Source organism: Leuciscus leuciscus, assembly GCF_965113295.1.
Source record: "Leuciscus leuciscus genome assembly, chromosome: 13".
Classification (NCBI taxonomy): domain Eukaryota; kingdom Metazoa; phylum Chordata; class Actinopteri; order Cypriniformes; family Leuciscidae; genus Leuciscus; species Leuciscus leuciscus.
The window spans coordinates 20,819,298-21,377,518 of record NC_138737.1 but is presented as its reverse complement, the minus strand read 5'-3'; the positions used below and the strand labels follow the sequence as shown (position 1 = coordinate 21,377,518).

General features: G+C 38.6%; 9 protein-coding genes and 6 long non-coding RNA genes across 28 annotated transcripts; 7 read left to right on the top strand and 8 right to left on the bottom strand.

The window, feature by feature from the left end:
• The first annotated feature begins 30,172 nt into the window (after nt 1–30,172).
• kcnip3a (Kv channel interacting protein 3a, calsenilin) lies at nt 30,173–103,905 on the top strand. 2 transcript variants are annotated; one of them, XM_082187520.1, is made up of 9 exons: nt 30,173–30,311; nt 58,219–58,406; nt 94,990–95,110; nt 99,378–99,447; nt 99,558–99,628; nt 100,989–101,096; nt 101,207–101,311; nt 101,409–101,471; nt 102,422–103,905. In XM_082187520.1, the coding sequence occupies exons 1-9, from the start codon at nt 30,306–30,308 to the stop codon at nt 102,467–102,469; spliced, it is 780 nt and encodes a 259-aa protein (XP_082043646.1). In that variant the 5' UTR covers nt 30,173–30,305; the 3' UTR covers nt 102,470–103,905. The 2 variants fall into 2 exon arrangements, with proteins under 2 accessions (XP_082043646.1, XP_082043647.1); XM_082187521.1 differs by lacking the exons at nt 30,173–30,311; nt 58,219–58,406 and adding an exon at nt 79,128–80,442 and having other exon boundaries at nt 94,986–95,110.
• LOC309512121 lies at nt 70,247–71,907 on the bottom strand. The gene is made up of 4 exons (XR_014210907.1): nt 71,142–71,907; nt 70,748–70,846; nt 70,610–70,668; nt 70,247–70,540 (listed from the first exon to the last, which is right to left on the bottom strand). It is a non-coding gene; the product is annotated as an uncharacterized lncRNA (long non-coding RNA).
• A 3,257-nt stretch (nt 103,906–107,162) lies between the features above and the next one.
• slc23a2 (solute carrier family 23 member 2) lies at nt 107,163–156,721 on the top strand. Of its 2 annotated transcripts, XM_082187495.1 has the most exons (16): nt 107,163–107,442; nt 126,059–126,118; nt 131,515–131,747; nt 134,609–134,704; nt 135,487–135,603; nt 136,288–136,445; nt 142,235–142,323; nt 144,919–144,986; nt 147,412–147,593; nt 147,693–147,813; nt 149,164–149,320; nt 150,412–150,559; nt 150,645–150,750; nt 152,042–152,309; nt 152,403–152,498; nt 153,237–156,721. In XM_082187495.1, the coding sequence occupies exons 2-16, from the start codon at nt 126,106–126,108 to the stop codon at nt 153,488–153,490; spliced, it is 2,106 nt and encodes a 701-aa protein (XP_082043621.1). In that variant the 5' UTR covers nt 107,163–107,442; nt 126,059–126,105; the 3' UTR covers nt 153,491–156,721. The 2 variants fall into 2 exon arrangements, with proteins under 2 accessions (XP_082043621.1, XP_082043622.1); XM_082187496.1 differs by lacking the exon at nt 126,059–126,118 and having other exon boundaries at nt 107,164–107,442.
• A 2,600-nt stretch (nt 156,722–159,321) lies between these two features.
• rassf2a (Ras association domain family member 2a) lies at nt 159,322–177,828 on the top strand. 4 transcript variants are annotated; one of them, XM_082187514.1, is made up of 10 exons: nt 159,322–159,576; nt 167,167–167,250; nt 168,255–168,330; nt 168,686–168,837; nt 170,886–171,001; nt 171,084–171,226; nt 171,331–171,484; nt 174,645–174,766; nt 174,891–174,988; nt 176,759–177,828. In XM_082187514.1, the coding sequence occupies exons 2-10, from the start codon at nt 167,198–167,200 to the stop codon at nt 176,826–176,828; spliced, it is 984 nt and encodes a 327-aa protein (XP_082043640.1). In that variant the 5' UTR covers nt 159,322–159,576; nt 167,167–167,197; the 3' UTR covers nt 176,829–177,828. The 4 variants fall into 4 exon arrangements, with proteins under 4 accessions (XP_082043640.1, XP_082043643.1, XP_082043641.1 ...); XM_082187517.1 differs by lacking the exon at nt 159,322–159,576 and adding an exon at nt 159,630–159,651; XM_082187515.1 differs by lacking the exon at nt 159,322–159,576 and adding an exon at nt 164,005–164,662.
• A 2,322-nt stretch (nt 177,829–180,150) lies between these two features.
• Nucleotides 180,151–183,467, top strand: prnpa (prion protein a (Kanno blood group)). The gene is made up of 2 exons (XM_082188128.1): nt 180,151–181,095; nt 182,235–183,467. The coding sequence occupies exons 1-2, from the start codon at nt 180,975–180,977 to the stop codon at nt 182,771–182,773; spliced, it is 660 nt and encodes a 219-aa protein (XP_082044254.1). The 5' UTR covers nt 180,151–180,974; the 3' UTR covers nt 182,774–183,467.
• A 2,418-nt stretch (nt 183,468–185,885) lies between these two features.
• ccdc92 (coiled-coil domain containing 92) lies at nt 185,886–204,056 on the bottom strand. Of its 4 annotated transcripts, none has more exons than XM_082188257.1 (4): nt 203,553–204,056; nt 194,191–194,400; nt 192,608–192,649; nt 185,886–187,894 (listed from the first exon to the last, which is right to left on the bottom strand). In XM_082188257.1, exons 2-4 carry the CDS (start codon nt 194,324–194,326, stop codon nt 187,011–187,013), a joined length of 1,062 nt encoding a protein of 353 aa, XP_082044383.1. In that variant the 5' UTR covers nt 194,327–194,400; nt 203,553–204,056; the 3' UTR covers nt 185,886–187,010. The 4 variants fall into 4 exon arrangements, with proteins under 4 accessions (XP_082044383.1, XP_082044384.1, XP_082044385.1 ...); XM_082188258.1 differs by lacking the exon at nt 203,553–204,056 and adding an exon at nt 201,442–203,542; XM_082188259.1 differs by lacking the exon at nt 203,553–204,056 and adding an exon at nt 201,459–203,542.
• Nucleotides 204,057–210,441: 6,385 nt separating this feature from the next.
• LOC309513284 lies at nt 210,442–210,943 on the top strand. The gene is made up of 2 exons (XR_014211399.1): nt 210,442–210,596; nt 210,673–210,943. It is a non-coding gene; the product is annotated as an uncharacterized lncRNA (long non-coding RNA).
• Nucleotides 210,944–291,658: 80,715 nt separating this feature from the next.
• rflna (refilin A) lies at nt 291,659–303,650 on the top strand. The gene is made up of 4 exons (XM_082188123.1): nt 291,659–291,919; nt 292,755–293,082; nt 300,592–300,701; nt 301,013–303,650. The coding sequence occupies exons 2-4, from the start codon at nt 292,867–292,869 to the stop codon at nt 301,353–301,355; spliced, it is 669 nt and encodes a 222-aa protein (XP_082044249.1). The 5' UTR covers nt 291,659–291,919; nt 292,755–292,866; the 3' UTR covers nt 301,356–303,650.
• Nucleotides 303,264–305,480, bottom strand: LOC309512504. The gene is made up of 2 exons (XR_014211062.1): nt 305,309–305,480; nt 303,264–305,273 (listed from the first exon to the last, which is right to left on the bottom strand). It is a non-coding gene; the product is annotated as an uncharacterized lncRNA (long non-coding RNA).
• A 2,424-nt stretch (nt 305,481–307,904) lies between these two features.
• On the bottom strand, nt 307,905–436,209 carry ncor2 (nuclear receptor corepressor 2). Of its 3 annotated transcripts, XM_082188066.1 has the most exons (47): nt 435,748–436,209; nt 390,345–390,535; nt 389,408–389,538; nt 372,194–372,371; nt 359,503–359,691; nt 356,841–356,954; nt 352,584–352,640; nt 351,608–351,660; nt 349,665–349,731; nt 349,217–349,389; nt 349,009–349,099; nt 348,651–348,665; nt 348,085–348,263; nt 347,174–347,228; nt 346,935–347,033; nt 342,868–343,007; nt 340,113–340,270; nt 339,347–339,409; nt 334,026–334,168; nt 333,792–333,930; nt 331,600–332,026; nt 331,060–331,165; nt 329,404–329,644; nt 327,981–328,028; nt 327,486–327,647; nt 327,043–327,155; nt 326,785–326,887; nt 326,606–326,704; nt 326,381–326,484; nt 325,043–325,190; nt 324,832–324,954; nt 324,644–324,718; nt 324,337–324,551; nt 323,722–324,082; nt 323,430–323,639; nt 320,896–321,141; nt 320,506–320,601; nt 320,165–320,401; nt 319,568–319,754; nt 319,080–319,474; nt 316,793–316,911; nt 314,964–315,301; nt 313,476–313,612; nt 313,311–313,364; nt 312,954–313,172; nt 311,833–312,000; nt 307,905–310,741 (listed from the first exon to the last, which is right to left on the bottom strand). In XM_082188066.1, the coding sequence occupies exons 2-47, from the start codon at nt 390,438–390,440 to the stop codon at nt 310,545–310,547; spliced, it is 7,068 nt and encodes a 2,355-aa protein (XP_082044192.1). In that variant the 5' UTR covers nt 390,441–390,535; nt 435,748–436,209; the 3' UTR covers nt 307,905–310,544. The 3 variants fall into 3 exon arrangements, with proteins under 3 accessions (XP_082044192.1, XP_082044193.1, XP_082044194.1); XM_082188067.1 differs by lacking the exon at nt 348,651–348,665; XM_082188068.1 differs by lacking the exons at nt 327,981–328,028; nt 348,651–348,665.
• Nucleotides 363,168–368,463, bottom strand: LOC309512472. Its single transcript, XR_014211044.1, has 2 exons — nt 367,375–368,463; nt 363,168–367,326 (listed from the first exon to the last, which is right to left on the bottom strand). It is a non-coding gene; the product is annotated as an uncharacterized lncRNA (long non-coding RNA).
• Nucleotides 436,210–436,404: 195 nt separating the features above from the next.
• On the bottom strand, nt 436,405–478,007 carry LOC309512473. The gene is made up of 3 exons (XR_014211045.1): nt 477,651–478,007; nt 455,232–455,277; nt 436,405–439,680 (listed from the first exon to the last, which is right to left on the bottom strand). It is a non-coding gene; the product is annotated as an uncharacterized lncRNA (long non-coding RNA).
• Nucleotides 443,008–448,576, top strand: LOC309512474. The gene is made up of 3 exons (XR_014211046.1): nt 443,008–444,228; nt 446,842–446,946; nt 447,723–448,576. It is a non-coding gene; the product is annotated as an uncharacterized lncRNA (long non-coding RNA).
• Nucleotides 478,008–489,672: 11,665 nt separating the features above from the next.
• Nucleotides 489,673–528,206, bottom strand: ep400 (E1A binding protein p400). 2 transcript variants are annotated; one of them, XM_082188064.1, is made up of 54 exons: nt 528,009–528,206; nt 522,031–523,382; nt 520,902–521,009; nt 520,605–520,689; nt 517,872–518,263; nt 517,221–517,526; nt 516,911–517,096; nt 516,575–516,715; nt 515,979–516,057; nt 515,835–515,893; nt 515,672–515,729; nt 514,065–514,154; nt 512,306–512,419; nt 511,974–512,161; nt 511,661–511,838; nt 511,397–511,533; nt 511,024–511,193; nt 510,249–510,423; nt 509,998–510,134; nt 509,715–509,901; nt 509,468–509,637; nt 508,840–509,030; nt 507,855–508,055; nt 505,914–506,078; nt 505,639–505,782; nt 504,523–504,605; nt 504,144–504,442; nt 503,857–504,059; nt 503,148–503,317; nt 502,676–502,872; nt 502,481–502,592; nt 501,926–502,231; nt 501,394–501,468; nt 501,159–501,293; nt 501,032–501,073; nt 500,611–500,761; nt 500,282–500,517; nt 499,996–500,169; nt 499,857–499,907; nt 499,378–499,514; nt 499,177–499,233; nt 498,896–498,974; nt 498,417–498,611; nt 497,465–497,510; nt 497,252–497,364; nt 496,922–497,114; nt 496,613–496,755; nt 494,620–494,814; nt 494,360–494,537; nt 493,204–493,254; nt 492,109–492,248; nt 491,864–492,001; nt 491,666–491,719; nt 489,673–491,340 (listed from the first exon to the last, which is right to left on the bottom strand). In XM_082188064.1, the coding sequence occupies exons 2-54, from the start codon at nt 523,348–523,350 to the stop codon at nt 491,008–491,010; spliced, it is 9,267 nt and encodes a 3,088-aa protein (XP_082044190.1). In that variant the 5' UTR covers nt 523,351–523,382; nt 528,009–528,206; the 3' UTR covers nt 489,673–491,007. The 2 variants fall into 2 exon arrangements, with proteins under 2 accessions (XP_082044190.1, XP_082044191.1); XM_082188065.1 differs by lacking the exon at nt 493,204–493,254.
• Nucleotides 528,207–528,504: 298 nt separating this feature from the next.
• Nucleotides 528,505–552,399, bottom strand: ulk1a (unc-51 like autophagy activating kinase 1a). Of its 3 annotated transcripts, XM_082188071.1 has the most exons (28): nt 551,948–552,399; nt 551,765–551,857; nt 551,469–551,510; nt 547,704–547,736; nt 547,402–547,438; nt 545,317–545,490; nt 544,883–544,956; nt 543,707–543,808; nt 542,041–542,099; nt 541,412–541,494; nt 541,254–541,304; nt 541,079–541,164; nt 540,054–540,186; nt 539,904–539,949; nt 538,702–538,785; nt 538,325–538,432; nt 538,088–538,197; nt 537,158–537,226; nt 536,953–537,065; nt 535,660–535,835; nt 535,388–535,500; nt 534,732–534,857; nt 534,451–534,617; nt 533,348–533,520; nt 533,126–533,244; nt 531,711–531,868; nt 531,469–531,604; nt 528,505–529,906 (listed from the first exon to the last, which is right to left on the bottom strand). In XM_082188071.1, the coding sequence occupies exons 1-28, from the start codon at nt 552,035–552,037 to the stop codon at nt 529,860–529,862; spliced, it is 2,802 nt and encodes a 933-aa protein (XP_082044197.1). In that variant the 5' UTR covers nt 552,038–552,399; the 3' UTR covers nt 528,505–529,859. The 3 variants fall into 3 exon arrangements, with proteins under 3 accessions (XP_082044197.1, XP_082044198.1, XP_082044199.1); XM_082188072.1 differs by lacking the exon at nt 551,948–552,399 and having other exon boundaries at nt 545,674–547,438; nt 551,765–551,799; XM_082188073.1 differs by lacking the exons at nt 551,765–551,857; nt 551,948–552,399 and adding an exon at nt 545,674–545,832.
• Nucleotides 552,400–558,221: the final 5,822 nt, after the last annotated feature.

The window sequence follows — 558,221 nt, the reverse complement described above, 5'->3', positions numbered from 1 at the left end:
AAGGCTTTATTGTGCAATTATGTAACCACATTCAAAAGTTTTTTAAACAAAATAAAAATGCATAAATTAAAATGAATACCTGTGAGTCTTTGTGCACTGTTTTAATTAGCCTAATCCAGCAAGTATATTATCAATAATAACAGTAGGCTAATAATGAATTATGTATTCAGAGACTAGTACACCACATAATTTACAGCGCAAAAGACATGCCAATATTTGGCCATTCTTAGCTGTAAACTAATTAAATCAGCACAAAGCATTGATTCACTAAACAGCACGGTATAAATGATTTCCTAAATAAATATTTTGAATCTGTTCCTCCTAAAAGTACAGTAAAAAAACACAAAAGCTACGAGTTATTAAGCGGGTTTGCAGAAGCCCCGCCCAACAATGACACTCTGCAAGCAGCATTGGAATGTCATTTGGAATGTGACGTCACAGTATATGCATGTATAAAAAGGCTCACTTTGCTCAATCTCCATCACTTGCTGTTGCTTTTGTGATTTTTCACTTTGCAATTCTTAACTTATTCACAATTCTTACAGCCTAGTAAACCAATTTAAAATGGTAGGCCTACTTAGTTTACTGGGGCTAACTGCTTTACTTCAGAGAGAAAGGAAAGTCATGAAGACCAATCAAGGACAAGATGGAAATGTGGGCCAGAAAGATGTACCACCCAATTGACATCAATCTGTGGACGACCATCGTGGAGACGGGACCCTGAATTTCTCTCGGCTGCTGAGGAACCCATCACAACATCGGTGGCTGCTGTGATTTGCATGTCAGTTAATATACAGTACATGTCTGAGTCATCAGTGTCTATTTTTATTAAGAAATATCCCCAAGTGCATGTGCCATAAATTACTTATAAGCCTGGGGATGGTTTTTGGGTGGAAGTGGGATGACGGTCACAACATTATGTATTCTATTACATATTTTAAGCAATCTAATCCACCACTGGATCAATTAAAGCGAACATAGCCTCTCTGATTTCAAATGAACTCACAGTTTTATATGTCCTTTGAGCTAATTGTGTGTATTGTTGATTAAATCAGTCTTGCTCGCTTGTTCTCTCTCTTCCTCACACATTCACACACTCTGCCATAATTAATGCTCCCATTCTCCAGGGGTCTCTCACTGCTTGAGGTGGGCTAAAAATAGTTTGGGTCATTCAAGTCTAGACTTAACTCCCACCCTCATGAGTGCACACGAGCTACGCATTTCCTTAAAAGTGTGAAACCACTCCTGCCATGTTACAATTCTTAAATGTATTGCACATTTTTAAAATCACAATCTCAAAAAAGTGTCTCTCCCTTTTAGCTCACACTGTAACAATGCTTCCCTGATACTGATACTTAGCAACAGTCTCCAAGACAACAAATTTCAGCCCTCTCCTCCTCGTCTTGTTTTACTTTGCCTCTCTTTTTCTTCATTATTATAAGATTTTGTTTAGCTATAAGGGTTTATCAAACCCTCAACCATCTCATTGTGTCAGGAAGAAAAAAGTTTAAGGTGGTTTACAGTGTTGGTTTGCAAACTGATAAAGTCATATCCAATGAATGAGATCTATTTTCTTTGGATTATGTCTGCCGAGAGAAAGCAAATCAGCCATCAAGTGTGAGGAATGCAAATCGTGGCTGTGAAAAGTCTGCTATTTTTAAATGCATCTAAAATTAGATGTGCAGCTCTTCCTAAAAACAAATTATATCAATGCAGCACCTGTGTTTCATACATTGAATTGAGCGGTAGTTTGACTGAATTATGTTAGTTATATCATCATAATAGTGACAAACATCACTGCATTTACCATATCACAGCAACAAGAGAGCTGTTCTTCTGATTCTCATTTAATTTTAATTCACAACACAATATTGTACTGAATAATCAAGGACACAACCTTCTTAACACTAACTGTAACACAGGCTAGATGAACAATATAATCTTTCGCCATTGTGATTATTGTCCCCAGCTGGACATGGGCATACTAAAGCTCCTATAATAATGACAGAGAGAGAGAGAGAGAGAGAGAGAGAGAGAGAGAGACATCAGCCACAACAATGTTCATTACAATCTCCTCGTCAATAAAGCTTGCATCTGCTATTGACCAATGGAACGCAACTAGCAAATGAAGAGAACAAATTTATGATCATATTGCACTTCCAAAACACTTTCTTATACTGTCGTGTTTTTCACAACAACAACAAAAATCTAAACATACTTAAAACAAGATCAATTTACTAAGATCTATTAAGATTTTTTGTGAATACACCACAGTTCAAAATTCAGCAAAGATGCATTAAAGGGGCTCTATGTAGAATTCAGAAACCCTTGTTCTTAGCGACACCGGTGGCCGTTAAGTGAACTGCAGCCAACAACTTATTGCTCGTGCTCGCACTCTGTACACGTAACATAAAAGAGAGTGAACATGCTTAAGGTACAGATATATTCACGCTGTAGTTCTTTTTGTTTTTCTCTTTTTTGCTTAGAAGTAAAAAGAAGTTGGAAATACCTTTGCAAAAATATACTGTTTCTGAACATCCAGACGCCGATTATCAGAGTCGCTCAGTTCGTCCATGCCATTGTGGCACCCTGACTGGACGCTGGAATATTACATCAATCTTGCACTGCAGTTGAGCAGCTCTGCATTTACTGTGGGAGTCGCGGAGGAGGAACGCGGCACTCCAGCAGTAGCCCTCACTCTAGAGCCTCGTCCCATCATGGCCACCATTCCAGAGCCTCATCCCATTATGGCCGCCATGCTAAAGTCTTCAGTCAACATGGACGCCACACCAGAGTCTCCAGCCATCACGGAAACCACGCGAAAATCTTCAGCCGTCACGGACGCCACTACAGTATTTACAGCCTTGATTATAATTTACGGTGTGATTATAAAGTATGTTTAAGACTATAGACTATATAGATCTGGCTATGCAAGACTATAGTTTGAATTAATCTCTTTTCTTTGCATGACACATTTACATTACAGTACAGAATAGCTCTTTCGGCATTATGCTGAACATTGTATAAGCATACTGAATACATTAATTTAATGTATCAGAATGGAAGAGAGGCTCTCGGCAAGAGCGCGTTTAAACGTCACATCCCCTTGATTTTCCTAGCAATATTTTAGTCTTTCACATAAAAATCTGTCTACATGCTTTCACTGACAACCTAGTTAGTTGGGGAAGGTCTCATTTTTAAGTTCGTTTTAAGTTCACACATTATCAATAAAATAAAATGATCAAAGGTGACAGTAAAGACAGTTATAATGTTACAAAATATTTCTATGTCAAACTAATTCTGTTCTTTTGAACTTTCTATTTCTGAAAAAAAGTTTTAAGTTTTAAAAATATTAAACAGCACAATGTTTTTAACATTGATAATAATAAGAAATGTTCCTTGAGCAGAAAACAATACAATTTCTGAAGAATCATGTGACACTGAAAGGGTTAGTTCACCCAAAACTGAAAATGTTGTCAGTAATTACTCACCCTCATGTTGTTCCAACCCAGTAAGACTTTCGTTCAACTTCAGAACACGTAGTGTAACAGCGCAGCGCTTCTGTGTTGTACGTCACCACGTAGGCTCACGCATCACACACGACCAGCATCGGCCAATAGTGAGCCTACGTGGTGACGTACAACACAGAAGCGCTGCGCTGTTACACTACGTGAATTCACTCAGGCGCACAAAATGTATTCTCGTCGCTTGATAAATTTATGGGTGAACCACTGTAGTCACTTGGACTATTTTAACGATGCCTTTACTAACTTTTCTGGGCCGGCAAGTTTCGATCCCATAGAAGCCTATGGAGAAGTGAGACAGCTCTCAGATTTCATCAAAAATATCTTAATTTGTGTTTTGAAGATGAACAAAAGTCTTACAGGGTTGGAACAGCATGAGGGTGAGTAATTACTGACTTTGGGTTAACTAACCCTTGAAGCCTGGAGTAATAATGCTGTAAATTCAGCTTTGAGTGGTAGTGCATTTTGCAGGGCCGGCCCTGACCAATTTGCTGCCCTAGGCAAGATTTTACCTGGCGCCCCATGCATCACAGCCCATTTCACCCCGTCATTGTGTTCATGATTTAGCATATATATATATATATATATATATATATATATATATATATATATATATATAGGCCTATATACACACATTACAGCCTAAACACAAATACCAAGAGCATTACATAGCATTCAAGTCAAGTCCCCATTATCTTTTATAGCACGATTTACAATAAAGATTTAATGTGAACTTTGCTATTTTGAATAAACCTGTAAATAAATATCATTACTATGCCATAAAATGTACAGGCCAAAAGTTTGGAAACATTACTATTTTTAATGTTTTTGAAAGAAATTTCTTCTGCTCATCAAGCCTGCATTTATTTGATCAAAAATACAGAAAAAAAAATTATATTGTGATATATTATTACAATTTAAAATAATTGGTTTTCAATTTATTATACTTTAAATTATCATTTATTTCTGTGATGCAAAGCTGAATTTTCAGCATCATTACTCCAGTCTTCAGTGTCACATGTGACATCCGGTCTATCACATGATCCTTTAGAAATCATTCTAATATGATGATTCATTATCAAAGTTGGAAACAGTTCTGCTGCTTAATATTTTTTCATAACCTGTGATACTTTTTTAGGATACTTTGATAAATAAATAGAATTTTTTTTTTTTTTTTTTATGTTTTAAAAATAGAAATCTTTTGTAACAACAATATACACTACTGGTCAGTAATTTGGGGTCAGTTTTTTTTGTTTTTTTTTTTTGGGTTGAAATAAATCAATACTTTTATTCAGCAAGGATGTGTTAAATTGATAAAAAGTGATCGTAAAGATGATTTATATAATTAGAAAATATTTTTTATTTTATTTTAAATAAATGCAGTTCTTTTTAACATTTTATTCATCAAATATATTAGGCAGCAGAACTGTTTCCAACACTCATAATAAATCAGAATATTAAAATGATTTCTAAAGGATCATGTGATAGACTGGATGTCACATGTGACACTGAAGACTGGAGTAATGATGCTGAAAATTCAGCTTTGCATCACAGAAATAAATGATAATTTAAAGTATAATAAATTGAAAACCAATTATTTTAAATTGTAATAATATATCACAATATTTATTATTTTTTCTGTATTTTTGATCAAATAAATGCAGGCTTGATGAGCAGAAGAAACTTTTTTCAAAAACATTAAAAATAGTAATGTTTCCAAACTTTTGGCCTGTACTGTATCCCCACAACTGCACAACTGTAGAGTAAAACATTAATAAAAAAAAGTGATAATAAAAAATGCGTCTTAAAACTGACATGATTGTTACAAAACCACACAGTCTGGGGACTCTGGAGAACTCAGAACAACTGCTAACATTAAGTTTAAGGTAAAAATAACTGCCATGAAATTATAGTATCTTACTCCTATGCCATAAATTGTTCATTCACTACATCACTTTACCTCTGTCTTTATCCCCGTTTATCATCTTCTCTTCTTTTTGGCACTGTATCTATCGCAGACTATGCTCATTTATAATGTGTCATGTAAATTCGGCCTTCCGTCACAATCAGGAAACTTTCACCGCGTCTAGAACTGGCGCGAGCTGCCAGGCCCGTTTCTACGAGCTGTGTGTTAACAAAAGCAGTGCTGTCTACATTGGATGCGGAGTCGCGCACGCTACACAACAAATTACCAACAACTGATCGCGCGCGCGCTCTGTTTCTGACGCACTTCAAGCACTCGATGGGCGGGGGACGATTGGTGAGCCGGACTTTTTTTTTTTTTTTTTTTTGTATTTCGAATTAATGGTTTTAAAATAGTATTATATATAAAAAAAAAAAAAAAAAAAAAAAAATTTCACTCGTTCACTCATTCTGGCGCCCCTATGGATGAGTGGCGCCCCTAGCATTTGCCTATACCGCCTATGCCGCGGGCCGGCCCTGGGCAAATGCTAGGGGCGCCACTCATCCATAGGGGCGCCAGAATGAGTGAACGAGTGAAATTTTTTTTTTTTTTTTTTTTTTTTTATATATAATACTATTTTAAAACCATTAATTCGAAATACAAAAAAAAAAAAAAAAAAAAGTCCGGCTCACCAATCGTCCCCCGCCCATCGAGTGCTTGAAGTGCGTCAGAAACAGAGCGCGCGCGCGATCAGTTGTTGGTAATTTGTTGTGTAGCGTGCGCGACTCCGCATCCAATGTAGACAGCACTGCTTTTGTTAACACACAGCTCGTAGAAACGGGCCTGGCAGCTCGCGCCAGTTCTAGACGCGGTGAAAGTTTCCTGATTGTGACGGAAGGCCGAATTTACATGACACATTATAAATGAGCATAGTCTGCGATAGATACAGTGCCAAAAAGAAGAGAAGATGATAAACGGGGATAAAGACAGAGGTAAAGTGATGTAGTGAATGAACAATTTATGGCATAGGAGTAAGATACTATAATTTCATGGCAGTTATTTTTACCTTAAACTTAATGTTAGCAGTTGTTCTGAGTTCTCCAGAGTCCCCAGACTGTGTGGTTTTGTAACAATCATGTCAGTTTTAAGACGCATTTTTTATTATCACTTTTTTTTATTAATGTTTTACTCTACAGTTGTGCAGTTGTGGGGATACAGTACAGGCCAAAAGTTTGGAAACATTACTATTTTTAATGTTTTTGAAAAAAGTTTCTTCTGCTCATCAAGCCTGCATTTATTTGATCAAAAATACAGAAAAAATAATAAATATTGTGATATATTATTACAATTTAAAATAATTGGTTTTCAATTTATTATACTTTAAATTATCATTTATTTCTGTGATGCAAAGCTGAATTTTCAGCATCATTACTCCAGTCTTCAGTGTCACATGTGACATCCAGTCTATCACATGATCCTTTAGAAATCATTTTAATATTCTGATTTATTATGAGTGTTGGAAACAGTTCTGCTGCCTAATATATTTGATGAATAAAATGTTAAAAAGAACTGCATTTATTTAAAATAAAATAAAAAATATTTTCTAATTATATAAATCATCTTTACGATCACTTTTTATCAATTTAACACATCCTTGCTGAATAAAAGTATTGATTTATTTCAACCCAAAAAAAAAAAACAAAAAAAACTGACCCCAAATTACTGACCAGTAGTGTATATTGTTGTTACAAAAGATTTCTATTTTTAAAACATAAAAAAAAAAAAAAAAAATTCTATTTATTTATCAAAGTATCCTAAAAAAGTATCACAGGTTATGAAAAAATATTAAGCAGCAGAACTGTTTCCAACTTTGATAATGAATCATCATATTAGAATGATTTCTAAAGGATCATGTGATAGACCGGATGTCACATGTGACACTGAAGACTGGAGTAATGATGCTGAAAATTCAGCTTTGCATCACAGAAATAAATGATAATTTAAAGTATAATAAATTGAAAACCAATTATTTTAAATTGTAATAATATATCACAATATAATTTTTTTTTCTGTATTTTTGATCAAATAAATGCAGGCTTGATGAGCAGAAGAAATTTCTTTCAAAAACATTAAAAATAGTAATGTTTCCAAACTTTTGGCCTGTACATTTTATGGCATAGTAATGATATTTATTTACAGGTTTATTCAAAATAGCAAAGTTCACATTAAATCTTTATTGTAAATCGTGCTATAAAAGATAATGGGGACTTGACTTGAATGCTATGTAATGCTCTTGGTATTTGTGTTTAGGCTGTAATGTGTGTATATAGGCCTATATATATATATATATATATATATATATATATATATATATATATATATGCTAAATCATGAACACAATGACGGGGTGAAATGGGCTGTGATGCATGGGGCGCCAGGTAAAATCTTGCCTAGGGCAGCAAATTGGTCAGGGCCGGCCCTGATGGCATAGGAGTAAGATACTATAATTTCATGGCAGTTATTTTTACCTTAAACTTAATGTTAGCAGTTGTTCTGAGTTCTCCAGAGTCCCCAGACTGTGTGGTTTTGTAACAATCATGTCAGTTTTAAGACGCATTTTTTATTATCACTTTTTTTTATTAATGTTTTACTCTACAGTTGTGCAGTTGTGGGGATACAGTACAGGCCAAAAGTTTGGAAACATTACTATTTTTAATGTTTTTGAAAAAAGTTTCTTCTGCTCATCAAGCCTGCATTTATTTGATCAAAAATACAGAAAAAATAATAAATATTGTGATATATTATTACAATTTAAAATAATTGGTTTTCAATTTATTATACTTTAAATTATCATTTATTTCTGTGATGCAAAGCTGAATTTTCAGCATCATTACTCCAGTCTTCAGTGTCACATGTGACATCCAGTCTATCACATGATCCTTTAGAAATCATTTTAATATTCTGATTTATTATGAGTGTTGGAAACAGTTCTGCTGCCTAATATATTTGATGAATAAAATGTTAAAAAGAACTGCATTTATTTAAAATAAAATAAAAAATATTTTCTAATTATATAAATCATCTTTACGATCACTTTTTATCAATTTAACACATCCTTGCTGAATAAAAGTATTGATTTATTTCAACCCAAAAAAAAAAAACAAAAAAAACTGACCCCAAATTACTGACCAGTAGTGTATATTGTTGTTACAAAAGATTTCTATTTTTAAAACATAAAAAAAAAAAAAAAAAATTCTATTTATTTATCAAAGTATCCTAAAAAAGTATCACAGGTTATGAAAAAATATTAAGCAGCAGAACTGTTTCCAACTTTGATAATGAATCATCATATTAGAATGATTTCTAAAGGATCATGTGATAGACCGGATGTCACATGTGACACTGAAGACTGGAGTAATGATGCTGAAAATTCAGCTTTGCATCACAGAAATAAATGATAATTTAAAGTATAATAAATTGAAAACCAATTATTTTAAATTGTAATAATATATCACAATATAATTTTTTTTTCTGTATTTTTGATCAAATAAATGCAGGCTTGATGAGCAGAAGAAATTTCTTTCAAAAACATTAAAAATAGTAATGTTTCCAAACTTTTGGCCTGTACATTTTATGGCATAGTAATGATATTTATTTACAGGTTTATTCAAAATAGCAAAGTTCACATTAAATCTTTATTGTAAATCGTGCTATAAAAGATAATGGGGACTTGACTTGAATGCTATGTAATGCTCTTGGTATTTGTGTTTAGGCTGTAATGTGTGTATATAGGCCTATATATATATATATATATATATATATATATATATATATATATATATATGCTAAATCATGAACACAATGACGGGGTGAAATGGGCTGTGATGCATGGGGCGCCAGGTAAAATCTTGCCTAGGGCAGCAAATTGGTCAGGGCCGGCCCTGCATTTGCCTATACCGCCTATGCCGCGGGCCGGCCCTGGCATTTTGAACGCATTTTTAAATATGTTTTTTTGAAACAGGATATTCTCAGAAATTATGGTTTCAACTTGTTACCATGAGAATTGTGCTCCTAGCGCATAAGATAGTGAGGCTGTCCTGAGAAAGTTTAATTGGCAATGTTCATTCAGACAGTAGAAAGAGAGCATGAGAGAGTGAGGGAGAAAACTAATGCTCATTCAGTCTGTCCAGCGGACTCATTAAACGCAGCGTAAAGGGCAGTGAGATGTCATGGTGTAGGACAGACAAAGCTGCAGACTAGCACTCTGTTAACACCGTACAGTACCTCATAGCTAAATGGATCATTGTCAATAAGCATCATGAATCCTGTCAATAAGATGTTGCATGTGTTGGTGCAAGAATGACATTGGCTGAACATTTTCAGAGCTTTATGATGATTGTATAACAAGAAAGGGGAAAAGATTATAGTATATTCTAAGATGATTTTTTAAAATAATTAAATTGAAATGTTTACTGACTGACTGAGTAATGAACTGTCCACTGAAGGCAGTTTTGTTGAGAACCCAATTGCAGTTTATTAACAAAAACGTGATCAAACAGAAAACAAAAACGTGGCGTGGCGTGGCGTGGAACACAAAACAAGAACATAGACATGACATGACATGGAGCTCGCCAACAGCGGTACACGAAACACTACTTGACAAGGACACATGGATGACTAGACAAGGGACACCTTTGAACAATGAAACATTGAACCAATGACAACATGACACATTAGACAAGGGAACACATGGAAGGATCACATGACAATAACAGGGAATCACATGACATCAAGAAACATGACCAAAACAAGACGTAACAGACTGACTGACTGAATGAATATTCGGGTAATTGAAAATGGTGGAAAAAATTACTGTATAAATGTCACGTTCCGTTTGCAATAAAGGTGAGAAGGATCTTTTCGCAGCAGTGTGGATCTTTATTTAACAAAACTCAAAACACTAAGAACACTATGAAACAAAACAACTGATATAATGACCATGAACGGAACGAAACCCAGGGCTTAAATACATAGACAAACCAATCAAACAATGAGAAACCAGAGAAACGAACAAAAACACAGAACACAGAATTAAACACGTGCTAACCTACCCAAACAGACATGAAACACAGAGGATCCCTTACATTACATTACGGACCCGGGAGTCCATGGTGCAGGCAGAGTGACGACTGACCAAGGTGTAGCCGTAGGGACGACGGTCCCAGGTGGAGCTGATGGAGGGAGGAGCCAAGGCGGAGATGTCTGCTCGACAGTCCCAGTTGGAGTTACGGGCCTGGAGGTTCGAGGTGGAGCTCGGGAATCGTGATCCCATGGCTGAGCTGGTGAGCTAACATTTCGAGGCTGATCCACAATGTGATGGACAGGTTGCGTGGAAGGAGACACAGGGCTGATGTGAGACAGAGAGAGGGTTGAAGGACTGGGAGGTGCAGTTAGGGGTTTACAAAATGGCCTCCCTGGCCGTTACTGGACACATAAACACTCTAAATCTGGCCTCCTTGGCAGATACAGCACAATTTTTTCATTTTTGGGCCATTTAGTTTGGCCCCTTTTGATTGAATAGCCAAATGCAATCCGCCAAGAAACTAAAAGAAGAAGATACAGGACAAGCAGGATTTTCTGGAACAATTCACTAGATTTACTCAGAAAAGACAGAGGAGGTACCTCTTCATTGTACCTTTTCAGTTTAATTAACCATTTAGAACTATTAACAAATGGAAATATACTATAATATCTATTGAGAGGAAATTTAAATGTTGGAAATGGATCTGCAGTTTCTGTCAAAGAAATGTATTAATTGAACAGTCTATGCAGTTGGTTTAGAACTATAAAACCATCAGTCTATACTTAGAAGTCTAACCCAGGACTAGACAAGAACAGTTTGTAAGGACAAACCTTGATGTTTTCTGACAAAGTCCTGAAACAGTTTTTCCCCCTTTAAAGAGTTTTTAAAGCCTTGAAGGTAAATATTAGGAGTTGGATAAGACAGATGGACATAGCTTGAGAAATTACAGTCAGAAATCATCAATAGAAGTCGATAGGATGTTTGATCTTCCACTACAAAAACTGTAAGTCTGATCTGCTAGAAAAGATCAAATAACCCGAGTGAGAACAGAATGAAGCTCTGTGCTGAGTTTGGTGGATTTAGCTTAAAAGTTAAAAGGAGTTTGTCAAGCCGATGTAAAAAATCTACACTAATCCCATGCATTTATTTCACTGGTTTCTGAAGGCAGATTTTTTAGCTAGGGCATACATTTTTTGCTCAAAGTGCTACTGCACAATTATTGGGCCATGGCTCTAACAGGAAGTAATGCTTGTCTGTTTTTACTCACTAATATAAATGGCTTATTATCAAAAGAAACTACACTAATGGCAAGAATAGTCTCTCTTTAACCTGAGGTTAATTAGCTGACTCAAGGTAACAATGGTGACAGAGTTTTCTTCGGTTCACAGGTCAGCAGTATCTGACATTCTGCATGAATTTTATCGCTTGAATTCTCATTAAGGTACCAACACCTCTGCTACCACTGTAATTTCCTTTATCTATAACAACACTATATAATCCATCAAGACTCACCAAAATCACATTATGTAGCTGTAATCTCCTTTTTGCTCAGTCTTCTTAATGAGCACGATGTAAAGCTTTTATGGTTTTCTTTTACACTGTAAACCATAATAAGTTTAATATAAGGTATAACAGAGGTAAAATCCCATCTTGAGGAAAATGTAATTTATATGTTAATGGAAATTTACAGTATATAATAATTGGAATATATATATTTATTAAATATTGAAGTATTTAATATTTAACGCACAGGTCTTGAACCTGGTGAGATGCAGGAGGAGCCCGGCCAGGAGGCAACCCACAGAGCCCAGTCCCTCCACGTACCAGAGCCTCCCAATCCCAGCAGAGTAGTTCCGCAGCAGCGGATTAAGTGGCCCCCAGCCAGCAAACAGAGAGAGTGTCTGCAGTTTGACGAAGATGTGTACAACATCATCATACAAGCCACAGCCAAAGGTGATGCTGACAGCCAACTCCATATGATGACTACCATCATCGTCAACTATGGATCAGAAAGATTCAGCAGGAAAGAGAAAGGAAAAACCAAGCCTGCCTCCTACAACATGAACCGCAGGGCTAACAAGATACATCACCTGCGTCAGGAGCTTCGCACCTTCAAGAAACAGCATAAGAAAGCTACGGATGAGGAGAAGCGACCATTAGCAGAGCTATAAAACATCCTGTGAAAGAAGCTGATGATCCTACGCAGAGCAGAGTGGCATGGGAGATAGGGGAGGGAGAGAGCCAGGAAGCGAGCGGCCTTCATCACAAATCCCTTTGGCTTCACAAAACAACTGCTCGGGGATAAGCGCAGTGGTCGGCTTGAGTGCTCAACAGAGGAAGTGAATTGCTTCCTTACAGGACACAGGGAGCGATTCCCTGAGAGAGCAAGAGCTGGAGCCCAACAGAGCTCTCATCAGCCCCGCCCCCCAACAACAGAGTTCAACATGAGGGAGCCAAGTCTGAAGGAGGTTGAGGAGATCATCAAGGCAGCCCGCTCAGGATCTACCCCAGGCCCCAGTGGCTTGCCTCATTTGGTCTATAAGCGCTGTCCAGAGCTTCTCCGGCACCTGTGGAATATCTTGAAGGTGATTTGGCGAAGAGGAAGAGTTGCGGACCAGTGGAGGTGTGCTGAGGGAGTGTGGATCCCCAAAGAGGAGAACTCGAAAAACATCAACCAGTTTCGATCCATCTCACTATTGAGTGTTGAAGGATAGGTGTTTTTCAGCATCATCTCATGAAGACTCCTGGACTCCCGGAGCTCCCGGCTGCTTGGAACACACTGGTGTAGTTACACAACTCATCAGAGAGGCCCATGAGAACAGAGGTGATCTAGTTGACTAGTGGTTGGACCTGGCCAACGCCTATGGGTCCATACCATACAAGCTGGTCGAGCTCACCCTACACCTCCATCATGTTCCCAGTAAGATTAAGGACCTAATCCTGGATTACTACAATTATTTTAGGATGCAGGTCACTTCTGGGTCAGAAACATCAGACTGGCATCGCATTAGGAAAGGAATAATAACAGGCTATACCATCTCTGTTATTCTTTTCGCTCTTGCCATGAATATGATGGTCAAGTCAGCTGAGGTGGAATGCAGAGGGCCCTAATAATAACAAGCTATACCATCTCTGTTATTCTTTTCGCTCTTGCCATGAATATGATGGTCAAGTCAGCTGAGGTGGAATGCAGAGGGCCCTAACCAAGTCAGGCGTACGACAGCCCCCTATAAGAGCTTATATGGATGACCTTACTATTACAACGACATCTGTCCCAGGGAGCAGGCGGATCCTACAAGGACTTGAGGGACTCATCACCTGGGCAAGGGTGAGTTTTAAGCCATCCAAATCAAGGTCCATGGTGCTGAAGAAGGGAAAAGTGGTTGACAAGTTCTGTTTTTCCATCTCAGGAACTGTCATCCCAACCATCATGGAGCAACCTGTCAAGAGTTTGGGGAAGCTCTTTGACTACAGCCTGAAAGACTCTGCCGCCAGTCAGAAGTCCAATAAAGAACTTGGAGCTTGGCTCACTAAGGTTGACAAGTCCGGTCTACCTGGTAGATTTAAAGCCTGGATCTACCAGCATTCCATCTTGCCCCGAGTCCTGTGGCTCGTACTGGTCTATGCAGTCCTAATGACAACTGTTGAGTCCCTAGAAAGGAAGATCAGTGGCTTTCTTCGGAAGTGGCTGGGTCTTCCACGCAGTCTCACCAGTGCTGCACTGTATGGGACGAGTAACATCCTGCAGCTGCCCTTCAGTGGCCTCACTGAAGAATTCATGATGGTATACACCAGAGAAGCCCTACAATACAGGGACTCCAGGAACTGCAAGGTGTCACAAGCCAGCATTGAGGTGAGGACATGAAGGAAATGGAAGGCTGGGAAAGCAGTGGAGGAGGCAGAGTCATGCCAGAGACAAAAGGCACTGGTGCGCACCGTGGCAACAGGCAGAGCGGACTTGGGCTGCTTCCCAAAGACTCTGGTTAGCCAGGCCCGCGGCAAGGAAAGGCACCATCTACTCCAGGAAGAGGTCCGAGCAGGCGTGGAGGAAGAGCAAGTGAGAAGGGCGGTGGGACTCCGGCAGCAGGGAGCATGGACTAGGTGGGAGAGTACACTGCAGCGCAGGATCACCTGGGCAAACATCTTGCAGGCAGATGTCCATCGGGTCCGTTTCCTGGTACAAGCTGTCTACGATGCCCTGCCAAGCTCAGCGAACCTCCATGTCTGGGGGATGAGCGAGACACCTTCCTGCCTTCTTTGCTCTGGAAGAGGCTCTTTAGAACATCTCCTGAGCAGCTGCCCAAAGGCGCTGGCTGATGGTCGCTATCTTTGGCGCCATGACCAGGTGCTTAAGGCAATTGCTGAGAGCTTAGCCTCAGCCATCAGCACCAGCAAACACCATCATGCTCCAAAGAAGGCAGTCCCCTTCATTAAAGCTGGAGAGAAACCCTGGGCGTGCCCACAATTAACAACAGGCTTCCTCCATAAAGCCTCGGACTGGCAAGCTGCAGGTCGACCTGGGAAAACAGCTGAGGTTCCCTCAGAACATTGTAACAACAAGGCTCCACCCAGACATGATAGTTACCTCAGAGGTTTCAAAACATCTGATCATGCTGGAACTCACGGTGCCCTGGGAAGAACGTATTGAGGAAGCCAATGAAAGGAAACGTGCTAAGTACCAGGAGCTGGAAAACCTTCTGTGAGCCTATAGAGGTCAGCTGCATGGGGCTTTGCAGGACGTTCACTTTTCAAAGTCCTCAGTCGTTTGGGCATTACAGGGGTAGCCAAGAAAAGGGCCATTCAATCCACGAGCGATTTTGATCCACGAGCGGTTTGATCAACCCCGGCTGGGTTGCCTGGGTGAGGGTGTATGATGTTGCGAGACCCGAAACACCCAATGATCCCAGGATACATCACTGAGGATGCGTCCCAAGGCATCCATGAGATGTTTCTGCATAGAAGTAGGAAACATTTTTTCATTTACGTTTGTGTAAAATTATTTTTATTTTTTTTACGTGTAATTATAAAGACATTTTATACACAAGGGCTAACAAGACAAACAAAACACACCTGGGAACAATCAGGGAACTAATCAACATGAAGAACTACAAAGATGACAGACAGAACAGGAAACAGGAAGTATAACAAAACTACAGGGACAATCAAGGAGAACATAATTGACCATACATAAGACTGGAGTAATGGCTGATGAAAATTCTGCTTTTCCATTACAGGAATAAATTATTTTCAGTTATAAATACTGCCTTTGTGAACATAACATCAGTCTGTCCATCACACAATACTATTGTATGACTTCAGAAAACTTGAAATATCATTTTCCATAACAATTTGACTTTGCACATGCTGATCTCATAGAACAGGAGAATTTTGCAGTTTAGGTACAAACAGCTAGAAAAGTTATGTGGTTGTTGCTGCTTACTATTTAAGGGAAAAACTGTCAGGATTGGTCAGATTCGACCTGAATATATTCTCTACATATCAAACCACAGTATACACTACTGCTGTATGTAACCCAGGTCACTAAAGAGATTCTGTTGATGTAAGGAGAGAGAAAAAAAAAAAGACTAACACTTGTGAATATATATAAAACAGTTATTTTATTAATGTCTGTGGGGAAAGAAAAAAAATAGAAAGTTTAAGATTCTAAGAGAAAATAAGAAAATGCATAAACTAAAATCATAAAACTCATTTAGAAAATGTATCCAATTTAGCAAGACAAAGATTGGTTCAATTCAACGAGTGGGAGTTAGCCCCGCCTTAATAGGTGGACTCAGGGCAAGGGTGATGCAACACTTTTTGCGAGACACTGAAGCGGCTAGTTCAAGTTACAGAAGCTGCTGGTGCGATCCTAAAGAAAGAAACGAGAATTAGAACAAACAAACCAAGATTTAAATCAGAGAAACTTTTAGATTAAAGTGCGGATTGAGATTCATCAGTCAAACGTTACGAGTGAACGTGATATTGACTGCTACGAAGAGAATACATTTTCCAAAGTTGGAAGTTTTGCCCTTCATAGCCGATGAATTGAGTTCTTTTGGTGAGTGTTGTAATTAAATAATTCTTTTTGTGTGTAAAATACTTGATAAATTGTATTGAATTACTAAATTCTGATGTAATATGCTGTTGTATGTAAAAGAGTTGACCCTTTCGTTTATAATGGGAAGAGTATTGCATGTATGTGTTGAATAATTAATGTTTCAGAGTTAAAAGCCACCTCGAGTGGTTAATAGAGGTTATTTTAACGAATTTCGTCGTGTATTTGAGCTATGAGTTAATGCGCGGTCATGACGCACATGTAATACGGGCAGATGAGGCCTAAGTGCGTCATCGGAAAAATAGCTCTTTGCACATACAAACTATATGTGCTAAAGTAAGACGGAATTGCAGTAAAAGGAAAAAAAAGTTGAATGTTGTTTATATGCAGGCTAACTGCTCTAATGATGTATATTTTTTGAAAGGAATGTCTAATTGTATTTTTGGCCTTGTCTTTGCAAGGTTGGGTCTTTTTCTTTCTTTCCTTTTCCCCTTTTTTCTTGTTTTTTCCTTCTTTTCTACTTTTTGTCTTTTCTGAGTCGGATGCTGCACATTTCCTGGACACCGGACGATTTTGGAGAATTGTATGTGAATTGTCCCTGCTTGCTTCACATCGGGAAAAAAAACGTTGCGAGCGGGAACTGGCGAGCCATTTGCCCATATAAGGAAGGACCGAGTTTATGAATCAAGAAACGAACGGAGTGGTATGATTGTGCACACATCTGAATTGAACTGTGTTGATCCGAGATACATTGCGGAAGAAGGATCTCGTGAGAGCGGCATTCGAACTGGAACTGAGAATTAGTGTGTATATAAATTATATAAAAAGAGGAATCTGAATTGTATTGAATTTGAGACTGCTAATTAAGCAGTACATTTTGACCTGTATTTTATTTTCTCTACTGTTATTTTTTTCTTCAAATTCCATTGTATTTCATTTCAATTCATTTTGATTTTATATTTTATTTTTATTTATTTTTCTTGGAGAACGAGAGTAAAAAGGGTATTCTTATAGGGTTATCATTTGGAAGGATTGCATTTGAATTTAAAACGTTTACTTAACCTTAAATAAGCCAATTAGAAACAAATTGAATAAATAGGTAAACAAATAAATTATATACATATATTAATAGAATAAGGGTCAATTAAATTTATTAGCTTGAAACTAAATAGGTAAAAAAAAAAAAAAGAGAGAAACAATAATAATTATAAACTAAATAGGAAATATAAATTAGGGTTATATTAAGGTTACATTTATTTGTTCCACGGCAAATCTTTGCTGTTCTCCTGGTCATTATAAATATATTTTTCTTTTTTCTTTCCCTCCTGTGTGATGTGATGTTTTAAATTTCACTGCTTTATCATTTAATTCCTTAATACATCATTCCAAATTTTCTAACGCAACGAGTGCTTGTCATAAATTCTTTCTCCCCTTGCTGTTAACGCAGTCTCTTGAGCGATTCTGGTCTTCTGGTCACTGGTCCAAATTTTGAAGCGGTGCACTTCACGCTCATTTGCATATTTCGCTATTTGTAAGTGAGGGTTGCATTGTCGCCGCGACGCAGGTTACAGAAAGTTTGCGAGCCAGCCAGGAGACTGTTGCTTAGCAACAAGGATAGTAGTAGGAAACAAGCTAATAAGTAACCAAATTTTTCTCAGAAGCGTTGATCTTGCGTTGTGACAATGGAAATCATTGAGAGAGAGAGTGTGGACGTAGCAAATGCGCTTCTTGTCAAAGGTCTCATTGACCGAAACAGATGATGAGCTGAGTACTTTCTTGCAAAGGTATGGCTCAGTTAAACGTAATTTGATAATTGACGATCAAACGTCTGAGTTCCATCAGCATGCCATTGTAGAATATGCTCACAGCTCTGCAATGCTGGACTTAGCGCCAATGTTACCCATAACTTTGGGAAGTCTTTCGAATCCAAGTGTCATGTTTCAAGTACGAGCTTTGGCTACCGTCTGTAACCAGACGGCCAGTGAGAAACCTCTTTCAAATGTGTTTCAGGAGGAGTTGAATGAACTCCAGGAAGTTCACTCTACCAACTGTACTCCAGAGAGAGCGCGAAATGTGAGCTGTGATGATTCCAGTAAAGCAGAAACAGTAGGAATGCGAGGTTTAGAATTCAAAGACCCAATCAAGAGACAGACGGGCCCTATGGCCTTTCCAGAAACCACCGTTGATGGTGTTACAGTGACTACTCGTTCTGGTTTCCCCATGGATGTTGTAGACCCACCAGGTATTCAGAAGATGGTTGTAGAGCACATAGTGAGGTCAGCTGATGCTGCGATGTTACAGCAAACTTCAGTCCGTCTTAGGAATTTCTCAGGGAGGTGCCCGCGTCCTCCAAATGAACCTGACTTTGACACTTGGCGAGTAAGTGTAGAACTCTTGCTAAGTGATCCGGCTATTTCCGATTTGCAAAGAGTACGTAGGATTCTAGATAGCTTGTTGTCTCCTGCCGCAGACGTAGTGAAGCATGTGCGACCTCCAGCTTTGCCTGCGGTGTACCTTGAGTTGCTAGAATCAGTGTATGGTTCCGTAGAGGATGGTGACGAACTGTTGGCCAAGTTTATGGGCACTTTACAGAACCAAGGTGAAAAGTCATCAGATTTCTTGCACCGGTTGCAAGTTCTTCTGATTTCAACGATTAAGAGGGGAGGTATCGTGGAGAAAGATCATGATCGTTGCCTCTTGAAACAGTTTATGAGAGGATGTTGGAACAATGGTCTCATTGACAGCCTTCAGTTAGGAAAGAGCGAGTCTCACCCACCCACTTTTGCTGAATTGGTTGTGTTAATTCGAACAGAAGAGAGTAAACGTAATTCCAAAGAAGAGAGAATGAAAAAGCACCTTGGATTGCCAAAAACTCCTGTTGGTTACCCGAAACCTCGAGCTGCCACCCAGCAAGTGTCAGTGTATTCTCATGAAACACCAAATGCTAGTAGTTCTGAAACAGATTCTCTGAGAAAGCAACTTGCAGAAGCTCAGGCTCAACTTGCTACTTTAGGTAGAAATTCAGATCAGAAACGCCAGAGCGGATGTTCAGAGAAAACAGAATTTGATGCTTTGAGAAAAGTAGTAGAAGAGTTGCGCGCTCAGATAGCTGCTATAATAATAATAATAATAATAAATTTTATTTATAATGCGCCTTTCACATACTCAAAGCGCTACAGCATACATAACAAAATAATCAAACAAACATTGCAGTAAAAAATCAGTATCATAAATACACAATTTATAAATTAAAAGCTTGACTAAAAAGATGTGTCTTAAGAAGTCTCTTAAAACAATCCACAGAATCAGCGTCCCTGATAGACGCAGGTAATGTATTCCATAACTTTGGCGCATTACAGGAAAAGGCCCTTCCCCCCATAGTTTTTAATTTACAACGAGGCTGACACAGAGAGAGAGAGCCAGCAGAGCGGAGAGAGCGAGCAGGAATGGACGGAGTAACCAAATCACAGATGTAATCTGGAGCCAGCCCATGTACTGCTTTATAAGTTAAAATCAGAACTTTAAAATCAATACGTGACTGAACTGGAAGCCAATGCAGTTGCTGGAGCACAGGTGTAATGTGATGGCGAGATGATGTGTGAGTCAAAACACGTGCGGCAGAGTTCTGTATATATTGCAACCTCTTAATAGAGTTTGCTGGTAAACCCGCAAAGAGAGAGTTACAATAATCAAGCCTTGACGTGATGAAGGCATGGATAAGCCTCTCTGCATCAGGCCTAGAGAGAAACGGTCTAATGCGCGCAATGTTTCTCAGATGGAAAAAAGCAACCTTCGTTATGTTTTTAAAATGAGAATTAAAAGTTAGCTGGGCATCAAAAATAACGCCCAAGTTACGAACCTGACCAGAAGGGGACAATTTGGTGTTGTCTACTGAAATACTAAAATCCTTACTTTTACTGACATTCAAAGGAGTGCCAATTAACAAGACTTCAGTTTTGGAGCAATTTAGTTTCAGAAAGTTGAGTTTCATCCATCTATGCAAGAACCAGCTATGCAAGTTTCCATGACTCAAGAAGCAAAACGTGAAGATTCAGATAGCTTAGAAGTCGCTAACCTACGACGACAGGTAGCTGAACTGCAAGCTCAGAATGTTGCTCAGAGAAATTTTAGAGATCACTCCCGTGTGACTGCTGGTCCTCGAGTTTTTTCGCCTCAGAATTTGATAGAAACAGATACTGGTCGAGATGTTAGAAGGGCCCAACCAATGGCCAATCGGCCTCGTCCCGGATATTGTTTCCGATGCGGAGAGAACGGTCATTTGGCTGTTGCCTGTGATAATCCAGCAAACCCCCTGAGAGTTGAAGAAAAGCGTCATAAGCTGAGAGAGCAGCAGGCCCAGTGGGACACTCTGCACGGGAATTCTTCCTTGTCTTTAAACTAAGGGGCGTTTCTGTAGCGGGGCATACAGAGACGAGGTGTAACTTTAACCGCCCTATGTGTTATAGACAAGCGGCCGTCGCGAGTAATCAGAATAGATCACCCTTAAAGAACCTGCCAGAGGGGTTAGTAGGAGTAAAGTGCACAGCGCATATTGTCATTGGGGGTAAAGAAATTAGTTGTCTCCTAGACACAGGATCTCAGGTTACTACCATTCCCCAGTCGTTTTACGAGTCACACCTGTCTGATCATCCGTTGAAGTCATTGGGAAACCTACTAGAGGTAGAAGGAGCCAATGGACAAGCAGTTCCATATCTAGGGTACATAGAGTTGGTCTTGAAGTTTCCGAAAGAGTTCGTGGGTGCAGAAGTTGAAATCCCTACCTTAGCTTTGGTAGTTCCGGACCTCAATAGTCTGTCGCAAGTTCTAGTAGGTACCAACTCCTTGGATGTGCTTTATGGTCACTGTATCAACGAGAAACAGAATAATCCTTGTTCGAATCTTCATGGGTATCAGGCAGTGCTTAAAGTCCTTGAAGCGAGAAGGAGGCAAGCTAGCAGTGAACCATTAGGGCATGTGAAATTGATGGGGAGGATCCCTGAGGTTGTGCCTGCCGGAAATACAGTAGTCTTGAATGGCAATGTTCAGCTTCGGGGACCTTGCTTGGAGAAATTGATAGCTCTTGAACCGCCTTCAACCCCAGCGTTCAGCGGTCTTTCGGTGGCGAGTTGTGTACACACTTTGCCATCCAGACGATCCTCTCAGCTGTCAGTTCTGCTTAAGAATGACACTCGGACTGATATAACAATTCCTCCTAAAGCTATACTTGTGGAGATTTACGCTGTAGAGGAAGTGATAGAGAGCACCAAGAGTTCTTGCGGAGTAGAGTCATCAGCACCTACCTCTGCCAACCTTACCTTTGACTTTGGAGATTCTCCTTTGCCTTCACATTGGAAAGAGCGAATTTCGAACCGGCTAAATTCCATGCCTGAAGTTTTCTCTTTGCATGATCTTGACTTTGGTTGTACTAGTCAAGTGAAGCACCAGATTAGATTGGCAGATGAGACACCCTTTAAGCATAGGGCGCGTCCAATTCACCCTCAAGACATCGATGCCGTTCGAAAGCATCTTCAGGAATTGATTTCTGCCGGAGTCATTCGCGAGTCCGAGTCTTCCTTTTCTTCACCCATAGTGGTGGTCCGGAAGAAAGATGGTTCGGTTCGGCTCTGCATCGACTTTCGGAAGTTGAACTCTCAAACGATTAAGGATGCTTACGCGCTACCAAATCTAGAGGAGGTCTTTTCTGTGCTTACTGGTTCCAAATGGTTCTCGGTACTTGATCTGAAGTCTGGATTCTACCAGATCGAAATGGATGAAGCTGATAAGTGCAAGACTGCTTTCGTATGTCCCCTAGGCTTCTGGGAATTCAATAGGATGCCTCAGGGAATCACAAATGCGCCAAGTACATTCCAGAGGTTAATGGAGCGGTGTATGGGTGATCTTCACAGGAAGCAGGTCTTAGTTTTCATTGATGACTTGATTGTCTTTTCAAAGACTTTAGAAGAACATGAGTCGCGGTTAGTCCAGGTCCTAAACCGGCTTAAGGAGTACGGGTTGAAGCTAGCGCCTGAAAAATGCAGTTTCTTTCAGACATCAGTCAAGTATTTGGGGCATGTTGTTTCAAAGGACGGAGTAAAGACTGACCCGGCTAAGATTGAAGCTCTAAAAACTTGGCCGAGGCCCACAAATTTAAAAGAGTTGAGAGCTTTCTTAGGCTTTGCGGGGTACTATAGGAGGTTCGTGCGTGACTACTCGAAAATGGTCAAGCCTCTCTCGGGACTCACTGTAGGGTACCCTCCACTGCGCAGGGGCCGCAGTGGGAAGCGAGAGGGGAGCGAGTATTTTAACACGAAAGAGCAGTTTGGTGATCGATGGACTGATGCATGTCAGAATGCGTTTGATGATGTTATTTCGAAGTTGACCTCTGCTCCTGTCCTGGGCTTTGCTGACCCCAGACTTCCGTATACGCTCCACACTGATGCTAGTACTACGGGGCTGGGAGCGGCATTGTACCAGGAGCAGGAAGGGCAGATGCGAGTGGTAGCGTTCGCCAGTAGGGGATTGACAAAAAGTGAGGCGAAATATCCGGCACATAAGTTGGAATTTCTTGCATTGAAGTGGGCTGTCACAGCTAAGTTTAGTGATTATTTGTATGGTACAGACTTCACTGTTGTAACAGACAGTAATCCCTTGACGTACGTTTTAACATCTGCGAAACTTGATGCTACCAGCTACCGTTGGCTGTCTAGTTTGTCAACCTACACTTTCAAGCTCCAATATAGGGCTGGGAGTCAGAATCAGGATGCGGACGGTCTTTCCCGGCGTCCACATGGTGAGCCTTTTGATGATTTGGTCTCTCAGAAAGAACGGGAAAGAATTGAGAAGTTTGCACTTCATCACCTCGCGGAGCCTGGAAACGAATCTGATTTTCTCATGGCAGATGTTGTGAAAGCCATTTGTGAGAGACATGAGGTGATTAGTTTACCTGAAAGTCTCAGTTTGACACACCCTTCTATTACATTGGTCGAGTCCCTCACTCATTGTGTTGATGCCTTGCCGAATGAGTTGCAGCACGAGGCTGAGCATGGTCTACCTGATCTCCCTAATCTCTCTAAGGCAGCATTGGCAGAATGGCAAGAGAAAGATCCAGAGCTCAAGGTGATAGTTGAGTGGATGAGAAATGGAACTAAGCCAGGTACCCTGAGGGGTCAGCCATCTGATTTAGCATTGTGGTTGAGAGAATGGAGTCGATTTGAGTTGAAGAACGGAGTGTTGTATAGAAAGAAGCAAGAGAACGGAGTCTCTCACTATCAGTTAGTGTTGCCAGTTGGACTAAGAGACATGGTGTTGCGTAGTCTTCACGATGATATGGGGCACTTAGGTATTGAGAGGACTTTAGACTTGGTGAGGTCCAGATTCTTTTGGCCAAGAATGTCCCAAGCCGTGGAGAAGATCAAGACGTGTGAACGTTGCGTGCGTAGAAAAAGACCTCCAGACAGAGCCGCTCCCCTGGTTAACATTCAAACCGGTAGACCCTTGGAGTTGGTCTGTATGGACTTCTTGTCATTAGAGCCAGACCGCAGTAATACCAGTAACATATTGGTTATAACAGACCATTTCACGAAATACGCCGTGGCGATACCGACCCAGAACCAAACAGCTCGTACGGTCGCGAAATGTCTGTGGGAAAATTTCTTGGTTCACTATGGCTTTCCTGAGAAGCTACATAGTGACCAAGGGCCCGATTTTGAATCCCACACCATCAAGGAGTTGTGTCATATTGCGGGTATTCATAAGATTCGTACCACGCCATACCACCCCAGAGGTAACCCGGTAGAACGTTTCAACCGGACACTTCTCCAAATGCTGGGAACATTATATAATGAGAAAAAGTCCAGGTGGAAAGAGTTTGTGAAGCCCTTAGTGCACGCATACAATTGTACGCGCAACGATACAACCGGGTATGCTCCTTATGAGCTCATGTTTGGGCGGCTGCCTCGCTTGCCAGTTGATTTAGCTTTCGGGTTGCCAACAGAAGCTCCGGCCAAGTCTCATTCCCAATACGTGAAGGATTTGAAAGATCGGTTGCGAGAGAGCTACGAGATAGCTAAGAAGAACTCTGTTAAATTAGCAGAGCGTAACAAAGGAAGGTTTGATAAACGCGTGGTTGTTTCTACCTTGGAGGAGGGTGACAGAGTCCTTGTGCGCAATGTTAGATTGCGAGGGAAGCATAAGCTCGCTGACAGGTGGGAGCAAGGTGTCCAAGTAGTAGTCAAGAGAGCGGGAGACTTACCAGTGTACACTGTCCGACCAGTTGGGCAGAGTGGTCCTTTCAGGACGTTACATCGAGACTTGTTGTTGCCCTGTGGGTTTTTGCAGTCGGATCGAGATGAGCAGCAGTCTAAACAAAGAGTTCGCAGGCCCAGAACTAGAGCCTGTGCTAATAAGGATGATTCACAAGAGTCAGAGTGTGAGTACGAGTCTGAGACCGATCAGTTCTTTAGTCCTGTACTTGGGGACATGTTGGACTTTGAAACTCGGGTTCTGGTGAGCCCTGAGCAATTACCCTGCTCAAACCCTCAGAAAGTCCCAATTGACTTACCTGCTGTTGAACCTGCAAGAGAGAGTATACCTACCTGTGGGTTATTAGAGGAGAATTCAGAGGAACCTGTAAGGGAAAGCTTACCTGAGTCTGGAGAAGTAGAAACGCCTTATGTTGAGCAGGAATCTGGTCATAGTGATCCAGGGGTTTCGGTAAGGGAAGAGCCAGGATTGGATCTCTGTCCTAAGTCTGTAGGTGAATTTCCTTCTCAGGAGGTTGAAACAGACGTTGATAGTGAGGTTGAGAACATAACTATGAATGCTGGAGTTGATGAAAGTGAACGAGAGAATGACCCGGAGTCCGAGGAAGGAGTTATTCCCAGGCGTTCGCAAAGAGAGCGAAGACCTGCAAAAAGGTTTGAGTATCCCCAGTTAGGGAATCCACTTACCGTAGTGATTCAATCTCTGTTGCAAGGTCTAAGTATGGCATTCAGTACTTCTTTGGAGGAGGTGAATGCTTCTACTATTGACGATGTGCCTGTAGTTGTGGCTCAACCCAAAAAATATGCAGATGCAGCGAGGACGTGCATGTATTCAGGAGGGGAGGGTGTAACCCAGGTCACTAAAGAGATTCTGTTGATGTAAGGAGAGAGAAAAAAAAAAAGACTAACACTTGTGAATATATATAAAACAGTTATTTTATTAATGTCTGTGGGGAAAGAAAAAAAATAGAAAGTTTAAGATTCTAAGAGAAAATAAGAAAATGCATAAACTAAAATCATAAAACTCATTTAGAAAATGTATCCAATTTAGCAAGACAAAGATTGGTTCAATTCAACGAGTGGGAGTTAGCCCCGCCTTAATAGGTGGACTCAGGGCAAGGGTGATGCAACACTTTTTGCGAGACACTGAAGCGGCTAGTTCAAGTTACAGAAGCTGCTGGTGCGATCCTAAAGAAAGAAACGAGAATTAGAACAAACAAACCAAGATTTAAATCAGAGAAACTTTTAGATTAAAGTGCGGATTGAGATTCATCAGTCAAACGTTACGAGTGAACGTGATATTGACTGCTACGAAGAGAATACATTTTCCAAAGTTGGAAGTTTTGCCCTTCATAGCCGATGAATTGAGTTCTTTTGGTGAGTGTTGTAATTAAATAATTCTTTTTGTGTGTAAAATACTTGATAAATTGTATTGAATTACTAAATTCTGATGTAATATGCTGTTGTATGTAAAAGAGTTGACCCTTTCGTTTATAATGGGAAGAGTATTGCATGTATGTGTTGAATAATTAATGTTTCAGAGTTAAAAGCCACCTCGAGTGGTTAATAGAGGTTATTTTAACGAATTTCGTCGTGTATTTGAGCTATGAGTTAATGCGCGGTCATGACGCACATGTAATACGGGCAGATGAGGCCTAAGTGCGTCATCGGAAAAATAGCTCTTTGCACATACAAACTATATGTGCTAAAGTAAGACGGAATTGCAGTAAAAGGAAAAAAAAGTTGAATGTTGTTTATATGCAGGCTAACTGCTCTAATGATGTATATTTTTTGAAAGGAATGTCTAATTGTATTTTTGGCCTTGTCTTTGCAAGGTTGGGTCTTTTTCTTTCTTTCCTTTTCCCCTTTTTTCTTGTTTTTTCCTTCTTTTCTACTTTTTGTCTTTTCTGAGTCGGATGCTGCACATTTCCTGGACACCGGACGATTTTGGAGAATTGTATGTGAATTGTCCCTGCTTGCTTCACATCGGGAAAAAAAACGTTGCGAGCGGGAACTGGCGAGCCATTTGCCCATATAAGGAAGGACCGAGTTTATGAATCAAGAAACGAACGGAGTGGTATGATTGTGCACACATCTGAATTGAACTGTGTTGATCCGAGATACATTGCGGAAGAAGGATCTCGTGAGAGCGGCATTCGAACTGGAACTGAGAATTAGTGTGTATATAAATTATATAAAAAGAGGAATCTGAATTGTATTGAATTTGAGACTGCTAATTAAGCAGTACATTTTGACCTGTATTTTATTTTCTCTACTGTTATTTTTTTCTTCAAATTCCATTGTATTTCATTTCAATTCATTTTGATTTTATATTTTATTTTTATTTATTTTTCTTGGAGAACGAGAGTAAAAAGGGTATTCTTATAGGGTTATCATTTGGAAGGATTGCATTTGAATTTAAAACGTTTACTTAACCTTAAATAAGCCAATTAGAAACAAATTGAATAAATAGGTAAACAAATAAATTATATACATATATTAATAGAATAAGGGTCAATTAAATTTATTAGCTTGAAACTAAATAGGTAAAAAAAAAAAAAAGAGAGAAACAATAATAATTATAAACTAAATAGGAAATATAAATTAGGGTTATATTAAGGTTACATTTATTTGTTCCACGGCAAATCTTTGCTGTTCTCCTGGTCATTATAAATATATTTTTCTTTTTTCTTTCCCTCCTGTGTGATGTGATGTTTTAAATTTCACTGCTTTATCATTTAATTCCTTAATACATCATTCCAAATTTTCTAACGCAACGAGTGCTTGTCATAAATTCTTTCTCCCCTTGCTGTTAACGCAGTCTCTTGAGCGATTCTGGTCTTCTGGTCACTGGTCCAAATTTTGAAGCGGTGCACTTCACGCTCATTTGCATATTTCGCTATTTGTAAGTGAGGGTTGCATTGTCGCCGCGACGCAGGTTACATGTACAATACGTAGTTAGAACTAATCATGAAAATGTAAGTAAATATAACCACTAGTGCAGCACATTATTGGGTTCACAGTGATTAACTCATCTCCAGGCGTTAACTGCATATCAAGCTCAACAGTAACAGGAATTTACATATAAATGTGCCAGTTTAGTGCCGAAAAGGCTTCACACTTTAGGGCATTATGTACTTCCTTGATATTTTCACATTTTTATATTGTTTTTACCTTGAAGTGCACAGTTTGCATGAAAAGTCCCCTTGAAGCTATAGTGCCTTGAGTATCTCAGAATTGTGTTCAGCAACATTTTTGTTTGCAGGCCAAATCTTTTAATATAATCTACTAAAACCTGCACTGGTTCTTCCTTACACTCTTCCGTTTGCCTTATTTGTCAGTTTATTTTGATGTGTGTTTGTTTGTGTGTGATTGTGTGTGATGAGACAGAGAGAGAAAGTGATTAATTGGTCCAGAAGCCCCAAAGTATCTGCTTATTTGCCAAATTATAATAACAATGTTCTGGTTATAGAAGTCTATTTACATGTTTCCGGTTGTCCTATACTTAGAAATATGCTGAAGGTGTTATACAGCTCCCATCTTATGTAACATCAAAATATGACACTGGCGTGTTAGACTATACAGAGATTTCTGGGTTGTGACATTTCCGTCACATGAAATGATTGCTGATGATTGGATGGATAATAACCCATATAACATTAAACATATTTCTCTAGCCAAAATTGAATTCATGAACAAAATTAAATTAAATGTGTATATAATTCTATCTAAAATACTGTATATATCTGCTATTCCATTATACTGCCTTTTCACCTGCAAACAAGAACTGACTGCAATGTTCTTCTTGTTCCTTGGCAGAGAGTGCAAGTGATGTCACAGGGGCTGACAGTGCATCTGATGTCCTACAGGACAGAGAGTGCATGTAACATCACAGAGTGTGTGTGAGACAGACTGCAGATCCACAGTCATGTCTAAGCATCCAGACATGCTATTAGTGGAGGCAGTGCAAATTGATTAACTGACTCATTACTGCACAGAGGAATCTCCTCAAGACTTTAAATTACATTTTGAGAAATGCCTCTGGTCTTGCCACTTGTAGTTTTTGGTCAATATACTGTAGTGACAAAGGAAACACTGAATAGCACCGTATACATATTGCTGGAGTCTTGATGGCCAAAAATGAGCAGTATATAACTAACCCCATCCCGCAATGCACTCTTCCATTTCTAGAGTTATGAATGAACACACTGCAAAATGGACTTGATCTTCCATTTCCAGTGTGATAAATAAACTTTTGTTATTACTAAATACTATACTAAAACAACTAAAAAGTATTGTTATTCTTAGACGATTTATGTGACTACTGAACATTTGGACAAAAGATAAAAAATGTGAACAGCTGTTATTATTTCCAAGATGTTAACTGGAGGCCGCTTGCTGAATTAAACATGCAACAAAATCATGTGACAAGCATACTGAACTAAAGATATGTGAACACTAGACTGCTGTTTGAAGTTTATTGAAGATTATGACATACTGTTTTCTTTGTTATAGAGTACACTGTGCAGTATTCAGTGAGTAGGACGCCCTATTTAAAATCAACATGACAAGGAAGTTGCCATCACTTTTTCTTCCCTATTGTGAGGTATAGCCTATCCCTGTGAAACTTTCTAACTAGAAAAATGATAGGGCGGGACTTGACTTTGAACATCAGGAATTGATTGGACTATTGTATCTTTGTGGTTTGCTATTGCTGTGATCTTATGTGATGGACAGGTTGTCCCGCCCTCACGCCAGTAAACACGTCATCAGAGAAAAACAGATGTCGCTGCAAGAGGGAGAGCAAGTTGTTTTGATTTAAGAATCAAGATTACGAAGGCACATGAATAAAATAAAAATAAAAATAAAAACGATTTGCATGGATAACTCGATTTAAATACTGCAATGTTCCATAAAAAACAAGAGTTGTCAATTTTGATTTCATGGTGCATGCATGGCTTTAACCAAGCAACTGCACAAGATAAAAAATAGTCTCAGTTCCTTCTGAGAATCGAAACCATGACATTGGCGTTGCTAATACCATGCTGATTAATCTACAGGAAAACTAATGGAGTTTTTCCCATAATGCAGAAAGTGAGAAAATCAGCTCTTTTAACTTTAGAGGTCGTTTTATTGCCACTTTACGGTCTCGACATAGCAGCTTCTCTATTATCCTAATCTGCCAGCGGAGGTTTATGTGAAGTTTTTAATCTGCCAAGATAATAAATGACTTAAAATGGATAAAGCCACAGACACACATTTGATCCAATATGTCTGGGCGCCCACTCTCTTTGACACACACACACACACACACACACACACACACACAGGAGAGGAGAGAAGAGGAGAGGAGAGAGGCTGGCTTGGGCATTCCCTCACATTCCACTTGACAGATCTGCACGAAAGCTGCTGCTCCTGTAGTGAGTGCAAGACAGACATTTCTCCTCAGCGCTTGAGGAGGATTCATCACAAGAACACAATGCAGGTGAGGAATTGATCATATCACTTTTATTCTTAACAGATGCCTTTAAAAATTTGAAAAATAAACGCTGTGGCATCAAGGAGCCACAAGTAAGAATAACAAAACATACGATACAATGGAATAAATATAATAAATGTGAAAAATGATATTCCAAATATGCTTGCATGGATAATTGTGGCTTCTACACGACCATCGCTGTGTAAGAGACTGAGTTGATGATAGTTACATAATTTCACTCGAACTGTAGATCGTGCGTCCTTAGAGCGCGAGAGGTCGCGGTGTCAATCATCCGGTCCTCGTTGTTGTGACTTAATGTGCCATATATGATGCGTATTATTACATATAATAAATATATCATTACCAGGTCGGGCAGTGACAATGACGGATTCTCCACCGCACTTAGAGACCTTTACAGAATAGATGTTTCTCGCGCGCGCTTCAAACCCGCCGAGTGCAATTTAGACTTATGTAATAGCCTACTCATGGGTGAAAAACCTCTTCAGATGAAATGACATGCTCTTTTAGTGAAGTGTAAAAACAAGGGGAGTAAGAAGGGATGAAAAGTTGTGCAGAAACAACCGCACGACTGGGTCGAGTGAGGTCGCGTAAATTTAGAGAGCATTGCGCGCGAGCCTCTTGAGATAAGAGGCTTATTCTCAGTTTATTTATTTTCCCCTTTTTCTTGTTTTCATCTTCTCTTGGTTTGGGGAATCTGAGCACACCTAATGCTTTGAACGTTTTACGAGACTAAAATCAAATTTGTTCATCTTTCAACTACTGGGGTGATTGCAGATTTAGCTTGGGGGCAATATCTACTATGATGAACGGGTGGCTTCATGCTGTTGACTCATGTTTATGAGTCAGATGGTGAGTTTTGAACCTTGTGGTGTATGATGGCTTCAAGCTGTGAGAATCCTTCTCTCTCACTGCATGAAATGTTTGGCATTTAAATGGTTCATGTATTAGTTTATGTCAGCTTTGAAATAATTACATGGATTGAATCCTGTCCTCACTTTGACAGATGAGTGGTTGTACTCTGGGGGGCAGTCCGGTGCACTTCCACAGAGCTTTGATCTAACCGTGTTTGATCTGAATGTAAAATCTTGCTCATTGTTCTCTGCATGATGATAATAAGTGTTATGCTTTCCTGATGTTTTGAAACATCTGTATTGTTTCTGAAGGGTGCATAAATGCCAAAATGTTCATATTAAACCAAGTGTGAGTCATTAAGTATGGCCATTTTCTAAATAATAGCATTACTCCTTTATTATGTGTTTCTGCCTTGTCTGGTTTCGTCAATACTTCACTGAATGGATTTGCGATCAAAATTCAAAAATAAAAATTCTTTCATCATCTACTCATCCTCATGACTTCTTTGAAACACCAAATTAGATGCTTTGAAGAATATCCATGCTGCAGTTTTACAGAATCAAATAACGGCCAAAAAGGGAAAGGAATACAAAAAACAAAACCAGAGTGACCAGAAGTGAGTGCTTGGGAGTTTGTAAAAAAAAAAAAAAAAAAAGGTTTGACATCAGCGATTTCCAAATATATTGGTTCACCACCCCAATTATGAATATTTCATTTTATGTGAAGAGTTAAACCATATCCAGCTATTGGTTAAATATATATATGTTCTCATAGCAATATCGATAATCAAACCTCTTTAGTTTGTGTCCATTACATTTAAACAAAGTGGATGTCAGGGCTGTGGTGCCCTCAGTTATATGGAAACCAAACACCATTCTTCAGCTATTCGCACCAAATCAATTGGTATAGATTAGGTTCTTTCATTAAGGGTAATTCAATGTCCCCTCACACACACAACAGCACAGTGGGTCCAGGTGAGTGAAAGCTGAATAATAAATAATTTGGAGTGGTGTGTAATCCACACTACTGCTTAAGTGAAAGGGAAAGGAAATGCCTGGAAAAGGGGGACAGAATAACACAGTGCAGTGAACCAGAGCTGGTGCTACCGACACCGGCAGGGCTCATTTATCCTCTGATGAGCGTGATTGAAAGTGTTCAGTGCGAGGTCAGTGCTTTTCCTTCTGTTTACAAGCAAGAGCATGTGGTCATGAGGTAGCAGCAGCAAAAAAGATTGCAATCTGCTATTTGAGAGTCACGAAGTAGGAGAGCAATATTGTAGTCCTTTGATTAAACTGAAAGAGAACTTTCTTTTGGCCTGCTTCACCCGTAACTGAGTTGGCTGGCTGCAGTGTACTGTTTGGCATCGCTTCTCTGAGTTTTAATCAGGCTGTGGTTCTGAATTTTAAGTCAGTGTAAGCCTAGAACCTGGAACAGCGATACACACCGTCCTGAATTAAACAAGAAACATAAATTGGAAGAATGTAGACGGAATACTAAAAGTAGTATCAGCTTGTGCAGTGTAGTCCGGAGGGCCTCATGAATTAATGCTGATTTATTCAATTTGAAATACTGTAGAGTAACTCAGTAAAGATGCAACACACCGTTAATTGACAGTAATGATGACAATGTGCTTATTGCACAGCCAGAGCATGCATATGGCAAATATATGCAGTATATGCTCAAGTTAATATTTCAACTACATTATCAAATACTCCTTCCCTATCCAGATGGTCTGACAGAGATCTGTGAGTGAAGCTTTATGAGCCATGTGTCACTAATGATGAAAAATTGCTACTGTACTTGGATCAAACAAATCAAATGTCTCATATTTTCAAGTTACATCAAAATCTCCATAGTCTGTAATCTTTTAATGTGGGAGCACAGACCTGCCGGCTGTTAGCAGCAGAGGAGAAATGGTGCTCGTTCTCCATTGATTTTAACCTGTCCCCGTAGACCCATTATCAACAGACCTGCGCGTACAGCTAGCCAGAGACTGCAAGCCAAAAGCATTATTAAAACAGGGTTTTTTGTACTGTTATTCAATAAAAAGCATTCCTCAGAGATGCACTGTTTGCTTTGCATCAAACATGCATAGAGTTCAAATTGATGTGCACATTTTGTATTCAAATGTGTGCTTTGACTTATTTGTGATCAAATATGACTGACGATCAGGATGCACTAATATTAAAATTCTGCCTTGTATATTAATACCTTAAGCCAATAAGCAAAATAAGTGAATGTTAGTTGATGGCATCTATCTATCTATCTATCTATCTATCTATCTATCTATCAATCTATCTATCTATCTATCTATCTATCTATCTATCTATCTATCTATCTATCTATCTATCTATCTATCTATCTATCTATCATCTATCTATCTATCTATCAATCAATTTCACACACACACACACACACACACACACACACACACACACACACACACACACCACTTCTGTGGGACCCGACTTAAAAAAATATTCCAATGCAAAATAGAAATAATTAGAACTAAAATATATAAAAACAAATAAATTGATATTCATCTATTGAACAAAATCAATAAGAACAACTAAAATAAAATAAAAACGATTTACACGTGCAAGCGTAGTCGGAGCGTGTTTAAGGCTGGGAAAGACTCAAGCCCAAAGTAAACTCAAAGTATACTCCATTTGATAGATTCGATAGATGTGAAGGCAGGAGGTCGACACATGCGCTCTAGAAAGTCTCATCTTTGTCTAGTGTTTGTGCTAATTTTCTCCAGAAGTTATGACCGATAAAAATGTTTTTGTTTTCTGCATTCTTCCGTGTCTTTAGTTTGCCACTGTGAAACAACGGCCCGGGGCAGTGTTGCCACCTTGAGGAACTGTTGATTAGTGGAAAATAAATTCAATGCGCATGTGTGACCTGCGCGTACAAAATTCGGGTGACGCACGTACAGTACGCTCATACTATTCAAAGTATCCTTTGGGCTTTAGCCATCCCCTGCCTTCTGCTGCTTCTAATTTTAGAGAGAAAAGCTAGCCATAACTGCTGGTTTAGGATCAGTTTTCTCTGCAATATATTAGCATATTGGCGAAACAGATTTGGCAAGCGATCCAGTGCGTACTGTATCTGTGTTTGCGCTCTGGAGAGCGTCAAATGTTTCTAATTACAAAATATTTTTTGCAGCATTGAGTAATGTAGACATTCCCAAACATATCTGTTGATTTCCTTTAACGCAAAGGCCAATTAGAGGTGTTTAACCACGGTCTGTCTGAATTCCTGATTCTATAAATAGACTAATGTTTAGGTAAGTATAAGTTTTTAGATATTAATAATCTGAGAAATAAAATTGCAACATTAAAACAAATAGTGTTAAAACCAACAATTAGTGTTATTACAGGATCATTTTAAGTGAGTGTTAAGCAAAGGTAATCTAAATGTAAAATATAAAACCGACACAATTAATGAAAACAGTCCAATATCAACCGATAACCCATTGCTACTGTACAAACGCCTCCCGATTTTTGTACGCACAGGTCACACATGCGCATTGAATTTGTTTTGCATTATTTCGTTATAATTCATTATTGTCGATCTCTAAAAGACATAAATAAGAAGCTGAAACATGTTGGAGGATTACATGCATGCACGAATGGATGAAATTGCTCAGAGCCATTTGTGCATACAAACAAGGTACACTGCCCAGAACAATTGCTTTCACTGCCCCCCACTGTTCCCTGAAGCGACACACAGTCAGTCACACACTCACACACACACACTGTATTAAATAGATGTGCTCCCCTAGCAGACCTGCCAGCCTACCCAGACATGCATATGGAGCCGCCATCCACCCACTCACAGTTGAACCAGCTCCATAAAGCACAGAGAAGCATGCGCTCTCTCCTTTCCCTCACAGAGACACACAGCCACAAATAGCATCTCCGGCACCTTAACGCACCAGGGCTACACAACGCCCCGCCTGCTGACTATCAAGGGTTACTGTAGACACACCAGTCCATTATTACAAGAGCGGAGGAACGTCAAGATGGATCCTCTCCGAAAAGGTCATTACTCCCATTGTGTGGAATCATGGACGAGGCATTTCTCCAGAGGCGGGGGCACGCCGAGGCATCCGAATGTTTGAATTTCCTGAAAGAGGAGAGGAAGCTTTGAAATCAATCCTCTTTTCTAGCCTTTGTCCCTTTATCCCCATCTGTGTGCCTCTGAATCTTCACCTTGTGATCAGCAGAGCCTGTTTTCTCTGGTTTCTGTCCAACTTTTCAATCAGTCTCTCATTTAGGCTTGTGAAACAATGCCAGATATCTCTCAGTCCAATCTATCTGTGATCGGTTAAGATCAGTAAAGTCCAGCACAAGGATTTAGAGGCTTTCCATGTCGATTAATTTGGTCTAATCCTGAAGGACAGTGGCAGGGTGAAATAGACTTGCGCTGTATAACAGAGCGAATGTTTCGTAAGGGGATTTTACAGGTTGCAAAAGCCATGATGAAAATGCTCAGCAACTGTCTTTTTTTCCCCCTAATTGGTTTAGGGAATTCTGGGAAACTGATTGTAGTGCATTTCTCTTGAAGATCTCGCTATTTCATTTTTATTCTCAGAAAGGAGTTTTTTGCTTTATTTTGATATGTATGTTACTGTTTGGGCAGTCCTGAGCCGGGATGATTGACAGGGCAGCGTGCTTGTGGTAGATCATAGGCATTATACAAGAGACGGGATGTAACAAGTCAACACACAATCTGCTTTTGATATTTCAAGAAACACTGTGTCACTCTCATTTCGTAACAAGGGAAAGGAGACAGGGAGGTTGTTGTTTTTTCGTAACAAGGGAAAGGAGAAGGTTTTTAGGAAAGGCAATACAAAGGGAAACTACTGGAGTGGGATGAAGAGGGGAAGATGGAGAGATATGGTATCTGACATCAGGCGTGGGAGGACGTATGGGAAGGGAGAGATTGACAGCAAAAGATATTGAGCGGGAAAGGCAGATGGAGTTGGAGCAGGTATCAGGAGGAATAAAGGAGAGAGAAATAGATAGGGGAAGATTATGCGTTACTTTCAGCTGTATTTTTGTATGTGAGTGTTTGTCTCTGCGGAAAGAAGATGAGCGTAGTGTATCATTTACAGTACGGAGACTGACGGAGGGATGGAGGAGCAGCAGGTGTGTGAGCTGATTGCGGGGCCTTTCTTTCGTCTCTCCGTCTCAGGGGAGAATGTGCACAGGGTGGTGTCAGCTAAAAATAAACTCCTCCATGTCTTTGGGACTCGTTCTGGAACTCAAAGGCCTCTCACTGAAAGCTGCAACAAGTCAGGACCAGATGCCAGTCAGAGCTAGTAGTGATAGACTGATTTAGCAGCAAGGCCTGTTTTTAGCTAATTTAAGGGAAAAAAATTGGCTGATACTCATGCCAGCTTTCTGATAGCATATGAAGTCAGCATTAGTTTAACAGCATTTGGGACTTTTTCAATGAATCTTTCTGCAGGTTACTTTGTTAAGCCAATATGTGGAGACAGTAATGAGTGAGTCATTAAAGGGATTCATTCAAGCAAAAAAAAAAAAAAAAAAAAAGCTAAATCATTCAGGAATTAAAGTGTTTTAAAAGTGGGTCATTAAATAATTAACCCAAGCGATTCGTTCAAAAACACAGAATCATTCGGAACGAAATGTCACTGGTTTCTTGAAAACGCGCTGTTAAAGTTTGGAGCTAATCCGTTGATGAAACAAAGATAACTGGCAATGTTATGTCTAAAATATAAGCTACTCAACTATATTATTACCGTATTAACAATATTAACTTATTGTTTTTATAAATTATTGACAGTTATATCTCACTGGCAGTTGTGCTGTTGGTCTGAATGTTTGCGCAGCTTGCTTGTGTGATGTTGCGTAGTTACAGGAATTGTCCAGTCAAAAACGATTGGTTTACTAATAACCTAGCAAACTAGTCCATATGTCATTTTATCACTTGATCACCATGTATCCTTTAAAGTCACCATGAAATCAAAATTGACCACTTTTATTTTTAATGGAATATTACAGTATTGATTATAAATGATTTATCCATGCACATCATTATTTTTAAACATTCATGTCCCCTCTTAATCTTTAATCAAAATAACTTCCCCACCCTCTTGCAGTGACATTTTTTCTCTTCTCTGATAGCATGCTCACCCCACTGTAAATCCAAATAAGTTGGCAAAACTCAAAACATTTTTAAGTTAAGAAATACAAAGTTTAGGCAGAACTAGCAGATTTGTATGTTTTATTTGAGTAAGCTAACTCATACATATCATGTAATCTCAGCTTAAATATTTTTAGTAGTGGAAACATAACTAGCTATAACTATAGTCTCGCTGACGGCAGAAGGTCTGGACTCCAACACTGCTTTCATTGGCCAAGGACCGCCCTAGAAGACGTCTGAGTGACATGTAAATCAACAAATCACAGTTTGTTTTGTTCAGCATCATGTTTAGGGGCGTGAACATATAACGCCTGTGTCCTAACAGACCGGTGTAAAACTCTTTGACATATTTTAAAAAGTATATGATGAGAACTTCACATAATTCACATACTTTTGAAAATACAGCATTTAGTTCTTCTTCCATGAGGGGGTTTGATCGTTCAAGAACGTGACACACATCTCCCGGAAATCCTGTACAATTCAACCAATCAGATGATGACTTCGAAACTCCTGAAGTGTTTCCTATTTTGTGTGCCTTATGCATCAGACGTTCAGCCAACGGTCTGTGGGCGTGCCGTCTGAGGCAATAACTAGCTAATTCAGTCAATGCTAATATGCTCTAATTGGTAACACAATGCTTTAATTTGGCACAGCTTTTGATTTTGCATTGCAATTGCTAAATGACTAAGACAATATAGAACATTTAGCATTTACCTGTTTTCAAATTAAGCTCATGCTCCACTTGTCACCATGATGGAAACCCCCCAAAAACCCAACATAACAAAAAATTCTGATTACTTATAATGTGTCAGTTTCGTGAACTCAAAATCAAAATAAAGTTCTAAATACTCATAAAAGTTAATTTGTTTGAACTATTTTGTTTAATCTAAGTTTTTTTTCTAAGTTAATTATTTTGAGCGTTAGGCTTTACAGTGCGGCGTGAGGGCGGGACAACCTGTCACTCACATGAGATCACAGCAATAGCAAAACCACAATGATCCAACAATCCAATCAATTCCCGGTGGATAAAAGTCCCGCTCTCCATTTTTTATTGTTTGAGAAGCTGTTTCAATCTGATATACTTCACAATTGAGAGAAAAGTATATCGCAACTTCTGTTTTCATGCCGACTTTAAAAAAGGTTAGCTCTTATGGTGCAGTATGAGGAATAGTGTGTTGTTGTATGGTTGCGCGTGTTTGTGTGGGGGGTGGTGAATATCTCATGCATTATCTGAAGAAGCACTTACTGTATATCACAGGTCACTTGACTTGTACTGAATAATTGATTCATCTAGCAACATTCCTTCCTCACTTTTTCTCTCTCTCTCCTCCTCAGTAGTTAATAGGTAAAAGTCATAGCATCTCTTTGAAGACTGAAGCCTTTAGGCTTGTCTTGAGTCAAGGGGCTGTGGTGTGTTAAGACAGAACATAAAAGCCAACCTCTTCTTACGAGCTACATTGACTGATAATGCCTGGCAGAGTAGAGCTATCTCTTTATCTCCCTCACAACTGTATTATTTACCCTCCTCTGCCCATCTTTATTTTATTTGTATTTTTTGCTGTACAAATATAAACAAACTGACAAGTGGTTACATAAGGGCTTGTCTTTCCTCTCAAGGACATGGTTCGCCATGCATGATTACATTTGATGCCACATCTTACAGTAATGTCTTCTGAAGGTCTCCTTTTTTTAAAATGTTTTACAGTGTACAGTATATGAATTGCTTTTAACACACACACACACACACACACACACACACACACACACACACACACACACACACACACACACACACACACACACACACACACACACACACACACACAAACAGACTATTCACTTTTTTCAGGTTTGTTTCAGGAGTGAAAACTGCATTTAAATATGGGAGTGACTCGCCTAAATTTGTGTTTTGTGTGTATGGAACTTGACTCACTCCTGAAATGAAAAGACAATGATGACTGACACTGTGGCACTGATATACTGTATACTGTAAAGCAACGTTCTGGCATCTCGCGCATTTACTATTTTTTACCAAAGTAGTATTACAGCGACCAAAGACCACCAAAACCACCATTGACAGAAGCGTTGTGTTTTGTTTATGACTGGAAGCTACAGAGCGTCCTCTTAAAAATTCGCCATGTCCATTTATTATAAGCATGTTTGGGATTGTTGTTTGGGCTTGGCTCATAATGCAATCTAGTTTATGGAGTTAAAAAAGTGGGGAGGTGCAGGTCGCGATATTGGTCTTATTTCCAATATAAAGCTTTTGGATTTATTTTTATTAAGGACTTGTTCTTGTTTGCTGTTTTTTTCTAGGGGTGGTTGATTATGATTTCAATTTTCTAACTTTAGTTAGTGTGTAATGTTGCTGTTTGAGCATAAACAAAATCTGCAAAGTTACAATGCTCAAAGTTCAAAGCAAAGGGAGATTTGCTTTTAAAGAAATCGCTTTTTAAGGACTACAACAAACGGCTGGTAGGGACTACCGGACATTCCTCCCGGGTTAGTGACATCACCAACCCTAAAATGTACATAAACCCCGCCCCCGGAACACGATTTATAGATTATCAAGACAGAATATGCTATAGAATATATAGAATGCTATAGAATGAATTAGAATAATGCTAATCAATGACTAGAAGATAACCACATATGAGCTACATAAATTCATCAACTAACCATTCAGAAATGTCCTGTTGCATTCTACATGTTGTCACTTCTTCTTGAGTCTCTCCATCATTTTCTGAATCTGGTTTGAACATAAAAGGCTAAAAGTTTTAGAAATTTTCAGTGCATTTTCAGTGCATGTCTGTGTGAGTGCAAGCTGTTAAAGCTCCGCCCTCTGTGCCTCGAGCAGCAGGTCATTTGCATTTAAAGGAACAGACACAAAACGCCTCGGTTACGACTGTAATCTCGGTTCCCTGAAGAGGGAACGAGCGTTGCGTCGAAAACTGACGCTTTGCGTGATGACGTCTTGAAGCACATGTAAAATCAGTCCAATGGTGTGGCGGAACGTCAGAGGCGGGTGACGTCACGTACCAGGAAGCTATAAAAGCCGGCCCGAAACAGAAAACGAAAGCTTCGTAAAGTCTGAAGTCGCGCTGACAGGCATGAAGGAGATATGGCAAGGCGACGCAACGCTCGTTCCCTCTTCAGGGAACCGAGGTTACAGTCGTAACCGAGGCGTTCCCTTTCAAGGGAACTCCCGTTGCGTCGAAAACTGACGCTATGGGAACGTCTATACCAACGCCTCCATAGCTACAAATGTCTGTCCTGTGTGTAATCATGTGAGCAGCACTAAGAAGACAAAACATGAGACCCTGGAGTAGAGTCTAAATCCAGAGAGTAGAACCTGACGAAGGTGTGCGGTGAGGACCAGCCTGCCGCATCACAGACGTCCTGTAACGATACTCCTGATATAAGGGCCTTAGAGGCCGCCATACTCCTAGTAGAGAGCGACCGGACAGCCAAAGGAGAAGGCTGTCCAGCCGCCTCATAAGCCAGTGAGATAGTCTCAACCACCCACTTGCTCATCCTTTGCTTAGACACTGGACCTCCCTTGTTAGGGGAGCAAAAGTCACTTTTACGCCACAGGGCAGCTCTGTGGACATACGCGTCTAACGCCCGAACAGGGCAAAGCAAATTATTCGCCTCCTGGCCCGATTTCGAAAGGGAGGAGGACCTCCAAGTGCCACGAAGGAAACGAGATACCAAGGGGTCTTTCCCCACAGACATTCCACCCAAAGGACTGTGGTAAGCACCTATGGCCGCCACATAGACCTTTAAAGTGGACGGGGTCAGACCTGCAGTGAACCGTTCCTGCAGGAACTCCAGCACTGTACCAATTGGGCAGTGAACTGGGTCCAACCGACGGTCACTACACCAAGAAGTGAATACTCTCCACTTCAGGGCATAAAGTTTCCTCGTGGAGGGAGCTCTGGACTGTAGAATGGTCTCAACAACCTCGGTTGAGAGACCTGACTCTATGAGCTGGGCCCCCTCAGAGGCCAAGCCCACAGGTTCCACAGTTCTGGCCGAGGGTGAAATATCGAGCCCTCTGCCTGGGACAGAAGGTCCCTCCTGATGGGTAACTCCAGAGGATGCCCGTCGAGGAGGGACACAAGATCGGGAAACCATACTCTGCCCGGCCAGCGCGGGGCTAAGAAGTAGATGGACCCGGTCCCTGCGAACTCGCCTCGGCCACGTCTGTACCATAGCATCCAGTCCCAGAGGAGCTGGATGCGTGAAGGAGAACCAAAGTGGACAGTGAGACGTCTCTCGAGACGCAAACAGATCCACTTATAATTTCCATATCAGCTCCACCACCTCGGGGGTGGAGCCACCATTCCCCGGGCCTCGGCCCCTGTCTCGACAGAGTGTCTGCTCCTATATTCTGGACCCCGGGGATGTAGGCTGCCTTGAGTGACAGTAACTTCCCCTGGGACCACAAGAGGATATGGCATGCCAGCGCAAACCCCCTTGATATAGGCGACTACCGACGTGTTGTCCGTATGTACTACACATGGTGTCCCCTGAGACCTGTGATAAAGCTCCTCAGAGCCCGGAAGACAGCTAACATCTCTAGGCTATAGAATGCCAGGAACGATGATGGTCTTCCCACAGACCTTGAGATGAGCGACCCTCAGGATCGCTCCCCAACCCGTGAGGGAAGCATCCGTCGTTAGCAGTTTGCGACGACAAGGAGCTCCCAGCACTGGGCCCTGGGACAGGAACCAAGGTTTCTTCCACATAACCAAGGCACGTAGGCATCACCGCGTGACCTTGATTGTGCGAAATGGGTTGCCCCTCGGGGAAAAACCCTCTGGTCCTGAGCCACCACTGCAGGGGCCTCATGTGCAGCAGTCCAAAAGGTATCCCGTTGGAAGCTGCTGCCATGAGACCCAACAGTCTCTGGAACTGTTTGACAGTGAGTAGCTGGCCTAGCTTTACACTTCTCACAGCTGCCAGGATGGAATCGAAGCGTGGCGATGACAGGCGCGCCTGCATCGACACTGAATCCCAAACCACGCCTAAAAAAGTGGTCCTCTAAAATGGAGAAAGCACACTCTTCTTGGCGTTCAGCCGTAACCCCAACTCTTTCATATGGGCGAGAACAACATCTCGATGTTGAACCGCCATCTAATGCGACTGAGCTAAAATCAACCAATCGTCGATGTAGTTCGTGATGCGAATACCCCGGAGGCGCAGAGGCGCCAGAGCTGCATCCACGCATTTGGTGAAAGTGCGGGGTGATAAAGCCAGGCCGAATGGAAGAACTCGATATTGGTATGCTTTGCCCCCGAAAGCAAACCTCAGGACCTTCCAACGACACGGACGGATGGAAATATGCGTCCTTGAGGTCTATCGTGACAAACCAGTCCTCGGACCTGATCTGTGGCACGATTTGTCTCAAGGTTAACATTTTGAACTTGAGCTGCATGTACTCGTACAGAACTCGAAGATCTAAAATGGGACGCAATCCCCCGTCCTTTTTTGGAACTATGAAGTACCGGTTGTAAAACCCGGTTTCCCTGTTGGAGGGGGGTACATATTCTATGGCCCCTTTCTCTAACAGAGTGTTTACTTCCTGTTCCATAACCAGAACCTGCTCGGGGCCCACCACTGTGGGCAGGACCCCCATAAACCGCGGTGGGCGTTAATAGAATTGTATCTAATACCCTTTTTCCACGGTCTGCAGGACCCAACGAGAAACATTTGACAGTAGCTTCCACGCTGTCAAAGATTCTACTAGAGGTACCAGTCTCTCTTTCTGGATTTTGTTGCTGTTGAGTAGTCGGTTCGTCGCCCTGTAACGGCGCACCGGCAGGGAACGACCAAACAGACTGCTCCAGCACCCTCCTCAGAGGGGGCGGGCATCCCGAGGCCACTACGTTTCCGGGTGGACCTTGAGATATGTGCTCGCCGGAGACCGCTGCGCCCTGTAACACCGGAGGCGGCAGGGTTGGCAGAACGGTCCCCTGAGGGCACCGAAGAGAGACGGCACCGTATTTTTCTCCTGCTGTTGAGTAGTCGGTTCGTCGCCCTGTAACGGCGCACCGGCAGGGAACGACCAAACAGACTGCTCTAGCACCCTCCTCAGAGGGGGCGGGCATCCCGAGGCCACTACGTTTCCGGGTGGACCTTGAGATATGTGCTCGCCGGAGACCGCTGCGCCCTGTAACACCAGAGGTGGCAGGGTTGGCAGAACGGTCCCCTGAGGGCACCGAAGAGAGACGGGCACCGTGAAAAGAGGTGTTAACCGCTCTGCTTCGGGGGGACTACCCTCATTTGTCCTGAGCCCTCAGACATCAGGACTTTTTCCCCAGCAGCCTTCTTGGCGGTAATAACGGTCCGCAGATCCGTTTTACCCCTCGAAGACTGCTGGATTTGAGAGCGCCCTCCGTGTCCCCGAGATTTTTGTGGGGGAGCACGAGAGGACACACTCTGTTTTTGAGTGGCACGATGTTCAGCGCTCTTTTTAGAGGAGTGAGGCTGCTCCCGCTCAGCAGGCTCAATGAAAGAACGGCGGGGGAGAAGTTTTTGTAATGCAGCTGCCTGTTTAGCAGCTTCCTGAGATTTAGCTACCGCACTGTTTACTGCATCACCAAATAAACCAACAGTGGAAACCGGAGCATCTAAGAGAACGTGCTTTTCTTTCTCTTTTATATCGCTCAAATTGAGCCACAGATGCCTCTCAGTGGCCACCAGGGCTGCCATAGACCGCCCGATTGATTTAGCGGTCTCCTTGGTGGCCCTGAGAGACAGATCTGTGGCTCTGCGTAGTTCAGCCACTGTGTCAGGACCAATTCCCCCGCCCTCCTCTAAATCCCCCAATAATTCTGCCTGATAGGCTTGCATAATAGACATCGTATGCAGACACGCTGCAGCTTGACCAGCGGCTGCATACGATTTATGAACCAGAGATGATGTGAATTTTACTGGCTTAGAGGGAAGTGAAGGAGCTTTCAGGGAAGATGCCGTTGCTGGAGAGAGATAGCTCGCAAGCGTCTCCTCCACCTTCGGCATCTCCCCATAACCATATTCTTTATATTTGTGAATGGAAGAATAGTGGGATGTTTGTGGTGCATACACTCTGTATGAAACCGGTTTTCCCCACGATTTCGACACCTCGGTGTGGAGATCGGGGAAAAACGGAAGGCTTCTTCGCTGAGGCTGTGTACGAGATGGCAGGAAGCGTTCGTCGAGCTTACTTTTCGAACGAACGTCCTGCCTATCCTCTGGCCACTCAATAGATAATCTGTGAACTGCTCTCGTGACAACATCGAGCAATTCCTCAAAAGCGTGAGACTGAGGTGGCGAATCCTCAGACTCAGCTTCAATACTAACAACGTCCAACTCCTCAGAGCTGGACAATTGCAGTATTGGTGCCTCCATCGGGGGGGAAGAAACCGCAGCGCGTGCTTCCACACCCTGATGAGAGGCACTGGATCTATCAGAAGGATGTTGAGATTAGGCAGAGCCCGTCTCAACATCCACTGATAGATCCATTTGCGAACCCCAGGTCTGTGATTGCCGCCGTGCCTCGGGAACGCGATCGTGAACCGAGCCAAGCGGGATCGGAGCGAACGCAATGGAAGCGCGTCGCAATGCACACAGTCACCACCCTCGAGTGCTGACTGGGCATGCTCCTCACCCAAACAAACAACACAAAGAGTGTGAGTATCACCTCCCGTTAAATAACGCGGGCAGGGATGGACACACACTCTAAACTGCTGCTTGCTCACCATACTGAATATATATATATATATATATATATATATAATATAGACAGACAACACCAAATAACAAGGACAGATTCAACACAGAGCGCAACTGAAGACTCAGAAAGCTTTCGTTTTCTGTTTCGGGCCGGCTTTTATAGCTTCCTGGTACGTGACGTCACCCGCCTCTGACGTTCCGCCACACCATTGGACTGATTTTACATGTGCTTCAAGACGTCATCACGCAAAGCGTTCCCATAGCGTCAGTTTTCGACGCAACGGGAGTTCCCTTGAAAGGGAACAGTGCGTTTTTGCTCACCCTCAAAAATTGACCATTTTTATATAAAAATATCTGTGGGGTATTTTGAGCTTATACTTCACATACACACTCTGGGGACATCAGAGATTTATTTTACATCTTGTGAAAAGGGCATTACACCACCCCTTTAAAGGGATAGTTCACTTTGAAATTAATTTTTGGTATGTTTTAGCTTACCTCAAGGGCATCCAAGATGTAGGTGTCTTTTTTTCCGCAGTAGTTTCAATTTTTATATTTTTAGGTCAAACCGTTCTTGTCTGTCAGTCATATAATGCAGGTCTATGGTCATTATCTCAAAACACAAGCACAGAGTCCAAATTAAAACAATTCCCCGTCGTCCAAATTAAACAATTCCCCATCGTAAGTACACATTGATGGCCTAAGACACGAAACGAGCGGTTTGTGTGAGAAAACGAACAGTATTTTTATCGTTTTTACCTCTTATACGCAGCCATGTCGAAGTGATCTGATCTGACGTGTACGCAGACTGGTGCATAGATATATACACTAGATGTCGCCTTAAAGACATTCGTTCCAATGAACTGCCGTAGACAAGGCGACATCTAGTGTGTATATATGGTATATCTAGTCTGTGGCCGATATTGAAATTAGAGATACTCCACTTTCGGACCACAAACCACTGCTCTTTTCAACATTCCTTCCTTTACCACCCACAACTGTACCACCCCATGCTCGTTGGTCTCGCTCTTTAACCCCACATTCTCATGTTGTGTTCTCTGAAATGTATTCTGAGGCCGAAAATCCTCTCATTTTAGACTCCACTACTTCTTATCCGGATGTCGATGAGCAGCTACAAGCTTTTAATAACAAATGTTCCAACATCTTAGACTCCATTGCACCTCGAAAGCTTATCCACCCTCGAAACAAGCCCCAGCCATGGATAACTAGCGATATTTGTCTATTGCGTCAACAATGTCGTCGGCTTGAGCGAAAATGGAAGAAAGACAGGCTTCAAATTTCCTTTGAGATGCTGACTGTTTCACTAAATAATTTCCAAAAAACAGCCAAGGCAGCTAAGCATAAATTCTTATCTGACATCATTGAAAAAAATTTGCACTGTTCCAAAACGCTCTTTTCTACTATCGACTCTGTCTTAAATCCTTCTGTTAAGTCTTTTCCTACGATCTCTCCCACTGAGTGCGAAAACTTCCTTCATTTCTTTTCTGATAAAATTAACATTACTCGAGCACAAGTTTTTACCTCAAGAGAGCTTGTACCTGATCCTACTTTCTCCAGCTCGCAATGGAGCCACTTTGAATTGATCTCCCTTCAGACATGCAGGGAAATCACTTTAAAACTGAAATCCACCTTCTCTCCTCAAGATTTTCTACCTTCTCGTTTTATAAAACAGGTATTTGACACTGTTGGTTCAGATGTTCTGTATATTATTAACAACAGTCTTTCAACTGGGGCTCTCCCTGCTTGTTTTAAACACGCCACTGTGACTCCCGTCCTCAAGAAACCGTCACTCGACTCCGCTGTATATGCGAATTACAGACCCATCTCTAACCTGTCCTTCTTATCAAAAATTCTAGAAAAAACGGTCTTTATACAGCTGCAACACTATCTGCACATTAATTCTATTTCGGATATTTTTCAATCTGGTTTTAAATCCCTTCACAGCACTGAGTCCGCTCTTTTAAAAGTTCTTAATGACATTTTAACAACGACAGACGCTGGCGATACCATGGCTTTAGTGCTACTAGACTTGAGTTCAGCTTTTGACTTTGTAGATCACAAGATTCTCCTATCTCGGCTAGAACATTCGATCGGTATCTCAGGTATGGTACTCAAATGGTTCCAGTCTTTCCTATCTAACAGAAGTTTTTCTGTTAGATTAGGCACTCATCTATCTTCTCCGACTCACCTCAGTTGTGGGGTACCACAGGGATCGATTCTGGCACCCATAGTATTTTCTTTGTACATGCTTCCTTTGGGATCAATTATGAGTAGATTTGGTGTGTCGTACCATTGTTATGCGGACGATACCCAACTCTACATACCTATAAAACATAATGATAACACTACATATAAGAGACTACAAGATTGTCTTCACGAACTTAAGCTATGGCTCACTAATAACTTCATGCTGCTTAATGACGATAAAACCCAAATCATCCAATTTGGTCCAAATGAGCTCTCTGACAGACACTGTACTGATCTTGGTACCCTCACGCCACACCTCACTTCTGAAGTTAAAAACTTAGGTTTCTATCTTGACAGTAGTCTTAAACTGACCAAGCAAATTAATGCCACAGTTAGAGCCAGCATTTATCAATTACGACGGTTAGCCAAAGTCAAGCCTTTTTTAAACAGGAATAGCTTCGAAACAATTATTCACGCTTTTATTTCAACACGACTTGACTACTGCAACTCACTATATGTTGGGTTACCTCTCACTTCCATCTCTCGTCTTCAGATGGTCCAAAACGCGGCTGCCCGTCTGCTCACTGGCAGCTGAAAACGAGATCACATCACCCCAATCCTACGTTCTCTGCATTGGTTACCAGTCCGATACAGAATTGATTTTAAAATGTTATTGTTTGTCTACAAATCTCTTAACAACCAGGCCCCCAAATACCTCTCCGATTTAATTATCATTCATAATCCATCCAGATCACTCAGATCAAGAGATCATCATCTCTTGGCTGTTCCACGATCTCGCTTAAAACGAAGAGGTGATCGGGCTTTTGCAGTAGTCGGCCCTAAGCTGTGGAACGCCCTACCACTGCATGTTAAATCAGCCTCCACATTAGCTGAATTCAAATCTTTGCTGAAAACACATTTTTTCTCTAATGCGTTTAATGTACCATAACTTGTATGTTTTTGTCTTGTTTTGTTTGTTTTTCTTACTGTACAGCACTTTGGCAACCAAGGTTGATTTTAAACGTGCTCTATAAATAAAATTGATTTGATTTGATTTGATATATCTATGCACCAGTCTGCGCACACGTCAGATCAGAACATTTGGACGCGGCTGTGTTCAAGAGGTAAAAACTATATAAATACTGTTTACTGTATAAATACCGCTCGCTTCGTGTCTTAGGCCATCAATGTGTACTTACGATGGGGAATTGTTTAATTTGGACAACGGGGAATTGTTTTAATTTGGACTCTGTGCTTGTGTTTTGAGATAATGACCATAGACCTGCATTATATGACTGACAGACAAGAACGGTTTGACCTAAAAATATCAAAATTGAAACTACTGCGGAAAAAAAGACACCTACATCTTGGATGCCCTTGAGGTAAGCTAAAACATACCAAAAATTTATTTCAAAGTGAACTATCCCTTTAACAACTAGTTGATCAGTTTGGTTCTGTAACACACTGCATAGAACTTTGTTAATGCTGTTGTAAATACCTGAATTTTTCTAAATGCTGCTGTCACTCCTGTAAATTTCTGAACTGTGTGTGTACAGAACAGGATTAAGCACTAAAGGATGAATTGACAACTGAATTTAGCTGCAGTGTGCCAGTGACCTCAGTCATTTATGGAGCTTCATGAAAGTGGGTGGACGTTTCCATGGTAACGGTGGCTGCGTCCGAAATCGCATACTCTCTTGAGTAGGTACTTATTTTGAATAAGTAATAACTTTACAATCACTAAAAAAGTATATTATATAGTATGACTGTGTTTAGTATGAATGTAATCCGGACGTACTACATCTGCCATGTTGTCATTATAACGTGACCTACCAACCACAGTTACGTCGCTTCACTGCCATTCATAAATCCTCTGGGATTGTAAAGTGTCCATCATATGCACTTCAGAATCCCGGCGGAAGTAATAGGTCATCCGGGTAAATTTTGCTTCCTCTTTTCTGAGTACTGTGAATTCAGACGTACTTATTTTGTCACATACAGTTTTCCGCCTACTATATTAGGGAAGCATGCGATTTTGGATGCAGACAACAAGAAGTCTGATTGATGGAGGTCTTTTTAGAATTATGGGTAATATACTGTAGTTTTACCACCTGGAAGTTGAATGTTAAATCTGAGCTAAATATATATATATATATATATATATATATATATATATATATATATATATATATATATATATATATATAGTTTACACTATAGGTTATCAAACTATCTTTGCAGAAAATGAATGTGTGAATTGCTTCCTTAAAGCAAATTTTTCCTTCTATACAGCAATGTTGGGCCAAGGAACACTGATTATAATGATATTATATTTGAATATATCATAAGAGAAAGGAAAAGGAAACCTCTCACATGCTCTTAGTGTTACTGTGGTTATGCTCATGGAAGCAGACTCAAGGGCAGAGAGCATTATACATGTTTGATGGTGTTTTAATGGAGAACGCAGTCTTATCTAGCATTCTGGTCCTCCTCCCCAGAACACGTGTGGCTCCACTCTTATTAATTATGCAGCTTTCACGGCATTTAATCTATCTGTGATCAATACTAAGCACTGGTTACAACACGAGGTTAAACAGCAGTGTCTTGGGTTTTTGTTTAGAGTAGCATACTACCATGCTAATATTGTTAATATTCTGTATGCTTAGAATACCAAATGTGCTGTAAACCACAGTCTCTGACAATGTCATGTGCTCGACTTCACCTTTCATTTTCAATTAGAAGTGGATTAGAAGTATTAACCAGTTTTATTGCACAATACATTGTTTCACATATTATTGTTAACAATAGTAGGCTGTACTGTATACTGCACAGTATTCAGTATCCTATTCTAAACATAACATGCAGTAGTCTCTATGTGTTTGGTGGATTGCATCCATTTACATTATGCATTTGTCAGAAGATTTAATATTTTTAAATTAACTTATATTCCTTTGGAATCAAACCCATGACCTTGGTGTTTCTAGAGACATGCTTTACTCTTTGAGCTACATCAGAAACAGTGTTTTTAAATGTGTCTTTGTGTGTGTGAGCGGATTTAGTTTGTTCAGTTCATGTTTTATAATTGTGACTCTGTACCTGATCTAACACATGGATCTTCCCTTCCTTCTGAAAATAAATAATTTCCCTCAGGCTTTAATTATACAGCTCTGTCTGCTTCTCTGGCATTAAATGCTAAACAAGGACATGTTTTGTATATTCGTAAAATTACTGAATGGAAGAGTGGCTGGAATTAGTGTGTATTTGTTGAGTGAAAGTATAAAGGATAAATACATTTTTATGTTTTCTGAAGAAATTGAGATGACGTGTTGTCGGTGGTTTCCAGCACAGTGCTTTTAGTGTAGTTTTGTTTATGAATGAATCAGAGCTTTTGAGTGAACCTTTAAGTGAACAACCTGTTCACTAAGTGAACGACATGTTCAATGTGTGAGCAAATAGCATTCGAGTGCAGGCTGTGAAAGAGCATTTCATTAGTGAATGAATATGGCATCATAACTAACCGAGTCACTGTTCTGAGTCTGAACAAAACCCATCTTGCTCATGAACTGACTGTTGATCATGAACCAGTTGAATTTTTCCATGCCATGTCCTGCAGTTGAACAAAACGGAAGAAAAAATAGATATGCATATTATTAAAAATAAAGGGTCTTAAAGTTTTTGCTGTGAAGTCATAGAAGAACCACTTTGGGTTCCCAAAAAAACATTTCGGTGAACAGTTCTTGCCTTTTGCCCTGCCATTGACAAGATTTCACGTCATCTATGACACAACGCTTCCTTGCCATTGTCGAGTCTTTCCAGCAATCCATTTTTTCAGTCTTATGTGGTAGGGGGCGCTGTTACAGAACTTCTAAAATAGTACAGCTTCGCAAAATTCAAAAACAAGCGAAGAAACAAATCTCTGAAAAACCACAAGGGGTGGATAGTAGCTATTTATGCACAAGTAAGCTAACGTGAAAACCAAACATTCAACAGTATATAAATCAAAATTGCCTAATGTTACCGAATTAAATGTCAAACCCACAAAGAGGTTAACGACTGTGCAAACGTTGTGGGTGTTGATGGACTTTTTTTTGTCAAAACATTTTAATAAAGGATAAAAAGACTTGTTTAGGTTGTTACCCAACAACGTATTTTAACAAACTATTTAATTAAATAATGCAGTCTCTCTACCTTATAACGCACAAAAGAGTTCCTTGTTGCCACCTATTACTGCAATTATGTAACCTTGAGAAAGACAAACATATTAAAACACATTAAATGGCTGTTACTTTTTATAGCGAAAAAAGGACGAATGTTCTCAAATAGATAATAGAAGAGTAAAGTACATTGTGAACTTCACACCTTTCCTTTCTGTTTGCTTTTGTTTGCATTAAATTAATTTTATTTATTTAATTAAAATTAAAACTTGATTTATGTTATCCCTCAGTGAATCCATTGCTCTTTCTTTCTCATTTCTCTCTCCTTTTCTTTCCCTGCTCTCTATTTGTCTCTGTCTCTTTCTTTCTCTCCCTCCCCAATGAAATGCACAGAAATAGCTATGCAGATTTTCCCCCTTCCAAAATGATTTCATATCATCTCTATATCTTCCAATAACCCTCCATTCTTGCCTTCATTTCCCCTCTTATCTGTTTTCTTCACTCCTCCGCTCTGTCTTCCCTTTCTTTTATTGTATTTCTGTGCTCATTAATGCTAATTGGCGTCAGTGTATCTAAGAACAAAATCCAGTGGTGTTTTTTTTTCTTTATTTTACTCTATATCTGTTATCTCTCTCTCTCTCTCTCTCTCTCTCTCTCTCTCTCTCTCTCTCTCTCTCTCTCCTTTTCTATTTATATCTCAGCGTGGTGGGAGTGTTTGGTTAGAACGTTTACACTACTCTATTTGCCTCCTCTCTTTCTCTGTATTTCTCATCCTTCGTTCCTGTCCCTTATAAAAAACAAACTTGGATTGCTCTTTCATTTTGTCCTCTCGTTTACACGAGTGTATTCTGCAATGCTGATCAATAATCTGTGTGGAATTAAAGCGTACGTGTGTGTGTGGGCATCCCATATGCATGTCTATGCTTGACAGAAGGGGAGGGGGAGGGGGGGGGGGGGAGTCAGACAGTGCTGGGTCAATTAGAGGGATTGAGAGAGATTATCATTGGCAAGTAGTTCTGTGATTATTCCATGACTGAGGCGTCATGGGAAGGTTTGGGGAAAAAATAACTGAGTGGGTGGAGCTACAATAAGCTCTGAATGGCCCACACATTTTTCATGGGTTTGCCTCTTGACGATTTGTCTCATATCAAATACAAATTAGCTTTTTTGGCATGACTGTTTGGTTGCAATCCAAGGGTAAATAAAGAACTGGTTGTCTGAATATGTACAAAATTCTCTTTACTCAACAAACACTATACAATATATATATATATATATATATATAAATAATATATATATATATATATATATATATATATATATATAGGCTAATGTTTTATATATTTGAGGAGCAGAAATGAGTGTCTCGTCAATTCATAGCCAATACGGTCCTAAATCGCCTGTGTGATGCACTTCATCTTTTGTAACATTAGATTTTGGCCAAAAAAGATAGAGAGAGACATTGAGTCCCCACATAGCTACAGCAAACTTTATATTTACATGTAAGTTGATGAAAACGTAATGCAATGCACTTGCTGCCTAAGATGAGGCCGTTCTAATGACAAACAAAACACACATACTATCCCACATTTGCTGGTCAAAAACCTTGTAACTCCATTTGAGCTTGATTTTGGTAAAATGTTAATATAATGACACATGCAAGTGTCAAGTCAATTTTCAACAATATTATTGATCCGACTACTGATGCTGTTGTATGAGAACTGAGCAATGATCTTTTCTTGACGAAGACTTGGCGAAGACTTGGCGAAGACTTGGCGAAGACTTGGCGAAGACTTGGCGAAGACTTGGCGAAGACTTGGCGAAGACTTGGCGAAGACTTGGCGAAGACTTGGCGAAGAACACACAAGGGTAAACATACGACGTACTTATGACAACGAACCAGCACAGAATTGCAAACACAGGGTGAATAAAAAGGGAGAGCAAACAAAGCAGGTAACGAGGGAGGACAAGTGGGGCAAATTAATCAATAATCAGGTAACAAGGTGGGCGGGGTTAGACAATCGACAGGAGAGCACATGGCACAAGGAAACACATGACAAGCCATGTGATCACACCAAACATGACAAAAAACACAAGCACATGGCCAGTAAAACAAATCACAAGCATGTGCTCACACAAAACGAGACATGAACACGCAGCCAATGAGAACACTCATAAGCCATGTAACAAGTCATACAGACAAGAGAGCGCATGGCTCAAGGACACTCGAAGCCGCGCGCCCATACAAAGACATGACAAAACAGAAGTGTCAGAGCTGTCACAGAACCAAGAAATACACTAGACAGTAGTGACAGAACCCTGACACTACAGTCTACTCATACTCTAATGAGAGTTAATTGACATGTAGTTGCAAAGTTACTTATAGTTTGTAAAATGTCTAAAGTGGACTATCGAAATAAAGTGGAACCAAATAAATATTTATTGTGTACCAAATCAGCAAATTTCAAATCAGCAAAAGGATCGTGTGACACTGAAGACTGGACTGCTGAAAATTCAGCTTTGTCACAACATGGATAAATTACATTTTAAAATGTATAATAGTAATATTTGATTTTATTAATAATAATATTTCACAATATTACTGTTTTACTATATTTTCGATCCAAAAAATGCAGCCTTAGTAAACATAAAAATGTTAAAAAAAAATTAAAGACCCAAAACTTTTGAACAGTAGACCAAACACTCTAAACTCGAAAGAAATTTGTGACTGTGTTATTTACCCAGCACTGGGTAGGCATGTAAGGGGGTTCATCATTTTATTGACAGTAAAAATTACCCATCAACTGAGTTACAGGTAAACTACCAGCAAACTAACTGGGTAAAAATATTTAAAATAACCCAACAGGCTGAACCCAGCAACCCAGAGTGTGATAAAAAGACTAAAAGAAATTGAGATTGAAGTATTTTTGGTCATTTCAACCAGCTCTAGTACACAAAAAAATGGCAAACAGAAGACAGGGTAAAAAGAAAGAACAAAGTGAAAAATTAAGTAAACTAAGATCAGTAAAAACGCTGACATGCTGTCTCACCAGATGGGAAATGTCTGAATCATAAAATGTGTTAATTCAGCAGAACAAATATGATGCAAATGTGTCTCTTTATCCTAATTCAAAGTCGTTCTAATACCTAATTTGCCATTTTTATCACACACCCAGTCATTAATCCCAACCATACTTTTAATTCAGTCTCCTTAGACTTTATGCGGCAAGAGCAGCAGCTCTTCCATTTTTAATTCAGCCGATTACACTCACTGTCAGGATTCAGCCCCCCCTCTTATGTGTCATATTCTTTGACAGTCCCTCCCTCACCTGGCATTTAGCTCCGTTTCTAGCGATTGTGTTTCGACCCGGCTCATGCTGCTCAGCATTTACAGCTTGGCCTAAACCAACCTCTCCCTGAGAGCCTAATCAATGTCTGTGTTTATCTCTATAAAAGCCCTCTCAGGATGATGACGGGCTCCTTTGTGAGTTTATGAAGAGTGAGGCGGCTCTCCAAACCTCTACCTGCCATGCTTTTGTGTGTGCTCGTAAAAGAGGCTCGCTCGCTCTCTGCCGATCTTTTATTGATGGGGTTTTTATAGAGTTAGAGTCTGAATAAATGAGTGCTGAAAGTCGAATGAGCGGAGCTGTGCTGTGCAGGAACGAGGTATGGTACAGTGCGTGGCAGGGGGATTCCTTTAGTAAACAAGACACCTCCTGGTCTTTAAAGTTTGGTGATGACAGACAAGGCAGGGGTTTAAATGACCTGGAAAGATCCAGAAATGCTTCCGCCACCAAATTACTATTATTGGCAGTTTGATTATCTAGTCTATTCCATATGTGTTTGCTCCAGTCCAGGTTTTGTTGGTTACCATACAGGTGATCCTGCGGTGGGCTGATATAACTCATGGGAGCAGTGAAATGCCACATTGTCCCATTAAGTTGCTGAAATGCTGGTATTTTTCAACTTTCTCCATATTTCTTAACTTGGCAAAGGTCATTCTGAAACCAAGCGCTGTGTTCAGTATTATATGGCACACATTGCTGTTTAATTCAGGTCACCCTTCTGTTGCACTACCATTCAAAATGTTGTATCTTATGCTCACCAAGGCTGCATTTATTTGATGAAAAATACATTCAAATGTAAAAAGACATTTATAAGAACTGTCTTCTATTTTACTATATTTTAAAGTGTAATTTACTCCTGTGATGTCAGTGGCGTCAATTCACCAAAAGCCAAGGTATGGTAGACTCTGATGACATCATCCAATTTTACTCCCTCGATGTGACAGTCACACTTCCAACTTTTTACAGCACTTCAAACTCAAACGTCTAAATATTAACTAATTTAAATGTTACCTTGTTAAATGTAAATGTATGTAGGGAAAAAAAAATTCTTCAAATTACGAATGAATTTAGACTGCAAGTAAAGAGCGCTTCCATCCCTGAAGCTGTCAGTCAGTTCGCCACAAACTCATTGAGTGAGAAAACTCTCGTATTAATCAATGAATCTGTCATAACTGCACAATGAATCTTTTATATACATAATGTCTCCGCTTTGTTAGAGGCTTTCGCACTGGAGGAACCTTTTCATAGTTTCTAGAACTATTGGAGGAAGTACCCATTTTTTGGAAATAGGAACGATTTTAGTTCTAGGAACTCCTTTTGGAGGAACTAATTTAGCTCGTACTTCAGAGCAGGGTCTAAACCAGCACTATAGGAATTACCAGTGACATTAGTGTACGCTTTTGATTGGCCAAACGCACGCAAAACATTTTCTTCTCAGCTAGCGACATTGGACATCAACCACAGGGCATATGCTAATACCATTTCATATACTGTCTACTTTCTATGTATAACAATTCCATTTAATAACGTGTTAGACAGGACTGTTAGACAGATCATAAACTAATGAACACGGAAAATGCTAGTACTTTTCCTAAAATGATGATCCATTCTCTCAAAACAATAAAGCCAAAACATATTCAGTAAGCTGAGTAGCCAAACATGACATAATATGCAGCGATAGGCTTCATTTCTTTCTCTCAGCTTTACACAAACCATCAATAAGAGTGAGCAGCGCCAAAAGTGCATTATGTGTGCAAACACAAAGCAATGAGTCGTGATTGATAACAAAATAAGACATCTTCACACAGCACCCACAGCATGAGAGAAAACAGCATTAGTTCTTTCAAAACAAGACGTAGAGCAGTTCTTCAACAGTGGAAAAGAGTGATTCATTTTTGATTGTCCAATCCTAGATAAACAGGCAACAACAGTGTGAAGATAATGGTCAGCTTGACAGTTGAATTTGTGGATCTTATCATTGTGTAGAAACTAGTATGCTGACTATGCTCACAAGTATGTATGGGGGATTGGAGACTGTCACAAGATATTTCCTCTGTCAGTGGGAAATGTAATCATGGCCTCCACCAAGGCCATGTGACCCAATAATATGCTTTATGAAATCATTGTTCAAAGCAATGCTGATATGGCTTCAGAAACAACTGGTTTTCATCACTTGTCGAGATGTTTGAAATGAGTCTTGGCTTGAGTTGGTATCAGTGAAGAAATAGAGGCTGTGCAAGAAGGAAACATAAACTGAATTATAGTGTAACCATATTTCCTTCTCCATAGTTACTGCACTTATTGTTACTAGGCCTACTATATAAAAAATTAAACTAAAATGGGATCACCTGTAAACTGTCTAACTATATGATGATTGTGGCTGATACCAAGTTACCACAGTTTTATTGTAAATAATAAGTAAGATATTTTTGGCAGAAGTTTGCTATGATGCAGTTTTGTCATTTTACAGAGCTCAAATGATCATTTAATATTTTATTATAGTTCAAAATGTTACAGACTTAAAACAGATATTTAAAAAAAAAGAATTTTGCCTCTATATCTCGATTTGAATGTTAACTCTAGTTCTTATTAATGACAGGATTCTAGGAAGGCATGATATAATCTCTAATGACAGATAATCTTGTGACATCATTTCTGATTATGTCATAGTCCGCCTGTGCGCTGTGATGATGTCAGTGTGGCGGATGGCAGGTCACAGAGTTTTGCATGACCTTTTTCATATTTTATGGTTCATGCCCTGTATATTTGCAGCAGACTAAGTTTAGATTCAGAGGCTGATATGAAACATGTTTGCCATATGCACATGTCCCATGATAATTTGTCATTTCGCTTTTATTAATTTTTTTACCAAATAAGCAACCTGAGGATAATAAAAGCTCATTTTAGATTCATAGACTGACGTAAACCTCATTTATTCACATCTCCATTGCAACAACATGACAACCTCCTGAAGAAAAATATGTAGGCTTATTGTGTTTTAGGCTTCCCCTTCACCCTTAAAATCTTCCCTTATGCTTTGGCTGCTTTGCAAGCACTAGTGTTTTCTTTAACAAATGAAAATCTAGTTTTGTTTATTTGTTTTGTTGGCAGATGTAACCAAAAAAAAAACAGGGAACCCAAAAGCGAATAAATCAATTCATGTTTGAGTGATGTCATCTTAAAAATCTGTCCTCTGAACGCAGCAATACCATCTGTTTACATATGCAATATTCACACCCCTGAGGACTATTATGTCTTCTCTGAAGTACTTTCAACACTTAGTCAAAGACCACGTTGTTATATAAGCAAGACACATTCTACCATTTGCTGTTCTTGTGCTGAGTAGAATTTAATTTAACACAAACACACATTTTGCAAGATTGGATCCGCTGAGTGAGAAGAAATAGGCTCTTTGTCATTGTCTTTCTCTCCCAGGAGGATGGCAAGTTGGGGGATGGCAGTCTGCTGGGTGATGCCAATGGGCTGGAGCCTGGCACAGGCCGACAGAAGGAGAGTGGCAAATGGCAGAGGCCTCGCTTCACACGGAAAGCCCTCATGAGGTGTTGCCTGGTCAAATGGATCATCGCCAGCACCGGACCCAAAGAGCAAGGTGAGACAGAGAAGTGGCGGAAAAGGCACTGGAGGAAATGAGGTTTTAGGAAGGCCTGCTGATGGAGTGTTTCTGCATATTTGATGGTGTGACACGTCACATGCTGGACACGCTGGACACATGCGTAAAAAGAACATAAATTGAATTGCATAGAGGAAATGCAAGAGAAATGCAGAGAAATTGATGGCATATTTTAAGCTTCTGCACAATACATTTTGAGCACATCCTTATAATCACAATTTTAAACTTTTGAACTGCTCTTTTCAATGCAGTTGCAATGAATGATGATTGAAGCATTCAGTCTTTAAGAACACTAAGTGTCTGATAAAATCAAAAAGTGTCGGTGCAATGTTAGATGACATACTTTAGAACTGGCTACGCAAAATTCTTTTCAGGTTTTTCCTGTAACGTGCTCCGATTGGTTCGCTATTACATCCTTGATACGTAGTTCCTAGCTTGCATGGGACATACAACAATTTCTAATTAAATAACGTCATTTTTTAAATCATTACCAGCCATCTTGGTAAACAGTGGGCGCAAGCCTTTTGATCACGTTGCTTCACCTGCAAAGAACCAGAAACGTCATGCATATAGACCTGAATGGAAAGAGAAATGTCCATGCCTAAGATACGAGACTGTCAATTGAGAAACAATAGATATCTTTGATTAGCAAACTAACATTTAGCTGAAATTCACTCAAAATCGTCCTTTCCAGTGAGATATTAACTCGAGAACTGCTGTGAACTCAAGAACCATATCAATCTGATTCATGAATAAATCATTCAGGTCCGTGTTTCCCAAAAGCATATCAAGCCAAGGTGGGGCTTCATTTCAGTACAAACTTCATTTCAGTCTGTTCCTCAAGCTTCAAAATACTTGGAATATGAGTCATACGAACCCCTTTAATTATACTTTTATGGTGCATTTTTATCGTTACCAGCAGAGAATGCACGCAAATACATGCAATCTTTATATATGACATCCTCCACCTGCTAATCACTTCATCTCCATTAGTAAATGAGTCCCGAGGCAGCTTGTAACCACAGATGTTGAGCCTTGACCTCAAGAGGGTGACATTGATCAAACAGACCTCAGCAGAAGTGTCTCTGTTGAACATGGCACAGGGAATGGATTCAGGTTGATTCGGTTTTGATCGATCTGTGTTGCCACTCTCTTCACGTAAGCTAGCCCTCTGTGGGCCATAAATGAGATTGTATAAAAATAGAGGTTAAAGTCAACCTTCTAAAAAGTACTGCTTGTTCAAACTTTGGTGGTTTTATAAGCTCTGTCAGCTCTGAATGCAGAGCAGTTGTCTAGCTTCTATACAGTAACACTACAAGTTCAGGTTTGGATATCTTACATTTCTTGATGGTTCCAATAATCTGGAGCTGATTTTCATGATTGACAGTATACAGTTTTTGTATTTTTGTGTGTTTAGTATGTTTGTATTGTATAGGGGTTATAGTTCTGTTTTTTAATCTGTTTAATGTGAATGTGTTGTTCACTACAGTGACTATTCTAACCTCTATGTCATTTTCACGAGTTCACGAGTACATATAATCGAATAGAGTAAAGAGTATGCATACTGTCTGGGCTCACAATTTTTGGCCGAATCCAGAGTACTCCCCCAATATCCCTGGCTGGGATAGGAAGTTGGGGTGGTTGAGGGATGCTGGAAAACTGTCGAGGGACAGAGGTGAGTCGGCTATATGTATATTGGCCTCCTCTTGTTGATTGGGTAGATTATCTAAACGGGCTCCACCCGAATTTTAATAAAACATAATTTAATATTTTTTGGGGGACATAAAGTCAAACATGTCCTGATATCATAATAAAGACAAACAGGTAATTTAAATGGTTTACCTAGTGAATAATAAATATACTAAAAAGTATTTGAAATGCATTTATTTTATTCTAAGTATACTACAAATACATTTACATATTTATGTACTTAATATAATACCCTGCTATTGTACTTTTGGTACTAAATTGGTATACTTAAAGTCTGCTAAATTGGAACAACTAATTTTGGACTTAATGCACTTTAGTTATCCGGAAATAGTGCTGAAGTTCAACTAAAGTTCTACTTAAGTATATTTGATTGTGCTAAAGTGGAACTATTGCAAGTATACTTTAGGTACACTTAAAATATATTGCATTTAAAGACTGATATGATACAGTTGTCATACTATTCTTACTAATAGTGATATTAAAACACAAATGCACATTGTGCAATAAAGAAATACTCCAAATGAAGTTTAATTATAATATGATTATAAAGTCTCAAGTGATATGTCGGTAAATATGTTAATGGATTTGTAGTATACTTAGAATGAAATAAATGTATTTTAAATACATTTTGGTAAAGGTATTTTTCACTAGTGTTGGCATGTTCTTAGAAATAATATGTATTAATAAATATTTAAATGTATATTTTTTTCTGCAAAAACAAAGTTTTGTATTAGATAATATCAGATAATTTGAATACATATGACTTATTCATGATATTAAAAAAAACGTACATTGAAAAAACAAGATTTTTTTTATTTTTTTTTTAATTAGTAAGATTTCACGTGTATTTAAGGTGTAAGGAAAAGATGTTATTCATTTTTACTTGAGTCATTAAATGTGCACTTTAAAATGATGTAAAATCAAGGGTGTCTTTTATTTTTCCACACTAAAGGTGGCATGCCTAGTGCCAGACGTTGCATTTCATCATGTTCTTCACTGTGCTCGGCTGGTGCCGTCTAGTGGTTATGGGGAGAAACAAATTTGTGTAATGCATTAGCTCATCTGAAACAAAGACTTTAATCATGTTGTTTATGAAGAACATGCTTTTATGAATGCTTGTGAATATTTAATGAAGTGTTAATATGTGATATATAAGAAGTAAGTGTTTGACATTATGCTATAATGATTTATTCGTTTTTTAGCTCTCAAGATTGCTGAAAGAGCTGAGAGAATCACTCAAGTGATTAAGGGTGTTGAAAGAGACACTTAAACAGTTTGTGGCACCATTAAAAAAAAATTGGCTCTCTATTGGCAGAATCAGGAAATCAGAGATTGGCTTGCAAATGGGGAAATCAGAGAGGGCTATAGGAAGAGTGAAATAAGAGACGAAGGATGAGAAGTGTCTCAGAATAAAACTAGTGGCCTTTGTTGACATTGTGGTAACTACTGTGGTATCTACAGTAGCCCTAAAAACTATTTGGACGCTTAAACCACACTTAAAAATGTATCAATACATCAGATCATGAAATAGCAACATATTAAGAGAACGTAATAAAGTATCAAGTGAAAGTATTAAATTGGTCCTTGATTATGATATATATTTTTTTTTTTACTTAAGTTAGAGTGTAATGTTGCTGTTTGAGCATAAACAACATCTGCAAAGTTACGATGCTCTAGGTTCAATGCAAAGGGAGATATTTTATTTGACAGAAATCGCTTTTTAAAGACTTCAACAAACGGCTGGTAGGAACTACAACAAGATTCTTCCCGGGTTGGTGACATCACAAACCGTAAAATGTACATTGTAAATTACAATTTACAAGGGATGAGGCCATGTTGGTCTGCTTTAGATTAGAAGAAGAGTTGTTTTCGCTGTTTTTTACACCCTGGAAAAGGTTTGTCCTAAAGCTGACGTACTTAGAGAGGTTAAAATGTATTTTTAACACTATTCCTGAGCATTATAACCTCAGCGTTTGTCTGTGCGCTGCTCATTTGTACGGAGAACAGCCTCTAGAAGACAGCACAATGCAGGATATACGCACAAAAGCTTCTCCTGAAAGACGGAGCCATTCCCATTTTGTCGGGGCAATCTGTTGTTTATGGATCACAACTTGCAAGTACGTCTTATAAGTTGTGCTTTCTATTAACAGTTCCAATTATAAGCTTTATGTAGTTGCTTTGATTGTTATGATTAAGCTTTAGCTCAACTAGCCTGCTAACTAACATTAAAGTATTGATGTAGTGTTTACTGTAGCTTTTGTAAGCTCTTGCTTTTGTATGACTGTTCACCGCTCCTTAGGAAAATTATCCATGATTTTGTGATCAATTACTCTTTGTATTACCATAGTTTTCCGACAAATATGATGAAATGGTGGATAACAACATATCTATAAGAAAATTACAAAAAACATACCACTCTGAAACGTCCTGTGAAATCCGTGCTTCAAATCCGTTCGGCACAATCCTCTTGTTTGTTAAGATTGTCAGGGTCTGAATTGGGCTTGAAATGGTTTGAAATTGATGCCATTGTTAATATTTACATCTGAGTAGAGCTCACGGTTAAGAAGGGGCGTGACATTTCCCGAACATGTGCTGAAGCACGGCACACTCAGCCAGCTAACCAATCAAAACACATTTCATATTTCGGAAAGAGGGGCTTCATCGAAAAAGACACGTTAAACCAGACTGGGGAGTGAGGAGCTGTAATAATGTAAATTATGTGAAAAAAATGATACGTTTTTTGAACAATCAAGCATGAAAACATATTCAGGGACAACCCTAAAACAAGACTTCGTAAAAGGGCATAATAGGACACCTTTAAAGTAAGATTAATGTCTGTGTATATATATAAAAGTATTTGGTATGTGGAAAATTCCAAAATGCCAACATTCTGTGGATCAAATTCATTTTTAATGTGAACTCTGCTAGGACACCTGTTTGAACGTCAGGAAAATTGACTTAAAAGTAATTGACATTTTTTTTAGTTTTGAGAAGTTGTAGCATTATTTGTTTAAATTCCACTTTGTTAGATTATTTGATGTCTTCTGACTGTACAGCATACTATACTGTACATGCTTCCTGCGAAACTTGAGCATTCTGCTTGTCATCTCTCTCTCTCTCTCTCTCTCTCTCTCTCTCTCTCTCTCTCTCTCTCTCTCTCTCTCTCTCTCTCTCTCTCTCTCTCTGATCAGTGACACTTCCTGTTCATAGCTTTAATTCCTACAGTCCAGGATATGTTCAGATATATACAGAATAACTCTGTCAGGACACTGAAGACCTCACTAGCTGTTTGGTTTGGATTACTGTCCACGTCTGGATTGGGAGGTGTAACGTTATCCAGATAGCAAATCAGCAGTGTGTTCTACATAGGGTCACATTGAGACTTTTCTGCACTTCGCAGCAAAACCCTCCAGTACTGGATCTCAGGAAGTTAGTATGGATTTGTTGATTCATTAAGAAAGAAATGGATAAAGACTAATTTGACAATCACAGCAGCCCAAAGGAAACTCCTCTTCTAAATTTGATCTTGACTGAGAAAAACCTGTGATCTGGGAACTCTCTTTTAAGTCAGGAAGAAGTTTGATGTCATATTGTTTTTGAGGTGAAGTTTTTAGAGATTAGTCTGTCTTCTGGTGATGGTTTAATGGACTTTTTCCGTTGTGTGAGTTACAGTAGTTTAACAGTGACTGTTCGATCAGCTGTTGAGGCATTCGAGAAACGTTACTGAAGGACAAGAGACATGGATGCGGTGAACGACTTTAAGAATGACTGTCAGAAGGAGTTGACCAGCATGCTGAGCTGCTTTTTCGGCTTGATCACCGGCTCTTTTACCAAAGGTACTTCCTTTGCTGTGATCTGTCTTTTTACATTCTTTAAAAATGATTTGACTCCTCACTCTTTTATACTGAACTTTGAAGTTTCTGCACAAGTGAAGTTGTATGTTGTTTGGTTTCTATCAATTGTTTCTCCATAACAGATCAGAGACCATGTTTAATCTTGTTTTTTTTCTTTTTTCGAGTGAAAATGTCTAAACATCCTTGAGATACATTTACTTGAGAAAAATAATTCGGTTTTTACCCTCTTGCCAAAAAATTATTATTATTTTTTTTTTTTTTTACAGTTTTTCTCGATTGTTTACACACATTTTCTGGTACTTGAGACACAATGACCACAACATGTAACTCATTCACCAACCCCCTGAACCAATTCTGCTAAACTACAAGCACAATTCCTGCTTTACACTCAAATTGTACTTCTAAAACACACTTTTTTCAAAACACTACACACAATTCTCTGCTTTTGGCACAATTTTCATGCAGAAAATCTCTTGTTTTCACAAGGAACACACTGCCATTCAAATATGCACACTGACTCATCACATGGGCAAACACCCGTCACACAGTTTTACAATTAGCAATCAGAGCTTTAGCATAAAAGGGCAATAGGTCAGCTCTTCAATGGTGCAATGGATGCCAACATTGGATTTATTTATTTTTTTACTGTAACTGTATACAGTAAATTCTTCTGTTGTTTTGTATGTAGACCACTGTATGTACAACTTTGTGTTGGTTGGGATGTACACTGTGTACATTGTTTTTGTGGGAAAAATAAAATATATTTGTTACCATGTATTTGTGTGTTCTGAGTATAAAAACAATATTCTCAAATATTTTACAACACACTTATGTATGTACTGTCTTTAGTAAGTGTAACACTGAACAAAAAAAGGCCTAAGTCATTAATGATGAATGGAGAAGAAGTGTTTTCCATTCATCATAGTGTTTTACATTGAGCACATCAGTGTTCAACTGGTTCTTATAAATGTCTATTCATATGATGGTTTGTGTGTGTCATTTGAAAACAAAATGCCATTTTGAGAAGAAATAACACTGTTTTGAATGTAAAGTGTCATTTTGCAGGAGAATTGAGGGGTTTTGCCCATTGTGTGTGTTTTTTTGAATTTGTGTGTAGAGTTCTGAGAATATGAGGCATGCTTTCAGAAAATGTGTGTAAACAATCGAGAAAAACTGTAAGTCGAAAACATACTGATCAGGACTTTTCATTTATGGTGGGTGTAGTTGCATGAGATAAAATGAACACATTATTTCTGGACAGGCAGGTCTATAATCACTTTATTGGATGTTTTTATCTGGTAATGGTGTAACTGTGCTGGTCCATTCTTCTACTGGACTCTGATTCAGTGTAAAACAGTCTCAGTCTGCCAGTTGCTGTTGTGTGTGTGTGTGTGTGTGTGTGTGTGTGTGTGTGTGTGTGTGTGTGTGTGTGTGTGTGTGTGTGTGTGTGTGTGTGTGTGTGTGTGTGTGTGTGTGTGTGTGTGTGTGTGTGTGTGTGTGTGTGTGTGTGTGTGTGTGTGTGTGTGTGTGTGTGTGTTTGTGTAATACAAGCCCTTTAACTTTCACTAAGAACCAAAACATTGTTCTGTCTCACTGCTGGTCAAAGGACAGATGCTCTAGTCTTCCAGGTGAATAATTGAATTAGTCCTGTTCAATTTGTCCTGTCTTTTCCTTTGACACTAGACTTACTCACCCTCATGTTGTTCCAAACCAGTTCCTTTCTTTCTTCTGAGGAATACAAAAAGATACATTTTGGCAGAGTGTTCTCGCTACTATTTTCCAATGAAAACCAGCTCAGAGAAAACACATTATGTTAAAAAATCCCTCTATTTCATTTCCATTTCTCACATTCGTATAGAGACGTGAACTCCGGGGTCAGGAGGGAATGAATCATTTCCAAGCCAAGACAGAAACTGGTAATTTCTTCTCTGATTTTGTGTTGAAAATCTGCAAAGACTGTGGAATGGATTTAGGATGGTAAAATGTGTTAAAATGGAGATGAATGATATTGGGCCTTATTATTATAAATCTTCAGAAAATGTTAGCCGCATTTCACAAATCTTCCACATTGGTGTCCTAAAGCTCTGTATAGATCAGGCCCAGCTAACAAACAAAAATATGTCCTAAGAATGTTTTGCCAGCATTGCCATTAAGTCATGAAAACATTTATTATGAATGTTCTCTGCACATTCAAAACATCCAGTTTTTTAAAAGCAATTTTTTCTTGGTTATGCAAACGTTCTGGATAAAGCTGTAACATTAAAAAGTGTTAGATGAACGTCCAACTAAAAAAGTTTCAGAAAGAAAAGTTCCATAATTGATGTGTAAATAATGTTTTGTGCTCAGTTTTAATAACATTATAAAGATCAGATAACTTTGAAGGAACGTTCTATTAACGTAACTGGAAGAACATTGAGAGAACCTTGCCCGAACGTTAGCCAAAGTTCTGAGAACGTTCCATTAAAATCCCATGACTATTTGACTGAAAATGTAATTAATCAAAAGTGAAAAATAGCTTTTAAAGGATTTTCTGTTTGCATAAAAAGGGTCTGGTTTTTACAAGATGGAATGGACAATCTTAGAAAGAATCTGTTTGATAATATTTACATTTTTAACAAATATCTGTTTGATATAAGCTATATTCTCTTGACTGCTTGCAAGTCAACTTTTAAAAAAAGACTGCGACAGGAAAATGAATTGCGGCATCAGCAGGGGCAGTGCAGGTTTAGTAACGGAATATGATCATAAGTCTTGCTAATTAAGCATTTATATGTGCCTTAAATAGTCAGATCGACTCAATCTGTTGTCTCATGTTTCTGTGGCCTTCAGCCAGGTCAGCCAATGAGGACACAAAAGACAGGAAAGAGACTTGTGACTGTCGTAAATGTATCACAAACCAGCATCCACTAGCGCCTCACAGTGGACAGTGCAATCCATTACACTATTCACGCTATTTCTGTCAAGAGTTTACTGTCCAGTAAGATTACTGTAATTTAAAGAAGCTACTATTACACTGCAAGAATGCATTAAATTGATCAAAAGTGACAGTAAAGACATTTATAATGTTATAAAATTCAAATAAATGCTGTTATTTTTAACTATCTATTCATCAAAGAATCCTAAAAACTGTTTCTTGGTTTCCACTAAAATATTAAGGCCTAATCCTGGCTTAATCTAAACCCTGTCTATGAAACCAGGCCAAAATCAATCTTATTTAATCCTCCATATGACGGTTTATGTGCTCGGATTTTTTTTATTGGTTAAACAATTGTTCAAAACAAGACATGGTTTGTAGTACTGATTATTGACGTCCATTCATCCGTCTTTCATGCCGCTGGCTTATACCATATGGGACACGGGAGAATATGTCAAATAAATATGGTGAAAAAAGTGTTAATAGAACATTAAGGGAACATTCAGGGAACGTTATGGGAAGGTTAGGGGAACGTTCTGCAAACCTCAAATAAAACATTTTATTTCCATAATGAAAACTTTCCTAGCACGTTTTGAATGTTCCCAGAATGTTAGTTAGTTTTGGGTTCCCAGAACATTCCTGGAACCAAAAATTGTTAGCTGGGAAGTAATTATTTTTATCATTGATTATAAGAAAAGTTTCTTTAGAACCAAATCAGCATATTAGAGCGATTTCTGAAGGATCATGTGACACAAAAGACTGACATTTAAAAAAAAGGTTTAAAACATTTATTAGAGGTTTAAAAAAACCTTTTAAAACATGAATCAAACCTGACTGACCCCATACTTTTGAATTTTAGTGTATATTATTAAAAGACTGAAAAATATTCCAGCTCTAGTGCACAAAAAAATTGAAATAAATGACAAGTAAATAAAAATAACAAAGCTAACAAGGAGTTAACAAAATATAAATACAAATATATTTTTATTTTGAATTGTAATAAGATTTCAGAAAATGACTGTTTTATTGTATTTTTGATCAAATACATTTTCTTGTAAATTTGATCAAAGACTTCTTTCAAAAGCATAGCACTGAATTTTATCAATAATAAATATAAATTTAACAAAGTTTGTTTCCAGAAGAAAATAGCATCACAGTCCAGCTTAAGTAAGTTCAGTGATGTTTAATTTTTGTTGTAAAAAAGTTATTAATTTAGTTAATGTATAGCTAGCTGCTCTGGAGAAAACCGTGATGTCATCGTCCAGCTCAGATCAGTTCTCATGGTGTCAGTGCAGGCAGATCAATATTACTGTTGAATATTAAATTAAATGTCCCCAACTAAACAAGCCAATGTCAACAAAGGTGAAAAAGGCGACAGTGGGAAGGAACCAAAACTCCATCAGGTGACAGAATGAAGAAAAAAAAAACTTGGGAGAAACCAGGCTCAGTCGGGCGACCAGTTCTCCTCTGTCCAATGAACGAACAGTGTATGATTATGATTCAGACAGATTGGATTGGAACATTCAGAATATTATCCACTGTATGGATAATATACAGTATATGGTATGGGCTACCACTGCAGTGCAGATCACTGTTGAAGACCGCCTATGTGTATTTTTAAAGACGCTTTGGTCTGTGCTCAACGCAGGGGTCTTGAAGCACATCTGTTTTATTCATATTCTCATATTAATATTTTCACCTCTGTGGGGTGGTCACGGTGTGAGAGGGAAAAAAATTCAAACATAGGCCACAGGAGAGAAAGAGTGTGTGTTATGTTTTAAGTGAAAGGTCATTGTAGCACTAAGTCTTTGAAGTGTCTGACCCATAGTCACCAAACAGACTGCTCAATGTGCTTTTGCACCAGACACACACACACACACACACACACACACACACTCACACACACAGGTTGTCATCTGGTTTCTTGGAGAACAGCTGTTGGTTCATGCTCATTGTGGTTCCTGTTTTTAGCATATCTAGTGTGGTTTCTGTATCAGTCTATAATGGGGAGCGTGATGGCTACGCTCTCTTTAGAAGCGCGTCGGCGTTTCTCTCGACCCAGCTTCCTGGCTGACTGTCGCCACAGTACGGCTCGCTATCATCGCTCAGGTAACGCTTATCAAAACAACACTCTGTCTTTGAGCCGTCTGTGTTTTGTCACTTTTAATCGTTTGATACCCAAAGCCTGTTCAGTTTGGCATGTTAAAGACCCATTAGTGTTACTTTCATTTTAAAGTTATTAGAAAACATTAAAAGTTGTTTTTTTTTTCGTTTTTTTTTTCTGGTGGTTATTGTATTCATTACATAGAATAAATATGGATAAAATGCAGATACAAGCAGCGTCCTGCAGCATATCATGCTTGCTCACTGTAAAAAATTATAATTTTGCTTTAACTTAAAAAAGTAAGTTACCTGGTTGCCTTAATTTTGAGTTCATTGAAATAAAAAAAATGAGTTAATCCAATGAAGGAGATTGGCTTAATGAACAAAAACTCAAAATATTATGTTATCTGAACCACATTAATTATATAAGTTGATTTGACACAAGAAAATAAGTTGCGATAACAATTATTATTATAAATATGCATGTAGTTGTTTGAACTAGTATTACTAGAGACAATTATTAATTGAGAAAAAAATTTTTGTCACATGCACCACTGGGTTATTTAGTTAGTTGTCACCATTTTTAAATCAAAGATCTTAACTTAAATGTTTGTAATTCATGAATGCTTTGGAATACAGACCTTTTTTTAATAAGACACTCATCAGATTATTGCTGATTGTTGGGGATATTTAGTTATTAAAAAGCATAACTGAAAAAAAGGGCCAAAAACTCACCGCTCCTTAAAAACTGTCCATGTGAGGTGTGTAGACCAAAAAAGGGAAATTATTTTTTAAAAGCCTTTAAAGCTTTTAAAATTGAATGGCAGACGTTTCGGTCACATGTGAACTTTCTTAGTGCCAATTTAGAAAAAGCATATCAATTTTAATCCTGCAAGAAAAAGCAAAGTTAGTTATAATTAATTAAAAATGTCCCTCACACATGCAAAAATATGATTTTAAAAAATGTAAATGAAATAGTAACCACCTTATATATAGCACCTAAATACTTTCTTGATGTGGAAAAAGAAAAAGAAAAATCCGGGATTTATTTGTGTCGGTCATAACTATAGGCTGTTAATTTAACACTTTAATTTAGTTCAATTACTGTATAAATATAAAACAATGTATTAAAAATGGTCTGCATGCATATTTAGCTATAAAACTGGTCGTTTTGAGCCACAGTCAATTGTAAAATGACTATAAACACACACACAGGACAGCACATTATACATTGGACTCTTAAATGTCAGAAGAAAAGTTTATTCTGATAATTCTTTATGATACATTTGGCTATTAGTTGAACATTGATGTCTTTTATCTATGTTTGCTGTTGCTTCAGTTTTATGAAAGCAATAAGCCATTTGGGTCTGTGCATTGCCATTACTCAAAATTCTCATAAATGTCTGTAAATGGAGTTTCGTTTTGATCAAGACACTCATAGATTGACTGTCTCTCAGAGGAGGAGAGGATGAGGCTCTGGTAGACCGAGCTCATCCTGACACTGTTATTTTCTTGGGGTACGGCTGACGATGAGTGGCGCCAATCCTAAACACAAGAGAACCGATCAATCCCACAGACTCTAGTTTATATGAGTTTGAAGATAAAGACTCTTGCCTTTGTGTTTTCTGTGCTGCAGTCTGGATTAGAAGTGCCACCCACCTCCCGTGTGACTTCTGCTGTTCGAAAGAATAGTTACTATTTTCTGCGTTAAGATTTACGTTAATCATTGTAATTATTATAATAATATTTTACCTGTTTGCCTGCATTTCTTGTAGAATCCATGAAAGCAATGAAACAATAACACAATCACCACCACAGCACAGATGCAATATAGCACATAATTGATCCACTCTGAAAATAATAATTCATAAAACTGATTATCATTGCAGCCATGATTTTAACCTCATGGCCTTGTTATACAATCAATATACTGTATTTTAATCGTTAAAAAGTTAAACAAAGAAGCATTATGATGTAGATGAATAAGTAGGCCTGTTCTCAGACTTTACTGTATTTGTTCTAGTGCATCAGCATCTTCACCAGTTAAGTGTTATTTGTAAAGACTGTGGCTCTTAAAATACTGCAGAGCGACTATAAAGTATTTTGAGCTGAGAATGACAGGTGGAACGTATGAGTATGTACGTACGTATCCATAATAAAGCATCACTGTGTGCAGATGGAGTTTGATTCTTGAGTTTGAGGTAAAATGCTGGTGCTTCTGTTGTCCAAAACACTTGAGGAAAAGCAGCAGATATGCAAAAAAATTAAGATAAAAAAAATTAAATGCACAGTTTTTCAAGTGATAATCAAGCAAATATCACGTTTTGAGAACAATAAATAATTCAGCCAAAAATACAAATTATGTCGTCACTTACTCACCCGGTTGTTCCAAACCTGTATGACCTTTTTATTTTTGTTTTGTTCTCTTGAACAAATAAGATATTTTGAAAAACAATGTTGTTGTTTTTTCCCCTTGTTGTTGAAAATCAATATCATTTGGAAAATTAAAATATTGAATTTTGTGTTTCGCAGATGAAAGAAAGGCAGGTTTGAAACAAAATAAAGGTGAGTAAATAGTATTTTTAGATGTTCGTTTCTTGAAACGTAAGAAATCCTCTGGATATTTTGCAGATTGCAATCTATGAAATTATACGGAAGCAAGTATATCAGCATATTAGAACCAACCACAAGAACAAGTATACATGCAGCATTTCATACTTAGGGACTAGAGCTTCATTAGAAGATATTTAGAAGAAGAAAAAAACAATTATTGAACAAAAATAATGTCTACTCACTTGCGATTGTAAATTTAGGTAATGCTGACAATGCTTCTTACGAGCTTCAAAGGGGCTTTTTGCCCTTGGGCAAAAACAGACTCCTCCTTAAACATACAGAGCACTCCTTCTCACTGAATACAGACGGACAGACAGACAGGGAGACAGACAGATAGATAAGGTTTGCACAGTGATGTGTATTGTCCAGCAGAGGGCCCTGTACATACACAGTCATCTGAAGTGAGGTTCTTCTCAAATGGAAGGCTGAGGCTGAGGCTGCGCCCTTCTAGTCCAGTCCTCCTCAGAATTAAACACTATGAGACGGTTTAGTATGTGTGCATGGCCCCATGGTCACGGCACAAAAATGCTATCAAAACTTAATTTTGGAAAAATACCTTGTATTAAAAATCTTTATATTAACTGGCTTTGTTAATGCAATACAGTGAATGACAACCATCTGCTGTCTCCCAGTGGCTAACATTATTCAATGAAAAAATCTATTTTTCTTTTGCAAGTTTTTGCACACATATTTTTAAGTAAATTCCACATATGGAATTAAGTCAAATATAATTAGCTAAGTTGAGTAAAATTAACAAAGAAAATAAGTAACTAATTTGGCCAATTAAAGTTTGTAGAGTAATTTGTTCTTAGTTGAAGTTTACTTTGCAATTCTCAGTTTCAATCACAATTACCTCAAACAATATATCTAAATTAAACCATGCTTTTAAAGTGCATGCTTTACTTAAAAAAAAAAAAAAAAAGTTATTAATACAGTAGATACTGTATAGACATTATATCCAGACGTAATGTGGTACCAGTAACATTCGTTGGATCATTTTTGAGTATGAATGTGTCATTTTTAGAGAACTCCAGATGTCACAAAACAGCAAGTAACTAAACCCAACAAACGCAATGATAAAATCGTGTCAATACAGCTGGAAAACGGTAACAAATGCAACCTTATGAATTACTCATGCCCCAGTGCAGGAACACCAGTATCAGAAAGTTGAGTAGGTTTTACTTTATTAAACTTAATTTTATAACAATGATCTTTACGCTTTTTTTAAGCTTAAATTGATTACTAATATAGAATTTACTTTGTTGTTTAAATTCTTACCTGAACTAACTTTTTCATGTGTACAGATTTTTATTTTTATTTATTTTTATGTAATATTTACTTTACTACAGAATCATTTTTATCAGTGTTGGCAGTTTTTTTTTTTTTTTTTTTTTTTTTTGTGTGTGTGTGTGATTAATTTACATCCAAACAAAACATTCATCTCAGATCTCACCTTGTCTTGCGTTCATAATGAACTCAGACAAGCTCAGTGCCGACTAATTTTCCATCACTTCTTTTCTGAGAATTGGTATGTGTGCAAAGGATTGTGGGTGATTGAAGGATGCGAAGGATACACTTGATGCATCCTTCAAAATTAGTTGAATGAAGGTCTAGCTTCCGAGAATCCTACAAATTGAGACGGCCAGATATGCAGCCTTAATGGATGACCTAAATGGAAAGAAAATCAAGAATGGAAAAGCAGCCATAGAGAACCCATAGACTAACACCACAATAATTAACTTAAAAATCAAAAAAGGAGATTAAAATAATTTTTCTGATGTATGATGAAATGGATGAACCTGTGGTAGTTTCAGTCACTGACAAAAGGAAACGTCGTCGACCTTATAATTCTGGCTAAAGAAAATCCTTACAGTGTTAATGACAGGATTTCACAAGTAGCGTGTAAACACAACAGTGTTTCATGTGCTTCTGTAACTCTGACAGAAACAGACATAACCTAGAACAGCTCTATTCCACCCACAACAAAGTTAAACTGTTTACTATATCTTGTCCAAAGAAGTAGGATTAGTTTTTTTTGTAGCAAAAGACCATCACATTTGTTAAATCCCAATAAACTGACTAAAGTGACATTTATGAAAATAAGGCATTTCAATAGCTGACTAATAACCTTTTTATTGCCATTAAAGTGAAAGTACTGAACCTAAACATAGGAGTCTTGTAAAAATGTCACTGGAAATGGATGAATCTTTGGCTTATCAGTAGTGATTAGTAATTTCCTCCAACCAATGGGAGTCCATCCCCTATTCCTGAACTTTGTTTGTTGTTGTCATTGAGATGACTGGGGAAAAGTGTCCCGATCAACCTGAATTCACCCTATTTCGTCAGTGCATTCCAGGGTGTTTTTATCATTAAAAAGTCGATCCATCACACCTCATTAAAAGAGAGGGAGAGACAGAGAGAGCACTTCTGTCGAGTCTGAGGACTCAAAGAGCAGGGCTGGGTTTGGCTTCAGAGTGCTTATGTATTAGATAGAGGACCGGCTGCCTTATATCAGGTTTCATTTCTGTACGTGCAGAGTTACTGAACATGTAGAGGGGAAGTACAGTGTTTGTATACATTGACGGATCGCTTTGCCAGACTAGTCCTCCGTAGTAATAGCCTTATGCTGGTTTGTTTGCTGTGAATGAATACTACAGCATTGATGGATAAATCCAGATTTTGCCATTTGTAATCGGAGTGCATTGGATTAATACTCGAAAGCACGCCTTCTTTTAATGCATGAAATTAAAAGAGATGGATAGATTTGCTCAAATTTGATTTTAAAAGAAAATATATGCTCTTTTCCAAGTATCTGTGCCAAGATTTCAGATTGTACCATTGTTTTCCTGATTTCCATGATTAGGTTAAATTATGAGTTATGTTAGACCATAGTGTGTTGTCAGCAAAACCCTTCTGCTTTAGCTCCTGTTAAGAAGTGTTCATCTTCTAATGGCATTATTGGAACATGCCCCGTCCTCCTAAAAGCTCAACATTAATTCCTAAACAACAAGCACTGACGCCAGCTATTAATACAGGTGCTTATTCAGAGCATGCATTATGATAGTGAAAATTAAGGCATTAGAGACATAGTGGGAAAAAAAGATGTGTGTTTATTTGTTTTTGGTACAATTTTTAGATTGGATGATTTTTATCTGATTTTATCTATTATTCTGAAATTCAAGATCAAAATGGGTCAAATAAGAGTCTTATAGGATTTTACTGAATATTTTAGATTAAAATCCTAATGTGATTTCTACCTTAATCTGGAACTAATTCAAAGTTTAAAATGTTTAAATAAAATTGCCAGTCTACTGTACACAAAGCTGATTTCATTACATCTATTTCTAGTCATTCAGGTCTCAGCCTATTGGCCCTGACTGAGACCTGGATCAAACCAAGGACACTGCCACACCTGCTGCCCTCTCCACTAACTTCACTTTCTCACACACCCCTCGCCTGGCCGGAAGGGGTGGAGGTACTGGTCTTCTCATCTCAAACGATTGGAAATTTTATCCTTTACCACCTCTGTGTGACAACAGCTCATTTGAATTGCATTCATTTACCATCACTAGCCTATTCAAATCCATTTTGTAGTTGTCTATCGTCCACCAGGTCAACTTGGCAGTTTCTTGGAGGAGCTTGATGTGCTACTCTCATCCTTCCCTGAGGATGGTACTCCTCTTGTAGTTCTTGGAGACTTCAACATCCACATAGAAAAACCTCAGGCTGCTGATTTCCACACTCTGCTAGCCTCTTTCAACCTCAAACGAGTATCTACTATGGCTACTGACAAATCAGGTAACCAATTAGACCTTATTTACATGCGCCACTGCTCCTCTGACCATACACTGGTCACTCCGCTGCACACCTCAGATGACTTCCTCCTCACTCTCAACCTCAACCTGCCTCAGAACACAACACAAACTCCTCCACAGGTCACCTTTCGGCGAAACCTCTCACCCTCTCGCCTATCCTCTTTGGTCTCATCCGCACTTCCTCCACCTGATCAGCTCTCAACACTAGATACTAACAGTGCAACTGATTCTCTGTTCTCCACTTTAACATCCTGCTTGGACAACTTCTGCCCCCTTTCCTCCAGGCCAGCCTGCACCACCACCTCTGCCCCCTGGTTATCTGATGTTCTCCTCGAACATCGTTCTAAACTAAGGGGTGCAGAGAGGAAGTGGCGCAAATCGAAAGATCCTACTGACCTTGGTCTTTGTCAATCCCTCCTCTCTTCCTTCTCTGCTAATATCTCTACCGTTAAAATTACTTACTATCACAACAAATTTAACAATTATTCTGACTCTCGCATGCTTTTCAAAACCTTCTCCTCTCTTCTCAACCCTCCTCCTTCTCCTCCTTCATCAACCCTAACAGGAGACGATTTCGCCACATTCTTCATAAAAAAAAAAAAGATCCATCAGCGGCCAATTTACCAGACCACAAACTGACACACACATCTTACCAGCTAATAAACACATTCTACCCTCCTTCTCTCTGCTTTCAGAGGCAGAAATCTCCAAACTCCTCCTTCCAAATCACCCTACTTCCTGTCCACTTGATCCTATTCCCACTAATCTACTACAAACCATTTCTTCCTCAGTTGTACCCGCACACACGCACATCATAAACACCTCTCTTCACACTGGTACTTTTCCCACAGCATTTAAGCAGGCTCGGGTAACCCCAATGCTTAATAAACCCACTCTAAATCCAGCTCATCTGGAAAATTACAGACCGGTATACCTTCTTCCATTCATTGAGAAAACGCTTGAACGAGTTGTTTTCAACCAGATATCTTCCTTTCTTACACAGAACAACCTCCTGGACAACAACCAGTCTGGTTTCAAAAGCGGACACTCAACTGAGACTGCCCTGCTCTCGGTAATTGAAGCTCTGAAACTGGCAAGAGCAGCTACCAAATCCTCAGATCTCATCCTGCTGGATCTGTCTGCTGCCTTTGACACAGTTAACCACCAGATCCTCCTGTTAGATGAAGGGTATCTTGGGAACCGCACTACAGTGGTTTAAGTCTTACCTCTCAGGTAGGACCTTCAGGCTGTCGTGGTGGGGTGAGGTGTCCAAGACCCTACATCTAGCTACGGGGGTGCCTCAGGGCTCAGTGCTTGGACCACTTCTCTTCTCCATCTACATGACATCACTAGGCTCTGTGATTCAGAAACATGGCTTCCTATCACTGCTACGCTGATGACACACAACTCTACCTCTCATTCCAGCCTGATGGTCCGACAGTTGCTGCTCGCATCTCAGCCTGCCTGACAGACAGTTCTGGCTGGATGAAGGACCACTAAACCTTGTGAAGACAGAGTTGCTTGTGGTCCCGGCCAACCCAACACTACACCACAACTTCTCCATTCAGCTAGGTTCGTCATCCATAATACCATCAAGGTCAGCCAGGAACCTTGGAGTTGTGATTGATGATCAATTGAACTTACAGACCACATTCCTAGAACTGCCCGGTCCTGCAGATTTGCCTTATACAACATTTGGAGAATCAGGCCCTTCCTATCAGAGCATGCTACACAACTCCTTGTCCAAGCACTTGTTCTATCCAGACTGGACTATTGTAATGCTCTCCTAGCAGGTCTACCAGCTTGCACTGTCAAACCTCTGCAACTGATCCAAAATGCTGGAGCTAGAGTGGTCTTTAAAGAGCCGAAGAGAGCACATGTCACAAATTGCACTGGTTGCCATTTGCCGCACGCATCAAATCTTCAGACTTACTTGCTATCCAGAAACTTGCGCTCTGCAAGTGAACGGCGTCTTGTGGTGCCATCTCAAAGAGGCACAAAATCTCTTTCTCTGACCTTTTTCTGGTTTGTTCCATGCTGGTGGAATGACCTACCCAACTCAACCAGTCTGTGGCCATTTTCAAGAAAACGGCTGAAGACGCATATTTTTCGGCAACACTTGATCCATTAATACTAACACTTTATCTTCAATTCTATATCTATTATCTTTATAAAAAAAAAAAATTATAAAAAAAATAATATATATATATATATATATATATATATATTAAAAAAAGTACACGTACTGCATTAGATTAAACTGAGAAGGGTCATAGAGCTTGCATATTGTTGTCATATTGTTAGTTTAACTGCTTCTATTGTTCTCATTTGTAAGTCGCTTCGGATAAAAGCGTCTGCTAAATGAAATGAATAAATGTAAATGTAAAAATGGAACAAGTAAGAGTCCGTTGGGATTCTGATAAATAAAGTATCATTTCTGTTTCTAATCATTCATTCATTCATTCACTATGTTATTCATTCATTCACTAATTCATTCACTAATTCAGGTTTTTGTTTCCAAATTATGATAGAAATGTAATGTTTTTTGTTTTTTTTATGTGGGTAACCTCTTATCAAAATCTTAATGTCATTTCTATCATAATTTGGAACTAATCCAAAAATAAAAATGGATCAAATAATAATCCACTAGGATTCTACTGGATGCAATAAATTCATGTTTATTTGTTGTTGGTTGGTTGGTCTCAGATGATTGTTTCCAAATCATGATTCATTGGCATTCCTTTAGGATTTTTATGGATTTTGTATCTGGAGGGTGTATTTCGGTTTGAGGCGTAAAATTCATTATAATTTGAAGATGAGAGTTCAGACATTTAGATGTTCCCCAGAGATTACCATTACATTTTAAATATCTAAATTGTAGCACCCCGTTTTTATTTTTTGTCTGGTCCTGTTGTCATGTCTGTCATTTATAATCTTTGTATGGCTCTGTTAACTAGAAAAACAGCTATTTAAAAAAAAAAAGAAAAAAAAAGGAGGGGGTGGTGTGAGAGATGGGCTGATGCTGGCAGTAGAAACAATGTTTGATCTCACATTGTGTTTGGTTGACTTAAAGCTACCATTAAGACTTTATTGATTCCTTTATCTAACTGAGCCATTATAGCTCTCTCCTCTTCTCTCCCGCTATGCAATAAACAGGAAAACCTGTGAGCTAATGTTGTCTCCTCTGGTTGTCCCATTCCATGCAGAGGCCTTGCCCTGCTTCACTCGAGAGGAAGGAGAGAGAGAGGGAAAGTGCTCCAGATGGAACAGATATGTGGGTGGATGGAGGCTGGGAAATCGGCAGGGGAGGGCGTCCCTGGAATCTGATCCCCCTAGTATCTCTCCCTCTCTTCAGCTTTCTGCCCTGTTTGGAAATGTGACTTTTCCCCAAGTCCCCAGACAGAAGGCAAGGAAGGAAAAGAGAGAGAGAGGGAGTTGTGAGAGAGGGAGTTGTGGTCAGGGAAAAGGACCAGTAGTCACAGGGGTTTGACTTTGCAGTCAGGGTTAGTAAGGCTAGGAAAGTGAGCGATGGATAAAAGAAGGGATGAAGTGGTCATAGATGAGCAGAGAGAAAGAGACACAGAAGGAGGGGTGGGATGGACAGAGAGGTGAAGATAAACTGCCCATTGCAGATTATTACGGGACAAGAGAGGGCAAGAGAAGCAACGGAAGGAGGGAGGGAGGGAGGGAGGAAGAACCTGAACTGTACAGTGCAAGTTGAAAGAAGAGACAAAAGCACTTGATGCTGACTCTGAGGAAACAGATGATGGAAAAGATGAGGGCGCTTGACTGACGGCAGAACCCCCGAGAAGGAGGAGAGACGAGAAACCGCATTCTTCGGGACCACTCCCAAGACGTATCACGAACTTAATGGGCCATTTGAAAGGTTTGATGGGGTCAAGAATTATGAACTAAACTGGATTTGCACCTAGATAAAGACAGATCCACCCAATCTGCAAAGTATTGGGGTAATTTTACCGCTGCCACAGGAAATAACTTATAGCTTTTCTCTTCTTTTTAATTTTTTTTTAATTTTTGCTGATTTGCACCAACCTGGTGTAACACGCAGGAGACCGCCGAATGCTTTGGACCAGGATTCAAAATGCCACCTCTGTTCTTGTCGCAGTGACCGAGGCAGTGCCAGATGTTGATCCTGCATATAACTAAACGGAGTATTTCTTTAATTAATTCTGCATGGACTATTATTAATGTTTGATGCAGTAGGGTGGCCATTAGTCTCATATTTCCATGTCAGCATCTACAAAATCTGGATTTAAGAGCCACTTAGGACTTGAAATGAAATATGATCGTTTTAACAGCTAAATTAGTCCATTGCTTCCAAGTCGCAATTCCACGTTGCACTCGTCTGGATCTGTGGAATGAATCTCCGTTCTCCTGTGCCTCTTGCTTTACACCGAAACCTACACCTTTGGATCAACAATCTTGAATATCACAGCGTCGCCACAGCACTTCGTCACAACAGAGTTTAAAATGCTCTTGTCGGTTGTTGACACTTACAAATAACATTTGCGGCCAAGGATGGCTTTTACACATCTGGACTGTGTACGAAAACTGCAATCCCGCTCTTTATTTATGCGATGGGGCTTTCAAGAAAAAATGACCTAACATGGAAACACTGACTTCTCCTCTCACCTCCAAAATAAGTGTAACTAGACCCGACTCTTTTTCCCATGAACACTGCTAGCTTGATGTTCTGCCAAAAATATCCCCTGGTTTTTCTTTTAAATATTCTTCAGAGGAACTACTGAAATGAATCTTTCCTTTTGAGACGTCCTGCATCTGGCGCCATGCTATAACGGCCAGTTGGCTTTGTCCCGTGTTAGTACAGAGATTAATACTTTCACTTCCAGTGGTTCTAGAAGCTCTTGTGCCAAGAATCGTAATTCATTGCAGCCATGGGTATTCAGGGAATGGAGCTGTTTGCCATCGGAGTGGTCATCATTCTGTTTGTGGCTGTTCTCAAACAGTTCGGCATTCTGGAGCCCATGTCACTGGAAGGTAAGGAGCATTCTAGAACTGAGGTCCTCCCCTTTATTGTCATGGTGATATGCTTGACCAATGAGGCCCTTGGGGCCGGGGTTGCGTCAGGTGCACCCCGATGATAGATAGCGTTAACAAATCTGATGTTTGTGTTAAAGTGAAGGAAAGGTATTGCACTCTCACAGAATTCAATAATATATTGTTCCTGTTGAGTTTTTCCTGCTTGTGAGTTTTGAAGGTCATTGGGTCTTATTTGGATGGTAGGCGATCAATTGAAGTTTAAAGCATTTTATCACAATTTTCGCTCTACTGTAGGCAAATATGAGCACAACACATACCTGTTACATCATGTGTTAAAGTGGGACTGCAGCACCGGGTGGGAACAAAACTGTCCTAAATGGGTTAAAATCTGACAACCTCCCCTTTGGGATGTTCTCAAATGCACAAATAATTCCTAAATGCTAATAAAAGGTAAATTCATAATATATATATATATTTTTAAATAATCATAATTGACTTGTATTATTTGCTTATTAATTAGATTATTGTATTTATAAAAACAACTTAAGGCCACATGTCCTCACTTAAGTATTATGTTGTTTTAGTAGTTGACTTTAAAAGTGAAAATGCTACACATCTAAAAAATATTTTTAACAGTATTTTGTCTATTTTTTCAAAAATAAACATGCTTGCTGTTTTTATGGCCTTATTTGTGCTTAAAATGTTGCACTTGACCATTTAAAACGCATTTAAAATATATTATTTTAAATAATGATGGCCAAATGGTGATTAAAATGGTGGAAAAACTGTGAGATGGTGCCCAGTTAAATAAGAAAAAATATATATATAAGAAATACAGATTTCCCTTTATACATTTGTTAAAATTTTAACAAAAATCTTGAAAATGTATTCATGGACTTGCTGTATGTGCTATAAACAAATAGCTGATTATACATGTTTGGGTGTGTCTGTTATTAATGACACATGTTTTAGGACACTTTTACGGTTTAGGTTTATGATGTGCTAGTATGTTTTTCTTATTTACAACATACTCAAAGACAAGGAACTTATTGAGACTGTTATATTGGTGTAATAAATACTATACACACTCTCTCTCTCTCTCTCTCTCTCTCTCTCTCTCTCTCTCTCTCTCTCTCTCTCTCTCCCACACACACACACACAAACACACACACACTCTCTTTTTCCTCTCTCTCTCTCTCTCTCTCTCTCTTTGAATCAAAACCCAGTCTAACATTACCCTTCATTCATTATGTATGCTTTATCGAACAGGCTTTCTTTACGGTTACCTAAAAATGGGTCCGTTGGTCTCTGGTCCTGAAGGGCACTGTCCATTTCCCTCTCACCCCTCGCTTCATCACAAGATCATACCCAATCATACATTTCTAAAAGTACAAATCAGAGTCAGCGCCTTCATATAGATGCACTTGCTCTGGAGTCACAAAGTTTGAGATTGGAGTTATTTTTATTTTCTCCAGTTTTCCAAATTTTTTCTGTCGTCTGGTGGACGTGCTTTGTGTCATGTCGCATTTTTGTTGTCTTGCATTACTTCAAACCATAAAGACATAAAGAGTAATGAAAAGATTGGCCTAGTACGATGTGCAATATTTAGCATCTGTGTGTCATATTTTAACATTCATATTATTGGCTAGTTAATCTGTTGGTACAGTTGTTTATTTTTGATCGATATCCCTAAATGTTCTTGACATTTGTGTCTCTTCTGTTTGACTTTCAGGAAAATAAGTAATTGGTCACTGTTATTGGCAAGCATCAATCTAAACTTATTTACAATTTTAATTATTAAAGGTACCCTCAGTAATTTCTTTTCTTTAAAAAGAATTACAAATGAAATCAACGGCATTATTGAAATGTGCATTGAATTGCACTTTTGATTAAAATCATGAACATTCATATGAGAACAATTCAGTCTTAGTGTCCTGATAAAAATAAAACTAGATTCATTTCATAATTTTGCAATAATTATTTTGATCACTGTCTGTGGCTTAAAGGATTAGTTCACTTCAGTAGTTTCAATACAAATTGTAGTTTCAATGCAGCTTCAAAGGGCTCTACACGATCCCAGCCGAGGAATAAGGGTCTAGTCCAGCGAAACAATTGGTCATTTTATAAAAAAAATAAAACATTTATTTACTTTTTAACGACAGATGCTCTTCTTGCACTAGCTGTGACGCGCCACACATTACATAATCGTGTTGAAAGGTCACACGTGACGTAGGCGGAATTACTGACCTAGTATTTACAAAGCGAATGTGCAAAGATTAAGTCAAACGGCATTTACAAAAAGAATACATAAATAAAAGGTAAAACAATGATGTCGGACGATTTTGAAGTTGGAGGAGAAAATGAGATGGAGTTTTTCGCCCTACCCTACCTTTTTCCATCTACGTCAGGTTACCGCCTGACCTTTCCAACGTGATTACGTAACGCGTGAAGTCGTGGACGTGCAAGACGACCATTTGTGGTTAAAAATGTCATGATTCCTGTCTTGTGTTCATCCTTGTCTTGTGTGAACCTTTTGTTATTTCCTGTCTTTGCCATGTTTTGTAGTTCTTTGTAGTTTTTCATGTTGATTAGTCTTCCCCAGGTGTGTCTTGTTAACTTGTTAAAGGCACACTATGCAAGATTTGAACCTTAATATAACAGCTTCGAAATCATTTCGATGGTAAATGAACTCGTAGTAGGGCGAATCATCCCGATAGCAAAGCAGGGGGGGATGCCGATGGCAAAACCAGCAATGCAAGTTTGAGAGGTGGCGTCCCGACAAATCTCGCGAGAATCATGACTTGCTTTACGGCACGACATCACATACATCAACAACATATGAAGCAGCCTCAATGGAAGACACTAGCACGCATTTCATTTTTTACGAAGTTGTTCATGTGCTTGCAACATTGTAACAACGTAGAATTGTAAGACGCAACAGGGCTGTAGCAACGTTGTTGCATGACATTCAGCAACTGAGAGACGACGTTCTGACAATTAATTTTTTTATGCTGGAAACAGATATCCCCCATTTAGCATGTTATGTTTTGCGGTTCATTTTTAATTAGTCAGATGATAATAGATAATTATATACATTTGAAATATTGTTTATCCTTATTATTATGTATGGGTCTAACAGTAAATTAATTATAATCAACACCTGCAAGTGTACACTTTGAAAAGTAAAAATGACATAGAAGGTTAGCTAATTCAACTTTATTAAAACATGATTTTTTACATGATAGGCTAGCATAAATAGCAGACAAATCAAAGGAAAAAATAAACAAGTTTGCGAGCGGTTACAAACAATTTATTCTCTCTGTGCGTTTTCATAAAGTTAAAATATTTGTCATACCTGACCAGAATATGTTCAACTCTTTTCCTAACGTTAAGAATTAAAAGGCACACTATGCAGTTTCTGTTTTTCTCAAACAGCGACCCCTAGAGTCGCTGTGGAGTAGGCTACTTGTGGAGTAACGTTACTGTCGTATATACCACTCACGCAGAGCCGTCTCTGCACTCTTCCGACCGCGCTTTCTTTGTTTTCTTCGTCAACTCTGCCATGATTCACGTCTGAAATGCGTGCTAGTGTCTTCCATAGAGGATGCTTCATTTGTTGTTGATGTATGTGACGTCGTGCCGTAAAGCAAGTCGTGATTCTCGCGAGATTTGTCGGGGCGCCACCTCTCAAACTTTCATTGTTTTCGAAGCTGTTATATTAAGGTACAAATCTTGCATAGTGTGCCTTTAAAGGATGAATACTAAAAGAAGTAAAGCTAGCACACACTAGTAGCTACTGTAATTTACACAAGATCGCAAACTCCATGAATTATCAACTAATGTTATTCTGTCCCTTCAGTTAGACTGAACAAATAAATGTCACATTAGACAAGGAAGTTGTAGGTTGTGTTTGAATAATTACGTATCTTATTTAGCTGAGGTAAATTAAATGCAATTCTCTTGTATCCTTGCTTGATGAAGAATGAGACAACACAATGAGCCCAACGGTCGACTGAAATTTTAAAGGCAGATTTTCGTGCTTCAGGGCAGTGACGAGTACATATGTCGTCCAGTGGTTGTCCAGACACCCTCGGCACAACCTTAAGCAATGGCCCTGAATGGTGGTTCAATGTCAACATCGTGACAACGCTGTAACAACCTTCACCACACAACGTAGTTATACTGTATAAACCTTTTGGTCATGTTGTTAAAACGTTGTTAGAAGGTTGGATACATTGTGCCAACGTTCTGTGTTTGCTGGGTTCTTTGTCAGGTCTTGTCCTACATGTACTTTGGTGTGTCTCATTCTGTTCTCGGTTCCCTGGTCTCTGTTATGGTTTTGTTTATGTCTATTTTCTTATTAAACTTTGCATTTGGATCCAGCTCTCCCTTCGTTTCTTGAGTTCACCCTGCGTTTCAAAAAACGATATACAGTATATATTTTTAAATGACCGGTCGTTTCGCTAGATATGACCCTTATTCCTCGGCTGGGATCGTGTAGAGCCATTTGAAGCTGCATTAAAACTGCCGTTTTGGACCTTCAACCTGTTGACAACCGTTGAAGTCCATTATATGGAGAAGAATCCTGGAATGTTTTCCTCAAAAATCTTCGACTAAAGAAAGAAATACATGAATATCTTGGATGATGTGGGGGATGTAAATTATCCGGAATTTTCAATTCTGAAGTGAACTAGTCCTCTAAGCTGGTTTGCTGGTCTTATCTTTTCTCCAAACCATATCAGGCTGGAATGGTTTGCCTGTTTTCAAGGAGTTTTGGCGACTGGTCAGCTGTCAGGTTGGGAAATCAGGGTAGCCCAGATAATACCAGCTGAGACCAGCAAACCAATTTCGGCTGGTTTCTGCAGTTTTTCTGCAGGGATATAGAGCATAGGCACTAGGAAGGTCATATATTCGTCCAGTGATACAACATGTCGCCTGTTTTTTATGCAAATAAACACTTCATCAGCTGGAAGGGTCTGAGTGCCTCATGTAATCTATACATAAATCTTTTGTCCATTATTGGCCCTTGAGCCGGACCACCCAACGGATCAGCAGGGGACTATTTTTAGCTCTGTGGCATCACTTACTACAGCTCTGACTATTCCTGAACACCGTGTTTCAGAAGGGTGAAGTTTATTTTGGGTTTCTGATTGGGTTTCTGGTTGTGTGAATCTAATACGCAATCAGAAACGGAGAAGTATTACTTGTGAAGGGAAGCATGCTTAATGATCAATATGTGCCGGCTCTGAGAGGAATTTGATCTATCAACATTTATTTATTTAACTTCCTTGTGTCTGTTCATAGTGTATAATGCAAATAGTACACCGCAGATTTGAAGCATCAGCCATCAGAGCGATATTTCTTTAAATGATCTCAAACTCAGACGAGGAAAATTTACCAAGTTATGAGTTGAAACCAAGGGGTTAAAGTTTGGCTGATTAAGAATGGTTAGAAAAATTTCTCTATTGATGGCAAATGAGATTTATAGTATAGGGATCACAAATTGTAGCACTCTTTGACTTCATCATAAGCAGAATACTATAGATCTAGAATCTAGAATAGGTCTGGGGTGTATGTTCCCAAAGACGAAAGGAACCATCCAGACTTTCTTCAGCGACTGGTGCAAAAGCAAACATCTACCATGGTATGGGGATGCATCATTGCAAACGGCATGGGTGATATGCATATGTGTGAAGGTATCATTGACGTGGAGGTATGTATTGAGATTGTACAGAGACATATACTGCCATCAAGATGACATCTTTCCTGGGAGGCAAAATAATGCCAGGCCTCATTCTGCATGTGCTACAACAGAGTGGTTTTATAGACACTCTAAACCATAGAGTGGATGTGCTTAACTGGCCTGCCTTAAGTCCATTTCTGTCTCCTGTTGAAAATGTATGGCCCATAATAAAACGGATAAACAGACAATGATGACCACGGACTGTTGAGCAGATGTCTTATATCAGACGAGATCGGCCAAAAATTTCACTAGCAAAACTGCTACATATAGTATCCTAAAGTCCCGAACAATTAAAAAGTGTAGGACAGGTGGTGACACAGTTGGAAACATCTCTCTATATAGTGCAGCAGATTAATGGCATATTTCAAGAGAATCGTTCAAATTGGTATAGAAGCATGAAATTTGGCACAGATACTCTCTAAGGGTCACTTTTTGGGAAAAAGGCGTTGGCCACCGAAAAATTCAACATGGCGGCCATTTTTTCAAGATGGCCGCTATTTCTGTAAAATGCTCATTATGTCAATTGTTAAAACAGTGATGTAGGCATAACATTTTGTGAAAATACTCTCTTCAGAATGTTTTTTTGGAAAACGGTGCTTGTCCCTCAAAAATTCAAGATGGCTACCAGTTTTCAAGATGGCCGCCATTTCTCTTGAATCCTTACATCTTTTTTTCAAATGGTGCTGCTATCATGAAATTTGGTACAAATATTCTTCAAGGAACATTATCATGGAAAAAGGTGTGTGCCGCTCAAATTCAAGATGGTGACCATTTTCAAGATGGCCACCATTTCTGTCAGAGCTCAATTTAATGTGTTAAGGAAGGTTTTGTTTAATATAGTGAACGTCATTACACAACCAGGGCACACTGGTGACTTAACTGCTGTGGAACTCAGCATGGGGTTCAGTGTCAGCTGATCTAGTTTTACTTACACTGTAGTTCTTGACTAGTAGTAATAGTATAGCTAAGTTTAGTGTCCCAAATGCTGTCTACCAGCCCCTCATCAATTAGCTAGTAATAGTAGTTAGATAGCCGCACCTGAATTGACAGGTTGTGCCAGCGCGGGAGAGCCGAGCCAAGGGTAAGCGGGGCAATACATGACTTGTTCATGTATGCTTACCTGGAAGGTGTACAGATCACACGGGACTTAAATGGCACTGGATGAATGATCGGGCTAGGTGTAGGTGACCCGTACCTAGTTGTATCCCATACCTGAATGTGTACTATGTCTATGATTGAGGTGGTAAAAGGATAACCCCTCGGCCTTAATCAGACAACAAACCCCCAAAATGGCAAATGAAAATCCCATGTCAGCCAAGAGGCCAACTGATTGGAAGAAATTTTATCAGCCTCTTTGTCAGACAGACACAAAGGAACCCCTCCAATCACCACCTACCCATCATGTTTCTCAACATGATGGCTATAAAATGATTGCCACCAACATTCCACTCTTACACAAGATGAACAAAATGCCAATGACCCTGGACCTGGAACGACTGGATGAAGGTGGTGGTATAGAAGCTTTGAGAAGGAACCAAGCGAAGTATCACTACAATTGTCGACTTCGGTTCAACAACACAAAGTTACTTCGTGCCCAGAAGCAACAATCCGATGCTCAGTGTAGTGAGATAGATGAAGGCCAAACAAAGCATCGCAGAACCATGATGCAGAAAAGTCTAGATGATCAGGTTTGCTTTCTTTGTGATAACATATCTCCTGAATCTGACCTACGTCAGGTAATGACACTGCAACTGAATGACAGACTACATGAATGTGCACAAACACTGAATGATGCTAAATTATTGTCTCAACTAAGTGGTGCTGATGCCATTGCACAGGAGCTGAAATACCATCATTTGCGTCTCATTCATCTTTACAACAGAGAGAAACCTCAGAAGGCTTGAGAAAGAGTCACAGAGTGAAACGATTCAACCAGCCATCTTTCCTATGGCTCTTTCTGAACTGGTCACCTATATTGTTGAAACCAGTCTCAATTCTGATGGTCCTTCCGCCTTCCGTCTCGCAGATACAGTGGGGAGAACAAGTATTTGATACACTGCTGATTTTGCAGGTTTTCCCACTTACAAAGCATGTAGAAGTCTGTAATTTTTATCAACTGTGAGTGACGGAATCTAAAACAAAAATCCAGAAAATCACATTGTATGATTTAAGTAATTAATTTGCATTTTATTGCAAGACATAAGTATTTGATACATCAGAAAAGCAGAACTTAATATTTGGTACAGAAACCTTTGTTTGCAATTACAGAGATCATTCGTTTCCTGTAGTTCTTGACCAGGTTTGCACACGCTGCAGCAGGGATTTTGGCACACTCCTCCAGACCTTCTCCAGATCCTTCAGGTTTCGGGGCTGTCGCTGGGCAATACAGACTTTCAGCTCCCTCCAAAGATTTTTTATTGGGTTCAGGTCTGGAGACTGGCTAGGCCACTCCAGGACCTTGAGATGCTTCTTACAGAGGCACTCCTTAGTTGCCTTGGCTGTGTGTTTCAGGTCGTTGTCATGCTGGAAGACCCAGCCACAACCTATCTTCAATGCTCTTACTGAGGGAAGGAGGTTGTTGGCCAAGATCTCGCGATACATGGCCCCATCCATCCTCCCCTCAATACGGTGCAGTCGTCCTGTCCCCTTTGCAGAAAAGTATCCCCAAAGAATGATGTTTCCACCTCCATGCTTCACGGTTGGGATGGTGTTCTTGGGGTTGTACTCATCCTCCTTCTTCCTCCAAACACGGCAAGTGGAGTTTAGACCAAAAAGCTCTATTTTTGTCTCATCAGACCACATGACCTTCTCCCATTCCTCCTCTGGATCATCCAGATGGTCATTGGCAAACTTCAGATGGGCCTGGACATGCACTGGCTTGAGCAGGGGGACCTTGTGTGCGCTGTAGGATTTTAATCCATGATGGCGTAGTGTGTTACTAATGGTTTTCTTAGAGACTGTGGTCCCAGCTCTCTTCAGGTCATTGACCTGCCGTGTAGTTCTGGGCTGATCCCTCACCTTCCTCATGATCATTGATGCCCCACGAGGTGAGATCTTGCATGGTGCCCCAGACCGAGGGAGATTGACCGTCATCTTGAACTTCTTCCATTTTCTAATAATTGTGCCAACAGTTGTTGCCTTCTCACCAAGCTGCTTGCCTATTGTCCTGTAGCCCATTACACAGCTCTCTGGTCTTGGCCATTGTGGAGAGGTTGGAGTCTGTTTGATTGAGTGTGTGGACAGGTGTCTTTTATACAGGTAACAAGTTCAAACAGGTGCAGTTAATACAGGTAATGAGTGGAGAACAGGAGGGCTTCTTAAAGAAAAACTAACAGGTCTGTGAGAGCCGGAATTCTTACTGGTTGGTAGGTGATCAAATACTTATGTCATGCAATAAAATGCAAATTAATTATTTAAAAATCATACAATGTGATTTTCTGGATTTAGATTCCGTCTCTCACAGTTTCAGTGTACCTATGATAAAAATTACAGACCTCTACATGCTTTGTAAGTAGGAAAACCTTCAAAATCAGCAGTGTATCAAATACTTGTTCTCCCCACTGTATGTGCAACCTGTACCAGCAGCGTATCCTTTTTCTAACAGTGGCACTTCCTCTCTGTGGACTACACCTTGCCGTGGTGGAGAGGCTTGTGTACTCCAATGAACCTGAGACCTATGCCGGTGGGGATTTTATATCCCTGGCAAGTTTAACTAAGCTGGACAGGTCAAAGGAGAGGAGGCAGACAAAGCAGACATTATGACTATTTGACAGAAATGGTGGCCATCTTGAAAATGGTGTCCATCCTGAATTTTTGAGTGGCACATACCTTTTTCCAAAAGAGTGTTCCTTGAAGAGTATTTCTGCCTAATTTTATGCTTGCATCACCATTTGAACACTTGAAATAATTAATATTCGACAGGAACGGTGGCCATCTTTAAAAATGGCGGCCATCTTGAATTTTTGAGGGACAAGCATCTTTTTCTATTAACATGTCCTTTAGAGAGTATTTGTATAAAATGTTATGCTTGGATCACTGTTTGAATAATTGATATAATAAGCATTGAATAGCAATGGCGGCCATTTTGAAAAATGGCCGCCATATTGAATTTTTGAGTGGCCAACGCCTTTTTCCAAAATAGTGGCCCTTAGAGAGTATCTGTGCCAAATTTCATGCTTCTATACCAAAGTGAACGATTTTTTTACTAATCTGCTGCACTAATATGGCTCTGGGTAGACTAACAGCAGATGGAGAGTATGCTCTGCAATCTACTGCTTTTCCTGCAGTTCCTGGATGTCTATGTTGAATTTACTGTTGAATTTGAACCACTGAATTTGTGGAAGCGAATTTGCAAAGCGAAATAAAATGGACCGAAAAATGCCTGTTGAATATTATAGGTTGTATTTTTAAACAGTTTGAATATTTTGGAAGTGAAATATGAAAGGTGAATATGGATTATGGAATTTTTAATAATGAAAATGTGTTTGAAATGTTTTTAATTGAAATATTCACAGCTTAAATATTCAACCATGTTGAATTTCAGCCCATAAAAATGCAAGCCCTAAAAATACAATGCATTAAACTGCAAGCATGGTTAATGTAATGCCTATTTTTTCCAAGTAGTGCAATTCAACAGGCTTTTTATTTCAAAAACATTTGACATTATTTTTCTTCCATAAAGGGCTCAGTTCAAGACCCATCTGGACCATATTTGCACTCTAAAGGCCCGTTCAAGGACGATAACTGTAAAGATAATGATAAAGATATAGTTCTAAAAATCATTCTCAATATTAAAGAATAGCAGAGTTCACACCACAGCTATAACGATAACGGCACAGAGTAACGATTTCATTGGAATCACTTTCAGAATGATTTCATCCAGCTGATGAACAATGAAAACACTGACAGTCAATCAGAATCAATCCTGCTATAACAAGTTCAAGCACTTAAAGCAGAAGACAAGCTTGCGCTTAGAATAAACAGAACGATATCATCAGCTGGTGTAGACACTAATATTGTTATCTTTATAGTTATCGTTCTCTGTGTTAATGGGCCTTAATGGTAAACATTCATTGACCTTTGACCTCTTAAATACATTTACACTGTTCATGAGCTTACAAAACTGAAAACTTTAGAAGCTGTATTTTTCCATTCCCTATGAAAATTGACATTTTCTGCACTGCTGTCATAAATTAGTTGTGCAATACAAAATCTTAAAGATCACACTTGGCAAGTGAGCAGTGAATAAGGCTGCGAGTAGGAGGATAAATGAAGAACAGTCTCTGTAGATCTACGTCATATCACAAAGGCTGAAATACAGAGAGAACAATTAATCGTGGGAAACTGGTTCACAAGGCAAGGGAAGCAGGATTTAGGGCACCTTATGAGTGTGTATCTATTCCAACAACTTCAAATATTAAAGAGCCACATTTTCAACTTCCTTTACTGTATGTTACTGTGTGAGCATGAAAAAGGTCTGCAAAGTTACAAAGGGAGTTATTCTCTATATCAGTAAGCACTACTTCTGATTCTGAACTCCCTGAAATGCCTCGACTGTAGCCTTGAGTTTTCTTCCAGGAACGTCGGTTTCAAAATATTCCTCATTTAAATAATTCCAGCCCAACGAATATGCAAAATAAAGGGAACGTGGCCTGGTTGAGTTGTGGTAGTGTCTTGTGGTAATGGTTAGGGGCGTGGCATTTCCAAAACCAAAGACCAAATCACAACACTGATCCAGCCCACCAATCAGAGCACACTGCGCTTTTTGAAAGGAGGGGCTTCATAGTAACAGGAACTAAACAGGGCTACGTTTCCCATACAACCACGTAACTCACTGCCTAACCAACATAGTACGACTTGCTTACTTAGTGTCCAAGAGTATGGTCTATTTAAGTCCATATGTCATTTTAACAAGGAATATGCTTCTAACCACAGCTTAAGAGCTGTAGTTCCAACTATGTAAGTTTGTGATGCTGTTTGCTTTCATTGGAACTCATAGTTCATTGGAACTATGGATTTAGGAAACACCAAATCGTTGATATATTGTTAATGACAGAATATTGGTAATATTGGTAATGAAAGAACTTGCAATCATAGTTGGCTAATGATTTTTTGGGAAATGCATCCCAGAGCATTTCAGACAGACTGGGATCAGAGGTGCTGCAACAGTACAAAATATGTGAAAAATAATGTGTTTTTTGAACATTCATGCATGAAAGCAGGGTATACTATTCATGTACACCCTAGTCTCGCATAGCCAGACCTTCAGACTGACGGCAGAAGGTCTGGACTCTATCGCAGCATTTCTTGGCCGAGGACCGCCCAAGAGGACGTTTGACTGACATGTAACACAACCAATCACAGTTTGTTTTGTACCGCGTCATATTTAGGGGCGTGACAATGTCCCTACAATAACAGACCGGCGTGCATCTAATAAATTATTCATTCAAGAACCTTGTGCAAGTTTACTGCATCAATGGAGCCGCGAACTTCACATACTTTTGAAAATACAGCGTTTAGTTGATCGTGGTAAGCGCTCATTGTCTCAGTTGTAAAAACAACGGCTGTCTTCTTCCACGAGGGGTTTTGGCGTCATGACATTTGTTTCCCGGCGGACCGAAAATAAACGCGACACTCGCGCCCCCCGGAAATCCGATAAAATTCAACCAATCAGATGACGACTTCGACATTCCTGAAGTGTTTCCAGTTAAGTGTACCATATGCATCAGACGTTTAGCCAACGTTCCGTGGGCGTGACGTCTGAGGCTGAGACTATGTACACCCCAAATCAAAATCAAGACTTTGTAAAAGGGCATAATATTAAATTCCATTCCACAATAAAACCCTATCAAAAGCATAAAATATTTTTACTTCCTTGTCAGGGAACATTCATTTGAAAGATTTATGTAGTCTATTCATTCATTTTAAGCATATTTTTTATCATCATGTCAAAGTTCAAGATTCATGTTAGGGTTGTGTCTAAATCTAATTGGGACAAACTTGTCTCCTGAGTGGGAGTTTTCTCAATTCCCTCTGAAAATTGTGTCAGAGTGAACTTTTAAATAGACGTGAGAAGAGTAGAGGCAAAGAAATAATGAGAGATGAGAGTTACCAGCATATATCTGGACTTCAGAGTCATTTTGGACACAAGGCTAAGACAAAATGACACCATAAGTGTCATCTTTTTGTTTCTTCCATGTTTTATTGACTTTTTGGAAAAGCGGACCAGATATTTATAGACACGGGACTTCTGCCCATCTTTGTACCTCAAATATGTTATCAGCTTTACAGGATTTTTATGATTCATTCATGAAGCTTGTGGAATTAACAGTCTAAAACAGGACTAACCTGGAAGAACAAGCGTTGGAAGACGTGCTGTGACAGAGTGTTGAGGGACAGAGTGTCAGGATGAGTGTGAGGTGGGAGACAGAGGGGTTACAGACCGTGGGCATCGTCTGCCTGGTCTTAATGTTTCTCAAACTCATGCATCTGCTCGGACTCATAGACATAACTGAGACAGGTAAGAGAGAGAGAGTCGCTAGCAAACGTCATTTCAGGGGTTGGTTGAAAATGGAGCCTTTTGATATTGTTTATATGTCATATATTTACATGAACTTGGACGAATATTCTGGGTTAAATTTGATTAAATTTGGCATTTTATCAAAATATCTAAACTTCCTTAAAACAGAATTACTTTGAGAGGCAAAATTGCATATAATATTCAGAGAATTTGTTTTGAATTTAGTGGATTTTTCTTACCCCATAACACATTTTTTTTCTTATAATAAGCATAAATCTTACAATTCTTTGTTAGATTGAAGCTTAAAAAGCTAATATTTTGGTGTAATTTAATTCATTTTAATATCTTTTGTTCCCTAAAGCTTCATTATTTGCAGTGATATTTTAGTATTAGTATTATTTAGTATGTAGTACTATTTATATACTTTATAGTATATATTAATATTTTGAATGAGTTTACTAATTTTCACTGTAAAAAAAGTTGCTGCCTTACATTAAGTACAATCAACTTGGATATTTAAATCATTTGAACTTAAATTACATTAAACTGGCTTAAAAATGTTGTTAAATCTTGTATAACAAAAAAAAGTTGAAAATTGCTTAACTTATTTTGATGATTGTTGTCATAACTTATTGATCATAGATTTTTAGTTTTAGTTAACAATATAACACTGATTATTTGAAGACCTTCATCTTTTTTGTGTGATTTTTGTTCTAATTTTTGTGGCTTTTCTGTTTCTCTCTCTTTCTCTCCCTTTCTGTCCTTCTCTTACCACCCTATCTCACTTTTTGTCTGTTTTTGTTAAGACGGTGAGTGTAAGCATCGGCCTATTATTTGAGTTATCTACCTTCTTTTCTTTAGCTCTTTCTTCATTATGTGATTGATGACTATATGCTAACTCATATCCAGACACTAGCAGAGCTGAGAAGAAACAAATAGTTAAACCCACCAATTATAAATCCACCCATTATAATTGCTTTAGTGCCATAGTATGTAAACACTTAAAATAAAATAATTCACATTGACATCTGCAGTCAATCACATTGCTACCCTGTCTATCAAACCTCCATCTCTATCCTCTTCCTGCCTGTCTTTGACTTTTATGCTAACTCTTTTGCTTTCACCTCTTCTCTCTCTCCTTGCAACCACTTTTAAATGCTCTCTCACCCCATCCCACCCTGCATCCCATACACTCACCCCCTTCCCGACCCCTTCCCTCTTTTTCTCTCTGCTTCCCCCTTCTTCCTCTCTCTTTTTTTTCCTCTTTCTCTCCCATAGACAGCAGTGACAGTGACCTAGAGCTGTCCACGGTGAGACATCAGCCTGAGGGTCTGGAGCAGCTGCAGGCTCAGACCAAATTCACCAAGAAGGAGCTGCAGTCCCTTTATAGGGGCTTCAAAAATGTAAGTGTCTGTGAAGGAGAGGTGGAAAATAAGGGTTAATGTTGAGGTAGGTCAGTGTTTACTGTGTTTGGTCAGCGGTCAAACTATCAAGACTGTTGCAAGTAGTGATGGGACGGTTGATACCTGGGCTCCGACACAGTTTTCAAAGAACTATTGTATCACAAACTGTACCGATGCTTGAATCGAAATTACAATACCATGTGAATAATGACGTTTGAAGCTTCGAACTTCATGCGGTATCGGAAGGTCTGAACAGCTGATTTGAAAAAAATTGGTGTTGACAAAACAAGTCTGAACACCAGATGTGGCAAATGTGCCAACAATTGTGATTGTGTTAGAAGCTTCGAGTAAAGAATCGAGGCAAAGCAAATACTTTACATTGTGTATAGACTTTTTTTTTATTCTTTTTTTTTAACAACTGTTTATTGGGTTTTCTTTTTTAAAGTCAAGAAACACAAAAATACAAAGAAAAAAGCAACTATACAAATCTAGAACCCACCCCATCCCACCCCTGGTAGACTTCAAAAAAATAAAATAAAAATACAAACATAGAATGTAGACCCAAAAAAATATAATAAAATTAATTAATTAATTAATTACATAGATGTTAAAAAAGTTGACACAATATCAAAAGCAGCATGCCATAAATTGAGAGAAGTTGAGAGTATTCCAGCGGTTAACTAACTTTTTTTCTTTGTTTTTTTTTACTGTGAGAGCGGCTAACAGTAAAATATCTTTGTTGAATGGATAAGGTAAGGTCCCTTAAATCGTTTTTAAAAAAATGGTGTGGGGTCAAACAAATATCAGTGTCCAACAGATATGATAAGTCCTGTGAGAGCTGGGTTCAAAAAGGTGAGAGAGAGGGACAGTCCCAAAGGAAGTGCAAGTACGTACCTAGAGATCCTTGAGAACAAAGATTACACTTGGGAGAGGAGGATAGATTCATATAGAAATGTTTCATAGGAGTCAAGTAAATGTAGTAATTTCCAGTGTATCATTTGATGATTGGGGTTCTTTGAAGACCGCTTAAACATCCTCCATACCTGATCCGAAAATAAAACATGCACATCTTCATTAAGATCCTTGGCCCAAACAGTTGTTATAGATAAGGGTTTGTATGAATGCTCAAGAAGATACCGATAAATAACCGAAACAGAAGAGGGAGATCTCTCAGAAGGAAGGATTAATTTGTGCAGTGGGTGAATAGGTAAATGGGAGTCCCAAGGCACCCAAATGCCCGAAGGTCCGATCTTATTCGCAAATACATATAAAAAGATGTACCTTGTAAATTATATTGAGCTTTAATGTTCTGAAATGATTTTAGACCCCCACATTGTATAGACATTTGTATATAGAAACACAGAAACAAACTATCTGTGCAATGAGAAATTAGTAACACTTCCACGGATATTCCCACGGGGTCAAATTTGGCCGCTGTTAATTGCTGCTACCCAAAATGAACAAACAAACCAAAAAATTTTCAAATTTAACTTCAAAAGCCCAGAGTGCCACTTCTGGCCCCTGCATAGAGACACCTAGTGGATGAATATTGAACTCACAAGTGCCAGAGTGGTAGCAACAAGATGGCTGACCACATGCTGTTTTGTTGAGCTGGAAACCTACCCAAACAAAATCTTCTCAGCAAACCAGCGGTTGGTAAAATTGTGTATTTTTTGTTAATCTATTTATTAGTATTAGTTTGCAGAATGCCTAGAAGTACGTTTTATATTCTTTTTGGATAAATTAGCGACTCTGAGCTAGTTAAAAAAACGATGGGCCAAAAATTACCCTCTGGGTGTATGGGTTAAAAAAAATGTCGGGTCAAAAATGACCCTTTGGTTCTTTGAGTGACTTTGATGGAGAATGGTGACAGTCCTGTATTTGGCTAAAGCCTTGAAATAATTTCATTTGTATAATATATTTTAATAAGTTACCTCAGTAGTACAGGGACAGAGATTAATGAATTAGTATATCTTTTCAGGGAGTATGGCCGCTCCCTTTTCAGGACAGGGAAAGCAACAGAGAAAGATCACTGTAAGACAAGTATTGGAGCAACTTGAAGCTGATGATAGTGACTTTGGCACTGAATTGGACAGCGATAGCGATTCTGATGAATTGTTTCAACCGCATGAAAGTGATGGTGGTGAATCTTCTGCCCAAGACAGTGACTCGTCCAATGACTCGTCCAGTGATGAAGATGTGCCGTTTGCCGAGACTGCTAGCCCACAGATGGAGCCAAATCGTGCCGCAAAAACTTACAGTTGACGAAAGAAAGGCTTTGAGTTGCCTGACGTGAACTTTCAAGGTGAACAGGTTGAGTCGTACCAGGATGGCATGATACGCCTAAAGCCCAATGGGTCAAATTTGGCCCTAATCCTAAATTAGGGAATAAAGGGTTAAAATTTAATAAGTGGATATTTTGGTGTTCAGTGAACTTATAGCAGTAATTTAATGCTGTTCATAATTTTCCAAAGAAGAAAAGGGTTCTTGGGTTCTCCAGGGTTAAGACTAGTCCCAGACTAGAATGCATGTTTGAGCTGTTTTAACTGAAAGCAACTTACACTGACAAATAAAATATGTCGCTACCATTGTTTTGCCTCAAGATGCACACCAGTAATGTTTTTTTTTTTGTTTTTTTTTGTAAGGCATGTTTATAAAAACTACAGATGCCTTGAACTAGGCCTAATCCTGGCTTAATCTAAACTCTGTCTGTGAAATCAAGAAATAAAAGTATTAATGGATTTGTTATTATTATTGTAGTTTTTTATAACAATAATAATAATTATTATCATTATTATTATTTGATATTTAAGTTATTTTACAGAACAACAGTAAAATGATAATACTAAAATGTATAGTTGTTATTTGCTTTCAAACGTTAAACCATTGAGCTTTTATTTTGGCAGAAAACCGCTGGGAGACCTTAATACTTCTCTTTGTTGACATTATGAATTTGGGAAGATTGTTGGTGCATGTTGGGTTCCCAAAAGCAAATTATAAGTGACTCAAACACACAACACTTGCAGAGAAGTACTAGCATTTACTGTGAATTGAAACTGAAAATAAACACAATGCTGTGCTTTGGCTTTACCGGGCAACTGGCGAGTAACATATTTCAATGGCAAATTTTACTCGAATTTGGCACTTTGAACCCTGGCAAACTGTCCCGCAGATGACGCTGCAAGCTCGTAAAGCGCCGTCAAAATAATCCATGCATGAAATAAATGTATTAGACTGCAAAATGTTACGTTTTCTATTTAGTTATAGGACATTTTGCAATTTCAATCATAAAACAGTAACCATTACAGAAGTAACATTAAAAAAAAAACATTCTATGAATGAAACGTTTCAGATTTTTTTTTTCCATGAATAATGTTGTTTTGTTTTTTTTGCTAACGTTTTGAGAACATTATTAAAGATATCAGATAACTCTGAACGAATGTTCTATTAATGTTACTGGAAGAATGTTTGCTACCACTTTGAGAGAACCTTGCCAGAACATTAGCCAACGTTTTGAGAACACCCCCTGTTAGCTGGGAATAAAATCGATGTTATGGAAAAAGTGATGTGTTTAACACTATATATTAACAAAGCACTAAGTTTAAAGAAAAAGGATTTCATTTTTGTATGACAAACTCCGAACAGAACTGCAAAAAATCCAGATTTTTCACATTTAACCACTCAACTCGCGACCACAATGCTAGGGTGTTTGTGTTGGATCGTTGTTAGTGTGTCATGCGGTCGCGAGGGGATCGCTAGGTGGTTTCTTTCTTGCAAATTCTGGGGTTTTGCCAGGGCAAGTATTTTGTAGGGTACTGTGGGTGGTTGTTGGTTTGTTGCTAGGTTGTTTCCCAAGTATTCTGGATGGTTGCTTGCTAGGTGGTTTCTCACTGACCCATCAAGTCAAAAGAATCTACACCAAAATATTATGGACTTGAGTTCAGCAGGTTATAACTCAACCAGGTTGTTTAAAAAGTATTAGCACACCTGTCCTCAACAAGCAGCATGATTTAGTTATCATTCATGTCTGCAGCACAAATAGTATAATTAATTTTTAAAAATGACAGTTCATCTTTAAAGAAAAGCTTTGGGATTGAAAATGTTGTTCTTTCTGTTTGCATAAGCAGATGTGTACAATATAGGGCAGAAAATTAGCACAATGCTCTTATTTAAAGCCTTCATGAGCTGCCGATGTGGCACAGTGAGAATTAGTCCATTATCTGTTTAATTAGATGTTTAATTAGATGTGCCTCTCTTTCCATTTAAGGAGTGCCCAAGTGGTTTGGTTGATGAGGAAACTTTCAAGACCATCTACTCTCAGTTCTTTCCCCAAGGGGGTAAATACAAATGTTTTTCACTAAATCAGTATTTTGGTTTGGCATGAATTCAGATTGGAGACTAATTTGAAGTTTTATATCTTACTGATCTTTTTTCATTATTCCCTCAGATGCCACCACATACGCCCATTTCCTGTTTAATGCATTTGATCTTGACAGAAATGGCTCCATTCGTTTTGAGGTGAGAATTTATTCACTCCTAAGCCCCTTTCACACAGAGATTCCGGAAAATACAATGCTAATGTGTCTCGGGAGTTGTCCCAGGATCGTTTGATTTTGGTTAATTCACACTGCCAGTGATTTTCTGGAATCTGTTTATGCGTTCACACACATCCCGTAAAGACACATGACATCAGGATGTGATGTGTAATGTCTCCGAAGCGTCTTAAAGGCCTGCTGAATTGCCTTGAATGTCACAGCATTATTCAATTTGTTGACGTAATTACCACTGAAACAGGAAAACAGGGCGGGACATATCGAACAACTCCTCCCCTTTTTTTAAAATGGCCAATAGCGTTAGTTTATATCACTGCTCGGCCGGAGCCGTTAAACTCGGTAAAGCCACAGTTTCCTCTTAATCTCTAACCATTTATCCTAATCTCCAAATCACTTTTAAAGTATAGCATTCTGAGCAGAATTCAAATGGGTCCGATACGTTTTCTGGTCTGCGCCGACTTGATCATATGATCCGCTCTGTGCTATCGTGTCTCTGGACTGGAGCAGACTGGGTGTGCTGCGGCGTTTCGCGTGACACTAACGTGAAACCAGACTTCATTCGCCACAATGGAAAGCCTATTTACCCTGTCTGAATCGTTCCATAGTGTACTATGTGCCACTTATCATGTAGAAAATAGTAAATGTGCAAACAAGTGACCGATTTCAGCCGCAGCTTCAGCATCTATTTATAATGTAGTGGGTGGGACTCTTTAGATTCTAGAGAGATTTTGATTGGACAGAAAGTCTGATGAGAAGCTGAAGTGCAGAGTGATGTCATCAAAATCATTGATCCATATTGGCGGAAGTGAGACTGTAAGTTTTGAATGCTTACATTTTGTAAATGTGAATTTGGTCATTGTTTTGGAAGCACTCTAGCTTATAGATAACAGTAAGGCTAACATATTCATACTAAAAGCCAAAAAACATAAATTCTGATTTCATGGGGACTTTAAGTTTGTTTATGATCTGCGATTTCTCTCTCTAAACCACACTAGTGCATTTTTTTTCTGATTCGATCATATAATAGCGTATCGCATACCGTTATACTAGGCTGGCAAACAATCTCAGCTTCAGCGTCATCACTACGACATTACGGCATTGGTCCTGCCTTTTGTTCACGCACGGCGCATTCCGGGACTAATCCCAGCAATGTTACTAGGTCCCCATCCTGGGATTAATCCCGGGACGTGTTCACGTTCACACAGAAGGCACTCCAGCAATTCTATGGCAATTTTCTGGGATCAACGCTCTGTGTGAAAGGGGCTATAGTGTTTCTTTATTACCCTTTATTACCTTTTCCCTGACTCGGCTGCTCTCATTGGCAGGACTTTGTGATTGGTCTGTCCGTGTTGCTGAGAGGATCTGTCACCGAAAAGCTCAACTGGGCTTTCAACCTTTACGACATCAACAAGGATGGTTACATCACTAAAGAGGTGCTCACCAAACCTTTATGCTGTAATGCTCCAGAGGTTCTATCACTGATACTTTTGTCAAGCGGACTCAAAGAGTAATAAGTGGCATGTGTGTGTTTGTGTGCATGTAGGAGATGCTGTTAATCATGAAGTCAATCTACGACATGATGGGCAGGTACACATACCCCAGTGTGCGAGATGAAGCTCCATCTGAACATGTGGAAAAGTTCTTCCAGGTACCAATAACAAGCACATTTATGCATATGAAGACACTCAACACACACAATCTTACTAGAGCATTAAGATCGTCTACACTTTATAACTTTCTTATAGAAAATGGACAGAAATCGAGATGGTGTGGTCACCATTGAGGAGTTTATTGAGACCTGTCAGAAAGTAAGTTGATATTTGTATTTACCCACAAATTTTGGCTTGAAATGTGTGTAACCATTCTTACATAATTAAAAAATTACATTCTTTAAATTATCACATTCAATTTGAGGTGAAAATTTAGTAAATAGTTCATAAAACCAGTGTCATGTTAATGATCGCTTTCAGTTCAATGGAAAATTCATGTGAATTGCTCGTTAAATGCTTCTTATGTAAATTATTGCATTCAGATTTTTCGTACAGTACATTGTTCATATAACTATTTCTTTTTGAATGCTCACATTTAATTCAGTGCAAAAATGTGTTAACGGTTTAATACGTAAATTATTGCTTCCAATTCAATGTGAAAATGTCTGTAAAATGTTTCTAAAATCTTTTATATAGGCCTATATATCACATTCATTTCAATTTTAAAATAATATTTGTAAATAGTTTGTGAATCCATTTTATGAAAATTATCACATTCCATTCAATGTCAAAATAAATAAATATTAATAAATATTCTTATGTGAATCACATTCAGTTCAGTGCCAAAACATACGTAAATATTCCTAAATCCCTTCAGATGTCAATGTTTGCATTATTTAGTGCAAAATTATATAACCATTTGTATGTAAATGATCACATTCAATTCAAATGTATGTAAATAGTGTCCAGCCACCACCAGCATTTTTGAACATTTTCACAAAACCTATATGGCCTCCAGAATATTTTGTTGATATGAATATCTAAACATGCAATAAAAGAAAAAACAGACCCTCTGCTTTTAAACAAACAAACAAAAACATGTTATTCTAGCTTCATGCATTCTTTTTTTTATCAGCACTTGAATGTAAGTACGCCCCCTACTGTCTAACAGTGAAAGCCGGAAAATTACGTCAATGGCAGGGAAAAGGTTAGGGTTGACGCCAGCCAACCATTACAAACGGTCATAACTGTTTCTTTCTGCTTTCCAGGACGAAAACATCATGAACTCCATGCAGCTCTTTGAAAATGTGATATAGGACGGGTGTGGAGCAATCTAAAGCTAATACAGCCCTCAATGTCCCAAACCAGTTCTCTCCACATGTCTATATACCAAACTAGCACAGCAGTCACTCTCTGTCTTGTCCTGTAGCACTACTCCCATGCCTGCTGCACTCCATAGAATCGTATATAGACCAACACATAGCCTACGGTATGGCTTCACAGTTTGTACTTCACAGCAGGACTACTTTTAATAAGAAAAGCCTGGACGGCTGGGATCCTTCCTGTTGCTAAATACTGACAACCATGTGGTGGAACTTTCTGATCTGAATAAAGAAGCAAAGCCACATTTTGCATCACTGGTTAATGGATTCCAATGGAGTCTCCAACACTCCGGACTGCTTTCTTCTGCCTTATGAATGAGGGACATTACAAGACTCAATCTCAACCTTCCAAGACACCATAGTTTGAAGGAGAGTAAAGCAACTATGGATTTCAAAGGACCCAAAGGAGCGTCTAGCACCAATGACGATTTGAAGCACATGAGACTACACGTAATACTCACCAAAAGAGCAAAATAAATGTGATGAAGAACGACCTGAAGCATGCCTGTCCAGATATGTGAGATATTTGTGATTTTCTTGCATGGAGACTGATAAAAGTTGTACATTTTCTTCCTTGTAAGCCAGTAGGTCCCACAGAAAACTGTAAGCAAACTAAAGCAACTGTATGCGTGGAGTTAGATAGTGTGCCAGTGTTTATAAGTTCTGCTCAAACCTGTATTGCACATATCAGTGGGGCCAGGATCATATGTTTGGTCACATTTGATTCTTGCACAGAAATTAGGTATATATAAATTATATTTACAGTAGGCAATTTAGAAGTATTGAAGTATGTGTTTTATTTTCAGGAATGTATTTATTTGTCAGGCAGTGTTTAATGGAATGCAGGGTTTGGGCATGAACGGACATGTCCAGGTTATTAAAAATGTGGTTTACAAATGTTATTATGCTTATTTAAAAAAATAATAATAATTTGGATTTTGATATGAAACAGACTGATATAAATATACTGTATGAGAGTCTTATTTATCTTTATTTTTTTCTTTTGCCTACATATTGTTTTGTAAAGGTTATATAGCCTATTATTATTATTTTTTGAAGTACAGAACACGATGGACAACTTTGAGCATCTCCTGCTTATTAGACAGTTGTATTATCAGGAATATGGGGCAGTTATTGTAACTTTACGCAACAATCCCCTTTTATAACTATTCCACACCTATAGAAGAACAAATACTACAACTAACGTGAAGTTAAAAGTTCGGAGTAAATTAAAAGTCTGTTTTCAGTTCACTCTCAGCAAGACTTAAATTGTAAAAGCTATTACTGTTTTATTTTTTGTTTATTTGGTTGGAACAGATGCAGATTCATGTAGATCTAATGAATAAAAGATGCACTACTCTTGATCAAAACCAGTGTGTTTCTGTTAATGTTACGGATGCTGATAGACTCACTCTAAAGAAAGACAGGAAGTTGTGTCATTTAGCCAATGACAGTGAGTTATTCTTAGTGCTTCTCATAAACAGGCCATTCTTAACCCTTGTGCGTCAATTAAAAAAAAGTTACACATAGGTTCATAGAGGACAAAAATCTCAAAAAACTGTCATAAAAATGTTAAGCTTGGTCTCAGAGAGAGAGAGAGAGAAATGGTAATATTAGAACTAACTTCAACTTTAACAATAAACCATATATTCCTGATTTATGACTATCCATTTTTTTTACAGCTAACACTACAAGTTGACAACTTTTTCAAGATCATTTAGCATTCACAAATCATGTCCACAATTCTGTTGGTGTGTTCACACAGCCTACAATGCCTAAAGGGTTGAACCTTCAAGGTGTGTGTGATCAAAAATGTGTCAGTTATAAAACCATTAAATCCCATATATTATAACAATAGAAAATTCACCCAAGCAAAACAGAAATGGGAAATCAGATTACACCTCTCCATGTGTGTGATTTGCCTTCCAAAACACGAGAATGTGTTTATATAGAATATCATTTCCTTAAAGAAACGTTTATCCCAATTCTCAGTGTTTATGCAAATCTGTGTGTGTTTTGGTTCATGCTGGAGACACGTCTCCATTTTGTTTGCTTTGGGTGTCTAACTAGGGAATATAATCTCTCTTCTCTAACCTCTTTTCACTTTACACTCTCATGTATCTTTTCAATTGGCTGTTCATCTTAACATTTCCCATAATATATGTTCAATCTTGTTTCTATCTTATGACATCGCCTATGTGATTCCTTGAACTGTAAATTAGTTAACAAATCTGAGTGAGGCCTTTAGACCCACTGACCTACATCTATCAATTAAACCCATAGGTAAGCTACTGATTCAGGCCGTTGAACTCTTAAATAACCAGGAAGACGACGAAGTCAACACTGTCTAGCTCTTGTTGGTGTATTATGACAACACTACTTCCGATTCTTTCCGTGTCAGTTCAGGTCTGCCTCTCACCTGCTGCTATTTCCAGGAGTGACATCACTTCCTGTATTTATGAGCAGAAATACATTTATTGATTCATGCCATTTACAGCCAGCCGGGTGAGATTTATAAAAAAAAATGTGGTTTCTCTTTATTTTAAGTTTGAGTCTGTGTTATAGTGTAGTTATACTGTACATTTAAGTAATAACAATTAACTACATGTACTTACTATAGGGTTAGGATCATTAGGGTTTGGTTTAGGGTTAGTCGCATGTAATTTATAGTTATTACTGCAGTAACTTCATGTAACGTGTAACAAGGACACTGTAAAATAAAGTGTCACCAAAAAAGTATTTGAGCGAGAATGTCATCGTTGAAATTTTAAGGTAAAACTTTAGACAATGTAGAAATACAATGGAATTCATATAAAATAAGCAGTAAAATGCAGACATAATTGTTTAAACCGAAATAACTAAATTAACTCTTTAACAATTTACTTATTGACTGTAAATGTATTTATACAAATTACAGGCATGAGGTTTTAAGATAAGCTACAGTAGCCTGTAAGCTATGATTGCATGTCACATGACCTATAAATGATGTAGGCCTACATGGTTAGCCTACTCTTTCTTCTACAAAGCCGTTCCAGTTATGGTCAAAATTCAGTGTCACTCTGGTCAATCTGAGAAAAGATCATTCAAGAGAAAGTGACGATGCTTTTGCTCCCCTTCTCTTGTGCTTAAAGCAAATTGGAATATAATAAAGCCCCTTTTTGTATCCATGGGAATTAACTTTTTTTTAACTGTACTGAAAGAAAAAAAGTAGTAGCCTTAGTCGATTACCAAAGCGGTGTATGATAGGAGGCTATGTATTTGATGTGCTTTTTATTTTCAGGCTTACATTTTGGGATGTAATGAACAATACACTTGCAATTATTTATTTTTATTAGGGAAATACCATTTGGAAACCAAGGGGATTCATTGCAAACCAAATTTCTTTCATTTTATATAACACTGCCTATTCACACCATCAGGGGGCAGTACAAAGTTAGTCATGTTGAATTTTGTTAGACCTTACTCAAGTGTATTGGGACCGCTCATATTTGAGGAAGTAGCCTACTCTATTTTATTTTATTTTAAGTGCATCACAGACACGCCATTGTAAGAAAATTATTAGGCTTCAAAACCCTTATTACATTTAGACAATAGCTATACCAAGTTGTTTTCCATTTAGAGTAACTTTGCTCTGTACCATGATAAAGTAAACATATATAATAAAAGCACATAAAACAAGTTTTGTATTTGTTCAGTGGTGCTATTGTATGTGTTCATATTAGATGGTCAGTGAGCTTAGTCACTGCTGTGCTGCTCTCTTAAACCCTTCATTAAAAGCTTAGCAAAAACACAATGAATGAATTACACAACAAACTCTTCATCTGCTTCTTCAATGGCCCTCTGTTGAGCAAAAATAACAGTCCCTCAGTGACCTCCCTTTGTGTCTGCGTTGCATGTTCTTTTAGTGGGTTGTTCACTAATTATATAATTTCTTTTATAATGAAAATGTTTTATAATGATGACAATGGAAAACAGGTCACGTGTTGTTATTTTCAAAAGTGCACTCAAATAGCACAAAGTTTTAAAACTAAGAGATGCTTTCCTACTAATTTTATAATGTGAAATGCGGCTCATATCATTGGTGCCTTGTCGTTATGTAGTGTTGACCGAATGTAGGTCAATTAAGTAATGACGCAGTGCAGTCTGAAGACCGATAGAGGGCGTCAAGGAACACCACGTATGGCCTTGAGTGAACCTATGTGCTTCTTTTATTAACATATCGTTATTTATATTTAATAACGTTAGAGCTATGTGTATGTCAATTATATATATATATGTTTACATATATTTTCCGTCTCTTTCTGTTTTTTATCTATTTGTGTAATTGCATATTGTATGTTGTAAATATGTCAGTTCGATAGCCTACTTCTAAGGGAAAAAAGAGAATGAAAGCGCCATCTTTACTGTTAAAAGCACACTTTGAGGAAATGTTGGTCCTGTGAGGCATATACTAGGGGGCGTGTGAAGGAGGATGCATTCAGCGGACTTATGGAATCACAGGGGCGGAAACTACACCGTTGTAAAAGAGGTGACTGGAGTGATGCGTCATCGCTTTTGAACAATTCTATTGGTCGAGAGTCACCAGAAGGCGGGGCTTGTGAGCGTCGCGACGTCAGGGTTTGTTTTGAGCATGCGTTGAAAAAATGCCACAGTGCTCCTGTGTGTGTACGTCCGTGTGTTGCTATATAACAGAGGGGGAAAAATCCGTTCCACTCGCCTCCTGCTCATCACATGTAAGCCCGTGTAGTCAGAAGACTCATTCCTGTCGAAGATGTTTGCTCAGAGAAAGTCGCTGTTTCTGTATTGACCCTCAGTAGTGTTGAAGTAGGACACTCAGTGCAGCGCGACTCTGAACACAAGGGGAAATTACAAAAGAGGAGGACGACGGTTTTTTTCTTCCCTGAAAGGTGAGCAATAACGGCTGAATGTATTTTGTGACGCAAGTGGTGTACTTGTAAATGTAAATGTAAATATATATTTTCTTCATGTCTATCATAACGGAAAATGTCCTAGTCGCATCCCATCAACACCTTATATTCCAGTCCCAGCGATGCGATACAGCTATGCAGAATCTGACTTCTAACCGGCTTGACTGCATATACAATAAAGACGACGCTGTTGTTATATGAGCACTTACATTTTTTCTTGTTCTCTGGTTTATGTGTGTGTATATAGGCTAAGACTTGATTTTGAGGTATGGATAACGTTCAGCACTATCGATCTGTCTGTTGAGCTGAGCCATATGGATGTTGAGTCATTGGCTCTTTTTAAAGGACCACGTGCTTTCAGCCGGTCTGGTTTGAGATGTATTTTTTCATCTTATAATAACTACAAGTGACAGCGAGCGGGTTAGGCTAATCTCTCTGTTTTCTAGCCTGCGCACACATACATGGTTGATCATTTAATTAAGATTTAATAATGCTAGACGACATTAAAACGCCACGTTTAATTAATCCAAACACAACAAATATATATAATTTCTCCCTTCAAAAGCAGTGAGAAATGTACTTTTCTGTCAAGTATCCAGTTCCAGTATGGTGACATGATAGTTTGAATATTAAACGTTCTTGTCTTAGTTGATTGAATAAAGGGATACTCGAACTGATTATCTTTGAGAAGTATGTCAAGGTTAGTAATAGTTTGATAGATGGTGACATAAAGATTGTGAAGAAGAGCAGGGTCATAAGGTTAATGCCTGACATCATCATTTGTGATACAACCTGGACATAGTTTGTGCCTCATTGAATATGGATTTGGTAATTGTTGAACTGAAAGTTTCTAGGCTGACTTTAACCTCTCCCAGTTGTGCCCTTGACCAATATAATTTACTAGTCTATTGTCCCTGTAAGACACTGGTGCAACACAAATCGCCGAATGGCAAATAAGTAATAAAAAAAGTCAGTGGTGTTTGTATAGGCCTAAATGTTTTACGATCTTAGAAAATCTGGAAATATTAGGAAATTGTGATGGCTTCTAACATTATTAATGTCTTTCTTTACTGTGACTTATAATACATTTAATGCATCTTTGCTGACTAAAAGTATGAATTATTACCCCAAACTTTTGAGTGGTAGTGCATTTGTTTATAATATTTGGCACTAAAAAATTAAATCAGCAAGATGTTAATCTTTGTAGAGTAAAACTTTCCTCAAGCCATAAGACATGAGGGTCTTATTGGAAACATTTGTACACTAAGAAAAATCATAGAGTAATGTAAAAGCTTGCTCTCTGACATGCATGTTTAAATCTTCCTCAGAAATCTCTATGAAATTAATTTTACCCAGCAATCATGAATGACTGGAAATGCCATATATATATTTTTCATCATTCAGTGTGGGAACGCAGAAGTATGAATGGCAAATCATGCCCTCATGAATCTTCCAGTTATGCGTAGAGGATGGAGGTCATCTATAGCCAACCTATGCTCTCCGTCTTTCTGTGGTTCATTGTAAAATATGGATTTTATGTTATTTTATATTTTCTTTTGAGTCATTCACAATGCTTTGGGTGTTTTTGTCAATGATTCCTAAATTATCCATCCATCCATGAGATAGAGTGTAAAGTCAGTGACATCTCCTCCATATGGAATCTATTTTCCACCATGGAATACATTTTTTATTATTTTTTTAAAGGTAATTGCGACTTTTTATCTCACCATTTTTTTTTTTTTTTTTTCTCACATTGGCAGGTTTATAGCTCACAGTTCAGAGAAAAAAGTCAGAATTGCTAGTTATAAACTTTCATTTGAGTGGGGGAAAAAAGCCAGAATTGTGAGTTTATATATCGTGATTCTCATAATTTTTTTTCTTCTCGGAATTTTGAGATATAAACTCGCAATTGTGAGGAAAAAAAGTCTGAACTGTGAGATATACACTCGCAATTGCAAGAAAAAAGTAGTGAGAAAGTCACAATTACCTTTTTTTTTTATTATTATTGCGAGTTTATACCTCACAATTGTGACTTTTATTTTCTTCTCAGAATTGTAAGAAATAAATTTAATTCTGAGGAAAAAAATTTCCTTCAAAAAGCTCTCTACAGTATAGCGGATAAATAAAATAATGTTTAAGCTGTATGCCATTTTTTGACTGTACTAAAGCATAAAAATACCATGTTTGCAGATATTTAGGACACATGCCAAGTTCACGTACTCGTTTATCTGAAGAACAATGCTACAGTAAAACTACAAAGTAATAGGCAAAAAGATACTTTAGTACAGTAACCTAATACTTTACGCCGCTGCATATTTCTGAGAGCATAATTTATTCTATACTCTTTTTAAACCGATAACCTTTAAAAGTATGTCAACAGAAAGACATCCAGGGCTTCATAAACAGTTTAGATAAACCAATGTAGCTCAGAAGAACTCGGCTGTGTTTTACAGCACAAGCTGTCGAGCAGCAGAAGACTGTTTTGAGTGAAATGCTTTGCTTAAACAAATCTGTTGTGCTTGGTTTTGACTTGCCTTAAAATTGTACAGAGAAGTTAAAGGCGATGGGTGATTTCCATTCTATAGATGGAAGACTATAGTTGTATAGTCTTACTTTTTCTTTTTTTTATCTTAGAATTAGAATCAGCATTTGTCAGCAGAAGTCATTGCTCACTTGTCAATCAGAAGTGGATTGTTTTAATAAATTGCCAATTAACTGTATTGATTTAACAGACAGCTTAACTAAGGAAAGGGAGAAGAAGCATGTAATTAAACAGTGAAGCTGAGAGGGCATGTTAACACACCAGCGGGCTGACGGTCACAAAACGTTATGTAACGTACCACTGGAAAACAAGATGGTATTTAGGTCTTTCTTCCTCTTTTTGATTGTTCTTTCTTTTTCTCAGTCATCTGATCACTCACAAAATGAGATTTAGTCTCTTGAAGCGAAAAATATGCCATCACTCACACACTCTCGATCACGCTATTTCAGTGTTTTTCACATGACTTCTGATTCTCTCTTCTCTTTTTCTGTCTCTTTCCGTTTTTTATGATGAAACATTTATGATCACACTTTAGTTTAGGGTCCAATTTACTATTAACTAACTATTAGCTGAAGTTTGCCTCATTAAACTCCTAATAACTGCTTATTGATAGTTAGTAAGGTGGTTGTTAAGTTTAGGTAGGATTAAGAGATGTAGAATATGGTCTTTTTGTTGAGGCAATGCCATGGTTTAAGGGATAGTTTACCCAAAAATGAAAATTCTGTTATGTCGTTCCAAATCTGTATGACACTTTCTTCTGTGGATAAAAGATATTTAAGTTATATAACCACTGACTTCCATTGTGTGATCAAACGGAGACATTGTTTAAAATATCTTCTTTTATGTTCCTCAGAAGAAAGCAAGTCATGATGACATGATGAAATGATGACTGAATTTTCATTTTTGGTTAATTATTCCTTTAAAGAATGGAATTCTATAGTTGTATTTTGTAAAAACCTATGAATAACACTTACTGGCCTCTGACTGAGATTCTTTCAATAAACCATATAGGACTAATTGAGATCCTGTGGTTTGCCGTTATGTAAATTGTGAGGGTTTCACACCTTGCATAAGAGCAAGGTCTCAGGTTTCTTATGAAAGAAGGATCCCGTGACATTTACTCATTAATTTATTGGCATCAATCTTTATTAGCTCTGAGATAATAATTATAATTTAAGCTATAATAAGCTATGATTTTTGAGAGCCTGATTACAAAAACAAGTCTCACCATTGAAATCCGTGTCTCAAGCACACAATTATAATGATGTTCTCATTATAATTTTATCTAGCCTAGCCTATATTACAGACTTAAGCTGCACATTGTACTGTTTTTTTTTTTTTTTTTTTTTTTTTTTGTGGTTTCAAGCAATTGAGCTGACTTAAATGAGTTAAATAAAGGCAAAGAGTTTTGAGAGAATGAGACGCATGTGAGATCCGTGTCTCTGTCGGCAGCGGCTGGTTTTAAAGTGTCAGCAGCCAATAAAGCTTTCTGTCAGTAAAGTTAATCAAAAAACAAACGTAACAGAGAAAAACACTCGCTGCTCTTGACTAAAGAACTTTTGTAACTTTAATAAGGATTAATATAATTGAAAATGTATGCAGTGCAAACTGTTTGATAACTTTATTCAATTTCTGTATATTTCCTACCTGTTAGACAAATATTTAAAATATACTGTCTTTATGTTGTTTCTACATTCAGTTGGAGATTAACTGTGAAATTGTTACATTATAAAATATATTAAAAAAGAAAGTTGCGATTGATTGTGATTAATCAGGAAAAAATGTGTGATTAATCTAGTTAATTTTTGCAATAAAAATAAATAAAAAAGAAACATGAATAAGTCTTCTTCATGTTTATTTTTATTGAGTATTATGTATTTATTTCCAGCACCGGCCAAAATCCCCCCAAAAAACCCAAAAATTTCACCCAAAGCAGAAAATCAGGGTCACATGATGTTCTTGACTGCATGGTTTTTAAAACCATGACGTCCTTGACAGTGACCTTTTTTCACAAAATGTGCAGACAGTGTTTTTTGTTAGTGTCTCTGTGTCAGATTGATCTATAACCTGTTAGATTCAGTCTATTTGAGTTGAGAATGAGATCATTATAGTTTGGTAAAGAGTTCATTTTTACCTGAACAGTATTCCTGTTCTTTTTTTAAATTTAGATTATTATTATTATTTTTGGATCTCCTCACATAGTTAAACACATTAGCTCAGACTTAAAAGCACTGCATTTAGACGTTCACCATAATTCACCTTTTCTTACTGAACAGCATCTCCTGAGATCTTGTAGTTGATAAACGGCTCTATAAATCTCCCTCGCTGTGCTGCAGTAAATGTTGTTGTCATGCTATCTGGCGCAGACCAGATTCAATCCCACCCTGTTCTACTGACAGAAGCCCTTCAGATACCCCTGTTAATTGAAATGCCCCCTCCCTTTCTCTGGGGGTCCTTTTGTGTTTAATTGATGTGCATCCAAGATACCCTATTGATATATTAATTTCATTAATGTGTCATTCTTTGATATTCACTGCACTGAAAGTCAAGTTCGCCCCTGCAGAGGTGCGCTGATGTTTAAATCTCCGCTCAGTGGGGCAGGGCAGCGGTCCAGTGATGTCAGGCTCCCCTGCAGTGCTCCGGTATTGTCACTAAACTCGCTTCACCACTGAGAGGGCTAATTAAACTGCATATTTGTGCGAGTTAACTGGTATGGAGGAATGTGTTTTCATGGGTGTGGAAAGGTCAGCCTCTTTGGGAGAAACCAGTGAAAATCAGAATGACGACTCGGGTAGTCAGTAGTCAACATTTGAAGTGGATCAAAACCTTTCATCAAAGTTATACATGAATTACAATACCCGTTCTTGTCTTAGGACAACTTTGATGAACATTTTTGATCCACTTCAAATGTTGACTTCTATATTTAATGTCAATTTTCTCTGTAAATCATCTGTGAATTTACATTTGGCCTTCTTTTTTTTTTTGCCGCTGTTCACAAGCAAGCGCAGTTTGACCGATGTTTGCGTTACGTACATGGCCGACCGACCGACCGACGGTGGCGTGCGAGAAGGCGGGACCTAAAGCAAAGCAAAAGCCGAATCCCGGACATTTTGGGCGATCTAGAATTTATTTTAATTTTATTTTTAGGTCCAAAAAGAGGGCATATCAGGGAAAAAGAGGACATATGGTCACCCTATTAGTATTTCAACTTAAGCATATTTATTTCAGTTAATTGCCCAGGCAACATTTCAAATTTTCTTAAACTAAAACTTATTATAATAAGATGATAATGATGATATTTATCAATTATGTTATTTTTATTTAAAGATAGGGATTTTTATTGATTTATTTTAGGTAACAGTAACAACACTGAAAATAGTAAATGTGAGTATTGATGACACATTGTTTCCAAAAGTAAATTGTTTTTTTTACATTTTATTGAATAATAATTTTTAACTTAAGAACAATATACATAAATACACTAAAGCTAAAACTTATTAAACTTTAAATGATTAAACCTATTAAAGTTCAAAGTATTTAAATGTTATATGGGTAATATTTAATAATATTAAGTAAAAGTACTATTATAATTTGTTTAATACAAAGTATTTTTGTGTGCAATATTAGAATATTACAGGAATATTTTCAGTTGAAGTCAGATTTATTTCTCTAGCATTTCTCGCATTAAATATTAAAAATGGTTAATAATATCAAGCAAAAAATAGTGCCAGACAGTCAGCGAATGAAGGACAACAGTAGTGATGGAAAAAAACCTTAGAAAGAGGCAATCAGTTTACTTACTATTTATAGGCTATGTATAGCATGTCTTATTTCTTACTGTTAATTGATTTATTTTTTTCGTCTGTGGACCCCCTAGCACCCTCTTGTGGACAGCTGGGGGGCTCTTAGACCCTATTTTTAAAACCATTGACTCCTGGAAGGCGGGTCAGGATATTGTGCATGATCTTGCCAAGGCTTTAAGTGGAAGTTTGTGAGTGTATAAATACTGAGTTTAGGGTTGTATATGCGTGTGGAATCTGATGAGTTTTATTTGTCACGAGTGACAAGTTCCTCTAAAGCTATTGACAGAGAACTAGTGAGTTCAATTATGTCTCTTTGGACTGATTATCTCGGTCTAGTTTCAGTTCCATGAACTTTGGATGGGTGACATTCTGTCATGAAAAAAAAAAAAAAGAAGAAAAAAAAGTCACACTTAAAATGGAGGAATTCCATGGTTTTAATAACAGAATATAAACCAAATTGGCCCCCATGGGGACCCGGGGATGGAATAGATCCCTACCACCCCCTTGCTGTTCATAAAAGGCCACAAATGAGGCAACTTGTTGGTCGTGAGTTGCGATTCGTGTCTGTGGAGGAAGAAGTCCTGGCGTTTGAGGAATGTGATTAGCTGCGGCTTTTCCAGGTCCAACACAATGCTTTGGTTCCAACTTCATATAGATGGGCGGTTGGAAGGGCCCGATCCAACCAAGCAGCCAGTCATGACGTGCCCGTATGTTTCTCTTCCCTGAAGGCGGTGGCAAAAGGTCAATCAAGCAATTTAAACATTAGTTCTTCTTTTAAGAGTATATCATCCTTGTATCCCTGATGCATATCTGCTGGAGCTCCACGGCACTGCATCCCCTGGTTGGGCGGCAAACAAACCTCAAAAAGGTGAATATTGGAACAGAATACGGATGATGTCATAATTGCTGGATGTGTACTGATTAAAAAAATGAAAATTGGCAGAGGTTTATCCTCTCAGAATCTTTTTCAACTGACATGGTACTTACAAAGTAATACCTATTTGCAATTCAAAAGGGAATCTCAGGGATGGTTAAGGATGTAAAAAAAGTTTAGATATATTTTGATAGAATGTCCAAAAGTCCATGCTGACAATTTGTTGAGAGCAAATACACTGGCTGGTGTTCCAGTGAAAGCCGCCACCACCCACCCATATCTGAACAGCAGTAGAGGAATAATTTGAACAAGAGAACTTCAGGATATGGATGGATCTGAAATAACCACAGAATTAACACAAGAAGGTGTCACAAGTGTGAAGACTGAGGATTTAAAGACTGGCACATGTATCCTGACTTTCAACAAAGCCCAACCACCAGAATCGATTCGTTTAGGACATTTAGTCACTGTCAGCATATTCAATCTAATCTCTGAGATGCTTCAACTGTCTGAGGTTTGGTCATAGTTCTGCTGGATGCAATAACAAATCTATTTGTCATAACTGTGTAGAGGAAGGACATGAGGGAAACTGTTCAAAATGACCAAAATGCAGGAATTGCACAGGTGACCATCCATCACAGGTGACCAGAAATTCAAAAAGTGAAATGCGCAAAAAGTGAAAGAGTAAACTATGCAGAAGCTCGAAAACAGGTTGAAAAGCTTCCTATTTTTCAGTTTGAGAAACCCTTTGTTGCGGTGGTTTTACCAACCAAGCAAGTGACTGAGTGCCAGACAGATCTGACCTGTTAACAAGAGAAACCCTCAAATGAATCAGCAAAACCTCAACTTCAACAAAAAAGAAAACGTAAAGCACCCAAACGTATAGTCAAACACAAACCGAGTGTATTATTCAGTGGAACTGTTGTGATGTTAAGGCAAATTTAGCAGAACTTCAACTAGGGCAGTGCCGGTAACCTTGACAACCGCACCACCATGGTGGCTGAGTATCACCGGCGGTGGTTCGCCCAAAAAATGTTTTGTATGTGAATGCTGTTTTACATTAATATGCGTCACCATCTGGTTACATGAACGCGTCACCACCGCATCAGCACCAGAACATGGAGATTTTATTTAAGAGAATAATCGCACAATCTATTAGATATTCTATAATTAAATCAACTAATTGAATATTCAAAAATCGTGACTCATCCCTGCATGGAATCTCTTGTTTCTTTTCCCATATCGTCACTCGCGTCTCACCCATTTCCGAAGGGTATTATAAACGTTTCTTCCTTTGTTCGCTTTTAATTAGGCCTATTATTTTCGTATTCTTTACTGTGGTAAAGTAGAAAAAACGCTGTAGGACAGATAGCCTACATTTTTACTTGTACGTCAAATGGTTTTTAACACAGTTTGTGCTTGTTATTAGACATGGTAAGGCGCGTCAAGTTTATTTGTAAAGCGCGTTTCACACGTGCGGGTGATTATAGTTTGGCTTTCTCTGGCAGCGCAATATCAAACATAGCCTAAATGCCTTGCCCTTGTGGAAGATAAAATACGCTCTTCATACCTTTTACAACAAGTAGAAAACATGAAGATATCAGAAAAGAGATCGGTCTCTTTCCTGATCGTGTCCCTATCCCTCTCAAAGCGCAGAGCGGTAAGCTTTTATTTATTTATTTTAATTCAACTTTATTATTTTATTTAAGTTACCACTATTTACTGATATTTATTTCAATGCTTTGCAGGCTTTAGTGTGTTGTTTCTTTGTTTGTTTTTATTTCAAAACCACCCCCCCAACCACCGCACCACCACCGGTAGTTGGTCCATTAAATACCTACTTGCACCCGGGATGTGGAACAAATTCTGCAGTTGATATAACAATATGTGAGCCTGAACTTTTTCTTGATTTCTCGTGGCAAAACGGGATGATTTATGTGGAATCCTCATTACCTCCATTTAAATCAGACTTTCAACATACAAACCCTAAATGGAAACTTGAAAAAGCTGACTGCTATCTTTTTCAGACCCTGTTTCACAGAAATATTTATGGAAATGGGAAATTAAATAGAACCAAAGACATCATCAAAGCCAAGTTGTTGGACGTATCCAAGGTTCAATTGTAAAAAGGCTATTAAAGATTGGAAAAAAGCAGGGAGGATCTTCAACAAGCATCCAACAAATGAAATTTAAATTTAAAATATGTCAAGCACAAGCACGTAGAGTCATAAATTATACAAAGAGACAGAGCTGGAGAAGATTTATAAAAAATAAAAATAAAAATGTATATCTAATATAAAAGATGAAAAACAGAGGGGAAGGTCCTCAAGTATGGCATATTAAACATCAGGACACCCTTTTAACCACAAGCCAATAAATAATGTTCTAGCAATGCCATTCAAAAATAAACTATTCACTAGAAAATTGTCGACCTGAATTTAACAGTACGAATTTAAACTATACTTTTCTTTCAAATAACTCTGAACCATATAATTAACCTTTTACTCTGGAGGAGCTCTCCTGTGCTCTCAAATGATCTCCTGTTGGACCTGACAGAATCTATTATTAGTTTTTGACACAGTTTCACACAGTGTTATTTATTCTTCTGGGAATCTTTAATACCATATGGATAACAGGAGACATACCACCATCTTGGAAGGAAGCAGTTGTTATTCCCATTCCCAAACTGGGTAAGGACCAGGGATTCGTGTGAATGATGATCGTTTTGACAACATTGTCATCTGAACGTGAAAAACGCAAAGGAAAAACTTTTCTATTTTTAGTACATAGTTGTATGTTGTATGTCTCTGATGACAGGACAAGATGGTAGCGGCACCTGTCCTGAGTGGTTTGGAAGGCTCCACTCATGTTCTGGAATTTTATAAATCTTTTAAGATCTCTGTCTTAAACCTTTTCTGCCTAATTCTTAAGGTAATTCTCTGGCCTTTAAACAATTTGCAGCATGGTATCATGAAACGGAGCTGTAAAAGCAAAGGCAAATATGAACAAAGCAATGCCGGCATGTACCTCATCACCTGTGGTGTCTTAGTATCGATGCCTGTTTTACTCACACGCAATCCACCAAAGACTCTGGCTGCAAAAGCTCATCGCTTTATCATTGATCCACTGGGCATTTTATCAGAAAAAACACAACTACATCTTTTTGGATTTGGTTATGCCGTAGTCTTTACACGGATTCTGAATGATGGCCGAGCTCTGGTCTTCAAGCTAGCGTTCAAAATTACAATCAGGTGGCGTACGAATAGCTTGTCTTCCGCCAAAATACTGCTACTACTGCTGCTACTATCGGGAGATGTTAATTTGAATCCTGGGCCACTTTTCAGAGCCTAACCCAACAGCGCATGAAATCATTCAGATGCAGTCAGCGTCACCTGCAGTGACACTCCAGCCGGTTACAATCTATGACATCCTCGTTACTCGCCCTGACTCCGATACTGGATGGCGTTTCTTCCAGTGGAGCCAGAGTGTGCGCTGCCCCTTGGTGTTGGCTGGTGGTCGGAGGGTGTTCTTGTCGTCGTGGTTCCCAGGGGGATGCATGGTCGAGTGGATGGGCCAGTCCGGCCATTGCTATTGGAGACACTGAGCCGAGTGGCTGGGAAATCCACAGGTGCTCTGGGAGAGCAGGATGGACTCGAGCAGCGGTTAAGGTTACAAACTCCGGGCTCAGAGTGTCTAGCAGGAGTAGCAACAGCGGCAGTAGTGTTTGATCAGTCTGGGACCACTGGCATGGACACTGGGGTGAGTTCAGTGCCTCATATTGATCCATGTAGCATACCAGCTATAAACTGTTGGATTCTGAACAGAATTTACTTATTGATTCTAATTTGGATTTTTTGTGCATATCTGAGACTTGGTTGAATTGAATAATTTGAATCATTGAATTTCCTACAATGAACTGAAGAAACCGTTGTGAATGTATGATGTTTGGGGACTTTAATATTAACTGGATGGTTAAAAGTGGTAAATCAAAATTAAAATCAACTATGGAGAAATTTCAATTCAAACAGCTGATTGACAGACCACCTCGAATCCCTGGAAAGGGATTCAGCTCTTATAGATCTGATTTTTACTAACAGGCCAGAGAGAGTAACAAAAACATATAATCTCATTACTGGACTTTCAGATCATAACATGACACTGATTGTGAGAATGTTAACAAAAAAAACGTCTACTTCACCATAATAAAACAGAAAAACCAATTTTAACAACAGGAAGTCCCAACATATGAATAGACTAACCAATTCAAGTAGACAAAAACACTTAAAAATGAATGGTCTTAAAGTTTGTAATAATCTGATTCATAGTAATTGCAAATGCATAGCTATTGCAAATGTTTTTAATAGTTTTTTTTAATCAAGTCGGGTACAAGAATTAGCAAGTAATTTTAAATATATCGAGTCATCTCCTGAAGATCTTGATAATGCTCACATAGGCTCCTTCTGTATTAAAAAGGTATCTTGTAATAAAGTTAAAAATGTGATTATAAACATGAGTAACTCCATGCCTAAGGACATTCACAACATTCATGCTGCATTAATTAAGAGATTATGAAAGCTGTCTGTTGGAGCCAATTACTGTTGTCTCAAAAGTTCTGGAAAAAAGATTGTTGCAGAGCAATTAGCGGAACATTTCGAGTCTAATCAGTTGCTTTATCCACAGCAGTTTGGATTTAGAGACAAATATTCCACAGAAACAGCTAACTGTTATTTGCTTGACAAAAGTGTTTCTGGACCTAAAAAAGGCCTTTGACACTGTTAATCACAGTATCTTGTTACATAAATTAAATCAATTTAAAATGTCATCAGAAGCTTTGCAGTGGTTTAGGTCTTATTTGGGCGGGAGACAGCAATGTGTCAGGGTCAATGGGGTGAAGTCATCTCTGCATGCCAACAACATGGAAGTACCGATATTTTTCACATCTATCATATTGTATCACATCATGGTCACAAGCCTCTCCAACTAAATTAAAACCTATTTTCTCATTTTTACAAACAGGCAATACAAATTATGGACCGTAAACCTATGAGATGGCATCATTGTGATTTTATTTTTTATTATTTTTTAAGAAAGCATAAGCTTCTTGCCTTTGATAGTTTTATAGATTTTAATTATCTCAAACTGGTTTTTAAATGTCTAAATAATCATGTTTCACCACTGTTTTCTAAATTAATCAGTAGGCGTCAAAGTTCTCATAGGGCGAACACACCAGCCACTGTCAGAGGTGACTGTCTTGTCCCAAAGTACAAGACCTCTTTTGGTCAGTCTGCTTTCTCTGCAAGGGGCCAAAACTCTGGAATGCTTTTCCTACTAATTTAAAACTAGAGGCCAATGGCAATGCTTTTGACAGAGGACTTAAACAATTGCTAAAAACAAAACATCAGTGCTCGCAGTCACATGAATAATCTACTACTGAGATATTTTCAGTTTATGATGCTTTTGCATCTGTAATCATATGGTATATTTTCTTTATCCTTTTTTGTTATTATTAATTTTGCTATCAGTATTGTTATTGTATTTTCTTTTCTTTCTAAAAGCCTACCGTGGACAGGTGTTGAAAATTAGCATGTGTGCTAAAACACCCAAGCAAATGCATATGGTCCATCCAATGTAATTGTAATGTCCATGTCAAATAAAATAAAATAAAAACCACTGTGATTCAAATATCTATCGGCCAATAGCTCTGACCAGTTGTGTCTGCAAAACTATGGAAAGAATGGTAAATGGGTGTATGGTGTGGACACAGGAGTCAGAGCACAAGATCAGTGATTATCAGTGTGGTTTTAGACGAGGCACCTTAGATCATCTCATCAGACTGGAATCATTTGTTTGGGACAGCTTAAAAAGAACATGCTGTAGCTGTATTCTTTTGATCTACAGAAGGCCTATGATAGAACCTGGAGATATGGTATTCTCAAAGATCTACATGAAATCGGTTTGAGAGGCAACCTATCTATTTTTATCTCCAACTTCCTTTCTAATAAAAATTTCTGTGTTCAAATAGGAACCACTCTATCACATGAACTAGGGGTTCCACAGGGAAGTATTGCTGCGCTCAGACTTGCACTTTTCATTATCAGTCACAACTTAGAGTATTCTTCACTCAAATTCAGTCCCTACAACAGAAGTAGCCTTCTCAATAAGTTTGTTGACTCTGTTTCTATCTCCTGAGTGGGCACCCTCTCCCCAGCACGCCACAGCAAAGAACAGAGAACTGGCCACCGTTGTCTGGTAGACGCTGCACAATAGGGCACGGCAGATGTTGAATGACCTCAGCCTCCTTAAGAAATAAAGTCTGCTTTGACCCTTCTCGTACACCATCTCTATGTGGCTCTTCCAGTCCAGCTTGTTATCGAGCTGCACACCAATGTATTTGTGGCTGGATACCATCTCCACCTCGATGCCCCGGATGGTGATCGCAATTGATTTTGTTCTCAGTCCCTCTTAAAATCCATTACCATCTCTTTGGTTGAGGTGGATGTGGTTGTGGACGTGGTCACTCCAACTGTTCCTTGTGGCGCCCCCGTATTACTCAGGATAGTGTTGGAGACACTATTCTATAGACACACACACTGTAGTCTGCAGGATAGATAGTTCATACACAACAGGGCCAATGATGAATCCAACTGTATTCTCCTCATCTTCTTGCACAGCAGTCGAGGCTGGATCATATTGAAGGTGCTTGAGAAGTCAAAGAATGTGGACCTCACAGATGCATCAGGAGTGTCCAGGTGTACATGGGTCCTCTGTAACATGCAAATGTCGGCATCATTTACAACCCTGTTGGGCTGATATGCAAACTGTAGAGGATCCATGTGAGTTGACATACTAGCCTTGATGTAAGAGAGGACTTATCTTTCAAACGTCTTTCTAATTTGTGAGGTGAAGACATTTAAGAGACAGGTCCTATCTTACATCAAGGCTAGTATGGCATTTGAATTCCAGACCAAGGCTCTATCTTCACAGCTGAGCCTCGAGCATTACTCTTGGTTCTAGAAAATATTGAGAAGGGTCAAGAATGGAACTTTTTAATTGCATATCCGAATCCGTAAAAAGACTGACCTCCCAATAAACTTTAATATTATATTTTGCTGGGTTCCAAGTCACATTGGCCTGACTGGTAATGAGAGGGCGGACACGGCTTCCAGGGATGCGCTTGACCTAGAAATATCTGACTATCAAATAGCACCTTTGGATTTCAGACCATTAATTAACTTATACATCACTAACAAGTGGCAAAAGAAATGGGATGAAAATAAAAATAATAAACTGTATGAAATAAACCTCAGTATAAAAAGAAGTTGTATGTCTTACATAACTTAAAATCAAGACGTGGCCAAGTCATCTTCACTAGTTGCCGACCGGGTCACTCAAGACTTACACAATGCTTGTAAATATAGTCAGTTATGCCTTAACTGAATGTTTAACAGTATACTGGATATATCAGAAACATGTTACATGGAATATTTCAGAATGTTTCACCCGAATGTATTTTAGATTTTCTATCTTATGTCAAGTTGAAATGTTTTATATAATAGATAACCAAATACAGTGGTACAACTTTAGCTAAATGCCTTTTTAGGATACATTTGTTTAGCTTTGGGACTGGCTTTGACACATCTTAATTAATTCCCATGAGACAAAGTGAAACTTTCAATGGTCACATTATGCTGTATGCAATGAACTGTCATATTCTGACAATCTCTATCAATGTCCTCCACATCCGAACGTCTGACTAACATACGATTCGTCATTAAGGCTGCAGCAGAAATGAGCTCAGCGTGGGTTTTGTCTTTAAATGTGCTGCTGAAGAGGCTGGTTGTCTAGGTTTAACTGTTAAACATCAGTAAGCTGTAATTATGAGGTAATAAGATCGTTAAGGCTGACCAAATTTAAATGTGCTTCAAACGTTAGTCACCAGTGTGGCAACAGACATTGTTGTGGGATTATTACAAAACATTAGATGTCTGGTCTTTTATATTTTCATTCAACAATAAAAGTCTGTTGAAACTAGTGCCGACTTTAAAGCACCAAGGTCTTCCTTTATTCTCTTCCTCTGGTGTCTTAAAGCTGTTATGAGTTTATTGGATTAGTCTTGCTCCAGGAATAATTGTTTCCCAGTGAGATGGTTTTGTCCAGGTTAAAGGTTTTGAAGTCCAACATTGATGTTATATTATAAATACCTCACCTCAGTTGGCCAAATATTTTTATGGCTCCAAATTTTTTCCACCTCAGGCTCTCTCCAGATTTGTGTGGATGCTTCGACCTTGTTTGTGATTGTTAGATTTGTGGTTTATCTACCAGCCATATAATAAAATGGATCTGGTTCTGTTTGAAATCAGGACTTAAGGCCCATTCACACCAAGAACAATAACTATAATGGGAGCAACAGGGCCTAAAATGAACCCTAGCCAAGTGCCAAATGTGAGTAAAAATCTGTGTTAATCTCCAGTTGGGCGGTTACATTTTTGGACAGTTGACGGGGCAGTGTTGTATCACTACGAAAGTTTAAGCATGGACAATTTAAATATAACTAGAACTTAATTCGTTATTCGCTTTTTTGTGCGCAAACATCCGAAGCATGCGCCCATAAATCCACGACTCAGACAGCACACAAATACAGAATTGAACTCTTTCGCCTCTTCTTGTGCTTGAACAGTCATATTTAAACAGTATTATGCCAAGACAAGTACACGTATCCTTGTAAACATAGTCAGTTATGTCTTACTGAACTGAACTGAATGTTTAACAGTATATTGGATCCAGTATAAAGTGGCAGCAGTAATATTTCTGCAGCTGTCTGTGTTTTTAATTTTAATCAAACAACAAAAGACAAAGAAAAATCCCTCATTGCTCTTGACCGAATAACTTTTGCAACTTCAATAAGGAATAATCAGTTTCATGGTTAGTAAAAAAATATATACATTTATGGCCGGTAAATTTTCTTAAGTCACCGGCTATTGACAGGTCTGGCAAAAAGTTAGTTTTAGTCCATTGGTAGCAATAGAAGATTGTTTTAAAAACTTAATGTAAAAGAAGTCCACACCACAACTTCAATGATACTGGCACAGAGGAACAATGTAATTTAAATCATACACAAAAAAAATAAAAATTCAGCTGATGAACAATAAAAATATTGACTGCCAATCAAAATCCAACCTGCTTTAAAGAGCTTGAACATTTAAAGCGACAGACGACATAACTGCAGAAAGCTTATTTAAAAAAGAGCATTATTGTGAGTTAGTGTGTACTCTTATATAGTTATTGTTATAGTTACCAATAGTTATCGGTCTTGATGTGAATGAGCCTTAAATCTGCTCAAACCGTGTGTGACTGCAGTATCTGTGGATGAATCCGTCCTGCTGTGTTTTGGACCGTCCACTGATGATCACATTTCTAGGACATACCTGATGGGTCATGACTAACAGCAGTAATGCTGAATGTTGATATAAACTGACAGCTCACTCTGTTTGTCTACGTGCCTTTAAGGCAGACACACACATACGTACTTGTACACACGAGCCCTTTCACACATTAACTCTGATAAATTACCGTAAAATTGCCAGATTTTCCAGGTAAATACACAAATGTGCTGTTCAGCGTCTTTTTACCGGTAAGATTCAAAAATCAGTACCAAAATACAAACTCTGTGATGCCATTCATCGAAAATTACATTTAAAAACTGAAGCTCAAATATATATATATATATATATATATATATATATATTTTTTTGCATATGCAGTTGAATTCATAGCCTTTCAATGAATAGCGGGTGGTCGACACATGCGCTCTATAAAGATTAATCTTTGTCCAGTGTCTGCGCTATTTATCTCTCGAAGTTATGACCGATAAAAATTTATTTTGTATTCTTTTAAACTAAAGTTGCGGCTATAATTCCCTCTCACAAGCTCTTGTCGATGTGGTCGTATGTTGTTGTTGCGGTCTCTGATATTTTGTTGTTGTTCCATCTCTTTAGTTTAATTTTCTATTGTGAAACAACGACCTGGGCCAGTGTTGCCACATTGAGGAACAACTGATTAGTGCAAAACAAATTCATTGCACATATTGCACACTGCGCATACTTTGTACTTTGTATCGGGCGGCAAGCGTGCATACATGCATACTATTCGGGTGGCGAAATTTGCATCACGCGCACTGTACGTGGACCCTTGTGTACCCGTTAAAACCAAATTATACTTTGGGGTTGAGCCGTTTTCTTTATCTGCCTATATGAGCACTTTAGTTCCACTATCTGTCATAATAGTTACCATAGTACTGCAATAATAACTGCAGATCCACAGTGCTGATGAATAGAAAAGGGTCTCTCGAACTCAAGACGCGACGCAATGGTCAGACATCCATCTAGGCCAGTTTTAGCAGTGGAGCTTGCAGTAAACGGCCAGAGAGAGTTTTATGATTGGCCCAAAACAAACATCTTACATCAGCGCGTTCTGAACTCGTACATGCTCATTCCGGGAATCTGATCCTTTGTTAATTTATTGGTAATGTAACACTCATTTTATTGTCCGGATCTATTAATTTAATCAAATTAATCTATCAAAAACTTTTGCCTGCCAAATCACTTTGTGCCACCAACATTCAGAAAAGATCCTATTTAGGTTTATCGTTTAATTAGTGATTTTCTGTTTCAGTAGGGTACTCACAAGCTTCCACTTTACAGCTACTGAATGCTGTTTTGCAGAGAGCACACTTTTTACCCAGCAGTCCAGTCAGCAAAGAGTAAATTCACGCAAGGAGGAACAGAACAAAGGGTGCCATTTGGTATAGGATCTTAAAGAGTGGTCACGTTTACTGTTACTCAGCAAATTTTTGTGTCATTTCAGTAGGAAACTGGGAATGTCTCGTGAAGGCGCAAAAATTCCCCAAGCACATTTTGCAGTGGGTTCACAAGGGTCACCGCATTGACCGACAAAAAGCTGCTTGGTTTGAAAGTTAAAGGAAATGAAAGTTGCGTTACTGTGAACACTTTGTTTGTTTGTTTGTACAAATTAAGGGAAGTGTCCAAATTATTGTCTGTGGCAATCAACTGCATGCCAAAGATTTTGTTGGAACTTGGTAGTTTAACACATTTGTTTAAGCTTTGTGAAGTATAAGGCACAGATTTGCTTATATGCTAGCAAATTCAGAATATCCGTGTTTATTAAACCACTTGGATTGAATGATGATTTGAAATTGAATGATAGAAAAATGGCTTGTGATTTGCATTTTGGCTGCTGATTAACACCTGTCTCCTCTATCTTTCTTTTTGTCAACCCTCGTTCCTTTTCCATGTCCCTACCTCTTTTTTCTTCTACCTTCCTCTTTTCCATCTTCCCTCTATCCTTCCCTTCTCCCAGTTTAACTCCTACACAGATGCTTCCGGCCGACCAGATTGGTGGGAGTGATGTGTGAACTAGGTACTTATTTCTTTACTGTCCCCAGTTGCACTTGGATTTGCACTCGGACACCTGCTTTCCAAATAAAAATCAATGGACTGTGACAGATATCTAGTATCAACTTTCTTAGTATCAGTTCGCTTAGTATACTGTAAATAAGACTTTGTTTTAAGAAGACAGCAACTCTTAAATGCAATATCTAAAAATCACATTTGAGCATATTGTAAAGGAAAAATTGTTCTGAGGGTATCTTTTTCATATATTGGACATCATCCATGCCATTGTTTTGATTTACATTGCGAGAATCACATTAAGTGTAATTTTGGTTTTAATGAAGGCAACCTGACAACCCAGCATTAATTTTGCCAAGCCTTTAAAACATGTCTGACTGGTTAAAACATTCATTTGACAGTTAGTCAAATGAATGAGGAAATTATCTACAAAAAAAAAGTATGTGCACAATTTATCGTTAAAAGATTGTGATCTCGATTCAAACCCCCACTCGATAATTTTACAACGATTTTTTATTAGTACTATAAAAAGTTCTATATAAGTACTATCACAGCGAACATTCAAATCTGCGTTCTCCCTGCCACAGACCCACAGAGAGCAGTTGTCATGTATCGTTATGAAACCGCTTCTCAGACAGGCTCTTCAAGCACATATCGTTTATGTTAGAATCATTCACATTATCACAGAAGTACTTGGATAAAAGTTTATAGATTGATATAAGCACTGATGTCTACGGTAGAGATCAAAATATCACCATTTGAAAGTAACTTGATTGACTTGACTGTTAAAAAAAGTATTTGTCATTTGAATCATTCATTCAAGAGATTCGTTCAAAAACACTGATTCATCCAGTAATGGAAAAAGATATCATATGCTGAGTCCCAATTCGCATACTATCCGTCCTAAATAGTATGCGAAACTAGAATTAGTACGTCCCAAATCGTAGTATGTTGAAATGAGTATTCCAAAGATACCCGGATAGTCTACTATTTCCGGTTAGAATTCGAAGTGCAGATCAATGCACACTCTAACGGCTAATATTGCCCACAACCCATTGCGTGTGGGAGGGAGGAGCTTTGCGGTGATGTTGGACATAAGTATAAGATTAAGTATAAAATACGTTAAACAATAGTTACACTATAAACTTTAAATATTTTAACTAAGAAAATAAGTAGCTTTCGTTACACACATTTGCACATGAACGTCAGAACCAGCCGCCTCACAAACAACTAGGGCTGGACCCGAATATTCGAATATTCGTTCGGTGGGTTTGTATTCGATTTGAAAATTTGACATTCAAATATTCGTTTTTTTTTGGGGGGGGGGCACACCTGGGATCCCCCGCGAAACGGTTCTCATTCGCGCTTGAATAAGGCCGGCGACACACTGGCTGCGTGGCGTGTCCGTTTTTATTTCGGCTCCCATGTTAACAGGTTGGAGTTTGCACACTGCCTGCGTGAGACACGCGTCTCAGGCGTGGCTCGAGCCACGCGGAAAACGCGTGCATGCTAGAAATAGAACCGACCCCAGTGTTCCAGCAACGGGAGTATTCTCTCGATAGAGCGCAGAACAGTGGAGTTTGTATGGACCTGAGCCTGTGTTTTGAGTTAAGCTGCGTTGCTTTGACATTGTGGAAAATAGAATAATAGAAACAAAATGTATTAACCTTTTTACCCGTTATTATCAATCTAAATTAATCTCGTTTTTAATTTAAATTAATTTCGTTTTTTCTTTATTTAAATTTCGTTTTTCTTTATTTAAATCTACTGTGTCAGTAATTTGTTAGTCAGAAAAATATTAGACTACCTTAAAAGTATTGCTTAATTTAACAGACCTGTGTGCGTGCTATATCACTAGTGCAGTGTCCGTTATCGGAGCGTGAGGCGCGCCGCTTCCCGCTCGCGCTGTTCTGTAGTTTATTAAAAGTTTATTAATTCTGAATGTGTCGGGTCTCGCATGTCCATCTATATTGCACCAAATGAGACACTGCACTCCCAGTGAAGTCGATTGGATAAACGGTTCTCGAAATAATCAAAATGCAAACGGACATACTGACACATAGAGATTCCTGCCTTTATTAGAGAGAAGAATATGTTCAGCACCCTCTCTCCGGAGCTTCGAATATTCGAAGTTCATTACTACCGAAGCTTCGAAGCTCAAAAAATGGTATTCGGACCAGCCCTACAAACAACCTGCGTTTGGTTGATCTACGACGACGCCCTGCTTCACTCCTCAATTTGGTAAACACATTGCAAATGTATTGTGGAAAAAAAGATGGGAATAGTAAATACAATTATATTGGATATATAAGAATGAATGAAATGTTATATGTTTTGTTAACAGTCGCGGTGTGCGTAACTAGGCAACCACGTTCTCGTTTACGTTGCATGACGTCATCGAAGTATGTCCCAGAACGTGCATACTCTTTTGCTACACTCTCAAAAGTATGTACTTTTTCATCACAAAAAAAGTACATACTTTTAGGTCGTAGTATAAGTAGGCGAATTGGGACTCAGCCATAGTCATTCAAGAGTCATTGAATCATTCACTCAAACCTTTTTTTTATTTCTTTTTTTTTTTATAATTCAAATAAATTAGACATTATTAATTGGTTTGCAGCAGTTAACATTTTGTAACATATTATTTTGTTTAATTGTTAAAAAGAATTGTGGAAAAATCGTGATTCTCAATTTGTCCATAATCATGCAGCTCTATATGTATGTATATATATGTGTGTGTGTGTGTGTGTGTGTGTGTGTGTGTGTGTTATATGTATATGTATATATATTTATATATATGTGTATATATATATGTATGTATATGTATAATAGTTGATATATTAATTATATAGTATAATAAAATGTAGTAAATATATATTTCATAATCACAATAATATATTAAGTACATATTAGGGCTGTCCCCGACTATGGATTTTCATAGTCGAATCAGAATCGTCATGTCTTGCCTATAGTCGACTAATAGTCGAATCATGTGTATGGGGGTGGGGCTGGGGGCGGGGCTTTAACGTTTCAAAGCCGCGATGTACAGAAAATCACACAAAGATATAGAAGAAAATGTATAAAAACATTTTTGATCAATAAAACTAAGAAATAACATAAATAACTCCAGAAAGGCCACACTGCAGATTTGCATTTCACATGCAAATCAAATTAAATCGGCTAAATTACCTGTGCGAGCAGGCCAGCCTACAGCACAACATCGATGCACCGAAAAAATAAACAATTAATTTACTAAATTATTAGAACAGAATATACCTTTCTAATAAATAAAAATACAAAACGAAATAAATCAGAATCAAGTCACAGGATGAGGAGCAAATGTGTGCAAAATGCCTAAAGTGCAGGGGAACATATATTCAAAACACAAGCCACAAATAGTTAGATTAGATAACCCTGACAGATTAATAAATAAAATAAAAATAAAGAAATGATTAAAATAACGATAGTAGCCAGAATTTTCAACTTTGTCTTTTTAACTGCAGAAACAACAATAAATGCTAAACTGGAGTGGCAGTCTTTTTAGCTAAAAATGTTCACAGCATCCAAAAATAAAATTAGAACCGGCTGAAAAGTTTTGAAATCATTTGTACCTGATCGAGAGAACAAATCCTGAACGTCTTTCACTCGGTCTGTCCGTTGGAGTCTTTTCAAATTGTGCGCGCGGATAAAATACATTCTAACGTGAAACCCAGTCTATGCGTGAAACATGTTAACGGTGGCCGGCAGAAGTGCGATCATGGTTTTCCTGATGCTAAATCCAGCCTTGGAGAATATCCTTTCTAATCGTGTACATCCACACTTTAGATTTTCTTATCCCAGACATTGTTAAAGATTTAAATCCTTGCCGCGAAGACGCTCCTCTGTCGGTCACGGATTGAAAGTGAAACTTAAATCTGTCACGGGGTGTTTGGATTTATTCACGCACGTTAAAAAATATTTATTAAAAGCTTCTTTCTTTGCACATTTTTATATAGGCCTACAGCATTATCATAATAGGCTGAATATTAACGTATTTACATAAAAGCTAGTTCTATGTGAAATCAGACATTGAGCACCCTCATATAGCCAAAGTGGCATGATCCTCGTTTCATAACACCTCTGCGAAGATTCGACCGTGAGATCGGTAGTCGAATCAGGCTCCTCCTATCGAAGCATCGAATCTTCGACTATTCGGGGTCACCCCTAGTACATATATAATATTTATTATATGTTTCATGTTTAATATTATATATTATATGTTTAATATACAGTAAGAGGAGCTGGGGCCAATCCAGCAAAAATTGGAAACCAAGTGATTGACAAAATATGTATAATTATTATTAATAATAATCTCTATTAAGTTTAAAATAAATATAAATCTATATCTAATACATATTTATAAAATGTATATTAGTAATAAAATATTAAGTACATAACACATAATTTACTAAGTATAATGTTTGTATTTTATTTTTATATTTCATGTTTAATGTTCAGTTATGTGAAGCTGGATTTTAGACCAGTGAGATGTCATATAGTGGTTGTGGCTACACAAGAAAGAATAGAAGCCAAGCGGTTGACAAAATATCTTGTCGTTTGTCATGACCGTTCCTAGTTTGGATACGTGTAAGAATCTGGTACTGCGCGTGTAGCGCTGAGGGCGGTTTTGTGAACCCAGATGGCTTCTAGATACCAAGCAGATGTGATCGTCCTGGAGTTCAAGGCTGATGAGGGATCATGGGCTGTGGGGGAAGGGTACAGCCGTTGGTGGTGAGCTGACATGTCTAATCACTGTCATTAATAGGAAAGGGTGCCGACCCAAGGCCACAAGAAAAGTAAACAGAACTTGACTGTTAACAAAATCAACAACATCCGCTGATAAAGCGTTCTGGCCTTTTTCAAGTCACACGCTTTCTTTCATTCGCTTCTCTTTTCCATCCTATCTTCGTCATCCCACTTCCCAATCTTCTATAGTCTTTTCTTCTTTTCTATCATTCTTTACCTCAACAATTTTTCCAAATCGTCTTTTCCTTGTGTTTGTTAAGTGTAGATGTTTGATCACACATTATTGTTGAATAAATGGTTGTTTGAGTCCAAAACCACAGTAATGTAAGTGTGGGTATACGAGTATCTTAATTTGAGTAAATAAACAATTATTCACTTGATATGTTCTCAGATTTCATTGCTTAAGTTATTTGTCCAGTTCATTCTGCCTTTGACTTTGCGGAGTGTTCCATTTTTATTTGACAAACACAAGATTTAAAAGGGATGATTTTCAGTGAATTAGATTGGTTTATGACTATATGGATTGTTTTATTTTGTTGAATGCTTGCAGGAAGTCATTAGATGAATGCAGCAATTTCATAATTCATTCATTAATAGCATTGCTCTGTTGTTTCACCTCAGATGATCTGGCTGGCCAATCAGTGGAGCATGAGTGTGTGCTGACAGGCAGAGCAGCAGTGTTTCTACCCGAGCGTGAGAGGGAGTGGAGGAGAGGAACAGAGCCAGAGGAAGAGGAGCAAAGGGGAGGAATGGGTGTTGGTAAAAACACTACCTCCAAATCCATGGAGTCCAACGCAGAGCCTGGCAAATATGAAGAGGAGAACAAACACAGTGCACACTTCTATCCCATCCCTGTGAGTTTGTGTGTGTGTGGAATTGCTAATCATAGGTCTAAAAAACAATAGCTTCAAGCCTATCATTACAGTGACAGGACAGGGTGTGTGTCAACCGCTTGTGTGTCACGTGTACTTTTTAAGCAGGTCAGTGTGGTATGCAAGTTCCTACTTTAAGGAAGTGCCGTTTAAAATCTGGCTTTCAAGATTTTTTTTCTATTTCAAGTGTCAATAAACTTCCAGGAATGACAAACAACAGATTTACCATTGTGGCATGCATAACATTTCTTTTGAAGATGCAAAATAGACACAAGTCATAAATGTAGTGGTGTTATAAATACACTAACCATTCAAATGCTTGGGTTCAGTAAGATTTTTAGGGGCAGTTAATACTTTTATTTTTTAGATTTTGTTTAAAATAAATGCTGTTCTTTTGAATTATCTATTCATCAAAGAATCCTGAAAAAAGCAACTTAATGTTTAACTAACATGAACTAACCATGAGCAATACACTTGTTACTGTATTTGTTAATCTTTGTTAAAGTTAATTAATAATAAAAAATATTATTGTTTGTTCGTGTTAGTTCACAGTGCATTAACTAATGTTAACAAATACAACTTTTGATTTTAATAATGTATTTTTAAATACTGAAATTAACATTAACAAATATTAATAAATGCTGTAGAAGTGCAGTTCATTCTTAGTTCATGGTAATGTAGTTAACTAATGTTAATAAAACCTTATTTTAAAGTGTTATCGATTTAATTACACAGTTGTTGTTTGTAACAATTTGTACCCTCAACATGTGGGTCTAAACCTCATGTGTGTGTTATCTTATCACTGCAGGAAATGTTCATTAACAAGCAAAAAAAACCTGAACAACTTGAAATAACCAGCTGCTGCTTTTTGATAGTGTTTTTGCTGTTAAACATGCATATTTAAAGGGTTAGTTCACCCAAAAATTAAATTTATGTCATTAATTACTCACCCTCATGTCATTCCAAACCCGCACAAAAAGTATTCTTGTCGATTCATAACATCACGGTCCTAGAAAGTGGTAAATTCTTAATTTGTGTTCTGAAGATGAACGAATATCTTATGGGTTTGGAACTACATAAGGGTGAGTTATTAATGACAGAAATTTCATTTTTGCGTGAACCATTTAATAAACCTGTCAAGAAGCCAATGTTTACTTTCTTGTGTGTGCACTTCTATAAGAGGTTATCTATTTGAGAGTTGTTTTTATCTCGTCTTTCTACAGATGTGTCCCTTTATCAGTCGGTACACTATGGGCTGTGCTCTGTAACTTTATCTGTTCACTCATTACGAAGACATTCATGTCAAGACTCAAGTTTCCCTTAGTCATGCCCACCACATCCTTAAAGACAATTACATAGCAAACACGCTCTTATAACATGTATGCGGATTATATCATTCTTTTGTTTTTGTTTTGTTCTTTTGTTATATCGTTCTCAATTGTTGATTAATTATTAGGGACTCTAGGGAGGGGTTCTTTTCCAATACTCTAGTCTTTTTTTCTGAGATATTTCTGTATGTAATTATTGTTTGAAAGACAAAAGGTTGTTTGTGCAATCATGAATCATCTGTCTAGTATGATGTCATGAAGAACCACCAAAAAACCTTGTACAGCTAAACCATCATTGTTGTTTTGGTGAACTCTTCCCTACATGAGTGTGATCACTTATCTGCATAAACCTTTCTCTGAAATGTGTGTGTGAAATTGCCCTTGTGGACTTAAAGGGTTAGTTAACCCAAAAATTACTCACCCTCATGTTGTTCCAAACCCCGTAAGGCTTTCGTTCATCTTCGGAACACAAATTAAGATATTTTTGATGAAATCTGAGGGCTGGCTCACTCCTCATAGGCTGCTAGGTAATTGATATCTGCCAGCCCAGAAAAGTTAGTAAAGACATCGTTAAAATAGTCCAAGTGACTACAGTGGCTCAACCTGAATTTTTTTCAAGCGACGAGAATACTTTTTGTGCGAAAAAAATAAATAAAAAAAATAACGACTTTATTCAACTATTCATTTTCTTCTCTGTGGGCCTCTGAGTGAATTCACGTAGTGTAACAGCGTATCGCTCCTGGGTTGTACATCAGAACGTAGGCTCACTATTGGCCGACGCTGGTCATGTGTCTGATGCGTGTGATGCTGGCCAATAGTGAGCCTACGTTCTGACATACAACCCAGAAGTGCTGCACTGTTACACTACGTGAACTCACTCAGAGGCCCACAGAGAAGAAAATGAATAGTTGAATAAAGTCGTTATTTTTTTTATATTTTTTTGCATAAAAAGTATTCTCGTCGCTTGATAAACTTCAGGTTGAGCCACTGTAGTCACTTGGACTATTTTAACGATGTCTTTACTAACTTTTCTGGGCTGGCAGATATCAATTACCTTGCAGCCTATGAAGGAGTGAGCCAGCTGTCAGATTTCATAAAAAATATCTTAATTTGTGTTCCGAAGATGAACGAAAGTCTTACGGGGTTGGAACAACATGAGGGTGAGTAATTCCGGACAGAATTTTTATTTTTGGGTGAACTAACCCTTTCAGTGGGCTGATAAGTCTCGTCAGTGTCGGGGTGTAATGTCATGAGGTCGTAAGGTAAAACGAATATGCTTGACACTGAAACCCTGGTATTTGAATTTGGCTAAGAGAACCAAAGCAAAGCTTCTGGAATCGTAACCCTTCGTGTTCCAAGCTAAACTACATATTGTCTGATTTCTTACAGATACGTCCACATCCATTTTTATCTTTTGTGATAACAATAGAAAAGTTTGCTAGTAGCGTCAACCATTGTCCTTGTTTTGTTGCTTGGTAAATATGTGATCTTTGCAAATATCTCTGTATTTGACAGGTGGTTAACGGTGCCGTGCAAACCCCTGGAGATCAAGACGCAGAGGACACACAGCTCATGGCCATTTATGCAAAAGACAGCCAGACTGAGGACAAGGTGAGTTTGTTTTGGTGATGCTATTGGTGTAGAAATGACACACTTCACCTTTAAATCAAGGGGCTACTCGTACCAGTCTTGCTTATCCACTCTGTATTAAGCCCTTTTCGGTAATAGCTCAGTCATTATGACTCGGCACTTTTCCCCCACAGAGGGATCAGGGATTTGGGAGGTCACTACATTGCAGTGGAATTTCCTCAGTGTTTGCCTTCAGTACAGCAATGCTGCTGCAACACATTGGGTTTCTGACCTTTTCTCTGGTTCTGTGTTGCCAGTAATATCTGTCAAAAATGAGAATTATTTGACTGGTAATCCAGATTGTCTTTAAAACAAAGATAACTGTAGCAAGGGACAGCTGAAGGATAATCTTACTGCTTTAAAAAAAAAAAAAAATCAAAGACAGACAATAATATTATGGCTGTACTGTATCTTTGCTTTGTGGTTTAATTAGTTAAATTGTTAACTAGTTTTCAGTAATAGTATAGTACATATTTTTCCATTACAGCTTATTTTAACATGTAACAGAATAACTCCAATAGTAATGTCTTCTTTCAATTTGGAAGATTAGAACTGAGTTTATTAAGCAGTTTGTTCATTTCAGGATAATTTCATAAAGTGTTACTGATCTCCCTCTGATGCCATTTGAATTGCCAGCAGTTTTGGTGTGTGTGTGTGCGCTCTGATGCCGTTTATAGTGTACAGCTCTCACACAGCTTCTCTGTAATAGGGATGGGTTACCATAAGCTAACTCCCATGTGTCTTGTGTTTCCTCTCCCCATCAGTGCTCCATGTCAGAGACTGTGGACAGTGCAGACAGCACAGATGCCAGGAGAATGGACATGATATACACCATAGAGGACACACCACCTTGGTACCTGTGTGTGTTCCTGGGTTTACAGGTACAAACGCATACACAGCCACAGTTATGAGCCCCAGACATTTAAGATGTTCATTTACCAGCTATGACTCAACTATAGCAGTGAACTATAGCAGTGACTGTAAAGTTTAGACTTTAAAGAAGTGGCCCTCAAATTTACAGCAGTAAAACTAGACTTTACAGCAGTGACATGCAACTTTGAAGCAGTGACCCTTGACTTTACAGCAGTGAAACTAAACTTTGAAGCAGTGACCCTCGACTTCACAGCAGTGACCCTCGACTTCACAGGAGTGACCCTCGACTTTGAAGATGTGAACCTTAACTTTCAGCAGTGAAACTTAGACTTTGAAGCAGTGACTCTTGAATTTACAGCAGTGAAACTAGACTTTTTAGCAGTGACCCTTAACTTTACAGCAGTGACTTTACAGCAGTGACCCACAACTTCACAGCAGTGACCCTAGACATTACAGCAGTGACCCACAACTTCACAGCAATGATCCATGACTTTTGAAGAAGTGACTCGACTTTCATCAGTGAAACCTAGACTTTAGAGCAGTGACACGCAACTTTAAAGCAGTGACCCTTGACTTTACAGCAGTGACCCTACATTTACTGCAGTTACCCTAGGATTGTTTAAGGTTTGATGTTCTCCATTACAGAGATAAAGAGCTAGATATTCTTTTCTTTCCACATCATTTCTCCTCAGCACTACCTAACCTGCTTCAGTGGAACTATCGCCGTGCCCTTCCTGCTGGCTGAAGCCATGTGTGTGGGTCATGACCAATGGGCAACCAGTCAGCTGATTGGCACCATTTTCTTTTGCGTGGGCATCACCACCCTGCTGCAGACTACCTTTGGCTGCCGGTAAGTGTGAGTTTGTTAAAGCAAGGTTTAGCTATTAGAACATGTCCCAGACATGTTGAGCAATGGGGTCACAATGGGGAACAAAGGTTAAAATCTGGCCTGTGTGGTGAATGCCATGCACTGCTCCACTGTCAGTGGAGTTTACCCAACTCAACTAACAAGCACACCAGTTAACATGTAACTTTATATAAATATATTATATATGTATATGTGATTTGAAGGTTTCAGTAAATTGTGTTCATGTTTGCAGTACAAACAGTATTTTGTTTCATATGTGGGTGGTTTTATTGATTATTTTCAGGATGTTAGATTCAGGCTTAGTTTACAGCACACTTTAGCTCAGCAAGAACTGCATCTGCTTCACTCTATCTTTGTTTAATATGGTAGAGAAGATGATAACATCTACTGTAGAATAGGCTAGCTACGGTAGTAGGTGTTACTGGTGTTACACGGTGTTCGCCTATACACTGATTTCATAACCTACCCACCCACTCTGTCATTTAGCTTTTTATAGAAATAAAAGCCATTTAGTCAGATTTCACTCATCACATGACAAGCGTAAAGAAAGATGATTTTGAGGTTTTGGTGCACAACAGATCCTGAGCATCATTGACTAATATATTTTCTTGTAAAATGTGCCGTCAGTAATGCCACTCCTTGTACAGTAAGTGCTCCTGTTATGAATCTGCCATGAGCCTTAGCAAATCACAACAACAAAAGAATGACTCCATCGCCACAAAACAGGGAGCAAAGTGGTCTTCAATTGTGACAATCTTTAGTGAATCTTGCTTACGCAAGAAAAAAAGTGATCAAGCCTCATTAGAGAGGAAAAAGGCAAAAATTGTAACAGTTAAAGAAATATCAAAAAATGAATTCCATTTGGGTTACATCACAGGAAATAGCCAGTATTCAAAAAGGACATAATTGTGCCTGAGCCTCTCAAACTGACAGAGGACCAAAATCAGCACCACTTTTCCAGGGTACAATAAGTAACAAGACTCTTTCTAGACAAGACATGCACTGAATGTATAGGAGGTGGCCAGCACCAGGAAAACAAAAAGGGGAAACACAACCATACAAATCCTCACAACAGTAACAACACAAACCCTGGAATGAGCACAATACATTTAACTACATTCAGAGCCATGGATGGAATTATTTTTTGCATTAACTAAAATCTATCAACCAAAAGTCACATTGATCAGGACATCACATTTTCCTATGTCCCCTCTAATACATCAAAGTTGGTACATTCTCACTTCCTTTAGAATTCCATTTAAAAACAGATCAACTTCCTGTTTGAATCTGTCACTAGGCTGGTCCATTCCCACAACAAACCTGGTACTAAACATTTTAAAGTCATCTTAATTACAAAAATGAACTTCAACAATTTTAGCTATGTTTTTAAAAATCACATTTTAGGCAAAGAGGGATTTTAACTGTTTTTAATGTTTTAACCTTAAGCCAAATAGCTAAGCCTGTGCACTGACTCCGTACAATGACAAACCAAACCAATATAGTAATGTCCTTTTATTTATTGATCTATGCAAAGATTAATGTATAAGAATTGTGTGGCTTAAATCCTGGCCATCACAGCTCCTGACTGCGAAAGTGATAAGCGAGCGCACGTTCCCTAACCCTAACCCATTTCAATACCTATTGATAGCGGCTCCCTGATGCCCACAATAACGGTGTTGTCACAAGTTTATTTACCAGTGTGATCCCTGCTGTAGAGCAATCTGACCACAGTCAAGACCAGTGGAGAACCTCAGCTTTGACACTGGCCTGTCATCAGGACTGTCATCGTAAAACTGCCCGTTTATAATGTAAGCACATTATTAGCATGTTGCGCAGTACAGGATGTCTTGTTCTTGTGGGTTGGGTAGGCAAGTCAGAACAATGGCACACACGTCATGACCTAAATAAGGCGAAAGTCTTAAATGGTATAATTCGTTTTTTTCTGTGTGTGTCTGGGCATGTATCATGACATGTTATCTCATGAAATAATCAAACTCTTAAATACAGTAGAGCTGGCTCATGTGGCTATAAAATCTAGATGTTCTTTAGTCTTTTGACAGTTCAATATGCATTTCCATAATAAATGCAAAGAAAAAAAAAACAGTAGTCTCTTTTTATTCCTCTTTTTACTACATTGTTGTTTCAAACAATGCTTTGTACTTTGTCAGTTTTTCCCCCCTGTTGTTCCTCCACCTTACATTCTGTTATTTTGATCTCTGTCTTTATTTCCCTTTTTTCCCCTCCTGCTGAAAGTGAAGTGACCCAGTAACCTAGATTTGGAAATATTTCACTCAGTTCTGTGAAGAGGAAGGGCGTTCCTGTTGCATAAAGTTTTATTTCACTGGCTTTGATTTAGCACAAATCCAGCCTAAGACACAAACTCTTACAAGGTGCGTAGAGCGTGCGTGCGTGCACTCTTAAATACATTCTCTTCTCCAATTACATTTTACGGTTACATTTTTTTGAAGAGCTGCTTTTGTTGGAACAAAATCTAACTCTGTTGTGTAGCAAGAGGTCAGTTCAATTTTAGCTGTGGTCATCTGTGGATCTTTCAGGGTCTTTAATCACTCGGTAATGAAGGCCTTCAGCTCTTTATAGTGCTACAATTTAGGCAGCCAACTGGTGCTGTTTAGTGTGGCTTGAGAATGAGGAAGGGACACAATGTGAGAGATTTAAATCTATGTCCCAAGCTGGACTTTTCTTTTCCTTCTCTTACGTTTCCTAAGCCTATAGGCCTATGGTTTGCTTGTAAATATGTTTCTAAATGTACGTATGTATTATGTTCATGTTTTAGCAAATACATGCCCAATATTAAAATTGTGTCATTTTAATTAGAAATTCACAGTCATATCCAATATCGCCTGATACTGATAGATAACTTGCACACAAAAAATCTCCAATATTGACCAATAACTGTTGTAGCATTAATTATAAAGACATTTATAATGTCACATCACACACACACAAAAAAAATTCAAAAAAAAGTATCCTAAAAAAAAAAGTCCTCCACAAAAATATTAAGCCGAACATCTGTTTTCTAAATGAATGATAAGAATAAATGTTTCTTGATCATCAAATCAGCATGTTACAATGATTTCTGAAGGATCATGTGACACTAAAGACTGTAATGATGCTGAAAATTCAGCTTTGCATTGAAAAAATATTAAACAAGTTTTTGTTTTCTTATAGAATTTAGCTTTTAACATTTGAGTAATATTTTATAATAATATTCAATATTTCACAATACTGCTGTTTTTACTGTATACATGCAGCCTTGGTGAGCATAAGAGATTTATAACAAAGCATAATAACCCCAAACTTTTTAACGGTTATTGTAAATATTAAACAGAAAACATGATTCAATAAATGTGCTGACAAAATTCAGTTTCTTAGTTACTTTGTATATTCATATAATTTGCAAACCAGTAGACGCTGGGTAGATCAATGTGGAATGTCCAGCACCTCCATTGCCCTTATGTGGCCTCACCTCTGATTTGAATAAGGATTGTTAAAACAAACGAGTACATGCTGGTCCCTTATAAAATAAGCAGTGATTTGGATATGTTTTAGCCCGTACCAAAATATAAAGCATAAATCACAGCAATTCAGGAAACTGTTATTTCCTCCGTAAGTTACCACTGTTGATGTTTTGCTTCTGTAATTCACTTTAATGCAATTGATGGCGCAATACAGTTTTATGTGACATAAAACCCCAACAGGGAAGCATTAATTGACAGTGTATGAGTATAAGGAATCTGGAACAGACACAGTCTATATTTCAGGATGGGGAGGGTGAGTATCTGTAGAGGTCTGATCCTTTAGGCTGTTCATGTCATAAAGACATTTAGACGTGGCCTGTTCTGTCTTGCACTCAATGTTCTTTTGTGGCCACTTTGCCCGATGTGTAAGCGGGCCGTCTGATGTCTTTCTTGCGCATTTGATCCCTCTGTTCTGACGTCACTTGCTCGTGGCACATGCTGTCTCCAGGGAAACCTGAGCAAGTGACCAAAAAAAGGGAAATGAGAGGAAGATAAGAGTGGAAAGGACTGGGCAAGTGTTGCCGTCAGACCTGTGTGCTGAGTCACTGTATGCGAGCGGTCTTTATGTTCTGCCTTTATATTAACTAGTATTATTTCCATATAGCGTGTTTTGTGCCTGAGTTATGGGTTATTATCATTAAATATAACTAAAACCATTTTTAAAAAACATTCAGACAAAAATAAACATTAACTTAAATAAAATAATACAAAAAAGAACCTTAAACTTATTTTATTTTAGCTAGTTGCCAAGGTAAAATTTCACAATTTAGTTTAGTACTAAAATCACAAACAAATAAGTAAATAAAAACTATATGCAAAAACAAAACAAAATACTAAAGCTTTAACTAAAATCAATATAAAACAGAAAATATGAAATCTAATTTAAAATCTTAACAAAAACTATTATAGTAGTATATATTAATGATACTAAAATAACACTGCACTACTGATACCTGATACATGTTACATCCGATTAAACACTTTAATCATAAAGAATAGATTTTTTACCTTAAACATTGTTTATTTGGACACACATAATGCAAACTTTTTAAAATATATATAATAGTATATATATATATATAATAAAAATAGCTTTTTGTAAAACATGTTTTTTCTTTAAGTTGCCATGTTTATTATCATGGTTGCACAACATTTTACTTTAGTGTTCGTATGTAAAGATAAGGGGGGAAAGAATGAGAGCGAGAGTTTGGCCTTGTTTTGTAGACTTCGAAGCCACATCAGTGACAGTATGAGAAGTGTGTGTGGAGACATCTAGTGGTTTGAGCAAAGCCACTAAATGTCTCACTCATGAGCATTACAATGAATATGTATCAATTCACAAACTAATTTCTCTGCTGGCTTTAGTTATTACGCTAGTTTTCTCAATGTTTCTACATTTTTTTTTTAAAGTCATTTTGCTGTATTTTGCATATTTGTATTCAGAGGATTTGCCAGTGTCATGTTAGTGGCATAAATCTTTGAAAATATTTGTTGGAGTTGCTTCATAGCAAGTTAACTAGATATCCACAAGCAGATCTGTATATAAACTATATGGACAAAAGTATTGGGACATGTTGTTTTTTGTTTTTGTTTTTTTTGTCAGGCCCATTGCCACAGGTGTATAAAATCAAGCACCTAGCCACGCACTGTAAAAAAAATTATATGATCAATAAGTTATGACAACATATGTTTTTACATTGCTTCAACTCATTAAAATAAGTTAAGCAATTTTCTACTTTTTTTTGTATAAGTTATACAAGATTCAAAATGTTTCAGTCAGTTTAATGTAATTTAAGTTTAAATGACTTCCAAGTTGATTGTCCTTAATCAAAATTTAAGGCAGCAACTTTTTTATAGTGTCCTTTTACAAACATTTGTGGGGAAAAATGGGTCGTTCTGAAGAGCTCAGTGAATCCAAGCGTGGTACAGTGATAGGGTGCCACCTTTGCAGTAAGTCAGTTCGTGAAATTTCATCCCATGTTACATGGTCAACTGTAAATAGTATTGTTGGAAAGTGTTTATGAACAGCTGAAGAGTTCCAAACTGTTTTGTTCTGGTGGATTATCATTGATTCAGGGGAGTGACCTCATGATGGGGTTAAAAGCTTTTCTTGTCAGCCACACATAATAGATGCTTACAAGGCATAAGAGTGTTGTTGTTGTTGTTGTTGTTTTTAAGGGTATGTGTTCTTGTGATTTGATTATTGTGTTTTTGTGTGTGTTTTGCCTCCAGGCTTCCATTGTTCCAAGCTAGTGCTTTTGCATTTCTCGCCCCATCAAGAGCCATCCTTTCACTGGAAAAGTGGAAATGTAACTCAACAGGTACATGTCACACACACACACATGGGTTCCCGCTTGCATTAAAAAGTCTTGCCCCATGTCTTAAATATTGCCCCTTTATGAAAAAGTTGATTTCAGAATATTAAATGATGCCTGATGAAGGTCGTGAGACTGAAACATTTTGATACTCATTTGCAAGTACTGATAGTATGCGGGAGGTCTTTGTTTTTTTGGACCTACTTATTTGGTCTTTTTTTCCCACGCACCTATCACCTGCAGGTGTGCGATGGTGTTTGCTAATAGAATATTAAAGGAGAATTATCTTCAGAAGTCAGCTGTCCAGGACAGTTCTAAACCAGCTCAAAAACACACTCAGTAAAAAATATAGGTTACACTTTATTTTAAGGTGTCATTGTTGCAGTGTAATTATAGATTTCAGTACTGAGCAATATTAATACTACCGGTACATGTACTTACTATAGGGTTAGGGTAGGATTAGGGTTTGGTTGAGGGTTAGTTGCATGTAATTATGCATAATAATGTAACATATCGTCGCGGCCCGATGAAACTCACGTATGTCCAAAACGGTTACTTTTCAGGAAGTGAAAAAAACACCGTAATTTCAAAAGCAGTTGAACGTAGCATTGTCATACTTTGTACGGCATCTTTAAATGTAACCATATTCTTGCCAGTGTAATGATATAATCCACATTTGACCAAAATCGAGTTTAAATGGACATACGTGCATATTTTACAGTAACGGTGGTCGATACGCGTTCTTCCGATCATTAATTAGAATGGCCAAGTCGCGTTTTATATTGACAGATGAATAGGCTACGCTCAGTTTATTAAATAGCCTACGTCTCAGTTTATTAAATGTCTCTTGCAAACTATGAAGGGACAATGAATCAACACTCATTGCTGGGCCGGCGCGTCCATATAGGCGAACTAGGCAATTGCCTAGAGCGGCACTTTTGTAAGGGCAGCAAAATGTGTGCCAACCGGGAATGAACAATTCACAAAATAGGCTAGGCTATATGATCATATAATCATACATAATTAGAGAGCCTTTTTCTTTTCGTTTTGAATTATTTCGTTTAAAGACTTTTCAAGCTTTGTGTATTTGATGTATTTCTCATGTCTGTGTGAGGCATACACTGAGTTTCGTTAAGTTAGGATGAGATGCGCTCCAGTTAACGTGCAATGCAAGTGACCGCGCGGGCGCCTCCATGATTATATTGTCTGCTATATATTTGCTTCTTATAAATCCACTCCAGGCAATTGGTTGATGAAAAATTGATTAAAATTAAGATACAATTTATACAAAACGAAATTCACTTTAAAGAAAGGTTTTCTACAAAACCAAACTTAATGAAGTGGTCAAAATCATGTTTGACCCGTCTCAAATTGTCCATCCTATTACTCGTGCTGTTCACTTTTCATACTTTTAACAGTATAGTAGACCTACAGACTCTATTTGTACAAATTGCTGCACATTCATTTAATTCTGCATTTTGCACACACAAGTGTTGTTTGAAGATTGGCTTCAAATCAAGTTCACGGATAATTGTGCGTGCATTTATTAATCATTATGATACTAAAATCATAACAAAGTAGGCTATGCTATGTACAAAAAAATACACGGACCCAACATGTAGGCTATTAGCCTTTTTACCCATTATCAATCTAAATTAATCTCGTTTTTAATTTAACTTAATTCAGTTTTTCTTTATTTAAATTTAGTTTTTCTTTATTTAAATTTCGGGTTTTTCTTTATTTAATTTTCGTTTTTTCTTTATTTAAATGTCATTTTTCTTTATTTAAATTTCATTTTTCTTTTTTTAAATTTCGTTTTTTTCTTTATTTAAATTTCGTTTTTCTTTATTTAAAATTCGTTATTCTTTATTTAATTCTACCCTTTACTGTGTCAGTAATTTATTAGTCAGAAAAATATTAGACTACCTTCAAAGTATTGCTTAAGTTAACAGACCCGTGCGTGAACATCTCCACAATAAACAGTGACAATTACTTCGTCTAGACCATTTACCGGTAAATAACAGTTGTGAATATATTGCGAATATATAATAAACTTGAACAGTTGTCAAAAACAAACGTTTGCTGATACTTTACCTCACAGAGTTATTCGGCTATCCAATGCTGAGCTTCCAGAGACGCTTAGACCGGCGAGATGCCTCCACAGGGCGGGAGATACGCGGCGTGATTGACAGCTTTGACACCAAATGGATATACGTGAAAATCAGATGACATGATTTCACAACTTTTCATTGGTCATTTAGATATGTAAAGCATACTGTATACGGAAATGAACCTGTACATTCTATCCGTCGAAAAATCTCAAAATCGGCAAAATGGACATACGCGGTTTTCATCGGACAGCGACGATATGTAACAAGGATACTGTAAAATAAAGTGTTACCAAAAGATATTATTATTATTATTATTATTGACAAAATCCCCCAAAATATCAAGAAATCATTTTTGTCAACCCCAAGCGTTAAGTATTCTTTTTTTCTTTTTCTTTTTTTTTCAGGACTTAAAAGGTCTTAAATTTGCAGCAACCCTGCACACACTCATATACCTTCTCAGTCAGTAATCGAATGTCATGTTTCTCTACAGGTTTTGCTGTATTAAATGCCACAGAGCTGCCACACACAGAAGACATCTGGTACCCCAGGATACGAGAGGTGTGTTAAAACAAAGAGACCGAAAGAGATGAGAACAGAAGTATTTAATGAGGAACGTAAAACCGATAGAGGAACTGGTGTGAAACTAATGAAATAAAGTGGAAAGTGGAAAGTTAAGGTCTATAGTGGGTTTTAACAGGATTGCGGAACCCTTGGTGCTATCATGAATATAGGCATCATGAGGCATTTATACAGCACATTTCCTATGTATGGCTGTACACCCAAAGCGCTTTACAATCATATCAGGGGATCTCTCCTCGACCACCACCAGTGCGCAGTATCCTCTTGGATGATGCGACGGCAGCCACAGAAACAACGGCCCCAGTGCGCTCAACACACACCAGCTATAGGTGGAGAGGAGAGAGAGTGATAGAGCCAATTTAGTTGATGGGGATTATTAGGAGGCCATGATTGATGAGGGCCAATGGAGGGAATGTGGCCAGGACACCGGGGTTAAGGCCTATTTATACTTCTGCGTCGAACTGCCGCCGTAGCTACGTCGTAGGCTGTGTGTAGCGCGCGTACCCTTCGGCGTACCCTGACGTGCACCTCTCCAAAAATGTAACAACGCGTCAATTCTACGCGGACGCAAGCGCTGTGATTGGTCTGCCAGAACCCCTCCCTCGGGGTTTCACATGCTCCCTAGGTGCGCGTCAATGCGGACAACAACGCAGAAGTATAAATTAAAACCAACACGTTGCCTACGGCGTATAGGCTCCGGCGTAGGTCCGACGCAGAAGTATAATGAGGCCTTTACACCCCTACTCTTTAAGAGTGTCAAGTGTCATGGGATTTTTAATGAGCACAGAGAGTCAGGACCTCGATTTAACGTCTCATCCGAAGGCCTGTGCTTGTTACAGTATAGTGTCCCATCGCTATACTGAGGTGTTAGGACCCACACAGTCCACGGGGTGAGCGCCCCCTGCTGGCCTCACTAACACCTCTTCCGGCAGCAACCTAGTTTTCCCAGGAGGTCTCCCATCCAGGTACTGACCAGGCTCAGCCCTGCTTAGCTTCAGTGGGCAACCAGTCTTGGGCTACAGGGTGAACCAATAGCATGGCCGAACCCAGAGTTTCCCAGCAGAACATTACCCAGAGCATCACACGACACAGCTTGTTGTCGTCCACTTGATGTAAAATAAATCAGGACTCACCGGACAAGGAAAACTTCTTCCACTGCTCTAAGATCCAGTTTCGACGCTCTGGTGCCCATTGAAGGCACTTTTGGCGGCGGACAGAGCTCATCATAGTGTGATGCTCTGTGTGTTGTAACACATTCCTCCCATAACCATCATTATCGTTGGCTCAGACCAGATGGGAAAGCCTTCATTGCCCTTGCATCGATGAGCCTTGTGCGCCCAACACCCTGTTGCTGGTTTGCCCCTTCTCGGACCACTGTTAGTAAATTCTCACCACTGCTGACTGGAAGCAACCCACAAGCTTTTGCCCTTTCAGAGATACTCTGACCCAGTCGCCTTGCCATAACAATCTGGCCCTGGTCAAAGTCACTTTATTCCTGCAACTACTTTTATTTATTTTTTAAATGTTATTGAATGAAGTCTCTTATGCTCACCAACTGCATTGATTTGATCTATTCAATGAGAGCAGTAATATTGTGAAAGAAAATTATTTAAAATAACACTACTATTTTCCCATGACCCTACAGAGGATGGGATGGGATGGGATGGGATGGGATAGGATAGGATAGGATAGGATAGGATAGGATAGGATAGGATAGGATAGGATAGGATAGGATAGGATGGGATAGGATGGGATGGGATGGGATGGGATGGGATGGGATGGATGGATGGATATTATCAATGTTGAAAACAGTTGTGCTGCTTAATATCTTTGTGAGAATCTTTTTAATTAATATTCAGAAGAACAGCATTTATTTGAAATAGAAATTTCTGTAAATGAAGATATACTGTCACTAGTATATACAATTATATAATAATGTGCATATAACTTAAATATAGCAATAAAATGTAATTAACGCACAAATAAAATAAAAGGAATAACCGTAGACCCAGACCTTCTTTTGAAGTAATGCAGTGATACGAGTTCAAATACTCGTAGAGGCCACTATAAATATTGCTTCTAAGGTATGAATGCCACGTACATTTTTGCTTGTTTTTTTTTGTTTCTTTGTCTGTCTTTTAAGAGACTTGTGTAAACAGATTGAATATTGATTTTGGTCTAAACCGTGGCAGACATGAAGATTAAGTGAAGATTAAGCAACTTGAGGTGAATTCGATTAAATGGAGCATTACGCTGTCTGGAGGACTGTGTCAATGTCACTTTTCTACCTTAATGGCTTTTAACCTTTACCACTTTTATTGTAGATTCCTCTATTTTTCTTCTTTGTTTGGTTCTTTTAGATTGTTTGTATGATTAGATTTACTTTCTCTCTCCCTCTCTGTAGATCCAGGGTGCTATAATAGTCTCGTCTCTAATCGAGGTGGTCATAGGGGCCTTAGGTTTGCCGGGTGTCCTGTTGAAGTACATCGGGCCGCTCACCATCACTCCTACTGTCACTCTCATCGGACTCTCTGGCTTCCAGGCTGCTGGAGAGAGGGCAGGCAAACACTGGGGCATTGCCATGCTGTGAGTACGGCTTGCACACAAACACGTTTGGCTGTGTATGTAACCAATCTCTGGCTCTGTGGACTCGCGTGTAAACTGTCTCTCCGCTCTTTTAAACAGAACCATATTCCTGGTGCTGCTGTTCTCTCAGTACGCTCGTAACATCCAGTTGCCGCTCCCCATCTACAAATCTAAAAAAGGCTGGACGTCTTACCGTTTGCAGCTGTTCAAGATGTTCCCAGTGAGTTTCTCCACATTAATCCAAGATAAGAAAGCTCTTAAAGATGTAGAGAATATATACATGGTACCTGCCATTGGAAACATATTATTATTTTTTTGTTTAGAAACATTTAAAATGGTTTTCCATTTTAATATATTTTAAAATGTAATTTATTCCTGTGATGCAAAGCTTAATTTTCAGCATCATTATTCCAGTTTTCAGTGTCACATGATCCTTCAGAAATCATTCTAGAAACATTTCTTCTTATCAATTTTGAAAACAGTTTTGCTGCTTAATATTTTTGTTAAAATGGTGATACTTTTTTCAGGATATCTGAAAAAGCTTATCTGTATTATAATGATTTCTGAAGGATCATGTGACACCAAAGACCGGAGTAATGATGCTGAAAATTCAGCTTTGCGTCACAGGAATAAGGAACAACTTCTTTCAAAAACGTAAACAAAAGTTATGTTTTCAAACTTCTAACAGGTGTATATGTATATATGTGTGTACATGTATGTATGTATGTATGTATGTATATATATACACATATATTCATACATATTTATACCCTGTGTGTGTGTGTGTGTGTGTGTGTGTGTGTGTGTGTGTGTGTGTGTGTGTGTGTGTGTGTGTGTGTGTGTGTGTGTGTATTATATATATATAATAAATATACATTTTAAAGGAATTTTTTTCAGTGCCATACATTTTTTTTGTTTTTTTGGCAAAGTTGTATTAGAAAATATGAGAATAATTACAAACATTAAAACACCAGAACCTCATAGCAGCTGAAATTAGATTATGATATTTCCTGTTTTTTTTTTATGTTCAAGCGATCATCTCTGATTAATTTCACTTTGCAAATATTGCTCTTTTTGTAATCTATTGGCAGGTAAATTTGTGAGACATATTTTGTTCCAGATGTCAAGAATCAGTTTATTGCATCTTTTATTTCCAAAGTGATCCACATTACCATGAATGGAATTATCATGATCATTAGCAGTCTGGTGTCTCCAGCTCCCAGTAGCATGAATTGGCACTTTCAGACCCTTGGCAGCGCTCGTAATCCGCCGTCAGCTCTGATGACAGCCGTAATTGCCATGCTGTTTCAGAGATGAGGTCTTTTTGGCCTGGGTTTTTAAATGGAAGCACAGCAGACAATGACATGGCAATGAAACGGAGCGTGGGAGGCAGATAGAGGCAAGCCAAAATAGACACAGATTGATCCTTGATGATGATGATTCGTTCAGTGTTATCTGCTGTTGTGAAGGCTAGTGAAGGAGGTTGGATAACATGTCTGGCTTTGTGTTCAAAAGTCTGGGTTACTTTTTTAAAGTTGTTGGGTTTTTCTCTCTTTCTTTCTCTCTGTAGATCATCATGGCTATCCTTGTGTCATGGTTTCTGTGTTTCATCTTCACGGTGACTGACGTGTTTCCTCCTGAGAAGGGCAAATATGGGTTCTACGCCCGAACAGATGCTCGACAGGGCATCCTGGCAGCCGCTCCCTGGTTTAAGATACCCTACCCCTGTAAGTTTGTGTGTGTGCATACACACATGCACACATACACACATACATATACATGCATACATACATACATATACATGCATGCATACATACATACATACATACATACATACATACATACATACATACATACATACATACATACATACATACATACATGCATGCATGCATACATACATACATACATACATACATATACATGCATACATGCATGCATACATGCATACATACGTATACATGCATACATACATACATATACATGCATACATACATACATACATACATATACATGCATACATACATACATGCATACATACATACATGCATACATACATACATGCATACATATACATGCATGCATACATACATACATACATACATACACACATACATACATACATATACATGCATACATGCATACATACATACATGCATACATATACATGCATGCATACATACATACATACATACATACATACATATACATGCATGCATACATACATACACACATACATACATATACATGCATACATACATACATGCATACATACATACATGCATACATACATACATGCATACATATACATGCATGCATACATACATACATACATACATACATACATACATACATACATACATACATACATACACACATACATACATATACATGCATACATACATACATACATACATACATGCATACATATACATGCATTTCCTTCAATACTGAAAATTGTCAATAAAAATTACTAGTGTAAATAAAGATGGTGTTTTATACAATATTTGTGTTTTCTAATTACTTTTGTGCTCATTAAAGTATCATAACGTAGCAACATGCTAACACCAAATTCTATTAAAATCGTTGTTGAGCCTGTGTGGCATGTAGAATTATTCACTACATAGGTTGCTCCATGACATTTAAGCTGCTGCCTATGTAGGCAGCTCACTTTTGGAGAAGAGCTTCTGTGTGTTACAGCAGTCCAATGTATGAGCATATTTGTGAATATAATATATTAAATAATCCTTCTATAGGTATTTCTGTATACTAACATGCTTAGATTGCCCATAATGCTTTGTGTGGTTGTGTGTTCTAGTCCAGTGGGGGTTGCCTACAGTGTCAGCAGCAGGGGTGATTGGGATGCTGAGTGCTGTGGTTGCCAGTATCATAGAGTCCATTGGAGACTATTACGCCTGTGCCCGTCTCTCCTGTGCCCCTCCTCCACCTATACATGCCATTAACAGGTACAACACAAAGACACAACAGCATGTTTTATTGTCCTAATCTAATTCGTTCCACATTCCCATAATGGAATCTCTTTTTCCACAGAGGGATCTTTATGGAGGGCATTTCCTGTGTCCTCGATGGCGTCTTTGGGACAGGAAATGGCTCCACGTCTTCTAGCCCAAACATCGGAGTGCTGGGCATCACAAAAGTAGGAACTTTTCCTATTCACCCTCTCTTCTTTTGTGACATGACGTGAAGGCCAAGAATTGTAACCCATACTTAGAATTTGTCCTCTGCATTAACCCCATTCAAGTTAGTGCAGAAACATTAGGAGGAGTGAGTACGTCTGAACGTACTCACTCCGTCTGCCCCCCATTTTGTGCATTTACTTACAACGAAGGAAAACAAAATGGCACTAATCTCGTAAACCAGTTTCACCATTAACAGTGCTTGGCGTGGTAAAAGCACATTCCGTGAACAGCCCATGTGCCACACAGCACATAGCAGCATGTGACTGCAGTGCATTAGCACCCTAAAGACCGTAAATGCTGAAGAGAGCAGCTCTTGAGTTGCCAGTTAACTATTAAAGAAATACCGGCTATGTACTCCCACAGGGCCGTTCCCATGGGAACTATTTATTTATCACACATTCTACTACTTCTAATGAGGCCTCTACCTTGATTTTACAGTTGCACAATTATAATTTGTGATGACGCATTAACTGCAGCAGTTTAGGAATTAACTAAATATCAGCTTGTTCATGGACACTACCATTCATAAGTTTGGGGTTATTCATTTTTTTCTTCTAAATAATTTTTCTTTAAGGATGCAATAAATTGACAAAAAAGACAATAAAAACACGTATAATGTTACAAAAGATTTAGAAATAAAGGCTGTTCTTTTGAAATGTTATATTCATCAAAGAATCCTGAAAATAATTCATCCGGTTTTCCACAAAAATATTAAGCAGCACAACTGTATCAACATCAGCAATAATAATAAATGTTTCTTGAGCAGCAAATCAGAATATTTTAATGATGTCACAAAGTGATGAAGTAATGATGTTGAAGATTCAGCTTTGCCATCACAGAAATAAATGACACTTTAAAAATTTTACTTGTAGTAATATTTCACATAATATTACTGTTTTACTGTATCTTTGGATCAAACAATTACTTCCTTGGTGAGCATCAGAGACTCACCTGAACATTAAAAATCATATCCACCCCAAACTTTTGTATATTTCAGTTGACAGTTTATCATTTAACAGGTTCTCAGTTGTTACTGTATATAAATAACAGTGTTTTAGTTGTCATTTGTGTGATTGTCATATAATTTAATAGATCAGTGACATCAAACTGCACAGAAAAGAATCTTTGAGACCTGATTCTATTGAGAACTTTTAACCATTGCTTTGACATCCTGATGCATAACATGTAGCACATTAAATGAAAATAAATGAGTGTGTTTCTTCTCTCTGTGTGTGTTTTATTGTGTAGGTGGGCAGCAGGCGGGTTATTCAGTATGGTGCAGCACTGATGCTACTGCTAGGTATGGTGGGTAAATTCAGTGCTCTATTCGCATCATTGCCGGACCCAGTTCTGGGAGCGCTGTTCTGCACGCTGTTCGGCATGATCACCGCCGTTGGCCTTTCCAACCTGCAGTTTGTGGATCTCAACTCGTCCCGCAACCTTTTTGTGCTTGGCTTTTCCATCTTCTTCGGCCTGGTGCTGCCCAGCTACCTCAAAGAAAACCCCCTCGTCACTGGTAGATGCCCGAACACGAACACGTACATACTTTTATGGCAAATGATTACATGAGGAACAATGTAAGCATTCTTATTCTTTTGTTCTGTCATAGGTATAGTACAGATAGATCAGGTGCTGAACGTTCTGCTTACAACTGCCATGTTTGTTGGAGGTTCTGTGGCGTTTGTGCTGGATAATACTATTCCTGGTAGGTGCCAATCTCATAATACACTCATAAAAAACTGTTGTCTGAAGCTCTATTTGTTCGTATTTTTATGTTGGTCATTTTTTCTTTTTTTGTACCTTTTAACATATCCTAATCATGTCCACGATTTTTTGTGTTTTCTCATAGCTAATGAAACAAAAGTCACTAAGTGTCATCCCATTCCGATGAAGCAAAAAAATTTTTTAGAGGAAAACTTCACCGTTTTTTGAAATAGGGCTTATTCACCTTCTTTCCTACATTTAGATAGGTGGGCAAATGCATTTTTGTCTCAGTGCATGCATTGTTTTAGTTTGACAGGGTCGGTGCTAGCTTAGCTTAGCACAATGAATCGAATCCTTTGTTGCCAGCTAGCATGTCCTGAGTAAAAGTGGGGGGAAAAAAGAAAAAAAACCCACCTAATTACTTGTACACAAGAAGTAATTAGGTGTTTTTTTTTATTTGCATCACTTTTACATGCTAGCTGGCAACAAAGGATTCAATTCATTGTGCTAAGCTAAGCTAGCGCCGACCCTGTCAAACTAAAACAATGCATGCACTGAGACAAAAATGCATTTGCCCACCTATCTAAATGTAGGAAAGAAGGTGAATAAGCCCTATTTCAACAAACGGTGGAGTGTTCCTTTAAAATGTAAAAAGAGGCCCAGAGAGTTAATTAAACATTCTAAACTTTTTTTTCTTGTTGGTCATGCTTTAGTTCATTGTGTTTCTATATTATTCCAGGCACCCCGGAGGAAAGGGGCATCCGTAAGATGAATCGTAGAAGCAGCACATCTAAACGGGAAAGAATGGAGTCTTACGACCTTCCTTTTGGTATGGACTTCCTGCGGCGCCATCGCATTTTCAAGTACATCCCAATCAGCCCCACTTTCACTGGCTACCAATGGAGCATCTTCACCCGCAGCTGCCACGAACGCCACGACAGGAGAGAGGACGAAATGCCAACAAAGCCTGAACTGGGAGAAAGTGGGGTATAGTGTTTAGCACCGGTAGGTTTTTAGATGGTCGCCACAAAGCTTCATTCCTCCCAGTTAGTGAAATCTACAGTCCAGTCCCTTAATGAACAGCCAGCTATAAACTCTTCTCATCCCACAATCCTTTAAAAACTTTACCCTTTTTGATTCACTCATCGAGTTTGTCATCAACACTAAAGTTGGTTTCTATATGTTAATACGGCTGCTGAAAACTCTGACAGCGCAGCATCTTGGGAGCTCATCTGAAGGTGTCTCCATGACAACAGCGAGTGGATGCAATGTAGGGTGTCCTTGTTCATCTCTTTCTGTGTGGGAGGATATGACAACAGAGACTTGATAGATGGAAAATCTACCAAATTTCCAATATCAGTGTTCCTTTTTTGGCTGACCTGCCCCGCTCTGTCTGCACAAAGCATCAATGTGTAGATAATTGGATGTGTTTGAAATTAAATGACGTACTAATGAGTGCCTGCGTGCACGCAGTGGCCGCTGTCACACACCTTCACATTCACAACACACACAAACATGCCCATACTCGCTTTATGCATGGCACAGTTCTGGATCCCGTTAAAGCGAGTGGAGCTAGTAGTGATGCAAGGTTATTGTGCTTTATGTTTAAATTGCACTGCTTGAATTAACGCACAAAATGTAGTTTGCTTGTTCCTAATTTAACTTCCAGTGTCCGAGTCTTGCTTCCAAATGTGCAAGTCCCAATGCCTTAAATGTAAGGAAAACGATTCAGTCATACACATTTATGTTTTAGCATTGTCATTAGTTAGCTGCTATTTTGAAAAATAGATCATGTTGAAGGGGGCGTTTCTTATCACCAGTAATAAATACTGTTCTTTGCCACCTCGAAATTGTAATGATTGCAAGTTTCAGAGGTGTACACTAGGCAGATAGCTATGCAGTAGGTAAAATGACACGGAAGACGAATGTATAGTCAGTGCGTGGTTTTTAAAAGAAGGAAGGAAAAAACTTGATGGTTGCACTCAGGCAGTCCCATTTAAATATGGCATTTTTATTTTTGTCGGAATCTATTGAGCCCTCTTTTGGGCGCCACATTTTTGGTCTGTCATTTGTTTGATTACAGATGGCACTTCCTCACTACTGTTCGAGTGAATGTGGTTTCAAATGTAGATCCCACAAGCACTGCAGATGTGGTTTGTTTTTGGGGCGATGATGGGATAGATGGGATAGACTGTATAGATATAGGCCAATTCACACTGCACCGACAGACGGCGACCTGTGGCAAGACACTTCGGCGGGTTTTGACGGATCCGTGCGTTACCCCATTGAACGTCTTCAATCACCTTTTTCGAGTCACGAAATGTTTGAGAAGCGACGCACCGTAATCTGCTGATTGTCCGCGTTGATCAGCGTTTGTCGAATTGGCCTTTATACTCCATTATCACAATATTCATTAGTATTTAGTTGTCCTAGTATAACGTTTTTCAAATTTTTTGTTTACAGACATTTTATGATCTTTACAGTAACACATACAATACAAAAAGTCTTTAAATGTACAATATTAGTTATTGTTACACAATTGAAACCAATTGTTGAGCATCTGTGACTTCACTCTGTCATTGGAGACTCTCATTTTCAGATGGACTGTTGACATCAGCGGTCATGAAAGAGCCTTACTTGATTTAAAAGTGTGCAGTTGTGCTTTCACCTCTGTGATAACCTCACTTAGAGCTCAATCTGATGGTCGTATCTGTATCAGAGGCTTGCCATCTCATACTGTATCCACTTTAGATGCAGAGTTTCTTTTGTTGGTGTGTAATTTATTTATTTATTTATATGTCCTACGTCTACAATCTTTGTGCAAATCGTTTGCTGACTGTAAGATTGAAAGCTGGGAACGGGAGATGTAACTCTCCACTCTAAATGTTTGATTGACAGTTGTTGCAACTGGTCAGCTTGATGCAGAAAGAAATTGACGTTTTATATTTCCACAGTCACGATATTTACAAGATAACTGGTGCTTCCTCAGTCGGTCATTCCAACAAACATGTTTCTGAGTTATCACAGAAAAGAACCAATCACAGAGTGTTTTAACTTGTTTGAGGATACTCTTGTTTAGCTAACACTTGGAACGGAGTGCTACAGTAATCGAGTAGAATAATAATTACAATCCAAATCCCTCAATGTCAAAACATACAACATACTGTATGTCATAAGGAATCCATAACTATAGCACTTTTAGTTCCTAAAAGATTTTATTATAAAACAGTCAGCACTCTGAAGTTTTGTTTAATGATTGTCTGAGAATCCAAAGTAAATGCAACTGAGAAAGTGTGCCGTTTGCCTCTAAATCCCCTTCCATTCACACCCATAGTGCTTGCAGTGGTGTCAGTCCTCATCTCCTAACACTTTTATCCTTCAATAGTTTATTGTAATGTTATTGAAAACAGAATATGACCACTTGTGAAGACCTTTTTCATCATGTGCTGTTGATTTATCTGTCAATCATAAAGGTTTCAATGGCAGTGACATATACATACTTGTTTGTCCAGTAATGAGGATGATTAGTTAAATATACAGTATATATATATCTCGTTGGCCAATATTCACATTATACTGAAACAAGATTGATGCTATGGTTTTGATATGAGAATATTTTGGTAACACAAGCAGTTGTGATGAATCCCAGTATCCGCTGAGATTTAAAGGTTGTAATGGGTCTTAATAACATTGTGGCATGTGATTCAAAGAGAAACAAACCCTTCAGTTATTTTGAAGGGGATATATCTGAAGAATATACTTGGTCTATCTCAATAGTAATATCTTTGTAATGTTTTATTCTTGTTTTTTTTATACATCAGTTTGTTTTTTACAGACATAAAGAAGATGTTTGGAAAAAAATGCATATAATCTTAAACCATCATGCTGCAAAGCGCACCACTTTGAGTAAAACTAATCTTTTTTTGTTGTTGTTGCTGTTGTTGTTTTCTTTTTTTGAAATCTTTAGTTTGATTTGAATATTTTTGTTAACTAGACCTGTTTTCATATTGTATTTTTCTAACATTACTTCCTGTTCATGTTAATAGTTTTAGAAAGAGGTGCAATGCTTTGAGACTATTATAAATGAAAGAATATCTATATTAAGTGCAGATTGTGCTATATTCTTGGACCAGCCGTTGGAGCTCCTGTTAGTAGAAACAGCAGAAATTGTTTTGTTCCATCTTCCTAAAGATATTTAATAAGATGTTTCTGAGCAAATCATAATGTCTTTTGTCTTTTTTTATGTGTATTTGTTTGTGTGTATCATGGAATTATTATATTGTTGTTAAAGGTGCAGTAAGCTATTTCTGAGAAATGCTGTTGAAAGTGGATTGGACGGAGCACCAAAACTCGCTTGTAGCCAATCAGCAGTAAGGGGCGTGTCCACTCATTAGGGGGAGGTGCCTGTGTTGCATAGCGGGTTTGTGAATTTGGGGGCGAAACTATCAAGATAGGGGTGTGATCATTTTGGTGATTTCAAAAATCAACAGTGTTTCTCAGAAACTGCTTACTGCACCTTTAATAATAATAATAATAGATTTTAAAATAATTATTTTAATGATTATTACTAGTTGAGTGTATCGGGGTGGAAAAACAAAAAATGCATTTCAAATGAAAGACTGAGTTACTATCCTTTTAGGTGACAAAAAAAAAATGCATTTCTCTTCTGTCTGATCTTGAAAACTCATTAAGTATATCAGGTTACACATGTCTGTGCTTCACTTCTGCTTCTCCCATCATCAGCCCAGTGTGTGTGTTGACCGTAAAAGTCTTGAGTTAACATGATTAGTCACACACAACTTAACCCTTGTGCGCTGTTCTAGGTCTTTTTGACATCAAATGACGTTTGCTAAAATAAAAAAATAAGACTTCTCTTTGTCCAAATGGCATGGAACTTTGTACAGTTGTCAACACTTTCTAGATCTACACATATAAAATAAAAAAATTGGAATGACATCTGTATGTAATTTTGTAACAATTTTTTTTAAACAAATGTAATTTTACTCAGTTTATTAATGTTTTTACTCCACATTTGTGCAGTTTATATATATTATATACATTTAAAAATATTTTTTATACAAAACAGCTTTTTATGTAAAATTCACTTAAAGACCCAAATTTCTAACTTGCATTCGTGGATAATTTGACATGGTTTAGTGTAATATTTTTGCCCATCTTTTGGAAAATGCAGTTTTAAAAGTAAAAAAATGATCACTTTAACCAGTAGATGGCTGCAGAGTGCCACTATTTATTACTTGACTAACCGAAAGACATCTTTTCACAAGTTTTTTTCCATTTGGATCCATATCTACATATTATGAGATCACAATTATACCAATAAAATGTACTTATTTTTTGTAAAAAAAAAAAAAACTTTTTCATTAATGTTACAATTATGATTAGAATCAAATTAATTGTTTCCATTTGTCTGAACCTATTTTTTACAGTCTATGGTCTGAACCAGCGTAGAAAATGGACAAAATTCAACCTCAAAATCAGAAACAACGCAGAACACACATAGACAGTGGCACACTTTAAATTTGTAGAATTTCATGGAAAAACAGATGTTTGGAAAGAATGATAAACTCTTAAGATTCCAACTTTTCTCTTTGTAACATATTGGACAGGTTTGATTCTAATCATAATGTAATGTTTGACAAAAAATCCTTTTTATTGTTATAACTGTGTTCTCATAATATGTAGATATTGATGCAAATAAAAACTTGTGAAAAGATGTCTTTTCAGTCAAATAGCAAGTAGTGGAGCTCTGCATCTACTGGTTGAAGTGATCATTTTTTACTTTTAAAACTGCATTTTCTAAAAGATGGGGGAAAAAATATTACACTAAAATTATCCATGTTAACCCCATGAATGAAAGTTAGAAATGTGGGTCTTTTATAAAGTGAATTTGACATAAAGCTTCTTTCTTTCTTTTTTTTTACCAAAAACTGCACAGCTGTGGAGTAAAAACATTAATAAATTGAGTAAAATTACTTCTTTTTTTTAAACTATTATTTTGTTTCAAAAGTAGGCTATGTTATGAATATAGGAATCACCATTTATCATATGATATAATATATTACAGGCCTACAAGAAGTGTCTAAGGGTGAATATGTCTGGACAAAACCTTAAACACAGAGAAAACAATAAAAGCACAATATTTAGAAATGAACTAAATAATTTGCTTCGTACTATTAGTTTTAAATCTTTTTTTTAATCCTGAGCTCCCAAAACACTTTGGAGCTTTTGAGGCTTTATTAACCCTTTAACTGTGTTCTGAACAGATGGGGAGATCATAAGGGTAGCAGATGACAAGAGATTAAAACGATACCAGTCATTCCCAGCTCAGATTTGCTCATTTTCTGACCTGATGACCCATGATGATCTAATCCTCACTGTCAGCGTCATTAACCCATTTGTTACCAAATTTTCCACTGCTGAATGAGAAAATGTGTTTTACTCCTTGAATAAACCAGTGAAACAAACTGCAGGCATAATATATATATATTATTATCATTTATTATCAGTGTTGAAAATAGTTTTTGCTGCATTGTGGACACGTGATAATTTTTTCAGGATTCTTTGACTAATAAAAAGTTGGTTATAGTTCACAAGTCTAAAAAATTGCCTCTTTTGGGGGTTATTTATGCCTTTTGCGCATTTAGTCACACGTTACCACGGGTAAAATGAAGCTTATGTTCCTCCTTTTCCTCTTTAGTGGGCTATTGTTTTGGGGATTCCCCTCAGAACGCATATGTTCTCCAGCGCTAAAGGAGCAGCGCGCGAACAAAGGGGCGTCGGAGCGCGCGCTGATTGGCTGATGCGCTATCTGAGGTCTAGAACAGCAGATGGGGGTATTCCTCCTCCTCCTCCTCTTCCTCAGACGGACGCCCCCCTCAAACTGCGATTGTTCGCACAGAAGCTCGGTCGGAGTTGGACTAAGTAAAGCCCTGTATCGGTTCATATTGTCTCGGATGGTAGATTCGTTGAGATTGAGTGTTGTCTGGAGACAGATAAGATTTACACCCCTGAGCGACGGGCATCGTGACATCTGGGCAGCAGAGATCTACAAGAGAGTGGTGGGTGCTTGTGTTCACTGTTTTCGTAGATGTTTGTTACTCACGACGTACTCAGACTTGGACGCTTGTGTACCAGTGAGTGACTGTGTTATCTGCTACTGCCATGTTTGCAACTTTGTATCATAATGTGTTATATGATCAGTTGTGTATTGAAATGCATTGAGAATGTCTTACTGAAAATGTAATCTAGTATTCAGGCTTCAGATTACAATAGCATCTGTAGACTCTTGTCAAGAGAATAATATACTACAGTTTTTAACATTTAGAGTTGTTTATCTCCTGGAGAGCAATGAAAGTAACTATGACTCGCCTGGCATTATATCTGGCCAGATTACATAACCAGTCTGGTTTATCTTGAATAGTTCACCCAAAAAAAAAAATGTTTTGTTAAACCCGTATGACTTACTTTCTTCCATGGAGTACAAATAGAGAAGTTTGTGCTTCTTCTTTTTATGTACAATGAAAGTACTTTTTAAAAAAAAATATTTTTATTTTTATTCAGCAAGGACAAATTAAATTGACCAAAAGTGACAGTAAAGACATGTACAGTGTGACTAAATACTGTTTCCAATAAATGCCGTTTTTTTCCTGGGAAAAAAATGTCCGTTTCAACAAAAATATTAAGTAGCACAACTGTTTTCAATTGAAAAATGATGAGAAATGTTTCTTGAGCAGCAAATCAACATATTAAAATGATTTCCGAAGACTAGAGTAATGGCTGCTGAAAATACAGACTTGTCATCACAAGAGTAAATTACATTTTAAAATATATTCAAATAGAGAACATAACTTCTGATTTTGCCTCAGGTAATCACAGCTGATTTGACTGTGATTACTTATGATTCCGTCTGAAATTGGCCAGTTATTTCAATTGTCACCAATGAAAATAGTTCTAAAAGAAGCCAAAGCATCAAGCTTTGTGAGTCACCAGAGTCACAGACAAGTGGAAGTATTCCTCTTTTTCATAATGATACTCCTGCGATTTAGATTATGGGAGGCACTTCCGGTTTGGAGAAGTTTCACTCAAAAAGACTGAAAGAAATCATTCCAAATCATAAGGTTGCGTCACAAATAATCGTTATCCGTCAGTTTGACTGAATGAGCTGTAATATTTCCTTCATTTTCTATTTGCAGACGTCAGAAGAATAATGTAACGCTTGGTATTTTAATGCACATATAACAAGAATTTTTCCTCCCCAAATCCTCTCTTCCAGGTTTTTCACACGGATGCTTTCTCCTTTTCACCTCTAATCTACTTACTGAAATTTTCTAAAGCCGGTAAATACAATATTTATTGTCAGTCAAAATCATAGAAATCACTTTGAAATGTTATCACTCAATGTTCCAGTTAATGAACATTTTTGATTAAGGCAACATATGTTACATAATACAGACATTTATTACTACAGTGATGTTTAACATGTTCGTAATATTGCAAGCTTGTTCATGGTCTGTTGTAGTAATTAGTTTTACTACATTTCGCTGATTGTTTTCCGCTTAACGGAAAGTTACTCCCATAATTCGCGCCAAGGGGCGTCATGGGGCGTAGGAAAAAGGCGGGTACAAATAAAAGAAACGTCCCACTGCTGTTGAACTTCCGTAAATATCAGCGGTCCTGGAACGCTGCTCGACCAATCAGATTTGAGGACCGGGAATAATTATTGTATAAAACTTCAAGAGTACTTTTAGGTCATACTGGACAAATCACTAAATTCTTTCAAGTCTTCTTGAAAAGCCATGAAAACTTTGTGTTTGGACATTCTAAAAACATCTTTTGTGTTCCACTGACAAAGAAATGTATAGCCTACTGGTTTGAAACTACATAGCCTATATGTTACTTATGAGAGCATAATTTTCTTTTTTGGGGTGAACTATCCCTTTAACAGTGATCCTCACCCCTTCTGGCAGTGACTGAGACACATTTGAGTTTCAGTTACTTTCCAGTACAAAATCAAGGAGAAAAAATGAGAATCCTTCTATTTTTCTAAACTAAACAACTGTCATCTAAAAACCATTTGTTGTGATAAATGTGGATTGTTTTTTCAGTGTTCCAAATGAGTTACTCACTAGCTTTAGTGTCTCAGATGCAAGGCAGTTTTTCCATGCAAAGTATAGCTGTGTTTTGTCTTCTGTGTCATATTTCATAACACTTGAGTGTTTCAGAAACCATCAGTAAACATGCCGACAACTGTGGCAGTGCAAGCTGCCGAACATATAAATGAAGGGAAGGAAGAAGAAAGGAAGAAGGAGCAGACGTGTTACTTTAAGCATTGTTGGACGAAGCTCGTTGTTGCTTTGCAAGTGTTTTCCAGGTTGCCGTAGCAATTTAAACAATAGCCGCCGAGCTATAGATGCTGGTTGGGGGAGGTGTGTGTGTGTGTGGTGTGTGTGTGTGTGTGGATCTAGGCCAGGAAACATCAAGCAGAGATCTTGGCCTGGATCTTAAAGGAAGAGGTTAGTGAGCGGTTGCTTTGGAATTGGACAACAAGGTGGAATAACTTTCAAACCAGTGGGAAGGAAAAAGAGGGATGGGGTGTCCGTGGTTGGATTAAAGCCATTGCAAACAATAGCATGAACAGGCATAAAATAATCCGGGTCGAATTTATTATATAAATAGCCTAGTAACTTAAGCAAAAACAATCCATTTGGATGCTGAAGCGGAACGAATCACAACTTCCATCCAGTCTGTCCCACTTCCACAATCTTCCCAGCACTTCCACACATGTGCCCGCCCAGTCAACTCAAGTGCCAACCCACCAGACAGAGTCTGCGTTTGGAAAAAACATGTAATTATTCATAATTAGGTACTTTTTGTAGATGCTGAGTTGATCTTTACGAGAACTGGCAGATTGGATGGTCACATGAGTCCAAAAGACTGTAAAAATAGTTCTCATGCTCTTTTTCATTCATTTTTCATAATTCCCCTGACACATTTAATGCTCAAGTGCACAGTTGCGTAAGCGTGGAAAAGTACATGTCTCTCGAAGAGTGGTGCTCGAGTAGTTCCAGTGAAAAGCGTGAAAAAGGCTTATTGCATTGCAGAGACTAAAGCAGGGTCATCTTTGCATTTTCTTTATGTAAATTAGTTTTTTTGTATAATGGGGTGTATTTTCTAACCAACATTTGATCTTGGATAAAAAAAAGGATTAAAAGTAGTTAACTGGAAAAGAAAAAGGTAACAGTTCAGATAAGATTGTGAAATGTTTTTATTCTCTCTTGGCTTTCCCTTTTCCTTGTTCTGCATGTTTTGGATTGACGTCTTGGCCAGTATTTGTACTGTACACTACCGTTGAAACATTAGGATTGGTAAGATTTTTTTTTTATGTTTTGTTCACCAAGGCTGAGTTTATTTGATAAAAAATAAATATTTGTTAAATATATTTTAAACATAATTTATTTCTTTGTATATTCCTGTGATGCAAAGCTGAATTTTCAGCATCATTACTCCAGTCTTCGGTGTCACATGATCCTTCATAAATCATTATAATATACTGATTTGCTCAAGAATCATTTCTTATTATTATCTATGTTAAAAACAGTTGTGCTGCTTAATATTTTTTGTTTGTGGAAACAGTTGTACACTTTTTTTCAGGATTCTTTGATAAATAGAAAGAACAGCATTTATTGGAAATAGTAATCTTTTGTAACATTATAAATGTCTTAACTGTCACTTTCGATCCATTTAATTGCAGAATAAAAGTATTAATTTCTTTAGAAGAACAAAATCTCACTGACCCCAAACTTATAAACAGTAGGCTATATATTCTGATATAACATACAGTATAAAAAATGTATATTCATTTTGAGATTTACTAAAGTTACATGGTAACACTTTACAATAAGGTTCATTAGTTAACATTAGTTAATGTATTAACTAACATGAACTAACAATGAGAAATACATTTGTTACAGTGTTTATTAATCTTTGTTAATGATAGTTAATACATACCCAGCTGTTCATTGTTTGTGTAAGTTCATAGTGCATTAACTAATGTTAACAAATTACAACCTTTGATTTTAATAATGTAGCCTATTAGTAAATGTTGACATTAACATTAACAAAGATTAATTGAAAGCATTATTCATCCTTAGTTCATGTTAACTAAGGTAATGTTAACTAATGAACCTTATTGTAAAGTGTTACCGTTTACAGTAACATTTAACATTGTAATTAAATGATTAGTGTTTTAAAGTGTTAGATGGCGGGGAAATGAGCTTGTACAATATCGGTCGAGAGGGCACTGATATATCATGCATCCCTAAATACAGACCCCTTCTAATCAGCACCTGTCATCTGATACCCGTTATCTGTTGGCAATGACTTTTGGACGTGTTTCAGAAACTAATAGCTCTTATACTGATCATCTGTAGTTCTGACAGGACTTTATTTGGGATATGAAATATTCATGTCAGAATAAACTGCTCAGTTGGTATTGAATATTTCATCATCTCCTGATTGAGCGCAGCGAGTGGTGTGTATGAAAGACGTGGGAGGGGCCACACACACACACACACACACACACACACACACTAACAGCCACACATACTTAACGCTGGGTCAAGAGATGGTAGTGTTGATAAGAAAACATGCCTGTACAAAAGAGAAATCCGTTTGCATAATCTTGTGAAAGAATAATCGAGCGGGAGTTTTGTCAGGGATTGAATGAGGCCTTTAACGGTTCCATTTAAGGTCTCACTAGGTCAACTGTGCCTTGTTTGTGTGTATTTGTGTGTGTACTGGACCCTTGAGTTACATGCTCATGTCTGTGTACACTAAGTAGTTCTCCTAAAGTGATTCTAAGTGCTCATAAAGTTGATGGGGTTCATATATCTTTTGTTGGTTTATGATTGATGGTGGTGTGCGTAAAGACATTGGTGAACTTGAGAGAAACAGACACAAGGAGATAAAGGGAGGAGGAGGCAGCAAGCGAAACCACAATTGAGGAAGTCTGAAACCTCGTGTCAGTTTCCGCTGTGCAAATCTGAGAGGAAGAGTTTAGGAGAGTCACATGGGTCCAGCACTCCCTTAGCATTTAAAGACCACCAGGCGATCCGCTGCGAAAGAGCCGTTTACATCAGAGATAAGGTAATGTGCGCACAGTTTAGTCTTCTTATGTCTAGATTAACACATGCCATGAAATAGTGAGACAGATAATGGAAAGTATTCTTCAGACTGTTGATAAATGTCAGGATTTAAATGCAAAAAGGTTGATTTCAAGTAACTTATGCTATTTTATCATGTAGTACAGAGGACACATGACTGCTTTCTGCAGTGTTTTTCCTGTATTTAAAGGTGAAAATTCTGTCATTATTTACTCACCCTCAATTCGTTCCAATCCAAACCTGTATATGACTGTGTTTGTAATGGAATATAAAACAAGATATTTTAAAGAACATTTGTAATCAAACATTTTTGGATCCTATTGACTTCCATTGTATTTCCTGTCCGTATTATGGAAGTCAATTGGAAATGAAATGGTTTGATTATCAACCTTCTTCAAAATATCTTCTTTTATCTTCCACAGAACAATGAAAGTAATTCAGGCTTTAAATGACATTCGAGTGAGTAAATAATTACAGAATTTTCATTTTTTCCCTTAACACTGATTCGCTCCTACAAAGTTGTGAAACCACGTACTATGCAGATAGTCACTGCAATTTCCTCACTTTTAGTTCCTTTAACGTTAGATTCAGTGTGAAAACGTATCGTTTTATTAAAGTTAGATATGGTTTGACAGTATTCGTTTCAGCTTTGTTGGAATGACAGTTGTGTACTGAATGAGACACAATAAAACGGCAACAGCTAGGATTGGTTCAGAGCTGTAGTCACTCAGAGATGTTGAGTAGTTGTATCAGCAGGGTAACAGTACCCCTGTTGTCCCGCACCTGTCCCCGTCTCCGGAAGAGTCAGTAAAGCCTCTCCAGCTGGTGAGGAAGGAAGCCTTGAGTAGAGCAGTTTGTATTGTGCCAGGGGAACCTCCAAACATGAGTTTATGTGTCAGCCATTGAGCCTTATAGAAAAGGTAAAAGTAGTTTATATAACTAACTGTACTCTTTCGTCTTTCAAATGGACACGTTCTATAGATGAATTAAACAAATATTTTCTTTTGATTATTGCTCTCTTGGCTATTTTGCTTGTAGGCTTTTTATATCTTGTTTCATTTTAGTCTCTGGTTTCATGTGTAATGAACCGCAAGGGACAATACTGTATTATCCTATAGCACTGATTGGATTTCAATCAATGGCATTCCTAAAAATTTTTATATATTGATCATCATTGTGACTGAGCATCTTTTACCAGTTTAAATGTTAAAGTCTGATCAAATTGGGGGGCGGGACACTCTTAATCGAGAGATCATTTGATTGGACAACAATCTGTGTAGTGCAGCATGAGTCATCAGTATTTTTTGTGTTTTCCCAGAAGAAACACAACAAAAAGAAATGCCAGATTTCAGATGAGTATATAAAGTTTAAAATAATTATAGTTTAAAATAATTGTTTTCTATTTGAATATATTTTTAAATGTAATTTATTCCTGTGATGTTAAAGCTGAATTTTCAGCATTATACATCAGACTCGGTCTTCAGAGTCACATGATACTTCAGAAATCATTCTAATATGATGATTTGCTGCTCAAGAAACATTTCTGATTATTATCAATGTTGAAAACAGTACTGCTTAATATTTATCTGTTTTTTTTGTTCAGCATTTATTATATATTTTTTGTAACATTATAAATGTTGATCAATTGAATGTGTCCTTGATGAATAGAAGTATTAATTTCTTAAAAAATAAAAATCTTACTGACCCCAAACTTTGACGAAAGTAGTTGTTCAACTGTTGTTGTTTTTTTTCTTAACGTTGAAATATGTGTATGAACATAATATGAGGCATAACTGAACAAATTTCACATATGACAAACAGAAATGGAATAATGAGTCCCTGGACAGCTGATTTAAGTTAATAATACATCTCATCTTTATGGACTGTGACAGATTTTCTAGCTCTTGCTGTGAGATGTTACTCCACTCTTCCACCAAGTTACTATTCTCAAACATGTCTGGGGGACATATGGTTACACGTGGTTTGGCACCGCAAGGCCGATCAGCAGTCCTTCCTGTCTCCCTGTAGCACTGTCTTAGCGTTTACATTGAGTTATAGCCTACTATAGGTGACCTCAAAGCTAACACACATGGACTAAAGAACACAAAACTTTAGCTTTGAATTCATGGGGTCTTTAAATGTGTTGATGAACTGTTTCAATCCCCTTATTCATTCCAGTATGTGCTTCATGTCTATTCTGGTCACATCCTCATGAATAGTTTACTTTCAGCTGTGACTTGCAGATGTCGGCTTCACGTGGGTTTGTGTGATATAGAACAGAGCATAGTCTCTTGTCTAGAGATATCAAAAATACATGAGCTAGTGTGGAGTGTGAGATATGCATACATTATTTGTTTTGTTTTAAGGGTTTGTTCTCTTACCCTCTTTTTTTCTCTGACCTAGATAACGAAGAGTTAATTCTTTGATGTTAAAACAAGGAACAGAAACATTCTCTTTCTCCGTTCTCCTCCCTCTCGGTCTCTCTAGAGTTCTTCCATGCAGTCGTGGCTGGGATAAAATGGATGACAGGAATGACGGCGTACGGGTTGGAGAGAACAAATTCATCAGCAAGTGAGTATAAATCTTAACAAACTCTTGATAACATCTGAACTAATGGCTGTTACGGTTCTGCAATAATGTATTCACTATGTAAGGGATTATGTACAGTAAGTCTAAATATTATAAATAAACCCTACATAATACATGGACATGAACATTAATTTGAATTAATTCATTAATCCTACTAGATTAAAGTTAAAAATAGTTAATCACATTGTAGAAAAGAATGTGTGTAGTAACCAGATTAGATACTGCAACTACATATATTAATGTATATAAATATATTACATTTATGTTACATTTGAGTTATTGTTGTTACTATTATTGTTATTATTATTTACAATCCATGTAACTTGAAAGTACAGGAAATGTACATATATATATATATATATATATATATATATATATATACACAATAATCACACACACACACACACACACATATATATATATATATATATATATATATATATACTGTATATACACACACACACACAAATCAATTAATCGCGATTAAGTTTTTGTTTACATAATATATATGTGTGTGTGTGTATATATTATTATATATTCTATATTTATATGTTTGTTTGTGTATATACTGTATATATACTATATTTATATATGCACCCACACACACAGACATATATATATATAAATATAATAATATATACACACAAAAACTTTTATGTTAGATGCGATTTTACAGTACTAATATATATATGCGAAAGAAAAAATCACTTTACACATTGACAAATAAATACACATCGATATATGTTTCAATAAAATAGTGAATTAATAAATAACTACAACTTTTAAATGGCATTTCTTAATAAAATATTTGCTGGTTTCATTTCTTTATTCAGTTGCCAATTCAGTCAAAAAAATGTATTTATTGGAAAGGTTATCACATGGTTGCACCCAATGAACTTTTAAGACACACCCCCTCTGACACAATATATAAGTTTAACATTTTAAAGATTAAATGAATTATTAAGCAAGACTTTGTTCTTTCTCAGGACCAGCATTCTCTCGTATTTAAAGACCTACAATCTCTACTATGAAGGGAAGAACCTGCAGCTACGACACAGAGAGGTAAGAAAGAGTTTTACACTCATTGTGTGGCAGGTGGGGAAGCGTTTGACCCCTTCTGTGCTTTCTCAATTATTCACTATTGTCAGGGGAGTAATAAGCGTCTGTGTCTGGAGGGGATGTGCGCCCATGTGTGGGGGTGACTGAGGCTTCTTTTGTGTCTGTAAATGCAGCTTGCCCAGATGCCAAACTACTGACATGCTGTATTTATCATTTATAAGCCTCATTTATTCTAAAAGTCAAAAGGTGGCTTGTGGGTCACTTAAACCTAATACCTTTTTGTATCGTCACTCCTGTTCATCAGGATAACAAACTCAAGTACGAGCGTATATGTATGTTGTATGTATTCTGCCGGCAGGAAGAGGAGGAGCTGATCATAGAAGGACTTCTCAATATCTCATGGGGTTTGCGTCGACCAATCAGGCTTCAGATGCAGGATGACCACGAGCGAATCAAACCACCTCCCTCATCTACCTCCTGGCACTCAGGGTGTAACCTAGACAACCAGAGGTTAGATATTTTTACATTAGCTTACTGACTTCCTATACATGCTTAATTTAGAAACTAGTATACATCAGTGAAGAGAGAAAGAATAGTACGCTGCTAAAAATCAGTAATTCTTCTTACCAAGAAGGTTCATCTTTCTTCTCAAGTAAATCTATCTCGTTTTGGGATGTCACATGATCCTTCACAAATCATTCTAATATGATTTGCTGCTCAAGATTGATAAATACTCAGATTTATTTTTGCACTGCTGAATTTTTCCATCATTAAACATCACTTTAGTAAATAAAATGGTGATTAATCAGTTCTTATGTTGTAACTTATCAACCATAGCATATAAACATCTTCATCATCATTGAAACTAAGCCCAGTTCTTTAAACTCAAGTAACCTTGACACACCACAGCAGCTCATACACTGAAAGCCTGCTTTGTTTGTTGCCATAGCAACTCTATCCTTGTGATGACCGTGCTTTTGGCATTCGATCAGCTCAAATGTGTTGGACTTGTGTGATATAAATAACGCACACGTTTCTAATGTTTTATGGTTTTTATCTATTTTTGCCTCAACTCCAAATGAGGGGTTCAAAAGAACTATTTATATATCTGACAGCTCCAACTCAAATATTGTTTCCAGCACCTACTGAGGTGGATAACAGAATGAAAGACTTTAGGCATCAGTTTGTGCCAGAAACGTCTTGATAAATAGCAATCTTACTATCACGTCATACAATTGTGTCTTTAACGGTTGCTCTCTGTCGCATCCTGTCACAGTAAACTGGCCTCTCAATCATGTTGTCCCAGTTAAAATCCTCCACATTTCATTTAATTTCATTTCCTATCGAATCGGAGAGAAATGCAGTGCGTTGATCTGCAGTCGCGGGTCTTTCATGCGGAGAACTCTCCTCTTATTAATGCATAATGATGCATTTAAAAGTTAATGCTCAAACTGATCTTTATAAAAGTCCACATTGTTATTGCAGATGAAATATAATACGTATAATATTAAATAAATATGTTTGATCAGGTTAAACTTTGATTATTAGTCACTAAAATCATCTAAACCTCTCACTGTCGGTCGCGCACATCCACCATGTCTTGTCGTTTTTTAACACCTTTTACTCGTGTTTGTAGTTCCTCCTCCAAAGCGCAATGGGTTGTGGGTAATATTAGCCTTTAGAGTGTGTATGGATCCACACTTCGAAAATCTACTGGAAATAGTAGACCATCCATTTTGACATACTTGATTGGACACACTTATTCTAACCTCACATATAGGATGGATAGTATGGACATTAGGACGCAGGGATAGTTTTCAGTTTGTTTCCTTGGTTGTTCATTGATTATGTCTTACACCTGTCATTCATTTAGCTGATTGGTTTGTTTGTTCTATTTAAGCCCTGTGTTTCCTTCAGTTCTTTGTCAGTTCATGTTGTGTTTAGTTTGGTTGTTCTATTCCCGTTTCTAAGTACTTTGTATATAAAAACTTAATTAGATCTGTGTTTAGTGACAAATATAAGAGACTTCTTTCAAAAACATAAAAAAAAATCATACTTACCACAAACTTTTGAACGGTGATGTGGTTCAATTATGGTGGAAAATTGAAGAAAATGGCTGCATCTGAAATCACATACTTCCCTACATAGTAGATGAAAAACAGTACGTGACAAAAGAAGTATGTCTGAATTAACAGGACTCATAAAAGAGTAGGCCAAAAGTACCCGGATGACCTACTTCTACTGGTGAGATTCTGAAGTGTGGACACTTTACTATCCCATGAGGCCACAGGAGAGGATTTGTGAATGGAGGTAAAGTGACGTAATGACAACATGGCAAATGTAGTACGTCAAGATAACATTCATACTATATAGTGTATTTTATTTTAGTGGTTGTGAAGTAATTACTTATTCAAAATAAGAACCTATTCAAGGTCAAGATCAAGAGAGTATGCGATTTCAGATGTTTTTGCCAAAACATATTAAGAACGTTGTGTTGTGCTGTGAATTGTGACTATTATGTAGTGGAATAATTGTTCTGTTCCTCTTTACTTGTCCAGTCAGGAGGGTCAGACACAGACTCCTCAATCTCCTCCTCAGGTGGAAGTGACTCCCCCAGAGGACCAATCAAGCAACGGCACGACACAACACCACGAAGAAGAAGAAGAAGAAGAGGGTAAAACTTGCTTTTTAAAACAATTGCTTTGAATAAACCTGTGACTGGCTTTCCCGCCTCATCTTGTGTTTTCTCTTGGCAGAGGGGTGTGACATCTCCGCTCAGCTTCTTAGAACCAAAAGCGATGCCGGTGTACTGAGACGGGGCAGGAGACGGTCTCCTAGTGACCAGCGGCGAATCAGAAGGCACAGATTTTCCATCAACGGTCACTTCTACAACCACAAGGTAACTTGAGATAAAACGTGTGTGTGTGTGTGTGTGTGATCGTTTGAGTATAAGTTGATCAGTCATGCGATCTCTTGTTCTTCTTTCTGTTCTCTCTCGTTCAGACGGCCGTGTTCACACCTGCATATGGTTCCGTTACTAACGTACGGATCAACAGCTGCATGACCACACCACAGGTGCTGCGGGTGTTACTGAACAAGTTCAAGATTGAGAACAGCCCAGATGATTTCGCCCTCTACCTCGTTCATACCAGCGGAGGTCAGCTGCTGTCTTCTTTTATTTTACACTTGACTACAACACTGAATCGCCATCTAGTGGACAGAGAACAACACAACTTAAACTATACAGTATATATTCTATAGTGGAGGCTTTAATCACTATTATAATCGCTGACGCTTAGGCTACGTTCAGGCTGCAGGCAAAAGTGTCCCAAATCTGTTTTTTTTTTTTTGTGTGTCCTCACATTTTTGGGAAAATAGAAAAAAGAAGTTCTAAAACTAAAATTTGAACACTTGAGTGTTTTTTGCTCATATACGATTCGGATCTGTTTTTGTTTTTGTTTTTTTCAGCACAAACCACATGGAATCTGATCTTTTTGATTCTGATTTGGGCCACTTCCAAATATGGTCCTAAATCAGATACAGGTCTGATGTTTTGCAATGCTACCTCAGTCTGAACAGTGATATCGAAATTCATGAGACTTTTAATTCACTCTAGATCAGGGTTTCTCAAACTCGGTCCTGGAGGGCCATTGTCCTGCACAGTTTAGCTCCAACCCTGATCAAACACACCTGAGCTAATCAATGTCTTCAGGATCACTAGAAACTCACAGCTAGGTGTGTTTGATCAGGGTTGGAGCTAAACTGTGCAGGACAGTGGCCCTCCAGGACCGAGTTTGAGAAACCCTGCTCTAGATCAACATCCGTCTCAATTCTGCTGATGGGAAACACTCCAAAGATTTACATACAGGTAGTTCTTTGCTCACTCTGTGAATGTGGAACATCTGCCGTCTTGTCAGTGAAGTTAGTCAGTGTTGGGACAGTGAGCTGTTATCCTCATTTAAGTATTCCGGTGACAGCTCTATACAAGTAAAACTTGGAAAAAATGTACAAGAAAAACGTTGCTCTTTCTCCTCAGTCTCGTCGGCATCCTCATTATCGCCTGCACATAAATTGGCTTCTGCCGCACATCACCTTATAAATGAACATGCAAATGTGTTTGCTTCCATATAATTCCTTGCTGGCGCTAGGGGTGTGAATCATCACTGGTCTCACAATTCAATTCGATTACGATTATCATGTCAATAATTCGATTCGATATCATGATTCATCACGATGCGTTGCAATATATTACTGCACATGGCTACATTTTCGTCAATGAATACAATCAGTCAGATATATGAACTCCCTTTTTGTTTTATCTGCTTCAAGAAAGTTCACTTCCTGAATGTAGTTAAACAAATAGGAGCATTTAGAACTAATAAACACTAGCATTAAACTGTCAAGTAGTGTACTTAAGTTACACACGCCCACACACACTCGCACGCACACATACACACAGGTCTCGCACGCAGGCACGCACACACTCACACGCTGTAAACGAGTGATTCTACATTTTGCATTTCAAAAAGTTAAACAAAAAAACTGTTCACTAACAGAAATTTTTTCCAGTATCTTATTGAAAACATATTCAATAAAAAAAATGCAGTGCTTGCCAAACATAAGTTACTTCCTTTTTTTACTTTTAAGAAAAAAGTAATCTCTTTATAGTATTGTTTGTCAACTCTGTTACAGACAATTAGGCAATGTGTAGAAATAACATTGGTAACAGAGTTTGACGGTAACAGAATTGACCATTTTGAACTTATTAGCCAAAAACTCCACTTGCTAGCATAAATGCTAATAGTACATTGCTCTAATGAAATCATGATTGAAAGATTTTTAAACAACACACTGTGTGATCAGTGATAAATTCTGTTTTCCTTTGGATATTGCGGTAACAATTTTGACGTTTCACAAAATAACTTTTTAGATTAAAATATTTTCTCAGAGAGAGCACACATATCTTTCAGTGCTTCAGATCAGTGAGGGAAAGTGACATCATTTCCTGTATCTTACATAGTTGGGAGAAATAATTCCAGCCATTTAAAGGCAAAGTATGGTACGGTAACCAAAGATTTATGAACACAAATTTTTATAAGATAAAAGTTATTTCTAAACAATTTAATGTTGACTATTCAGGGCTTTTATAAATAAAATAAATGAAATATTACCAAAAGAACAGTAAAATAAAATATTTTGATAACATAATCATACATGATAGAAAAAAAAAAAAACACTGACTAATTCGGACAACAAGAAATCATGAATTTTCAGCTATATAAGACACTTTTTTACAGAAAATATTATATTGGACTTCCACGTCCACATCGCGATTCATCGTAGAAACGATTAATTTCAACACACCTACTGCGTGTCGACATTGTTATTGTTCTTTTGCGCATGCGGGTCAGTTAGAGATCGTGACCTGTTTCAGACTAGAATCTGATTTTGGACACATTTAAAAAAAATAATAATAATATGAACAGCCAAACAACAAAAAATGGATCTGAGCAATAAATCAGAATTGAGCGCTAAGGGTTGCAGTGTGAACATAGCCTTAGATTTGTGGATCTGATTGAATATTAAACTTTGTGCTACAGACATGAATGATACCTCATATCTTCTGGCGGAATTTTTTGGTAAATTTGCCTGGCTGATGTTAAAGTGGGCAGAGAATAATACAGGCTAACATTGAAGGAGGGACCAAAGACAAATCTAGAACCCAGAGTGTCAGGGCTCTTATGGGCCAGTAACCAAAACACCTAAGCAACCACATAGCAACACTCTGGCAACCTCCCACAACACCATGATGAAGAGTTTTGGCAAGAACAAGCACCAATTCCATTTTCTTCAGATAACATTAGGGTACAACTGGGCTAAAAGCACACTAGAGTAAAAGGGTAAACATTTGCGTTTCACTCTGTACGTAGAAACTTGAAAACTGATCCTCGACATGATCACAAGCAGCAACGCAAAGCTGATCTAATGTCGACAAGTGTTGATTTATGTAGCAAATAAATCGATAACATTACAGAATATATTTAGAAAAAAAAGGTCTTGTTAATGATTTTCAGTTTTGTTTAAGGTAATTAAATCAACAGTTTTTTAATAAATGAAGAATATGTTCATGTTGGTGCTAAAGGCACAACATAATTGACATAATAATAAATATCTTTTTCTTTCTCTGCAATCATATTCATGGGTGTATTCAAAAGAACATTTTCCTTAAGGTGTGCCTATAGCCCCATTGTACCCCATATATTCTTCAGCAAATGTATAAATCTATTGTTCATGTACATATGTGTTCTATGTTTCAGAGCGTGTTCAGTTGAAGCGTACAGACTACCCTTTAGTAGTGAGAATACTTCAGGGACCGTGCGAACACGTCTGCAAGATCTTTCTCATGGAGCAGGATCTGGGAGAGGAGATTCCCTATGAAGTGAGTGTGTGTGTGTGTGTGTGTGTGTGTGAGAGAGAGAGAAGGAGGGTTTATAATGAGGTTACTGATACTGAAATACAAATAAATTCACATACCTGACTGCAGTTGCTCTCCACTGCTCTAGGTGGCGCAGTACATCAAATTTGAGATGCCTGTCCTGCAGAGCTTTATTACCAAACTGAAGGAAGAGGAGGACAGGGAGGTGCAGAAGCTGAGAAGCAGGTATGATTCACCTTACATAAGTAGCACATGCGCGAGGCGTCTGCTGTCAGCTACGATGACACAATACTGTACGTCGGAAATCGCAGGCATATTTTTTATTTAAAGTTTGTGACAGAATCGTGTCGTATTTGCTCATGGTGGCTCAGGTCTGCTGCCAGGTTGAAGCGGAATGCCATGTGACTGCTGCCCTTAGAGCCACAGAAAATGATGTCACGAGTCATGACAATGCTAATTGGCTGATTGCACCACAGCATGACACACAGTCACAAGCCCTTCACTAGTGACTATCCTGAGCTGTGACGTCAAAGGCTGCACACAAGGACAAATATCAGTTTCTTGCTTTCAAGAGCCATCTACTGTAATATAATGAATTAATTTCTTGTGATCGCATGATATTTACTATTATTTTAATTTGCAGTGGACTTGTATGTAACTTTCTTAAAATCATCACAAAAAGAGTATTGTATTATTGTTTAATATAGCCTAATACACTACCGTTCGAAAGTTTGGAGGCCAGTATGATTTTTATTTATGTATTTATTAATTATTTCTTGAAAGTAATTAATACAGTCACTGTAAAGACATTCTATTTCAATTTCTATTTCAAATACTTTTCTTTTGAACTTTCTATTTATCAATGAATTCTGGAAAAAAATGTATCATGGTTTCCACAAAAATGTGAAGCAGCACAACAGTTTTAAACATTGATAATAATAATAAGGAATGTTTCGTGAGTAGCCAATCAGCATATTATAATGATTTCTGAAGGATCATGTGACTCTAAAGACTGGAGTAATGATGCTGAACATTCTGCTTTGTCGTCACAGGAATAAATTACATTTGACTATATATTAAAAAAAAATTTTTAAGGAAGCTTGTGTCCACCATGAAAAAAGAAAAAAAAAAAGTTTATCACAACTTTTTATTATTGTTGTTCCTGCAGTTGTGAGTTTACATATCACAATTCAGATTCCCCCCCCCCCCCCTCCCGCAAAATTGTGAGATATAAATTCCAAATCGTGAGAAATAAAGTCAGAATGTCGAGATATAAATTCAAAATTGCAAAAAAAAAAAAAAAAGAATTGTGAGTTACAGTATATCACGCATTTCTTTTTTTTCTCAGAATTGTGAGATAGAAACTTGCAATTGTGAGTTATAAAGTCCAAATTGTGAGATAAAAAGTTGGTTACGTTTTTTATTTTTTTTATTCTGTGGCGGAAACAAACATCCATTGTTTTACTGTATTTTTGATCAAATACATGCAGCCTTGGTGAGCATATGAGACTTCTGTCATACATACCAAATTTCTGAATGTGGCGTATATTGTTTTTTTATTAGATTATTGTGGTAACACTTTACAATAAGGTTTCATTAGTTAACATTAGTTAACTACCTTAGTTTACATGAACTAACAATGAACAATACTTCTACAGCATGTATTAATCTAGTTAATATTAATTTCAACTCTTACTATACATTATTAAAATCAAAAGTTGTATTCGTTAACATTAACGTTAATGCACTGTGAACTAACATGAACAAACAATAAACAGCTGGATTTTTTATTAACTAACATTAACAAATACTGTAACAAATGTATTGCTCATTGTCAGTTCATGTTAGTTAATACATTATCTAATGTTGTAACAATTGAGAGCTTATTGTAAAGTGTTACCATTTTTGTAAAACATAATTTTGTTTTCTTTGTGATTTAATAACCCGTGCATCAGAGGGTTAAATAACTTTCTCTCTCTCTCTGTTTGTGAATAGATACAAGTATCTGCGGTGTATCATTGAGAAACAGCTCCAGTGTTTACCAGAGGCTTCCACCTGTATGTGACTCTCTCAGAGCTTACGGACTTCCAGACACAATGTCATCAGCCCCTTCCTCCCTCAATGATTGTTAATCCAAACCACTAAATATGCATTGATATTTGCTGACCAGTGAAGAAGGATGGTACATCTTGTAATATAAAAATTCGTTGTATATTTTTTCCTTTGCATTACTTGGTGCTGTAGTGAATCCAGGTACAATAATATAGAAGCACATTCCACTAAACCAGGGAATTTATATTACAATGACAAGCACAAAGTAACAAAGAGAAATGCTTTGAACTTTAGTATTATTTGTTTGGTTAAACCCATTATAAAGGGTCATGACTGACTGATCACTTTGCATGGATGTATTGAGAATACATGCGGCCTGAGCCAACTTGTCTGAAGTGTGAACTGATCACAGAACTCCGACTGACCAGCGTCTCTATTAGAAGGTGATTCAAATCGTTCTGGACCAGGATGGTAAGAGGTGTATCCCATACTGAAGTAAAAGACTGTGAATTTAAAGGATGACTGAGAACAGAGTGAAGAAGCACAAGGGAATGTAGCGTCTGAACATCTGAATGATGTTTGAGTGAGTGAGTTAGTATGACTAGTATGCATGTTTGGGTTCCTGAGGTGAATGTGATTTCACCAAGTACAACATGTTCCTGGATCAACACCACTGTTATTCACCTATCATTTCCCGCTGATAAGTTTATGACTGTTTTCAGGCTGGAATGTTGTTCCGGGCTCAACGAAATATGTTGATCCAGGAACACGTCTTACTTGGCACAATCATGGTGACTTGGGTTCCTGAGGAGGACAGCCTGGCTGTAGTTGCTAAGAAAAGAGGTTCATATTGTTCTCTCATTCACACCTGTTGTATGACTTCCCTAAGGGTTGTCATACTTCTGACCTTTCATCTGGCATGTGTTTGTCTGTATTATGAGACTGATTGTAAAACTAAGAATATGGTGATAATTATATTTGAATAAAATGTTATCATCAGAAAATGAAAAACCTCCACAACCAAATGCGTCTGTTATTGGAATAAATTTGTTCGTGTGTATTAGCAGGTTTGTTCACATCACTAATATCCGTCAATCAGAATGAATCCAATCCGATTTCCGGTTCTGAAAGTTTACGCTATAAAACATTTTATTAAATTTTTTTAAGTTTCAAATGAGGGTTTTTTTCACAGTGATGCCAGAGAAGAACCATTGTTGGTTCCCCAAAGAACCTTTTAGTGAAAAAATCTTTTTTTTTTTTTTTGGGAAGAACATTTTTGCACTAAAAAGGTTCAGGAATGTTAAATGTTCTTCATGGAACCATAGATGCCAGTAAATAACCTTTATTTTTAAGAGTGCACAGTATGAACCCTAAACACTGCAGTTCGATTCACATATTTGTTTACATGTGCCAACATGTATTCCAAACGAAATCTAAGTGCAAATGTAGTGCCGAGTCGCTAATTGTCATTTTTGATATCAAAAAAGAAAGCTGACATTTATGTCAGAAGACCTTGATCAGCAAATATTTAGTATATATCCTGTTCGTAATATTCATATCATAATATTATGCATAAACATATGCTACGCATCGACAGCGCATGTTGGCAAGGACTTTAGTTTACATTCTTGATTTTTTTATCTGTTGATCAGATTATTCAGGTTTACACCAACCCTTCCAATACAATTGCTACATCCAGTGTGCCCTACACCTAATATGCACTACAAATCTGGTAAGATACAAATGTAATGTGTAGGGATGTCCCGATACCACTTTTTGCAGAACGAGTCCGATACCGATACTGTAATTTTTGGTACTCGCCGATACCGATACCGTAACCGATACCTGAATTTTCACTGCATTTGTAATTTTTAAATGTATTAGTAGATAAACCAAAAGATTATAAATCATATTAGTTGGCTTAATTTGTTCATCAAATATATATATTTCTTTCAGTTATTTTCATGCTTAATTAAGCCTGCTAAAATGCATTGTATGAGCTTCTGTAAGCCTACTGTCACTGTTCATTCTATTGCTCTATCATATTTTATCTTTCATTTAATAGCACAGCACATATTTAGAGCTGCTTCAGCAGGGCTCAGTGCTGAGGACTGGGTCAGCGGTTCAAATGTTTGTCAAAACCAGTGAAATATCAATTATTTAATCCAATTTTGATACTACAACAAAAACTAGCAGCCTAATTAATGTGAATTTAAAACAAGTAAGCAGTCAGTAACAAAATAAAAACAAACAATCGAATTACAAATAGGACAAATATATACAATATAGAACAAAGAAAGGCTACAAATGAAATAAACAGTGTTTTTAGAGTTTTTCGGGTATCTAACAGTACAGAAATTTGAATAAAGTAATCAAATGTGAAAAAAGCATATTCATTACTGTATGAATTATATATAGATGGATATTTTCTAAAGTTGAAAAGGGTAGCCTATTTAGTCAAGAGCAGTGAGTATTTATTTCTCCTTTGTTTGATTAGCATTAAAACACAGAAGCAGATTTATCAAACTGCTGCCCCTTTAAGACCGAACGCACAGACCGCACTTGAACATGCTACGTTAATTTGAGATATAACCGACTTTGTTTACTATAGGATACTCACCAAGACGGGCGTTATTACATTGTGTGTGAATTCATCCGTACAAGCGCAAGACGTGAAAGACAATTTAATTCAGTATTCGCGCTGAGACGCTGGTTTGTGGGGCGCGCGCTTCGGATGTTTGCGTTCATGAAACTTCTTAACCTGCACACGTCCTGTAATAACGTAGGGAACCACTCGTTATACTTCAGTCAGGTAACAGTTCATGTTTTACTTTACTTAGGCTACATATACGATTTAGTTTTCATCCAAATAACATGTGCTGAGTGAACGATCAGCAATCAAGAGCATTCAACAGAAGTGCGCTCGCTCTCTCGCTCTCTCTCTGTCTCTCTCTCTCGTCAGTTAACGTTAATAATAAGCTAAAGCTACATGCCTCGTTTAATTTCGTTGCCATTGACATCCGACTGAACAAACTTTCCACTGATGTCTCGTCTGTTTAAACTAAGGCATGTGCTCGACCAGCTCGCGCGTCTATGCCTCAGTTCACCTCGACAAAGCACTCGCGGCGGCCAGTTTCGTTTCGCAAAATGGACCGTGGTATCGGTGCGTGGTATCGGCGAATTTTTATGAGTACGAGTACGAGTATTTGAGGACAGTATCGGCCCGATCCCCGATGCCAGTATCGGTATCGGGCCATCCCTAGTAATGTGCATTATTAGCCTCTACTATGGAAGCTTGTTTTCGTCACTGAATGAAAAATAAAAAGAGTAATCGCGACTTTTTATTTCACAACTATATCTTTTTTCGCAATTGAGAGTTATATACAAGTTTTTATTGCATAATTTTGAGGGGGGGGGGGAAAGTCGCAATTTTGTTTTTATTATGTGGTGGAAACAGGCTTCCATACATTCCATCTACATAGAGTAGGCCTAAATACATCTTGATATTATGACACTTTACGTTTCTAGCATCATATTGGTTATCTAGGTCTACACATAATTGTGAATCAGCACACTACGGATTTAGCAGTGAGAGTCCAAAAGACAGAAAGTTAAAATGCTACCCACAGTACCCAGATAGCAAATGACATCCTCTGGCCCACATACCGCATGGAATGACGGCAATGCCTCGACCTGAGTCACACTAAAACCGGCTTGATGTGTGTGGGTCAGATTCAGGCCATGACCTTTTCTGCTGCCGGAACTGAGCCACATGTAACAGTTAGCCTAGATGAGGCCTGGATATGTATGTTATCTGGGTTCTGTTTTACATTTGTGTCTTCTCAGACTTTTGGACTTCAAAATGTACTTTAAATGTTCTTAAAATGTACTTTAAGAACTCTCAGTCTTCCACATGATTTGACTGTAGGTCCTCTAATGTGTTACCTAACCATCTCTGAGCTCATGGAGAGACACAACGACCCCACACTATGACCCCTGGGCCTAAACACGTATGTCAAATCCATAGACTTTCTTAATCCTGTTGATGGATTAGAGCAGTGTTCTGATCCTATGCCGGTGAGACGGACCGACGTAGGTTCACTCGCTCAGCCAATCAGAGAATGAGCAGCAGTCAGTTAATGCCACTGTGTACGTGTAAATGTGTGAGTTCTGTCTCGTACTCTCATCCATTCAAGCACAGCAGACTAGAGAGGAGGACGACACTTGGACAGCCATCCTGAACCTTCCAAAAATACATTTCCTCCAGACACGTATTCAACGTAAGTCAGTGTATTCTCCTTTAGAGGAACTAAACTATTCTATTTTATAAGAATATCTACTATATGCACAATTATTTTTATTGTTATTTCTGAAGGAAAGTACAATACCCATACTTGAAAATTTGGTTTTCTAGTGCAGAATGCTGTATTCTTGTTTATTTCTGTTCATATTTTAAATCAAATGCTTGTATATCATGTCAATGAAGATAATTGAATGAAAACATTAGCTTTTGATGGAAATTCCAGTGGTTTACATTAGGGTCCTTGTGACCTTATACATTTTTAAAATCATTCAATTGTTAAAGTCCAAAATCGAACGATTTTGAAAATGAACAAAGTCTTGTTGTACGTGTGTGATTTGTGCAGGGAACGAGAATATTCTTCTTATGAGATAACCAAACACTGAACGAAAACAGATTGGCTTTCTAAAGCTGCCGGACTGGCGGCCCAGTTTCTGTAAAGATCATGTGCTGCTCATTTCATTGTCTGACTCTAGATCATAACATTCATAGAGATATTTTATAGTGCATCATGGTGGAAGATCATAAGGTTCTCAAGTTCTAGTCAAGAACGTATCTAGTCAATATATATATACACACACAATACTGATTAATGACATTATTTTTCCTTAATCATTAATAATTATAATAATTGATATATTCATTATTATATCCTTGAAAATAATTTTAAAAGACTTGCCAATAGGGTACTAAAATTACTAATATTCATATTAAAAAAGTTATATCTGAAAACAGTTTGTACCACTTAAAACACTCGTCTTGTTTTAAGGATTTTTTTTATTTATTTTTTTACTGAAATACAAGACAAAATACAGTTTTTTGCCGTTAAGAGCCTCTACACATTTTAGTAAATGAGACTAATTTCTCTTCGTGGCATTGTTGGCTTTGTCTGCATCCGTCTCATGACACTGTCTGTGTCCTCTGTGTCCACTAATCACTGAGGGACAAATCTCATTGTGACCGACGAGTCAAAAGACTTATTGGTTTTCCGGATTATGTTGAACTCTTTCAAAGAGTGTGTGCATGCACACACGGTTCAGATGATCTCATCTAGTACATTGTATCCAGTCTACACAGTACACGTGGATGTAGTCAACCTCTGACCTTCTGTTTTCACAGCGTCTCCGGGCATGTCTTCCCATTATAAAATCTTCTCTTTGCTGAACTGCCTGTTACTCCTGACTGTGATGCTCCCGGCGGTCCAGTCGCGTCGGGGCGGGGGCTTCGGCCGTGGAGGGGGTCGAGGTGGAGGATGGGGCGGCAGCAGCTCTGGTCGTGCGGGCTGGGGTGGAGGAGGAGGCGGAGGGCATTACCGTGCCCCACCTGTCCACACCGGAGGCTCCCCGGGACACAGCACTGGGAAGGTAGCCGGAGCGGCTGCCGCTGGAGCTCTGGGGGGAATGCTGGTCGGCCACGGCTTGAGCTCAATGGCTCGACCCGGATACGGGTACGGGCACGGAGGGTATGGAGGACACGGAGGCTATGGCGCTGGGTATGGGCACGGGTATGGACACGGGCATGGTGGTGGGCATTCAGGAGATCACAACGAGACAGATGTGGATTACTACACGGGTGCTGCCAGTGCCGGACCCCTTTATAACTGCGTGACAGTATTGGGACTCGTGATGTCATTCTTACTTGGGTACTTTCTGTCATAAAGGGCACTTTTGGGAATTTCACAGGTCATTCTTGGGCACCTTCTTGCATCTGTCAATAAAAAAATAGTCTAACTAAATAAAAATGTGACATGCAGTGTTAAAACACGGACTAAATGCAATTAAACATCACTATCAAGGATTTCTGCCCGAGAAATAGACCACGTCCATTTACATTGTTTCCTGTGGTTTGGCTTGGAAGAGAGTTATGATGAGCACAAGCCTGAAGAAAGAAGTTTGTACATTATTTAAACATCAGATTGATGTTTTTTTTTTTTTTATGAAAAATGTAGATTTTTCATCATTTAGTTTCCTTGAATAATGTTATTTTGTACCATTTAAAATATATGATAAAGAGCAGGTATAGTTTATTATCTAAAGAGTTTTTCAGAGCATCATGGATATTTCCTGTATATTGTTCATTGATTGTTTAGTTCTCTGAACCTTTTCAACCTTCTCAATGTTTTAATTTGTTTGTTCCTGCCATTTACGTCAGCGAACATTCAAAATAAAACAAGGCTTATGGTAAAATCACATTAACAATAATGTGTTTCGAGTCGAGAGCAAATCTTGTTAAAGATTTACCAACCAGCTGATTGGCTTAAACCAGTAAGATCTCATTGCTTTCGCTTGTACACCTTCTTAGATCTGTTTATCAGTGTGTATGTTTATTTTTGTACTGCTAAAATAAATGAAATATAATTCCTACAATACTCAACTTTTTGTCATTTTTCATTTCGTGGGAGTGATACGCAGGAAAATCCAGCATAAACCAGCATAAAATCCATGTTGGTCCTACCAACAATCCCACTTTCCATGCTGGTATAGCTCACAATTATTTGTTATATTTAACAAATAATCCACAATACCCCTCACCCATAAGCAAACCATGAGGTAGAGTTCTGATAAGACTGGTTTACAACTCAAAGGAATGTAGAATTTCATTCTAAATTCACTTTGAAATAGACAAATGTACCCTTTTTCTATACCGTCCATTCTAATCCTAAACCCTCTATTTATAAGCACCTTGCTTGTGATAAGCACAATCATATATCCACATTTCATAGCATTTGTTTCTTTATAGTGTTTTGCCCATGTATTAATATATTCTAAACTCTTTGAATGTTTTAACCTTAATTACTTCATCAAGATCACATACTGTATATGTATATACCATGTGAGGTATCTAAAGTTTCTATTTTAATTTCTTGAATGATCGTTTATATTACAAGTCGGTACCTGTGCAAAATATTAGTATTCTAAGAATCTTTAAGTTTCTCCATCAACACCCAAACAAATTACATATGCAAAACACCATGCTCAAAGATAAAGGATCATAAAGTTTTCCTCTAAAAGCACAAGTTACCCTTGGCTCACTGACCTCCTGGAGGTGTGACATCTGGTGCGTCGATCAAAGGTGGATTCGGAGAAATTCTGACGTGAAGATGATGCTGAGCTAGAAGTCTTCTAAGAACCCCTAAGTTTGTGCCAGGCTGCGGTCTTGTTTTTCCATTCACCAAAGTCCTCTGACTCCAACTGGTTCTCTCTCATCAAGACAACATCAGCACAGATCAACTGGAGCCTCGACAAATTGCATTAGGACACTTCTATTCAAATGGGCGAGACATGCAAGTATCAAACTTAATCCTCATTATGTGATCCATTAAGTATCCCTACCCCTTTTCCCAGCATGCAAAACATACCTGGATTTTTCAGCAGGAAATATGGGTAAATGAAGCTTGATTCAAGTAAAACATACATTCAAATCCATGTTCTTCGCTCTGGCCATATCAGACTTTTTGTTTCTGATTCTCAGTCAAGAATTTTAAATGTACATCATAGAGTAATATAAACAGAAATGATTACACTTAAAGGGATAGTTCACTTTGAAATAAAATTTTGGTATGTTTTAGCTTACCTCAAGGGCAAAAACAAGTTTCAATTTTTATATTTTTAGGTCAAACCGTTCTTGTCTGTCAGTCAAATAATGCAGGTCTATGGTCACCACCTCAAAGAGCATGCACAGAGTCCAAATTAAAACAATTCCACATCGTCCAAATTAAACAATTCCCCATCGTAAGTACACATTGATGGCCTAAGACACGAAACGAGCGGTTTGTGTGAGAAAACGAACAGTATTTATATCGTTGTTACCTCTTGAACACAGCCACGTCCAAGTGATCTGAGGGCGCGGGCGGGTATAGATATATACAATAGATGTCGCCTTGGCTACTGCAGTTCATTGGAACGAAACCGTAGCCAAGGCGATATCTAGTGTATATATCTATACCAGCCCGCGCCCTCAGATCACTGTTTTAATTTGGACTCTGTGCATGCTCTTTGAGGTGGTGACCATAGACCTGCATTATTTGACTGACAGACAAGAACGGTTTGACCTAAAAATATCAAAATTGAAACTACTGCGGAAAAAAAGACACCTACATCTTGGATGCCCTTGAGGTAAGCTAAAACATACCAACATTTTATTTCAAAGTGAACTATCCCTTTAACATGTGAAACATATACAGTATGAATGGAGCGGTTACATTAGGTGTGTATTAGCGCTCAACCAGCTTCCTCTCTCTATCTGCAAACTTAAAAACCAAATCTGAAACGTGAAATAGATCAGAATAAACTTGTGCGAAATGAGAGTCATAGAATCTGAAGCACAAGCTGTTTTCTTCAAATAACAATAATGAGAACTGGGAGGAAGTGTGAGGATAACAAGGCAAACGTCAAGTTTTAAAGGGATAGTTCACCCCCCAAAAAATCTGTCATTATTTATTCATCGTCATTTCAAACCTTTATGTCTTTCTTTCTTCAATGGATAAAAAATAAATAAAAAATAAATAAAGAATGAACTGGTGTTCATGCAACTAGTGCAATTACAGTGAACGAGGTCCGGAGCTTTCAAGCCTAAAAAAAAAGAACCAAAAGTGCCATAAAAGTATTCATTCTTTAAAACTGCATATAAATAATAATGAATAGTAATAAATAAAACAAAGATCATTACACTTTAAATATACTATATATCCTTTGAATTACATAAGGCTGAGTAAAAAATAAAATAACTTTCATTTTTGGGTGAACTATTCCTTTAATGCATGATCCCAAAAACATGTCATGTGCAAAATAACCCTAACAAACAGCTTTTTCTTATACTTGATATTCACAGAAATATTTACCCTCTGTGTTTAGAATAAGCAGGAGGCATTATTTCCCAATATATGATAATGCAGCTCCAACTTTTTTCACCCTACACAACATCTTTAATAATTTTTATGCGCAGAGTATTATTAATAAAGGTAAGTGCAGCAATGAGATTATGAATAGAAGTGACCTCTTTGAGACGGTTATTTCAGTAGGAGTTTAATAAGGAGCAGCAGGATTGTTCACATTAGCCAGTAGATATGTGAGTGAGAGGGGAAGGAGAGCTGAAGGAGGGTGGAGATTCCAGTACTACTGCAGTGCTCATGAATAAATATGAGTAGATATGAATATGCATTAGAACATTAAATCAGCAGGCAATGACGACATTTGGCAATATATGAGTGTGTGTGTGTGTGTGTGTGTGTGTGTGTGTGTGTGTGTGTGTGTGTGTGTGTGTGTGTGTGTGTGTGTGTGTGTGTGTGTGTGTGTGTGTGTGTGCGTATGTGTGTGTGTGTGTGTGTGTGTTTGCACCTTGAGTAAAGCAGAGCGGGACATTGATGACAAGAAGAACAGAACGCGCAAAAAAAAGAGGCTAAAAGTCAAATGGGAAAGGAAAACAGGAAAACAATCATTTGGCATGCTCACAGTTCTCCTTCTCAACCGACGTGAGACAAAGACGTTATTCAAATGACCATGAACAAAAGTCTTTCCGTTTATACAGTGTTGCATAAAAAGCAGCAGGACATACAGAAGCTCTTGCTGCCATCCGTAGTCTCTCAATCTTTCAAATTCTCTCACATTCCCGGAAAAACAGTCTTTGCCTAAACCTCGCCAGTGTGTATTGTTCAGCGTTTCCCAAGTTTGTGCTGTGTGACTGTGTTTGTTAGTTGTCTATATCTATCCGTAGTGTATTAAGGGGTGTGTTTGTATTTGATACGTTTATTGACAAGTGATGCATTGATGATTTGAGCATCTGTATGGGTGTGTGTGTGTGTGTTTTCACAGAGCTCCGCATATACTGCATTGGTCTTAATACATCTATGTTGATATACTATGTTTTAGGATGTGTAAATGTGCGCAGTTGTCAGTCTTAAACAGTTCTGTCTGCGCCTGAGCGTTTGCGAACCACCTGCTCTCCATTGACCTGGTCCACGGCGAGGGTCTCCACCTCCGCCTGTTTCCGAGCTGCTCCTCCTCCTGATGAGGGTGAGCGGTGGATCCGATGCGCCACTCCTATATGCGCGTTAGCACGGGGATGGGGTCCGTCCCGCGCTGGACTATTCCTAGGGCTCGGAGGCACAGGGATGTGGGCGGGGCTTGAAGGCGCAGGGGGTGTGGCTGAAGAAGCGATGGGCGGGATTACAGAGGGGCGTTCCCGCAGCACCGGTTGAGGCTCTGCAGGGGCCGCTGGCTCTCTGGCTTGCAGGAATGGTGTAGGATCTGGCATGGCATCTACCGAATCTCTCAGTACCACCCTACGGCCGTCTGTGGCGCCCAACCGGTACAGCTCTGTGTATTCAGAGTGCAGCGGCTGCGAAAGGCTTTTGCGCATGCGCCTGCGGGGAGTCTCGGGTTGCCGGATGTCCTTGTCGTTTCCCGACGGCACGGGCACTGGAGCGGGAGGGGGGCTGGGTTTGAAAGAGCTGACGGGACTGACGGAGGGGCTTATACCTGCCGTCCCGCCGGCGAGAAGGCGTTTTTTGGTGGCGTGGAGCTGGGAGGTGAGGTAGGCGATGGTGCTGGCTCTCTGCTCCAGCTCTCCGGACAGCACAGCCAACTTATGGCTCTTCAACTTCAACTCATCCAGGTATTTCTTCTCTCGCTCACGGATGGTGTTCTCCAACACTGAGATCATGGCGTTCTTCTGCTCCAGATCCCGCAGGAGCTCAGTGTTCTCCTGCTCTTTAGCCTTCAGCTGAGCCTCCAGCTCCTCACAGCGCTGGTGCAGCTCTCTGCAGCGAGCCTCGCCATCATCTGATAGAGAGAGAGAGAAAGATGATACACGCAAACATTTAAAGGGATGCTTTACACATACAGTGGTGGTCAAAATTGATGGCACCCCTGATAAATATGATAAAAAATGGCTGTAAAAAATAAATCTGCATTGTTTATCCTTTTGATCTTTCATTCAAAGAATTCACAAAAATCTAACCTTTCATTGAAGTAAAAGAATTGAAAGTGGGGGGTAAATCACATTATAAAATAAATGTTTTTCTCCAAAACACGCTAGCCATAATTGTTGGCACCCTGTTATTAAATACTTTTTGCAACCTCCTTTTGCCAAGATAACAGATCTGAGTCTTCTCCTATAATGCCTGATGAGTTTGGAGAATAACTGACAAGAGATCAGAGACCATTCCTCCATACAGAATCTCTCCAGATCCTTCAGATTCACAAGTTCATGTTGGTGCTTCTTCACTTCAGTTCACTCCACTCATCAGGTTAGGGAACTGGGACGGTCATGGCAGAAGCTTTATTTTGTGCTCAGTTACCCATTTTTGTGTTGATTTTGATGTTTGTTTTGGACCATTGTCCTGATGGAAGATCCAACCACGGCCCATTATAAGATTTCTAGCAGAGGCAGTCAGGTTTTGATTTTTTATCTGTTTGTATTTGTATTTTGTATTTGATACATCCATAATACCATGTATCTGAACAAGATGTCCAGGACCTCCAGTAAATAAAAAGGCCCACAACATATAAGATCCAGCAGTATATTTAACCGTAGGCATGGGGTACTCTTCATCCCTGTTTGCACCAAACACATCTGGTGGGTTTGCTGCCAAAAAGCCCTTTTTTTGTTTCATCTGACCACAGAATCCGGTCCCTTTTGAAGATCCAGTCGTGTCTGACAACTAAATATGCTGGAGTTTATTTTTGGAGGAGCGAGGAGGATTTTTCTTGAAACCCTCCCAAACAACATGTGGGGATGTAGGAGTTGTTTGATAATTTATTTTTAGGCTTTCTGACCCCAAGACTTAACTAATCTCTGCAATTCTCCATCTGTGATCCTTGTAGAGTCTTTGGCCACTCAAACTTTCCTCCTCACCGTGCATTAAGACAATATAGACACACGTCCTTCTTCCTGGCAGATTCGTCACATCTTTAGTTGATTATAACTTCTTAATTATTGCCCTGATGGTCAAAATGGGGATTTTCAATTCTTTAGATATTTTCTTACAGCCACTTTCTATTTTGTGATGCTCAACAATCTTTTGCTGCACATCAGAACTATATTCTTTGGTTTTACTCATTGTGATGGATGATTCAGGGAATTTGGCCTTTGTGTTTCCTCATATTTAAACTCCTGTGAAACAAGAAGTCATAGCTGGACAATTTCATGTTCCTAGTCACCCTGGTGTGCTGAAAAAGGTAAATATTAATGGGAATATACTTCAGAGATATTTTTTCTCATAAAAAATTCTAGGGGTGCCAACAATTATAGCCAGCGTGTTTTGGAGAAAAACATTTATTTCATAATGTGATTTACCCCCCAATTTCAATTCTTTTACTTCAATGAAAGGTTAGATTTTTGCGAATTTTTTGAAGGAAAGATCAAAAGGATAAACAATGCAGATTTATTTTTTACAGCCATTTTTTTATCATATTTATCAGGGGTGCCATCAATTTTGACCACCACTGTATATAATATACTTTGATCCAAGGTTCATCAACTCCAGTCCTGGATGGCCAGTGTCCTGCTAAGTTTAGCGCTAACCCACACCAAACACAAGCAAACAAGCTAATCAAGGTATTTAGAATTACCTGAAAATTACAGGCAGGTGGGTTGAATTGGGATTGGTACTAATGTCTGCTGGACACTGGCTCTCCGGGACTGGGGTTGAAGAGCCCTGCTCTATTCCAAAACCCAATGAAGCTGCCTATGCATCTCCTAAAATACCTCCTTGAATTACATATATCCTTCACTGAAGGCAATCCCAGAAAGCACTGCAAAATAACCTCAGTGAAAAATAAATCCAAAACGCTGGTTTCATTCACTACTGAAAAGTATTGACAGTTTCAGTATATTTAAAAAAAGACTATTTAATCAAATTTGTGTGTGCTGTGTATAATGCTTATTAAAGTATAGCCTTGTTAGCTTAGTAAAATTATAACGTCAAACTCCATTTCAAATCAATAGCTCTAGTCTCCAGTGCTATTTGTGTGACGCATGAGTTATTAGCTATATTGAGTTTGTAAAATTGATCGCTTGTGAGGTTCAGTGATGATCATAGAAGCCAGCTGCCTATCTAGGAAGAGAAGCAGATCACTATGTTTTGGAATAAAGCTATTGTGTTAAAAACAAAGTCTGAAATAATACGTTCAAATAAAGATATTTCTGCAAACTGAAAAACAAAAAAACATTATACATTAGCCTATAGAGGGCAGCAGTGAACTGTGAATGAGATATCAATAAACCAATTACCTCTGAGAAACTAATGGCTATGAAACATCAAACCAGGAACAGGAACTCTCTCCCAGCGCTCCCATAAGATCTGATGCTAAGCTTTTGACAAACAACATTTGTTGTATTATGGGAACAGCTCATTCAGCTTAGCTAAGCACAGATATTATCGATTTCTCCATAAATTTAGCTGGATAGACACTGAAATTGCACGGATAATTCTGAAGCATCTTTTACAGCATGTTATCCATTTGGAATCGTTGGAACATTGGTTTAGTCTTATAAAAGCCATGTTAAAGACGTATTTAGCAGGCGATTAGGGTGGGTCTGAGACGGGGCACCTCAGAGAGAGGCGAGGGGGTGTGCAAGGCAGGCACAGACACAGATCCTATCTCCCATTACACTGCTAATGGATATGAAGGTTGAGGGAATAGCAGTGTCCTGCTTTACTGACCTTCAGCTTTGTAACAGTCTAAACAATTGCACTCCGGGGAGGATTTCTCTCTCTCGTGTACTCTCCTTCTCTCTTGCTTTCTCACAATTTAAATTCAGTGTGCTTTATTTGCATTACAAAAACTAAGTATTTGTAACTGCAAAATAAAATAAAAATAAAATAATCTAATAAAATAATAAAATATAATATAAAATAAAATAAAATAATAAAATAAAAATAATTATAGAATCAGGAAATTTAACAAAATATTTAGCACATGTAACTAAAAATCTAAATCAGCAAAATGTATCAAATAAATAAGAAAACTTAAGCAAATTTACCAAAAAAGGGACAGATTTATTAAACAGGGCAAATTAGTGTGAAAGCACAGTTCCCAAAAAGCGCTGATGGGAGTGGTGGAAATACTGACGACGCGCAAATTAAAGAACACAGACACAGATCATTTCCATAATGACCCAATCTACCAAAAGCAGTGCATATAAGCGTTTGGTTTAAGACATGTTTTTTTTTAGACGCGCTCTCTTTCTCTCACTTTCCCTGACCGCTTCATTACCACTTAGCAATTAATGAGCCACACAAGTTAATGAGGTCACCTTCAAATTCACACACAAACCCAGTTAGACAACCATAATATATCCACCACGAAACACACTCCAGTACAGACATCTGAGGTCAAAGCGACAGCTTCAGTATAGATTGCTAGTGTAATGAGAATGAACCTTCTGCCGTTACTTCAGTCAAGAGCTGGGTTTAAACTGTAACAGAAATGATGGCTGGATTAGGGTGATGCTTGATCTTTGAATATGCGATTCTCATTTACAAACCCTCTAGTGTCATTTGTGAACGTCTTTGCACATGAAAAACAAGTGTTATGATGTATGGCAGTGCTGTTGGTCTATTGTTAGGAACATGAGCGTAGGGATCTAGTCAGCAGGTTGCAGATGATGCATTAGCCTTTTGCATTAGTGCTGTATTAGCGCAGTCATTCATAATCTCATTTCCTGTGCTAGACTCAAAACTGGCTCACATCTGCCGCATGCGAGAACACAAACAACCATACAGACGCCAAACAAATGTCAAACAAATTCATTATACAGCAATATTACAAAGCTCTCTGGAATACTTGATTCTGATTGGTCAATTACAGTGTTTTTGCTGTTGCTTTGTTTCTTTTATAATGGACTTTTATTTCTTCTTACCATTTTGCAATCAATATCAATACTTGTATGTATTTGTTAAGTTGGTGTGTAATACACATAATAATGTACAGTCAGTCAGTCATTACAGTACAGTCGTTTTGTCATGTCTGTGGGAACTGCGTTGAGCGTTCAGATGCCTAAACGTTTCATCAGTGCATTGTGTGTTTGTGTTGCGACTAAAAGGCGAACATATATTATACAGGGTAATATATAAAGGGAGAGAAAGGGAAATGTCTGTGTATGTGTGTGCTTGCTGGGTTGGTCGCTGGTTGCCAGGTTGCAAGGCACGGCTGTGGTGGTATATGTGCGCTGTTGTGGGACACAGTTCTCTTTCTTTGCGGAAAACAAAAAAAGTCTTATTTACAACCTTCTGCAAAGAGAGCAAGACAGTGGAAGATAAATAAAGAGACTGCCAGACAAACAAGAAGCTAAATATGAGCGGCCTTTCTTCTCCTGGTTGTATGTCCATCTACCAGGCTATCTGACTTTTTTTTTTTTTTTGGGTGAATTTTTGGCACTTTAACAGCATCCTAGCAACACCTGACACACAGCCCTCTTGCATAAGCATTTTGTTCTGACCACATGTGAGTGTGAATGCAGACACACAAAGTGCGCGTGAGAAATCTTACCGCCTGGATCTGAGCTCCGCATTGTCAGCTCATATGTCAGTTCTGTGAAACAAAAGAGAGGACAGAGGGAGTGGACAGGACGACAAAAGGAGGAGTGTGAGAGAAGGGGGGGAGAGAGAGAGATCAAATGTTAGGCTGGCAGCACAGAGAATCACACTACCGTCAATGACAGCAGCTGAAGATCACATGACACAAGACATCACCTGCAACAGGAGGAGATCAAGAGAGTGAGAGCAGCAGAAGACAGAGTCAGCCAGGGATAAAAGAGCATGTGGGAGTCAAACAACATCAAACTTTCAAATCTGTAGTCTGAATTTTGAGTGAATATTGACCTGGATTTTATGTTGACTGTTTTGATTTGATTTGCTATGCTTTAATGTGCTGTTTTGCTTAGCATGTTAAAGAACAGCAGACAAAAGGACCAGGATTTCATGTTGACTTTGTTTTGATTTTATTTGCTTTGTTTTGTTGTTTAGCTTTACTTTGCTGTTTATTTTTTGGTTTTGTTTAAAAAAACGCCTTTTTTGTTTTGCATTACTTTGCTTTGTTTTTTTGTGCATTAATGAATCACACAATAGGACCAGGATTTCATGTTGACTGATTTGATTATTTTTTTTTTCTTCTTTTTTTTCTTTACTTTGTTGTTTTGCTTAGCTGTTTTATTTTGTTTTTTGTTTGTTTGTTTGTTTGTTTTATTTTGCTTTGCTGTTTTGTTTTGTGCATTAATGAACCACACACAAAAGGACCAGGATTTTAGGTTGACTTTACTTTGATTTTATTTGTTATTTTGCTTTACTTTGTTGTTTTTTGTTTGTTTGTTTGATTATGCTGTTTTGTTTTGTTGTTTTGCTTTGCTGTTTTGTTTTGTGCATTAATGAACCACACACACAAAAGGACCAGGATTTCACGTTGACTTTCTTTTCCTATTTTGCTTTAGTTTTTTTTTATGCACACAATAATAATTTTCATTATTAATATTCTTTTTTTTTGTGCATTAATGAATTACAAACAATAGGACCAAGAAATCATGTTGATTGGAGTGTGAAGCAGCATTAATGAGGATCGAGCCTCAGTGAGATTAACTGTATTCTCCCAGGCCTGAATATTAATCCCTGTGGCACTGTTTACTCTATTAGCATGGAGAGGTGAGCTGGTGGCAGGACTGCATAAGATGTACGTGCAATATGTGCCAAATACTTGCGTTTGTTTTTGATGCAGATGTTTAAATTGACACCAAAGTGACCTCACGATGTCAACATCATTAAACTAATACTAGAGTTGCTTGTCATGTAATACACAGGCTTGGAAACATTTCATGAAGGCAAGTGTGTGGGCGAGTTCAAATCCGGCTCGAGTCACATCCTAATCCCATCCTACCGTCTTCGTCCTAATTTTGTCTTTGCTCAGCAAAACTATTTTACGCAAGCAAGTAATTATAATAAGAATTTGAGCCATTAAATAAATTAGACACTTCATTTTTAATGATTATAGTGCTTTATTCACTGTAGACATTTTACAATTGAATAATGTATGTGTGTGTATGTTTGTTTGTATGTTGTAAGTGTATTGGCATGTGTTTGTACCTGTGCAGTGCTGCTGTAGGCGGCGGATCTCAGCGTGAAGCCCTTTTAATGTGTTGGCATGATCTTGTTGCAGGAACAGCAGGTTCTTCTGCGCACTGTGCAGTTGATTCTCCAAGGTCACACTCGCCGAGGCCATTATGATGATACACGGTCACACTCACATGTAGAAATAAACTCACTCACACGGGCACACACACTAGCCCAGGACACCTGTAAACACAAGAATAGAAAATACTGATCATACACAACATACCAAATATTCAGCCTTATGACAGTTATTACCCTTTTGCATAAAAAAGTCATAAGCCAATTAGACACCTAGCTCCTTCTCTCCAAAGCCCACCCTACAGTGATGAGACTATAAAAATGATATAGCCTAAATTATACTGATTCGCTGATAATTTATCATGTTATTATGGCCAAAAGCTGGATGATATTAAATCAAATATATTATATTAATTAAAATTATATTAAATTAATTATATTTAAAATATTATTTTATATTTACTTCTTTTTCTTTTTAAACTACCAAATTATTTTGTGGGGAAAAAAAGATTTCTATATAAAAAGATATATATATGTTAAAGACTTCCATTATATATGTAATCTAAATTATAAGAAATTATTACAAATAAAAAATGGAATAATATCGGTCTATTGTGAACCCCAAAGTAATAAAATGCACACAAAAAAAATTACATTCTTGCATGACAATCCAACAACTGTATAAAGTTAATATACTGCTTAATTTGAACAATATACTTCTGCTACCTCCTATTTGGTGAACACACAAAACAACTGCGGGAAGAAAAAAAAGTATCTAAAAAGAATTTCACTGTGGTCCGCAGTCACATCTTTGCAGTTTAGAGAGTCAGGGCTGTAATAGACACAGGTGTGACATTCCAGGACATCCAATTCAGATCTGTCAGGTACAGTAATAGAGACATTTTATAAGTGTCATTCATTAAAAAAATCACTTACAGCATCTTTAATTAAATCTCTTGTAACTGAGACTTCATCAACAAGATGTCTGCCACTCTTTAAGTCCCAGAGTACATAACACAACCTTTAAAATACTTCAAAATAACACCCCAGTCACTCTTCCTACAATTCACCAGCAGTGAAATATTTTTACTGTACTTCTTTAAAACAGCACACGCCACAGTGCTGGCTAAAGCTACACTCAGATGAGAGGTTTACTCAGAGACAAATGCATGTCTGATGCAATGGAGTGACGGAGACTGTCACACACAAATACATTACAGCAATCAAATTAAGTTTACTCCGGATATCACAAACCCTTCCCCGAATCACCGTTCCTCTGTCTGAGAGGACAAAGAGCTATATTTAGCTAATGACAGCATAATGGTTTGACATTACGTAATGCCTCTCAGATGAGGCAGAGAAGCGAGGGAGATAGTATTGATTTAAGGGGGTGAACGCTGGTTTCCACAGACCCCGAACTGCTCAGGGATCCTCTCCCATCCAGAAGAGAATCATACATATTTCATCATTTTATTTTTCGCCTTTGAAGTTTTCTGATCCACTTAAAGTGTATGTAGGACTGGGTGGTATTGAATATTTATGGTATATAGCTGGTGATTCAAATTAAGCCACGTTGTGCTTCTTATCTGGCCATTATTGTTATTTGATTAGTTTTGCGATCCTTTCTTGCCTCATGACTATGGAAGTGTTAAGACAAAAATGCTATAATGGAGTCATGTACACTTGAGTTGTAAAAATAGTGCTAAGGTTTGCACACTTAGTTTGACTGTCATCAGTCTCTGTATGCCATTTTTCAAATATTAAAATATTTTTTTTAAATTGGGGGGAAAAACAATTTTTTTATTCAGTAAGTCTGCAAAAGTGACAGTATAGACATTTAAATGCTGCTCTTTTGAACTTTCTATTCATTGAAAAAACCTTTAAAAAAGTAGCATGGTTTTCACAAATATATTAAACAGCACAAAATTGCTTTCAACACAGATAATAAGAAATGTTTCATTGACATTAATTCAGCCAATTAGAATGTTTTCTAAAGGATTATGTTTTAAAATTACATTTTATTTTAAATTGTAATATTTCACAATATTACTGTTTTTAGATTCGATTTTTACCAAATAAAAATACGATACAATGCTTGGTGGGCATAAGAGTAAAAAAAAATTGCATATAAATTAAATGAAAACGACTATGTTAAAAATAGACCTCCTGGTCATTTAGTGGAAAAACTATAGAAAACGTGTTGATTATTTTAAATAATTTCGCTGCTGTGACTTTGCCTTTTATGTAAATTCTCTGGTCATATCTGAAACGTAACTTTGTAATGTTGAGTTTCTCAGTTTAAATAAAATATCTACATGAAAAAAAGATTTAAAACTGAGACAGAAGTTTTGCGTTCTAAAGTTATAAGATTACTGTCATGAGTATTATAACTCGCACAACTCAGGATGAACGCAGAAAGTCTTTTTTTAATAATCCAGGAGTAAAAAAGAACAAGACAACTACCCTTTAATATAAACAACACTAGACAAGGACCAGAATGAAACACAGGGTTTAAATACAAAGAGCAAAAAAAGGGAACTAATCAAGACCAGCTGAACAGAATGATTAATTAATGGGTAACCTAGGTGACAAACTAGGAAATCAGATCAAATAATGACATAACTCAATCCAATCAAAATCACAATAAACAAAATCACATTTACAGTACACCAAACGTTTGTCTCTTATTACAAAAATCTAATCTAACTTAAATTTCTCATGATATGACCCTTTTAAAAACACTTTGGCCCAGCCTAATATAACATATTCCAGTTTGTACTTCCTAAATTAAACTTACTTGGGCTAATTTATTAATCTAACACGTTTCATTTTTTTCTTGCTTCTACCAGAAGATGTCCCATTCATGGCTCCTTATGAAAGGCTTTGATTTAGTAAAAGGGTACTCATAAAGCCCTGTGTTTAGTATGAATTATTAACAGAGATCTTACTGCCGCCATTGTATTTCGGCAGACTCTTCCCTTTGGGTGCACTTCTTTCTATCATGATAATGCAACAGAATAAAACTGACAAATCGAGAGGGGAAACACAAAGATAGGAGAAAGCGCCTCGGGGGTATGTTGAGGGTCCGCATTGATACAGTCATTCTGCTATTCTGCTCTCATGGGAAAAAAACATGACTACAAAATATGAAAAATATTACTGCGGGAACAAACTGCTGCAGTTTCCAAGTGAAATGAGCACTAATGCTCACTTTTACTCCCAAAACACAAATCAAGATTACAGTGGAAGACTATAAGTTAATAACGACTTCAAATGCAATAGTGATAAAAATGACATTTAAAAATCTAGGATTTTGGTCAGGAATGGGGTTAGGACTAAGTGCATTCACATTGAAACACTATTCAGACTTTTAGACACTTTTAGCACCACACAGTGGACATTTCATCTGGACGCTGCAGTGATTTATACTTATATAGCATATAGTCACGTTTTTCTCATGAGATCAAGTTGAAAACGAGAAAAAGGAGCAGCCGAAACTGGTAGTGTGGTTGATCAGAAGACAGGAGCTGATGCTTTAAACACAGTCTCACTCTGACAGACTAACCACAGCCCTTCACTAGACAGACAACAAAGGGAAGACTGGAATCGCTTTAAACACTGTAAGGTAAAACAAAAGCACTGTGGGTTTCTGGAGGAAAAAAAACATGCATATATTTGAAGAACGGTATGGCTAAAAAAGGGTAAGACGATGTTGGATTAGACTGCTAGTCAGTGGAACTCATGAAAAGCCTATGAGCATGAATGAGTAATGGAAGGCTGTGGGTGCGGCGCAGAGAAGACTCCAGTAGACTCACTCTGTCCCACTCTTTTATTCATTCACTTGCTGTCTTCTCTCCAGTGCACCCCGCAGGAAGCTGAATTAGAATTACAGGAATTTACTGATTTGCAATTCAAATAAACTCGACACGGTCACACAAAAGAGGAATTTCATTTGTCCAACCCAAGTTTTGTGACAAAACTAAAATAATTATGAATAATTATAAATAATAAAAATAATACATTTTAAAAGTCTTTAATAATAACATAAGCCCGCTTTTTGTTGTTTGCATCCATTTTGAAAAGTGGTGGTCCATGAAATGATAAGCTTCATTAAATATAATGAAATATATACACTACTGTTCAAAAGTTTGGGGTCGATGTATGGTTTTTAAAGTCTTTTATGCTCACCAAGGCTGTATTTATTTGATAAAAAATGCATGTGCAAATAATATTACAATTTGAAATAACTTTTTTCTATTTAAATATATTTTAAAATGTAATTTATTCCTGTGACGTCAACGCAGAATTGTCAGCATCATTACTCCAGTCTTCAGTGTCACATGATCCTTCAGAAATCACTGTAAAATTCCATATTGCTCATATATACACATCCTGATGAAGAATAATTTTTTAACATCAGTTCTTCCATGTTATACTGTAGGTGGACACCTACACAATCCACTTATAACAAACAGTTGGGTGTCATTAATAGCGCATCTGTTTTTTTCGCAGCACAGCGCATATAGACATTACACACAGTCAGAGTGACTTTGCCACGGTCAAACCTGCTGTGCTTAAAACGATTAAAAAAAGGTACAGTAATGCTCAAGACGACAGCTAAATAACAAAGGACTTTGACAGATGACCTCCATTACTTAAAGACAGAAAGAGATAGACTACGAGGCTCCGTGGAGAAGGCAAAAACTATGAATATTTTATGAATAATGAAAAGTGAAGTGGTTTGTATGCCTACTATGAGTAATACTAATAATAATGTACAACTGCAAGTGATGGTGTCACCAAGTAAATCACATGAGCACTTCCTGAAATAAGAGACCTTCCCAGCACTCGCCATGACATCATAACAACATAATATAATGAGCTCCTAAAATTTGGTTTTGCTTGAATGACAGCAGCACTCGGGTTGCATGAACTCCAAACGTTTGTGTTAAACCTGATGACCGTGTTCTCCAGACTGTTATGAGAAGATCCAAAGAGCATCTTGAGCTTCAATGAAAGCAAGAACATCTGACTAGCTGCACAAAGAGTCACATGATCAACATCTCAAATTCACTTTGATTAATGTCCTAGAAAAAGTGCCGAATCTGACATATTTCTTATTCATTTTGCATCATACCATTTGTTTGTTTTAAAATGTTCTAAATTCTAAACTTCTAAATTAACTTGTTAGATTTTTTATGTGGACAGACTTTTGTTCAACCCAGGCTCATTGGAAAAAACGTGCTCACGTATCGCCGCACTTTCAAATTGAAATGTCCAGTGAGTTTAACTAAGCGTTTGTTGGGTTTTATCTGAAACAGATGAACATAAATCTGGCAACGTTTTATTACGTCGGTTGTTGCACGTATCACGGCAGTTCGGAAGAGAAATGTCCAGTGAGTGTCGCTAAAGGGTTAAAGGTGCAGTAAGCGATCTCCGAACAACACTGTTTATATTTGAAATTGACACCCAAACAAACAAACACACCCCTCCCTTCATTGCTCCGCCCCTAAAATAATGAACACGCTGACACAGGAACCCACTAACAATTGGTGTATCAGACAATTCGAGCAAATATAGATTATATTATAGAATATTTAGGGCTGCACGATTAACCCCAATTTCCATGTAATGGCACTTAAACCGTGATTTTGAAATCGCAAATGCTGCGATTATTTTTTATGCGCATCTTGTCATTGATGTACGACTCTGTAAACGCTGCTCCATCTGAAAGCACTGTGAGTTTGAGTCACTTATAACGTGCATTTGAAAAAGCAAACATCTTTCCAAAACATAAGCATTTATGAGCCTCTTGTTCAACAAAAGACAACATTTAATAACATGCTTTTACTCCAAACTCACTTTATAATGACAGTTAAGCATCCTTCTGAATAAGGCAGTTGTGTGTTTATAAGTCATGTTTAATCAATCAAAGTGTTTCAATCTTCTGTTTATTCAGCTACAGCGATAGGGATTTCCCGCGGGGCATATTTGGCGTGTCTGCGTTAGAGCGCCCTCTGATGTCCAGATGGAACAGGATTTACTACCGATCAGCTGCACTGCACTGACAAGCTGCGCATAAAATAATCGCAGCCTTTGCCAAATCTCGTTCGGTTTCATTGCGATTAATTGTGCAGCCCTAATATGGATGAATCAACAACAGCATACCTTGGTTCTAGTAAAAAGCAATGTTACTCACGTATTAAGCAGAAACAAAGCAGCCTCTGTATTCAGGCCTTCTCGCTCTCTAACGCCCATCAAGCGATGGAAAGCTTTTCCGATATTAAGTGTATCCGCCCCCTACTGATGATTGGTGTGTTTTGGTGCTCAGTGGATCGGTCTGTGGATTGTTTTTGTTTTTCTCTCATTTTCACAGCCAGGACTATACAAGCTTAATATTTTTAAGTGAGCTACCGAGCACAAGTTTGTACAAGTGAAAAAATTTATTTGTTTACAAATATATTAGTATTACAAATATTGCACTGTATTGTAAAAGTGTTGAGGCCATAACATGGTTTTGTGCAAGGAACCACGTGAAAATAAGGCTATTTATTAGGGATGTAACAATACCCTCATGTCACGATTCAATACATATCACGATACTGAACTCACGATACAATATTATTGCGATACTCCCAAGACATATGGTAAAAGGTTAAGCAAAAAATGAACTGTTGATTAAAATGCTAAATTTGGTATTACATTGGGTGTGTAAATGAATAGGCTTGGATTTGGTGCTGTTAACCCAATGCACAGAACAATGGTGACACCAGAATAAAAATATTCATGATTTATTTTTCATGAATACAAACAGAATTATTTTAGACAAAAATGCTTGCACTCTTTCACTGACTAGATGTATTTAAAATAATGCAGGCCACGTTTTTATTGGTAATATAAGACATTTGGCATTATAAGGACCCACAGTACTGAGACTAAAACTGCACAGTAATTTTCATTTTGGGTGAACTATACACAATACATATTGTCACTATACACGATACATATTGTAGCATTTTTGTATTGCGCTACATTGTGACACGATCTATTGTTACACCCCTACTATTAATCGATAATCTGTGATCATAATTTGTGTCAAAAAATAAATGTTTTCATTAACAAAGTTCAAGAGGAGCACGTGATCCAAGCAATTAACATGTCTATCCTATCAGCATGAGAGGAAGCCTATACACACAGTCAACTCACCTTACATACTCACTTACATTCCTCGATAGTTTTTCAGCATCCCTCCACCACCCCGACTCCTCACTCTTGGCCTGTTCCTACCACAGCAAGGAATACGGGGAAGTACTTTGGGTTCGGGCCAAATACCGAGCTCTGAGCCCTTTAATCGGACAGCGTGCCAAATACGCATACCATTACTCTATTTGACTTATTTGTGAGTGCAAATAAAAGTTGTTGGTGTTTCGCTGCCAATAGTGTTAATTTCAGCAGTAAACTACAGTGAATAGTATGCATCCGTACGTTTTTTGGAGCTCTGCAAAAATGTAGGAAGAGCACTTTTTTCCAATTAGCCTACATTGTTTTTGGATTTCATTGACACCTTTCTTTAAAGCCTCCGACCATTATTCAAGTCCTTAACACAACAGGCATCCTATTTGACATTATAGTCTATAAATTCACACAATATTTCAAAAGATAACCCTAATAGAACACCCTCAGAATTTTTTTTTTTTACCAAAGCTGTCACTGGAGCGGTACCCTTTAAAAAGACACACATTTTGTACCTAAATAGTGCATATTACCTCAAAGGTACTTGGTACCAAAAGCGTACATATTAGAACCTTTTTAAAGGGTACTGTCCCAGGAACAGCTTTTATAAAAAAAATTCTGAGTGTTATAACACTATCATAACTCACTGTTGAGGCATCAAGCAAGCATCAGCATCAGAGTGCATCCCATCACCATCTGTATCCCGTATCTCACTGCTTACCGTAAACTGACCGTTCAATCACAGGCACTGGAAGCACTTTAGAAGTGATATTCCACGGCATATGTCACGACTCACTCCCTCGCCCCTCCTTTAGGGGCCATTTATGGGCTGGTAGACATTTTAGAGCGCTGATGCTGACATTTGCTCTGATCTGACTGACGTTGGTCCCTTCAGTCAGAGGGTGAGGCCTCCCCCGCCCCGCTCCACATGAGACAAAAGAATCCCCCTGACATTACTACTTAACTCTGTTGTTCTTTCTCCCCATACTGTCTCTCACTCTCTCCCTTAACAGCTCTTTTTCTTGACCTCCAAATTCTCTCTCCTCTTGCATTAATAATCAATGAGCTGCAGCGTTAGAGGAGACTCTAAAACACTGCTATATCCTAGTACCGATAGACACTTCGCACACACAAACATCCAGTGCTTTGGAGAGGACCGGCCCTTGAGTCACACCCACTAGGCCTTCATTCTCCTGCATGATGTAAGCTACATGATGACATATTATGCACTGCACAAAAAACAGCAGCAGATTAATACCAACTGAATATCAGATATTGTTATAGATCATTTAATTATTGAATAAAACACTTATAACTGAATATTGAGCAAATATAGAGAAGACAGTACAAAAATCATGCTAAATAAAATGTGGGACTTTCATGGCAGCATCTGATTGGCCAGTGCACATCAACACATGCACGTGAGAACGGCTGGGGATGAGCAGGGTCATAAACAGCACCTGCATTGCGGACAGCGCAACAATCGAGATAAACCACCATCCTAAAAAATAACACATCATAAGACATTCAAAAGGCTAGAAACACAAGACGGTGTCTGTTGCGCTTTGCTCAAAACCTGTGAACATTGGAGAAACGACAGCACGTGTTCAAAACAATACTGCATATGCATCTGCGAAGTAAAATCTATAGATTTGCAGTTACCAAGACCATTTGAATAAAACAAAGGTTGATGCATTAATACAAAAATATTATACAAATATAAAATATTCAATTGATAGTTATATCAAAGCAGTTCATTGTTATATATAATACAAGTAAGCTGACAATCATGATAATTAATTAAACACAAATATCCTAAAATGCATTCCGCTCCAGGATGTATCCTACACACAACATCCAAAACAAGCAGCCAGAATGTGTCAATGTCAATAATGTGTTCAATGACATCTATATTCCACTTTATAACACCCATCTTCCTCACCATCGTCTAGTTACTGTCACAATAATCAGCCACCGGCTCATTCGACTCGATTAATGACCTCATCCGTCCGAAAATACGCAACAAGCAGCAACCAACAACAACAACAACTGCTATCTGTGTCAACGCTAAGCTGCATACTTACACTATACGTGCCAGTACTGTTTTCAGAATAATGTAGTAGCCTACAGTAGGCATTCTTTGAAACACATCGCTTGTATCAGTCAGCGGCTCGGGCTCGAGCGCGAGCAGGTGCAGCGGAGATGCGCGTTACACCGGGAGCGAAGCGCAAAGATGCGGCCGACACCTACCAGAAAGACGGGCTGAGATTAGTATGTGGCTGATGGGTAGAGATGGGCTTGGTTCTGGTGTCTGCGGGCTGCTGAGAGGAGAGCTTCGCGGGGGGGTTTCTCCTCGCCGGGGCAGAGAGAGAGAGGGCTGTGTCTGTCATCTCCCGGAGATACAACACTAAATAAAGCGGTGCATGCCGGGATACTGAGGAAAACACACGCGCGCGCACCTCTGAGGGCCTCTTGCGCAGGTGAAACGCACACACAAGTCTCTTTATTATCGTCTTACTTTTAGTGATAAATAGTTTAATGGTTATCAATATGATATAAACTATGATATCTGGCGATGGCGAGTTAATTGTGTCAACCTAAATGTATTTGACCCGAAGCGTCATCATCACTACAGCGCGCGCCCGCTTGATACACGTCTCCGAGAAGTCTTAATTTCTGTATCATTATGTAAATTAAAGTAAAAAAAATGTCCTTTTAATTATTGAATCAACAAGTCTAAAGAAACAAAAACAAGAAAGACTCATTCATTCTGTAGCTCAAACAATCTTGGATCTACAGTAGAAACAATATGGCAAAATGTTCTGCTAAATGTAGCCTAATTATGAGCGTATATGATAGTTTGTAGTGCTATAAGTTCTTAATAAAAAATTATAAAATAAGTTGCTTAAAAAGATGTTCATAAATGTAAAAAAAAAAAAAAAAAACACTTTTCACACAGTTGCAAACAAGTGGAAAAAGATCACCTGATCCACTGTTAGATTTTTATTTTTATTTTTTTTAGAATATGTAGGCCAATAAAAACATATATTTTCATTTAATACATTACCTTTTTTTCCCACATCACTTCAATAAACACACATTTTAATCCTTATTCTCATTTGTCTTTTACACATAAAACTCATTTTAAGCATGTGTAAAGTTATCAGTAATAAACGTTTGGACGATTAGCCATTATTTTAATAATCTTTAAAAGGAATTGTATTCCGTGACGCCATAACTGCTCATAACTATTTAAGAAGCCAAGTTAAGGTAAGATATTTTTCACTACACAATATGAATCTTGTTTTGGTTAGTGTCTGATCATGAGAACATGAGGAGCATCTTCTTGCCAAAATACAATCTCCTGGATTAGTCAAATTATAAAAGCCTTCAAAAGTGCAGACTGGAACTCCACCAAGTGGAACATTCCACAACAAAACCAATCTCCTTGAGTGAAGCCTCTGCATTTTCTGAAAACACAAAACAGACGTGTCCTTCATAGGACGTCAGACCGCTCCTGCTACCCAGTTTAAATAAAGTCTTAGCTAATTTGAGGCAGTTGTACAAATTATTTTGAGAGTTCACAGCAACATCAAATCAATTCTTAGAGCTAATCTAGTGGGGAATTATTTTCACAAATGCATCATGACTACATACATTCTGAGCAGAGAATGTCCACAAGAGAGCAGTGTTTTACCATTTCATTTGGACATCTTGACTTTGACCTTGCACAAAAGTAGACGGATACACTCCCTCTCTCACTGTAAAAAATGGTATGATCAAAAAGTTATGACAACATATGTTTTGCTTTAACTCATCAAAATAAGTTAAGCAATTTTCCCAAAAAAAATTTAAGTTATACAAAATTCAACTCAATTTTTAAAGGCAGTTTAATGCAAGTTGCAACTTAAACATCCAAGTTGATTGTACTTAATTTTTTTTACAGTGTATAGATGCAACTGACAACTTAATATTTCAGTAACATTTCACATGCCTTTTGCAGACAGGCATGACAGAGTAATACCTTATATACACATTTCTTTCTTTTTCCAAAGGACAGTTTAAGGCTGGAGAGCATGCTGTGGTTTTTGCGAAAGCTTTTTCATCTAACAAACACAGATCCGGATTCATGGGCTACATCTAAGTCAAACATGATGCCAACCATCCATCTAAAACTTGAACCCCTTTGTGGGGGGAAAAAGTAGCTGAATCTGTTGTTTATTCATCGCTTAGTCTAACTTTGGAACAAATCAGGCTGTTTAGATTTTGTATTGTTAGGTTTAAATTACATTTAGTGCACTTATAATATTTAACCAACAGTGGTTAAAAAGCCTAAGCCCATATACGGTGTCACTCTGTCACTTGTTACAACAGATGACACGTCTGCACCTACCCTGCTGTGGACATGCTGATACCTTTAAAGAAACAAATCACCCATGTTCAGTTTCCACTTTACAGTTTACATTTCGAAAAACGAAGAGTGGCTATTCCCTGAGCCCAAACCCTCAAAACCGTTCACTGAACGACTGAGGCCGAGAACAGAAGTCCCTCTGTACTTCTCTCTCCACACAAACAGACCTCTCTCTTCCTGAAATTACATTTGGCATGGTGAATTCCGCAGTGGCCCAGCTACTGTGTGAAGTGATATGAACCAAACAAGAAATCAATTTTCATAACCACTCGCGAAGAAGAGAGCGAGACTTGAGGACAGTCTCAAATAAAAGGCAGCAGGTCTGCGGGAGAAATGGAATTGTTGTCATACTACCGAGATGTTATTGTTTGAATCTTTACCCAGCTTTCAGTCTATTGACCTGGATTACATTTTTCTCATGTCTTTATTTTAGGGCGTCTGGCTAAAAGCCCAGAATTCGGAAAGGAGAGAGAATTGAGTAAGAGAGAGAAAGAGGTGGTTGAGGGCACAACCGTCTCTTTTCCCATGAAAGCAAACTTCTCCATTGAAACACATACCTCATTCAAGATTTGTTTTACTTTGTGTCTTTTGAGTTATTTATGTTTCATAACAGGTAGCCATAAAAGTTCAGAAGATGGAAGGAGGACTCCCCAAATAAAACATGAAGACCACAGTAAACGTCCATCCAGAGGAAATCGGTCTAGTGTTTCAAAACACACTGAATCATTCGAGAGAAATCTTGTGCGACGTGGGTCAAGTTTAAATACCAGCATGCTTTCAGTACACACACACACACACACACACACACACACACACACACACACACACACACACACACACCGCTGTCAGGCGCTATGGTACTAGTTGAAGATGTATGCCTGTAAATGCGATTAGTCTCCTCAACTCCCTGAAGCGATTTCCAGAACTTTTGGCACAGTTTTCCAAAAAATTCCCAGTCAAACTACCATCAGCTATTCCAACCACGCAAAAAATGCACCATTCAAGCAACTCCAGCTAATCTAGTGAAAGAGACTTTGATGACTTTTTTTTCTTCCACTGTCATCTTCAAGAAAGAAAAAAGAAAAGAAACAAACAGATACTGATACTGTCACAATCCTCAGTGACCTCGCACTACAGTTCCCATAATCCCTCCTGGCTCACATCTGCACACATTCATCATAATCGCACCTGTTCGCATTCATTTCATTATCTCTGTATATTTAGTTCCTCCGTTTTCAGTCTTTGGTTTGGCTGTTTGTGTGTGTATGCTATGTTATGCCTGTCTGCCTTTTTGTTTTATTAAATCATGTTTATATTTGTATCCAGTCTTCATCGTCTTGTGACAGATACTGTTAGTATGACTCCGCTCCGATGTTTGTGCGTTCCAGACGGACTGTCTGTGCTTCAGTGGTGATGATTTTTCAATGACTCTTTTAGCAGGTTACATACCGTTGTGAAAAAAAGTACACTTTAGCATACTTTTAAAAAGAGTTCTACAATTAAATATAAAAGTATTATAACTTAAGAGTGCTTTTTTGACCCACTTAAGTAGGACTTAAGCACATACAAAGCGTACTGCCGAATGTACAGACACATATTTATGCTAAACTAAAATATAGAAATGTAATTTCTATTGAAGAGGAGTATGTCATGTATTTACATGTATATTTAACTACACATTTTTGTAATTAAGTTGTAATTTAGTACAAAATATATAAAATATATTATCTTTAAATGTAGGCTAATATAAAATAAATTATAATAAAAATGATAAAGTACTTTGCATGTGCTTTAGTATGTTGCTCAACATCAAAATAAGTGTACTTTAAAGCACAACAAAATATTATTAAAACATAATGATTTAAAATGTACTTGTGTACTTCAAAGTAAAATGTAATTTAACAGGATTACAAAGTGCACTTAACTGTCACCATGAAATCAAAATTGACAATGCTTGGTTTTATGGAATATTGCAGTATTTATTATAAATGACTTATCCATCCATGTGCTCTTGAAATCTCAAAATAACTTCCCATTTCTTTTGAAGCGCCATCTCTTCTCTTCTCTGATGACGTGTTTACTGGCGCGAGAGTGGGGCAACCTGTCAATCACATGAGATCGACCAATAGCAAACCACAACCATCCAACAATCCAATCAATTTCCGGCGGACAAAATCAAGTACCGCCCTACATTTTTTCATGTTCAAAAATATATTTCACTCGGATATAAACAGCAAGTAAAGATTTTTTAAAATAGAATATACTTTTAAAGGGATACTTCACCGTTTTTTCATATTAAACAATGTTATTCCCTTAACTAAGACGAGTTGATACATACCTCTCTCATCTCAGTGCGTGCACTTAATCGCTCTGGCGCGCGGTGACACTTTGATGCATTTAGCTTAATATCTACTCGTATAACTACTCATGTAACTGTTTTTAAATAGGGAAAACGTTGATGTGTTTGGTCACTTCTAAATTCATTGCTGTCAGATACCATTGAATATACTGGGCTAAGCTAAATGCATCAAAGTGTCACCGTGCGCCAGAGCGATTAAGTGCACGCACTGAGATGAGAGAGGTATGTATCAACTCGTCTTAGTTAAGGGAATAACATAGTTTAATATGAAAAAAACGGTGGAGTATCCCTTTAAGATTTGAAGTAGAAGTGCACACTTTTTTTTTTACAAGAGTAGATATGTAACGACAAATGACGCGCCGAGTATGAATATGCCTATTTTCTTACATAGTAGGTGAAAAACAGTATGTGAATCAAGTATGTCTGAATTCATAGACCGCATCTGTGAGAGTTGTGACACGATCCGAGGATTCTGACATGACTTGTTGCCTTCCAACCTCCATATGCTGCCTAGGGAGGCAGCATTTTTTAGCTTTCAAATGCAGCCATAGCATTCATAAAGCAGGTGAAAAGTACCCAGATTGCTTACTTCTGGCAAGATTCTGAAGTGCGCATCCAATGGACACTTTACTATTCCATGAGGCCACAGGAGGATTTGCGAATGGCACTGAAGCGACACAACTGATGATGTAGGTCACATGATAATGACATGACAAATGTAGTACAGCCTGAATACATTCATACGAGAACATACATTTTTAATGGTCATAAACTTCATTCCTCATTAAATGATGGTTAATTCTGTGGCTTGTTTTGGTAATTTTGGTAGCTGGCAATATTGTGCCTAAAATTTTAGTAAAAAAAAATATTATCATAGCATACTGAATTGAACATCACTCTTAAACACTTTTGTAATATTGCTTTATTGAACAATAAGTAACATTTAGGAGCAACATTTTAGGAGCAGTTGTGAAGGGTTTGGGATGCTTATGTTCACTATTCACAAGCAAACGAAGTTTCTCAACCAAAGTCAGCAATTTTCTTGAACAGACAGAGAGTGTCATAAATGTGTGAGAATGATTTACTGCTCACTCACCACCGGGTACATTCTAAAATGAGAAATCACACATTACGAGTGTCACCGTGAGGAAACACAGTGCTCTGTGAAACAGTGCCCCTATGCACACCGTACCTGTAAAAAACTACAAGCCCAGCAGTGTATGTGCCAGGCCAGAAATGAGGTCAGGTGTGGTTTACAGTAGATTCAGTAGAAGCAGGTTGTGAGGAGAAATGAGCATGAAATCAGCAGAATAGAGTATGTTTGAACAGGTCCTGTTTGGCTGATCTGGATTGGGTGGTGTTCAGGCTGTGGGTTCAGTGCTGGTAAAAAGCTCAGAAACTCAATCCCACAGATGCAGATCGGACGATGGCAAATAAACCAACTTTTTATTGCCCTCTTTCTGACATGCTGCCAAAACCAACCATATTCAGGTAGTAATAGTCTTACAGTTATTATATTGGAGTTGGCAGGGCCTATCTCTCCCCAAAAACGTAAAGCTAATTTAATTTTCCAAAAGTTTTTTCCCCCTTCATTTAAAAAGGGAAGTCATAATCGCTCTGAGATCGGATTGAAAGTGTCATTTATTTGATTAGTTCAAAGCTAGCAAGCCTGCCAATGTATTCACAGCCACTGAATAAAATGACAGATTTCAGCAAACCTTGGTCCACAATGGAGTTTTTGAGCCCTCATTACTGTACAGCCTAGAGTTTGAATTTGAACTCCTCGGTTTTTCAAATGCACCATAAAATAACTGACTGCTTAATATTGTCCACTTGCCAAGAGTGAAATTACTTTTAGAGTCCCAAAATGGAGCATTTGTTTTTCAAATGATGGTAATAAGCAAACACAAAATCCATGTACACCATGCAAACATACTCTAACACAAAATGTTGACTTGTCCTTGTGTAATTTATAATATATTATTTTCAATTTATAATATAATATAGTATTTTATATCTATTAGTTTATACATTTAAAATTAAAGTTTAAAATCACTGCTTTATATGATGCAGTATGCACTTGACATCCACATGCACTAACATAACTGCATCTGTGATCATTGCATTAGGCCTATATTTATGGCTTTAGTAGACACCGTCTTCCCAAAGCGACTTACATAAAAATGCACATATTGCATTCTGGTGTTAGGGGTTAACAGTTTAGGACCCAAGGACCAGATGTTTGAAAGAAGACCCGGAGTCAAAATTATAAAAAAATGAAGAAAAGTTTTACTGAAGATAGTTTGCAGTTTCATCAGCAGAAGTCAGCTTCAAGACTCACACAGGAGTTCGTAGGCCGTCCCGCTTACAGTTACAAAATCACAGCAGGTACTCTTCACCAAGGTCTAAGCTACGTCCTTGCTTCAGGTTGCAGTTTCTGATTGGCTAAGAAATAGATAAACATAGTAATTTTCCACACATACACAGATAGACTGAAGCATATCTCCATTGATTATGCAGCTGATACTCGGACCCTGAAGTTAGGCACGTCGTGACCTTCCAGGTCGCAGATTTGGGTTGCTGGGCGCCAGCATGTCCAGAACAACAACTCAGTCAATCTCCAATTATGCCAGTGGTTCCTTAACCTGTAACCAAGAAGACTAACACACACACCGACACACAGCTTTTCAAAGGTTGGATTTGGCCAGGCTCTAACTATTAACAGGAGAGTCCTCTCAAAACATCAAAATAATGCGTTCTTTCTCTCAAGGAGAGGACACTTTAGTCTAACTGGAAAGTAAGGCTTTAACAAAGAAATGGTCCGTTAAATTATTGGCTTCAATGACCCTTATATGTTTTAACACGTTGAAAACCTTTCTCAAACACAAAACAAGTCCCTATTTCATAGCCGGGCTAAATAAGCAAGCACTGTTACTGCATTCAGATATCAAATACAGACATTAAAGAATACATGAAAAGAACATTTCAGTAATCACACTGGTAACTTCTATAACAAAGTAAAATCTCCAGAGAAGTCATTCAACTCATTTGATATTTAGAAGGAAAAATATTGATTAATACCTTGATTATAATCACTCATACATCGAAGCAGCAGTGGATTCCACTCCACTCCCTTCACTGGTGCCAGACATATTCTTTAGTTTCATAATGTATAAGTACACATGTTTTAGTCATAAAACACAATCAGTGGCAAAAATTCAGGGGGGAATAAAGACACATTGCGAAGCTTAACTCAAGGGGTTAATCCTAACCATTGAGATAAACCTTTTCCCCATCAGCGCTCTCCAAAGAGACATCCGTCTATTTCATTAATACCCCTCATCATGTTCAGACCAGATGTTAAAGCAAAACGAGTTTCTCTTTCTCTCGTCTGTGGTGAGGTATGGAAAGTATTTGCTGGGTTCCTCTGAGGGCTCTGCAGCTGGAACACACAGGGAGGAAGCAAGAAAGATAGAGAGATAGCACATACACACTGGAGAGATGGAGCTCAGGAAAAATGTGTGAAAACTGGGCAGTGGTGGACCACATGTCATTGCTGTGATGAGCCATTAGATAATGTATTGGATGGCAAACATACAAAATCAAACAAAGAGCCTGTCTCAGATGATGCTGTTTTGGCTCATGATCGACAGAATGATGGTGCTGGAATGCCTGTCCCATTTGACATATTCTCTATTCTAAGCCATTTTATGTAATTTCACTTACATACACATACAGGGGGCTGATGTTCAAGTTAAAATGTTTTTGTGTATTTATGTCTCAAATATTTTTAATACTATGTAAAAAGTAAGCTAACACTTTATTTTAAGGTCAAATTCTCACTAACTAGTTGCTTATTAGCTTGCATATTACTAGTATATTGTCTGTTTAGTATTTATAAAGCACATATTAATGCCTTATTTTGAATGACCTTATTCTACATCCCTTAATCCTACCCACGTAAACTTAAATACAACAAAAACTACCTTAATAACTATTAATAAGCAGTAAATTAGCAGTTTATTGAGGCAAACGTCGTAGTTAATAGTGAATATATGTTGCGTTTAACTTAAAAAATGGCAACACTAAACAAAAAGATGATGTGCATTTCCCTACACTGAAAAATTACATAGTTTTTTGTGTAATAATAACAAAAAAATTTTTTTTTTTTTTTTACAATTTTACTGCTCTTAGAAAATGTATACACTATGGATGCCTTTACACAAAAGAAGTATACATTAAGGGGAGACACTGCAGGCAAAAACTGTGTTTTTTTCATGCATCTGTCAATTTTGAGATTTGGGGCTTTTTGGCTTTTCATAAAGTGTTTTTTCAAGTACATTTTCCAAGTATATTTTATCTAATAAGTATACTAATCAATGTACATGTATGTAGTTACAGTTGTATACTTGTAATTGTACTAATTCAGTACTATTTCAGTACTTGTGACTAAACTGGCCAACTTTTAGTTTATAAAAGTATACTTTTGAGTGTTCTAACAGTAGACACAACTAATAATAGCTATATACCTCTAGCTAATTTTTGGGTTAATGAAAGTACACTTTGAAGTATACAAGTATAACTTATATAAGCCAAGTACACATTTGTTGTATATCTCTGATACATAAAAATAGACAAAGTGTACTCTCTGATTTTTTAAAATTAAAATAAGTATACTAATTGCAGTTAAATTCTCTTTTTTGTAAGGGTGAATGTTTTTTTTTTGGAAATGATGAGGAATATCAAATTGGTTAGGGCATGTGATTGATGTATTTAACAAATCAAACTCTTGTGAAACCTTTTGATTCCTCTTTGAGTGTTACTACTGAGAACTAATGAGTGGGCTTTGACAGGTTAAAAGTAGGTTCCTTTGGCTCAGTCAGAGACTTTATAGACCATGCAGGTGAAGTGGTTCATAGCTTCAGGTGCTGACACTTTAAACACTATGGTGTAATGGGCCACACACCGCAACCATTTTTGTGCCACTTTTTGTGGCCTTTTTTAAAGGTGAATGATACTGTATATTGTGTGTGAATGCTTAGAATGAATCAGGGTGGCCCACAATTCAAAACTCACAATGAATCTTTCAGCACAAATAAAAGCAAAGATAAGAACATCTTACAGCACTGTCGGGAAACTAAAGCATGTTGAGTCCCATGAGCAGCCCACATGTGTCTGGGAGATCCTGGCCTAAGCTCAGACAGATCAACGCTGTCGCTGTTCAAGCTATCCTGTCATCATGGTGGCTTAAATATAGAACGGTTTCTCTGTGCTTGTTCTCCTTGGTTTTGTTCCAATACACAGATTTAGCAAAAGACTCAATGTTGTCTTTTCCACTGTTATAGCCTACATTTAAGCATTCCAGAAGTGTGTTTCAGGATGATGTAGAGTAATACTCCAGCATTCCTTATTTTCAAAAGTCCAATAGTTTTGCTTTAGTATGTAACATTGCCTTAATTGGTAATATCAATTTGCTTAGATTACATAGCTTAGCAAAAACTATATACATGCAATTTTTACAACCTTCACTGTCTTTTTTTAAGAATCTATTATGTCTTTTACAACATCTTGATTGTGTTGTTGGGGGCTACTAGAATATAGGTTTTCATGCTCGATTGTTCAAAAAACTCAAGACTACAATCGAGGCATTCCAGGGAGTTCAGAACTTTAACTTTTCAGTCTGTTACAAACTGCTCTGACACACACCGGTTTTAAGAGAACTAAATGCAGCATTATTAGGGTAATCCACAATCATAGTACAAAATACAGGCAAAAGGTCAAAATACAGGGCAGAAAACAGGCAAACAGGGAAATCCAGGAAAGTCAGAATCATTACACGGGAAAATCAGAAAGATCATTCAGAAATAATATAGGAATATAGGCACGGCATAACAAGCTAATGACACACAGCTGAACCTAATCACAACATAATGAGTCCAGGCAATGTGTTATGGGAATTGAAGTTCATGATGAGATATCGTGTAGGAGACGAGTGTCCTCTGTGGAGATTATGGGCACTCCAGCTGGCGGACATTTTTCATGCTCAAACAGCAACATTACATACTAAAGAGTTGAATACATTTATATATATGAAAAAACTTTAAAGAAAGTGAGAGTGGAGGAAGAGACATAAGTCAAATTTTGAGTTATAGCAAAGGGGATTTTGCAATGCCTGAAATTCTTCTGGTCATCTGCATGTTCTGCTAAACTCATGTCAGAGGAGGCGTGGGACCAACTAATCCATCTGAAAAATGGGCTTGCTTCACATCCACTGCATAATGTTCTTTATTAACCAGCTTCAGAATAAAAATAATAAAAAAGGAAATTTTATATCTCACTGAAATACTTTATTTCTTATTCTAACTTTTTTATCTCACAATTAAATGTTTTATTTTGAGGCTGAATCAAGCTTCCGCAGTTTTTACTGAATGATCCTAAGGGACATATTATCTCAGATCAGCACTTTCACAGAGGCATTTTGTACAGTACTGTGTGTTCAAGCCCCTCGCATACAGTACCTAAAGTAATAGTAAATGAAAGCACTGGAATCTGACCAAGTTCCCCCTGCGTGGCTTGCAGCTGCTCGCCCTAAACTCTCCCAGAATGATGGAGGCTGTTAAAAAAACACACTATTAAACTCCACAGTGAGAGCAGCAAAAGTGTAGAGAAGACCAAATGGCTCACCAGGGCTCCGTTACCCGGGCCTACTGAAGCAGCTCGACAGTCTTCCACTGTTTATTTGCAGCTCTCAGAGCTCTGGATATCTGATCTGAGATCAGACTGATAGGGGGTCAGGAGTTTGAACAGCTAATCAGGGTCAGAGGATCCTGTTCCTCCCTCTGTGATTTGGAGATCTGAATTCTGTGCAGATGGTGAACGCTGACACAAAAAAAGCACAGTAAAGAAGATGAGAAGATATAAAACAACAAGGAACAAAAAAAAACTAAACAATGTAAAAAGTACTAAACAATGTAATTATTATTATTACCATATAAGGGCTCCACCATTTTACTTTAATAATAGAAATATTTCTGCAATATATGCAGTCCATGATGTCACAATAAAGGCGGCACCTGAATACACGTCATCAACTCTTTTTGTCTTCAGGAGATGTTTGTTTGTATGACAAATGCTACAGGTGGAGCGCGTTTGACTCCTCGAGAGAGCCACGAGACTTCTTGAAAGAGACTGGTAAGAAGTTTTGTTGTTTTTTGATTCTCACCCGAGGGATAGTAGTCAGCGTTTGCATGAGTGCGTTCGGCACTCGAGGGAGAGGAGGGCACTCATAGCGATGCGTTCATGGCAGCAGACTCTGTTCTCGTCTGGTTCTTGATAAAGTGATAAGAATCTAGCGTTTGAACGGAGTGCGTTCAGCTCATGAGGGAGTTGAATGCATGCTTTGTGAAGCAGTCATGGTGAGAAGCTACACCTATGCTTGACTCTCTTGATGGATGAGAATTGAGCACCTACACCTCGCGATTTGGGGCCCACGGTCGCTGTAGAGGCCAAGGGGGATTGATTACGGGGATTGTAGGCGGGGCATGGGAGGAATCTGACGAGAAGTCCTTTCCCTTTTCGAGACTTGCCTTGCTAGCTGTAATACTTTCATGTAGGTTTCTAATCTTAATGATTAATGTGGAATGTCTAGTTCTGAGGAATTAGATGCAGAGAGAGTTGAGGCAGATGTTATTAATAAATCTATGACCTCTGCTGTCCACACACAGGTGAAGGTTAAAATATCTCCTGAGGCAGATAGCCATCCTTGTCACAAAGCACACGGCCAATGAAATGTTGCAATAGTTGCCACAGAGATACATTTGTGATAAGGGGAAAGATGAATTCAGTATGCTCCTCTGAGGCCTAGGTCCAGGGTCGGATTGATAGATTGTAGAGGTTCGGACCATGCATTATCACCCTTGATGTTCGGACTCTACATTATCATCACGGCCCCCTCCTGTGCACCTCGAGTTGGCCTTATATTTCTAATACGACAACGCTAATGAGTTGAAGAAGTTCGTCTAGGTGGTGTACCTTCTTGTTATCTGTCACTTACTTTGGTAAGCTGCCCTTTGAGCCGTAGGGTTGATTGTGGTTTTTTACTCCCTCCCTAACTGTCTTCTTGCGCATTAAAGTAGGGTCCCTTGCTCCCCTTTTTAAAGAGACTAACGCTGAGTTCACACTGAACGATTTTCGCTCGCCTACAGGTTTTGTGAGATCAAAGACAAATGCCGAAATCATAGGCAAATCGATGCTCGTTCACGTGAGTGACAATCACGCGGTGTGAATTATCAAAGACATGATCTGAGAGAATCGCTGACGAGTCACCGACGCCGTGAGATATTTGGCATGCTAAATATCTGGACCTGTCGGCGATTCAAAATCCCACTGTGTGAAATGTGTTCTGACTGAAAATTACATTGGCGATGACCTACAGCCAATAAGAGAGCAAGAAACAGGACAGCGGGATGTTTGGGGAGGAGTTATAGACCAGAATATCAGTATTTTAATGGATATAATTATATCAAACAGAAACAAAGCACAAACATTTGCTTGACCAGCAGCAACAGCAGCAGATTGCAAAATTATTTATTTACCCCCAACTCTCTTTGCAGAACACACAATCCTTGCTTCCCTCATCTCCCCAACCATTTCCTCCTGCATAATCTGTTTTTGTGTTTTCTCCTTTTCACTGCAAATCAGCACACATACAATTTGGATCGCAATCTTTTTGCAGACTATCATTTTTAATAAAAATTTCTGTCTCACACATTCCTTATCACTTCTCGCGTGTGTTTGGATTTGAAACGTAGTTTGCGGACCAAACAGAAGTTGGCGGTGATTCTTTATTTTGTAAAGTCATGCAATGTAAAAACCCCTGTCGCCGATCCATCGTGCAGTGTACACACACCAGCAACTGAATGCTGCCCCAGATTCAGTGTGAAAAGAACAGTGACCCGACTACTTTGAAAATCGTGCAGTGTGAACTCGGCATTAGAGACTCGTGATGTCATATGTAATACAGTGGAACATATTTACTGTATATACCATTCAAAAATGTTTGGGGTCAGTATGATTTTTTTAGAAGAAAGTCTATGCTCACCACATCTGCATTTATTTATTTATTTATTTATTTATTTTAAATACAGTAAAAACAGTAATATTGTGATTTTATTATTACAATTTTAAATGTGTTAGAATGTAATTTATTCTCACGTTGGCAAAGCTGAATTTTCAGCATCATTACTCTAGTCTTCAGTGTCACATGATCCTTCAGAAATCATTCTAATATGCTGATTTGGTGCTTAAGAAACATTTCTTATTATTATCACAGTTAAAAGTGGTTTTGCTGCTTAATATTTTTTGTGGAAACAGATACATTGTTTTTTGATTGTTTGATGAATATTAAGTTCAGAAGAACAGTTTATATTTGCAATAGAAAAATTCTGTAACATTATAAAGACCTTTACTGTCACTGAATAAAAATGTTAATTCATTTCTTTATTTAAAAAAAAAACGTTGCTGGTTCAAACTTCTGAAATGCAGTGTCAAGTCAAGTCAAGTCAAGTTTATTTGTATAGCGCTTTTCACAATACAGATTGTATCAAAGCAGCTTCACAGTATTAAATTAAAATAATACAACAAAGTTTGTTTCAAGAGGAATTTATTGATTGATAAAATTAAATTAAATATCCCCAAAATATCCCCAACTGAGCAAGCCAAAGGCAACAGTGGCAAGGAACCGAAAAACTTCATCAAGTGACCTAATGGTGTCCTAAAACTCCATCAGGTGACCTAATGGAGAAAAAAAACCTTGGGAGAACCCAGGCTCAGTCGGGGGCCAGTTCTCCTCTGGCATTTATGAGCTAGAGGCCGGATTGTAGTTTGAACTGTAGGATTATATGAATGCCTGGCTGAAGAGATGCGACTTTAATCTAGTTTTAAACTGGGAGAGCGAGTCTGAGCAACGAACAGTATCAGGAAGACTATTCCAGAGTTTTGGAGCCAAATGTGAGAATGCTCTCCCTCCTTTGGTGGTTCTGGATATCCTAGGTATGACCAAAAGCCTTGAATTTAGTGATCTTAAAGAGCGCGATGGATTATAGGGTGATAAAAGATCCGTTAAATAGACTGGAGCTAAGCCGTTTAGGGCTTTATAGGTCAGTAGCAATACCTTGTAATTAATACGGAACTTTATAGGTAACCAATGCAGTGATGATAAAATCGGTGTTATATGATCATATTTTCTTGATCTAGTAAGAACTCTAGCGGCGGCATTTTGGACTAACTGTAGCTTGTTTATTGAGGATGCAGGACAACCAGCTAGTAAAGCATTACAGTAATCCAGTCTCGAGGTCATGAATGCATGAACTAACTTTTCTGCATCAGAAACTGATAGCATATTACGTAGCTTAGCAATGTTTCTAAGGTGGAAAAATGCTGTTTTTGTAACATATGAAATATGATTTTCAAAAGACAGGTTGCAATCGAGTATAACACCCAGGTCTTTTACTGTAGAGGATAAAGTAACAGGACATCCTATGATGTTAAAGTTGTATTGTGCGAGGTTTTGTGGGCGGTTTTTTGAACCGATAAGTATTACCTCTGTCTTGTCTGGATTTAATAAAAGAAAATTACGGGTCATCCAATCTTTTATATCTTTAACACACTCTGTCAATTTGGAAAATTTTGCGTTTTCATCCGGCCGTGATGAAATATATATTTGAGTGTCATCAGCATAACAATGGAAACTAATTCCATGTTTCCTTATAATATTTCCAAGTGGCATCATATATATTGAAAATAACAGAGGGCCTAATACAGATCCCTGCGGCACTCCATAGTTTACTGGAGTTATGATCGATTTTTCTCCATTTAAATAGACAAAATGGTAGCGGTCAGATAGGTATGATTTGAACCAGCTTGAACCAGTGTGTCTATTATATATGTATGAAATGATAAATGGTTCTAAAAAGCATAAAATGGTTCTTTAGGTAGATGTTACAGTTCTTTGTGAAATTTAAATCATTCTGTTTAACAGCAAAAATGGTTATGTTGTTGTTAAAGCAAAATTCCCAATCTGGTGCCACTTAGAACCTGTTTTAGAAAGCTATTATTGTGTGTTCCACAGAATCATCATTACACTCTATTCTGTCAGTGAAAAACACTCACCTCATTGCCATTTAGAAACTAATTTCACCATACAGCCATTTCTTTATACAGCTGTCACAACTGTCATTGGCTCGGATGAAATAAAACACACATGACAAAAACTACATACTTAGATTCAGTCAGACCAACTGAGAGACATTTGAAATAACACAAAACTTATTTGGAGACTGGTAAAACTTCACATGTTATTGTTGATAATAGGTCATGTGTCAGTTGGTGTATTTGGTTTTAAAATGGCCTATGGCAGCTCTAGGTGAGCGTGTTTGAGTATGTTGGCGGCGAAAAGCATTGTACATTTAAGACCTTTTGAAAATAATTGTGTTGAAATCCTGTGAAGACTATTTTGTCAGGAAATTATTTTATATTTACGTAATATCACACAAGCAAAAGTGCTGTTGTTCTGAACCTCACAGCTGTGATTCATTCGGCCACAGGTAACACTGATCTTATACAACAGTTCAATAAACAATATATTAAAACAGTATTTTAGACATATTGTTTTTAGTATTATAGACACATTATATATCATTCCAAAGAAGTTCTAAGTGAAGTCAAAGCAGAAATGGCTACAAGTTCGTGCAAAACGCAATAGCGTTTTGTTCCTGAAAAATTTTTTTCTGAAGCAAAAGGTTGAGAGAATGATTCCAATGACTTATTTATAAAGTCATTTGTTTCATTCCTGAATGAATCAGTGTTTCAAACAAATAGGATGATGACATGAATGATTCAATCACTCGTTTATAAAGACAGTTTCTCATCCACCTACTAGCATATGGTGTAACCTGCAGTGCAGTTGGAATGTATATCAGCCTAGCTGCTAGCCCAATCCAATTGAACGACCAGAACTAATCATTGTATTAAAAAAAATGACCAAATATGATTTGGAGCAAAAAAGTAGTAGCCTGCACTGATTAGTCCTACTTTTTCCTATTAATTATTTGAAAATGTCATACATTGTTTGAAAGACATTCAGTATTTGGAAGCAGTGAGGTATATTTATAGCAGCTGGAGATCCATTCATTTCTTTTGATTCGTTGATTTGAGAATTATTGGTATATTCCATATCCAGCCAAGATGATTAGCTAATGTATTGGCTGTAAAATCTGGGAAAGCCCTTAGCAGCCAAATGTGTCCACTAACTAACAGACGGTCTCACACAGTGTTCCTCTTGATTTCTCTGTATAACAGGAACTCCAGTTGCAGCCTTCTGGAATGTCCTGTCTCTCTCCTCTATTTTTCCTTTCTTTTTGTCCTCCTGTCTGGATTTGAACCATCAGTGGGAGGAAGAAATGCATGCTGGGAGAGTCATGTGCCATATGTAAACATTAGAGGAGCTGTTTATATGTTCCACACATGGGCTATAGAGCCTTGCCTGATCCTCAAATGCTTCTGGGTCTTTTGCTGCCTCCGACTCCGGCTACTCATCTTTTAACACCAGTGTCCAAGAAAAACAGGAGTGCAGCAGCCAAGCAAAGCCAGGCAGACTGCACCTCAAGAGCTATTTTCCACATCCACTGTGTGGCCAGACCAAATTCTGTACAGAGGGATTGAGTCCCACCATCCAAAAAAATGATTTGTGGACTAAGGCAGGCAAAGAGGACTAGAGTGAGATTGACGAAAAGAACCAATCAACGTGCTGTCATTTTTCTTTCTAGATATGTCCGCTCCTCCAGCAAGGGGTCGTACTATTGGGCATGATGAAACACCTAAAAGCATCTATTTCAACAGTGGTTCTCAGTGTTAAGGTTGCAACCCAAAACAATGCAAATCACAAAATGCAAATAACCATATATTCATGCATTGAAGGTCTATGTTTAATCAAACAGTATTTTACACAAAAGTATAAAAATTATTTATTTAGCATAATTATGCATGTCATGGTTATATTAATACATTTCAGTGTTTGATTTTTAGGATATCTTTAATGGAAGACCATCTCAGTGTAATAAAATAAAGGTCACATTGTGAGATGTGAAAATCACAATGGTAATATATAAAGAAATAGTCACAATTAAGAGACTTACCACAAATATTGCAAAAATGTCAAATAAAGTCCAAACTGGGAGATATAGTGGTGAGATATAAACTATACCCACTGTGAAAATAAAGTCACACTTGTGAGAAATAACATCCCATTGTGAGAACTAATGCCCAAACTAAAGCAATTGATAATATAAAGTCACAAATTTGAGACGTAAAGCCACAATTGTTCGATGCAGAAACAGTCTTCCATAGAGGGTCGTTTATTCTTCTACATCAAAAACGTTTAGTGTTGAGTTGCCACTTGATGTCGACTGTAAATCTGGATCTTGACGCAAAACCAGATGACAACCATTGTACTGCATCCAGCCTCTAAAAGTTGAAAATCATTATTCTAATATACTGTCATTACATGTCATTTCTGTATTACAGCCTATAGCTTTAACATTTAAAGGTCAGATTCATCCAATCCAAAAGCTCACTTACAGTACAGTACATCTGCAACTCATTTTGTGAAGTGCACATTTGTTGAAAGACATCAACAACAGTTGACTCTGGTCCTTCATCAACAGTTACAGCACCAGTTAAAACTTGACTGAGATATGAAGCAACAATCATCTGACTGCCACTTTACCAAGCTAACCGCTAGCTTAAAGCCCTTCAGCAGCCACTAACTCAAACCCTCACGGCCTCTGAAACACTCCATTAACCCCAGATATTCATCTCTTACACTCCCTGATGATTGTCTGTCAGTTAAATGGATGTTGACTGAGCCAAGACCTGTTCGTCTGTTAAGCGTAGCATAGCCTTACCACACATCCCAGTGTATCCACTCTGGGTTCGACACCCACTATCCCCTTTCAAAGAGAATCAGACCAGACCACAAGCTGCCCCCCACCCAGACCCAGCTGCCTCGAAGGAGTAACCAAATACCCTGCAGGCTCTCTGGATTGATTCCTCCAGTGGGACAGTGCCTTCAGAACCGCTCCCAGGGACACAGTCTGTGGAGCAACTGCTCATGGGAGATTTTCAAATGTAATTAATAGAGATATAACCATGAAAATGCTTAAATAGTTCATGGAAATTAGTGGATTTATATAACGCAAAGAAGATGGTACTTTAGGAAGCTGCAGCCTGTGAATATCCTGTGGATGGCTTTAAATTATCTGAAATTTAATGATAATAAAACAGAAATTATTTTATTTGGACAAATTGAAAATTCAGTTTCTCTCAATTCTAATCTTGGTCCCTTGGCTGTGTACAATAAGGCACTTGTGAAGAACTTAGGGGTATTAATTGACAAAGTATTCAAATTTGATAAGCAAATAAATAATGTTGTTGAATCCTGCTTTTTTTATTTGAGACTTCTATCCAAGGTAAAGAGCTTTCTTTCTTTTAATTTATTTATTTATTTATTTGTTTATTTGACAGGGACATTGCACAACAAATGTGTTGCACAGACCAGAAATAGCTACAAGCTAATTTTCATCTGTAGTCCCTGGACAGAGGCAAAGTGACAGCAGGTTAATACAGTGGACAATGCGCATTCCCACTAATGAGTCCATTCACAATACAAAATACAGATAAAACACATACAAAAGGATCATCTCAACAACCATGCAATTGCAATACATGCAGTATTTACAACTATTTACAGTTCCCTTTTAAATTTACCTTCTTACATTTTTAACAATACCATAAATAACCAATTTTGTGCTAATGATCACAAATCTGACCGTCTTTCAACCACTTCTTCAGGTTAAGTTTAAACTGATGCAAGGTGCTAATCTCTCGCATAGTTAAAGGCAACGAGTTCCACATCCCTGCAGCTTTCACAGAGAAGCAATTCTGTCCAAAGGTAGAGGACCTAAAGTTGACATAACAGTCTCCTCTGGAGGAGGCTCGCGTTGTTCTAAGTCCTACCTCTTCAAACGATTTCACAAACATTCTCAGTGACTGTGGTGCCAAATCATGAAAAATTGTATACACTAAACTGACATTCGAAAACAAAATGAAGTTTTCAAAAGTTAACAATTTATATTTCTTCACAATATTACAGTAGTGGTATGAAACATGTTTTTTATCTAAAATTTTGAGTGCCTGTTTGTACAAGCTTTGATGACCTTGAGAAAGTTATTCACGCCTTTATCTTTTCACGACTCGATTACTGTAATACTGTACACAGGAGATAGCCAGACAGCGTTGGCGCGTTTGCAGATAGCCCAAAATGCGACCGCTAGGCTAATGACAGGTACAAGAAAGCGTGAGCACATTACACCAATTTTGTACTCACTCCAATGGTTGCCGATCCGTTTCCGTATAGAATATAAACTTTTAATGTTTGTTTTTAAATCCTTAAATGGTTTGGCACCTACATATCTTGATTCCTTAGTGAAACGTTATACATCAAATAGATCCCTGCAGTCTTCCGATCAGTCTCTTTTGACGATTCCAAGATCTAGATTAAAACTTAGGGGTGACCGCGCCTTCTCGATCGCTGCCTCGAAACTTTGGAATTTGTTACCCGTTCACATCAGATTGGCTCAGACTATTTCGAGTTTTAAATCATTGTTAAAAACTCATCTATTAACTCAGGCTTTTAATTTGGCGTTGAGTCAAAATTCTCTGTTGTTGTTTTATGTTGTTTTTGTGTTGTCTATGTATTTATTTATATTTGATTATCTCTGGAAAGCACATTGGTGCAACTGCAGTTGCAATGAATTGTGCTATATAAATACAATAAAGAAAGAAAAAAAGAAAGAATATTAATGGGCGAGAAGATTGACATGTTGAAGTAAAGGCCTGTTCACACAGAGCACAAATTTTAATCTAAAATTGATAAAGATTCCTATGGACTGCTTCACACCAAGTGTATTTAATATTGAAGTCGGCATGAAACAGAAGTTGTAATCGTTTTTTTCTTCCCTATTATCAAGTCAACTTTATTTATGTACTATAAGTGTATGAATGAAGTGTAAGACTTTAAAGAGTATTTAGTATTGCAGGGATTAGTATTTAGTAAAAAGTTGTGAGTGCAGTGCCATGGAAGGAGAAAGAGATATGAGACGCACTTTCAGATCTGTAGTGACCGCTTCACAATGTTTGCCTCAAGTGTTCAATAAAAGCAAGTGTTGTGACAACAAGAGGTTCTCGCTGGTGTCGTCCATACTATGGTAATAGCGAGAAAATAAAGCCATGCTTAAGCACTTGGTAAGAACTGTGAAGCTAACTTATAATGCCAAATAAACCAAGTGTTACATTTATAGCACTTAGATAAGACAGATTGATTCAGAGCAGGTTTACAGTGATAAACAAGAAATTGATTCAATGATGCAAACAGAATTCAATTCTGCTGTAAATCAGCTCTAAAAAGACAATAGTGTCATTATTCAGCTGAAATCAGTTCAGTGTTTATTCAGTACGGTTCAATAACTGTGTAAAGTTAATTGATTATTGAATTTAGCCTAGTTTAATTATTAGTTCAATTATATTATTAACTAATACGAGGGCACATGAATACAAAAAAAAAATGATGTTCACAGATGAATCATTTATAATAAATACTACAATATTCAATAAAAAAACAAGAATGTTCAATTTTGATTTCATGCTGACTTTAAAGCAAGTGAGTCTGTACTGTCCAATGTGTTGAATTTGCATTAAAAATGCAAACAAATCTATATTGTTACATGGATTTTTTGTTGGACCAGTGGACTTCGCTTTCATTTGATATGCAAACTTTTTTCAGAGAGTTAAAATCCTGAACTATTACCAACAGCAAAACAGAGCAGCGGTTATCAAAATATGCATGTTTAAATACTGCATACATATATTTATAATATAAAAATGTACAATATAAATTTTATTAGTTTTCAAATTTGTATTATATTTATAATACAAATATTTAAAAATATATATATATTTTAAGATAAAAGTTTATGATATAAAAATACAAACAATAACAAGTTTATAACAAAAATATTTTAGAACATTTATAAATACTGTGTAAAAGTGGAGGGACTTCATCAGCAAAGCACAGGTAGTGAAAGTGGCCTGTTACCACGGAAAATAATTTTTACCACAGACTCGTCTATGGAACTCTATGAGGTCAATCTATAGATTTTTTACTTGTAATTAACCTGGAATATTCTTTTAATAGAATTCATATTATGTCAGATTCAGAAGTAATGCATTAAATCTGTTTATCTAATCAGTAACACGATACATGGGTAAAATTAAGAATACAAGTGCATAAACTCAGCAAAATGAAACTGTTATTGAAAACCTCCTCATTTTTATACACTTCGAGTGTTCCCTCCACTGAAGACATGGACATAGCCGTCAGGAACTCATCACCTACAAACCATAAGATCTGCTAATCGTCATGAACAGTTTATTATCACTTATAAGTACACAAGCTAAAATTTCATCAGGAAGTGAGGTTCATTTCCTCTTAATTTAATGGAGGCCACAAACCTGCAGGTCTGCATGGAAACAGTTTCATAAAAAGGGGCTTGTTTTAGCTTTCCCCTTTTGACTGACAGCTCGCCACAAACCCTTGCTTCTCACATTTATCAAACTCCTGCAACAGCTCTCCGAACAACCTCCCTCAAACAAGCTCTGAGCAGCTGGGACGAAACACATGAAGTAGGATATAGCCAGTAGAAAATAAACACTGTACATTTTTCCTGCCTGTTTGTGTGACTGCACTCTTCTGTTGGAAGGAGCATTCAAACTGAACAATCAGAGCTTTGTGATAAGATTTTTTTTCTTTCAGTGGTATGGGAAATAGAGGACAAATTGTTCCTGCTTTCCAGTATGAGAGAGTTTGAAGAAAGAAAAAAATGTACTGCTGGAGGGTGTGTGGGTGCAGTCCAAAAACTTTATGCCAATCCATGATTTTCATAAATCATCTGAGAAAATAAAATAAGCAAAGCTGAACAAGATGGTGAATATTTTGCAGCCTTATGCCACAAGATAATTGGCCTCAAACTGAAGGTAGGAGGCAAATTAATGGACGGACAGATGGACAGATGGACAGACAGACAGACAGACAGACAGATGGACAGACGGACAGACAGAGAGATGGACAGACGGACAGACAGATAGATAGAGTTTCTGTGATTTATGGTACTACAGCTACTGCTTTTATAGCACATTTGAAAGATTACACTCAGCTGAAACAGTTATACTGTAGGTTACAGCTAAATAAATAGTGGAGCATGTGAAATTATGAACATTTAATATTGCATCAAAAGCTTTTTATTATGAATCCATGCAAGCAACATATTTTCTCTTTCATTCGCACTGCGGCGTGCACATTTAGGCTATCTCCCTCACTCTCTAAATATTTTCTAATGCCACTGAGGAATCCTGTAAGGTGTAATTGACCCTGTGCAGTGGTCTTCAGGGAACCTGCTACTGTTGATCCAACACGTGATACTCAAAAAAGTGAGAGTCCACAAAATAAAAAGACATTTCTCCCAAATCTCTCTCTCTCTGTCAAGGGTCCACGTTTAGTCTTATCATACAGTGTACACTGTCTGTTCTCTGACATATTTGCCGTAATTTGGTATGACAAAGAAGATAATTGTTTTGTTCCCTATCTGTCACTCACTTTGACATTGTCAATGAAATGACACTATGGAGCTTGGGACACTTGGGAGCTTTAAACACCTCTGATACTTCAGAAAAGTCCAATGAGATTTGGCGAGTGGAATTTTGCATGAATGGAGATGGCTTGCATCCAGTCATTCAGATTTGTTCTCCGGAGCCGAGCGGTTGTATTTGCGGTGCATTTATGCCTGCAAAACACAGCCACCTGGCATAATCGTCTTATTAGTCCAGCTCCAGGGCCAGTAGGTTCATGTTGTCCCTGACGGTGGAGACTTACAGTGGTGCTGGACAGGCCACCTCTGCCCTGCATGCCATGGCCATCAGTACTGGCTTCAGACCCGAGTCCCGAGATGGACATGGCACCACGGCATGCATCGTGTGGCTATCACGGCGATCAATTGCTGCACGTTCAGCCCTTGGACAGACCTTGCATTTCTATGGGCAAGGGTTCCCTTTGAACAAGTGTCCAGGCATCTTGTAGTTACAACAGATGCATCCAAGTCAGGCAGGGGCGCTATATGCAATGGGCACACAGCTTCGGGGTCCAGAACAGGACCTCAACTGAGTTGGCACATCAACTGCCTCGAGTTACTAGCAGACATGTAGGCTCTGCAGAGGTTACGGCCGTTGTTTGAAGACAAGCATGTTTTGGTCCTGACGGACAACACAGCGACAATGGCATTTATAAAACGCCAAGGCGGTTTATGCTCATGTCGCATGTCGCAACTCACCCGCTATCTCCTCCTTTGGAGTCAGCAGCGACTGAAGTCACTGCGGGCCACTCATATCCCAATTGTGAGTGGCTACGCCTTAACAAAATTGTGGTGCTTCAAAGAGAGTAGAGACTCCATCCACAGTTGGTCCAGCTGATTTGGAGTCTATGCAGGGAGGCACAGATAGACCTGTTCGCATCCCAGGAAGCCTCCCACTGCCCTCTGAGGTATTCCCTGATCGAGGCCCCTCTCGGCACGGATGCACTGGCACAAAGCTGACCCTGCGGGGCATACGCAAATATGTGCTTCCCCCAGTGATCCTGATTGCACAGACACTGTGAAAAATCAGGGAGGACAAAAAACAGGTCTTGCTGGTTGCACCATACCGGCCCACCCAGACTTGGTTCTTAGAGATTTTGCTCCTTGCATCAGCCCCTCCCTAGCGAATTGCCCTGAGGAAGGAACTTCTTTGTCAGGGGCAGGGCACAATTTGGCACCCGCGTCCAGACCTCTGGAACCTAAGTGAAGACCTAAGTGGACTATCATCGGCGGTGATGGTAACTATCACCCTCTACGAGGCGGCTGAATCCTTTGGCATAAGTTCGCGAACTGGTGTTCATCCCGAGGTGAAGACCCACAGAGATGCTCAAATCTTTGCAGGAGAGGTTGGAGAGGCGGCTATCCCCATCCACCTTAAAGGTGTTACATTATACTGCAGTGGACGGTGAGTTCCTCAGAGGTGCCAGGAGGTGAAATCCTCCAAGGCCTCACCTAATTCTCTTCTGGGACTTCTCTGTAGTCTTGCTGGGTCTGAAGAGAGCCACGTTTGAGCCACTACAGTCAGTTGAGTTAGGTACCCTTTCTTTGAAGATGGCCCTTCTGACCATGCTCACTTCCATCAAGAGGGTTGGGGATCTAACTATTATTCTCTAACAGTGAAACGTGCCTGGAGTCCGATCCAGCGTACTCTCACGTGATCCTTTCACATGCTTTATATTTTAACATATATTAAAGTATAAAACAGTTATTTTATAAAACTGGTGAGCATAAGAAACTTATTTTGATAGCGACCCCCAAACTTTTGAATGGTAGAGTAAATTCAGGTAAATTGGCCCATATTTTGGTTGTCATCTCAATGTCAAAAGGGGCACAATTCACCTGAATTAGCCACAATTCATGTCAGCTGCACCTTTTCATGTCAGTTTTTACCCTTTCATTCAGCCGTGTTTTTCTTCTTTTAGAGGGTAGAGACCAGCAGCTGTGTATGGGAAGAGACTGTTGATTGCACTGCAGCTCAGAGGTCGAGAGGTCCACTCTTTTTTCTTTACATTAGTTCTACAGCTTGGCAAAGACAGTTAAATCAGCACAGCTCTGTTTATGTGTGTGTGTGTGTGTGTGTGTGTGTGTGTGTGTGTGTGTGTGTGTGTGTGTGTGTGTGTGTGTGTGTGTGTGTGTGTGTGTGTGTGTGTGTGTGTGTGTGTGTGTGTGTGGTGGTGGGGGTGGGGTTGTTTGGACAGGTGAGAGAGACCTGCTTCTGGCCCTAGTTTTGCTGAATCAGAGGACCTCTGGTCAAATTAACGTGACCACAAACCTTTTTTATCTCCTCATGTTAGGTGTTTATAGCTGTGACATCATCTGATAGAGAGCGAATTAAAGCAGAGCAGAGCAGAGGTGAGGAATGTGTTAGTGTGTGAGTCTTTCACACGATTCACATAAAAGTTGATTGAGATGTACATTAAATCAGGTGAATTTGATACTCACATTTATTAAGTGTGTTATATGATGCTTTACAGATGTTTTAGTTATATATTGCAATGATCTTTAGGAATGCACCGATAATAAAATTTAGACCACCACAGATAAATTATGTTAATAATACTATTAAAATTCTATTTTGTCAAAATACATTTTAAAACATGAACTAAAACTAAAATCAATAATTTTTAGCAATCTTTAAAGAGTGAATTTAGTCATCATAACATATAATGTATGGTGGAAATACATTATCGCAGTATGTGGTATCTATCGCAAAAGATGACATCTAACAGTGTTAGATTTCATAAAAAAAAAAAAACATTGGATAATGACAAAAATAAAAATAGGGGAAATTAAATATTACTGTAAATATCCAATAACTGATTTGATGCCATATTTTGCATCCTAAATTACATTATTTTAAAGTGTGCAAGTATTTTGGGTCACTACAAGGGCAATACACAAAAGAAATAGTAAGAAAACTGATTCATCTGAAATTCAAACTAATTTATCAAACAGCTTAACTTTTTGAAGTACTACTAGTTCCCATCTAATGTAGGCCTACTAACAGTTTCGCTCACTCCAGCCATGCAAAACTATTCATTTAAAAACAGTACGTCTTCATACAACGGTGGTCAATACGCAACAATAATCTCTGTTTTGGAAATAAAAAGTCCTTTAATTAAAACCACTCGCTGTTAAAGTTTTAATACAGTAACTTTACTGGAGTTTGTTTTATGAGCTTCCCACGATAAAAAAAGTCCTTGAACTCAGTTTCGGAAAACTGTCAGACAGAGCGAGACAGAAAAGGAGAGCGTGGCCTAAAGTTTTATGGGAACAAGTAAAATCATCTGAGGGCAGGTTATCAGAAAAGCTGTTCATTGTAAACACTGGCCACGAGGAGTGCAAATGAGTACATTTTCAGCTGCTGAACTTTACAAGTCTACTGAAACTTGGGAACAGAGTCAATTCCAAGCAACTTGTTTACTATTATTCAAAGCTTATGGTCTGTGGGCCACCTTAGGTTGTGAGTGAGTCCAAGTGAGGAGTATGTGGGTGAAAAATAAGGGCCAATGTAATATTTTAGCATTATGACAGACATGTTTAAACAACATGAAAAAGGTTTTTAAATGAGTTTACATTCAGAATCATAACATATGACACAGATTCCCCCAAATCACTGTCAGTTACACTGCTGGTAACCTTTACCCAAATAACTGACAGAGGACAACATACATACCCTTGTAGGGGGAAAAAAGTGCTTAATTGTATTTAATGTGCACTTGTAGTGTACTTCAAATCTTAAAAGTATATTTATAAAAACAAAATACCTCAGATAATATAATATTAATGAAATAAAAAGCAACTTAAGTGTACATTAAAAGAATACACTTTCATTACTGTTTATAACACACACAATTACTTTGTAATAATGTCAAAGTTTTACTCAAAGTATGTTTTAAATCATACGTTTCATTTGTAATCATTCATTCAAATCATTTGTTTTATAATATTTTGCCGTGCTTTAGAGAAATACACTTATTTTGATGTTTTAAAGTGCCCCTAGTATGGATTTTTTTTTTAAATGACCTTAGTGTGTAACATAGCTCTAAGTGAATGAAAACATCCTGCAAAGTTTTAAATCTGAAAGTTCACCGTATATAAAGTTATTGTCTTTCAAAAGTCAATGAAACCCAGAGTCGACTCAGAGTCGAAATCTCGGAGTTCAATGCAGGATTCGCAAACCGCTTGCTCTTGATGGTGTTCAAAATACTTAGTTTTGAGTTTTATATTGTGTAGGTCTCCTGCTAACTGGCTAACTGGCGTTATCACTGTCTTACTTAAATATTTCTGCTAATCAGTTTGTGGGCCACTATTACCTAAAACTGTGTATAATAATGCAGATTGTCTGTCGTTCTCACTACTTTGAGTAAAGATTAAGCATTGATTTGTTTTACCAACGTTTATGTTACATCAGTCATTCACGCAAGAGCTCGGCTAATGTATGCACTGTTATTGATACAGTTTCCACATGTTCACCACAATAAATTAGAAAAATACTCTGTAAATAAATAAGTATAAGTAAAATAATCAGTTTGTTTGATGGACATGCACTTGTTAATGCTGATGGTGAGGAATTACAGTTGCAACATCCCATAATGTGCCTCAAACTGAGTAGTGTTTCACTTAGTTCACGGTGTAGGAAGCCTCAGGACAAGTAGAGCTGACCTTGTTGCTGACCAATGGCCATATTTGTTTTCGACACGCGTGCTGTTCGCGGTAGACCAATCACAACAGACTGAGCTGTCTGGCCAATCAGAGCAGAGTAGCTTGCGGAAAGGAGGGATTTAGAGAGATTGATTCATCTGACGAGTCGTTTGAGAAACATTGAAAATGTGGTGATGTGCAAATGTATATTATGAGAAAATGAAACAGTTTTTTTTACCTTTGATGCATGTAAACCTGTTGTAGGAGACTCCAAAACAACATTAGGGAACTTTAACATAGCATAATAGGGGCACTTTGACTAACATACTAATGTACTGTACTTATGTAACGGAGGCCAGCTAGTAAGAGATATGCATGTAAACCTCACTCCCCTAGCCTCAAGAGGGGCGCTGGCAACTGCCGCTAGAGACTACAGTCTTTAACCTGTTAAGCTGTTAACCTGTTAAGGTTAACGCCAACCTCCATTCCAGAGACACCGGACTGAATCCCACTCGGATCGAGACGGGTAAGGCCGGTTACATTTGGGGGCTCGTCCGGGATAGGAGTGGGGTTTAGGGGGGTGAGTGTAAAGAAGGTCAGCTAAGAGCTAAGCGTGTAAACCTCACTGCCCTGGACTCAAGAGGCACGCTGGCAACTGACAGGAGAAACTGCAATCTTTAGCGTCCTTGTTGTCGTGCCTGCCTCCCACTGCTCAATGTACTGACAAGCATTTATGGTAAACTAAAATATAATTTGATGTCATTTGCATTGAAACTTGTATGTTATGTATTTAAATATATTTGTAATTACACACTTGCAATGATGACAGTGTAATTTGGTTCGAATCCCACTCGGAGCGAGTCTAGTAAGGCCGATTACACTTATAATGTAGTTTGTTATTTTTTATTACATTTAAATGTAATATATTTTAAATGTACTAAATTACACTGTCATCATTGCAAGTGTGTAATTACAAATATATTTAAATACATAACATACAAGTTTCAATGCAAATTACATCAAATTATATTTTAGTTTACCATAAATGCTTGTCAGTGCATTGAGCAGTATACTTTAACCATATTTCATAGACAATTATGAAATAAGTAATTATGAAATTACATAAAAAGACAGACTTTTCACTAAAGTCCGACTTAAGTGGGTCAAAAAACACTTATGTTCAACTAATTGCATTTAACATAAATTTAAACTCTAATACATTTTCATTTAATTGTAAACATGCAATTAAGTATCTGACAACATTATATTCAGTTCGCAGTAAAGTATATTATTTTAATTATATAATCAACATATATGCAAGATAAAAGTCTTGAAAGTTTTGTTGTTTATAGTCCTCTTTGTAACACTTATTTTTTCTCAAAATAATTTTTATACAAATTATTTGTACTGTTGTAGAATCCAATATATCAAAAGTGTTTCAAAAATATATAAAATGAGTATCCCTCTCTCCCTCTCTCTAACAGTTGTTATGCCAGTTTGGCTTTACCTCTGTGTTTGTACAGGTGTTGTAGTAATGCGGTCTCTCAGTACGTGGTGAGTGTGTGTATTTGACAAAATGCAAGAGAATGAATGCACACCGACCCACTTCTTTAGCCTGGCAAGAAGGTCAGTTGGACCAACAGACACACACACAAACTCAATTACATTAGTCATAACTGCCCATGGCTGGAAGCCAGACGTCACAAACTGAACACTTCTCCTCTCTGAAGTCTTTCTGTGAGGAGAATAAGCAATGTTTGCACACACAAACCAGCCACTATATGTGCCTATCACTGAAAACTCAGACCCACACAACATTTGATCTCCGGTTTGATTTTACAGAAATCATTTCCCATTTAAGAAGTATTTTCCCAACATTGCATGGATTGGAACACAAACAGAATTTTGCATGGATTGGAACACAAACAGTGTTTTCAACTACACAGTATTGCTATTTCTGTGTAGCAAACATCAACGTAAGTTTATAGTCTGGATATACACACACTGATGTTGCGGCAGCAATCAAAATGAGTAAACGACTGTTGAAACTATGTTACGCTTTAAATAACGATTGTAAACACTGAATCATTTATTCAAGATATTTGTTCAAAATCAAAATTTCGAATTAATTTTACATAATGAATTAATTTACGTCAATAAATATTTTTAATAGACTCATTTATAACATTTTAGACATTTATAAATAGACTCATTTATAACAAGTAAATGTTATTTTGTGTAGTTGTTGTTTTGTGTTGTTGTCTAATGTTTTGGGTGTTCTTTTAAATCCAGATTATCCAGAATCATAAATATATCTGGCATCAAATATTAGCACTGTTTCTAATAATAACATGTACAATCTTACAGACTAGGATTAAGTCTTTATGTACATAAACAAGGATTTGGGACAATTATAATGCAGGATTCAAAAATGTTTTCTTATTTTAAAGATGTGGCTCTTCTCATCCAGTGTGTGAAGTTCTGCAAACCACTTTTGTTATTCCCCTTTAGCATAATGTAATATTTAATGCACTTCATGATAAAGACTGGGATTTTCTTTCTCTTTGTATTTTTATATCAATATTGTACAAAATGATCCTATTCAAATCAATGAGACAAACGAGTTAGGTCAAAAGTAATCAAAAAGTAGTCCGATTATATTACCTTAAATGTGTAATGTAATTGATTAGCAAAAAACTAAAAAATTTGTCAACCTCACTGTATATCTTTTTTATGTTCTTGTGGAAAGGAAAGTAAGTTATGACATTTTTCCCATCCTCTGGACTGGTGGATATGGGGTTGAGGAAGTGATGCTGGGCCTTTCTGTCTGAAAGGCACAGAAGCAAGAATATTTACAGTCACTGCCTGTCTGTTTCACTATTTGTACAGTATTGAGACATTTATACACCCAGCGGTTGGCATCAGAGCAGCTTTTAAGCGCTGTGTGTATGTGCTCTGCACTTTAAGGGAGTGATGTGTGAATTCAGCCAGTTCTGTACCAACCAAACAACCCTTTTCTAAGTCCTGTATGGCAAAACTTCAAAGAAAAGCCATTATTGCTTCCTTTGCCACATTATGATGGAAATATTTGTCAAACAGTGATTTTAATCTGTGTTTCAGGCACAGTTGGCAGTACAGTGAGGCAGCTTTCAGTCCAGCACATCATAGAGAGTTTTATAGCTGAGAATTGCTTTCAGAGGGTAAAATCTACTGAGCGGGACACATAAATGGCCAGAGAGAGTGGAGAGAAAGAAAGAGTGAGAGAATTTAACCCCCAGAGAACTACTGTGTATTTTGTTTTATTGATTCATTCTAAATAGGTTAAAGATACAACATAATAATAATAATAATGCGTCACATATATAGCGCTTTTCTAGGTACTCAAAGCGCTTTTACATATGGAAGGGGGAATCTCCTCAACCACCACCAATGGATGATGCGACGGCAGCCATATTGCGCCAGAATGCCCAGCACACACCAGCTTACTGGTGGAGAGGAGACAGTGATGAAGCCAATCAGTATATGGGATGATTAGGAGGCCATGATGGACAGATGCCAAGGGGTTAAACCCCTACTCTTTTTCCGAAGGACATCCTGGGATTTTTTGTGACCACAGAGAGTCAGGACCTCGGTTTAACGTCTCATCCGAAGGACACAAAACACAAACATTATCTTTTGTAACATAAAAAATTATTTACTGTCACTTTCAATCAACTTGGCCTTACTAAATAAAATGTTTAATTTTCTTTTTTTAAATTGTGCTGACCGCAAACTTTTGAACGTAGTGTGTGTGTATAATCAATATAGAAAGAGAAGAGAGTATCCTTAATAATTATTTCCTTTTCTTCCCTATTATCATTCTGACAATAAAGAGGAGCAAAAAAGTGGGCCGTTCTCTCCTTCAACAACCATTTCTGCCAAATGCACAAAATAAAACCCCACCCAAGCTGTCTCTCATATAAATTGAGAATGTGAAAGATGAAGGCACAAGATGAAAGAAATGGAGCAGATTTTCATCACGCTGTAATATAGAGAGCTTGAAGAGAATACAGACACACAGAATGGAAGAAAGACTGAATTCCCTCTGTGCATCTGTTTATCAGTTTATCAGTGAGGAGATACTGTAGACTGGACCTAGACCACGCTCACACACACACACACACACACACACACACACACACACACACACAAAATGAAAGATTAAAATTAAAACAAGATTAAAATAATACAAATTAAATATTAATTTTAAAATTAAAACTAAACAAGGGTAAAACAGTAAAATCCTTACATAAAAGGCATTTGAAAAGTAGTGAAAATAAATTTCCAAGATGGTTTCAGTATACACACACACACACACACACACACACACACACACACACACACACACACACACACACACATTCTCTTGATCAAGATACTGTGATGGATGTTTGATAATGTATGATCCTCAGAAAGACCCAGAACTGTGAACATGTTATTTTCTAGCCTAATACAAGCCGCCTCATAGAAGCAGATCCTAAGTTGCTCTACTTTTTCTTTATGCAGGATGTGGGGTATCCTGTCTGAATGCTGGAATGTTGGGCGCCTAACATCAAACCAGAGGAAGTGGGGAGGAGGGGTAGAGGGCAAGAAGAGAAGGAAGAGGTTGAATCAGTGGTAACTGATGGTAAAGAGAAAGAAAGAGCACCGGTTTTCCATCAAAACAGAATGTGAGAGGTAATTGTGCCTGCTGATGGAAACAGACATACAGACCATATGCAAACTGAGATGTGAGCTGAAATGAAAATTTACCTCAGATTGTCAAAACAGGACCATTGTTTTACAGGAAGCACTTCTGGAGCAAATTCTGCACCTGCATTTAATTTACACTGGTTATGATCTGTGTGTGTGTGTGTGTGTGTGTGTGTGTTACATTTATTTATTTATTTATTTATTTATTTATTTATTTATTTATTTATTTATTTATTTATTTATTTAACATGTATGTGTGCATTAAAAGTACCATCTCGACAACAAGCACGATGCTGAGCCAAAAGAAGATAAAGATATGTTCTGGCGACTGCCGTGTTTACTGAACCAATCAGATAAGAGTAAATCGAGAGTCAGTGAGAAACTCATTTGATTGGCTACATGATGACGGTGGACCCGCCCTCCACCCACCCTCCGCCCGCGCAAAACTCAATGAGTGAGAGAATCGTGCCAAAACTGTAAGCGCAGCTAAAAGAAAGACGCAACTGTACAAATCGGGTTATTTCGGGAACTTTTTTGCCCCATGCACACAAGAAGTCATTTAGACATTTGCAACAGTTGATTTTTTTTACTCAAAGGTTTGTTTTACTTGTGTTGTTTTCGCTTGCAAATGGCTGTTCACAGGCTTGCAGTGCTTTTGGCCGTATTTGTGCGGAAAAAAACGTGCCAAAAGTGTAAGCGCGGAAAAATGGAAGTCACATCATATTTATTTTGTGTTAGCATGAAGCTGCAGTTTCACAATACATGAATTACACTTAGGAATAACAGTAAAATGCAGCAAATATTTTTCTCTTACACTAGAACGGCGATTTACACCTTTACAAATCTTTTTTGGATTAATCTGGATTTGGTTTATACAGAGAAGACTATGCAGTGTGATTTTACCGGAACCTATTTTAACTGAACCTATTCTGTACCTGAATACAACTGTTAGACCTAACTGAATATCTTAAAGGGGTCATCGGATGCCCATTTTCCACAAGTTGGTATGATTCTTTAGGGTCTTCATGTAAAGTTTGTAACATACTTTGGTTGAAATTCCTCAATGGTTGTGTAAAACAACACCCTTTTTACCTCCTCAAAAACAGCTCTGCTCACAGCGACCCGTTTTAGTGCATGTCTCTTTAAATGATAATGGGCAACTGCTCACCCCACCCCTCTTTTCCAGTGATGCCTTGGTGGACAGTATACAAATGGCTAAGGGCGGAAATATGCAAATACGGGACAGTCCATCAGTGGTCGTGGGCGGAGAATGAGCAATATGACATCATATTGCTCAGAAAATCCAAACGGCTTGATTATTGAGAGTGTTTAGACTTTTTGAGGATAAAAAAAAAAAGGAGTGAAAGGATTTTTTTCATTGTATGGTGGTTGTGTCCACACACACTGCAAAGACACATTTAAATGCAAACACCATATAAAAGTGAGTTTTGCATCCGATGACCCCATTTAAAGCACTGTTTTTCATCTTTATTCTAGTGTACTCACTTGTAATTTGTTTATTTTTCTCTTATTTTATTACTGACTGTTTACTTGTCTTAAAAAATATTTGAACTTTATATTAGTTATAGGCTTTAAAAATTGGAATAGAGAATTGAGAAATTTAACTAGTACTGTATAAGTGTTGGTGCCATAACTGCCTTATTTGTTCAAATACAAGGTAACGGATCAAATAAATAAATAAATAGGGCCAGTGAAAATTTTGGCAGGGCAAGTAAAATCTGAGGCACTGGCCCTACTGGGCTGGTAGAAAAAAAATACTTTTTAAACCACAGCTGGCATCCATTCATAGTACTTAGTAAAAATATACTATTAAACAAATATTTAACTGTAATTTGTTTTTACATTAATTAGGAGATTCAGTGTGAAATTATGTATCATGATATAAAAATATATTGCAAATTTAATGTTAGGTGTGATTAAATGTTTTTATTAATTAGGGTTTTTTTTTATAGATCGGCAGCACTACTATATAATTTTGAAGCTGCTCTCAGTCTCTTGCCACAGTGCCTTGCCTTTTCTCAGTTGTTCAGTTGTCTGCTTTGGCTAGTCTCCTGTGTCTATTTAAACCATACTGGGCAAGGCCCATCACTCACACACATATATACGCACAGGGGTGGGCTGAGTTTCAGACATTTTCACATTTTGACTCTGAAAATATGCAGAGCTGGCAGCAGGCAGACACTGGGCCCCTGACATATGAGTCATGGCCGATTCACAAACACGCACGCACGCACACACACACACACACACACACACACATGCACATGAGGTTTGGGAGAGAGGGGACACATGCATTCTCATTAAACACACAATACATGCAGACAGTAGCTATGCTCTCTGATCAGCAAATAATTCACTCCCATTTTAAAACTACGTGTATAAAACTTAAAACTTTGTTGTGAGTAAGGATAATATGCAGTAAGCCATTCACTGATGTGAATGTGAATTTATATTTGAATGTACCAAATAAAATAAAATAAAAATAATGACTGATTCAAGCTGTTAAATGTGTTACTAATTAACTAAATATTTTTCTTATCTTTGTTACCTATCCTGTTACCTAGAACTGGCAACAGTATATGTTGGTCCCATAAATGTTGGGAATATTATGTAACATTCATAGAAATAAAACCTAAATATAACCTCAATAACATATGGCAGGTAAATATGCAGCTCCGTATAGAGAGTCAGCTCAGATTTATAGCTTATAATGTGCACTAAAGCAGGTGGACATACATTACCTGACATAACCCAAGCTTCTGAGAAACTAATGACAGACGGTCAAATGGGTAACAGGTTTATTTAAAGCGGAGTCAGTTGTTGGGAAATACTTAATAGTGAGACTGTTTGTTTAGATCAAATATGGTGTTGCTAAATTCTTGAAATACCACAATCATTTAATTTGTTTAATTGGGTAAATGTTCCTGCAGACGGCTGTTAGAGTCCAGAATATGCTTGACTGTTCATTACGCTCTAATGCAATTTAACCCCTCTAATCAGGTCTGGTGTGTGTGTGTGTGTGTGTGTGTGTGTGTGTGTGTGTGTGTGTGTGTGTGTGTGTGTGTGTGTGTGTGTGTGTGTGTGTGTGTGTGTGTGTGTGTGTGTGTGTGTGTGTGTGTGTGTAGGTCAGTAGGGGAGGCAAAGTAACTGCTGTGAGGGATACCAGCCATTACAGAGAGACAGAAGGAACACTGAGCCAACATGTGCCAAACATATGAGGGAACAGTCTCTCTCTCTCTCACACACACACACACACACACACACACACACACACACACACACACAAATCCCTTTATGAGAGAGAGAGAGAGGACAAACTTTTATATTAAGACCGGAACATACAAACAAGCGGCTCCTTAAAGGATGGAATTTATCAGTTAATGATGAAAGCAAAATGGGTCAGCTTTATTAACAGAGGCATTTCATGAATTTTCAGCACTGTTTTGTTGTTTTAAATTAGCTAAAAAACTATTATTTATTAATATTTTTATTTTTGTTATGATAACAGAATACATGAGCATAGTCATTTAATTTTTTTTGCAATCACTACGATCAATTTCTCAATACAGGTTCCTTTTTCAAAACTCTTCACAAAGTGAGCACAACAGCAGTCTATGTGAGATAACCTGTGGAACATTTATTTATAATAAATGCATTTAAAAAAGTGACGCAAGAATTTAGAAATGGGTCCTAGTGATTGTAAAAACTTTAATAAGGGTTTGAATCTGTAATTTTGTTTTATTTTGGTTAATGAATGTTTCAGTAGCTTTTCCTTCAGGTGCCATCATTTTTTATAAATGTGAAACCGGTCAACCAATTCATTCAAAAACGCTGATACACAAGTGACTCTTTTAGACTGAGTCACTGAATCATTCAATCAACCGATTTGTTCGGAAAAACTGATTCATTCAGGAATGAAACATTGTGTGTTGCTCAGAATCATTCAGTCAGGCAATTTGTTCGGAAACACTGATTCATTAAGAAATGATACACCACTGTACGTTAGTGGAGCAGAAATACACAAAGTAACAAGCAATTGCCCAAAAACTATAATTTATTAACTTAAGATTCAATTTTGGTGTTGTGTTAATGCAAAAGACTTTGATTAAACCACTTGATTCATAAAGATTTATTTTAAGAACGTTTTGAAGCGTCAGAGTTTTGGGAGAATAGACTTCTAATGGAGGGATAGAAATCTCTCAGATTTCATTCAAATCCTTTTAAGATTATTCATACTTGTACAGTATATTCTTAATCATTAAATATAAAAAGGTTGCCCTTTCATATTGTTTGTAAATTGGGTTGTCACTTACCATATATTTCATAAAAATATCTTAAGTCTGGTGCAATGAAGAAAATAGTGAAATTTTGTGAAGAAATTGCATGTCAGAGTAGTGTTAGCTGCCTGTGTGTACGTGTGTGTGTCGGCGTGTGAAAATGGGGCTCTGGAACACCCAGAGAGCTGAGAGGACTGATTACAGCTAATTACTCAGATAAAACACACCAGCTGGAGCCACAACTCTCGCTCTCTCTACTAGACTGACTGGTAGCTGCTGTTCAGTTCAGCTATCAGCACTCTCTCAGCGGTTCTCTACAGCTCCAGACAGTGTTTCCTCCAGGCCCGTGGTCTTGGCCGAGCATGATTGAAGGGTGTTGAGCCAGCCGTTAATAGGGACTCCCATAAAGCCACACACTCCAGCCAAAAGTGTCCATAACAGCTAGTCAGATTAATCTGTAGTTTTTTTGAGTGACTCTCTAAATCTATTTTCATACTAAATATGTGCCACAAATCTTTAACTGAACCCTGAGCCAAAAACAGTCATCAATGATGAAATGGACACAGGTCTCTTGCCAAAAATTAGAGTCTGGAGGCAGAACAAAGAAGAATAGAAATGTTTGAATATAGCACAGCAAGACATGTTGACAGCACAGACTAAGAACCTATTAGCACGTGTAATTTGTATTCATATTTTAATACTATATACAATAAGATTATTTATCTTATGGGCTTTTTGCCTTTATTAGGCAGGACCCCATTGAGGGGATAGAAAATAACAACAGAGTCTTACTCCAAATGTAAGCAGTGGAAAGTTGACAGGACTGTCTCAAATCCTTCTACCAGTAGAATGAAAGCGTACAACAATATAAGTCAGTCAGGCTGGACTCATATGCCACTTAAACTGCTCATTCCCCTAAAGCTTGGCAGGTAACTCATGCATGACATTCCCTGCCTCTCTCCTTCACTCACACACTCACTCTTTTCTTTCCACCCCTCTCTCCGCTGGCCAATTATGTGTGGGCTTGGAATTGAGTCCCCCTTTCATTCTCTTTCTTTCACTCGCTCCATTTTTCAAGCTTTTCTGGTGGGATGTTAGATGGATTTATGCCACCTCAGTCCTTTGCTTCCTCAGCTGTACATTTCAGTTCTATTTTTCACCTTTTATCTTTTTCTCACGAGGCTAACTTTTCCATCTCTTCTCTGTTTGGTTTGGTGTTTTTCTACCTAATCTAACCCTTACAAATTGCTTTCTCTATAGATTTGATTATATTCTTATTAATGTTTATATAATAAAAAATTTCAATATATGCAGTTCAATTAAAAAAAGCATAGAAAAAGAATAGAAAGTTTGTGATAAGGAACGGCTCATTTTGTCGTGAATGGGAATACATTGGTTGAGATATGTGTTTGTGATTTGCTAAAAAGAACCGATTTAAAAGAATATTTGCTCGGGAATCGGACTACACTGACTCTGCTGTATGTTTATCTCATGACAAGTACTCTTATAGAGTTCTGCAGGGATGACGTATTGTTGTAGGCCAAAACCCGTAAACGAGTTCGCATTTTAGCACTTCCAGTTCCATCGCCATAAAGTCAATGGGTTTTTTGAATGGGTTTTTGGTTAAATACCTGAAATAAGGTCTGTGGTTAACACAATATCAAGATATTTTGCCGTTTTATTCTAGAAATAAAATACATCAGTAATTCCCTCTTGTGATTTTTTTTTAAAAGCTTTTACTTGTCTTGAAAAAGGTGGTTGTCAACCAAGGGGCTAAATGGGATTACAGAGGAAATTAAACGTCATCAGCCGAAAAGGTAAACTCATCTACACACTAGTCTTCTTTCACAGCCTTAAGTGTTTATAATCACGATATTGCAAAATATCATAACTCAAACTTACAGGGATTTTATTTATTTTTTTAAATAGGGGCTGAAAGAGTTCAATCATGCAACGTGATGTAGTTCATTTATAGCTTACGTTTAGCTTTTTACTTCAGTCGATTGCATTTAGGCTTCAAAAGTCATACGAATTCGCCGCCAATTCGCCAAAACGTGAAATAGTTACAAATGGTCATGAGATTGTGTTGGGCATAGAGTAAATTATCAATCTTGGGATTTTAATAATCTTTACAGGGATTCAAAATGAAGATAAAATAATCATATCAGAAAATGTATATTTGTATCCAGCACTACAAGTCAGGTTGATTTAGTCAAATTAAATAATATATTTGGCTTTTAATCAGTTAATTCAGATATTACCACATCAAGTACATTTTAGGTTACCTGACAAAACATTTTCCAGTGTTCAGCTCTCTCTGGAGAAGCATGGTCTTTCTCAGGTCAAGGTCCATCAGCGTGCTGTTTATTATTCTGACCTCTGTCAATGTGCCAGCAGGCATCAGGGGGGAACCGCAAGGGGCCCAGGAGGATGCTAATGCACACACAGAAAGAAAGGGAGAGGGAGAGCTCTGAGGGTCTGGGTTCCTTGTATATTTGTGTAGTTTGATTCTGGCCTGAGGGAAGGTGCAAAAACAAACTTCACTTCCTCCCATTGTGTAAAGGGTGTCAAATGTCCTTTTAACCCCAGAAAGGCCTGAGGAGCTTAATCTTTCTGTCTTTAATCTAGTGGAAATAGTAATGGAATATACTAGTTTATCCATAAAATAAATAGCTGAGCTGTACTGGTGAGTGAGTGCTGGTTATACTGTATGTAGTGTGTGTGTGTGTGTGTGTGTGTGTGTGTGTGTGTGTGTGTGTGTGTGTGTGTGTGTGTGTGTGTGTGTGTGTGTGTGTGTGTGTGTGTGTGTGTGTGTGTGTGTGTGTGTGTGTGTGTGTGTGTGTGTGTGTGTGTGTGTGTGTGTGTGAGAAAAAGAAAGACGGAAAGAAATAAAAGAAGGATTTTACATTTCAAGGCATGTGGAGGAAAACATAAAAAATGATTGAAGGAGTCCATGTACTTTTTCTCCAGGGGAAGAAAGAAAAGGCACCATAACAATAAGCAGCCAGGGTGCCTCAGGCAGGGACTGTTCTGTTCTACACAGCTGACTGGATCGAAGGAACAGGAAGTGCAATTTAATAAGATGTGATTGGAAAGAAACTAAATACTTTCAACATGTAAACAAGCCCAAACAAAAGACAGGAGACATCTGGAAGCACCAAGGCCTGGAATGATGCATTCCACACTGGTTTACTAACATTTTTAACCTTCAAATGTTGCTGTTACCTTTTGAACTCATAAATGCAAAATACTCTGTGAAAGAACAAAGATTGCCAATAAGCAAATGGTTATACCTCACAGTGATTCATCTAGCTTTACATTGCCAGTTTAACATCTCAAATAACTCAAAACTCTTTGATGCTTGTATATCCATAATTTAAATGTAAAACTATTCTTATTGCATTATTAGGTATTCGTGGAGAGGCCTTATGATATACCTTATAATCAGTTGTTCAAATTGTTAAAAAGTTTGGGGTCAGTATTTTTATTTATTTTTTAGGGGGAAAAAAATACTTTTATTAAGGAATTATGTCTAATTCCCTTCTCAGCGAACTATGGTTACAGTCGTAACTTGAGGGAACTCGTGCTGCATCAATTACGCTTTAGGAACGATAATGCCCAAACACCATGCTTACAAGTGCCTGTCTGTGTGAATACTGTGGGCACACCTAAGACATGAGCACCTGTGAACCCAACGTAAGGACCAACCCGCCGCATCACAAACGTCTTGAAGGGAAACACTCGAAATGAAGGCCTTAGAGGCCACTATACTCCTAGTCAAATAAGCTCTGACAGCCAAAGGAGACGGCTGACTGGAAAACTCATTAGCAAGAGACTATCCACTTGCTAACTGTCTGTTTGGATGCAGGGGGCACCTTTTTAGGCAATCCAAATCAGACCAATAGCTGATCAGTTTTCCTCCAAAGGGCAGCTCTGTGGACATAAGGATCCAGCGGTGTCACTGGAGGACACACACGGTTCAGCTTTTCCTGGTCCTGATATCTGAAATGAGGAGGGCAGAAGGCTTGCAAAACAATAGGCCACGGTACATTGTTTGGCACCTTAGGGACATAGTCCGGCTTTGGGTAAGAATGCCTTGACCATCCCTGGTGCGAACTCAAGGCACGTGGGGGATACTGACAGAGATCTCCTACTCTCTTAAGAGAAGAAATGGCTAGAAGGAACACTGTTTTTATGGTCAAGAACTTTTCTGGAACCACATCAAGGGGCTTGAAGGGAGCCGCAGATAAACCTTCTAGTACAATAGCCAGGTCCCAAGCTGGAACTCTGGTATGAATTGCGGGCCTCAGCCTCAAAGTGCCACAAAGGAAATGTGTAATCAGGGTTCCTTCCCACAGATTCACCACCCAAAGGGAAGTGGTAAGCAGCTATGGCCACCACGTACACCTTTAGTGTGGAAGGGGATAGTCCTGCAGAAAAACAATCTAGAAACTCTAGCACTGAACTGACCGAGCAGGTAACTGGATCCTACTGTCTCATTCTGCACCAAGAAGAGAAGACTCTCCAATTCTTTCTTTCTTTTTTTTTTCTTTCTTTCTTTCTTTGAAGTAAGGTCTCCACTACCTTCTATGTCTATGAGTCTATGAGTTGGCCCCCATCAAAGAGGGAGAGCCAAACCGACAGGTTCCATATCTCTGGGCGGGGGTGAATGATCATGCCTCCCACTTGAGACGGAAGGTCCCTCCTGACCGGAATCTCCAGGGGAGAACTGTCGAGGAGGGACACTAGGTCCGAGAACCATATTCAGCTCTGCTAGTGCAGCGCTACTTTTAGTAGACTCCTGGGAGCAGAGCAATTGGGGAAAAAGTGTTGCATCCTGAGACACAGATCCACTTCTGCTTGGCTGTAAACCTCCCATACATGCTCCACCACCTCAGGGTTAAGTTTCCTTTCCCCAGGCCTCAGCCTCGAAGGATGTCTGCTCCTACGTTTTGGTGCCCCGGGATGTACACTGTTCTCAGTAAGAGCATCTTCCCTTGGGACCACAGTACGATCTGGTCCGCCAGTTTGCATAGTGGACACAAACGCAGACCCCCCTGGTGATTAATGTAAGAGACCACCGTTGTGTTGTCTGCAGACAAGCACATGATGGTCTCTTAGGTCTAGGAGGAAGTGCTTCAATGCCTTGAAGACAGCCATTATCTCCAGGCAATTTATGTGCCACGAAAGATGATGACTCCTCCACAGACCCTGAGCTGAGCGGCCTACCATTACCACTCCCCAGCCTGAGAGAGAAGCATCTGTCGTGATAGTGACCCGATGACAATCCTAACACAGGACCCTGGACAAGAACCAAGGCGCGGAGACATATGCGCGTGACTTTGATCACACGAAGTGGGTTCGCCCTCGGGGAAAACCCCTTGGTCTTGAGCCACCACTGCAAGGGTCTCATGTACAGCAGGCCAATAGGTCTCACGTTGGACACAGCAGCCATCAGACCCAACAGTCTCTGAAACTGTTTCACAGTAAAGATTTACAGTGAGGATAGCAGCAACACGAACAGGCGATAGGACGGCCCGCATTGTCACTGAATCCCACACCACGCCAAGAAAAGTGGTCCTCTGTACTAGAGAAAGCACACTCTTCTTGGCATTCAACCTCACCCCAACTTTTGCATGTGAGCAAGAAAGACATCTCAATGCCGAACCGCCATATGCTCTGACCGCGCTAGAATAAGCCAATCGTCTATATAGTTGAGAATGCGAATTCCTTGCAGTCTGAGTGGTGCCAGAGCTGCATCCACGCATTTCATGAACATGTGGGGTGATAGAGCTAGGTCAATTGGAAGAGCCCAATACTGGTATGCTTCGCCCCGAAAGCAAACCTCAGGAACTTCCTGTGTTGTGGAAGGATGGAGACATGGAAGTATGCATCCTTTAGATCTTTAGTGACAAACCAGTTCTCGGATCTGATTTGAGTCATGATCTGCTTCAATGTCAACATCTTGAACTTGAGCTTCTTGACTGAACGATTTAGATGATGAAGATCTAATAAAGGACGCAACCCTCCATTCTTTTTGGGAACAATGAAGTACGGGCTGTAGAACCCGGACTCTCTGTCGGGTGGAGGACCCTGTTCTATAGCTTTCCTTGCAAATAGAGATTTTACTTCTTCACCAGAGCCTGCTAGGGATGTATTAACATGAGTAGAATCCCGTTGAATCGCGGTGAATGAGAACCAAACTGGATTCTGTAACCTTTTTTTATAATCTGCAGGACCCATCAAGATACGTTTGGCAGAAGCCTCCACTCTGCCAGATAATCTACTAAGGGAACCTGGTCTCTGGTGTATTCAAAGCAGCCACTTATTCTTAAGATTTTAAGAATATCTTAATTATGCATTATTTATACAAGCTTCATCGTGATATGCTATAAGAAGCATAGAGATTGAGTGGAAATTCAAAATGATCCTGTCTTTTGTTTGGGCTTGTTTACATTTAAGAACCGTAAGCAAAAACCAGCTGTTCACGGGTCTAGCTGAACTCAGGATCGCTGAGTATGTGCATGCATATGTGTGCTGAGCTCGGAGTCCCACGGAGGAATTGGCAGGAATGCTTTTATGTCCATGCACCGCTCCTGGAACACAGTCATTTGAATGAACACGAAGCACACCGTCAATTTATTAATAGACATCTGTTTCTTATCACACAAGCCTAATTAGAGAGAAAGACTCCAACCAGCCCTCTCCATCCCATCTCGGTCTACAGCCTCAGCCTTCAATCTCTCTGCAGCTCCTGACTCAAACACTCTCTGGTCTGATTATTTGAAAGCATTCGTGTCATGATGAATGACATTTCATTCAGCAAATAGTGAACGTATGTCTTTAATGTAACAGCATTTACAGAAAACTCAATGTCTAGACTTTGAGTGTAACTGACCTGAATATTATAGCGACTCAAAAAAAATGCTTTTCCACCACAGGCCATATGGACAAACTGTCACAGTGGTGTTGTCTTAGCAAAGATTGAGCTTTTGGGTCAAGAACAAAACCTTTATTGCTGTGTTAAAGAGCAAAAAGGCTGGTTAAAACTGTTCACGTGGTGCAAAGGGAATTGTGCACTGATATATGCACACTGAGCTGCTCAGGAAAGATCTCGAATATGTGGAAGCGATTAAAAGGGAATGTTCACTTCACAAACAGAGACACACATTAGTAATGTCCACTGAAGAGGAAAACAATCACTGCCTCCTGTCTTTTGCTCAGGAGGTAGTTCCTGTTAAATGGTTCCCATTAAACATATCTTTAATGATGTCTTTCACTCAAACTTGATATCACAAAAAACTCATATACTGTATGGTTAAAGTGTACGGCAGATGTACTGACAAGCCGGTAAACTAAAATATGCTTTACTGTCATTTTTATTGAAACTTGTATGTCATGTGTTTACATATATTTGCAATTACAGATTTGTAATGAAGTAATAATTTTGTACTTTTAAAATATATGAACTATAAATGTAAAAAATCATGAACAAGTGCACTTGTTGCACTTGCACTTTAGTATAGTCAATGCATCAAAATAAGTGTACAACAAAATATTATTAAAACACATGATTTAAAATGTACTTTAAAGTATTTTTTATTTATTTGACTATCACAAAGTATACTTTTTACAAGTGATTTTTAAAGGATACTTCTACTACTTAGAAAAAAAAATTGTATATAATAAAGTAGTAAATAGTAAGATACTGTTATATTATAGTAAATAATATAATCCCTGTAGTAAATAATTTTATCCCTTAAAACTCATCTTTGATCACCAAAATGACATACTGAAACTTTTTTTTTTTATTCTTCATGCCTTAAAATAGCTTGAATGTAACTCTACACCCTTGCCTCATTTAGTATCGTGGTTCTATTAATATGCAAATTAGCAAACTGAAGAGACACGATTGCTTTATATGATGCACAGATTGAATTTAGGCTTTTATTCACATAAACATTCATTAACTCACACATAAGATGTGATAAACGGAAGCTTAAGCATGTTCGCTTGACGTGTGAGGTTCGTTCGTTCGTGTGTTAAACAGCACGTTTTAGCTTCTGCAAGAACCAAAGAGGTTTGTTCTCAAGCAGGTTAAGTTGAGATTTTTGAGAAGTGTCAAAGTGATAGTTGCATAGTTGTCAGCAGAGGGAGAGAAAGGTCTCCGATTTCATCAAAAAGGTCTCCATTTGTGTTCCGAAGATGAAAGAAAGTCTTACGGGTTTGGAACGACATCAGGGTGAATAATTAATGACAGAATTTTCCTTTTTGGGTGAACTAACCCTTTAAGAGTGTTAAGAAACAGTCATAAAAGTGCACACAAAGTATTTTAAGTCTTTTGGTTAATTATTATTATATTACCTGCAAGAACAGTTTTTTTTTTTTTTTTAAATATACTTTTCATTTAGCAGTGACATTGAATGAGAAGCACTGGCTGCATTACAAGCTAATACTTAACGTGAAAACAATCCTGACACTCATTCAACTCCACGTCCATGCTAACAATCATACATATGCAAACTCACTCTCTAACTAACCAGCTGTGTCTTTCTCTTTCTCTCAAAGCAGAAGTACTGACCTTCGCTCAACCTCAATTAGAATTCAAACAGCTGCAATTATGCAAAGCATAAATCAGTTTGAGAGCTCATTCATACCTTCTGCCCTTACATGAACTCTCTCACATATGGGCAGGTATCCAAAGCCATGTGCATACATGCTAATGTTCTTGACCCTGCTGACCCGTGAAGAGGTTTTGTCTGTCTTTTTTTTTTTCTTAGCACAAAGCACACCCACAGATGTACATGTCCACACTGGCTCTATCTCTCCACGGGCCAGCTGCTCTCTACAGCGGCTATCTCACTGTTCAGCACAGAGAGAGACACAGATACAGGTCGCACTGTAAATGCGAAATGAAAAAGCAGACAGCATCACCTTGCCAGAAACAGGCAATGAATTATGGAAATGCTAATATCTAAACATGGGCATCATGTGGCTTCAAATCATCCAATTTGCTTATCTTCTGCTCAAGAAACATCTCTTTTTTCAGTTGCGGTGCTTAATATTTTTGTGGAAACCATGATAATTATTTTCAGGATTCTTTAGGCCTATTTGGACAGCACTAGAAATTCCTATTTCACAGTCACAGACGTACTTTGCGATTTTAATCCCATCTGAATCTGCCACGTCTGTCTTTTTCTCACACAAAAAATCCAGGGCAAATGATCTACTGTTTTAGAGGTCCTCTGAGAAATCTAGTCTGTGAATGTCTGTTCTCCTCATGCATTTTTTGACTTACCTGAGCTACTATCTGAGCTGCCTGAGCTACGTGAGGCACGCAAGCACAGCAGATGACCTTCTGTAACGCCAACATCTAGAAAACACAAATTCCCACCTCAGTAATAAACACAGAGATTTTAGTCTCATCTGAATCGGTACATGAAATCACATTGAAAATGTAACTCAAACTTGGAAAAATAGCTAGTCCCGTCCGAATAGGGTTTTTGATGAATAGAAAGTTCAAAAGAATAGCATTTATTTGAAATAGAAATCTTTTGTAACATTATAAAAGTCTTTACTGTCACTTTTGATCTATTTAATTCAATAAACCATAGTATATGTAATTTATACATCCACAAAAATACCCAAAACATCTATTAGTTAAAAGTCACTTCTGAGAAAATCAGCATTTCTTTCTTTCTTTCTTTACTATTTGTGATATAGGCCTATAATGTATGTGTAGAATTGGTACACCTTTTCATGGGGAGTCAAGGTTAAGGTGAGTTATACACAGTTTCTGTATCCCACTCATACTGATAAGGTCTGGGGATTGTAAACACTCTCTCACTCGCTCCATATACCATTATGTCCTCTCTTTCCTTTAGCTCTTTCACAAACACTTGCACTCTCACAAACCTTCTGTCTTTATCTTTACCTCTCTCTGACTCCCTCTTTCTCTTTTACACACATAAATATGCCTTCCCTCATAGCCAAAATATATATTTTTTTACACTATACAAACATGACACATTATATTTATGTCATGGTTGCACAGGATTCTCCCTCATCATTGCACTCTTTCTCCCACTCTCACTCTCCGGAGTGCTGATCTGACTCATCTAAATGCGATCACTTTAATCACCCTGCTCAAGCAATATAAGGACCTGTTCACCAGTTAGTCTTTGTCTGGTCTTGGTATGTGGTATGTGGTACCTTGACTGGTTTGCTGTTGATATAATCACTTGTTGGACTATTCTGTGGATGTGCTTACCCATATTTTTGGTAACTTACTTTTGGATCCATCTTTTTCTGAGACTGTTACTTACCTGTCGCATGCTTTTGAAGGACTTTCATGCCTGTGTGATGAGCTGTCTGTTTGAGTTCTGAGAATCAGTGCTGAACTGTTTCTGAATGACATACCAGTATACCCTTACGTTATTGCTTCTGATTTCAGTACACTCCACAGAGACTTTGATGCAAGCACTACATTGCCAGACTTGGTTTATTGATGAAATACTTGAAGTGTCTTATCTGAGTATCTTTATGTTGAATAAATCCTGGCACTGTGTCCTCTTCCTATGCTATGTTACAGAAGACCAGACCAATTAAATTTGAATTCGTTGGGTCTTTCGCTTCAAGTATGGACCACGGGTTGGCTGAGATGGAATCTGGAGAAGATAGTCTGTGCTCCATCAATCAGGATGGCTGCAGTGTGGAGATATATATGATGGAATTTTTTCAGTATTGCCATTTGGTACCTGGGATGACCAATCTCTCGTGGATTTGTTCTGGATTGGATTAAACATCACCTTTAACAACTGATACCACCAGGCAATCCAACCCTCTCCCTGCAGCAATATCTAGACTGGGTGTTTTGGATTTGTGGCTCTCCCTTTACAGTTGGTGAAGCCAGTGAGATGAAGAACAACGATGCCGCTAAACAGCAATTCTCCGGTAGCCAATCCCTTTCTATGCGTCAGTTCTCATCCAGCACCAAACCAGTAACAACCATCAGAGCCATGCCACCATCTCATCAGGGTGAGTTGTCCAAGCACATGTTCTGCAGAAGGGGTCATCAGCTCGACCGGTTCCATCATTAAGGCCCCTAGTGTACGCTGATCTGCTCTGGTTCCCTGTCTTACTGACACAGGCATAGCTCCCTATATTGTCTGCGTCGCCATGGCTCCCTGTACTGCCTGCCTTCCAGTACTGTCAGTACCGCACTGGTTCTCAGTACCTTTACCTTTACCAGTTCCATCACATGGTTTCGAACCTACCTCCACTCATCCATGGATTATGTCTGTTGAGCGTCTGTAATTCGCTCCAAGGTCTCATTCTCCCACTCTGGGCAAATTCCAAACGGAAGTGAGCATCCCTATGGCCTACTCCCTTCGAAGGGCAGGGGACTTTGGAGTGAGCAGGGCACTTGCGTGCCATTTATGTAGCCGTTTGGAACGCACTTGGCAAAGGGAGCAATTAAAGACAATGTAACTTCCTCATTATTTATTTATTTATTTTTTTTTTTTTTTTTATTTTATTAGTTTATTTGACAGGGACCATGCACAGTTCAGGCCCTGTACCAGAGTTAGCTATACAGCTAATTTACATCTGTGGTCCCTGGGCAAGGAAGATAAAAGACAATATAGACAATACAGACAATTTTCACCTGGGATGTTCCCATGACAACGCAGCACAGTGTCCATTAGCTGTTCTTACGACAAATTTATTATTGCTGTTAACAACTGTTGGAAATTGCCTCTCACTCTCCAGAGTGCTGATTGGACTCACCTGAATGCGATCACATTAATCACCTTGCTCAAGCAATATAAGGACCTGTTCACTTGTTAGTCTTTGTCTGGTCTAGTATGTGGTACCTTGACTGTTTCGCTGTCAATATAGGCAATTGATGGACTATTCTGTGGATGTACTTACCCATATAGTTTTTTTCTATGTGGATCATCTTTTTCTGAGACTGTTACCTGTTGCATGCCTTCAAAGGACTTCCATGCCTGTGACGAGCTGCCTGTTTGAGTTCTGGGTACCATTGCTAAACAGTTTCTGAAGGACATTCCAGTACCTCTTTTTGTTATTGCTTCTGATTTCAACACACTCCACAGAGACTTTGATGCAAGCACTACATTGCCTGACTTGGTGATCTGAGTATATTTGAGTTTATTATGATGAAATGCATGGTGTCTTATCTGAGTATCTTTGTTGAATAAACCCCCACACTGTGTCCAGACCTACCTTGTCTCTCTTCCCATGTTACAATTTAAAAGACTTTATGCTCTTAAATCTTAAATACATCTTCCTCTTATTCTCCCCCAATGAGTTGTTTGATACTTTTAAAATTGAAGTTTGTGATTTTTAGTGTCACTGAACTGCAAAAATAATAATGGAATTGAATAAAGTATTTTAATAAAAATGAACAAATAATAAAACAGCACTATAGCCCATTTTCTCACATGTCTCCCATTCCACACAAACAATATGCAGGCATTTAGTAATTGTAAATGTTTTACTCCTATTTCTCATAACTGTAGATTGAGTGATTGAGGTTAACCAAGGGCCAAAATTAAAACTTGTTAAAGTTATGTGGAACTATGTTTGGAAAATTTAGGTAACTCTTCATTCTTTGAACTATTTGTGGCTTACTTGTATTGTATCACAGATTCTGAAAAGAGTATGTAAACATGTGAGGAGATCTTTAACTGAATTGACAGAAAATTGTTTTATGTGTTTATTATTAAAAAAGAAGATAAAATGTTAAATAGCCGTGAGTAAAAAAGCTATCAGTTTTTTATGTGTCCACATCTAGTGTTCCTCAGGCTTCAGTATTTAAGAACAGGCAGCTGGAATGTGTGTTATGGTGGCAGCTGGCAGTAAATACATGGACATGCATGTGGATCTCATGAGCTGAAATTCTACACAACACACAATCACAGTCCTGTCAGTACCTGTCAAGGCCTCAATGATAAGACTTCACTTCTCTGTGTGTTTTCAAGCATACTTTCTGAATATATGTCTAGTCGATTACCTACACCCCCTCCTTTTGCATAAACCCACCCCGGTTAAAATACGGCAGTATTGGGCGGCCATTGGTGGAATGTGATCCATGCCTTGCTATGCCACATATTCCAAGTGTGCCTTTGGCATGTTACAGTTACACACACAGCCCAAACCTGGGGCCTCATTTATAAAATGTTTGATCTTGATTCATAAATCAAGCAAGTACTGTTGTACGCTTTAAATACATGGACAGTTAGCCAGTAGCTATATTTTGGCTGGCAGGACCTGCAAATAGTTGATCTTACGATCATTTCTCCAATGTCCGTAAGTGTGATTCAGAGAACTAACGTACGAGCGAAAAACGTGCTTACACCTCTCTTCCATATGTGAAATCTATAAATCACAAATGATCCTGAAATTGTGCGCAACTGAATGATTTCAGATCTCCACCTTGTAAACGTCCCCTAATTAATGTCATTAACATCTAAAAGAGCACTTGACAATTTGACAATGACGAGTGGCAAGAATTGCTTAGATTTCCAAATACCTGCAGTAGGCTACTCAGACTTTCCGCCACAAGAAAAGGTGCGTACGTCTGCTTCGAACCTGACGTGGCACTAAGCACTTTTCTACTTCAAAGACCGTTTTTATACATATGAACGTTGACGTTGATTTTAGCGTACGCACACTCTAGGTTCAAATCTTTGGATATGCACGCTTCATAAATGAGGCCCCTGGTTGCTCCTGTCAGCACTCTCCAGTTCCCAGGTTTCCATTCCCAGAGATCCATGAGGTGGAGACAGAAGTAAAGAGAGAGAGCGAGCGAGAGAGAAAATGTGAAAGAAGAAGAAAAGGAAGAAAGGAACCGAGTTTGTATAAGGAAGTGAAAAACAAGGACAGAGCAAGTAGTAAGTAAAAAGTAGAAGAATTGTAATATAATGCACATCCAGATAACAAAATATGTTCTAAGAACATTTAGCCAATGTTGCCATCAAGTTATGAAAACGTTATTTATGAATGTTCTCTGAACGTTTAAAATGTTTTAAAAACCTTTGTTTTGAGAATGTTAACCCTCTGTTAAGAGCGCCCTCGCGTTTTGCTGGATTTTCTTCACATTGTAGCACAATAAACTTAAATTACTCATTTATGGTCATACAGAAAAAAGAAATATAAAAAAAGAATCTGTGATATTTCTACTTTTGTATGTGTCCACTTACAATCAAATCAAAACATTGTACTTTTGTAAAATAAAGAAAATAAACAGGGTGTGCGTTCTGCCTCTCCATCGCGGTAAACTTTTTTTCTTGAGCACGTCTATAACCTGAAACAAAACTCACTGAATACTTGTCACACATTTATGAGCCATATACCTTTATACACATTTAACACTAGAAGTGCCAGAATTCCATAACTACTAGAACTGCCGCGAGCGGTCATTTTGACCGCTAGATTCCAAACTCTATATCTTTAATGATACATACCCAATTGAGAGATTAATGCATTTATTGTATTAGGATATATTTTAAAAACAAAACAACACCAAACTGTACATTTAAACAAGTTTAATTATACATTTATAAATAATATCTGTAGATGTCCTGAACAAAATAACGGAGTAGCCTATGTTTTCATGTTTCCACTGTTCGATCGCGCCCGCCGACACACACACACACACCATATTACAGCATTGCAGTCTTGACATTGCAGCCTGTTCATTATAGCCATAATAAAATAGTCAACCTAACATATAAAAATTCCACTGCTCTGTTTATATAGTCAGTATAGCCTCGTACAATTCGTACCATTTTGCGCGTGTGAAGAGGATGATTTTTTCCGTCGATATTGGAACGTGAGTGAAGTACAAAGCCTATAATAAAGTAGTTTAGTTTAAAATAGTTTACCATCCAAATACATCGCAAATGTTGAAACATTTTGATTCTAATTAGAGAATTACGTGAGCCTAACGCCGCTTACTTTCACTTTCGCTTAGAAAGTATTTCATTTTGGCTTGTTTATAGTTATTTTTTCATTCTTGTTCTGTTCTGAATATCATTACATTTAAATTATTTGTTGTGGAATATGTTTTGTGTATTTTTACCACATTTTATTGTTGTGTATATTGGTATAGCCTAAAATAATACCGCGAAATTCAGTGCGGTCAATATGACCGTCTATGGCCGAAATAGGTAAATATGTTCATTTGTTTTTTTGCCTTATGTGCAATTTATATGAAAAACATTTTAAATGAAAATACAGACACTTTTAGGAAAAGTCAGGTACCGGCAGGATTTTATTTATTTTTTCAACAAAGTTATTGCAGATATAAAATTCAAAACGGTCAAAATGACCGCCATGGCACTTCTAGTGTTAAGTGTGTACTTTTAAATGATCGGATTCAAACTGAAAACAAATATTCTCTGTTTAAGTAATTTGTATAAAACCAACAGGATGTCCAGTATCTCAAACGCTTGCTAATTACTTTTAATTAGACCACGCCCACTCGCGCAAAAGAGATTCACATGCAAATCTCCACATGGAACGTGAACGCGTTATCTCAAACACAAAACACCAAAAAACTTCACAAGTCTCTGCTTTTCGTCGAGTTTGGAAGACACGTCTGAGCTTACATTGGATTTACCCCCAGAAGAAGAAGAACGCGATTTGAAGACAAGAAAGATGTAAGGTAAGAAATTCTTACTTATTAGTTTATGGTATTGTTGCATAAACTTCACATTGCAGTTGAACTGTTGCTAGATATATGGTGAATATTATACTATTTAGACCCGTGTTTACTGTTAAATACTGTTTGTGGATATCTGCTCAAACATAGATATGTATAACCATAATGTTTAATATTTTGGAGCGCGATCGCGTTTGAATGTATCATATTTCTGAGCGCGCTGTGGGTTTGAATGTATCATATTTTGGAGCGCGATCGCGTTTGAATGTATCATATTTTGGAGCGCGATCGCCTTTGAAAGGAAAAATGCACCAAACATTAGGCTTTATGTTTTTACTATTATCTCATTTCATATCATCATAACGAATGGAAACATTTGAAGTAACATAAGATAATCAATATATTTTTCTCTAGCATTGATACTGAAATCTTTTGGAAGATTTATAGGCTGCTTTAGGTTATTGTTATTATTATTTTTATGCAGTACTGCACATAGCTTGTGCCTACAAGGCACAACAAACATGGTGTTCATTATATTATATATTGTTGGAAACATTTGTGTGTGTGTATTCTGTGAATTTTAAAAAGCCATTTTAACCAGAAAAATCTAAAATTTATTCCCAAAATCGTGCAGGCCTAGTTTCTCTTGATACCAGTATGTTCACTTTTTTTCTTTTCTTTCAGGGACCAGATGCAACTGAGTCCTGCTGACTTCAACATTCACATGAGTCTCTGTACATGAACATGGTAAAGTGAAAATCAAACACCTTGGAAATGAAAGGTATGTACAATGTTTTTAGGAATGGCACAAAGGTCTCTGTCTTTGGATCATTGTTTTTGTCACGGTGTGGGTTTTGTGTCTTGTTCTTGTCTGTCATGTGTTCCCCTGTCTTTGCATGTTTAGCTTTCTCCTGTTATGTTGATTAGTCTTCCCAGGTGTTTCTTATTTACCACACCCCCTTGTTATCTTGTTTAGCTTGGTTGTCTGGGTATTTAAGCCCTGTGTGTTAGTTCAGTCATTGTGAGTTATTGATGTTGTGAGGTTGCATGTTCTTTGTTCTGTTCCGAAGTCTGAGTTTATGTCAAAGTTCTAGTTTATTTAATAAAAACACTGTTGCACTTGGATCCTGCTTCTTGCTTCCTGCTCTGCATCGTAACAGAATAACTCACCAAAAATGGATCCAGCAACTGTGAGTAACCAGGCCCTAAGGAGATTCCTTGCTACTCTTTTTCAAGATGGCCAGCCCATGGAAAGGTATGTGAAGGACTTCTGGGCTTGCTGCCATTTAGCGTCACTAGATGACATCCAGCTCATGGATCTGTTCTGGAGCGGTATGGACGAGGATATTGCTCAAATGATGCCAGAGGATTATACCGGCTGGACGCTAGAAAGGTATATTGACCTGGCCCTTTTCCTGAGTAATTCGTCATTTGCTGTGGGCATGGAGGAGAAGCTTCGTGAACCCGCAGTATCTCTTCAGCCTGTTCTTCACGTCACGCCAGCCATCAAGCTAGTCACCGGATCGGTCTATTATCGTCCAGGACTGGTATCCAGTGTGGCCGATTCCCCGCTGAGGTCAGTACGTGTTGCCATAAGGGCCATCGTGCAGGAGTCTTGTCCCGCCGAGACTATCCTGCATAAATCATGTTTCACCGAGACCTTCCTGCCTGAGTATCTTCCTGCCGAGCCTGCACTTCACGCCAGTCCAGCCGAGCCTGCACTTCACGCCAGTCCAGCCGAGCCTGCACTTCACGCCAGTTCAGCCGAGCCTGCACTTCACGCCAGTCCAGTCGAGCCTGCACTTCAGCCCAGCACAGAGCCTTCACCGCTGGTCCTGCCCAGCACAGAGCCTTCACCGCTGGTCCTGCCCAGCACAGAGCCTTCACCGCTGGTCCTGCCCAGCACAGAGCCTTCACCGCTGGTCCTGCCCAGCACAGAGCCTTCACCGCTGGTCCTGCCCAGCACCGAGCCCTCACCGCTGGATCTGCCCAGCACCGAGCCCTCATCGCTGCCCAGCACTGAGCCCTCTTCCCCGCTGGTTCCGCCCAGCTCAGAGCCCTCTTCCCCGCTGGTTCCGCCCAGCTCAGAGCCCTCTTCCCCGCTGGTTCCGCCCAGCTCAGAGCCCTCTTCCCCGCTGGTTCCGCCCAGCTCAGAGCCCTCTTCCCCGCTGGTTCCGCCCAGCTCAGAGCCCGGGACTTTACCCAAGTATTTTTTGGGGGGGGGCCAAAGGACTCCGTCCTGGCCACTCGAGGGGCCACGGTCACCCGAAGGATCATCTCCGCCATGGCCACCTGAGGGGTCGTCTCCGCCCTGGCCGCCTGAAGGTTCGTCTCCGCCCTGGCCACCTGAGGGGTCGTCTCCGCCCTGGCCGCCTGAAGGTTCGTCTCCGCCCTGGCCACCTGAGGGGTCGTCTCCGCCCTGGCCGCCTGAAGGTTCGTCTCCGCCCTGGCCACCTGAGGGGTCGTCTCCTCCCTGGCCGCCTGAAGGTTCGTCTCCTCCCTGGCCGCCTGAAGGGTCGTATCTGCCCTGGTTGCCTGCACAGCCTGCACCTCCATGGCCGTCTGCACAGTCTGCTCTGTCCTGCCCGTCTGCATGTCCTGCTCCACCCTTGTCGCCCACGCTCCACGGCCCAGGCCCGCCTTCCCTATATCCTGTTCCCGGTTCCCAGTGAGGGCCTGGCCCTCCGGCCCTCCCCCAAGACCGCCTCCGCTTCACCGCCCTCCTGAACTTTTTGTTTTTTATGGGCGTCGGGAGCCGCCCATAGGGGGGGGGCTATGTCACGGTGTGGGTTTTGTGTCTTGTTCTTGTCTGTCATGTGTTCCCCTGTCTTTGCATGTTTAGCTTTCTCCTGTTATGTTGATTAGTCTTCCCAGGTGTTTCTTATTTACCACACCCCCTTGTTATCTTGTTTAGCTTGGTTGTCTGGGTATTTAAGCCCTGTGTGTTAGTTCAGTCATTGTGAGTTATTGATGTTGTGAGGTTGCATGTTCTTTGTTCTGTTCCGAAGTCTGAGTTTATGTCAAAGTTCTAGTTTATTTAATAAAAACACTGTTGCACTTGGATCCTGCTTCTTGCTTCCTGCTCTGCATCGTAACAGTTTTCAATGTGCTCTTTTGTCATTTGTTGTGTATTTTTGGATTATGTTGTGTTGTAAATAAATCCAAACAATCTAAAAGCCATTCTTTTTTAAATCTCCTCATTCTTTGTGCAAGGTTGCTCTGAATGACAGGGCCTGATCGCTCCTAATAGGGCAGTTAGGGGAGTGTCTTTGTCTTTCTCAGGTGTTGAAGGCTTACATATTCATGAGATGATCACGCCCCTTCGCATATGGCTTTCTCACACAAAACACGTCTTAGAAATTTTAAATCAATATATTGTCTTATCTGAATGAGCAGTCAGGGTGATTTTCACATAGTTTTGGAGCAAATGTTCTAGGCTACGTGATACAATTTTCAAAAGTCTTGTGAAGAAATAATCAGTATGGGTTTCATGGCCTTATTTCAGTGACAATTTTTTTTGGTATTTTCACAAACCACGCATAAATGTCATTATCTCAAAACTACAAACTTTTACATACATGCTTCTGATATATTATTGTAGCAGAGTTTGTGCTAAATACAGTGTAATAAGACTTTAGCCATGACAATGTCACAAGTAACAGAAATAAGCACAAATGTCAGAGCATATCAGAACACCTCCAAGGCCAGAAAACAGCTCAGACCTCAGAGGGTTAAAGACAAGATAATATTGAATGAACGTTCTTTTACTGGAAGTTTGTTATTATGAAAAGTTTGTTCATAACTTTGAAAGAACGTTAGGAAAGTTCTGAGAATGTTCCCTGTTAGCAGGGTATGCTGTGAAAACTACACCTGTGGGAACCAGAGTAGACCTTAAAGCTAAAGTCTGACCTTTTTGGATGGTAAAATACTTTCTCTTATCCCAGCTTGCCATGCAGAGACAATAAAAAGTCGAGCACGAATCCCCCAAAACACTGTGTCACTGTTCTGTTGTGCAATCAAAATACCTCCCGACACAACCAGATTGGGCCTGTCCCAAATGGCACCCTAAACACTCACGGGCTTCATACGAGTCCACACTTTCACAACGTAATGCCGCTTTGACTGTTGGGTTGAAGTCTGCTACGGAGCTCAGACCAGTGCTGGCTCGGCTAAAGTGCACATCGAGAGTGCATATCAACTGCAAAGGGGGCGCTCGCGTGCACCCTTCTGAAACCTGAAATGACAAATGGAACACCCTACGGCCTCGTGGACTTCACGCACGTGGTGGCCATTGTAAGTCAGCAAAACAATAAATGCATATGAAGAATGCTATCAGAACAGGGCCACTGACTCAATTGAAAAATGTGCACACTTCAGCTTTAAATGAACACACCTGCATAAAATACTGTAAATGATCTCATAATGAGGTTGCTAGCAAAATAGAGAGAGGAAATAAAGAGGGAGAAAAAAAGAGATTCTCTCTTACAGAGTCGCCAAGTGTTCGTTCCATACAAGGTTTGCTGACCATGCAGAAGACAGAAGCAGTGAACCTGACTACACACACACACACACACAACCATACACACAGACCACACATGAAGCCTCACCACACACCTGCTTACAGCAAACTACTGCACCAAAAAGTATTAGGACACCTCAACCACTTGAATTTTTTTAAATGTTTTATATAAACTATCAAACTGACTTGAGCGCACTTTTCAAGCAAAATATTTCAATAAAATAAGTTTGTAAGTACTTTAAATGAAGCAGTGCACTTTTGAACAGTGTTGCACATCCACTAAAATACCCAAACCATCAATTAGTTAAAAGTTATTCTGAGAAAAGCTCTAGCAGCTTAGTTTGATATATATATGTTTTAACATGCAAGGACATGCACACATCAGTATGTGTTTTGTAAAAAGATCAGGTTTTAATAATGTATTGCATCTTATTTTTTTCATTGAATATAAAGTGTTTAATATAGCTAAATAATTTATCTATGCATATCATTATTTTATTTTATTTTTAAATCATGTTCCCTCTTAATCTTTAATCAAAAACATTAACTTCACCTCGCAATGACATGCCTTCTATCTTGACATGTTTACCGGCGCGAGGGCGAGACAATAATCCCTCGCCGCCAGCAACCTGTCACTCATGAGATTACAGCAATTAACAAATGACAACGATCCAATCAACTCCCAATTACACAAAATCAAGCCACGTCCTACGGTCCTACATCGAGATTTCCATGTGCCGACTATCAAGACAGCTTGATTGTCAGAGATACCTATGTCCATTGAAGTCGGACAGCGATGTCACACACACACACACACACACACACACACACACACACACACACACACACACACACACACACTGTCAAGCTTGAGCCAGCTGGCAATGTAGGCTACTCTCTTTCCACTCCAGAACATGCCATAAGTCTTCACTGTTGTCCATCCACACCAGTAGCACATTATAGCAGAACAACTCATGACCATGCAATGCAGATTCAGAATGAGTTATGAACACAGCAAGAGGTTCCCACCCACCACTGATCATGACATTTTTTGGCAACCTTTGGCTTTTCTGTTCACCGGGGACCTATTTTTGTTTTCAGAATCTATGACTGACTAACCTGCCGTGACATTTGTAACTTTTTCTTGTACTTTGCTAAAGTTCTCCCACTGAAAAAGACTAAAACTTCCTGAATGTGCTGCCAATGAATAGTTCAATGTTCTAGAAGAACGAGAGGGGTCATACTGTGAGGAGAGCATGCAACGATTATTTTTTCACTTGATTACAATCCTGGGTAGTACGGGAAATGCTCACACTTCTAAGCCAATATATAATCTTTATTGTTGTACAGTGTCTTAAATTGTGCTTTACTTTTTAATTTTACTTGAATTTTAGTTTCTTAACTTTAGTTTTGGTTGAATTTAGGAACCCATAGAGGTTGAAGACACCCCGTCGAAATGTAATTGTTTAAAGAATCTAAAACTTTTTCTTCTCTTTTGAAGGAACATGTGTACACTTTTGTAAGAACATTTTCTATATAGAACCTTAAAGGGTTCTGTCAGGCAATTCATTCATAGAACCTTTGGGGTTCCCATCATTTTATGGATTTATTTTTAAATAACTCCATTTGTTTTAATTTAGTTTTTATTCAATTTGAAGTATTAAACTGCTAGTAAACATACTTTATTATCACTAGAAAAAGTTTAAAACTGTATTATGCAGTATTATGCAATCACTTAGGACATTTTTACTTTATATAGAACCGATTTGGCATAAAAAGTTCTTTAAACTTGAGCCAAGAACCCATTGGGTTCTACGTAGAACCCCATTGAACCATTTATTTCAAGAGTTTACTTTTTGAGCGAGAGCATCTCATAAAGCCTGAGGTGCATCTGGGACACGAGTCACACGACCGAGAGTGTGAAGGTGTTGAAAAGGGCTCTTGTGCCAAATCCTTCCAGCCTTACAATGAACAAGAGCTATTAGTGAGACAGATAAGACATGAAGGGACTATTTGCTTGTCCTGCCAGCCAAAATATACTGGCTAACTGTCCACGTATTCAAAGCGTACAACAATACTTGCTTGATTTATGAATTCCCGGTATTTTCTGGTTCTCATTCCAACTTTTAACATGTTTTGTTTGATAATAGGTTCATATAATTCATATAATCTATCATTATAGTTAAAGGTGAAGTGTGCCATTTTTCAATGTAATAATACTTATGCAGAGACAATGGCAATGGTTTTCTGACAAGCCTCAGGGTTTAAGGCAGAAATTAGCATCACAATAGCTACAGCTTTCCAGGGACAAAATTTGATTTTCCAACCACAAAATAAACACCCTGTGCAGAAAAAAAACACATAAAAAGATGATATAAATAAATGGGAAAGAAGCATTCAAACAAATCTGTTAGTGAGCCTCAAATGCCACGTCCAGAGGGCAGGGAGAAGTGAAGAGCTTCAATTCAAACATTGTTCAACAGTCAGAGTGTGTGGTCAAAAAAAAAAAAGACTGAAAAATATGTGTCAAGAACGAGAGCCCTTCAAAACTCCATGAGACATTTTGGTTTGAGAACCGTATTGTTTTAGTTTGTTTCTATATTTTATATATTGTCTATGTCAATCTTAAATCTGATTTTACATGTATAGAAGACTGTTTGCTTGGAATGCTGTATTGTGTTTTCTGCTTGCATTATCTGAGACACTTTAAAGTCAACATGAATTTCCAATGCAACCCCTTTCATAATGTGACATTTCTGAGTGAAATAGAATATTAATTTTTTTTTTAAAAATGGGCCAGGACATTCATCCTTTGATTGGATTATAAAAAGTGTACAGAATGGAGTGCGTATGGTTTGCTAAAACAGCTATTTGGAAATTACAACATTATCCAATAGTCTGCACAGCTGTTTCAGAGGAAGAGCAAGTTATTTACATTATGCTGAGAGATTACAAAGACAAACAGCTTTAAAGTGTTTTTTTTCTTCTTCTTTGGAATAAAATGCCAGTTCCCAATAAAACCATTGAACGTGCATTAGGAAAGCAAATAAGGCCTAATTCATGTTGATTTAGTCATCAAATGCTTCATTAGTCATCAAATGTTTTCTATAAAAGGACTTTTATACTTTAACACCCGACATTCAGTCTGTGCACACTGTACACAGCAGTTCCTGGCTCAGTTTACAATATGGCTTTGTGCAACACAGCAACAGACAAGATCTTCAGATCTGCTGGTGCTTGAGTTTGTTTCTTTCAGTTTTTCACCACTTTTTCTCTGTATATCCCTCTCTGTCAGCGTAGCCAAACAATGTGGCAGTTATTACAGGCGTCTCTCAGTCAAGTTTGCAGCAATCAGAGCGATAAGACCCCAGCCTGCAGCTGACTGGGAGAAACTGAGTTTGGGACCCTTAATGAGACCCTGAATTCATTACCACGCCGTCTCAGTGTTTGGTTTTATCTTTCACCATTCCTCAGCTGTCTTGTAGAAAAATGTCACCACACTTGTTTCCTGTAGTGATTGAGGCACTGGGTTTTATTTAGCCTCTCTAAACCTGCGGAAACAACTTACAGTATGTAAACTTATACCAGCACCTGAGAATACCTCGCGAAAATGGGAATGCAGTCCTGTAACTCGAGCAAAAGGAATAAATTGCAGCTGGATGAAATCTAAAGTGTTTATTTTGACAGTTTGTAAACTCAAAGTGGTGAGGGTTCATATTTTGGTCTTGCATGAACCCAGCTAACAGAGAACGTTCTCAGAACTTTGGCTAACGTTCTGGCAAGGTTCTCTCAAAGTTATGAACAAACGTTCTTCCAGTAACGTTAATAGAGCGTTCGTTCGAAGTTATCTGGTCTTTATTAATGTTCTCAAAACGTATTTATACATCGTTCATGGAAAAAAAATGTAGTCACTTTATATTAAGTGTCCTTTCTTACATCAAAAATAAGTACATGTACTTATTGTGTTCATATTGTATTGCAAAAGACTTTTGCTGCTATTGAGGTGGGATACAGGTAAGGTTATGCCGGGTTCAGACTACACAATATTGACACAATTTGCTTGACGTAGGGTGTTCATGGTGATTTGAAAATGATAATGGGTGTCTGGATGCAAGAATCGTTCGTTTCAACGCGTATAGTGTGTCAAAGTAGATGACATCCGAAGCCATGTCTGCGACGCTTCACGATGTCATGACAGAAAGAATAACATGTAACATGAACAATTAGAGCACAGAAACTCCTCTGTACACAGTTTCAAACATGGGGAAACGAAAGAGATACTATGGTATTAATGCTGCTAGGTGGAATTATGCAATAGAGGACAACAATACTAATGCTTTTATGATTTTTTTTCCTCGAGTGACTGAACGATAGCAGAGGCGTCCAGCAACCTGGTGACAACAGGAATTAGCATTAATCTAGTAAATTACACTATTTTAAGGTGCTCTTGTTACAGTGTATTTATACATTTAAGTGCTGGGTAATAGAAATGAACAACATATAATTAGGGTTAGGTGCATGTAATTGTGCATAATATACTGTTATTACTGTAGAAAGTACATGTAACAAGGACACTGTATAATAAAGTGTTACCAGCTAGTGTTTGTTTGTTTACACTTTTCCGGAGGTCAGTCGCTAGTTTCACCTTCTCGATGACATTACGCACATTGTAAAAACAGCAAGCGATGACTGGTTGGGAAGCAAAGCAAAATAGTCGGACATGTTTCTTATCCATGACACGACAAGAACTTAAGAGTAAAAATAGAAAAAAAGTATATGGCTGGGCAGGCACGACGTGAACGGTCTCTGGACCGGCAGGACCGACGCGAAGTGACTCAGGCTCGGCAGGACCGACGCGAAGTGACTCAGGCTCGGCAGGACCGACGCGAAGTGACTCAGGCTCGGCAGGACCGACGCGAAGTGACTCGGGCTCGGCAGGACCGACGCAAAGTGACTCGGGCTCGGCAGGACCGAGGTGAAGTGACTCCAGCTCGGCAGGACCGACGTGAAGTGACTCAGGCTCGGCAGCGGCCATGACAGGATGAAGCTCTGGCGTGAATGCGCTGGCGAGCAGTGTTAGCACTGGAGTTGCCAACATTAGAGTGGGCATGACGTGAACTGGCTCAGGCTTAGAGGATACTGTGAGCTTGCGGGGCTTCTCATCCGCAAAGCCCACAGTAAATGACGAGCTGCTCAATAAAAGGGCACAGTCAATGTATTGAGCCAGAGTGTAGTAAGGGGTATTGCCAGGCGTGCGGTAATAAATAAGATGATCCAGTCCATGGCGAAACATGTCCTTCAAGACATTGTCACCAAAGTCCATCCCCTGACAAAGCCCACAAAACTCCTCCACGTAATCCTCAATAGGACGGCTACCTTGGCTGAGGAGGAAGATAAATTGCTGGGTCCGTGTTGGTTGAGAATTCTGTAAAGATTGAAGTCCACTGAAGGCAAGTAGTAGTGAGAACCCAAATGCAATTTATTCCAAAACGTGATCAAACATAAAACAAAGGCATGGAACTCAAAACAAGAACATAAACTTACACGACATTACAGGAAACATTCAATGCTCAACAAAGACACAGGGCAAACATGAGGGCTAAATACCCAAAAGACTAATGAATGACAAGACAAGTGACTCCTGTGTTTAACAATTAAACAATGACCCAATGACAACATGACAAAACAGACAAGGGAACACATGGCAGGATCACATGACTAGAACAGGGGATCACATGACAGACAAGAACAAGGAACAAGAAACAAAACCCACAACGTGACAGAACCTGGCATAAGGAAGGCAGAAAATTGGTATGGGTTGGTTTAAGGGTGGGTTAAGGTGTAAGGGAAGGCTCAACAGTGTAATTAAAGATGAAATTACAGAAATTAATTACAACTGTAATTATATGCAGGTATTTTTAAAATATAAGTGCAGTGTAAAAACATGTACGTACACAATAAATGCATTGTATCAAATCATTAATTTAAATGTTAGTACTGTACATAGTAGTTAAAGCATTTTAAAATGCTTAAGTAAAAACATAGTAACGTTTTTTAAAACATTAAAAAAACTGGACGTTTTGAAAAACAGGGAACAGGGAATGTTCTTAATAACTTAATGGGAACGTTAGCAAAATGTTCTTATAATATATTTTTGTTAGCTGAGGAGATACACTTCAAAGCTATTTGATCCTCAATGGAAAGTCAGAGCTGCTCAAGCTAGACCAGGCTAGGACAGGTTTGTGTGCCGGTGGGCTCTTCACAGAGGTGCCCCACGGCTTTTTTTTGACATGTCAGGAAAAGTTCATCCTAACGTTTGGACAGGTCACGTTAAACAGGCAATCGTCAGTTCACCACATCAAAGCACCATCATCTGCCTCTCTGAAAACCTTTTCTACCCTCTCACAGGCTTTCAGCGCTGCCCCAAAGGTTCATTACCCCCTTTAGCACTTCAAAGAACAGCGGTTTCAAAGCGCAACTTTTCACCAACTCGTTGCAGAAAAAAAGTCAAATAAATGCAGATAATGCTGATGGATGAATTAAGCCTGTTTTGAGTTCCTGCAGGTTAGTTCTTTTAAATCACGTACGTTTGATATTACAGAGTTTTGGTGATAGAAGAGAAGAGATGAGAAGAAAGGAGACGAGAAGAGTTGATGTATTTTGGTCATGGCTACATCATTAGTGTTATGAATAGAGCGCTATTTATGTTTGTCAAACTGAGACCTCAGCCATTATGACTACATGAATGCGTGTCTGTGTGAGAGCAACTAATAAGACTGTGGTAGCTTTGTGTGTTTATAAGTTTTCTAAAAAATCAAGCCATGCAAAAGCCCTTAATGAAGAGGTTTAGTAAAGAGAGAGAAAATAAATAAATAAACAACAAAAACAATAAATAAATCAAATAATATAAATAAAATCAAATAATATAAATCAAATCAAATATAAGCAACCTACAATAAAATAAATGTCAGAAAATAAACAAAAATAAATAAATAAACAACAATAAATAAATAAATATCAGACAATAAATAAATAATGAATGACCTACAATAAATAAATAAATAAATAAATAAAGGAAAATATGTAAAATAAATATGAATAAATAATAATAAATAAACAGCATTGTTAGCTGTGATTTGTTTTTTGTTTTTCTCATGTTTATTTTTTTGGGGGGGGGGGATTATTTTTGTTATTTTTGGTCACTGATATCATTACATTAATTGCAATAATCTGAATGTAGTTGCGTGGAAAGTGTCCATATCCTCTTCCTTGTAATGTACAAACAATTTGTTTGGTCTTAGTACTACAAAACAAATGCAAACTGTTCCATAATGATATTTGACGGTAGTCTGTCCAAATTATTTATCAGAATCCATTTCACTGATTTAAAATCAGATGAGTCAGATTTTGAGATCAGTTCACAGACCCTGATAAACAGGAAATTGTCAAAGGCCTCCATGTGCATTCTGATCAGGAGTAACCTGTCAAGTGGATTTAGAAAACTCAAAATCATGATGGCTTGTGTGAGCATGCTCAAAGTTTCAGGTAGTATGTGACAGACAAATTACAGACTTTCCAATGTCTGTGGTTAAAGACATACAAATAATGAATAATTTGTTCATAACTTGAATGAGTCACAGAGTGAGTGATTGATCTGCATTATGAGTGCATGACACATATGAGAAAGAACGTCTGGTAGAGTTAAGGTATGGCGACATAGCAAAGACGGACATTAAAGTCATTAGTCATTAATAAACCTGTTCTGTATAGGCACCTTCCCCACCCATATGACTGTATGTCTCCCTCTATAAAACCATTAACGCAGGCTGTACTGCCAACACACACACACTCACACCCAAATATGTGAACGCACACCCTCATACAAAAACACACACACTGCATACCTGTGCTGACTTGTCGTACACCTACATGTCCATTACGACAAAGTCAACAATAGTTGCCAGGATCATTTTAGCCAGTTTTCCAAAACACATTTTTCAAAATGTCAACAACAATGCTCTCTCATAACCTCTGCAAAAAAATCAGGCCTGATGGAAGCTGAAGGATACCAGGAAATCCAAGGAATACAACCAGCTACAAAAAGGGCAGAAAGTACTTTTGATAAAAACTGTATGTTTAAAATGATGGACACTCACATGAGACTGCCATAGAAAAATATTTATTTGATTATTAAAAAATTTATTTCTTTCAAATCTTGTCTTGTTACTAAACACTTTGTAAACTCTGACATTTTCCAGAGGGTGTTGCTATATAAACTTGATTTGGAAAGTAACAGGCGTGTTGATAAGTTTTGATGATTTATTTAATTAATCAAATCAGGTGCATTATAAAAAGCCCTTAAAAACAAGGACAAATATTGCTCCTTAATAACAATAAAATAAAATAAATATCTGACACTGAGCATACATCTTACTATATTTTATGCTCACCTACGCTTTCAGCAAATGTTACATCACCAAATTAATAATCATGATGACAATGACATTTTCCCCCATTCAAGCAGATGGGAACTGTACTTGTATGACTGGAAATACTGTAGCTGCTTTGGCAAGATGGCAGCCGAGTGAACTGACTTTGCCTTGTAAGAATCTTGGATGTAAACTGATGAACATTATCTTGAACAATGATGTCAAAAAGGTTGAGAACCACTGAAGTACAGTAGGCCGCTTCAAGTATAAACATGACATAATGCTTTCGTATAGGAAGACGATTAAAAGTCAACATTAAAAACAACAACAACAATCTTCTGATTACTTAAGGCAAAACACCCCAAGTGAATAGGGTACACATTTTAACTAATAGATATTACCATTCTTCCCTACTTGATTGATTTGTATTACACGTTTTGCATGTGGTTTCTTGCCATAAAGGGGGTCATATGAAGCTTTTTAATGTTTTCCTTTTCCTTTAGAGTGTAATGTATCTGTCTGTGCATGAATAATATCTGCAAAGTTACAAAACTCATAGTCGCCCACAAATGGGATTTATTCTTTCAAACAGAACATTGATCCAGACCTGCCTAAAATGCCTCCATTAAAGTCCAGATATTCACAATGTGAAATATTAGCATTATGTATGCCTAAGGCATACAAGAAGATGGCGAGGCTTCATTGAATTGTAGTGTTGTTGCCATGTCATGGAGACGCAGTGTTTCGGTGAGAAAGCAAAACACCTTTGCCCTTTGTTTGGCCTTCTGAAAATAGATAAAAGTAGGAATTATAACGCCGTTTCTGAGCTGTACAACCCAAAAGTTAACTTGTGTACAGTGCATATTACAGAGGACAGCTTCCTGAACCTGCAAGAGTACAATGTCGGCTATACGTTAAGTTGGTTTCGATCGATCTGCTTGATCATCCGCATTTTCAGAATCTGACGTTGGCTTGAACTATGGTTAAACTGGCAGCATTATTAACTGTGTTTACAATTGTTTTATAAGCCTTGGAAGCTGAAGCTGGCTGGCTATTATGGTAAGGGGCGTTGCATTTCCGACACATGCTTGAGGTGTTTGGCCAATCATAACACACCGAGTCAGCTGTCCAATCAGAGCACTCTGAGCTTTCCAGAAGGAGGGGCTTTGTAGAAACCAGAACTCAGTCAGAGCGTTTCAGACAGACTTGCAAGAGAGGTGCTGCAATAATGTACAGTATGTGAAATATAATGTTTTTTGAACATTAAAGCATGTTAACCTATTCTATACATATATAGGGTGTAATAGGGTGTTATAAAATAGCATAATATGACCACTTTAATGAACTGAGAAACAGCAAGAATACAGTGTTGACCAGATCACATAGTACAATCCCCAATTAATACGCCAAATGAGAGATTTCAATGATCGCAGGTAACAATTTCAGTGGAGCTCTTTTCGCTATATCGTAAGTTACTGAAATCCAAGCATCTGAAGAACTTGTACATATTGAAGCATGACATATGTCTCTGTCTAATGTCTGTCCCGAGTAGTACTTGGCCTCACGTCGACACCCCAACCTTAAACTAACGCTCTGCCATTCCACACACATGAGCCACAGTTCAATCTTCCCTGACAAGAGATTTTCTTAGGCGAGCGGCCCAGTCTCTACCCATCCACCAAACACATAGTGTACACTAACATACAGCCTGCATATTGTTTTTCTTTGAGGGATTGAAAAGATTAGTTTCATTTCAGATTGCTTTATTTGGACTTAGTCGGCTAAATGTCCATTTTTCCAAACTTTGACTTATTGACTGCAGAGTGAGGATTTATGAGCGCTCACAATTCTTTCTGTGCATATAGATGAACAGACGGTGGCCAGAGGAAATGTTGGCTTACTTTAAATTATGATTTGCCTTAGACAGAATGTGATTTGTTTAAAACATAATACACCGAAAAAAACAGGTTGGTCATGGTGAATGAGATCGTATTTTGGGTTAAAGCACCACTGAGCAATTAAAACAGACCATTCAGGTTTTGTATTTGATCAGGAGCGTGAAGAAAAGTTCAGATACTTGCAATGGACCGTGATATGTATTGTAATATTATGCTGTTGTAGTCTACAGTAGCCAGATCGGTATATCACCAGGGTTGTGACATGCATATATTCAAAGATATGTAACTTTGTGCTTCCCCTATAAATAAAACTAGAGATAATACACACCTCAGCCTGAGGTTATTTTGAAGATGTTCTGTAGTGTATCCAATCAGATAAAGAGCGCCTGAAAGGTTCTTGCTGATATAACACTTTAGAAGGAACAGAAAACAAACACTCAGCCTCTGGATTTCCTTTTGAAAGTGTATCTTTCTCTCATTCTGTTGTGATATTTATCAGTCATCAAGTGGTGATTTAATGTTGTGTAAATCAGGGAGACTGCTCATCCAGAAAGACCCGACCGGTAGGATCTCAATGGCTGCGGATATATCCATCAGCAAACTCTGAAATACAACACATGGATCCATTTCCTAACGATTTCATATAATAAACAGCCTCAACTGAGACTGGAAAGTATTTCGCTTGTATTTTCATTTCTGAGCCACTTTCCAGTTTTGTAGTTATTGTATTCCTACACGCTTCACCATGTCTGAGCTTGTGTGGTGGTAATTTCATCTGATCCACCTTGTGAAACACACACAAGCACACACACATATGCACATTCAGGCTGGAAACATACAGAGTGAGAAACATACGAATGTGTTTTGCTTAATACACATTTCATGGAGAAGCACAGGGGGAAAAAAACATAAACTATTGACCTGCTTTTCGTTTTCGTGCACATCCATGAAAGTTTCAATAAAACACCTCCATCATGGTTAAGAAGGCCACAAAACTCTGGAGCGCACCAGAGCCGGACCACCTCAGGAGATAAATGCTACCACTCAGAGTTTGGAGCGCTTTGGGTAAAACCAGCGGATCTCATGCCATCGTCCACAAAAATGCCTGCTCTGGATCCAGATGACAGAGTAGAGAATGCCTAAAAGAGAAAAGCAGACAGTCTCAGGCTTCAAGAGAAAACATCTCCAGCGCAGACAAAGTTGATCCTACATTAAGAGAACAGCAGAGGCCACCTTTAAGGAGGGCCTCACAAATACCCACCCAGCATGTGTGTCTTTCATAAATACTGGAATCCAGTGCAAATGTGTTGTCTTAGGCAAATGAAACTCTACTATCAAACATCAGAATGTGAATACAAGCACTGAGGTGACTGAAGGTTGAAGACATCTCTATAGCAAATCTCTATAGCAAATTGCTATTGTTTGTGCTGTAAATCATTTAAGGATTGCCATGGGTTGAAGAGGCCTAAAATCAACCTTTCCTATTAGAAAGAAGAATTCCATTTCTCGTTTTTCTGCCCTCCTAGACAGCATTGAGACCTCCTCAGTCTCCGAATTCTCCAATTTTTCTCCCCACCCATGACCACTGTGAAAAAGAAGTGCACACAACTGTATTGAATGTGCGCTTGTAGTGTCCTACATATCTTAAAAGTATATTTTTTCTAAACTGCAGATAATATAATTAATGAAATAAAAGGCCATTTAAAGGGATTCTGTTTGTCTCCTTGGTTACTGATTGAGTTACCGGTAGTTCTGTTCAGGTGTGTTTATTAGTCTCATTAGTTCCTCTGTTTGCTGTGTATTGAATCCCTGTGTTTCCTTCAGTTCACTGTCTGTCCTCATCATTACTGTGTTGGTTGTTCTGTTCATGTTGCTGATTTTCCTGAGTGTTTTGTTGAAGATTTGAGTTTGTTTAAGAAGTCAAATAAAAGTAGCTGCTGCATCAGGTTCCTGCCAGCTTTCCTTTGTGCTGTGACCAGCGACCGTGACAACTACGAAGAAAAACGCCGTAGCTTAGGCCCTATAGGTAAGAAAGCTGTTGCCACAGTGTTCCATTTTTACCAAAATAAAAACATTCTTAGGTACAAGTCATTGGATTTAATATAAATTTAAACTATAATACATTTTCAGTTAATTACAGATAACATGTGATTAAAGGACAAGTTCGGTATTTTACACTTAAAGCCCTGTTTACAGATCGCATCTGATGAAATAGAACGGTTAAGATAAAAATTTGGACACATGCTGCTGTCCCGAGAATTTTAGGTTTATTTCGCTTTTGTGGACCTATTTTGCCAAACGCGTCACACCCGTGATTCTTCCGTTGAGAGCTTGAATAATAGACACTCCAGCCCAGTTGGTGGCGATAATGCACCTTTGCCAATCGCAAGCAAACCACGGGCATTTCATTGAATACACAGAAGAAGCAGAAGAAGAAGCGGCGGAGTAATACTGTAAAGGTGCTGCGGTCTCACAGCACGTCCTATTAAGTCAATGGAGTTGGACAAAAACTACGATAAAACCTGTTGGAAAGCATCTTTTTCAGCGATTTTTGAGTGCACATATCAGTGAACACCCCCTGACCACTCGGTGAGTTTCACGTCTTTGTAAACGAAAGTTTAATGTGTTTTTAGAACGGAATCTTCCAGTGCACATAGACAACCATTGTGGGGGTGGGGGGGGTGAAGCGAAATAAACCTAAAATTCTCGGGACAGCAGCATGTGTCCACATTTTAATCTTAACCGTTCTATTTCATCAGATACGATCTGTAAACAGGGCTTTAAGTGTAAAATACAGAACTTGTCCTTTAAGTGTCCGAAAACCTTACATTCAATTTGCACTTAAGTATATTATTTACATAATAATTACTTATTTTTTTCTTTTCTGTTTTGTAAGCTAAAGTGTACTTCTTTTTCACAAGGAACTCTGAACAATGACCCAAACTCAGACTGCAAACAAAAGAGAGATCTCAATATATGCTCAAACATCTCTCATCAAAATTTGCCACAGACCAAATTATCTGAGCAACAGTATACTATCCATATTCATTTTATAGCTCTATACTCATACTCTATATGTCAACAATTATCTCATCTGGGTCTATTTTATGTCCCTTAAGGAGAAACATCTGGGACAAACCATTTAAAACATAACTGATGGCTCAATTAAGTCTCCTGAGTTATGAAAGAGCAACCTCTGAGAAATAAAAAGTTTCTGGGTAACGTTTATTTGTGGATAAATCAACGCCTGCATAACTAATGTCTCTGCTAAACAGATAATTAACAGCTAAACTATCATAATTAATGCTTGACAGTCATTGAGAAAAGCAGATGTTGCAACTCAAAAGACCTCAGATGAATCCACATGTTCTTGGGGCAAAATCGAGACAATATTTTTCTCAATCAAACACAATACAGCTCTGACATGTATAATGAAAATTATCGGCATTGTGGTTTAGAAATTGTTAGAGACGGGGTACGATACAGGGGGCTTTGTATTTTAGAAAACTATTGGTTAACGCTGAACTCCATAAGCAGGGCAAAGATAATTATAATGTTCTCTTGATAATTAATGGTTAACCAAGACTGCTGACACTGCAGAGAGTAAATCTGTCACCCAAACTATCTCAATACACACAAAAAGTGCTGTGGCTAACAGTGTGTGTAAGTTCCGATTGATGTCACGACAGCGGAAAAGTGACTTTGGATGAGAGATACAGATGTGTCATAAATATTGATGATAAGTTTAATGACGCACATGTCTGTTTGAGAACAGATGACACTTTCACATCAGTCTGGTTTCTCTTTCTCGACCTCTCTCTCTCTCACACACTCTTTTACTGGTCTGTTTTAAAGTGTTTACATGGGCATCTGTCAGATTAAGGTATCAAATTTTGGCCAAGATTAGGCTAAATTCAAAGATTGAATTTCAAAGGTAATGGAAAGCATTGGGGTAATTATCAGACCAATTCAAGGAAAATTCTAAATGATTCAGGGGAATATTTATCTTGTTTGGTAACTCATTCACTTGTGGATGAAATGTGGAGGGTTTTTTTGTATTAATTGATTTTCCAGTGAAAACAAGTCTTGTTGGGCGAGAGAGTGAACGAGAGATGGATAAGAGAGATGACTGTTAAAACCCAAGTCTCAGACCTTTATCAGCCAAAAAGAAGCAAAAGTTCATACAGTATATAATGCAATGTGCTGCCAAAACTAGCATGCTAAATTCATTAACACAAAGACTTAGAGAGGAGACGCTCACGGCTAGCTGCATTTAAACAGTCAACTTTAATTCTGTTGAACATAAAACTTGGGAAGCGGTACAAAATCTCCTCCCCTCCTCCTTTTTCTGATGGCATTTCAACTCTCTTTTCTTCTCTTTCCACCCTCCCTTTCTTTCTTTCTTTCTTTTTGTGAGGGATAATAAATAGCTATGAAAATGAATCTTGAAAATGGAGTGACTGGCAGAGAACAGAGGGTAAAAGAATAGGAAAATAAATTAAAAACTACTCTCCAACTCAAACAGGGTAGAAGTTCAAAGGCAAAGAGAGCATACATGTTGCTATATATGCTGGCAAACTTTATTGCTAGCATATGTCGTGCTGCTATTATGCCCTTCCTCGACTGGTTACCCGGAGGCCTGTATATATTTAATTGTGTAAAAAAAAAAATATTATCACAGAAGTGCAGAATGATCTGCACTGGTCCAACGGGGGAAGAGACATCAAAAATCCGTCTTCTCCATCTGTTTGAACATTCCAGTAACCGCAGACAAGTATTCTGGTGTTCAGGAAAACACATTCAGGAAATCACTTTCAGTGTCATTGCAGTTTTGCAAGAGATTAAAATGTTTGTCATTTTTGCAAAATGTTCGCAAATACTTAGATTTATTGGTGCACATTATTCCCCCCAAAAAATGTTAAATACAACCACTTTTCAAAATCCAATCAGTTCCTGACAGATAAAATCAAGACCTGTTCAGCTATACAGCAAGTGATTGTTACACCTTATTGGCAGATTTTTTATATACTCTCAGCTCAAAAAAGTGGCTATTGGCTCTTCCTCGAATCCCTCAGTGTCGGACAGTGCGGTCAACTTGTGGCAAGAACTTACCACAGCAATTCTAAACACACCAGTGTCCAGTAAAATGCACATCATCAAAAATATGAAAGAAACTTCCAGTAGAAGACCAACGACTGGTCATAAGATAACTTTTTACAGACATGTCAATGGACAATATATAAATACTGCTAACATAAAGAGAGTTAATCCATTTTTCTGGTTAGTAAATAATACAGAAATCTCAGCAAATTGGCTTTTCCAGCTCATTTCTCACACCAACTATTCTTGAAAGCTTATTGATCCCAAAGTGGTCTGTTATCCATTGGTTTGGACACACACTGTAAAAAGTGATCAGTTGATTAACTTTAAAAAATGAGGAAACCTGTTGCCTTAAAATTACGTAAATAAACTTAATGCGTAATTGAAAATATTAAGTTATGTGGAATTGTCAAGTTCACATAACTTAATTTTTTCAATTACGCATGAAGTTTATTTACGTTTTTTTTTTTTAAGTAAGTCAGCTGATCACTTTTTACAGAGCAGTCATTGACAATCAGATAAACCATTAAGTGCCCCTTTACACACAAACGAATCACCTTCACAAAAATACAAATAAATAAATAATGGTTTTGTGCATTTTTACCATTTTATCTCTCATTGTCCAAATGGACAGTGTCAATTCCAAACTGTGCATGCTGGTAATTGGGAATGCTATAGTGCATTTCATGGTGATTATTTAACAATAACCCACAATTTAGGAAACTAAACATTCAAATTTGGATGTTCCACTGAAATAGAAAAAGAATTGAGCACATCTACTGTTCTGTGTTTAACTTGTGCCTGACCTTGAATGAAATCAGTACAATATAACACAGACTCCAATAAACATTAACCTGCAGTTTTTAACTTAAACATTGTAAACAATATGCACTGCAAACAAAAAATTGTCTTTGTTAAATTTTTATTTTTTTTTGTCTTATTTTCCAGTCAAAGTATCTAACAAAGTATCTAACACAAACTTGCTTTGCTTTGAGAAGCAAAATTATGTAAAATAATAAGAATTGTTTTCAGAAAGGTTAACGCTTAAAAGAAGTGGCCATTGGGGTAAGAAAATTCAAAACTTATCGTCTTAAATCTTAACCTAAAACTTAAGTCTTATCGTATACTATTTTGCTTCTCATTAAATTTAAGCAAGTTTAGGTTTACTTACTAGAACAAAAAGAAAGTGTGTTTTTTTGTTTTTTTTTAATAAGTATTGGAGGATCTCTGTAAATTGCATTTACGATTGGCCAACTTCTGTGTTTTTTTTTTTTTGTGTGTGTGTTTTTTTTTACATCCTAATCTAGTGACCAGCTTTACATGAAAGAGAGAACAGAAAAACAGTGTGAGGCTAACTGTGCTGACTTACTGAAGCATTAAAGTCTCGTCTGACTCACCCGACACAAACAAAACACCACTGAACCTCTCCATGCTAAAATTAGGAGCGAGATCTCTCAGCAAGCACACATTGTTTATGGAGTTGTCTGAAAGTCCCCTACAGTCTGTCCCTGGTAAGCAGCACACACTTCATTTAGTTACACAGCCTTTAATTAACAACGGCCTCAGTGAAACTGCAACTCTGCACTTTTGATCAGAAACACACGCTAAGATGTGAATATATTTGAAGGAAAGGAGTCAATGTGCCCATTAAGTTATGAACACATTATCTCTGAATGTTCTCAGAAACTTCCAAATGTGTGTGAACTTTATTAAAGACCAGGTAACTTTGAACGAACTGGAAGAATGTTTGTTCAGAGAACTTGGGTAGAACGTTAGGAAAAGGTTCCCTGTTAGGGTGTGTGTCCTCAAGTGTTAATTTTCTTCTTTGTGAACGTGTGTGTTAACAGAATGGATCCTATAGCAGGTTTGTGCAAGCCTGCATCCGCCTGCAGCGTGAAGCACCATCTAACCAGTCTGTTTGTGTTTGCGTGTATGTTGCTGGTGTTAAGCAATAGCATGTCTGCACATTCACAAGGGTTTTTTTTTGTGTGTTTTTTTGTTGTTTTTCTAGATTCTCTCTGTGTCTGTCATTTCCTTGGCCTGCGGGTGAAGATTGACATAAACACTTCCCGTACCCTTCATCCAATCAGGGGGAAAGAGCGAATCATGGATTAGCCTTTCCAGTTAAAGAGCAACCTTAACCACAGCAAACAGAAAGCCAGCTCACCTCTCAGATAACATCTAGTAACTTTAACTTGTACAACTGTGAAATATCTACTCATCAGACACTGCGGATTAACAGAAAACAGAGAATCAAGAATCTAACCATATTTAAGGGTTTAAGGAATAAGGAGGTTTCTTCGAATTTGAACATTAACAACTTTTTACTCTCACTAGAAACTGTCGGTTCATTTGTAGTCGCTGCTTTACATTGCTTCTCATTTACTGTACATAAAGTTAATGTCGAGTTTTTTGCATCGGCATTGTTGCTCATGATGTCGCCTCAAATCGTCGGCCCTCACTTCAGGACCCTTAAACTGATGCTACCACATAATATTTGAGATTTGAAGAAAAACTGTTTTATGATCTGATCTGCACCTGACTAAGTAACAGATGCATGTAAGGGCTAGAAATAGCATTTTAGATTAGCATCAAACTAAATGTAATGTTCACATTAAACTATTTCTGTTGAATTTTTTTTTTTTTCAAACCCCATGAAATGTTTACAATGACTTCTGATCATGCATACAGTTTGAAAGTTTGGGGACTTTTTCTTTTTTAATTGATCAATACTTTTATTCAGCAGGAATGCATTCAAATTGTGAAAAGTGGCAGCAAAGACATTTAAAATGTTACAGAAGATTTCCATTTCTAATAAATGCTGTTCTTTTGAACTTTAAATTCATCAAATAATCCTGAAAAAAAGTATCACGGCTTCCACAAAAATATCGAGCAGCATAACTGGTTTTGACTTTGATAATAAGAAATGTTTCTTGAGCACCAAATCAGTTATCAATATCAGCATCAGATCATGTGACGCTGAAGACTGGAGTAATGATGCAGAAAATTCAAATAATAAATTACATTTTAAAATATATTCAAATAGAAAACAGTTATTTTAAATTATAATAATATTTCACAGTATTTTTACTGTATTTATTTATTTTTCAAATAAATGCAGCCTAAGAGACTTCAACAGCGTAATTAAAGTGTAAATGCACCGGATCTACAGCTTACATGTGTAGTGTAGTAATTGCTCTAGATAGACAAATTTAACCATAGTATAATTGACTCATAGTATGAAAACACCATGAGGGATTCAGTCAGGGACTGAGAGGGGTGTCCTGTCCTCCAAAATTGAAATGTTAATGGAGATGAACCCAAAGAAAGTGTTAAGTGATTGTGAACAGCCTGGTGTAACATTCATCCTCTGAGAGATGGGAGAATATGTGGGGAATGCACTGTAGTTTCATGTTAGAACATGGCAAAATTATCCAGAGAAACTCAACCAGAGGAACAACCTCTCCAGAAATGATCCTGGAGATCACTGCCACACAAAGTCCACTAAAAGGGGTATTCATGAACAGTTTACAAGCCTTATCTAAACGCAAATGCACTAAAACGTTTAAACGCCGCAAATACTACACAGCTCTTCCCATCATTTGTTTTAGAAAAAAGGAAGAACAAAGAATCCGAACATCAGGTTGCGTGTTTCAGGTTGCAAGATTACAATGCCGCAATAACATCCTGTTATTAACACACAGCACACATTGCTTTATCACCTCGTTGCAGGTTAAGAGTTGAAACGGGGAGTGAACGAGCGAGCTTCTGCTTTTTCTCTCTGCACATAAACAGTCCTGTCTCTCAAACGTTCTGTGTTTACTTCCCTCATTTCATCGTCTTCTTCCTCCTTTACTCTCACAGAGGAATGTGCTTCACCTGACCTTCACCTCGCCCCCACTCCACAAACACACACACACACACTCACTCACATACATACATGCACAGGGGAATTCCTCCCATGGATGGAGATAAAGCAGAGTCCACTGTAAACATGGGTGGCCTGCACTTGTCACTCTGTTCCTTCAGGCTATTACATTAATTTAGAGAGAAAAGACTGGCTCTAAATGAAGGAGAAACATGTCCATCAACACCGAATCCAGACACACAAGCACATTCACACAGAAGATCCACCATAGACACACTAACAACATGGACATGAACTTTTTTCCATCACATTTTTTAAAATGCATTTATAAGAATGTTTATTTTAAATGTACATCTATCTATCTATCTATCTATCTATCTAAATGTCTTTTTTTTTTTGACGATGCAAAGTGTCAATGTCAAATGTCAGATTCCAAATTGCAGTGTCTGCATGAACTACAATAGTAAATCTGTCAGAAAAAAATGCACTAAATGACTGTTCCAACAAGTTGTAAGGTTGGATGGGGGAAGATTCCCCCTCTTAAAGGACAATTCCGGTATTTAACACTTTGAGTCTATTTTGTAGTTTGTTTTGGATGAACAAGAGTGGTGGACAAAGAAATTTTGACAATGGTTCCTGTCTCGACTTTTTGACTATTTAAGAATTGCCCATGACCGCTTTAGAATGGGAGTCAATGGCCATGCACAAACATGTCCTTAAAACATCCCTTAACGTTCGTTTTCAAAACTGTTCAACTCACCGAGTGGTTAGTGGTGTTCGTTGATGATTAAAAACAAGTAGCGTAGCGAAATACAGTTTCTGTCGTGTTTTATTTGGCATTTTGTAAAATCCCATTGATTTCCGTTGGAGGACTCATTGCTCGTTGATATTACTGCGCGACCGGAGACGGAAAGGGGGCTGTTTACATTTGGTTGTAGTCTTTTAGGTCTTTTCGCTCGGTTCTCTGTCTTTCAGAAGGCTAGCGTGAGCAGAGCAACGGAAGTTTCGGAAGAGCGGAAGTTTATCCGCGGTTGTGAGGTATCTGAAAAAATAGCTCCACTATAGAAAAATAAACGGATTGAAATCATACATTGCGCCGATATATTTGTTTTTAATGATCAACGAACACCACTAACCACTCGGTGAGTTGAACAGTTTTGAAAACGAATGTTAAGGGTTGTTTTAAGGACATGTTCGTACATGGCCATAGACTCCCATTCTAAAGCGGTCATGGGCAATTCTAAAATAGTCAAAAAGTCGAGATAGGAACCATTGTCAAAATTTCTTTGTCCACCACTCTTGTTCATCCAAAACAAGCTACAAAATAGACTCAAAGTGTTAAATACCGGAATTGTCCTTTAAGAACAATGTGGATTTATTTTTAAACATTAACTTATTTAGATACAAGTGTTTAGCGTGTGCAGGATGATGTATCAGTCAATGTGTTGTTATAGAAAATAAATAGAAACATTTGCTAATTTAGTTGTTAGTTGTTATATTAAAAGAGGGGTATTTGGCCCACTACCATGGGGTATGAAGTCCCCCGGATACACTTTTACAGAATGTATAAATTACTTTTGATATCATTCTTGTTAAAAATTATATATTTTTAAAGTGTCGTTAATGTAAAATACTAAATCAAATATTGTTTAATTTTATTTTTATAATTTAGTTAATAATTGAATAACCGATGACAGACAAAACATAATACCGTGTAAAAGAGATGAATGTAAAAGGTAAAATTTGTATATGACTTATGAATATGCATATGAATATTTACTTATTTAACTGCCAATATTTGAATTGAAGATATGTCATATTAGCAACACTATGCAAATTGAATGATTTCACTCAACTAACCTATAGGTTTTAATGAAAGCAAAGATGTCTGTAATGTATATCTAATTTATGTAGGCTGGCTAAATAATGAATAATTACACCATTATTTCAATAATTATTACATTTAAAAAAATAATAACACTGGTAACAAGTAACAACATGCCACTTGGGCCCTTAACTTTTTACTTAAAAATAAAAACTATAACTTTTACTTCACAAATCCAAAAACTTTGTCCACAATTCCTCATTAACAAATAGACATTTTCATCACTATTTTAAAGAGACACAAAATTAGATCAATCAACCTCAAAACTGTTTTGACAAACTAAATCTCACAAATGTTTATTCATATGAAATTGCTAAATTAAAAATAGCGTAGCCATTCATCAAAAGTGCTGAGATGAGATTTAGTGTCAGAATTATGTATTAATCGTTTTTTAATTATTATTATTTTATTTATTTTTAAGTTTGTCTGTAGATTTTACGCGTTTGCGTGCTCCCCAGAGCCTAGATCTCTTCCATTCTATCACACATGAAAGGAATGCTTACAATGGGGATAATGCCGGAAAAAGAGCTAGGCTACTACTCTGACTGTAGGCCTACTGTAATGTCAATGTGTCATGCAAAGAAAACTGATGAATTCAAATAATCTCAAATACTTTGTTATAAAACTGAGTAACAGTGTAATATGAATAGTCTACCTCATCTGTCGACATGATGCCGGTGAATTGCAGAGCTCGTGCAGACACACTGATGTTATTTTTGGTGAGTTTGTTTTGTCATTGAGAGGAGAGCGCGCAACACATATTATTTACATTATTCATCTAACCGTCGCTCTCTGCAGTGTGGACGGCGTCAGGATGTTCGTTAACAATATATCGCTGCAAAGGTATTTCCAATCCAACTTATTTTTACATCTAAGAAAAATAAAGAAAAAGAACTTCGCCATGTGTATATGAGGGCATTGAATCACTCTCGTCCTATGGTCTCGTCTCGTTACGTGTTGCACGAGTGCGAGGCTGTGAGCACGAGCAATAGTTGATGGCTACAGTTCACTCAACTGCCACCAGTGTCGCTATTAACATGGGTTTCTGAATTCTACATGCCCCTTTAAAAATATGTCCATTTTATTGTGTTATGATCAAAGAAACCAGTACATATTGATTACTCAAGATTATATTGTTGATCCGGGAACAACATTCCAATCAACCAATCAGATTTGAAGTTTAAGTTTACAGTTTAATCGCTATTAACATGAGTTTCTGAATTCTATAGAGCCCCTTTAAAATATGTCCGTTTAATTGTGTTATGACCAAAGAAACCAGCTAATATTGATTATTGAAGATTGCATTGAAGATATTGAAGATTGTTTCATATTTTATCTAATATGTTAAGATATATTTATGATGGAGACATGAAAGTGCATTGCATAAAATGAATGACCCTTAGCATGTTAACTGTTAACATGCAAACAGTGACTTTGAATGGTTTCAACAGCACGTTTCGAACAGATAAGACTCCTCACATAACCTTTACAACGGCCCTGTCCTTATTGTTTTATGATACGTGTGTGTGAGGGAGTAAGTGAATTGATGTGAGTGAAAAAGGGTTTGAAGAGGGAAACTCAAACAAGCCAGGCTGCTCTTATCTCCCTCTCGCTACGCCTGTACACAAAATGCTTTGGTCTCTCTCTTCGCCTACACTCCCACAGTTTATTTGTTCCTTTCCCCAAACAATCCTCCCATATTTAAACGTCACTCAGGCCAATGACGCACATCCCACCTTATCAATAATACCAACCTGTTCCTTTCCCTCTCCTTTCAACGTACTAAAAAAATATTTGACTTAGTTAGCAAATCCTATTTAAGGAGAGATGGGTGCATGTGTTTTATGCTGTGACATGCTATTTTCTTATTCAATCTATTTAATTATTAAAAATGACCAGCTCAAACCTGCGTGTATGACAGCGTACTGAATACAGATCAATCGATTAGCGGATGTGAACTGGAGCAATGGAGGAGAAAGCATTAGCCTAAATGAATTTTCCAGTAATCGGTGCAAACACGATCAATCAGTTGCACACACACACACACACACACATGCTGACAATGTAGAGATGTGTGAGCAGGGCGGTCGCTAGCGGGGCAAAAGGTGGTGACTATTCTAGACGCCCCCGGCCCTAGTGGGGCCCTGTGATTTTCATCCGAGGGGGACAAACCCCCAGAACGCGATTTCAACCGAGGGGGAGGGGGTCGGAACGCAATTTCGACCAAGAGGGATAGCCTCGCAGAACCTGATCTTTGTTGATCCTGGAACAACATTCCAATCAACCAATCAGATTTGAGGGACAAGTTTACAGTTTATGTCAAGTTAAGGCTTACAACCAAGGTTTGGTGCTTCATCATCAGTGTATCATTTCCCTCTTGTTTTAGGGATACTTCGGTATAGGGTTAGGTTTAGTGATATGGTTATGACTGAAATTTCGGACAGTAATGTTGTTTGAGGATCAACAAAATATTTTGACAGGAACGTGTTTAACTCAGCAAAAGCAGGACGTACGACAAAACCCGAACGTGATTTCTACGGGGCCAACAGGAACAACCTGCAACAGAGCCCCGAATACTCCAGCTACGGCCCTGAGTGTGAGACACAACGCGTGCATGTTGTGTGAATGCCAGGAAGTAGTTATTAGAAGAGGACAACAGGTGAGCTGATTACAGATCTGTGTAGATGACTTTGTAGCATGCAATCCTCACTCTCATACACACACACACACACACACACACACACACACACACACACACACACACACACACACACACACAGCTGTGACACCTAAGGCTATGTGTCTTCACTGAGTACAAATCCCAGCTTTACTATAATGTTTGTTCTTAAAGGTGGTTGATTTTTCAATGACAAATTAAAATGTAGGAAAATAGTATTGTAATGCTAAATAAATGTAACATCAATATTGTGGATATAATAAATATAGCAAAAAGACTTGGTGTAGTATAGCAAAGACATTGTGTAATCTTTGGAATTGGGATCATAATTATATTTATAATAAATTAAATACAACAAATCATGCATCATTTTATACATTTAAAATCAGTAATTTCTCCTTCAAATGTTAAAAAAAATGTTTTATATGGTCCTGATTCAGTAAAATCCAATATGAAATCTGTATGAATTTGACATCTTAAAAAAAAATATATATATATATATATATACACTTAGGGATAATGTCGGATAAAGAGCTACTCTGTACTGTAATGTGTACAAACAAATGTGTCATGCAAAGAAAACAGATGAATTAAAATAGTCTTTATATATATATTTGTATTCATATTTTTTAATTAAGTTGTTTGTGTCAACGATGTTGAAAATGAGTAAAAACCTAAAAAAGACCTCTTCCTTTGTGAGCAGGGAATTTTACATTATCTCTTGGTTCTATGGTATAGTCCATGTACATGTTGTTTGTAATGTTATATCACAAAAAGCTTATTTTGTTTGCGCATCCAGATTTAAATAGTGTTTAAAATCCGCTTATAACCAGTGAAGGCCAATTTCTAAATTTGATGGAAGCATTTAAGTTTCATCACATCAGAGGCAGTGTAAGGTGGACATAGCTGATCTTTTAGGTGTTTGTTTTTCTCATAAAGGCTATTTCGAGCCGACAGTGTACTGACAGTGCAGTCCAGAGCTCGTCCCAGACAGGGGGAGTTTTCTCAGCTCACTGTGACTGTGTGTGGTAGGGAGAACGAAACCGAGATAGACAGAACGAGGGGAAGAGAAAGAGGGGAAAGTTGGAACAGGCCCCAATGTAAAGTTACATCAAGAGCTTAATCTGAAGCTGTCCGTGTGATGGATGGGGTTTGGAGGTTCTATATATATCTCCGGCGACCCCTTTGAGTGCGCACACATTCAGAACTGCATCTGGTTTCAATGTCTGTAGACCCTCTGCAGTGATACGGGGTCTCCACCGCTCCTCACACATCAAAACACACACACTCTCTCTCTTCAACTTGTCCCCCTTGATCTTGATCTGTTTTTCTCTTTTTCCTATTTTCCCTGCAAGTGTTATTGTAGTTAACTAAATCTAAAACTAGAATAAAAACTATATATTAAAAAACTACTATAATGACAAAAACACACAACAAAATACTAAAACTTAACTGAAATTAAAATGAAAACAGAACATATAAAAATAAAAACTCAAAATATGACAAAAAATTATAACAGTGTCTCGGTTATACTAAAATAACACTGGTATGTGCATAATAAACCCCAAATGCCTGTACAGTAGGACCCCAACGTGAAGCACAACGATGATGGTTTTTCTTTGCGATAATGACAAAAAACAACAGGGGTGATGGGGGCAAGATGAGCCACTTATTGTCAAATGTTTTTGCAAGTTTTCATCAGCTGAAATGTTGTGGTTATGTTGGTAATAAACACTTTTTAAATGACATGCATAGAAAGGTAGATTGGTCTAATTCTAATTCCGAAAAGTAATACTGATTACCCCTAACTAATTGCTAGTTTATGAGACTTCTTAAGACACAGTTAGCGACTGTTTATGCAACTGGTCCCAGGACTAGTGCTAAGACTAGTATTACAAGTTAGTCATCACTTCTTTTTTTTTTACCTAAAAGTAATACAGATTATTCATTAGCTACTGGTTATTCATTAGCTTAACAACTTATTCAAAACATTTAACTCCTGCCACATTAATTTTTGTAAATGGTGGCTCATATCTTATCCTGTGGCTCATTTTACCCCTGGTCTTATACAATGCAATAAAATATACCACCAAACAGTGCATATGTGTAGCAGGCAGAAAAAAAATAGATGAAATCTGGTGTTAATTATGATCAATCAATTATAATCAACTTTTTTTTTTATCAAAGAAGCTGTCAAAATATCATTTATGACAAAAACAGTCACTTAAAAAAACATATGTGCCATTGTAACTAAGGTTGTTTGGTTGCAGTGCACTAGAATGGGAGTGTTGTTGCCTCACAGTGTCAAAATCCTTACTATAGAGAGAGTGTGTGTGTGTGTGTGTGTGTGTGTGTGTGTGTGTGTGTGTGTGTGTGTGTGTGTGTGCGTGCGTGCGTGCGTGCGTGCGTGCGTGCGTGCGTGCGTGCGTGCGTGCGTGTGTGTGTGCGTGTGTGTGTGTGTGTGTGTGTGTGAGTGTGTTAAAAATAGTATTTTTCTGTGAGCGAGAAACCCTGGCCTAATTAAGACTTGTTTATGTAGGGAGCTATTCCAGAAAACTGAGGTTTATTTGTGTATATGATTGACTGAAGGTGAAGCTCAGGTGAGTTGTTTTTCCACTGAGAATGTAAACCAAACATGAAGTTTAGAAAGATGCAGTGTACATGCACAAGCTCCTTCAATCAAAAGCCACGCACATGCACACACACACACACACACACACACACACGCACGCACGCACGCACGCACGCACGCACGCACGCACACACCTGGACTTGGACCGTCTTCTTCACAGCTGGCTTGGCAGTGTGCATGTGTGTGAGTGTGTGTGGACACATTAGGTTTCACTGCAGTATTATCAGTGCCAACAGGTGTGAAGACTGGAGAAGGATGTGTGTGCTTGCTTTGTACACTGACACGTGTGTGTGTGTGTGTGTGTGTGTGTGTGTGTGTGTGTGTGTGTGTGTGTGTGTGTGGTTCATGTATACCCTACATTGTGGGTGAAAATGTCCCCACAAAGATGTCAATATCCGAAATCCTTCACTTTCTGAGGACTTTCTGAGGTCCCTATGAGGAAAACAGCTTATAAATCATACTAAGTGATGTTTTTTTGATGGGTTTAGGGGTAAGGTTAGGGTTAGAGGATAGAATGTACAGTTTGTACAGTATAAAAAAGCATTATGTCTGTGGAAAGTCTTCATAAAACATGAAAACCCAGTGTGTGTGTGTGTGTGTATATGCGTGCACACTCACATCTATACAGTAAACTTTTTTTCTTTCCGGCACATACACACACTACACATTGAGTGTCTGTCTGGTTTTGAGAGGAAGGGAGTAAAACCACACAATGTCTGAAAGGGTAATCACTTAAAACTATTTACAAACACACCATTTCAGACAGGGAATATGAATCACTGCAGTGAGTCAGTATAACGTATGACAAATGCATAAGTTTTGCGTGTGTGTGAAGGAAGTGAGAGAGAGAGATCCCTTCTCATACAGTGGACTCTTTGTGTACTGGAGAAAAACAAAGTCAAAGTGAGTGAGGATCCTCTGTGCAAACCAAGGGCGTAGGTTTGGCCTCAGCTTTGGTGGGGACATCCCCCTCCCCCTGGAATGAGTTTTCTATATGTAATTAAATAATGAACAAATGAATAAAATACACACGTATCATAGTATGCATTCAACACAACAAATCCATTATTATTATCTATTATTATTATTATTATTATCCATGATTACAGTATTCCATTAATACTAAAATTGTATCTACTATTCTATATCAAATTCTATTGATATATTCTATTCTTAAATATTAAATTCTTAGGCTACACTCACTCACAAATACATTACATAAATAGAATGTAGAAACGAAAAATGTCTCAGATCCACTGTTTATGTTGACTGCAAGATTCTAAGTTAAGGTCAGCTAATTAACATTCAGTGACTTGCTAACGTAGCATTCTATCATGATAGCGTGACTTCTATGAGTCTATCAGTGCTGCACAGCCTAATCAATACTCTTAACCTTAGTTGGAAGATTGCTGCTGCTAGGTTTAACTGTAACAACATGGTAACACATACTATCACCAATCAATACTATTTTCCACAGTAGAATCTGCATTTGAAAGCCTGGTCAGTCACTACTACTGCTAGTTTATTTGTGTGGCTAGTTATTTTGCCTACTTACACTCTGCTTTATGAAAAAGCTTCGTATGTCCCCTTTCTTCTTCTTGGGTGGCATAGCTGATCTATCTACAAAGTACAAAAAGTGGCAAAAAACGGAATATTAAAATGTTTTACTCTGGCCTTTGTATGTGGCAGAGAGACAGCCCTGGTAACTTACCGTCGGCGTCGTCGACGCGCGCGCACACACACACACACACACACACACACACACACACACAAATTTGAGATGACAAATTTGTCATCTCAAAATATTGATTGGGACTAGTACCTAGCGTCCCCCCCTAAACCTACGCCCATGGTGCAAACACACAGTCAGCTGGACGGTGTGTATATAGTCTGTATGCATAAAACAGCCAACACCTTCATTTTTGGACACAATCTTCTATATCCTTAATCATTCTCAGTTAAATCCTTATTATAATATCCTGGTTTTTATACTTGGATAAATGTTTCAAAATATGGGGGGAAACATATTTATGGATCCAAACATCAGCTTTTTTCAGATTGATTTTTTAATGATATTTCTTCCCTAAAGTGTCTGGACATCAGAAACAGTAAAGAGCAGAGGTACCAAATGTGTTATAATGATCTCAAATCTCAAGCACACATACACCCATCCAACTCTATGGTTGCTCTATAATAAGAAAACGTCCATTTCCGCTATTAACTTCAGATCTGTATTGATTTTTTTTTTCTTCAAAGTTTGCACAAATGTAAAGGTCTTCAACTGGTTTTCTGTTTGTATAATCTAGACTCCCTTCTGGCAAAAACTTGTTTAAATAATTCTGATTCATCAAATTGTTTGGCTGATATAACTCAATATCTCTGATCATGACCTGTATTGTCTCTCTTACCAATGTTGACATTTTGAAGACAGACCAAATTTAAGGGGTGCTATAACTAACATCCTCAAAACTTTGCAGGTTTAATTAAAAATGTTGAAATTCACCAACATTATATTACATTTGTATTCTGTTGTGCCAGATTTTTCCAATTTGCTTGTACCCCGATAAATGCCGTTTCCGGCTATGAAATTTAAATTCATGCAGGTGTGTGTGTGAATGACAGAAAGAGTTCTGGGGCTCTGGGGAGTGTATTCTAACACTCAACACTTATGTGCCATGAAGGCACCTTTGTTTGGCAAAATCCCATTCGAACAATAAATGCTTTACTGTGATTCCTGGCAATTTGCCGAGTTAAGTCAGAAAACTGCTGAACCATCAAAGCCTCAATCAGATCTCTGGATGTGTTTCATGGTTGTGTACATGTACGCACGTGTCTTTGTGCTTAAACCAGTTATGCATCTTTCTTTCCCCAGAATCAACAGACGTCTGCGAATAACTCTTCTTCAGGTTCAAACAAACAGCATGTCTGCAAATTACTGCCAAATTCTCCCCTTGCTTTCAGACAGTCTTACTGGCAGCACTGTTATCTTTTTTTTCTTTGTTTCTCTGTCAGATATGAATGTGTTTTTGAAAGTTTGGAACTGATGCCTTGCAGAAGATTGGAAGTGCCCACCCTTACTCCACCCAGGCCTAAAATACAACTACACATAGCCAGAGCTTTGAGACATGCTCCTTCACTCTCACACATATGCAAGATGGATCAGACGAGAATTTTGCATATAGCTTCTGACCATGTACATATTTTCATTAGGGTGCCCAGACAACACAGAATATTACACTATTTACTGTAAGAAAGCAGTTACATGTTGTGTGACAGCCCCATTAACTGATCTAGTCAGTTTCACATGTATTTCTTTGGTGGACATTTTTTTAATGGATTTATTGCTACGTTTATAAAAATACGGAACACTTAGATATTGCATATATTCAAAGCAATTAAAAGTTAAAGAATGTAAACTGAACGTTCATCTTAAAGTGTTTATGAACAGTCACAATTCTCAAGTTTTATAATTTGCCTATGGTATGAGTTACATAAATGCATGTTGTTGTTGTGTGAAACACTTTAGAAATTAAAATGTAATTACTTTTAGTCCTACTACATAAACATTTGAGCGAACATGCATTTTAGCACTTAATTAAGTCTAGTAGTGACTGATTTTATACAAACAGTATGTAGCATGACATGCACTGTAACTGTGCAGCAGTTATGGTCAATCACTAATTACCAATTATCAAATGGCATATGTGGTATAAAGAAATGGCAGGCATCCTCTTCTGAAGTTGCGGTTTTCCCGGGACACTCCCTGTTTCATGAGGTGTGTCCCTGCAGCTGTTATAGGCTAACTGACTTAAAAAGAAGTGTCCTCAATGTCTTTCTTGCTACCAGCTCGTGGGTTCCTAACAGAATTACATTACAGAGAAGGAAAGCTTTGTCTCTGCCAAAAACCTGGTCACCCTATTTTTCAAAAGTGTGACACACTAATCCCACACAGTTAACCCAATTAAGCACACAAAAGTTCTTCAGAAATCACAGAGGTACATTTCACTCTTTATTTTAGCAGCAGAAATCAATTTGAAATAATTCTGAAATATGTACATTGAGGTACACAAATGTTTTACACATTTAAGCGCGGTTTGCTCTAAAAAAAATTCTAAACGCTAAACTTTGTGCTAAAATGTAGGTCAGAACTGTCAGCAGTGGCGCTGTTCTGAGCGTTGCTCCCTCTACTGGCCGTCGTTGGTAATGACACAACAGGATTGGCTCCAGGCGCATAAGAGTGCGCGCGCCCTGCTCGTTCACATATTGGCGCTCCACTGCTGCCAGATTTATACTTCTGCGCTTTCAGGAGAGCAAGAGACGGATAGAAGACACCGGCACTAATGAGCTGAGGGACTATTGTGAGACTTTAGAGATTTGTGGTATTGTTTTCACACTTTTTTGCGAGGCAGTCATCGCGTGTGTTGTGGATTTTACTTTTAAGATCATGAACTAAAGTGTTATGCGCTTAACACTTCATTCACGGAATTTTTTTTAACCGGCGGGATTTCTTCAAAGGTAATAAAAACTCTTTAAGGCATATTTCCCCCTTCATATAGCCTAAATATATAATAGAGTACATTAAGAGTGACTTTTGTTGGTCTTTTAATTAATTAAATAAAAATACCTATAACTGGTCAATGTATTATCCTGTAACGCGCAGGTTTGGAAACTATGCGACAGCGTTTCGAAACCTAGTGACCTGCCTACCTAGGCGGCACTTCGGGCATCTTGTCCGCGTTTGAACGTTCTAGTCGAGAACGCGCCTATTATGCCCAAACATGCCTTGTAGGTGGGCTGAACACTAGGGTTTTAGACGTTCATTATTTATAGTAATTGTATTGTTTTGTATCGAATTTCAGCAATGTTTTGTAAAACAGGTAGACCGGGGCTAGTTGTCACAGGGATAACTTGTCACACTGGCTATATCTCAGTAAACAAGGTTTTGTGTTTGGTTTATGGTGATTTTTTATTTTGTTTTGTTTTTATTAAAGCTCAGGGCAAGTTGTCACATTATGTTGGTATAAATAGATTATACTAATATTATAAAATGCCAAAACAGCAGTTTGTTTAATAGTTAAATTTTTGTTTCATGAATTTTGTTTCATAATTGTTTTACTGTATACATTTAGCTGAAAACCCTATAATAGACTGTTTAATCACAAAATCTGCTGTGAGAACTTATCCCATATAATGTGACACACACACACACACACACACACACACACACACATATGCACTTATGCCAAGGTTTTAATGTAACCTTATACACGGAGAAAAATTCTCTGGAGTAAAAATTGTGACAACTAGCCCCATTCCCTCATTAATGTATATTGTAATACTTTTGTTTTAGGCATCTATTGGAACACCACGACTCCCTCTGTGGTTCTGATATGGGACTTTAGGTTATACCTCTCGTACCATCTTTCCTGGAGTGAATTTAAAAAAATTGCGCTCTTCCAGAAATGGTGGGGCATTTACATTTACAAGCTATGGATGAGAGTTTGAAAGGAAAGAATCGGGAGGGACTGCTCGATAGTCCGGATTCAGGACTCCCTCCAAGCCCCAGTCCGCCCTTCTACTCTCTGTCGCCAGGGATCCTTGAGTCGCGCACCGGCAGCTGTTCAACCCCGACTGAGCTGCAGGGATACTGCAGAAAGGAGAGCCGGGAAGGCAAACTGGTATGCATTCATATAATGAAGCCTCAGAGCTCAAAGGGATATTTCACCCAAAAATAAAAATTCTGTCATCATTTACTTACCCTCGAGTTGTTCCAAACCTGTATGAATTTCGTCTGCTGAACACAAAAGAAGATATTTTGAAGAATATGGGTAACCAAAAAGGGTGAGTAAATGATGACAGAATTTTAATTTTTGGGTGAACTATCCCTTTAAAGGAGACCCAACATCCTTTGTTGGCAGTGGAACGATTTCCCTATCAACCAATCAGTGCACTGATTTTAGGGGTAGGGTTAGTGTATTTGCTGTCCAGGAAAAACATGTTGATGAAGGAACATGCCCTACTTAGGTCAGTCATATTGTGCAGTATTCAGACATGTGCATTAGGACTATTGAGTGGATGCAAGTTTCAAACAGACAGGTCAGATCTAAAAGGGGGTAAAATAATGAACTGGATAAACATATAAGGGCTTTTCACACTTGTAAAAGTTAACCCTGGGTCAATCCAAACCAGGCACCAGAGGGTGGACATCCTTTTGACCCCCTCCGCACTGAGCCAAACTCCACCTGCAGTCAACCCCACCCCTCCCCGAACACAATTTCATTTCTGTCGCTGTCCCCCCTGAGAAATATTAATGCCCCCCCCCCCAAGTCGAGTGTCCTGCCGCCGGGCCAGCTCTAAACCCCGGGTAAGCAGAATCCTGGGTTATCTTGGTTCACGTTTCACACTGCTCATACTTTACCGGGGTTAACAATTAATCCTGGCTATTCATACATTTGTGCTCTGTACATATTTGTGGTGTCAGTGTCACTCATTGGTGACTATTATTTTTATACTTTTCAGTTTTCCATCAAACACTGAAACGGCTGCTTATACAGCACACTGTCGCTGCTTCCGAAATCGAATACTTCCCTACTAAATAGCATGTAAAAAACAATATGCCAAAAGAGTAGTATGTCCAAATACAGTAGGTGAAAAGTCCCCGGATGACCTACTACTAGATTCTGAAGAGCATTCGATGGACACTTTACTATCCCATTAGGCCGATAGGATTTATGACGCTGACGCTGGTAGATCACATGATAATGACAACATGGCGTATGTAGTACGTCAAGATTCCATTTACTACATACACTCATATTATACAGAAGCTGTCTTAACCCTGCTTCTAAAGTGTGAAATGTTCGATAACCCGTGGTTAAAAGTGAGGTTTAGAATGACAATAACCCAGGGTAATAATCCACCATGTTTCTGCTGCTAGAACTTTTCACTGACTACGATCAATTTCACACCACTGCAGAATATGGTTGAGTGCATTGTTCAGTATAGTTTACACACACACTTCAGTTATAATCGTGACTTCTGCACTTGATAAGTGAACTGACATTATAGTCATTCTTACCTTTATAGATTTCATGTGTGGTTCTGGAGATTTGAGCTGTGTCATTCAAGGTTTTAGATCCAGTTCCATCAGTTTTCTGCTTTGACGGATAAACTTGCACTTCAAACGCACTCATTTATTCAAATTGCGATGTTTTTACGCAAGTAGCGGCAGATATTTTGTTTCGTATTGTGACGTACAACCAAGTGAAAATGACTTGGTTCTATGCATCAGTTGTTGATTGGATGGCAGCAGATCTGATATGCAAGCTTGAGTTTGATTGTAAGAAAGCGACAGTGTTTAAGTGGACTAAATAATTGAAAAAGTCTGGCATACGTAACCAGAGAAGTCTGTAATTTTCCTGGAAGATCCAGTTATGAGATTTTAATAAAAAAATTACACGGTTAAGAAACAACAACATATGCATGGATAGGGTGGAAGAAAATAGATAGGGTGAATTTTAATTTCATGCCAACTTTAAATAGTCATATCGGTTGTGACAGGACTTTATGTTGTTATGGAAGTTGCCATTTTTTATATTTGCCAAAGTCATTGTCACTATGGATACAGATGATATTTACAAATTGTAAAGGGGTTTAACTTCAGTTACTCATTCGTGCTGCCAATATTCAAGCTGATTCTGGACAATAAAACAGGACAATACGAAAGTCACATGTGAGCAACCAGTGGTTAAATGAATTCAATCCAAAACAACATGTTAGAATATAGAAGCAAATATGCAGTTTGTCATAAACACAAACAGATGCTGTTGACAATATGGAGGCCAGGAACAAATAATGAGAAGTGATAGAGAAGAATCCTGAAATAGAAAGGGGTTCAGGTGCACATGCCTCTGGAGACACACTAATGAAGAGAGGATGACAAGGAGAGAGAGAGAGAGTTTCTGTAAACAAGTTGACCTTGTGTTTTGTGAATGTGGTAACTGTAACCGATCTCTATCTGTCCCTCCTTCCTCATAGCAACCCTTTTACACCACATACACATGTGCTAACAAACAAGCAATGCCGACACACACACACACACACATATATATATATATATCATACTGGTACAGTAATACTCGACAGCGCATGTTCACGTTACAGTATACCACCGCACAAGTGCCTCGGCACAACCCAGAGTCTTATTTCTGCCTCTGAAAGGTTAAACTAACAGTGTCCGTATTTGACACGACCATCCATTCAAATGTAAGTGCCCTTTCATACTGAACTAAGGCTACTTTACCCTAATGATACCCTATCTAAGTATAATGATACTTAGATACCCTAGTGTCTAAGTATTTCAGGGTAACCACACAACTAGAAGATTAAGAAACACAGCTCAGTTCATCACAAGTCAACTGTGTGTTGAAGCACTAACAAAACAACAACTTTTATTAAACAGATACCAGCATGAGAGGCCTGAACTGATACGCCGCACACGCCTGTTAATGCGATTGAACTGCATTTGTCTGCATAAATGCTTTGCCCGAGCACGCCGCTAAGAGCTACTATCTAAAGGCATTTTGGAAAGTATAAAATGATCACTCAGACACTCCTCTTTGAGAAACGTGCTTGCACTTGTTGGAAGACCGCTCCAATACAGCGTCTCGCTCAGTAAAATAGAAAGGAGCAGCATGACTTTTTTTTACACTTTGGAAAGCTCTCATGCCAGCGTCAACAAAACATCCCTCTGTGGAAGTTCTTTTGAATACTCCGTTTCCAAAATCCTATTACTTAAATGTATACAAATGTGGTCAAGCCTGCAGGCAACATGCATTATATGAGGACCAAATGCTCTCGCGGAGTAGAAATGAAAAGGGAGGCATACAAAGCAATCATTGTTTGCCACACTTTGCATTTTCCATTCATGGCATCCTTGCTTTGTGTCTATCCCAGCATGAATATACAGTATGCTATATGCAGTACGCATGCTTGCATCTCGTTTTGTGGCTGTGGGTCTATTTTAAGAGTTGTGTTTGTATGACGTAAAAAAAAATCTCTCTAATCTATTTTAGTGTGGCAGGCCTAACAGTGGAGTTGTTGCAGTCAGTTACATAAGAAACTGATGACCTCTGTTTGCTGAAAGTGAAGGGTGCATTTATTGATACCAATCAATATTGGATATTTAATTGTGCATGCTCATTTCCTCTATTTTTACATTTAGATTACCTTTGCCATCATCTAACACTCACTGAAAGTTAACAATTAAATAACAATACTAATCATTTAATAGCACTGTTAAATGTAATCTTTAGCAAACCTCAAAATTATCATTTTTTATACAGTACATTATAATGTTTTGATATCTGAATTCACTTGTAGCAGCTGAAATGTCAGAGTTTAGTTTAAATTGCTTTATTTTCATTTTTATTAGACAAAATAGTACATAATTTTAACATTGGCCATTTAATGGTTATGTGTTTTATTCATAGAGTTACTATCACAACTACTTATATTACCATTAATAATATGTATACACGTTAATGTAGCGCTTTCAGTCAGCACTACAAAAGTATAAATAAATCAATACACAATATACATCAGGAGCATAGCCAGGGTGAAGGTATAGACCAGTGAAACAAACAGAGCCATGACAAAGACAAACAGTACAACCGAAACACTACTAAAGACTAAAAACACATGAAACCAAAAGATCAGTCAGTGTGAAGTGGTGGCAGTGAATGTAAACATTCAATCCGTTCATGCCACTTTATGCCAGGATAGAGTTCAGAACCCTCAAACTGCAGGAGAGTGATGTTTACATATACAAGTGAAGCTTTGACTAGTTATTATGGTCCTGTTTATCCCTGCTGGTAGATGCTGTAACTGCAGCATCTGTGGGGAAAAAAGGCATATTTTTTTGCATGCTACCTGTCAATTACAATTGTTTTTTATTATATTATATTAGTTATTTTGCCAGGGTCTGTTTTTGGAGGGCTCTGTAGGCTACAGCATCAAATTGACTTTTTTTGCATTTGACGTCACAGTTTGTTACCTGATATAATGTAGAGGGTATAATACCTGGCTTTCTACATGTGTTCTAGAAGTCCTTGGATAAATTGTCAGACCACCTGACACAATCAGTCTAAATAGCGATGCCACTGTAATGACAAACTCTCTTCAGCCTTCAAGCTTTGATTGAGAAGTGATCTGATACTGTACGGTTGATCCGCCACCAGACCTTTAACTGCTCTGTCCCTGCCTAGATCTCTCTCATGTGACTGTGTGTGGGGTGGCGGCACATTGTGTAACACCACAGCGGACACCGTATCCGTCCTGGATTTAACACACGTTCTCTCTTGTACTCATATGGACACAGACGCACATGCTCAACGGCGCAATCCCTCTTTCACTGGCCTGCCTCCATGAGACATCATGATGCCAGAAACCTCTCATAAATAGCATATATGTTAGAAAAAGGATTGTTTTTATTGTTTTTGCTCATTATGTGTTCACTTTATTGGTTTAAACTGACCAGACCACCCGCTGTCAAATTTAAAAATATACTTAACAATGCAATGGATCACAATATCATAAATGTATTGCGACTGAATGAGACCAAGAACCCAGGAGCATGCTTCAGTTTTTTCCGGTATGGAATTGCGTGTCTCTGGCCACATCGCATAAAACACTTGAGAATAAAGCACAGTTTCCATCCCAAGAGAACAAAATTGTCACTTCATGGGAAATTGGCACAGAATATCTGTAATAAAAATGAAAGTTGCTGCAATCGGGCAAGCCACTGTGGCTCTTTTTCCCTTCATCATAAATGACTTGTGTCTCAGAGCGCGCAGGCGAAACGCAATAAAGGCTGTCATGTTATTGTGTGTTCGGACGCCTGGTGTTTGGGAACACAATCATGTGAGACGCTCCTGAGAGGGAATTAAAACAAGCTTTGGTTCAGGCATTTCAGATTGATCAAACCAACATTTGAGATGTTGTGCAAAGAAATTGGTCCGCTGGTTATCCAGTCATCCAATCACATCCACTGTTGAAGCAAAGTCACGCAAGTTTTTTGTTGCTCATCGAGGGATTTATTCAGTAAATGTGTTTCCATCGTAGTTTATGCACATGTCTGATAAGAAATGTATCCGCCTCAATTGAGCGCATACGTTTTTTTATGCACATTTTATCAATTTATGCGCATTTTGTCATTTCCATCCAGCGTTTTTTATGCGGTATCCCAAAATGTGCATAAAAATAGGTGGATGGAAACATATCTATTGAGAAATGCTCATTTTGTTGAACTGTGAATGTGCACTTAGACTGATTGAAGCAATATTATTAGTAAAAGAATAACGATATATGATTGTATCTTCACAGCGCTAGATTATTTTGCTTTGATACCCTCTCATGTGGACTCGAATCCTAAGTCAAACCAAGTCAAAACTAAACTTCTAAAATGAACTAAAGCAAAAAAACAAAAAAAAATGCAGATTGTTATCTATTAGAATGTGAGACTGTAAACATTTTCTTCTTGATTTTTTGGATGTGCAAGTTAAAAAATGATCCACTTGAACTCAGGAAGAGCCCACGCTTCCCATGTCACGTCAGATGATAGTTCGGTTGATGATACGCTGCTGAGGAATTCGGTTTTATGAGGTGTCAGAGACAGAGAGTGAGGAGAGCTTGTACGTGCTGCACGCAGAGGAAGGTGCTGAGCGTGCACATGGTGTGTGTGTGTGTGTGTGTGTGTGTGTGTGTGTTGATGGCTGGAGCAGGTGGAGGGACACACCACTGCGGCTCCACACACTGTCTCTGTTTGTCTGACCACCACATATATATATATATCAGTACGCAGACGAACACATGCACACGGACGGCACTACTCCAGAGCAACACAAACTAAAACAATTCAAAACATTTTCATTAACTGAAATCAAATATAATTATTAGATCAAAAAACTTGAAGTAGGCTTACTAAATCACTAAAACCTACAGAAATATATATATTAAAAAAATAGAAACTAGGCCTAATTAAAATGTCAAAAACACAACAAAATTATTTAATTTAAGAAAAACTGAAAATATTCATTAAACATTTATTTAAAATTATAACAATACTATAATAGTATATATATAAAAAATAAATAAAAATCAGGTTTATGCCCTGTTTTGTCATGTTTATGTCCTGTTCTTTGGACACTTATTTTGATATTCTGTTTTGTTTCCTTTAGTTCCTGTTTCTCTGCTCTGTTTAGTTTCAGTTTACTTGGTTAGTTTGTTTCTATAGTAACGTATTGGTTGCACCTGTGTCTGGTTTTGTTTCCTTTATTTTAATCTTATATACAGTATACAGCCCTGTGCTTTCAGATGTGTTTGTCGGTTGTTGTCTTTGGTCATAGTGTGTATGCTTTGTTTTTCTCTTACGAATCTCCTGAGTATTCTCCTTGTTCATTAAAGTCTATTTTTTATTTACTACCGGAGACATGCGCGTTGGAAAGCCACACTACAGATCCGAGACAGACCCAAACTATCCTCACCAAACTGTACTAACTGCTCAAAGAGCTGATATTCAAACAGACACCAAAACAACAAGCAAAGTAGGATAAAGAATTCTAGGATTGTTGCACAGTTGATATTTCTGAAATGTTGTTTTGCTAAAGGCTCAACAGTGTTCTGATTCAGAGGACAAACTATGGCTGCGTCCGAAATCACATACTCTTTTGAGTAGATACTTATTTTGAAAACTTATTTTTCCTACTCTTTAATGAGTACTGTGAATTCAGACATACTTCTTTAGTCACATACTGTTTTTCGCCTACTATATAGTAGGGAAGAATGCGATTTCGGTGCAGTACAGTGTTTATTTTGTGATGATAATGGATACTTAAAAATAAATACATGCAAATAAAAGAATTGATTTGAGATTAAAATGATGCAGTAATGATATGACACACATGAAACTGCTACAGATATTCAAGAAATCAGTTGCCATTGCCAACGGTCAATTATACAGTTTAGCTGTCATACATTACATGCTGAAATTCATCAATCAGATTCAAGCATTTCAATGTAAAATGCGCAAATATTTAGCCAGGATTTAACATCTATTATTATGAGTTGTAGGGGGGGTTAGCTACATGGCTTATTTCATTCTTTTTTCTTCTTCTTCTTCTTCTGTGTAGCTGCCATACTTGCTCCTGAACTCTCAAGGTCCAGATGCGAGGTCACGCATGTACCCTGTGGTCTATGGAGAGAGCATTGAGGTCAACCCCAAACCAGAAAAAGAAATCAAGTGAGTAATGTTAAATCACCATTACCTACTAATGTTTTAGAAATGTGGTGTTGTTTTGGGTGTGTGGTTCCAAACTTCAGTTTCTATTTTTTTTCTCAGCTTCAATAGAAGAACATCTGAGCAACTGTACAGTCACATGATCAACATCACACATTTTCTTACTAGTGACCTAGAAATAGTGCAAAATCTGAAATATTTCATCATTTTGCATACAATTTCTTTACTCCATAATTTTCAAGCTGGTCTCAGACTTTGAGCGATTAGTTGAGAAATGTTTGACAGCTGAACTGATGTCTGCTGATCCTCGTCAGGTTCAACTCTGCAGTGAAGTACGCTTCAGACCGACACTTTCGTGACCAGGTGTACTGCGCCCAGGTCCAGACCGCCACATCCTTCAGCGAGACGGTGGTGGCCGTCCAGAACTGCACGTGGCGCAGCTACAAATCAGAGGTTCACTTCCAGCCACGGCACAGGCCGCTACACTTCCAAAGCACGGCCATCGTGTTCCCCAAGCACGCCCGGAATACATACCGCACCACGCTCAACTACAACAGCAGCAGAAACACAGCCGGGCGACGGTGGTTTGTGTCCACAGTCAGGCTGGAGTCCACCGAGGACGCCAGTCCATGCATCATTTACACAGAAGACCTCTGAGAGACACATGAGAGGTTTGTTATCGTTCCCAAAATATATATATAAAAAAAAACTCCCTAGAGAGTGAGAGTACGTGGACTCGATTAACTAAAACCCTGATTCAAAAAGGATGGCAAGAGACTTTAAAGAAAGGAAACGAAAAGTCAGTGAGGGCCATTTTGTTGTTTTGCTTCCGGTGACATTGGTTCTTGATAGCGGGGGTGAGGCAGAGTTGTGTGTGTGTGCAGTCTTTACATGTGTCGCATGTCAGTGATGTATTTATGTACATCTTTTTTAACTGATTCATATCTAGTTGTACCCGTCAGGTGGAGGGAAAAGCATTTGGGTCAAAACGGTTTCTGTTTGCTGATTCATTGGCTCACATGGAATCTGTGCCCACAGAATTCCAACGAAAGATCGGCAGATTTACACGGAGCACAAAAGAATGTTATTTAAAAATCAAATCAGAATTTCTTTTATTTGTCAATGTGTCTGGTACTAGAATTTCGCTTGGTTACATTTCAGTGCCTCACATGGTGTTTTTGCATAGTAATTACTATAGTAATTTGATAAGGTTTTATGCTACACTCATAAAAGAAAAGGTTCTATATAGAATCTTAATGGGTTCTATCAGGCACCTCATATATAGAACCTTTTCATGAGATCATTTTATGCAAGTTTTAATTTAATACTTTTGTTTTCATTTATATTTTTTTATTTTAGTTTAGCTAAACAGCTTGTAAATTAACAAAACATTTCTCCTTATAGGCATATAATACCTTTTTGCCATAAAGTGTTCTTTAAAATTGAGTCACGAACCTCAGGGTTCTATGTAGAACCTTATTGAACCTTTTTTCCAAGAGTGTATTAATAAAACTGCAAGACTTTCATCTATTGTACCATTTTAATTATTACTTAAAATGATGCAGATATTCCCCTAAAAATGCAAAGAACATGCCGAGTCCGTGTGGGCCGACTTTATCGTCTTATTCAGTATTGCTGATTCGTACAAATTCTCAAACAGTTCACAACACATGTATATACAATTAAAACAAAATGCAAAGACTATAAGCACATTATATGTGGATGAGAGAGTCAGCACTGACTATCAGAGAACCGGCGGAGAATATAGAAACTGTATTTAAGTTGCACTTATGGAAAGTTGTTTTTTTCTTTTTCTTTTCTGTTGGCTGTAAATGTGTTGGTATGACTAAGGGAGGAGCACTTGAAAGGTTGGACCAAAGATTCTGTCAAATTCAGTTTTTTTTTCTTCCTGTACCTCAAAAAAAACGTGGAATAATTTCTTGCACAAACGTTTAAGAAGCCGGCCGACGTGCTAATAATTCAGTGGCCAAAAAAAGAGCTGCACTCAGAATGACAGGAAACTGAAGAGCGTATGTGGAACGTTGTGGACTGAGCATGTGTTATGAGAGAGTTCAGCATGTTTTGATTTGAAGGGCCAAATGTTGGATTTGTGAGACAGGTTTTCTCTGTGAATAGAGACAAAGTTCACTGACCTCCTGACATAATCATGCGGTTTCTGGCTTTCAGATTGTATGGTTAGATAACTCTGGTTTCGAGTACTTTCTGACATTGTTGGTGCCTGTTAGTCTCAGCCAAAATCTAGATTACCCAAGTGAGCTCCTGTCACCTGCGTTTCATGTGGAGCAGAGAGGAAACATTCGGCTGTGGGAGGATATGAGATAACAGTGATATGTTGAGAGGGAGGTTTTGACTGAGCAGTACAGCATTATGAAGGTGTAAGTACTTTATGTTTGGACTATCCAGTTTTAGTTCTGTACAAGCTCAAATGGATGTTGTTGGAAATGGAAATGCTTGACAGTTCGAACCAAAAGAAGTGTAATACAGTAAAATAGTAATACAGTAACCTATGAAATTACAGGAAGGACTGTCTGATAAATCACTTCCTGTGTGTTAAGATGGTTCACCCAAGATGGACTTTTGATAACTTGATAATAGAGGAATTTGAACAATGTGTTAAAAGCAGATCTGAGGGAGACGTTTTCTATTTTCATGTGTATGATTTTTTTTTTAGAATACATTTGTTTGGTGTTCAAATGCTCTCTGCTAAAGGATGGCTTTTCTTTTGATTTCCTAACACAATGATTCGTGTTTCTGGTAAATATTTTCCTGTTGTATATGTGGCATACAGCACTCGTAATTCTCTTTATATTTTTGTATAAATTCCCAAGTTAATGGTCTTCTTTTGGACAACAGATGAGAAAATAATTTAATAATAAAAAATAAAAAAAATGTATATCCAAAGTGAATAAATAAAAGACCCAAACCCTACAACGGCTGTATGTTTGTCTTCTTTTTGATGCCGCGATAAACTGCATGCAAGAATGAGCCTCTGTTTTCCATGTACATTATTACTTACACCGCAGTTTCCAACAAGGTCAAATACTTTCCAGCTTAAGATGAAAAACCCTTCCATGATTCTTCCATAAAACTGCCAGCCATGAGAGAGGCATCGAGTCTCTCCGGAGCATATCATTGTAACATTTACATTAAAGCAGCCATTAAGTACATTATTATAAGGTAAGTACATGATACAGCTACATACCTCACACTGAACACATTTACAGTAAATGCAAAAATATGATTTTTTTTTTTTTTTACATAGGCACAAAAGCTGTGGTGATATATTTTTGTTTCAAATTGTGGGAATTATTGTGTTTTAGTTATATTTAGTGTCAGTTTCTGCTCTTGTCTCATGTATGTTTTTCTACCTGCTTAAACATAAGATTATGTGGCTTACTTTATTTTCCTGATAATCCTGACATTTATTTTCATGACATAACTGATAATACTTTTTTTTGTTTGGTTTTTTTGTAGCATTTGGATACCAATTCTTTGAATTTGCTTTACATGATAGAGACTGCTCTTAAAAGTGTTTCCACTTAAATGTAAAACCCATTTTATTATTGCTTTTATGCATAAAATGTTTAATGTTTTTACTGTTCTGTGAACAGTAAGGTACATAAACACAAAACCTGGTTGTAGGCTGCTAAAACAGACACTTCCCATTAACGCCGAGAAGAACAGTCAACCAATCAAAATGTGATGTGTTTACAAGGCTTACACCTAATATATTTCCCTTCCGATGCAGTATAACATATGCATTTGTTTACTGGACCATATTATATTACTTTCTTTTCAATGAGCTTCATCATAATGCAAGAACAATGTAAACACAATTAAAGAGATATGAGGCTTTACTGCGTTTCACAGTGTGCCCGGGGATGTGACTGTCCTACACTGAGGAATGTTGACAATAATTCATTCTTTCAGCATCATAAAACTTCACTTGTCTGTTAAATGTAACCTGTGGTCATATGAAAGTGAGCAGCGCCCCCTCGTGGTCAACACTTGTCCTGTTGGATACAAAATACGTGTGATTAGCATAGACTGTAAAAAATAGGTGATTAGACTGCAAAGAAAACATGTTTATTGCCCTAAAGTTTGTATATTGAGTATACTGGTGCTTCTAGTAGGACAGAATTACACTACTTTTTGACCAATGAATTTCCACGATATTTCCCTATGGATGGAATCATAAAATAAATAAATAAATAAAAACATTACAGAATCAGACTCGAATCAGTATGCCAAGCACACATCCTTTGAATGAATTATGAATATATCTACCTTATTTTTCGAGAGGCTTCTTACTGCAGAGCCAATGGGTGGAGCTTGACTCAGCTACACTCAGAGCCATTGGCTCTGCCCTTAAACTAATTAAGTTAAGCTCCACCCATAATGGCTCTGCAATGAGCACCACTTGGATTAATTCGCTTTAGGTAAATAACTAGATTAACTGTCTATTTGCACTTGAAACCACAATTGTATTTATGATTACGATAGTAATTTAAAATATGATAAATATTCGTTAGCAACATCAAGTAGTTAAAATAACTAGAACTAGATAGTAAAGTGTCCATCGTATGCACACTTAAGAATCTCGCCGGAAGAAGCAGGGCATCCGGGTACTTTTTGCCTACTCTTTTAGGAGTCCTGTAAATGCGGATATACTTCTTTTGTCACATACTGTTTTTTTGCATACTATATAGTAGAAAAGTATGTAATTTCGGATGCAGCCCATGATCAATGTGCATTGATCATATTGTGCATGATGTGCATGCACATTGAAAAACAAGCTTTTTTTAAACACTATTTTAACATAAACCAAATGTGAGACAACTGTTGTCAGATTTCATTGGTGATTTCAAATATGAAATGTAATAGTAAGATTGGTGAACAGCTGTGGAGAATTTGATGTTTCCCCATTCAAAGATAGGAGCTGTGTTTGCATGACTGAATAGCTGCACGAGAGCCGTATAGTTAGGTTAAAGTCACCTTGAAATAGTTTTGTTTTTATTGCAATTTAATAGTTTTTAATAAAATTACATTTAAAAACAAAATATATAAAATTACTCATATCATGAAATGATTTTGGTCATATCACCCACCCCATCCCAACCTGTTCATAATTGTGAAAGGTTAGCGAATGTTAACATGATCGATAATGTGATTGTTGCCAAAAAATCTGTAAGGACATTCACACTGTGGCATGTCATTATTATATATTTTTTAATATAGGGGAGGGAATGGTCAAAAAGCAGGGTAGGAACACTTCAAGTGAGTTTATTTTTATTTTTTATAAAACAATGAATTTTAAGTTTCTTTCATGTTATTCAATTACTTTTAGTGTTTTAGTTTTTTCCCGTGGTATCGATTCAGTATCGGTATCGAAATCATAATTTTGTTATCGTGACAACAGTTAGTACTGGACTTTTTAAAAGTTAAGGTCAACTGGGTTCAAAACCAGTCTAAATATGTTCACCTTGTTCCATTTATGTACATAATAGAGTATAAACTATATAAAATCACACCTTGGTAAGATATGTCAACATTTGAACCGCTATATATATATATATAGAATGTATCATTAGATACATTATATTATTTGAGTAAGTTGAAACCCAATACTTAGATTTAAAAGCGTAATCCAGCAATTTCTTTAAAAAATAATCCTGTTGTCCCCGGGCACACAATGAATTTTGGCATAGGCTACACTGCGAAGGATCCATCCTTTCATTGCCTTCGAAACGAAGGACGTATTTTGAGGCCATGTTTGAAGGAGTCTTCGAATTGGGACAGCCTTCGTGACGCCTCGGAGACGCAATAGGCCTTGGAAGGATGCAGCCACTGAATTGGGAGGCAGCAGCCATTTAGTAGACTTTAGACTTTAGTCCAAATAAACTTCCCTCATCCTCTTTATGAAGTTGAACACGCTTCAAAATGGCGGCGGAGATTTCCCAGAGGGGAAGTGCAGTGCTTAGGAAGTTCACGAGTTTATCCAGTAAAAGTGGAGTTAAACGCAGCCTAGTAATCCTGAAGAAACTGATTATCTTCTTTAGACGTGTTTGATTAGGACTGGAGCTCAACTCTGCAGGACAGTGGCCCTCCAGGACCAATGTTGCCCATCCTGTAACTCTACAGTACCCTTGCTTCATTTAGTATTCGTGGATCAATTCAAATGCAAATTAGTCCCCGTCTCCACTCAATCACAACAGCTTGGGCAACCTGATCCACTCACATTGTAGTAAATGCTACTCAGTGGCAAGTGGAAATATTAGTTTCATTCAGCCATATATGTTTTACCAGAAACTGATTCAGACGTGGAAGAGTGAATTATACAGACTCGTAAACAAGTCGATGTATCAGAATGGAAATGCGTTTTATGTATCGTTCTCTACAACATCGGACACATAATGGTAATTTGTCTGATTACCCTTTTGCTTGACTTCGCTATCAATCAGCTAATAGAGTAGGCAAAAAGTACCCGGATGACCAACTTCTTCCGACGCTTTGGACACTTTACTATCCCCTTGGGAAATATGGGAATCCGGCCATGGGAGAGGATTTATGTAGGTCACATGATATTTACAACATGGCGGATATAGTGCATCAAGATTACATTCCAGCTACACACACTCATATTATATATAACATACTTTTTTTGTTTAACATACATTGTGGAGTAATTATTCAAAATAAGTACCTATTGTATCTACACGCAACCACTGTGTTTGGTTCATTGCAGTTTTCAGGAGAAATGGTTTGTCTTAAAGCATATTAAAAACAGCACAGATATATAAACATTAAAAACATTTTTCAACACAGGGGGTCTTTAAGAAAGTTCCATTCCTGGAAATCACAGGTATTAAAACTCCCTGTTAAAACTCAGAGGACTCTGCTGTATTCAGTTGGATAATATGCTCAGCATTAATCACTGGCTTTTAGGCTGTGTCCAAAATTCTCCCCAAGTGCACTACAAATGGCTGCCCCTTCCAAATAAATGAATAAATAAAAGGGACACTGTACTGGGTGATTTCAGACAGGCTGGGTGTGCCTGGCATGTTCAGAGCTAAGATACACTAAATGACAAATAAATAAATACCAGTACCAACAAATATAACATTCGCAATGTAAATTCCCAGTAGCATCATCCCCCCCTCCCCCACAAAAAAGACAGCAAACAAATCAATGGCAATAAGCTTTTTATTTAAACATTAAGGCAGTGTCTGTTTTTTTTTCCGGTTTAATTTTTACACTGCTATCCACAAAGCTTGCTGGTGGCCATGTTGAAATACAACAGTGTGAATATCAATCTTGCAGCAAATCACATAAATATGTACATCCTTTTAGGTCTATTTACACTCCTCGCTATAATACAGTGGGTCTTAATACAAAAAAAAAGAAAAAAAAAAAGGAATATGCACAAAATGGTTGTACAAAAACAGATGCCACCCAAATACCCACTTAACCTTTCTATTCTTAAGAGGGGCGATTACCGCTGTTTTCCCGTCTCTCTCCTCTTCATTTGTTTTAATCTCTCGGCTTCGTTTACGTTTATCGGTTACAAATGAAACGCCGCCTCATCTAAGGAAAGTGCAATACTGTCCTTAGCAGAAGGTCAAACAAACGGTCAATATAGAGGGGGAAAGGGGCTCGCTATACAAGAAAACACTGAACTTTAGAGTGACTTGTCCACTAAATACAATACTGTCTGGAGTGATATGTCAGAGAATGAGTCTCAAGATCAGAGCATTCCGAGATGTTTGTGTGGATGTTGTGGTTAAAAAAAAAAGAATAGCTACTGTTTGCAGACCCCGTTCAGGGACCTTGATGAGAGTGTATTTGGGATTGAAGTGACTGAAGATAAAGCCCCATTTCACAAAACCACACTAGGTAGTGCACTAAAACTGTCCTTGACCACCAAAGCAACAACAAAAGCCCCCAAACCGGATAAAACCCACTGCTGAACTTTAAGTTTCATCTTATAATTAGCTTCCAAAAATATCCCCAAAGTCTGGAGGTTACAACAGTTTGAACTGTTAAAGATACCTTTCATAGTAAAACCATGTGACAAATAAAAGTCAAACAATACGAATTAAAACATGTCATTATATCTAATATGCATGCAAAACAATTAGTAACCCCACAACTGAGGTGGTCTGAAAAAGAGGCGTTTTAGAGAGACTGACACAGTCAATGTCTCATTCACGATTTTAAATTGTGCCTGTGTGACAAATTGTACAACCCTGGCATAACAAGGAGCAAACAATAAAAAAAAAAAAAAACTGTTGTGCGTAGTCACTTGGTAGTTTTTAAACTTCAGAAATGTATGTCAAATACATGGCACTTAACACTAGAATTATCTTTAAAACTGTACAGAGTGAAGGACTACAGGTTATACGAGGTGTGGCGTCTGCTCACCTCTTTATTCTATTACGCAGGATATATCATCGCCTCATATGAGCCCACGGGGAAAAACAAACAATTCCGAACCCTTCGTTCAAGCACAAAGAGTGAAAGTAAAGCAGCTCTCAGTGAGTGTCGTGTCAAAGGACTGGCCAGACAGCATGGCTTTAACTCTTGAACAAATAGGTGACGTGAAAAACATCAGGTTTGTTGGGACATTCAGACCTGATAAAGCAGCTTCCTCTAAAGACGCCCCACTCGCTCAACTCTCTGCCAGTGATTGTCGCTAGAGAGTGGAACACTTGACAGGGTAGGTGAAGAAACAAATTAACAAAACACTGTATAAGAAATTAACTAAATTAAATGCTGTGAAAAAAGTTGCATTCAGGTCGGCATCTGTTGAAGGACACCAACAGGAACCGTTCGCTGACTAAGTGCTTAACTCATTACAAAACAACATGCAATCAAGGTTCATGTACATTAAAAACAACAATCCAAAAGAAACTAGAAACAAAACGTCTCCCATCAGCTATCACAGAGATGACAGAAAAGAAAATTATTGGTCAGCTAGAGTTGTTTCTGAGTGTCAAAACAAAAGTAAAAAATGAAGGTTTGATGTTATGTGTACCCTGTAAACCAATGATATGGTCGCCCATGTAAACTCTCTGAAATAGCAAGGTAAGGACAGAATGTTACAGGATAAGGTTTAGCACAGGGATCAGCTAACCTGCCTCTCTGAAGGTCTTGTTTCATCACACACACAATCGGATGGCCCAACAGCATCATGTTTGCAACACATGAACACTCCCAGAAACCATAATGAAGGGCTACAGATGCATATGAGAACTAAGAGGACGTACGAGTGTTTCTGCAGAGGATTCATCCAGCCTTTGCAGTATGCCACACACACACAAAACAAACAGTTTGCAGTTGTATTACAGTATAAGAGTATGTGTCCTGAGCAGTCTAATGAGGAATGCTCCAAAATGTGTCAACAAACAGACGAGTCCACTCTGATAAGGCCAGCAAGACTACACGAATAGAAGTGTGTGTGTGTGTATATATATATACACATAAAAACTAAAAAGTGATTTTTCCAACGAGTAGTCCTGGAGTGATGGCACACGTGTGCGCATTCACAAACACACAGACACATCAACACACACGTCTGCGGCCATTCACTAATGGCTCAAGTGCGTGCGCCAGGGGTCGATTACGGCATGTGTCTCTCTGTATGTTTGAATATGTGTGTGTAGGTATCAGAGGGCATGAGCGCAGATGGATGCATGTTCCCATAAGTGTGTGTCAGTATGGACATGAGTACGTGTGTGTTCACGAACATCCCTGTTTACAGTAACAAGTTTCTGTTCATAAAGCAGCAAACGTTCAGTCCTGTTGTACGCGGCGTGAGGTGTGTGTTCACTCGCTGTCTGACAGGGTCTCGTATTGAGAGCACAGCAGAGGTTTGGGTTCTTCCTCCCAGGTGCGGGGTTGAGTCTGGCCCTGTGTGGGCGCCGACACGCCTGGATGTGTAGGGGAAGGCGAGGGTGCCGACATGATCCCGCTGGGGAGACGCATCTGCATGGTCAGGGGATTACAAGGGAATGGAGTGGGTCCTGAGAGGAGGAAACAGAAAAAAAGAAGAAAAAACCTTCAGAAAATATAGATAAATACTACCGTTCAAAAGTTTGGGGTTGGTTCTCTTATGCTCACCAAGGCTGCATTTAAGCAAAAATACAATAAAAACAGTATTATTGTGTCCTTGCTAAATAAAAGAATAAATTTCTCTCAAAAAAAAATCTTACTGACCCCAAACTTCTGAATGGTACTGTAGCATTGTAGATCTAATTTTGCATTAAACAAATTAACCAAAATATATATTATATAATTAGAAATACTAGTCCAAATGCATTCAATTAACCCTCTACCGCATGGTGTGGCCATATGGCAACATACTCTTTATGTTAATTTCCTTGCCACTGTCTCTTTAAGAAAACATTCTCATGCTTTTTGTTGGAATGAGGAGACCTTAGTTTAGTCAATGATGTGTAAAGTCACATGACATGTAGTTTTTTTTCTGTGGCGCGCTTTTTGACAGACTGCGGTCTCTTGTCGGTAGTTGCTGAAAGCAAACTAATACATCAGTAACAAACAAGGACCAGCCCATATCACATTCATAAAAAAAATCGGAAACATCACCTCTGGTAAGTTATGATGACATTCACCACTCAAAAAAGTTTTTATGAAATTAGTTTTTGGTAAATCGATCAAATGCTTGGCAACACAGTGCAAAAGTGGAATGACATTATTGCAATAGTTTAGCTAGCTAGAAAGGTCAGCTGCAATCTGTTAAGCTGTAACAATAACAACATCAATGCTAAGGATATGTTGATTAGTCATATGTTAAGGACTGCCAAGGCATTTGTATTATGGGGAAAAAAAATCTAATTTAAATTACAGGGTTTTTTTTCTTTATTTTTTCTTTTTCACTATTGTATGTTGTTGCCATATGGCAACATATCATAAAGTACCTTCAAATAATATTTTATACAGAATTAAATATATTTTTTTTTTACAGCACTTCAAGTTAAGCCATTCTAAGAAAAGAAAAAGAGTCAAATATTTTATCATCTATCATATCATAATGCGTGTGGTAGAGGGTTAATTTAGTTGGCAAGTGTTGCTAACATTTAATTAGTGTGTGTACCTGTAGATGAGGGCCTGTCTTCCCAAACTCTGTTGGTGAGTGGGGTGTGACGGTTACAGTCTCCCTCAGAGTGGACAGAGGACACAGATGAAGGTCTCTCGCCTCCAGACAGACCAGGAGCAGGAGACTTAGTCTTGCGACCGTTAGAGCGCCCCCCTTTGGATTTACCTGAACCCAAACACAGGGCACACATCAGACATATTCAGACAAACATATATTAAACCTTTCTCTGCAATTTATGACAACGTTTCCCCGACACTGACAAGTTTTTCCGGCAATCCATGTTTTCATTGTTATATAGTAGGGGGATACTGTTACGGATCTTCTGAAATAGTAAAGCATCTCCTGATCCAAAAACAAGCGAAGCAGCAGCAGGAACAAGCGATAGAAGCATTGCTTACACACGCCTAACGCGATCAATCATAAAACATTCAACAGCTTATAAATCAAAAATGCTTAAATCGTTACTGAATGAAATGTCGACCCAGGAAGATGTATAGAACTGTTCAATCTTTGGGGGTGTTGATAGAAGTGATGTTTTGATATGTTTGTTTGGATCATCGTTCTGAATCTGATCCGGAAAATTAGATTTTCTCCGCTTTTTGTTCAAAATGTGACTTTTTTTTTATGAAACTTACCCACATTCATGGTATTTATATAAACAAAAAAGAATACATAAAGCTAGAATAAAATGTTCAAATGCCAAAGAGGCGGCTCTGTTCTTTCTTTTGATATATTGTATGTTCAGATATTTGTACAATAAAATATTCTGGGGGCCATGAAATTATTGTGAAAATTATCAAAAATGGAAATGGGAATGCAGCTTATATAAAGGAGAGATCATGCTTCTTATGTTGTAGACATGGAACAAATTCAACTGTCACTTCGTAAAACCTAGTCAAATTAGGCAGGTTCCAAAACGGACAGGTTAGGTCACACCCTTTACCGTTACCAAAAAACAACAAAACTAAAAACTATTAAATACAGGTTTGTTCCTTAACAATGTGCTGTTAATAATTTATTATCTTTCTTTGTGGGAACATTTGGTCCAAAAAAGGTGTCAAAACCTGACACATGCTGCCATGAAGGTAGGTGAATTATTAAGGGTTTATTTGGCACACCTGGCAGGGAGTAGGGGTCTTCAGAACGCCCATCCGCTGAAGCTGGCGGCACAACAGCAGCTGGTACGCCAGCATTTATCGAGTTGACAGAGTTGGACGGCGAGCGATCGTCCATCTGTTCATCATATTTGCCCATGAGGGCTTTCCTGATGATGGCCTCCAGACCTATAGTATTACCACTGGCCTCTGGTGCCGGGTGACTGCGCACACTCACGGGTCCTAAAAAGAGATGTTACAGTGGTTGTGTTAAAGGAACAGGACTGTGTGAAGTGCCAAGCTTTTCTTGAGACACAGGAAAGCAGTTTAAACGGAACTTCTATTGTATAAAAAAAGACCACAACTGGCGGAGCTGCTCACCTGCATTCGTAGAGGCAGGCATGTTGAAGATTTCTGTCCCAGGCTGGCCCTGGTCTAAAACAGAGAAAGGAAGAGACAAGTTTGAGACCTTTTAGCCAGAAACAAAACATGCACATCAATGCCAGTTATTTCAGTTTAAAAACAACAACAGTCGCATAAACTTACTGAATTCAGCCTCTGCTCCAACCACCATCTTTTTAATCATTTCCTTCTTACTCTTGACAATGGCGGAGTTGCTCTCAGTCAGTTTACTGAAGAAGGCTGGTGGTTGAGAGCTACTTGCAGGAGAACGAGATCCCATACTGAGACACAAAAGTAGAGAACAATTAATGAAAATATAGGACGAAAGAGTATGTTTATTTGATGCCCAATTCATGAATGTTTTATCGTTATATGTCCACTCATTCATTTGAATAGGAATTCCTAGGTTTGTGTGTGTGCGTTCTGCATTGGGGATGTTCTTTAGTCTCATGCCTTCATTTGTGTGTGTGTTTGTTCTGGCAAATAAATAAAAAATCCTCACATTCCATTCATTCCTATGGGGGTCAAATTGACCAGCAAAGGAAGGATGTGTTACTTTTTTTAATTTCAACCACATAAACTCCTCAAATCCAGTCACTTTTTTTTGTGCGTATTCCAAGTGCAACAAAAGTGCTTGGGTCTTGGACTACTCAAATGAATAATCGATGAACACTCTTTGATGGAGACCTTGATGTTGTCTTCCATCACGGTTTTTACTTTGTTCTTACTGTTCCTATTGTGACGATGCAGTTGCTGGATACCCCAGCATATAAAAAAAACCAAACAAAGAGTGTGGGAAAACGTTACACTATGCATTTTATAATATTTACATGTGATTTGCTATTTTATATTTCCGGTTTTAGCTGAGTGGGCGTGGCCTTGAAGAAAGTTCAAACTGTATGGGAGCGCTCATTTTAGCTATTAATGGAAATGTTTGTGCAAATGTATGCGTTGGTTTTATCTGTTCTATTTATCGATGTGTTTTAACGCTTGTTCTTAATCATTCTGAATGTTATCATTCTTAAGTTGTGATCTGTATTTCGTTGTGTTTCTCTATTCTGCTCTTTTACTGTTCTGTATTCTTGTTACTGTAACCTACTACTATTGTTTGTCATCATTTTCTACCCTATTGGTGCGTTCTTGAGCACTGGAAAGGCTCTATATAAATAAAACGTATTATTATAATTATCTTGTGTACTTATTTATTAATCATGGTGAGGAAAGAGTTAATAAAAAAAATGGTATGCTCAAATTAGTAAGCAGGAAAATGTTTGCTGTCACTAGTGGAAGTGAGGATTGGATGACGGATTATGGTTTGAGTAAATTTGAACAAGCTTATTGTAGCGCTGCTTGAACGCACTGAAACTCTGGACTCAATAGTTTAAGAAGAGAGTTGGTACTGTTTTAGTACCTAACAGTTCTAGTTTTTAAACTGTTTTTTATTGATAACTTGTTTTATTTCTGATCTTAACCATATTTATTTGCACACCTGTTTGTAATAAACACCTTTTTGGATGCCAACATCGCTCCCGTGTTTATATCTTGGTGCGATTCTCCTTGTGACCACTCGGGTCTCAATCACAGATTCTGACTTCCATCGCTATTGTGTGAATGCATTTGTATGTTATATACCCTTGCTCTGCTTGTTCATTGGGGTAGGCAGCTCCTGGCGTCTCAGGCTCTGAAACCCCGGGTGGTGAAACCGGTTCAATCCCATCAGCAGACAGACTCACTGGAGATGCCTTACTCTGAGGAGGAGACCTGTCCCTCCCTCTCTCCCTCTCCGCAGCAGTGCCTTCTGGGGTGTAGCGTGCGTTGGGATCGGTCGGTGTCTGGGCTTGGGGGGCGCTGGGTGGACGGGTGAGATCCAGCACAGGGGAGTTGTGATACCCAAACACAGGCTGCAGAGATGATTGACCTCCCATCTGGCCTTGCTGCGACTGGCGTGTGTAGTCTTTAGTGATCACCTCCTGTAAAGAGAAAACATAAATTGGTGATGATGATGCAGGAGACAAGTACACATATTTCTATTCAGAAGGACAACACTCTTGCTCATGTGATAGTTTAAAACCTTTAAACAGGGCCAGAAATGAACTTAAATATTTGCCTCCTGGAATTTATTTCCAGGGGCATTTTTAACCTTTGTAGGGGCATTTTAATAAATACCTTATTGATTGTATCTGTGCTGACTTTTATGTCAAATACTTAAATTTAACAAATTACTTCAATCTTAATACTATAGACTGGATGTTCTCCTTTGGAACTAAAGCCCCCCCAAGCCTCCCCTATCATCTGCCTTGGTTTTCAAGGCAGTCAATTTTGAAAACCCGGTCTCAGTTAAGGTGAATGGGAGAAGTAATTTAACTGAGGATATTCAGTCATCAAATGAAGGCAGAGAGCCAGAGTCAAATCAGCTTGAAAATGCTATCTCATTAAACAATCGTGTCAATCTCAGTCAGTCGTGAGAGTCTGGTGGTTGAAAGCTTCTGGCAACATTAAATCCATGAGGGAAGACAATTCTAGAGAAAGAACAAGTAGAGATTCATAAGCGCGCAGGACAACGTTTGAGCGCACACACATAATATCTGAGCGAGAGCCATGAGACCACTGTATATTTGCGAGCGCACGTCCAGTTTAGTGCGTGAGTGAAAGAAATCCGCCTGCGAGTGGAGAGATTCGTTACATGGATGCTCTCGTGTTACAATAATGCACTCTCGACATTTATCATCAAAATAACACCCACAGAAATGGCCTCAAATGAACTATAAAAACGAGAAGTCGTGTCTGAAAGCTGCAATTGTTTTTTATAATTCTTATTGGTTAAAATGAATGGAGAATGTCTCGTGTTTTTCCGTTGTTGCTCGACCATTTCCATGGGTGCTTGAGCCCCCGAGCACACATGGGATCGGCGGCTATGTCTCTGATCCAAACAAATTAACTGAAATCCTCACTAACGGTCGAATTGTTTCAGTCCTCCAACATGTTAAGCGACTGTGTTGATCAAAGGAGAGATATTTATCCCTGTCTTTTCCACATGACTGCGAAGTGTGGAAACATGCAACATTTTTATTAATCAGCCGATCACGTCAAAGATTCAATTTGCAAACGAATGCACTGATATGTCTGAAAGAGGCAAGAGGGTGGTATCTCTCCCTTGATTCATTGTGCTTAACAAATTCAACCTGTCGAATATGTCTGCAAGGTATGACAACTGCGCTAACCACAGGGGGTCATCCAGGTACCTTCACCTCTGAACGCAATTCGTAGAGGCGATGTAAAACCCGACTTGTGGAGAGCCAGCGTTTTTTATTTATTTATGTACATTCTACTTGAAAAGCAATAAAATACACAGAGTACCCAAATTATGCCCTGTCCGTTTTCTTTTTTATTTATTTTTTTATTTTTTATTTCTGACTCAAAGTGTCAGAGACAAAAATGTCTCAATCTGACAAGACACTTACGCTGATGTGCTGGGCGAGGGTGACCACTCTCTGAGAGCCTTTGACGGCAGAGGATGGCTGCTGACCTGGAGAAAGTCTGTCCTCAGACCCGTACAGCTGCTCCATTGCCTTTTTGTGAGCTGCAGAGAGGACAGGGAAGCACACAAGTGGAGAAGAAGACATGAAAGTGTAGATGAGTATAGTGTGACAGAAGCTCTGGAGCACCCTGAGGGTAAGAGCAGAGACGGGTGTGAAAGCGGTGCGGTCACATACAGGCTCTGGGATAACTCAATGACTTGCTCACATGTGTGTTCAGAGATCAAGCCAACATTATGGAGGCATCTGACTGTAGCGAAGCACTGTGCTTATTGAATGCTTAGAACAAAAATACAACGATAAAACAGAAGCAAAATGTGTGTTTAAAATGAGCTGTGAAGGTAGGAGAGGTGGATACATCTGCTTGATTACCAGGAGTAAGTCAAAGACATTTTCCCTTTTCCTGCAGCTGTCTCCACACTACACAGACTTATCTTTACAAAAGAACAAGTTATAGAACTAATGTAATAGACCTGATTGAAAATGATGCTGAGGGACAGACCGTTTAATTGTGTACCACCTAATTGAGGTCTGATTCTGGTTCTGATTTCCCTTAATGATTCTTATAGTAGTTTTGGGAAAATCTACCAAGTATAAAGGGTCCTAACTACATACTTAACAAAAATTAAATTAAATCCATATTTAAATCAACAATGAATTTAATTCTAATGGATAGGAAAATCTTAATGGATTTTAAGCACATCCAAGAACAACATCGGTTAAATGTAGGGATGTAAATCATAAAAAACAAATGCTTTTAGAATCATTACATCGAATCAGATACTTAGCGATTCTTTTAGTATTTTTCCAGAACTCCCCTTTCATAAATATGATCCTAACTATACCATTCAAAAGAGAAAGCTCTTACTGAAAACAGTTTTGCTGCTTAATATTTTTGTTGAAACCATAATTCTTGTAACATTATAAATGTCTTTACAGTCACTTTTGATCAATTTAATGCATCCTTGCTGCATAAAAGTAAATCCAGAAGAGAAAAAAAAGTCTAAAATCTTACTGACCCCAAAATTTTGAACAGTGTGTACTAAAATCAATAACATGACTCATGTGATCAGTGCTTGTGAGATTTGAGGTTTTAAACTGAAACCTTAAAAAAAATAAAAGGTCCGTAAGAGTCATTTCAGACTGCAAAATTTCTGCTGTAGATTCAGTTTAATGTATTTTAGTAACATGGTCTGCATGACAGAAGAATGCAGATGTTCAACAACCGTTAGGAACACTTTGAATTTTTTTAGCTCCAGATCCATCTTGACCCTATTTTCACTATAACTTGTGTAATTGTTTGCTTCATGCAGTTATCAAACTGTCATAGTGCCAGAGTGCCCTCCCTCCAAAACAGGAAATGAAACAGGAAGCAAACACGAAGAGCTATGAAATGTTCCTCAAATGAAAAAAAAGAAAAAAAAAAAAAGAACGGGGGAACACAAGAGGCAAACCAATAAGGAAGTTATGAAACAATGAGCAACCATATCACTGTTGAATGAATGAGCTCTTAAAGTTCACCTCAGGATCTCTCTCTGGTCTAGAAAACCTTATCTCCAGACACGTCATTCTGGACCGTTAGGGCATAGAGTGAATTATCAGTCCACTAAGTCATACGCCTGTGGCCATTTCAGAACAGAAGCTCTAATTGTTTAATGTGCTTCAATATTTTAAACTGTGGAAGTTTGGACCGAAACGTGCAGAATCTCCCCTGAAAATGATGTTTTGGCAAAAGGTCCAATGAGTTTAGGTGACACAAAACGGGGAGGAAAACCTTTGGTGGTCTTTAAGCAATGCTTCAGATGCCAAAAAAGATAAAAAGCAAAGGGTAGAAGCATATTCAAAGTAAACAATAATGAACCAAACCGAAAAAATAATGTCAATTGGGTTGATTCTGATCAATGCCAACCACCACAAGCGTGCACTAGGCCACAGACGTAAGGGGGCGTGGGATGGGGCAGGGGCACAGGAAGGGTAGAGTAAGGGTAGAGGAAGGGTAAAGGGATGGAAAGGATTTGGGTGGATTGGTAGAGAACAGGAAGGATGGGAAGGGGAGGGAAGGTGGCGTTAACGGCCCAAAGGTCCCAGAGCGTCTTACCATCACAGGTGCCGTTGGTCGCGAGCGCACCAGTCTCTGGCATCGCCGCATCACAAGAAATTTGATGCATGATTATCGCGTTTATGAAGTTGGCCGCTGTCATGGTGGTCTTACCGAGTGCTCGAAGTTCGTGTTCCTGTACGGACATCACTTTGTTTTGAGTCTTTTCCCTACTTGACGCGCTGCTGAGACCGTCCCCGCCGCGGGACGGGATGGAACTGCCGCCGGTGTTGCTTTCGGGAGCCAGCAAGGGGTGCCCTCGACTCGTGGACAGCACGTGGTGGCTGGGGCCACTGTACGAGTATGCCCCACCAGGACTAGCCAGCTTGGGGTCAGACTTGGATGAAAGGTCCTGATGTTTGGGCAGACCTCCTCGCCCATGGCTTTTGCCCCCATCTCTGCTCGAGTCTTTAGCGTTTGGGTCTGTACCGGATGGGTAACCCTCGCTGGGTAAACCAGACCTCTGGAGGTGCCCACTAAAGCCTTGGTAGCGAGCAGAACCTGGTGGCCTGAGGAAAGGTAAAGATAAGCAAATTTAAGTCAGCTTCATCATGTTTATCTCATTAGATTGACCACATGCTGTATGAGGGATAGAGACTTACCGTAGCACAGAGGGACTGTTGTGCTCAGAGTTGGTAAGGTTCTTTGAGCTGGTGTTGTGCAGGACACTGGGTCTCTGCTGCAGGCTGTCCTGGGGACGGGGGGAGAGTGGGGACGACTGGTGACCGATGAATGGATGAGAAGGGGGACGAGAACTGCTGCTGCTGCCGCACATTTGTTCAGGGGCTCCTGTTTGGACACAATGTTTAGGCGTTTAGCAATAATGGTCTGCATTATGGTCTTGTAGATCAAGACTACTGACTAAAGCACACTGAACAACTCAATACTAATTAAATTATAACTACAGCTGTATATCAGCATTTTTAACTAAAACTTATTGAAAATATTTTTCGGGTAGTTTAAATAAAGCTGAAATAAAATAATAAAAATAAAATAATAGTATGTAAATCAGCTGTAAATCAATTAATGATTTATCAAATTAATTATAAAATCTTCCAAAAAATTTCTTATTTACAATTAATCCCATATAAAAATATTTGTTGAGAAAAATCCCGAGATGTAGACAATAAAAAGACATAAAAAAAGCATTAAACATATTCCAGAAAGTGGCTTTACACATTCAAAATGAAGGCGCTCACCTGGTCTCCATATAGGGGCGTGCTCCACGTTACCATGACCGAGGGACTTGTCTCTTTCTCTGTCCCTGTCCCGATCTTTCTCACGTTCTCTCTCTCGGTCTCGCTCCCTGTCCCTCTCTCGTTCTCTCTCGCGATCCCTTTCTCTTTCGCGCTCTCTTTCTCTCTCCCTCTCTCGTTCTCGTTCTCTCTCCGAAGACGTCAAACTGCCTTGCATCTTGCTCATGTGAGAGGCCCCCACTGTTAAGAGACAAAAAAATCATGAAGTGATGTGAACAGCACTTTTACCAAAAATTTGTTTTTAAATCACCTACATGGTTTTGAGTGAGTGTACTGCTCTCTACCTGGTGAGATGGGGGAGGTGTTGTAGGCTCCGCCGGGGAAACCTGGAGAGGTTCCTGGGATGTATGCGAGACGATCCATGGGAGATGCAGATGTTCCTGCAAATACGCAGAAAACAAAATGAACGTGCCTCAGACAATCAAATGTTAATATAACATGTAATATTTAATATGACTGCCCAAATTTACATATCAGTGCCTATTTCTGTATTCAGCTAAACGAAAGCTTCCACCAGGTCACTAACATATAGGAATACTTACTCCAAAAACTGAATTCCCCATCATTTACTAACTCTCATATAATTTTCAGTGAATGAATTACTTAAATTGTGCTCGATTTCTTTAGAGGACTTGTGAAGGACAAAAGCTATGGCCACTTTGAGGACCCCTCACCTCTGGGTGTGGGCGAGTAGTTTAGGGACTGTTCTCGAGGGGTGAGGCCTCTGAGCAGGTCAGGTCTCTGGGCAGCCATGGCAGCAGCAGCGGGCCACTGGTGCATCTGCTGGGAGGTAATGTAGTCATTGAAGAGCGTTTGTCGGTTCTCCAAAGCTGCTGTTTCAGGGAAACCTCTGATCAGATAGGGTGGATAGGGGTGAGGGTAGCCAGGAGCGGGGGCCAGGTGACGGGGCAGGTAATACGCTGCAGTGGAGACAATAAACAGAAAGTCAAACAGAAACTATACATTACATAATATTAGTGTTGTCAATCGATAATTTAAAAAAAAACTACAGGGCCTGAATTTCATTTTGGAAAATGGGGGGGAAATTTTTAATTTGAGGGGGGAGTTTTGACTTTTTTTTTTATTATTATTACTTTATCTCGCCTAAATGTATGCTCACTCATTGCATTTTTACAATGGGGTAATTTTGTTCTTAAGAATTTACACAACTCAAGGAAGCTTGATTTCAATCTTTGAATTAAATTGAAAAAAGTAGCACAAATAAATACAATAGAATAAAGATCCCAATAAAGAGAAATAAAGAGAAAAGTTTTTGCTTAGGTCTAACACTAGTATTCAGAAATACTACAGAGACTGAATAAAGTAATCAAATGTAAAATAACACTGGGTAGTGTTTTAGTCCTGAGTCCTGACTAAATTAAATATATAGCTTTCATTTTAAGGAATCAGGATTAATAGCCTATGTTTTGTTGTTTTGACAACCAAATGAATGACAGACACATATGGCTGCTGTCCCTGTAAGAGCTAGTGCACGGGTCCTGTGTTCATTATACATTATACGGTCACGTGCGATTTATGCTTATTTAAGACATAACCGACTGTGTTTAGAGGATACTCACCAAGACCGAAATTGACAATGTTTTGCATGTTTTTGACTGTTAATGGAATATAATCCACGAAAAATAACTTTTGTTACCCGCGAGCTGTGTGTGAGGCGGCTTTACTCTATGTATGTGTGCAGAGAAACATCTCTCAGACAGCGCGCAAGTACCGAATAGTTTAAAATCGCGTGAATGTTTAAACTGGTAAGACTTAAAAAGACGTGCAAAATGCAAATGGTAAACTTTAGTTACTCATGATGCAATGCTGGTCCGATTATGCAAGTGACAATTCCGTCTATCGCGACTCCCGAAACGCGAGTGTATTATCGCCGCCTGCAGCGCGCTTAACGATTGCCTTGTGCAACCCATGTTGAGAGACGAGAGATATAAGACGCAGCACCGCTGAATCACTCACGCTGTTTGAGAAATTGTGTCTCGCAGACAGTTTTAAAATGACTGATTTGATTTTATAATCTGTGTGGATTAATTTACTAATACAACCTACATGCTAAAGTGAATCAATGTTTGCGGGAATTTCCCGCATTATAAATGGGAGACCTGCGGGAATGATTAAAAATATGCGCAATACCCGCAATCCCGCGCCGAAATTCGAGCCCTGAACTAATTAATCACACATTTTCTACAATTAATTGAAGAAATTACAATTAATACCTTCACATTTTATCTCCAAATGAATGTAGAAAAAACAAAGACAGTGGGCCTCAATTATCAAACTAATGCATGACGGAAATTTGGGCGTAAGGCCGTTTCGACCCAAAACTTAGCATTTATCAATATGGAGGTGAGCGGTGACTACGATCAAATCTCACGTCAGGTCTCAGCTTTAAGTTATCATGAACTTGCGTGCAGCATAGTAAATCTGGTGGAGGATTGTAATGAGAGCATTTTGTTCATTTAGATTATTTCCCAGTGCTTTAGCTTTATATGCGCAAATATAACAGCATAAACAACAGAACATTCCCACACATCACGTAGTAAAAAAATTAAGTAGTAAAAGGAATAAAACATATAGGACTACACAAAATATTTTTCACTTAAATAATTAACAGATTAACAAAATAAAATATAAAACTATGCGACAAGTAGTAGGCTATACGCTACGCTTGTTTTTGTGACAGTCTAGTCTAAAGCATTGTAGTTTTCTTTATATCTTTATAAAATCCAACTGATCGCGCAGGCGCCTCAAGTGCACACAACATATCAGATATTCTAAAATTAATCACATGCTTTAATTTAGTCAGCCCTACATAATAGATGATATATTCAAATTAATGAATAATCAATTTTCAGCAGCCATTACTCCAGACTTTAGTGTCACATGACATTTCAGAAATCATTATAATACTAATTTGGTACTCAAGAATATTTTTTTTTTTTTATTAATGTTGAAAACATTTGTGCTGCTTAATATTTTTGTGATACATTTTTCAGGATTCTTCAATAAAAAGTAAAAAAGAAAGAAAAAAAAAGAACAGCATTTGTCTTTACGGTCAAATAAATGCATGTTTGCTGAATAAAATAAAAGGTAAAATCTGTAATTTTGTTTTCAACATTACATTTTAAGATTTTACAGGCCTTTTAAAATTCCGTCATTTCTACTGCTAAATTGCAAATGCATGAAATACCTGGGTCAATCGGGATGCCCCTGGGCAGAGATGCAGGGTCAAATGTTAGAGGTATCTGGCCACGGTACATATCGGTTCCCAGCCCCTGCAGGATCCTCTCGTAGGCCAAAGACGCAGTGTGCTCACCCACCGTTAGTGGAGACTTAGTGGAGCTCATATCTCGAGGGGTGGGAGTAGACTTTCTCTCCTGCTGCTGAGCCTTACTAGAGCCTAAGACACAGAGCAACAATTTTTAAAACCTCATAAAACTCACACCAGCTACTAAATGCCATTGACTGGTAGAACCTGATACCTTCATGTGCCCGCTGTGAGCTTTCTCTGCCGGACAGTGGAGAGGCTCTGTGTGAGGGTGGAGGATAGCCAGATCTTTTATGATCTTCATAGCCCACTGGACTGTGGTGGGATCTGCTGCTTTGCTCTCCACTCATCGTCAGTGGAGAGGCACGGGACAGAGAGCTGGCGGTGCTGACCACAGCACTGGGTCGGGATTTGCTCCCCATCTCATCATAGCGAGCCCTGTCAGACCCTCTGTGCTCAGGCCTGAGCTCTAGATGAGGGGGCAGTCCGGAGTAAGGCCGAGGAGAGCTGGCGATGATGGAGCGCACGTCATGCCGCTTGGATGAGCCGACGGGCTCTTGTTTCAGAGGGGTGCCCTGTAGAAGACACATTAAGTGAGCAAATATCAGTATTTAAAGCCTTGGCTTAATTTCATCAGCTGCCAAAGGCAACGTATAAATTACCAATACCAAGATACCAAAGGCAGACTTCTCGCATCAATCCAAACCTAATATGATTTTCGTAAACATGGCAAGAAAAAGTAGTACTTTCAGAATTTTTACGGATTTAAATTAATTTGTGAGATTTTCCACAACAAGTAAAAAATGTCAAAGTCAGATTTATAAGTCACCTGGGTGATTGAGCCCTCTTTGGGCTTGCCTATTACGACCCCCTCAGGAGGGATCAGGTGGATGGAGCGTCCACCCTCTTTGACAGTGGGCACCATACTCTCATGAGAGCGTGATTTAAGAGAATCAGTGGGATGACCAGGGCCACGGGGTGATGGAGAGCCCTCTCTTTTCATCAGTTTAACGTTTTGACGCTGACAGTCATCCCGTGGGATTCCTGAGAGAGAAAGAGAGAATTAAGACAATGACCACCTCAAGCTAAAGGAGGTCAGTCGAGGCTGTGGCTTGTGTTTCTGAGATCATGCTGACCTTGGGATATGGATCCACGGATGTGGTGTAGATGAGGACTATCACGATCATGAGGCATTGCACGACTAATCAAACCTGCAGCACAGAGAAAAAGCAGATGAAGGAATGTAAACTGGAAAAATGGGAAACAGTGAAACTTCATGTCCGTGATTGATCAAAATTTAATAAAAAAAGAGTGTTATGCTTACCTTCAGAGGCAGATAGTGAGTCTCTGATGGGTGGCACACGAGACATGCCAACATCCATCATCTCGTAGGACCTTTTCAGCCCACCCATGTCCCCACGACTTTCTTCCTTAGAATTTGTACCCCCTGTGTGATCAAACGCACACAATAGTTTGAAACTAGTTCTGCCTTTATCACTTAAGTTATGAGCATTTACATGTTTGTGTACACTTACGGTCAAATGAAAGGATGTGTCCACTGATGCCCTCGTAGACTACGTGCCCTTTAGAAGGAGTGTCTTCTCTGCTTCTTTCTCTGCTGGGGCTGTCCTCAGTGATTAGACGGGTTATTGTGCCCTTATACAAAACATCTGCAGGAGTGCCCTGAAAGAGATGAAAGAAAATGCTTTGTTTAAATTCGTCATGAAACGAAAGTTGCGATCATCTCTTCTTACATATTTGAACTGTATATCCAAGTGAGACAACTTGAGAAAGTCTTTTATAAAATATGAAAACTTTTCCTTTACTTTTGACATGCAATGATGAATTGTTTACCATAAAATTATGGAAATTTACTAAGATAGCTACTGTGTTCAATTTATTTGATGTTGTCTTAAATGTATACTTATGTAATAAGCATAAATACTTTTAAATACTTTATAATTTGTACAGAAAATGAGTAAAAGACTACAATGCACATAGGAGGGTAAGACTTCCTCAAGTCTGATCTGGTTTGACCCTTGTGTTGTGACATCAGAAAATTCAAAGCAGCAAGCACTTTTTGTCTCTGGTATTTCATAACAATTGTATTTTTAGCTTACAATACTGAAAAACGGATGCTAAAATGTCCTTCAAAAAGAGGCTGGAAACTTTTCAAGTTTGTTACAGGAAATCACAGCAGGACAAATTATTTTTAAAGGTTTGACCTTTAATTGGAAGTTTGGATGATGTTTAAGCTTCATGCATACTAGTTAAAAATACCAGGTTTCATACAGCTGCATATGACTAGTACCTGTATCAGGTAGACAATGGCTCCTTATCTTCTAATATATCTGCCAATAACTCTTGCAAATGTCAGAGATAAACACAGAGCTTATCTCTACACACAGATTTGACCCCGTCTGATTAAACAGCAAACAGCCCAACAACATTCTGATTTGCGTGAGCATGTAATATGCGCCACAGTAGGTCAGTTGGCACATTGAGTGCGTGTTTGAGTGATCAGTAACATCAGGCTGCGGTGAGACGTGTAAACACATTAATAAAGGGAGAGAACAGAATTGCACGCTGTGTACCTGTTGTTATGGCAACTGATTACCAGTTATGTCATAATATGACGTGGTATGGCTGTGACGCAAACCGCCTGTTCCATTTGTTTGTTGAAGAGCCATTTATCTGAGCTGACTGCTCACTGTAATGTGTGTAAAATTTAATTCAATTGTTTGTAAATACATTTTTGATTAGTCAATGAAATGTTGCAGCTGCAAAAACTGATTTTGGAAAACTTTCAGTGCCACCTCTCTTCGACAAAAGAATGAACTGAAACGGCTTTTATAGGGAGGGAAGCTTCCTACCTGAGTGATAGAACCTCCTCTATATGATATGGGAGGTTCTTGGTGCACACGTGTGCCAGGGATGCCCTTTGTGATGCTGCCACCCTGAACAGCTGGCATGGGGCCTGTGAGAGAGAGTTAATACTGTTTTCAATCTATTCGCAGTATAAGCCCTATTTCTGCATTTTAATCTCTTTGAACCAAGACTGAAATGAGATGAGGGATAATGATTTGGCCAAAACTCACCCCGTGATGCAGCACTGTCCTGTGTGGAGAGATTCTCAGCCTGAGAGGAGGCAGAGCTACGTGGAGACAACTGCTCTTGTTTAACCACTGGAAACCCTCCTAAGGAGACAGAAGGAGACGTTGGATATGGAAAATGGATTGCTGACTTATGATTGCTCGCACTTACGACTCACACTCACCCATTTTCCTCTGGTCCATCCAGGAGAGAGCCATGGATCCTGGTGCTGGGATTTTCCCGTGGTCGGAGCCATGAGATGGGTTGTGCAATTGCACTGGAGTACCCTGCAATTCAAAACAGCATTAACACCAGCATGTACATATTAAAATACTTATAAAACACTTTGAATGCACTATACATAATATTAATGATCGGTCCCAGTAATACCACGTCAAAAGAACATTCATTGCTACTGTGAGAGATTAAGTGCTGCTCTTACCTGCGTGATAGAGCCGCCAGGTTTGGCAGAGGAGATGAGAGGAGGGGGTTCTGGGATATGTAGAGGCCGCACTGCAGCCATTCTCTCCTGTGGCTGTAGAGTGGGATTCAATGCTGAAAGAGAGTGATTAAAACATTTTTTATACAGAACTGAGCAAAAGTTTTAGGCACGTTAGTATTTCCACCCCCCCAAAAAAGAAAATGGTTTTCAGCCAGTTATTTATATCTTTTGATGTAGTGTCAGTAAGAAACATCATCTTAATAATATTAATAACTAATATTACATTTAAATTAATAACGTTTATTGTTATTTATATTCATGTATTTTAGTTAATATTATTTTATTACATTGTATTAAGACAAAATATGCATTTTATTATAGAATATTATCTGAAATAAATAAATAATATTTTTGAGACTTCAGACAGGGCAATATTGTCTTACAGGGATTGTAGTGTAGCAGCTGGTCATGGCTGAATTTGGCCATGTCTCTGGGCGAGAGCTGGTACGGTGACATCACTGGCCGGCCTAGACCAACAGCCCGAATGTCATCAGCCCCGGGAATCTTTTTACCGTCCGCAAGAGGAGAGAACGCCCGGGATTTATCTGCACACATGCACAAAAATGTACAAAGATGACTGTCAAACAGATGATTACTGGATAGCAGTCTATGTCACTCTTTTTTGGCGAAGGTGAAAATGACAAAGCTCAAATCATCATCACAACCCCTGCATCAAAAGCAGCAATCTCCAGTGTGAAAACACACAGATAGCAGTTATTCCACTCATCATAAGGCTCATCAACACTGTAAGCTGGAATCTGCGAGCGTAGCGGCATGCAAACACATCTGCGAATCATTCACACTCCCAGAAATCAACACGCTTGATTAGAGTCTGATCTAACAGTGTGTGAGTATGCGCGTGTGGTGTGTAAACCTACGTAATCCATGTAGCAGAGCCTGAAGCCATCTCTCGTTCCACTCCAGCTCTGCAGGGACAGACACACTGCAGCTCATCACATGGCCATGACCCAAGACTCTCTTTCTCTCCAAGTACTCAAAAGGAGCAGTTTTGTGACTTAGTTTAGTGCTGAGTGCCCACATTTAATACCACCACAACCATCTTTCCTTAATGAAGTGAAATTTCCCTGTTCAGGACTCCTTTTCATGGCGTGTAGTGATACTGAGATAATCCCACCCTTTCCAGAAAAAAAGGACTTTCTCTCCCTGTCCTCATCCATTTAACTTGTTTTTAAAGGGCTTCTCTTTTATTTAAAGTTTAATCACTGACTAAAAATAGACTTTCAATTATATTTTCATGTTTCGGTCGATATGAAAAATCTACACCAATGTGTCTGCACTCTTAAAGGGTGGGGAAAAAAAAAGGAGAGTAGTCAGTCTAAAAATTATCTTTTTTTTTACTTTGAAAGAGGCCACAGAGTGATACAAGAGGCTACAGCTATGGAAATCAGACTTTATTTGACAGCAGAATGCTGCAACTGATTTTTTAGACTCAAGTGTGCCAAAGAGCAGTGTAACAAATATGAAGTAGTTCCTGATGGACATTATAACTTCTCTTAGCTCATACTAATATGGTACTTATAATACTTAGCTCAGACTACCAATGTTATTATAAGGTTTAAACGTTACAAAAATATTTTGGTTTTTAATTTCAGTTTAGTTTCAATGGTTTAGTTTTAATGATTCATAAACAGTGCAAGTTCATTTAGATCTTAATGGAATTAGACTTTTTATGCAAGATTTTATTGAAACTAAACAAGATTTCTGTTTGGGTGTGGTCACATTAGCAAAATTTTGCAGGCAAAAAAGGTGATGGTCTATGTTCAATAGTGTAGCGATGTATGAAGCACAGCTCACACTTTTAAACCATGCATTGTTTTTATGGTTAACGTGGCGAATCTGGGTGACTAACTTGAACCCATTTAAGATAGCATTGATTTCTATTGAATCGGCTGGGTTTTGCTTGTGAAAACTTGCCAAATAATGTTTAATGTGCACATCATCAGCATGTTACTAAGGCAGCATTCATTTCAGATCTGCACGTGTCAGGTAACAAGGTGAACTGCTGTTGGTGGTTGTTCACTACCTGTCTGTCTACATGGTCGGGTCTTGACTGAATACACCATCTTTTTTTTCTATATTTACAACCAACGCTCTTCACAGCACTCAAAAATACAACAACCCTACCACTCACATGTGCACAGACACACACATCAGAACTTGCTTAACGGGTGTGGTTGACACAACCGAGGAAAACAATGGTGGTTGAGAAAGCTGAGGAGGGAAACGGACTGAAGGAACAGATGAAAGGATAATGTGGGATAAGGAACATGAGCAGCTTACCCTCTCTCTCTCTGTCAGAGACACCAGGGCTGCGAGTCCTGACCCGTGGGCTACTCGAGTCCCCGACCCCTGGATAATGCTGAGATTTGGTTGGCTGTGGCTGCTGCTGTTTGGCCTCTTGGGAGGATTCATGCGCCATGGTAATCTGCTGCTGGTACAACGCAAGAGCATGGGGCATAGCCTGCTGCTTCCCTAGCAACCCAGGCCGGTTATCTCGTCCTGCTACTGACACCTCTGGCATCTACACACAAAGACAAAAAGCTTATTTTATGCTTACTATAAACCATAACACAAGACATGTACATGTTTATAATCTACTTAAATGTGCCATATCATGAAAAACTAAATGAAGAGGAAGAGGAGTCATTAAAAAAACACAATTTTTACAATATCACAACTATAAGCACATTAATATGACCGCCAAGGGTGTGCAATATTGACGAGGTGAAGGGAAAACGGACAATATTTCCCACTTTAAATTGATGATAACACTTTATTTTAAGGTGACGTAGTTGCACTTTACTACACATACTTACTATAGTAATAACAGTAAAATATGCATAATTACAAGTAACTAACCCAAAACCCAACCATAACTCTATAGTAAGTACATGCAGTTAATTAATATTACTCAGTACTTAGAGTAATTACAATGCAACTACATCACCTTCACCATCAATAAAGTTTTACCAATCTGATGATGATACCAAAATTTAAATGGCTGATTAATTCAGGAACGAAGCAGGTGATTGTCTCTATGAATGAGTGATTAAATCATTAACTCACCCGATAAAAAAAAATACTCGGAGACATGTAATGATTTAGCAGTGACTTTTTTTGGAACTATTTTCGTTGGCGAAATAGAGCAAAAACGGATAATATTGCATCTAAATAGTAACTCACAACGTTAACTTGTTTATTGAACTGTTGTATAAAATCAATATCGCATTTGCAGACTTTTGATCATACAGGTGCATTTTGGGGCATTCTAACTGAATTATAATAGGCTACATCACACAGCAAAAGTGTTCAGTATCAAGATATGATTTTGTTTTTTCAAAGTGAGTGACATACTCGATAAGGTCAGCTTGCACATTGTTAAAACAGCAATTATGAAATTATTGTAAACAATACATATTGCATACCCCTAATAACCACCCATATCCACATCACTGACTTCAGTAACAGAGTGGGTGGTGCTCACATGCAAAAAACTGCTAGTCAACTATAAGAGAGTTGATTTACATGCAATATTAAATGGACAGCAACAACCAAACTCATTTGAGCCATGTAGAAGTCAGGGGAAAAAAAATACGTCCCTTTAAAAATACAGACTAATAAAGAAGAGGGAAATTACGAGGTCCTCTTAAAACAGCACATATCAGTTTCCACACCCCTCCTCTCGCCAGAGCTCAGACCGTTCAGTCTTCTGTAAACTCATCATGAGTGTCTGAATAGCCAAGAGCAGAGGTGGAAAACTAGCATCTCATGGGATTAAAAACAGCTTTAGTAACCATGGCAACATGGAGAGAAGATGCTAATCTGTGTAATCTGGCCAGATATGGTTTGTGTTAAAAACCTCATGAAGTTCAAACCACAATTGACTGAACAAGAATAACGGCAGGATGAAAAGCAGATGAATGTTGGCATACTCACAATGGGAGGTATGGCGGCCGCTCTCTGCTTGAGCGTTTTGAGGTCCAGTGGTTTCTGAACTGGAGAAGAGATCACTCCATCATGGGCGAAATTCAACAAACTCGGCCTAGGAGACGTCATTGTGTTGAGAGTGAGAAGTGTTATTGCTTAATATGGTTGTGGTTCTCTCTTATTTACTGTCTTTGTAAACAGCCCATTAATGCCACAAAACCACAAACACACACACTTAATCATCATCCCACCACACATAAACAAATATAGACTTTTCACATGCAATCGTATGGAAATGTAAAATGCAAAATACACGAAAGATAGCCAGACAGACACACACACACACACACACTTCTTGCTCTGTTATGTTTGGCAAGCTAACAGGGTAATGTTTCCCCTGACTCGGCCAACATATACAGTGTTTGCTGTCATGGAAAAAATAGAGTCCTACAGGACAAATCAACAATCCCAGCATCCTTAACCACAAAACACATCAGACCCCACCCAAGCAACCAATCAACCCTCACTGACAAACACACACATTCTCACCTGTTCTTTTCTGAGCTTTCAGTCTCCTCCACCTCATCGGCGCTGCATGTGGCGCTGGAGTCGCTGTCGTGAGCTCCGCTCTTTCCTCCGTGCTCTTTCTTCTTGACCTCTTTCTTGCCTTCCTCCACCTCCAGGGCAGGAGGCTTCTTATCCTCTCCTGCCACCTCCTTACCACCCTCCCCTGGTTCAATCTTCACTTCCTGCTTCAATCCTCCCTGCTCCCCTTCTCCCCTCTCCACTTTTGGCTTCTCATCTGGCCCTGTCTCCACAGCTGCCATGTCCTTGTCCGTGGAGGAGGAGGAGGAGGAGGAGGAAGTAGCGTTGGGTGCAGATTTGGGCCGTGCCGAGCCCTCTTCTTTGACCTTACTGTCATCGGATGAGCGTGGAGAAGGGAGGCTCTCAGTGTCTGAGCTGTTATTGGCTCCACCTGAAAAAAAAGGTGATGTGAAACGTTGTAAGGCGGCAGGACATGGACGGCAGCTGATCTGTTGAGTGCGGTTTGGTGATTGGGTGATTAATAAAGATCTGATTATGGGCTTGATCAGCCTTTTTTGGTAAAATACACTACCATTCAAATGTTTGGGCTAGGTAAGATTTTTTTTTTTTATGCTGACCCATGCTGCATTATTTGATTAAAAATACAAAAAGAGTTATATTGAGAAAAATTATTACAAATTAAAATAACTTATTTATTTTTATATTAATGAGATGACAAAGCTGAATTTTCAGAATCATTACTCCAGTCTTCAGTGTCACATGATCCTTCAGAAATCATAATAATATGCTGATTTGGAGCTCAAGAAACAGCTCTTATTATCTATGTTGAAAACAGTTGTGCTGAACATTTTTGTGGAAATCATGACACATTTTTTCAGGATTCTTTGATAAATAGAAAGTTCAAAAGAACAGCATTTATTTGAAATAGTCTTTAATGTCACTTTTGATCAACTTAATGCAACCTTGCTGAATAAGAAAATATTAATTTCTTCCAAACTATTGAACAGTAGTGTGTGATTGTGTGGAATTTGGATATTGTGTATATTGATGGTAATGACATTTCACTTTTTGGAGAAATAGCTGGATAAACATTTAACTAAAGTTAGTTAGCTGTCAATTAACTTAAGTTTTAGAGAAACTTGTTAGAAAAACTTGACTGTTCTCTTAAATGATGAGCATGATGGAAATGACAGCAGTATATAAATTGTTTACATAAATACAAAATATCGCTTTAAAAAAATAGTAATAATAATAATAATAATAATAATTATAATAAAAAGGAAGTTAAAAAGTCAAGAATAATGAAACTCTGACAAATGTAACATTTAACAATATGAAACATTTTTAAAATCATCCTTTTTGCACAAAAGCTCCTAAACGAAATAATCACTCTTATCTAAATCTAACATGTTCTTTGTCAAATCAAAAAGTAAACATAACTAGTAAATACACAGCAGAGGATTATGATAAGCCTCATTTTCCCACTGGCATAACAAACCCCAGCCGTTGAGTGTGCTCTCCCAGCTGGAAGTAATTACACAATAACCATAACATAATAAGCACTTCCCTTGCTGGCTTTCTTTCACAAGCTTTGACCTGATAAATGTGGCTTTATGAAAGCTTACGAAAGCCATTTATCGGCAAGCCACACCTGATTGCCAAACACACAGGACAAAACATTCATTTCATAGCTGCCTGGCGGACGTGTGGAAGTACAGCTCCAAAACTACATCCACAGCACGACACACACTTTGACAGCAAGACAGTGATAACTACATGTCTAGTCACTTCCCAAAATGTAGCTCCCCTGAAAAAGCAATCCATGTTTGTGCAGAGTGTCGCCTCTTTCTCAGAACTTGACAAAAGTAGGTCAGGGTTCTATCACGGGTGAGGTCATAGGTGAGTCTCGGCCACGTGTTCCTGATATTCTGAGAAAAGCACGAGCTGCTGTGGGATTTCCTGGCAACCGCAAAACCTCAGAGGTGTTTCATTGTGACTTGTTTCATAGCTATGTCTGATAAAAAATTACTAAACTGCTCATTTGTTTCTCAGATGTTACCAGAGTTTCATTACTTCCATTAAACAGTCAATGAGTAATGTGCAACAAATGACTCTGTTTGAATGGAAATGAATCATTTTAAAAGTTACTGCATGATGTGGCGGTGTGAGTCTCAAGTGTTTGTGTGTGTACGCACCCTCTCCATCCTCCTGAGCCTCTTCTTCATTGCCGCTGACTCCAGATCCCTCCATCTCCTCTTCCTCTGCAGCAGATGGAGCGCTGGCCTCCTCGTTCTGAAGAGCTTTACCTTTACGCCTGGCTTTACGCTCTCTCTCCTACAAAAAAAACACAACATGAAACCAATACTACTGACACTTATAAATAATTAATCCCACGCTCTCTAGGAAACGTGTCTGTAAAAGAAACTGACCGATTTTATTTTATGCTGTTGCAGAATCTCATCCAGTTTCTGTCTCTTCTTGTAGTTGAAGTAGAAGTTCTTGCACTGAGAGACGGTTTTGGAGCCCACCATCTTGGCAATGGCGGACCAGTTTCGACCATACTGGAGCAGACCTATGGAGTGAAAGTAAGAGAAGGAACATTCTCACTTTACTAATGCAAAAAAAGGAAGCAGAGCTATGAATGATAGGCCTATCATCATAGTTGTTTCTTTGCATGAGAAACCGTGTCACTAACTGCATGACGCAACTAAAACATTTCTCAGTTTATTGATACATAGAACAGGAAATGAGGAGGAGAAAAAAAAGGGGAATGAGACCTGGTGAGGGAGACCAGTATACATTGTATACAGTTTTCAATGGATTTTAAATATTTCAGTTTTCTTTTTTGTGAATTTTGAGTAAAACTGTGTAAAATAACTGGCAAATTTAGTAATTAAACTACAGTTCAAAAGACTGTGATCAGAAAGAAATTCATACTTTTATTATGCAAAGATGCATTAAATTGATCTAAATTGACAGTAAAGTCATTTATAATGTTCCAATCCAAATATTTAAAAAATAAGACATATTTCTTGTGCACCAAAGCAACATATAAGAATGATTTCTGAAGGATCAAGTGGCACTGAAGACTGGAGTCATGATGCTGAAAAATCAAGCTTGGCCATCACAGGAATAAATTACATTTAAAAAAATATGTTCAAATAGAAAACGTAGCCTTGGTTATCATAAGAAACTTCTTTCAAAAACATTTTTAAAACAATCTTACTGACCCCAATCTTTTGAACAGCAGTGTATGTGTAGGTCTCACTTATTTCTCCCTACCTGGTGTCCCACTAAGTCTTATTCACTCAAAATAGGGCAGCACCAAGGCTGTTACAGTTTAAATAAGATTTAGATTGCACACTGCGGAACAGACAATATCTTTCAACACTAACAAACAAAATCCTTGTGTGCCAGTTACGGAAGCCTCAAGCGTTCCCATCCGGCCAGCCTTGCGTCGTCATTAAGGAAAACCTCAATAAAAGGTCAAAGATCATTTGCTGCAGCTTGCCGTCTGAAGAAGGAAAGTGGGGCAGCAACCAGACATGAACTGTTCTCAATCATTTAACACCACGCTAACGCTCAGCAGACACCAGCCAAGTCGTAGAGTGCTGTTTAGCTTCACATTAGGAACCTATCTTGTCCAGTCTAAATAGTTGCTTTGATTTATATCGCTAGTGACCACAATAAAGCACTGCTGCCCTCCACATTAAAGCTACAATTTAGCTTGGACAGGGAGAGAGAGAAAATGAGAGGGAGAGATAAAATGAAGAGTGTAAGTGCATTGAGCTCAATAAAAAAATGCCCTTGGTAACAAACAAACAAAGCAAAGCAAGACATCACTTGAAGTCTGATTTGTTATCCTCACCATCTCTGATCCTTGTTTCGGTCTCTGTTTATTCCTCAAACTTCCAGTTGTTTGTCAGAAACACACGCACATCCTAATCTATGTAACATGGCAAACACCCACTGACAGTGCAAAGACTGTTTAAATAAAGCCTGCTTAGCAATTCTTACACACACAATCACCCAGAAGTACTTTTACATGGCAGGTCAAAAGTCAAGGAAACTCTATTATTGCCCAATCCAACAAATGGCAAAGTTGCAGTTATATCCAGTGAAAGCCCAATCAACTTCCTGAAATGCAGTTTTCATCCATCTTCAATTTCAAAACACTGGATTTTTTATTCACTACACAATCCAGACCTCCAAATATAAGAGTACTCCAATAAGACGATGCTGTCCAATCAGCTTTGGTAATTCAAGAGCATGTGCAAATGCTGCATCCAATCAAAATCCTCAGCACTGGCCCACTCTGGATCGTCCAATCAGGGAGTTGCATAAAGAAAATATGCGGTCCACTGGTCCACTCTTCTCTATCGCTCCATCTGTCTTTTCATTTCGCCCACATGATCTCCATGATCTCCATAGAAATGCACAGCAGAGGCTCTTGGAGCTCCAGCACAGCGTGAGGAAGAGCAAGAATTAAGAGAGAGAAAAAGGGAGTGGTGTTTGGGAGGGAAATGAGCTCCCCATTCCTCCTCTGATAGTTGTGCTGTCGTTTCTCTGATTCTCTCTAAATGCAGCAGCCCTTCTCTTTTTCCTCTCTCTCTCGCTTTCTCTCTCTGTCTATTTATCAAACTCACATGCTTTCTCTCGCCAGCCCTCTCTCTTTCTGTCTCAAGGCCACAGTTTTTTTCCACTCCTCTTCACTGGCTGCCGCTTGGCTGGACTTTAACAGCAAAGTGAAGCTGAGATGCAGTGACTCCACCTCCCTAATGCCCGTCCTCCCTCCCTCTCTCCCTCCCTCCCTCCACAACCTCATTTGATCTCTTCTATCATTCTGTCTCTTCTACGCTCTCTAATGCATATTATCTGCGCCAAAACGCTTCTACGCTCTCTAATGCATATTATCTGCGCCAAAACGCATCTACGCTCAAACACTGAAGCAAACAGACAATAAGACCAATAGATTGTGTCAGGAATAGAGAGAAAGGGATAGAGATGTGAGAGGTTTGATGTTGATATCATGAGAAAGCAGAGGGAAAGCAATTCCTCCTAACTGACCTGCTTTTCTTCTTCAATGTGACCTCTACACACAGTCCTTAACAACAGTGTGTGAGAGAGAGAGAGAGAGAGAGAGAGAGAAACAGGGAGGCTTGCCAAATCCTCTAATTCGTGCCAACCCACAATTCAGCCACTTCCTTTCTCTCTGTACTCCAACAACCGAATCTAACCACTCACTCAAAGCTACAGAAAGAAAGAAACTGAAAGACCGAAAAAAGACGGATAGAAAGACGGTAAGAGACAGATAAAAAGAAAGACAAACATAAGACAGAGATATAAATAAAGAGAGAAAGAGAAAGACAGACAAAGAGAGAAGACAGAAATATATATATATATATGTAAAAAGAGAGAGAGAAAGAAAGGAACAATGACAGAGACAGAATGAAAGACACAGAGAGAAAGAGACAATCAGGATGACAGTGACCGACAGACAAGAAACACAAACAGAGGGAAAGACGGACAGGAATAAAGTCAGAGAGAGACTGAATGAACAGAATGAGAGACAGAGAGAAAAACTGAAATACAGATGGATAAATAGAGAAACCCAGCATAAGACACAGGAATAAAGACAGAGAGAGAAAGAGAGAGAGACAAATAAACATAGAAAGGAAAACAGAAAAATAGAGCCAGGCTGACGGACGGACGGAAGGAAGGAAGGAAGGAAGAAGAAAGAAAGAAAAAGAAAGAAAAAGAAAGAAAGAAAGAAAGAAAGAAAGAAAGAAAGAAAGAAAGAAAGAAGTTGTCACTCCTCTTCTGAGAGCTGAATCCTGTTCTGTTCACACTGACTTATTTACAGGAGTGACAACTGGAGCAACTCATTCCTGTTTATTTAAATACAGCTACAAGTGAAAAACACAAGTAGAATGTCACGTTTGTTTACTACAGATAATATGATGTTTATATCCATACACAGTACATACATCAGTCTGCAGCTACTGCCTCTAAAGAAAGCATCTAAAAAAAGACACATGAGGCGAGCTGTGTGCAGTAGCTTTGGGTTATATACATAGGCCGCTATCCTGCTATGACGTGCCCTCACAGCCACATTCACACTTACTTCCCCTTATTTACTCAGAGACGTGCACACAAGCGAGGCCACCCTGCCTTTAAAAGGCTGTGCCAGCGCGCATTAGTCACAGAGAAGAGCTGCTCTCTCTCTGTGCAGGAATGTAGCGAGACAGCCAGGTGCCATTAACATATATTACTGTTGTCTCTCTCTTTCTCACTTTAAAAATGATCACGGATAAACACATTAGCATAGAGAGCTTAAGCTGCTTTATAAAGGACAGGTGGGGTATCTGACTGGCATTAAAAGGGTCAAGGGATGAGGGGTGGCAGGATATTGGGGACAGACTAGAAGATAAAGCGGGTACACTGACGTTAAAAAATAACAGCAACACTCTGGTGGGAAAGACTGAGGTATAGGCTTTGATGGTGTTAATGAGAGACATGTTAATGACTGTGACTATGAGACTATGTTAATGAGAGACACATCGAATCCATTTATAATAAAAATGCTAAAAAGTTGGGGGAAATGAATGAATGAATGAATAAATAAATGAGTAAGTAAATAAAAATAGGGTTCTTACACCAAAATAATTTATTTAAATATTTAAAAGAACAACTAAATACATAAAGAAATTAATTAGTAATTAAATAATTAAAAGAATAAACATGGTTCTTGCACAAAATCATTGAAATATATGAATGAAAAATGTATAATAATACATACATAATACATAAATTAAGGAATGAATGAGTAAATTAATAAAAATAATATTTATGTATTTAATTAAATAAATAGGGTTCTTGCTTTAAAAACATTTAAATGTTTATAAATGAAGGACAGTGAAAAAAAAAGTGAATATCTGTCAAATGTAAATCAGATTCAGATTCTACATTACATAAATGAATACTTGTTGGCATGAAGTCAAGGACAAGTTCGTGTGATTGTAAACAACAAATCTGATTTGGCTCAGGGGACTTTATCATTAATGAAGTGTTATTAAGTTACAGATCTTGTAAGCCAGAGCAGCGTAAGGCAGGCGGCCCGGTGGATCAGATATGTGCCGGTGCCAGAGAAACACAGAGCCGTTAACAGAGTGACGTGGAAGTAGCTCATCTGAAGTAGGTCAGCGGAGCGGCCGTTTAACACACTAACAGTCTACATTACAGTCCAAACACGAACAAGAGAAGATTAGACCTTTGCTCTTTACTCAAGCTTTCTGTCCTTTTCTCTCAAATACAATCCCTCATGAAGACGTTTCAAGGTCCAGTAACGAAGCTCTGTTTGTTAAACCATGAGTAAATGAAAGCAGCAGATCTGAACAACCAGCTGTCATGTAAAGACACAGTACCCACATTTAGACACATTATTATGTGTATCACTGAGTGGATGTGTGTGAAATGAGGCCAAGGGCACAGCGTGTGATTTAATGCTCATGTAAATGTTTGTGGAGTTGCTAGGCTGAGTGTTACATGTCTTATCAGGCAGAGTTACATCTAGTTAATTTGACACAGGGAAATCCTAACCGTCAACATCCTATGAAGACAAACAGAAAGCCCATTATGACCTTTTCTAACTTAATTGTATGTGCACAAATGGATTCATCCAGTGGGCAAGTTGTCTATTCAATAAACACATTGGTGACAAAATACACAAACACACAAACTAAGTACTGACCTTTCTTTGCCGTCTCCATCTCCTCTTCAGTCCAGCGAGAGCTTTCGTTCATCTCCAGGTTTGCTAAAATACAAAGAAGAAAAAGTCTTTATAAGGCAAGTCAGCAACCATCTTGGTAACAACCTGAGCAGCTATTTTCTGTTTTCTAATTTCTAAGCGCAGGTACCATCTAATTAAATGAGTAGAGATTTAAAAACTATAAAATTGTTTCTTATGTTTCGAGAATATATTTCAATCAACAACATTTAACAAATCTGAAAATAAAAATAAATAAATAAAATAAAGAATTCAAACTCGAGGTGAAGCGACCTATTGAAATGACTCAAGCTCTTGTGATGGACATTAGTAAAGGCCAAGGGGTGGCACAGGCCATGTTTAGACCCTCACGCTGAAGTATAGGGCACCTTTTTAATATTTTTTATTGAAAAACGATCAGCGAAAGTTCAAGAACACTCTTAGCTAAGCTAGATTAAGCCACTGATCTCTAAAAAAGTGAGGGGACAGATGTTTTCTACTCAAAAATCGAAGTATCTGTACAGTATTTCATTATTAGGATCATTATTGGTTCTGTTAATATTACTGTTAAAATGTCCTCACAATTTGGGGAAAATAGAAAAGTGAAGTTATAAAACTAAAATGGGACCATGTTGTATGATAAAAGGTTGTGCACGGTTAATTTGCAGAGAACAAAACAAAGAACTCATTTGAACACGTGACCTCAGAGACCCACTGAAAGTGTCAACGGTATGTGAGTGTGTTTGCTAACCTAGCTCACTGCTGAGAGGTGAAGTGTTCTCTTCCTGCTCGTTGGTCATAGAGCGGGTGACTCGTCCTTTCCGGTGTCCGCGGCTATTTGCGGTGCGACGGCCTTTAACGGCTACAGGAGGCTCTTTCTCCTCCCCGTCCTCACCAGAGGTGTCATCTCTGCAAGAACACACAAAAAAAATCATTATCAAAGTCACATCCTACGTTTTGCTGATGCAGTAATCACATTGCTCATTTCATAATCTGCTTACTGATTTCCCCCCGAAATTGAATAAATATATTAAATATAAAAAAAATATATACATGACAATATATACAGGGCTCAACATTAAGCCTTGTTGTGTGCTCGGTCATTCACTTGTTCAAGTAAAAAAGGAAATAATTGGTTAGTTTTTTTGTGGAATAAATTGATTTTTAAAGCAAAATTCTTCATCAGTGTTCTATCAGCTCTTACTTAAATCAGCATATTTGTTATATTTGCCCACTTAAATTGATTTCCAAGGCATTTTTTTACTTTATAATGAGCAATATTCCCTAACCTTATTAAATGTATGCGTCACCGATTCATTGAAATGGCTGATTCATTCAAGAATAAAAAAATAAAATAAAAAACTATCTTTAAGAATGCGTCAGTAAATCATTGACTCACCCGATTCGTTAAAAAACACTCAATCATTCCATAGATCTTATTCACAGCAGCGCCATCTTTGATTTTTAATGGGAATGAAAGCGAGGCTGTGAGGGACAGACATGCATCTCTTCAATGGGCTGTACTGTTATTTAATGTGTTTTTGGATTGTTCTGCTCATGAAACACTGGAAAAATATCTTTCCAAGAAATTTCAGTTGACAAAAAACTCCCGACAATATAAGCTGTGGAAAACTGTAAGTAATCTAGGAGCTTTATACAGCTTTTTATAGCGGATGCCATTGGAAACACGGCAAGTCTATCCCTCACAGCCTCACTTTCATACCTGTCATGGCGCTGCTCTGAATAAGGTCTATAACGCAGCACTGCTGTGTGTTGCTCGGACACGCACAACAGTTCTGCTGTGGCTTTGTTTGGAACTATTTTCATTTGCGAAATAAGAGAAAAAATAGTCAATAGTGTCTAAAATTTAAGTTACTTAAAACTAACCACTGGTTTATTGAAATGGCATTTGCAATCGTGCGGATATTCTGTAAAACAGCACTCTTGGTAGTGTGAAGTTGCTTATAACTATAACTATATTATGTTATACATATACACATTTTTTACTGCAGTATGTTTCTATAAGCTACTGTGAGTTTCCTTGCGTGTGCTGTTGAGCTCACTTGTTTTGATTTCTCCATGAGATCTCTTACAAACAAACAGGCTGCGTGAGCCTCAGCTGGCTTGACCATGTCCACTTTCTATCTCCATTTACATTAAATGTTTGTTTTTTTTAATAAGGCAACTTGAGTCGGAGCCGATAGCCTCATGGGCAGTGCTCTGACATATAGTGCAGCTTCACCTCCGGAGACCGATTCCCGGCTCGAGGTCCTTTTCCGATCCCATACCTCTCTCTCTGTACCCCGTGCTTTCCTTTCTAATCTCAACGCTTTCCTATCCAATAAAGCCATAATAAAAAGGACAAAAATTATGAATTTATAAATAATAAATAATTTGCAGTTATGGGTCTCAGTCCAAATTCAAAGAACCCCAATAGAAAAATTACACACATACATGCAAACATATGAACACACTATGCAAATTTTGTCTCTCTAGCAAGTTCATCCCACCTTCCGGAAGTGGTTGTGGGATGAGCAGACCCTCATTTATCTTACCTGCACATTATCCATCTTGCAGATACAGTACTAAATTTAGGAGCAGCAGCTGTGCCCGCAGGTTGAGAATCATGGGGGAAAAGTCAGAGAAAGGCACAGACTCGGCTTAATGTACTCCTTTAATGTATAGCTGGCGTCCTGCGGTGCATACTGAGGGCTGTGTATTCGGGCCAGTGCTAATGTGCTCTAATCACACCCAACAGCACTGCTGACTGCACAGGTTTAGTTTAGAAAAATACACGGTTACCTGTACTTCCCTGGTGTATTTTAATATAGGTTGTGCACCTGTGAATGAACTAGCATTCAGAAACAGCTTATAAAATTAGGCTGAAATGATACAGAACCTGCATCTGTACATAGCATTCTAGTTTCCACAGAACAATGGCTGTGTTACCTAAAGTACCAGTCGATTACATTGTAACCATTAATCAAACAACTCAACCATGAATTTTGAAAAAGACCATGACAAGAAAAAGTAAACCCACTCACTGGTCTTTATATTATTTATTACTCTAAAACGTATTAAATTTAAACAGCTCTTAATACATATATATATTTTATATACAATATATTTAATATTATTACTGACAGTTTACTTGATTAATTACTTGAAATTTAAGAAAACATTTCACTGGTTTTGACTACTGAAATTTCTGTATCAAGACCACAGTTCTAACCTAGAGTCTGTGACGCGCAAACGCCTCAAAAGAGCTCTGAATCAGAGGACTTTAGCACCAGTGTTGAGTGGCAAGTCAGCAGAATGCTTTTTCCACCTGCCGGTTATGTAACTGTGCCTTCTCTGTTTAAGCTGAATCACAGAGAAAAACAAGCTGTAAGGCCACAAGTTCAAAGGATTCGATGAGTGAAAACGCAAGGAGAAAAAAAAACAGCTGACAGACTGATGTGAGATTAGAGGAAAAGAAAACGAGGAAAAGAGAGAAAGATACTCACTTCATGCCATCCTCTTTTTCCTCTCCTTCTGCTTTTTCCTCCTCACGTTCTCCCTCCTTCTCTTTCTCTTTCTCTTTCTCTTTTTCTTCTTTCTCCTCCTGGTTGTTGCGGTTCACCTGTTGCTGTGTCTGTTGGTTATTCTGTAAGCACAGCCAAGCAAAACACAGCAAATAAATAAAAGCAGCATAAAAAACATTGCTTCCTCTCAAAAACCTAAAAACATAACTCTCCTATTTGCAGGCATAAATTAACATAACATTCTATTATATAGAAAATGTCCATTCAAGCTCAACTTTATCTAAGATGCCCAAAAAGCTGTCTATAACCAGGACGTCCTTTATAAGCACAGTGAGGAAAAAACACCCAGAGGAAGTGGTGCTCCTATCACCCAGGTCTCACTTCTATGTATCTGGGTTTTCCTTCACATAAGAATTCCATTTTGAGTTATGAGGCCCAATAAACCATCTATTTTTGTCAGGAGAATTGGCTAGTGCGAAAGGCAAAAATGGATGACAGGAGGATGAAGGGGGAGGGGACAGAGACAGAATCTGAGGGGACCGAGGACAGAGAGATCAATGAGTGATCAAGAGTGCAGGAAATTCAGTGCAAATTCAGTTTTTCCAAGTAAATATAATATATTCCATGTAGGCTAAAACAGTTTAGAGTAGTTTTAGTTGGAGTTTAGCATGTCGACATTTCAAGTTTTATACTTCCTGTTGGGGTCCTGATTCGCAACATTTTTAATAAACTCCAAGAGTGCATAAAAATGGCAAGACTCAATAAATGGTGACTATTTTGTATCTTAGACTAGCTTATGTTTTTAATATGTATGTAATCATTTCATTATTAGTATATATTTTTCTTAAATACATTTATACAATCTTTATCTTAAAGGAGCCATATGTAAGATTGTGGCCAAAACTGGTACTGCAATCACTTTCAAATTACTGTAGAGCGGTGTATCCCCTCCCCCTCCCCCCTGACTCGAGGTTGCCAGATAGGCTGCAGGATCCAGCACGAACGTTTGTAGCTGCAGCTGTGGTAACTAGAGCTGAGCTGGCAACCCAGATGCCGAAACACTACTGACTTCGTGATTGGTAGATAGTCGGAGGGTGGCGCTTCAGGCCAAAACACAAGATGACAACATCAACATCAGTTTTTTAATGACAATATCCTGGCCGGACTACTGTTGTCAGTGATATAAGTATTTGAAATGAACATGACTTCGATACACAAAAAGTAGATACATTTTTGTATTTCACATGATGAGTATTGCCACACTATATTATAGTTTCCACATTTTACTTTTAATCTGAATAGACCATTTTGAGCAATATAAGAGATAAAACTGAATGGGTTTTTTCAGTACAATTAGATGTCAAGTCAGTTGCCCACATCCCTCATTACAGTGCTGCATGCGCACACACTCAGTTATTCATGCACAGTTAAACACACATATACAGATGCACTCACCCATACTGTAACTTGCTTTCTGTTTTTCTGTCTCCCTTTTGTTCATGCTCTCTCTCACCCATCAGGCTCATCCCGCTATATCCCTCGCTTTCTGTGTTTGTGGCACTGGCTGAGAGCATTTTAATGCGAGCCCATTAAGATCAGGCAATATTTAATGACCTGAGCAGAACTGCTCCGGCAGCAGAAGACCAGTAAAACAAATGTGTTTGGTCTGTGGGCTCATTATTCTATCAGCTTTTATTGAGCCTGCTATTATTGCAGGCAACACACACACAGGGAGAGCTCTCTTTCTAACAATTTCATCTTCTGCTCTCTCTCTCTCTAAACCAAAACACAAACATTCATACATTCACGACGCAACAGTGCCGTGACTCTGTGTGCGTGATCTCTCTCACACACACGTACAGATATTAATGAGTGTGTTTTAGATCAGGAGAGAATCACGGCGGACTCCAACAGGGCAGAGAGCTGGATAATTACCTCATGTGGTTTGAGCTCACTTTGAGGTGTGCGCCTGTGATATTTTTAATAACGATTCATTTTTAATAACGCAAACTCATTAAAAAGACAAGCCAAATTCACACTGCCACTATAAACACTATAATCATGACTAGAGGTCGACCGATTCATCGGTTTTGCCGATATATCGGTACCGATAGTTGATTGGTGGAACTATCGTTACCGGTAAAAATCCATACGATAGTTTTTTCGGGTTGCGTCCATTGCTGGAGCGGCTGAGAAGAGTGTGCTGTACACAGTATCAGAGCGCTGAGAAGAGACTTCTGGCATTATACAGAACGAGAGAGGCCTCTAGAGGACAAATAAAAACTATCACTGGTGACGCGTGTTGTTTATTGTAACGGGTGAGGCTGCACGCAGCACAGAGAGCACTGACACTTCAGATGCGCATTTAAAACACAGACAGCGAAATGGTATGAATACAGAACACTACATTCCATGTTGCCATATCATTATAAAGTAATTAATTTGTTGACTAGATTCTGCATTAGCAGAGAAAGAACAGAAGTATGTTTGCCGTCGAGGCTGTGAGGACTCTAACATTAGTACCTCAAGCGGTTAAAACAATATGACAAAAAAACACGCAAACCTGACCCAAATATTTTATGTTGCAATTGTTACCATCTATTTGCATTAGTTTATATCCAGCTGGCCACTTTTATGCATTCATTAGCTGGGGAAGTTGCATATTTAAAGCTAGTAACTTTAAGCATATTTAAAGTTGCATATTTAAACATATCACAACATTGATATGTTCATGCAGCCAACAAACAAATCACATCAGAATAAATTTTTTTTTTTATCACTGCAATACATATTGTTATTTTGATTAGATAATCATCAAGTGTTCTAATATAGATGCAAATTAAGTGAGAGACTATACATGGTAATATACATTTAAGTAATTTTAATGCTTTTGCAGATATTTAAAGATGGCCATCTTTAAGCATAGCAGACTCTTTAGATTTATATGAAATGGTTTACAACACTTTACAATAAGATTAACTTACAAAAAGATTTTAGCATTAACTAAGGTTAATACATGTTGTAGTATTGTTCATTGTTAGTTTGTTAATTTCAACACTTACTAATACATTTTAAACTGAGTTTTAATTGTATCTGTTAACCTTAGTTAATGTACTATGAACTAACATGAATGAGGTACAATTGTATTGCTCAAATATTAATACATGCAGTAAAAATGTATATTGCATAATGAAAATGGTTCATGAAAGATAGCTAATACATCCTTGTTAACAAATGGGACTTGCAAAGTGTTACCTATGAAATTGACATATGTTTCTAGGTTATAGCTAAATCAACCTGTAATATTTTAATGTTTAAACAATAATAACAAATATTTTTAATTATTTTCTGTAGAATTCATTCTGCAAAACTTCTCATTTCAATATATTCATATTAATATATTTATTTAATTTAGCAGATTTGAGTCCAGCACTGTTTTACTTGGAGTGTTATGTTTGTTTTTAATACAGTATCCATTTTAAAAATATCAGTTGATTCATCGGTTTAGAGGCACTTACGGTCAAACCTAGTTATCGGTAAAATCCACTATCGGTCAACCTTAATCATGACGTAAATGCTGTAAATGAGTGGACAGAACCACAAGCAAATAAACAATGTTTACACTATTTAATATAGCATAACGCCATAGACAACATCCTTGAGGTTTTCAGTGCTTATTCTGCATTCCATTAAATACGGAAAGTCATAATTCCAGCTTTCTACTTGGCAATGGCACACCACTTGATGTGGGACTTTTAATTTGAACACATAAACCTGCAGAAGTCTACAATTGATTTTGCAAAGATGCTGGTATATGACGTCATGTAAAATAGCGGTGCTTTAAGTTAAAAAACATATTAATGTTTCAAAGTTGTAACAGTACACAATAATAAACCTCTTCACAATGTATAAAATAATGATTTTCTCTGTTGATAGTCAACCTCAAAAACAAATACTAGCATTGGTGGTTTGCTTCTTAAAACAACTTTGAATGAAACACGGCATTAAAGTGTCAAAGTGCAGGATGGGAGATGCAGTCTCAAGCTTACCTGGCTCCTGCCTCGGCGACGGTAGTTCCTGCGAACAATGTTCTTGTAGTTCTCATTCTTCTTAGTCAGATAATAGAACAGGACACACTCAGCCACCGTCTGTGAGCAGACACACACACACACCACTTCAAACCTTACTCGTTCTGCTCATACTCTCAGTTCATATTCATGCAGTGCACACAGCCTGCAGTGCAAACAATGAGATGAAGAGGATGGTATTAATAAAGACGCAGGTGTACCTTTCTCTCCAGAAAGGAGGCTATCAGGCCAAAGTTTTTTGGGTGCTGGATAAACCTGCAGTGAGGGAGAGGAAGAGCTGTGATACAGAGCAAACACAACCTTCAAATGCTATATTTAACCATTTCATTATTTGAATGACTTTCGTGACAAGCTGGATTCGTCTGGTAAGGTTCCTCATCCACTCAGTAAAAGTCATGCTTAAGAACTAGACTAGATCTCTCTCTCACTTCCTTCTGCTGCTGACCTCTGCATCATGACCCAGTGCTTTACAGAGCCCCTCTGCTGCCACATTAAAATCAAATTCGGTGCAGATTGGTAGTGATGCACTGGAGTTAAAATCTATCTGCAAAAATGTCCATATCATCAATGCCAAGTCAAACTTGAACTTTAAGTGGTGTATATGTTTGTGTATGAGGTGGTGTAGATGTAGTCACATTTACCATTGTTCAGCAAATTTTCAATAAGAATACACAAATTTTCTGGGCAACATTTGTCCAACAAGTTTGTCATGCGAATTTGCCATGTTGACTAACAGATTTATTAGTCATTCTATTCATATGAGCTACTGTTATAGTGCTTTTATAGCACTTCTTTGACAGCTCATGGCTACTAAAACTCTATTGCATGTTTACTTCAGTTGCATGATATTTTCAGTTGGCCCATAGATGACTGGAGAAGTCTGCTCAAGTAGTCGTGCTTACTTCAGCATCAGCACAGATTTCAGTTGTTCTTCTTTTTTTTTACCTAGCACTGCACCTCTAACAAACACAACCACATGCACAAAAACTGCTGAGCTCTTGAAAGCTCTTGCTGGTCCTACATGCTGATACATCTTAGTACAGATTTTACAACTCCTCATTCATTCATGCAAAATCAACATGCACATCCACACAATGAGCGCAGAACGTACTTCTCACGAAAAGTGTCCTTCTCCTGTTCACTCCACATGTTCATGACCTGTCTATCTTTGTAGACCTTCATGGGATCGTCCATCAGCCCGTTCATGTTGATGAACTTTATCCTCTGCTGTTCGGCATCAAACAACATGGGAGGAATGACGGCTAACTGACGCATCTGCTTCTCTGAGTTCTGCAGAAAGAGAAAGAAAGGCAAAGAAAAATAAATATGTAAAAAGAAACAGTAATTTCACAAGCAAAGTCAGAAACAAGCAAATATGTGGACACTGAATCTGTGTCTGAGTTTAGGAAGTAGATCAGCCACAAAACCCTCCTTGTTGTGCAAGAGACCTTGAGTTTTAAAGTCACTTTGATATTTGTGCACTTTCCAGACAGGCACACATACATTTTATTTTCAAGAGTTTGCTTATCTGTTGTGTGTAACAGCATTTCCTATAGAATCGTTTGCAGCCCCTGAGTGTATACAATACTGTTTAAGAAACATACATACACTACCGTTCAAAAGTTTGGGGTTGGTAAGATTTTTTTAATGTTTTTGAAAGAAGTCTCTTATGCTCACCAAGGCTGAGGATTCCTGAAAGTTCAAAAGAACAGCATTTATTTGAAATAGAAATCTTTTGTAACATTATAAATGTCTTTACTGTCACTTTTGATCAACTAAATGTGTATTTGGTAAATAAAACTTCTTGTTTTTTTTAATTACCATTCTAAACTTTTGAATGGTATAAGATTTGATTTATTTATTCATATTTCAGTAGATTTTTTTAACAAAACGTATCTCATCAAATTCAGACTGCAAGCTAACTGGTGTGTAAAGCTAACTATGGTAAAGTGTAATCTTCAGCTGTGGTGCTGTAGATTTGACACTGAAAAGCAGTGCAGGAAACACTATGTGTTTATCAAAGTTGCACTCCTACCTCTTGCTCTGAAATGCCATCGATGATCTCAGAAACCTCATGTTCGCTGCGGGCCCCTGAGGCCAGACCTCCACCTCGCTGAGCCACTCTACTGTAGAAAAATGCATAAAAACAGACGTTAACAAATTCCTATCAGCCTGAGTTTATGAAACCACACATGATGACCATGCAAAAGTCTCCAAAGCTCAAGATGCATATGACCACTCACTTCTGCATGCGTTCCTGCATCTCTCTCTGTTTGCGGATCTCAGGAAACTGCTTTTCATAGTACTCCCGCACTTTGCTCTCTTTGGCTCTGCGGCGTGGGTTATTCTCAATGCGCTCGACTTTCTTCTCCCAGGCCTCCATTAGCTGGTCGTAGCGCTGACAGAATTTCTGTTCCTGAGCACACCAGTCAGAATGTAAAGGATGAAAATCAAAATCTAGATAGAGGTCACTGCAGTAGAGTCATCAAGAGATGAAACATTAAAATGAAACTGATTACTGACAGCTAACAGTTCCAATGTAATTTTAACATTCAATAACTTCAATGAGATGATCACTTCAACCACCTCCATGGACAGCTATATGCTGGTTGCCTAATATTCAGGTACAGGGACCTCCAACAATGCTGTTGTGCTGTGTGTTTGTGTGTGTGTTTGAATACTTTCACTTACCCACTGCTTCCGAGCATGATTTCTTCTTTTGAAATACAGAATGAGCTTCTTCCTCATTGCCTGATTTCTGTAAAGGGGAAAGTTAAAACATTAAACTTAACAAAAATGGCCAATTCTAAACTTCTGCTGTAATGCGTCTTATCAATATTTGCATGCACACATCAAGAGAACTTCAAGCCCAAGTTTACATATCAGTGAGCTTTATATGATATAAAGGAACCCTAATCATAAACATTTTGCATACCGGCCCAAGATAAAAGAGCCCTACTCTATGTCCATAGATATGACTTGGGTCCCTCCTTCAATGGCAGAGAGTGAGCTAGATGGCTAGCAATGCAGGTCAGATTAGTAATCAGCATTAATTCTCTCACTCCATACCGATTCATTCCTGGCCGCCAACCTCACACACGACAAAGGTCACGACCATCAATCTACTCTCATCCTGCATTAATGATTGATTCCTACATGAGGGGGTGTGTGTGCGCCTGGTTTCAGATATCTCTCAGACTGTGCATTTGACATGTACTACTGGTGCACTTAGATCTCTTTAAATGGTTGGTTAAAGCATGTACGTGTGTGAGTGAGATTAATTGTGTAGCTGCAGAGGTGGCACTGTAAGCTGCTGTACGAGGCACACTGGAACCTAGAATGCAGCTCAACGTCTATGATCTACACACACATCACCTCTACACAAATATTTCTCACTGGTGCGCTGCTCAGGTCAATAAAGGACTCCTGAGTACAAAACCTTAAATTGAAAGGTTGAAATATGTATTCTCTCTCTTTCTCACGGTCTGAATTAGGGCTTTGACTCCGAACTTCGTTATTCGAATATAATTCGAATATTTTTAAAAATAATGATATTCGAACGAATATTAGGCAGCCTTTAATATTCGAACCTGTTATGGGCATTCTTTTTTGTAAATGTGTTTGCTTGTAAACGTTGTTTTCAATTCAGATTCCAAGGCTTTTTCACGCCTGGTAAAGTTGTGAATCGCGAGCTCATTAGCAAGGCTATTATTGGTCATCTGGGCTCCCTTTAGGTGACGTTAGCGTCCTGGTTAGCGCCTATTTTGCATACCAAAACAATGGCCGCGCCAACGGCTTCAACAACCACGGCTGACGAGGAGTTCGAAATCTACACTCCTGACAATTTGAAAAGCGACGTGTGGCGCTACTTTGGGTTCCCAAAGAAACGGAAAAATCACAAATAAGGACAAAGTGATGTGTAAAATATGTAGGAACCAAACTCGCATACCACGCGACGACCAGCAAAATGAGAGCCCACCTGTCAACACTACATCCTGGCAAGCTGGAAGAGGAGGAGGGGGAGGGGGAGGGATCGGGGGCGAGGCAGGCCAGAATCGACTCCATGCTATCTCCGTCAAAATATTATTAATAAATATTCAAATATATTCGAATATTAATATTAATAAACAAACAAACTTCGAATATGATTTTTGGGCAAAAGTCAAAGCCCTAGTCTGAATATTATGAGGCCAAATAAGCCAAAACATCATAGAAGGATTACAGAGAATTGGAAGTAGGGGATTTGTAAGCCACAATGAATTAGTGATAATATTTTATAATGTTTTTGCGCTTCTCTGTGCAACCAAGAGAACAGTTCAAAAACCCCAAATGGTCTTCAGCTGCATGATGCACAGGGCTCAGAAGCAAAATTACGAAGACCAAATCAATTCTGCAAGGACTAAACGAACAAACATATAAGGAACTACAATTGTAGAATATTAATTGGGCTCTATGCCTGTGTGCCTACAATGCCAGTTCTCAGTTTCAACCCTCAATAATTATAAACTGCATTAATTGAGATGGAAAATAAGCATGATTGTAATTGGTTAAGCTTCAGATTTCTATATCTCTCAGTGGACACAGTTGTTTGAGTTTTTAAGGAAAGAGAGGGAGACAGAGAGAGGCATACTCACATCTTGATGTTCTCATGGTACTGTTTGGTATCAGACGGCTGGTTGTACAAAGGCTGTAGGGGAGACAGATGAAAGCAGTAGAGTTGAGTTTCACACACACAAACACCGCGGTCACATCAAGGCAGCCCAGCTCTGGGAGAACATTTCTTTTTCTAACGTCCCATTTTTCAGCCAAGCCCAGAAACACAAAGAAGATTGTCCTCTCCAACACCACATCTAAAACCTTCTGCTATCATCACATGCACAAGTTTAAGAGGTCAAGTGAAGGATTTTGGATGTGAAGGAAAATGGATGTGGGGCAGTAAGTCTCTTCTCTGTCACAGAAGTCCGGAGCATTTAATCAAATGGGCGGCACAAGAAAGTGCTGCTCTATCATCTCGATTATCAAGACATTGGAGGTCACTTCCTGTTTGGTTTCTAATGTAATGGATGAGTGGAGTTGTGCCAAATGCTTCTACACGAGGTCAACAGCCATGTTGTTAACAAATAGGCAGCAGTGTATCCAGTCCGACAGACTCGCAGGCTGAAGGAGTTCATATTTCAATTCACACTGTGGAGGTCATGTTGCAGCAGTCGGTTTTCATACACCTCAAATGTGAAGCTCACATAAAAAAAAATTAAAAAAAAATTAAAAAAAAACATTTTTTAATGATTTGAGAAATATCAGCTCATTCATTTTATAAAAACCTGTTAAATATTAAAATATTGCGATGGTTTTGATGCATGTTGTCACAGAACATGATGACAAACTGAAGACCCTTGTCAATGTCAACTCTGACATAACTGGCTAATGTGACACATGACCCCATCTATCTTTGAAAAGTACACTGTGCAAGTACATGAGTTGAGCTGATACTGCAATAAACTATATATTGGGATCAGCTGACACCTTAAGTTATTTTTAATAGAGAAAATTGCAGGGGAAAAAGAGGGACGATATGTATAAAAAAGGAAGGAGATAAAAATGTGGACTCACCAGCTCTACTCGGGGTCCAAGTCCCTCCAGGATCCGGTGAGCCTCCTCTGCTTTTTTCTATTCAAAAAACACACAAGGCGCACATGTCAGCAGCACATCACCACAGCAACACACCTTACACTCTCTCTAGTGCACACACATAAACAAGCAAGTGTATAAGGGATGTACTATTAATAGAGGTCTCAACAGAATACACTCGCTGCCCTCTGCCATCTATCTCTCTCCCCACTCTTTATGAAAGAGGAATAGGGGGGGAGAGAGAAAGATGGCTGGGGAGGTAATCCAATTAGATGCAATAAAGAAAGAAGAATCTATTACATTATGTGCTGTCCTACTCAAATACAGAGAGAGAAAGTAAGAGAAAACAAAACAAAACATGGAGCCCTAATAGGGATATGGTGACAAAAGAAGCAGATTGTTGGCAGTTTTGTGTGGCTTGTGTGTCTCTTCCATACAAAAGCCCGTAGAAGTACATTATCTTTCTCTCGCGCAAACAAAACTGAAAACTTTTAAGAATAGTCACACACAGGTACTAATGCACACTCGAAAAATAATGGGGTGATTTTATTCCATTACTGAGATTGGAGAAATAGGGCACTTTCTACTATCCATTGATGCTTACTTAATTTACCTAGTGTATGCAATATATTCTTGTTTATGACCTCACTAAGAGCAGCTCCAAAATAAGTAAACAATCAGCCTGTCATCATTTTAAAGGGGACGCAACATGGAAAACAGGCTTTCCCTTACTTTCACAATACTAGGCACACTCCTTATAAAAACTAAACTGAGTCATTAAAATATCACTGATTATGACGTCAACCATGAGTACATACAATTATGACCACCCACATTCAGAATACAGCAACTTCAGCTGCCCTGACAAACTACTCGTTTCATGTAAGTAGGGCTGCAAACAGCAGCTGCACTGATAACTTCTATTCATTTTCTTCATATTATGAAGATTTTATGATTTAAAAAAAAAATGTAATTAAAATTATTAAATAATATTACTATTAATTATTAATAATACTACATTAAAATATAAAGTAAACCATTGGTACATATATTATTCTAAAAACTGATTAAATAAAAAATATATTTATACAAATAATAATTCAATTTATTTTCATATGTAGGTGCAAATTTAAATGACAAAATTGTATTGAAATAATTAAATTATGATATACCAATGTATATTATTGGTCAAAAGCAATGCTCAAAAAATATCTTTGTCTTCATTTGGTTGACATATGCATGCATGCGTGCTTTATGAAGTATTTGTATTTGAATGAATACTAGTTTACTGTTAGAGCAAACTTTTCATTGATTAGCTGTTTTATTGATTTGCCCAATGCAAATAGGTTAGATAATCATAGCAGCTTATTTACATAGAGGTGTATTAAAAGGTACGTACTGTAGTCAAATTAGCTCTTTTATTTCCCAGAGAGAAAGGATACAAAACCTGTTTTCCTGCTGGAATCTTGTCCAACATTATCAGTGCACTTCAAAGGAAAACAACAAACTGGTACTGTAGAACATGGCACCTTTAATAAGACAATTTCCTCTCCCACTGTGAATCGGTGTGATACTGGCACTTTAACAAAACTAGCTTCTGTATTCTATCTCATGGATTTCAGAGAGCATCGAGTGCTTCCTGGAAGAGAGCAGGAAGGAGTGAGCCCTCTTCGGCAGTATCGCAGCATGAGAGACCTTAATGGATTAAGAGATGGAGGGTGTGATTAAAAGATCACAGCAGGACGGAAGCCAGAACCACCTGACAGAGGAAACGAAAGTTCTGACCTGGATACACTTGAGGTAGAGAACCGTAAAAGGCAGATTAAATTATGATGGAGATACATGAAGCTTTCAGCAGGGTATGCAGAAATTTTGTGCCAAAAATGTGCCAGTAATCTGATCACTCAAACCTCAGGAGGTGGTTTGAGACGCAGACAAGACGCAACAACCAGAAAAAATAAATTAAAAAAATAAAAAAACACCACCACAATAACAAATAAAATGTGCTACATAGTGGACTCTCAGATGGCCCAAATACTAGATAACTGTCATCATGTTTTTTGTGCCTTTATATGCCTTTAACATACAGTATATCATATTTTAACAGATTATCACAGCCAAAACTCTATGTTACTAACAGATATGTTAGTAATGAAGTACTTGAAGTCAATTTCTCATAAAAACAAGATGCAAATAAATATTTTATATTATATATAAGCCCTACCCCCGGTTTGAGACTCTCTTCTTTAATCCTCTAGTCTCTCCCCACTAGAGGGACCACTAGCACCACAGACACATTGTATACTGTGTGACTTTCTACAACTGCATCCTAATTTACATAGAATCCATTGTATATAATATGCAAGCTTAAGAGTAGTGCACCCCAAATCACAGTGCCTCAAAGTATTTCAAAGGAGCCTAGATGGAATGCTATTTCCATTTGGATTTTCTGTAAAGGTTCTGTTGGGACTTTTTCATTAATTTACTGTAGACAAGTACAGGCAAGGAATAATGTCAAAATTTCCAGCTAGAGCCTAATGTTATAGTCGCATCAATACACAAATGTATGACAAGGTGGTACATGACAATTCTGGTGTACTGTCTTTACACAAATTAACAAGTATGTATTATGCTTTTAACAGCAATTTAGGACACAGTGTGAGAATTAAGATTAGCCAATGGTTCTGAGAGAGTCTCTAGAGCTGGAGAAGTGGTGTGATTCAGCATAATGGACTGTGTCTCTGAGTCATGTGGTGGTGGAGGGGCTGAGTTCACCACCAATTGACTGCAGCACCTCATTACACATTTCACAGCTCGTTTCTCTCATTAAGATCTGTCACAGCTGTTTGACTTACCTGTGTCTGTTCAGAGATGACTTTAGGAACATAGGAATATACACACATATATATACATAGTACTGTGCAAAAGTTTTAGGCATGTTAGTATTTTAACCCCCAACTTTTTTTTAAGCCAGTCATTTATATCTTTTGCTGTAGTTTGTCAATAGGAAATATCAGTTTACATTTCCAAACATTTATTTTGCCATTGTAATAATCCAGCAAGATTTCTGTATGCAAGGAGTCTGACAACAGCCGGTATGCTCCACACAGAGATCTGATCTCACCATCAACAAGTCTGTCTGTGATTACATGAAGAAACAGAAAATGATACAGACAAAATTCAGAACTGTGGCTAAGTCTCCACAAGACACTTGAAGAAACCAACATTCAAAACTACAGCACTGTGAAAAATTTTAGGCACTTGTGTAAACATGCTGTAAAGTGAGGAGGCTTTCAAAAATAATGTCATAAATAGATTGTATTTATCAATTAACTTAACTAAATCAGATCAATAGTTGGTGCGACCACCCTTTGTGTTTAAAACAGCTTTTGTCTGTGGTACACTTTTAGTTTTTCAGGTAGCTTTGTAGGCATGTTTCCATTTTTGGTGTGAAAATGCAAAATACTAAACTTTTGCACAGTACTTATATATATTAGGGCTGTCACTTTTGTGAAAAAATCCTGTTCGATTTTTGAGACATAAGTGTTCATTGAATCGATTGTAAAATCGATTTTCCATGTCTAAAGACGTTTCCATATAGGCAAATCCACGGACAACTAACAGGCATTAGGACGAACATAAAGAGGGCGCTTGAGACGCGCACAAGTCAGCAATATTTCTGATGATTTATTGGCGTGAAGTTTCGTGCACAGTGACAAACAGGAGTGCAACATTCTCGAAAAACAATAAGCAGAGTGGACTGCCATAACATCAATGAAAAACATTACTGCAGGCTTCAACATGGCTGTGTTTACGATTATAAATGTCTAAAAAATTGCGCCTACGTAGGTGATTGTAGCCCATAGCCTGAATCTGTATCTGTATGCATGAGACTGTCTGCATACCGGCAGAATTCACATTTTTGTAGTAAAAAGACACATTATGCAGAAGTATAATTTACTGTTATGTGTGTTTGTCAGAGCCTGCAGTTGCTCTGTGATGCGCGTTTGCTGCGGGCGCATCGTGACGAGCTGGACGCGCTCCGAGAAGGCCATTAAAATCGATTCCCTATTTTCGTTTTCGAAACTTGTGTTGGTTGGTCCGATCGATTGTGCAATCGATTTTCGAACGCAAAGTGACAACCCTAATATATATATACATATACATACACACACACACACACACGCACACACACAGTATGTAAGATGCAGTATGTGCAGTGAATGTTTTTGTTCTCACCCTGTTTTCATCATAGATGATCTGGACAAGGCTGCGGTGTTTGGCTTCACTGGGTGGAGGTGAGATGGTGCGCTCTGGCTCCTGGGGTTTCGCAGCCTCTTCCTCCAGTTGTTGCTAAAAGATAATACAGAGCATGAAAGACCTTCCTAACAACGGCGACTGCCATAAATCAATAATGACAAAGATTACAAATAAAATAACTAGAGATGCACCGATACTACATGTTTCCGCCGATAATGATAGCCGGTTTTTCAGAATGATATCTGCCGATGTAGACATCAATAGTTCGATTTTTCTTAAGGAAAATAATTCTGCAAACTATACAGGGAACCTTCTCATTTGGTACACTATAATATTATAGTTTACAAGTAACAACAGAGGTATTATAATACTGCTATTTATTTTCAGATATAATAATTACACGCCAATAAAAAGTGTTTGTATACAACACAGATGCACATAAGCAGTTTTAATAAGCACTTGTCTTCATGGGAAATGTATTCAAACATGCATATTTAGTTAACTAATCGTTTTTTTTAGCTAACTAATGAACTGTGAACATCAGATAACTTTCCTGAGGTAAATGCAACATTAAGTGACATTGTTCACAAGCTGTTAGATTTATTGACATCTTTCCATGGTTGAAACAAGTGATTACATGAGACAGGTTTCGGTAAGTTGTACTGCATCATTCAACATACCTTCATACATGAAATCCATGTACTGTATGTTTTTAAGTTATTTTATAACTTGTAATAATGTGGAAGAAAAGACTTGTGCTCTGGTTGCCGCTTAAACTGAGGCACTACAGCCATCTGTCACGTCACATTTAAGAGTGTCAAAACACAATTTATTGTTTAAATTTCATAATAAAATGGACAGAATTTGAAAGATGACACTATGTTTCGTATCAGAAGTAACAAAGCACAAAGCTCTTTCAAATTATTGGATGGGAGGCGCACTACATTAACTTGCCCTCAATTCAACACGAGACATTTTTTCTTCACACACAGTATGAGTTGCAGTCCGACATGTTTTTTCCACACCCTTTTGATTGACAGGATATAATCGGCCCTGATCGTCGGCTGTTTTTAAACAAGTGACTAATGGCCTATCCATCGGCGCATCTCTAAAAATAACTATACTGAAACTCTTATTTATACTGATGAAAGAAGACTAATGTAACTACTGAAATAAGCAGACAGACACAACAAGGATCCAATATTATGTGAGCTAATTTTAACGCTACCACCACATCAGAAGTAATGACAGAAAAGTTATCTGATTGGCTGAAGAGCACTAACGCTTTAGCTAAGAGAGTCAGCGAGACAACTTTATAGTCAAAGATTAATGATTTTAAAAAATCAGTTTACACACAGATACACACACGAACACAGAGGCCCTGCCTGCAATGAAATCCTGAAATAGGCCTCCTTGCAAACATAAGCCCAAACTCATATGGCTCAGCTCTAGTGCAGGATCAAGATGCTGTGTGTGCGCTGAGTTAAAGAAAATAAACGAGCCGCCCCGCCGAGCTCACAGACAGACAAACACACGGTAATCTGATATTCTCACTTCTCTCTTCCCTCCATCACTCCCCCGCTTTACGTTAAAGTTTACCGCACCATTTAATTGCCCCAGATGTTTTAATGCTTGAAGCAAACCTGAGGGGAGAGGAGAGAGATGGACGGGGTCCGTTACCTCACTGAAAATAGATGCCAAATCTTTCAGAAAAAAAACAGTATGGGGTTGTGGGACAGATGAGGAGAGGTTCATTTTTCTTGGTAGCGTGACTGTACTTATACAACCACTCAGGCTCAAAGCCGTTTCACTCCCTCTCCAATCCTCCATCGACCCCACAATGGACTAGCCCATGGAGCGCAGGTGGCTTCGATTTATTGAGCAGCAGTTTGGACACGGTCCAAAACCTCAAGTGAATGGGGGGGTCTGTTTTACAAGAAGACAAGGTCTGCTTATATATTTTCTGCAATGGCCCTGATAAAAAAAAAAAAAGACACTAGAAATATCAGAGAATAAGTTCTAATGCAACCTTATAAAATAGTCTTATTATACATGCATTTACTCATGTGCAAATTAAAACATATAATAGTTGAATGTACTTGATGCAATTATTCCGCTGAAATAAGTGACCTAAAATTATACTGCTGCATTAACGTTTGAAGTAGACCACTGAGTAATGGCACTGCCAAGAGAGAGAAAGAGAGCTTGAGAGGGAGAGAAAAAGGAAGGAAGGAGACCGAGAGGAAACAGAGGAAGTTTGTTTGTAGCCGTGTGGCCCTGCTGAGGCAATAACCACACAATAATCACAACTCTGCTCCCCGCACACACACTCGTCTACTACTGCTACCAGACTCAAAGCGTCCAGATTACATAACACTAACTCCACTGTGGATGAAAAGTATCTACTTGTGCTTATTACTGAGCTGTACTTAGAAATAAATCCTTGTCCTCTGCTAAATAAAAAGCTTTGCAATGCTTTCCTGGTGCTTATTTTAAAAGGCCAACTTTTCCTGAAAAAAGGATTTTAGGATCCTTTATGCAAATAAATGGGCAGAATGTGCTTGGCGGGGAGGATTCATAAAGTTGCTATCTAAATTTCTCTACATATTTACAGCTTCAAGATAACTGGGATGAAGCTTACCTGTTTTTTACGCAGTTTGCATATCTGCTGCTCCACCATGGTGATCTCCCGGTCCACACGGTCCATGTTCTGGATTAGCTCCTCTTTGGAGAGGCGGGAGGGAACCAGGTCCAGGTCAGCCTCCATGGGCACCGGGCTCACAGGAGAGATGGGCTCAATCTTTCCAATAGAACTGCTGCTGCTGTGCTCCTGCATAAAAACATCATTGTACTTATTCAGAACTTGTAGATGCTTTGTGGTGTTTGTCAGAGCTGTGGGCTTAAATGACTTTTCCTCTGATTAACACGTACAATAAGTACCACATACAATAAGCGCATTTGTGCGTTTGAAACGACTTGCGTGTCAAGGTTTCAATCACCTTATAGGTTTGGGGATTTGAACAAACCCCTAAGCATGAGCAATAGCAATAGTGATGCACGCCTTGGCAAGCACCACAAATTAATACAATTCAGCACTTCAGGTTTTTTTTTTTTTTTTTTTTTACATTTTGGGTTCTTGGAGATAGATACAATGCACTCATTCTTCTCTAAAGAATGATGGTTACAACACAAAACCGCTTAGAGACTGTTTAGCAGTAAAATCTTATAATAAACTGGTGAATGTACACACAGCAGATCAGTGGTTGAGACTATTGGAAAATCAGCTAGTTTAAAGTGTGGTAAAGAGCTTCTGGGTTCATCCTCTCACATGAAGAGAATGTTATATAAGAGGAGTGATCGGGGAGGGCGCCTGCTGTTCTCTCTCTCATCACCCCTTAAAGATCACTCAGGCAGAGCAGTCCTCAAGGCAAATGCCTGGACTGTGTGGACAGAATCACCAAACTAAAATACAATAACAAATAATAACAATAAACACCAACAACATTTTTAGTGGCATCTGACTTTACTGGCATCTGGCTCACGTGAAATATTATGAGAATATAGACAATGCAAATGCCATGTTCCATAATTAATCTCATCTTCATGAAACCCCTCAACATTAAAATATGTGGCTAAAATATCCAATTCCAGGATGTCCATGGAAAGAGAGAGACAAAGCCCAAGGACCAAGGACACCCTGAGAGCCTTGCTAATGTTCAAAACATCCCTATGGGCATTCCAAACTTCAGGCGGGATTTAACACTTGAAAGAGGATTTGACAGAGTCACTTTAGGACTCAAAGCTGTATACACACACATACACACACTCTCTCTCACTCACACATACACACAGAGTGTAGAACGAAAAGGGAAATGAGTGCATGAGAATTAAAACACCAAGCTGCTTTATATAAACAAACCTGTGCTAAGAAATGGATATGCCCTGCAGTAACCTTCACACAAACAGGTACAAGTGCCAACACACACATTCTTGTACATCTATCTTTGTGAGGACATTCATTGACACAATGCAATCTCCAGCTCCTTACACTAGCCCTACCCATCGCTACTAAGTGCCTAACACGAACCCCTACCCTAAACCTACCCTTAACCTTATTATAAGTCTTTAAAGGGGTCTCAGAAAGTGTGGACCAGCCAAAATCTCTTCACAACTTTGTGAATCAAAACTACGCCTTTCCTAGTAAAAAATAAACTTGATTTTATAAAATCAATGAATAAGCAACAGCTGAAACCAAACCAAACCAAACATGTCAATCTCTGTGTAACAATTTATTAAAGCCACAAAATAAACTTCCTTCCATAAAATAAGTATAATGAACTACGCAAAAAGCATCTGAATGTCTCCAACACATTTATAAGTACCCAAATATAAATATTTCACCCCTCACAGGCATTATCACATCCGTCAAAAACTTGTCTGGCTGTCCGTTGGACTATTAGAATTAAAAGCATTGACACAACACACTCATGGGCATCAACAACTTCAATGAATACTAAGAAAGAAATAATTATTACCTTACGATCCATCTGTTTTATAGTATAAATTTGTATAAATTTGTATAAGTATAAATTTGATCTTCACTCGATGAAATTCAATCGGAATGATCAGGGAACAGAGAGAAATACTTCCCACTGCATTCTAAACGGAATAAACGCCAACTGCAAAACTTCACCAGGTTAGTGAATTTTAATGCACAAACAAAATCAGCAATGCAAGTTTGAGAGGTGGCGCCCCGCCAAATCTCGCGAGAATCACGACTTGCTTTACGGCACGACGTCACATACATTAACAACATATGAAGCATCCTCTATGGAAGACACTAGCACGCATTTCAGACGTGAATCACGGCAGAGTCGACGAAGAAAACGAAGAAAGTGCGGTCGGAAGAGTGCAGAGACGGCTCAGAGTGAGTGGTATTTACGACAGTAACGTTACTCCACAAGTTAAATACAAGTGCTCCACAGTGACTCTAGTGGTCGCTGTTTGAGAAAAACGGAAACTGCATAGTGTGCCTTTAAAGCACAACAAGATTGTTATTTAAATTTGATGTCTGCATGTTCTACGTGTCTGAGTGAATGAGTGGCAGTTTTGTCTACTACACAAAGTTTGGAAGTTCTTAAAGAAATAAAAATATATCACTATTGTAAAGTAGTACGTACTTAAAGTAATAATAATACAGTTAATTAAAACATTTAAAAGAATATCATAGAATGTAATTTTTTTGTAAATGTTTTATTTAAACTGTAAATCTGTTTTGTGAAGCACCTTGTTAAAACATTTAAGGATTTTTTCTAATCTAATTTAATTAGGCTACATAAAAAAAAAAAAAGATTAATTAAATTGTTAACGTTTTATACATTCATCTGATTACCACCGTTTTTGTTACAAAATGTTATATATTTTCTGGATTCTGTGTTTTATGAGTTAAAAGAGACAACACAGAACTCCTAAAGAAACATTTTATAGCTTACTATTACTCATTTTTATAAATAGGTCAAGTTTTTTTTTTTTTTTTGATTAGATGGTTTGATTTATGCTTTTAGCTTTTTGATTATGCAATTAAATCATTAAAATGGAATGACAAAATTTCAATCTGAAAACCTGGAATAAAAAAAAATAAAAAAAGATTTCATACGGCCTAAGGTGAACATAAGAGATTTCCTTCAAAAACAGAAAAAAAAAATTATTATCGACTCCAAAGTTTTGAATGGTAGTGTATATTCAAATAACTCATTTTCAAAATACACAAGTCTTTTTGATATACACATTTATCTCAGACCTCAAGAAAAAAAAAAGAAAAAAAAATCTCTCAGATCACGATATGACACTTGACACTAATATCAAATGCAGTGCCATTTTGACTGTGTCAGTGATTATGAGATGACTGGACAGTGTGTTGTGGTGACATTTCAGCTCTCAGCTGCCATGACAACATCTGTGGCAAAACAACCCACCACAGTGGACATACCAGTACATGCGTTTGTGTATTCGCATTTCACTTCTGTTCCAGGACCATTTCATACAATGATTCACGTTACGGACATGAATGATACCTCAAATCACATGGCTTGAAAATTAAAAAGCATTACTAGGGCAAACAAAACTAGAAATGACTACTAGCAGTGACCAAGCAGTACAGCAACTGGCACATGAATGTGGTTTTAGTGATAAGATTTTTGTCAGGCCGACGGTTAGCGCTGGGTATCGTTCAACATTTTTCAATTTCGATACCGATACCTTGACTTCGATTCCGGTTCCTGAACGATCTTCTTTTTTTTTTTCTAAAAGAATTTTATGAAATCCATTTTAAAAAGATTACATTACATATTACATAAATAAAAAATAAAAGTTAAATTTTTTCAGTTTGTTGACTTTTTTACAGACTCAATGATTCATATAGGCCACTGGGGGAGGAATAAATGCTTCGTACTCAAGCGCACGCATAAAGTTGGTGTTGCTGCGTGCGCCTATAGAGAGAAATGCACCTTTCATTAGGATTACATAATGAGAGAGAATTGAGAACTGATTCTTTTAAAAGAAGACAAGGCAAGTAGCCTATATGCAGAGCTTCGGTTCATTTGTGACGTCCTCCAGTTCTTCTTGCAGTCGAAGACGGAGCAACTTTATGCTCTTAAGTTTATTCCATGCACTGTCAAGTGCTTCATCAGATTTGTCGTGTTGCCGATCTTATTATCTTGTCGCAAATATTGAATCGTGCGCTGTTGGCATCGAGCCTGGTGAAATGTAATCACACTTTTGATCTTTTACACATCTTTTACATCTATGGGGGTTGAGATGCTTACACACTACAGTCTCTGGACGTAACTGGCGTAAATTAGTGGCTGCATCCGAAAACGTAGGCAGCTGGCTTGTTGCCTCGCTGCCCTATCAGGCAATGACTTCGCAGGCAGCGTTTGCGCACAAAGGTTCCTCACAAAACTGATTTCAGAAAGACTTCTGAGGCAGTGTTACGGTTTAATGATCTACAGCAAAATAGAGCGAGCTTTGGTGAAAACTAAGTGAATATTTAAATGACTATAATAGTGGAAAATATTAATAATTTTTTTTACATTTACATACAAACTGATGACCAGCCACAACTTTCAGACGCCATCTTTATTTTTCTAGCTCAACGGTCACAGAATGGAAAGCACAGGATTGTGGGATATCAAAAGGCAGCAAAGGATACAGCTATGCTGCCTTCAAAAATCGATCAGATGAAGGTATCTCAGGAGACAGGAAATTAAACTAACATTGCATTCGGACATGTCTTGATGCCTTCCGACCTTGGAATGCGTCCTCCGAAGGCAGCATTTATCAATTATCGGACGCAGCCAGTGTTTTTCTTGATTCCTCGCTACACCCAATCATGCAGCATGCTTATTGGCTCACTGACGTTGACGAGATTAACCCCTTAGGTGTCGAAATTTTGTACCGAACGACAAGAGATTTTTTGATACTCAATGGTAATCGAAGCAATTCGGTTGGTGCCTAAAAAGTATCGAACTCGATACCCAGCCCTACCGACAGTACAAAAATTTAAAATCCCATAGATTTTCACTGGATTTTAGCCATATCTAAAGACTTAGACTGAGCCCTTGGCTTGGCCCAGTAAACAACTACCGATCAACCACCTAGAACAACCTAGGATCGTGTGGCACTTCAGAATCGATTGTTCATCCCAGTTAGGGCTGGGTATCAATACCTATGTCCCGATCCGATTTGATTTCGATTCGATTGTACAATTTTCACTGGCCCTGCCACAAAATAATAAATGAATAAAATGGCCTAGTTATTGTTTTCGTTGTTTTTGACTCATGTGTCCTTATATTGTAATAAATAAGGTTATGACACCAACATTTTAGATACCAGTGTAAATGAACAATTTGATTCAAATTTTCCAATTCCACAGCTAAAACTACTACCCAACTAATATAAATTTCAATGATTATTAAAGACAAGTAAACAGTCATTAATAAAAAAAGAACAAATAATCCAAACACAAGCAATAGCACAAATTAATAAATACAACAGATCAAAGATCCAAATGAAATAATCAGTGCTTTTCAGGTAGGTCTACGAGTAGTTTTCAGGTAAAAAAATTTAATAAAGTAATCAAATGTAAAATAATACTGCATATAATCTTCACTGTACAAATTAAATAAAAGGTTAATCCTTATTAAAGTTACAAAAAAGTTATCCAGTGAAAAGCAGGTAGTGATATCCTTGTTTTTTGTAGTTTGATTAACATTAAAACACAGACAGCGGCAGGAATATCAGGCTGCTGTCACTAAGACTAATGCACGGATCCAATATAATGATACACGTGTTGTCTTTCTCTACTGTTTTCTAAGTCATAACCGACTGTGTTTACTAGGATACTCGCCAAAGCGGGCATTTTGAGATAAACCGGAGTGAATGTATCCGTTCAATCACAAGGAGACGTGAAAGAATTCATTTTATTATTTGCACGCGGTCTAACTGAGACGAGCAGCTTTCTGTGTGCTTCAGATGTGCACACACAAAACTTCTCAAACAGTGCACTCAAGTTCTCTTATGTCTTCTTGCTGAAGTTGACAAGGTGTGAAAACGCACCCTACTTTCGTGACAATGCAGCACTAGCCTGTTCATGACAGTTGCTTCTACTGTCCTGAACGTCTTTCACGCTGAAAAGCGCACCTGCATCCGCCATGTTAAGCGGTGAAAGAATGATAAGGTCGGGTAAGGATAACGATAACAATATCATATTAAACGTCTGCGGAAATAAATACGGAAAAAAGATTGAGAATCGATATCGAATCGACCACATTTTAAAAATCAATTTTTTTGCCCAGCCCTAATCCCAGCACAGATCAGCATTAGTCAATCTAAAGAGACGTGAAGAACATGTAAAATCCAGTTCTGAGCTCAGACTCAATAACACGTTTATGAATCATGTGCTGTCGGGGTAACACGAGTCATCTGACACCCTGAGCTGTAACAAGCCATTAGACACAGATGTGCTGGTTCACACCTGTCAGTGCGTTGCAGGTATGCTGCAAATGGCATACACAGCCCACAATAGTGTATGTGAGAGACTCTTCCCCACCCTGAGCTTTCAGTTCCACTCGCTCAGTTTCATGAGTGTCATCGAGTATGACAGCTCTTACATAAAGAGAGGGAGAGATCTCCTCAGTCCACTTTGACTTGAGTGTCCTTTCAAAAGTCCCACTGCCTGTCTCTCACCCAAACATGCTCAAATCCTCATGTAAATATCCTCTATCGCTCAACCGTCACATCTAGGTCAGCTCCATTACTAATTAATTACTGTTGCACAATGGTTTCCACCTACACACACACACACACAGTTCTGCCTGCAAGCCCCATATTGTCATAGCTGCTAAAAATAGACAAAAGCTTTAGGGGGAAGTCATAATAACTCAGCACAACAACTCTGGATAGAGAGCGTGATCACACTGACCTTAGAGCACAACTAACACAGGCTTGCTCTAAGGGTGTAATCATTCTGCCCTTTACATCACGCCATAAGCAAGAGGTGTGATCACAGTGACCTTAATCCTGCTGCACACACACAAACTCGGATGCACAAAAAAGGGTAGGGCTGTGCGATTAATGTAATTGATTTTCGATTTAGATTTTGGCTTCCAACGATTATGAAAACAAGATAATCAAGGTAAAATTATTATTGTTCTGCTGTCACATTGCGAGTTGTTTCATTCCTCCCCTAAGCCAAACTTAACATCCAAATCAGCCGAATAAGTGAGTGTTGTAAAATGCAGTCTACTGTTGCTAAACTGCGGGACGTGCCTGATATTAAACAGTGTCATTAAAAGAGCATTAAGCCATGAAAGAGATACTGTTCCCCAGGCGGCTTTCTGTGCACAAGGTCCGAGACGGAGCGGAATGCGCATAGGCAAAGTATACTGCGGTCAAATAGCCTACACACAAAAATGTTAAAATGCCATTTTGGTAAGTATCCTTGTCGTTAACACAGTCAGTTATGTCTTAAGTGAATGTAAACAGTTGAGAAAGAAAACGTGTGTATAACAGTATAATGGATCCGTGCATTCTGTCTTAAAGTGACAGCAGTGACCAAATGACTGCTTTATGTGTCATTAATGTTTATCGAACAACAAAACAAATATAAAATCAATCACTGCTTTTGAATAAACAACTTTTGTAGCTTTAATAAGGATAATTCTATATTTAATGTACACTGATATGCTGTGTTATTTTACATTTGATTACTTTATTCACTTGTAGGCTATTACTTATCTGAATACAACTGTTAGTACATCTTCCTGAAAAACTTAAAGCACTGTTTATTTAATTAGTAATTTTTCTGTTGTATTTATTTGTACATTTTGTCTGTAATTAGTTTCTTTGTTCTTATTGTATTGCTGACTGTTTACTTGCCTTCTGTAACTGTTTTGAAGACCTTTCACTTGCTATTACATACATACATAAATACATAATATATACATACATATACATTACAATGATATATATATATATATATTAGGGATGTCAACGATTAATCGACGATCGATTAATTGTCGATAATACATTTAATCGATACAACTTATCGATCATCGATTAAGCAGGTCTTCTTGTGCGTGCGCGCTGCTCAACCGCGAAACATGTAAAGCGAGCGCGCCGGAGTTATGTTTGGGACCATTTTACACCTTCATCATGACTATAAGTTTGCGTGTGCATTCGCAGCCTTTTGTTTTGTGCAAATGTAAGTTGTAATACTGTTTATTTTCTGTAGGCCTATCTATATCTGATTTATCTCATATTGGATGCATTTGGTTAAGAATTAACTCTGTAGTAAAGCGTCAGCTTCAGCGCGCGCAGCTAAAACGGCAGTGCACGACTAATAATGACTATTGGGACTGTAATATTACATAACATTATAAAGAGAACAATATTGTAATAAAACATTGTGAATTATTTGGGTTTAGTTGCCGTGTCGCGTTGCTCCAGGAAGAGTGCGTCCACAACATGAGTAGTTCTGAATGAATGGCACCTAACTTAGTTCAAGTTCACTTGTGCATGAATTTGCGTCATTTTGTGCAGATATAATTTGTAATATTATGTTTATTTTGAATATATCTGATTAATCTCATATAGGATGCGTTTCTTTTAGATAAATAACGTGCTAGCAAAGTGCTCCAGTTTAACGGTAGCAGATTCATTCAGCGCGTGCAGTTGTTCCAGGAAGAGCGCGTCCACAACAGTCACACATTCTAAGCGCATATGAGGCAGCGTTGGTGACACGTTGTATTAGTAGTTATATTTGATTAATAAATAATTAATTTAATTATCAATCACATCGAAACATTTTACAATCCTACTAGCCCTTTATTTATATTTAAAACCATTCTAATTGATTTGGTGAGGAACATAGCGTTTTGAGCAGCATTTGCAGACCCTGTCATGCTGTTGGCCAAAGCCACTGCAGTAGACGCATATCGCAGTATTAAGGCTAACGATTAATCGATTAATTGATCGTTAATTTAAACGACGATCGATCATGGGAATTTGTGAAAATTGACATCCCTAATATATATATATATATGTATATATGTGTATGTATATATATATATATATATATATATATATATATATATATATATATATATATATATATATATATATATATATATGGCTTGGTTGAATTCTAATGTAGAATGCTGTCTGTTATTTCTTGATAACAGACGCCGCTAAGGATAACACACCATTGCCATGAAAAACGGAGCGTTGCTGTGGATGCAGGATTCTAACCGTAGAGACGGAACAGACTATTTTCTTTAGCGGAAGCAATACAATCGTTTTTAAAATCAATAAACTCAGTTTTAAATCAATATTTTGTGTCAAATTATTTATTTGGTAGGTAGCCATGTAATAAGCGGGATAATGTAGAGCGAGGCTGTTGCTATAGTGAATACAACCCCTTCAGGCTGATTCAAGACCCCTCCGCTTCGCGTCGAGGTCCTGATCAGCCTGTCGGGGTTGTATTCGCTATAACAACCGCCTCGCTCTACACTATCCCTTACATATTAAAGAAAGCTTTAACAAATATTCATCTATATTTAGTTTATATAGTAAACACTATGCAGTGTTATTTTACATTTAATTATTACATTTCTGTACCTGAATACTACTATTAGACCTTACTTTATTTGTAACTTTCTTATATTGTATTTATCTATGCTTGTAATTAGTGTATTTGTTCTTTTTTTTACTGACTGTTCACTTGTCTTTAATAATGTTTGAACTTTTTGCTGGTCCGAAAAATCATCTTATCCGTGAGGCCATCCTTAAAAATATTCTTGTTTGCCGTAACCCGACCGACCCAATTATTTATTTATTTTTCCTTTTAGTCCGACCGACTTGCCGGTTGTAAACTTGGGTTAAGACCGGCCAAATTATAATTTTTTTACTCTCCAAACAACTAATACAAATGCAATAAAATAATATTAATTATATTTTAGTAAGTATTGTGAAAATAATTGCCTAGGCCTACATACAAACGTAGGCTACGTTCTTTCTTTTAAATAAAAACCCGTGGCGTCATCTATGATTATGTTTACACCATTGGTTTACGCATGTCACACTATGGCCTGTACGTTCACTTTGTTTCATTCACTGTCACTTGGTAATGATGGCTGCGGCTGCAGTAAATAAAATGTTTGCGGTCACCGTTCAAAGTCATACGGGTTCGGGCACCATAATACATCTAAAAAATGCATTAAAACATCTCAACACCACGGCATGAAGTTCTGGAAAAACTGTGCCCAGATCTTTTCCCATCCCTTCTCCCCTCTAGTCTAACAGTTGACTGACCTGAAGGAATTTTGTGAATTCTAAAGTCATTTTAATGTATTTGTTTCCCTCTGAAAATCCACTTTCATTGAAATCTAGTGGCTTCTTTTTTTCTTGATTCTGCCAAAAAAATATTTTTTTCAAATAAATGCAGCTGGAATTAATGCAATTAATGCAATAAACATGTTTTTTGACAAAGATTTCAAATTGTTTGTGGTCTATATAACCTGCATCAGAATGAGGTTTGCAATGGTGCGTCCGAAGGCGCGTGTTGAAGACCCAGTCAGTGACGTCACGACAAGCAAATTTGTTTAAATTCATACCTACGTATAGCCTGGCTAACGTCAGACCTCGTCTCATTGAGACTTGGTCTGGGAACCACATGTTCATTTTCTCGTATTTGAGGCGTGGTTTACGAATGCCCAGAGCCGTTTATTGGGCGCTACGAATGTCTATCAAATGCGCCTGTACGTACCTCATAGCCAATCGTTTCAATTATACCAGATGACGTATGTAGAGTGACAGAAATTCGACGAGGAAGAAGACGAAATAAACTTGCGTTCTAAACTACTTAGAACACTATCTAAGGCTGCATCGAAAGGTAACTTCGCGTCTGATGCCATGTTGGATCCATAGATATAAACAAACTGCTTCGGTGTGTCGCATAGACGTCGTCATCGTCTTGCTGCTCCCTCCCCGTTCTGTGATTGGTTCCCTTTTTGAGGGGAAAATCTGGTCCATGGTGTCCAGGCTGCCTAGCAGCGTGAATAAAATCGCGCTGCGCGCAAGGCAGCATGGGGAAACCCAGGCTAACCTACGTAATCACCATGACCAAAATTGTACTTTTTTTTTTACATTGAATCTTGAAAAAAATATATAGACCTACCGACCCCTTTTTTATTTTTTTTTATTTTTTACTGCAAATATTTTTAAGGATGGCCTGACTCAAAAACCGTAGTATGATCCGAACTGTGAGTTTTCTGAAACGTTGCACCACTGCTGCAAATGCTTTAAAACTTTTGCCAACAGCATCGTGCCTCTTTCCGCACAATTTGACTCATCTCCTGAGTGTTATTGTTCCTCTGAGGAAGAGAATAAACTCTCTCTTATTAAGAGAATAAAAAAAAATCTCTCAAGCAGTCAATAAACACTCTCAGTATTGGCTATGTGATGCACACTTGGCAAAACCTGATACAGTCTGGTGACACCTACAGTTGTAAAGCACCAGAAATGAATCTCACATGGTGTGAGGCAGCAGTATGTTGTTATAAAGAGGCTGCATATACTCCACCTACACACACACCCTTCACAGAGCCCCTGACCTAGAAAAGAGAGTTCTTAAGATGTTGCAGAGTTATTCCAAACATCTGCCAGTGCCGTTTACCGTTACACCACATTCATTCACATATTCATTCCTTCTCAACCTAACAAATAAAGCCACAGCTGCCAGAGTCAGAAGTCAGAGATTCTGCTATTACTGACATAACTCTCTAAGATGCAATCTTTTAGACACTCACAACCCAAACAGTATTTAGACACACATATCTGTTCAGTGTTTCCCACAGGATTTTTGTTAAACTTTGGTGGGTGGTCCTCGGTCCCTCTAAGGGGGTCCGGGGGCATGCCGAGCTTTTATTTTGACATTAAATACAGTCAAGCTTTTATATTGGTGGAAAACAAGTTTACAAACGAGTCTCATTACAAATCTAGTGAAATGCTGTAATTGACAACTATGCAAATGTGAACAATAATGCGTAACTGCATTCCCAAATGCAAGCTAAACTCAGCACATGCACAGTTCACTGCATTCATTCACTGTGAACTGCGGAGGTGATCACGTGCTGATACCACAGATAAATCAATGTATGGGAAACACTGCTGTTCTTAGCAGGCTTGTGTGCTGGTAAATGGCAGTGTTGACCGGGTGATAAAAACTCAGGCCAACGGAAAATGACAGGCTGATTTACGAGGCCAATAAATATGGACTAAGTGATAATCTGCTGAACAGACTTATTATCACTCTTCTCTACAGTCAATCCATGTACAGCATGCAACATCCTTTCTATAGCCTAATCCCACAATAATCGCAACGCACAAGCCTGAGGATTCAGAGCCAGAACGTTAACTTTAAAGCTTCTTATTCTCCTATGCATCACGATTCTGAATTTAGTTTTTTCCCCGCATGTGTGCTATAGAGAGCCAGATTGTGTGTCATATTGTGCTTGCTGCCAATCAATCACACAAAACCACTGAACAAATATATACCTTTAAGCAATTGAATGCATCATTTTAGTATTCATAAAAAAAGAAAAAAAAAAAAAGATTTGAGACAAAAAGTTAAAACAAGTTCTTGGTTGTAGACTGTAATTGGCAATTCACTGGTAACTTGATTCCAGCCAAAGGCAGAAATATCCAGTAATTAGCAATAGTTACTAATCTGGCATCTGGGTTTTAACAACAGTCTGTAAATTAGATTTGCTGACCTTTGACATTTCCTCAGCTCCACCCACAGTGAGGGGCTGACGATGGGCTGAGTGACGAATAAGAGAATCCGTCCCGATTTCCAAGCGAGGACGCTTCATCTCAGAGTACTCCACTTCTGATTGGCTGCTGTGGTCCTGCAGGTAAATGTGTTCATATCGGATGTGGGACTCTTGACCTCTGTAGAGGAAGAAAAGAGCAGAAGTGAATTATGGGTAAGATTAACCTAATTTCAAAAGAATGTCAGGATGAAAAGGTTGACGAAGTGGATTCATCATTTTTACACATACTTAAGTTGACATTTAACAGCAGTTACATCAACAAAACACAACAGACCTCAGATGGGTGAATATGATTCCAGTAATACAAGACACTTCATATTCATAAGGAGGGCAAAACTTCATTTTATTCATTGGGAATTAATTGGATTATGAAAAAGTGGGTGTTTCATACCAGAATGAAGTCAAACTAAATGTGTAACATCAACTAGCAATTAATAATTACTGCATTAATTAACACAAGTTTGGAAAGGCTGCACTGCCTAAAAAGTTGACTTTAAACAAACCTCATAACGTATTTATTTCTAACAATTGAGGGAAAATAAACATTGTCCAATAAAATCTACAAAATACAATACAATGTCATGGATAACTGAGAATCCCCAAAGACATATGAACCAGCACTTATCACCAGCACTAGACATCCATTAAGGATGGGTCCAATGAAACAACCAGTAATACAAGACCAGTCAGGACATGTCATAATCTCTGCAATTACTCCACAAATCATCGGATAAGTACAGACCTCTCGCACCAAAGATGAGTATAACCATGGCAATGTTTGAGTGCTGGAGGCAACAGTGCCTTGCGGTGCTTGGTACAGGAGTGAGCCTTTTCACACAAGCGTGCGAGTAGTGAACTGACCTTGATGGTGGTGGAAAGATTGTGCGATATAAGAGGAAAAGAGAGGTCCTTGAACCTCACACAAATACATTATTCACATCAATCTCACATACACACATCTCTTGTTCTCGCTTTAAGTCAACCAAACATCTGTCCTTCCTGTGTTATATCTGATTCTACAACGCAGCAATAATACTGAGTGTGATTGGATGCCAATGCTTCATCCCAGTCCAAAGTTTGGGATTATATATATTGATATGATTATAAAAAGTTTTTTTTTATTATTATTATTATTACTATTATTATTTAAATAAGGCATTGCTATTTTAATATTTCACTGTCAAAAAAGAAACTAAGTAATAATTTAACAGCACCCCACTGAGAGAACAGTACAACTGTAAAATTACAGTACTAATGGTTGCCGCATGTTGAGTTCCCAAATACACGTTATAAACGACCCAAACTTATATTGTATTTTGATTAATCATGCAGCCCTACATGTACACATTTTGATTGAGGCACTAATGGGGTGAGTTGCTGTACTTTGTGTGATCAAGTGGTTCACAGGCCTTCCTGTAGCTCAGACTGATCAAGAGCAAACACATATACACACATAAACCCAATAACCCTAAATGGCAATAGTACACATCACACTAAAACCACATGGACACACACACACACACAGCTTAAAAAGACTTTCCCATCCTGTGCCAAAGCCAGAGATCAGACACATATGAACACACTAAAAATACACACGTGCACGCAATACCCCTAGACATCTACACATCCGCATTAGTTTCCCCACAGATCACGCACACTGCAGACTGTGTCTGTTATACATTTATAAAAACTAAAATCAAAAATATATTGCACATACTTTGCATTTAAATAAGAAAGAAACAATTAGAGGTGAAATAAGGTCATTAAGATTATTAAGACAAACTAGACAACTGAGGTTTAAAACTATAGTGCTTGTGTATAAATGGGTGTGCCAAAATGTGTGGATTGTACTCCGTTGAGAACAAGAATGGGTGTATCCCTCATATCAATTACATGGTCTACCCAGCTTAAATAAACAGTACACACAGACTCCAGCACAGAGCGTGATTAATACAAACAAAGGCTGACGTAAATGCATGCGTGCGTGCCAGTACCACACCACACGGACAATGAAACAGAGAGCAGGAACATTATAATGATATATGAATACTACAGGCAAAACAAGACACTTTAAGAGCATTTGAAGCGAGGAGAGGAAAAGATGTCAGACCACGTTCCTTATTATATAATCACAGACAACTGCTCATTCCTGGCCTGGAATCAGAGTCAGACAGTTCAAAGAAGCAAAGTCTCATTGGAATTGGTTTTGATTGAACTTGCATTGTGTGAAAAAACATTATTACATGAACTGAAACAATAGGGTTTCTATGACAGATGATATCAACACTGATAGCTAATTTCACACAGATATATATATATAATTAAAAAATGCCAGCAAATAAGATGTAACTGGCCAAGCAGCAGGGACGTGCAGAGAATTCCTCAGGGGCAGGGGCTCAAATGTAAAATAGGGGCATATATGCTCATCAAGGTTGCATTTATTTGATCAAAAATACAGAAAAAAACAGTACGCCTAATATGGTGAAACATTACTACAATATAAATGAATGGTTTTCTATTTTAATATACTTATAACCTTTGATACTTTTTCAGGATTCTGAGTTTAAAAAGTAAAAAAAAAAACAGCATTTATTTAAAATAGAAATATTTTGTACCAATACACTACCGTTCAAAAGTTTGGGGTCAGTAATTTTCTCTTTTTAAAAATAAATTAAAACTTTTATTCCGCAAGGATGTTAAATTGATAGTAAAGAAGTTCTATTTCAATTAAATGTACAATATGCAAGAATTAATATGCAAAAACCACTTGCACAGTGTTACACATTTCTTTCAAGTGTGTACTTATGTTATCCTAAATGTTTCAAAGAATTTGTAAATTCAGAGAAATTCACAATTTTAAATAGAGCCTGTCCCTTGTCGCCTGTCAATGACATAATATCCGCGTTATCCCTGGTTTCCGCTTGTACTGCCATAGTAACCATGGCGACAGACGTGGACAACTGTGTAACGTCTCTAGCGGTACGCTCACGCTGTTGTTTTTTCGTTCAAACATTATGGACCATGGCAAGCAGACTTTGGGACAAAAAGATCAATAAAACGAGGATCAATATCGGCGTGGCGTTTTCGAGATGCCAAGAGCTCCAAGATCAAACTTCGACTTGACAGAGACGCCGCTCTTGCATGTACTTTATTAGACAGGAGAGCAAATGTACGTAAAACTAATCAATGCTATATAGCTCAACGTGATGAAATGTTAGAATATGATCAGTGTGTTATTCTGATGTTGATCTAGCTTACTGCTAGTCTCATACAGCCAACAAACTAACACATAGCAGGGCTCTAGAGTGCGACCAATTTGGTCGCATATGCGACCAAATTTTGTAAGTGTGCGACTAACATTTTTCCTAAGTCGCACCGGTGCACCTAACGTCCTCGCATCCGCTGCCTCTCCACGGACGTTTGTTGGCGTTTGTTCTCCTTTGACGGAACTCACACTCTTCTCTCACGCGGTGCCACAGCTCGCACAACACGACAGCCCTGCTTAATAATGAGTGACGACGGAGGACAGAATTAAACATTCAAACGTAGCCTGGTTACACTTAAGGTCTGTTATATTAGTCTGATTTTATTTAAAATTTCGGCTTCCAAAGATTATAAAAAAATATATATTGAGGTAAACCCATTAAAAACTATCTAACTACGCGCAACTTCTTCCCATCGCAGCATTAGGCGGTCATTTCTCCCTAAAACTCAGAATCAGAATCAGCACGATCAGTGATTGTTGTAAATGCAGTCTAGCTACTGTTGCTAAATTGCGGGACGCGTTTAATAACTGAAAGAGATATTAAAAACACAAAAATCTGCGCAAGAGATGCTGTTCGCATGGCGGCGCGCGCTCCGAAACAGACCGAGACCGGCCGAGACAAGCAAATTATACTTTCGGTTTCATGTGCAGATTGTGCGCGTCTAAACGATCAATTGTACACAAAAGCGTGTCAATTACCGGCTTTGAGATTCACTAAAACAGTTTATGTCTTAAATGGACGTAGTTATGGAAATAGTTGGGAGAAAATGGTGCATCAGTAGTAGCCTATTAGATCTGCATTCTGCACCCGGTCTTAAAGGGGCCGCAGTCTAATAAACATGTTGACGATTGCGCCATTACTGTAAATCAAACAACAAGAGAAAAATCACTCACAGCTCTTGAAAGAATAACTTCAGCTTTAATAAGCATTAATCTATTTATGATAAATTTTACAGTGTTATTTTACATTTTATTACTTTATTAGATTTCTTTTTAGACCATGCCTGAACAGTAATGTTGATAGGCCTTCCTGAAATTAAAGCACTGTGTAGGCCTATATAAAGTGTATCTTTGTTTAATTGTTTATCTTTTGTTTATCTATTGTTTATCTTTGTTTGTTATATATAAAACAAAAAGAACCATAAGAATACAGTTAAAGTACTGTATCGATAAGCAGTATCGGTAAGAGTAGGAATACCGTTAATAATTGTGCTTCAAAAAATAAATAAAAGTTTTTACCTACACCTTCTTGTTTAAATTCATTTACATAATATATATGAATGTGTATAGAGCGTAATAAAAAGGTGACCTTAAAATTGTGGCGTTAAAGGTGATACAGCCGAGGAAAAATTTGGGTGCACCCAAATTTTGTGCTGGTGCACCTAAATAAAAAAGTTAGGCGCACCAGTGCAACCAAGGCAAAAAGTTAGTCTGGAGCCCTGCATAGCATTATAACTTTCAACACACTCAAATGCAGTTTAGTATGATAGTGTAGACCAAGTGAAACCGCGCTGCGTTACCTCACAATTTCAATTTGTTACATAAACTGACAAGTTTGAGTAGTAATTCAGCACTTGCGGGTAGTTCGGTAGAAAGAAATGTCCTCATTCCTTTTTATCCACGGGACTCGTGTGTGGCACTGATATCTGTCTCTCATTAGTGATTGCAACCTGCTTCATACCACAGTCATGTTAAAAAAAACATGAATGTATTCACTCATCCATAAACATTATTTTCCATTAACATTTTTAGATCAAGTTCCATGATTCCGCTTATCCACTGCGTCATCAATCTTCGCCTTTGTTATAAGAGGTTAGCGACCCCTAGCGGCGGAAAAATTACATTGTGGCTTTAAATGCTGTTCTTTTTTACTTTTTATTCATCAATGAATCCTGAAAAAAAGAATCATAGGTTTCAAAAAAACATTAAGCAGCATAATTGTTTCCAACATTGATAATAAATCCACATATTAGAATGATTTCTGAAGGATCATGATCATACTATTGCTGCATACTTATCAAAAATGTCAAAATAATAAATCCTTTCACGTCACCATTTTGCGTGTTGTTGTCAGCCTACACTTCACATAATCGGCCTGTAGGTGGCGTCTGGGCTTCATTAAACCAACTATGATAGTTTGATCAAATGGTAAACAGTGTATCAATATACATAGACTAAATACAAGAGACTTGAATAATAACTTACCATTAATGCTACTTTTGGTGCTGGTTTTGTGCAGTGCTTTGTAGTCAATTAACATCCATCGTTTCAACGACGCAGATTCAGATCACTTCATTGATTTACTCGATTTATGAATGACCAGAAAATTACCGCCCCACTTCACATTGTCCAATAACTTGTTGTGCCAGATGATGATTGGCCGGTGTATTATACATGACAAACAGGCATCAATAAATTATGTAATATTTTAAAATATGTAATATGTGGATTTTTAACTGAATCGACACACTACCTTTGATTATTGAAAAAAAAGTTTGGTTTATGTTTTTCCTGCTGTCGAGCCATATACTCACTGAAAGAATATTTGGCTCGAGAGCATCGGTTCCCGAGCAGACTGTGGAATCCCTACGTTTACACTAGCGCATTTTCGCTTTACGCCTGCTGTCCACATTACTCCAGAGTTTTTAGACCCTCGAAAAATGGAGACTGACCCCCTCAGTCAAGTCCGAAGCAAGTGACAACCCATAGCAACGCGTTCTGGCAACGACACCTCAGACTGACAGAAACGTAAAGTGTTTTACACATTGTCATGTTAATAATAATCAAAAGCATTTTGTTTTATTGAACACAATGTTATCTTTGATATTTGTTTGAGAGGGGCACTTTTGATTAATTTTGAAAAAGGGCAGGGGCTCGAGCCCCCCCTTTTTCTAGTCTCAGCCTAAGACGTGACGACACGCCCACACCAGGGATGGAAATTAACTTTTTTGTCCACAGGCCACTGTGGCTGGTGGATTTAAAAATCTACCAGCCACTCAATGTTTTTACCAGCCACTTTCTTGTTTTTAACCTACAATGTGTAACTGCATGTGAAAATTAATACTACAACATCTACAATACTTCAGCAGTTTATTTAATCTCAAGTCTCAATTAAATACTGACATTTTCTCTTTCATTCTTATACACACACCAGGCAAGGCATTATGGGTGCGTTAGTAGGCCCACCCACTTCACTTTTCAACAGGCCCACCCAAAACTTGTCTTAAAAAAAAAAAAAAGTTTAATATATTCTAATTTTGTCAAGAACTATAAAAAATCGTCAATAAGATCATAATTTGTGCTAAAATAGTCTAAATGTTTAGTTTTAAATTTTTTTAAAAGCTGGTTATGTCTATCTTGATGTTTCTGCACAAATTCAGCAGACGGGTTTGTTCCGATCAGAGCTCGTGAGTGGAGAGCGCATTTCTGAATATTCCGCTCCGCTCGCTCATTCCGCAAGGTCGCTCGCTCAACCCAGAATGGCCTGATCCTGGTTCGAAAATATGTGGAATAGGGCTACCTCCGACTTAAAAAAAATTCTAGTCGACTAGTTGTTGTTCATTTAAGCCATTCGTGGACAAATCGCCCCTGTATATTATTTTAATTATGCTTAAATAGGCTATAGCCTACAGGATGCGCGTTTACGTAATATAGCCGCACTCAAGCGCACGACCATAAAGCTTGCCACAAAGAACCGGTAAAAGTAATGAAAATGAATGTGTCTAAAATAGCAAGGAGACATTTAATTATTTATTAATAAACTGGTGTTTTGCGGATTCGCCATGAACGCCAGAGAGAAATGCACATTTCATATGGATTTCACAATCAGAGAGCCTATTTATTTTGGTTTTGAATATTTTCGTTTAAAAGTAGACATTTCAAGCTTTCTGTAATATATAGCCTATTCTCAAATCTGTGAGGCACAAGCTGAGTTTCGGCGCCCTCCAGTTCACATGCAATGCAAGTGATCATGCCGGCGCCTTATTACATTGTCTGCTATATATTTTCTTCTTATTTATTAAATACAGGCAATTCGTTGATAAAACATTGATCAAAATTAAGATACAATTTATACAAAACGAAAATCTTTTAAAAAGAGTCTTTCTACAAAACAAAACTCAATGAAGTGGTCAAAATCATGTCTTACATGTCATGTCTCCAGACATATTTGCGCATCTCATGATGTATCATATCTTTCTCGGCGAACAGCGCCGTTGCTGGAGGGCGCCAGCGCCTCTGCCTCGCGAGTGGATGATAGCCCTGAAGACACCTAGCAATGGTAGGCTATACCTTTAGTGGTAGTATAGGTACCTTTAGTTAAGTTATACCTCAAGAGTCTTCGTAGCGCACTAAGAGACAACGGTATGATGCGTAATGGAGATTCCAAAGCGCTCTTCTTTGGTCAGAACCATGGAGAGCGATCGCGGATAGGTCCGTCCTATGCACCAACACTTTTTACAATGCAACAAAATATTTAAAGAGCATCAAGCTATTAAAATCTATATTTTATTTTATATTTTAATCTGTTATTTTATCAGTCATTTTTATTAGGTTAAACAGTGATTGAATAACGGTTTTAATTTAACGTTTTCAATTTAAGGCCCACCTTGTCTCTTCGTAAACTAACCAATCTCGGGACTCCCCATTGTCTGCTTTTCTCCATCGTTCTTTAAAAAAACGTTTTTTGACCTTCGATGTAACGCCACAATTTTTTGAAGGTGTGCCTCCTCTAAAAGTGTCCGCCGTCCATGTGAAACAGTATGCTATTTTTATTTACCCGCCACGGTGGCCGGTAGGTGAAGCGAGTTTACCCGCCACAACACAAAATCACCCGCATTTGGCTGGTGGCGGGTGCTAATTTCCATCCCTGGCCCACACCCATCTGATGCATATGGTACACTTTTCTGGAAACACTTTAGGAGTTTCAAAGTGGCGATCTGATTGGTTGAATTCTACAGGATATCAGCGTTCTGTGTCGCGTTCTTTAACAGTCCGCCTGGAAACAAATGCGTGATGCCAAAACCCCTCGTGGAAGAATGCCATTGTGTTTACAACTTGACAATGAGCGCTTACCAGGATCAAATAAACGCTGGATTTTCAAAAGTCTAGGAAGTTCACGGCTCCGTTGTAGCAGTAAACTTACACGTTCTTGAATGAATAATTTATTAGATGCACACCGGTCTGTTACTGTAGAGACATCGACATTATATTTTCACGGCCCGAAACATGATGTGGAACAAAACTAACTGTGATTGGTTGCGTTACATGTCAGTCAAACGTCCTCTTGGGCAGCCCTTGGCCAAGAAAAGCTGCGATAGAGTCCAGACCTTCTGCCGTCAGTCTGAAGGTCTGGCTACGTGAGACTGCCCTTTTTCCTTAGCGCAGTGAAGAAGCAACTAATCACACGGTTAGGCAGTTAACCACTCCAACCCTGCAATGGGTTCGGTTCATTTATGAGACCTGCTCCAGTTCACGTGCAATGCAAGTGATCGCGCCAGCGCCTCCATGTTCTGATTATATCGTCTGCTATATTTGCTTCTTATTCATTAAAACCAGGCAAAATTTATTAAAATTAATATACAATTTATGCAAAACGAAATTCACTTTAAAGAAGGGTTTTATACAAAACAAAACTTAATGAAGTGGTCAAAATCATGTCTGAGCCACTCCATATGTCTCCTGATATAGTGCGCATCTTATGAACCTATCTTACACATGCTGTTCACTTTTCATATAATCAACATAGATAAAAAAAAATGTATTTGTATTTATGTCGGAGCGGGGTTTGCGTGAACGGCGTTTTACCGGTGAGCATGTGGGGGAGAGGTGCGATTACATTTTAATTTTTGCGATTTTAAAATTTGTATAGTTCCCAGCGATCATCGAATATTATTTTTGCTTGAAATGGCCATCCCTAGTATCCATAAGTTTTGCCCGGTTATTTACGGGATGATGCAATAGGCTATTTCATTTCATTTTTGTGACAGGATCACATCATAAAATTATTCAAAGTTTCAACAAGTTGCGTTTGGACAAGTGTGTTTATATCCACAGACTGTTACCCGAAAAACAATGTCTAAAGAAATAGGAATCGAAGTTTAGCCCAACTTACCAGAACTAAGCAATGTTGGGGCATGTTGAGCTCGGCTTGTTCTTTCTGTAGCTTTCACTTCTTTTGCCAGCTCTGAGAGAAAGTCGTCACCAATGTTCAGTTTGAATAATGTCATCCGGCTGCTAGCGCCGTTAACTGTAACTTATAGCCTATACCACATAAGAGAAGTATTGCTATAAGCACTTGCAATTAAAATCTTACTCCAACTGTTTATGTTATGCTTTTGTCTTTTATATCTTTGTTTGTGTATTTAATTGAACATTATCTGTAAAAAAAAAAAAAGAAAAAGAAAAAAAGAAAGGTGCGGTGATGACCACCACCACGGTAGGCATCTCATTACTGCGGTATTGCGGGAATGCGGTTATCATCAGAGCCCTAATTAAATATCATAATTCCAATGGAACAGAAGAAAAGAGTGACAGGATCACATCAAAGTCCTGGTGTGTTTTTGTCTGGAATTGAAGTGTGTTCAAGTTTGTTTGTGTCTCTGCACTGGTGACTTCACTGGTGGAACTAATTTAAACCAAAGCAAAGGTAGCACGTACAATAGCAAAACACAATCTGTGAATCAGTGTGTAGAGGAAAAATACTGAAACACTATAACCAAAATGACCCAATTTCAATAGGTGCTTGGCACTTACCGGTACATAATAATATCATACTGCAGCTTCCATCCATGCTCTGGCTCTCTTTTTGTGAGAGGGCAGGATAATCTGATCTGCAGGCAGGATTCGTCATACACACAGTCACACTGACAAGAGAGTGACACAGAGAGAGGTTTAACTGGCCCCTGACCTCATTCTGAATTGAGGACAGATCATGCGTGCTGAGTGTTTGAACTATTGTAGAAGTACTTTGCTCTTGTACTGCTGCCATGCTCTCTGTCTCTCCTTTTCTCCCTCTACCATCATTCCATCTCACTCTTTCACTAGCACACTTTCCAACCATTTTCCTTTCCATCCATGTTGCTTTGATCTCCCTCTATCCCTTATTATCTCTCGTTCAGCAGAGGATAAAAGGTGATTAGACCACAAAACACTGTTTCAACCCCTATCACTTATGTCATCCCAAAACAACAAAAAAGGCTTAGCCTATGTCTTTAAAAGACCAAAGGCAGACCACAATTTACACAGCCAAAACTTGACCAAAATAAAAAAGGTCTACAATTGATCCAGGTGCATTTGATTATTTGATTCATATTGTGTGCAGCCTTACTACTCCATGAAAAATATTTTGAACTGTATAAGATGTGATTGTGTGTGCTACAAAATTTTCATTTGCACTAGGCTAGTTGTTTTTCATTTTACTGTTGAACGACCATCAAAAAAGTAAGCAAACAGTTACGCAGTGGGGAAGAGCAGATGTGTGTGTATGCTCTTCCCCACTGCGGAACTGTTTGCTTGCCACACACAAACACTTTAGCATTTAGCATAGGTTTAAGACAATTTTTTTATTACATTTAGCTCACTTAAATGTTTGCTCACTCATTGCATTTTTACAATGGGGTAATTTTGTTAAGAGTTTACACAACACAAGGAAGCTTGATTTCAATCTTTGAATTAAATTGAAAAAAGTAGCACAAATAAATACAATAGAATAAAGATACAAATAAAGAGAAAAGTAGGTCTAACACTAGCATTCAGAAACTGAATAAAGTATTCAAATGTACAATAACACTGGATAGTCTTTTAGTCCTGACTAAATTATATACATAGGCGATCAATCCTGGTTCCTTACAATTAAAGCTATCTTTTGTTGTTTTGACAACAACATTAAAGACAGACACATATGGCTGATGTCACTTTAAGAGCTAGTGCACGTATCCATTACTGTTTTCATTGTACTCTCTGTCACACGGTCACGCATTGTACGCCTATTTATAGTAAGACATAACCGACTGTGTTTACGAGCATACTAACCAAGACCAGAATTTTGACAATTTTGTGCTTTTTTTCCTGTAAGAGCAATATAATCAGCGAAAAAGAAGTTTTGTTACTGGCGAGCTGTTTGTGTGCATGCAGAGAAAACATTCTCTCAGAGAGAGCGCGAGTACTGAATAGTTTAAAATCGCTTGAATGTTTAAACTGGTAAGACTTAAAGTCAAAATGATTAACTTTAGTTACGATGCAATGCTGGCCCGATTGTGCAAGCGATAATTCCGCAGGGCTCCAGACTGCAACCAATTGGTCGCATCTTACGACCATTTTTCCTGCCGGTGTGACCAAATATTTATTTAGGTCGCGCTGGTGCGACCACAACGTTGCCGAGCAGCGAATCCAAACAAAATGAAAGCGGAACGAAAATGCGCTACTCCTTTAAACTTCAAGGATCGTTTATTAGTTCGGACCAATAATAGACAGCGCAGCGCCCCAAACTCGCCAGTCGCGGGCCGATCTCGATCACGCGACACTGTTACTAGGAGATCCAGACTCTGGAGATCCAGTGAAGAAATCCATTGAATTCGCCTCAGAATTAATAACATAATCTCTGCGAGATCCAGTGAGAAACATTCCGATTCGGCGCAGAGTTCTCTGTTATAAACCATAGATATCAGATCAAACAGCGCTGACGTGGAAACCAGGAGAAACACTTATAGAAGGATTTTGTTTCAGTCCACAAATCAGCAACATTCACCATGGATTTAATGTAGTAACTGTAACCATAATGTGACAGAAATAGTCAAACGCTTACACAGGGTATATACAGAAATTCTTAAGTTGAATTTAATACCTTTTAATACCTTTTTTAATACCTTCACAATATTTTTTAATACCAGCACGACTTCAAGCTGCAACTGTAGCAGTGTAAAGTGAAAAGTAACGTTTTTTTGTTTGTTTTTTAAGCTGTGATTTTACCACTTGATTTCATAGCTTTGTAAGATAAAATCCTTCTTGCTAGACCTGATAGTTATTTTGGTCTATAATCATATCAATATCAAAAAGTAGAATAAAAAAGTAGCATTAAAAAGTTTATTTTAACTAATAGTCTAATTTTCTACCATATACTGTACAATTGAATAAAATTAGCTGCTAGATAACAATAACTTGCTTTGCACTTTTTTTCTGGTTTCACCTCACTCCAGTCTAAACTAAATGATTCATTATTATATAAATAACCTGAAAATACTACGTAGTTTACATACATGAATTGTTTGTTCATGTTACTTCACAGTGCATTAACTAATGTTAACAAATACAACTTTTGATTTCAATAATGTAGGCTACTAGTAAATGGTGAAATTAACATTGAGAAAGATTAATTAATGCTGTAGAAGTGCAGTTTATTAATAGTTAATGTTAATTAATATAGTTGACTAGAGTTTAATAAATGGAACCATATTGTAAAGCGTTACCGATTTGTTATACACCGATTCAGACGTCTCGTGAGTTCCGTGTCGGACAGATCAGTTGTTTTAACCATTCATTAAAGTGAATCGGTTCAAAGGAGTCATTAGTTCGCGAATTATGCGATGTGTCATTAGCGGACGTGTACGCGTTGTGTGATTATCCCGGCAGTTTAGGACATCGCACAAGATTTGTGTCAACACAGAAAACATTTCATCACTGGATAGGTTTTTTTTGTTTATTGAAAGTGTGATTTATGTCAGCTAAATGTGCGGAACGCTTTTCAGAGAAGATAAGGCAGTGTATTTTAGCACAATTCACACCCCGCGGTAATTCAAGAAATAAATCTCTGAATGCGACACGTGAAATTTCGGTCTTCCGACCTTTTACCATCGTGTCAATAGATTTTGATTAATATAGCGAGCATGAGACTGAGCAAGAGTGGAGAGAGAGCAAGAGTGGAGAGAGTGCGCGCGCGCGACCGGGGCTCTTTCTCTCTGCTCGTTCTTTCAGTTAATATGCACCCTGTCACGAACGCAGCAGTCATCTACATTAGGCTACTCACCGATCAAATAAGGCTTTGGCGGCCGCCTAAAAAAATGTCAATGCAGGAAAAACCAAGCGAACTCGCAAACAGGTTTAGCAGCAAACCAGCCGGGTACCCAGTTTTTTTCAGGGCGCGAACGAACACCAAGTCACATGATCGCTCAGGTCCTACTCGCAACATATAAATAAATCCACGCGAATTTTTGGAATTTTAGAATAAAGGCCTGAACTTCACAAATTGAAACTCATATGCCTAGTTGGATGGGGGTTCGGAAATGTAATACCTCGTCAGATGACGTTTATTACTTTTTAATGCCCTTCATTTTGGCTAATTTCATTTACTACCTTTTAATACTTTTTACAACCCCGCGGACTCCCTGTTACAAGTACTAGGCAACTCATCTTTTTCCAGCACTTCAAAAATCATATAGAAATGTTATTTTTAATGTGATGACCAACACATTTTTTGTTCATCCTTCAAAAATTGTCTTATTTAAACATAATAAAATAAATAAATTACCATTGTAAACAGTAGGATGCTTATTGGCTATTTTCACTCCCTAATATACTTTTTTTTTTTTCACTCGGTTTGCTTTTTAATTAAAGGGATACTTCAGGATTTAGCATTAAGCTTTGTATTAGTAGAAAATCTGTAGTATTTTCGAATTACCATGCTTTCCACCCTTATATCCCCCTGAGATGAGAGATTTATGTATTTTTTGTCTGGAAAAAATCCTCCGATGACGCAAAAATCGTCATTTTGCGTCATCTGAGGATTTTTTGGCCAGAGGCTAAAGACTACAGCCAGTAGGAGGGGCTGTCCCGCATGTTTTCAACCCGCCCATAGGAGGTGGGATCTCACTCACAGAATGTACACATAAGCCCCTTTCACACAGCGCTTTGAACCCGGCAAATTGCCGGCAAATTGCCAGAGCGCCTTCTGTGTGAACGCAAACTCGACCCGGGATTTAAGCCGGGATCGATGCCGGGTCGGGACCTAGTAACATTGCCGTGTTCAGTCCCGGAACGCGCGCTGTGTGAACAAAAGCCGTAACAATGCCGTGTCGTAGTGATGACGCTGAAGCCGGGCTCGTTCTCCAGCTGTGAAACGGTATGTAATGCGCAAGTTTATGATCGAATCAGAGAAACAAATGCACAGGCGTGGAGAGATCGCAGCTCATAAGCAAACTTAAGACGCTGCTGAGATTACAAGTCACATCGATGTCACGTGTCTTTACGGCATTTTTACGGGTTGTGTGTGAACGCACTCTCTGATTCCGGAAAATCACTGGCAGTGTGAATGACCAAAATCAAACGAACCCGGGTCAAATCCCGGGTCACTTTATCCGTGTATTTTCCGGAATCTCTGTGTGAAAGGGGCTATAGTGTCAGCCGTCTTTCTTTGGAAGCTAAGCTAACAGGCTCTTGTTCTGTGGAGAAAGCCGAGTAGTATGGGGTTCCCATCCTCTTTTTCCCGGACATGTCCGGCCGTCGAGATCGTCCAAAATGTCCGGGATTCGGCTTTTGCTTTCTGCAGTCGCCATTCATTGTTTACATGCACACCTTTTGTTTCAATCTAACTGAATTCATTCCGATTGGTGAATCTGAATGTAGTGTTTACATGAACGCTAAACAAGTGATCGGTTGATGTGCGTTTTAACATTGCTAAGAAAATTCCCGCTCCTCCGTGAGAGATAGGAGACCGGTACGTCTCACACGCTCATCAGTAATCACGCCACCGGCCTCGCGCCGTTCTCCCGCGCCCCTCAGCCTCGTCCTGCTCGCCACAGTAAACATAATGAATGGCAACTGTAGAACGCAAAAGCCGAATCCCGGACATTTTCGGCGATCTCAAAATCCCGTGTAGACTCACTAGTAGCCTAGCCTTGTTTTAAACTGCGCTCTCTTACCGGTAGGCGTGGCTTGGGAGTGGCCTCCTAGGGCAGCGAAGCAAGTGCATTCTGGGAGTTGTTGTCTTTCATACACATAAGCCAAAAATACATTTTCTGGCTTTTCTCAGTCTAGAAAGCTCCAAATTCAAAAATAATTTCACATTTCTTCTACATAAATGACCCATTTTAAATACACATTCATCTTTCCAGAGGTGAAGTATCCCTTTAATATTAAGACATTATGAATGATAATAATTAAAGTTAATTTCAACAACACCCTAAATTAAGCTCAGTGCTTTATTGTCAGCCCCAGTGCTACCAGATATTTTCTGTAGAACTCCGTGTCTGCGGTGCTGCTGCCCTCAGATGTTAGTCTGGAGCCTGTGAACTTAAAATAAAACTGCACATTGTAATATCTGTACGTTAAGTCCATTTATTTTTAAATAATTTGTCAGTATACAGTAATTTTGGGGGAAATTTGAATAATTGCACTGCAAGCCGATTTAAGGTGTGCCCCTAAATTTTCTGCTTGTGCTCCTAAAATGTTCAGTCAGGGGCTACAGCGCTCCTAGTAAACAAAGTTAGTCTGGAGCCCTGTTCCGTCATGTCCCGACTCTAAAACGCGAGAGTGTAGTATCGCTTGACGCTTGCATTGTGCAACCTATTTTGAGAGACGAGAAAGAGAAGACGAAGCAGCACCACTGAACACTCACAGTGTTTGTGAAATTGCATCTCCCAGACATTTTTTTTATTATTGATTTGATTTTATAATCTGTGTGGATTAATTTACTCATACAATCTACATGCTGAAGTGAATCAATGTTTGCAGGAATTTCCCGCATTATGTGGGAGACTTGCGGGAATTATTAAAATGATGTGCAATACCCGCGCCGAAATTTGAGCCCTGAAGCCCAAAGTATATTTCGGCCACATGCCGAACGCGTCTTTCCGTGCTCACGGCCAAAGTAGTATACTTTGAAAGGCTTGCGCACTCAACGTGGAAAATGAAGTATACCCGAGCCTTAAGAAGGTGACGGGGTTTGATTGGATTAAATGATTAAAGAAGTCTGGCATACATCACCAGAGGGAAGTCTGTTGTTTCACCAGATCAATAACATCCATTTAGAAAATTGGGTAACATTTTTATTTCATGTTGCCTTTAAAGCCCAGGACACACCAAACCGACGACAAAGAACTAGCGCTGATGAAAGCAGACTGTGTTGTCGCCTCGCGTCGGGGGAAAAAAGCTGCACTTGAACACACCGAGAGAACTACAGGCGACTGTCAGCTCGAATGCGCGTTCTGCGCCTGCGTGTGAATGAGACAACTGTCTATTTCTGAAGATATATTAATCTATATTCGTCATTCAAAAAGGGGAAACCGACACTGCAGGCGGAACACACTGAGAAAACTTAGTTGGCCGACGCACAAAAAATGCCCGTCGGCTTGGTGTGTCCCGGGCTTAAGTGAAAAACTAACTCACTTAACTTAAAAATTATTGGTTTGAGAATATTTATGGCAACATATGCAGACTAAATAACTAATATGGCTTCTTCTTTGATAGGATTGCACAGGCATTCCCACTGGAGTAGCACTTCAGAGACCATGCTAAAAGAAAATTCACCCACTCATACAAGGTGACATTCTACAGTGTCATTGCATAAGCATTACATAAGAGCAGTAGACTGCTTCAGTCACCTCCTTGAGCCAAGAATGCAGAGTAAAACTGACATGGGCAGTGACAAAACAGGACTTTATGTCCAGTACTACTAAATGCTTCCCTAAACCAGCATCTTGAATGAGAGTGAAAGTCCTCTCTATGTTGGTCATTGTGGTCACAGCCATAAATGGACAGGAATGAATAGACAAGATCTCAATGCGAAGCAACTGTGGCAGCCACAAAATGTTTGTTTGTGTGTGTGTGTTTGTGTGTGTGTGTGTGTGTGTGTGTGTGTGTGTGTGTGTGTGTGTGTGTGTGTGTGTGTGTGTGTGTACCTTTCACTGCCTGGCTGGAATTCAGACAGAAGGGATGGTCTACGGCGGTGAGGCTGGGAAAGGGATCCATGGGGCAGATGGGAGCCGTAGTCCCGAGCGTGAGGGTGGTAGTCCACCAGTCCACCAACATCCTAAAATGAACAAAACATTTCACAAACTCAGAAAATAAAATTGCATGAAAATTATGTCTAGCTGAAGTATAAGCTATATGATACTATTCCACATTAAATTAAATGTTTCCAGATTTAATCGTGCTCCTTACAACATGAAAAAAGGGGAGAATCTCAGAACTCAACCCAATGCTATCATACAGCCCTTTAGTTACAGATTAAAGTATTTATTTTAGCTTTTAGTCTCAAACTCTGAAGTGTTACACAGTTACTAGTTATATTGCTAGTTTAGGCAAAATTTTATTAAGACTAATATTAAGAATGACCCATTTTTTGGAGTCAAATGGTATACGAATCTGTCAGACAAAGGACATATTCCAACATGAACAAAGGTTTGGATGAGGAAGTGTTCCACTTGACTGGCTAGGGTTGAGTCACACTGATCTTGATGTCAGTGGGGTTAATACGAGCAAACTGTAATCTGCTGGATGAAGATGTTGGCTGAGGGTCAAATCTCACATGATTAACAGGTCATATCCTAAGCAAGATAATCCTTTGTTAGCAAATTTGAGCCAAACACCAGAGTCAATGTTCAGATCTATATGTACATTGCAAAAGTTTGTGCATGCTTAGTAGGGTGTATAATAGCCACAACACAGATTACTACATCATGCAGTATAACAGTGTAACACTTTTTAGCTCAATGGTCAAAAGTGACAGAGGTAACTTGTTAGTGATAAATAATGGGGGGTTTTTTTGGATAAGAAATTGACACACACAAAAAAAGGATTTTCAAGTTTTTGTTTTGTAGCCAGTAAGTGCAGTACCGTATGGGCTCTCAGCTGCAGAGGTACAGAACTAGCAAGGTGACGAGCGTCCACAGGCCTCCGCCCCTGAGGCACTGGCTGAGGGTGCGAGGACATGCTGACGATGCAACTTCCTCTACACTTTAAAAGTGGGTGTGGTCTTGTCACAAATGCTGTGCATCATGGGCTGTTGACTCCTGGCAGTCACAGACCTGGAAGGAAAAAGAGAAAAAGCATGGTAAATTAATTGTTAATGACAATAATAATAACATTTATTGACACAAAAACAATCTCCTGGGGATTAAGTGCACCTAATTTAAGAAAACAACAAGGAAGGGCAACTGAGAGTTTGATCACAAGTGAGAAAGAGCAAAGCCCCTTTCACACAGAGATTCCGGAAAATACACAAATAATGTGTCCCAGGATTGTTTGATTTTGTTCATTCACACTGCCAGTGATTTTCTGGAATCTGTGAGTGCGTTAATACACATCCCGTAAAGATCCCGTTAAGACACGTGACGTCAGGATGTGTTGTAGAAAAGCCAGTCTAATCTTCCGCTACCGCTCTTTCCAATGTAGTCGGGCACTTGGTGGATTTTTTTTACGCAGCGTCTTAAGTTTACTAATGATCTGCGCTTTCGTTCTCGAGAAACCACGCTTGAGCATTTTTTTACGGATTCGGTCGTACCCTAAACAGTACAGCATCGCGTACCATTCCACTAAGCTGGCGAACTATATCAGCTTCAGCACGGATAGTAAGGAGCTCCTTGGTCTCTGCTTCATTCTAGTTTGCTCTTTCTTTCTTTCTTTCTTTCTTTCTTTCTTTCTTTCTTTCTTTCTAGAGATCTTTCTTTCTCTTTCTTTCTAGAGAGAGATCTTTCTTTCTCTTTCTTTCTTTCTTTCTTTCTTTCTAGAGAGAGAGAGAGAGAGAGAGAGAGAGAGAGAGAGAGAGAGAGAGAGAGAGAGAGAGAAAACACCTGCTGCTGGCCAGATACATGTCGGCAAACTGTGAATGAATAGATCACTCTGTATCCCCCTCTCATCTCTTTCTATCCTCATTAGGGCAGACGGTGAGCTGTCCTGCATGCTAAAACTCCCCTTTTCACAGGTACAACAAAAATACACAGTATGGCTAAACAAAGTTAATATTCAAAGTCCCTTTAAACCAAGTCAGTTTAATCAGCGACTATCTTGGTAACATCCCTGGCTAGCTATTTTCTATACAACTCTAGCCTACTTGAATGAGGACCGACAAATCAAATTAAACAATGCCTAGATCATATAATATTGATGTACTTTGTGAAAACAGGCAAAATAGCTTACTGTAATACATGCTTAACTCAAAAGACCATGCAGTTATACAACATGTTCTATTGAGATGGATGAGAAAATATGAACTGAACTAGAATAAAACTGCAGCAAAGAAGTACTTTGCATTTATCTCTATATTTCCATAAAATGCATTTAATCCATGTTTTAATCTAATAGTTAATATATATATATATATATGTTAAGCATCACTGAAGTGTCAGGCAGGAGAGACTGGAGAGCCAAGAACGCACTGCAGTCTTAACATTTTGGTAACGTCAATCAGAGGTGGTGTTTCCTCATCAACACTGTTTTCACCAGTGTGAACTGGAGACAAGAAAAGCAAAGCACCAGGTGTTGAGAGTGCCAACCCAGCACGGATGAATCCCAAACACACCAGGCAATGCTCATGAATTCAATGGACATGAATACAATGCTCATGCAAAAACGTCACAAGCAAGTGAGACCTACAGGATGGGTTCACATATTGTTAAAGCAGTGACTTTACAAGAACTATCGTAAACAGATGTTAGCCGTAGGTTGCTTTATAACATGATGCCAAGTAGTGTAACTTGTTTAGTTAAAATACAGGCCTACTTGTGGTATGATGGATGTTCCTACAGCTCAGAAAGCTGAAGTAAGCTACAGGTGAAATAGTAGCAGACCATTTTCCCTTTCACTTGGGTTTCACTAAAGATGTCTTCAACAGGTGACACAAGACTGGAGATAGTATTAATCAAACAACATTAATATAATTAATACAAAAACTATTTTTTTTAAATGTATTAGAACATAATTAAGTGTAGAGGTCGACCGATATGGGTTTTTTCAGGCCGATGCCGATGCCGATCTTTTGAAATCCGGGTCGGCCGATGGCCGATTAATGCTGCCGATTTATTTTGGCCGATATTTGGCCGATTATGTGCTTGTTTTTAACCTCTATTTGAAAGATAAAATATAACACAAATAATTACTTAAGATAGACAAGATTTCTCAACAAAAACATTTATTGAACACTTGACCAATCTGCACTTGTTGTGACCTTGAGATATGTTTGGTAATTGTACCTGAATGAATTAAATTAATTTGCTACATTTCAGATTAATATATTTGTTTTGCTTAAAATTGTAATTAACAGTAACGTTAACTTAAACACTTTGCAGTTTGAATGATGTCTTGTAAACAAAATGACGGAGTATGTTTTTATGTTTCCACTGTTCGATCGCATCCGCGCCTCACACACACACACACACACACACACACACACACACACACACACACACACACACACAAGTAAACACTTTGCGACTTTAAACACACGCGACTTTTCGATCGCGCCCGCGCCCCTCTCTCCCTCTCCCGAGTCTCCCTCTCCCTCTTCCACACACACACCATACTCCAGCATTGCAATCTTTACATCGCAGCCTGCGGCGGGGCTACAGATTAGGTGTCCCCAAAGAACTCGCGTATCTAACAGTAGTTCCGCAGTACATTAATTAATTTGCACGCGAGTTTTATTTATTTTTATACCATGTATTCTCCGTGTAAATGTATACACCGAACCATGACGCCCGTACCGTTTCGGTTCAATACGAATAACAGTTACATGTTCCACCCCTAGTCTACAGTGAAATACAGTCACACATTACACTTTGGCCAGCATTTTAACCGTGTTTAATCCAGCTACTAGCTAACAGTATGCTAAAGTTAACTGCTGACTAGCGTCACGTTTCTAACGTCCGTTTTCAGAGCATCCAAGAGAAGCACAGGCATAACAGTAGCACAGAAATACGCATTGATATTCGGTCTGGTAAATAACGGTCGTTAAGGCACCAGTGCCGTATTAGCACCGGGTCTGTCTGTAGCTAACGTTACCCAACCCTAGCGACGACGCTAGCAAAGCAAAGCCAGTCCTTCACTAACCTATGGTCACTTTTTTATTACTTATTTCTCTGCATTGAGTGACAACCCTCTCAAATATAAGACACACAAAACAGAACAAATAAAAGTATCAGATTCTCTGTCTGTAATTGCTAAATTCTTGCTTACTTATTGTTGTGACATGATAGCAACCCTTCTGCTGTGCTAATGCAACCTCAACTACGCTATCAATATCCACCGTACGTCATGTCGCCTATTCATATTTTTTCTCGAAGTTGGCAGTAACATATCAAAAGGTTTTAATTAAATATAAAGGAGTTTTCTCCAAGGAACTTAGCTCCTTCCTTAGGCACTGGATGAGGTCTGCTCACTCTGCTGGAGAATGACTCTAGGCGCAGCGTGCGTCCACAACAACAACACAAGGCTGCCCACAGATGCGCCCGCCTAATAATCGGCTTGATATACTGGATATTGGCCGATGCCGATTATGTTAAAAAATGCAAAAAATCGGCCGATTAATCGGTCGACCCCTAATTAAGTGCATACATTTCAGTCATGCACTTGGCAAACAGGTTTTGTTGACTATGCATTTTACCATTGACATCTTAGACGAGTGTCTGGCGTCACAGGTGTATCTTTCTTACTTCTCGTTAGCCGTTTTTACACCGTCTGGCCAAACCGTTCTCTTTGCTTAACCGTTCCATTCCGTTCCAATCACACTACTATCCAACCTTTAGCCTAACCAATGATACTTCGGCATTATCTGTGCAAATTATCGCTTCTTTTTTATGCATCTGTATTCTGAAAGAGCAAGCACAATAAAGGTTTGCCTGAACGTGTCCATCTTTGTTTTCTAACCTGTGCACTGGAACATGGTCAATTTGGGTCAGAGTGTGATGTCATTTACAGCTACAACATGCCTCCTCCGAGTTAGCAGCAAAAGACAGCCCATGTGAAGCAAAGTCTCTTGGGAACAGTGATGACATACAGATCTGTGGTGTTCAGTAGTAGATAGATCAACCATACAGGTACCTCTTTACCACTGGACATCCAATGGAATGACATTTACAAACCCTTTAATTCTATCAGGCTGTTCTAGTTAAAGCTGCCGTCGGCAAGTCTGGCAGATTGGGTCGATTAGCCAAAATTTTGAATGTTTACAACTCTCATGCCCCTCCCCACTACCAGCGAGCACCCTCCCATCGAGGTCGTGCTCGTCAGTGCGTCACTGTGCGTGTGTACCTGATTTTCTGTGAACGCGTCCGTCTTCAGCATCTATCAACACCATGGACTCGGAGGTAGGCTGCCCTGGCTATTCTAGCCATAGATAGCAATAACCGAGGAATTGGAAGCTTGTTAGTAGATTTTCTCTCCGCCATCACGCTTCATGCAATCTCCAGGCGAACTTCAGGCGTGGCGTGTGCATGTGATATTAACGTGCGCGAGTGAGGGGGGATCTGTGGCGTGTGCACGACCTGTGATTGACAGTCAGATATCACACCCCCCTGCGCTGATTGGACCTGATGAAGCGGGAGCGCTGGATTTTTGCTAAACAAATAACACGCTCCAGGTGGAGTTAGAAGCTCGGGTTTTTTTCTAAAACCACCTTATTTATGTTGTTCTGTCGGATTATAGTGTCGATTACACTGAATATGATCAAAAAAATGTTGCCGACAGCAGCTTTAAAAGTTAAAGAATAGCCCTTTACAGTCTATGGCTTCAGATAAACTGGAGGTAGTGATATCACACTAATAAACAAATGCAAACAGACACACTTCTCTGAATGGGCTTTCCCCCTGTGGTTGCTGCGTGTCATTAGCCCTACTGCTCAATAAACACACAAACCCACTGCCATCTCAAGGGGCCCCATGACCTCCCTCTCATTGACACACAAATTACCATGTGAGAGAAGTCTGTCTCTATAGACATAGAACAGTTGTGGGTCTACTCTGTACATTACAACCTAAAACAAGGTCCTTGAGTGTTGTCAAATACGTTGATATTAAAACGAAGTCAGATCCTCTGCTCTAAACCCTGTGGCTCTTTTACTACACAAAGAGAGGCACACTACCGTCCTTCTTCCTTCCTGTCTGTCACTGAATGATTTACATGGAAAGAGCAGAACGCTTAGCTGTGCTTTACTGTGCTGGGTGTATGTGTGCTGGGGGAGGAGATTCAATAGTCCAGGAATGTTTGGAGTTCTGAGGAGAAACAAAAAGTCTTTGTCATCCTGAAGGCACATTGTAGACTCAAACACATGAACCCACATGCAGTGTCAAATCAATCACACATAACTCACAGACAACACAAGTCTGATAAGTGTTTCTTGTTTTTGCAATAAGACCTTTTCTTAAAGGAAAACTCTGGGTTATATCTATGATTGTGATGTTGTGATGCTAAAGACAAATCACATATAACTTCACTGCATCCAAACAAAAGAGATACACTACTGTTCAAACTTTGGGGATCAGAAATATTTTTGAGGTTTTTGACAGAAGGCTCTTATGTTCACCAAGGCTACATTTATGTATTTATCAAAAATACAGTAAAAACAATACTATTGTGAAATATTACGAAATAAATAACTTTTATATTTTTATATATTTTTATTTTATAAATTTTTTATGTAATTTATTCATGTGATGGCAAAGCAGAATTTTCAGCATCATCCATTCTTCAGTGCCACTTGATCCTTCAGAAATCATTCTAATATGTGACCCTTGATCACAAAACCAGTCATAAGTCGCACGGGTAAATTTGTGGCAATAGCCAACAATACATTGTATGGGACAAAATTATCGATTTTTCTTTTATGCCAAAAATCATTAGGATACCAAGTAAAGATCATGTTCCATGAAGATATTTTGTAAATTTCCTACCATAAATATATAAAACATTTATTTTTGTGAGTGAATGCAGCACAATCGTGAACATAAATGGACAATTTTAAAGGCAATTTTCTCAATGTTTAGATTTGTTTGCACCCTCAGATTCCAGATGTTAAAATAGTTTTATCTCAGCCAAATATTGTCCTATCCTTACAAACCATACATCAATGGAAAGCTTATTTATTCAGCTTTCGTATTATGTATACATCTCAATTTCAAAATTGTGACCCATGTGACTGGTTTTGTTCAAAAGAAAGGCATTTATTGGAAATAGAAAATAATTTATAAAAAAAAAAATCTAAATTGCATTTTAGATTTGGAACTTCTCAAGATGGAGGAACTTCTTTATTATTAACACAAATCCTGCGGATCATAATCATCTCTTCATGACACATTTGCATAGACACAAAGCAAATGTATTTTGCTAGTCATGACAGAAGATGCTAATTCTCGTACATCAGAACAAACTTTCAATGAAATTACGCTGAGGTTGTTATCTTACAATTAGCTTTGTTTTTATAATTGTTTACAATTAGCTTAAGTTTTGCATTATGGGCTTAATCATGTGCCTGTTGACAGGATTCACAGGCCAGACTCACAGAAATGAGTCCAGAGAACTAAGATTTATTTAAAAAGAAAGACACTGGGTGTGAATTGCACATGTGTCCGGTTTGGTTGATCTACTGGCACAGTATGAACTGTGGAAATCTGGAAACAAACTTACCACTGTTCTGAGTTCTCTGGCATCATCTAGCTTTGTGAACAAAAAACCACAACTGCTACAACAAAGAGAGAGAGAAAGAGAGACTGGGAGAGAGAAAGAGAGACTGGGAGAGAGAGAGTGAAAGATTACAAGAAAGGAGGAAGTGAGAAAAGAGAGTAGGAACAGCAAAAGACCTGGAAAGTATTCCTGTGGAATGAGAAAGAAAAGGGGAGATATCTGTATGAGAGAGAGACAGAGAGTGAGACTATAGGCCCTCAGACAGAAGGGGAAACACATGCCCTGGCACGGATACAGACGCCCACAGGCAAGCTCATGGCTGCCTGCCAACAGCACGAATGAACTCACTTACCCCTCGCTCTCTCTCTTTTCCCTCGTTCTCCCTCTTTCAATCACAGCACTCACTCATTCCCAACTCTTTATTCTCCCTTTCTAGGAGTGGCTGGCTTTTGTATGATCGCACTCCCCTTTTTTCTCTCCACCTCGCTCTTGCGTTACATCTCTCTTCCTACCTTTTTCCGCCTCTCGTTCTGCTGATAAACACTCAGCTTGAAAGAACTGGAAAGAACCAGAGCTAACTGCCTTACAATTAACCACTGTTTATTTCTATCTTTCAAACACACATTTTAGGCTTTGAAATCTTGCGATTTATAGACTCTCACAAAAGCTGAGCTCAGTTCTTCTGTCTGTCATGATGGATGTAATAAACGTGAGGTGTTAGCAATGGAAGAAAGGCATCAGCTGATGTGCTGGGATCAGGTCCCTCCTGCTGGCCCAGTAATGTCAGAGACAGCGTGAGATGGGGTGGCCGTGTGCTCGTTCCTTCCCATCCATCTGCATCACCACAACATCTCCCATAATCCCACGGCACAAAATGCCACTTTAATCAGCACTGTCATTATCACCTCTAATTTCCCACCTTCAGTGTTTAAGCTTGAATGTTCAGTCTGGGTTTTGGTTTGAATCTGACACTCTCTGTGAAGCATGTTGTGTATTAATTAGTGCACCACATTTAGGCAGTAGAAATGTTGTCAATCTAATTTCTATCCTCTGAAGACAGGCTGTATATCATCCTCTGGTGGAAAAGGCAGGACTATATACACTGAGACACAGCTCTACCTTCTCATTCTGTCAGTAGGGATCAATCTTCTTCCAAATAAAGCAACTCTTCACAGATTATATGGATTTTTCTCATTCAGCCTTTCTGCCGAATGGGCCTTTCCAGTTCTGGCATTGAAAAATTGGCTGCTAAAACCTGCTAGTTTTGAATCAAGAACTACAAACATCAGTGGTTGTTTGATGGAATATTGTCCAAACTAGGGCTGCAACTAATGAATATTAGCAATCGATTAATCTGCTGATTATTTTTTCAGAATAATCACATTAAAAAATCTAGAAATTCTTATACATTAAAAATGTATTTGAATTTTAATCAATTATTTTAAACAATGTTATTCCACATCCTACCCAATGCTGTCCTCCAAACAATGTGTGATATAAAAGCCTATGACAACAAATATAGTGAATGTATCTATGTAGACTAGGGCTGGGCGATATACCGATATAAAAAATAAATCGATATATTTTTGAAATGCGATATGGAATTAGACCATATCGCATCTATCCATATAGTTCAAATTTGCGCTGTGATCCTTGCTCCAAGCAGCTGCTGACCCGGAGCTCTCTGCACTGCTCCACTTTGCGTGCGTGTTTAGAGCATGTTATGTTATGAGAGGCGAATCATGACTACTTCAGAAAACCCAGCACAATAGGAACTACCAGGCAGTGACGCAAGTGTACGCTGAAATAAAGTCTTTCACCTTAGAAAAACGGACTTTCTTGTCCTGTCAGCCATTATACTGTGCGTTATGCACGTGCAAATGCAGCGGTGCGCGCTGTATCGTATATAAAGTGCAAAAGAAACTACGAGCATGCAACGCCGTTACGTTGTAAATTACACAAAATAAAAGTAATGCAGGTATGGTTTTCATTCTATTCACCAGGAGGAGCAGTTTCCATGTTTCATTAACAGTTATTGTTAGTATTGTTTATTCACCATGGTAACTGTCGTTTCCATATTAACCCCAAAATGCCACTTTATTTTTCTTTGTGTTATTTTTTATATTTTTAAATGACTGTAGTGGCTCATACCAACATTGTATTAACAAAAACTAGTTTGGGACTGCTATTTAATAGCTTTAGCATAGGCCTAATGTTTATTTATTAGTACTAGTCTTTACTATTAGTCATATTCTTACAATTTATGTTAAGTAAAGGGGGACAGTACTTGTGTGTGTTAACAAATTTTGTGTAAACGTGTTATAATTTGCCTATATATATATATATATATATATATAGATAGATAGATAGATAGATAGATAGATAGATAGATAGATAGATAGATAGATAGATAGATAGATAGATAGATAGATAGGCAAATTATAACATGTGTACACAAAATTTGTTTATATATATATATATTCAATGTAAATTTTTATAATCATAATTAATAAATCGTAGGGCTGTACTGTCCTAGTCGACTAGTCGATTAGTTGGTCGATACGTTCTGGTTCGACCAAAATTCTGATTGGTCGATTTTCTGCCGCGTTTATTTCATCAGTTTTGCCGCGCTGAGGCGCGCTCATTTCATCAGGTGGAAAGCACTAACTGCTAATGGGGGTGTTTTCAGAATACCCTTGTTTCACTGTAACAGTCTGTCTTCAAAACACCCCCCTTGTTTTCACCTTTTTTGGATTAGTCCAACCCAAGAGAGAGCGTCGAGCGTAGTAGGTTTGATGCTGAATATTATTTATTTAATTGTGAGAGCGTTTAATAGTCAGTCCTCTTCTAACATGTCAACAACAAAGAAATCGACAGTGTGGCAGCATTTTGTTAAAATTGATAACAGGAAAAAGGTTGAATGCAAAGTTTGCAAGCAACAGTTTTCCACAGCTTGACGACAAACATGACATATCATCTAAAAGTGGTAAGCTCACTTGTCTGCGTTAGCTTGCCCTGTCTGTTTTGAGTAAGCTATGGACATATCAGAATTTGCATATTTCAATGTTTTAGTGTGATAACCTAACTTTTTTATTTTTTATTTGGAGCCTAATGCGCAATTGCGCTGTGCTGTTGGTTGTTAGTTTTGAGCCTAGGATGCTTTATTTTTCAGTTATGCACTTTATTTCGTTTCTGCTCTTGATCTGGTTTGTTTAATAAATATAATTTTTTTATTAAAGTGGACGTGCCTTTTGTGTTTATTAAGAGTAAAAGCTTTAAGTTAATAGTCTATTCGTGTCTCAGCTGCGAAGCTAACGTTAAGCTCATCAGCCTCGCTCGGTGCGAGGACATGCACGGTGAAATGATAGTGTCTGACTAATAATAACTTATTATTATAACATATGACAAAAATAATTGTCTAAATTATGTTGTATATTCCTCAACAGTTCTTGTGATGATATCACTAGTTGACAACATAGTACTATTTTCGGAAATCATAAGCTATGATATTGCGCAGGTGATGCAGCGCTGTCAGAGCTGACAGACTCAAGTGTCAGACTCATTTCAGTGCAAAATAATTAGGTCAAAAACGATTTAATATACTGCAAATAGCCTACTAGTTGTTTGTTTATTTATAATTCATTTAGGCGGACAACAAGGCTACCAAGTACTGCGCACAGTGCACATCTAATTAATTTAACGTTTTTTTTTTCTGACGTCATTTTTAGTCGATTTTAGTCGATTTTTAGTCGAAAATTTCAGGACTTCATTCGACCAAGATTTTCTTTGGTTGAGTACAGCCCTAATAAATCGCAATTACAATTCTAAGGGAATAATCGGCAATTATGATTTTTTTTTGTCATAATCGTGCAGCCCTAAGGTGAAGAAACCGGTTTATTATTTATTCATTTGATTTTGCTGAAATGGCCGGTTTCAATAAAACTACTTGTGACATGTCATATTTGGCTTTGACTGAACATTTGCTCTCACTTTGCGGAAAAAATATTGTGATATATATCGTATATCGATATTCAGCCTAAATATATCGGGATATGACTTTTGGTCCATATTGCCCAGCCCTAATGTAGACTATGCTGTACAAAGTAAGCTTCTGCAGAAAAGGGTACATGATTCATGTGACATCCTTAATTGATAGTCTCGGCAAACATAATATCGCGATATTTAAGTGTATCAATACTTTTTTACACCTCTATGAGGTGCCTTTCTGCAGTTAAAATGCTTTAAAATGCTCTTGTTAGTGTTTGTGTGAGCACTCTAACTCTAGCCAAAGCTCTGTGTAGCGTGAACATTGCGCAATGGCCAATCAGATGTGTTTGAGATAGGAGCTACAACAGCACCCACAACACAAAAGCCCCTGCTTAATTACTGACAATGGTCGAGAGTAGGGCTGTCAAAATTGCTCAAAAATGACGTTCGAATATTCCCTCTAAAAAACACACGAATATTCGAACTATTCGAACATCTGGTTGCGCATTTTGTCAATGACGCGCATTACGTCAATAACAGGACAAATTAATACAAAGAGACATAACTACTTGTATAGGTAGTTAATTTAAGTTTAAACATATTTGACAATGTATTACCAACACAAAACCAAGTAAATAAACTAAATGGCCAAGACCGCAGACCTCCGTCTCGCTCACTCGCAGGCACTCTCTCTCTCTCTCTCTCTCTCTCTCTCTCTCTCTCTCTCTCTCTCTCTCTCGCCCTCGCGCTCACGCTCTCTCTGCGCATAACGGTTTAAATTAACAACAGTAAGCACATGTTGAGTGCTGATCAAGAGTTTTGTGCTAGCAATTTAAGGTCGCGACTCTTGTCCCAAATATAGCAGGCCTCATTCAGTGATTGAAACAAATTTATTAACATTAATTGAAGTTTTACAGTATAGAACCGACATTGAACGCTCCGAGCGAGCTGTGCTGTGGTAAACATGGAACTTTTCTGTTTAACGTTAAATAAAATGAGGCACACAATTCCGAGAAATGTGACAACAAAGAACTTTTACCCTGAGGTTCATAAAAAATAAAAGTGCTATTAAAAAAGAAAAAGGCTACTTACATTATTGGTGCTTGTATAAAAAAAAAGGAAAAACTGACTGCAATTTATTCCATTGTCTTTTAGTGCACTGTCAACTTTCAGCAGTGACGCTGTGCTAGACAGTGCGACTCGTGTGACCTGTCCCTCAGGCAGCGCGCGCGCCCACTCGCAAAGCAGACAGCCGCGCCTCTGCTTCCGCGGGCGTGTTTTTCCATATTCGAAATTCATGATTCGAATATTAATTTTCACGTTCGAATTTCTGTTTTTTAAAACTATTCGAATATATATTCGAATTTAGAATATTCGTTGACAGCCCTAGTCGAGAGAGAACTAAACATTCAGTCGGCTCGTTACACATTAGGCCTGTGATATTAATAGAATGTTTTTTTGTTTTTTTTTTGGCTTCCAAGGATCATAAAAAGAAGATATTTGAAGTAAAACTGTTAAAAGCAAGCCGTATTCCATCTAGCGCAACTTCCTTCCCTTCACATCTCTAAAACCCAAACTTAACGTCAGAATCAGCACAATCGGGATTGTTGTAAAATGCAGTCTCTGCTGTTGGTAAATTGCGGTACATGTTTGATAATAAAAAGAGCTATTAAAAGCACAATAATCCATGCACGAGACACTGTTTCCAACAACTGGAATCCAACTTCAAGGCGGCTTTCTCTGTGTCCGAAAAGGGCCGAGACTAGACAAGTAAATTATACTTTAGGCTAAAAAACGAATATTCGAATGTCAAATTTTCAAATCGAATTCCAACCCACCGGACGAATATTCGAATATTCGGGTCCAGCCCTACTAAATAGTGGACAAAACAAAGTGAGCTGGTGCTGGAAAGGTATGTGATCCAAGCTGCTAAAAACATGAGAATTCTTTAATTTAATCGTCAATAATGCATTAGCGTGATGTTTAACAAGGCTGTCAGGCGCTTTGACATGCGTATGCTGTTTAATATGAGAAATTTTTCCTCCGCGCAAAACGCATTAGAGGGGGAGACAATTAATATTCAGCGCAAAAAAAAAATCATTTTGCTGAAATATATGTTGTTGGACATCAAATTTAGGTTTAAAAATCAACATGTAGCCTAATTCATGTTTTTTTATGAGAGTGGTAACTGTAAAGGGATAACAGCGTGTAATTGAATATAGGCCTAAATGGAAAACGTTTCTTACATTTAAAGGATAAAGAAATGACAGTAATTGACAGATTACTGTGTCCAGAGTGAATGTGTGTGTTCCTGCAGAACACTGAAAACTGAATCTACATCAATGCTTATAATGGTATCAACTATCTTTATTTATTAGCTTAATAGTTTTTTTTACTAACTTTTCAAATCAGTCACACAGTGACTTTTACATAGAACTATTTTATATTTAAAAATATGTACATTTATAAGCACTTTGTTTTATGATCCATCATGACAGTTATTGTTTTTTATTTCATGCATAAATAGGATAAGTTAATATATTACAAACTGTTTCTTAGCATTAATTTTTGGTTGACTGATTGATTTTATACTGTCTGTATGGATGACCGTGTTCGTCCACCACCACCAAAGACCATTGTTAACCTAGGCAACCCCTTTAAAGGTTTTAAAAAGGTCTCCTTGTTCTGAAAACCCATTCACAAGATGTTAAAATCTAAAATGCAAATGACAAAGCATTTTTATTCCCCATGCAGGTTGATATTTTATTTACATTACACATCAGTAAATGCAAGCTTTTGTATCAACAAGCCATGTGCAAATTTCGTGGAATAAGCCTTCAAACAGGAGCGGTATTTATGGTGCTCAAACACACACAAACAGACACACTCGTTGAGCAGGATGAATGGCATATGACAGCTGTAGGATGCACCTTCACCTGCATCCAGCAAAGCTTTTAATATCACTATTGCTCACAAGCAACTCAGTGACTGCCAGCAGATGAAGTTATTGTGTCTACAGTGGGCTTGCTGGTAAAGTGTATATGTATATATGTGTGTGTGTGTGTGTGTGTGTGTGTGTGTGTGTGTGTGTGTGTGTGTGTGTGTGTGTGTGTGTGTGTGTGTGTGTGTGTGTGTGTGTGTGTGTGTGTGTGTGTGTGACTGTATTTCCCCTTTTCAGTGCCTCTTTCTGTTTTCTCCTCTATACCACCCCCTTTCTCTCCTTTCCTCCCTCTTTCCCCTCTCATCTGACCTTTCCATTGTTCTTTCAGCCAGTGGCCCCTGTAGGTTATTTGGGGTCATGGTGCAGGGCAGCTGTCTGACCTCTGCGACGGGCTGTGAATAAAAACACCTACCCCCTCCTAACACAGTTAAAACTCTCTATACTGTCCGCATTCTCGCACCACTTTAATCCATATTTGGACCCGGGTCAAATGCTTACAGCTCTGTGCAAAATTACATTCAGAGCGATGAATGCTCATCATATTCACCTTCAAATCTCATCATCAGCCATCTGCCTTCCAACACTGCTGATAAACCACACTACTAGGGCTGCACGATATTGGGAAAAAATGACATTGCGATATTTTATTTTTCTGCGATATATATTGCGATGTGAAATTAAATCTAATCTAATTTTTTCTTACAAACAAATATGGGGTAAGCACACTTACATTCTCATTTTAAATAATTTAAACATCAGGGTATTATATAAAAAATTAGAGTAAATGATTTGTTTGTAACTTTAGGATATGGTTTGAATTGTTAACATTAGTTAATGTATCTAATAACTAACATGAACTTACCATGAGCAATACTTTTGTTACTGTATTTATTAATCTTTGTTTATCTTAGTTTATAAAATACAGCTGTTCATTGTTTGGTAATGTTACTTCACAGTGCATTAACTATGTTAACACATACTGTACAACTTTTGATTTCAATAAAGGCGGCCGCACACCGGACGCGCAGCTCAGCGCCGCGCCGCGCCACGTCTAGGACAACTGTCACCTGAAAATCCGATAACATCAGCAATTTTCTGATTTCTGTAAATAAATATAAAACTAAATGTATATTGCAGCACAGGGTGAAGTCCGTATATACATTAACTACGATTTGAGACACACACATGTACATTTTATATAAAACTATGTAAATGGCGCTCTGTGGCGCGGCAGGATTTTGAACACGGTCCTGAGCCGCCGCGGACAGACGCCGAAAGGCGCCGCCGGTGTGTGTACTCTCATAGAGAATAGTGTGTTCGAATTTAAAAGACGTGGCGCTGCGCGGCGCGCCGCCGAGCTGCGCGTCCGGTGTGCGACCGCCTTAAGGCTATAGCCTAAATGTTGAAATTAACAATGTTGTAGAAGTGCAATTTACTAATAGTAAATGTTAACTAATGTAGTTAAATCGTTTAATAAATAGAACATTATTGTAAAGTGTTACAGATTTTTAATACACCAATTCAGACGTCTCGTGAGTTCAGTGTTGGACAGGTCAGTTGTTTAAACCATTCATTAAATTGAATCGGTTCAAAGGAATCATAAGTTCGCGAATCGGACGTGTAGTTACGGCACGCGTTGTGTAATTATCTCGGCAGTTTAGGATATCGCACAAGATTTATCGACAGAAAACATTTCATCACTGGATAGTTTTTTTTTTTTTTTTTTTTACACCATCGTGTCAATTGATTTTGATTAATATGCGCGAGGGAGAGAGAGAGCAAGACAGCGCTCGTGTTGTTTGAAGACTGTGAAGGTGAGCGCGCGCTCTCTCTCTCTCTGCTCATTCTTATATGCGCCCTGTTAAACTGACAGGACTTAAAAACACATGCAAATGTAAACTTTCACTCTATGATGGTTAAGATGTGCAATTAATCCGCGAAAAACATGCGTCAAGGGCCAGGGAGCAGCTGGCCCGTACGGTTAATGAATCACGGATCAACTACAACAGCCTACATCGCACATCCTGCGTTGTGACTATCGTGGATTCGCACATCGCGATATCGATGCTTAAACGACACATCGTGCAGCCCTACACACTACCATAATTCATAGGAGTTTCTGAATGGATGCCAAATGGGAAAAGGCCATTAAACTGTATGCGGAGGTTTTCAAGTTTGACCAAAAATAAATAAATGAAAGATTTAAAAAAGAGAGATATAAATACCATAATGAACAGTGGCACACTAACATCGCATCCTGATTTTTGAAGCTAAACAGTCCAAACCACGGGAAATACCACCATTTCCTACTGTTTCGGTGTCCAGTAACACTAACCACACATTTACGGCACACTGGTTTACAACCCGACATCCTGACAGAGTATTTCCACTCGGCTCTCAAATACATAGACATCTTACCCATCCCCCACCTCTCAAAACACCCGAGTACGGACACAACCCCCAGCCACCTGTACATCAACGCCTAGACCATTTTCATTACTTGTGTTTTGACAAAAAGCAACATGAAGAACCAAACAGAAGATCCCCAAACAGCACGTATGAACTCAACCTGACTGTAAACAAATAATCTATAACAGGCCAACAAGGAACAACTACAGTTACTATAAACTCATAAGCCAAATACATATAGAAGCATGCATACAGCCTGGTCCCTTTAACAAGCACACACAATGAGAGAAGAATTTCTGTTGCATAATGGCAGAGTGAATGACTTACCAATAATTTGCAGGATAATCTACTACATTAATCCTTTCTGCCTGCCCTGCAGCATTCACGATCAGTGTCTTTCTGTGTGAGAGAGCAATACCACGACTGTTTTGATCAAGGTCACATAATGAACCACAAGGTGCTTCCATGTGTCTGTGAAGGCAGGGTAGAGTGTACACAAGCAGCTATAGAGGTAACACAGGATGTAGACAGCCTGAAAACAGTGATGCTAGAATCTTAAATGCACACACAATGCAACTCGTGTCACAGTGTGAAACATAACTAGGAATGGTGTACAAATGGCAGCTGAGAACACTTCATTCTCACCACAAAAATGAAACATTAAACAGTTTATCAATTGCTCATCCAACAGAGAGGGTGTCAAGAAACCAAACTGCTTTAAACTTTAAGACACTGAAAAACAAAGATAGCATGACATGATGCATTTAATAGCCAAACAAGTCCATGTAGCTTATGTTATGTTTCCATGCACTTTAAAAATTGAGATCAGTCGAACTAAAACAACAATTATTTATTTAAACGGTTCAATCCATTTTTTTCTGAGGTTGACCTAGATGTGATGGTAGCTTGGCTTTTTCCAGCAATTTATTCAATTTCAATTCAATTTATTGGAATATGACAGCCCTTGAAATAATTACTAGATACATCTGGCAACTTAGGTTTTATAAAATAAACACAAAGCAACAAAAAAGTAATAATTTATAAATAAATAATAAATAAAGTAATGTTTCTCTGTTTTTCATTTTATTACTAAACTTTTTCATGCAATGTTTAATTACACAATATTTAAAGGCTACATGCATGTTTTAATGTATTTACTTATCATTTTAATAACATTAATAATTAATTACTTTTATTAATTTTATATTTTTATTGTCAAACAGTTAAAAAAAAAAGTGATTAAAATAAAATGGTTCCAATTAGGGGTGGGGAGGGGGGTCGATTCACATATGAATCGTGATTCTATCTTCTAACGATTCGAATCGATTCATACAAAAATCGATATTATAAGCGTCTGTTAATAACGTGATGAACAAAGAACAGTGCAGCACCCGGACAGTTTAGAGAGCGCAAAGACTTGCAATGCAGGGGGACAAATTAAGCTTACTTAACAACATTTCCATATCAATATTGTTATGAATAGAAAATAGCCTTAAATAATGTAAAATTACAAGCACACATCAAGCTGTTTTGTATACTTTTTACACACGAGAAGCACGCTCAACGTGGACCACAAGCGGTTGCCGTGGTAACGAACAATACCGGCTCGTAAAAGCGAAACAAATGTATTCTGAGGCTAAATCACTAAATATTGACAATACAACAGCAAAATGTATTATATTTTTTAACTCCAAAAGATCGGCCACTGATCCGAACCAGCTGATAATCACACATTTTACTGCGCATCCTGTGAGAGGTGAATATGAAAGGCTGAGAAGCGGCGACATCTCAGTCTCCGCCGGTTCTTGGGTAAAATAACAATGCAGTTACAAGGTGTGAACAATTTAAACCATCTTATAATTAACTCCACTAACAGTATTTGCTGTTCAGTTTGCATACTGCTGCTCTCCTACTCTTTTCTGTACTCTTCACTGTCTTCATTAAAGCTGCAGGTGAAGGGTTGCCAGATATCACAACTCTTAAATAAACCCCTTAAAAACACAATATAATAAACAGACATGGCAGAAACTGCACCCGGGGAACAAATATAAACAATATAACTAGTATTACTGATATCCTAAAAAATTAAAAGCAGGAAAAGTCATTTATTATGAATAAAATGATCCCAAGAATCCTCATTTTAATCGAATCGCGAGATTCCAAAAGATGCCCATCCCTAGTTCCAATAGTTTTTGCTATAGTGTCAAAATTTGTCAAAATTAGAACTGTGAAATTTGACTGGTATTGGTACATACAACTGAAATTTCGGTACAGTGACAACAGTAGTTTACTGAGTATTTTACAATGGCTTTGAATGCAGCTCAGCCAATCATAATCAATGGAAACTAACTATTTGTTATATAACATGTATTTAATCAATCAGATATTTGATTATGCATTGTCACTTGGTCAAAGAGATGAAGACGGTAGATAAACTATGCAAAAACCAGGTTTTAACTAGGGTTGTGCCGCTAGACGATAGTATCGGGTATCAATGATAGTCAGAGATATTGCTGATGGCTGATGCCTTTGACAATATCAATACGATAATTGGCTCGTTTTCCTATTAATGTACTAAATTATTATTATTATTATTTGTATTATTATTATTAAGTCTAGTGTTATTAAATTAATATTAGGACCTACAATTAATTTGCCTAGCCTAAATTCATAACATCACCACCACATAACCACACTTGTGACATCACGACACTCGCGTATGAGGACGCCTTATCCTCAAAGAACATGTTTTTAAACCAGACTACAAAACTACATCCCACATCAAAATTGAATTGTCAAGAGTGCTCGTTATAACAGACGCATCATTCTTATACAGTTGTTGTTTGAGCCAAGATGAAAATGGCATTGTTGTCCGTCAGCATTTTGTTTCCATAGCACAAAAACATTTAATGACACTAATAACACAAAAAAAAAAAACATACAATTACAAAATAGTCTTTAGTTCACAAACGCTGGGCGCGTCCGTCTTTGGCTCAGCGCCAGCCATAGCGCAAAAGCACAGTTTGAATCTGGCAGTTATGTCACGTCACTGTACATTCGCTTCTTAGTGGTCAGCTGCTGCAGAGCGTGCCAACATCGAAATTGCTGATGAGATGTAGAGGAAAATATCTAGTGGAAAATGAGAATGTTACGTTTCGCTCTGCTTGTAATTTGTGTATTTGTTCTTATTTTATTACTGACTGTTCACTTGTTTTAAATAATGTTTGAACTTTATCAGTTAGGCTAGTAGTTTTTGATGTAGTATCGAAGAACTTCAAGTGAGCTTTAAGTAATGAATGAAAAGCAAAGTTATGAGATATATGAGATTAATCAGATATATACAAAATAAACATATTACTAATTATATCTGCACAAAATGACGCGAATGCACAAGTTGAACCAACTTCAACTAGCCTAAGTTACGTGCCATTCAAAATGATTCATGTTGTGGAAGCGCTCTTCCTGGAGCAACGCGATGAAACACGGCAACTAAACCCAAATAATTCACAATGTTTTATTACAATATTGTTCTCCTTGCAATGTTATGTAATATGATATGACAGTCCCAATCATAGTCATTATTAGTCGTGCATTGCTGTTTGAGTTTCACGCGCTGAAGCTGATCACCGGCACGCTTTACTACAGCATTAATTCTTTACCAAATGCATCCTGAATGAGATCAATCAGATATAGATAGGCCTACACAAAATAAACACAATATTAAAACTTACATTTGCACAAAACAAAAGGCTGTGAATGCACACGCAAACTTAGTCACGATGAAGGTGTAAAATGGTCCCAAAAATAATTCTGGCACGCTCGCTTTACGTGTTTCACGGTTGCGCATGAACCTGCTTAATCGACGATCGATAAGTTTTATCGATTAAATGTATTATCGACAATTAATCGATCGTCGATTAATCATTAACATCCCTAATATATATATGCTGATCCGAAAAATTATCTGATCTGTGGCTCAAAAGCCGTAAATGATCTGAACTGTGAATTTTGTGATCCGTTCCACCACTAATACGTACATAAATAGTCTTAGGTGCAGATTAAAAGCCACTAAACACCACAAACAAACACAGCCATGCACACATCTCAATCCCTCCCACAGGATGAATGAGAGTTGCATCAGGTGTGCTTCTGTGTGTGTATGCGGTTGATAAACATCTCCACCCGCTTCCTCTCACCAAAATAAAACGCACACAGTTAGCAGGGGAACACCAGCAGTCTCTCTCCTAGCACTCCAAACCCCAAACACACTCCCGCTGGCTGTCGGCAGAGATACCCTTTTGTCTGCCAAAGCTGCTTCAAACAATCATTTTTCAGCAGCGGCCGAGCAGAAAATGAGATTCCACCATCAATAACCTGCAAGCCTCTTCTTAGCAGTCTGGAATTTCCCCCTGAGCCAAGCGCTCACATCCTCCACAGTCTAGAGAGAGAGACGTCACCGATGAAGACTTTACAGTAAAGCTATGAATGGACATTAGAGAGAGGCTGGGGAGAGGGGCCTTTGGAATTGGGAAAGTCGCAATTCTCTAAGTGATTGTGTCTCTAAGGCTGTCGTCTTTTGTGCAGAAATGAAACCAAGGGTCAGGGTTGCTGAGGGTAACTCACAATCTCTCCACTCCCCCTCTTCTTTTCTTAAACCTCCTCTGCTTGATGCTTGCTGAGTGCATGTGTGTTTTAATCCTAAAAGCTAATTTCAACATTTACTAATAAAACCTTTGCTCTTAAAAATGTTTAAAAAGTTGTACATTACAAAGTTCATTCACTCTGAACTAACATGGTGCAGAGATTTGAGAAGAGATGAAGATAGAGAGGAAGATCCATAACTTACTTTCCATAGTTGCTTTTGTGCTGTTTATCCACGTGCACCCAAACAACCCTGTGGCATTCTGTTAGCATGACATCATCAGTGCTTAACACACTGAGCCTGAAGAACGCGCCGGCGCGTTCTGCTGGATTTTTTCCTCATGACAGCTTAAACAACTTCAAATACTCCGTCATTTTTGGCCATACATATAAGTCTTTATACACTATAAAGGGTATTCTTTTATTTGTGTACACTCACAATAACAACAAATCCTTGTGTTTTTGTAAAATAAAGAAAATAAACAGGGTGCACTTTCAGCTGTCGCGGTCTCCGCAAGAAACTTTCTGAAAGAGGTCTGAATAATGAACTGAAACTCAGCGAATAATCACACAAAGATAAAACTAACATCTAAAGAAAGCTTGAAATGTCTGCTTTTAAATAAAATAATTCACATTTAAAACAAATATTGTCCTGCAATGTATTCTGTATAAAACTAAAGAGATGTACAGTCTCTCCTGGCTCAGCTAATTATCGTTAATGTGGTCACACCCACGCGCAGTGCACGCTATTCATAAGATAATGTGTTGAGGTGATTTATGCGAAATGGTAAACGGCCCCAACAATGCCTTAAAAATCATTAAGTTTCATTCACTTTCCTACACGTTTAGGAGATGGCACGCTTCACAGGTGAGGAAGCTCTTCAGCTCGTCCTGGATAGTGACGAAGAGATCGCATTTTCCTCAGAAGAAGAGCGGGACTCCGACAATGAACGTTTGCATTTTAAAAAGTGACTTGATCTAGCCGTGGATTTCAGATGAGTACGTTTTTATTTATATTCAATATATATCGGTACCGATAGTTGATTGGTGGAACTATCGTTATCGGCAAAAATCCACACCGATAGTTTTTCCGGGTTGCATCCGTTGCTGGAGCAGCTGAGAAGAGTGTGCTGTCATTATACAGAACGAGAGAGGCCTCTAGAGGACAAATAAAAACTGTCACTGGCGACGCGTGTTGTTTATTGTAACACATGAGGCTGAACGCAGCACGGAGAGAACACACTGCACCGAGAGCGCTGACACTTCAGATGCGCATTTAAAACACAGACAGCGAAACAGTATGAATACAGAACACTAAAGTACATATTGCATATATCATTAAAAAGTAATTAATTTGTTGACTAGATGCTGCATTAGCAGAGAAAGAACAGAAGTATGTTTGTCGTCGAGGCTGTGAGGACTCTAACATTAGTACCTCAAGCGGTTAAAACAATGTGACAAAAACACATGCAAACCTGACCCAAATGTTTCATGTTGCAATTGTTACCATCTATTTGCATTAGTTTATATCCAGCTGGTCACTTTTATGCATTCATTAGCTGGCAAAGTTTAGTTTTTAAAGCTAATGACATCGGTCGACCTCTATTGAAAACCGTTGTGTATGATTTTTTTTCAGGATTCTTTGATAAATAGAAAGTTCAAAAGAAATCAATTGTAACATTATTCACTACCATTAAAAAGCTTGGGCTCCGTAAGAGTTTAGTTTTTTGTTGCAGTTGTTGTTTTTTAAAGAAATTAATACTTTTATTCAACGAGGATGCCTTATATTGATCAAAAGTAACAGTAAAGAAGAATTTGTTTAATGTTAAAAAATCTTTCTCTATTTCAGATAAATTTTCTTTTGAACTTTCAGTTCATCAAAGAATCCTGAAATGTTTTTTACACAACTGTTTTCAACATTGATAATAGTCAAAAATATTTCTTTCTTCATATTAGAATGATTTCTGTAGAATGTGATACTGTAGACTGGAGTAATGATGCAGAAAATTTTTATCACAGGAATAAATTGCATTTTAAAATATATTTAAATAGAAAACATATATTTTAAATTGTAAAAAATAAACAGTTTTTGCTTTATTTTGAATCAAATAAATGCAGCCTTGGTGAGCAGAAGAGACCTATTTAATAAAAAAATATAAAAAAAATTACAGATCTAAACCTTTTGACCGATAGTGTAGGTCTAAAGTTAAGTCTTTGTGTAAACAAAATGTATAGTCAGATTACTTCTTTTAACTTAATGATTGAATGTATTGTTTTGGCTTATTCACAAAATCAAGTTTAAGTCTCCTCACATTCATTGATATTCCCAGGGGAGGGTATTTGTCTCTTCAGGTGTGAATCACAGCATTATTCATGATGTTTCACGCCCACCCTGCTTAATTGCCATTCTGACAATTAGTGTCTTACAAAAGTTAAATGACTATATTGGTTTGTATGAAGTGATCAGGATGATTTTCACATTGTTTTAAAGAAAAAACTCTAGGCAACAAGATCCAGTTTTGAAAAGCCTTGTGAATTTTTTTTTACTATGTGTTATATGGCCTTATTTCAGTGACTTAAATTTTTTGTTTTGTTTTTAAACCATGCATAAACATTATTTTCTCAAAACGACAAACTTTTATCTACGTGTTGCTCACATATTACTGTAACCCTGTTTGTGCTGAATACAGTCTAATCAGACTTTAGCCATTAATATGTTTTTAAGCAACTGAAAAAAGCACAAATGTCAGGGCATGTCAAAACTTCTTCAAGGCCCCAAAATACCCTTATAGGGCCCAGAGGGTTAAATTAATGATCTGAAGACCGATAACTTCGGTCTACAATCTAAAACACTCCATATGAAACTCCATGAAGCCCTTTCAGATGAAAACACTTAACACATTTCCAAAAAGTGACACTGACGAAGGCAAAGAGCCGAAACCTTTATACAATCTTTCTCTCCTGTTTGTAACAGAGTAGGCCTATTCTTAGAGTGCAGACCTTTTTTGCATTTTTGTACAGGTCTCAGCACCTAGTTAGCTGGGAGAGCGTGGTGGGTGTTTTGATTGTTAACTATTCAAAAACCATTTAGAAATCATACCGCTCCACCCCTAAACATTTAACGTGTAGTGTATACGTGTGCTAAATGTCTTAGTCTCTTGGCACTGTCTGCCTCTGATGGGGCAGCCCAGGCCTAGAGGCGATGTTCATTTTGTCCGTTTTTTTTATTTTTATTTAGTCAAATATACTTCTTAGTTTTCATCCTATTTAGACAACCTTGTCCTGTTTTTGTTTAGTCATGTTTTAGTCAATGAAAACTGGTCATGCTGCATAATGGTTAAAATGATAATGAATCACAATGATTGTTGTCATTTGAGAAATGTATTTTTACATTTCATCAGAATTATTGCACTTTCAACAAACACACATCAAGAGAATTTTATTTCATAAATTAACAAACAGTCTACATTATGAAAACCGTAAAAAAATTGTAATTCCAATAATTCCAAAAGTAATTCCAATAATTCCAAATTACATTAATGTTTTTCTATTAAAACAACAGCAAAAAAAGACTTTTGTTGCATATAAGAACATTTAGGCTAATCCACAACCACAATTGTAAACAATAGTCAAAATCCGTGTTTGGATTTATTGCCGTTCATCACAGAGAAGGTTTGATTGCAGATTTAGTCGCAGTGAACAGCGCAAGTGGCTGATGATAAAACACAGACTGAATATCTCAAATGGAGCTCGCTGAACTCCAGCCATCATGTTTGTCTGTGTTTTAATCGTCTGTGCTTCTATCACAGTATAAAGATGGCGCATGCACATGGTTGCCAGATTACAAAGATTACTCCTTTTAACAGAAAACAAACATGAAAGCTCAAAGTAGAGGCTTGTACATCAGTCTGTAATATTTTGTCTATTTGTAATTTGTAATGTTTTCCCGGACAAAAATAGAGAGATTTTGGTAAAGTTAAAACATTTTAACGAGCATACATTTTAGTCTTGTCTTTTTCGTCAACGTTATTGCATGTTGTTGATATAATCACAGTTATCGTATAAATTACCTTATTGACGTCTCATCATAGTCTTAGTCACGGGAAAAAAGCTTGTCAACGAACATCGTTCATCATAGGTTTCGTTAACGAAATTAACACTAGGCTATATCTAGAAGCTACAGGAGTCTATGTGAAATGTGCAGCTTTTTGTGCAACCCAAAAAGAAAATGTTACACTATTTAGCTTGAAATTCACCAAACACTTCTTTTTGAAAAGTCTACTCTGCTCCTCACAAACAGGTAAAAAAAAAAACAGATCTTGCTAAATGCATCAATCTGACCAGATGGATAGAAATCACAATCACATCGACTGACAAGCATGACCTAAAAATTTTAGTCAGATTTTGTCTAACAATGTACTGTAGATGGAGTACCTTTTGAGCAGATAATGACTAATTTAACAACATGTAGGCCTATACATACCTTAGATTCTCTGTGTTGATCACTGCCAAAAGTATTACTTTTGAGTCAATGGCTCTGTGCAGAATGCAGTCACGTGTTATATTGAGGGGAAAATAACATCTATTATCAGTTCATATTGGCAGATATCTGAAAGCTGTTGTCGGTGCTGATTAACATAGATAAATCAGTCAACCTCTGCTCACTGTAGACTGCTGCTCATATTAGATCAACAGACACTGATAGAAAGCACAGCTTCTCTTCCAGTAAAGACTTGGGCACTCTTCCACATGAGTCAATACTTTATTATGCTGCCAGAAACTCACTCACACACATAGCAAACTCATACTGGAACCAACTACCATACAAAATCCACAAGCTACAGCCCTCGTACAAGACACCAGGTAAAGAACAGAGACTTGGAGTATTCAAGCTAAATGACATGAGGACTAAAGAATTTATTACAGCTTAAGAACAAGCACTTGGAGATTTAAAGGGATGATGGTAAAGACATATTTAAATCCCAAATGAAGAGCTGCGGCCAGCTCATATCCCTAAATGGGCCACTCTGGACATCCTACAGGCTTGCGAAGAAAACAATGGGACATAGGATGTGTCAGAGGGATTTTTCCAACAGGCAATTTCCACTGTCTTGCCCATGGTCATCCTTCATCTCAAACTGATTACTTTTCCTACCTCTCTTGATTTTTAACTGACCCCCATGATTTTGTTAATTTGCATCACATTAGCTACACTCTAAAAAATAATTCAGTGGCTAAGTAAATATCACAGCAATAATTAACTTTATTAACTAAATAAAATCTCTGAATATAATTTACTTGATTGTTTGAGTTAAACGTACCAAAATAATTGACTAAAAATTAGGGCTGGGACAACGCGTCGACGACGCAAAAAATACATCGACACAAAATATGCGCGTCGATTCGTCAGACCCAAAACAAAGATGGCGGCACCGGAGAGTAATAGCAACAAGAGGGGCTCCTCAGACTTTAAGAAGTGCAAGGCAGCACGCACTCGTTCCTCTGAGAGTGACAGAGTACTTCTTGCAAGGCTCGAAATTGCGCATATGCTTTTGAAATTTAATCTGTGTGACCTAAAAATATATTTGGGAGCATTTGTGCGAGTGCAAATAATGGTTGTGGTGCGACCTGTTTTCATTTCTCTAAAAAAAAACGTTCGCAAATTACTTCAGAGTGTACCTTATGTGTGCTGATACGCGATGGCCGGACCATCATTCTATCCAACATTATATAACCAATCCAGGGGTTTTCCTGCATTGAATTTTTACACTAATTACACGTCCGATTCGCGAACTAATGACTCATTTGAACCGATTCACTTTAATGAATGGTTAAAACAACTGATCTGTCCAACACTGAACTCAGAAGACGTCTGAATCGGTGTATAACAAATCGGTAACACTTTACAATAATGTTCAATTTATTAAATTCTAGTTAACTACATTAGTATTTTTTTTTTAAGAAAAAGGTTGAGTGGCAGAGTGTATTACTATACGTTGTTGTTATTTTTATGTGAATGAAGAATTAAAAGATGCACTTTTTTCAGTAAGCTAGGCCTATGTGTTTAAGGCTTCAAGGTTTTATTGAATGCTACCTCTGACTAAGAATGCATTACTTTGCACTTGTCTTTTATTTGGGAATTTTAAGAGCAATAGACATATTGCAATGTTAAGAAATTCATGTTTTTTTTCATTCAGATATGTAAATCAACATGTATAAATTGCTATCAGTCAATTAATGGGGAGATAATCGATAATCGAATCGAATTCGAACCGGAAAAATGAATCGTTAGATTAATCGATGGATCGAAAAAATAATCGCTAGATTAATCGTTTAAAAAATAATCGTTTATCCCAGCCCTACTAAAAATCCAACAGTTAATTCTGTCAAAAATTTACAGTTATAATTACTTTTTTTCCCCACTAAAATAATTTACTATTTGACAAACCAATTTTTTGTTTATAATACACTTAATATATTTGTGAAATTTCGATCAAAATATTCAAGAATGGAGAATTAAACTGATCTGTTTCAAGAACCCAAAAAAAATTTGTGAGCGCGGGCAGAACAGACTTTTTCTCTTCTCAGCATTGCAGAATTGGTGCATTTCCTCTGTGAAATTCAGGTGTGTGTATGTTTTATTGTATCTATAAAATCATTACTGTGCTTTAAATCATTTTATTTAATGCAAAACGACATACTGGGACGCAATGTGAGTCACCTAAACGAGTGTCACGTCTGTCTTTTCGCTGATTGAAATGCCTGATGCCTTCACGACTTTATTCCTAAATATAATGAATATAATTAATTTGGATGATAAAATGTCTTATTAAAATTAGGGATGGGGCCGATCCGATCCAGTATCGGTATCGGGACCGATACCAGCGTAATTCACGTATCGGATTTTCCCGATCCAACCTGCGGAGATATCCGATATCCTTGAGTCATGTCTGCGCTTTAACGTTGTCTGCTGAAATGACTCCAAAAGTGATTCCCGCCGGCTAGTCTGCTAGCTGGCTGCAAACTGCGGAATGGATTTTCTGAACGGAGGCGCGGCTCAATGAGACACAGAGTTATGAGACACGCCACCGCTCAGGAAATCCATTCCGCAGTTTGCGGCCGCTGTGTGGAAATTCTTCACACTGGAAACACCGCAGAGCAAGACAGCAAAATGCAATGTTTGCAATAGTGATGGGAAGTTCGGCTCTTTTCAGAGAGCCGGCTCTTTTGGCTCAGCTCCCAAAGAAGAGCCGGCTCTTTCGACTCCTGAACGGCTCTTAATTTAGGATTTTTTGTAGGCCTTTATTTTACCCTAACTTTGAAAAAAATAAATGGTTTGTGTGTTGAAAACCCTTTCATGTGCAGTGTTTTTATGCATTTATTTTGTTCAGTATCAGTAGCTATCATTTTAGCTAGCTCTACATCAATGCTGTGCTGTTTGGATGGGGTCATCACTTTGGGTATAAACTGGCTTATTTTGCTTTGAGCTGCAGTAGGAGTGGTTATACCTGCATGTGTGGGGAAGCCAGTAGATGCTGCTGCAGTTGCTGTTTTTTGGGGATGAGACACACCAGGATCTGTAGATGGGGTGCTAGCTTGCCCTCTCTCCTCTAACTGCACTGTAGGATGGACAGTTGTCACAGTTCTCATATGTCTATGCAGGTTTGTGGTGGAACCTGCTCTTAAAGTAATTTTCATCTTGCAGTGAACGCACTCTGCTTTGTTGTTTCCATTGTCTTTAAACTGGAGCCAGATGCTGCTTCTCTTTCGGGTGTCACTCATAGTTTCAAATACGCCAACTCACACACTCTCCTCACCGCTATCTGACAGACAGTGTCGTTATTAACGTTGTTACGACTCATTAACTTTCAGTGGAGTGCCGCTTCACTTCACCCCCCTCTCTGTTTATCTGATTGGCCGCGATGCGATTGCTGACCAATCAAAACAAAGTTCTGCCTGTAAGCAGCGAAAGGAAAAAAAACTGTGAGCCGGCTCTCACTCGATGCGAGCCGGCTCTTCTGATTCACTACAAAGCATCGGCTCTCAGAGCCGCATCTTTTGCGCATGACACATCACTATGCAAAGCCGTAATTCAGAGCTCGTTGAAGCTCCCTCGCGTCGTACAACACAACGAATGCAATCAAACATTTAAAAAAGCACCACGTTACTGTGCGTTCACACCAAACGCGAATAGCGCGTCAAATTCGCGTCTGCCGCGTCTAGTTGGACGCTTGAATATTTTGAATCCATTCGCGCGCCCAGAGCGAAATTGACGCTCGTAAAAAGCAAAAGTTTGAAGCGAAATTGACGCGCGTCTGAGGCGAAATCCGCTTGTCTGTTTGCACATGGCTGATGTTGATCGAGCATTCATCGAGAGAGTTACAGCATCGGAGCGAGGATCACCCTTTAGATAGTGTGTGTGTGTGTAAGATGTTTACACTTGCACTTTTCTTATATTTCAAGACTCAAGTATTTGACATTTTGGGAATGTAATAAATATTGACATGACCTACAGTTGCATATTTGTTTTCAGAATGGGATTTTTCCTGTTAACAGGATTTACTGTTTTTCTGACTTCCTTTTCTGACCTTATACCATACATGCATAAATATGTAGGCCTACATATCATACTTGCCTGTTGAGAGGAGTTTATTTCAGCATCATATAAAATAAACAATAATGATAATAATAATATTAAAGCAAACACAGCTCTGGTATCGGAATAGTATCGGTATCGGCCGATATCCAAATTCAGGTATCGGGATCGGATCGGAAGTGAAAAAATGTGGATCGGTGCATCCCTAATTAAAATGTTAAATGTAAAGTAATAAAAATGTTTATAAACAAGTTATGGAGTCAGTCGCATCGCAGCATCTTTCGGATACGAGTGAAACGCAGGACGACGGTCTGAAGTTCGAAGTTCACCCGCAGAACGCGAGTCCATCCCGGGCACGAGAACCAGCGCTGATCCGGTGGAAATTGGATAACAGACCGGTTGATTACACTTGAATTACTTTGTAAATTTTTTGTTTTTAACTTCTAATATTTTTGTTAGACTATATGAGTTTAAATGTAGGCAATGGTGTATAGATGTTAAAACAATATAAAATATGCTGTATTGCTGTACTCATCGACAATAGAGGGCGATGACATGTATAACGTTACCTGTGGTTGTGTTGAGTATTTTACAAAGGTTTCCATGAAATTAAAACGTAATATTACTCATGAATAAAAACAATTAATATTACTCATAAATATTGTTTTTTTTTATGTTTTTCTCAATTATTGTACTTGCGGAAAACAAGCTTTTCGTACATGGATACAATGTTACATCACTGGGCTAATTCAACACACTCAATATTTCCTATCTCATATTAAGCAATAGAAATCCTAAAGCTGGCATTTACATTTGAGAGTGACTTGAGAGTGTGCAGAAAGAAGATCCTTGAGGTCAGCAGTAAGTGGCTGATAGCAGGAAGGTGCAGCCTTTTTCTATTCATCTTCACACACATCTGTCAATTTCGCCAGCTCTTTCACACACACAGCTGCTATATGCTCTGCTACGCAAAATCTGTCCACCCCTCACATCCTGTTTCATGAGCAGTTGCTTGTTTCATAATGGGCCAGTGAGTACAAAACCCACAGGCAGAGAGAGTCACCACCAATACACTACACCCGTACAACTTATGCTGAGGATAATGTAAGGTAATGAAGAAAGTACATCAGACAGATGACAGTCGGCCCACACACAGCCTTAACTCTACTCTGATATTCAGGTCGAAGTGCAAAAGGGTGTCGCGAGCATTCTGAGAATCCAGAGAACAGCTGAGCTTAACTCAAAACACAGACATTAGATACAGAGACTGGAAAAAAGATCCACTCAAAGTATGGCTGGGACGGTATGGATTTTTTCTTACGGTAAACCGCGGTAAACCTCAACCCCCCCTCCCCACAGTTTTTTTTTCTGCGACGTCGCGGCCTGAACAACAAACATGGCAATGATAATCTCAGGTACTGTTTATGTGCTTTATTTAATGTTAAAAGCATGCAATGTGACTTTGAATATCATTTAGTGCTCAACCTTTGTAGCTGTAAAAGCAACAATGGATAATTCACCTCAGATCTTGAAATTAAACAAATGGAAACAAAAAGTGTATTCTTTGACAAAGATTGTTTTAGTAACTCAGTAGCCTATGTATTTTTAATGATGTTTAAATGGTGTAATATTTGTGAATTTGATTATGTAGGCTACTTATCCATTTTTTTGCAAGTGCCGTCAAGATTACTCTTTGGTGCGGTGTACTTGCCGCGACTCTGCGAGGGTTGAAAAACGTGGTCTTCACGTGAGAGAATTGTGTTAAATAAGCATGCGCAATTAAAAGCTGAGGTCCTGCTTTTGGGGCTTCAAATTATAGGCTATTAAGACATTTGCAATATAATTGGGAGTATGCACAGGGTGTTTATTTCGAAAATGTTTTTTTTATTTTTTTTTTACGCTTCTGAAACGCGCCGCGTCGTGGCTGGTGTAAACACAAGCATTGACTAGAGTGGGCGCAATCAGCTCCGGTAGCCGCGTTGCAGCCGTAATGCGCCACAGAGTGTAAATAAGGGGTTATAGTCAATAGCCTACGAATGGAATGTTATTATGTGTCATGGAACATTGCGCTCCCCAACTTGCGAAAGGTCGGATTTGCTCCATCTTTTGATGATAAGTTTTGTTTAGAAAACCTTGAATCCATGTAAGACACAATGTTATTAGACCAGCCCGATCTCATCCCAAGGCGTCATATACTGACGCCAGGGATGGAAATTAGCACCCGCCACCAGCCAAATGCGGGTGATTTTGTGATGTGGCGGCAGGGCTCCAGACTGCGACCAAATGGTCGCATTTTGCGACCAAAATTTGAGAGTGTGCGACTGAATTTTTCATCCAGTCGCACATGTGCGACCAGTAAATTTGTTTTGTTTTTACACGTTAAACGGAAGGGGCGCGTCAGTGAATCCGGAATGTGTGGCAGGCCAATGAGTGTGAGAAGAATTGGGAATGGCCACTGTAACTAGCTAATGTGTGGAGGGGGAGGGTCCTAGAGATAATCGAGCGCGCGTAAACGTCCGTGGGAAGGAGACGGAGACAAATATCAATGTCACAGACACAGCCGGATGATGATTCAAAATCAGAGGTTTGTGAGGTGATAAAGGCCCGAACCCACCATTTTCGGGAAGACTGGCTGCGAGAATTCAGCTGGTTGAGGTACTGTAAGGAGACGAACTTAATGAACTGCGAATGTTGCAGTCGCTACCCCAGAACTGCAGGGAAAATGAAGTTTGCAGACAGTGCAGGCACTTCGCAGTTTAAACACAATATGCTAGTTAGACACATTCTCAGCCTCAAGCATAGAGTATTCCGTAACATGTTAATAAATCAAAACAAAATGAAAGCGGAAAAAAACTGCGCTACTCATTTCTGTGTCACGGACCGTTTAATAGTTCGAACCAATAATAGACAGCGCAGAGCTTCTCTCGCCAGTCGCGGGCGGATCTCGATCACGCAACACCGTTACATCGTGGACATCCAGTGAAGAAATCCATTGAGTTCGCGACAGAATTAATAACATCGTTGCGAGATCCAGTGAGAAACATTCAGATTCAACGCAGAATTCTCTGTTATAAACCATATCAGATCAAACAGCGCTAACGTGGAAACCAGGAGAAACATGTGCCATGAACGAACAAGTTATAGAAGGCTTTAGGTCCACAGATCAGCAACATTCACCATGGATTTAATGTAGTAACACTAACTGTAACGGTATACTGTGGTTATAACAGTAGCCTACACATATCTTTTTCCAGCACTTCAAAACTATAATATCATATTTAAATGTTATTTGTAATGTGTTGACCAAAAAATTTTTTGTTCAACCTTTAAAGATTGTCTCTATTTATAAAACTAAAAGTTTCAAGAAGTAGGAAAACTCACACTTATTTAAAAAAATTTATAAAATTAAATTACCATTGTAAACATAGCTGCTGAGGGCGCTTATTGGCTATTTTCAATCCCTAATATCTATTTTGTCACTCATTTTGCTATTGAATTAATATTAAGACATTATGAATGATAATAGTTCAAGTTAATTTTATCTACACCTCAAATTAAGCTCAGTGCTTTGTCATCCCACAGTGCTACCAGATACTTTCTGTAGAACTTAGTGCCGCTGCCCTCAAATGTTAGTCTGGAGCCCTGTGAACTTAAAATAAAACTGCACATTGTAATTTCTGTACGTTAAGTCTATTTATTATCAAAGCATTTGTCAGTAATACAGTTATTTTTGGGGGAAATGTGAATAATTGCATTGCAAGGTGATTTAAGATGTGCCCCTAAATTTCTGCTTGCGCTCCTAAAATTTTAAGTCAGGGGCTACAGCGCTCCTAATAAAAAAAGTTAGTCTGGAGCCCTGGGCGGGTAAACTCGCTTCACCTACCGGCCACCGTGGCGGGTAAATAAAAATAGCATACTGTTTCACATGGACGGCGGACACTTTTAGAGGAGGTACACCTTCAAAAAAATGTGGCGTTACATCGAAGGTCAAAAAACTTTTTTTTAAAGAACGATGGAGAAAAGCAGACAATGGGGAGTCCCGAGATTGGTTAGTTTACGACGAGAAAAGGTGGGCCTTAAATTAAAAACGTTAAATTAAAACCGTTATTCAATCACTGTTTAACCTAATAAAAATGACTGATAAAATAACAGATTAAATATAAAATAAAATATAGATTTTAATAGCTTGATGCTCTTTAAATATTTTGTTGCATTGTAAAAAGTGTCGGTGCATAGGACGGACCTATCCGCGATCGCTCTCCATGGATCTGACCAAAGAAGAGCGCTTTGGAATCTCCATTACGCATCATACTGTTGTCTCTTAGTGCGCTACGAAGACTCTTGAGGTATAACTTAACTAAAGGTACCTATACTACCACTAAAGGTATACCATTTCTAGGCGTCTTCAGGGCTATCATCCACTCGCGAGGCAGAGGCGCTGGCGCCCTCCTAGCAACGGTGCTGTTCGCCGAGAAAGATATGATACATCATGAGATGCGCAAATATGTCTGGAGACATGACATGTAAGACATAATTTTGACCACTTCATTGAGTTTTGTTTTGTAGAAAGGCTCTTTTTAAAAGATTTTCGTTTTGTATAAATTGTATCTTAATTTTGATCAATGTTTTATCAACGAATTGCCTGTATTTAATAAATAAGAAGAAAATATATAGCAGACAATAATAAGGCGCCGGCATGATCACTTGCATTGCATGTGAACTGGAGGGCACCGAAACTCAGCTTGTGCCTCACAGAGTTGAGAAATATAGGCTATATATTACAGAAAGCTTGAAATGTCTACTTTTAAACGAAAATATTCAATCAAAACTAGGGATGCACCGAATATTCGGCCACCGAAAATTTTCGGCCGAAAGACTTTTATCACCGAAACAATGTTGTGATGACGCAAACAGCAGATACCGCGACCTGCACGTGCTTGTCTGAAGCAACATACTGTATCTGCGGTGTGGACGTATTTCAATATATCTGAGAGTGACCCACGGACAGTGATTTTCAAAACAAGACATCCCAAGTCTTCCGGAAGTTCCGGGAGTCTCCCGCGTATTGATAGCGGCTCCCTGATGCCCGCAAATTAGTTTAAATCTCCCGGAATCGCGAGCGAGCATGAGCGCGCATACGTAGCGCGCGCGTGGCAGATAGAGGGAGCGAGAGACCTTGCGTGTACCAGAGCAGCCGTCATTTCTCAGAGGTGTGTGTGTTTACCTTAGCTGTTTATGGTTTTTGCAACTCACGTCCATGAGCATATAGCTGCAGATATTATTATGGGCTATGGCAGTATTGGCCTAAATGCACTTTGTTTTTATGAGAGAACATTTAATTTTTAAACCTTTCTGCAGGCCAGTAGGCTTTTACATTATTATTTAATGTACACATGAGTGGGGTCAAGTTAAACATTTAATTTTATATACTTTGCAATGTGCTAAATAAATATTTGCATACAATTTTAATTGATTTATTCTTTGAAACTTTAATATTAATTTATGCAATTGCAATGCCTTGATTTTAGTAAAGTTAGTACACAGTCATAGCCATAAATGCAATGGTACTAATAATTGGCATAATTTCTTTCGGTGTTTCGGTTTTCGGCCTTGGTTTCCTCTTTTTCGGTTTTGGCCAAGAATTTTCATTTCGGTGCATCCCTACTCAAAACCAAAAGAAATAGGCTCTCTGATTGTGAAATCCATATGAAATGTGCATTTCTCTCTGGCGTTCATGGCGAATCCGCAAAACACCAGTTTATTAATAAATAATTAAATGTCTCCTTGCTATTTTAGACACATTCTTTTTCATTACTTTTACCGGTTCTTTGTGGCAAGCTTTATGTGTGCGTTCGTGCGGCTATATTACGTAAACGCGCATCCTGTAGGCTATAGCCTATTTAAGCATAATTAAAATAATATACAGGGACGATTTGTCCACGAATGGCTAAAATGAACAACAACTAGTCGACTAGAATTTTTTTTTTAAGTCGGAGGCAGCCCTATTCCACATATTTTCGAACCAGGATCAGGCCATTCTGGGTTGAGCGAGCGACCTTGCGGAATGAGCGAGCGGAGCGGAATATTCAGAAATGCGCTCTCCACTGACGAGCTCTGATCGGAACAAACCCGTCTGCTGAATTTGCGCAGAAACATCAAGATAGACATAACCAGCTTTTTAAAAAATTTAAAACTAAACATTTAGACTATTTTAGCACAAATTATGATCTTATTGACGATTTTTTATAGTTCTTGACAAAATTAGAATATATTAAACTTTTTTTTTTTTAGGACAAGTTTTGGGTGGGCCTGTTGAAAAGTGAACTAACGCAACCATAATGCCTTGCCTGGTGTGTGTATAAGAACGAAAGAGAAAATGTCAGTATTTAATTGAGACTTGAGATTAAATAAACTGCTTAAGTATTGTAGATCTTGTAGTATTAATTTTCACATGCAGTTACACATTGTAGGTTAAAAACAAGAAAGTGGCTGGTAAAAACACTGAGTGGCTGGTAGATTTTTAAATCCACCAGCCACAGTGGCCTGTGGACAAAAAAGTTAATTTCCATCCCTGACTGACGCTTTTGACATTTCGTCTACATCCAACGCACATGGCACCCTTTAGCGTCAATATGAGACGCAGATAGATATGGGCCAGAAAGCGCCTCCTAGCGGTCTAACCCTAACCCTACCCCAGACATAAATCTACCCATAACCGAACAAAGCTCTGTGCGTGTCATATTGACGCTAAAGGGTGCCATGTGCGTTGGATGTAGACGAAATGTCAAAAGCATCAGTATATGACGCCCTAGGATGAGAATGCGTTGTATTAGACACAATCCATGTCATTATAATCAATGAATCCATGTCATTAGACACAACGTGAACACATGTGAAGGCCAGTGTTTATTTATTTATTTAGGTGATTATTATATATTTCAACAACAAATTGGAGTTAAAAACATAACATTTTATTTAGAAGTTAATGCAAAACTGTATGTGCAGTTTACATGTTTGCATGCAATTTGATACATCTAAAAATAAATAGCAACTGAATTTAGGCTAATAGTTTGGGCTATATAGTTTACAGCATTAGCAGAGATAATTATTTATTTATTTAAACTTTTAATTATAATTGAATTAATTTAAAGACAAGAGACACAATTTGTTCAGTAAACCACTGTTTAATAAAAAATTTAGTTTTCTCCCCCCTGCTGTACCGAACCGTACCGAACAGTGACATCAAAACCGAGGTACGTACCAAACTGTCAGTTTTGTGTACCATTAGACCTCTATGCCCAAATTTGATAATTTTGAGATTACTGGCATAATCTGTGTCCACTTGGCTGAATAACTAAACTGAAGAAGCATCTCTTTGAAGTTGAAGCTGTTATACACTTTTCCCTATTGTGAGCTAGGGTATATCTGAAACAGCTTCTCGAACAAGAAAAAATATTTATGGAGGGGCTTGATTTTATTCACTGGGAATTGATTGGATTGATGCTTGACAGGTTGTCCCGCCCTCCCTGACGCCAGTGAACACGTCATCAGAGAAGAGAAGTCACTTCAAGAGGAAGTTATTTTGATTAAAGATTATGAGGGTGTATGAATTTTTTTTAAATAATAATATGCACAGATACACAATTTATAATAGGGGTGGGGGAAAAAAATCGATTCTTCGATGCATCGCGATACGGACGTGGACGATTCTGAATCGATTCACAAATGTCAAAAAAATCGATTTTCAAAAAAAATATATATATATATATTTTTTCTAATAACGTAATATTGACGGAACGCAAAAGGCGGAACTATAATTAGCGGACGTGCAGTGCGCGGACAGTCTGTGGTGTGCACATAACAGCATAACAGAGACGCGCACATAACAGAGTCGCGCACATACATAACAGACTCATGATGGCTGAGCGCCAAATTCGAACGGCACCTTCTTCGTTAAAAGCTAACGTATGTAAAATTGGCAATTTCATTGTTACCTATTTAGTATTTTTGTATGAGAGCTGCTTTCTGTATTGTTTAGTTTTCACATCAGTACACTGTGTAAACCGATCTGTTATACGTACGTTATACTGCAATATGTGCAATTTCAGTCACAAAAAGTTACATTCACTTTTTTTGTATAAGCTGTTTTTGATTGTAGTATACAGCAAACATTTCAAGTCATAACTCTTTATTATAGTTGTGTATAAGAGTGGCTTTGTATGTTACTAATTGAAGCTACAGTAAGTTGTTCAAAAATGTTCATTTTGTCTTCTTAATGATTAAATTGGACAATTTTCTTCTAGAAAGACAAGGTGTTCAGGTGGAGAAAAAACTTTTTATTTACCTTGACATGTTTCGACTGCAACCTGCAGTCTTCTTCCACCTGAACACCTTGTCTTTCTAGAAGAAAATTGTCCAATTTCTACAGTATGTTGGTTCTGATCTACTTCCTAAAGGAAATAAGCCTTTCATTTATTTGTTATTGTTTAGTTCAACTTGATGAGTCACAACACAATATGATGTATTTAGAGATGCACCGATTACAATTTTCTGGACCGATTCCGATTTCCGATTTTTCATCAAGTTTGACCTGCCGATACCGATTTGAGCAGATTCCGATTTCATTTTTTCGAACCACTTTACAGCACACACAAATATTTATTTTATATCTTTTCTGTAATAGAACATTTTACAATTTGTATAGTACTTTTTTTTTTTTTACAGATATAGGCTAAACGCTATAAAATCGAACTATATAAATTACTCCAGGTGTGGGTAATTCACACACATCTAAAGTGCAGTGTTATGGAAGAACCATTTCCTTTTCACATTCAATATCCAATAATTTTTTTTATATTTAGCAAACTAAACGTCTGTATGAAAACAGGGAATGGCGATAAAATAATATATAAATAAAAAATTAAATAAATGTAGCCTTGCAGTATAAAGATATTTCTCAAAGCACACACACAGGCCTATTGCAATCACTTGTACAAACTGAATAATAAAACAAGTTTAAATGGGTACATTTTCTATAAATATAAATATTAGTCTTCGTTTTCTTTTCTGACATAGCCTACTCAAGTTCTTGTTAAAACACGCAAATTCTGTGCATTTTGGGCACTTTTTTTGTGAAACCCTATTTAGGCTATTTTGTCCATCAAAAGTGTGCTTTCCCTTTAATTGAGCGTGAGCAGTGCAGCAAATGGACTCGGCGCCGAAACACGCGCTTCACTGCTCGCGACGCTCCTGCTTGACGCTCACGCGCTGCTCCTTTTGTGAATGCACTCCGAACATGCATGCACGTAACATGCACGCCGAAAAAAAATACGCGCTTGCGGTCTGAACGGACGTAATTCACGAGGTTTCCTACATGTGTGTTCCGTGTGCACGTGTGATGCTGATGTTGCGCCATGTTAATCATGCGGCGCCAGAGTGCATTTGACCGGCATAAAATCGGTATTTGTCAGACTGACCGGCCGGTCGCCGGTCACGGCCGATCACGTGAAAATCGGCCAATTCCGGTCAACAGCCGATCAATCGGTGCATCTCTAGATGTATTCATTTCTGTGTTCTACAGAACATAAGATACATACAAATAATTCTGAAGTTATAACTACACGACACAGAAAGTGCTTTGAGTTGTTGTTACTCAATAAAAGAGTTAAGTAATTCAGCAGCTGACTTTTTTTAATACTGCAATCACTTTGTAGTGTATTTTCGTTTACTGTTGTGAAATGGAAAATCAATAATCGCTAATCGAGAATCGTTAATAATCGAAAATCGACTGTAATCGAATCGGGACTTCAATAATCGTAATCGAATCGAATCGGGAAATCAGACAGATTAACCACCCCTAATTTATAATACTGCAATATTCAAAAACAAGTGCCTTTTCATAGTGATTTTCAGTTTCAACATCAAACGACAGCAGAACCTTCAACGACAGAGAACTGCTCATTCAATTTAATAAACAATTCAGTTGCTCTACAAAAACAAGAGCCTGCATTCATACTGTGCCTGCAGTCAACTCAATGTCAGGAACGCACAGGGCTCATGTGGCTCAGTAGAACACACAAATACATTCTATCACTCAAAACAGTCTATCCCCAGCACTCGACACCACACTCACTATCTGAATATATGCTGTACTTGACACCCAGTGTCACATGAACGCATACAGACACGCCGTACACCTACATTTTTAGTCCCTCTAGCTGGCTTCTCTCCAGATTACTAAAAATGTCAGAGAAGTAGCAGCTATTGATGTGGTTGTGTAGACAAACACTGACTTTCTCCACAGACCGCCACCACTGCAAGACCACTTGCACTTGACACCACTGCTGACAACTACAAAACTCTTACAAAGAGCACAAACGCTGAGTGTGCATCCAAACACGGCTAGTTTAATACATCAGTACACTACAGCCGCACTACGAACATTCATTTTCTTAGAGAATTTGTTTTTAAACAGACTGATTCAACATTAAACATTTGAGGTGAGAAGTGATCAGAATGTATTCTAACTAAGATTGCTCGCTATTCATAAACACAGAACAAACAAATAAAGCTGTAGGTAAAAAGGAAGTTGTAATAGCTCTATTTTGCTTAGCAGGAACTACTCACAAAATGCTGCTGTGCTGATGTGAATATGATGGGTTCATGTGATAATCAGCTTCTACAGTCAAATCAAACAGGGTAAACCTGCCAGCAGTGCTTGGATAAAATTCTCCTATCAACAGAACGGGCATGCATACATTTGCTTATATTCAAGTATATGCAGGTCAAAATCAGCAGTACAAATCTGAAAGACTTTGCTGTTATTTTAAGCTGTGTAGCAAGTCACCATTGTGTAACAAAGAAAGAGGAACTGATTGTAGAGATAAAACGGGAGGCGTCTGAGAATAGAGGAGAGGTGAGTAGTGTCTGTTTGCCCAATCCCTGTGAAGGGCTTGCGGGGAGTGGTGGACACTGACAGTTAGGACCTCCAGACAGTGCATTTGCTGAACTTTAATGGGGCACTCAGCACTGGTACTCCATTCTGACCACATACAAAATTGATATCAGATCAAGGACTTCTTCTAAAACATCCAGAAGGCGTCTGTGCTATCCACTCCACACTCCACCAGACACTTAAGATCAAATGACCTTCTTATAATGCATTCAAATGGTTCAAAACACCACCCACCCACTACCAACAATGCCAACATGCACATCCCTTGCAGTAAAAACAAAGGCTCCATGACCTTTGGCATGTAGCCATTAGTCAAATAGTCTTAATGGTATTTGCAGCCTATTTACTCTGGCCTTTTTTTTAGCAATCAAACACTTGGCCATGGGCACATGTTTACAACACTCACTGACCACCACTAGTGCAGGACAGATGCCATGGGAGTTAGTCCAAGACTCTGCCTTAGCTAATAGGATCAGTCAGGCTCAAATCTGATCGAATCAAGTCATACATTAAGATTAAGTAAAATTCTGCAATTGTGCATTTTGTCTAAAAGCAAACAAACTTCACTTTACAGCTTTATTACCATGTAGTTCTGCTCCAATATAGAGAGATTGTCCATTTCACCCTTCAACACTCACACTAAAACTATAACAAAAACAAGCCATTTCTTTAACTTTTATGACCTCCAAATAGCAGAACAATGACTTTATCTCACTCAATGCATGTCAAAAGGAAATAGAAAAATATTTTGGACTTATACATGACTGATCTGCATAAACGTCTCTCCAGATATGGTGCCATCAACAGCAGATACGGGGTACTATTGCCTCACTGAGCTAACAAACACAGCAGTGTCAACATTACACACAGCACACTAGTGGTTACGTCATGCTGATAGCACTCCACCACTGGGGGAACTCCAGCAATTCTGTCTTATCTAACTGTGCCTGATATGACACAACTGATGCTGATAGCAGGCAACAGAGCTCAACACAAAGGTGGGTGAAAGGAGAATGCTTTTAGCCGGTCTTCTAACAGGGCTATTCGCTGACCAGAAACACCTGTAAAAATGCTTCATGGAAGTAGTGAAAATAGTATTTAAAAGATAATTATATTAAAGTGTTCTTTAAAGCAACAAACTTATGGTAATTAACTACAACATGACGCCGGAAATAATTTGGGCTTTAGCGAGCATAAGAGATTTTTCAACATAAAAAAAAACATATACAAACATATCAAACATTTGAACATTAGTTTAATATATAAACATTAATAATGTGTAAATATAGTCTACATGGACATGGCTGATGATGATGAACACCTTTAATGAATAACACAAAACAAAGCTCTCTTCCACAATGAAACAATAACATGTGCACAGTGATTGCAGGAGCAGATCTTCTGGAGCCTTAGAGGCAGCACTGCAATGGGACAAAACCCACCCATTACAACACAGCCAACTCAGCAAAGTGGTCCACCACAGTCAATACAAAGAGTGACAGCATGATGGGAAGCCAAGAAGTCTGCTTACAAAGAAAGCATTTTGCATATAGTTAATTTCCTTCGATGCACCACTCTAGCTGCTCATTTATCAAAATGAAGAATGGTCAAGAATAAACACTTTGTATGCTATCAACTCCTTATCTTGTCCCTGAATACTACCTAAGCATGTTCGCAGTTCATACAAGGAGAAACAAGGCATCTGACATAAATTAACGAAAAGGCCTGCTGTAATAAAGCTTGCAGCTGCAAAACTGCTGTGCACCATGTATTAGAGTAAATGCAAAGCATTTTGAAAACGGACAGAGATAAAGTGGTAAACTAGCTCCACATTTCACCAGACAATGCTTAAAGACAAACTCATTTATTTTCAATGCTTATCACTAATCGGAATGGAGCAGAGAAGAGAGGGAGAAAGAATATCATTACTCAAAACTCAACACAGAGGGTGGAACTGGAGTTGATGCGAGTCCAAAACAAATCTGTTGTTTTCTGGCCATGAGTCCTGGCGGCCCTGCAGAGCAAAGAGGTTGTCTGAGGCCAGTTATGTTTTGGGTTCAGGCATCTCGCTGGTCCACTTATGACACTGTGCTTTGTTCTCTTCTGATGTACAGTGGGTAAGAATGCTGCTCAAGAGAAAAAGAAGAAAAAAAACTCCGCTGGCCCATGTCCAATTACACTAATACACTTAAGCTGTGTGGCCTCCATTTTTCACATTCCACTGCCTTTCATGTGCAAATCAACAGCTGTTGACAAGCATTTGGTATCCACTATGATTTATTGAGCCTTAATAACAACATCCGAGAAATGGAAAGCGAGCGAGTATAGTTGCAGCCTCGTCGAGAGCTCTGTGAAGGGGGCGGGGAGGTGCACAAAAGATGTTATACCATCGTGTTTATGCAAGACTTCAACAGTTTCTGAGCGATATTTACAGTACAATGAAGGAAACCAAAGTCTCTGCTTCTTCACACGAAAACAATGGAACAGTGAGGCAGTGTAGAGACTTGTGAAGTGCTACAAAAATAATCGCAGTTCAGTACGTCACTGCACGAGCTCCAGCTCTAAATATGGGCTCACAAACCACATATTGTTGAAGTCTGTGAAGGCTATTCCCATGCACTAATGCTCTTTAGCCCTTAATGTTATCTGTATAGTGGGGGATAAACATTTGATATGTGCTAGCTATATATATATATATATATATATATATATATATATATATATATATATGTCAGGGCTCGCAAAATCGCCTGCCCGACGTCCCGGGGCTATATTGTTTTCCATTCGGGCTACCAAAATGCATAACCGGCCTGCCCGACGGGCTATCTGAAATACTGTTCGTTTCAGTCTTGTTATAATCAGATTCAGCGCGTTCTTCATCTTCAATCCGCAGTGGCTCCGAGCAGAGCGCACGTCAGAAACAGAGGACAGGGTGTGTGTGTGTGTGTGTTCATCTGAGTCTCATTGGTCTGTCAATGTCAGAATATTTGAGATGACCAATCAAATCAAAGTAGGCGGGCTTTATATACACAGAAGCTTCTGAGCGCGAATTTGAGCAGAGCGGTCGACTCGCTTCAGTTTACGGTCAAGTGCGAGATAAGATGTAAGTAGCTAAACTAAACATTTCATATTTGACAGTTTTTTAGGTCATAAATGTGAAACGAATGACAAAAATGATCAGACAAACGAATATACTTTTGTCGAATTTCGCCATTTTGAACTGAAAATAGGCCTATGTAACGTGATTAGTTTGCTGTCATTGTGAGGGGACATTAACAGAGCATTAACAAAGCCGTTTTCATGTTGGGCACAAGATTAATAATGAATGTGTACATGTTGAGAATTAATATACAATTTGTAGCCTTCAGTAAATTAAAAAAGTTCAGCTTTAGGAGGGGAAGAGACAGGGCAAGATGAGACTGAGAGAAAAAGAAAGAGTGATGGATAAGAAGTGAGAGCAGGTATTGACAAATAATCTACTGCCCACTGACGTTGTTTTAAAGCTATTTCTTATCCTTTTTTGGCCTTAAAATGTCTTGAAATGGACATATCAGAGAAATGAAAAAAAATAACCCCCTAATAACCTTAAATGCAGGACCTCTTTGATTATAAAGCCCTGTCTACGGCCCTGTATTAGGAATAAGATCAATAATGAATGTGTACATACTGTGAATGAATTTAATAAACTTAGTTAGGCTACCTAGCTTTCCTAGTAGCTTTCAGTAAATTAATGCGTCTGAGAAAATGATTAATAAATCAACCTATCAGATATGTTTACTTCACTGACAGACAAAAATGAAAAGCCTATATCAGTCAAAGCTCAGCTTTAGGAGGGGAAGACAAAGAGAATAGGAGTGTGATGCTGATGAGGAGAGAAAAATAATCAGCTGGCCACTTACATCCATTTTTTTTTGGCCTTCAAAACATCTTAAAATGCACATATGTAGATCAGAGAAATCTACATTTTCTCGGGGGTGCCCCCGAACCCCCCTGACTGAGTATGAGTGAGTATTAGACCCAGATTAGACCCTAAACTAAAGTGTTACTTTTTTTTTGTTTTTTTATCATACCCTCATTGGGGGCTGAGCCACAGACATGACTGATTCATGTTCCATACTTGTCACACACATTTCAGTTCAGTTAGAACCAGATGCATATTTGTTGATATTTTGTGTTTTGAAAAAGTTTTTGATTCATTGTTTTGACTCCTAACCAATTTTCTACATTGAAAATTGTTTTTTTTATCTGGGCTAGTAAAATTCATTTCGGGCTACCAAAATCTGAAGAGTGCCTGCCCGAAGGGCTACCAGCGATTTTGAAATTTTGCGAGCCCTGTATGTATAGTGGGGGATATATACATACACACACAGATTTATTTCTTATGTATATTTCATAAGATCTGTGTCAATCTAACCCAAAATTATTTTACTAAATCAGTAGAGCAGTCAATTAACAAAACGATTTTGTTCGAAGCTCTATAAGAAACAACATTATGTAGCGCTATTCTTTCTAAACCAGGACCATGTTACAGCACCTAGACACGTACAATAACGAGAAGTTGACAAGAAATCCTAAATACCACTGATCTAATCTGATTAACACCGAAGACACATTCAAAACAGACTGAAAATTCACGCCTCGTCCTCTGCTTGGACCCGGCAGCGTTACTACAGAACTAACGTTAGCTAAGCATTCAATACCACATAGGAGCTAACTCAACTAACGTTAGCTCAAACCAAAAAATAAATAAACGCTCAACGGTGACAGTGTGCTTGGCCAAAAACATTGTATATAATTGTAGAGAGCTAGCTGAAAACATAACGTAACGCACCGAGTGAAATTTAGCGACATTCCGTCTAACGTTAAAGCATAAACACTGCTAGCTATGCTAACTAGCCGAATAGTCTTCATGGAGGGGTTGATTTCCGCCTTGCGCAGCGACGCTCATTCAATCTAGCCGAGGGTCAGTGAAGGAATAACGACCGTTAGCCCCCGACAGACCCTGTTTCTCCGTCAAACGGATCGGAGAACTCTCGGCGCCCTTAAAACCGATAAACTGCTGACAGACTCGTGGGCAAAACGTCATGTAGTAACTTACCTCTCCGCGGAAGGTGAAGGTCTCTCGCTACTGGAGGTTTATGTAGTTTCTGAGGGAAAAGAAATGAAGAAATGTCCACGAATAATCCACATGTACGGCTTGCTACGGGCGTGTTTTCGTCCTCGTTGTTGCTTTGAGCCCCAAATCCACTTGAGCGCCGCGCTTCTGTCGTGTGAGAAACTAAGCTGCTCTCGCGCTCCCTCAATGGTTCGGCCTTCTCGCGCTCCTCGTCTGTTTTTCTTTCTCCGCCGTCTGTTTTACTCGCGGTTGCGCCCTCTTATCTCCAAACGGCAGTTATTCGAGAAGAGCAGTTCCTGCCCATTTTGTCTAGTTGTTTTTCGCAGCAGTGGCTGTAAATACACGAAGTGACCGAACGAGAATCTCTGCGGATCAAAGATGACTTGAGTCCGTGTGTGTGTGACTGACTGACTGCTGTGCTGCTTGCAAAGCGATAGTCTGCTGGACGTCAAGTGCAGCTTCTCAGCTCTTAAAGGGCCAGTGCGTTTAAAATAGGTCCCACTGCTATAGATAGATAGATAGATAGATAGATAGATAGATAGATAGATAGATAGATAGATAGATAGATAGATAGATAGATAGATAGATAGATAGATAGATAGATAGATAGATAGATAGATAGATAGATAGATAGAGATAGATAGATAGATAGATAGGGATACAATAAAATTGATCTGACAACTGCAAGTAAATAATTGCAATTGTGTAGCCAAGCCATGCATAAAAAAAATTAATAGCCTATGTAATGTTTTAAGAATGTTGTAAGAAAATGAACATGATAATTGCTCAAAATGGCTCCTCAAATGATAAATCAAATGCTTAAACTCAGTTTCAGGTAGCATAAACTCTACTTTTTTTTTTAATTAATTTTGTTAGGAAAAAACTTCCATCATCTAATGTCTAAAATCAAAATAATACTAATTACTCTGAGAAGGTTCTGCAGTTGAACTTTTTGCAGATACAGTGGGGGGAAATAATTATTTGATCCCCTGCTGATTTTGTAAGTTCCCCCACTTACAAATAAATTAAGGGTCTATAATTGTCATGGTAGGTTTATTTTAACGGATAGAGACAGAATATCAACCAAAAAATCCAGAAAAAAAAAATATAATGGTTGTAAATTGATTAGCATTTGACAACAATAATTCTGCCTCCCACAGATTGGTTATGTGGCCATGTGGAACACAGATTAGTCCTGTCACTTTAAGAAAGTACTCCTAATGTCCTAATGTCAGTGGACATCTGTCCACAGAGACTGTATCTTCTATTCCATCCTCTCCACCACCATGGGCAATACCAAAGAGCTGTCAAACGTCAGGGACCAGATTGTAGACCTGCCTGGAATGGGCTACAAGATCATCAGCAAGAAGCTTGGAGAGAAGGATATTGTTGATGTGATTATTCGGAAACTGAAGAAATACAAAATGAAAAATCAATCGCCCTCGGTCTGTAGCTCCATGCAAGATCTCGCCTCATGGGGTACAGATGATCATGAGAAAGGTGAGGGATCAGCCCAGAACTACACGGGAGGAGCTTGTAAATGATCTCATGGCAGTTGGGACCACAGTCACCAAGCAAACCATTGTAACACACTACACTGCAATGGATTGAAATCCTGCAGCGCCCGCAAGGTCCCCCTGCTCAAGAAGGCACATGTAGAAGCCCATCTGAGGTTTGCCAATGAACATCTAATGATTCAGAGAAGGCTTGGGAGAAAGTGCTATGGTCAGATGAGACCAAAATCGAGCTCTTTGGCATCAACTCAACTCGCTGTGTTTGGAGAGAGAGAAATGCTGACTATGACCCCAAGAACACCATCTCTACAGTCAAGCACGGAGGTGGAAACATTATGCTTTTGGACTGTTTCTCTGCTAAGGGTACAGGACGACTTCACTGTATTGAGGGGCCAATGGACGGGGCAATGTACTGTCAAATCTTGGACCAGAAGATTTCAGCCAGAACACTGAAGATGGGTCCTGGATGGGTCTTCCAGCATGACAATGACCCAAAACATACCTCCAAGGCAACAAAGGAGTGACCCAAGAAAAAGAACATTAAGGTCATGGAGTGGCCTAGCCAGTCTCCGGCCTAAATCCTACTGAAAATCTGGTGGAGAGAGGTGAAGTGGAAGGAGCCGAAACTTTGAGTTGCCAAATGACAGCCAAGAAACCTAAAGGATTTAGAGAGTATCTGTAAAGAGGAGTAGAACAAAATCCCTCCTGAGATGTGTGCAAACCTGGTGACCAACTACAAGAAATGTCTTACCTCTGTGCTTGCCAACAAAGGTGTCTCCACAAGTACTAAGGCCCGTTTTGCTTGGGGATCAAATATTTATTTCACTCACTGAAATGCAAATCAATTTATAACCTTTATATATTGGGTTTTTTGGTTGATATTCTGTCTCTATCCGTTAAAATAAACCTACCATAAAAAGTATAGACCCTTCATTTCTTTGTAAGTGGGCAAACTTTCAAAATCAGCAAGGGATCAAATGATTATTCCCCCCACTGTATGTCTATTGTGTGAGATTGAATGGTATAATCCACCCAAAAAATGAAAATGATGTCATCATTTACTCACCCTATGTTTCTTCTGTAGAACATAAAGGAAGATGTTCTAAATAATGTTGGTAACCAAACAGTTTCGTTTCCCATTGATTTTCATTGAATGGACAAAAACTACAATGGGAACCAAAACTGTCTAAAATTTCCAAATACGTTTATTTGTGACTAACTTATTTAGACCACAAACCTTGGTCTGTGATAGATGATAGATGGCCAAACAAAATATCAGAGGTTCTGTCATCCAACTGAAATATCACTGCACTTCCAGAAAACACATGCACACTTTCGCAAATGGCTCTTGCAGACACTAATGTGTTGTACCCCCTGAGCGGTCTCTCCAGGCCCTCCACATCTGGGCTATTTGAAGCCCGTGGAGAGACAAGCTGTGGATACAGTGTTTTAACATTGAAGAATAGTGTCAGAGAGATCACACTGTTGGCTCAGTAAATGACCTGTGGTTTCTCTAATGATCTGAATCCTTTTCTCTGCAGCTCAGCCACCCACGGCCATCAGGCACCGACAGTTACGCATCCGTGACGCTCCAGAATTAATCAACCTTTCACACACAATCTTCCCGAGGAGTCTTATATGTCAACAGAGTATCATTTCCATACCTCTGTGTAAATGATGTTGACCCGCTAGGGGCATATTGTTTGTGTGGGCAGCTCCTTTATTCAAGCCCTTGTGTAATCGGCGGTCTTTACTGTAAGCATCCGTAGCTTTGCCTGCTCATTACATGTGATTCCGCTTTTCTAAAGTATAACAATATGGCGGTTATCTCACAGGATGATTCTCTGACACACAGCCACCTCATATCTTTGCCCTGTGGTGCTTATCTCTTGTGTGTGAGTCTACGGATTTGCATGTTGACATTTACAATGGATGTGTGTCAGGATAATCTTCAGAAAGCCAGCGAAAAAAGAAATCTCTGAATTGGCATTCATAATCATGAGTCAGTCGTTTTTTCACATCGCCTCAAACGCTTGATGTTCCAGTGCTCTTTCGCCTCGAGGGAGAGGCCAAATGACTGAAATTAACTCAGGAATAATGTTGAAAGAATGATTTCTAGTCAGATTTGATCAGATGAAATATATATTTATGCCAATCCGATCTGATTATTTACATGGAAAAGTGTCTTATGTGTACTACAGTAACATCAAGGCCAGGTTGGGTTGACCTACATTCAGTTTCCAAATTACTCCATGATGTCAGAAGGGTTTGTTTTTCTTCTGCTCTGTTTTTCTTTCTGCTCCGCAGTCTTTTCATTCTCTTTATCCATCCAGTTTTCCACCCATCCATGCGGCTGCACCACCATTCCTCTGTCTTTCTCTCTCTCCTGGGTCACCCGCCACTGAAGAGGAAAGAGGGTTGTTTATTTTATCAAAGTTCCCCAGAGCCTAAAGTGTCACGGTGTTATCTCACCCAAATCTCTCCAATGCCAATTACTCAGTACTGCGATAAAGTTAAAGCAGTTAAAGTTGCCTGTGTGTGTGGATTAACAGAAAAGCAAACCCAACGGGGTATATCAAATATTGCAATCATATTCCACCGACCATTATAACTTCGTATTTTTATTGTTTTGCAATAGATTGCTATGTGGTTTCCTTATAATAAACTGCTCATGGAAAACAAGTTCAGGGATTTGGATGAGAAGTGAAAGATGAACTGTGTAACAGTAAAACAGAATGTTCAGCACACACACAAAAAGCAGGGCAGGAAACAAATGAATGGTGAAATATGGGCATTACAGAATGAATTCAAACTGAATTGCCAATTGGCTCTGGTTAACATTAGGATTAATAAACATGAAACATTAAATATGGACAAAATTTACAATGGGAGTCAATGGGAACCGAAACTGTTTGGTTACCAACAAACTTCAAAATATATTATTTTGTGTTCCGCAGAAGAAAGAAATGCATACGTCATTTTTATTTGATTAATATAAATTATTTGATCTCAATTTTTTTTTTTCAAAAAGTAATATAGCCTACATAAATGAAACATTCACGTTAAGATAAGATTATCATGCATTTAGAAAATAAATAGTGAATTTCCATTTAATGCGACTTTAACTTAAAACATTTCTTGAAAATGTGATAAAAGATTATTCTTCTTTTTTTTAACCAACATGAATACAAAGAATACATTTCTTATCATTTTTAAACCATATTTAATTTAAAAAAAAATCTTTATCATGACCAGATAACACTCATCCAATAAGACCAAGAACATGTATTTAGAATTTAAATACAGTCCATTTCCTAATTTCGGACTTTAACACTTCTTTGGGAGAATCGCACTTTCAGTTTTATTAAACTAAAAAAAACATTCAGATTCATTGGAAGCAAAGCAATGGAAGTCCCTTCTCACCACAATGCCTTCCCTCTTCTGCTCTTTTGTTCTGTCAGGCTTCGGGGGAAAAAAAAATCTGCTCAGCTGCGCACACACATTTATATCTAAGCCGGCATCAAAGTCTTATCCCTGCTGGTTTTTCTGCAAGCAAAGTTTTAGCTACAAGCTATTGATTTCAAAGCCTCTAAATTGGTGGTTATCTAGGAGAGAGCCATTAGGCTAGCTCAAATTAATGATGAGCAACATCAACAGAGGCAGCGGGTGGAGAGAGGGGGTTGGAAATGATGGAGGGCGCTCAAAGCAGCTCACCCTGTTGATACAGCTGAAGACATTACCATGGCACAAAAGTGACAAATGAATTTGGCTGACAAGAAAGAGAAAAAGAAAACGCCGCTTTTATTTAGATACGCTCAGGCGGATGGTTACTTCACACAGCCACATCTGTGATAACAATTCCACATGCTGGATTCCTCGGACAGATCATCTACATTCCAGACTCTCGCCACACAGTTTACTCAAAGTCTTCCAGCACGCACACACACTCTCCTTTACGCTTTTTGTTACTTCCCATCTGCGGAAATGAAGCCACCCGTCAAAACTTTGAAAGATGGACCCATTTTAGGCATTACATAATTAGTCTACAGGGAAAAGTAATAGGAAAAGATTTGAGCGGTGATAATAAAAATGAGGAGACATATTTGGAACAGCGTGTGAGTTATATATAGCATCATTATAATTATATCACAAATTCTCAATCAGCAAAAGAGGGACAAGAGAGAGAGAGAGAGGTGTGTGTGCACTCTTCAGGTCTAGACAAAATTTTACGTACCAGAGCTGGCTTTCATTACCGCAACCAACCAGAGAACAGAGGGAACATTCCAGAGAATTATCCCTCCCCAGCCGAGAAAGAAAGAGAGGGAGAATAAAAGAATAGAGGATATGAGGAGCAGGTGACATTTGCTCAAAGAAAGGAGGAGAATGGACAGAAAATATATCTGTATGAAATACAACATCAATAAAAGTGAGGATGTTGGGTGGCCTTTAAATTAATCTCACATCCTCCAGCCCTCCACACACACACACACACACACACACACACACAACACAGAAGAGCTCTGGCAGAATGGCTGTAGGGTGTGTTGAGTAATGGTAGAGATAAATCATCAGCTCCTCAACGTTTCTCCCTGTCTAGAGGAAGAGCTTGGCTTTAGGGTCTAGAGTCAATACGTTTTACATACACAGATCTTATAAGCTATTTAAGTGAGAATGTCTCATAGACACACACTGTAAACATTTCAACCCACTAAAGTTTAGTTCAATTGCCGCCTTAAAGGCACAATATGTAATTTTCTCCGCTAGAGGTCGCTTATTCAAAACAAAGGTGTAGCTTGATGACGCCGTGAATGAGTGTGGAATCATGGGAGTTGTCGTCTTCACCTCCACAGACGACGGACAGGAATCCGACGGACTCCGGCAGATCTCATGTTCATGGATGAGCTAATGTATTAAAGTTTTATTAAGCAGGGCGGGCCGAGAGCCGTGTGAGCGGAACGAGGCCGCTGGAGCAAATGCTAATGAGAGAGACCTGCTTCCACATTAATTCATGTGCCCATGCAATCTTTAATTAAAAAAAAACTTGCCCAGCCTCTTGCAACAACATCTCTTTTCTTCCCTGATGACGTGTTCGCTGAAACGAAGGCGGGACAACCTGTGACTCACGTCACATGACACGAGATCCACAGCAAGAGCAAACCACAAAACTCCAACAAGCCAACCAATTCCCAATGGTCCTGTCCTACTTTTTTTCTTGTTCAAGAAACCGTTTTCACTCAGATATATGTCACAATAGAAAAGACTATCGCAACTTCTGTTTCATGCCAACTTTAAGGTAGCTGACTTATTGCCTCGCTGCCTTATCAGGCATTGACTTTGCAGCCGCACAAAGGTACCTCGCGAAACTGATTTCAGACACACTTCTGAGGCAGCATAACGGTTTAATGATCTACAGCAAAATAGGGAGAGTAATCAGTCTTTCAGAATGATTACGGCTGATGAGTGGTGAAAAAAACCCAACCATTGACAGCCAATCCGAATTAACCTGACTTTAAAGAGTTTGTGCATTTAAAGTGGCAGACGACATAACTAAAGCATGCGCTTATAATAAACAGAGCGTTATCGTCTATTGGTGAGAACCCTAATATAGTTAGCTATCATCATATTTATGGTCGTGGCATCACTAGATCCTTTTTGTTATGACACACACACAAAAAAAAAAACTCTATTAAAATAAAATAAAATAAAACTCTAATAAAATATTACTGATAAATTCTCATCAGATGATGGAAATTACCGTATAACGACTGGAGAATCATTTCCCCTGATAATGTGGGGGAAGGATAGAAATACCGTTTATGATTAAAACATTTTACAAAGCAGTGGTTTCCATACTAAGACGCTACAGCTAAACCTTACCGTCACATAAACCGGCTGATCAGAATATTAAAAGTAAAACATACTCACAAGTAATTTTTTTAAACATTGCATTATATTTGTGAGGACATGTTCATGTTTATTTAGCCATCTGAATGAGGGCATAACATCTAAATGTTTTTATTTAAAGATAATTATAATTAGTATAGACTAACCCTAACCTAAACCCTAAAAGGAAACTTTTTGCACACTGGTGTCCAGGGCCTTTAGTGTAATCATTCTTCCTTCTTTTCTCTCTCTCTCTCTTTCTTTGGTTCTTTAGCAGGCATACACAGATGGCCCTATTGACCGCTTGCATACTTGACATTCCAGCCTGTATTCCAGTGTCTGCCTTCCTCGGGCCTGCAGCCAGCACTCTTTTCCCCATTTCTTTTTTTCTGTCTCAAGTTGTTATGTTCAGCACTCTTAGAAAAGTGTCTTTTGGTACAAAGCACAGCCTGGTAGACTGCAATCACAGCACACTCTCTGTACAGCAGTCTGTGTCACACACACACACACACACACACACACACACACACACACACACACACACACACACACACACACACACACACACACACACACACACACACACACACACACACACACACACACACACACACACACACACACACACACACACACACACACACACACACACACACACACACACACACACACACACACACACACACACACACACACACACACACACACACACACACAGAGAGAGAGCCAGAAAAAGAAACCACCCACACTTTCGCTTCCTCTAAACACTATACCAGAATTGGACAAAGATACTGGTCATGTCTTTCCATTACAGACAGTCAGCTGGAGTGTTTGTATGACTGTAAAAACAAGTTTACATATATTTAAAGTAGCCTATAGGGGAGCGCGGGACACAACCTAACGTAGGGTTAAATGTAACACGGACCTTTTACATAGTTAGTCAGGGTCAAGCAGGTTGTGTTTCCGCTTATTTTCTCTCGCTGCCAGAAGACGGTCTCCCGCTGATTTGTGGAAAGTTTTGATAAGATTTCATGAAGATTCTGGACAAAGAATGTTTTGACACCATGCAAGTAAATTTTTTTTTCGGTTTCTGCGTTGGGTGTGTACGTCACCAAATCTAACTTTATATTACCTTAATCACTGTCTTGTTGGCTAAAACATTTTGAAACATATCAGCAACTCCTAGCAACTGTTACACTGTAAAAAATTTCTAACCCTCCCAAATCAAAAATTTCAAGTGACCGATAACATCTACATTTTTCAATTGGCCCAAGTGAAATTCTTGTTGCAATAGTCTGTTAACATTGGCTCAATGAGAAATAATCCGTCAGACTAATTGAAAAATTTAGATGTTATCGGTCACTTGGAATTTTTGACTCGGGGATGTAATTTTTTTTTACAGTGTAGCTAGGCTTAAAATATTTTTTAAACAGCAGGATTAGTTGTAGCACGGTGTTACAACCAAGCCGCCAAGTGTACAACAATAATGAAATAAAAACAGGGAGCCACACAACTTTTCAGGTTTCAGTATTTATTTATATATTTATTTTGCCACATTTAACTGTGTTGGACTTTCACAAACAATGTTGGAATTTAAATGTCAAAGTATGATTTTTTTTAACATTTGTTTACTGTGCATTGATCACTTGTTTATTTATTAAGAATATAGCCAGTTTGTCATGCAATAAACCCTTTAAAATGTGATTTTAAGCTCGTTTTTATTATTATTACTGTAATTATTATTATTAATAATAATAATTTTGCATGCAGCTGCCACACACAAATATAATTCAATTGCAATTACAATATTTAATGATTTAATTTGATTTATTTATTTATTGCAAAACTTTGCAGCCCTTTCCTATATCTCTATCCATGATATTGATCCATAATAGAAGGGTGATTGGATGAGGGATGGATGTATGGATATCTATCTACACAGATGTACAAACAATATCAAACTATACAGATATAATATTACTGAATTATGTGTTACACACAAGTGTTACAACTAACCCCTCTGTCTGTTACAATTAACCCCGCATATGGGGTAAGTTGTAACATTTGCACTTCCGCCACTTTCAGTGCAACTGTACGAAAATGGTAGGTCCTAGAAAAAAACTTTAAGTGTTCATTTGTAGCAGAGATGTGTATTTTGCTTGTGTAAAAAACTTTTTTATTTTTTAAATAATTGAGCCAAGACCAAAATGTGTTAGGTTGTGCCCAGCTCTCCCATAGATCGTGCGTGAGAACCCATCATGGCAAGCATTAAGGCAGCTGCTATATTTTTGTCTTTAAGAAGGATAATATGCATATTCACACAGAACGAGTTTTTGCTTTGAAAACGGGAGACGCGGGCAGTGGAATGGGGAAAAAACGCGAAGTCTCGAGATGCGTCTTTAACACTTCCGTCTAACACTTCCGTGTTTACATAGAAAAATAAAGGTAAAGTAGCCAGTGGAATGGAAAAATGTGTTCTGTGTTAATGGCTCCTAAGAACGTTTTGCTAACGTTCCAAATAAAATATGAAAACCTTATTTCTGAATGTTCACTGAAAGTTCAAATGTCCAGTTTTTTTTTATGTTTTAAAGACCTTTTTTCTTGGTTATGTGAATGTTAAAAGGAACGTTTATGAACATCCAGGGAAAACGTTCCATGAACGATGTATAGATAATGCTTTTGTGCACATTAATAAAGACAAGATCAATTTGAATGCATTATAATAACATTACAATAACATTATTCAAATAAACTTTGAGAGAACCTTGTGCCAAAGTTTTGAGAATGTTCCCTGGTCCCCTTTGTAGCTGGAAACTGAGAGATGAGGAAAACAAGTGAATGATTATTACTTCTGGGTTACTGATTTGAACCTACATCTATAACCCTAAATCTACCTGATCTATTACCCTGAATATTATTGGCGGACTTCCATAAACTAATTAAAAAATGCTGAAGAGAAACACAAAGATGCAGATCAAAATGTCCAGAATGCAACTAAAAAAACCCACATGTGCTTACCTGAAGTGTATAATAATAATAATTATAATAATTTTAATTCATACAAATGATGATGAAAACCGTTTCCAAAAAAATGTCTATAATATGCAAAGACAAAGTCATGTGACTGTCTCAAGTCATGTGATTGAATAATTCACTCAGAGAAGACAACAGGGCTGCATTCAGCCCCGACAAAAAGTTGCGGTGGTGAATTGTACACACTGTTCTGATGATGCAAGAGTTGCAACTATGGCAGCTGAGAAGGCCATTCTTTGTATTATTTTGTACGAATTTTCAGAGCCTGATGAAATCGGTATAAATACGTGTTTAATACTGCAAAATACGCTCGATGTAACAGTTACTGCCCTTTTACGTCCAGAATAAAATGGAACATCCCAATCGAGTGAAGGGATTTGTAGAAACTGTGGTTCCTAATTATTGTGATCCAACATTTGCCTTGCATTTCAGGATGAAAAGACAAACAGACGGCTCCATATGCTTTCGAATCGCTCTCACTGTACTTTGACGTCATATACCATCGGTGTATCGAACACACCTAATGGGTCTCATTCACTAACTATGTATACGCACAAGTTTGAGCGCAATATCTACATTTTCATGTACAAATAATGGTTTATTAATAATGTTTGTACTAAAAATTATTCTAAATAATTTTTTTTAGGAACAACTAACAAGAATGATGGCAGAAGGTCTGGACTCTATCGCAGCTTTTATTGACCAAGGGCCGCCCAAGAGGACATTTAAATCCAGCGTTTAGTTGATCCTGGTAAGCGCTCATTGACACAGTTGTAAACACGACAGCATTCTTCTTCCACAAGGGTGTTTGGTGTCACAGCATTTGTTTCCAGGCGGACAATTAAAGAACACGACGTGCACGTCTCCAGGAAATCCTGTAGAATTCAACCAAACAGATGACGACTTCAAAAATCCTGAAGTGTTTCCAGTTAATTGTGCCATATGCATCAGACGTTCAGCCAATAGTCCATTGTCTGAGGCTGAGACTAGGAACAACTAAATCACAGTCTTGGGCCCAATCCCAATTCTACCCCTTACGCCTTCACTTTCCCCTACACCTCTGTTTTGCGCGTTCCCGTGAAGGGGTAGGGTTGTCTCGATTATCTTTTGGTTGGAGGGGTAGGGGTAGAGGGAAGGGCCAGATAGCGCTTGAAATGAAGATTTTTCGGGACCACACTTCAAATGAAGGGGTATGAGACCGGCTACAGAGGCAACATGGCTGCCAATAATCATTTTCTTTATGTCACATTCAATCTTGTGTTCATATTTACGGTCATGTTCTTCAAAGAAACGTTTGCAAAAAAATCGCTGAATTTCGCTAACGATAGTCCCGCAACATATTTTCATGTCTGATAACTGGTGAATGTAATTGCGTCAGGGAATTGGTTTATCTTTTACCGTACATCTGCTATGAACACATTGTTTTCTTGTGGTTATATGTGAACACCATATAAACGAACAGTGCTTACACAGTTTCGTGCTTTTTGCAACATGATCAACCAGTCTTGTATGTTCTTTATCAAACAGGAACACCTGAGGAAACCCGGAGGCTCATTCGTCCTGCGCTGACAACGAACATCGTTTCCTGAAGTCCAAAAATACTTAGGCGTCGAAGATATCGTCATCTCCGTTGTTTTCTGCGAACTTCAGAAGAAAAATGCAAAAAAAATAGCTGTAACCCACGCAATTGAGATGACTACAGCTGACAACGGCATCTTGGAAGTTTGTGATAAACATTGGCGCATCTCCTGTGACGTAGGCGCTAGCGACGACGTATAATGACGTGTAACGGTGTAGTAGTGGTGTCCCATTTCTTAGGGGAATATTTTCACCCCTACGCCTTGCCACTCTGTTTCAAGGGGCAAGGGTAAGGGGTAGGCGAAGGGGTATAAAATAGAATTGGGATTGGGCCTTGGTGGCCTTAAACTTGCTTTGAGGACAGCACACTTGGCACTTGCTCGAGAATTTTGTTGCGCATTCTCTTAGAAGAGAGTGTTGTACGTTACGTAACCCCTTATATGGAAATGGGTTGTGCATGTTTTATGCAAATCAGTAACCTTGCGGTCGCTCATTTAGAATACTCGAAATTCATTAAGGTAAAGAACAAATTCATGTACACGTGTTGTAAACATTTGTAGTGATAAGTTATCCTGTGTGTGTGTGTGTAAACGCATTTAGTCTGTGCACTTCAAATAAAAAAGCCACAACTTTGGGCTGAGATGGAAACGCTCCTTTATTTTCAAATAGTTTAAAGGGATCATCAGATGCAAAATTCACTTTTATATGGTGTTTGCCTGCATATAAATGTGTCTTTGCAGTGTGTGAGGACACAACCACCATACAATGAAAAAAAATCCATTCACTCCTTTTTTTTAATCCTCAAAAAGTCTAAACCAGGGATAGGCAACTCCGGTCCTGGAGGGCCACTGTCCTGCAGAGTTTAGCTTCAGCCCTGATAAAAACTCACCTGCCTGTATCTATCTAGTAATCCTGAAAACACTGATTGCCTTGTTCGGGTGTGTTTAATTAGGGTTGGAGCTAAACTCTGCAGGACAGTGGCCCTCCAGGACCGGAGTTGCCTATCCCTGGTCTAAACACTCTCAATAATCAAGCCGTTTGGATTTTCTGAGCAATATGATGTCATATTGCTCATGCTCCACCCACGACCGCTGATGCACTATCCCGTATTAGCATATTTCCGCCCTCAGCCATTTGTATACTGGCCACCAAGGCATCACTGGAAAAGAGGGGTGGGGTGAGCAGTTGCCCATTATCATTTAAAGAGACATGCACTGAAACGGGTCACTGTGAGCAGAGCTGTTTTTGAGGAGTTAAAAAGGGTGTTGTTTTACACAACCATTGAGGAATTTCAACCAAAGTATGTTACAAACTTTACATGAAGACCCTAAAGAATCATACCAACTTGTGGAAAATGGGCATCCGATGACCCCTTTAATTTCGATTTATCGTATAAATTAAATTTGCAACTTGGATGGAAACAATCATGGACATGAATGATACCTCAAATAGCACAGCTTGATGAGGATATGTGTGCTTTTACAATCAGATTTGTGAAAAAAATCCATATAGGGATGAGGAATATCGTAAAGTACTGGTGTGTTGGTTCTTTTCACTTTGGCCAGTAAGCAACCACCCAAAACACCCAGCAGCCACCTAGAATATCCACAGCAACCTATAGCATCAAGCTCCACATGCCTTTTCTTTTCATTTCCAACCATTGTGCCACACGAGAGTACAGTTGTTTGATATTTCCACAGGCTATTTTTGAGTTCACAGTCAAGGAAAAAAGAGGTTTGAGACGGTTTGTCTTCCAAGCAGGAACTTGGCACAAAACACGAAGGAGAGAAGATTGACAGCCTTTAGATAGGAAAATCCCATATTCATCAAAAAGCACACATTAAAATGCTCTACTGCACCCTATAACTCTGCAGGGATCAGGAGATATCTGGGAGTACAGAAGGGAAAAATAAGGACACAGCGTTAACATTTGGGAAACGGATGATCTGCCGCGTATAAAAATGCAGCAGGCAGGGAAGTAAATCTTCCGAGATTATCAAGCTACGATCCGCTGAATGTATCATAAATATTTATGCGGTTACAGACATATTATCTCGCTGCATTAAAACAAGAGGGCATCATTCACGGATCTCATACATCTGCATAGTCTCCCCTAGCTGAATAAAATAACTCATCCCGTGCGATTTTTTTACACCGCTCTGTCAGTTTACTTGCGATGAATAAGGTGGAGATCCACAATGGGAAAAGATATAGATTCAAGTTCAAGGATGGAGGAAAAAAGATAGGAGAGCTTGCCAGGATTCTGTGGGAGGATGAAAGAGGGAGCAGGAGAGAGAGAGAGAGGGTCATCTAGGGGGTTGGAGGGCCATAAATAAGGCTAATGAAATGACGTGCTTTAGATGGCTGAGGCCCAGGCCTTTAGCCTGATTTACTCTGATTGTGTCCCAGCACGCAGCAGACCCATCTATCCACCTCTCTCTCTTTCCTCCTCTTTTCCTATGACCCACCCCCACCCCAGACACACATCCTATTCCAGGGTACTAATATCATGTTGCTCGCATATATCTAGCACCCACAACCATGAGAAGAGGGCGTAAAAGCCAGGGGTGTAAATTAGTTCAATAATTGTGCTTCATTACTATAATTACGCTTTATTTTGGGCAATTTGTACTTTACTTGAGAACTATTGAAACTTCACGTTTGTACTTTTACTCAATTACATTTCTAAGGTAAAAATTATACTTTTTACTCCTTATAATAGACTCTTTTAACATTTCCAGCATTGGAACTTGCAGGTTAACTATATAACAGGGTATATAGTTACAGCTCTACCAACAGCATAATTAAATGATATATATATATATATATATATATATATAAAAAAAGTTAGCTAGATTTAAGATAAGACGTAAATGCGTAATCGCAGTCTGTGAAAAGGATCTATTTGTGGCCAGCAAACCGCCAAAAATGCCACAGAATGACAGAATTAGGGGCCATTCACATAGAACATGTTTTTACTTTTACCTAAAGCAATGCATTTTCATTTTTATCAAAACCATCAGTGAAAATGAACTTGACTGAGTGTGAACAGTCTATAACAACTATATTGAAGTAGCAATTATAATATCAGCTGCGGGTGAATTTAATGTTTAACGATTTCAGTTAACAGGTTTCAGTTTAACGTTTGGTGTGGAATTAAATGTGGAATCGTATTACCTATCACAGTTACGTTTTTGGCTAGACACTTTGGCCCGGTTTCACAGACAGGGCTTATACTAGGCCTGAGTTCAATTAGGGCATTTAAGTAGCTTTGCTTTCATATACGTACGTGCCCTAGAAAAAAAAAACATTACTGGTGTGCGTCTTGAGACGAAACAATGGCACTGACATATTTTAAGATATGTCCGTGCAAGTTGCTTTCAGTTAAAACCGCTCAAACATGCATTTTAGCCTAAGACTAACTTAAGCCTTGTCTGTGAAACCGGGGGTTTGGCTCTACGTATTATTCCTAATTATATCCTGTGTCTCTTGTTCATGGGAAGGTTTTTCATCTTCTCTGTCTAATACGTGCCAGCTTAAAATCTCAGTCGGGCTGCAGAAACCCAGGAGGATTTCTCTAAAGCGACGACACACACTGGATTTATGTGTAATATTGGCACATTTGGAGCTCTTTGGATTGGATGTGTGTGAGTGTCTGTGCAGCGACATTATTAATCACAGGGCTTGTGTTTCATCCATTTGTTAGAATCTTTCTGCCTCTCTCTCGTTTTCTCATAAACACATATCCAGAGCAAAGATGGATGTCTTAACATCACTTTAAGATATAGAGATTCTATTTCAATTGTTATGTCTTTTTCGGCTCTGCTCCTCTGCGCTCTATGTGTGAGTGTGTTGTCAGGAGATATTAATAACAGGCCCTCGGGCTGCTTGACAAAGACTCACATGAGTTATAATTACCAGTCTTATCGAGGGATGTAACAGGAGAATCAGTTCAAACTCACACCAGTTGTTCCTCTCCACTTTTATTAAACCTCTGCTTAGTGGGTTCTTGCTAATCAGTGATGCTTTTTATTTTATTTTGGGGATTTGAAACAGTGTACGACATTTATTTAGATTTTGTCTTTTGGGCAGAAACACAGGTACGTGACGTGAGAAAGTGAGAATGTGATCATGACAAGGCTTGAACTTGCATCACTCACATGAGCACCATGGCTCATCAACACGCAAAAATCTTTCCAGAGTTTGGTATTAGCTAATGATGTGATTATTTGTAACAAGGTTTTGAGCCATTCAGAAGTCAAATAATATTGCCTTTGAATTCCTGAATGTAAATTGTGGAAACAAATAGGATATTTGAAAGTAAATTCAAATATAAATTGTAAGGATTTACAATTAAAGTTGCGATGAAATAGAAGTAACAACAGATGTTTTCTTCTGTATTTTGACGTACATCTGAGTGGAACGAAAAAGAAAAAAAAAAGTATGGCAAGGAATTGGTTCTTGTTATTGATTGGATGGAGGCACATCAGAATGTAAACTTGCAGTTAATTATAAGAAAGGGGTGGAGTTTAAGCGGACTAAATGACTGTGTCTCAATTCAAAGACTGTGCTCTCAGCCGTACTTGTCACCTGAACACATATCTTTGAGGATGTCTCATTTCAGAAAAATAACCATTATAAAAGTGATTTATTCTCTGTGATCGTAAATTATTGTAGTTTCTTTCTTTGGAATGTAATGGTTAATTTTCTGAAATAAGGCAGCCTCAATCATGCAAGTGGCCGACAAATGTGAACTCTGGAGGATACAGCCTTGGAAATGAGACACAGCAAATGATCGGAGAAGTCTTGCATGCATCACCAAAGTCTGTCTTTTCACAAACATCAATGTCAAATCAACAGATTCAATTTTTATACAAATATTTATTTTGAGGTGTAAAAACTGGGTTTGATGATGATTGTTTTGATTATATCAGTGGATAAACACGCATGATTAGTCTAAATTAATGGTGTAATTATTTATGTTGTGTTGCTTGTGACATCCTGTTGTTTCTGGCTACTTCAATTACAATTGCAATTTATTAATTGAAATAATATGCTATTATGCTGTTGGTCTTCCGTGTGCTGCCAAAGCAGCACCGACCCATTGAGGCATGGACCTGTAGGTATCCTGTGGTATCTGGCACAGATCTATCTGTGGTTAGCAGCGGATCCATAAAGTCTTGTAGGTCACGAGGTGGAGCTGCTGTGGATTGAACTTGTTGTTCCAGCACATCCCACAGATGCTCAATTGGATTGAGCAATGAGTGCAGTGTGGCAGGGTATATTATCCTGCTGAAAGAGGCCATTTCCACCAGGGAACACCATTGTCATGAAGGGGTGTACAAAACAATGTTTTGGTACTCAGCACGTGTCAAATTTACATCCACATGAATGGCTGAACACAGGGTTTCCCAGCAGAACATTGACCAAAGCATCACACTCCCTTCACCCGCTTGTTGTCATCCCACAGTGCTGGTGCCATCCCTTTCCCAGGTAAATGGCGCACAAGTACAGTGCTGTCCATGTAATGTTAAAGAAAACGGGACTCATCGGACCAGGCAACCTTCTTCCACTGCTCCAAGGTCCAGTTCTGACGCTTGCATGTCCATTGTAGGTGCTTTCGACGGTGGACAGGGGTCATCATAGGCACTCTGATTGGTCTGTGACTACACAGCTCCATAAGCAGCAGAGTGTGATACACTGTGTGTTGTGACACATTCCTCCCATAACATCATTAAAATGTTGAGTGACTTGTGCCACAGTAGACCTTCTGTTGGCTGGGACCAGACAGGATAGTCTTCGTTGCATCGATGAGTCTTGGGCACCCAACACCCGGCTGCCGGTTGGTGTTTTGTCCCTCTCAGACCACCTTTGGTAAATTCTCACCACTGCTGATCGGGAGCAACCCACAAGCCTTTGCGGTTTCAGATACTCTGATCCAGTCACCTTGCCAGTAACAATTTGGCCCTTGTCAAAATCACTCAGATCTTTATTCCTGCCCATTTCTCTTGCATCCAACACGTTGATTAGGAGAGCTGATTGTTTGCTTACCATCTAATCTACCCAGACCTAAAACATCTCTTCTGAGACGTTTTCTCCTGTCAGCTTTTAAGTGATTATCACAGATGACAATATTTCAAAAAGTTTGGCTAACTGCTTTCCATGGCCTCTCACTTAGGTACTTGACAACCTCTTTACCCAAATTAATCTTCAGCATTTCCAATAATGGTCAGCGTTGGTTGAAGCCAGCTCCATTTGACTTAGCTCATGCTGTGGGTAATTATACAGCAGAAAATGAAGTGTATGAAGTGGCGTTCAGGTTATTCAAAGAGCTGTGAGCTGGCAGACAGATGAAAGAGGTAGAGGGCGAGAAGAGGAGAAAAATAGAACACCTCAAACTGCTTTCAAAGGATCTCCATCTGTAAAAGAAGCGAATGGCAGGGACTCGTGCGTGGGAGGTCTGGAGAGAAAAGTGGGACGGAGAGAGAAAGAGATCAGAAAAATAAAGAGATATCTCTTGGATGGGTAACTGTTCATTTTTACGCCTTTCTTCTCCTTCTTCTTCTTCTTCTTCTTCTCCTCCACCACAGAGCGTCATCCTTCTTTCTCTGAGGGTGGGCTGTTTTTCTCTCAATGTGAGTGTTGTATGAGTCAGTGCAGTGGGCCCACGCATTTCCCTCATGCAGGACAAAGGACAAGAAAAGAAAGAAGAGCCGGCTCAAGCGGTTTATATGCTCTACTGTTGCTAGACAGATATACTGTACCTTGAACAAACTCTGAACCAGCGGCAGTAACATTTAATCCCTCTACATTCCCATGAGCACCATGACACCGTGTGACGTGTACACCCCCTACTGTGGTGGTGCCATGGTTCATATGAAGGTATCAGATGGTTATACTAGGGATGTTGAAACTGAAAAGTGGAGGGACAGATTAAACCTTAGTAGATTACCTCACATGCACTCTTAAAATAGCCTCTTAATTGCCATTTATGGTTCCTTAAAGAAGAGCCATGTAATCTTTCCAATGCACAAAAGCGTTTTATTTGAAAAGGGTTCTTTAGATTTCTAAATCTGTTCAATAAAATGTTCACACTAAAACAAAAATGGTTATTTTAAGAATTTTTCACTAAAAGGTTCTTTGGAGAACCCAAAATGGTTCTATGGCATCGCTGCAAAAACCTTTTGGAACCTTTTTAAGAGTGTGAGCTCATTGGAAAAACATGCCTCCACCTACATTTTTGCAAAACTGATAACAAAAACATAACTATACATACAATTAAATTCAGATTATTGATTAATAAAGACTTATTTTCACGCAATTATTTGAACAATACTATGTTATGAACTCAAAAGGTTTGTACCATAGTGCATGATTTATTACAGTTGGACGTTTGCCTCATAACCAGCTCCATATGTATGGCTTTTTGTGATGTAGGAAACTTGCTTGGTAGCTCACCTGGTAAAGCATTCCACTTGTGATGTGGAGCGCTCGGGTACAAGTCCTGTGAAACACAAGTCATGATAAAAGAACTCAAAGACTTGTAGTTGCTTGGATCTTTATTCCTGCCCATTTCTCCTGCATCCAACAGGTTGAGTAGGAGAACTGATTGTTTGCTTACCATTTCATCTACCCAGACCTAGAAAACATTAGTGGAAAGATCAAAAAAAGAATTCAACGTCATATTTTAACATCCTACCCAAATTAGTCTTTAGCATTTCCAATAATGGTCAGGATTAGTCAGATTTGATGACGCAAGTTGAACTGGAATGGTTTCTTTTGTAAATGTGTTTTTATCTTATATTAACACTATCAGTTTAGGGTAGGTGGTACATTATTTTCAAATCGATAGAGCACTAAGCTTTTAGCTCCGTTCACTGGACATTTGATTTGTGAACGGCCATGATGCATACAACAACCAACATAATAAAACATTGCCAGATGAAAATGTAATGCTCTTTTGATGGCATTCACTGGACATTTCACTTTGAAAGCACAGAGAAGTGCACAAGAAGCAACGTAATATAATTTTGTAGAAATGTTGCAACCAAGTATCCTGAACAAAACGGGGCCCCCTAAGATCTGATTTGCCAGGATTAGGCCTTATTTCAATTAGGACATTTAAGTAGCTTTTATAAATGTGCCTTAGAAAAAAAACATTACTTGTGTGCATCTTGAGACAAAACAATGCCACTGTCATATTTTAAGATATGCCAGTGCAAGTTGCTTTCAGCTAAAACGGTTTAAACATACATTTTAGTCTGGGACTAGACTGAAGCCTTGTCTGTGAAACCGGGGGATGAAAGCATACTCTCTTTAAGGACACTTAACCCTTTCCCCATCAGCGTTTAAAAAAAAAAAAAATGCCATGAAGCCACCGCCATCTTTTTGGATAATTTTCACAAAATTTTCATGGCCCCCAGAATATTTTGTTGTATGAATATCTGAATATGCATTATATTAAATTATTTTAAAACAAAGAACAGACCAAATCACAATATCTGCAAGTAGATTTTTAAAAATATATACATACTTTTAAAGTACACTACTTTCAATACAAATAACGGAATGTACTAGTTACATAATTTTGTCTGAGTGTTTCAATGATCTAGGTGGGCAGCTCAAGGTTTCGAAACAGAGCAATTATGGAAAAATGTCTTTCATTAGAGCTTATTTTACAGCCGTCTTTTCTTCCGTTGAGTGTGTGAAGGCATCCGCTCTAGTCTAGATATAGAGTCTCAAGGTTATCTGCAGTTAACTGTGTATTTTTCTTTCTGTCAGTGCACTCTGTACACTGGTATCTGTGGTGATAGATGATACAGCCGATAGAGCGGCTGGTGTGTCTCAGCAGAAATACTCCCCTCCCCCCTCGACAGGCATGCCGTTAACAGCGGAATAAGCAAAGCTGCTCCGAAAAGTGCTGCAATATCAATATATAAGTTGCCTTCATTGAGCCCCAGATGCAGAGAAGGAAAAGAAGGAGAGAGAAACTGAGACCAAGAGAGGCTCAATTAGCTCATAGACCTATGCCATAATGTGTGACAGTGTGAGTGATTCATAAATATGGATGAGAGTGAGTGTGTGTGCATATGTGTGGGGGAGGCTGTGTGTATCCTGAGCCAAGTCCTCTCAGAGTGTGAAACCTAATGAGTGCATGTGCTGTAATCTCTGACACATGATAAAAACTTTCAATGCCGCCACAGTGCTTTTTTGTGATAGAAAATCAGTAATGGAGAGTGTAGAAGAGCTAGAACTGATAGGTCACTGTTAGAAGGCTGTAATGCGATCACAGGAATTCCTGCGCTCAAGGCAGAGCCAAGTATTGTACAGTCTCAGGCTGATAGAATACACTTTTGTCCTCTACAGATACACTGAGTCATCTTGATCTCACTGGGGAGGAGAGTGAGCGAGAGAAGGAAATGGAGAAAGACATGTTTGTCTTTGATGAATGTATATTGAATACTTCACCACCATAAATCTTGGTAGATTCTCTCATCCGCCCCAACTAAATACTTTGCCACAGGGGTTTTCATGCCATTGCGTTCAGTATGAAGGCCACACCTGTTTACCTTTTGCCTATATTCCACATGCACTATATGTAAACCTGTGTAATATATTGCAACATATATTCCACAAGTATGCAAACACTCTGCCCTGATGAACATATTTAATGTAACAAACTACAGTACTCAAGGGTATGGAGGTAACTCTCACATGTCTGTCTCATTAAGCCAGATGTGTTCTTATTTGGTAACTTGAACTAAACTACACTACCATTCAAAAGCTTGGGGTTAGTAAGACTTTTTGAAAGAAGTCTCTTGTGCTTCCCAACACTGCTGAAAAATCTAGCATTGCTGGTCACCAGCATAAGGTAAGTTTTGCATGCTAGGACCAGCATTGGATGCTGGTTGCTGGTTTGCTGATCACCAGCATGGGAAGCAGGAGTGCTGTTGGACCAGAGCACTAGCTCAGGTCCCTTTCGAAGTGGAACTTCAACACTGCATCTTGGATTGATGCTATTGGGAACGCCATTAGCGTGGCTAGTGTCTGAAGCACTTGTGACAAACACGCCCATTTTATTCACCAACGACAGTCCATGACGTCACTAGCAGGGTGGCCATGAGTATTAGATGGCACCTGTAATGCACATCATCAACTTTTTTGTCCTCACAAGCCGTTTGTTTGTATGCGCGTGAAAGATAAACATAAAACGTTGGAGGCACTCATTGCGTTGCATTTGCGGTAAGCTCTGTTCTTGCTTTATTCTCTCCCGAGGAATGAGAACCGGTCCAACCCGCCAAATGCGGGTGGATTTTAGCAGTGGCGTGTAACACAGTCACTCCTACTTGCCACTTTGGTGGGTTGAATTTTATATATAATATATAAATATTTCAATTGTAATCTTTAAAAAGGCTTCTGAAATAATAAACTAACTGCAACATAGTGTTGTCAAAAAATATAGATTATTTGAAATATCTAAAACGCTTCCAATACTCATTTTCCGCAGAATAGATGCACGATACCAGCAGTGCTTTCTCGCTCTCTCTCATCTCTTCGACAACAAATTGACACACAAACCCGCCTCCCCTCACTCACTCATTTCATTTGATGAATATCCGGATGAATACTGTTGGTGTTACAGGGCTTGAATTTCACCGTGGGAATGCTCGTATTAATAATTTTAGTCTATTCCCACAGATTTTGTGCTCACACCTAAAGTGTACACACATAAAGCCATCTCTCAGTATTAAATTAAGTTATTTTTCGCTGCTTATTGTGCTTAAACAGTCAAATACACACAAAATAATGTCAAAACGCCGGTCTTGGTGAGTATAAACACAGTCAGTTATGTTTTATGTGAAAGGAAACAGTTAAAAAAGGAAACGCATGTGTAATAGTATAATGAATCCGTGTGTCAGGTCTTAAAGGGATAGTTCACCCAAAATTGAAAATTAGCCCATGATTTACTAACCCTCAAGTCATCCTAAGTGTATATGACATTCTTCTTCAGACGAATACAATCGGAGTTATATTTAAAAATGTCCTAGCTCTTCCAAGCTTTATAATGGCAGTGAATGGCCGTTTCTGTTTTGAAGTCCATAAAAGTGCATCTATCCATCATAAAAGTGCTCCACACGGCTCCGGGGGGTTAATAAACACCTTCTGAAGCAAAGCGATGAGTTTGTGTAAGAACACATTACAAAGTAAAATTAAATTTTTTCCCCATGGTATCAATGTCAAAATTGTGGCCAGTGAAAATACTGAGTGGCTAGTAAATTTGGTGGATGGTTAGCAAAAAAGTTAATGTCAAGCCCTTGTCAAGAATAAAAGCCTAAATTATATCTGTTCAGTGTAAAGCGATTGTATCTCTTCAGAAAATTTGGACTAAACCACTCAATTCATATGGATTAATTTTATGATCTTTATTAACTTTTTTGAAGCGTGGTTGAAGTGGTTGTTGTATTTCAAACATTTACTCGGTATCTTACTATGGGAACGCCTCTGGTGTGACAGATCCTGGAAGCACAAAAACACCACGGGCCCTATCTTGCACCCAGCGCAATTGACTTTGTACACCGATGCATGTATCATTCCTATTTTGCACCCGACGCACAGCGGACTTTTCCCTCGACAGACGCATGTCCGTAAATTAGGGAATGAACTTGTGCTCCCGGGGGCGGTTCAGCAAAAAGAGGAGGCGTGTTCCGGCACAAACGTTCCCTGGTGCTATTTTGCAGTTCCAGAAAACAATTCCGCCACAGACCAGGAAAAACCTGGTCTAAAGTCAGTGGCCCGTTCAGATGCCATTTTAAGGGCGCATGCTTGGCCATAATGTAGCGTGTGCACAACGCGTATACACTTTGCTTCTCTCATCTACACACAGACGCAGCAGTTGCCATTTTTGCAAACCATACATAATTACAAGGAAAAATATTCCACATGAGGGAAATCATTGTGGTGTCCATGAAGATAAAATAGGCATAAATCTAGCTTACACATTTACCAAAATTATTATCCGCCTGTTAAACCGAAGCTAATTTGGGTGGGTTTCTCCCATCCCCATACAATGTCACTTTTCTGTCTTTTATGGCCCTGACGAGAACGTCTGTCTCCTCGGCTGTGAACAGCTCCTGGCGTGCGCCTGGCAAATCCGCCGTTATAATAGCAACCCGCCATGGAACAAGCGTGCCTGCTCTTAAAGGGAATGTGAGATGATGCTCTGATTGGCTTATTTCACGTTACGTCCAAACCACACCTATGAGTAATGTAGCTACTTTAGACCAACCCATTTTAGATTTGCGTCGGGCGCAAGAGTCATTTATCCCGCCGGTATAATAGCAACAGAGATCCGCCCACAAAGTTACTTACTTGCAATAATCTTTGGCAAGGATCCTCATCCTTTGTGCAATGCATGCCTGAGGTTGAGACACGCTCAGGCAGCCCTCGTGAACCCCAAGTGCTGTCCTCACTGTTCTCTTTTCCCATCAACGGTACTAGAAAGAAGACAACAAGTCACGCCGCAGCCGCTAACAAAGGAGATAAGGAGATCCCTGCCTTTCTCTGCCGCTAGCGAGGAGACTAAACACCCCCCTGCGTCATGCAGCTGGGGCGAATTTATGGATGAAGTCTTCCCCGAACTGCCTCCCCTCTTTGGATCCTTAACGGATGAAAGAGAGGAGGACGATGATAAGGCTATTGCTTGTCTGTTGGAGGAGGAAGGAGAGGAGGATGATGACGACACAATCCTCCCACCGAATCCCTCCTGGTCAAGCAGATCGTTAAGCGAAGGGGGTCCCTCTCCCCAGCTCAGGCGGAGCTTGACCTACTTGAAATGTGCCGGAGGACAGCGGCAAAACACTCCGTTGACTGGCCGTCACAGCAGGCAGGCCCGGGAACGGAGAGAGATCTCTATGACAGTAAGAGACTTCTGTCACATGCCACACCCGTTAAACAGATCATTCCAGCGGTCCCCACGTGCATTTTAGAAAAATTAAACGCTTCTGGGTCAAGCCCTTTTCACAAAGGATTCCTGTAAAAGGGTTTTCTAGGCTGAATGTTAATAACATGGAGGAGTTAGGGATGTCAAATCCCCCTCCTGTTGAGCGGTTAGTCATCTCAACCCTAACTGCAGGGCAGCCTTTTCCTCTGCCTCAGCCTCACTGCCAGGACGCACTGAACGCTTAGCAGCCTCAGTATTTCAGAAGATCTATCGTTCTTCTGCCCTGGCATTGAGGGTACCACCTCTCTCCTCAGCAAATTGATGCTGGGACACCAAACCCAGCACTCTTGGAAGAGATCTGCGTTATTGCAGATCTCAACCTGAGAACTTCCAGGGACGCGGCCCAGACCTGTGGTTGCGGCATGGGCCTGGCGGTGGTGGGCGAGAGAGCCCCAGATCTTTTCAGCCTCAGCAGGCTGAGCCACAGTCTAAGCTAGCTCAGCCGAGAGGAAAACCTTACTTTGCAGCGGCTGCAGACACCGGTCAGCATACCCTCAAGGAGGGAATTCTGTCCCATTCTGGATTTGTGGAACCTCAACAAACACCTCAGAAAGTACAAATTCAAAATGCTCTCATTCAAGGTTCTCTGTCATTTTGTTTGTCCTAAAGACCGGTGTACCTTAAAGATGCACAATTTTACATTTTCATTTCTACCTGGAACACAGAAAATATCTCAGTTTTGCCTATCAAGGCGAAGCCTACGTGTTTTTGACAGTTCCAATCAGGCTTTCATTTGCCCCGAGTGTTCAGCAAATGTGTCAAAGCAGCTCTGACACTGCTGAGAATAGCGGGTCTCAGAGTGTCAGCTAATTTGGATGATCTGCTCCTTCACAGCAGCAGGTAGAGATAAATACAAAATTGCTCATCTAATTTGGAGAGTTTAGGCTTCAACACAAACGAGACAAAAAGCTGCTTGGTACCTGCACAGGAGATAATCTACCTGGGTCTCAGCCTGAACTCAGACCTGTATCAAGCATCGGAGGAGGAGGAGCGCATCAGGTCATTTTGCGGCTGTCTATCCCATTTTCAGAAATGAAACAGAGTCCCAATCGGACTGTGTTTACGTCTTCTGGGGCTAATGGCCTTGACAGTTTCTGTCATTCCACTGGGACTGTTGCGAATGAGAGTTTCAGCACTGGAAGGTGGCGCAGCGCTTGTGTCCAAAAAGCTACCTCAACCGCAAAGTGATAGTGACATCACTCTGCATGCGCGCTCTCCGTCATTGAAGGGATCGCTCTTTTCTCGAGTCAGGGACTCTGCTCGGGGCAGTGTGTGAGGGTAGGATAGCAAAAGGGAAACGGCACGTCTTACTACAGATCACACACTTAAACTTCCTGGAACTGTTAACAATGTTTCTGGCATTGAAACTTTTGTGCAGTTCCTAAGGAACCACCACATTTTCATCAGATCAGATCAGACCAGACAACACAACAACGTTCAACTTCAGCATTCATAAATCGCCAGGGAAGCATACGCTTTATTTGAGCAATGGTGCGTGCACAGACACATTATTCCTTTTCTCTGTCTGGCTGTGAATGTTATGCTTTTTGTAGGAGTTTTAGACAAGGGCAGATCCGTATGCAGGTTTATTAGAGGTGCACGGCATCTGAACTAGGTTTCAAAGCCGCTGATTCCACCGTGGGATCTGTCTGTGGTCTTTAATGCATCTCAGTCCCCTTTTGAGTCTATAGAGAGTACTGATTAAAAAGCTCCTTTTGCTAAAGGTTGCTTTATTATTAGCTCTTTCGACCACCAAGCGGGTTAGTGAACTTCATGCTTTGTCGGTTAATTACTCCTGTATGCAGTTCACCATGGATTACCTGAGGGTGACTCTCAAAACTAATCCAGCGTTTGTGCCTAAAGTGAGCGAGTCAGCTCTCGTCTGTAAACAGGTGGATTTACTGGCTATTCATCTGACACCTTTTTCCTCATCAGAGGAAGAGCGGCTTCACTGTTTATGCCCTGTCCATGCATTGCGTCACTATGTGGACAGAACAAAAGCACTAAGGAAGAGTAATAAGTTATTTGTTTCATGGGCTGATTCTCATAAGGGTAAACCTATTTCACATAAGCACTTGTCCTACTGGGTAGGCGAAGCTATTATATTAGGTTATAATAACATGGCTATCTGTCCTCCAGAAGGGCTAAGGGCTCATTCTACTAGAGGTATGGCTACCTCATGGGCACTGTTTAAGGGCATTTTGGTTCAGGACATTTTGTGCGGCAGCAATTTGGGCTTTCTCCTGACACTTTTTTGTTTGTCTTCTGGTTTGTATTTCGACAGCATAAAGGTAAGATCTTATGGACTTATGAATGAACTGCTTGTTTTAAAAATCTTCGAGGTCTGCTGACATTATGACATTTTCTTCAAACATTACAATGCTCATGATAACTTTAGTTAACTCTACAATAAGTAAATCCACTTCAGCTACCACAAAAACGGAAGTTCAAACACAAAATTCTAAAGATTGTTTTTCTGGTGCATATAGTCTATAAGACTGTGAAGTTCCTCCAGTAAAGGTTTCCAGCCCTAAGAGCTTTAGGAGCATGTGAATAAGACAGAGAAAAATACGAAGCGACTCTTCTCATCCTTGTCCACGCCTGCTCTTCCTGCATAATGTGCCTTAGCAAACGCGCACACACACTTCTCTGTTTTTTCCCTTCATTTATTCTATCTCTTTCCCTTTAATAATTGCTGGCCAGTCTAGTGTACATAAGATGGCTATTCTCCTGTGTTTCCTCAGAGGGGTTATAGGTCAGCAGCAAAACACATAGACACACACATAGAGAGACACACACCAACACACACGGGGGTAGAGGTCAGCAGTGATTAACACAGTGAAAGGGACCTTTCCCTTAGAAATAGCTCTCTCAGTATCAATCATAGTCAGACCCTATTCAACCCTAATAATGGCAGAATAGATTAATGAGTGTCTCTCAGACAGCACACACACACACACACACACACACACACACACACACACACACACACACACACAATCGAGGAGACAGGGTTTATGTTTGACATATGAGCATGTGTTCTTTTGCTTAAGTCTGTAGATGTGCTCATATGACCACCATATGCAGCACACAAGTTATAGGGATAGTTCATCCAAAAATGAAAATTCTCTCATTTATTCACCCTCATGTTGTTTCAGATGGGTTCCTGTGTGAATTTATTCCTTCAATGTAAAAGAAAAGGTGAGGAATATTCTGACTAATCTTAAAATAATTCAATTAAATGAAGACTGGTGCTGTAAAGCTTCAGAATGACACAAGTCTTCTGAAGTTATATGGAAGCTTTGTGAGAGCCGACTTAAAATTCAGTGAGCTGTTAACCGCTGTAACCGGATCAGTGAACTCAACAACCAGATCAGGCTGATTTATGAACAAATCATTCAGATCAATTTGTTAATCATTAAAACTGATTTGAGCAAATAATTCAAAGATTTATCAGTCACCGCTACTCTTACATTGCTTGAACATGCTAAGAATAACTAGGGCAAATGTCAATTTTTTTTAAAGTGAATAACAACTTACAATTTGGTCTATCTCATGCAAAGTTATCATTTACAGTCCACAAATTGTATGGACCACTTTTATAGTGTCTTTTTGACATTTTGGAGCTTGACATTCCCAGCCCACATTTACTTTCATTATTATTGCAAATAATTTCAAGGATATTCCTAATTTATATGAATGAAGGACACCTCTGCCAGCACTCTCCAGCGATGCATATATTGTGTGTGTGTGTTTCACAGAAGAAAGAAACTCATACAGGTTTGGAACAACTTGAAGGTGACTAAATTCTGATCAAAATTTGCTTCTTTGACCACCATATGAAGTACATAAAACTTCACACTTCAGCACATAAAAGTCACACGTTCAAAACAGTATTTTTCTGTAGTAGATTGTTGAAACGAAGATTGTTGAAGATCAATGTGTACAAGATTGAAGACCCCACCCATCCTCTCACCTCCCCCATCTCTGCTCTCTTTCTATATGTGTCATCAGACGCTGTCAGGAGTGGCCATTACTCAAGCGGATTATCACCCACGTGTCTGCTCTCACACACACACACACACACACACACACACACACACACACACACACACACACACACACACACACACACACACACACACACACACACACACACACACACACACACACACACACACACACACACACACACACACACACACACACACACACACACACACACACACACACACACACACACACACACGTGGCCCCCACCCTATGCATTCAGCATACATACTTTCCAGGACAGTAAAACATAGTGATGAGGATGTCAGTGGCTTGGATCCCACATAGGAGGGGACGTTATCGCGACCTTGCGCAATGTTCCGGTCAAAGGTAACGGAAATCCCAAACCTTTACAGAACATTAGAGACGTTCCTAAAACGTCCTCTTTTTGGGGTTATGAAAGTGCTGCAGTTCAACGTTCCCAATATGACTTTAGTGGGACGTTCCATATTGGTTATTCTATAGTCACACATACAGCAACGTTACAAAGAGGACATTTGGGACTTTAATAGAACGTTCCCATACGGTTCCCTGTTAGTCAGATGGGGACGTTTCATTAGGGACTGCGCTGCAACATATCCTCCTGACCCATTTCGGTACCACAGCAAGATCTGTTGGACTATTTTACTATTTTATTTAACTATTTGAAAAAAATATGAAATTAAATTCAGTGAGTTTATTATTTATGATGGTAATCATTATGTGTAAATAATAAACTAGTGCTGTCAGTGTTAACGCATGTGGTTAATTTCAAAATCCTTAACACATAATAATAATTTAACGCAATTAAAGCAAATAAATTAGAAAAGTATGTGAAGCTGCGTCATTAACGTAATTTACATCACGCAGTTGAAGTCAGGAGGTTATCACACTGAGCATCTACATGCACCAGTAACCCTGGTAGGAGGAAATTTCCATTCTAGCCCTTTAACCCGATTCTGCTTCTCTGTTTGTTATCAGACCTTTTTTTATCCAGTAATCGAATTCAGCGAACTGTAGTATACTTAAAAATGCATTTTTAATGTAAGCTTCACTATTATTACAGTTAGGGATTTGAACAACCAATCAAGATATTCATTTTTAAGCAATCAATCAATTAATAATAATAACAGTTCTAGCATTATAATCAGCATACAGTTTCTACTGTATTTTTGTACTTAAGTCACTACTTTCAAAAACATTAAAAAAATCTTAACAACCCCAAACTTTTAAATGGCAGTGTAAAAATATGGGAAATTAGCATGTGCAGTCTACATAGAGATCTGCATCACACTGCTGTAGCAAAAAGGAAAAAGGCTTCAACCAGGAAACCTTAAAAGCCTCCTAAGTGATCCTGACCACAAATTTAATCATTTTTAGCTTTCTGCATGTATGGGCTTTGGTCAAAACAGACAATGTATTATGGACAAATGCACTGTTGTTGAGATTGCTGTCAGCAGCCGAGAGGTAAAAGCTTTCTCTAACCTCACAACAGAGATCCTTTTAGACTAATAACAGGGGAGAATAAATATCTGCTCAATGACAAAATCCCCCCCAAAGCCTCTTATTCTGAATATGTTTTACTTCATAATGAAATACATTATGTATTGACGTATCCATCAAATTGAAAAGCCTTGAAGTCCTTAGCAACCTATGGTTTCATTGACAACTGTTATCCTACAGTAAACCCTGTAGGTCTTGCAACCAGAAATCCTTGTCACAGATTACAGCCGTAAAACTCAATAACCTATAATCGTATAGCAGGGAACATTCGGGGACTGTGAGATGTTTCAGCTCAAGAATGTTTGCACTGATAGAAGATTAGATCAAGTTCATTGGGGTTCAATGGCCTCAGTCTCTTTACATAACCCTGTGTAAAGACCAGGGGCCCTGCTTGAGCTTCGAGGGGATTGGCCCTGAAACATCTCTGCTCTGAGATAGTAAACACTGACCTCTCTGGGGAGTTGGTGGGGTTATTGGCTTCATATTTGTGTGTGCGCGTGTATTTAAATGAGTACATTGAGTGTGTGTATGTGTGTGTGGCGGATTGACACTTCAGCTCCGCTGGGGCTCCGTGGTTAATCAGTTACTGGTTTAGGGCCGGGATATTTTTTTAGATCAATCTTCCTGCAAAACACACATGCACAGAGAGAGGCTATTTTCCATCAAAATTGGTTATGTGTTGTACCTTGGTATCAAAATATGTCTGTTTCACAATTGCTTATTAAGTTATTATGTGTGCCTTACAAGGGCCATGGTGACCTAATAAGACCGGCTAGGCTAAATTTTGTCTTGAGTGCATCATTAAATGGTTGCAAGAAAAGTACAAAGAACTTCAATATGCTTTCCCTAGTCCCTTCCTGTTATGTAGGAACAGCATACAAAATGTTTAGTTTCAGAAGACTCTGGGCTTTTTTCTTCTGCTTATTCCTCTCCTTGTACTCTGCAAATATCTTACTTCTTTTGTGCCTTGGTATCTCTTTGCTATATTTTAATTATTAATTTAATTATTATAGTGCGATCAATGAAGTGAATCAAACACCAACCCCGCATCCCAATGTGCATGTTATCCATCCTAAATAGTATGTGGGATTAATAAGTGTGTCACAAAAATAATAAATATAATAATTTGTTACATTTATATAGCGCTTTTCTGGGAACTCAATGTGCTTTTACATGGAAGGGGGAATCTCCTAAACCACCACCTATGTGCTGCATCCACCTGGATGATGCGACGGCAGCCATATTGCGTCAGAACGCCCACCACACACCAGCTTACAGGTGGAGAGGAGACAGTGATGAAGCCAATCAGTATATGGGGATGATTAGGAGGCCATGATGGACAGGGGCCAATGGGCAAAATTTGGCCAGGATGCCGGGGTTAAACCCCTACTCTTTTTCGAAGGACATCTTGGGATTTTGAATGACCACAGAGAGTCAGGACCTCGGTTTAACGTCTCATCTGAAGACAGGATGCACAACTATTCAAAAGAGCTAAATATTTAAGACATGGTATATGCATACGTACTCTTCTGCTACACACTCAAACGTATCTACCTTTTCTTCATAAAAAAAGTACATACTTTTAGAACAAATAATGTAAGTGTCATGATTCCTGTGTCTCTGTGTTCAAGGACTTTTATTTTGTATTGATGTTTCTGGTTTCAGTTCCTGTGACTTTGGTTTTCTGTTTCTATTGTCATCTTGTTTGTTTCCATAGTAACTTTTATTTGTTACCATGTCAACTAATCACCTACACTTGTCGTTCATTTAGCCCCTTGTCATCTTCATCTGTTCTTGTGTTAACTTTCATGCTGGTGTGTATATCTGTTTGGTTCCTAGTGTTTATTAAATGTTATTTCATTTTTCATCTGTGTTAAACCTCATTGTCGTGGAAAGTCATGTCAGTGCGTGACAGAACACAATACCTTCAAAAATAAGGTATGAATATAATCATGGAAAGGAACCACAAAGAGGAGAAATTATGTTATATTTGTCTAAATGAATGCCCAATGTTGTGATGGGAGAAACAAAGCTTTTACAAACCCATTGCAAATGTTTTATTGAAAGTATAATCTGCCAAATGCAATTAACTAATCATCTAATACCATTAAATATCAAGTGTATGTATAATGTTAATTATATAAATCAATTTCCAGGTCTTGTTTTATTTGTTCAATGGATGGCTCAGCTATAAATGGGTCGGGTTAAGAGTTAGAGACTTTTAACTACCATTACCCCTTTTAATTATAAAATGTATCATTAAAATGTCTACAAATTAACAAAACTGACCATATATCAGGGGCCGTATGTGTAAAATTTTAGTCTTAAGTCTGTCAAAATTCTAAGAATGACATAATTTCACTCTTATTCCTAAATTTAAGAACAAGTGTGATTCATAAAGGTTCCTGAGTGTTAAGACATGGTCTCAGCTCCTAAATTATTTAAGAGTGCTGGAGAAGTATCCTAACCTAGTTAGGAGTTACAAGATGGCAGCAGAGAGGAGGAGGCCGCGCACTTTTCAACAAAAATACAATGTACAGGAGTTAAATGATGACGGAGTTGATAAAACGATTAAATTACGATTAAAGTTTGATCATCAATGTATTCTTTTTGTAACTGACCTTTATGAAATTTAATAGTTTCTCTTACTCTACAAATCAATGCTCTAACTTCAGAAATGAAAGTAACTACATTTTTGGCGACTGGAAAAATGCAGCAGTGCACCGGTGATGACTTGAGCTCATCAGTCCACACTAAGTAGGGTCTGAAATATCACTATTGTGACACTAACCACACCAAACGTACAGTAGTGTCCAAAAAGTAATGTGCAGAGTTTTCTTTTTTTAAATGACCCAAGTTAGCTTAAACCATCAAATTAGGAGAGAAATATTTGTATATTTATTCAATATTTTAAAATATGAGGGATGAACAAAACACTAAACTTAGTGAGGGTATTTATCTGACAAAACTATTTCAAGTCAAGTCACCTTTATTTCTATAGCGCTATTTTACTATGCAGATTGTTTCAAAGCAGCTTTACATTGAAAAGAATGCAACAAAGTTAGTTTTGGCTGTACAGCAGATTTAGAAGAAAATAGTGCCATCGTCCAGCTTAAGTTAGTTCAGTGTTGATAATTTTTCCTGGTTAAAATCATTAGTTATCAATTTAGTTAATTTATCAATACAGCCGCTCTGGAGAAAACAGTGACGTTATCGTCCAGCTCAGTTCAGTTCTCAGACAAAGGTGTCAATGCAGGCAGATCAATAATATTGTTGAATATTAAGTGGAAAAAAGGCAAACTACAGGTTTTAGAAGAACAAAAAAGTTCACAGAAAAAATTAAATGAAATACATTGACTGCAACAGTCAGTTATTAATATTTTACGGTCCTCTTGTTTTGTCATGCGTTCATAATTCCTTTGTATGACAGCCTGGCTAAAAATTGTGTCTGTACAATTTGGCTTGTTTCATTGTGTTATCACAAATAAACAATTGACTCCAAACACAACAACACAATATGCTTAAATCTTTAACACATTTTAAAAACTATTTGAATAAAGGGTGAATCTGTCAAATTGCCTTTGCCTCAATTTTGGCCACTACTGTATGACGGTTCATTGACTTTTCAACTGATCTTCAAATCTTGCAGCAAAATCAAGGATTACAAGCTTCCCTGAGTTGTTGGATCCATTGATGGAACTCATGTGGATCCATTGATGGAACTCATGTTCGCATCATTGCTCAACTGTAAATGAAGAGACATCCATCAATAGAAAAGGATTCCACAAATTGAAAAGTTAATAATTTACCATCTATACTAATTTGTGATAATTTTGCACAAAGCAATTACAAAAAAATAAACTTAAATATTAAAGTTTCATTGTCTTAATGAAATGATTTTATTATAATTACATTAAATGATTGGTGTCACGCTGCAGTGACCTCACCCTTGCAGGTGAGACTTATTCACCATTGGCTTATTCAGTGGTTGAGGGCGGCCATTCTGGGTTGACATCATTGTAGTCCTTAGTTCACAACTGTTACGAACTGCTCCGAGACACGAAGGTTGAGATCCAAATGCAGCTTTAATTACGGGGCAATCCAGACACGTAATCCAATATAGGTCAAAACACAGGTAGGCCGTCCAAACAAAACGTGGTCAGAGGCAAAAGAAACCAGGGAAAACGCTCGGAAATGTAATGCAACAACATACAAAACTTTGCAATGAGTGAACATGGTATAAATAGGCTGAGACTAACAGGGTGATGAGACACAGGTGAATGCAATCAGTGATGATGAGTCCGTGCAGTGAGTTATGGGAAATGTAGTTTGTGAGGGAATAATAATAGTCTGGTGTGGAGTGCCCTCTGGTGGCTCTAAAGGGCACTCCAGCTGGTGACCGTTACAACAACACAGTTATCACTTAAGAGTCGGTCTTAGACTTTACTGAAAGTTGCTTTTAGTTCTTTATAAAAGTCTCCTACTATTAGAAAATATCGACTTTTTACTAAGAATGTTTTGACACTTAAGTCAAAGCTTAAGACTAATCTTAGGAGTATTTCTTAGAAGTTTTATACATACGGGCCCAGGTAAAAACCATAGACACTTGGGTAGTCGCTGGGGGGTGATTTCAGGGAATCAGCATGATTCATGGGTTCACAGAGATTATCACAGCCCACTGGTGAACCAATCGAAATATTTTTAAACTATTATGACATAACAAAGCCTTGTTTACTGAAATCATGTGGCAGTTTGATACGCACTTCAAATCACTGTTTTGAAACAAAAGATTTGTAAGGGTTTCAAAGCTGCATGAAGCAGTGTTTCGAAAGCGCCCATCACTAGCCCAATGGATTTTTTGTGGAAGATTTCTTAAAGTAAAAAAAAAACTTCAACAAGAACCCAAGAACCCAGGACGGTGCAGAGGAGGTAAATGTCCTTAACTTATCCAGTAGATTTATCTCTGATGATGGCTTAAGCGCCCTGAACAAAGGACTTTCATTTTCTCCCACTGCACACTGTAATGAATTTGACACTCATATTGATTTGGAAAATAAAAAATGATTTTGTTATTTAAGACTTAAAGAGTTTTTCAGTGGACGCGATAACACTCTGTCACGGACTGGTGCCATTGCTTCTGATGTTTCAGTCTCCGACATCGAGAGGTCCGTTTCTACCGATGGCGGAAGGTCTTTTGAAAGACCCCGTACTTTTAGAGGTAAATCTACTTTCGTTCTTCCGAAAAATAGAAATCCTTCATTGGACACTTACTACAGGAATTGTTGAACGTGATGTTACATCTTTGTTGAAACATAAAAGACAATGCAAATTGGCACATAACCTGACGGAGTCACAACGTGCTGAATTAGAGTCACTTAAAAAAGATTGGACTATAGTGATTCAAAGTGCTGATAAGGGCGGAGCATTAGTAATATTAGATCGACGGGATTATGAATCTGAGATTCGGAGACAACTCTCTAATACTAAGTTCTACGAGAAGTTGAAAGGTAATCCTGTTTCCTGATTCAAAGCATCGGTTCATGACTCATTAAACCATATTTTAGAGTTGGGTCTACTGACGAAAGCTGAAGTTGATTTTAATAAGTGTTGAACATCCTATTACACCTTTTCTATATACGCTTCCAAAAATCCACAAAATATATAAAGACATTCCCCCTGGGAGACCTATAGTGGCAGCAATCGGCTCACTCACAGAGAAGATTTCAGCTTTCGTCGATTTCTTTCTTGAACCTCTGATCTCTTCATTGCCCTCTTATATCAGAGACACTATGGATTTTATTGAACTCATAAATTCTGTGACATTACCTAACTCTCCTGTTCTTTTAGTGACTATGGATGTTGAATCGCTCTACACTAATGTTCCATTCCAAGGTTGGCTTGATGCCCTTGAACTTTTTCTTGATCAACGTTCTGATAGAACTCCCAGCACTGGATGCTTATTAGAATTGACCAAACTGGTATTGTCATATATTGTCATGTGGGGGGTCACCTGTGAGTATAAAGACGTGTGTTTAACTTTTAATTGTCTGAAAGAAGAGCCAACGTGCTCGAAACATTACCACCTGTGTGTGAGTCTACCATTAAATTGTTCAAATTTTTGGAGCCATGGTGTGCCGACTTTTTTTCCTTTTTGATTAATTGTCTTGTTGAGCACCCAATTTGAGCAACATTTTGCTTTGGATGTGCATGCTTTGGATCTTATTTAACAGAGTTCTTAAAGTAGCCATATGGTTTCTTGGGATGACGTAACTCTAATGGATTGTTTTTGGTGTGGTTTGGGTTATGATCTTAGACGGCTGATGCCAGAGGGAAATTCAAATTGGACCCTGGCTCAGTACTCAGTACGTCACCATGGATTTCCTTGATCACTGGATCAGTCCCGGGAAGGACACTGACCACTAGTGTGATTAATCCACTTCTGAGGTCGGTACGGGTGGCGATCAGGTCGAGTCCAGCGCCCCCAAATCCGGTGGCCTCAGCGCATCCGAGTAAGGTGGTCCCAGAGTTACTACAAGCGTTTGTTTGAGAACTTTAAAAAATATATATTCATTTTTTTTAACCTGTGCTCCGTTATCTCTGTCTGCCCAGTCATGGCCAAGAAGGTTGAGGTTGTCAATAAGGGCTTTCGCACCGGAGGAACCTTTTCTTAGTTACTAGAACTAATGGCGGAAGTGCCTGCTTTTTGGCGTGTTTGCACTGCAGGAACAATTTTAGTTCAAGGAATTCCTTTTGGGAGAACTAAATTAGCTCCTTCTTCAGAGTAGGCAGGGTCAAACCCAGCATAATAGGAACTACCAGTGACGTAAGTGTACGCTGATTGGCCGAATGCACAAGAAACACTAGCACCCGCCATAAATAAAAAAAGCCATGTACATACAGATTATAGCCTATATATGTACTCCACAAGCTAACTCTACGAACATGGAAAACAGTGATGGATGGACCTCTCAACCGTTATGCTAAGGAGAAAATACAACGCAACTTTGAGGGGACCAAGCGAAAGTTGATTATGTATTTCTGCTCAGCTAGTGACATTGAGAATCAACCACACAGCAAACGCTAATATTTTTTCATATTGTCTACTTTCTTTGTACAAGTGTTCTATCTAAAAAGTATTAGACAGGACTGTTAAACAGATCGTAAACTATTGAAGACAGAGAATGGAAGCAATATGTGCTCTGGCGTCATCAGCACCGTCAAATAAGTCACAAGAAGACGTGCGGCTTGCGTCACTTTAGAGTTCCTACTGGTCATGCGAATAAAACCAGGAACATTCAGTTCTCTAGGAACCACCCGGGTGGCTAGTTCCTATAACTAAGTTCCTAGAACTATCCGGTGTGAAAGCTCCTCATAATATCTCTGTGCTTTGTTTCGGTGTTGACGTAGTTTCCAGCACAGACCCGTCATGGTTCCAGGATCCAAAATGGTCTTCAGAACCATGTGGGGGTATTCTGCTCCGCAGTTATGATCTTCTGCTTCACCATGGGGGTTTTCAATCCTGTCTGCTCTGCTGTACTAGTGCACTGCCGTGGAGGTCTTCAACTCCGCTTGCTCCACCTTGGTGATCTTCAGCTCCGCCTTGGAGATCTCCTGCTTTGCCGGCTCCTCCCTGGTCACTGCCAACTATGCCCTGGCTCCCTGAACTGTCAGCTCTGCCCTAGTTTCCTGAAATTTTCTTTTTTATTTATTCATTTTCAAAGATTTATTTGAAAAGGTTTATAGAAAAGGTTTTTGCCTTTTTATAATGATAGGAAAGTGAGTAGACAGGAAGCGAAATGGAAGAGTGAAAGGGGGGAGGGGATTGGGAAAGGTCCACGAGCCGGAATGCAAACTTTGGTCACCCAAGCTTCCCACAAGGCTATTGGCGCTGATGACAGGACATTATTTTCAACTTGACTGCAATGTTTTATTCTCCATGTTATGTCATCGCAGATTAAAATTTATAAATCTAAATATTTATTGCATTTATAAAGAAAAGGCTCAGCACCCAAGACTCTATCATCTATTGTCTTAATGGTGTACAGTGTATTTGGACAGATTGCCAGCAACAGCCATTTTAGGACTCCTCTCTTGACTACCCCTAACTTTTCACAAATGTAGGAGCTGGTTATAGCACTAAAATACTTTGTGAAATACTCCCAAAAAAATTCCTAAAATTAGGACTGACACGCCCATTATTTTTAATAGATGCACCGATCAACCGGCCAGAGTTCCGAGCTGGTCCGGTTTGTTGTCAGCGGCACAGGCAATAACGTCAGCTGAGCGTTCTCGCTCTCTTCTCTCTAGCGAAATGACACCGACCCACCTCCTCATAGCTCAGTTAAACACACACAAAAAAGACTGAATTACTTTTGTAACTAATTGTAAGCATTAATCTGTATTTAATTTTTACAATGAAGACTATCCAGTGTTATTTTACACATTTCTGTAGTATTTCTTATACATGAATATACTGTATACGCACCTGAAAAACTTAAATCTCTTTATTCTATTGCATTTATTTGTGCTGTTGTTTGAAATTTGTTTATTTGTTCTTATTTTATATTTTCTTTTTTATGAAAATAAAATTTTGCTTTGAAGTAGATTTGTGTTTGTATATGCTGTCAATTATAGTTCTTGGCATAACTGGCAAAAATCTGTTTCGGCAGGTAGAGAAAGAAAGGCCCAGAGTACAAGGAGAGGAATAACCAGAAGAAAAAGCTCAGAGTCTTCTGAAACTAAACATTTTATATGCTGTTTCTACATAACATGAAGTGACTAGGGAAAGCATATTGAAGTTCTTTGTACTTATCTTGCAACCATTTAATGATGCACTCAAGACAGAAAAATCGGAATGGCCAAGAAAATTGCAAACGGTGCATCTCTAATTTGCATTCTCTAAATTGTTATAAAGAGGGTTTTTTAAAGTTAGAAGCTACTTATAGCTTTAAGATGTTTTGAGAATATGACCCCCTGATATCTTGTAATTATATTATAGATATATTAAATTGCCACCTGGGAGATCTTTCATGTGAGCAGTAAGTAAACTTGGTCAACAATCGGTTATGATCAGATAGTACAGCAGGAAGGGTTGTGATGCTCTCAAAACATATCCTAAGTTCACAAGAACATAAGATGCAATCTATTCTACAATTTGTCTGGTGTCTAGAAGAGCAGAAAGTATAGTCTCTAACCGACGGGTTTTGAACTTGAGTTGGTTCTTTTTAGTAAATAAAAAATTACAAAGAACAACCAGCGTAGTTCAATTACAGAGCAAATTACTAATAATGATATTTTAGTGAATCAAATAAATACAGCACAGTGTAGTTAGATTCCCCCCCAAAATTACTTTTTTTTTTTAAATAGCTACTTAGTTATTTATAGTGAATAAAATACTTGCATTACAACTAACTGTGAGACTTTGAAAATATCTCAGAATTGCCACTGCCAAACATTTGTAATTCAATTTAATTAATTATAATAGAGGCTAGAGCACAGTAACACCAGGCAGGATTCAGGAACATGATATATTAAGAAAGTAAATAAGATTTCATGGTGTCTTCAGCACTAGTAGAACTAGTACTCTGACAAACAGCAGAATTCATTTGCTCTGCTGCACTCGGCCATAAATAGAGAGAATTCATTTCAGAACATAAATCGGAAATGAATTCAGCACACACAGAGATTAGTAGGTGCTGTTAATGAATTCTTCTACTCATAACGAGGAAGCAATAATCTTGGTTTCTCTGTGAACAGAGATGTGAGTGTCATATAGCTCCAGCCTGCTCTCAAATTTATGTGAACATTTGACAAGGCTGTGTGTGTTATGTGATAAGAGCACAAACATAAACGCATGTAAGTGTAGACACATTCAACTAGTAAAAAAAAAAATACAATTCAAAAGAGGAAGTCGTGAGTAATCAAGCAGGAGAAGCAAGGAAGAGAGAAGTTCATCCATATTTCTCAAAATTATAGAGCGGAACTATGAAAACCATTTGACATTTCCCATACTGGCAACATACAGCTGAAGTGACCTTTCCCCTGATTACTCAGTATTGAGACACACAGCCTTGAGGAACTTAGAGGAACATTATTGCAACAGATCTGTGAGTGGAATTACAACCAATTTTAGATGCTGTGTGTCATTTTTTGACTACCATAATATGTCTGCAGATATGTAGTAAGCATGCTAAGTTCATATACTTGTTTCTCCAAAAAACAATTCTACATCCAGTTATTCTACTTTGAAATGCACGTTCCGTGTCAGAATGTCTGAATGTCAGACCTTGGCTTGAGCACCAAAAAAAAAAAAAAAGCGCACAGAATATTTCGAATTTTGTTTGAAGTTCCATTTTTGCAATAGCTCTGTATATTTATATGGCATCTCTGTGGAACAGTAATTAGCTGGTAAAGTGGATTCACTTATAGAGTTCACGAAAGTTATCATGAGCATTTAAGCGGATGTCATAACAAATGTCAGTAGACCAGGAAGATTTACAAACGAGCATTTCATTCATAATTCTGTAAGATCTTACCTTCATGCTGTGGAAATACAAACCGGAAGACAGAACACAAGGTGTGCAGCACTGAAAAGGGGCGGGGCTACAATCTATGACCAGAGGCATATTAAAGGTAAAGTAGGCAAATTGTTTTATAAACACTTTTTGTTATACTAGTTGAAACTCTTCACATTCTGATTGCAATCGATAATAGAAGTCTCAGGACCAAAAAATAGAAACACTGTGAGAAATACTGATCATTCTATGAACTTTACTCCAGCATATAACAACAAAGTTTTTAAGTCAGTAAAGCCGTTAAAGTCATATTAAAATGTACTGGACGAACCACATTTGGGCTAAGCCTCGAATGTTTACGATGTCTGGCTCAGCCCTGTTCACGCCATGTCTTAACCATAATTACGAGATGGCAACCCGTGACGTCCTACCAGGAGTTGTTCATGCCCTTAGACTCTAAGTCAACACTATTAACGCATTTCACATTTCGGCGCATTCCAAAGTTCAAGTTTGGTGAACTCTGATCTTCGAATTCGTATCATGTAAAGACATGTGACCAACAGAAGATTGATGAGCCACAGCTTGACCTCTTGGCTGAATTAAAAGAACGCACATTTTTTTGCAGTGAAGTGGAGTAAATTGTAAATTGGTTACTTTTTGTATTTATTATTGTTTGTTGTATGTTTAATTTATGTTTATAAAAAATACACTGCAAAGTGTGACGTCATTTCACGACCGTTGCAGTGCCTGTAGAAATGTTGCGTGCTCAAAGTCTAGTGTGACAAAGGGATAGTTCACCCAAAAAAGAAAATTAGCCCATGATTTACTCACCCTGAAGCCATCCTCGGTGTATGTGACATTCGTCTTTCACACGAATACAATCAGAGTTATATAAAAAAATGTCCTGGCTCTTCCAAGCTTAAGGGTTGCCGGCCATAATTGTGGAGCAGAATACCCCCACATGGTTCTGAAGACCATTTTGGATCCTGGAACCATGACGGGTCTGTGCTGGAAACTACGGCAACACCGAAACAAAGCATGGAGATATTATGAGGAGCTTTCACACCGGATAGTTCTAGGAACTTAGTTATAGGAACTAGCCACCCGGGTGGTTCCTAGAGAACTGAATGTTCCCCAGGGCCATTTTCCTGGTTGCATTCGCACCACCAGTAAGAACTCTGAAGTGACGCAAGCCGCATGTGTTGTTGTGACTTAAGCCCTTTAAGGGGATAGTTCACCCAAACTATGGGTGGTTTAGTTCACCCAAACCACGTGAGCGTCGAGTCAGAAGAGGAGGATGGGGTAGGGAAACAACTCTCTCCAATATTTTGAATTTGGACTACAGTACCTGTAGTCAACCGCTAGCAGTCAATATTACATACTGCACCTTTAAAATACATGTGTGTCTGTATGCATGTAATTGAGCTCTGTTAATTGAGCTTTCAGTTATCAAAGCTTTTAGATATTCAGCTGTGGTCCTCAGACCAGCAGAGTGAGATTGCTTTTATATAGCAAAAAAAAAAAAAGATTTTAAATTAAACAACATTTTAGACACAATGTTTCCAGATATTTTCTCAGTGTTTTTCCAACAACGAAAATAGTTTAATGCAAAGCCAAAACAGAATTAGCTGTTGCACTTCCATGCAATTCATGTCTTTGTAAAAATAAAAAATCAAGTTTACAATTGGAAATAACAAAATACACTTACAAATGGAAGTTTAAAGGCCAAATTACAATTTAAAATACGTTGTCAATTTTAATATATTTTAAAGCGTAATTTATTCCCGTGATGGCAAAGCTCCAGACTTCAGTGTCACATGATCCTTTAAAAATCAATATGCTGATTTGGTGCTCAAGAAACATTTCTTATTATCAATTTTTTTATGAATATAACATTTAAATAGAAATGTTTTGTAGCATTATACGTGATGTCTTTGTCTCTTTTGATCAATTTAATGCATCCTTGCTGAATACATTTTTTTTTTTTTTTTTTTTTTTTTTACTGACCCCAAACTTTTGAATTGTAGTACAAGTCTTGCCTTATTCAAAGTTTATCCAAGTATAAAGGTTTGCGCCATAGACTTCCACTGTGAGTGATTGAGTGTGAACTAAAATTTCGCTTGAGGCGTAGGTTAAAATAATTTTGGTAATTGACAGCATGTTAGAGACATGCTTAGCTGATATTGAACCCAGAAAGAATGTTCCTTTAATATATCTAATGTAGTAGTAAAATAAATAAATAAACAGTTTAACACCACATCCAATCAAATGCACCACCAGGAATTGCTCTTTACATCACTGGCTCTTTAAAAACAACTCTGACAACACATTTTTTCCCCAACTATGGTCTGTCAAATCATGCTGAATAAGTGTGCTTGCCTCAGGCCTCTCTGGTAATGAAATTGTGAAATGGCCTGGCAAAATGAGACTCGCCTCTTCGCGCGCGCACACACACACACACACACACACACACACACACACACACACATACACACACACACACACACACACACACACACACACACACACACACACACACACGCACACACACACACACACACACACACACACACACACACGGACACTGAGGCATGCTCACTACAGAACTAAATAAGATCAATGAGAGTAACTGTGAGTGCAAGCAGGCTCCATGAGATTTGAAGCATGTCCAATAAATAACATCCTACCGTGACACACACACACACACACACACACACACACACACACACACATGGCTTGAAAAGAGCCCACTATTATGCCACACAGAGGAGGGCCTCCTAACCTTTCACCTCCATTTGGCAAATGTCTGTGTTTGTGCATGTGTGTGTGTGTGTGTGTGTGTGTGTCCGAGTGTAACGGGGGTTTTGTGGACAGAGGGGATGCTGCTTAATGATGTCTACTTCCAGATAGTACTAGTACCAGATAACACATCTCTCGATCTTTTAACTACAGATGATGCTGTTAAACATTAGCTATTTTTATCTGTCTGGCAGAATACTATTCTTCCATCTCTATGTCCCATAACACCACGCTACAAACTGCACTCTTCCATTAAACATCTGTTTAAAACCCAGCAATATTTCAGAGAAACCCCCCTGACAAACATGATCAGCAAATGTCAGCTTCATTTGATGTGTTTTAAGGAAGGAAGCCATTGCAAGGAGTAATTCGGGTCAAGTGACTCTGGCTCTCTGCCGTTCCCTGGGTAAATAAATAATAAGAGCTCTAAAAATAACCCAAGCTCAAACGCTATGATTTTGCCAATACGAGCACAGTGACAGCTTTATATGTGAGCTGAGGGATTATGGGAGAACCCGAAGCTCTGATGAGGCAGATACTTGTACAGCACAACTCATAACGCTAAAGAGACATGTATCTCTCTCTCTCAAAATGTAAAATACCTCAAATATGGAATCATATCGTGTTATTTATTATTATGTGAATTAAATGTTCTTTTCACATTACCTAAAACCTCATAAAAAAATAAGCTTAAAACAGCTTTAAGTTTGCTGGTCTTAGTTGGTTTAATCTGGTGTAAACTGTTTTATGCACTCCATTAAACAGTGATTCTCAAACACTATGGGGGTCTTAGCAAACTTACAGAATATTTTCCAGAGTGCTTCCAATAAGTCTTAAAGGGGTATAACAATAAGTTATAAAAAACTTTTTATAATGTTCTCTGAGATTCACAGAAGCTCTTTTCAAACACTTAGTTTTGATAGCTGTGCTGCATTCAAGACTTGTAAGTAAACACCCACTGCTATGACTGGGTAACAGTTTTGCATAATACAATAATTCATCCCCGCCATTACACATGTCGTAAAAATGTCTTGGCTGTGTCCGAAATCACCCCTTATACCCGTAAATAATGCACTAATTGAGGGGACAGCCATTTGTTCTGGTGTCAGAAACCATAGTGGACATTATCGAGTGCACTCATTCAATCCCACAATGCATTGCAATAATGAGTGTACAACCGATGTACGCTCAACGGCTACAAAATACCCATAATGCATTGTGATGGTCTCGTTGAATGAATTCCAGCGTCTCGCCAGAAGATGGATCTGAATCATCCATCCATCCATTTTCCAAACCGCTGGTCCAAGGTGGGCACAGCGTAATATCATACAGGTATACATTTACTTTTTACTTGATTTATTAAATCGTTTAATTAAGGTTTATAAATGCTAGTTTCCATGACAAAGCTACTGGAGCTGTCAGTTTGTTTCAAATGATTAAACAGCAAGCACAAACTATGGAAAAGCGGCAGCCCTTCCGGCGCACTCAGTGTCCGAATTCACTGACTCGTTTTCATCAACTCCTTCAAGTGGACTATATGAGTGGAGTAATGTGGGAATAGTGAATGAGGGTATAGGGGGAGATTTTGAACACAGCCCTTGTAGTTGAAACATTTGCGAACAATGTAAAACATTTATGCGCACGCAGCGCATTACATATGCGTTATAATTCTTGATTGTGACAAATAAAGTTGAAGTTACCACAGTTATAACAGACAAAGGATGACTTTTCGTTGAAAAGGAATTATGAATGAATGTAGGCCTACCATGTTTGTCACACTGTGAAGTCTAATAGGCTATTCATAGTTCATCCTTTTCGATAAAGTGAATAACGTACATTGTCATTTGCAGTGTTGTGTTTTATAAAATGAAACGTGTTGTAATATATTACTGATGACAAAACAGATGTCTCTCACTGAAGCTTTTATTCAGGCTTACAGCAAATGGCTTACATAATTTTTTTTTTATAAAAGCAGCGTTCTCTTCGTGCTTTCTTCCATATCCGATAAGCCAACGCATTAACCCCATAAATGCAGAAGAAAAGAAGAGCAAATCACAACCCTCACAACTATCCAGTTTGTAGTCCTGCAGCGCTACAGAATAAATGCTCAGCACATATCAAATGATCTGTATCAGACAAAGCAATAGTGACACATGGCAAAAACTGTTACTCACACTTGTGTGTTGCAATATTATGTAGTCGTCACTGCATCATCTTGTATTTCAGTCTCTTTGAAAAGTGTCTTACTGACACGATCTGGCTGGAACTTCGTTAATAATAAAGTTTATCCACGCTTTCTTAAAGGGATAGTTCACCCAAAAATGAAAAATCTGTCATTCTGTCACTCACCCTCATGTCGTTCCAAACCCGCAAGTCCTTTAAGATACAAATGAAGATATTGTTGATAAAATTTTGATGAAAGAGTATTCTCATCGCACAAAAAGTATTCTCGTCACTTCATAACATTAAGGTTGAACCAATGTAGTCACATGGACTATTTTACTGATGTCTTTACTAACTTTCTGGGCTTTGAAAGTGGTAATTGCGTTGCAGAAAGCTCTCGGATTTAATAAAAAATATCTTAATTTGTGTTCCGAAGATGAACAAAGGTCTACCTTTAAACTAGCAATATCATATTTTTTTTCAAGTTTATTTATTTGTATTACATTAGCACATGAGGTACAAATCAGCCTTGATAGAAGGGCCTTTAAATATTGTCTTGGACAAAGGGGGGCCTTGGAGTCAGAAAGTTTGAGGATGACTCCCACAAAATCCCACTGTAAATATTCATAATGCTCAAAGACACAAAATGCACCTTAACTTCAAAACGAAGGAAAAGGAAATTGAATAATATGGTTAAAACTAAAAATACTTTTACAGCATTAATCTTGGTTAATATTCATTTCAAGTTTTATAAATTAACATGAATGTATTATGATTTGTGAATAAACATTACATTAGGTAATACTGAACAATAGTTCATGTATAAATAACATTAACTTAATAAAAGCTGTCAAAATAGTTGTCAAAATCAGTATGACCAGAGTGTCTTGAGCGCTTATAGTACTTGGGTTTGTCCTCATATTGTAAGTTGCTATGGATAAAAGTGTCTGCTAAATGAATAAATGTAATGTAAATGCTTGCACAAGCTAGTTTAGACTGAGTAAATGTAAAATGTATAAATTGCAAAACAGACTAATCCCATCACTGTGGTGAGAGTTAAAACAAGCTTTCATCAAAATCAGGAAGTAGTGGATTAGGGGAAATGTGAATGTAATGATGCAAATATATGAAGGCCAAGCTGTTTTTCCCTATTTTGATCAAGTTGTCGTCGTTGTCTATTACTTCATAAATATTTCTTAATGAATGTTTGATATGCTTTTCTGAAGGCCTGCAGACTGTAAAGCAGCTGTGTGGAGGAGGATTCCTGAGAGAGATCATTTTTCATCCCATATCTTCATATATTAAATCAACACATTTTCACTGTGGCTGTGTCTTGACTTATAAGTATGAAGCGATTGGGTGAATCTCACAGGCTTTCGTCTCATGTTTGGACTTACCATTACTTCAGGGACTCTAAAATGCATTCTAGTGACACTCGGCATACAAATGACCACATTATTCACTGCTGCCTATGCCATTATACACACAAACACACATATACTGTACTGCATAATCAAGGTTGATATAGAAACCACTGCTTGCTGCCTGCCTTTGTTCACATCAATGCTGTACAAATCAACATCCTACTCTTGCAGCTTAATGTTGTCATGACAACTCACTGTTGAAGCTTTAGATCCTGTAGATCTCAATGTGGTTTTCTTCGAAATTGTCCTCCAGGAACAAGCATCTATCATGTCCTGTAAGGATAATGAGCTCTTGTAAAACACATGAAGACCTGTGCAATTTTAGCCTTTTTTCCACAAATAAAGTATTTTTGTTCTATTGTACCTTGTCCTTATATATATATAGGCTATGTGACATCTGTGTCTGTGTGTGTGTGTGTGTGTGTGTGTGTGTGTGTGTGTGTGTGTGTGTGTGTGTGTGTGTGTGTGTGTGTGTGTGTGTGTGTGTGTGTGTGTGTGTGTGTGTATAGCGTGTATTTTTCAAGCATTTCTGATAAAATGTATTCTTGCTAATTATATAAGGTAAAAAAAACAGCATTCGTTTGAATTACCATTTTTAAGCTAGGACTTCGCTAACATTAGCTAAGTTACTTGATCACGTTTTGTCCTGCACCATAAATTACATTATGAAATATACCTCAAAAGTAGATTTTGAAGCAGTGTTTTATAAGATTCTAACAAGTTGTAAATAAAGACAAACCACAAGGATGCCAGTTTACACGCCTGAGGCCTGACCATACAACTCCTGTAACTTGTAATGAAAACAAAGCAAGCAGCTTCAAAATCCATGTGGGTCAAAATTACTGGGTCATTTAAAACCTTCCTTACTTTATCTTGCAAAACTCAAGCACAGAAATTCAGTGCTAATAACATCATAACTTAAAAAACAAACAAACGAAACCTCTGCCGACATTAGCAGCACGGCTGGCTGTCTGTCTGTGAACTTTCCCATCAACAACACTGGCTTTTTCCACATCAACCTAACATGGCGCGAAATAAAGAGAAAAGCGCGCGCACTCCTGCTCATCCTCACGTTTGACACACTTCTGTTCTCTCGCTCTCTCTGAACTGCAGTGTTCAAAAGCTTCTGTCAGCCGGAGAGATACAGCATCTGACAAATCACGGGAACAAGCCCCGGCCCTGCGTTACCAACATGCCATCCGCACCAGGGAAAATATGTCAGAGCAAATAAACACATGTAGAGCACGCGGATACTCAAGGAAACACTGTAAAACAAAGCTGCCAAGGTTGTTCCCCATGTTTCTCTGCTCTAAAGTGTCATCAAACGAGCTCTGCCCTGGTGGTCTGGTCTAGCGCAAACGTACCTGTCAAATGAACATCAGATGTCTTGGAATATGTGATTCTAATTGGTCATTCGCGTTATTCAGAGGTCAGATATTTCCTAACATCCAGAGCAACGGCTCTGCTAACATCTACGTTTATTCATCCACGACAGTCTATCACCGCAGACTGGCGCTTTTTTGTTTCATATAATTGCACCAAACCTGGCACCATCTTCAGTCTCAGGTTAATTACCTCGGAGGACTTGTTTTAAGGGATAGTTGACCTGAAATAGATTTTTTCCAATTGAAAATTGAAGCCATCTTTCATCACACGGGCCCCAGGTTTTGGCGTCAAGTGTCACTGTCAACTGTCAATCCATATCCGCGCTATACAAAACTGCTTAAAGTCACATATTTATGCAGCTTGAAGTCAGCATGAAACGGTGTTTGCAGAGCCATAGAGAGAAAGAGTTGCGACACTCCCATAGACCTCCGTTGTAAATAATGGCGGCGCTTTTAACCGCCTACTTCCGGGATATGAGGATCGGAATAGTTCCAAACACTGTCATTTGGGCGTTGGACACCATTCACTTACATTGCTGCGCGTCGAGTTGTTCCAGAGTTAAGTTGCCGAAATATCGACCTCTTTTGAATTGTCAACTCAACTGTCTATATTGTATCAGAGGCAGAGCTCGAATTGAGTCAAGTCTTATGGGGGGTCCCCAAGTTTTTTTTGGGCGGGGGGTTGGTTAGTCTCGCAATATACACTTTATACAAAATATACAGTATATTTGATCATAATATGCGTATATATACTATTTATTAAAAACGCTGGATAAAGAATTGTGTATATATATATAATTCTTCTTTTAAATTACTTACTAAAGTAATATGGATTTAGAGGGTGAAAATTTCTAACCTCCCAAACTCAAAATTTTCTAGTGACTGATAACATCTAAATTTTGCAATTGGCCCAAGTGAAATTCTGTAAATTAAATTTAATAATTTACAGATTTTCACTTGGGCCAATTGAAAAATTTAGATGTTATCAGTCACTAGAAAATTTTGAGTTAGGGAGGTTAGAATTTTTTTACAGTGTACTTAGTGTATATATATATATATAAACTCAGTCTCTTTTGCCACAACTGAAATGGAGAACTGAACATAACTATATATAATGTGTTACATAGAAATGTAGAAAACACGTTTCGGCCCAGATCCGGCCCACATCTGGCACTTGTGGAATGCGGATCTGACCCACATGCAGCGTGGAATGATGACAGTTGGGCGGCTCACTCCTGTTTGCCAGATCTGGGCCACAAGCAGGCCATAGCAATGCCACATGTCAGCCAAGAGCAAAGAAATAAACCAGAACTGGACCTTATCTGAGCCGCAAAACCTGTGTATATTAAATATGGAGTCATTTCAGCCTTAATAAGCCTGTTAACAAGCAGAATCACTGAAGGAAAGAAGAGAACAGAAAAAGAGTCGAGCAGAAACACAAGAACTACAACTGACTTCAGACACAGTCTAAGATGAACTGAAGCGAAAAGGAGACATTAAATCTGTGAAGATCTCAGCAGAGGAGTATTAAACAACTCCACAAACAGCATCTTAGACTGTGGCTGAAGTCAGTTGTAGTTCTTGTGTTTCTGCTCGTCTCTTTTTCTGTCCTCTTCTTTCCTTCAGTGATTCTGCTTGTTAACAGGCTTATTAAGGCTGAAATGACTCTATATTTAATATCAGACTTTGTGGCTCAGATAAGGTCCGTTTATCAATGACAGCCTTTAGATTTCGATTGTAAAACTAATTAAAATATAAACTAATGGTTTAAAAATGTGTTATTTGTTAAGTGACCATGGTATAAGCGGGTTAATGCCCGACGAGGTGTCCATTGTCAGGTATTAATGGACTTCGGCGGAGGCAACCGTCCGACGCGCATTAATACCTGACAATGGACACCTCGTCGGGCATTAACCCTTACTTATCCATCTTCATCGAGATCTCTAGCACTCCTGTAGAACCAGGAGGACTATTAATAATGAAAAATGAGTAACTTAAGCCTAAGTGTTTCCAATTTATGCAAGGAATACAAAAGCCCCGGCATGGAGTGGACAGATATAAAGTAGAAAGATATACAGAGAGAAACAATTACCCCTAAAAAAAGTCAGTAAGAAGCTTTCTTTTCCCGACTGGGAGTGGAGGTTTATTTTTCTCCATTTTTTAAAAAGCTAAAATTAGCTTCACCGGAGCGGCGCCAAACAAACAATCCTGTCAGTCAACGATGTCATGCGCGCGCACAGCGCTCTTTAGATGTGGGGCGGGGCGTTTACATTTTAAAGAGACAACTAGCTATAAACAAACTTAAAATAAATTATTGTAAATAATCAATTCACGAAATGTACTGTATCCATTGCATGCATTTAATCAGATTTGTCATTATTATTTTTACTAAAATAAAAATATCTGAGGGACCCCCCTAATTCTATTTTTTATTTCTTATGGGGGGTCCCTAATACCTTATGGGGGGTCCCGGATCCCCCCAGCCCCCCCTCAATTCGAGCACTGATCAGAGGCCCTTTGCGATGCTTATACTGGTCTTCATTTGTACATGCACAGCGTAATTATTTATATTTTATGTTGGTTGTTTCAACCAATTTTCAAGCACTGCCTGCTAGCTAACGCGACTTCGTCAGCTAAGAGTTCGGTAATGAATCGCTACCACCTTTATAGCTACTTTTATTTAATTTAATTTTTTGGGATATACTAACTTTTCATTATGTTATTATTGTCTTGAGTGAAGCGGCTTGTGAGAACAATGCTGGACCTTTAGGATTGTTATGGCCATCACCAGTCCTGTCTGTTTCATGGATCACCTGCCCCTGGTTTTTGTTTTTCTTGTTCACACACACAAGCACACATTTTTGTTGTCTGTCATTGTTTAATAAAAAATATTTTATTTGAAAACCTTCATTTGTATCAGCCATGCTTAAATTCGTTTTTAATCTGTTATAGTTTTGATAATGTGTATGGCCTTAATCTTAAAATAATATTCTTAGTCTTAACATGATCATGTTTCACGTTGTGGTCCTGGGGGTGGCTACTTTCATCAGAAGAAGTGAGCTAGCTTCTAAGCGAATTCTGAACGGACCGCCACGGCAGACTTGCGTGATCATGAAGGTAGGCTAATGGCTGAATCAAAATTTATAAGCAAAATCACGGGAATCAATAGCCTAATACAGCCCAGTTGTGCTAAAATAAATATCATGAGACGTCCATCATCAGATGAATGATATGGAAAAGTTAAGTTAGAGCCGCTAAAGCCAGTGCTACTACCCATGCGAACATGAACACATAAGCTTTTCCCTCCAAAAATATAGCCTAAAACTTATCTCCAAATGCAAAACTGACATTAACAAAATGCAATAACAGCTGAAAAAGTACTTGGGTGTGTGTTTTATTTTATATTTACCGTTCAATAATGCAATCGCTGCTGTCTGTCCCATAGAAGAACATGACAGCCAGCGGTTTTGGAACTATTGGGGCTTACATGAACCACGTGACAGCCATAGCGGCGACATCAAAGAGTGTCGCAACTCTCTCTCTCTCTCTATGGCTCTGGGTGTTTGCAATGTTTTCTTACCTATTGTGACGTAGATCAGTAAAATGGCTTTTCGAACAAGAAAAATTGTTGGGTAACAGTCGGGTTCCGGAAGTAAAAACTCCTTTGGGAAATATATATCCATCTTTTTTTAAATTATTATAAATTATAAACATTTAAAGCCAGCCTTACTTTGCGCTACGACATTGTTAATTGGTTTGCTTCTGTTAACCCGCATTATTTCAACTTATTAAAATAATCATGTTTAACAACATAATTTAACGGTCAGCCAGGAAACAAAAGTAAACTCCCTTATGGAAGAAGAACGCTGTAGTGTTGTGACAGTGAGCTCTTATCAGGATCAACTAAACTCTGGGTTTTCAAAAGTTTGTGACTTAAAAAATAAATACGTCCAAGAGTTTTACACACCGGACTGTTATTGTAGGCAGTAGGGACATCGACGTTGCGTGAAAATGTAAATGTATCTAAAATCTATTTTTTATAGGCTATGTCTCCATGCTGCATGGGATTGTAGTTATTTTTATCACTAAATCTATTAAGTACACAGTCTTGTACTTTTGTTCTACTTTCAAATATTTTTTTGCTTCAAAACAAAGTTTGTAATGTTATGATTTACCTCGTTGCTGTTTGGCTTGGTTCATGGCTTAAAACACTTAACGAAGTCTTTTTGAATACCTATGGAAGAAATGAATGAGGGAAAAAAAATACTTCCGGAACAAATGCTGCAAAAAAAGTGGGTGGGCACTGTTGCACTTAATTGCTGAGGGAGGGGAAGTTATTTTGAGATATATATATTAAATATATGTGTGTGTGTGTGTGTGTGTGTGTGTACGGACAAAATCATAAATACAATATTCCATAAAAAAATATGAATAGCTAGTTTTGATTTCATGTTGTCTTTAACAATAAGGGCATCTCCAAATCTCATAAGTGTGAGCAAAAGTAATAATGCGTTTGACTTTATAAACACCATTACTTGGCTCCAACCTGCAATAGGCCAGCCATGGCTTCCTTATTACACAAACTGAAAATGACAGAGCGCCCCCCATTGGTCATCTAAGAAATAAACACTGGTCAAATCAAGGCTTGTGTAAACTTGACCTGACAGTACAAAACATTCCTTCATTAGCTCACTAGAAAATCTTTGCGTAAGCTTTTTGAACAGGAACATTTTTTTATTGTTATTGTTTTTTGTTGAATGCCCACTGTGGCTACGATCAATATATACTGCTAAAGATGAGAGTAAACGCCTGTAGAACCATTGCTGCTGGAATAACATGATTTTGTATTGAGCAGGGGAGATGCAATAATACAATGCATTATCTTTCTGAAATCCCTGTTGGCCAGTGTGCTGACACATATACTGCACTCAGCAAGTCTACACACAGACGTACAGGAATGCATATCTATGGATTCCAGGCAGAACCGTTGACTTAATGTAATCTGAAACCCATCCAGGACAGCTTACTCAATCTAGCTAACAAATACGCACCTGGACAAATAAAGACATCATAAGCCAGACGTGTGTAAAAACATAACACTTTATACAAGTAGGCTGAAAAAAAATTCAATGAATACACAACTACTTTACAAATACAAATGCCGTCATCCCCCTCCCCCCTCTTCTTGTGAGTTATTTACATGTGTTCCAGACCCAACATCAATACAAAAAGATGCATTTATGACCGAAAGCCCCGTCATTATATGATTTAGATACATAGAGGGAAAGTCTTGATTTAAGTCTGTTCATTACTGATAGCAGGCCAACGTAAACACACTAACAGCCAAGCTGAGGTCTGACTCAACTGACAAATGGTGACATTGTTCAAAACTATGCATAAGAAAAACGGAAATACTTCACAGATGTGTTTTCAACAATGACATTTCTTCCAAATCGAAGTTGGGAGGGCGATAATTTCCACAGCTGCCGCTACCATTAAACGGCTACACTGCAGGATAGTTTTTCTATCAATTTGTTGTTAAATTACATTCTCACACAAACATTTCACACACATCAAGTACACATCACTAGACAATTTGCAGGTGGTATCCATCCATGCAGCTGAACTACAGTGAAAAGAATTTGTTTTAGGGGAGTTTTCATGATACAAACTAATACATTCACTTCTTCTATTGGGAGGGTTCATTCGAATGGGTCACATACATCAAACTAATGGTAGTTGGCCATTTCTACATCCCAAAAGGAAGAGTTTGGTTTGCAGAGCTTCGCTAATCTTGATTATCATCATCATCATCATCATCATCATCATTAAATGCTTCAAAGTGATATTTACCGACACAAAGGGACAACACCACACCTATTGAAAGAAATATTGGAGGGGACACGCATATAATTTGACTGATTGAACATTATGAATAATGTTGAGACGATCTGAGTTCTTGCGTGCCAAATGAAGTGAAGTCGATCCAAACGCACTTGATCCATGACCTTAATGATGTGATGACATGTTAAACACTGTATAAACAGAGCATGGTAGAAAAAGAACAGGGAGCATTTGACGGCTCGGTCAAATGTATGACCATCAGTTTCAGTATGAAAACAAGCCGTCGTACTGTTGTATAGTCATGCTTTACTTCTGAGGGAGGAGCCTTAGTTAATAAGCCATTAAAAAAACAGCGAAAAAAAGAGAAAGATTGGCCGTAAATTGAGGGCCGTTGGCAGAGTGATGTTTGATTAGCATGAGACGTGGTAAGCTTTTACTTCAAATTTCAAAAAGCTCCATCCAGACAGTCAACGGTGAGTTCCTGTTTAACAAAGAGTCAGTTTTCCCAAAACAAATGGAAAATAAATTCAGAGCCCTATGTTGTGCCCAGGTACTTTCTCCTCCTACGACCCTCTAGCTGCCACCGCTGGGTTTGGCGGGGGTTTTGGAGCGCATGGCGGCCCCAGTGCGGGTGTTTCCTTTGCCCTGCTGGGGCTGGGGGGTGGCAGCGGCCTGCTGCGCTGGGGTCTCGGAGGCGGGGGTCGTGGCGCTCTGCTGCTGGGCGGGGCTGTGCGGTGGTGGGGTCTGGATTTGAGGCGAGGCGGCGGCCGCCGTAACAACCTGCTGCTGGAGGAGCTTCTGTTGCACCACCTGCGTGGCTGTGCCCGCCGGGATGACCTGCACCTGGGCCTGTCCCGAACCTGCAGCGGGTGCCGCCTGTGTAAGGGCCACCGTCTGAGGCTGAATCTTCATACACACACATAAAATCAATTCAGGTGTCATAATTCAATTTATCTGAAACGTCTTTACTGTAATAATACAACTGAATAAAAGTATTAATTTGAACATAAGTATGTATTAAATAAGTATATACAATACAAAACAATAGTATCAATCAGCCAACAAGGAAAGTAATCTTAGAGGTTTTATTAAAGATTAATACAAAGACAAGATTTATTTTGTATAGAATAGAATAAAATCAGGAACAAACGCTATGAAAAGACACAAGGTCATTTTCGACTTAATTTTCAATCCATCAAAAAGAAAGTGCACAAAACACCGAAACACTTACCTGTTGAGGTGACGACACTATCTGCTGCTGAACTATTTGAGGAAGCTTAGCGACCTACAAGCAGAAGGGAAAATCACTACAAAGCTGAGCTAGCTACTAATACCACATGCACTACATCGCACTGCAACATTTACATTCTGCTCACACGTCAGGCTTCGCTCTTGTGTAGGTGGTCTCTGTAAAAGCGTAACTTCTTACCTGTATCTGCTGAGCTGTCGCAGGTTTCTGCGGCTGTGCGATTGAGGTGGTGAAGAACTGGGTCTTAATGCCGGGCTGCAGCTGAGTGGTGGCGGCGTACGTCACTTTCTGCTGCTGTTGGGCTGTGCTTTGAGCAGCCTGTTGAGTGCCAAGTTAAACAGAGAAATAAAGAGGGAGAAGGGTTGAAGAGACATTTATATAGATGAAGCTTAATTCAAAAATAAATCACATTGGCTGATTGGTACCTTTTGCTGCACAGCAGCCTGTGTTTGCTGTGGCTGTGCTGCCTTCTGGACGGCAGCTTGTGCAGCGGCCTGCTGCTTTTGTCTGTGCAACAGCTGCTGAACTTGCTGCACCTGGAACGGGTGGGTTACCACCTGACCACCTGCACAAACACATACATGCTTAAGATCCCCTAAAAGGTTATTGACAGGAGAGAAAAAAGCATGCATCGCCACTTCCAGAGTCAAGCTCGCGTTGTCATAAACGGTGCAAAGAAACGGTAGTGTGCCACTCACAATACTTTCATTAAGTCTCTAGGTGATGATAAATAATTAGTTTTAGGGCAGTTCACAATCATTTTTGGCTTTAAATAAACTTAGATCATCAAACGATTGCTGTACATGCAGTGCGGTTTGCATCTAATGTACCTTGTGTTCACAAATAACTCTGGGTTCAGTTTTGAGACCAAATAAATTGAATATTTGGTATAAATTAAGTGCTTTTGAAGCCATGTCTGATCAAGTCAGCAGTATACTTTTATAGCATTTATTAATATTTTGAATTCGCTTTTATTTTTATATTTTCAGATTTCATTTGAACCTTAGTTTAAGTTTTAGTAATTTTGTTTTATCTTTTGTCATTTTGTAAATAAATATATAAAATATTTAGCTTCAATTTATATTTATTACAGTTTAAGTTTTAGTACTTAACACTTATTTCAGTTAGTTGCCAGGGCAACAACACACTTCATGGTTTTCTCTGATTGGATAGCTATCCGATCGTGCAAAGACCAGGTGTAAATGCCCTCCGAAACGCATGAGACGGATTTAAATCTGATCACTCAAACCACTTCAGGAGGTGGTCCGAGACACATTCCAGAAGAAAACTGGACAAGTGTAAATGCATCTGGTTGTTGAAACCACATATGTAAATCTTACTCCTCCCAAAATGTAAAAAAATAACCACGTGGGAGCGTGTTATAGCCAGATATGACGGCGCAACTGCAACACGCATCTTCTCAGCAAGCCGACGCTCAAACTGCCGCAAATGAAACTGAAAGGCGTCTTAGACGCTAAACAATCATCTTCATTCAAAGTAGTGAGACTAAATTATCTTACCAGTGCTGATGCTGCTCTTTCTCCTATTGCGGTCTTTGATCTTGAGATTAGCTGATGATAAATAAAATGCAGCTATGTTGCTTTCATTCACATGAACTTTGTTAAATTTGCATATAGCGCGGGAATTGAAGATCGGATTTATATTCGTTTTGCAGACACATTTATGTGGCCAAGTGTAAATGGAACATTTTTAACAAATCAGACAGCTATCCGATCAGTAAAAACAGATATAAACGTTGTATCTACGTTATTTCAAATATACATTTTCATCTAATATTTATATTTTATTTTATGTTAGCTTTATTTAAATTACAGAAAAAATTTAATAGTTTGAGTTAACAATAACAACAGTGCTACTGCAACAAGTCTAACTGCCTAGTAGAGCTGCACGATTCTGGATAAATTGAGAATCATGATTTTTGTTTCAAACCGAGATCACGATTCTCCAACGGTTTTGAACAGATAACTAAACAAAATAACGTAATTTACTGGAGGTTCCGACAAAATGTTAATTGCTGCAGTCTATTAAAATTGTTTAATTTATCTGAATAAAAATAAAAATATTTAATTAAACTGTGAATGAATGATTCAATGACTTATAAATACTTCACTTGTTTCATTACTGGATGAATCAGCTATTTTAAAACGAATCTCTTGAATGATTCAATGACAAATACATTTTTAACAGTTGCTTTGTCGCCACCTGGTGGTGTAAAGATTTAATCGATGCAATCATTATTTGAAGCACTAAGTTATTTTCAAAAAACGTTTTATTTTCTCTATTTTGATCGCTACCGTAGGCATCAGTGTTTTTATCCGATTCCAAACTATAACTCTTATTATAATAAGAATACGTGTAACAGAAATAACAAGACTGTGTTTGAAAAAACAGCTGGTGAAGCGGTTTCATACCTATACATGATAACTGCTCTCTCTGGCTCATCAGAAACGCAAACGCAGATTTGAATGTTCCGGTATGATTTTTTTGAAGGTTTAATAGACGATGGCGAATCGTTGTCATTTATAAACAAGATCGCATGGGTGTTTGAATCGAGATGGCGATCTTTTAACGATTAATCGTGCAGCTCTACTGACTAGTAAGTGTAACCCTTAGCAAATAATGTCATTCTCCACTTGTTTCAGAGCAAGCTTGTACCTGTTTTCTGCGTCTGTCCGATGGCGACACTAATGCCGGCCACAGTGACAGGAAGGGTCGTGACTCCGGCGGAAGAGACCACAGCAGGAACTGAGACTACAGGAGGTGGTTTGGTCAGAGTCACCTGGGCGGTTTGACCCTGCTGAGTTGGAATGGGTCCTGGGGTTTGGACACGTGTCTGAATGAAAAGACATATAATGATTATGCACCCAGATGTATGTGAAAGGTTTAGTCCTAGGTGTGTGTGTTTGTGTGCTTACCAGTCTGGCCACCTGTAAGTTGGTGACAGTAGTTCCAGTGAGCACAGCTCCCGCTCTGGGTGCAGCGACTGCAGCTATCTGAGGGTTGCCTGTAGTCGCGGGTGTGGTGTGAACCTGCTGCGGCTGCTGAGTCGATGCAGCCTGCTGACCTTGAGCTACCGCCGCCATCTGCAGCTTCTGCTTCTTCAGCAACTCCTGGAGAGAACCAATTGTTAAAAACATGACTAAAAAGAAAGTAAACACTGCAACCAATGGTGAAATCAGTGCCCTGGTAATTTTATTTTTTTCTCCAACATAGAGCTGGTAAGTCCCGCCCATCCGTAAAACCCCACTGGACCTCTAGGTTGAAAAATCGTCAATGCAAGTGAATGTGAGAAAATAATTATTTTCTGGTCCCGTTTGAATTGTGCCATGAATGTGAACATATGTTGTCTGTGAATTTTTTATATAATTTTTCATGTTACGAGTTTGACAGTATATTGTATGATTCTTTGGCTAGCAGTTGTGGAAAAGACATAACGAGAAAGACTACATGTCGCCTATGTGACGTCACCCCATAAGACATTTTCCCTCCAGTTGTCAAATCACGGTGCTAATGCTGCGATAATCTATTGAGACAGATTGAGATGCCTGTGTGTTTTGTACCCAAATGTCACCATTCAAACCAAATGGGCTGTTCTTTCTTCAGATTCCCGTCTAATGTAAAAACTAGGTTGTAGTCCACAAAGTGCTCTCACACAAAGTCTAACCGTATCAAACTTCTACCCGCTAAATTGTAGCATTCTTCACACGAAAAATTATATTAAAAATTCACAGACAACATATGTTCACATTCATGGCAAAATTCAAACGGGACCAGAAAATTATTATTTTCTCACATTCACTTGCATTGACGATTTTTCAACCTAGAGGTCCAGTGGGGTTAGCGGAAGGGGCGGGACTTACCAAAATGCCAAATATTGGTCAATATATCGGTTAAAGGCACCTGTTAACTCTAGTTATTATAAAGGATAATTGGAAACATAAGGGTTAATTCCCGACAAACAACATGGAGGAAAGGTTTAGCGACACTAAGCAATTCTTTAATTGCATCTAGACTTTCTTCACCATAGTAAAACCTCAAAAGCAGACTAGGTCAGCAAAAGCAAGTCAGATATGGCCAGTGTTGGGCAAGCTACTTGGAAAATATAGTAAGCTAAGCTAGCAGTTACTCTACATTAAATGTAGCTTCACTACACTGAAGCTACCACCCTGGGGAATGTAGCAAGCTAAGCTACAGCAATATGGAAAAAGTAGTTTACTACATCTAAGCTATTTTTCCAAATTTAATTTTTATATTGAACCAACTTCATTCCAAGTCAATGCTATCTCAGTGATCAATAAAACTGTCAGTCAAACAGATAGGCAGGCATAATTTGTCAGTTCAATTGTTTGTTCAACAACTGTTCCAAACGAAAAAGAAAAAAAACATAACTATATAAAACCATATAACTATATAAAACTAAAACAAAACCAGGTGTCGAGAGTGTGTGCATCTTTTTCCATTTAAGTAATTTCTCACGTGTCAGTGCAATGATTGAGATTGGTACGTGATGTCACCATCCGGAGCAGAAGGTTGACCATGCCAATGCACCCAAAAGCTGGTTGTAGGGCCCTATAAAATCAGTTTTATTTTTTTCCCACATTCCAAATTCAGTTATTATTTTTTTTCCGTTTTAATTTTTCTGGACTCCCATTTTAATGGTTAAATTAAATTTTAGTCATCAAAAAGCTTGAGCTTTGGAAATGCTTGGGAAAATGTAGCTTGTGTGGACGCTACCGCACTACTTGATCAAAAAAAGAGCTTAGCTACTGAAAAGCTATTTGACTCAGAAAACAGAGACGCTACCACCACGCCACTGAGAAATGTAGTTAAACTAATAGCAACACTACTTTTAGCGACGCTACTGCCCAACACTGGATATGGCATCTTCCATACTAAGAGTTTGTGTACCTGCTGAGGCTTTCCTACTGCTTTGATCTGTGGAGATGTAGCCTGTGGTTGTTGTTGTTGCTGCTGCTGTAACTGTTGCTGTCGGAGGAGCTGGAATTGAGCTTGAGTGAGTTGCTTACCCTGAGACAACTGCATACCTGGAGCTAGAGAAGCAAAATAAATGGTGTAAAAACACAACCATGGCAGACAGCCCAGCTAATTATGGTTATATTAAAAAACAAACAATGCGGAAGTGTGACTCTCTGAATCGATTCGCCACCAGAGAACCCAAAACACGCATGGCTTCTCTAAGGATGGCATTTGGTCTACCTGGAGCCACCAGCGTGCGTGTTTGGGACTGACCCGGAGTCAGATTAGTGGACACCACAGCTGATGCGGTCACCGGGGTAACGGCTCTCACGCTCTGACCCGTCGCTATGGTAACGACCTCTGCTGGGGCAGCTGTTGTAGGCACTGTTCTCTGCTGAGTGTGAACCACCTGAGCTGTGGCCGTTCCTGCCGTCTGCGGGAGCAAATATTTAACAAATAAACAGAACAAAGTGGTACAAGTGAAGAAAAACCTACACAACAAAATAATAATGAATCGAGTCAATTAATTTTAAATCAAAGGTGTGCTGTATGAGGGTGGTCAGGACTCACAGACAGGGCTCCAGGTATGACTGGAGATGTCAGACGTTTATTCGCCTGGAACTGACTGGGAGAAACTCCAGCCACAGTGTTTACAATCACATTCCCACTCACTGTAGCCGTCGCTGAAGTTTAAATAGAAATATACATGAATGAGCACTCATGTCAACAGCACTCACAACTGTAGCAACAAACACAGTTAAAAGTTGTGTAATGTGATGATACCTGGTTGGATGCTTGTGCCCACTGCAGTGGTCTTGATAGCTCCAGTCTTGAGAACCAACAAAAACAAAACAAGATCAAATTATTACACCTCAGTAATCATATATAACAATCTACTGTTCAAAAGTTTGGGGTCAGTACAGTTTTTATTGTGAAGAAATTAATACTTGAGGTTTTATTGATCAAATTGATCAAAATTGACAGTAAACACATTTATAATACTACAAAAGATTTCTAAGTCATATAAATGCAAAACTTGTACATCACGGTTTGTACGAAAATTTTGAGCAGCATATTGAGCTGTTTGCTAATAATATAACAACAACAACAACATTAGCTACATTTCCATTACCCTTCAAATTGCGCAAATTGAAATTGTGAATTGAAAATACAAACAATATAAATACGTCAATTTCGCAAAAACTCCCATTTATCGCAAAAAAAAAACGTTTTTACGCTTGTATGAGGTGGTTTTGTAGACATTTCGAAATACGTAAACCTTCCAACATCCGTAACCATGATTTTTGGAATGATTTATCATTATATAAAAAAAAATGTTTTAGTCGCATAACATCGGTTAATGGAAACGCCGCCATTTCGCAATAGTTTTTTTTAATCGACATTTAGAAAATAAATCGCAAAAGTCTTGCGGAAAAATTCTGCAATGGAAACCGGGCTATTAATAATAAGAAGAAATGTGTTTTAAGCATTTAGCATATTAGAATGGTTTCTGAAGCCTTGGAGAGCATTTCACTTCTTTCAAAAACATCACAAATCTTACTGCCCCCAAACTTTTGAATGTTAGTTTTTATATGAAAAACATAGGTGTTCTATAGAAATGGCTAAGACCTGGTATTAACATTCATCTTGTAATTATAATGGTAATTTACAGCTATATACAGGTGTATGCAAGGTCCAGTGTGACATTTAACATGCAGTATTATGGGAGTCTAACCAGTACAGCAGTGTTGGGGACTGCTGCTGCTCCGGGTTGGTTGGGCTGAGGCACTCCGGTGGCTTGTGTGCCTGCAGCAGTGGCCTGTGGCTGGGCTTGAGTCTGTGCGGCAGCTCCCTGAGGCTGGGCGGCTCCTGTAGTCTGCTGCTGTTGTTGCTGGGCTAACTGCTGAGCCCTCTGCTGTTCGGCTAGTGCCTAGGGAGGAAAAGAAAGGAGGGTTGAAAACAAGCAGCAGTTAAGAAAAATTATAAATAAAAGTTTGGGGTTGGTAAGATGTTTTTAAACTCTCTTATGCAAAGCTACATTTATTTGATCAAAAATGTTAATATTCTGAAGTATTACAATAATTTTTGTATTAATTTTAATTAAAAAACAACAACATACTGATCCCAAAATTTGATTGGTAGTGTATATGTATTTGATGTGCAACTCAAACTGGAAAATGGATGTTTTTAAACAGTTCTCAAACTAAATCCCACCTTCTTCTCTTTTGCGATTCTCTCTGCTCTCTGAGACGCAACCTGGATAGGAGGCAGAGGCTTGTCGTAACTTATCCCGCTGTACACACAAAGAAAAAATGAGATGCGGTTTAAACATAAATGAATATCAAATGTGACTAAATATGTACAATATATTGAAGATTGTATCCGCCAATATTGAGCTTTTTTTAATGATCAGTATCAGTCCAAAAGGTCCAATATTAGAAGTTGATAACTTCAGGACATTTTGTACAAGCACAGCGGCATGTCAGAGTCAATACCTCTCAGCCAGCACAGAGGCGTGCTTGGGGTTCTTCTGGAATGGATTCATGCCCAGTCTAGAAACAAAAACACCCAACAATTATGAAGAGGATTCTATTTTTGCTTTGACAAAATTACAATCAAATATTCAAAAAAAAGTTTTTTGCATCATTCAAGTTGATTTCAATGTTGTTTGTGTGTTGGACACTGCCTACACGTACAGTGGTTTTATGGGTGGGCTCCTCTTGCTAGCGATGATTTTCATTAGCTCAAAACGGCTGTTGTACAGCTGGATCTGTGTAGCGTTGTCATCCTGTGTGTAGATCTGACATGTGCGCAGAGGACGACTGTTCTTGGACTGCGCAGGAAAGGAAGCGTTACCAAACCAAAACCAGTCAATAATACATCAATTTCAATTCAATTCAATTCACATTTATTTGTATAGTGCTTTTCACAATACACATCGTTTCAAAGCAGCTTTACAGAAAAAGCATAATGTGAGTCTACATTACAATTTAGAGTGATCTGTTATCAGAGGTAACTGTCTAAGTTATGTATTTCAGAAAATTTACATATACAAATCAGTTAGCTAAAAATGTATTAATTTAAACAATGTAATCATTTAGGGCAAAAACAATGAGCTCTGCAGTAATTAGAAATAATCTTATAATTTTATATATTTTTTAAATGTTTTACATACCTTATAAATGCTCTTGGTCTTGTTCTTCTTAGGGTTAGCTTCATATATTAGCTGTAGGACAATAATGTCACAAAGAAAATGTTAAAGAAAATAAAAAAAAGAGAACTCACAACCAGGTGATACTGGTACAATCTCTCACCTTGCCCTCCTCTCTTGGAATGATGACGTTCTCGTAGCGGCTACGGCATTGCTTCGGCGAGCGGTAAATCCTGCTACAGGAGTTGACCACATCGCTCACCAAGTCCCAGTTAGGAGTGTGAGCTGGAGACACGATGGTCAGGTTCAGAGGAAGTTCCAGTAACTGCTTTACAGCCTGTGAAAATAGGGGGAAAGAGAATTACAACCTCAGCTTATCCATCCAACACACAACTGTGTGGTCATAATACTTATGAAATGATAATGTGATAACGTGATTGATCTAGTACCTGCAGCAGGGCCCAGTCCTCACTGATGAGCCACTCAGGGTTGTCCTGTCCGGCCTCCATGGCTGGTTTGAGCAGTGAGGGAAGAGGTTTGGCGAAGGGAGCCTGTTGCTTCAGAGAGAAGTTCTTTTTCTGATCTTTGCCTTCCCGCCTTACCTTGAGCAGACTGGCCTTGTCAAAGAGAGAGCGCGGAGGAATCACTGATTCTCCATGGCCCTTCTTTTTCTTACGTCCCAGAGCTGACGAGAGCGGGGAGAGAGAGGAGAGAGAATTTAGCATCTGTTTGAGCACAGTAAGTTCAGACGTCGGCAGCGTTTCTTGAGCAGTCAAACCTGATGGGTCCATGTGTCTCTTGCGCTCTTTGCGGACGTAGACCGGGGGCAGTTTGGACTCGGGCATGGGCGCAGTGTCATACATAAGGCAGATTACAGAGTCAATGTAGATATCATTATCATCCTGCGGAGGAGTTGGGGGAGTCCACAGCTACAAAATAAAGCAACAGTAAGAGTTAGCAACAATTTTCAGGCTTTCTGATTAAATATTGGGGTGAATCTCAACTTTTTTTAAAAAAGAATTTCACACCAAAATCAAAAACAAATAAAATGTATTTACCTAAAAAAAATCAAAATAAAAAGACAAATCAGGCCAATTTTTTATATCCTTAGGGTTTTGGCATATATATAATTTGGGGGTAAAATGTGTTTTTGTGAGATTCGCCCTAAACACTTTAAAAGTTTGCAGTCTTCAACTTACCGGCATTAATTCCGTCTGTCCATCATTCTCGAACACATACTCCTGTAAAGAGGATAGGGAAAAGTAATCGAATCTACACTACATGACATAACTTCCTACTGAAAAGCACATTAGAATATATTTGTACCATGTTGTATGCGTCCTCTCTGGTGTAGGTGAACAGATCCTCCTCATCTTCTAGGATCATTTGTTCCTCTTTCTCCACCTTCACTTTCTGTTGCTGCTGCAGCTCCCAGCCTCTCTTAGCAGCCTCTACGCGCTCCTGCAACTCACACAAACACTGCCAATTAAACAATCTGTATTGAAGTATTTACAGGGTGGGCATAACACATTCATTGTCATATCTAAAATCATTTTCATACCTTTATAACCTGTTCATCCTCGCTGATGTGCAGATACTCCAGATAGTGCAGTGCGTATCTCTCAATAGGAGTCAGCTAAACAACACACCACAAACTTCAATCAATACATCACATCTCTACCTCATTTTTCTGAATGTATTTTTGTGTCAGAAATGTATAGTTTAAAAGTGTGGGGTCAGTAAGATTTTTTTTTTAATGAGTACTTTTATTCAGCATGGATGCATTAAATTGATCAAAAGTGATAGTAAAGACATTTATAATTTTACAGAAAGATTTCTATTAAAAAAAATACTGAAAAAATCTATCACGGTTTGCACAAAATAGTAAGCAGCATAACTATTTTTAACAAAAATAATAAGAATTTTTTCTTGAGCACCAAATCAGCATAGTAGAAGGATTTCTAAAGGATTATGTGCCACTGAAGACTGGAGTAATGATGCTGAAAATTCAACATTGCAACAATCTTCAAGGCATAAAAACATGTACAAGATCAAAGAAATGTTCAAGAAACATTAATTTTCTATAACCTCACCTGCTCCATCACTGCCGCCAGCTCCTCTAACTGAGACGTCTCCTCTCTCATCCCCTCCTCCACATCAATCTCTTTCTGTCCTCCTACTTCCTCTTTATCACTTTTCACATCTCTGTTTACCTCCGTCTTCTCCTCCTCATCTTCATATTGGGTGTCCAGTCGGATGGTATTCAGGGCCTGGATGTAGGGTCTGGCCACGTGAGGGGGGATGGATTCAGATGGGGAGGGCTCCTGGTGGAGGACCACAAACTCTTCCACTTTCTCTCCAGAGCCGGCCTCTACCTCAAACAGATCCTGAATGGTGCGCTGTGAAAGGCCAGCACATATTCATAATGTGAGCATTATGTGGCTTGTGAGAGTCAGGCTCTTTTCCCAAACCTAGTGAGCTGCCTCATCGTCTACTTCCTATATAGGTCACATCCAGACTGAAATGTAATCTCATAACTTACTAGGTTTTGAAACCGTCCCTCAATGTAAAAGATTACAGTAATCACATGACCGTAAAAGTGCAAGATTGGGTGTACACGAAGAAAACGCCTGTACATGTGTGTTTACCTGAGTTAAAAAGGCCAGAGTGTAGTCCATCCCCTGTGCAGCTACCTCTCGTATAAGGTCTTTAGTGCCATTCTTCAAGAGCTTCTCCTCAATGGAGTTCCCGCTCTCCAACCTGACAGAGCACAGCGTCAGTATAAAAGCTTACAAAAATAAACCTGACAAGTAACTTAAATTGAATTTGTCCATCGGTCTGACCTGTATATGTGGATGTCTTTGGAGCGACCGATCTTGTCACACCACTCCTGCGTGCGCATGTCCATGCTGGGATTTAGGTCTGTGTCGTAAAACACAATTGTATCTGCGTCAAACACGTGACCCATGGCCGAGCAGCAGCGATTGGTCAGGATGGTGCAGAAGATCTGTCTGTTGCGGTTAAACCTTTTGACCTGCACCTGAAATCAAACGGAACATGAGAAACAAGATAAGTTAAGCATTGCATTTTCAATACAAGATGACCAAGATCACATAGTAGTGGTGTTGATGGTGTTTAATTGATATGTAAGCATCTTTTGAGGCTCTGTGTGGAACTAAATAAAAAAGGCAGGGAAGAACACTCAATGATATGGCCTTTCAATTATAGCCCAGACACCACTACAGCCTCAGTGGGACCAGGACTTAGCCAGAGCAACAGAGAATAACAGTGACTTTATTACTCCAGGTATCTTACCCTTCTCTCCTCCAGTGACAGACTCTCATCCAGCCGTACATAGGTGAGGTGATGGTGGTCTAAGAAGGCCTCCAGTATGTCTAGCATGCTAGCCATCTGGGTGAATATCAGAACTCGTCTGTTCTCAACGCTCAGCTTCTGCAGCAGGATGGACAGCGCTTCTAGTTTTCCTGCAATCAGATACAGGAACATTACATCACATCAAAATTAATACCATTATAACGGTTTTATTTTATACTTTTTTACATCTGGTTGCAGCCCAAGATTGCCATGCCATATTTTTTATTAGTTTTTTCCATGGCATTCTGTTATTGCGGATTTGCGGGATTATCCAAGTTGGAAAGGAAGACATAATCTGACAGTTTACAACTGGGTAAAATAAGCTGCAAAAGTGGGCCAAACTTTATACTGATATTTATGGATTATAAAGGTGACTAGTATAACACACACTCTACCGTTCAAAAGTTTGGGGTTGGTAAGATTTTTTAAGTTTTTGAAAGTAGTCTCTTATGCTCACCAAGGCTGAATTTATTTAAGCAAAAATACAGTAATAGCAATATTGTGAAATATAATTACAGTTTAAAATAATTTTTCTATTTCATTTTTTTTTTTAAATGTAATTTGTTACTGTGATGCAAAGCTGAATTTTCAGCATCATTACTCCAGTCTTCAGTGTCACATAGGATGGATAGAAGAATGCTGTGCATACCTGAATCCATCTCAAGCATGTGTATATCAGGGAAGCTGGTGACAGGAGGACAGGCTAAGGTCCGGATCTCTGCGTTGTGTGGAGCAGACACTTCCTGTAGCAGGCGCCTGAATGATTTTTGTGCTATACTGTAAAATGGTGGAGGATTAGACGCATACAGCTGAGGGGGTGGGGCCACAGCAGCGGGAAGTATGCAGGAGAACCTAAAATATAACAGGAAGCAGAATTAGATCACGAAAAGATCACAAAACTGCAACTCACAAAAGAGTTCATAGTCAAATCCAGACCTCTTCAACAAGATGCATGCTGCCGCCTCCTGCTCCGTGTTGGAGAGAATCGCTGAGCGGAGTGGAGCCACTGTGGACACATATGTCTGCTGAGCCCTGATGCAACTGTCTTTGCCAACCCAGGACCAGCGGGAGTGCTGGGGAGCGGGGAAGGCCGGTGGAGGGCGTCCCTCATAAATGGAGCAGGTTTTGATTAAGTCTGAACCATACACCACAGCGCGCGAGGACCGCCGTTCATTCGCATGAAATAAACTAGCCAGACGCTCTTTCAGCTGCCTGTTTCTTTCCTCACTTGACTCCTAAAGAGACACAGAGACAAGGTTCTATTCAACTATTCAATGGACCTCATTGTTTCCTTTAACATGTCTTCCAAACTTACCTGTGTTGTGGCATTAGCTGAGTGTTTAGCGTTTGTTTCCGTATCTGTGGTAGCCGGAGTGGCTGTGGGTGCCATGTTGGTTGCTTTATGGAAACAGGCAGAAAGACAGCTTAAGTTTAAATAATCTAAGACAGCAGTAGAATATCACATATTTAGGTCAGTGGTTCTCAACCAGGGGGCCGGGAACAACTCAGCACACTTTCAAAGGGGCACAAAATGGCTTACATTTTTTTATTTGACTGATTTCGAAAATGTCTAGAACTGAAATAAATAATAAATACAATAAAACTTTCATTTAAAAAATTTCTATAAATATAATATTGCCTAGCAACATCAAGCTCTAACATATTAGAGCTAGAGTTAGAGTAGAGTTACAAAAAATACAAGAGTTGCATAAATACAAAAGAAAAGGAAAATAAAAACTAAACAAAAAAAGCAAAATACAGCAGATAAGATTATATAAGATACATTTACATATGACAAAAATTCTAAAACTTCAACTAAAGTTTTTAAGTGAGCTTACTACATAAAAATGTTGTCTACTTGCATTTAATAATGAGGTAGAAATTGTCTATAAGTGATTAAAAATAATTTTATAAAAGCTTATAAAATCACAAATAACTAGAAAGGTAATGTAAATTAATTGAGCATTAAGAGGGTAAACCCTGAAAAACAGAGCTCTTGAAAATTTTGGAATTATGTAATTAGATTATTTATTTTAGTGTTTTTGCATTTTATTTTCATTTAGCACAATTTGTGAGGAGAGAGAGGAATGGAATCATTCACGAAATCATTTTACTATAATTTTATGTTAAATTATAAATTGTATTTGTTATAACTTATCTTTTAATTATTCAAAATTTTTATTTTATTTTTTTAATATATAACCAGTCCTATTTGCTAGAGTCCTATTTGCTATAAATAACAACAAACAAACATTGAAAACAAGTAGCTAAAAGCAGGTACTGGAACAACAAGTAGCAGAAACATTTTAACCTACATAGATGTCATTTAAAATGTCCTTTTGTTGGCAAAAAGGTTGAGAACCACTGATTTAGGTGATGGTCGATCACTATTGAGCATAACAATCAGCTTTAGGATGGAGCAATGTCTCACCTTGTGGTGTGGAGGTGGCAGGGGGTGGCGTGCCTGAGGAGTTCTGGACAGGCACAGCCTGGGGCACGGTAGGCAACACCATTGGTGGTCCCTGTGGCCTGAGAAGAGGTTGTCCGGGGGCTGACACAATCTGCAGGATGTTGCCTAATGCAGACACATACATATATAAGCGTCGCATTAGGCCACTGAACACACATAAAATCAACTGGCACAAGTGACTGAACATGACAATGGAATGAGACAGAGAGAGAGGATGAACACGGGCTGGACATTACCGAGTGTACCTTGGAGCTGCAGGGGCTGGCCGGTGGTGAGCTGTCGCAGCTGACTCGGGGACAAGGTGAACTTGTTTCCCTGGAACTGCAAGGTCACAGGGGTCTCTGGCTGGGTGATGCGGCCCTGTCCAACTAACTGAGCAACCTTCACCACATCTCCACCTTCAGTAGGGAAAAATTACTAATGTTAAATTACAGTGCAAAGCAGCTGAAAATTTCTCTCTGAGAAAACAAACAAAACCCAAAAATTGTGTTAGTTTCAGGGTGAGCACGGAAAGAGACATGCGTGACCAAGGTGTGTTAAACGAAAGACACTTTCACAAACAAAACCTTACGAATAAAAACCTGAAACAAACAAACTGAAATCAGTCTGACCTGTTTAGCAGAGCGAATAAAAGTGGGTGCAAATCTTTGTTCGTTTAAAAGGTTTTCCATGTAACAATAGTTACATGTGACATGGGGAGCAGCACCCACAAGCCTGATGCTCTTTTCACCCGCAGGAGGACAATAGCCGTGTTTCCACTGTCGGGCCAAAAGTGAGCGTGCTAGTGCGTGCCAGTAGCGTTTCCACTGTCGGGCCAAAAGTGAGCGTGCTAGTGCCTGCCAGTAGCGTTTCCACTGTCACTTCTGTGGCTTGATAGTGCCTCATCTGGGATTCCTCTAGTCTAGGTCAACGACCAGGGGGTTTTGGCTAGCCAAATACCTTGGTCCAAAGTGGGCCAACTGGGGCTTGAGGAGTGGTCATGAACAAAGGCAGAGTTTATCGGAGTCAGGAGATGGTCAACATCGCTGCTCATTTCCCATGTTTTATATCAAGTTACCAGCAAACAAAGACATTGAAAACAATTTTTAGCTCTAAACTCACTTTCAGACACCAGCGAGTGTTTGAGATTCGATGGGGATTCTGATCACAGTATGATGCAGAAATGTATTTATATGCAATGCTAAAGGCTACTTATGCTAATCATTGCCATAATAAATACACAACGATTAAGATTTAAGAACAAAAACAAATCATATGAATGTATTTATTTGGTTTCATCTCTGAATAAGTATGCATGTTCTCTTTTTATGTGAGATGATAAACACCAGTTTGATTCAGATTGATTGATGTGCACTCAGACAGTAATTTAGGTAATTTGTGTCAGCTAAATTTTTTTCCTTGTAAATCATTTGTCAAATATCGAGTCCTAAAGTCTTTAAGCAAAAACCAAACGTTCACTTCTGTGATGCTCACTTTGCGATCAAGTAGTAGCGCCGCAGGGCTACTGGTACAGTGGAAATGCAACTTGATTTTGGCCTCGTGGCTCAAGGTCCGAGGCTATTGGCCCCATCCGGCTCATTTTTAGCCCTAGTGCGCACTGGCCCGACAGTGGAAAAACGGCTAATGAAATAAACGGCTCTGAAGAAAAGCTGCACTGAAACGATAGGGAGGCAAAAACATATTAGAAAGCTTCTGGATCATCCTTCAACTGAGCTGCACAAAAAAAAAAAAGAGATTAGTCATTCAAATGCAGAAAGGAAACCAGAATAAAGGGAAGGGAATAAATATGTCAAAAAAAAGAAGTGAAAAACTGGAGGCAGCGGGTGCAGTCCGGAGAGAGATCTGGTGGACACATGCTTGTTTAGGGTGAGGAGAGAAACCACCGTAGGTCATCTGCTGAAGCCAAAGATTTTTACACTTCAAATCAGACTGGAGATATGCCAGCAGACACGGTGTCGATTTGTTTGCAGACACACTACGGGTTGAATTTTCACCATTAGTTTCTCTGGTGGAGGTCTGTATGAAAGCTAGCCCACTTCAGCAGAGACGTACCGTTGTCTCTGATCTTTACTCAGGTTGTTTACTGCTGATAATAAGGAAACGTTTAAGTGCAGGTGCACAAGGGAGAGTGCAGAGGAGAGGGCCGATCTGCTGTCGGTGATGGGGAGGCCACTTACTAGGCAAGCGTGCCTGGGCCTGGGAGCTGAGCACCAGCCTCTGGGTTACCAAACTGGGCTGGAGGGGGTGGGCGGCAGGGGCGTGAGGGGTCACAGCAGGCATAGCAGTGACCCCGGTCACACCCATAGCCAGAGGGGTAGAGGGGGGGTTAGGGGTGGCTCCAGATAAGAGTGGTCCTGTTGAGCTTTTGATTGCGGAGGCTAAGGAAAAAGAGGTGGAGTTAACAATCTCAACAGACCATTCAAAGTGAGTGTAATGGGGGTGGAGGATTAAAGAAAATCTGTTATTTAGGACATACAATCAATGTTATATTATACAGATTTTTGTTGAGTGGTGCTTGCCACAGTGCTAGAAAGTTGCGCAGATAAATTGCATTGCTATGTGATTGCTTAAAGTCACCATGAAATCAAAATTTATGGAAAGATGCAGTGTTTATAAATGATTTATCCGTGCGCATTATTTATGTTAAATACTTGTGTCCTTCTAATCTTCAATAAAATATATGAACTTCCCCTCCCCTTGCAATGACATCTCTTCTATGATGATGTGTGCAACTCACATGAGATAACAGCAATTAACAAACAACAATGATCCAATCAATTCCCAACTGACAAATATAGAAGAAAAAAATAAAATAAAGTAATTTCCATTTCATGCCGACTTATAGTTCAGGATAGTTCAACCGAAAATGAAAATTTTGGGGTTAGGGATTTCAGCGAAGCCTCAGAAAACATAACTTATGATATATTAGTTTAAGTAATTAACTAACACCAAGATCAGAGATGGCAACAAATAACATATAAAAAAACATGTAAATAGAGATTCCTAGGAACAAATAACTGACATGAGCATGTTTTCTGGGGAGGAGACCATCTGCATCAAAAATCATCTGCAAAAATATCATACCACTTCACAAAAACTTGCAGATTGTGAGTTATGGGTCTGAGTGTGGGAACACGTTTGTGTAAGAAGTTAGGGTCTTACCCTGTGCGGAAGTGGTTGTGGTAAGAGGTGATTTGCCCCTGGGTTGTGTGCTAGGAGCAGCAGTAACAGGGTTGGTAGTGGTGGTGGGGGCAGTAGTCACAGCAGTGGCACGAGGGGCTTGAGTGGTGCTGCTAGTCATGGGAACAAGACGCCCCTCTGGTTTAGTCCCATACTGCACTGGCTGGAACAACCTGAAGTTACAAACATCCAACAGTCAGCATCAACTCATCCGGGCCATTCCTGTGGTACATTGTCATCTCCCCATCATACATGTCATAATATGTTCAATAAAAACAAAAGTAATATTCACTACTATACCGCGTAGACGGTTTACCATGAAAAAACAAACAAACAATGTATTAAGAAATATACCTATTATATTTAACAAGAACCAGTTCCATAATTACATCATTCTAGGAAGTGAAATGATTTTTGGTGTGAAAACAATTGCACCAACATCAGTATTAACACTGTATTGTGATATTATTAGGTTTGTCTCATTTACAAATATTATGCCTGTTATTACTGAAGGGGAATTTACAGCTAACCACAGTCAAGGTTCATCATGCTTGTTTACATTACAGAATTCATTATGATATGAGAGTGGTGGGTCTTTAAGAATGGACACCTCATAGGTTTGATCTTGCATGGTCTGGGTCGTGCTGGTGGGTCACGTGCACTGTAGATCTCTTCGATCAGCTGTTTGGTCATTCTGAGTTTTGGCAGAGCCTCGTCTGCCTCATAACGAGTCAACTTGCCCTCGTTACTAATCAGGTCAAACAGTGACAAATCTACAGTCTGGAACAGAAAATGGCCTATTAGTCAACAAACATCTTCTATCTTGCACAGTCCATGTGTTTATTTCTCTTGCTTACCTTCCACTGGTCCTGCTGCAGTGCGGTGAGCAGTAATGATGGGGTGTTGTACTGAAGTGGCTGACATATGTAAGAGTTGTGTGTGTCTCTGGGTTGGATCAGGTCTGGATGGTTGCAGATCTTCTGCAGCTGCATAAGAACCTCCAGGACTCTGACAAAATGTCCTGTCTTTAGAGCCTCCTGTGCACTAGAGGGCAGTAGAAAAAACAGAAAACCACTCAAAATGGATGACTTGGAGATGAGCTGGTTAAGGTGTGTTTGGCTTAGTGTGTCCTGTACTGACCTGGGCTGGATAAGGATGTCCTCGTACATGCTCTTTTGCCTCTTGGACAGACGGCACTTGAGAATGTGCTCGTACTTCTTGGGCATTTGCTTCTCTACATCTCTCTTGGAACGACGCAGGATGAAGGGCTGAATCATCTACAGCAGAAAGGAGAAAACAAAATTATGACTGTGGTGCTTGTGAAAGGTAGTTAACCAAAGGCACAACGTCCTGTGTTTAAGTCACCAGAAACAACTTCCATCAGGCCTCACCCTGTGCAGTCTGATAACCAGTTTGTGGCAGTAGTCCTGGTTCTGATCGGTGCCGGGTTTGATGGGGAAGCTGAGGTATGGGTGAGTGATTCCAGGCAGGAGGAAGTGGATCATGGTCCATAACTCTTTCAGAGTGTTCTGCAGAGGCGTGTTGATTAAGAGGATCCTCTGCTGACTGTTGAGAAAATCATATAAAAAATTTGAACTTTTACAATATATCTTAAATAGTAAGGATGCACCAATATGAAGGTGCAAATAACCATCTATGTATATATATATATATACTAAATTAAAATGATTGCTTTTAGTTTTTATTATTTTAGGCAAAATTGTATAGAAATGTAATATCATCCATATAAAGTATTATTAATATTTCGAATTAGCTTTTATTTTTATATTTTCTGTTCTGTTTACATTTTAATTTTCGTTTAAGTTAGAATAATTTTATGTGCTTTTGTCATTTCTGTTATTTTTTTTAATATGTAAATTGTGCTTTGATTTATATGTATTTCAGTTTTAGTAATTTTAGTATGTCAAACATTTCATTTCAGTCTATTTTTTTTAGTTTAAGTATTTAATATTTATGTTTTAGCTTTATTTCAACAATTGAAAATAATTTTGATGGTATTAGTTATAGTAACAATTACAGTAACAACAGCAGTTAAAATCTACCAAATGTACTGTAAATATTTTCTCAAATATAAAAATCTTGAAAACATGACATCAATAGATATTAAATGGAAAATTGTTCCAGTGTTTTGGCATGTTTCCTAACCTCTTTATATTGAAGATGGTCTCCCAGTGTTTCTCAGTCATATTCTTGATGAGCTGCACCTCGTCCAGCACCAGGTGCTTCCATCGCCTCCTCATAAAGTGAGACTGATCTTTAAGCAGAAGCTTGTACGATGTCACACACACGTGGAAACTGTTGGGCTCACACCACCTCTGCACACATTAGACGACAGTGGGAAAGTGAGAACAGACAACAGGAAAAAAAGGTGCCCACTTCATAACCAAGAATTTAAATGACCAACCAACTCATTTAAAAACTATTTTCGGGAATTATCTAATGCAAAAAAAAAAAAAAGCTCTGACAACAGGGCTGGATTTACATTTAAGTCTGGTACGTGAAAGTACATGGTTCATACCAATCTCTTGTGTCTGCGCTGCCTTCGGCTGCCGAGGTACAGGAGTATCTTCAGTCCAGGACACCAGCGTTTGAACTCCATTTCCCAGTTCAGCAGCTTACAGGTCCTCACCACCACCAAATGAGGCCCCCAAATACCTGCAACACCCACATGACACCAGAATGTGTTACATTTTATTCTTAAATACACACAAAAAAAAATCTGACACCTAAAGGGAACATTTTTATTGTCTATAATTGTGCTAGAAGTGGCTGGTGGTGGTACCCTGGTTGCAGGCCAAGTGAGCGAAGTAAGCCACAGTCTGTACAGTTTTGCCGAGACCGGTTTCATCTGCCAGGATGCCATTGAGGTTTTTGCGGTAGAGGTTTGCCAGCCACTCCACCCCGACCTGCTGGTACTCTCTCAGAGAGCCGTGCAGCAGAGCAGGAGGAGAGGAACGACTCTGAGATGAAAAGGGATAATGAGTCATCAGACAATCAAACACAGAGAGGCCACTTTGAATTAAACAACCACTCAATTGAATATTTAATCTTCCTGTTTAAATCAGTCCCTGTGAGTAACAGCATAAGTGACTCACAGTTAGAGTGGTCCTGGCGCTGCCTTTGGGCAGAATCAGGTCTGTTGCTGCAGCAACCTCAGCGATATCCTTTGTGGGCTTCCCATCAGGGCCAGAAGCCATCCGCTCAGCCCCACGGTACTGATCCATACTTAGCAAAGAGTCTATTAGCACTGCATCATGTGGACTGTTCAATGGAGAATTCATGTCTGAACAGAGAACAGCATAAAAAAAACTGTTACTGCAACATCAAATCAATACACGGTCAAAAGTACTGATTTATTTGAATATTTTTGTGTTTCAGGGTTTCTATTGAGAATGTATGAACAATTGCTTTAGTTCTTAAGACAAACCATCAGCTTCCTCTCTGTCTTCATCCTCGCTCTGGATGGAAGGCTGCGGCCACTCAAAGCCCTCGGCGTAAGCACCAGCGTACTGCTTCACCAGATCATCCAATGGCACTTCAGCTAGAAGACACAGACACATAGTTTATAGTAGTGTAGGGCCCTTTGATTTCCGCGATGCGGAAAACACGGACGGAATCCCGAAATCCCGTCATAAAATCGGAATTCACTATATAATGCGGAATTTCACGGAATTTGTCAAATCTTGGATGAATAAATCAAAAGTAGGTCAGTACACTTAACTCGAATTGCGATATAGACTAATGTCTGTGAATATTAAACCACAAAGACTATTAAAATATGAATCCTGCATGTTCTGAGTGTATCTTTGTCTAATTTAATTTACCACACACACACACACACACACACACTGAAGCATGCGTCGTGACGCTCACAGTGTTTTCTTCCTCTGCCACCTCACTTTATGAGGACATGAATGCATGAACTTCTCCAGAGCCGCTCTGAGAGTCACTTCACTCTCACTTCACACAAAGAATTTTACAGTTTCATTTGAGAAAAACTATTGCATATCAAACACACAGAAACTCAAAGGTCTGATTGAAAAGTTAGGTTTAACCTGCAGAAATTATGACAAATATATACTGTTGTACAGTAGAATTTAGATATGTCTCAATGTAATAATAATACTAACACAGTTAACAAAATAATAATAATTATTATTAAAACTATGTTTTAAGGAATAATCACAATTTTTCTTCCAGATTTTTGCTCTAAGAGTAAAGCTCTATTGTGCAGCACTTTGTTTGACAAAAAAGTTTAATTACACATGATTAAAAGATTAAAAGTAAATTAATGTTTTATGCCTTCATTTGATTGCCAGAAAAAAATTAAATACACAACACAGAATTTCAAAAACAAAATCATAGAATTGATGCTTAAATCATTTATTATTAAAATGTAATTAAACCATTCAAATGGAATCCATAAAACTTAAAACATAAAACAGAATTTGGTCAAAAAATAAGAAATAAAAAAAGGAATTTGAGGGAAAAAAACTAATTACATAGGGCCCTAAACATGTTTTTTGTTGTTGTTTTTTTTTATAAATAATTGTTAAATTGTATAAGTTTCATAATTTAAATCATTAGACATGCTTTCTGATTACTACATTTTAATTTAACCATTAAAATGGGAGCCCAAAAAATTAAAAATGTAAAAAGAAAAATAAATAAAACGGAATTTGGGGAAAAATAAAACGGATTTCATAGGGCCCTAGTTGTTCGAGTTTTCAGTGGCTGATAACTAGAGAACGAGCTAGCCTTGGCCAATATAATACAGATGTATAATAGCCTGAAACCGTTACCCATAAACACTGCACAAAACTCCAGGAACTTAATTTTCTCTCAAAATTCAATCAAATTACTCAAAAACATTTATTAAAAATAACTTAATTATTAGCTCATAAGAAGTTGCACACAAAATTCCTGAAATTCATTTAAAACTTTTTTTTTATTAAATAAAAATACATTTAAAAAGCATTGCCAAGTAAACAAATAGATTTATATAACTGACCAATGCAGCATGATCAATGACCTTAAAAATGCCAAAAAGCAGCTATATATTTCAGTCAATCACTTAATATGGAATACTATGTATTCGTCCATAGTCTGATATATTTCTAAAATATTAATATCAAAATGTATTTCTGTTTAAAGACATGACCAAACGTCCGAGATGTAAAACTTGCCTTCTTTTGTTAGATCGGCCAGCTCGGCTTTCTGATCAGCTGCGCCCTCCGTAGCCTCCTGCTCTTCTATTGTACTTTCCTCATCTTCAACTGCAAAAGAACAACAGAGCATTCAGCAGCGTGCACACAGACGCGCACACAGACGCGCACAAAGACGCGCACGCGCACACAGACGCGCACACAGACGCGCACAAAGACGCGCACGCGCACACAGACGCGCACACAGACGCGCACACAGACGTGCACACAGAAGCGAACTACAACAACAACAGAGCATTCAGCAGCGTGCACACAGACTCGCACACAGAGCACACAGACGCGCACACAGACTCGCACACAGAGCACACAGACTCGCACACAGAGCACACAGACGCGCACACAGACTCGCACACAGAGCACACAGACTCGCACACAGAGCACACAGACGCGCACACAGAGCACACAGACGCGCACACAGACTCGCACACAGACTCGCACACAGAGCACACAGACGCGCACACAGACTCGCACACAGAGCACACAGACTCGCACACAGAGCACACAGACGCGCACACAGACTCGCACACAGAGCACACAGACTCGCACACAGAGCACACAGACGCGCACACAGAGCACACAGACGCGCACACAGACTCGCACACAGACTCGCACACAGAGCACACAGACGCGCACACAGACTCGCACACAGAGCACACAGACTCGCACACAGAGCACACAGACTCGCACACAGAGCACACAGACGCGCACACAGACTCGCACACAGACTCGCACACAGAGCACACAGACGCGCACACAGACTCGCACACAGAGCACAGACGCGCACACAGAGCACACAGACGCGCAACACAGAGCACACAGACGCGCACACAGACTCGCACACAGAGCACACAGACTCGCACACAGAGCACACAGACTCGCACACAGAGCACACAGACTCGCACACAGAGCACACAGACGCGCACACAGACGCGCACACAGAGCACACAGACGCGCACACAGACTCGCACACAGAGCACACAGACTCGCACACAGAGCACACAGACTCGCACACAGAGCACACAGACGCGCACACAGAGCACACAGACGAGCACACAGACTCGCACACAGAGCACACAGACGCGCACACAGAGCACACAGACTCGCACACAGAGCACACAGACGAGCACACAGACTCGCACACAGAGCACACAGACGCGCACACAGAGCACACAGACGCGCACACAGAGCACACAGACTCGCACACAGACGCGCACACAGAGCACACAGACGCGCACACAGAGCACACAGACTCGCACACAGAGCACACAGACGCGCACACAGACTCGCACACAGACTCGCACACAGACTCGCACACAGACGCGCACACAGACGCGCACACAGACGCGCACACAGACGCGCACACAGACGCGCACACAGACGCGCACACAGACGCGCACACAGATGCGCACACAGACTCGCACACAGAGCACACAGACGCGCGCACACAGAGCACACAGACGCGCACACAGAGCACACAGACTCGCACACAGAGGCGCACACAGACGCGCACACAGACGCGCACACAGACGCGCACACAGATGCTAACTATGTAGAAATGCAGTACGTACCCTCTACATCTGACAGCGAGGTGCTTGACTTTCTCTTGCGGGATGGGCCAGTCTCCTGCTTAAAGGACAAAAAAAAGAGGTTTGAAGATTGTTGTGGACAATGAGAGGATGAGTTAAGCAGCAATGAGGAAGGATCTTTGAGAACTCATGGAGAAGATCTTACCGCTTTACTCTCTTTATCTGATTTCTCTCCGGATGACTGGGCCGGTTTAGCACAATGACCTGTAACAATACATCGTCTCTTCTGAATTAATAAACTCTGACAAACAGTTAAGACAGGTCAGATATAATCATTACATAACCTCACCTTTACTTGCTGCCTTCTGCAGGCCGAGAACTTTTTGCTGTTTGTCATAGATCTCAAAACGCAGCTTGATTTCCACAACCTGTGGTAAGAGGGAAAGAAATCAATTATTCACGTTTTTACATTTCACTGCACTCTACTTATCCATTGTTTTTCAATGTAAACATGCACTAGACGGAAGTGTTTGACCATTGCGCTCGGGTCTCATGTCTTTTGCAGAGTATCGTCCATAAGATAGCGTTCCAAAAAACGCAGCGCCCAAATAAGAAATAAAGCTCAACTTTTAAATGCTTCTCTAGACGTTGCGTTTTTTGGGGGGGGGTTTTTACTGACCTGAGCCTTGTTTTTGGTTTTTTACTGCAAAGCTCATTCTGTGTGAATGGCCCCTTAGAAATGTTATGAAAAATTGGAAATGTTGCCTTGGCAACTTACTGAAATTTTTTTTGTTTAAAGTATGTTTAAAGCTAAAATGACAAAAGCACATAAAATTAAACTAAAATTATAGAAATAAAAGCTCATTCAAAATAATAAATAATATAATAGGATATAAATAATAAAATAACCAAAATAATACTGGTATCAATAAAAAGTAAATGTACCTGTTCGATGTTGGACCAGAAGTAGTCGACCCCACGGGCGATGGTGCTGGCAATGTGCCGCAGCCTCATCTCCTCCTCTCTCTTCTCGCGTTCCTCCACCTTCTTCTGTTCGTCATGGTAACGTGCACATGTGCGCACAAGCTACAGACAAAGATGACATTGAACTCAAAATCAAAGCAGAATCTTAGCCTGCTCTATAACTAATTGTCACTGTCACTATTACATGTGCCCGAATGCATTGAGGTGTTACCTATGCTAGGAGTCACAGAGCAATCGGCTCAATTAATACTGTCTGAGACATTGCTAATATCGAAGACTGAGTGCGAGTCTTCTCACCTTCTTGGCAGCAGCAATCTTCCAGCGCCTTTCCTGGGCAAAGTCAGCCGCCATCCACTGCATCTCCTCCAGGAGGTAGTCCCAGTGGGATTTGGGCCTGCAGGCCTCCTGCAGTTTGGGTAAGCGGCTAGCTGACCACTGACCCTCTTTACGGAGCTCTGAAATGCGCTGGTGCACGTGACTCTCCTACAATGTAATGTGACAATCTTGTCTGAGATATTATAGGCAGCATATACAACAAAGTAACCTATTTTTAGCTGATATTAACATGTACCGAACATATTAAAGATCATATTGTAACTGTTCTCACCAACTTGGCTTGTTCTGCTTGCTTGTCCTGAGAGCTTTCCTGTGAGTTCTGCCCGACCGGATTCTGACCCAGCCCAGACATTTTCAGCCCGGTGGTGCCATTCGTGGAAGCGAGTTTGGACTGGGCAACAGAGGAGAGGCTGGGGCCAGTACAGGGGGTGCGGACCGGGACAGAAGGGTGTGGGGAGGGTAGAGAGGACGGGGATGTGAGAGGAACAGGAGACATGGCAGCGTTGGAGAGAGAGTTAGACATCAAACGCTGGGCAGGCTGGGAGGAATCTGATCCAGGACGAACAAGCGTCACAGTCTGAAAAAAAAGAGAAGATGAACTGTAAGAAAATCTACTGTTGTAATAGGGCTGTGCAATATATATTGAATATTCATGATATATTCATAATGGTTTTGCTGACGATATAAAATTGTGAACATTGTGATGATTTTATACCACTTTTTAGTTTCCAAAGTGTCATCAGACAAATTTCACAAATTGTTTGACAGTCCAAAAGCTAAAGAGCCAAATTACAAACATGCCCATCATAACACACTTTTATTACTATCCCAGTAAGCAGAACAAGCTTTTTCAAACTTGGAAGACATACTTCTCAATGTGGTTAGTGAGGTTTTCTTGGCACAGTTTGTTAAGCATACTCACTGCCTGTCCAGGCTGCATGACCGACTGCTGCATCTGCTGTTGCTGCTGCATCTGGAGGTGGAGTCCTGACTGCATCTGCTGAAGCTGTGCCTGCAGCTGTGCATGTGGGTTAACTGGAGCCAGCACGGCCCCAGTACCCTGAACCTTCACCTGGAGCTGACCTCCAGACATCGGAGCCTGCTGGTCCACCAACATGGCCTGACCCTGGGACAGGGAGAGAGGCAGACCCGCCATGGGGATCCCACCCTGGGGTAGGCGGCCTGGAAGCTGCGGGGGTGGCGTGTGAAGGCTGGCGGCGTTCTGGACCGGGGGACCTTTGGATGGGTCATACTGTTGCTGGTTCTGTTTCTGCCCACCAATCTGGACTGTTTGGGGGGTGGGGGGCATGCCTCCTGTTTCACGGGGCAAGATGAAGGAAACAGAGTAGAGAGAGGAAAGAGAGGAGAGACAGATAGAGGGATATGGGGGGCAAGGAAGAATTCCAAAGGAAAAAAATGAAGAATTTGAAATCATATATTGTCTTGTCTGTTTACCTGAAAGGCCCAAATTTTAAAAGTGACACTTTATATCCAAACAAATTTTTTCTTGTTTTTAAATAAAGTGAAAGAACATGTCTGAGTCATATTTCACACCCAAATTCTAACTCCATTTCACATTACCTTAATGTTAGATTTTATTTAAATTGTATGATGTGGCATTTAATCATAATTCAGGCTATATAATGACTATGTAACATTTTAAAATCTAAATATGAAAAATTTAGCTTGATTTTTTTAATTACATAATTATTACAGACATTTAAATCAAGTACATTAAGATGTCTAATTGTCATGAAAATAATGCCACAATACTTAAAAGCTTTAAGGTTCTAAAAATGTATTTTGATTGTGGAGTGCAATAGAACTCTATAGCAATAGACATTTTACCCATTTATGTTTCAACCAAACTTTTGATTTTATGGGTATGATGTTATGAGTAACCAGCAATGTGTTACACAATGCTGAAGAAAAGGGATCATTAATGAAAAATACAGATCATGTCACAATGACTAAATAACAAAACTCAAGGTAGATTTACATGTTCTAATAATGGAAAATTAGAACTCGTAAATGTGAAAATTAAAATACTTCATTCAATGCTTAAGAGTACTACTATGAAGAACAAAACTAATCATGCATTACCACTGATCTATCCATAAGTGGAAAAGTCTAGATATTAAAAGAAACAAATCAAGAAAACAAAAAAATAAAATAAAATAAAAAAATAAAAACAGGAGAAGAACTCAAAAGAAGGAAAGGAAATGGACACGACTGAAGCACTGACACATTTCATGAACATGCATGAAGCAGGTAATGTCTGAAACATCTGCGTTAATACACGTGCTAAACAACAGCAAAGCAGAGGGTATAGCAGAGGAATGACAAGGGAAGTTTAGCACACAAGAAGGTAAAGCCCAGCTGTAAACACAAAGTATCTCCCTCTTTTAGGATTTCATCATGAGCAAAATTACCAACTACAGCAATGTTTTCAACTCCGGAGCTTTCTGAGGTTAATTTGCTTGTTTATAAGAGCTTTCCTGAGCACCACTATCGGCTCCTCACCATCAGGTCATGAGGGAATTTTATGGAAACCGAAGATGAGGGAGGGAACAGAAAATATGATGACGATAAAACAAGGACAAATTAAAATAACTTGCTAGATGGAGGGAACCAAGATTGAAAATGCATTGAGATTCCAATTTGAGAATGCAGTGAGTTTAGGGAAGTGAAGGAGGATCTTTGTAGGATCAGGAGAGGAGATGTCAACTATAAAACCGCAGAACTAAAAGGAAAACAAACACGGTGTGAAAGAGGACATCCCAGTAGAGAGGACAGTTTGGGGCTCATCATCTGATGAACCATGGATGGAATCAGAGATGCCATTATGGCGAAGAAGAACGTACACAAATGAGGTGAATGGCTCAAGGAACTAATGAGCAAATCATAAATGAAAAAAAGTGATGTCTTCCAAATTGATCTTCAGCTGTATCTTCTGCTCAGCTGTCCCTTTGATGGTTAGCAAAAGATTTTGAGATGAGAACTGAGACTGAACTGAGTCCCAACAAGTGGATCACAACTGGTAGATGATGCTTGGAAAAAAAGGTGGGATCAACTTTGGGAACTCTGGAATGAACCCTGACCTCCAGCAGCATTGAATAACGGACACAAGAGCGGACCTGGCCCGAGACACAGCGGCGCTCCTACCTTGCGCTGTCGGCATGAGCTGCTGGAGGGGAACGCCGGGAGATCCTAAAGCAGTTACAGCGGGGTGTTGGAATATCATCCCATGCCGACCCACTTCCATCCGGGACCTCTTAGCCTGATCTGGGATGCAAAACACACAATACCCTCAAAACGCAAAAGACCTCCCTCCCAAAAAAATGAGATATAGAACAAGAAAACAAAAAGAAGGAGAAAAAAAACAAAACAAAAAACACTTGGCACATGGCAATGATGTTTGCACACCAGCAGGAAGCTGTTGGGAAGCTCCGTTCCCTGTTTTCTGGATTACAGGCTTCAAACACAGAGCTGGGAAAAGATGCCGGAATACTGAGTAAGCAGAAGCAAATTGGAAGGGGAGAAAAGGAAACTAACAACAGCAAACAGAAAGGCATAAAACAAAAAGGGGGATAAAGAACAAAGAAAACAAAAGAAAACTGGCCTCCACCTTTGCCCTGCGTCAACGTCGCCCTACCTGCTTGTGCCATGGCCTGCTGCCGTTTGAAAGCCTCCATGTCCACAGGGTTAGAGATGCTGCCACCTGCCACCCCGACATGAGTCTGTGAGATGGAAGACAAACCAAAGTGGGTCTCATTCACACGGAGCGAAAACAGTTCTGTTAACTCCAACTAAAATCTTGCCTTATTATGTCTGATGTCACAATTCTCTCAAACCACATAATTAAAACGCCCTGTCATACGGAGTGTTAAAAATATTTGAAATGTTCTGAATGAATCCTCCTTCACAATTCTAGTAAGGAAGCCTCCATCACCTGGAACTGCTGCTGACCGGAGAACGCTGCAGACACGTTGGGTGGGAGTTGTGTAGCTATAGCAACAGGAGTCACCGTCTGTCCATCCTTTCCAGTCACTACTTTCACCTGAGAGGTTGTCATAGAAACAGATGAAAGATACAAAGCCACAGAAAATACATCCTGATGTCTGCAAAAGAAATAGAGACCAGTTCTCTACAAAGAAAAGTTGTTTCATGGGTCAGAGACATGATGATCATTTTGATCATCTGGATCTATTAATTTAGTCAAAAATACATAGATTTCTAAACATTTATTTAGATATTATTGGGGGAGATAAAGTAAAAAAGTGATACAGCTGTCTTGATATCCTAATGAAGAGAGAAACCATCCTTTAAGGAATACTATTCTTTAAAAGGATTTTTTTAGGAGTTTGATAAAAAAAAATTCTTAGGAAAACAAAGAGAGAACATTTAAACAAAACATCACTGGATATTAATATTTGGGAAAAGTCTCCCAAATCATGTCATGTGATTTGACCAATAAAAGCAAACAAAAAACAGGAAATTATATCATAGAGAGGACACCTGAAGAGCTCAGTGACTGTCTCTTAGGTCAATAACCCTCTTAAAATATCAGAAATTCAACCTTGTTATGACAGTGAAAAGGCTGTAAAATGTCATGTGTTGCGAATCCCACAAATTTCACAATATTACTGTATTTTTAATCAAATAAATACAGCCTGGGTGAGCATTAAAGACTTCTTTCAAAACATTTTTACTGACCCCAAACGTTTGAAATGTAGTGTATGTTTTCTTACTTAAAAATATACATTTTAAAACTGTTTTAAAATAAAGAGTATGATGTGTATTCAATACTCACATGTATTCAAGGTAAAAAATGTATTTCTTTTTTACTTGATGGTTACACCACATGATGCCTTTTAAACCCCATTACATTTAAACGTTTCTTACAAACAGTATAAAAGTTTTTCGAAATGTTTTATAAAATATTTTTTGGACACAATAAAAGGTTGTGTTAAACCTTTGTATCACTGTTATAAGCTAAACCAAACTTATCTTACACAAAGAGACTTACACAAAGAAAAGTGCATTTGAAAACAAAGTAAGAGCCCAATGCATTCTTTTACCTCATCATTAATGACCTCGGACTGCTCTTCCTCCTCTTCTTCATCTTCAAGGTCAAGATCGTTTTGCCTCAGGTAGGTGAAGAGAGGCACACAAGGCTTTTTCTTGAAGGCAATGTAGTCCATCATGTTCCCTTGCAGATGCTGCAGGAAAAAGAGCTCTATCAGGTACTCCTTAAACACCTCCTTCAGACTCTCCATTTTCTTCCCATGATGCTCCAGACACTGCTTCCTCAACTGTGCCACCTCTGGGTTTGAGGGCGCAATCTCTTCCAGTTTTTTCGGCTGCATCTTCTTCATGCTGGTGGGGGTCATGGACTGGCTGGTAAGGCCCTGGGGAGGGTTGCTCCTGGATGGGCTGGAGGGAGGGATGGTGGATGGGACCCCGAAAGAGGGCACCACAGATGCTCCCACAACGCCTTGCGCAGTCTTCTCAAAAATCATGGGTCGTGCTAACTGGCCTTGGATGATGCTACTGATCTGAGGAGGCAGATTGGAGGTGGTGATATGCCCAGGGCTGCCTAAAGTCGGGAGAGCAGCCCCTGCCGCAACCGGGCTCTGCGGGCCCAAATGGTGTATGGTGCCCCCGGTTTGAGAGTGTGGCTGGGACAGGCGTCTTTCTCTGATGGCCCCCGGAGTCCCAGGTGAGGTCAGCTGAACGGCTCCTGTTGTGGTCGGAGTCAGCTGAGCCAATCCTGCTCCATCCTGGTACACAAAATGGGCTGATGGGCTACCCAAGCTGAGCTGCCTAACCATAATCCCTGCCTCCACAAACCGTGTTGGGCTTTGACCGCACACTCCCATAGCCGACACAGGAGCGTTCGGCCTGGGCACAGCCTGTATGGGGACCGGACTGTGCTGGGTGGGACTTTGAGGCTGTAGGCTTTGGGACAAGGGTGACGTCACCTGGATGTAAGACGAAGACCCAGGCTCGAACCTCCACTGCTGGGGCTGATGCTGAAAGCCAGGGGACGCCGGGCTCTGGAGAGGCAGGGAGGCGAGGGTGATCTGCTGGTTCCCTGGAACCATTGGTCCCACGTTCTGTAAAGTGATGTTCATGTTCGGGCCTGTGACCGGACTCCTACTCATGATGATTTGATAATTGGGAGACTGTGGCGCAGAGGGACTTGCAGATGGAGCAAAAGATGTCACCGGTGACTGGGGGTGATTGGCATTTGCTGGCTGTTGCTGGGTAACCGGCATGGGCTGCTGCTGCTGTTGGGACTGCTGTGGTTGCTGCTGTTCTTCTGCCTCAGATCCAGTGAAGGACTTTGTTCTCTGAAGGTTCCTCTGCACATTTGGTGGGCCTCCTCCATGGTGCATTTCGTGCCACTTTTATTGTATTAAAAGACACTCTGTGGGGAGACAATAGTGCAATGTTTCTATCATGCATATATTTAGGCAAAGATGTAGAAATTAATTAATACTGAACCTCAAGGGAAAGAGTCATTAATAATTTGTAGTTCAAACAGACCAAGGCCAATTAAAGGCACAGTTAATTAAAATAAATAAATTCTGTCAACAACATTTACTCACCTTTATGTCATTTCAAACCCTTATTTTACACACAAATAACAGTATGAATATATTTTGACTGAAATCAAAACTTTGATACTCCAAAAAGTCCAATTATTTTAAACATATGTGATGCAATCTGGGAAAACCCGTCGGATGTCGCGCTGGGCCGTTTTCAGTAAATTCCAAAATAGTTTGAATGTCAGTTTTTTTTTTCATTAAATTATTATTCTATAACATCTTTTCTCTTATCTCTGAAAATATCTTGGCAAAATTCCCTTGTTTAGTGCAGAAAAACAGCGATAGTGTCAAGCTGAAAATACTCTCTTTCTCTAATGCATTCTATGCGACCATTTTCTCTAACGCACGGCAGAGGGGAAAAAACCAAAACAATCGCCGTATATCCCATACACCTGTCCGTCTCTTAACACTACAAAGATAGTTTACCTATAAAATAAACCACATAACATGTACAGTGAATGTGTATTAGTGCGCATTTCGCGCCAATCCTGTTTAAAAAAAAAAAGAGTGCCAAGCGTCCCGACGGTGACAGTTATTAAACCTGTTTTTCTCAAAATTCCGTTCCAGAAAATCATAGCGATCGGCCGACTTCAGATAAACATAACTTTTGCTACCAACAAGCAATGATACAAATAAAAACAGATTTGGAAAGGGCTTGATACCAGCTTCCATATGATATCAAAACCTGTAATACATCAAATTTCACCATGTGGTGGGTTTTCCCAGATCGCATCACATATGCTTCAACATGCTTACTTGACACGCGGAAACCAATGTGCTCTATGTATGTGCAACAAACAATGGCGTTTATGAAAAAAAGCCTTAATTAAATCTGTTCATCTTAAAATGATCGTGTCTCATCAGTAGCCTTGGATTCAACCACTTGAATTATATTGAATTATATACTTTTACGATGTCCTTAGATAGAGCATGAACTTTTAGTGAAATGGACTTTCAATGGAAGGACAGAAATATCTCAGATTTCATTAAAAATGTCTTAATTTGTGTTTCTAAAATGAACAAAAGTAATACAGGTATGGAACAACATGAGGGTGAGTAATGGCAATTTTTATTTTAGGTAAACTATCCCTTTTAATAATTAATATGCCAATAATTAGTCTTCAAAGATTTATCATCATCATCATATAATAAACCATGTTATAATCCAAGGTGCTACCTTACCCCCTTGTGTGAATTATTAAATCTACCAACAGTCTTGACTCTTGTCAATGGATAATAAACTATTTCTGTTTTGAGTAAATATTTTTGTTCAATTCTCTGTAGTAGTGTCTATACTATACAAGCAAGTATATTAATTTATAAATGTTTATGGGTCATTCATTTTTACCCTTTAAATGTAAATGTACTGTATCCATACACAGTACATTTATGTAAAGCAATATACACGCATACAGTATATACACTCACCTAAAGGATTATTAGGAACACCATTACTAATACTGTGTTTGACCCCCTTTCGCCCTCAGAACTGCCTTAATTCAAATATGCAAATAAAATGGCACCCCTCGGGCATTGATTCAACAAGGTGCTGAAAGCATTCTTTAGAAATGTTGGCCCATATTGATAGGATAGCATCTTGCCGTTGATGGAGATTTGTGGGATGCACATCCAGGGCACGAAGCTCCCGTTCCACCACATCCCAAAGATGCTCTATTGGGCTGAGATCTGGTGACTGTTTGGGCCATTTTAGTACAGTGAACTCATTGTCATGTTCAAGAAACCAATTTGAAATGATTCGAGCTTTGTGACATAGTGCATTATCCTGCTGGAAGTAGCCATCAGAGGATGGGTACATGGTGGTCATAAAGGGATGGACATGGTCAGAAACAATGCTCAGGTAGGCCGTGGCATTTAAACGATGCCCAATTGGCACTAAGGGGCTTAAAGTGTGCCAAGAAAACATCCCCCACACCATTACACCACCACCACCAGCCTGCACAGTGGTAACAAGGCATGATGGATCCATGTTCTCATTCTGTTTACGCCAAATTCTGACTCTACCATCTGAATGTCTCAACAGAAATCGAGACTCATCAGACCAGGCAACATTTTTACAGTCTTCAACTGTCCAATTTTGGTGAGCTCGTGCAAATTGTAGCCTCTTTTTCCTATTTGTAGTGGAGATGAGTGGTACCCGGTGGGGTCTTCTGCTGTTGTAGCCCATCCGCCTCAAGGTTGTGCGTGTTGTGGCTTCACAAATGCTTTGCTGCATACCTTGGTTGTAACGAGTGGTTATTTCAGTCAAAGTTGCTTTTCTATCAGCTTGAATCAGTCGGCCCATTCTCCTCTGACCTCTAGCATCAACAAGGCATTTTCGCCCACAGGACTGCCGCATACTGGATGTTTTTCCCTTTTCACACCATTCTTTGAAAACCCTAGAAATGGTTGTGCGTGAAAATCCCAGTAACTGAGCAGATTGTGAAATACTCAGACCGGCCCGTCTGGCACCAACAACCATGCCACGCTCAAAATTGCTTAAATCACCTTTCTTTCCCATTCTGACATTCAGTTTGGAGTTCAGGAAATTGTCTTGACCAGGACCACACCCCTAAATGCATTGAAGCAACTGCCATGTGATTGGTTGATTAGATAATTGCATTAATGAGAAACTGAACAGGTGTTCCTAATAATCCTTTAGGTGAGTGTATATATATATATATAAGGATACATGCATCCAACATGCATCACTGCTAAGTGCGACTATAAGACATGAGGATATTACATTTTTTCTCAATAGCTAAAACACTAAACCCCATTCTCTGAACCAGAGAATGCTCAGTGGCCTAAACATATTTTGTCGAATAAAATCACTCTTTTGGCAAAAAAAAGTTCTGGTAGTTAGACAGTAGACTCCATTAACATTTATTCATTTAACCATTTGCAAAACTCTAAATACATTCTCACTTACGAATTCGCACTGTGATGCATTGCATTTGTGTTGGAAAATGGTAAACAAGCTGGAAGTTAAACAACTATAACACAATTGTCATTGTTTACACACAACGACTCAAAATTGTTCACTCTCATTTCTAAAGATGTGATTAAACCAACTGTACAACATACAGGCCAGCTCAGACTGCACAGGTGACACAGGTGCACTGAATGTTGATACGAACAATGGATGGAAACTATCTGAGAAGGAGAGGAGGAAGAGCACATAAGAGGTGGTGGATGAAGATGAAGAGGATAAGGACAAGAAAGAGCAGTGTTGTCAAGGCTGGATCCGGGCTGGCAAGGGACATCAATGTTAGGGTTAGGGCATCAATGTTGCCTTTGTCCTGAGGCCGGATCCAGCACAATGACGTGATGCTGAGGCATAATGAAACTCACACTGATTGTACTGTAACATGCTTTTGATTTAGAATACTCTTTGACCTTTTGCAGTTGGGCAAGTGCATTTTTACCGTATGCAAGTGCTGAATATACAGAAATAAATAATACTATATAATATCCAATACAATACTATACTTGCAGTACAGTACATACAGTATACAGTATTTTCACCTTACTAAACTGTTATCAATATACTTTAAGTAATTGTACAATTGGTAACTACATGATCTGGATGCTGTGTTCTCCACTTTTATTAATTTTTTTGTAGTGTCTAATGAATGCACTGTAGTGTTTACATATTGACTGACCTGTGTATGATCTGAAAGCTTTGTTCGATTTTGCCAGAAGAGTCAGTGGTTTTGTAAATGTAGTTTAAAAATGTGGTTTTGTGTGTAAAGTTGTGAGAAAATGGGTGAAGCTTTCAAGAAATGTGTCTCAGGGATTGTGAAAATGTGTTTTGTGAATATCTTTATACAAATACAATTGACTTGATTTGACTATTCAATCCTGAATCGATCAGTCACTAAATCCCTACCACCTCTAACAGACATTCACCATGGTAACCACAGCTTACGATAAAAAGATCACATTGTTGTTTTTACAGTAATTCTACAGTATTTATACTAGCCACAAGCCATTGTATATAAAAAAGAGATATTAAACTAAATGTGAAATAACTGACAGATTCTTAATGTTTGAATCAGACCCTGTATTAACTTATGCTTTTTCAATAGTGACTGTGGTATTTGGGGGGAAACATAATTCCCACGGTATATTTTAGCAAGGAATAAACCCCACTAAGGGGTTGACAACACTGTGTTTACTAGTAAACCCCTCTCTGCTCTCAGGCTGACTGACATATAGTCAGCCACAGCCTAACACAGCTAACAAACCCACCCACTCTTCTCGTTTCAACAAATAGCTATTCTGATCCAGTAACGTTACGAGCACGTGCAACATACCCGTGTGCATTCTTTAAGTGTGTGTAGTGGTGTGGTTTATGTGAGCATTCAAAGCAGAATATGTGTGAGTTTCCGCTCGCGGAGCATTAGCTCCCCTGCTAAACACAAACATCAACACGCGCCACTTACTGTACAATCGCCGTCCCGCGCTCCAACCATCCACTGCAAACTCTACCCTCAGTGTCTAATTGACAAAACACCTGTGGGCTTCCACTCTCACGAATACACAGTCAATAAAACTGTTATTAGCGTATGACAGATGTTTCTGTGCGAATCATGGCGATACACTGATTATTTTTTTCTTTCTTCTCTGAATACCCGGAAACACTCGACTGAGAGCGTGACGTTTACTTGACTGACGGACTGTTGTCCAATCACGACACAGAAAGAAAGAGCAGCGTATGCGCGAGGGCGGGACTACCGTAGGTTTTGCTTCCCTTCGTTACTCACCTTGCATGGATAATGAGTATTAATCATGTAGTAGAATTTTATATATACACAGAAATATAGGTGAAAAGCGATTTTCTGTACATGTATATACCTTAAACGCTGACTACAAAAAAAGTTCTAGTAATGTTTAAAGGCTTTTCGTAATATATTTTCAAATGAATCAACATACACAGAGTACATATAAAAGTGAAATTTATTCGAAAACACACACACACACACACACACACACACACCCATACCACATGCATTCTGCTCTTATTTTTGGCTTCTGCAAATGGAAATAAAAAGACAAAAACATCAGAAAACACATCATAAATACTGTAACATATACAAAAGAGTTCATTGTCCTCAGTTTAACATAATTATTATTTTAAAAAGTTTCATGTGCATAATTCTACCATACATTTCAAACTAAATGCCTTAAGAACACCTTGATATGAAAAAAACACCTTTAGAGTTATTGCCATCGGAAAATGCAAAAATAGTGCAAGTAATGAACAAACATGATATGAAAATTCTAGAAGTATAACAGATTGCTCTCAGATTTGAAGTCTCAGATTTGTTTTGAGTGTCCAGTGAGATTAAACCAGTTAGGTTATTTAAGGCACTACCATATCACTACAAAAAGAGACTGTCATCCCAGCAAAATGTGCAAAAGTCATTTACTTGCAAAAGATTCGAAAGCAAAACTGAAAACTTAAGCATCACTTTCAGACTGACAACTAAAAACAGAAAAATATAAAATGCTACACACAAGCTATTGACTATTTTCTTATTGCATTTTCTTTGACTTTCAGGTGTTAATTAAACTGTAATGAGCCATTAGGTCGAAGGCTTGCTTTCTCTGCAGTGGTTCTTTTCAGGAATCCAGAAGGCAAAATGGTTTATAAAGTGCTTTGCTGTTTTACATACACATGAATAACAGTATGATAGTTAATCTAATACAATTCTCAAGTATTTCTCCCACCGTCATATGACAACATATGAAACTGACAGTCTTTATCAGTAGGTCTGCAAAGGTTTGCCACATTTTTGGTCAATTGCCACATTAGAGCTGTACATCTGTAGCTGACAACTACACATCCACCACCGGCTGCTATTTCAACAACGGCTCGGTGGTCACAGAGGTTTCAAATGATTATAGCAGATAACTATCATTTCCTCAGAATCATGCAAAAACATGTAGGATAAGCCCATCAAAACAGGATCATTCCATGTAACTTCATGAGACTAACGTTATAGGCATGTTTTAGTACGATTGAATGAAAAGCATCCAAGCTGTTGCTCATTCAGTCCCCAGCACTGTCTCTGATATCATAGTGCTGAGATTAAAGTCATCACTTGAAGTGCCATCATGGAGATTTCATCTCTGTCTATTATGAAAAAGTCTTTTCTCACCTTGTTTTTGGCTTTGGAAACCAAGTATCACATTTTAAATGAATGGGTGAGTGTGAATTTTTCCTTTCACAAAATTTAAAATTGCAACTTTGATTAAAAGATGTAGATGTTGTGGGTTTGATGCATCACACATCATTTGGGTTGAAGGGAGGAGAGTCGCCGCTCAATACACTGTTTACCTACAGAAAGGGCAAACAAATGTACATCAGAGATGAGACAAAGTCCCTTTAAGGCAAGTCATTTCACTCTGCGGCCATCTTTGAAACGGGGAAACATAAAATTCTCCAAAGCTGTTCACCAAAGCTTACGATTACATTTCATGTTTGAAATTACCAATGAAATCTGACAACAACGGTCTTATTTTTTTTCTTTTTCTAAATGCTCAAATTATGACAAACAATGCATTTTTTCTAGGCCGGACCAGCCAATGCGCATGTGCAGTCATAAGCGCGCGTCTCTTAGAAACACTGGCTGTGTTTATAGCAACTAGTGCTTCTAATTGGTGATTGGCTCTTTTATTTATAAGGGAGGACTTATTCTGCTATATTGCGCTTTTCACTTTCTCCCATTCATAATAATATTAGTGCACCGTGTTTGTATATAAAGTCTTTGGATGAGATGAATGAGCAATCTACATAACTAGTGTGTTTTCACTACTGTTCAAAAGTTTGAGTTTAGTAAGATTTTTTAATGTTTTTGAAAGAAATCTCATATTCACCAAGGCTCCATTTTATTACAGAACTGTTTTTTTTTTTTTTTTTGTAGTTCTTTAAAATGTAATATATGTGTGATGGTAAAGCTGAATTTTCAGCATCATCACTCCAGTCTTCAGTAGGCGCGTTTCCATTACAGATTTGCGCAAAACTTTTGCGAATTCTTTAAATGTCGACAAAAAACTATTGCGAAATTACAGCGTTTCCATTGACCGATCTTATGCGACTAAAACTTCATTTTTCCTCTCGCGATAAGTAAAATCATTCCAAAAACCATGGTAACAGACGTTGGTAGGTTTCTGTACTATATCCCAGCCATTGCACTGGCCATTATTATTAATGGAAGGAGATGTATGTTGTTTTCCAAGCATTAATGGTAAGGAACGACCCTTATTATACTTGAGAGTGTTTCTGGGTGTTTCTCCCTCATTTCTGCTTCAAGGTCTTGATTGTGGCATTTATTTGAGGTTTAGAATCCATTATTCTTGTAATTCTTTCGTCTTAAAAGAATTTAATAAAGAACTCGTATTCTGTCCAAACACACCGCGTCATCTACGTCAGGTGACCTGTAAATGCGCAAAAACTGTTTCCATTGCAGTTGTGTGAAATATTTCTTTTTCGAATTGCCTGAAAAACCACCTAATGCGAGCGTAAAAACTTTTGTGCGATAAATGGGAGTTTTTGCCAAATTGACGTGTTTCCATTGGGTATACCGTATTTTCAATTCGCAATTTCAATTTCCACAATTTGAAGGGTAGTGGAAACGCGGCTACTGTCACATGATCCTTCAGAAATCATTCTAATATGCTGATTTGCTGCTCAATAATATTTCATATTATCGTCAAATTGTTCTGCTTCATATTTTTGTGGAAACCATGATATTATTTTCATATTTGAAACAGAAATCTTTGTAACATTATAAATATCTGTACTGTCACTTTTGATCAATGCATCCTTGCTAAAGTATTAATTTTATATAAGTACTGACCCCAAACTTTAGAACTGTAGCGTAGGTGTGTCATACTCACATTTGTTGATATTGTTTATGTCTGCAGTCTCTGTAATAATTAAAGACAGGCCCTCCATCAACAGTAAGGCTTTATGGTATCGCTCTACAGAGGTTTCTCCATGATGAAACATCTCGTCCAGCGCTGCTGTCTGTACCTGATCATATAAGAGAGGAGTGCAATTCATACTATTAGTATTACGGATTAGATACGGAGATGTTTCTCCTCATATTGTAAGAAACCAAACATGAGTGTGTTCATACCATCTGAACGGTGTGTGTGTAGATGAGTCTCTCAGCAGTAATGTTGTTCATGCGGTCCATCAGTCTTTGCTTGCTGCTGAAGAAGAGCTGGAGTTTCTCAGTGAGAGAACGGCAGGAGTTCACACACCCCTTATACATCTCATTAAGCTTACGTACTACTGCAAGAGCAATACACACACACACACACACCAATCAGAATGAATGTTTTATATAGTTACAGTATGTTTGATTGACAGTAAAGTAATTTAGAGAGAATGGTACAAAATATTTCAATTTCAAATAAATCCTGTTCTATTAAACTTTCTATTCATCAAAGAATAAAAAAAAAAAAAAACACTATTCACAAAAATGTTGATAAAAATTTATTAAAATTCCCTTGTTACAGTGTGATTATATAAATAAATACTAAGTAATACTGTACCTAACATGAGTATATGTACCTAATATGAGTAATAAAAATTATAAATTAAAAATAAAATAATGAGTAATATTAATTAACAACATGTACTATATAATTGGGGTTAGTTGCTTATTGTAAAGCATACTGTTGTTACTATAAAAAGTACATGTAAAATGTTTAACAGGGAAACTAAAAATGAAGTATTACCGCAATGTTTTTCTTGAGCACCAAATCAACATATTAGATTGATTTCTGAAGGATCATATGACACTGAAGACTGCAGTATTTTGTGCATTTTTGTGTGTGAGTGAGTAACTGTATATAAATTCATATAAATGCCTTTGTATCATTAAATATATTTTATTTATTGAAAACTTGTTTTCACAACTGATTATGTCTGTGATAGCATGCCTTAAATTATATAGTCACTCTGTGTAGGGTAAGTTGTCACAACTAAACCTGCCATTAAGATGTCAGTTTAATTTCAGCTGTCAAATTAAACACGAAACACAAAACAATTAATATAACGGTTCAAATGCAAAAGGTAGCATATATGCAATTATCAAACCATTATCTTGGCAAACAGAAATCATAATTCGGACAATTTCCCCATGATATATAGTTATATATATGGTTGCATAATTTAGAAATCTTTTGGTTCCACTTTATATGAACTACTATGTACCAAAATTTCAATTAATCATTTGTTATAGTTTTTTTTGTTTTTGTGTACAGCTGTAATAAATTTCTATAATTACAGTTAACCCTTCCTTTACCCGATAACCCACCCTTAAACTTAACCATACTATGAAACCTATCCCTAATATTACCCGTATCCCACCTCAATAGCAGCAGAAGTGTTTTGCAACTCAACATGAACATAATAAGTACAACTACCTAACATTTGTTAGTAGTTAAGGACACATAATATGAAGTGGGACTGTTTTTGTTTTGTTTTTTTGCATTAAAATTGTTGGCTGTTTTGGCGATTATGTGCTTGGAGTATGTGACGTACCTTGTTTAACAGATCCTGATGGGTAGAGTTTGCCTTCTTTGATCCCGGCCATCGCTGTGTGTAGCGCTGAGGACAGCAGCTCGGCACACTTCATATAGAGGACCAGCTGCTCTGCAGAGCTACATACACACGTGCACATCATTCACAGTGTACGTGATGTAATATCATACACATGACACATAAAACACGTGTATGTTTATGCATGAATGAGTAGTATCTCACCTCCACTCATGGCTCAGCAGGCTGATCTGGTCAGCCACCATGCTCTGCTCTAAGAATGAAGCATCAAGTGCCATGGTCCTTTCCCCACTGTCCTTTGTTCGAGCGACCTCTGTGATGCAGTAGGAAAAGGCTAGAATGAAGCGCAGTCGGCTCAGCAAGTCTGTATGCCCCTCCTGTGTAGAAGAAGAGGATGGCATTTTCAATTCAACAAAAAAAAAGTTTCAGTCCTCATAGCCAATTTCTATTCATCAAAGAATCCTGAAAATGTATCATGGTTTTCACAAAAACATTAAGCAGCACAACTGTTTCTTGAGCACCAAGTCAGCATATTAGAATGATTTCTGAAGGATCATGTGACACTGAAGACTGGAGTAATGATGCTGAAAATTCAGCTTTGCATCACAGGAATAAATTATATTTAAAATATATTTAAATAGAAAGCAGTTATTTATAAATTGTAATTAGGGATGTACTGATAGGATTTTTCCCTTCCAGATAACAATACTGATTTTAACAAACAACTATTGGCTGATTCCGAATCCGATACCGGTATTTGTCACTTGCTCTCTTATTTTACCTAACTTTTTTTTCCTTAAAATAGATTTGTGTTTTGATCATGTTTTAAATTAGCAAATAAAAAAATGCATGCATATACAGTACTATATACTATGCATATACTGTACACTAGATAGTTTATTGCTCCATCATCAAATTATTTCTATTGAACATGGATTGGATCCATTTAACATTCAACAGGCCAACATTAATAGATAAATACACCAAAACAAAGATGCATTTGAAATAAACAGTGCTTTTCAGGCAGGTCTAACAGTAGTTTTCAGGTACAGAAAAACAGTAATCAAATGTAAAATATGTTCTTCATTGTATAAATTAAATAAACATTAATCCTTATTAAAGTTACAAAAGTTATTCAGTCAAGAGTAGCAAGTGATCTTTTTTTTATTAACATTAAAACAGAGCAGCGCAGCAAGAATATTAGGCTGTGTCACTTTAAGAGCTGCACGGATCCAATATACTGGTACACAAGCGTTTTATTATGACCAGCTGACTGTCTGCCTGACTGTATAGCACAATTATTTTACCTCCATAAGCGTCTCCTCTGGCAGTTCAGGTGGCACAAATGCCACGTCCTCACTGAGGTTTGATGCAATGGCATCTGTGTAACCATAGCGCAGGCTCTCAGGTGAACCGTAGGCCTCGTGCAAATGACCGTAGGTCCAGCCAGGGCTTGTTGGGCTTGGAGTGCCCACTTCAACAACAGATGAGGTGAATTGAAAATGCATTGTGAGTCTAACAGGTACAATAACACGCAAATGCAATACATGTGTTTCAATCTCATTAAGTAAAATAATGGAAGTGTCACCTGAGAAGCGTCTAGGTCGAGTACAGTGAGGAGGTGTGTGTCCGAATTCAGGAGAGCCCAGCATGAACACAACTCCAGCAGGACTGCCTGAGCCCTGCTCTATGCCCTCACAGCCACAAGGGGGTGCTACAGAGATCAGCACACAATGGCATTTTAAACAGCAAATACACTAAGAAAAGTGTCTGATGCCATGTTTTTAAAATATGATCTATGACTATGATTAAATACAGATATAAAGAAAACATCTTTAAAAAGGTATTATCATTGATAATTGGCGCAGTAAGACTTATAGCATAGTTATAAACTTTATACATACAAATCTGCATATAGTTATGGCGCTTTTAAATACAGGGTCAAGAGAGTGTTGCAGTCATTTGTAAATAGAATAAAATAAATAAATAAATAAATTAATTTGAACTATTCAAGGATAGATATGAAACAGCTCTTTTATATCTTTCAACACCAATAGCAAACCATCTAATTCAACCATCCAATCAATTCCAAAGTCCTACCCTACATTTTTTTCTTGTTTGAGCTCTTAATAGGGATAAAAACATCATAATAGGGATAAAAAGACTACCGCAACTTGTTTCATGCTGACTTTAAAGCTCGTCTTTTGTTGAGTGGCTAACGTCACTGTTAGCATGAGCTCATACCTGTTGTGTCCATGGGTTTCTCTGAATTTAAGCTCTCACAGCTGCCCCTGTCAAGTTGATGTCCGAACACAGCCTTCAGCAGCTTATCTGAGAGACGGCCGGTACTTAATGACCTACAACACAAATGACTCATAAACACAGCTCTACGGAACAAACTCCTCTTCCAGAAATCACATCACTGCAGTGAATCCAGTGCCAATTATGAAACATAACTTATCACTAATGTGTCACAAGCTTTCTTCACCCTGGACTAAAGCCTTATTGACTAATACCTTTTGACCATGTCCCTTCTTTCCGCTGGCCTGAGAAGTGGCACACGGGGCCTTGTAGCCGGGTACTGTGCCAGATCTTTCAGGTCAGACAAGGTCTTGGTTCGGGCGGTCAGGCCTCGCTGAACCAGCGCCGTACTTGGAGTTTGACCAGAGACGGGCCGCCGATACAAATCCCACTGAAATGAAAAGTAGTCAAATATATATTTTAGTGTTGTTAACTGATTAAAAAAATTTACTAATTTATCACACATTTTTCTGTAATTAATCACACCTAACATTAAAAGTTTTAAAATATTTTTATGTTTTAATACATATTTTCACACTGAATATCCAAATTAATGTTGACAACATAAAAATGGTATATTTTAAATAAAAAATGTTTTACTCAATTTCTGGGGATGAAATGAGTAATTATAGCCATTCAACATTACAGAATAATTGAAAGCCATCATTTTTAATATTTTTATGGGTAAAAAAACAAAACATAAGCCCATTATAATGAATGTCACATTTAGCTTTAATTTAGTGTGGTTTATATAGTGTATATAGTAATGATGTCTCAGTATTACCATAACAAGTTTCATTTATTTGCAATAAAGGTTATTTGCAAAATGAAAATTACACTAACATTCAAAAGTTTGGGGTCAGTAAGATAAAAATGAAATAAAATAAAAACAGCAATCTAAAGAAATATCATTACTATTTAAAAAAAAAAACTATTTTAAAGTATATTTAAAATGTAATTTATTCCTGTGATGCAAAGCTGAATTTTCAGCATTATTACTCCAGTCTTCAGTGTCACATGATCCTTTGTAAATCTGTCTAATTGCTGATTTGGTGCTCAAGAAATATCTCTTATTATTATCAAATGTTGAAAACAGTTGTGCTGCTTAATATTTCTGTAGAAACCGAGACACATTTTTTTTTTTCAAAATTCTTTGATGAATAGAAAGAACAGAAAAATCTTTTGTAACATTATAAATGTCTTTACTGTAAATTGATCAATTTAATGCATGCTTGATGAATTAAAGTATTAATTTTGAATAATTCTGACCCCAAACCTTTGAACGGTACTGACAATATATAATTATACCTACATATTTGATCAAATTCTCAGTTGAATGTGTTTTAACTAAAGTAAACATGTATTATACTAAGGTCTGTGTTGAATTCATTGCAAAATCTATCGACTCCCTGCTCTATACAGGAACACCTGTGGTTTACACACTATGGCGGTGGAGCTGTTTTTTTTATGTTCTGTCATTCCCTGATTAGCCAGCAACAGTTACTCACTCTGTGCACTACAGATTCTGGGCTGTGCTGATGACCTCTGAGTCTGTGAGTCAGGGTTGTGTCTAAGGTTGTCAGGTCAGTGAAGAGAGGAGAGACCTGACCAGGCCGTTGATCTGAGAGACAAACAGAGACAGAGAAAAATGAGAAGTTGGAACAAAAAGTTTGACAAAAATCTAACTGATATGTAGTGAAACAGGTATTTCACCTGCAGCATTCAACCCCGTCTTACTGCCAATAGGCTGGGGCTGACTAGGTGTTTCAGGAACATTTCCCACTGAAAAAAACAACAGCATTCTCTATATGATCAACAAAAACACATGGTTTCCTCACTTTTGACCAATGCTAATATACTATTATATTATCTACAAATATTTTGAATTTGAATTAACTTTTATTTTTATATTTTCAGTTAATTTTAGTTTTAGTCATTTGGTCATTTTTATTACTTTTATTTAATAATTCTATATAGCTTTAATTCATTTTTATTTCAGTTTTAGGTTTAGCAATCTTTGTTCTTCAACTCCAACTTATTTTATTTCAGTAAGTCTTTTTTTTTTTTTTATCTAATATGTGTTATTTCAATTATTGAAAACTTTTTAATAGTAGTTTTAGTTACCAAATAACTGATTTCCATGACTATCCATGACCTTTCCAGGTGTTTGTAATTAAAGTGATTTTGATTCAGACGAATTTGCTAAATAATTATTAAGACTTTTAAAATGTAATGAAAAAACTGACAAAAATAAATAAATAATTCACAAATAAGACATAAATTTGCCATTCAAGCAGGTGCATTACTCTACGCACAAGCGATTTCAAGCTAATTCATATTTTACAACAGAACATAACTATAAAGAAACGTATATAAACTGTTAAACTAATAATCTTTCTAATTATATTTATATTTATTTTATATTTTAATATTATGTATATATTTATTTTTTTTCAAGGCTATTCATGAATGTAGGAATTCTGTAAACAGAATATGCAAATTAGGAATATCTCTACTCAAACAAAAGGACTGACTTTATTCGTTATTTCCAGCTTCCTGAAAAAAAACCCGCCGCAAGAGTCTCTTTCTCTACTAAAGTATGCAAATCAAAACACAGCTCTGCAGGGAAACCGGTTTCTTTACCTTGTGGGGAAGGTAGAAACGGTCTTGATCCTCCTAATTCCGGAGAAGCACTGACTCTCCCACATGTTGGAAATCCATTTGAGCAGCAGTGCTGTACAGGTGTTGCTGTCCTGAAATAACATAAACAGAGCTCATGCGTTGATGCATGGGGCATTCAGGAGCACAGTTATACATTAATATATCCTTATCATGTTAGAGAGAGAGAGACAGAGAGAGAGAGATAGAAATAAACCCAACCTGTCAGACACTTGCAACTTGTGCTCCAGTCTCTGGAAGTTGTGTTTTTGTGTCGGCACTGGAACAGGCACAGACCGAGCGTAACTACTGCCACATGACTCCAGAGGCCTAGAGAGAGAGAGAGAGAGAGAGACCCTGATTGGTATGTCATGTGCACAAACATACATTTAAACCATTTGTTCCCCAGTGATCAGTGAATTACTTTCATCTCAAAAATTTCCACTTTCTCCGGTCACTCGGTTAGCTCAGACAGCTGTCTCTCACTTCACACAAGCAAACAAAGGCTATTGTTTAGTGTGAGCTGCTCGTGAGAGTGTGTGTTTTTACAGTCTCTGCCATATTAAACGCTAATCTCCATACTAATGCACACACAGTACCTGGAGGGGCTTGGGGAGGCTCTGACAGACGGGGAGGATGATGGCGTTTGACCCACACAAGCAGTGACACCCAGCAGTGAGCTTCTAGAAATAGAACACATACAGTTATGCCATTATTGCTATGCTATTAAAGCATCCAACTATATAATATAGACCAGTCTTTTCAATCTTTTAGATTTCATGCCACAGACCCCAAATATGATCATCACCCCTATGCAATGGAATATATATGATATTGTACTCCTGAGCATGTTTTGTATATTTGTATATCTGTTTTTGTACTTCTATGAGTATTTGTATGTGTATTCGTTTTTATACTTTTAGTTGTAGTCATTTTGATGTACTCTCCATATCAATTCAATCCTAGTATCACTAAGCATAAAAATAAACAAACTTCAAACATTTTTAAAATAATTTATTTGAATCTCATTTTATATTTACTTTAAATGTTTTTTTTAAAATAAATTTTAATTAAAAAAATTATAATAATTCATACCTTTCAAATATTTTTTTCCCTCTAAACGTTATTTATTACGATTTTTTAATGTTTTTGAAAGGACTCTATTGCTCACCAAGGCTTTGCCATAACAGGAATAAAATACATCTTAAAATATATAAAAATACAAAAGCTGTATTTTAAATTGTTATAGCATTTCACAATATTACTTGATTTTACTGTATTTATGATTAAATAAATGCAGCCTTGGTGATCATAATCTTTTTTCAAAAACATTAAAACATCTAACTAAACCCCAAACGTTTCAAAGGTAGTGTATATACGTGTATATTAACTAGTCTTTTAACTCATGAATGCTTTAGATGACAGACACAGATGCTAAAAAAAAAAAATAATGCTAAAACGTATTAGAAAATTTGTATTGAAAATGAAACGTTATACTTTTTTACGTAAGCAATTTTTGCTATCATGACCGTAATGTCTTCCTTCCTTTATTGCACAAACAGACCTCTTCACAGAACCATACAAACGGTCATCAGGTCAAAAGGTCAACTGACATACTTGAAATGAATATTCACGACACGTGACACTGGTAAGCATGCAAACCATTGTGTTAAGTACAGAAACAAAATGCAAGCACATCTGTTATGTAGGTTAGAACTGAGAAGCATGTTGCATGTAACTATATACACTATGTGTGTCACTTTAACCCTTAAAGTATTGGAAAAATGCTTTTCTCACTTACCCGCTGCGCATCATACTGTCCTGGCCTTCTGGTGAGACTATTTCACCTACAGGAGTGATCAGATTGGAGATGTTATATTTGTGCAAAAAAAAGCAGGTTTGTTCGTTACATAATCCAAAGTAGGTCAACGAGTGTGAGGGCTCATCTTACTGGTGAACTGAGCCGGCACCATTACGAAGTCATCGGACTCAGAGGAAGATTCAGAGGAAGAGTCTTTCAGCTGGGAACCTGGAGACGGCGTGGGGTTCATTTGAGGGAGGGGCCTCAGAGCTTCAGTGTCAGACTGTCAAGAAAATACTTTTTTTATACACTACTGTTTAAAAGTTTCATACGTTTTTGAAAGAAGCCAATGGAAGCATGTTTCTGCACGGAATAGGAAGTGGCGCATTCCACAGACCGCATTATAAGACCGTTTTCTAAGGCTGCATGGTGTATTAAAACGATTTAAAACCCATACTATAGTATAGTGGTATTGTGAAATCACAAAGGCTTCAATTCAACTCAATAAATATATGTCCTGCGGGTTTAATATATGCGTGTAGATTATGTGCGTACTGCATCTATGTATGTAACTCCATCTCTGCATATGCTGTGAGTTTGGGTTGCTTACAACGTTTATATGGGAATGCAACGTGTGCCATTTTATCAGATTCGATAGGTAAATCATTTAAAAACCTATGCAAACATCAATTTGTTTCTAAATATGCAATCTGTTCATCGTGATTTAAAAATAAAACAAAATAATTAAAAGTTTACATGTTTTGATGTCTACATATTCTTGTTCAAGAAATTACACTGGCTGTGACCAAATATTAAAGCATTTGAATTAAATGTAATTTGGCAAATATTAAACAAGGATTTGATCTGCAGTAAATATGATGTATTTTAACAGTGTTGTTCTATAAAACCATATGATTACTTGCTTTTGATCCTTTATTTGAACCAAATAGCATTGCCTCATTGTTGTTATATATGCATTTAAAGAATTTTAAAGGTTTAGGTCTTTGCTTAGGTCTATTTTATTACCAAAAAAAAAAAAAAAAAGCAGATCACTCGATTAATCGTCAAAATAATCGACCGATTACTCATTACTAAAATAATCATTTGTGAGAGCCCTAATCACAATACACCTCAAAAAGGTGTATTTCATGCATCATGAGCTGTTACTGTGTTACCTGAGTAGGAGTGAGGCGAGCGGAGGAACCGCTGCTGGAGCTCCCAGAGCCAGAGCTGGGATAGGTGGGCACGGGCACTGGAGAGGCTAAGACAACAATGAACAGATGTTAATGCTACTGTATCCAAAGCTATAGCAGATTAGCTTGAAAAAAGTAATGTACATCATAATCGTACATTTCTTCATGGATGTACTGGCCTCCATGAAAGGATGGTGGAAAAATTGATCTGAAATAGACAATAATCACTTATTTATTATTATATTATAAGTTGTCAATTTATGATTCCTTTAGGGTCTTGTAAAGTCAAATGTGGGATTGTATGTGTCCACTGACCAAAATCCATGCGTTCCATGTGGTTCCTCTGCAGCAACCCAAGCAGAAGGTGCCTTAGGTGACTGGAGGTTTCACGTGGAATACTGGGAAAAGCATTTAGGTGCTGTGTTAGACACTGACTGGAATCACAACCAACACAGTTCTGTGTGCATGTTTATATTCTTGTGCAAGGGCTCGTTGTGTTGCCAGAGTAACTCTGTTATTGACTGAGTAAGTAGAAAAGCGATACTCATGAATGCAAACATTGCAACAGTCTAGGTAAATAAATAAGGCTTTCATTTTAAAGAGGGAAAGTAATGAAAGATGGAAGAGAGAAAAGAAACCAGTTCTACTGCCGTTTGGGGTCGCTTTTGCCCGTGTTTGTGAAAGAAGTCTCTTTCTATGCTGATCTGGTGCTCAATGAACATTTCTTATTATTAACAATGTTTTAAACTTAATATTTTTGTGGAAACAGATACTTTTTTTTTAGGATTCTTAGGATTCTTTGAAATGAATACCTTAAAAGTATTAATTTCTCTCAAATAAATTCTTTAACATTTACAACACCAGAGACCTTTGCGCCTGTATAGCACACACTAAACCGGACCGTGTTGATTGATGACTAACATGCAGTCCTCAGGGTCACTTACCTGGGACTCAGGCTCCGGTGTCTTTCATAGAACTGCCGCAGTTCCTGAGGAGTATTTGCCTGGAAAAAGATTTCAGAAAGAGAAAGAATTTGAGAAATTGTCATGACCTCATTATAATTAACTGATCATCTGGGGGAAAAAATCTGGACAGCAAAAAAAAGAATTTGCAATGAGGGAGGGACCAGAATCTGACTATCTTTTGACTTGGGCTAGTAAGCAACTGACCCTTAATACTTAAACAATGTTCTAACTGCTCTCCAGAAACACTTTAGCATCATTACAGCAGGTTTTGAAGATCAAATACCACTCAAATCTAGTTAGATATATAGATGTTGTTGGTTCACTTAAAACTATGCACTAACCTTGAAGGCAAATATCTTGCCTATTTTTAGACTTTATACTGAACTATAGTTTGTTGTGAGCAGCGTCGCACGGCTTTACTACATTCTTCTTTATAAACTCTGGCTGTTTGGGATATAAACATTTGTTCCAGATCTGAAGTTACATTTTAGACTAGAGGGACTATTTCTACAAATCATAAAGACTTTCTAGTGGCTGCAGGAACAAGCACTAAAAGTAATATTTCCATGCAGGTTGAGGTAAACACAATGGCTAGGATAGAGGCGACCGGTCTATTCTGAATGAACTCAGTGACCCATCTTGACCCATCTGCAGACTGATATCACGTTACAAGACTCCCAGGAGCTCATAAACTAATAATGTTCAGCCTGGGGCCAATATTCAGAGGAAGTACTGCAGCAAATAATTACACAAACATGCATTTTTATTTTGCAATCATTCACCACACAGAAAAAAGAAGAACTGCCAGTTCTAGTAGTGCAACCCGAGATGCCGCCCATATGAGTGGGCATGTGTGTATGTTTGGGGGTGAGTGTTTGTTAGTAAACCAGAGGGTGTGTTTAGTTGTAGAGGCATATGGTTATGTTTATCAGTGAGATGTCACAATCATGTTTCACACTCTACAGGGCATAAATAGCCGAGGATGCCAGCCAGTTAAGCTTTCGCAATGAAAGTTTCCAGAAGGTTTTCAGTAGTGACGTAGTAGAAATTGATAGCATTGATAGCATTTTTTTCTTGATTATTACACATTACCTTTTAAAAGTTTGGGGTCAGTAAGAGTTTATTAAAAAAAGAAAGAAATTAATACTTTTCTTGATTTCTGATGTGACACTGAAGACTTTGCCTGACTGTTTATTAAATTGCAATAATCTCAGTTTCAACAATATTACAGTAAAAAAAAAAAAAAAACTTTTGAATGGTACTGTATTTCTTTGTGTGCTCGCATTAGCAGAATATTAGACCTAAAATACCCTAAACTTGGTAAATAGCTATTTTATTCAACAATATCTCATACTGAATCTGATTTTAGTGGTTTAGACACATTCTTCTGAAAAAAAAAAATAATTAATGGGAGAGTTCCCCTAAAAACAAGTCTGTAAGACTTCCATGAAAGATTTTCAGTGAATAACAACTTGAAATTTGGTCTGTATTGAGACATGAGGATGAGTAAATTATTTTAATTTGTAGTAAAGAATAAAAATTTTGGGTGAACTATCCCTTTATATTGATCCACACTCTTCAAAGAAAAAGCAATCTCTTTGGGTCATACAATTTGTTGTTTTTGTGCTGTGTGTGTGTCACTGACCTGAAATGGGGCTTTGCCAGTCAAGCACTGGTAGATGATGGTCCCTACGCTCCACAGGTCAGCTTTGGCATCATAATTCTGTGACATGATGACCTCAGGAGCCTGTAAAGTTGAGCAAGACAAGTAGTACTCAAAAACATATGGAGCAAGTCAAGTCATACAGAGTAAGTCAGAATATCTACAGTAATACGTGGCTGCTGTTTTTTGAACAAGTCAAGTAAAAGCAGTACTTTAATATGGCATACTTTCCTGTAGGGCTGAACATTTAATTGAAATAAAATAAAAAATGTCGTATGATTTAGTGTGATTATCAAATCACTAAAGCCTGTGACTGTGTGTTTCAGAGTAAAGCGTGGCACTGTGTTCTTTTACACGATAGCAGCTCATGATCCAGTGTTTTCAGTGTCTCAGCACAACATGGTCCAACATCTTCCCAATACTTGTAATGAGAAGCGCTTATAAACCAATTGTTGCCAACAAAAAAGAAGCTTTAAAGTCACCATGAAATAAAAATGGGCAATTAAAGTTTCTTATGGAATATTGCAGTGTTTATTATAAATGGTTTATCTGTGCACATCATATTTGTTTTTAAAATTCATGTGCCCTTGCAATCTTTAATCAAAATAACTTCCCTTCCCTCTTGAAACGACATCCCTTCTATGATGATGTGTTCAATAGCGTGAGGGCGGGACAACCTGTCTCTCACATGAGATCAACCAATAGCAAACCACAACCATCCAACCAATAGAGTGGCGCAGGGATGATGTCAAAACCCGGACGACTAATTCACCGGTGGTTCCCTCAAGATTTTCCTATTGATTTTTATAATAGGGTTTTTCAGTTTAGGAGTAAAATAAGGTCCGTGGTAAACATAAGTTGACGATCCTTGGACATTTTGTTCTACAACGTAAATTGCACACACTCACACCCCAAACATTCTTATCTAATTACTTAGTAGGAACATACAGTACATTTAAAAAAATTAAATAAACATAACAGCTTCAAAATATGCCTTTTCAATATGAGTGTCTGTAATTTATGTTGTAGAACAGGGGTCTTCGTTGTAGAACAAAACGCCCATGTATCGTCAACTTCTTATTCCTGCATTAATCCTGCAGCCTGTTCCTGAACATTTGGATAATACAGAACATGAACGTTTTGAAGTCAAGTACTCACCATGTACATAGGAGAGCCACAGAGTGTGGCAGCCATCGTGTTTCCCTGCAGATAACGTGCAAAGCCAAAATCAGCTAAAGGGAGAGATAGAAAGGAAAATCAGTGTTTGGTGCTAAGGACTACATTTGGGAGCTTGTTTTGGTAGTGGAAGATGGTGCACGAATGTTTACAGTCAGTGTCTTTTAGTTGTTTGACTTTACACAGCTGTGTAGTGACACACAGTGTCTACATAACGCTCAAGAGCAAACAGAACAACGTCGTAAACACCTAAAACAAACCGCAGTCATAACACAAGAAACAAAAACACCACAGCCAACCACTGCCAAACCTGATAACTCATAATCTCACGGTCTCATAATCAGTACATACTGATCCATGACCAGTCTTTGTGTTTCTTTTAGTAGAAACTGTGTACTTTGACCCAGAGCACTCACCCAGTTTGATGCAGATGTTGTTGGGATTGGCCCTGCGACCTGTGCTGTACGAAAGGAGAATGTTTTGGGGCTTTAGGTCACGGTGAATGATGCCTTTACTCCTTAAAACACTCATGGCTCCCGCCAACTGCTGCAGTAACACGCGGATCGTGTCCTCGCTCAGAGAGCCTTTAGCTATGAAGAAAAAAGTTATATAGTTTAATAATTACTTAGGCCTAATTAACATATATATATAATATATATATATATATATCTTTGAATTGTGGGATATTACATCAGAGGTAGCAATCCATCAAAAACAAAATGTCCAGCAACCATCCACCTCCAAAAGCCCATGCCCCCCTTCTCCCAGTGTACCTCTTTCCTTCCACTCAAAACATGCTGGTTTCATGTAGTCTTATTTTTAGCCCTCATGTTTTTCCACTGCAGGAGAGGGCAGATAACAGACTGGCAGGTGAATGAGGTCAGGCCCTGGTTTGAGTTTCAGCAGGGGATCTTGGTGTTGTGCCAGTGAATCTGTGGTAAGAGGTGAGCGGGTGAAGGCAAACACGGCCCCTGATGAGGCTGGCATGAATCTAAAGCTGAACAACGCTACATGTCTGATGGCTTAAAAAAGAGTGGCCAATGCAAACATGTTAAATATAGCTACGCTGAAAAGCTTATGGTTAGATGAAGATGTATTGGAACCCCGAAGTGTGTGTGTGTGTGGGTGAGACCACTTCCAAAGAGGCTCTATTTGTGGCAGCACATGTGTGAAACTAAGCTATTCTCAGAGGTCCTGAATTATCTTTCTGAGGAAAGATCAGGAGAGTATATATACTGTATGAATATATCAGCAGTTTAAAGAGCAAGTCCAAGTCCAAAGCAAGTTTGAAGTTTAAAGCTTCAACCTTTGAGAAACGGACTTTGGTCTTAAAGGAATAGTTCACCCAAAAATGTTGAAAATTTTTGTCAAATTGTGTCAAATTTTGCCACCCAACATTTTTTTTGTCATCACTTACTCGCATTCAAGTTGTTCCAAACCCGTATGAGTTCTGTTGAACACAAATATAATCAGGGTTTGAAATGAACACCCGCCAACCCACCAAATGCGGGTAAAGATCAACTGTGGCGGGTAACCCTGTCAAATCACTCGCCAATTTGGCGTGTTACTTATATTTACTCACTTTGATATATTAAATACAGCATATTGAGCAGAATCTGCTCATATCTGGCTTAATTGAACACACACGTCACTACACAACAAATAACGGCGACCGCTTGTTCATTTGCATAGAAGCAATAGTGAAGATTAAAAAGCATTTGGTTAACAGAAAATACATTATTTTCCAACATCCCTATATTTTTTGATGTTCTTTGTACTGTGTTGATCTGTCCATCCAAAAATAAATTTTTTGGTGATGAGGATGAAAGAGGAAGGGAGGAGATGCTGGATGACAGGATTTTGTTTGAATAAGAAATGAATGTACAAAATACAAATTTTATTTTATATATATATACATTTTACATTTAAATGACCTTTTCCATCATCTAACTCTCACTTTACTATTTTACTAATGTAATCTTCAGCAAATCTCAAATTGAATATCCATTTTTCATACAGTATATTATAATGTTGTGATGTCTTAATTTGCTTGTACCATTTACAAAACATAGTTTTTAGTATTTAAATTTTGCTTTATCTAAATAAAATAGTACACCATTTTAATATCAACCATGACACGAAAGCACTTATTAGTATTGGGAAGTATTTGAATTCTTGATGCATCTGAATTTGTCATCTTCAGCATACAGGTTCAAATCTTTGTTGTGTTATGGAGCCTCAGTGCTCCTCCAAAGTCTGTGTAAAGATTCTGCATAAAAGCTGCACTGAAATATGTCTGCTCTGACTAGGCAACAGAAATAAACCAAGCAGGTATAACAACATGGAAAAAACAAGACACCTCACCTGTTATAATAGTTTAAAAAAATCTTAATCGGAAATATTTAGTGCCTAATTTGTGTGTTCACACAACAAGGACAGATACAAGGCACACATAATATTGAAAGACATATGACATATTGAAATGAGGTTAGTGTACTTACAGTGTAAATACTCTGCTAGGTCTCCTCCATTGCAGTACTGTAAGAGGAGACAGTCAAACACTGTAAGTGTACAGTAAACACAAAACAAACTCTCATCGGAAGAGAGAGTAATCACAATAACACCAGGGCTTCAAATGGCTATGCTGACAATAATAACACAGAAGTGTGAATTAAGCTTTGCATAAAGGACATCCTGCAAGGAACGGTAAAATTTGACCTCCGATTTCCCTCTACTTCCCACAAATTCTATTTTGAGGTTTACAGTGGGTATGTGAGAGGTGCAGCATGCCATCTGGACTCACCTCCATGACAAGATAGACACATCCCGATATCTCCTGCAGACAGAGACATTAAATATTTACAATTGATTATATGCAAGAAACACCCAACAACATGCCATATGACAGCCATGGCAGGATCTAGATGTCTAGATCAGGACAGGCCTCTGGCTGGACACACAATAGATGCCAGTGAGTCATCATTCAAAGCCTACACTTACCTAAGTCTTCTATCAATAGTGTGTTATAATAGCATGTGCTTGCAAGCAATACAAATCACAATAAGTGTCTGCATGACAGGTTTTATTTGATTAACGCCTTCAAGTACCTTGGGCTGGGAGAATTTTTTCCTTTTGCATTTGAGTTTAAAATAGCGATCTTTTATTTTGTGAAAACTTCAATTGTTGCTTAAGGCAGGACAAATGTAGCACACAAAAATTGAAAAAGAGTGCACAATTGAAGCAAAAAACAACAACTTATCAGATATATTTCATTTATTAAATCCAAAAAAATCATTAATAATAATAATAATAATAATAATTACTGAAAATAATGACTAATTAATAAATTGTATAAGTATAAATAAAAAATATAAAAGTAATATTATTTATAATAATATAAAACAATTACTTACTGATTCACAATTATTAACGCCACTGTTATTATTGTTGAATAATAATATTGAGTATTATAATTGTGTGGACTTCCTAATGTGCATTTTTGATGATAATATATGTTTGAGAACATTTCAAACCATTCTGGGGTGCGTTTCCCTTACAACGACGTAACTCGCTGCTTAACTACCATAGTCAACTAGCTAGTCACGACTGTTTCCCGAAACCATACTGGCGTAAATTGGTCGTTCAACCATGTTGGTTAATGATGTCATGCACGTGGTGGAGTAATAACTTTTAATGAATCTTTTTGAGATCTAATTAATGCTAGATGTTTTGCTATAAATTACGGACATGGCATCTGAGGAATACTTCTAATTATTTTCAGTTATTTTGCTTTTTTTCCAGATTCAATCATAGGCTTGTTCTTATGTACTAGCACGTCCGCATATGCGCACTCTTCAAAAACGGTGCTTTCAATCTCTTGACAAACTAAACAACATAAATGACATTTGTATGTATTCCAAATAAAAGATACAGATTGTACTGAATGTCAGCTTGCTTATTTTGCTCAAGATAAGGATTTATTGAGTACACATGTCATGCAAACAAGAAACGGTGCTTCTAACCACAGGTCGAGATCTGTCATTCCACACAACTTTGCGATGCTGTTTGCGAATGTTCGTTAGAACTATGGTTTCGGGAAACACAGACACGTTTAACTATGCTGATAACGACAGAACTTGCGACCATAGTTGGCTAACGATGCTTTTGGGAAACGCACCCCTGATCTGTATGCCAGACGTTTCAATTTCATACTACAGAACAGAACAGCTTAGCCTATGTTTTTATGCTAATCAGTGCACAAATTAAATGCACACTGAGTGCAACATCATGCTCTTCACTGGCCAAATCATGAACTTTGAGAGCCTCTTAATGTGCAGTAGTCACTAGGAGAAACCACCTTAAAAATGCCCTTTGACCCCTAGCGTGCATAATCCAACCCAGTATGGATTTTAGGTGGTTTGTTGCCCATCCATGCCAATGAAGTTCAATGTATAAATTCTGCTCCTGAAAGGATTAACAGAGCTGATCAATATGTCCACACAGGCAAAGTGCCATGGTGACCCGTTTGAACGAGGTATGAACATGGCCAACTTGTTGTGCAACAAAAGTCCTATTTGGACAATTTCCATGCAGGCCCTGTGTGTTACAGCAGTCGGGACAGAAGCAGGAGGTGTCATTACCCACAGCTGACTGACACACAAATCAGCGGCCGGCCGGCCGGCCGGCCGGCGTGACAGGGCACTGGGAGGAGCGTGGTTTAATAACATATTACATAAAACTTGTTTTAAGAAAAACAACAAACCATTATGACTTCAAAGTTGCGTAACAGCTAATTTTATAAGTGTGACACAATTACTGTGGATAAAGGCTTAACGTTAAGCTTCCTGTGTGTGTGCTTGTGCAGAATCCATGAGGAATGAAACCAGGCCATCAGCGGTAATGCAAAGTAAACTAGGTAAAGCCCAAGGCTAAAGACCACACACAGGACAAAATACACTCAAATTATCTTTTACAAGGCCTTATTTACAAGGCCATAGAGAAGACTGTCAAAACATTATGATCCATGAGCATGAGCATTCAATACAAAGGTGTTTCTCAACAACAAAAGACTGAAACAACATAAAGCTTAAAACAAATATCGTTAAACTCAAAGCTGTTCCACAGCATGTTTCCGTGAGTGCGGGATGGGGTCGAGGGTTAGGTTTCACTGACTAAGCATAAGTGTCATTTTCTTGTGCTATTGTTCAGTGTATTGTCCAGGTGGCCAGCCAGCCACCTGGTGCACATTGTGCTGTCAGGTGGATCCAATGCCTGGCGGCCGTCTGCTGAACAGCTGATCAACGCATCTGGACAAACCCATGACAATTACTATAAATGCTGCCCAGATGAAGATTGGACTGATATTGGAGCCAGTCAAAGGTGGTGGCCCTATAATTGCAGGTTTGTTTAGTATCAAATGCTCCTGTGTCAGTCCTTGCAGTGCGGGAGGTGTAATGGAGGTAGCATGAATTATTTGTGTGTTCACTGTCAGGTCATTCTCAGAGGATAATGTGGTGAGAGGCTTGACTAAGTATGCAATCCAGTCCATTCAGCTGCAATTCGTTTAAAAAAGTTACTATCTAAAAAGGAAAATCTAGGACCTAGGTGCCTTGTGTAGTGGAGTGCACTACTAAAATTTGCATAAAATACAACTTTAATGGGATATGTCAGCCGAACCGCTTTAACCTATAAAATATTTTTATGAAAACCTGAAAAAATTCAGCAACCCCTACAGTTCCCTCACAAATCCAATGGGAAACCCCAGTTTAGAATAGAATATAACACTACAAACAATTTGAAGTAAACCTGTTATACTTGCTGAAGGGCATAACACCGCAAGATCGAAGGTGTAACCCACTGTGTTAAGTTTCTTAAGCTCTCTACACCTGAGACAACCACCTGCCATCAGATAAGCTCGACTGCCTGGAGTCCAGTCCAGTCCTCTATTCATGATAAGGGAATCCTACATCAGACAACGTCTGTTCTGTATGCAAATGATAGAGACAGTCGGTTAAAAGGGTGAGCTGGGCTGGCAGGTGCTGGCTAATGCATGCACAGGTGTTAGGTGTATACTTCAATAGACATAGACATCTGTCATGGCTGCCATTGTTTCGTGAGCCATTCGCCTGTTTATTTTTAGTTCTTCTGCCACAAGAGGTATGACATTTAATTGGAGGGTTTATCAATTTTCTCTGCCCACCTTGATATCACAGAGAGATCAGATAATGGTTTCATTTCTGATGCAAGATACTGCAACATGAAATCATTACTCATGGTGAGTCATATATAGTCAACATCTATTCACCATGGATGAGTGGCTAAAGCTGCTAATAAACAGTGTGTGACATCAGTGGGCGGGGTTTAACGTTTAACCAATCAGATGAAGGGAACTGCACCCATAGTGTCAACACCAAGCCATGCGATATTCGAGTTATAAATATCCTCAGGAAAAAAAAAACCCTCTGTTTTATTAGATTAGAAACCACTTAAAATAACACAGTAGGCTTAGACATATACCCCGAATAACTAAATTCCCAAGAGTTATAGCAAATAGTAAGCAGATACATACCTGGAAGTCCAGTAAACTGACAATATTCTCATGTTTCAGCTCCTGGCGAAAACACACACGGGATTCACTACATTAGTCAGCAGCTCATGTAACTGCTATAAAGAGCTGATGATATTTACTAAACCATTGTTTATATCAATAGCTAAACGTCACTAGCCCATGTAACGTTAGAAGTCTTTAAAATAGCGAGAACAGCTCACAGATTTTCGACAGGTTTAACTTTATCTGTGAGAATATATATATATTTAGAAAATATACACAAACAAACGCTCCCAACGTCTAACTAGGAAACTCACCTTTAATATCTTGATTTCTTTTCCTAAGAGCGACTGTGATTTGGCGAGATTTTTCTTGTTAATGCATTTCACCGCGACCTCAAAATTATGTTTCTATGGATAAAGAGATCATTTCACTTTATGGCAGTCGTGTCGAATGATTATTTGCATATTCTGATACGAACAGAAATTCGTAAAACTTACCTGTTTATGTCTTCCTCTGAACACCACAGCAAAAGCGCCGTGTCCTATCAAATCTTTCCTGTTGAACTCGTATTTTCCAACGCTTTCCATCGCTTGTGTAAAGTTGAAAGCAGCTCAGTAAATCCACCACGGGTTAGTTGAGGGTGTCAGGGATCTGTCTGTGCGCCGTGGATCTCTACAGTACAGGAGAACTGGACCCGTCTATCGCTTCCCATCAGCTGCTTCGCACCCAAACAATCTGACACTTCGGTCATGATCGTATTCGCTACTTTCTTGTTAATACACCCAAAGTCACTGTCATCTTGATCATACTATTTTAAAACACTGTTTTTCAAAAGTAAAGCTCACAAAATTGTGCTAAATTAGATTCGGAAACTGTCAGAAGTCGGTCGTGACGCCTCGGCTGCTGTGTTTTGTTTGGAAAGTGTTCTGCGTGCGCACTTAAAAAAAAACTTGAACTGTGCGTGTCCATTACACGCATGCGCACTACCAGTCTGTCGGTACACTAGTGGCTGGATCTGCGCATGCGCTTGTCAAGGAGCCGGGCCAGAAATGTTAGAACAGCTGAGAGATTGACTTCAGTTGACTGCAAGTTTCTTGCAGTTATTTTTAATTCTGTATGTGGGAAAAATATATTATTAGTTATAATAATGAAACAGCAATTGATCATTATTATTAATATACTGCATAGCCTACACTGATACCATCTATAGATCTGTCTGTCTACATGCAGCACATTTTACATAACCCAACCCAACTTTATTTATTGTTAAATTTGCTATATTTTCTATCTGCCATTTACAAAGTTATACATTAACACCATCAACATCATTAATACATTATATATTAATACTATTAAATGTTATAATTAACCTATAATTTTAATTCTTAAAATTGACAAACAAACTCCAACTTATGTCGAATGGCAGTACGTTACATAATCCTCTCATACTCAAGTTATATTAAATTGTATGTCTGCCATTAGTTTTTTCTCAGTCACTTTGGTTCATTTCTCAGATCACAACTGAAATTCTCAAAACTATTTGTTCAACCGCCACCTAATCTAGCCACTTGTGCACATCATAAAACAATTTATCATTCTTTTGAACAAATTGCAAATGCTTTGGCACATTCATGCAATTGATTATAGCCTATAAGTGTCCGCTGTTTCCTTCATTATCTTAACTTTATTGGATGCCTGCAAAATGAGTAACTCGCCCAAAACATTTAATTCATGCATCAAAATCTAGTTATTGTGCCAGTAAATTGGCCAATGGCACCAAAATAGTTTAGTTTTTTTTTTTTGGTCATGTGAACCACACTGGTCAAAATGTGTAGGTGTTTCTTCACCATAATATTCATTGTTGTAATGTTTTCTTTTTCACATTTTTTGTTGACTAACTGATTATATTCTATACAAGATGATGTCAGTTTTATTTTGCTGAATGCTCTTGTGGATCACACTGAGCTAACACAGATTCAGACAGTAGGTAAAAACTTACTGTGAAATGTCAATCCTGTAGAACACAAAAAGAAAATGAACATTTGTATTTATACAGTACATTTATTTGTGCATATTTTGCGTGTTCATTTTTACACACTCTATTATGTCTTCTCTCTAACACAAATCTTCCTATTGCTCTTCCATGACAAGAATATTCAGTTTACATGTAACATTTCTACAACAATAAATGTACTGTATAAATACAAATGTATACAGTACTGATGTAGCTGCTGCTGTTCAGAGTTGTGATGTTCCTCCATGTTCAAAAGGTGATTGTGTTGTCAGCATAATATATATATATATAGTCAGGGATCTATGAGAGAGGACTCAAGCACAGAATGAGTTACTCTGAATTATTAACAAACAGACAAGACACAATGAGGCAAGGGAAGAGGTGAACACAGTCCAAACAATGGGTAAAGAATCATGAACAATAACAGGCAAGCTGGGAGAGCTGCCGCCGAGCTCAAGTTGGCGATAGGCTGGTGAGCAGAAATGGTAGGGCAGCGCGAGACCGGAGGATAGTAGTGATGCCAGGCAAGAACTCAATGCACCACAGGCTATAGGCTACACACTCAGGTATCTCAGGTACTGTACCGGTCTTGCTGCTAGGCAGGGAGAGAGCAGCCAGGGAAGCTCAGCTTGCAGGACAGGACTGTATAAACAAGAGACACAGCAAACATAAGACGAGACATGACAGATGGCGGAAACTAATGCTTTGCAATAACTAAACTACTAAGTAGCAAACAAATAAAGAGAAAAACAGAATACTAAAGCTAGGAATAAACTAAAGGAACCAGTAAAGGAAAAGGTAAAAGCAAACTTCTAAGGCAAAATAAAGGGAAAACTAAATTCTAAAGTAAACTAAGAATTCTAAAAAAAGCTGAGAAAACGAAGGGGTAAAAAAACCAAACAATATGGATATTCTGGAACAGGGGTGTATTCCAGAAAGCAAAACATACCCTGAACTCTCGGTTGATTAAACCACACCTTGCTTACTCGAGGTATGCAGGTTCCAAAAACGCGTCCAGAAGTAAGTTCATCCAACTCAGAGTATATGGTGAGTTCAAGTCCTCCTGGGAAGTTTGGGTGGGAAGTCGTGTTTACGATGGCAGGTGCGTTCAAGTAACTTTCGTCGGAGTAAGATGGCGGTAATTTCTCTTAACCTGCTTTCTGGAATACCCCCCTGAATAATAATAAAAAGAATAATAATTTTACTCAAACACATACCTATAAATATTAATCATTTTGCAGTGGTCTCTTTAATTTTTTTCCAGAGCTGTATGCATTTAAAAAACAATTAAATCACACCCTCATTGGGGGCTGAGCCCCCCTAATATTGAAATCCTAGAATCACCCCACCTCAAAACATCTAGGTTTTAGTTCCTTGCAAAAGTCATTAAATGCAGAATGGTTGAACTAGTTGTCATAAACTGCATATTTTCTATACATTTATATTAGACCTTTTTTTGTTGTTGTAAATGTGTCCTTAATTGACTAATTGCGGAAGTGAATTTTGAATTTCACCAATGTAAATGTAAGGGAAATGTAAAGGACAAGATCAACCAATGATCAACCAGTTATCTAAAATAGCTCAGAGGTGCATGTCATGAAGCTTCATTTGGCAAGTGTATACAGACAGAGCACAGAGCACAGTTACAAATTCTGACAATGGAAGAACAACAAGGAAACAAACAGGGTCAACAGTCTTGAAGAAGAAGAGGAGTAAGGATGCGTGGTGGAAGGGTACAGAGGCAAAAGAGTGGAAGAGGTAGAAGAGGCCAAGATTGTAGAGATGTTTCTGATGAAATAAGGGCCACTATTGTGGACCATGTTCTCAGTCATGACCTTAAGTCCGGTGGCGTAGGGAAAATACCGTTACTGAGGTGATAAAAGCACCACATTTTGCATGGTGTTTCCTTAGGGTCTATAGTGTAATTTTAGCCTAGGAGCCCTCGGAAATAAATGTTGTAACATGTCATATTAGAAGTATATCATTATCAGTTAAATATGCTTAAAAACACAGAGATTTTCAAGTTCCTGCACAAGATAAAGTATTCAAATGAATCCCAAAGTTAACATTTTGATATGTTTATTTATGTTTATGAACTTTTACATAACTAAAGCTTCAATACATGTTAAAGTATTAGCAATAGGGTCTTTATTGGCCCTGTAATTGATAATTATGAGTCGTTACAGTTGCATTTGCAAAGAGGTGAGCAGTCTAGACTTGCTTTGCCACATTTGCAGGTGGAACAATTACCTTACAGCAACATTTGATAAGTTCTCTGTAGGCTGTGGGGACTTCTGGAAGTGTCATCCAAACTGGTTCCCAAAACCCTGATTCCTTGGTCCATTCATAGTCCCTTGGAGAAGGAATACCTTGCTGTGAGAGTGTGCTGGTCACCCAGATTCCAGTCTGATAAACTGCCCGTCTGATGTGCTCCAGTAGAGTTTGGGTGGGTGGCAGTTTCTCCATTGTCCTACTCCCATGGCAGAAGAGTTTTTTCCTCTTCTGGACAATGGAGCTTGAAGGACTGGACTTGTCATACAAGATGACAGTCAGTCTCTCAAGCTTTTGGAACTGCCATGAAGCAGCATCTAATTTTTGGACTGGATTTCTGGCAAGGGAAGCAAATACTTCAGTGGCTTTATCATAGGCTTGCCAGGCCCGCCAAACTGACTTCTTACCCTTCCCAGTGAAAGCAGATGTTGTATCACACCCTGAATAGGCATGGAACATCAACAGTGCTTGAAACTTGTCCTTACCCAGACTTTTACATATGCTATTGATATGGTAAAATCTGTACTTTTTGCCCATGCCAAAAGCCACCCAGATGTCAGTCAAAGGTTGAATCACAAGTAAATCATGGAATAGACCTTCAAGAATCACAATGACATCAGTGTCCACTAGGGGTGGCACGGTTCACAAAACCCACGGTTCGGTTCACGGTTTTCGGGTCACGGTTTTCGGTTCTGTACGGTTCTTGTTGTTATTTTTTCTTTTAATCTTTAACACTCCAAAAATTTACTTCAGCATATGATATATAGCTTAATTATCTAATTATTAATTTAGTTATTTCATAAATGGGGCGTGTTTGCAAAACGCAGCTTCTCATTTCCCATTTCGAAGTAATATAGTGAGTGAGCGGTCACTGTGAGGAAACTTTCAGTGGCCCTGGAGGTCCATCCATCTGTAGTGAGAGCTACGTGGGCTGTGTCGGACAGTTCTTTGTCAATTTCTCCTCGTGTCTTGTCATCATAGGCGTAATTTGCGGGTGGGACATGTCCCCACCACTTTTTGCCAGGGTCGATATCTCGCGGCACGGATGTACCAATACAAATAAATAAAACATCTCCAGTTAACTAGCAAATACGAGTGCGGAATAGAACTCAGAACCTATGACAGGCTTGGCAAAAGTTCTGCTACTGGACCATTAAAGTACATGGGTGAAACAGTCGATCTATGTATTTATTCACGTGAAAAAAACACATATAGTGGAGTAGATCTCATTAAATGTCTAAGTAAACCCAGTGTACTATTTAAATCGATTGCTGGACATAATGTTATTCTACATACATCTGATTTATGATTTAGCATTGTATTAGCACAGGCTAGAGGCTACATTGCGCATGCGTCGAACCGTGCGACGCACACACGCACCAAACCGAGACAAGCGAACCGAACGGTTCGGATGTTTTTTCATGTACCGTGCCACCCCTCCACAGTACGCACATGGACAGTTTTTGCTCCTTTCTCCAGGGCATTCTGTATATGAAACACAATCCAGGTGTCTGCCTCTTCATGATTGCAACTGCTCATGGTGCTGCTGGAACCAAAGGAAGATACAGCTTGCCCTGATGTGATATATAGCCTGTGTCTTCTAAGATGAACTCTGTTTTAGCTCCAGATTCATCTGCACAGTTACGGCTGTCAAGAGTGACTAGATCTTTAAAATCATCCAAGAAAGGGTTGCTCATTCTTTTAATAGTTTCAGACAGGTTGGCTACATGTCTTTGAAGTGTCTTCTGTGTGGAAAGACACTGTTCATGATGCTGGAAGTTCTTAGGATTGTCTATGTCATTTTCAGGAAGAAAGTCCTCTTCAAATTCTTTCAGCAATCTTCCCAACTCTGGTCCAGAGATCATCCATCGTCTGAAAGCATTTGGGTTTTCTGTGAGACCAACTGCACCACCGCAACCTTTCACAATCTTACCTCTTGTTCATGAGCTTGGTCGAAAGGTAGGCTATTGCAGAGAACTTGTTGTATGTCTTTGAGAGAACCCAGTGTGAATGCTTTTCAAACTCATCCTTGATGGTGCTGGGCAAAGACTTCATGTCCCTGATGTGGACAGACACCCATCTTGCATAGTTTGTATGGTCCAAGGCAAAAAAATAGAGGGATGAGTTCTTCTAAAACTTCTACATATAGAAGGAAGTTCTTCACTCTGTGAGCTCTGACAAAAATGAGACTGAGGGTTTCATATCTTAGTATTAGATCTCAATACATGAAAGTTGGACTCTTCTTCAGCATGTAATTTCTCCAAGTGATAAAGGTATCTTCATCTTTGGGGCCAGCAATAAGCCTAAAAGCTTCCTGCTATAGATTGTGAAGTGACAGTAGAGTGACTTGGTGGGCATGCCTGGTGCGAGTTAGGTGTGCTGCTTTCAGAAATGAGTCAGCCTTTCCAGAAGTACTACTTCTGCTTCAGTGAGTGCTGTCGTCCAACCAGAGCACTCTAAGAGGTCGCCAAGTGTATTCCTTAGTT

Coding starts and splice junctions, on each gene's coding strand:
- kcnip3a (XM_082187520.1), top strand. Junction 101,097..101,206: donor ATGGTTACATCACTAAAGAG/GTGCTCACCAAA, acceptor GTGTGCATGTAG/GAGATGCTGTTAATCATGAA. Junction 101,472..102,421: donor TTATTGAGACCTGTCAGAAA/GTAAGTTGATAT, acceptor TCTGCTTTCCAG/GACGAAAACATCATGAACTC.
- ep400 (XM_082188064.1), bottom strand. CDS start 523,350: ATGCACCATGGAGGAGGCCCACCAAATGTGCAGAGGAACCTTCAGAGA. Junction 517,527..517,871: donor TCATGCAGCCTGGACAGGCA/GTGAGTATGCTT, acceptor CTTTTTTTTCAG/ACTGTGACGCTTGTTCGTCC. Junction 494,538..494,619: donor ACTTACAGGTGGCCAGACTG/GTAAGCACACAA, acceptor CTTTTCATTCAG/ACACGTGTCCAAACCCCAGG.
- ccdc92 (XM_082188257.1), bottom strand. CDS start 194,326: ATGGCCTCGGCGAGTGTGACCTTGGAGAATCAACTGCACAGTGCGCAG. Junction 192,650..194,190: donor CCTACAGCAGCACTGCACAG/GTACAAACACAT, acceptor TTTGTTTCACAG/AACTGACATATGAGCTGACA. Junction 187,895..192,607: donor GCGGAGCTCAGATCCAGGCG/GTAAGATTTCTC, acceptor TCTCTCTATCAG/ATGATGGCGAGGCTCGCTGC.
- ncor2 (XM_082188066.1), bottom strand. CDS start 390,440: ATGTCCTCGCACCCTCAGCCAGTGCCTCAGGGGCGGAGGCCTGTGGAC. Junction 321,142..323,429: donor GGGCATCCCGATTGACCCAG/GTATTTCATGCA, acceptor TCTCCACTGCAG/CGTATTACCTGCCCCGTCAC. Junction 313,173..313,310: donor GCCTGCCTCTACGAATGCAG/GTGAGCAGCTCC, acceptor ATCTCTTTTTAG/GACCCGTGAGTGTGCGCAGT.
- ulk1a (XM_082188071.1), bottom strand. CDS start 552,037: ATGGAAAGCGTTGGAAAATACGAGTTCAACAGGAAAGATTTGATAGGA. Junction 537,066..537,157: donor GACGGGGTTGAATGCTGCAG/GTGAAATACCTG, acceptor TTTGTCTCTCAG/ATCAACGGCCTGGTCAGGTC. Junction 533,245..533,347: donor CTGCTGAGCCATGAGTGGAG/GTGAGATACTAC, acceptor GTGTGTATGTAG/CTCTGCAGAGCAGCTGGTCC.
- slc23a2 (XM_082187495.1), top strand. Junction 142,324..144,918: donor GTGGAAATGTAACTCAACAG/GTACATGTCACA, acceptor GTTTCTCTACAG/GTTTTGCTGTATTAAATGCC. Junction 144,987..147,411: donor GGTACCCCAGGATACGAGAG/GTGTGTTAAAAC, acceptor CCCTCTCTGTAG/ATCCAGGGTGCTATAATAGT.
- rflna (XM_082188123.1), top strand. CDS start 292,867: ATGGTGGGGCATTTACATTTACAAGCTATGGATGAGAGTTTGAAAGGA. Junction 293,083..300,591: donor AGAGCCGGGAAGGCAAACTG/GTATGCATTCAT, acceptor TCTTCTGTGTAG/CTGCCATACTTGCTCCTGAA. Junction 300,702..301,012: donor AAACCAGAAAAAGAAATCAA/GTGAGTAATGTT, acceptor GATCCTCGTCAG/GTTCAACTCTGCAGTGAAGT.
- prnpa (XM_082188128.1), top strand. CDS start 180,975: ATGTGTGAGTTCTGTCTCGTACTCTCATCCATTCAAGCACAGCAGACT. Junction 181,096..182,234: donor CCTCCAGACACGTATTCAAC/GTAAGTCAGTGT, acceptor CTGTTTTCACAG/CGTCTCCGGGCATGTCTTCC.
- rassf2a (XM_082187514.1), top strand. CDS start 167,198: ATGGATGACAGGAATGACGGCGTACGGGTTGGAGAGAACAAATTCATC. Junction 168,331..168,685: donor TGCAGCTACGACACAGAGAG/GTAAGAAAGAGT, acceptor TTCTGCCGGCAG/GAAGAGGAGGAGCTGATCAT. Junction 174,767..174,890: donor GAGAGGAGATTCCCTATGAA/GTGAGTGTGTGT, acceptor CCACTGCTCTAG/GTGGCGCAGTACATCAAATT.